This window comes from Ctenopharyngodon idella, chromosome 18, assembly GCF_019924925.1.
Source record: "Ctenopharyngodon idella isolate HZGC_01 chromosome 18, HZGC01, whole genome shotgun sequence".
Lineage (NCBI taxonomy): Eukaryota > Metazoa > Chordata > Actinopteri > Cypriniformes > Xenocyprididae > Ctenopharyngodon > Ctenopharyngodon idella.
In genome coordinates, this window is record NC_067237.1 from 29771003 (window position 1) to 30347718 (window position 576716).

The 576716-nt window shown below is 36.6% G+C and overlaps 36 protein-coding genes and 4 long non-coding RNA genes across 96 annotated transcripts; 20 read left to right on the top strand and 20 right to left on the bottom strand.

Moving 5' to 3' along the window:
• Positions 1-1826: 1826 nt before the first annotated feature.
• On the top strand, positions 1827-7113 carry trim35-30 (tripartite motif containing 35-30). The gene is made up of 6 exons (XM_051870267.1): positions 1827-2748; positions 3270-3365; positions 3453-3683; positions 4337-4359; positions 4433-4551; positions 4638-7113. The coding sequence occupies exons 1-6, from the start codon at positions 2344-2346 to the stop codon at positions 5177-5179; spliced, it is 1416 nt and encodes a 471-aa protein (XP_051726227.1). The 5' UTR covers positions 1827-2343; the 3' UTR covers positions 5180-7113.
• A 538-nt stretch (positions 7114-7651) lies between these two features.
• odf3b (outer dense fiber of sperm tails 3B) lies at positions 7652-10492 on the bottom strand. Its single transcript, XM_051870271.1, has 7 exons — positions 10186-10492; positions 9702-9818; positions 9087-9290; positions 8888-8989; positions 8679-8800; positions 8469-8609; positions 7652-7785 (listed from the first exon to the last, which is right to left on the bottom strand). Exons 2-7 carry the CDS (start codon positions 9811-9813, stop codon positions 7693-7695), a joined length of 774 nt encoding a protein of 257 aa, XP_051726231.1. The 5' UTR covers positions 9814-9818; positions 10186-10492; the 3' UTR covers positions 7652-7692.
• Positions 10493-10683: 191 nt separating this feature from the next.
• On the bottom strand, positions 10684-17871 carry zgc:77752 (uncharacterized protein LOC393862 homolog). The gene is made up of 11 exons (XM_051870266.1): positions 16900-17871; positions 16683-16763; positions 16430-16548; positions 15508-15645; positions 14860-15425; positions 12848-13114; positions 12631-12747; positions 12067-12168; positions 11831-11911; positions 11483-11593; positions 10684-11366 (listed from the first exon to the last, which is right to left on the bottom strand). Exons 1-11 carry the CDS (start codon positions 17076-17078, stop codon positions 11247-11249), a joined length of 1881 nt encoding a protein of 626 aa, XP_051726226.1. The 5' UTR covers positions 17079-17871; the 3' UTR covers positions 10684-11246.
• Positions 17872-19900: 2029 nt separating this feature from the next.
• On the bottom strand, positions 19901-23188 carry LOC127499746 (uncharacterized). Its single transcript, XR_007926188.1, has 2 exons — positions 22012-23188; positions 19901-20935 (listed from the first exon to the last, which is right to left on the bottom strand). It is a non-coding gene; the product is annotated as an uncharacterized LOC127499746 (long non-coding RNA).
• A 283-nt stretch (positions 23189-23471) lies between these two features.
• Positions 23472-44207, bottom strand: LOC127499742 (ADP-ribosylation factor 4). Of its 25 annotated transcripts, none has more exons than XM_051870286.1 (15): positions 43993-44207; positions 43088-43168; positions 42628-42737; positions 42448-42519; positions 42188-42313; positions 38995-41339; positions 38812-38908; positions 38571-38675; positions 37602-37663; positions 36900-37472; positions 35838-36794; positions 35600-35662; positions 24364-25944; positions 24128-24190; positions 23472-23930 (listed from the first exon to the last, which is right to left on the bottom strand). In XM_051870286.1, the coding sequence occupies exons 1-6, from the start codon at positions 44057-44059 to the stop codon at positions 41253-41255; spliced, it is 543 nt and encodes a 180-aa protein (XP_051726246.1). In that variant the 5' UTR covers positions 44060-44207; the 3' UTR covers positions 23472-23930; positions 24128-24190; positions 24364-25944; positions 35600-35662; positions 35838-36794; positions 36900-37472; positions 37602-37663; positions 38571-38675; positions 38812-38908; positions 38995-41252. The 25 variants fall into 25 exon arrangements, 22 of the variants coding, with proteins under 22 accessions (XP_051726246.1, XP_051726250.1, XP_051726251.1 ...); XM_051870290.1 differs by having other exon boundaries at positions 36900-36985; positions 37411-37472; positions 38571-38908; XM_051870291.1 differs by having other exon boundaries at positions 36900-36985; positions 37411-37472; positions 37602-37666; positions 38571-38908.
• A 3385-nt stretch (positions 44208-47592) lies between these two features.
• Positions 47593-53100, bottom strand: LOC127499739 (serine/threonine-protein kinase pim-1-like). The gene is made up of 9 exons (XM_051870270.1): positions 50502-53100; positions 50139-50233; positions 49919-49969; positions 49383-49761; positions 49095-49271; positions 48811-48899; positions 48432-48677; positions 48098-48186; positions 47593-47777 (listed from the first exon to the last, which is right to left on the bottom strand). The coding sequence occupies exons 1-7, from the start codon at positions 50647-50649 to the stop codon at positions 48666-48668; spliced, it is 951 nt and encodes a 316-aa protein (XP_051726230.1). The 5' UTR covers positions 50650-53100; the 3' UTR covers positions 47593-47777; positions 48098-48186; positions 48432-48665.
• A 162-nt stretch (positions 53101-53262) lies between these two features.
• Positions 53263-59109, bottom strand: LOC127499744 (ADP-ribosylation factor 4-like). Its single transcript, XM_051870295.1, has 6 exons — positions 58849-59109; positions 58479-58559; positions 57452-57561; positions 57120-57191; positions 54489-54614; positions 53263-54403 (listed from the first exon to the last, which is right to left on the bottom strand). The coding sequence occupies exons 1-6, from the start codon at positions 58913-58915 to the stop codon at positions 54317-54319; spliced, it is 543 nt and encodes a 180-aa protein (XP_051726255.1). The 5' UTR covers positions 58916-59109; the 3' UTR covers positions 53263-54316.
• Positions 59110-60060: 951 nt separating this feature from the next.
• On the top strand, positions 60061-68065 carry si:dkey-30c15.2 (uncharacterized protein LOC558938 homolog). 2 transcript variants are annotated; one of them, XM_051870268.1, is made up of 12 exons: positions 60072-60217; positions 60439-60482; positions 61239-61302; positions 61923-62060; positions 64060-64167; positions 65112-65158; positions 65444-65584; positions 65671-65716; positions 65794-65865; positions 67080-67218; positions 67352-67422; positions 67578-68065. In XM_051870268.1, the coding sequence occupies exons 1-12, from the start codon at positions 60179-60181 to the stop codon at positions 67728-67730; spliced, it is 1062 nt and encodes a 353-aa protein (XP_051726228.1). In that variant the 5' UTR covers positions 60072-60178; the 3' UTR covers positions 67731-68065. The 2 variants fall into 2 exon arrangements, with proteins under 2 accessions (XP_051726229.1, XP_051726228.1); XM_051870269.1 differs by lacking the exons at positions 67352-67422; positions 67578-68065 and having other exon boundaries at positions 60061-60217; positions 65794-65869; positions 67080-67212.
• Positions 68066-72772: 4707 nt separating this feature from the next.
• On the bottom strand, positions 72773-85804 carry neto2b (neuropilin (NRP) and tolloid (TLL)-like 2b). The gene is made up of 10 exons (XM_051869872.1): positions 85583-85804; positions 83744-83800; positions 83466-83609; positions 82613-82861; positions 82433-82480; positions 81062-81189; positions 79137-79365; positions 78596-78709; positions 78030-78160; positions 72773-76463 (listed from the first exon to the last, which is right to left on the bottom strand). The coding sequence occupies exons 1-10, from the start codon at positions 85590-85592 to the stop codon at positions 75945-75947; spliced, it is 1629 nt and encodes a 542-aa protein (XP_051725832.1). The 5' UTR covers positions 85593-85804; the 3' UTR covers positions 72773-75944.
• Positions 85805-96939: 11135 nt separating this feature from the next.
• Positions 96940-99201, top strand: si:dkey-238c7.16 (uncharacterized protein LOC559078 homolog). Its single transcript, XM_051869881.1, has 2 exons — positions 96940-97194; positions 98101-99201. Exon 2 carries the CDS (start codon positions 98108-98110, stop codon positions 98813-98815), a length of 708 nt encoding a protein of 235 aa, XP_051725841.1. The 5' UTR covers positions 96940-97194; positions 98101-98107; the 3' UTR covers positions 98816-99201.
• Positions 99202-99784: 583 nt separating this feature from the next.
• On the bottom strand, positions 99785-118104 carry terb1 (telomere repeat binding bouquet formation protein 1). 6 transcript variants are annotated; one of them, XR_007926140.1, is made up of 23 exons: positions 117879-118026; positions 116921-116972; positions 116745-116811; positions 116170-116280; positions 115920-116048; positions 115670-115798; positions 114538-114598; positions 113680-113777; positions 113430-113558; positions 113196-113348; positions 112983-113114; positions 111719-111844; positions 108809-108921; positions 108251-108466; positions 107841-108139; positions 107388-107452; positions 107141-107236; positions 106712-106981; positions 106415-106456; positions 104946-104987; positions 101595-101670; positions 101137-101304; positions 99785-100198 (listed from the first exon to the last, which is right to left on the bottom strand). XR_007926140.1 is itself a non-coding variant. In XM_051869876.1 (23 exons), exons 3-23 carry the CDS (start codon positions 116749-116751, stop codon positions 100151-100153), a joined length of 2505 nt encoding a protein of 834 aa, XP_051725836.1. In that variant the 5' UTR covers positions 116752-116811; positions 116921-116972; positions 117879-118071; the 3' UTR covers positions 99785-100150. The 6 variants fall into 6 exon arrangements, 4 of the variants coding, with proteins under 4 accessions (XP_051725836.1, XP_051725837.1, XP_051725838.1 ...); XR_007926141.1 differs by having other exon boundaries at positions 101120-101304; XM_051869876.1 differs by having other exon boundaries at positions 101600-101670; positions 117879-118071.
• Positions 117938-120661, top strand: pdp2 (putative pyruvate dehydrogenase phosphatase isoenzyme 2). The gene has a single exon (XM_051869880.1). It carries the CDS (start codon positions 117938-117940, stop codon positions 119519-119521), a length of 1584 nt encoding a protein of 527 aa, XP_051725840.1. The 3' UTR covers positions 119522-120661.
• Positions 120662-121146: 485 nt separating this feature from the next.
• On the top strand, positions 121147-133589 carry si:dkey-30c15.10 (uncharacterized protein LOC559353 homolog). Of its 3 annotated transcripts, XM_051869873.1 has the most exons (24): positions 121147-121311; positions 121780-121845; positions 122090-122266; positions 123229-123315; positions 123438-123610; positions 123712-123804; positions 123903-123983; positions 124935-125064; positions 125146-125597; positions 125936-126030; positions 126452-126581; positions 126707-126842; positions 126940-127104; positions 127204-127330; positions 127472-127520; positions 127673-127738; positions 127826-127858; positions 128135-128156; positions 128236-128345; positions 128654-128707; positions 129294-129380; positions 131082-131189; positions 131269-131405; positions 132220-133589. In XM_051869873.1, the coding sequence occupies exons 2-24, from the start codon at positions 121788-121790 to the stop codon at positions 132380-132382; spliced, it is 2733 nt and encodes a 910-aa protein (XP_051725833.1). In that variant the 5' UTR covers positions 121147-121311; positions 121780-121787; the 3' UTR covers positions 132383-133589. The 3 variants fall into 3 exon arrangements, with proteins under 3 accessions (XP_051725833.1, XP_051725834.1, XP_051725835.1); XM_051869874.1 differs by lacking the exon at positions 128654-128707; XM_051869875.1 differs by lacking the exon at positions 123903-123983.
• A 1167-nt stretch (positions 133590-134756) lies between these two features.
• Positions 134757-148945, top strand: LOC127500188 (B-cadherin-like). Its single transcript, XM_051871145.1, has 15 exons — positions 134757-134890; positions 135279-135380; positions 135859-136008; positions 136148-136303; positions 136591-136735; positions 136839-137005; positions 141752-141880; positions 141976-142161; positions 142406-142650; positions 143331-143473; positions 144716-144937; positions 145026-145244; positions 145731-145861; positions 145973-146104; positions 146314-148945. The coding sequence occupies exons 1-15, from the start codon at positions 134861-134863 to the stop codon at positions 146521-146523; spliced, it is 2367 nt and encodes a 788-aa protein (XP_051727105.1). The 5' UTR covers positions 134757-134860; the 3' UTR covers positions 146524-148945.
• Positions 148946-149160: 215 nt separating this feature from the next.
• On the top strand, positions 149161-153621 carry si:dkey-30c15.13 (uncharacterized protein LOC558731 homolog). The gene is made up of 7 exons (XM_051871143.1): positions 149161-149376; positions 149615-149779; positions 150587-150697; positions 150831-150887; positions 152731-152838; positions 152933-153079; positions 153180-153621. The coding sequence occupies exons 1-7, from the start codon at positions 149359-149361 to the stop codon at positions 153231-153233; spliced, it is 660 nt and encodes a 219-aa protein (XP_051727103.1). The 5' UTR covers positions 149161-149358; the 3' UTR covers positions 153234-153621.
• A 997-nt stretch (positions 153622-154618) lies between these two features.
• Positions 154619-159836, bottom strand: syt1b (synaptotagmin Ib). The gene is made up of 9 exons (XM_051870428.1): positions 159672-159836; positions 158907-159088; positions 158635-158810; positions 157146-157259; positions 156801-156968; positions 156548-156715; positions 155828-155945; positions 155585-155718; positions 154619-155488 (listed from the first exon to the last, which is right to left on the bottom strand). Exons 2-9 carry the CDS (start codon positions 159085-159087, stop codon positions 155285-155287), a joined length of 1263 nt encoding a protein of 420 aa, XP_051726388.1. The 5' UTR covers position 159088; positions 159672-159836; the 3' UTR covers positions 154619-155284.
• Positions 159837-163739: 3903 nt separating this feature from the next.
• bbs10 (Bardet-Biedl syndrome 10) lies at positions 163740-167487 on the top strand. The gene is made up of 3 exons (XM_051871086.1): positions 163740-163850; positions 164262-164449; positions 165465-167487. The coding sequence occupies exons 2-3, from the start codon at positions 164262-164264 to the stop codon at positions 167080-167082; spliced, it is 1806 nt and encodes a 601-aa protein (XP_051727046.1). The 5' UTR covers positions 163740-163850; the 3' UTR covers positions 167083-167487.
• Positions 167488-169284: 1797 nt separating this feature from the next.
• si:dkey-30c15.17 (crystal protein) lies at positions 169285-177604 on the bottom strand. The gene is made up of 8 exons (XM_051871085.1): positions 176647-177604; positions 174664-174865; positions 174441-174574; positions 174227-174354; positions 173327-173445; positions 171431-171571; positions 171054-171226; positions 169285-170936 (listed from the first exon to the last, which is right to left on the bottom strand). The coding sequence occupies exons 1-8, from the start codon at positions 177343-177345 to the stop codon at positions 170484-170486; spliced, it is 2049 nt and encodes a 682-aa protein (XP_051727045.1). The 5' UTR covers positions 177346-177604; the 3' UTR covers positions 169285-170483.
• Positions 177605-185420: 7816 nt separating this feature from the next.
• On the bottom strand, positions 185421-189059 carry glipr1b (GLI pathogenesis-related 1b). 2 transcript variants are annotated; one of them, XM_051871124.1, is made up of 5 exons: positions 188662-189059; positions 187649-187888; positions 187430-187545; positions 187137-187222; positions 185421-185772 (listed from the first exon to the last, which is right to left on the bottom strand). In XM_051871124.1, exons 1-5 carry the CDS (start codon positions 188833-188835, stop codon positions 185648-185650), a joined length of 741 nt encoding a protein of 246 aa, XP_051727084.1. In that variant the 5' UTR covers positions 188836-189059; the 3' UTR covers positions 185421-185647. The 2 variants fall into 2 exon arrangements, with proteins under 2 accessions (XP_051727084.1, XP_051727083.1); XM_051871123.1 differs by having other exon boundaries at positions 188638-189059.
• A 217-nt stretch (positions 189060-189276) lies between these two features.
• On the top strand, positions 189277-199997 carry caps2 (calcyphosine 2). Its single transcript, XM_051871121.1, has 16 exons — positions 189277-189995; positions 190094-190134; positions 190246-190291; positions 190392-190490; positions 190698-190916; positions 194674-194741; positions 194835-194924; positions 197087-197161; positions 197240-197335; positions 197441-197519; positions 197593-197708; positions 197778-197854; positions 198707-198858; positions 199059-199178; positions 199274-199370; positions 199666-199997. Exons 1-16 carry the CDS (start codon positions 189948-189950, stop codon positions 199827-199829), a joined length of 1587 nt encoding a protein of 528 aa, XP_051727081.1. The 5' UTR covers positions 189277-189947; the 3' UTR covers positions 199830-199997.
• A 596-nt stretch (positions 199998-200593) lies between these two features.
• On the bottom strand, positions 200594-207991 carry cers3b (ceramide synthase 3b). The gene is made up of 11 exons (XM_051871122.1): positions 207776-207991; positions 206692-206859; positions 206245-206362; positions 204012-204130; positions 203834-203891; positions 202569-202619; positions 202288-202380; positions 201802-201930; positions 201360-201466; positions 201126-201279; positions 200594-200885 (listed from the first exon to the last, which is right to left on the bottom strand). The coding sequence occupies exons 2-11, from the start codon at positions 206853-206855 to the stop codon at positions 200769-200771; spliced, it is 1110 nt and encodes a 369-aa protein (XP_051727082.1). The 5' UTR covers positions 206856-206859; positions 207776-207991; the 3' UTR covers positions 200594-200768.
• A 3641-nt stretch (positions 207992-211632) lies between these two features.
• LOC127500175 (anoctamin-1) lies at positions 211633-246866 on the bottom strand. 3 transcript variants are annotated; one of them, XM_051871128.1, is made up of 28 exons: positions 246646-246866; positions 246255-246494; positions 245011-245177; positions 242800-243105; positions 240718-240810; positions 237109-237260; positions 236955-237009; positions 235050-235101; positions 234848-234903; positions 234684-234731; positions 234404-234468; positions 232165-232299; positions 231579-231739; positions 231350-231432; positions 229981-229992; positions 229142-229219; positions 227908-227973; positions 222986-223060; positions 222707-222908; positions 222462-222573; positions 221625-221682; positions 221441-221541; positions 221060-221211; positions 216623-216775; positions 216463-216515; positions 216142-216323; positions 215937-216042; positions 211633-213150 (listed from the first exon to the last, which is right to left on the bottom strand). In XM_051871128.1, exons 2-28 carry the CDS (start codon positions 246289-246291, stop codon positions 211972-211974), a joined length of 3939 nt encoding a protein of 1312 aa, XP_051727088.1. In that variant the 5' UTR covers positions 246292-246494; positions 246646-246866; the 3' UTR covers positions 211633-211971. The 3 variants fall into 3 exon arrangements, with proteins under 3 accessions (XP_051727088.1, XP_051727089.1, XP_051727090.1); XM_051871129.1 differs by lacking the exon at positions 229981-229992; XM_051871130.1 differs by lacking the exons at positions 246255-246494; positions 246646-246866 and adding an exon at positions 245418-245528.
• A 1855-nt stretch (positions 246867-248721) lies between these two features.
• Positions 248722-296623, bottom strand: vwf (von Willebrand factor). Of its 3 annotated transcripts, none has more exons than XM_051869480.1 (52): positions 296480-296623; positions 295914-295977; positions 295236-295382; positions 295007-295109; positions 293287-293495; positions 291621-291742; positions 291288-291504; positions 291074-291196; positions 287834-287945; positions 287672-287718; positions 287292-287428; positions 287072-287210; positions 286771-286871; positions 285327-285522; positions 284760-284975; positions 284088-284328; positions 282791-282885; positions 282510-282664; positions 281811-281914; positions 281554-281692; positions 281341-281475; positions 280939-281085; positions 279929-280069; positions 279735-279833; positions 279464-279620; positions 278077-278232; positions 277840-277975; positions 274908-276349; positions 272033-272143; positions 271807-271950; positions 271563-271706; positions 268582-268746; positions 268452-268498; positions 266948-267125; positions 265993-266207; positions 264923-265112; positions 262988-263317; positions 261350-261597; positions 261109-261211; positions 260923-260994; positions 258735-258836; positions 258436-258641; positions 258172-258321; positions 254204-254287; positions 253938-254121; positions 252079-252119; positions 251867-251974; positions 251317-251415; positions 250293-250421; positions 249531-249570; positions 249343-249440; positions 248722-249247 (listed from the first exon to the last, which is right to left on the bottom strand). In XM_051869480.1, exons 2-52 carry the CDS (start codon positions 295975-295977, stop codon positions 249056-249058), a joined length of 8460 nt encoding a protein of 2819 aa, XP_051725440.1. In that variant the 5' UTR covers positions 296480-296623; the 3' UTR covers positions 248722-249055. The 3 variants fall into 3 exon arrangements, with proteins under 3 accessions (XP_051725440.1, XP_051725442.1, XP_051725441.1); XM_051869482.1 differs by having other exon boundaries at positions 296473-296492; XM_051869481.1 differs by lacking the exon at positions 296480-296623 and adding an exon at positions 296368-296464.
• On the top strand, positions 295000-296036 carry LOC127499322 (uncharacterized). Its single transcript, XR_007926098.1, has 3 exons — positions 295000-295137; positions 295228-295398; positions 295893-296036. It is a non-coding gene; the product is annotated as an uncharacterized LOC127499322 (long non-coding RNA).
• A 3119-nt stretch (positions 296624-299742) lies between the features above and the next one.
• cd9a (CD9 molecule a) lies at positions 299743-314486 on the top strand. 2 transcript variants are annotated; one of them, XM_051869495.1, is made up of 8 exons: positions 299743-300207; positions 309809-309911; positions 309998-310095; positions 310191-310265; positions 310350-310451; positions 310742-310831; positions 312151-312234; positions 313968-314486. In XM_051869495.1, exons 1-8 carry the CDS (start codon positions 300139-300141, stop codon positions 314031-314033), a joined length of 687 nt encoding a protein of 228 aa, XP_051725455.1. In that variant the 5' UTR covers positions 299743-300138; the 3' UTR covers positions 314034-314486. The 2 variants fall into 2 exon arrangements, with proteins under 2 accessions (XP_051725455.1, XP_051725456.1); XM_051869496.1 differs by lacking the exon at positions 299743-300207 and adding an exon at positions 305452-305714.
• Positions 314487-317949: 3463 nt separating this feature from the next.
• Positions 317950-324052, top strand: si:dkey-88e18.8 (major intrinsically disordered Notch2-binding receptor 1). The gene is made up of 3 exons (XM_051869485.1): positions 317950-320558; positions 321823-322011; positions 322433-324052. The coding sequence occupies exons 1-3, from the start codon at positions 318585-318587 to the stop codon at positions 322613-322615; spliced, it is 2346 nt and encodes a 781-aa protein (XP_051725445.1). The 5' UTR covers positions 317950-318584; the 3' UTR covers positions 322616-324052.
• Positions 324053-325579: 1527 nt separating this feature from the next.
• Positions 325580-329003, top strand: cfap161 (cilia and flagella associated protein 161). Its single transcript, XM_051869493.1, has 7 exons — positions 325580-325791; positions 325885-325974; positions 327527-327759; positions 327843-327924; positions 328016-328174; positions 328271-328344; positions 328732-329003. The coding sequence occupies exons 1-7, from the start codon at positions 325720-325722 to the stop codon at positions 328934-328936; spliced, it is 915 nt and encodes a 304-aa protein (XP_051725453.1). The 5' UTR covers positions 325580-325719; the 3' UTR covers positions 328937-329003.
• On the bottom strand, positions 328985-336933 carry si:dkey-88e18.2 (interleukin-12 subunit beta). 2 transcript variants are annotated; one of them, XM_051869490.1, is made up of 8 exons: positions 336685-336933; positions 335807-335888; positions 335101-335349; positions 333549-333651; positions 333277-333440; positions 332333-332496; positions 331704-331829; positions 328985-329375 (listed from the first exon to the last, which is right to left on the bottom strand). In XM_051869490.1, the coding sequence occupies exons 1-8, from the start codon at positions 336802-336804 to the stop codon at positions 329241-329243; spliced, it is 1143 nt and encodes a 380-aa protein (XP_051725450.1). In that variant the 5' UTR covers positions 336805-336933; the 3' UTR covers positions 328985-329240. The 2 variants fall into 2 exon arrangements, with proteins under 2 accessions (XP_051725450.1, XP_051725451.1); XM_051869491.1 differs by lacking the exon at positions 328985-329375 and having other exon boundaries at positions 331510-331829.
• Positions 336934-346003: 9070 nt separating this feature from the next.
• utp15 (UTP15 small subunit processome component) lies at positions 346004-353501 on the top strand. Its single transcript, XM_051869488.1, has 13 exons — positions 346004-346143; positions 346698-346839; positions 346982-347074; positions 347216-347400; positions 347548-347726; positions 348183-348308; positions 348510-348645; positions 348730-348811; positions 348919-349074; positions 351474-351575; positions 351669-351802; positions 352871-352929; positions 353047-353501. Exons 2-13 carry the CDS (start codon positions 346750-346752, stop codon positions 353259-353261), a joined length of 1557 nt encoding a protein of 518 aa, XP_051725448.1. The 5' UTR covers positions 346004-346143; positions 346698-346749; the 3' UTR covers positions 353262-353501.
• A 1578-nt stretch (positions 353502-355079) lies between these two features.
• calub (calumenin b) lies at positions 355080-360633 on the top strand. The gene is made up of 7 exons (XM_051869492.1): positions 355080-355234; positions 355778-356009; positions 356094-356287; positions 356564-356730; positions 358959-359019; positions 359169-359368; positions 360114-360633. Exons 2-7 carry the CDS (start codon positions 355789-355791, stop codon positions 360216-360218), a joined length of 948 nt encoding a protein of 315 aa, XP_051725452.1. The 5' UTR covers positions 355080-355234; positions 355778-355788; the 3' UTR covers positions 360219-360633.
• Positions 360634-363198: 2565 nt separating this feature from the next.
• Positions 363199-373647, bottom strand: LOC127499558 (cadherin-related family member 5). The gene is made up of 14 exons (XM_051869951.1): positions 373417-373647; positions 373268-373324; positions 373074-373166; positions 372122-372208; positions 371857-371967; positions 371586-371756; positions 370676-370766; positions 370482-370588; positions 368502-368702; positions 368175-368306; positions 368004-368082; positions 366787-366980; positions 365422-365442; positions 363199-364407 (listed from the first exon to the last, which is right to left on the bottom strand). Exons 1-14 carry the CDS (start codon positions 373645-373647, stop codon positions 363826-363828), a joined length of 2157 nt encoding a protein of 718 aa, XP_051725911.1. The 3' UTR covers positions 363199-363825.
• Positions 373648-379776: 6129 nt separating this feature from the next.
• On the top strand, positions 379777-427750 carry kcp (kielin cysteine rich BMP regulator). Of its 2 annotated transcripts, XM_051869484.1 has the most exons (49): positions 379777-380045; positions 380120-380293; positions 383747-384300; positions 386150-386222; positions 387568-387767; positions 390593-390758; positions 394001-394077; positions 394214-394310; positions 394418-394500; positions 396185-396278; positions 396400-396473; positions 396577-396756; positions 397817-397910; positions 398016-398098; positions 398203-398296; positions 398525-398607; positions 398948-399033; positions 399130-399220; positions 399309-399408; positions 399545-399630; positions 401282-401378; positions 401636-401782; positions 402455-402564; positions 402804-402897; positions 402989-403162; positions 404379-404461; positions 406390-406483; positions 406720-406902; positions 407193-407351; positions 407509-407685; positions 407970-408052; positions 411556-411729; positions 411858-412037; positions 412522-412786; positions 413384-413466; positions 413582-413675; positions 415287-415460; positions 415551-415633; positions 415701-415821; positions 417399-417481; positions 417556-417655; positions 417736-417824; positions 418896-419168; positions 422446-422618; positions 423403-423514; positions 424213-424314; positions 424657-424821; positions 425090-425387; positions 426480-427750. In XM_051869484.1, exons 2-49 carry the CDS (start codon positions 380179-380181, stop codon positions 426695-426697), a joined length of 6618 nt encoding a protein of 2205 aa, XP_051725444.1. In that variant the 5' UTR covers positions 379777-380045; positions 380120-380178; the 3' UTR covers positions 426698-427750. The 2 variants fall into 2 exon arrangements, with proteins under 2 accessions (XP_051725444.1, XP_051725443.1); XM_051869483.1 differs by having other exon boundaries at positions 379777-380293.
• A 346-nt stretch (positions 427751-428096) lies between these two features.
• Positions 428097-442461, top strand: LOC127499314 (uncharacterized). 2 transcript variants are annotated; one of them, XM_051869487.1, is made up of 18 exons: positions 428097-428663; positions 428778-428870; positions 432762-432860; positions 433160-433224; positions 433305-433698; positions 434178-434345; positions 434791-434910; positions 435021-435135; positions 436471-436588; positions 436800-437020; positions 437218-437358; positions 437948-438014; positions 438768-438991; positions 439098-439304; positions 439532-439885; positions 440924-441028; positions 441104-441195; positions 442337-442461. In XM_051869487.1, the coding sequence occupies exons 5-18, from the start codon at positions 433580-433582 to the stop codon at positions 442407-442409; spliced, it is 2124 nt and encodes a 707-aa protein (XP_051725447.1). In that variant the 5' UTR covers positions 428097-428663; positions 428778-428870; positions 432762-432860; positions 433160-433224; positions 433305-433579; the 3' UTR covers positions 442410-442461. The 2 variants fall into 2 exon arrangements, with proteins under 2 accessions (XP_051725447.1, XP_051725446.1); XM_051869486.1 differs by having other exon boundaries at positions 428100-428663; positions 439077-439304.
• On the bottom strand, positions 442455-450621 carry dnaja2b (DnaJ heat shock protein family (Hsp40) member A2b). Its single transcript, XM_051869489.1, has 9 exons — positions 450433-450621; positions 448889-448948; positions 448565-448794; positions 447980-448060; positions 447239-447372; positions 446946-447142; positions 444762-444906; positions 444552-444679; positions 442455-443447 (listed from the first exon to the last, which is right to left on the bottom strand). Exons 1-9 carry the CDS (start codon positions 450508-450510, stop codon positions 443259-443261), a joined length of 1242 nt encoding a protein of 413 aa, XP_051725449.1. The 5' UTR covers positions 450511-450621; the 3' UTR covers positions 442455-443258.
• A 742-nt stretch (positions 450622-451363) lies between these two features.
• On the top strand, positions 451364-479714 carry ppp6r2b (protein phosphatase 6, regulatory subunit 2b). Of its 2 annotated transcripts, XM_051869614.1 has the most exons (25): positions 451364-451628; positions 453031-453165; positions 455346-455601; positions 455830-456016; positions 456124-456261; positions 456847-456912; positions 458988-459100; positions 459272-459385; positions 459460-459586; positions 459694-459846; positions 460384-460581; positions 460940-461004; positions 461090-461199; positions 461837-461922; positions 462017-462114; positions 462633-462684; positions 462913-463040; positions 463132-463286; positions 464666-464828; positions 464910-464983; positions 466744-466948; positions 475439-475590; positions 476337-476433; positions 478568-478692; positions 478775-479714. In XM_051869614.1, exons 3-25 carry the CDS (start codon positions 455375-455377, stop codon positions 479005-479007), a joined length of 3066 nt encoding a protein of 1021 aa, XP_051725574.1. In that variant the 5' UTR covers positions 451364-451628; positions 453031-453165; positions 455346-455374; the 3' UTR covers positions 479008-479714. The 2 variants fall into 2 exon arrangements, with proteins under 2 accessions (XP_051725574.1, XP_051725573.1); XM_051869613.1 differs by lacking the exons at positions 475439-475590; positions 476337-476433; positions 478568-478692; positions 478775-479714 and adding exons at positions 467116-467193; positions 467278-470881 and having other exon boundaries at positions 451365-451628.
• Positions 475416-501125, bottom strand: LOC127499383 (uncharacterized). Of its 2 annotated transcripts, XR_007926105.1 has the most exons (5): positions 500978-501125; positions 499934-500002; positions 478849-479003; positions 476325-476460; positions 475416-475559 (listed from the first exon to the last, which is right to left on the bottom strand). It is a non-coding gene; the product is annotated as an uncharacterized LOC127499383 (long non-coding RNA). The 2 variants fall into 2 exon arrangements; XR_007926104.1 differs by lacking the exons at positions 475416-475559; positions 476325-476460; positions 478849-479003 and adding an exon at positions 499403-499668.
• Positions 494153-496670, top strand: LOC127499384 (uncharacterized). Its single transcript, XR_007926106.1, has 2 exons — positions 494153-495072; positions 495712-496670. It is a non-coding gene; the product is annotated as an uncharacterized LOC127499384 (long non-coding RNA).
• An 81-nt stretch (positions 501126-501206) lies between the features above and the next one.
• miox (myo-inositol oxygenase) lies at positions 501207-505375 on the top strand. The gene is made up of 10 exons (XM_051869616.1): positions 501207-501301; positions 501505-501576; positions 501666-501746; positions 502042-502204; positions 502465-502532; positions 502624-502733; positions 503075-503142; positions 504456-504505; positions 504620-504732; positions 504876-505375. Exons 1-10 carry the CDS (start codon positions 501284-501286, stop codon positions 504982-504984), a joined length of 852 nt encoding a protein of 283 aa, XP_051725576.1. The 5' UTR covers positions 501207-501283; the 3' UTR covers positions 504985-505375.
• On the bottom strand, positions 505336-519497 carry lmf2a (lipase maturation factor 2a). The gene is made up of 14 exons (XM_051869615.1): positions 519242-519497; positions 518369-518622; positions 516289-516317; positions 515808-515998; positions 512965-513143; positions 512740-512878; positions 510419-510553; positions 510234-510339; positions 510032-510128; positions 509201-509383; positions 508215-508383; positions 507997-508108; positions 507706-507814; positions 505336-506700 (listed from the first exon to the last, which is right to left on the bottom strand). The coding sequence occupies exons 1-14, from the start codon at positions 519333-519335 to the stop codon at positions 506278-506280; spliced, it is 2220 nt and encodes a 739-aa protein (XP_051725575.1). The 5' UTR covers positions 519336-519497; the 3' UTR covers positions 505336-506277.
• Positions 519498-521995: 2498 nt separating this feature from the next.
• c2cd5 (C2 calcium dependent domain containing 5) lies at positions 521996-573107 on the bottom strand. 14 transcript variants are annotated; one of them, XM_051870098.1, is made up of 29 exons: positions 572828-573107; positions 572101-572202; positions 571870-571956; positions 571616-571787; positions 569931-570026; positions 569614-569769; positions 568315-568519; positions 561530-561703; positions 560713-560867; positions 556040-556240; positions 554276-554364; positions 553181-553289; positions 538647-538761; positions 537662-537751; positions 532737-532928; positions 531203-531389; positions 530950-531114; positions 530665-530805; positions 530487-530550; positions 530333-530394; positions 529484-529582; positions 529260-529349; positions 528978-529065; positions 528804-528890; positions 528261-528296; positions 527803-527904; positions 524209-524402; positions 523063-523209; positions 521996-522972 (listed from the first exon to the last, which is right to left on the bottom strand). In XM_051870098.1, the coding sequence occupies exons 2-29, from the start codon at positions 572188-572190 to the stop codon at positions 522847-522849; spliced, it is 3519 nt and encodes a 1172-aa protein (XP_051726058.1). In that variant the 5' UTR covers positions 572191-572202; positions 572828-573107; the 3' UTR covers positions 521996-522846. The 14 variants fall into 14 exon arrangements, with proteins under 14 accessions (XP_051726058.1, XP_051726057.1, XP_051726055.1 ...); XM_051870097.1 differs by having other exon boundaries at positions 527803-527874; positions 537584-537751; XM_051870095.1 differs by having other exon boundaries at positions 537584-537751.
• Positions 573108-576716: the final 3609 nt, after the last annotated feature.

A 576716-nucleotide genomic window follows, 5' to 3' on the forward strand; every position in this document is an offset into this window, starting at 1 on the left:
CAAAAAATGACATCCAATCAAATTACCTCATCTTTTGCAGTCAAAACTGACCCACATAAGCAGTGTGCATAAGATACGTTGCGTGCAGAGTACACCACACCTGTCCTCGACAATGTACCTTTGTTAGCACTTACTATGAAGAACAAATAGACACAGACTGCATAGATATCGATTTAAGACTCAAACTTGCTTCGATACAAGTTTACAAAAACATAACTTTTGTGAGTTCTTCTTGTTTTTAATGTTGACAATATAATATACGAGCAAGAACACATTTTTCTCGAATATCCACACGATTTTAAATGTGACATTGATATTATATACCAGAGTTCAACAAACAAAAAGGTAATATTAAGTGATGTAGTACATTTGTGTACATTACAACGGAACTGTTGTGCGTTTAACTAAACACAGCAGTGTTTAGTTAAAGCCGTTGAACGAATCAGGAGAGTCAATGATTCAATGACCCATTCAAATACACTTGTTACTGAATGAATAAATGACTCAATGACTCACTCATTAAGAGGGACTTGTCGCCACCTACTGGCATTTTTTATTTAATATTTAAAAGTATCACTTCGTTTTTAGGCTACCATCATTTCATATTTCTCTGTTGAACATTTTTATTTGAAACATTATCTCATAACGTTATTTGTGCCATTGTAATTGCATCCATGCCACCTTTGAGCAGCATTACAACAGTGCGTAAATACATCTAGATGCAGCTTGTGCCACTCCAGTGCAAAGATGGCTTTTGTGGATACTGATTTCATTTGATTAAATATACCTATATTTTTTTATGTATTGCTTTATTCATTAAATTAATAATTTAATGGAATTTTAAGAATTTGCAAAACATGATACGTACATTTAATAGGTATAAAAAAAAATGTCTTTAAAAAGGTAAACAAAAAATGCACCTGAAAATAAGTGGGCAAATATTGTCCCTTAATGGAAAAGGTGTGACTGCAGTCTAATGGAAGAGAGGAACACAGAAGAATGTTAAATGCCTCAGGGCGTACGCCCCTCTAAAAAGTTTGGGAACCACTGCAATAGATGAAGCAATATCATCTTCATCTAATGTTATTATTTAGATGTGATGATAATTTTAAACAATTTTTTAATTATAAAAAATTATATATTTTTAATTAATTTCTGAAGGTGTAAACTATGACCTATATTTACAGTTTCCAGGAAACAAAACCAATAAACAATACCTGGAACATCATCTTTGTCTTTGACAAATTACCTGTCAGTAATATCAAACATAATCATCTTACGTTTTTGAGTTTGAGTAAGCAGCACGTTACAGAATGTTGTCTTGGTCACATTCTTGACATGGGAATACGCTGAACAGAAAAAAAATGTTATATATAGATCTGCTTGATGAACAGTCTGATAGAAAAGTCTTTTCTACTTTCCCACAGAGGTCAGTGAGTGTACTAGATTAAAATGAAAAGGCTAAATAACAGAATTGATCCAGATCTCAGTGTAAGAATGAAGGATGGTTCCCAAAAGTCTATAAACACGCATCATTGCTAAAAACCAACTTTAACCGCAATTAGCATTTATCAATTAGTTAAAAAGACTAGAATTTGTCATATATATAATATATAAGCAAGTAAGCATGTAACAACAGTCTTTATATATATATAAATATAAAATATAAATATTAGATGAAAAGTAAAGCTGAAAAATTAAAACTGAAAATATAATAAAATCTAACTCAAAATATTAATAAATATTTATTTAGTATGTATGTAATAGTATATACATTATATAAAATAAAGATATGTAGCAAAGACAGGAACTGACCTTCAAATATACACATTGTTTTTGATAGTTTTGTATCCAACTTACCATTGTACTGATTTACTAACTTGCAGAAATTCACATTTGCTGTACTAATTATGTAACTACATATATAAATATAAATATGTATAAATAAAATATAATTTTTTTTTTATTATTATTTTGTATGTCACTTTAATATATATTTTTATTATGTTGACACCAGCACTTATTGAAATTGTAATTTTTTACTTGGTGAATAAAGTTTCTAAAGTCTAAGTAATTATTGAAATGAATTATTAGGGTGTTGCTGTAGAAAATGTACTGTAAAAAAAAAAAAAAAAAAAAAAGAACACTATAAAGTTCTGTTGAAACGCTGTCTTAGCTCTTATAAGCTCCACCCTAATTTGCATGTGTCTGGGATGTAAAGAGACTGGGAGACACTGTAAAGAGCTGAGAGACACTCTTGTGCTTCTTGGCAGCTGGACCAGACGCTCAAAGAGAGTGAGGGAAAGACAACTAGGAAACATTTAATATATTGTAGGTGGCAAAATGGCCTGTAGACTGTCCATTACAGAGGAGGATTTCTACTGCCCTATCTGCTGTGACATCTTCAGGGATCCAGTTCTCTTAGCCTGCTCTCACAGCATCTGTAATAACTGTGTGAAAACCTTCTGGAATCGGCGAGGAATTCAAGAGTGTCCCATCTGCAGAACTGTGTCCTCCAACCCTGATCCACCCATAAACATCGTGCTGAGAAACATGTGTGTTCTGATGAGAGAAGAAACAACTCAGGACCTTCCCGTAGAGACGGTGGGGTTCTGTAGTCTTCATGGAGAACCTCTAACTTTCTTCTGCACTGAAGATCAAGAACTAGTTTGTGGACAATGCAGAAACGCTAAATCACATAAGAACCACCGCATCCATTCAACAACAGAGGCATCACAGGACCTCAGGGTAAGAGCTCAGTGATAGATTGTATGGAAAAACAGTTTCTAGAACAATAGTCAAATGCTTGGTCAAAATGTCCATCTTATGGTCAGATTTCACTGATTGTTGGTGTCAGATTTAATGGACTGGAAAGAGGTGAAATATGAAAGCTGTCTTGTCAAACAGGTCTTAGCACACTAATGGCCCTTATATGACACACATTCTCAAACTACAAAAACAAAGTTTCGTGGGAACTTTGCTGATAATGTCAAATTATAAGCTAGATAGGCGTGATCCATATGCAGGTTTTTAACAAACAACCAGTTTACATTTGTAAATAATACTGGGAAAATCATGTATCAGATAACAAAGAATGACACTTAAACATCTGAGGCATCATAGGCTGAAATGAGTACAACAATGAAACTATATATATATATATATATATGTGTGTGTGTGTGTGTGTGATGTGATATTCTGAGATTTTTCACTGAAAAACAAAAGTGACAACTTGTCCCAGTCTCACTTCTCTTTCTAACATTTACTAGCAAGAGCTCCGGCTGAAACTAAAGGCCTTTCTGGAGAAACTTAGAGTCTATGAACGATTTAAACAGTCCTGGGATGAAACAGCGGAGTACATTAAGGTGAGTATCGGGAGGAAATTCCAACATTATATAGTTCAACTACTGTATGGATGTTTCAGCCTGATTTTGCTGATATTTTCTGCTTAGAGCCAGAGTCAGCACACCGAGACCCAAATTAAGGAGGCGTTTGAAAAGCTTCACCAGTTTCTACAAAATGAAGAGGCAGCCAGCATGAAGGCACTGAAGAGGGAAGAAGAGCAGAAGAGTGAGATCATTAAAAAGAAGATTGAGGAGATTAGATCAGGGATGCTATCTCTCTCACATATTATTGAGTCCACTGAGGAACAACTAAGAAGGAATGACTTCACGTTTCTTGTGGTAAGGAGGAGCACTTGGTTTGATTTGTTCCGTGATGCTTTTATATCAAAAGATTTTTTTTTCATGATATTAAAGGGTTAGTTATTAAGTACTCACCCTCATGTCATTCTACACCCGTAAGACCTTCGTTCATCTTCAGAACACAAATTAAGATATTTTTGATGAAATCCGTGAGCTTTCTGGCCTCCGACAGACTGCAAAGTTATTACCACTTTCAAGGCCCAGAAAGGTAGTAAAGACATCATTAAAATAGTCCATGTGACTATTGTCGAATAAAGTCGTTATTTTTGTTTTTCTTGTCACTTCATAACATTAAGGTTGAACCACTGTAGTCACATGGACTATTTTAATAATGTTGTAGTCTATCAGAGGCCAGAAAGCTCACGGATTAATGAAAGACTGGAGTAATGATGCTGAAAATTCAGCTTTGACATCACTGGAATAAATTACATTTTAAATTATATTAAAATAGAAAACAGATTTTAAATGTAATAATATTTCACAGTATTACTGTTTTTACTGTATTTTTGATCAAATAAGTGCAGCCTTCCTTCAAAGACATAAAAAAAATCTGACCGCTCCCAAACTTTTGAATGGTAGTGTACATTTTCTGATCACATAATAAAGATTAATCTACATTTCTTTATTTCTAGAACTACAAGGCTACAATTGAAAGGTAAGAAGATGTCTTTTCTTAACTTTTATGATTCTCAGCCCACATCAGTACTGACTCCTAAATGTTGTTTCAGAACAGAGTGTACACTGCGGGATCAGACCAGCCCTTCAGGAATGCTCATCGATGTTGCAAAACATGTGGGTAACATAATCTTTGAAGTGTCAAAAAAACTACAAGCCAACGTTCGATACAGTGAGTACTGAGCTGTAAAAATCTTCTCATCTGTTCTATTATTGTGTCTTAAAATTTGGTAAACATCTTTATCTCTATCCCTCCAGCCCCAGTAACCCTTGACCCCAACACCGCCCATCCTTATCTGGTCGTGTCGGATGATCTGACCAGTATAACTTACACTGATGAGCAATTCCACCAGCTTCCAGCAAACCCAGAGAGATTTGACGGCTACACAAGCATTCTTGGTTCGGAGGGCTTTGAGTCAGGGTCTCACTGCTGGGACATCGAGGTAGGCACCAGCACAGCCTGGGCCGTGGGAGTGATCACAGAGTCGGCATACAAATGCAGACAGACCCCCTCCAAGACGGGCTTGTGGTATGTGGGCTTCTGCAATGGTAAATACGGGAAGGGCTATTCTCCAGAGATTCGGTCCCTTCTACGGGTGAGCCAGAGAATCCAGAGGATCAGGGTGCAGCTGGACTGGGACAAGGGCAAAGTCATTTTCACAGACTCGGGCCGTAATATTGGTCTGCATGTGTTTAAACACACGTTCACTGAGAGAGTATTCCCTTACTTTTATAATCACTGTATGCAACATCCGCTGAGGATCATACCAGTAAAAACAACTGTGGAAGCACACATTTAAAACCAATACAACTTTTAATCTGGTGAAGTTGATAGGTTAGCAGTGATATCAGTTATGAATTAATCCTAAGGAGAGAGTAGTATATGAATTAAGCCCTGGCTATACTTCGGGGGTTTTTACGCGTACGCTAGTGTAAGCGCACAGTTGAACACACAGCCTTGGAAAGTGTACTTCATTTGACTCGTACACATACACAGGCATTCGATGCATGTGCAGTTTTAAGCAATCTCTTGCCACAAGTTACACCCCATGTAAACATCTTTGTATTTTTTCATGCTAGAGTTGTACAAATGAGGGTACTTTCTAACCTCTTCGCACAATCTCTCGTCTATGTAAGCCTCCATTGTCACGGTAGTTTGCGTGTGTTCCTGTCTGTTCTGTTTATGCAGTTTTTCTTTGACTTCCTTGTGAATCAACGCCCCCAGGGCACGGTTGCCACCTTGTGGATAAACTATTTACTGCAAAAAAATTAATTGCGCATGTGCGACCTGGGCGTACAAGTACGTGCGGTTGAAAAAAATCCGGCGGTGCGCGCACTGTATGCTGAACCTCGCGTACACGTAAAAAGTGAACTATACTTTTGGCTTTACAGTACTGCAATAAAACATTTCTGACATGACTGCAATATTCAATCCACCTACAAAGACTATTTTAACCAGAATCATTGTTGTTTTTTGGAGTAAAGCATGCTTACAAGTGGATATACTATTTTGTTTTTTGTTTTTTACACATTTTGTTTTTGGGGTCTACTAGAATAGGTTTTCATGTTTGAATGTTCAAAATATACATTACTTTTCACATATTTTACAGCACCTCTCTTCCCAGTCTGTCAGTAATGCTCTGTTTAGTTCCTGTCTCTATGAAGACCCTCCTTCCGAAAAGCGCAATGTGTTCTGATTGGTCAGCTGGACCAGTGTGTTTTGATTGGTCAACCGCTTCAAGCGTGTTTCGGAAATGTTACACCCCTTACCATAACTGCATCATAGCATAATATGCTTGTATGCGGTTCCGTAGTATGCTAGTACTCAGAACTACATGCTGGCTAATACTCTTATTATTTCTGCCAAATAAAGGTATGGTAAAAGTAGTACGAATGGTATACTAGTATGTGGTTCTAAATGCAGCAAGCATCTCTTGGACATGGCAACAACACACTGCTAAAACAACTGAACCCAGCCTCGCCCCTTTTTCTTTTTCTTTTTTGCATATGCCTTGGATGGGAATTGTACATGAGGAATATTATGACATGTATATGTTACCAGAAGAAAACTCAAGGCGTTTGATTGTGTACATTGTATACAGTTCAGAAACAGGGTTTCTGATATAGAGAATAACTCCTTTTGCACTGACTTTGTGCTTTGTAACCTTACTGATCTTTTTCATGATCAAACGGCAACATTACACGCTAAAGAACGTTGAAAATGTAAAAAAAAAAAGAAAGAAAAAAAAGCATAACTTACGTATGCCACACACACACAGTATAACTTACACAATATTACACACTAAAGAACGCTGAAAATGTAAAAAAAAAGAAAGAAAAAAAAGCATAACTTACGTATGCCACACACACACACACACACACACACACAAAAAAACTAAAAAAATAAAAAACGTATGCCACTCCCACATGCGTCAAAGTAGCCGGAGCAACTTTTCTCTATTTACAGATATGATGAGACACGCATGGACAAGTGACGCAAGTATATGCAATTTTGCGTGAAAGGCATCCCACTCAGCCTAAAATATAAACACTTATAACGGGCTCACCATAGTGAATAAGGGTAAGAAAAATCTCGTTTTGGAAGAAGGATTGGTGGTGTATTGACTCTTAATTTTGTTAATTTTGAACAAAAAAAAGTTACATAGTGCACCTTTAAGATTGCTTAAGATTTTCAGAGAATTTTATTTTGTAAATAAAGCTCACTAAATGAAATTTTGTCATGAAGCAGAAAAAAATGTTTTATGAAAAGATTAAAAAAAGGAAGTGTAACAATGAACTACTGCACTATTAATGTAAATATAGTACCTGTGCCAAGTGACAAAATAAAAGTGACAACAACAATTAAGTATCTTGATTCAAAGATTTACTTTCTTTCTTGATTTACACAGTAATCATCAGTGCCATTTTAGCTCTGTTCCAAAACCTAGTGAGCTGCATTGCTGTCTGCTACCAAATTCAGCCTTGGTGAGCATAAGAAACCTTAAAAAATGTCACCGACCCAAACTTTTGAATGGTAGTGTCTATATATATATATATATATATATATATATATATATATATATATATATATATATATATATACCTGACGTGTGATGTGTTAAAATGCTAGTCTGGGTAGACTTGGTTCACTTGGTTCTGGAACGGAGCAGCACAATTATTGCATCTTGGAGCCTTTTTTTTTTTTTTTTTTACTGAAACACCATTATTTCAAGTTATATATTAGCGATATTAAGACCTGCTATGACAGACTATAGCTTGTTGGACAGAATTTATTAGAACAGAAAGGACCTGTTTAATCACCACCATCCACAATAATGGGAGCAATGTACTCAGAATGACGAATTCCAAAGGAGAAGCTGGGAGCTTTGATTCCTGTGAAAGTAACCTGTTGAGAGAGGAAACAGTTTTAGTACACTAATTCTTGTTATTTTAACAGTAGTTTTAGTAGAGAGCAATTCTAGAAAGTGAATATACATACACTACATTACCATTCAAAAGTTTGGGGTCTGTGACATTTTTTAGGTTTCTTATGATCACCAAGGCTGAATTTGTTTGATCAAAAATACAGTTACAAACAGTAATATTGTGATATACAGTATAATATATATTGTGATATATTATAAACAGTAATATCTGAATATATTTTATATATTAAGTTTTATATATTAATATATTAAAATGTAAGTTATTCCTGTGATGCATAGCTGAATTTTCAGCATCATTACTCCAGTCTTTAGTGTCACATGATCCTTCAGAAATCATTCTAATATGCTGATTTGCTGCTCAAGAAACATTTATGACTATTTTCAATGTTGAAAGCAGTTGTGCTGCTTAATATTTTTGTACAAAACCATGATACAAGATTCTTTGATGAATAGAAGGTTCATTAGAATAGCACTTATTGGAAATAGAAATCATTTGTAACATCATAAATGTCTTTACTTTCACTTCTTTGATCAATTTAATGCATCCTTGCTGAATAAAAGCCTTAATTTAATTTTTATTAATAAAAAAAAAATTGTACTGACCCCAAACTTTGAAACAGTAGTATATAAGTAGGCTACAGACCCTTTCTGGATGGTGGGCTCCAGGTCCTGGTTTCTTGGTAGTGTCCCCAGGCATCATGTTGCGACCAGTTATGCTGTACTGAGGGGCCTTGTGTTTGTACACACATGAATCCACCACTTGGTAGGTCCCTGGGCCTGGAGTCTGAGAAAAGGATTGTTATCATCTTTGCAAAGTACATATTAAGAGGTAAATACTGTACTGTGTCCACACCTTCCGTAAATCTTCATGAAAGCTGCCAATAGGACTACGACCGCTGAAGGAGACATTTGGAGCGGCTGTTTTATTCACGACTCTTGGCCCTAATACTGGGGGAAGCATGTACGCAGCTGGACCTGGAGACAAGATAATGCACGAACGTCTGCTAACGTATGGACATACCTATGCTAGTAGCATTGCTGTGTAGATCTGTGGGAATCTACCTGGTGTTTGGTCATTGCGGAACAATTTAGTTCTCGCAGAGAGGGAGAACGCAGGGGGCGAGTAATAGGTGGTCTTTGTTGCATTTTCAGGGGAGTAACTGCCTGTAAAAGTAATCAAAAGCCAGCTTAACTTCATTGTGTATGTTCTACCTTGTTCCACACAGCTGCAAAGCCTGTGTGTTTATGTTGTGTAAAATACCTGGGCCAGGGGTCTGGAAGGGCTGAATATCCTTCCGTCGGCCGTAGACAGAATACGCAGGGGTTCCATCCCGACCCACCCTGGTGATGTTGGAGGGAACGAGGTATCCGGGCCCTGGGGAAAAGTTGGCCTGCAAGTCACGATGGCGTGTGCCGAAGCTAAACGCTGGGCCTTTCTGCATCCGCGGGTCATGGTTGTTCATTCCTATAAAGGGCACGGAAACCCCCCCAAAATCATTGGGATTTACTGCAGGGCAATAGCTATATAGGCATTCTGGACCCCTTATCCTTTTTTTAAAATAACATTTAGAAATTGTTGTGGGTTCATAAAATCTTTCCAACCTTTCACCCCTATTAGCTCCTGATTTATTGTAAATTGTGTGTGTGGCTTAATATCACGTAAAATGCCCTCACTAGTTATCAACCTAATCATCTTTATATTTAAATCTAAGTTTATATGATGGTTCATTTTAAGAAGTAGAGTTTGTGTTAGGCGATAGAAAATATCATTAACCTGATATAAAAACAATGAAGTCTATGAGATGTCCTCAGTAATAGTGAAACGCGCGCGCGTGTGTGTGTGTGTGTGTGTGTGTGTGTGTGTGTGTGTGTATACCGGTTGCCCCTGGGAGAGCATATGTTGGCCCTGGACTGTTATACATCGCAGCGATGGGGCCCCTTGGTCTGTGGGGCCTCCAAGACCCCACCCATATATCCACAGGTGACATGACCTCTGTTAAAAAATGTTTTTTTAATGAATTACAAAAATTACTTACAAAAAAAAAACTTTACAAGTGTTAAATGAAACAATAACACATGAATATTTGCATTTTATGATGCAAAGACAAAGAAGCCTTTAACTTCACTAAGTTACCCATGCAAAAAAAGCGCTGTGGTAGATTTGATAAAAGATATTAACACAGTACCATGACACTTTTTTGGTGTAGGCAGCTGCAAGCACTTAATTTGCATTTTTAATTTAATTTGATTATAGCCAAAACATATCATCATAGAGTTCTGTAACAGGTAACCATAGCGTGATGAGTCTACAACAAAACTGGTCGCATAAAAATATACAGCAAGTAAACACAATAACTTACCTTAAGTGAAGAATATTAAAAAGTACGTGAGTTTAATGGACTTTCGATCTCCAGGTGATTTAATATTCGTTTAAAACCACGTTCCTGTAATATTATCGCTAGATTGTGTTTGATGGTGACATTTAGATGTCAAACGATAAAAAGTTACACTTAGATAACTTAGAACGATCAAATTGCGACGCTGACTTACAATATCTGCTCAAAAAAAAAAAAAAACTAAGTTATAATATTGACATCTAAAGTTAAAATAAAGCCACCGAAGAGCTCCGATCAAATTCGCAACAGCTGCGACTGTTTTTGATGCTTTATAATTGTTTTCTTTTGCATCTCTATGACGCCGTCGCCTTGGTGATTCTTTGATGTCCGTTTGAGTGACATTCCAATGGTGAGAAGTTCACGAGTAGCTGCTCTGCATGCCAATCCACTGTAACCTGTGCAGTATTATTAATTATTAAACAAATTAAGCTATAACCAAATTCAACAAGTGCTCTCCTTAGAGATATTTCAAAGTTTAATACACACACTGTCTTTAGACCAGATTACACTAGACTATACAACACTTACAAAACACAATCATCAGCTTCAAAGTTACAACCAGCCTATACATTAATAAAAAGTTTGCCTGCAGTGACCATACAATTATTTGGACACTTAAAAATGTGTGCGAATACCATTACATTAGATAGCTAACAAAATATCAAACCAACTGAGGTGCAAGCTTACAAATAAAGAAATGAATGAATGAATAAAGAAAACATGGGCACACTTTAAGGCTAAACAGTTCACAAAAATACGTTTTAAATTATATTACAATATATATACACTCTTTAAAAAGTTTTTTTTTTTCTTTAATGGCTAGAAAAGTTAATTCTGCAGATGCAACTTGGCTTGATATTTTGCTACCTATTGCAAAAAAAAAAAACAGTAAGTTTTATATGTGAAATAAGTGTTTTGGGGGCGACTGTACACATTGAAATACATATCAAATAACTTGATCAGTCATACAGTTAATGAAACAATGTTTCTCTATATGTATATCTTTATTAGTTTAACCACTGTTCCTAGCACTCTGATGGTGTTGCAGTATTTGGATGGTGGTTGTTGTGTAGGTACAGCTCTCTCATTGTAGATCTGAGGACGCGCAACAAGATGCTGTTTCTCTCTATTTCCTCTGGAGGGCGCTGTTATAATACAAAAGCATGCAAAAGTTTGTATGATCTGTCTCCAATTACATCTGTTATTTGTTTAGCCTACTATCTGTATTTGTAAAAATTAGCACATGTACACACAAACTTACTCTTGTTAAAGCTCGAATGAGTCTCTGTAGTATAGCGTGTTCAAACTGAGGACATCGAACCACCACATGACCCACACAGTCCAGCAAGCAGCAGATGGTGTGCCGCTGAGACTAAAACAGCACGGAATTATAACCACATAAAGCTGTATAAGATGAGATATATGTCTTATATGTATGACGCAGACACAGAAAAGTGGAACGGAACTACTCAACTGGTTAATTTCTATGTTTTTTATGCTCTATGTTTACTACATGTATTAACAAATCACACATTATACAATTCAACATCAAACTTTGTGTAGTGTGATCTGTCAGAAGAGGGAGGCCAGGCTCAGTTCAGACTTTCACCTTGTGAAGTGTGATAAGGGGGTTTTGTGCAGGCCAGGTTGAGGTTAGCCTCTCTATGTCATCTTTATTGAGAACAGGGTCCTATTATAATAAAGCACAACAACAAAACTATTGCATTTGAAACTATGAGAGAAACCTTTCTAAAAATATACAGTTTTTCACAGACATGAACATGTTATTTGTCATTTTACATATTACTGAAATTATGCCAGAACTACCATACTGTGACCTCTGACCTTTAGTTTGTCCAGCCAGGTCCATAACAGTGTGCTCAGAACGTCTGGATCTGTTTCCATGACTAATGTAACCCAGCCATATTCACTCAAGTTGAGCTTATCCTGCAGAGAATTAAAACAGGTTAAAATCTCTTACATTAACACAATAGTACTGTAGTCGCTGTTTGAAAATAGCTCTGTTACTTGGCTAAACCTGGGGGGATTATGTAGAAATTATGAATACATTTTGGTTACTTTCAAAGTAAGAAATTTGCTTTATTATTTACAACTGCAGCCAATATATGAATATTAAAACCCTTTGTTATACAGTCACCCAGACAGATAAATATATATATATATATATATATATATATATATATATATGAAAATCATTATGGTTGTCTGAGTGATTTTAAAGCAAGAAAGTTTAAAGATTAAATACCATGATTTTGAAGAAGAAAAAAAATATATAAAAATCATATGACCAATAAAGTGAATCAAAATGTTTTGTCAGTCCTGTAACTAACAAGGGTATGGATTCAGGAATGTATTTTACTTGTCGAAATCAAGCCATACATGCTATACCTGCAAAACCGCTGCTCTTTTCAATACAGTGTCCACTGGTGGGCGCTGTTGTGCCATTGCCTTAGCGACGGCTCTTGGTAATGACGACTGATCTGATGTATGATCCTCTCGTCGTAACTTTAAAAAAACATCCACAACATTTGCACAAATTGAAGGTAATACAAAATAAAAGTTCTCAAAACCATTCAGGCAGTGATCTAATTAGTTTCACACTGACCTCAATGTTTGAGCTGTACTTTAGGTAAGCTTGAGGTTTCTTGGTTGTACATTTGGTCTTCTTGTTCGCAGTCTCATATGAGTGAGGAGCCGATGGCGGAATGGGGCCGTGTTTCGCTGTTGTTCCATTGCACTGGTCTGTCATCAAGGTATGAGGAATCTTTTGGGATTCTGTTAGATTTCTCTCATCTTTTGATGGACTGATTTCGTCATTGTTAATTTTATGGTATCCACCAGATTGAGGAGAGTAGTATGAGAACATGAAATCCTTGCAGAGACAACAAAATTTCAAATGTCATGTCATTTTCATAAATTATGTATTGTATCTGAATAGTATACCTTTTAAAATGTAATTTATTCATGTGATGGCAAAGCTAAATTTTCAGCATCACTACTCCAGTCTTCAGTGTCACATGATCCCTCAGAAATCATTCTAATAGGCTGATTTGCTTCTCAGGAAACATTTATTATTATCATCATGTTGAAAACAGTTGTGCTGCTTAATATTTTTCTGAAACTTATACACTTTTAAATAAATGCTGTTCTTTTGAACTTTTTATTCATCAAAGAATCCTGAAACAATGTATCACCGTTTCCACAAAAACACTTTTTCAACTTTGATAAGAACTATTATTAGTAAGTGACAAACAATAGTAATTGATAATTCAGCATCAAATCAGCATATTAGAATGATTTAACAATGATCATGTGACACTGAAGACTGGAGTAATCACAGGAATAAATGACATTTTAAATATAATAAAACTGTTATTTTAAATAGCAAAAAGTAAAATAAATATAGCTGCAAGCAGCGATGACGGGCCCAAGCCCCGGCGCCACTGCCACCTTGGTAGCTTCAGGTCAAATGTGCATGACTGGCAATATGCATTTAAAGCGGGTAAATGTAAAGAGACTATGTCAAAATCATTTTAATACTGAAATTCTAAACCAGCAAGAGTGTAAAATAGACTCTCTCTCTCTCTCTCTCTCTCTCTCTCTCTCTCTCTCACACACACACACACAGGCAAAACTACACGGCAATAACTACACAGCAATAAAAGGGTTAAACTATAAACCATCAAGAATGTAAAATAGACTCACACAAATACACAGAGGCAGAGTAAGATCTAAGGATCAGCTGTAAACTGTTAACCTGTCAGTTAAGCCAAAAAAAATCTGCCTATTTTAACTTACACGTAATGCTTTAATTGAAAAAAAAAAAAAAAGTTTATTTCTAATATTTGTATTATTTTATATAGAAATAAATGGTGTATAATGTATTGTATAGAAGATATGAGACTCTTCCTGTTTCCCTTTTTGTCCTTACTTTAATCCCTCATTACTGTCATTACTTATCCCTTTAATCCCCACTGTAGTTAAAACTAAGCCCCAACTTTAGTCAAAAGGTGGTGCTATAGAGCCCCTTCTCCACGCCCATTTCTAAGGCTTTGCCTATATCTTCTGGCTGACAACTATAATGTGTATGTTGAGTTTCATGTAATTTGAAGCATGCTAAGAGTCTAAAAAACACCCCAAAAGAATATCAAAGATTGATGCATTTGCCATGACAACAGTATTTAAGATATCAAGAATCCTTTAACAGGTGTACATCTGCAGTGTCTTGACATTATTTTTATGAAGATTGAAGCAAATCAGGTAAAAATAAGAGGGTGATTTTAAAGCATTTTCAAAGTGACACTTTCTTCTGCCAGTTGGTGGCGCTATGACTTTGACTCACAATAGTCACATCAGTGTGATCGGCCTCCTAAAGTGTTCGGCCTCCATGTGATCGTCCTCCACAATAGTCACATCCATTTGATCGGACTCCTCCTCCTATTTTTTGTTTTATTTTTTATTTTTAGGGTGTAATATGAACCAGCCATGTTCTTGACGCATGTTCTGAATTGATGCATCTAAATAATTCCACTTTATTTATGGTTCAATATATGTATATTTTTATTTTCTGAAATTCCAAAATATAACAAATCTTGCTAAAAACGAATTGGCTCTCACCTCAATGATGGTAATCTTGCTGAGATCTGATTCGCTGTAGCTTCGCTTGTTTAGTAGGACATCTCTTTTCCTCTCCAAGAATCCAAATGGCTCATCCCACGACTCGCAGGAGAACGTTCTGCTCGAGCCTCGCCTTTCCTTCAAAGCAGGAAGGTTCCTCTTCAAAAGTGTCTCCTTCACTGCCTTCTTTAGAGCCAAAATGTTCCCCCTCTTCTCCAGTTCTCTCTGGACCTCTAGAGGACTAGCAGCTCCCTGGGTTATAGTGATAAGCATGCTGCAGAGTACATGCAGGATCTTGGGTGTGTGTTTAAGTGTTCGGGCCTCTTCCCCGTGCAGCAGAAGGGCCTGACGCAGGAGGTACTGCCGAAGACTGAAGGTGGAACCGTGGCGCATGTTCAGACATGGGAATTGGGCCAGCTGAGAGCCCACCAGCCGGGCGAAATCAAACACCAGATTGATCTGTGAGCGAGTCTGGATTGAACGAGGCCTTTTGATCCGAACGTAGTGAACAGCTTCACTAGCGCTGATCCGACAGGTGTAGACTAGATAGCATGCGATAAGAACACCTGTAAAGCAGGATGGATATTAAAGAGAACAGATTGTCACTAAATTTGCATTGAAAGTAATGATATAGAAGTTGCAACTTGCCTGTCCTGCCTAATCCAGCATGGCAGTGAACAGCCACTTTCCCTTCCTGCACAGAGAAGGCCAAAACCTTCACAGCATCCACCATCCCCTCCAGAGATGACACTCCAAAATCAGACATCCCAAAATTATAGAAGAAGACTGTCAGACAAAAAAGGAATATAATTCCGTAATTCATCAGATAATTCATTGGATGAATCTCACAAGGATTATTCAGGTCATATTTCACTCCAGTATTAAAAGAAAAAAATGGCATGAACCATTCATATATTTTATAGAAATAAATAGAAATATACCAATACATACTGGATATGTTTGCATTGTGACATTATTTTCATGATAATATATTCTATATTATAATATATGCAGTACCATTCAAAAGTTTGGAGTCAGTAAGATTTTTTTTAAAAGAAGTTAATACTTCTATTCAGTAAGAATGCATTAAATCAATTGAAAGTGACAGTAAAGACAATTATAATGTTACAAAAAAAATCTATTTAAAATAAATCCTGTTCTTTTAAACTCTATTAATCAAAGAATCCTGAAAAAATTATCACGGTTTCCACAAAAACATTCATCAGCACAACTGCTTTCAACATTGTTAATAAGAAATGTTTCTTGAGCACAGCAAAAATGATTTTTTTTTTAAAATATAATTTTATAATTTATATATATTTTTTATTATAGACTATGATTGATCATTATAATTTTATGTTTTTTTTATAATTTAAATTATAGATATTTTTAATATATTATGGTAATAAGAATTAGACGTGGCACAATGCAAAACATATTCATTTTATATCATCATTTTAAAATATTTCTTTCTTTCTTTTTTATTATTATTTTTATTTTATTTTTTATTTTTGGGGTGTAATATGAACTAATCATGTTCTTGACAGGTTTTTGCATGTCTTTGGCTCACTTTGGCTGTCCATAAAGATCTGAGGTGAATATGTGAACCCGCTGTCAGGCTCCAGAGGAGGGCCGCAGTGAGCATGTTCCCCTGGGAGCTGCATATTAATGATGGATTTAATGTTCAACCTGTAAGCATGTACACAAGCACACAAACAAACACACACACACACACACAGCCACTTATTAACCAGAAACACCCCCCTGCGGGGTGTAAGTAAATATTAAACATCTTAATTAGGACTGTATTAAATAACACTCACTGTTTGAACTGCTCTATGATGCTGTATCTCTTGATGAGATTTGTAGAAGGTCGTGCCATTGCAATAATGTCATCGGTCACCCTAAATACAAAATGATAAATAATGCAATGAATATGTGCATGGCTATGTAAGGATATTCTATAAAGCAAAGAAAGCAGTACATTTTAGATTAGGATGCGGTGTGACCATATATATATATATACGCTGTTGGCCTCACCAGCTGCTAAAGACTCCTTTAATGGCCTGCTGGCTCTTGCTCCAGCATGCTGGACCCTCATAGCGGCAGTCTCTCCCCCCACAGGCCAGAAGACAGATGATTTTAGGAGGAACAGCCTTCACCAGGCTCTCCCTGGCCTGAGAATATGATGGTCTGGGCACTGGAACTTGCGGAGTCATGGAGGACAGGAGAGGAAAAGAGAGAGACTAACAGCAAATGACTGCCTCTATATGCACTAATGGCTTAAAATGTAGCAGGCCATTATGTGGATGTGCTGTGCTTTGGGAAATCAGCTGAGGAATACTATAGACGGGAATACAGACAAAAAACATGCACACTTGCAGTCAATGACAGAACTGTTAAATTCTTCCTACTACATACTAACAAGACAAGAAATTAATTAAATTAACACAAGAGCAGTCAAGCTAATACACAATAATCACTGTGCCGCAGCCATGTTAGCTGACCTACATTTTAAGTCCGATGACTTATCTCCAGCTCTGAGCTTTTCTTTATTGATAATTTTGACAGTAAAAAAATCAAAAATGACTTACCCATGTGGCTCCATTCAAAGAAAGTGTTAAATGTGAAAGGTTTACATGTATATAGCATGACAAACATGTAGAGAGAATGTAACAAGGCTATACTGCATACAGGTACATGTTCATGCCTCAAAGCTGAGCCAGCGATTGGCTTCTAATCCTTATTAAGTGTCATAAACACATTAGTGGATAGACATTCACGATTCATATTAAGTCTAATTATATAGCTAATGTGTTCTGGGTCCAGCAGTCTGTACATACAATACCAAACAATTAGAAATAATTTTAAAATATAATTTTTTCTCATGTGCATTTTACTTAAGGAAATTATGAAAACAAAGTTTTCTTTTGTCTAAATTAAGTTAGTCAAGGTTGTGGGCCTGCTGGGCCATTAAGAATTTAATTGGGAAAGACAGAATGCTCTAATTCTCAAAATCTTCCAAATGCAGCCAAACACATGATGACACGTATCTTTCTTCCGAAATATAAACTTAGAGCAGCAAGACACACCTGGCTCCCCAGGTCTCTCTCCCTTTACCAGCAGTCAAATGATCGATGAAACAAATTAGACACATCACTGGAGATCAGCTTTCAGCTTTCTGCAGAAAAAGCAACTTTGTTGTGGCCTACAGCCTACCGAAGCTGATGAAAAGTTTAGAATAATAAATATATTTAAAGTTGTGCGTGTTTAGTGTTGTTCTTGAGTGTTACGAAAGCAATCAACTTAGAGCTCGGATTCAAGCTTGTTTAAGGTAATGGCGAAAAGAAAGATTTTTAGAACAGCGGGAAATTTAAAAGTATGCCTTTATAAAAAGTGACCTGAACATACCCTTACGAAAAAGAAGTTAATTCAAGTGTGCTATTAGTATACTTATTTTAAACTAAAAAATAAGAAAGTATACTTTCAGTCTACTTTTTATATACTTCTCAGAAATATACTTTATGTACTTCTGAGAAATATACTTAAAATTGCACTTAAGTATACTTGACTTAAAAGTATACTGACAGAAAAGTTTAAGTATATTTGGCCTAAACTTGGACTTTTGATCGAGATATACTTAAAAGTATATATATAAAAGTATATATATAAAAGTACATCGCTTGAAAATATTGATTTATAAATAAAACAGATATATTCCTAATTCTGAGTATCTGAATTTTTGTGTAGACTAATCCACTGGTAGTGTACATAGGAATTTAATTCAAATTTACTTTACTCTTTCCTCGCCATTGACTGAATTTTCAGGCTATACAGTAGGGGGCGCTGTTATGCATCTTCTGAAAGAGTACAGAATCTCCGGATCAAAATGCAGGAGAAGAAGCTGAAACAAGCGATAGAAGATTACTAACGCAAATGTAAAATAAAGCGATCATCAAACATTAAACAGCATATAAAACGATACTGAGTGAGGACTATGAAGCTTTGGGGGTGTTGATGGACTTGATCTACTCCACCTGTGTTTGGTCATCCTTTTGAATCCCATCCGGACATAGTCTTTGAGAAAAATGCAATTTTCTCTGCTTTTTGTTTAAAATGTTTTTTTAATGAAACTTAACCACATTTAAGTGTTGATAAAAAAAATAATTCATGAAGCTAGAATAAAATGTTTTTAAAATGGAAAGAGTTAAAGTACAGTTAAAGGTATATTTCAAGTATAGAAAAAAAAAAAAACCTATATAGGAACATAGTATACTTAAAGTGCAAAAATAATATATAAAAAGTAAACTATAAGTGTGATGTTATGTTCACTTAAAGAAAACTTACAAGTATACTTGCACTAAACTAGTTTACTGAGTATATTTCAAAGTGTACTTTCAATGTACTACTGGTATTAAAATAGTAAAGTACTAGTATACTTATAGGTTCACTTGTAGTACAGATGCAGTACAAATGAGAAACATAGCTGTGAACTAGTTGTGTACTTAAAGTTTACTACTGTTACACTTATAGTACACTTAAACGTATACTTCAGTTGGGCCAATTTAGTCCCAAGCGGTATTAAAATTCCGATTCGGAACACCGGCAAGTAGCCTCTACTGGTTGTGACGTAAGCACACACACACAAACACAAAATAGACCTATATTTTTTTCACAACATTCTTTATTTAGGGGAAGTTAGACGTGTAGCTCATTAGAAAGTGATGCATTCAGGCAGACATATGCACAGAAATCCATCTGCAATCATGACATTCTAAAAAACATCATTGTAAAAACTAAATATATCACCTGCTAATGATCCCTTTGCCACATAACCAAGAATTTATGAGTGCTCAATAGGATATGAGTGCCTCTGATGTTGTATGACATCTATTGGGCTTCATTTCTGGCTAGACCAGGTCCTTTTATTCGGACCATGTTCTGTATGAGATCATTTCTCATTACAGGTACGTTACATTTGTTGTGTAACTTTTGTTCAACAGCACTGCAATAAAACCTGTGCGTGAGATTTAGCAGTGTGTCATTTTGTGTAGTGTTAGTAAGGTATCTGAACCAGCGGATTCAACTAAGTCAGCTCGACGTGCAGAACCGTTGTGCCTGTGAACCCTATCCTGGTGAACATGTCATCTCGCTCTGAGCATGCTCTCTATAGCCGAGTGGCGTTGACGTGGCATCAAGTGAGATAAAAGAATTCAAAAGAAAAAAAAAAAAAAAACATAAAACAGTGGGCTTTTACCTCTGACCCTGATCCGCTGCTCCAGAAACCTTCTGCTATAGTTATACTGGAGAGCTTTGGACCAAGCAGCCATAGTCTGAATATATCCTTACAACAAATACACCTGGGCTTCAAAGGGGCATTGACCTCCCAATAAATAAATGTGAGCAACATGCATCCATTAGTACATTTTCAAAATGCCCATCCAGCCCATCTCTGTTTGTATTTTAATGGATGGTTGACTACTGTAGACCTGTTGCAAAAAACAGTCAGTCCTGCTGAAATAACTTGGAGTCATGTGCATTGCTCGATGGCACAATGGTGATTGAGGACGATTGTGATGACAGAAATAACTGGCTCACATCTTCCAACCTCTGGAACAGCAGCTCTTTACTCATGAGGTCATCACCTCTCCATGTATATTTCATTCTTCTCTCCATGGTTTCTTCAGGGTTGCACAAACAGACACAAAAACAGAGCCGTTCTGAAGAAAACCGATGGTGCTGCCACTGAACAGCGGGAAAGTTGCGAGGTCCATCGTTCCCATGGAGGAATCATGGTCTACGTGTCAGGTTTGCCATGGACACACATGGCGCGGGAGGTGCTTGGGTTGTGACATTTATCACAAAAGAAGCTGTGTGTTTCTTTGGCTGCTGCTTGCTTGTGTCAGCAAATACACACAGTTCATGGATCCAGCGTACTATTGGGTCTTTCTCGACACGCTGCATCAAGGTCTGGAGCAGTTGTCTACCCTTGGCAGCAGACACTTACTCCAGCACCTCCATCATCTTCTTCATCATCATCATCATCATCCTCTTCATCACTCCCCTCGGAAAAGATCTGTTTACAAAGGACAAACATTGATGCTTAGATAAAACACTGTAAAAATGTTTAGTTGGCATCCCACCCGGTCTAAAATAGTCTGAATATAAACAGCGTACCGTAGTGATTCATGATAAGACAAAAACATGGTTTGGAAGATGGATTCATGATGTGCTCGCTCATTAAATACATTTTGAACAAAAGTTAGTGTACCTTTAACTTATAGTTATCTTTTTGCTTTGCCTTAGTTAAGTTGTATGTACTCAGAATATTAAGTATTTTCAACTTGATAAGTTTTGTTGACGCAAATAAATTTTGTTGCCAAATTTTACAGCCTCCACTGTACATACAATACTTGATATATATAGAGAGAGCAAATACAGTCAGTTTAATACAGCATATGACAGATATAGATACAAAGAAATATGAGCAATTAAGGAAGATTCTAGAGTCACCCCACCTAAAACCTGAAAACTCCTGGCACACCCTCTTAGATAAATACATTTTCTACAGAGGTGGGGAGAACACAGAGTTTAAGATGCCACACACAAACAAAGGATTAATATTTTATATATTTAAAATGTATATGTATCTGTATCATTACAGCAGAAGCTATAGTGTCAATTATTCCAACAAGACAGCTTAATGCATATGTCTTTAAAAGTATTTTATCTGCAGTGACACTTGCAACACAATATCTATCTATTCTACTTCAGTTGCTGACAAAAACTGAGTTCATACATGAATGATTCAGATTTAGTGATTTTTGTAAATACAATAACCAATGTGTAAAAGACAACCTAATGTCAACCCTAAAATCACACTTGTGTGATTCAAAATGGTTGCTTAAGTGGAAAAGTTACTTTTAAGTTGATAGCCTAATATAGTTTAGGAAAATGCAAATTTCTATATACCTCTAACAATGTTAAACAGCATTGCACATCACTTCAAAAATCATATAAATTGTTTGTTTTCACATAAATATGGACCCACATATCATTGAAAATTTGCATCCTTTACAATGTGAATTTACAGGTTTGCAAATATATTAATATTTTACCATATGGTTTATATATATATATATATAAGCTTACCATTCTGATTGATTTGTTTAAGCTTCAGAGCAGCGTAGAGCAGTTAATGCGGAAATGGTTCTTCATCCGTTATTTATACTCTTCCTGCAGAAACTGTTCACGCCTCATCAAAGAACAAACAAATCAGCAGCCAATCCGGTCCAGACACATTACAGTCGACGTTTTCACAGAAACGAAACTTTGCTTGTGAGGGATTTCAGAGTTTCTGAATCATGTGATTTATCACATAGGCCTAATTCATATGCAAACGCATAAGCTGTAAGATAAGCAAAGTGAAAGCATAGGGGAAGATATTATTTATTTATTATTTATTCATTCATTCAGCAGGGCGCTGTTAAGTGCTGACGAAGGAGATGAGTTATGCCGTTTCTTGAATTGTCAGGGAACTGCAATTGCGTTTTACATATGTGGACGCATAAATTGTGACATAATCCAAACGAAGTTGAAAATCTTGCATTTCCTTTTGCGTTTTCGCTGTCACGAACGCTGCCAAATTTCAAATGAATTGTCAGGGAACTGCTACCTGCAGAGGGGTAACCTGAAGCCAATGCCAGCCTCAAGATTTCATCCACCGTGCCGTTCTAAAAATAAGCTAACATCAGCTACAATTTACCACTGACAATACAGCCAACATCATGCAACATATACAAGGCTATATATATATATATATATATATATATATATATATATATATATATATATACAGTACTGTGCAAAAGTCTTAGGTCACCATTAGACGTTTTAGCAATAATATAAAGATATATAATTATTTCTCAGTCTCTTTATTAGAATATAACCAGAAAATACAGTAAATTTGTATGCAGTATTAAAAAAGAAATAAAAAAAAATGCTTTTATAGGCTAAAGTGGCAAGTACATAGTGACCTCTCCTTACACTTGCGCAATAGCAGGAACCTGGCTCTCTTAAATCTAAATGTTATGGAAAAGGACTGGAAGGCCAAGAAAACTTTCAAAATCTGATGAGAAGTTTCTCAGAGTTTCAGGAGGTCACACTAAATACTGTTTTTTGGTTGAAACAAATTTTTTCAGAATTTTTTTTTTACATTTTGTGTAGCCCTACATATTTCCTGTATTTTCTGTTTGTATTGTAATAAAGAGACTGAAAAATAAATATGGATGGTCATTAAACCAATATATATATATACACTTTGTCTGTGTATATATATATATATATATATATATATATTGTATATATATTATTGTATATATTGTATATATATGTATTGTATATATACTATATATATATATATATATATATATACACAGACAAAGTAATATATATATGTATATATATATATATATATATACACAGACAAAGTAATATATATATGTATATATTACTTTGTCTAAAAATAATCCCATATTGGCCTATACTGTAAGATGTGCTATTAGTAAATTAATCATCAAATGAACAAAAAATAAACACAGCACAATTATGGATTTCTGTTGCGGATTTTGCTATTTTTATTTTGTTTTTTTGTTTTTACATTTTGTTCCGGGGCTATTTGTTTTATCAGCTGGGCCCCGGACCAACCGAACCAAGCAATGCAGAAACCAAAGGTTTCACCAAAAAAAATACTTCTTCACTTCACTTTACATTTGTAGCATTTTTCTTGAGTCAGTTACGTGTTAAAGAGGTTTCTTGGTTCACTTTTAGCTTTACATGCATTGGTACGTTTTTTTTCTGGTTGGTTCTTCACTTTGTAGACTTTGTAGACTTGAGGCTTTACGCAAGATGTCAGGCATCGCAGCTTTTAGGCATACGGTACTGGCTTCTGCGCATCTGGACACCAACGCAAAACAGAGGTGGAGACTGAGGTTCCCCTCTGAATAGTGCTGGGCCAGATGATCCCGCCCCTGGCAGCAAGGATTTACATGAACTCCGCCTCCTTCATGATGCTAGAACAAACAATAAAACCATTCAGCTACAGGAACTGCAGATGGTGTCAAATACCAATTATATGACAATTATATAACAATATTGCATTTGAAAGAAGTCATTAGATGTAACATTGCAAGATTTGCTTATGTTTAGTTCACTAATGTCTTTTACAGTAGCTCAAAAAAAAAGAGTTTGAAATATACAGTATACTCACACATTAGTGCTACGAGATCGCTCAGGGTTCCATGGCGTCTCCCACAGAGGGCCCACCATAGACCTGTTAAAATGATTTAGTTTCCAGGTTACACGGTGACAAACCACAAAAATAAAATTTGCATTACAAAATCATTCAATTATGATGATAGAAAACACTTACAACACAATTTTCTAAATAATAATCATAATAAGTAATAATAATAACACTTGTGAGTAATAATGATTATCTCTTACCCTGTTGATCTGTAAGCAGGAGGCTCTGATGGTACACAGCAAAACATCCAGTGTTAAATTAACACTTCCAGTGTCACCCGGTGTTTATATAATCCGGTGTGGATTATATAAACACTGGCAATGTTAATTTAACACTAACAGTGTTCATTTAACACTGGAGGTTTTACTGTGTAGAAAGGACAGATCATTGTGTCTCTCTGTTATTTATACTGGTACACTGTTCCCGCCCTCAGCTGATCTGTGAACAGCTGTTGCCCTAGTTTTCATAAGTTTTGCTTTCTCTGTAAGTTTCTGATCTGCTGCCTGCCCGTCCCTCTACAGGAAGTGTTTGTTATAGATTCCTGGTGAATGACGCAGCATTTTAATACTCCATTAGCTTATAGCATCCATTAAAATGAACTCTTTTTTGCTGAGATAACACATGTGTTTCTGACTAATTGCTTTGCATCCCTTTCTAATAATGATATATAATTATTTCTCAGTCTCTTTATTAGAATATAACCAGAAAATACAGTAAATTTGCAAGTATTAAAAAAAAAAGAAAAAAAAAATGCTTTTATAGGCTAAAGTGGCAAGTACATAGTGACCTCTCCTTACACTTGCGCAATAGCAGGAACCTGGCTTTCTTAAACCTAAATGTTATGGAAAAGGACTGGAAGGCCAAGAAAACTTTCAAAATCTGATGAGAAGTTTCTCAGAGTTTCATTTTAGAGAAAATGGAAGAGGTTCAGGAGGTCACACTAAATACTGGTTTTTGGTTGAAACAAATTTTTTCAGAATTTTTTTTTTACATTTTGTGTAGCCCTACATATTTCCTGTATTTTCTGTTTGTATTGTAATAAAGAGACTGAAAAATAAATATGGATGGTCATTAAACCAATATATATATACACTTTGTCTGTGTATATGTATATATATATATATATATATATATATATATTATTGTATATATATACTATATATATATATATATATGTATACACAGACAAAGTAATATATATATGTATATATATATATTACTTTGTCTAAAAATAATCCCATATTGGCCTATACTGTAAGAAGTGCTATTGTTAGTAAATTAATCATCAAATGAACAAAAAATAAACACAGCACAATTATGGATTTTTGTTGCGGATTTTGCTATTTTTATTTTGTTTTTTTGTTTTTACATTTTGTTCCGGGGCTATTTGTTTTATCAGCTGGGCCCCGGACCAACCGAACCAAGCAATGCAGAAACCAAAGGTTTCACCAAAAAAAATACTTCTTCACTTCACTTTACATTTGTAGCATTTTTCTTGAGTCGGTTACGTGTTAAAGAGGTTTCTTGGTTCACTTTTAGCTTTACATGCATTGGTACGATTTTTTTCTGGTTGGTTCTTCACTTTGTAGACTTTGTAGACTTGAGGCTTTACGCAAGATGTCAGTCATCGCAGCTTTTAGGCATACGGTACTGGCTTCTGCGCATCTGGACACCAACGCAAAACAGAGGTGGAGACTGAGGTTCCCCTCTGAATAGTGCTGGGCCAGATGATCCCGCCCCTGGCAGCAAGGATTTACATGAACTCCGCCTCCTTCATGATGCTAGAACAAACAATAAAACCATTCAGCTACAGGAACTGCAGATGGTGTCAAATACCAATTATATGACAATTATATAACAATATTGCATTTGAAAGAAGTCATTAGATGTAACATTGCAAGATTTGCTTATGTTTAGTTCACTAATGTCTTTTACAGTAGCTCAAAAAAAAGAGTTTGAAATATCCAGTATACTCACACATTAGTGCTACGAGATCGCTCAGGGTTCCATGGCGTCTCCCACAGAGGGCCCACCATAGACCTGTTAAAATGATTTAGTTTCCAGATTACATGGTGACAAACCACAAAAATAAAATTTGCATTACAAAATCATTCAATTGTGATGATAGAAAACACTTACAACACAATTTTCTAAATAATAATCATAATAAGTAATAATAATAATAATTGTGAGTAATAATAATTATCTCTTACCCTGTTGATCCGTAAGCAGGAGGCTCTGATGGTACACAGCAAAACATCCAGTGTTAAATTAACACTTCCAGTGTCACCCGGTGTTTATATAATCCGGTGTGGATTATATAAACACTGGCAATGTTAATTTAACACTAACAGTGTTCATTTAACACTGGAGGTTTTACTGTGTAGAAAGGACAGATCATTGTGTCTCTCTGTTATTTATACTGGTACACTGTTCCCGCCCTCAGCTGATCTGTGAACAGCTGTTGCCCTAGTTTTCATAAGTTTCGCTTTCTCTGTAAGTTTCTGATCTGCTGCCTGCCCGTCCCTCTACAGGAAGTGTTTGTTATAGATTCCTGGTGAATGACGCAGCATTTTAATACTCCATTAGCTTATAACATCCACTAAAATGAACTCTTTTTTGCTGAGATAACACATGTGTTTCTGACTAATTGCTTTGCATCCCTTTCTAGGTTCAGAACACTTTTATTATAAATATTGTTTGAGAACATTAAAAAATGGGGCTGTTAGATATCTTGTTTAGGAAATTATTTTAACAGCTTTTCTTAACACCATTTCTTAAAAATCAAAACCGTACTTACCAGTAATTTCAGTAATAAGGTTCCATTTGTTAACATCGCTAAGCATTATAACTAATAAAGAAAGAAGAATACTTTAATACCAGTTATTAATCTTAGTTGGTAGTCATTTCAACATTTACTAATACATTTTTTTTCTGAAACGTATCTGTTAATGCACTGAATTTTTATTTGAATTAAGATTACTAAATGCTGTAAAAATATATTAGCCTCTCATTGTTAGTCCATGTTAGGTAATGCATTTACTAATGTTAACAAAAGGGACTTTATTTTAAAGTGTTACTGTAATCGCTTTTTACTATTTTAGGATTCCTTTCTCTGTTTGAGATCATCAGGGTTTCTGTTGTGTCAGGTTTTGTTTACAACTTTGGCCACAGAATTAGCAGGTTACTTTCGAATCTGCTCTGAATTATGAGCAGAAGGGGTTATAAAGATAAAGTTCATAATTGTGGACGATAAAATGTCATTGAAATCTGCATATTTAAACTCAGATTAGATTAAGCATTATTTTAAAGTTCATCCAAAAATGAAAATCACCTTTATGTGGTTCTAAACCTTTATTATTATTTTTTTTTTCTTAGTCTGTGGAACATAAAAGATATTTTGGAAAATGTCCATTTTTGTTTCATACAATGGAAGTTAACAGGGCCCAAATGTTGCATGGATTCCACTGAAATATATTCTTTTATGTTTCAAAGAAGAAAATCAGTCAATGACATGAGGGTGTGAGATTTATATTCTCTCTTCATTACTCTAATAAAAAAAAAACACACAGACATTAATTTTAGTTCAGCAGGGTTTTTCCATTTTTATTTTATTTTATTTTTTTTCAGGAAGAAGTTGCAGTCAGCCTTTATTCAAAAAAAGGTTGGTTTTACAGCAGGCCATCCCCATAACCTACTAACCAAGCAACAGACAACCAGAAGCCGACCAAAGGGAAAAAGGTTAGGGGAAGTTTGTCGGCTTTGTTGATTGTGTTCGGTTGCTTCTAGTTTTCTGGTGCTTCGTCAGCGGGTCATAGACCTGGTGCTGTCCACTTCAGGTCCACTGGACCCCAGCCAGACATCCAGTGTTGCCAGAGAATGCACTAGAACAGGGCAGTGGACCCGAGTGCCGAATCCCTTGGCAGATTGGTTCTCCTCCTCTCCTCCTCAAAATCTAAACATGAAATGACAACATTGTTATATCATTAACAATATTAAAACTTCTGACTTATCTCAGTAAACAAAAATGAATTTAGAGTGAAATCTACTTACGAAAAATAAACGCAAGCATTGGCAAATGCCAAAGAGATCCTTAGGCAGCGTGACATCTCAACTTGTTTGTAGTCATCTGGTGGCAGCTATAATTGAAAGGAGATGGAGAAATAACATTAATACCATTGATTATTAAATAAATCAAAACCCAGTTCTGCATTCAAACAACAACAAATCAATATAATCTGCTAGAAAAGTCTTAATCACAAATGATCAAGAATTTGTCTATCAACCAGGAAGTGTTTTTCATTTTTATCTGTTAATCAGATGAGTTTCGGTTTTTTCCAGACTACAATAAAAAAGTAAGTCTCTAGATCTCTTTTGTCAGAAGACAGAACTTTTTCAATGGATTGTGATTTTATTTGACAAACAGATCAAGATTTTATTCATTACATTACACAAGGACACTCCCTTATTTTGTAGTCAGTAAAGAGACCACAGAAAAAAAGATAAATGATTAAAACATTATGTAATTATTACTGCTGTAAGTTTTAGAAAGCAAAAAATAGATATGATCACTTACCAAACTGCACACTAGATCACAGCATACAAGCAGACTATCTCCGCTCCATCTCAGACAAGAGAGTCTGCAGGATAAGAAAGGACGGATCTCTGCTTCCTCTTGCTTAAATACTCTACAGCATTTCCTTACTAAACTCCTCCTTCTCCTTACCAGTCTCAATTTCTCAGGAAAGAGAAAGCAACAGTAGTAACTTAAAAATGTCTTAAGATGTTTTTATTGTAATATTTCATTTGACATTTGTGTTTACATTTATACATTTAGAAGACTCACTCAGTAAAAAGTTAAGTTACAGAAATTGTTTTTTTTTTTTATGATTTGTCTTTAAAAAAAAAAAAAAGAAAAGAAAAAAGGTTACACTTTATTTTAAGGTGTCTGTGTTACAGTGTAATTATACATTTAAGTACTGAGTAATGATTATTAACTACTTCAAGGTTCCTCAAATCTTGCCCTGGAGGGCCAATGCCCTGCAGAGTTTAGCTCCAACCCTGATTAAACACACCTGAGCAAGCTAATCAAGGTCTTGAGGATCACTAGAAAATTACAGGTAGGTGAGTTTGGTCCTCCAAGACCGGATTTGAGGAAACTGAACTACATTCTACTTGCTAAAGCAGTGGTCTCAAACATCAATTCCTGGAGGGCCACTGCCCTGCAGAGTTTACCAGCTCCAACTCACCTGCTTGGAAGGATGCATCCAAAAACTTAGGCAGCTGACTTGTTGCCTCACTGCCCTATCAGGCAACGACTTTGCAGGGTTTGCGCACAAAGGCACCTCACGAAATTGATTTCGGCGCAGACTTCTGAGCAAGCGTAACGGTTTAATGATCTACAGCAAAATAGTGCGAGCTTTGGTGATAACTAAGCAAATATTTAATTACAATAGTAATTTCTCGCTTGAAATTACATCAAAAATTGAAACAATGGTCAAAAATGTACATGCACACAAACTGACCGGCACACCACCTCGTATTTACCAGAATCTTGAGATGACAACACGTGATGTTGTATTCGAAGCTGTTCACGTCCTCGGACTGGGAATTATGCGTTTCTATGGCACCACTATCAACACCTAAATGAATCTACAGAGGCCACACGGTACACGTGGGAGCCTTTAGAAAACTCCCAGCTTACAAACTGTAATTATGAGCTCTATAAGGATGTGAATGCTTTTTACAAGCCAGAATCTCGTAGTTACAGTATAATGTGAACGCACAATTTCAGATGCCATCTTTTTTTAGCTCAATTGTCACAGAATGAGAGCACTTTGGATTGAGACTTGCCTTGATGCCTTCCTATCTTGAAATGTGTCCTCCGAAGACAGCATTTATCAGTTTTTGGATGCAGCTGAAATCTCTAGTGATCCTTAAGATTAGCTGGATGAGGTGTGTTTAATTAGGGTTAGAGCCAAACTCTGTAGGGCTGTGGCCCTCCAGGAGTAATTACCGTAATCTTGGCATGACAACACATGACGTTATATTCTGAGCTGTTCATGTCCTCGGTCTGGGAATTATGCATTTCTATGGCACCACGATCAACACCTAAATGTATCTACAGTGGTTCAACCTTAATATTATGAAATGACGAGAATACTTTTGTGCGCAAAAACAAAACAAAAATAATGACTTTATTCAACAAATTTATGTGTCCCCTGTCATACTGCTATGCTATTTTCGTTGCAGATCTTCCATGTTTATGTCCGAACGTGGGCTCAGCATTGGCTGGCTCCTGCATTAGCCAATACTAAGCCCATGTTTGGACATAAACATGGAAGCTCTGCAACAAAAATAGTGTAGCAGTATGATAGAGGTCATACGCTTCATAACATTGAGGTTGAACCACTGTAGTCATGTTGACTATTTTAGCGATGTCTTTACTACCTTTCTGGACCTCAAAAGGTGCAATGATGTTGCTTCCTATGTGTGGATCAGATACCCTCAGATTTCATCAAAAATATCTTAATTTGTGTTCCGAATCAATATTAATTAAATTGTAAAAATGTTATTGATTTAGGCCTATATTGTCAACCAGCCCCTAACCTTAAACATACCCATTGGTAACCCTCTTGAAATATTTAATCTAATTTTTTGTTTAAGAATCTTTAAAACTTTACAGACATTTACATTCACAATCAGCTATATTACAACCTACATCAAAGGTAATATTTGAAAGATCATAATAGGGGCACTTAAAACTGGAGATTGGCTACATCAGGGGAAAAACACACACAAATAATTTACACTTTATTAAGGAGGAATTACCTGTAACACATTAGACAATAAAACTGTAATTGAACAAATAAATTGCTAATGTCCCCATTGCTACTAACCAAGTTGGCTACACTCAATAGTATAATGTGGACCTCTGCTGTCAAAGCAGCATTTCAAGAGTCCTGATATTTAAAATAGCTTTAAAAATATACTAAACAGTGTTTTATTAAAAATGTAAAAAATGCATAATGTTTTCTGTGATGGGTAGGTTTAGGAGTAGGGGTAGTGTAGGGGGATAGAATGTACAGTTTGTACAGTATAAAAACCATTACGTCTATGGAATGTCCTCACTAAGATAGCAAAACAAACCTGTGTGTGTGGGGGGGGGGGGGGGGGGGGGGGGGACAAATCCTTGTCCTTGTGGGGTTATTTTTTGTTCCCCATGAAGAAAACAGCTTATAAATCATACTGATGTTTTTTTTGTTTTTGTTTTTGTTTTGTTTTTTGAAAATGTAAAAATTCAGAAAGTTTTCTGTGATGTTTAGTGTAAGGGAAAAGAAAATACAGTTTGTACATTATAAAAATCATTGTCTATGGAAAGACCCCATAAAACATGAAAACACAACAGGAGACTGAAAACATGACTGGAGCAAGTGAGACTTAAAGGGTTAGTTCACCCAAAAATCAAAAATGAAAATTCTGTCATTAATTACTCACCCTCATGTCGTTCCACACCTGTAAGACCTTCGTTCATCTTCGGAACACAAATTAATATATTTTTGATGAAATCCGAGAGGTGTATTTTCGTCCATAGACAGCAATTTAATCGACACTTTCAAGGTCCAGAAAGGTACTAAAGACGTTGTTAAAACAGTCTACACAGTGGTTCAACCTTCATTTTATTAAGCGGCAAGAATACTTTTTGTGCACAAAAACAAAACAAAAATAACGATTTTATTCAACAATATCTTCTCTTCTGTGTCATTCTCATACGTTGTTTACGTCCAGCACTTCCAGGTTCTACGTCAGAGCGGGCGACACATTATTAGCTGGCTCCTGCGTCAGCATCACATGCATGTGTCGTGCTGCTCACGTGTGCAGCTTTAGCCAATATGATCCGGTATTCGGACGTAAACACGGAAGCCTTCACTGTGCTTACTGCGGCAACCATGTAAGGATAATGACAGGGAAGAGAAGAGACTGTTGAATAAAGTTGTTATTTTTGTTTTGTTTTTGCCCACAAAAAGTGTTCTCGTTGCTTCATAAAATTAAGGTTGAACCACTGCAGTCACGTCAACTGTTTTAACGATGTCTTTAGTACCTTTCTGGACCTTGAAAGTGGTGGTTAAATTGCTGTCTATGTGTAACCCCCCCCCCCGTTCGAACCGCCCGCTCTAAGTGGGACTTGATCCTGGGTCCACTGGCATGGGAGTCGGGCGCTCTAACAAGGAGGCTAAAGACCGCAGTCTCTAGCGTCAGTTGCTAGAGTTCCTCTTGAGATCAGAGGAGTGAGATTTACATGCACAGCTCTTACTGGCCTACGTCCGTTACATATGGATGAGAATATACCTCTCGGATTTTATCAAAAATATCTTAATTTCTGTTCTGAAGACGAACTAAGGTCTTACAGGTGTGGAACGACATGAGGGTGAGTAATTAATTACAGAAATTTCATTTTTGGGTGAACTAACCCTTTAACAGTATTGCTGTGTGCCATGCCCACATTGCATGTACAGAGTAAAAATATCTGTTAAACTGAATCCTTGTTATTATAAGTTACCTGTAACATTACAGAATTAATTAATTAACATATTTTTAAGGTCAATATAGAATAAAAACCTTATTATACATTATCCTATTAATTTCCTGAATCCTCAGCTCCCAGGGATGTCCCACCAATTTCAAAATCAAACCTATGCCCTTGAAATAACACTGTTTATATTAATATGTACTTTGTTTCACCATTGATTTCATTTTCAAATATTTTCTATTTGCAATATCTAAAAATAAAAATGCTATGGTTTGTTACAACAAATTTATCATCAAAAGTTGGTAAAAATAAATAAATAAATAAATAAATAAATAAATAAAACCAGTACAATATGAAGTTGTTGCTAATTTTCTATTTTTATTTAGTTTGTTGTTGTTGTTTTTTTTTTTTTTTTTTTTACATTTTGTTCCGGGACTATTTGTTTTATCAGCTGGTGTACCATCCCCGGACCAACCGAACCAAGCAATGCAGAGTGTTTTAGCTTTTAACACAATACAATTTTGTTCTGGTACAATACACTTTTTTTTCTGGTTGCTTTTTCGCTTTGTAGACTATACTTCATAGTAAACTTGAGACTTCAAGACGCTAGACGTTCAGCATCTGCGCATCTATACACCAACGCAAAACAGAGGTGGAGTTTCCCCTCTGAATTGTTCTGGGCCAGATGTCCTTGCCCGTGGCAGCAAGGAATTACATGAGCTCCGCCTCCATCATGATGCTAGAACAAACAATAAAACTATTCAGCTACAGGAACTGCAGATGGTGTCAAATACCAATTATGACAATTATATAACAATAATTGCATTTGAAAGAAGTCATTAGATGTAACGTTGCAAGGTGGCCTTGTTTACACCTGGTATTAAGATGCGTTTTGGTCGATCGGATCAGAAGTGGACAAGGGAGACATCCATTTCCACCTGGGGCCCGTTTCAGAAAGGAGGTTAAGTGAAAACTCTGAGTATGTTAACCCTGAAATGAGGGAAACTCTGGGTTTTCTGTTTCAGAAAGGGAGGTATGTCAAACCCAAGAAAGCAGGGAAAGTCAAGCCCGTTTCTAAAAGGGAGGTAACTCTTACTCAGAGTCAGTTACCATGGTAACTTACTCTGTGAACCTAACCTGGTCGAGAGCAGGTTTTCTTCGGTAAACCCTGAGTTTCTTTCAGTCTCCTCCCCCTTTTTGAAGTGCAAGTGATGTTTAAATAGTTCATTCATTCATTCATGCCGCAAAAATGCTTTGAGTATTTTTTGTCCTGTTTCAAGTACAAATATCTAAAAATTCTTAAATCAAGATGGATTTTCTATATAAGAAAATGATATAAGATATTTAGTCTTGTTTTCTGGGGGGATCTAAATTAAGTGCATTTTACTTAAAATTATCAATATCTGCCAGTGTGGTAATAAAAATAATCTTAATGCAAACGGAAAACAAGATTATTCGGAGTGTCTATTACTAAGTGCAAATTTACAGTAGCCCCGCCCATCAAAGTCATACAAGGTTAAAATCAATGCATGTGATTAATGGCTTCAGGGGTGTAGGTAGTAGCACGTTGGATGCTGAGAACTAAATTGCGACGTGATTGACTGTGTTCGAATCCGCCTTCTGCCAAGATCTCTATTCTCCCTTTTCCCATCACATCAGAAAGGCATTTATTTTCAATAAAAATGAAGAAAATGTTCTGAAAGTGGAAGTAAATTGCCTAACGAGTGTTTAATAATGATAAAATAATTTACACTGTGTTATTATTGCATCCTGTTAATTTACAACAATACTGAGGTGCAAATAGTATGTATCTGCCAGTATAAAAAATAAATAGCGTCTAATTACTATTTACACTTATTGCAAATAACTGCACAAAAAAAAAAAAAAAAAAAGCACTTAAATTATTATTTTATTTCTTCCCTTTTTGCATGTGGGATACCATGAAAATGAATATTAGTTCAGTAACTTATTGTTCTGCCAGTTTTCACCTTTGATATTATAACAGTGATAAGAATTAAACTTGCATTGACTCATTTGCGGACGTCATTTTGTCACGTGGTGAATCGTAATATCGGAGCTCCATTGATGATGGCTTTTCATAGTCGTGGTGTACACGCTTAACTCAAAGTCAACCTACTCAGAGTCAATTGAACTAACTCAGTTCAGCTGTTCTGAAACAGAAAACTCAGAGTTTCCCATTTCAGAGTAAGTCAACTCAGAGTTCAAGTTTTAACTCAGAGTTGGTTGAACCTCCTTATTGAAACGGGCCCCAGGTGTTTTAATCCATCTCTTTTGTCTACTTTTAACCACTGCTGTCCTGATTTCTTTGAGGGGAGGGTCTATGGGTGGGTAAATGTATGTTGTTGTTGTTGTTTTTTTCAGATCTAATGGACAATGAACGCTAATGGAGATGATGGAAAAACAAACGGAAATCATCAGCTTTCTCAGCTGCAAGACCGGCCGAACGTGGTGAGTGTTAGAAATCATGAATGGTGAGAAAACACTGTGCTTGGTACGTTTTTCATCTTCAAAACAAACTTGGGTCTTCAGCTGACAAAGTTTAAATCCCATCTGGCTAGCGCACTTCCCATAACGTTTACACGTTAAGTCAGTAGGCTGAGAGTAGGAAGTCCTAAGTGGCTGTTCGAAAGCATTCGACCACATGAACGTTTCCACTATGAAATCCGGTCTAATGCGTTTACGACTACCTCTGAAGGTCATCGAAAGTGGATAAGCTCAAAACATTTTACACCTCTTTTACACCTGTATTTAGCGTCATCCACTTGTGATCCGATTGACCAAAATACATCTTAATACCAGTTGGAAACAGGGCCTGTGTTTTTGTTTAGTTCACTAATGTCTTTTACAGTAGCTCAAAAAAAGTCTGAAATATCCAATATACTCACACATTAGTGCTACGAAATCACTCAGGGTTCCATGGCGTCTCCCACAGAGGAACAACCATAGACCTGTTAAGATGATGCAGTTTCCAGGTTACACAGTGACAAACCACAAAAATAAAATTTGCATTACAAAATCATTTAATTGTGATGACAGAAACCACTTTAGGAAAACTTTTAGAGAATAAATTCTTCTAAATAATTATCATAAGTAATAATAATAATATTTTTGATTATCTCTTACCCTGCTGATCCGTCAGCATGAGGCTCTCATGGTAGAAAGGACAGATCATTGTGTCTCTCTGTAATTTATACTGGTACACTGTTCCCGCCCTTAGCTGATCTGTGAACAGCTTTTGACCTAGTTTTCATAAGTTTCGCTTTCTCAGTAAGTTTCTCATCTTTTGACCTGCCCATCCCTCTCCAAGGGTTTGTTATTAATTCTGGTGAATGACGCAGCATTTTAATACTCCATAATGTAACATCCACTAAAATGAACTCTTTTTTGCTGAAATAACACATTTGTTTCTGACCAATTGCTTGCTTGCATCCCTATAGGTTTAGAACACTTTTATTTTATTACGAATATTGTTTGAGAATATAAAATTTGGGGCTGGTAGATATCTGAAATATCTGAAATTATTTCAACAGCTTTCCTTAACAACATTTCTCAAAAATTAGTCCCAGTATTATTCATTTCACTAATACTTTACAATAAGGTTCCATTTGTTAACATTAATAAGCAGCATAAACTAACCCCGGATTTTGTGATTCAGGTAGTCAGGCATAATTTCTTATGCATATGTTGTGATTATTTTATAATTATTTTAATTCCTTTTCTATGTATTTTAGTTCAGCAGGTTTTTTTTTTTTTTTTTTTTTTCACTTTTATTGATTTTTTTTTTTTTTCAGGAAGAAGGTGCAGTCAGCCTTTATACAATAAAAGGTTTGTTTTACAGCAGGCCATCCCCATAACCTACTAACCAAGCAACAGACAACCAGAAGCTTTTTTTGTACAGTTGCGTTTGGTTGCTTCTAGTTTCTGGTGCTTCGTTAGCGGATCATGGACCTGGTGCTGTCCACTTCAGGTCCACTGGACCCCAGCCAGACATCCAGTGTTGCCAGAGAATGCACTAGAACAGGGTAGTGGACCCGAGTGCCGAATCCCTTGGCAGATTGGTTCTCCTCCTCTCCTCAAAATCTAAACATGAAATGACAACTTTATTATATCTAAAACTTTGGACTGATCTCAGTAAAAAAAAAGAAAAAAAAGAAAAGAAAAGAATTTAGAGTGAAATCTACTTACAAAAAATAAATGCAAGCGTTAGCTTAAGCCAAAGAGATCCTTAGGCAGCGTAACATCTCAACTCGTGTGCAGTCATCTGGTGGCAGCTAAAAGTGAAAGGAGATGGAGAAATAATATTAATACCATCCATTATTAACTAAATCAAAACCCAGTTCTGCATACAATATACAGTATCTCACAGAAGTGAGTACACCCCTCACATTTTTGTAAATATTTTATTGTATCTTTTCATGTGACAACACTGAAGAAATGACACTTTGCTACAATGTAAAGCAGTGAGTGTACAGCTTGTATAACAGTGTAAATTTGCTGTCCCCTCAAAATATCTCAACACACAGCCATTAATGTCTAAACTGCTGGCCACAAAAGTGAGTACACCCCTAAGTGAAAATGTCCAAATTGGGCCCAATTAGCCATTTTCTCTCCCCGGTGTCATGTGACGCATTAATGTTACAAAGTCTCAGGTGTAAATGGGGAGCAAGTATGTTAAATTTGGTGTTATCGCTCTCACTCTCTCATACTGGTCACTGGAAGTTCAACATGGCACCTCATGGCAAAAAACTCTCTGATGATCTGAAAAAAAGAATTGTTGCTCTACATAAAGTTGGCGTAGGCTATTATTAACTACATCAGTGTTCCTTAAATCTTGCCCTGGAGGGCCAATGCCCTGCAGAGTTTAGCTCCAACCCTGATCAAACATACCTGAGCAAGCTAATCAAGGTCTTGAGGATCACTAAAACATCACAGGTTTTGCGCGTGATCTACTGCTGACGTGCAAATTAAAGAACACAGATGCAGTCAAATCATTTACATGATTTTAAATATTAAACATGCATTTTAGTAATATATAAAAACATCATAATAAAGACAATATTGTTCTCTACACTGAACAAAGAGCCATTTCAACATATTCACGAGTTCACATATCTATATAATTAAATAGAGTAAAGTTATGCGTATTTGGCATGCTGTCCGGGGAGAGGGCTCCAAGCTCAGAATTTTGGCCCGAACCCAGAGTACTCCCCCCGGTGTGGTAAAAGTAGATGAGTAGTGAGGAGATGGGGTGGAGGAGGGATGCTGATAAACTCTCAGATGAACAGAGGTAAGTCTGCTGAATTTATACCTCTTGACATTGGTTGAGATGATTAACTGAATGCTCTCCACCTGTGCTAATTAGGTTAATTATCTGAACTTGCTCCTCCCGAATTTTGTTAATAAAACATCATTAAAAAAATTGTTAAAGCATTTTTTAATTTTCATGTTTTAAATTTTTAAAACCAAGTTTTCGTGAGAATCACCCACATAATGACCCATGCAATTTACTAAGAGCAGTGCAAATTAGTGTTGAGTCGCAACAGAGCTGATGTTCTCATCAGGTGGGGTCGACACAGGCGCCACTTGTTACATGTAATCTGACAAACACATACACAAATATAATATCAATTGCCAAGTCATGTTGGCCTATATATATATATATAATTTATTATATATTAAATAATGGAGCAAATACCAAAATTGGCGAGCGTAGTAGTTTTTTAACACCAAAAGAGGGTTTGCACTGATGCAAACTGTTAGTAAATCTGGCCCTAAGACTTCACTTCATAAGCGCATCAGTGGCCTCCATACATCTGCCCATCAGCACAAAACAAAGATGATGAATTTGAGTTGCACCATTGTAATGTGCGTGATGCCAAGATGGCATTTACGTCTAGCTGGTGCAACTGGCCCCAGATGTTCTGCCCTTGGGAGCAGGATCATATCAACTCCAGCCTTTCACTATGAAACAAAACAATCAGACAACAAAACAAGATCAGCAAAATGGAATTGCAGATGGTGTTATCAATTATACTGCAATGTATAAATTATGTAATCGACAGTGTAACTTAAGTTTTTATTCCATTTATTTTTGTACAGTTGACTGATGTATCTTAAGGTCTTCTCGCCCATTAGTGCTATAGCAGCAGGTTCCACGACGTCCTCCACAGAGGAATCACCACAGACCTGTAAAACTGATACACGGATGTCTTTGTTACATAGTCACAAACCAAACTAAATTGGCCAAGCGCAAAAAATAAACAATTCAATACCCCCTCACCTGTGATGTGAGCAGATGTTGCCCTGGAAAGTCCTGAAATCATCTCCACACCCAAATCTAATCATGACTGATAAGAGACAAACACACGCAACAGGGCAGTTCCTGTGGATGTGGTATCAGTGATGTTTACAACAGTGGAAAGCAACTTTCTATTCTGCTCTAAGTTTTGGTTTCTAAGCATGTTTCTTATTGCATGCACTAAAGATACTCGACTTGTTTTTATGACTTTTATGGATAGAGATAGGCAGAGTACATTATATTTAAGCTCTTTACCAAATTCACTGAGATTAAACGTAATACATAATTTAATATGCATTGCACAGCACATGTATTCAATGCTTGAACGAGAACATGAAAATACTTTAAAAATAGTTCCAGTACATATAGGCTATATAAATGCATATACAAATGCAATATACAGTGAATAAACCAAAACATCACATATTGTAAATGCCCATAAAGTGCTATTTATAGTAATACTTTGTATCTTTTATCAATATCAGTTTCGATTATTTTAGTTTCAGTTTAGTTTAAGTGAGTTGACTGAAGTTGTTAATTCCAGGTGCCATCTGCTGGATTGATGCATTAATGCAACTTAGATTAAATACAAATGCAGGGATGCAAACACATCAGGCGTGAAAAAGGTGAGAAAGATGCGAGACATCCCATACAAAATGATAATGTTAGTAGCATTATACAAGTTGTATTTGGAATAATAAAATGTTCGATTCAGTGGAAATAACGCTAACAACGTTAAAATCAAAACAAGTCAGCCATGTCAGGCTTATTAACAGTCCCAAGCTTTACATATCGATACTTATGCCAATTAAATGAAGGTTATCATAACGCTACTTAATGATATTCTTACGTTAAGGCATGCGGGCAGACTTTCACAAGCACTTTCTCATCGGATCTACACGAATCTCGTAGGTGACCTATTTTGGTCTCAAAAAGGTGAATTCTCACCTAAAGGTGAGGAGTTTGCATCTACGCAAATGAGAAATGTACAGATTTGTGTTGAGAAAATGAGTATAAACATTAAAAAAGAAATTGTAGGATGTTTATATATAAATGATTTCTACTCCCTAAAAGTGGGACACCTGAATTTAAAGAGCAAAATATATTAATCACATTCAACACAATAAGTTCACGATTATGTTTTATTCTAAAACAATATCATACATATAATACACAAACAAATTTGTCATGATAATAGGGTAAAATAGATTGTATCTGTTACACCTCAGTTTAGGAAAGCAAACCCTTTCAACCAGACATGGAATTCATCAATACATTAAATTTGCATTCAGGAGTCAGATTCAGTCACAAATAATGATAAGCTCAAGAAGCACGCCCGAGCGAAACATTTCACATGGTATGACAAACATAAAACACAATCAATTTCAACTTTAAATTATAATGGAAAGAACTTCAGAGATGTTATCATTGTGGCTAAAGAACATAATGTTCCCTTTGACTCTGACCTAGACTAAAACCAGTGTTCGGGGTCACTCAAACATTTGCCACAAACAACAACGGATTGTGGGGCGTAAACTAACCTAATAAAAGAAAGTTAACCTTTTCATGCCATTCATGCCATGTGCTACTGATGTGAGGAATTTCAACAAAGATCCAGAATGAAGTAAACTCATGCAGACAAGGATAATGTTCAGAAGGACCACAGGACTCCACGCCACTACAGCAGACAATGTGATGTAACAAACTATACAACATTGCATATCTATAAGGATTAATGGAACAGGCATGGCTTTGATTCGCCCAACGACTCCACATGTCCAGTTCTGAAATATTACTGACCCCAGAGATTCTCCAGTGAGCTCCTTAACAGAAATTCTCAGCTAGATGCTAAAACATGATGGTCAGATGTTAAGGACACTAAAGCAAAACCAATAACCCTGCTCACTGATCAGGGACTCCAGTGTTTTTGGTTTTGCATGAGGCCTTTCTGGAAAAACTGAAAAGTCGGAGTGAAGGAAGGTCCTTCAAAACATTTTTCCTCTCACAAAATAAACAAAAAGTTGTTTTTTTTTGTTGGAATTAAAACAAAAAAAAGTAGAAGAAAAGAAATAGATAAACTTGTGCAACAAAATATTGTAAAAAAGGAAAGCTAAAGACAGGCGCAGAGTGTTTGATGGTTTCTCCCCAGCTTCCAGTTCTGTGACACACTTAAAAATTCTAAGAGGAGTCTCTAGCCTTTCCATTGGTTCATACACACCATCTCGCTTCTAACAGACCCACTAGCGTTTGGAGAGCTCATTGGATAACCAGTCCAGTCCTTCATAGAGTCCAGTGCCCTGTGTAGCACAGGTTGCTTGAACGTACCACTGCAAGAAGCCCAGACAGAGAAAATCAGCCAAATGTTAAAAATAAATGCCTGCAAGTAGGTTGATGCAGCCCACTCTACTTTTTAAATGTCATGTAAACTCTTTAGTCCGTGCCAGTCAAGTCAGACTAATAGACCTACATAATGCGATAGCAGCAGCAAGTTATGGGTCATTAAGTTTTATTTTGGAAGAAATTACTACATTTATTCAGCAAGGATGAATTAAATTGATCAAGCGTGATGGTAAAGATATTTATAATGTTACAAAAGATTACTATATCAAATATATTTGGTTCTCTTGAACTTTATATTTATCATAGAATCCTGAAAAAAATGCATTATGGCTTGCACAAAAATATTAAGCAGCACAACTGTTTTTAACATTGATAATAATATGAAATGTTTCTTGAGCACCAAATCAGCATATTAGAATGATTTCTGGAGGATCATGTGACACTTAAGACTGGAGTAATAATACAGAAAATTTGCCATCACAGGAAAAAATTATATTTAAACAAATAAATAAAATTATTTTATTTTATTTTTATAATATATTTTTTTTCCCTGTGATGGTAAATTTTGGCATCATAAACAGTTATTTTAAATTGTAATAATATTTTACAATATTACTATTTTACTGTATTTTCAAAATAAACACAGCCTTGGTGAGCGTAAGAGACTTCTTTCAAAAAACAATTACAAAATTTTACTGACCCCAAACTTTTGAACGTTAGTGTATACACATCAATTGAACGTTACTCAGATTTTGTGCTGTTTAATCAAAAGGTATGACTGTCGAAACTAGAGAGTAGAGGTGCCCGTTGGCCTCATTAGTGTGCATGTGCATACCGTTCTGCTGCGTAGACTCTGCAACCCAAGTTTGTCTGTGAGTTCACTGACAGCCATGGCGTTTGGCAGATCCTGTTTGTTTGCGAAAACCAGCAGCACAGCGTCCCTCAGTTCATCTTCCTGCAACTGCACATATGCACAGGAAAAGACACTGATGAAGCAACTTAACCACATTAAGCAAACAAAACACTTCCACAAATGTCCTGATTCGTTGTACAAGGTTGCTGCCATTAGAGATGATCACAATGATGTATGCTTACCATTTTAGAAAGCTCCTCTGCAGATTCTGCCACTCTCTCTCTGTCATTGCTGTCCACCACAAAGATCAGACCCTGAGGAAAAAAGAACGAACGGAAAAAGAGAAATGAGCCTCAGTAGAAACTATAAGTGTGCAGTTAAGTAATATTATTTCATACGAATGCACATCAAGAAGATCATACCTGTGTGTTCTGAAAATAGTGTCTCCAGAGAGGACGAATCTTGTCCTGACCGCCGACATCCCACACGGTGAAGCAAATGTTCTTGTATTCTACAGTTTCTACATTAAAACCTGTCCAATGGAAACACAGTGCTCAGAAATACAATTATACATCATACAATAAGAGAACAGTTCTGCTTTTTTATGAAACACTAGCTGAACACTTCAGTGGTGCAAGACAGGACAATCGGGCAATCACAGAAACCACATTTATGATGACAGCCAGTAGATGTTGACATATCATAAAGGGAGACAAAAGTAACAAATTCATAAAACATCCACAGTGGATGATGGGATACTCATATGACTGTTGCTCAGAAGACAACAAGACAATGACCTCAATCTACCCATGAGAACTGCTTTAAGACCATAAAAGAAGTGCTATGGTGTCTGTCACATGTTTAACAGTCCTGTCCTCTTACCTATGGTTGGAATGGTGGTCACTATTTCTCCGAGCTTCAGTTTGTACAATATTGTGGTTTTGCCGGCAGCATCCAGCCCCACTGTATAACACAAAGAGTGCATGATGGGAATAGGTTTCCAAATATATAAGACACAAACAACAGTCACATGTCTTTAATGAAAATCTAAGAAGAGCTCATGTCCTTAAATGGGCAAGGATATAAACTACATTGTACTATTCTATTAAACATACTATTAAAACCATACTACTCTATAGCAAAACAAATTTTACACTAGAGCATAATAGTAACTACTATACTAGTATGGAAACCTATACTAAAATGGTGTACAAATAGTGTTAAAAAAAATGTGCCAAGGGTGGTAATAATAATAATAATAATAATAATTTTATATATATATTAAAAAAGTAAATTTTCCCAAAAAGAAAAAGTGAGAGAGGTCTTTCTCTTGAACACTGAATATTTTCATTGACAAATTTCTGAATCGCACAACACAACATAACTGTGTAAGTATAATGCCATAACAAACGTGAGGTGGTTTCATGATAGTTATTAGACAAAGTAGTACACTATTTAACAAATTCACAGTATAGGGCACGAAAAACAAGACACACTACACTACACTACATTATACACTAAAATAATTTACACTTTACTAGAAGATAAATTATACTAAACGGGCAGTGGCGAAATTAAAGCTTTTAAATGTAAAGCTTGTGAGATCATATCGCAGAATATTTAGCCTATAAATAAATGCGCACTTGACTTAGCTCGGTGTCTACATTGTAAGGAAAATCAGGAGTCAGTTTTAGTTTTCTATGTCATCTGTTATTTTCTGGGGAATGACAGAATTGCGAAAGTTGGCTAACGCCGCTAGCTTAGCTAGCCTGAGATTCAATACTCACCCATGAGAATTCTCATCTGTTTCTTTCCAAACAGCCTGCTAAAGAGCGACGACATAGTCAGACCCATGATGAAGGACACAAATCACCTAAATCTACGGGATTAGTCCTAATGTCTAGAGTTTTCGTTGTGATGCTCGTCTGGTGTCAAGAAACCGTGTCGACTTTGCGCTTGCGTAATGCCACGTCACAGCCGCCGTGGAAGACATGACGCCAGTCCACTTCCGATGAGGAGTTTTTCATAATGACAGCTTTTAGAACAAAAAACAGATTATAATAATACAAAGAGACAAACATACTGTTAAAAAACTAATAATAATAATAATAATTAGTAGTACAATAATCAATTAAATATACAAGTATGTCATACGTTTTGATTATATTTATTAGATACCATAAGGTTTGTTTGTTTTGTTCTAAATTTGAAAGTAAATTAGGCCTACATATTTACATTTCATAATCTGCGCAACCCCTTCGTTGCCTTGACGGTGTAGGGAGTTACAAATGACCGATTATTAGTCTCGTTTGAGGTGAGCAAATTCTGCGCAGAACCGATCACCGCGAGATGCATGCCGGTTAGAAATGTGTCCGAGGGTGCTTATTGGTTTAAACAACCGTGATGTATTGATCTCTATTTAAAATGTTTGATTTTAAAACTCTCATATCATGATTTTATGTGTATAAATTATATGTGAATATTCCTAAACTCTCTCACAGTGCGATCTTTCTGTGGGTTATATGATTGTTATCATATTTATAAAAATATATAAAAAGTGTTAGTGTTATGTCTGTAATTAAAATAAGAATGATTGATACACACATCCTTCGAATGGAAATAAATAACAAGTACTTTGGGTGTATTGTTCATTATATTTATTTTCATATAAAAGCAACAGAACTTAAATTACATCCAGTTTGTCAGCAAAAAAGCGCGAGTGTGAATCCCGCGATATCCGCCTTTGATCTCGTAGGTGTCTGATCCACTACGAGAACGGAGAACTGTCCGTCTTGCCTGCACTTTTTTCACTCCTCCCCTCACTGCAGCTGCCTACTCTCGCCTACATTTCAGGCGAGGCTAGGCGCATCTCAAAAAAGCCTATTGTCAGCGAAGTCCACTTCAACAGATATCCCATGCTCAGTGAGTAGGAAGCAGTGAACGCTGCAGTACGGAAGCTCTAAAAGGCCATTATTATTATTATTTCTATCTTGTTTTCTCTGATCACGACTTAATTTTCTCGTGATCTCAACATAACGAAAGTTGTTTTCTCATGATCTCGACATAAAAGTTGTTTTCTCGAGATCACGACTTAATTTTCTTGTCATCTCAACAAAATCGTGGATCCATATTGGCGGAAGTGAGAGACTATAAGTTTTGAATGCTTATATCTTCTAAATACGAATTTAGTCATTGTTTTGGAGCACACTAGCTTATAGATAACCTTACAGTCGCCATGAAATCAAAATTGACCCTATTTATTTTGTTAGCACACATTACTAGTCTTGTGGTGAACAATTAATCCGTGCAAGTTAATACACAGAGAAAAAAAAATGTCTTTAATCAAAATCTGAAAATTTGCTTCCGCCCTGGAATGGCGTTCCTTCTCTGATGATGTCAGTTTGACTGTTTGGTTTGAATATCCTTAACCACTCCCCTCCAACCTTTAGTCCGCCCTCTATTCAATATTCCGTTTCACTTGGAAATACGTCACAACACTGAAGTAAGGTTGCAACTTCCAGTTCACGGAGACTTTAGGGCTAACATATTCATACTAAAAGCCAAAAAAACCTTACATTTTGATTTCATGGGGACTTTAAAGTGCAGTGTGTAAAATTTAGCGGCATCTAGCGGTGAGGTTATGAATTGCTCAGTCCACTGCTCACCCCTTCCTTTCGAAGCACATAGAGAAGCTACGGTGGCCGCCTGGCTGACACAGGACAAAGATGTCATTGTTTGAGACAGAAGAGAGTAGCCAGTCAAGCAATGAGGTTTCTTCTTACTAATACTTAAACTACTACTAATACTTCTTCTTTGTGCGTATTCAACAGTGACGATGCAAGCTGCCTCTAAAAACACCAACGAAGAAGAAGAACAACATAGTGACGAAACGCGCTCTGTAGAGCAGTTTGTCCATTTAGGGCTACTGTAGAAAAATGGCGGCTTAGTATGTAAGGGGACCCGCGGTGTATGTAGATAGAAATGGCTCATTCTAAGGCAGGGGTGGGGAACGTTGATCCAGGAGGGCCATTATCCTGCAGAGTTTAGGTCCAACCCTGAAAAAAAACACTTATCTGCCTGTAACTTTAGTACTCCTGAAGACCTTGATTAGCTTCAGGTGTGTTTAATTAGGGTTGGAGCTAAACTCTGCAGGACAATGGCCCTCCAGGATCAATGTTCCCCACCCCTGTTCTAAGGTAATAAAAACATAATGGTTCATTATGTAAGGTCTTTATACACCGTTACACATTGTTATATTATAGTATATTAGTAATTAAATTGCATTTCTGTCAATAGATCCTCCTAATATTTACACACTGCACCTTTAAGATACATTCTAAGAAGTTCGTAAGAATGTTCCCAAGTGCAATTCTTGAAGGATTCTTAAGAAGTTCTTAATAATTTCTTAAGAATATCTTGTTTTGGTTTTTTTTTCTTAAAAAGTAAATGAAAGGCTTTGGTGTTATTTGAAAGGTGGTTATAGACCTGATTCACAACAGCACCATCTTTGATTTTTAACAGGAATGAAAGCGAGGCAGTGAGGGATAGACTCTTCAGTGGGTTGTACTATTATTTAATGTGTTTTTGGATTGTTCTGCAGACAAAATATTGCAAAAATATCTTTCCAAGAAATTTCAGTAGACAAAAAACTCCAAACATGAGCTGTGGAAAATTGTAAGTGATCTAGGATGTTTACACAGCTTTTTATGTTGGATGCCTTTGAAAACACGGCATGGCGCTGCTCTGAATAAGGTCTATAGCTGAAGATTCGCTGAATGAAAAACACCTCAAAGCCCGTCTTTTTGCAATGCCTGCAGATTACCGAAGTTAAGCGCACAGACTGTTTTCATACGACTTGCTTGACGGGAGTTAATCACTCAGCGTCATGTTTTTATTGCACTGTGTCAAGTTAAAATAGTTATTTTAAAAGAGCCTGTCTCAAGATGCAGTGGTCTTTCCCATTCATTTGCTCTTCATCTTTCTTGGGCTCTCTCTCTCTAGAGTGAATGCATCCTGTATCTGTGTGCGCTGGCTAGATACAGCTTGAGTGAGCATATACCTGCAAATGATCAATCGGTCACTTCAGAGAATTCGTCCACATATACTACTAGTATATGTATTACGTATGTACTAGTAATATGTATTATATTTAGCTAGCTAGTGTTATGTTGTAATACATAATATTTGAAACAACCCAAGAAATTCATTAAATATCTTACATTTGGATATTTAAGACAGATTGGAGGTTATCCTAACTTTAAAAAGCTATTTACAATCATTTTTAAGAACATTCTTTTTCGTGAATATGAATAGCTACATTCTTAAGAAAAGTTTTTGGGAATGCAAATATTGCTATCTTTTTTCTTAAGTTAGAAAATAAGAAGAAATTGGAAATTAAGAAGAATTTTATTCTTAAGAATGTTTTGTGAATCCGGTCCCAGAGGCCCATCACGTCCATCGTTGCTGTCTTGGAGGGTCTCTGCACAGCAATTCAAACCAGCGACCATACTTGCAGGTTTCCTACGGTACTTGCTACTTGTTTCAACATCAGGAGGGCAGTACAGTTCTGTGCCTGAAGAAAAGAGATTTTTGATTGATTACAAGAAGAATATAGAAAAATGCTGTTAGGATATGGTGTAACTGGTCACTAGAATTTAAATCCCAACCACAGGTTTGAAGCATAATACATACCCCAGAATGTCTTATAAGCAGAAGATTTTAGGAGATCACCCGAAGTCAGGATCAGGTTTGTATACATACATTACACTTAGATATGATTTTACTTCTAAATTTCTAACCATGTCACATTAAACATCACTTGTATATTGTATTGTATCTGTATTGTATCTATTGTATAAAAAAAATTCACAAAATTTTTTAGAAACGTAGTACCTCAAAGCAGTCATGGAGAATGATTTTCCCCAAACCAAGCCGCTACTTTGGCTTCTGCTGCAGGCAAGATTGAATCAAATGGCAGCATTCTGTGCAGAAAGATAAGAAAGTCTGATTATTACCTTAAACTTTATACCTGTTGTCTCTGATGATCCTAATTGAAACTGTAAGATTTGACCATCCTAATCTGTAAGGTCAGAAACTCCTGCTCCCCACCATCTTTTGTAAGATCACTTGACTTGTGTATTGCATTTCCCACCTTTTTTCTTTTGTTCGTCTTTGTATGATTTAGAATAACAATTGTCTTTCTTTGCTGTGGTGAATGCATACTCACCTTTTAACAAGCCATGTTTAGACCAGAGGCCCACGTCAGCCACAAGTCAGAGACATAAACCTCTGGTTGACCGTGGCAGGAACCTTGCCAGCCTCGCAAAACACTAAGGCGAGAAGGGATGGAGAGTTCACTCATGTCAGCCCGCCAGACACTAAGCTGACTGAGAAGCTCTTGAACTGATGTGGTAAATAGTGCAAATGAAATTTAGAATTCATTTCCCCTCTCCGTAGTGTCTTATTTGGTGGCCTAAAACACAAAAAAAAAAACACAAATCAGGTTTATTATCTACATGCATTACACTTAGATGAGATTTGACTTCAGATTTATTCCCATGTCACAATAAAAAAAACAACATGCTCAATAAAAAGCATTTTAGTACCTCAAACCAGTTATGAAGAATGATTTTCCCCAAACCAAGCCGCTTCTTTGGCTTCTGCTGCAGGCAAGAATGAATCAAACGGCAGCATTCTGTGCAGAAAGATGGGAGAGAGGAGGAGATGGGAGACTCTGATTATTACTCTAAAATTTACACCTGCTGTCTTTGATCAACGTAATCTTAACTGTCCTAAGCTGTAATGTCAGAAACTCAGTAATATTACTTTAACCGCCTTGTTTCTTTACAATAACAATTGGCCTTCTTTGCTGTGGTGAATGGCAGCTAACCTTTTGACAATCCAGGTTTAGACCAGATGCCCGCGTCAATCATGTCCAGGTCGTTTCTGTCTGGAGGGTCTCCGCACAACAACTCGAACATGAGCACTCCCAACGACCATACAGTTGCGGGTTTCCCATGGTACTTGCCACTCTTGTCAAACTCAGGAGGGCAGTACATTTGTGTGCCTAAGAGAAGACATTTTTTGATTGGTTAGAAGAAGAATGCATATTACAATATGGTGTAAGTGGTCACTAGAATTTAAGTCCCAAACTACAGGTTTGAAGCATAATACATACCCCAGAATGTCTTATAGGCAGAAGTTTTTAGGAGGTCCCCGCACCCGAAGTCAGTAAGTTTGACTTCAAGCGTGTCCTTGTTGACCAGCAGGTTCTCTAGTTTGATATCCCGGTGGAGCACTCCGCGGCGACAGCACATGTGAGCGGCCTGCACTACCTGCCACATGATAAGTCGTGCTAAGTTCTCACTGAGGATGCCTCCGTGGTGCTGCAGGAAATCAAACAGATCCTCGCAGGGTGAGGGGCGTTCCAAGACCATGATGTAGAAGCCGAGCTGGTCCTGCCACTCCAGCAGCTGAACTATCTGTGGAACGCTAGGGCCCTTGTTAGCAAGCATTGTTAGGGCAACCTCTAAGGGAAGGGGCGTAGGATGACCAGGCTAGAAGAAAGATAATTTTTATGATTGTTAGATGGAGCTTTCCCAAAAGAAGCATGAACAATTTGTTGTTAATGGCAGTTTGAAAAATCATTTGTAGTCTATGATTATTATTAAAATAAGATGTTTTCAATTGCGAAAAATCATGGAGACTACTTACAATGCTGATATATTCCGTGGTATCTGTCTTCAAGGCAAATTTCAGTGCCACCTGATTAACAAAACAAAAAAAAATTGTAACAGTTGACATGTGCAGAGGTCATATCATTACAGTCATTCAACACATCAAGTGCCCTAAATAGTAGACATAATATACATTAAAAATGGACTGGAATAGATACAATGAGACAAAACAAGATATTACGAGTAAAAAATGAAACCTTAAGGCCATCCTTCAAGCGAATCCCTTCGAAGACGGCCCCATATCCTCCCTCACCAAGCTTATTGCCGATTTCATAGCGGCTCAAAATGTCACCTGTAAAATGATAAATAATTGGAGTTGACGATATAAACAACACTTTTCCTAATTATTAAACTTGCAGTTTTCATTTATGAATGGTAATTTGCTAGAGTATCTATTAATTGGATTTTTTTTTTAAAAGAGCTAAAATGTAAATTATGAAAAACCTGAAAGAAATGTTACAGCAGTTAGAGTTTCTAAAACTTTAATTTTAATATAAAATCTTTATGTTGACAAATAACATGAATATTTTGTCATAAAGTACATATAGAGGTCAATTTACTGTTGGGGACTTGAGCTGGAGGAGGCTGAACCTGCTGATCCTCAGCTGGGAGGACATCAGGGCCACTGCTGCGAGGTTCCTGAACACCATGTTTCTTTACAGAACAGCTCGTGTGCTGTAGAGAATCCTGATCTAAAGAGGGCCACATTTAACAAAATCTGGTTTCAGTCAAATAATAATTGTTGTTGTTTATGGCATACTCATAGTGATTCTTCAGTGCTTCTGTGTTTGGAAAATGTTAGATGTTAACGATAAAATCATCCTAAGGAACAATTAATTAATTAATTCAGGATATTTAGCTGAATATGAAGACGAGACTTTTTGATGTACAGAGCTCCAGTAAACAAAAACCACATCACACGAGATTCACCTTCAGTACTTCTCTGCCATGCCGGCGCAGTACCCTGGTCCTCCACTTTTACTTTCTGACCTGAGGAGTCAGAAAATTGACGAGAGGGCGACTCCATTCTCCTCCTTCCCTCACCAGCACCAACGGGCTGGAGATGGTTCACCGCCACATTAGTGCTGGATGTTGGAAGTGTATTTTGATCTAAGTTGTACATCAGATCGTAATCATTCTCTGCGCTGCGAGAACAACTTCTTTTTCTCTTCTGTCCCATAATCACGATGTGCGCTTGCATTACACTATCGGAATTCATGAGCTGCAGAATGAGCAATGAGAGAGTAGATTCACGCATCTGTCTCGCGCGCAACGTTCTAAAGGTGCACACACGTCTATGATGTAATAAAGCTTACTCAAGACATGCTTGTTCTGATATTGGCTAATAATGCATTGATAATGCAATAAACTACTGTTTTATTATTGTTTTATTGCAATAGGCTATATATTTCATACAATATTTATATAATTTGATTTTAAAATATACAAATTTTTCAAAGCATGTATGTGGAAAAATAAATAAAAATATGTTCAAATAACGTTTTTGCTGATTTTTTTTTTTTTTATTAAAATCAGAGGTCTGTCACGATTCCACCTGATTATTTATTTTCTAAATGTTTCAAAACGAAAATTTTGATAAATATACTTAAAATAAAAGATTAGAAAGGCCTATGCTTTGCCCATTTTGCTTAGTGCGGTTTTTTATATATATTTATTATATAAAATATGCTTTGGCTTCAAATTTTAAGGTATATCACTGTTCCCCATTTAAAAAAAATGCTAAATATATCAAATTCTAAATACATTCATTTAAATACATAAGATGCTTTTTTTGTGATTCAGCCTTACATGTTTAAATGTTCGGGGTTTTTTTTTTAAATGAAAACAGGATTTTCTAGTGCTATGGTCAATATATCATTGAAATGTCCACCGTTCTTATATGATTTAATACCAATTTTGTGTATTTTTTGTTGAATATCTTTTGGGGGGGAAAGCGGTAAGATTACCTCAGTGTTTCACCATGAAAGCTACGTTCATGTTCATCAAAGCTAGAGACCACAGGATGAGCACCCCCTGCTGGCCTCACTAACACCTCTTCCAGCAGCCTCCCATCCAGGTACTCGACCAGGCTCAACCATGCTTAGCTTCAGTGGGTTGTAATTTGTCATATTGTGAAGGTACGTGGTCTATACAAATAAATGATTAAAGTTATGGATAAGTACTTTTGGTTCTTACATATGCTTGTCAGTGTTATAAATATTTGAAAAGTTGGCATCTCGACAGCCTTCTTTATTTCATTGCTATGATTTCATTATGTATATAACCTAGTGGTGCCAGAATAATTATTCAGTTTACAAAATGTCTTTGGTTCATATCCAGAAGAGTCTAAATATAAAGCGTACCATAAACCTCTTTCAAAAGAAGTGCAACATCAGCATTTTGTGAAATGGACCGGTCTTTCACTGGATAAATATGATCAGCAATTTGTATGATTGTTTCTAGTGAATATGGGAACAATGCAGTGTGTGAATCAACAATAAAATCCAGAAGGCACTATAACTTGTTGGTACATGAGGATATGTTTTTTCCATGTCTTTCTCATACATTCAGTACACTAAGCAGGCTTTTTATTTTACAAAATGCCAGGCAACAGCAGCTAACTTCTCATTTCAAAATTGTATATGTAACTGTACACCATTCTGCCATAGTGAGGTAATCACTACAGGCAGTCACTGTAACTACAAAATTACTAAACCAACCTTTTTGCCCCCTTCTATTTGGTCTCAGCCACGCCCTGCTTCACACCACATGTTAAAAAACATGCATTCACTCATCCATAAACATTATTAGATCAATCAGCATGACGACATGATTCCACACTCATTCAATGCGTCATCAATCTACGCCTTTGTTATTGTTTTGAAGAGTTTAGCGACCCCTAGCGGTGACAAAAATACACATTGTGCCTTTAAACAACTTTTTTAGGTTTAATAAATGTATCTCAGTTTCAACTCCCATAACTTAATCTTTGACACCATTTAATTTCAATCCTGTGGATGAATTTGAAGAAAGTCATGTAAGAAAACTATCTTCATATTACCAGATTTTTTACAGTGATTAAAAATTAGGTTAAACAAACCAGAGTGCTCAACTGGTAATCTTGAAAATAAGAAATTATCAGTTTAATGCATCTCAATTTAGATAACCCAGCATAATTCTAAGCAATAATGCAGCGTATTGCAATGGTTTTTAAGAATAGAAAATCCTTTTGAAAGGATGAAAGATCTGTAATCAGAGTATATCAATGGGGAAAAAAAAGAAAGTCAAAAAAAAAAAAAAAAACAGCATACATTGTTTCCATTCAGTTTTTATCAGATCTTTATTTTCTCACAGGGTGGACCTTGTGGCACAGTTCGAGCAAGAATAGGGCATTTGCCGCAGTAAGGAAGTGTACAAGATCAGAAAATCCTGCTCCGGAAATGGGGACCTTATTGGTTTACTGGAGTGTCCCATACAAAATTCTCACCAAATGCACCTTGATCATTGATATTAAAAGGTGCCAGCATACATACATACATACATCTGTTTGACACGAAAAGAAAAGAAACATGGAGCAGATGGAAGAAACAGTTCATCCCTGTCCAATCCACCATGTCCATCCCACCTCAGAAAAATCAAGCAAGGTACTATGATCTGTTCAAATGCTTTCAACTAAAACATTTACCTACATATTGTTCAATGGAGGTATTTTACATCAAAGGCGGTTAGAGATCATTGGGCTAATCAATCATGGATGACTCCATATTGCTGTCAATACTTCATGTACCATTTTGTTCCAAACATCTCAAAGAATCTGTTGGTGGCGAAGTCCCTGAAACAAGACTTAGGAGGCTTTTGCAACAAAAGTTAATGTGTAGCTTTACAAAACAACCCCCGGAATAAAATTAACTGCCATGAAATGGAATGTTCATGGAGCGGCGAGTCCTGCGACTCGCAAGTCAGGTTAGGCAGCACTGCAACAGGGATCTTGGAGTGAGCGTCAATGCACAAAGACTTCCTGACATTTGCTTGCTCTTAAGCTACAACTACTCCAAACTTGTGTGTGAGAGAGATGCCTCAACATGGAATTCCTCCTAAACTTCCTCTCAGTTGTGCCATAATGCTCTCACAGTTATCAAGTAAACGTGCAATTTAAGCATTATTTTACAGTCATGAAAAACAATCAGATTTGTAAGGAAAAAAAATTAAAAGAACATTAGTAGGAATACAGCATAGAAAAAGACAGATAAGATAGATTAGACATGATGCTGAACACTTGATAGCTCCTCCACACACTCGTACGCGCACACACTCACACAAGTTCTTCAGGACAGAGTCTATCAACTGACACCCTCCGTCTTTCTAAAGTTCACTATCAGCGTTTGGAGAGCTCATTTGATAACCAGTCCAGTCCTTCATAGAGTCCAGTGCCTTGTGTAGCGCAGGTCGCTTGAACGTACCACTGTGGAAACCAGACAACGGACAATAAAAATGCAGTCACAGCTTAAACAAGTGTATGTTGGAGTCGATCAAGTAAGTGTGCGTACCGTTCTGCTGCGTAGACTCTGCAACCCAAGTTTGTCTGTGAGTTCACTGACAGCCATGGCGTTGGGCAGATCCTGTTTGTTTGCGAAAACCAGCAGCACAGCGTCCCTCAGTTCATCTTCCTGCAACTGTATAAATGGAAAAAGAGTGTGATTAGGCTGATCTAACAGTCAATAAGTCAAGACACATTCATACATTACAGAACTCAACAATAAGAATGGAGTCACGAGCCACCTGCCAAATTAGCGAATACCGCAAATGAAAAACCTAGTATTTTTGTAATTAAAAACAAGAAAACTTAGGTAAAAATTAAATACTTTTCCTGATATATAAAATAAAATATTAAAGTCACTATGAAATGGAATACTGCATTATTTATTATAACTGAGCACACTTTTTTTTAAATTCATGTGCCCTCTTAAACTTTAGTCAAAATATCTTTCCCTCCCTCTTGCAGAATCAAGTCCCACCCTTTCTTGTTCGAGAAGTCGTTTCACTCGGATACATGTCACAACAGGGAAGAAAAGAATATTGCAACTTCTTCATGTCAACTTTAATAATAAAATTGATGCAGTATTATTCCCAGAAATTAAATGGCATTCTGTATGAACTTAAATTAAAAATACATTTAAAATGTTCCTAACAAACATAACACATTCACTTAGTCAAGACACTTTAGGGGCTTTCGCACCGGAGGAACCATTTCTTAAAGGGTTAGTTCACCCAAAAATGAAAATTCTGTCATTTATTACTCACGCTCATGCCGTTCCAGACCCGTAAGACCTTCGTTAATCTTCTGAACACAAATTAAGATATTTTTGTTTAAATCCGATGGCTCCGTGAGGCCTACATAGGGAGCAATGACATTTCCTCTCTCAAGATCCATAAAGGTACTAAAAACATAAATCAGTTCATGTGAGTACAGTGGTTCAATATTAATATTATAAAGCGACGAGAATATTTTTGGTGCGCCAAAAAAAACAAAATAGTGAATTATTTAGTGATGGCTGATTTCAAAACACTGCTTCAGGAAGCTTCGGAGCATAATGAATCAGCGTGTAGAGCACCAAAAATATTCTCGTCGCTTTATAATATTAATATTGAACCACTGTACTCACATGAACTGATTTAAATATGTTTTTAGTGCCTTTATGGATCTTGAGAGAGGAAATGTCATTGCTCCCTATGTAGGCCTCACAGAGCCATTGGATTTAAACAAAAATATCTCAATTTGTGTTCCGAAGATCAACGAATTTTCATTTTTGGGTGAACCAACCCTTTAAAGTTCCCCTGAGGTGAAAATTAAGTTTTTAATGTTGTTTATATGTCTATGTAGTGTTTTTAATATGCTTTAAGACAAACCATGTGCAAATTCATATGTCAACACCATTGCTGAGTATTTTCTCCTTAAAACTGAAGTGAAAAAGTCTCAAACCCACAGTTTGAAATCGCTGGTGTCTGTGATGTCACAAACTACCATGTAACCAATCACATCAATGTGCCTGCGGGCTTTAGCATATCATTAACAGCGAACTAGCAGGGCAGTCTTGAGAGGAGCCAGGTTATCCCGGTATATTTTTCTGTTGATATGAAAAATCGTGTAGATTTAGCAATATGGCAGGTGTATGATGTATATTACGATGTTATGATTAACTATATGCCTTTCTCCATTGGCGTTCTGAGTTGTTCAAAGTGTTTGTAAGGATACTGGTTGTTAGAAGGCAGCAGTCTGACTCTGACATGGCAAACGGGAACATGGTTTGTGTAACATTAGCAACACATTATTAGCTGTTTGATAACAATCAATCGAAAGGCTAATATTAATTACCGTTACGTGTCCGATGTTGTAAAGAGCGATACCATTGTGCTGCGATTACCTCAGTAAGTTGAGCGAGTTCATCTCAGAGCTGCGCAAGCGAGTGGAGGCGGGGCTAATTTGCATATTCATTGATCCACGTATAACTAGGAACGCAGGAACTAGGAACAATTTTAGTTCTAGGAACTGCTTTTGGGAGAACTAAATTAGCTCCTACTTCAGAGTAGGGTCTAACCCAGCACACTAGGAACTACCAGTGACGTAAGTGTACGTCGACTGGCCAAACGCACATGAAACAAGCATCTGGCATTTTTAAAAAGCCGTGTAAACATATACTTACTCCCGAACATGGAAAACAGAGATAACAGCATTTACCTGTTGTCAGCAGCATTGTGTTCTGTTCTACATTATCTAGGTTATCACAAAGCCCACAACACATACACAAAAAAAAAAAAAAAATCTCCAATCACAGTGTGCTCTATCCTCCAGCTGTTGATGTTTGTAAATGCCGCTCTTAAACGGTGTCACTGTCGGACGGCTTGCATCACTTCAGAGCTCCTGCTGCCGGTGTGAATGCAACAAGGTAAATGGCCCTGGGGGGAATTAGTTCTCTGGGAACCACACTGGTGGCTAGTTCCTATGACTGAGTTCCTAGAACTATGCGGTTCAAAAACCCCTATGCTTTGGTAAGAAAGTTCTGCCAAGAACATAAATGCAAATGTATATGTAAATACACTGCATAACGTGATCTCAGTTCAGGTCACTGAAAGTGACTGGTTCTTGAGCATAATATCTGAAGATTAAATGGAACCCTTACCATTTTAGAAAGCTCCTCTGCAGATTCTGCAACTCTTTCTCTGTCATTGCTGTCCACCACAAAGATCAGACCCTGAGGAAAAAAGAATTAATAGTTTGGGCTCAGCAGCTAAAAATATCCTGAAAATGCTTCAAATGAACAACATTCACAAAAGCATCCGAGTTACAAAGATCACAGTACATCTCAACCAATATTTTGCACTTAAAGAGATCAGGATGTTGCTGAAGGGGCACAGTGCCTGTAACTGATTATTATAAGTTGCTCTGGATAAACATTCCGAAACAGCTAAGTGGCACCTTTGCCAACAAAATGACCCTATATAAAAATCATACCTGTGTGTTCTGAAAATAGTGTCTCCAGAGAGGACGAATCTTGTCCTGACCGCCGACATCCCACACGGTGAAGCAGATGTTCTTGTATTCAACAGTTTCTACATTAAAACCTGTCCAAAAACAAAAACAGTTCAACACCACCTTACTCAAGGTGAATCAATTATATTTGATTGGCTAAACGAGATTAGTGATAGACAAATATATCAGCTATTAAGAGATTATTGCCATCAGCCAATGACGGTGCCTAAATTGACCATTCGTTCCTTGATTACTGTAGCTCGCTCAGAAACACTGAGAGAGACTCTACAACAATGTTATACCATATTTTTTGGATAATTCCTGTAAAACCTTGCGATAATGTGGCAGACAGCAAGAGTTGCTAAGGTAGGATTGGTCAGTAATGTTTTTAAGGCGGGGCTTAGTGACAAGTAAATTTACAGCAGTAGCAATCCCACCTTCTGGCAGCTCCAAGACTGACTGAAAGCATTGTCAATGGATAAAATATTTAATAATTTTTACTTTATTACTTTCAAATATTTTAATGAATTTTGAATAAAAATTAATTTAATTTCAGTCATTTATATTCATTGTATATGCTGTCACATATTATATATATATATATATATATATATATATATATATATATAATATATGTGTATGTATATATATATATATATATATATATATATATATATATATATATATATATATATATATACATACACATATATACACACACAAAAAAGCTTTTTTGAATAATAATGTCAATGTCAAACAAAACATTACTTTAAGTGCAATGTCTCCCTGAAAACAGTTGGTTAAAACCCACACTGAAGTTGTAAATGCAATGGCAGTGACATTACAAATATTGATCAAAATGAACAGAATCTTGAAAACTGATTCACATATATCACATATAAGATTTAATAATGAGCTCCTTCTGTTTTAAATGAAACAAACAAAAAAAGTAATATTGTAAAAGAGTGATTAGAAAACGGAGAACAAAGTCATGTTAGCGTAATCTCACCTATAGTAGGGATGGTGGTGACAATTTCTCCCAGCTTTAGCTTGTAAAGTATTGTGGTTTTACCTGCAGCGTCCAAACCCACTGAAAAGAGGGGGGGGAAAAACACATTTAGCTGTCAAATTCATTACAATGGTGTGATTTTTATCCTTCATTTTATCGATTCATACAAGCTCTGTCTGAAGCTAGCAAGCTAACATTAGCCACTGCCCAAGAAATATGACATTGATTGTTGAATTTAAATGCAGAAATGATTAAAATTCATGTTTTATTTAAACTTACACTCAAATATTATCCATATTGTCTTGGAAGTGAATATTTATCATACAAATACATCAGAAACACAGGAGTGTAATGTGCTTGAAACACTCACCCATCAGTATCCTCATCTGTTTCTTGCCGAAAAGTCTCCCGAAAAGGGATGAGATGGTCAGACCCATGATGATTTAAAAGAAGAACTTAAACCCTATCAACAGGCGAAACAATAAAGAAAATGTAATAATGTATTTTAATTAATATTCTGTCTCTTTGTGCTCAGTGTCTCGCGGTCGCTTGACGCGTTGCCACGTAAGAAGAGGAGCCACCGTGGAAGTCTTGGCGTCACTTCCTGCTGCAATCGCATTCTGGGCCGTGATGTCATAATTATTCATAACTTCCGATGTTTTCTGAAACGCCCACGTGCTTTTTATTCTGTCTGATGGTAGCATACAAACTAGATTGACATTATTTTCAGTTTTTTTATAATAAAATCCCGATATTTAGACACGGCGAATTTGAAGGCACTGGACAATCTTTTTTTTTTTTTTTTGGTTCGTTTGTTATTTGTTAATTAAACCAAAAACCAAGACTAAATTAAGAACAACAGTCCCTGAAACGTTTATATATAGGCCTAACCATTTATTATTACCTATTATTATTATTATTATTATTACAAATGAAAAATATACATATTTTGCATTTATGTTATTTTTATGCTTTATTTTAGTTAAGTTTATTAAGTTTTTTGCATTGATTAATTAAATATTAGGCCTAGCCTATATTATCTCACCATCACCCAGTATTTTTATATTATTTCGAAATTAAGTGATCTTTATAGCCAACAATGCCATAAGCATAACCAAAACACTTCTAATTTTTATTTTTCTCACTGGACAACTATGATTTTGTCAAACTGTTGCACGTGACATTTTGACCAGTAGAGGTCACTGCATGCTAAGTTTAGTGTCCGTGGTGAGGGTCCGAGTACTTGAAAGAAACAGAACAGAGCACAAACACAACAGAAAAACTGTTTACAGGTTAGTAGTTAATGTTAATGTTAATGTTTAGCCCTATATAGGCTATATTAGCCATTTGAAAGTGTTCCCAAAGATATTTACACAAGAATATGTAGTAACGTTGATATATCATCTGATCATTTAAGGAGCTTGACTTTTATGTGTTATCTCCACGATGACACAGACCACACAACACCTACCTGTGGCACAAGCTCTGTAATGTAAAACACATGGGGTTTTACCCGCAAAAATATGTTTATGAAAGCAGGAGCGCAACTGCGCCAGTACAGGTGAGGCTGTATAGACGTCACATGATCAGAGGTTCAACGTCCAGGTGAGACTGCGGGAGTCAGTCAGACTCACAGCGCCTGTACATGACACAGAACAACAACGAGCTGGCATGTAGTTCACGGAATTAATCTCTTCATCATGAATTCAAGTGATAGATTATCAGATGATGAAGAAAAGGTAATTGATCACCTTTACTATTAATCACACACCTGAAGTCTACGAGAATACAACAGTATTTGACACGCTACAAATTGCTTTAAAATATTTAAACTAATGTAGGTAGTGATACATTGATCTACTTTGGTGACTGTATACTTTCGATTTTATGACGTCATTTAGGCTATTATTACAAATAGGCCTAATATATTGTTTATTTTTCATCTTAATTGCACTCACAGATTACTGCTTTGTCTTGGATCTACGTCTCGACTTTGAGTTTAAGGTGAGAAATAAAAAGTTGATTCGACTGACGTGATTCCAAGGAAATGAGAAATGTTATATAAGCGCTTGCGATCTGTTGCTTTAATTGAATACATCTATAATGTATTAAAAAGAAGTATAGTGTTTCATTTTCAAACTCAAAGAGAAACCAATAATTGCATCTGAAGTTATGCGTTTTATTTGAGAGGCAGTGACGTTAAATATAGGCCAACACATAAACATGTATTTTAGAAGTAAAAAAAAAAAAAAAAAAAACGTATGAATTGCGTTTATAATTTACTGAGACAATTAGGCAACGTACGCAATATGCGTATGTATTACAGTAAAACACTGTTAAATTAGGTTAAAGTATAAATCACTTTAGACTTTATGAAGAGTACATTCTCTGCACAAAGCATCACATTTGTTTAGATTTTACTTAAAACGTTTTGCCTTATTTTTTGTTATTAATTATGCAAATTGTAGTGTTTTATACTGAATTTTATGTTGTTTATGGCAATATGTCATGTGTGTTTACAGTACCACAGCTACCATGTTTTTTTTAATAAATTAACAAATGGTTAATGTGGTTAATGTGGTAACAATTCATTTTATTTAACATCACTGAGTTTATACATTAGTTTATGGAGTAACTCATTTTGAGGGTTAGATCAGGTAGAAAAAGATTATTAAGATTGCATTTGCAGGAGCGGCAGGGACTGAATTTGCTTTTAAAATCACAAGAATTCTTAATGAATTACTTTTTTTTCTGTTGAAGTCTCATAGGTAGTTGTTCTGTGGTTGTGGTGTCCATTATAAAGAGAAGGCATCTCAATGAACAGGTCAGTCAATATGCAAATTAAATTTCATTACATTTTGGGGAACAGATCTGATTAAGCCGCCAGCTTCTAAATGGGCACATAAAATGCCTAGAATTCCAGCAGATAATCTGAATTTTTGAATGGACAAATGATGGATTTGATGGATCTGCATTCCCCAGCTGAATCACAAAAGTCTTGCTGCAAAAGTCTACAGTGAGGGTCAATATTGGCTAACAGTGTGCACAATCAAAACTAAGCCCTCTGATTACATAACTGCATACATCTCTCTCCATCAGCAGAACATGCTTTAGATAACTCTTTTGCAAAGATCACCAAGACATTAGTAAAAATATTTCTTCAGCAGTCTCCTTGAATCGGGCCTCACTGTTTGCCAATTATGTTCTGTTTAATGTTTCTTCACATACACTCTTATATATACAGTAAAGGTTCTAAAAGTTGGTTCCTTTAAGAACCTTTCAGTGAACTTTTCTTAAAAGAACAATTTTTTCTTAATGTGAAGAACATTTTAAAAATCTAAAGAACCTTTTGTGGAATGGAAATGTTCCGTTGTTGTTAAAGGTTCATCCATCAATGCCAATAAAGAACCATTATTTTTCTTTATCATTGTTGTTGTATTGCAGGCAAAGCCTCTTCTTCAGCTGGCCCTGGCAGATTTTCTGGCGTCACTTGTTTTGATGTGCACCGCCATAATTAATTTGCCTTATAAAATTTTGCCACTCAGTGAAAAGTTCTGTAACAACGGATTGCCTTTGTCTTTGGTGAGTAACTGCTGATACAGTAATATGTCATGAGCTGTTAAAATAATGTTTAAGTCTAATAAAAGTCTGAAAGTGTTTGTTTACATCTCCAACCGGGATACTAATACTACAAGTGTACATTCAATGCAGAAAAATAAATACTTGTTTTGTGTGTGTGTGTGTGTGTGTGTATTTACTGAATAATGTCCTTGTTACATAACAACTTCCTTGAACAGCTGAGAAATGATCTTGGTAACAGTGAGATCTTGGTGTAGAGTTACACAGCAGATGTTTATTCAGTGCTTTGTAGATTTCCTGCATTATTGTGTTGCCATAAGACAATTGAAGAGCCTCATATTTGCACATATAGAACCCCTGAGTCATGCACTGCCCTGTAAAACCCTCATTTGACACCGAGTTGACATAGTGGTTCAGTAAAAACTTGAGTTTATTATTTACATGAGGATATTTATGAGGTCACCACAGTAAAGGAAATATTTATGAATATTGCTTAAAATACACTACAAGTTAGAGTTGTCAAAAGTACTGACTTCGGTGACGCTTTGAGAGCTGTTGAGCGGATTCGTAAACACCTCTGAATGGCCATTGTGTTGACGCGCTCATTGGATATGTCTCTGATTGGCTACAATGACCAACGCATGGGAGCGTTTAAATATGAATGCGTTTTGAAAGCGGGAGCGTTTGAAAGCAGGCGTCTATCAGCGGACTGGTCCGCAATAGAGGCCTGCTTTCAAACGCTCCTGTGTGTATCCGTGTAAGTGCTCGGTGAAGAGCATCATTGATGACTATTTATAACATGTTTTTGAAGCGTTGATCATTGAAGCCAATCACAGACATATCTGTTGAGTGTGTGAACTCAATGGCCAATCAGAGGTGTTTACGAATCCGCTCAAAGCGTCACATTTTTAAAATTTTAGTACCGACTTGGTACCGAAGTCGGTACTTTTGACAACTCTACTACAAGTCAAAGGTTTGGATGCTAATTATAAATATATTTTTTATATATAATTTTATTGTTGCAGAATCTGTGAAAATGTGCAAAATTTTTACAAAATAAGAGAGATTATACAAAATGCATGTTATTTTTTATTTATTGTATTTATTAAAATAACCCCATTCATAAGTATGTGAACCATTGATTCTTAATACTGTGTGTGGTTACCTGGATGATCTACGACTGTTTTTTTGTTGTGTGATGGTTGTTCATGAGTCCCTTGTTTGTTCTGAGCAGTTAAACTGAGCTCTGTTCTTCAGAAAAAATCTCCAGGTCCCAAAAATTCTTCAGTTTTCCACCACCTTTTGCATATTTGAACCCTTTACAACAGTGACTGAATGATTTTGAGATCCATCTTTTCACATGGAGGACAACTGAGGGACTCAAACATTCACTGATGCTTCAGAAGGAAACACGATGCATTAAGAGTCTGGAAAACTGAAGAATCTGCAGGACCTGGAGATTTTTTCTGAAGAACAGAGCTCAGTTTAACTGCTCAGAACAAACAAGGGACTCATGAAGAACCATCACAAAACAAAAAAACAGTCGTAGATCATCCAGGTAACCACACACAGTATTAAGAATCAGTGGTTCACATACTATGAATGGGGTTATTTTATTAAATTCAGCTATTTTTTTTTTTTGTCTTGTGGATTATATGTAAACATCTTTTATGTAAAATATCTTACTCAGGACAGTACTAAATAAAAAATAACACACATTTTGTATTATCTCCCTTATTTTGTTAAACTTATTAACATTTTCACAGATTCTGCAAGTGGTTCACATACTTTTTCTTGCAACTGTAATTTTTCATACACATTTTATTTTTGTCAAAAGTAATTAGAAGCTTTGCAGCATACGCCTTTAAATTAAAACGTCAAACATGTTTAAATCAAACATAAATTCAATCATTGATGTGTGTCCAAAGCTTTCACTGTGAATCTGTGCAGCAGCTGTGATGAACTTAAGTTATTTAAGCATTAACTCTCTGTCTCTTCCCAGGCCTTCTACTGCGTCTCGTTTCTGCTTGTAATCATTTATGCCTGTGAGTCGGCACATGCGTTTCAAGGATGGAGGGAAAAAGCAGAGCAGGAAGCATTTGAAACCCAGGTCAGCAGGGCTCACATACTGCTCTCACACACACACACACACACACACACACACACACACACACACACACACTGTTTTATAAATCAAATCAATGTCGCTGGTATTATATAACATGACAGCAGCTATGAATGTTTGCTGACGCGGTATTTTGGTAGAGTCTGAGACCGTTCAGGCTGTGCCACATTCCTCTCGTATTTTCTTCATGTAGTCACAGCACAAACATTACGTCTGTACTTTTCTTAGAAGTACCCTTGGAGTTTCTACCTTATCTAATCTCTAAGAATGATTTTTGTTGTTGTAACCTAATGTAGTTCAGTCATAATAATTTGTAACTCAAATCCTGTTCATTTATATCAGTGTTATTTTCGTTAACTAAAACTAAAACCATAATAATTTTTTTTTGTTACTTGAAATAAAATAAACGTTAACTGAAATAAAATTATTTCAGCTAGTTGCCAAGGCACCAGTTCTCAGTTTCGCTTAGTTTAACTTGAAGTATTATATAACCAAAACTAAATAAACTAAAAATAATAGATAAAAAATGATAAAAACTATATAGACATATTTAAATAAACGTCAAAAAAACTCAACAAAATTACTAAAAAAATATTTTAGTATCACTGAGATACTATTATAGTTTTTATTAATTTTTTTTTATTAATATTTTCAGTTAAACTTTATTTTAATTTCAAGTGATGAAAATGTCTTTTTATGGTTTTTGTTTCAATTTTAGTTGTGTTTAACTATAACATTGACTAAAATTAAAGTGAAAACAGAAACTGAAAACAGATTTAGATATTTTTAAGTTACCTAACAAATCATTTTTACAGTAAATGCTTGATTTATGTAGGCATTTTTATTGGCTATTCATCAAAATTGCAGTTATATATATATATATATATTTAATTCTATTGTGCTAATTTTTTATGTATCCATTGTCACAGTTATCACGCAGAAGGAGGAGGTATTGTCTTATCTATGTAATCGCATGGTGAGTAGTTCCATTTAGTCTTCTTAAATGCATTTAAATATGATAAAGTAATATGATAAAAAAAAAAAAAAATCCTTGCTACAAGCACTTTGCTGGAATAACTGGGACTTGACACTGGCACTTGCATACTGTTGCACTCATGTTGATTGCTTCTGTTGTTCTCATTTGTAAGTTGCTTTGGAGAAAAGCGTCTGCTAAATGATTAAATGTTAAATGATAAATATGATTGCAATGTGTATGTAATGATCTATATGTAATGATCTATATGCTATGTCATTTCTATAGGCTTGTACCAATAATTGGATACCTCGTCTATATTAATACCGTCAGAGTTATGGAAGCTACTCTCACGCCAGCAAATAAACCAGAACACATGCCTGGCGTTACACATGTCAGCAGAGGACCCTCCGTCAGGTTCTGTAGCAGGTGAGAATGAGTTTCTGTATGAGAGCCTGTGTAAGGTACGCATGTGTGTGTCATTTAACTAAATTCATGTCTGTTTCATCTTGCAGCTGCATTTTCTTCCTGCATCTCACAAATGACTCCTGCACAACAGTGGTAAGACATTTATCGACAACAAGTTTTGCTAAATCACCTCTGGAGCTGTTCCCATCATCCTGTCTTTTGTCCAACAGGATCCGGTTCATGCCGAGTTCATTCGTATTTTCACTCTCAGCAGTGTGTTGATCGTCATCTTCAGCTGCACAGTGGGTACACACACGTTTATGAATAATACTGATCACAAATCACATCATTTGACATTTTTCATAAATTTCGTCACTTACCATGAAAATCCATCAATATGTCATGTTTTGCTTGAAAAGTGTCTTTAAAGGGATAGTTCACCCAAAAATGAAAATTATCCCATGGTTTACTCACCCTCAAGTCATGTATATGACTATCTTCTTTCAGATGAACATGATTTGAGATATATTTAAAAATATCCTATATATTTATATATAATATATTTAAAATATCCTGACTTGACTCTACCAAGCTTTATAATAGTAGTGAACAGGGGCGCCTGTTTTGAAGCCCAAAATAAATGCATCCATCCATCATAAATATAATCCATACGGCTCCAGGGGGTTAATAAAGGCCTTGAAGCGAAGCGATGGGTTTTTATAAGAAAAATATCCATATTTAAAACTTTATAAAGTAAAATAACTAGCTTCCACCAGACGACCATACGAATGTCGACTTGTGCCAAAAGAGTAACCCGTGACGCGATGTATAACGCAGGATGTATGAATAGCGTAAGCTTAGATGCCTCTCGCAGCGGACTCAAGCTCCTCTTCTCTTATATTGAAATCCTCTGACATTTCTATTTAAAAATTTCTTGCTTTAGACTTCCAATTCATGACCAGTTTTGTTTTGCTCTATCCTCTGCGCTTCCACATTCGTCATTACGTCATGCATAAAGAGGTCAGGGGTTACTCTTTCACAGCAAATCAATGCGTACGGCCGTCTGCCGGAAGCAAATTATTTTACTTTATAAAGTTTTAAATATGGATATTTTTCTTAAAAAAAACCCATCGCCTTGCTTCAGAAGGCCTTTATTAACCCCCTGGAGCCGTATGGATTATATTTATGATGGATGGATGCATTTTTGGAGCTTCAAAACACGCCCCCCGTTCACTACCATTATAAAGCTTGGTAGAGTCAAGTCAGGATATTTTAAATATATCTCCAGTTGTTTTCGTCTGAAAGAAGACAGTCATACACACCTAGGATGGTTTGAGGGCGAGTAAATCATGGGATAATTTTCATTTTTTGGTGAACTCTCCCTTTAAAATCTTTAAAACTTAGCCACTTAGTTTGATATTTTATTATCTAATGCAATGACATTCAGACATTTTGGGGTCACTGTAGTGTGTTTTACATAAATAATCTCCTGTAATACATGTCTGTCATCCTGTAGGTGGTGTACTGTAGGTTACATAGCTGTTATAGGCATTATGAGAACACAAGCATGTTCACAATGTCACAGATACATCCAGGTGGGATTTGGTCCTCGGCTCGATACATGATCCTTGTTATCATTTTCTGCTGGACACCAGGTCAGTACAATAAAACACAATTAAAACGTCTCAAACGCTATACATATGCAATATGTGTCTATGTATTTCCCTGAATATGAATGGTTGTATTTGTCATTTTAAACAAAATTATATTTTGATTCATTTTTTTCAGCTCTGGTTCTCATCTGTCTGTCCTTCTCACAATCTAAGATAAACCATCTCTTCCCTCTCTATGTCATACAGGTAAAACACGTTTTCTAAACTAGAATGTGTTCTGTTAAAAACTGACAGCCCTGGTTAAAAGCATATGCTTTCTGGGTTTTGTTGTTTGAGAGTTCTAAAAAATTGAATGTTATTCACAGACCTTTTAATCTTTTCTCCCATGTATTATTGTACAGGCGCTGTCAGTGTCACTCCAGGGTTTTCTGAACAGTATTGTGTATGCATGGAGACGACGCAATTTCAGAGATGCCGTGCTGGGGGAGCGTCTGCCTCTCATGGCCAATTCTCACAGAGCCTTCTTTGACCAATCATTAAATGAGCCATCATGAAATCACAGAATGAAAATCATGTAAATGTTAGTTTGTATCCACATACGAGTTCAGATATATTTGTTTAAATGTTTTCTATTTATTTATATACATATATTTGTGATAACTGTTGATAGGCAATTGTACTGCTGTCTGCATACCATACTTGAAATGTATAAAACAATAGCTGAGCTTGAAAAAGACAAATTATTAGTTGATTATTTTTAAACCATACTTTCACTTTATTTACAAAAGTGGTATTATATGGAAACTGTATTTTTGATGTATCGGATGTTAAACTGTGGTTTTGTTCAATAAATGTCTGCATAGCCACGTGCCAGTAATTCTAGTTCTTGACTGAAAGATTTTGCTTACCTAAGAATGACAAAGCATTGTATACCACAGGGCCAGTTGTAAAATTGTTCCTGTCTCATAAAGCGTGATCCCATAAAGTTTTTCAGTACAGAACAGTCAAATGTAGTGAACAGAACAGAATGGTCATGATTATGTCACATGTCACAAAACATGTCAAATATGTTCACAGCACGCACTTTTCTTTGTGTGCAACCTGAAACCACCGGCTATCCAAAACTAAAAGAATAATTAATGAAATAATCAAGATTTCAGTTAGCCTTTGTGTTTATTGCAGTTTCACAAGGGCCATAAAAATGTGATGTCTGAGCTCTTGTTCTATCCAGACTGAACTATTGTAATGCTCTCTTGGCAGGCCTTCCAGCATGCACTGTCAAGCCAGCAAGACTAGTCTTTAACGAACCGAAGAGAGCGCATGTCACACCTCTCTTCATCAGTTTGCATTGGCTGCCAGTAGCTGCTTGCATCCAATTCAAGGCTCTAATGTTTGCCTACAGAACATCCATGGCTCTGCACCTCTATACCTAAACTCACTACTTCAGACTTACGCGGCCTCCAGAAGCTTGCGTTCTGCAAGTGAACGGCGTCTTGTGGTGCCATCCCAAAGGGGCACAAAATCACTCTCACGGACCTTCTCCTGGTCTGTTCCTGGTTGGTGGAATGACCTACCACGCTCTATCCGAGCAGCTGAGTCTCTAGCCATTTTCAAAAAACTGCTAAAGACATATCTTTTTCGTCAACACTTGACCCAGCAATATTAGCACTTTTTATTTTACTTTTCTTTTTTCGATTTTCTATCTATTTGCGTATATTAAAAAAAAAAAAAAAAAAAAAAAAAAAAACCTTGCTACGAGCACTTTACTGATGAAACTGTGACTTGACACGGCACTTACATACTGTTGCACTCATGTTGATTTGATTGCTTCTACTATTCTCATTTGTAAGTCGCTTTGGAGAAAAGCGTCTGCTAAATGACTAAATGTAAATGTAAATGAAAAAGAAACAAGATCATGTGGTATATTACATAATTAGGGCTGAATTTATAAGAATGCCCTCTTACAATCTAGGTGACTAGAAAACATGTATGGTTGGCTGTAGACTGAACTATCATAAAAAACTGCAGCATTAAGCATAGAAGTTGAGTTCTACTTTTTTTTTTTTTTTTTTTTTTGTTATTTTTGCCATGTGGAAATTATTTTCATTAGATTATGTATTTCACAATTCTTTATGGAATAATTAATTTATTCCACAATATAAATGAATTTAATCACAGTCTTGCACCATTGTCTTTTTTTCTGGTTTTCATAGGCTATATATGTTGGATTTTTTTTTTTTTTTTTTTTTGATGAATAATAATAATAATAATAATAATAATAATAATAATGAATCGAAAGATACTTTGAGAACCAAAGCCTATATGTATGTATATATCAATCTAGCCCATCTGGATCATATTTGCGAAATAAATTAATAATATTTAAAGAATCTATAGATTTAGATCTATAGAATTTAAACATAAAACACTCCATGCCTTTTGAGCGAGGCATTTAGCATTGATTAAAGTGTTAGTTCACCCAAAAATTAAAATAATATAATTAAGTACTCACCCTCATGTTGTTCTACACCTGTAAGACCTTCGTTCATCTTCGGAACACAAATAAAGATATTTTTGATAAAATCTGATGACTCAGTGTGGCCCCCATTGAGAGCAAAGCCACCGAACCTCTCAAGATCCATAAAGGTACTAAAAACATATTTAAAATAGTTCATGTGAGTTCAGTGGTTCTATCTTAATATTATAAAGCGACGAGAATACTTTTTGTGTGCCAAAAAAACACAAAATAACGACTTTTCAACAATATCTTGTGATGGCCGATTTCAAAACACTGCTTCATGAAGCTTCTGAGCTTTACGAATCTTTTGTTTCGAATCAGTGATTCGGATCTCCTATCAAATGGCTAAACTGCTGAAATCATGTGACTTTGGCACTCCGAACCAGTCATTCGATTCGTAAAGCTCCGAATTGCTGACAATAGAGGCCTCACTGAGCCATCGGATTTTATCAAAAATATCTTAATTTGTGTTCTGAAGATGAACGAAGGTCTTACGGGTGTGGAATGACATGAGGGTGAGTAATTAATGACAGAATTTTCATTTTTGACCCTTTAACAAAAAACTAGTATGTATATAAAGTATATTATATCAGCCCATGTATGGGATTTTTCAGCAGCAAAATAAATATTGAAATTGACCTAATTTCACAGCTTTTGCCTGTGTTATCAATAGGCCTGATTTATAGTTGTGATTAAAGAAATTGCAGTACTGGCAACTTCTACGGTCTACAGCGCAGTCAGCATGTGTACACAGTATTGCAGTATGCTAAAGTGAGGAAAGCATAGCATTTTCACTGTAGCATCTTTACAATTTATTAATTCACAGCAGCTCATCTAATCTATAAACATGAACTATTGCCGTTGTGCCTTTTGAACCTGGCGATGTCCTAAAGCACTTAACCACAGAGTACTGCAGGTGACAGTCCCTATAATAAATGTACTGGATATAAGCAGCTGTTAATGATCTTCTTATCAGAAACACTGCAGTTTATAGACACTTTAAAGGCAATAAATCCATGCATTAAGAGTCTCATATATGTTTATTTATGTTTTCCTTTCTGTTCTGTCACCGTAAGAAAAACATCACAGCCACACCTGGCTGACATGGGACTAATGGTGGAGCAGTACTGACTTGCGGTTGTGCAACTTATGAGAGAGACATGGCAAAAATGTGGCTTGTCTAAGAAAACTGAACTGTAAATTGTGCATGTCTAACACAGGGCTCAGTGAGGCATGAAGAAAAAAAATGTAGATTTGCTGTATTTAAAACAACAAAACTCCACATGACAATCTAGAAATTGTAACATGACTAGATATTGACAAACCATGAAGACTTACCAAAATGGTCAAGATATGCATATGTGACCCTGGACCACAAAACCAGTCATAAGGGTCCATTTGAAATTTGAATTTGAGTGTATACATTATCTGAAATCTGAGTAAATAAGCTTTCCATTGATGTATGGTTTGTTAGGATAGAACAATATTTGGCCGAGACACAGCTATTTAAATCTGAGGGTGCAAAAAAATAAAAATATTGAGAAAATCGCCTTTAAAGTTGTCCAAATTAAGTCCTTTAAACTTGTACTGTTGGCTATTACTACAAATATACCTGTGCGACTTATGACTGGTTTTGTGGTCCAGGGTCAAATATATGAGGGCTTCCCTCAGAGAGGGAACAATAAACAAGGACAAGAACATGGATCAGAATAAAAGTACATGTTTAAAATCAAAGAACACAAAGAAAAATTAAAACCAAACATCTGAAATATGTTACAGTATGAGAAAGAGAAACAGAAGAGGGGAAAAGAGCATGGAATTTGTGTATAGTTTGGTTTGTTTGATATACAGGGCAGGTTATTATGGTTATTATGTCTACAGTCATAATATGGCCATAAAAAGCCCTTCGGCTGTACAGTGATGTCAGACAAAGCCTTATATGTGGGTGTCTCCACATTCATTTGGGAAAAAGAAAGAAAAAGTCAAAGAAAATTAAATTGAGGAAATTTGCAACATAACTATTATCTATTAACTTAGTCATCTGATTACATATTTACTATCTGTGACCCTGGACCACAAAACCAGTCATAAGTCGCACGGGTGTATTTGTAGCAATAGCCAACAATACATTGTAAGGGTCAAAATTATCGATTTTTCTTTTATGCCAAAAATCATCAGGGTATTAAGTAAAGATCATGTTCCATTAAGATATTTTGTAAATTTCCTACCGTAAACATATCAAAAATGTATTTTTGTGAGTGGATATGCATTGCTAAGAACTTCATTTGGACAACTTTAAAGGAGATTTTCTCAATATTTTGATTTTCTTGCACCCTCAGATTCCAGCTTTTCAAATAGTTGTATCTCGGCCAAATATTGTTCTATCCATACAAAATCTCAATTTCAAAAAATTGACCCTTATGACTGGTTTTGTGGTCCAGGGTCACATATGTTCCTTTTATTATTAAAAAGGGGGATTTTACATTATATATAACAATAACTAAAAATACATGTATAAAAATGTATGCATTTATGAATGTCTGTCTAAGGGACAGAAACAGTGAAGTAACGTTGAAATAAAAAATACATAAAATTAAGCATTAAGCAACCAAAGCATGTTCTGTTTGCAACACAAGCTTGTAAATATAGATCACAATACATCTCAAGTACCTTACTGCTATAATAAGATTAAAAAAATATATTTTTTATTAAAAATGTTAATGACATTATTATTTTAATTTTTGTGTAAACCTCAAAATCTATGAACATCCATAAGGAAATTTTATTTTAGTATCACTGAGATACTAGTATAGTTTTTTTTTTTTTAAATATATATTTTAAATTAGTTTTTATTTTTGTATGTTCCATTTTCACTTTCATTTTAGTTATTATTTTAGTACAAATATGAAAATGAGAAATGTTTCTAGCTAAAATAAAATAAGTTTAAGATTTTATTTTATTTCAGTTAACATTTATTTTATTGCAGATAACGAAAATGTTTTTTATGGTTTTAGTTTTGGTTAACTATAATATCCCTGATTCAAGGGGTAGCCAATAAAAGAAAAACAACGAAAATAATTTTCTATGTTGACACATGATGTTTATTTCCACAGAATGGCTCAATTTCATATGACAATCCTCTTGGTAATCCCCATGTAGGCTACACCATAAACATCAAATTAGAAATGATTGACTCTTTCTCAATAAATCCCAGTGAGCATCACTGCTTCCTCTAAAAACACAATCACAATATCAAATACAGTACACTCCGACCTGGCTGAGATTAATTTGGTTGAAAGAAAAGGGGAAAAGTAAACAAAATGAAATACAGACACCGTCCTTCTTCCCACCTCTCCATACTCTTTGCATTTTCACATTAATGTCTATATATATATATCTTTATTCCAGAGGGAGATTTAGGTTTAAATGAGTATAAGCCAAGGCATGTTTTACATGAAGGACTGTTGTTTCTGACAGTATGAAAATTTTGCCCATAAAACTATAGTACCTTCACCACAACAGAGTCACTCATTAAGTGACATTAACTGTTAATTATCAAATCAGCATATTAGAATGATTTCTGATGGATCATGTGACACTGAAGACTGGAGTAATGATGCTGAAAATTCAGCTTTCTAATGCAAATGGGAATTTACTGCTAATTAACCTGCCATTGTCAGGTGTGGTAGAAACACGCCCTTCCTACAATCTAGCATTGAGGAATGAGAATAACACCAATAAAAAATACTGGACTTGGCTTAAAATCAATTATAGGAACGGCAAAAGAGGGTCACACATAATACTGAGAACGACAAAAAAAAAGTTGAAATAAAATAGTAAAATAATAAAAGAAGGTGTGGGCAAATGTGAACATTTACAGCTATGTACCCATTGGCGGAGCCAGGATATTTTCATTGGCGTGGCCAGGCAGGGGCCAGCAACCAGTCTGGGGTGGCACAGAAATGCTCATCATTCAAAAAAAAAAAAAGAAAAGAAAAAGAGTTTGACTATAACGTACTGGACTGTTTCAGTGCCTACAACACAACTCACAATTCACGAGTTCACACTTACAAATAATCAGATAGAGTAAGAGAGTATGTGTATTTTGCATGCTGTCCGATAGGAGGGCTCCAAGCTCGGAATTTGGCCCAAACCAAGAGTACTCCCCCCATATCCCGGTGTGAGATAGGAAGCTGAGAATGAGGAGTCAGAGTGGCGGAGGGATGCAGAAAACTGTCGAGAAACATAGGTGTGTCGGCTATGTATATATAGGCCTCCTCTCATGCTGATTGGATAGATAATTTGAACGTATTCCTCCCGAACTTTGTTAATAAACATCATTTAATTATACTTAATTGTAACTGTAGTGTAGTGGTGTATGTAATAGATCAAGTAATACTCACTGAATTTGGCCTTTTTTTCCCTTAATCCTAGACTGTGAGATCTGTTTCAAAAACTTGCAACTGAAAAATTAAAAATTAAATACTAAGGGCCCTATCATACACCCGGCACAATGCGACGGCAGGCGCGACAAGTGTTTTTTGCTAGTTTCAGCCCGATGCAGTTATCATTTTTACGTCCAGTGCCCAAGTTATAAAGCAAATGCACTCGTGCCCATCTGTTCACCCATGGACATGCTGATCTGAAAACGAGGTGTGTTCAGGCACATTGTTGGCGTGTTGCTATTTTGAGGCGACTTAAAAACGACTGTGCCATTGACTAACAAAAACCTGGTCTAAAGTCAATGGCGTAGGAATTTTTTTGTTATTTAAAGGATTTCAATGTAAAAGATTATTATTGTGTACATAAAGATAAAAATTCCTACATGTCATAATGGATAGTCATTCCATGTATCAGAATTACCTATTTGCAGTAATGACGAATGAAACTGGCTAATTATTTGACCAATCGTGGCAGTACACACATGTATTTAAACTGACTCGTCAGGTTGAGGGTGTCTATATTCCGCCATGTAAATAGCAATCCGCCATGGTGCAAGCACACCTGGCTTTTAAAGGGAATGGGAGATGACAGTCTGATTGGTTTATTGCACATTACACCCAAAACACACCAACGACTCATTAGGTACAACCATTTTGGTTGCGCCGACCATTTTTTCCATCATTAAATTAACATAAGTGGATTTGGACATGCCCTAAATGGACCTGCGCCATGCACTTCAGACCATGCGCTTAGATCATTAAAATAGGGCCCTAAATGTTTGACATCCAATTAGTTACCAAAATAAATAAATTGCAAAAATTCTATCATACTTAACCTCATTACAAAGGACAAAAATATGTTCTCTTTTGAATCCCCATATGGCAGCAGCACATAAAACAAATGCCAGAATGTAATATCTGTAATTTAATAAACAATTAAATGCAATCCATTTATTTCCATTTGTACTCTGCCAACTATGGCATAATGGTGCCTGTTTGAGTACAAATAAGGGACTCGCATTTATTTGTGCATTAAATTACAGATAAAAATTACATTATGATGATACTTATATTATGAGCTCACGTAGCAGTATATACATTTTAAGGCGATGTTCATAAATGTGATGCATATATAACGGTTTTGATGCTGCTTTAATCATCTCCACATTTAATCATGTTGTTTCGTATTAGTATTCAATTTCGTATATCTACTGTTTGTTGGGGGACGCTCGCCGAGTCTCCCTCAGCACCTGTGCGTTTTTAAATACTGGTCAAGATAAAAATAAAAAAAAAAGACAGAAATGGTATGAAATGGTATGTTATTTCCATCAAGAGGTGCATCAATTTTTGGTCAAGATCTTGTATTGACAATGTAAGAGGTGAGCACTCTGTAAAGTCTACTCCAGCACATCCCAAAGACTTTCAATGAATTTAAGGTCTGGACTCAGAGGTGCCAGTTCATGTGTGAAAATTATTCTTTATGCTCCCTCCCAACCATTCTTTCACACTTTGAGCCTGATGAACCTTGAAACTGTCATCCCGGAATATGGCCATTATCTTCCTACATGGTTGTTTAAGGAATGAAAAGCTACACACTCCATCAATTAGGGTTAGAAGAACTGTTGCCAAACATATAACATGCTAGAAACATAATAATAACATCGATAATGATCCATTCATAGACTCTTAAGTATTTGCCTATTTAAATCCAAACAGCGACTTTTTTTTTTTGGCCGGGCAGTGTATTATATTATTGTATTTTTAAAGAGGACAAAATAAGAAGTGTCAGCTGACTTCTAACCTTCCACTCAGAAGTCCATAGAGAGGGAACGCTGCTGAACAGGGTTGGCATGGTTACGTACCATCACGACATTGCGTCCACGGGCGAAAACATCATTGTAGCCGATTTCTTCCATTACACGTCCCTCCAGCCCCAGATCTTCATCTTCAAATGCCTCGTGCAGACTCTGTGCGCTGTAAGCGTGTGAACGGGGATCGTGTGTAAAAGGGCGCGAGCTGCTCCTGCGTCCATGGAAACTGCCCCAGCCTCTGGCCCCAATGACCGTACTCAGCTCATCAGAGGCCTGCGAGAGATGATGCGCTCTGTTTGCCATAACAATGGAGGCAGCGCTGCTCGGAGCACCACAGTGATGCTCGTGGACGCAGCGGGACACGCTGGAGGACCGGCGGAGTTTCTGCAGACTCTCCAGCTCGTCCGACAGCTCGTCCGGTAGATCAGCTTCCCGCATGGAGAACAGCTCATACTGAGGCGGCTCCAGCACCTCCTGCATCTCTGCAGCACTGAATAAACCTTTACGACTCAAAACCTGCAGGAGATAAATACACATTAGCAATGTCACATGTTGTTGCATGTTAAATGTTAAAATTGTGTTTTTGATGCTTAAAATCAGTGTAAAATAGCATTCACAAACCATTCTACTTCAGTAATGTTATTTATTTCTGTGTGTAAAGGATATTTAATGAGAAAAAAAAAATGTAGTGAGGGATATGATTTTAAGAGGGATATGACCATCTAAAAAGGAAAGTTGTTTCAGGGGTAGAGAATTACATTTTGATAAAAGTTTGCAAAGAACATTTTTGTAAAAATTTGAAATGAACTGCTCAATGAACATTAAATATGACTGTGTTTGTGCATTCAATATATCAGTTGAGTAAATTTTTTTATTAAAGTTTTATTGTTCTTTAATGTAATCATTCATTTTAATAATAATTAATTTTAATTAATCGCTTTTTTCCTGGTATTATCCATGCTGTCAGATAGAGCTGCTTAGTTCTGACAAGAATTATAATCATGATTATTTTGGTCAATATTAAGATCACGATTATCAACTACATCAACTTCATCATGCATTTATTAATTTAAAGTAAATTTATATATAATATATAAATTTATATAATATATATAATAATTATATAAATTTATAATTCTAATATATAATTTAAAAATATAAAATATATAATTATAAAAATATATAATATAAATATATATAATATAAAATATAATATATAATATAATATAAAATAATTATAAAAATATATAATATATAATTATATAAATTTATATATAATATAAATTTATATAAATTTATATTATAGTTTATATATATATATATATATATATATATATATATATATATATATATATATATTTTGTTTATACACATACGTATACTTAAATATTTAAAAAAAATAGTAAATTATATCAAAATAAGATGCACAGACGCATACAAGGAAAGGCGTGCACAGGATTCACAACACAAGACAAAATTAGAACATCATTGCAAAATGGACTTTGGCACAATAATCGATTTCCCTCCATTATCTTGTATTTTTTATAATCATTGGAAGCCGAAATCGTAATTGCCCAGCGCTTCTGTCAGGATGATGTTCTTTTGATTGAAAATAACCTTTTTTTTTCCTTTGGAATAATATTCACGGCTGAATCATTTACAATTAAACCAAGAACATGTATTAAAAACATAAACAGTCAGTTTAATTACTTATATTATTATGTTGACTTCATTTGCCAAACTAGTGAATTGACCATAAACCTGCCCTTGCCATTGGTCAAACAAACAGAGCTAAAGTCACACTACTGGCTGAGTCAATACTGCAGTGTCGGAAGGCTGAAATAAACAAAAGCACTAGTAATGTTTTGATAGCGCCACAGTGTTTACTTTTTTCAGGGAAATCAACCTACAAACGGCTTATGTATATATGAAGCTGATGAATAAAACATTTTTGAAGAATATTTTTAATGTTGAAAAAGTATATAACCTTACAGTGCATTTCTGACACCTGTAGTGTAGGAGGATGTTTCTTACTCATGAATTTCTCATTCTAAATGTTGATTTCTCAACATAAATAGTCACCTTCTTTCTCGGCTGCTTCATCTGTATAAATACAGATATGATGAGAAGAAGAAAGACCACACCAGTGGCCACTCCAATCACAATGCAATGAGTTTTACTCATTTGCTGGAAAAAACTTTTAGACTTCTTTTCTGAGAGAGACGGGACAACAAAGACAAAAGAAAGCAGAAGAGGACAGGGTCATGAGTGAGGAAAAATGAATATTTTCCATCTAAATGAGAACAATGACAATAAAACTGAATTCAAGAATCCTTATTACTGCTTTACATTTCCAGGGCACATGGCATTTTCTGTACTCCACAAAAACACTTTAACCCATGACGTCTAATCCTTCATTGACTAATAATTCAGTATGCATAAATATTATGTGCTTTATATACAACATTCATTTAGTGAACATCAGTTCATTGAGGTCAAACCCCTGAAGGAGGGAATCTAGTTCTATGAAAGATGTGGACAAAAACATGGATTTGCTTGCAAAACTATTTATTAAAATTCTTGAGAAAGCTTTTACATCTCATTAGCGACACTAGTTGGAAAACGGTCACATGAAAGCACACTTTTACCTTTGCAATTGTTCTCATCCCAGGGAAACACACAGTTCTGAACACCATTACAGACCAGAGTATTGTTGATGCACATGTTGCTGTGACAGAAAAATGTGTTGGCCAAACACGGAGCTGCAAAACAGAGTTTTTAATGAGATGAAAGCCAGACAGACATGTAATGCCCATTATGTCCACATGATGGACCTCTTAAACCACACATTTGAAATCTAGTACCATTGGTCAGTTTTCTAGTATCATTGATCAGGTTATTGTGTGTGTCTCAAAACTACCGAAGCACAATATTCTGAAACATTTTGTTTAGTTAAAGATGGTTTTTATGTGTTATAGATCTTTTTTTATAGTTATAATGTATTCCTAGACAAAGGATTGAAGCTACAGGAAAATTTCATGCAAAAGTTGGAAAACAAGAGATTTTTTTGCATTCAATGGAAAAAGTAACAGCATATGGGTATGGAACGACATGAGGATAAGTAACATTTTTGGGTGAACTATTACTTTAATAAAATTGCAGAAAGTAAAAAGGTATGTGAATGCTTACGTTCAGCAAAGACTGTAAAGAGCATACGGAACCGGCTCAGTTTGCTGGTCTCGTCGGCCCACATTCGAACAACACCCACGGCATTGTCAAGTGTGATGTCATTGGCAACAGTGCTGCAGAACTTGGCCTTTAAATCTTCAATGGCATTACTGCCTTCATAGATCGCAACAAAGTTTTTCTTACACTCATTCGAGTTCTCCAGCTGATAGTCCAGAAAGCGGAGATAGATCTGTGTGAAAAGAGACACAGACAAAGTTAATGCTACTGTAATTATGTAAAATGTTACACGCAGGGGTCTACAGTGTGAACATTTCAGTCGTATTTCTGTGCATCTCTGAGAAAACACACAGCTGTGTTTTGTTGATGAATAAATCTGCGCTTTTAAGCAAATCGGGCGAGTCAATGATTCAGTGACCCATTCACAAAGACAGCTGTGTCCGAAATCGCCCCCTATACCCTTAAATAGGGCATTATTTGAGGGGACAATAATGAGTGTACAATCAACGTATGCTCAACAGCTAGAGAATACCCATAATGCACTGTGAAAAATCGCACGGCAAATGAATTCCTGTGCCTGACCAGAAGATGGCGCCCGCAGCTGAATCATCCATCCATCCATTTTTCCAGTCCAATGTGGGTGCAGCGTAATATCATACTGGTATGAATTCCTTATTATTTGATTATTAAATTGTTTAATTAAAGGGATAGTTCACCCAAAAATGAAAATTATGTCATCATTCACTCGCCCTTGTTCCAAACCTGTATACATTTCTTTGTTCTGCTGAACACAAAGGAAGATATTTTGAAGGAAGTTTGTAACCAGGCCACTTTGGGGCACCATTGACTTCCATACTATGGCAGTCAATGGTGCCCAGGAATTGTTCAGTTTCCCACATTCTTCAAAATATATTCCTTTGTGTTCAACAGAACAAAGAAATTTATACAGGTTTGGAACAAACTAAAGGGTTAGTAAATGATGACAGAATTTTAATTTTTGGGTGAACTATCCCTTTAGGGTTTATACATAGTTTTCATGACAGAGTTAAGATAAATCTTGAACTGGAGCTGCCAGTTGTTTCAAATAATTATTAAACAGCAAGCACAAACTGTGAGCCCTTCCGGCACACCCAGTGTCCAAATTCACTTACTCATTTTCATTCACTCCCTCAAGTGAATTATATTAGTGGACTAATGTAGGGAATAGTGAATGAATTAGCAGTTTTGAAGGAATCGATTGAATGATTGATTCAGTGACAAAGACAGTGACCTGTCGCCACCTACTGGTGGTTTTGGTTTCATTTTAGAGTATCATTTAATTATTTTAATCATTTAATATTTCTATATTCACAATTTAAATACAATTTATTTATTTAAATAAATATAAATGTAAGAATTTGACATAAAGATTTTATTATAAATAATTTTAAATATTGCCCTGCAATGGGAAAGTTGATTAGAAGGTGCTCCTAAATCTTTAACTGTGCTCCTAAATTTAAAAAAAAAAAATTAGGCTTAGAAATGTAATGCAATGTAAGCGTAGAGCGCTAACATATAAAAGTTTTACTATAAGGCTTTCTGAAAAATTGGGTTCTAATTGGTCATTCACAGCATTCTGTGGAAAATATTTTATATAAAGATGTAGAACTGCATAATTGCTCATTCTCCCAGGCAACCCATTTCCTTCAAAGCTGTGCTAGTTTCATGGCCACTTTCCTCTCATATCATAAAATAATTTCAGTATTTAATTGTCCATTTATTTATTTATTTGGTAGGAAGTTGTGTAAGAAGCAGGATAACATGCATTATCATAAAATTAACCCTTCCACGGTGATACAAAAACATCTACTTGATCTCAGTGACTGTACATGATCCCTTACAAATCTATGTGAGAGGAACAGATGTTTACCCAGGGCTGCATTACTAACCTTAGACATCGGTGGAGCTCGTATGGTCCAAATACAATCCAATGCTTCCCCTGATTTTACCTTGTTTTCCTCCTCAACTTGACTAGATCTGATTATACCATCTGATCCAGACATTTCAAACTGACAGTCTGAGGGGAAGAGACAACAGTAAAGATAAAGACAATTAAATTAACATTATAACATTAAAATATTTTAACATTATAGCTTTAAAGTACTTGAGAAGGAGACCTGAGAGTTTGCAGGCTGCATCTGGGAAAAGTAATACTAATAAATTCTGGGGCACTGAAATATTCAGGAGTTTACATAACTGATGCACTAAAGATGGAATTTACATTTATATTTGTTGGGCTTGGTAACCATAGCAACTGAAAAAGAGAATATATAAAGTGTTATTCTGATAGGTAGCAAAACCTTCAAAAAGTCTGTTTCTGCAGGACATGCCAGAATTAGTTAGTAGGCAAGTAGAATTCTAAAACCAATTTGATCAGTAATATATTATATATATATATATATATATTAGTCAAACCAAAAATTATTCAGACGTTTTTTATATTTTTGGTATATTTTTACTAGTGGGAGCAGGACACTAAAGTTCATTTATGTAAGTGAGGATAGCAAAATAAAGCAAACTGTGACATATTATACCCAAAAATTCTTCATACAGTGGACTACCAGTAAAATTGATAAAAATTTGGAACCAAAAATTCTTCAGACACTTTGACCTGACCATGTTTTGCTTAAGTGTTATCTGACATAATTAAAATAATTTTTTTCTGATACAGTTTAACTTGTCATATTTTATTAGTATTTTTTTTAAACTATAGTGAATAAACTGTATTAATGAATGAAATGTTCAAGGTGTCTGAATAAATTTGGTTTGACTGATATATATATATATATATATATACACACACATATACACACACTTATTTATAGCGCGCCTGTCTCAAACTCAAAGCTAAATCATACAAAGCAAAAATACATAATATCAAAAAATACACATTAATAAATTATAAATTAAAAGCTTGACTAAAATGATATGTCTTGCAAAGATCCAAAGATGTAGCATTCCTAATTGATGCAGGTAATAAGTTCCATAACTTTGGGGCATTATATATATATATAGAAAATCTGAAGTGAAAATCGCCTACTAACATTTTAAATTCTTTGTGCACTAAAAAAAAAAAAACAACATAACTGCACAATTTCCAACCATAAATGTTGATGACAAATGTAATAATTCTTAAATAAACTTTACACAAGCAGTCGGTTTATCCAAAGCAATATATAGACATATTACTGGGACAAACCCCCTGGAATAACCACTTCCCAACCCATGCTCCATACATACAGTAAGTTTTATCTATTTACCTGGAATGGGATTCAAGAGTCCTCCAACATGGAGATGAAAATCAGGATCTGGATGCAAGTGAGGTTTTTGGATAAGAAAAATCAAGTGCAATAAATGAATACAAAAGGAACAGAGCTAAAAGTCATCAGAGTAAATGATTCTAAGATCGTATTGCATGAAGAACTGCAAAAAGCATTTACCTGCAGTATATGAATACTCCACCCTGAAACCCATGCCTTCCAGCTCCTCGTCACTGGTAAATCTGATCCACATGAAGCGTCCAGAGGAGGTGACAATCCCTGGACTCTCTGCCCCACAGAACCGATTAATCAACGGAGAGAAAACAAATGGCCCATCACGGATTTCAATGTTATCAAAGCGGCACTCGAAGGACGGCTCGATGTAGTAGATGTCATTGAAGGTGAGCTGGATTCTCTTCCGTGGATGGGCTGATGTAGACGAGAAAGAGGTTATGACTGACATGACTAACTGTTGTGACTGAGAAACATAGACTACCGTTCAGAAGTTTGGGGCTGGTAAGATTTCTTAATGTTTTTGAAAGAAGTCTTATGCTCACCAGTACTGCATTTATTTGATCAAAAATACAGTAAAAACAGTAATATTGTGAAATATTATTACATTAAAAAAAACAAAACAAAAAAAAAACTGTTTTCTGTTTATATATATTTCAAAATGTGATGGAATTTTCAGCATCATTACTCCAGTCTTCAGAGTCACATGATCCTTCAGAAATCATTCTAATATGCTGATTTTCTGCTCAAGAAGCATTTATTATTATCAATGTTGTAAGAAGCAATGCAATTCCTTTTTTTTAGGATTCTTTGATGGTTATATTTATAATTTATTTTTATTTATTTGAAATAGAAATCTTTTGAAACATTATAAATGTCTTTACTGCCACTTTTGATCAATTTAATGCGTCTTTGCTGGAAATTCTGTCAAATTAAAGAATTTATGTATGCAGTGCATGCTTTACCAAAACATTAAATAGGAAAGAATAAGTATCTTTGCATGTGGAAGTGAGACTCATACCCTCCAGTATGTACACACACTCCTTGTTTGGCGGGTAGGTGTTGGGGTAGTTTGGGGAACTGAATGATCCTCCATTTGCTGTCTGGATCAAAGTTCCACAGTGAGCAGGCTTCTTATCCATAACAGCCACATTCTGAGGCAAAGCTAACAGCACACACACATACACATATACATATACACATATACATATACATAAGATGGTTATTAAAGCAAAACAGATGGGAAAGCCTTGAAATACAACATGTGGCTTTGCAGGCAAGTTCGTAATTCAAACCTACCTTGAGTTTTCTGTGCCAATGCGAAACCCTCCTCTATCAGGATAAGCAGAACCAAGGCTGCAAAAAACATTTTTTATTACAATTTAAAATAGCTGTTTTTTATTATTATTATTATTTGAATACATTTTAAAATATAATTTATTCCTGTGATGGGAAGCTGAATTTTCAGCATCATTACTCCAGTCTTCAGTGTCACATGATCCTTCAGAAATCATTCTAATAAGCTGATTTGCTGCTCAAGAAACATTTCTTATTATAATCAATGTTGAAAACAGTTGTGCTGCTTAATATTTTGTGATACATTTTTCCAGTATTCTTTGATGAATAGAAATTTAAAAAAAAAAAACAGCATTTATTTTAAATTTAAAAAGCCTTTTATCTTTTGTAACATTATAAATAGCTCTTTACTGAGCTATACTGGGTAAAAGGTGGTTGTTATATTGCACAGGTCACGTTAATCAATTCTAAAATAAAATTCAGTAAGCTCCCTAACTCCTGATATACATCCACACGTTCAGAGTTTCCAATTTACATGGTTTATTAAAATGAAAATAACGCCTAGGATTTGACCCCAGAATGTTTTGCAGTCATAGCTTCATCTCAACTTTGACTTGATGTCATTGATGATGCTTAACAACACAGGTTTTTAAATTATACTGTAGTACATGTTGGGCAGGGTTGTGTTTAGGGTCATTGCACATGATTTTCATGACGTGAGGGATTGAGAGTTAGATATCAAATTCTAATATTATCAAACTGATTTCTGCAATTTCATAAAACATGATGGGAAGTTTTACAGTAAGATAAACCAATTACTAATATTTGCTCATGTTTCTCACCAAAATAATGGAGTAATAATATGTAGATTTCTAAACTATAATTTGTAGCAGACAACTGCAATTTACGGTAAAATGGGAACCTAAAGTGTACAGAATAATAGGAATAACCCAACTACCACACCTGTCTTTTTTACAGACAACTACCTTGAGAGACTAATGACTAATTATGTCATACTGTAAATGCATTTGTAAGAAGTGTGGTTTCACTGAGGGTTTGTAGAGAAGCTGTCTGTTCAGCACCACCCATGAAATCTGCTGTACTAACACTGATGCTGCTACCTACATACAGACTGTGGGGTCAAAGCAGACGTTCAGCCTATATAACTTTAAACAGGTAACATTCTGGGCTTCTGGGCCGGGTGACCAAAAAACATAGAGTGAAAAGCCAAAGTCAACTAATGTTTTAACAAATAAACTGTAAAAGATGTTATGACCTGGATGAATGAAAAGCATCTCAGACAAAAAATTCCATTAACAAAAAATACTATGGTATTACCATGGTTCCACTGCAATGCTATGGTATCCTTTTAAGTATTTTGGAGTACCATGCATTGTAAAAAAAAAAAAAAAAAAAAAAAAGGGGTCAACCCATAACAACCGAAAATGTAAGTTTAAATGCTTAAATGATTTTTTAAATGGCACAACCTGCAGTTAATTTCAACACATTTGAATGAAAACGTATAAAACTGAGTATAATTGACGATTGTGGCAAGTTAGATGAAGGGAGACAAAGATGTTATTATGACAATTATGAAAACATTTTACAGTGAGGCAAATTAATATGGTGAATATCATTCAGCAGCACGGTATTACCGTCTGATATAATCACTGTACTATGGTAAAACCACAGTAGCCTACTTTATTGTAAATGTAGCCTACATGACATTTAGCATACAATTCGCAAAACGTGTTTGACACAAATACGTTAACAGGTTTAGACAGACAAAAGTAGCATTCATCAGCAACAAAGCAACATTATCAGTAAATAAAACAAACTCACCCTCATGCATTTCCACTTTCACTGAACACTTTTGCTCTCGTGAGATTGTTTTTTGTCTACATTTTCAACGACATGAAGTTAGACTGTCGCAATACGGTTCTGCAACAGATTTAATGAATATAGAAGCATCTCGTTCCTGGAATAAATTTGAAAAAATCCATTTGAAAGCACTTAGATTAACTATATACGCCGAGGCGTTTGCAGAAACTCCTGAGCGCTGTGCTTCTGAACAGCGTATTTTCATTGTGACACTGATGAGAGAGAGAGAGAGAGAGAGAGAGAGAGAGAGAGAGAGAGAGAGGGGGCTTGGCTCATGAATATTAATTAATTCCATGACCTAGGCACAGTTTTATGTTGTATATGTATATAATACGACATTAATATAATATTGTTATTATATTTATATTGTAGATATTTAAAAATGTTTTAAATATTATAAATATAAATAAACGTGAAATAATGAATAAAATATGAAATTATTCATAAGAATATGAAACTATAAATTATAAAAAATTAACTCTGTCATGACAGTTACAGCAGCATCCAAATTGTTTTAGGCACTCAGAGCTTCCATATTTTAGTGCTAATATTTTCCACAGCATTGCGTCTGCACAAAATTTAGAGGCGTCACAGAACCTGTACTGAGCAGTCTTAAAGGGTTAGTTCACCTAAAAATGAAAATTATGTAATTAATTACTCACCCTCATGTCGTTCCACACCAGTAAGACCTTCGTTCATCTTCGGAACACAAATTAAGATATTTTTGATAAAATCCAAGAGCGATGAGAAAACAAAAATAACGACTTTATTCAACAATTTCTTCTCTACCCTGTCAATCTCCTACACAGTTGACGCAGCGAATGCAGTGCAGACCTTCCATGCTTATGTCCAAATGCCGGCTCAGTATTGGCCGACGCATGCATGTGATGCCGACGCAGGAGCCGACCAATACAGAGTCGACGTTCTCTGATGTAAACATGGAAGCTCTGCACTGTGTCTTCAACATAAAATGCGTAGTAGAATGACAGGATAGACAGGAAATTGTTGAATAAAGTCGTTATTTTTGTTTTGTTTTTGCACACAAAAAGTATTCTTGTCGCTTCATAACATTAAGATTAAACCACTGTAGTCACGTTGACTATTTTAACGATGTCTTTACTACTTTTCTGGACCTTGAATGTGGTCATTTCGTTGCTTTCTATGGGAGATAAAAATAAAAAATAAAAAAAAACTCTCGGATTTCATCAAAAATATCTTAATTTGTGTTCTGAAGATGAACGAACGTCTTACGGGTGTGGAATGACATGAGGGTGAGTAATTAATGACAGAAATTTCATTTTTGGGTGAACTAACCCTTTAAGAAAGTATTTCTCAAATGGTCCAGGGGGCCTAACAACAGTGCACATTTTGGGGGTCTCCCATACTGGACACACATTTTAGGTCTTGAATCCTCTATTAATGAGCCGGTTAGTTGTCAATCAGTTATGTTAGATTAGAAGGCATCTAAAAATGTATAGTATTCCAGATTGAGAACCACAGCTCTAGGAAGATTACAAAGAAGCATCCACATGACCTAAGTAATATTCACAAGCTAAGTCTTGATAGTAGGATTCGTAATATTGCAGATGGGGTCCACACAGCTGTTGAAGACAAGGGATTTGAGACTTAACACTGGTCTCTCGGAGGGGTCTGTCCCACCCTTGCATGCCTGATAAGCAGTATGGGGACTGAACTGATAATGCGTGTTGCAGAAGCTGATTACATGATCGCTGTAAGGAAGGATATTCTATATCAGACATTCTACATCTGATCACGTAATGCATTGACTGTCAAGGCTTGTCGCACACTATAGCTTTAATCAACTTTAAACTTGGCAAGCATCACTGTTATTATTGTTCATAAACCCCTGACCCTCAGTATTAAACTTTGTAAGTTGCCCCACACTGTTTGTGGTACAAATACGATTTATGATTTTTGCCCAGAATATTATAGATGCTTGGAGGTGGAGATAATCTTGCAGCCATATAACCTGGCAAATGTTTGCAATTCTTTCCCATAATTGTATATTAAAATATGCATTATCATTTTCATCCTGGGCATGTTAAATCCATATTCAGTTAACAGCCCAGATTTTTAATGTCTAGACTACAAGTTTCAAAAGTAAACACTGGCACTGCAAAAAATTTTGGGGGAAAAAGTTTATCAAAGCCTCTTGAATTAAGCTCCAGAACGGTTAAAATTATGCACTACTTAAATGATCACAGAACAGTTATTTTCCACTCATGGCCCAACAAGACCATGCCTGCTGACAACTAACATAAAAAGGGCTTTCATAAATAACTTAAGCTGCCAGTGAAGTATGATGGCACTCATTTGCAATTCAAATGAAGTTCAAACTCTCTTTCATCTCTGACAGAGGAGATGAGATTCTCACCTGAGAATAGAGATTCTGCCACATTCATTTACAATGGCCTAGATAAGGCAATGAAGCCACTCTTACTATGGTGAAGTCAACATGTAACCATTGAGGTATGGGATTATATGGGTATCCACATTCATTTGAAGCACAACTGTGATGCCTAACTGATGCTCTTTTTGAACCTTTTGAGTGTTATTTAATATAAATGTGATTTCATATGAATGTTTTATTGCATCCTATATTAAATGTAAGGTTTTTTTGTACAGCATCAAATGAATAATTATTAACTACAGCATTAATTGCACACTATTAAAGATTGAATTACTTTTTGTTACGTTTTGCGCAAACAGCAACTAGAAAAAAATTGTTAAATGTAACTGTTTTGGTTCTTTTGAAAAAGCGAAATATTCAAGATATGTTAATCAATGTGATGTTCACAACCCATTTGTCAATGATAGTGTTGGGTTTTGTTTCACATCTTATTTTTGTAGTTTAGTCATATCTCATTGTTATGTTCCTGGTTTGCCATGTGCTTAAATACCAATGTAGTGGTGTCTACGTTTTTTATCAGTTTTATTTTGATAAACATGACACAATATAACATCATGACTACATGACAAGAGCTTTAACTGTTATAACAATACAGATTTGTGAGCATTAGTGGAACTGAAGTTTTCAGAATAAACACGAAACACACATGATCGTTGTCATGCAGTGAATCTGGCCAATCGTGGAACAGCTGTGTCGTCATCAGAGCCCGTGCAACCGCTCTTGAGAAACTGCGCTGGCTGACTCACCTGGCTGCTCTCGAATCGCTCTCGCGGTACTTTGAAGCCATACGTCACAGTCACATGGTGTCGTTGCTGTCTCAAGTCAGACAAAAATGTTTTACCAGCATATCACTGCTTCAAGTCAGCCGCCGATCGGTCTGTGCAGTGCTGTATGAAGTCGAACAAGCCTATTGGTTCATTGGTTTGTGTACAGGTGTCCCTTGTTTTGTCTTTAGTCTCTGTGCATTTAAGCCCTCATGTTTGCCATGCGTCTTTGTCAAGTATTGTCCGTGTCCATTGGTAAGGTAATGTTCATGTTCTGCCAAGCCAAAGCCCTTGTAACCCCTCCTGTTTGAACCACCCGCTCTAAGCGGGACTCGAACCCGGGTCCGCTGGCATGGGAGTCGGGCACTCTAACAAGGAGGCTAAAGACCACAGGCTGTAGCGTCATTCGCTAGTGCACCTTTTGAGATCAGGGGAGTGAGGTTTACACGCATAGCTCATAGCGGTCTACGTCCGTTACACTCACCCTCCTAAACTTCACTCCCATCTGGGTCACTTCACCTATGTAACCCCTCCTGTTCGAACCACCCGCTCTAAGCAGGACTCGAACCTGGGTCCGCCGGCATGGAAGTTGGACACTCTAACAAAGAGGCTAAAGACACAGTCTGTAGCATCAGTCGCTAGAGCGCCTTTTGAGATCAGAGTGAGGTTTACAAGCATAGCTCTTACCGGCCTATGTGTCTGTTACACCCTTATGTTTTATCTTGTAACGGAAATAAACTGCACTTGGGTTCATCAAGACTTGCCTCCAGTGGATGCTTACACCATTTTACAATGTGCAATAAGATAATTCCTGTGATGCTGTACAAAAAAACACCACCCTTATAATCTGAGGATGCAATCAAACATTAATATAAAATCACATATATACTGGATAACACTCAAAAGGTTCAAAAAGAGCATCAGTTAGGCATGGCATTTTTTGCAACATCTAAGTTCATGACTTACGTGTATTTGTCTGCACGCGACTGCAGATCTAAGTCAATCTTTGATGTTGCGTCTGGTTGAGCGTTGAAGGATTAAGAAAAGAGTAAAATCTTTTTGTTAATCTGGTGCTTTGTGGAGAGAGAGGGGGAGACATTACTAGTGGGTTTCCTGTCAGCAAACCTAATTTTAAGGAAGAAAAAAAAGGAATGTACTATTATCTATGCAAAAACATTTGTGAACTACTAGTGAATCCAGACATGTAAAGCATTTTATTTTTATTTGCATAATATTAATATTATAATATTTAAATATAATTAAAAATATTACATATAATATTGCATAATATTTAAATATAATTAAAATGTCATTTTTATTTAAAAATAATTGTATATATTAAATTAAATAAACACTTATATAAATATGTGTTTAAATAGGTACTGCAAAGCTAACTGAATTTTGAGAGTGGAAGAAAGACAAGTAAACGTAATAAAAACACTTATGACAGCCATATATGGCCATGCACTTTTTTTGTTTTATGGGGATTTCCATATATGGAATATTCATTTCCATATATATATATATATATATATATATATATATATATATATGACAACTGCGATTTACTGACATGTAACACAACCAATCACAGTTCGTTTTGTTCCGCGTCAGCTTTAGGGGCGTGGAAATGTTAAGTCGATGTCCCTACAACAGACTGGCATGCATCTAATAAATTATTCATGTAAGAACGTTGTGCAAGTTTACTGCAACAGTGGAGCCGCGAACATCGCATATCCTTTTGAAAATCCAGCGTTTAATTGATCCTGGTAAGCGCTCATTGTCACAGTTGTAAACACGACTGCGTTCTTCTAAAATAATGAACAAATTACAAGCATAGATAAATATAATAGAACAAACATACAAATTAAATAAATATACTAGTGCTTTATATTATCAAGGTAAGTCTAAAGCCCAGGATACACCGCACGATTTTTGGCTGTCCCAGACGAAAGATTGCCATCGTGAAACAATCGTGGCGATTTCTGTGATTGTGGCTCTTTATTGGTGGTCCTATGTCGTACAGTGAGAGAGGTTCAAAGACGGCCGTTTTCCCGGTCTTGCGACCAAAGATAGTCTACGATAATTTTCTGACAGTGTCAGAAATTCAGCATGATCATCGCACAGTGTGTCTGCTGCTACGACTTACGTCTACTGACCAGCCATTGCAGCCAATAAAAATGCGACATGAAATCAACGCGACATGGCGCTAAAACTTAAAATTGCTTACCTCAAGCTCTTTTCCCTTCTTCTTTCGCTAATTCCTTTTTTTTTCAGCACACGACATTGTCTTTTTGTTTACCACTAGCGCATGCTGATGACATTTTATTCTTCTATAGAAACTTGCATCGTAGCCTATGAGTCAACAGGTGTCATCATCGTACAGTCTACATGCATGTCGTACCCAAGTCTAATAGATCTACAGGTGCTGGTCATATAATTAGAATATCATCAAAAAGTTCATTTTTTTTATTATAAATTATTTTTAAAAATGAAACTTTCATATATTCTAGATTCCCTACATGTAAAGTAAAACATTTCAAAAGTTTTTTTTTTTAATTTTGATGATTAGAGCGTACAGCTCATGAAAGTCCAAAATCCAGTATTTCAAAATATTAGAATATTTCCTAAGATCAATCAAAAAATGGATTTGCAAAACAGAAAAGTTCAAGTTCTTTAAAGTATGTTCTTTTGTGCACTCAATACTTGATCGGCAGGACATATTACAGCAAATGACTTGCTCCTAGCACAAATTACTGCATCAGTGAAGTGTGGCATGGAAGTGATCAGCCTGTGGCACTGCTGAGGCACTATTGAGCCTTCAGATCATCTGTATATTGTTGGATCGACTGTTTCTCATCTTTCTCTTGAAAATATCCCATAGATTCAGGTCAGGCATATTGGCTGGCCAATAAAGCACAGTAATATCATGATCAGCAAACCACTTGGAAGTGGTTTTTGCACTGTGGGCAGGTGCTAAAGTCCTGCTGGAAAAGGAAATCAGCATCTCCATAAAGCTTGTCAGCAGATGGAAGCATAAAGTGCTCCAAAATCTCCTGGAAGATGGCTGCATTGACTTTGCACTTGATAAAACACAATGGACCAACACCAGCAGACGTCATGGCCCCCCCAAATCATTATTGACTTCAGAAACTTCACACTAGACTTCAAGCAGCTTGGATTCTGTGCCTCTCCAGTCTTCCTTCAGACTCTGGGACCATGATTTCAACATGAAATGCAAAATTTTCTTTTATCTGAAAAGAGGACTTTCGACCACTGTTCACTGTCCAGTTCTTTTTCTCCTTAGCTCAGGTAAGATGCTTCTGACGTTGTCTCTGGTTCAGAAGTGGCTTGGTAGTCCTTTTCCTGAAGATGTCTGAGTGTGGTGACTCTTGATGCGCTGACTCCGGCTTCATTCTACTCATTGTGAAGCTCTCCCAAGTGTTTGAATCGGCTTTACTTGACAGTATTCTCAAGCTTGCGGTCATCCCTGTTGCTTGTGCACCTTTGCCTACCCAATTTCTTCCTTCCAGTCAACTTTGCATTTAATATGCTTTGATACATCACTCTGTAAACAGCCACCCCATTCAGTAATGACCTTCTGTGACTTACTCTCTTTGTGGAGGGTGTCAATGATTGTCTCCTGGACCATTGCCAAGTCAGCAGTCTTCCCCATTAGTGTGGTTTCAAAGAACAAAAGATACCCGGAATTTATACTGTAGGGATGGTCATTTAATGAAACTCAAATGTAAATATTCTAATATTTTGAGATACTGGATTTTGGACTTTCATTAGCTGTACGCTCTAATCAACAAATTAAAAAAAAAAACCTTTTGAAATGTTTTACTTTACATGTAGGGAATCTAGAATATATGAAAGTTTCATTTTTTAAAATAATTTACAATAAAAAAATGAACTTTTTTACGATATTCTAATTATATGACCAGCACCTGTATGTCGCACAGTGCCGTACGGATTAACGATCCCTAGACATCGAACATCCTGTGATGTGACTATCGCGGATGCGCAAATCGCAATTTCGATGCTAAAACGATATATCGTACAGCCCTAACACACACACAAACATATTTGTTTTGCTATCTTAGTGAGGACATTGCATAGACTTCCATTGATTTTATATCAGGTCAGTTATATTTTCTATCACCTAACCCAACCCCTACTCCTAAATCACATGCTGAACCATGATATCACCTCTTATCAGAATCAGTTACATTATATGCTTAAATTCACCAGATATTTTCAATTGATATATTCTTTCAAACCTACAGCATAGAACACATGGTATACAGATAAACCCAGTATAGCCATATGTGGATTTGAGGGGTTAAGTCCAGGAAACACTCTGGATTAGAATATACCATGTGACAGGGCACACAATCAGACTGATTCTAAGATGACATCAAAGATATAAGTGATTTTCTTCAGATATTTCAAAGGATGTGTGGCGTTAACTGTGGCTTTGGTCATTTTCTCAGAAAGAGTGGTTCTTCTGTCTGGCATTCTTTTTTTATAAATTCTTATTGTCACAATATATTATCTAATGAATTAAATTTGTTAGATGCCAAAATTCCTTTTAAATAAACTGTCAGCAAAGCAGCTTTAAGACTTTGCAAATCAGCCAAAGAGCAAATAGTCTAAATTGGAAAAGAAGAACAATTTATCTATCTGTCATCTATATATCCGTTAACAAAGCTTTATTGGCATGATTGTTGGCATTTACAATATTGCTAAAGTGTGCCTAGTTTAACCTATAGCTAACATAATTTGAATCAAATTACATAAAAAAATTAAATAAATATATTATATTATTATATTTTTAAGTCATTTACAAAATCTGTAATTTAAACTATATGTTTAGCTTATTGTAAATGGCAGTATAATACAGATGATCTGTGTATCCAGAGAACTGAGATTTCACAGAAAGAAAGAAATGAAGGCAGCTGGCCTCTCTCTGTGAGAACATGGGGAGGGAAATGGAGAGAGTCTTTCTGACTGAAGTCCTGATGTCAAGCAATCTGAGACTTCAGCAAATCTCTCAACATCCCTCAGACTAAAAATAACCGCAAAATACATTAAAGCCACCAGCAACCCACTCACACCAAAGAGGTCAGATACGCATACTGATCTTCACTGGCTGACAATTCCATAAACTTTTAAGTCATATTCTTATTTACAGCAGACAAAATCTGTTATATGTTTAAGCTTATAATCTTTGTTGCAGAGATGTCTGAAATGTGACCTTGGCGAAACAATGATTTCTGTAGAAATCTCAATGTCAAATCTGAGTCTGTTGTCATGGAAATTCTCAACACGAATACAACCTACTAATCTGACTTCACCACGGACAATTTAAACAACTCCTATTGTTAATATAATAAAATAATATACTACAGTATCTTGAGGTAATTCCCTGAATACTTACAATACAATACAATACTTCCCTGAAGTATGGTGACTGTATCCCATCAAGAAGCTACAATCACTACCTCAATCACACTTGAGCTGTTACTTTTGTTGTCTTTTGAGCGTAGGATCTTTAGTACTTCTATTCCTTAGGAGCGCAACATATAACTTACACAACTTCCAAGTTGCTCTTTGCAGAAATGAAGTTTTATTTATGGCCGGGAGATCACTGGTCACAACAACTGAGTGAGTCTCAATGAATAGAAAGATGTACATTTAAATCTTACAGTTGAGTAAAAATCAATGTCACTCAAGTCTTCTTTACTGTGATTTGTTTTGGTGATTGGTTTGTAATGATCTAAGCTAATCATAATGACTGTTAGTTCTACACTGTAAACTCGATAAGTTGACAAAACTCAAAACAAATTGAGGTAATCAGTTACATTTTTAGGTAATCAGTTACATTTTTTTCAAATCAAGTTAAGAAATTCAAAGTTTAAGTAAGCAGAACTGTCAGATTTCAATTTTGTACCCATACATTTTAATTGCTCTTAACTTGAAATTTTTGAGTAAGTTAATTTATACATTAAACTTAAAATGATCATATAATCTTAACTGCCCACGAGGCTATCAGCACCAATATCTTAAATTTTTGAGTAGTTGAAATTTTGCTAGCTATAACTAGCTAATTCAGCAAATGCTAACTGGTAACACAATGCCTTGATAACTTTAGCATAGCATAGCAATTGAAACAAACAAACAAACAACAACAACAACAAAAAACATTATATAACACTAATGGCAAAGCATGCTGGGAAATAGAAAACCCAGCCCAGTTTCAGGTAAATTTAAGTTTGTCTAAATTAAAAGAAACAAGTTCATAAAACTCAAAACAATTAAACAGTTCAGTTTATGTAAAATGTGTCAGTTTTGTGAACTCAAAAGAAAAAGAAAGTTCTAAATACTCAAAAACGTTAATTTGATTTAACTAATTTGTTTAATTTGAGTTTGTCCTACTCAAACCAATTAATTATTTTGAGTGTTAGGGTTCACAGTGTACTGTGTTAAGCACGTTTTGGGTAAGTCTATATGGTCTTTGATCTGAGCATCCTGAGTCTGCATTTTCTGTACATATCTTGTTGAAAATACCCTTTTGACCACTTCTGAGGCCATTACATAAAATATTTCTATCACAGTATATAAAATCCCATGAGTTACATCATCAGACACATCAACATACATGCGATTAAAGACACAATGGAGAAAACCCAACCCATTATTATTACACATGCTCTGAATGACTATAAAACTCTTACATCTCTGGCTGGTCTAGTATATTTGATTGTAGGCAGATTCTGCTGCATTTTAAGGTTTGAATTTTGAGATTTTTTTTGGCTTTACTATAATGTGCAACAGAAATGGACATTGTTTGTGTGTTTGTCTGGTTTTTGAGAAGAAAATCTGTGTCATTTCCTTCTCAACAGAGGGAAATGTATAATCTAAGTGGTGAGAGGACAATTTCAGAACAGCAAAACAAGAATCCAAATTACAGATCTGGAAAACATAAACACACTACTGCAACTTTGCTACTGGTTTTTCTTCTGAAACACATGTTTCTAATCATCCCTTACTTTCTGCGCCACAAGCTCCTTCCAAAAAGAAAAAGCACTAAAGAGCATGGAAATGTCGTGACAGAGAGATAGAGGAATCAAAATGAAGGGATTGAGAGTCTTAAGAGTGATAAAAGCTTCATCTCTCTGTCTCTCACACTTATTACACAAGCAGAGTTCTCACAGCTCTGCAATTACGACTTCAGCTGTACAATTACTGCTAAAAACAACAGCTGCCATCATCTACAGCAAAACAACAACAACAAACAAACAGATGACTGCAGACAAAAACAAGAGAGAGATAACGAGATAGAGATGACATGATATGTGGTACCCAGACTATTAAAAAGGAAGATATAAACCTTTTTTTTTTTTTTTAATCTCAGGATCATGGGGTAAATTTTATGTAAAAATTAAAAATGAAGCACTGGTTCAAAACAATGAAACGAAGGCTAAATTCTTCATTTTCAGGATTACATCAGATATTATCCTAAACTCTGTGTCTCCATCTTGTGGACAATTTTATATGCAGTGGCCAAAAAATGATGTCAGAAGGGTATATTTGATCAATTACAAGTACAGGTTTTGTTCCACTATACAAAATAAAATAAAATAAAAACTAATAATAATAATAACATTAAATTTAACAAAGCTTACAGGAAAGCTCATAGCAAACACTGACTACAACAATAAGTAATTAATATGTCATATAAAATTATGTCCGCACGACCAATTGTATTTGTTGTGTGTGTAACCGTGTAAGTGAAAATGAACGGCTCTAAATGCCTGGGAATTATTGAACCGTTTGTGAAGTCAAAGAGGCATAAAATGACTGACTTTAATCAATAGTTCCACATTTTAAAACGAATTCGGTGACGTTCTGAAAGAGGGCGGGGCAGGGAGTGTCTGTATGGGACTCGCAAATTTTCGACAGCCCTGTTGAGAATGACGGAGTCATTCAGGGGTAGCATATCTGGTTCATTATAACGATTCGGTTCTTTTCACTGAACTGGTTCATAACGGTTCTTTTGAGTCATCGTAAGTGAGATATTTAGTTGTTTTCTTTTATGTATAAAAATATATTGGTTGTTAAATACAGTGTGCGAATTATTCTTTGACTTTCATAAGCCACCGGCTTTTTAAACGACTTTCTGTCAGGTAATCTTAACACGCTTTGAGAATCGGTTCAATCGAATCACTAAAAAGAATCGGCTCAACAGAGCGATTCATTTGGAAACTGTACATCACTCTCTTCGAGTTTTCCTCCCTTTGCACAGTCAGTCTCACCATCCTTGATCCTGCATCTGCTCGCGGCTCCACTCATTCACCGTTCAAAAAAAAAAGGTGGGTTTATACTTGACTGACAATTCGCCACGCATGTATACTTTGCAATGTTTGCAACGTTTTCGGCTTAGTATATTAAAGATAAAAGAAGTATCATGTTTATCGGTACTCTAAGTAGACTCTGCTTTGTCCTTCTGTCCCAGCTCTGATGCCACGTCAGTGGTGAAAATTATAACGGGTTTGAATTCCACCGTGATATTTCAGGGTTTATTACTTTTATACCTTCATTTAACAGTATAATTTGTGCTTTAAACCTCTTTTCAAGAGTGTGGTCCCCAGATGAGACCCATGTTCAAAGCACTTCAGCAGATGGAAGAAGGTGTGGCTGAGTTAGAATAATGAAGTATCACTCTTAAATTTACTCTTACTTATTCTAAAATACGTTAATTCCCCAGTTTTAGCATTATAGTTTAAGACTTCTATCCTATATACTTTGTTTTTTAATTGTTGTTGTATGCTATAAAAGTAACAAAAGTGTGCATACTGTATGTAATGTGTAGCAGTACAAAGTTTTCATCAAATCATGTGTCATATTCATCATACGTGTTAATGTAAGTAATTCTGTTGATTTTTTTTATGTGCTTTAAATAATGATTCCACTGTTTGCTGCTTAGCATAAAGATATGCAAAACACCCTGACCCCATAATACCTACATTTTAATAAGTTTGTGACCAATCATTTTTGATTGGACATATGAAAATGACATATAATCAATTTTATCATGCTATTCCAGCTTCCTGTGGCCGATTTGTTCAAGCTCTTTTCAAAAGATTGATTAATACTAATCGCTTCCAAAAGTGGTGTTGAAATCTCTCCAGCCTGTTTTATGGTCTGAGACCATCATCAAAAATAATTGTTTCTGTGAGCTTGCTTTAATTACTGTGATATATCCCTCTATTGCAAAGGGTCAGAATGGGAGCGAAGCTCAGTCGGAAGAAGAGTGAAGTAGGGATAGGAGCAGAGACAACAGGTCCAGCTGTAGAGGAGACACCAGAGGACTCACCTGTGACTGAGAATGCAGAGCAGAAATGTCCTGAAGGCGAGGTTCAGGAGGAGAGCAAGTCTGCAGAAGAGGCACCAGCAGCTGAAAAGCCTGCCTCTTCAAGCAGTGTTCTGCAGACCATTACACAAGCTGCAGGAGAAACGGTCAATGCAGTCACTGAACAGATCGCTGCACCGGTGGAAGACGTCGTAAACAAAGGTATCGAAGCAGTGGAGTCCGCATTAGCCTCCGTCAGCCTGACTGGGAAGGAACCTGCCGCTCCAGAGCAAGAACCTGAGCAGAAGTCTGAACCTGTAGCTGATCTCAATGCTTCTAATGTTCTTCAAGAACCCAGCCTCTTGGATGACCTGCTGAAATCTCCAATCTCCGAAGCCCTCATTACTGGAGTCACAGTGGCAAGTGAAGCCATAACCAGTGAGAAGGTGGAAGACAAAATTAGTAATCCTGCACCAGCTGAGAACAAGGATTTGTTGGAATGTCTGGATAAGGTGGAGACGCCCTCATTGGACCTCCTGGATTGTAAACTGACCCATGAATCCACAATCCCTAATTCGGATCCTTCATTCACTTTGGAAGATATGGGACAGAACGCAGTTGACAGTGTCAACCTTATATAAATCACTACACTCACCTCTAGAAAGCAGCAGCAGCTGGATGGTCATTAGGTGCAAGTATGTCAGAATATTCTTTTTTTTTTTTTTTCCTGAAGATGTAGTCATAAAACAGGGTTGTCATTCAGAATTAAACTGGGGTAGCAAGCTGGTTGCAGAAGTTTACTAGAACGTAATAACATACGTACTTAAAACATTACTAATGTTATGCCTACCGATTCGTTGACAAGCAGTCATCTGATATTTTTTCTTCTTTATTCTTCTATATTCTTCCAAGCTCTTGGTGATTGTGTATGAAAAGTTCAGCCAGTCTCCCATAGAAGAGGAAAAGAATGTACATTAAAACAATGATTGTAGTAAAGGAAAATAAAGACTGTAACACATCACAATAACGTTCTTCCTTTATCTGTATTTTATACTCGAAATGCATTTAATCAAATTTGTGGTATGCAATAATATCTTCAAACATCTGAACAAAACATCAAGATGAGTGCAGTCTGTGAAAATAAACTGACATTACTGCAATTGTGTAATGTGTTAGAAATAATTTGGAGTACAGACAAAACTCAACACAGAAGTGTGTGAACTATCCCACAACACAGGAGTTTCCCCGGGAAGTTTCTGGGAAGATAACATGAACTCTCTCTCTCTTACACACATCTCAGTTTTCTCAGAGAAGCTTCTGGGGAGAGGGGCAACATTCTTTCCAGAGAAAAGGGGTCTCATGGGACAGTTTTTTTTTTCTTTCTTTTTTTTGAGGTTAACTTTCTGGCTCTTATCCTAAGAAACTTTGATTCATATAAATAAACATCTTTCCACTGGGTTTCTGTACTGAGCATGCAACAAAGTTTTTGATGAAATATTAAGCTGCTTCCGTTTGCTGGAATTTCAAGGAAATGCCATGCCTCATTATCCTTGTATAACAGAGCTTTGTTTATCAGCCATAAGAGGAATGAATATAGATGACATGAACACTACAGTTGGACAATGTAAACTTTATACAAATATATGACTCACATGCAAATCAAATGGATTTGAACGAAAACAAATAAACAGGTAACTGTTACCCATATCAATTATTTCTCAAATAAACTGAAGGGAAAATATAACTTTATAAGAAATAAAATAATCTCTTCTTTTTCCATTTCTCTTTAGTGCAAACAATGTTGTTTTCTAACACATCACCTTGTTATATAGCAAAATAAGGGAAAATCTATACAATCCAAAAACAAAAACATCCAATACATTACTCTATTCAAATGAGACATAACATAAATGGTGAAAAATCCTTATAGATTTGATGGCAAAAAATGTCCATTTTGAGATTATCTGGTGATGTTTTTATACATCTCCTGCACGAGACAGATCCACACCCTGTGCTTCAGATTTCTGTCAGTAAAAGAAAGAGAGAGGAAAAAAAAATCAGAATTCTAAAAGAGCAGTACTGGGGAAATGAAACAGGAAGCAAGCATACGATATGTGCACTTCATTTCACAATATACAGGCTAGATACCATAGCCCTGAAGGTACTGGCACTGCAATATAACTAACATCTGATGGCCTCTAGATCTCATTGAGCCATATCATGTTTGTCATTTAGTCATTTTAGAATTGAGAAAGACATTCAGAAGAACACATTGTGTTATGTAACAATGTGACCGCCACATACCAAAGAGGCCACTGTTTCTTTAGCATTTCCTTTTAGTGAGCTCATTCTTTTACTGGGAGTCTTAAATCATTTTATTCAATAATCATTTACTATATATGAATATACAACTGAAATGTTTTTGAAAGAAGTCTCTGCTGCTCACCAAGGCAGCATTTATTTGATCAGAAATATAGTAAAAACAGAAATATTGTGAAATATTATTACAACTGTTTTCTATTTAAATATATTTTAAAATGTAATTTATTTCTTTGATGGCAAAGCTGAATTTTCAGCATCATTACTCCAGTCTATAGTGTCACATGATCCTTCAAAAATCATTCTAATATGCTGATTTGCTGCTCAAAATTAAGCACCCCACCCATTTCTCATTATTGTAATTTGAATCATCCTGTTGAAGCAGTTTTTTGATTAAAGTCATGCTAAACTAAATACAGTACAACAATACAATGATGTTTTCTGTACATTACAGTAATAAGAATGAGGATTTTTCTTTTGCATTGCACTAAAGACAATTAGGAATGTCAAGGCTTCTTTATGCACAATATACCATTTTTTTTATTTTGGAGTAAAATATTAATTGAACATTCTTGCCAGGCTTTGTTAAATTAATATGTTACAGTATTCAGAAAACTGATCTTTACTATTGGTCATGTCATGCCTGCATGTGTCGGTACTTCTTGGCCAGATCTACATTGGTGCGTCCAGGCTGGAAGGGATACGTCCAGAGGATGGAGTTCCAGGCCCGACCAAACCTTTTCATACCCATTTTGAGGTAGCACAACTCATCAGCAGACCAGTTCCGCCTATCTCTGTGTCTGCCTGAAGACTAAATGAGAAAATGATTACAAATTATGGAATAAATGTGGACTAAAGATGATTGGCATTATGCATATGAGTGCACAAATATGTACTTTGCCTGTTCATACTGTAACTGCTTAGTAAATTAATCTTTAAACTGTTTGAGAGGAAAAGCAAGTTATTGAATTATACATTTGCATTTTCTTTGACTCTGCTCAGAATATTATGACAATAATAAACCTGTACAATGTATGACTGCCTGAACATCTAAATCGCCAGGTTCAGTGCAGGTTAAATTAGTGTGAAATCATGGCATACCATACATTTTTTGGGTGCCAGTATTCTGAGGTTCTCTTCAGATGTCTGTGATCCATGTTCTCTTCCATGTCAGGGCCTGAGAGAAATTAAAAAGAGAACAAGCAAGGCAGGAAATTAAATTAAAGAACCAAAGCATTCAAAATGTGTCCATGCTGCATGCGAATGGTAAGACTTGCACAGGGCAGCAGGGAGGTATATTGATCTTTAGAATGATTTAGTGGGCAGACTGTGAAACTGCACACACAGTACTGAACCCTGTACTAGTAACATAAAAAACAAATAAACACTGTTCTTTAGCAGGACTATAGCAGGACTTTCCTCTCAGCATGAATGACATTCTTATTGTAAAATACAGTCATACTGTCCCACCAACTCTTGAGAAGAACAAAACACGTATAGATGGGCACTGGCAGACTGGAACACACTGATCTTGTTAAAGAGAAACAATGTGTGAACCGCAAAGTTGTGATCCTGTAAGTGCAATAGAGTGTGTGCTTGTGTCTGGTCATATCCTCAGTCTTTAATGACTTTGTTCTGGGGTACATAACAGACTAGTCGCCATAGTAACAGCTCAATAACTAGAGATCAGAACCCCCAGGGACCCATAATCTAGTTACCCATCTAACATACACATATGCACATATGCTCCAACTATCTGTCTTCCTCTCTCACACACACACACACACACACACACACACACACACACACACACACATACTCCTTTGTCTAAATCTTAGTCCAAATCTTTATCATTTACTTGTTCCATTCAGGTATCAAGTAGACTATAAATTAACAAAATACAAATTTAAAATAATAATCCAATATAATTATATTTTACAATTAAAATCTACATGTAAGTATTTTCATGTATTAATCACTTTATTACCAATGTGTAAGCAGTTTGTAATGAAACCTAAAAAACAAAACTTTCCCCGACTTCGCAGGTTAACTATGAAAGCCTGTAGACTGATTTTTATGTGAAGGAGGTTTTTGCCGGGAAAAAGGATGTGACATTTACACGTGCTCCTGAGAGTCTCTCTTTTGTTCTACGGCACATGAAACTAATGCTTATACAATGTTCAGGATAATGCCGAAACAGCTATTCTGTACTGTAATGTCAATGTGCAGTCCAAAGAAAACGTATTAATTCAAACTATAGTCTCATATAGCCAGATTTATATAGTCTATAGCAGGGCTCGTCAACTGGCGGCCCGCGGGCCAAATCCGGCCCGTCAATCATCTTCATCCAGCCCGAGGGAACCCCAACCTCCCTCCTCCTCTTTTCCTGGCGGTGCGGCTAAATTTGGTTAGATACGTGGCCACAGTGGTGCCTGCAGCTGGACGGTTACATACGCACTGTTTGTACCATGCATGCTCCTCCGACTCACCTGAGAAACGTTTTTCTGTGCAAATATTTCAGCAGTCTTTATGTGTGTCCCGTATTTCTGTCGACTGACCTATCATTCATGAATTAATCATTCTTTTGTCTCGATTCTCTCTTTTCCGTGAATTGGCCAAACGCGCTTGCATAATGATCTGAAACGATTTGGATTTGTTCGGACCACTCTGTCACTGAATCATCTGTAGTTGTTTCTCGGTCAGTAACAACAAATACAGAACAAATAGCGCTATTTTCAGGTGTTTAACTAGTTTACTTTGAACTACGCAGCACGGCCCAGTGGATAACGGAATGAAAGCTTAAAGGAGCTGCGTTTATTCCCGGTCCCCGGACACAATTATTAAACAGCATTGCGACATCAAGTGAGAAGCGTTTCAATTCGACACACACCTCTCAGTTACAAACTACAAATCACTCGATGATTAAACTAGTTTTAAATCGGATGAAACAGCCTCAACATTCCCAACAAGACTGATGAGGAAAACAGGAGAAACATTGTGCCATGAATGAAGACAGAATACTTTTAAATCCCCAAATCACCACCCTTACAAACATTAACCACGAATGAACTGTAGTAAATTACCATGGTTTGTGGAAATGTGGAATATTTATATTGAAAACTATGTTATAGCTGTTTATATTGCAATATATTTATTAGTTGGGTAGGAGAATATATAATTAATTTCTTTGTAAAGGTGTGTGTAGTTTTACCTGTTTAGGTGTTTTTTTTTTTTTATAGGCCTATATAACATTTCATAATGTCATTTGACAGTGGTAGTGAGTAGCCATGTATGGTTTTACCTGTGGTTACCAAGTCTCACTGTGTGAATATATTTTTATTTAAGCCTAATAATTAATAAAATAATTCTTAATTATTGAGTCACATGTCGCACATGCTCCCAGAATGCAATGAATTCCTGGGGTGTGACCTGTTTTCTAGAGATAAAACCTGCCAGTTTCCATAAATTGGAAACCGGCAGGTTTTTGCTCCAAACACACGATCGGCAATCTGTTTTTAGTTTTACTTTGGCTGATCTCTGTTCTAGACTTTCAGTCAAACTGCATCACAATCATTTCCCTAAATGTCATTTGCGTAAAAATATTATTTTAAGTCTGTAAACAGGACGATTACACAGGCCAGAGACGGGACATGCTGAAGACTGACGCAAAGAGGAGAACACAGACACGCCAGCAGAGAAAATACTGTACCAGGAACAACAAGCTCACTGTTCATGATGCATGAAATATAAGAAGAAAAATTTAAATATTGAATTGGGGGTGGGGGTTTATATGAATGTATCTCTGAAAGGAACAGATTTGTCTTTCGATGGCATTTTCTTTTCCTCTTATCTCTATCTTATCTATAAAATAGTGTTTAGAAGCACAGAGCTGATTTGTGTTCAGTGGTACCCAAAGAAACGCTATATCGCTGCTGTTCCATAAGCCACTTACTGTCAGAGAGTGAATTTGCATTTTCATTCTGTCCATCTGCTGTTTTTGTTTTGTGCAGGTGACTTATGTATCATAATTTCAAAAATCTAAAGTCAGACTGTTTTTACTTCAAATCCTATAATTAAATCTAATTTAAATAAAAAACAACTACTCATGCCACATCTTTGTTTGGATCATAATTAAAAGGCAGTGGCGCCTCTAAATGGCTACAGATATGTTTAAGACCAGTTTTGTATTGCAACAGCATAGACAAAAGTGGAGAGCAAAGGAAAGTTTTGTGTTACAGAACAGCACCTTATTCAAAATTATAACCCAGTTCTTTGCATGCGCGCACAACGTTTATCAAACTTTAGAGCAGTTTGCAGATGTTTATAGTGGCACAGATATTATGCACCCCCACCTCTAAATTCCACTGCCCAAACTCAAAGCAACTGAAATACATCTATAGTAAGAGCTACAGTTCACTTTTGTCCTCATAGGAAAAAGAACGCTTCTCTTACTGTATGTTTCACACGGCCTTCTCAGAGGTGTGAGGCTAAAACCTGAAGAAAGAAACACTGAGAATTACAGAGCAGAAAGGAAACACAAAATGCACACAAAAAAGCCAATATAGCATGTGTGTATAAAATATGAACAGATCATCAGAATATGCATATAATTATAAATTTCCAACATTTTGTCTGAACATACATTATTGTTTTGGATGAATGCATCTGCTAAATGAATAAATGAAATGAATAAATGTAACTCAATGGAGCGTTTTTGCTAGGGAAAAGGATGTGATGTTTATGCGCACTCCTGAGAGCCTCTCTTTCGTTCTACGACACATGAAACGAATGCTCAGGATAATGCCGAAAGAGCTATCCTGTACTGTAATGTCAATGTGTAATGCAAAGAAAAGGGATTAATTCAAACAATAGTCTCACATAGCCATGCTGTCTATAGTCTCAAAATATACCTGTTATAGAGCAAATAATCAACAAATCAATTTACTTAAAAAAAAGGCAACCAGTATCAGAATCGTCCCATTTGCTTTTAAAAAAAGAAAGAAAGAAAAGAAAAATCATGATTGGTGAAGCACTACTGTTTTCATTTCTATATATATACACAAATTGTGGTTGTGGTGCATGCTCCTTAATTTTCAGTGGGTGCTCCTAAATTTTTGAAGTTGGCAGCACCAGTGCTATCAAGTAAAAAAAGTTAATTTCAAGCCTTGCAGCATTTAAAGAAACAGAAACACATCCAGCTGAAATAGTCGTGGCTCTTTAGAATACTCTGATTGGTCAATTGATTGAGCATTGATTGGTAAAATTATTTTGCACAATGGCCGCTAAACTGTACATTTCTACTTTTACACCAACGCAAGTCCATTAGTGCCATCTTATGACTTTAGTAAAAATGTAAAGTAAAAATCTTTTTTTACTGGGGTCCTGATCACGCTTTCCGTACTTGCAATAATGACTGGAGGTAAATGGTAATGTACCATACATTACCATTTACTTGACAATTATAGTGAGAACATCTCTAGAGAGTTCAGTGAGTAAGTTTTGAGGTTATGGGCAAGAAGCCACATAGGAACAACTGAACAGCACTCAGAGACCACAGCTAGGCAATGGAGGGAATGGAATGAGTGAGACTGAGGGGAAAAAGGAGGACACAAAGGAAAAAAACTGAGAGTAAAGATGGAAAGACATTTCAACAGCATAGACAAAAGTGGAAAGCACAGGAGAGTCTTGTGTTAAAGAACATCACCTTATTTAATATTTTAACCCAGTTCTTTGCATGTACACACAACGTTTATCAAACTTTAGGGCAGTTTGCAGATGCTTATAGTGGGACAGATATTATGAATATCTGTACACCTCTAAATTCCACTGTCTAATGCCCAAACTCAAAATGACTGAGATACATCTACAGTAAGACCTAAAGTCCACTTTTGTCCTCATAGGAAAAAGAACGCTTCTCTTACTGTATGTTTCACAAGGCCTTCTCAGAGGTGTGAGCCTAAAACCTGAAGAAAGAAACAGAGAATTACAGAGCAGAAAGGAAACAGTATATGTATAATTAAAAATTCACAAAATTTTGTCTGAAAATACATTATCATTTTGGATGAATGCATCTGCTAAATGAATAAATGTAACTCATAAGTGTGTGTTTTGTTCTCCCAGCCTTGTTCTAAAGCTACTTTCTAAACATTTGAGGTAGGTGCACATTCCTCCACAATCCCAAAGACATTGTGGAAGACTGTGTGGACGCCGGCTCTCACATCCGTCTGATGGTTGATGACTCAGTCTGTGTTTTTCCCTCTTGCTCCTCTTATTATCCTCATTAGTGCGTGTGCTGTGCTCTCTGATTTTGCTGTGTGTGTTGATGGGAGCACGTGTTAAAGTGTGACTAGTCTTCTCTAACTGCTGGCTTCTTTTGAATCGATCCTCAGCCTCTTGTAGCACCAGGTGAAAGTCACACTGAAACCTGCAGTTACGCAACACGACGCCAAATGAACGACTGTCCATCTCATTCATATGTTTCACACAACCTGGGAGATGGAAAAGGTGCATGTGTGTGCATGTGACAGCATGGATAAAAAGAATATGTGAGACAAAAAGAACAACAGTATTAAAGAACCAGAAAGTGGCAGAATGTATTGCTTTTATCATCTAATGTGTTGTTTGTATGCATTTATACAGACACAAACCTGCACAGCGTAGATTGCTGGGTTTATTGGGAGAGGGCGGCTTCAGAAACCTGTTAATTTCTCTGTCTAACAGCTCAGAGCACAGAGACATCTCATCTGAAAAAGAATGCAGCACAAATTCATTATTTAAAACATCAAATGTACGGAAAATAACTTGATTGCTAAAATAAATCTGTAGGTGAAGAGGAATCGAAGATTTTTCTGTGATTTAGCACAAAGAGAGCGTGATGTTTTAAGAAAGATTTACCATCTGAGAGAGTGCGTGCGCACTGGTTTCTCTTCATGGGATCAGGATGTCTGAAAATATCTGGGCTGAAACCCAAGAAAAATAAAACGGAGAGAGAAATGTCACTCCCTTGAGGAGGAAAAATTTACTGACTGTGTCTTGAAAAGTCATTGACATGAAATGCTTTATGTGAATCTGGATTAAATGTGAACATTCTAATCATGAATAAAACAACTGAGGAAAACAAGAATAACTCATACTGTACTATCCATACCACATTTTCTTCCAACAAAAGATTTGTTTATATTTTCTGGCCACAAGTGTACAATGTATTTTTAAAAGACATTGATATGAGCTCTTTATTTTTTAAGTTTCATGTAATGAAACAGTGTATGTCTCAAGCAAAACCGTAATAGCATAACTCATTAATTTAATTTAAATTAAATGAAACTCATTTAATTTAATTTTGTTTACCACTGTGTATCTCTGCTGCCTCTTGTTGGCATGCTGCAGTGCTGGAGACATTTGTTGCCATTAATGTCTGAGTCTAGATTCATCGTCTTTAATCTCTTCACCACTCTTTCAGATTTCACCTCCATGTCTCTCTTTTTAATATCTCTCTCTCTCCTTCTCTCTTGGTTGTCACTCCTCTCAATATTCCTCTCATTCTCTCTCATTTGTTCATGCTCTCTTTCTTTGCCCTTTTCCCAGCTAGAGCGTTCGAAGTGAGTGACTTGGGCAGGACTCAAACACTCTTCAGAGCTGACACACTGCTGCTCACATACACAAACACACAATTTTATGTTGTTGAAACTGCTGATGCAGAATGCTCAATAATATTAACACATTACTATTAGTTGTATGCGTTTACATGTGATTTTTACCAAGCTCTCTTGGTCGTACGGTATTTCATTTGTGATTGGATGTTCTAGAGTTCCTGCAGGAGTTGTGTGTAACTCCTCACATACTCGATGATGACCTTTGACCTTTCGCATCACAGAACATTCCCACATTGCCTCATTACATTCCACAGATGAGGCCGACCTCTGCATGCTGCGCTGCTGGCTTTTAATATCTCTTTCCCAAAGTTTCACACCCATCTGAGAATCAAAATACAAAATTAGGCTGATAAAGTTAAGAGTAAGAATGTATTCATAGCGCACTCTTCCTTTACCATGATGTATGCATGCTTGAGCTAAAGATTAAAAAACTAAAGACTCTGAAATGCTCTTAAGTCACATTTTGTCTTTGTTGTCACAGCATGTTATCAAATCTGGTTAAAGCAATTTGGACAAAAAGAATGCTCTTGGAGGTGTTAAAGCTTCAGCATCTCAAAAAACTCAAAAAACAAAATCTCTGTCTCATCCATGTTATAATATGACTTTTACAGGGACGCATAATAGCCGTGCAAACTTGGTGAGCTAATATACATTCACAAATACCTTTTTCTCTAGATGCTGTATTCTCTGGAGGATTTCTCCAGCTGACTGCCGGTGTCTCTCTAAGTCACAATCCTGCAGATCCATACTAGACATGCCTGCACCTAATGATTCAGCTGGGTGGGAAAGGAAAATAATTGTCAAATCCTCATGAGCCAAAGTTTATTAGAAATTAGAAGCAGGATATTAAAGACCCTCTGTGGTAAAAAAAAAAAAGTTTTAATGTTGTTTATATGTCTGTGTGGCATTAGAAGGCAGCTGTCTTACTCTGAGATGGCGAATGGGAACATGGTTTGTGTAACATTAGCAACACATTATTAGTTGTTTGATAACATAGTCAAGCCAATCATCATATCAATAACCGTTATGTGTTGACTTCTGAATGGATTATATATAGGTTAAAGTGTGCAAAGACAGCTTCCTCTATAATAACTCATCTCAGTTTGCGATCTCACAAAGTTTTGTTATATTCAATTAAGTTTTCTATACTGCACAATGAATCTCTTATTCACTTTGGATAAAAACTCTGGTGTTCTGACTAAATTAAACACCCCTGATTGGTCACTGAGTTCAAGAGATCAACAAACATGTCTGTGATTGGCTACATTGCAAAAACACGTAGTAAATAAAAACATTTGACGTTCTACGGAGCGCAAACACAAATACGCACTGTAGCGTTCACCAAATCTGTTTTGTTTCATTAGTATGATGTTATTACAATATCAGTTAAGGGTGCTCTTGCTTTCATTTGAAAGTGCTTAGTTCCCTCAAGCACCCCCACAGAACCAGCACTGCCTGTATAATTCGCTCTTCCTTTTCTTTTTCTGAATCAGCCTCTGGTTCAAACCAGAATAGCTGAATTAAACCAATATTTACACTTTTACTACAGTTGACCAAGTGGATCAGGAAGTCTTAGCTGATGTGATTGGGTGGAGGCGGGGACTAATTTGCATATTCATGGCCCAACATATACTAAATGAAGCAAAAGTATAGAGTTACATTCAAGCTATTTTAAAGCATGAAGAAATTATTTTCAAAAGAAAAAACATTTAAATATGTCATTTTGAATATCAAAGATGAGTTTTAAGAGATAAAATTATTGACTGCAGGGGGACTTTTACTATAATTCTCACTATAATTGCAGGGGTATGATTACTAAGTGGTGCTGTGTGTGATATGGTGCACCTGAGGTTAGCAGCATATCATCACCACTGCAATTAAGGCAGCAGTGTGCGTCTATTGTATTTGTATTGTCCTGAATAAGGCTTTCTCAAAGTCTTTTATTTTCAGGCGTGTCCATGAAGACATTTATTTGCATTTTTATTGTTTTTTATTTTTGTCACTACATTTTTCTTTGTTCCCTGCCAAAGACTCTTTTGCAAATACTTCTGCATGCTACTACTAGTGATGGGTCGTTCATGAACGATTCATTTATTTTGAACAAGTCTTTTATATGACTCGGGAATAACAAGTCATCTCAGAGAGTGATTCGTTCATTTTGTGATGACTGTGCATGCGCAACATCCTATTGTTCCTGCATAGGCTCTGTACAGGAAACAGAAATGATTAGTTCACCTCCCGAGTCATAAATTCTTTTGTCACGTGATATGATAGCCGCATTTATTCTGTATTGCACTAATGAATTAGTTATTATTTTTTTCCAACCTTCCTTACAAACAAGCAGGTAGTTTTATTTTACTCTTATAATTACACGATGCAATTCTGGTCACAAATTGTAGGTTTTTTATTTCTTACAATTTATAAATTTGTGAATTTCTGTCAAGATGGATTATTTACATAACATTGAGAGCAGAAATAAAGAGTTGGTTAATGCTTTAAACTTTATAGGTATGATGGGGAAAATCACATTGATAAAGCAAGATACTTGTTTACAGTGGATTTACTTTTCTCTTCTCTTCAGAAATCATATAATACAAAAGGTATGGGAAAATCCCATATTATTGACTTGACAATTGAACTCATTTTGTATCAGCTGTTTTTTTTTTTTCTCTAATGATACATCCCCTTGTTGTATGTTTTATTTCCTTTGTAATGTGTTATTACTGAATAAAAAAATTGTTAAATATAGAAATTAGAAATGTTACAATAATCATGCTTAATTATGAATCACTCACTTTTTTTTACTAAAAAGTCACATATTAGTTAGCAAAGTATATCACAGTCTTAATATACCTTCCATATGCAGTTATTTTTTAATAGATATTGTCTGTGTAGCCGACAAATTTTCAACATAGCAATGATGCACTAGACATTATGAACACAGTACACACTCTTTTGTTCAAATTGTGCACAGTTTCTCTGGCAATTTCCCATTCATCTGGTGACAAGGCTGGCAGAGATACATTAGTGAGTGCCAGGGTGGAGATGACTGGATCCTTGATTTTAGTCTTTTCTTTTTACATCTTTTCAACATGTAGAATGTTGAATTCCACCATCCTGTTTTAAAAGCAACTGCTCTTTTCTCACCTGTTTTTGTTTTGCCTTGAGCTTACAACAATACATTAGTATGACTGACTGTAATACTGAGCCGTGAAGCAGTCATGTGACAAAAGAACAAACAACTTGGACCAGAATACTCTGGAGGTAAACTAATCATTTCTGTTTCTTGTACAGATTGCAGTGTCACAAAATAATGAATTAATTTCTTTATCCCATAATTTGGCTAGAGATGCTTTGGGGAAATTTTGCTATTAACATGTAACATTTCAATTAAATTCTGCTGAAATAAATAAAATGACTTAAAAAAAAAAAAAAAAAATGTTCATTTTGCTGAACAAGATATAAAGATCAGAGTCAGTAAAATGATCCGAACTTCCCATCACTAGCTATTCTAGCCATAGTGTGAACGTGTAAAAAAAAAAAAAAAAAAAAAAAAAAAAAAACAAGACTCACTGATTCTTTTGCAGGTGTGCAGTACAAACACAGCTGCCTTTCTGATCTCTTCATCACTGGCCTCAGTGAGCAGCGAAATCATAACTGGCAAACCTCCAGCTGACAACAACTGAGATTGATGCTCTACTGCATAGACAGAGAACAGACTAATTACAACAATATACAAGATTTGTATACTGCATGAAAGGAGGCAAAACAGAACTGCTATAATTTTATATAAACAAATACTGTTAGTGTTAGTTTAATTATTTGCAGTGTTAAGGCTTGTTTACACTAAGAACGATAACTATAAATATAACTATAACAATAACTACATTAGCATCAACACCAATACTCAACATTTTTCTGTTTATTCTAAGCACTTGCTGCAGTTTTGTCGTCTGTCACTTTAACCCCCAGTTTCACAGACAAGGCTTAAGTTAGTCCCAGACTAAAATGCATGTTTGAGCATTTTAACTGAAAGTAACTTGTACTTACATACTATCTTAAAATATGTCAGTGCCATTGTTTTGTCTCAAGATGCACACCAGTAATGTTTTTTTCTAGGGTACGTTTATAAAAGCTACTTGAACTAAAAGCTACTTGTCCTAATTGAACTAAGGCCTAATCCTGGCTTAATCTAAGCCCTGTCTGTGAAACCAGGCCTAAATGCTCAAGCTCTTTAAAGCAGGATGGATTCTGTTTGGCTGTCAATGTTTTTATCGTTCATCAGCTGGAACAAAATCATTCTGAATGTGATTCCAAAGATATTATTTCTCTGTGCCATTTTCGTTATAGTCGTGGTGTGGATTCTGCTATTCTTTTATATTTTAGATCTATATCTTTATTGTTATAGTTATCACTCTTGGTGTGAATGCACCCATAGGTGGTTAAACAGATGCAGGAAAAGATATTGATACAACAATGAAGACAAATTGTAATTCATATGCAAATATAAAAATACTCATTTAATATTATCTTAAATGTCTTTTAAGCTTGGCTATGCAGTAGAAATGCGAAAATTGTTTTGAAATCAGTGCTGCTACAGTACATGACTAGACAAAACAGAGAAAAGGGCTGTGGCGGCTGTGCGCCAACTGTCTGTGGACAAAAATACAAAAATGATAAACACCGATCTGTAGTTTTAACAAAAGCCCTGGAGCTACATGTTGGAGCTCTTACTTCATACTTAAAAATACTTCATTTATTTGTAGTGCAGCATCTAATTTCTGTACTTGGTAGAAGAATGCAAGACATTTTACCAGTCTGTTACCCATACACTCACCACAGGCATCCGTGAGGTGTCCAATAGTCAATACCACTGCGAGCTTGTCGTGTTGGTCGAGGTTTGGGTTTGACAACAGACACAACAGCCCTGGAATAACCCTCAACTCTGATAAAGAAGATACCAACTGCTCTGAGACAGAAAGAGAAAGAAAATGGAGAATTCAAAACAACCCAATATGGTTCTCCTGGGGTGTGCATGCATTCCTCTTACCGTTGCTGGAGATGCAGGCAGACAGTGTTTTAGTGATTACCGTAGCCATCTTACAAGCAGCAGCACTGTGTGCCGACTGAGACAAAACTCTGGTAAGAGTGTCTGAGAGTGAATTAAGGCCTCCCACTGACACAAAATACTCCTGAGCACAAGCTGAAAAACACATATTCACATAAGATGGGAAAATGAGCACATAAGGTGCCATTATATGTTATTTTGTGCTTATGTGCTTACGGTTATTTGCCACAGTCATGCCAATAAATGAGCATATTGGCTGTGCCAGCTCTGCCCTGGGCAATGCCACTTCCTGCAGCCAGGTCTTCACCAGGGGAAACACACGCATACATACATTCTGATTCTCCTCTGTCATAAACAAATACATTGGAAGATTGTAAAAGTGTTCATTTGCGTTCTCAATCTACATAACCGTTTGGGGCTTAATGATGGTAAATAGATAGAGAAGGGATAGAGAACATAACCATACCATTCTGAGGATTGTTGACAGAGCCACAGAGAGCACTAGACACAGTGGCCCACAACTGCAGCTGCTCATAAGAGTCATTAGAATCCGGAAAACTTTGCCTGAAAAGTGGCATAAGAAAGAAAATAAAATGAAATCTAGTCCTGTCAAGCAGCAAAGGAGTTTTTAAGTGAATTTCCAGATGTTTATCTGGATTTTTGTGAATCACTTTAACAAACACCAGACAGTGTTTGAAATGTTCCTCTTCCACACCAAGTAGGGGAGCATATTACATTTTGCTTGGGAATGTTTTCATTTATCCAGGACATTGTCTTGAAGACTTAAAAGGATAGTTCATCAAAAATATGAAAATACCCTCATGTTGTTCCAAACCTGTATTACTTTCTATCTTATGTGGAACACAAAATGAATTATTTTGAAAAATCACATTTTTTTTCTCCATTCAAATGTTCATTTTATGGATGGACAAAAAACATTCTTAGGAAATATCACACAGAAGAAAAAAGTCATACAGGTTTGGAACTACTGTACATGATGGTGAATAAATGATGACGTTTATTGAAGATGCTTTGCCGTTCATCAGAATGGCTTCATTCTTGACATTTATTATTATCAACACATAAATTGTATTCTCCACATGATTTTCCTCCCTATAGTATGTCTTAATTGGGATAAAACTGTGTTTTAACATTATGCAGATGGCCTCCTACACTTCACTTATTACTTTTTCACAGTTTCGCCCCAATTAACGCCCTACAGGGGGTCATGTGACATGACAAATTTAAATGTCAAGGTATTAAAGATATTAAATAATGGCAGATAACGATGCATACCTGAACCAACTGAACTTAATGTGTGTACCTGAACAAACTAAGCAAGGTTTCAATACACCTGGAGGTCTTAGCAAGAGTCTGTCCACATCCTGGAACACAAAACAGATTCACAAACCATTTGTGAATTGACAACCTGTTCTCTCCCAACTCTATTGACCTTTTTTTTCTACGCCCCATGACGCTTTGCACGAATTATGGGCGTAACTTCCGTTAAACTGTAAACAATCGGTGAAATCTTCGCTCTATGAATGCAAAAATACACTTTTTTAAAAAACTGGGCACAATGAGATGACATTATTCTACTCACCATTCACCCATCAAACATTAAAAGGAAATTTAAAAGTGTAAAAGCATCAACAAAGACCATGAATAACCCTAAAAGCACAATTCTTTCCGCAGCAATATTACGGATGGGTTAAATATCACTGTGGTAATATATATCTGTATTATATAACATACATTGCCTTAATCAAAAATGTTCATTAACTTTAGCATTGTGTGATAATATTTCAAGGTGCTTTCCGTCATTCTGACAGATAATAAATTGTATTTAGCTGTTTTATAAACATTCCAGTAAATGCTGTTAATTGGGATTAGAAGTAAAAAGAGGAGACAATTACATTTAAAAGCATCCGTGTCAAAACAAATCTGGAAAGACGTGGGGATTTGGGGAGGAAAAACGAGATTCTTAGGGCATTCCAGTGAATTATGCATGGGATATATCGCATTTAAATTGGAAGAACAGACCACAAATGCAGAGTATATTTAGTCTTTTTTCATACTTTTACAGCGGAATACACAGGGGGGGAAAAAATAATCAGGAGGAAAAGAAAGCAGTGACTGAAAAGAGCTCTTGCCACAGATATCCTTGTGATACCATGTCACATTAAAATACCAAGTGTCATGTTACTCTCCCAATGTCTGAAAATAAAACAAAGAAATATTCACAGCTCATTCAGTCAAACTGACAGATAATGATTATTTGTAGTGCAAGCTGAAATTATTCATTTCAGTCTTTTTGAATGGAAGTTCCCCAAACCGTAAGTGTCACCCATAATTCAAAGCACAGCAGGCTAGGCTCGCCTAGAAAAAGGTGGATAAAACCACATTATCAGCACCGGAATGGTCTCATTGGATGTAAGTTTTATAGTGAATCTTACTGTTGTTGGCAACCAATACAGACAGCATGTACACTGCTACTCTTTTCTCCGTAAGTGGCATTTTCTGTTCCAGATGCTGCGCTAAGTCACGAAACGTCTCCTCTTTGCACAGTGTCTGTTTACAGCTCTCTGCAAAGAGAAAATATCTTTATAGTTAAATATTATCTCTTTAACGATACAATTATAAAACCATATATATATATATATATATATATATATATATATATATATATATAAAATGCATACATACCATGCAATTCAGCTAAGGATGCAAGTGTAAATAGAGCAGTCTCTTTAACCTGAGAGAAAGTGCTGGACTTTGACAGGTTGTAGATGAAGGAAATTCCTCCAATCTCTCTGAAGAACTCCACATACTGACCTGATACAAAGAAATCATTAAAGATGATTAAAAGTGTCATTAAAGTCAAATATTTTCAATTTTTTTTGAGGCAGGTAATATTTTTGTGTCATATGAGTATGTTCTGAGCTGTAAATCAGACCACTTTGTTTGCAGATTGAGATGATAGTGAGAAGAGCTTGTTTCTGTGAGCCAGGCCATTTCATCTGGTATTTCAGACATTCCAGTAACAGACGCAAATCTGTCTTGGTAGCTGAAAATGTGAACACTGTTAAATCATTTATAGCTGGTAAAGCAAAATACTTACTTGGATCTGTACAATAGATGGGTACTGTGCAATAAAACACAATATAATATAAAAAAATGTATATGTTGCCACTTCAGGTACATTTCAACAGACCAAACAAACCAGACAAACCAGAGAGATTAAAGCATTTTACTAGAAACTGAAATAATAACTTTCATTAGTCATTAAAACATTACATAATTGTTTACAGATCAATAGTGCCCATAAGTATATGAATAAATGATATTTACAGTTATGCATGTCAGTTGCATAGAAACTTACAGTCTAAGATATATACTCATATGGTAAAGATTGTCAAAATCTATCTATCTATATTATGTTACGTAATTGTGTTTGCTAATGTTGTTAATGGAAGTTATTATATTGTTATATAAAATTAAACTTATATTCTGTTATGATATGATGTTGACCTTCCATTTTTCATTTCATTGGACTCATTAAACCATCCTTTCCACCAACGTGCAGTGTCACTATTTCCTGCACACACAAAAATTTTTTGTTAAAATATGCTATATAAACTGTAAATAAATAGCAAAAACTATAAGTAAATATTTCTTTCAACTTCACTAGACACCACCATATTTACCTTCACGATTGAAGGGTTTGGTTAGCTTACATCATATCCACGGACCACGATCCTAAAGTATTTACAAAAGAAATGTTTTAATAATGTTGATGAGTCGTCAAAATCATTCAGTTCTTGTGTTAATTTTACTGATTGATTAACAACATTTCAACGGAAGAACTTCATATTCCCGCTCCATAACGTGCCGCTCTTTTGAATCACGTGATTTGAGCCGCTCATGAAAATCGCAATTAATTAATATAATTTACTTTGGATTTATTATTATTTTTTTTATTATTATTTGCTTTGGATGCACATGTATCTATATATATATATATATATTTAGTTATGAAACATACAGTGTATATAAACTAAAAAATAGGTCATCCGTTGAATACACACAGGACTATAGGGGGCGCTGGAAGCAGCACGTTTGCAACCTACTGCGACGATGTAACTGAAGAGCAGAAGAAGATCATCATTCAGCGAACAGTGCCAGGTATGTATCTGTTTGACTCAGCATTTCACTCATATTAAAGCTGCTCTTTGAGGGAATTTCCAGCATATGTGTTCAATTACACAAATCTGCAGACAAATATAATTAAAACGAACCATTAAATGTGCCAGTTATCACGAAAGCCGGTATGTTAGCGTGAAAAGCTAGCAGGTTTCACTTTAAAATCACGGTTTAAAAGTAAACTGTTCATACGTAAGGCTATATAGATTTTATTTTGACCCTAACAGATATGAGAAATCGATAATGTTACATTGCAAACACATCTATAGTTTAAAGGTTTTGAGTTGGAATAGTTCATAACTATGTATTATTACCGTTTTCTTAATCTTTGTTGGTTATATCACTAACGTGAGCCTCTAAAAACAACTATTTCTGCAACTTTCAATCTGCACATTGTTGTCTATTTAATGTGATTTCAGGTTTCAATTTAAGTCGGTCTGTTACTAAATATTGAGATCTCACTTTGTGTGTTCCCAGATGCTGGAGTTGTAGACTGCTTCGGTCACTGCATCCAGGCAGTTATGTCTGGCTATTTGTGTTCAAGACTCCTCTTTTACACTGGCGGAAGACATCTGTCCAGTTTCTTTGCAGCCAGCCAGCATGTTTTACCTGATAAACAGTCTAGAACCTGCCTGCTCTCTTCTCAAGCCCGGAGCTTCTCCTCCCGTAGTGGTCGATCAGATGGAAGCTCAGGACAGGAAGGAGAGAACACACTGTGTGCTCCAAGACATGAAATGGATTTCCAGTTGAGCCGGCTGCAGATCAATGCTGTTCTGCGTGCTAACGAGCAGTCTGTTCGTATTCCAGAATTTGATAGCCGTGGTGGTCCCAGTCCGGTGCTGAGGTTTGAGAGTAACCAGCTTTCAGCCAACACTCCGCTAGAGGACCGACGCAGCAGTGCCAACTGCCTTCAGACCCGTGGCATGCTTTTCGGCGTGTTTGATGGACACGGCGGACATGCGTGCGCTCAAGCGGTCAGCGAGCGCCTGCCTTATTACATTGCTGTGTCGATGATGGCAGAGTCTGTCCTGGAGGATCTAGAGGCTGCCATGGAGACCTTACGACCCGTGCCGCCCATTCTGCAGTGGTTTAAGCACCATAATGACTACAACTACAGGGAGTCAGCAGCCCTCTACGTCGATCATTTGCGTGTTTACTGGCAGGAGCTTCTGGCGAGTGAAGAACATGGCGACGGCATGCGCCCTACTGATGCTCTCAGCTACGCATTCCAGCGACTCGACACAGATCTTTCCCTTGAGGCACAGGTGCCGCTCGCAAATGACCTGATGCGGAACACAGCCATCCAGGCCGCCTTCGCTGGCTGCACAGCTTGTGTGGCTCACATTGGACCAGAGGGTGTGCATGTTGCAAATGCAGGAGACTGTCGGGCAGTGTTGGGTGTCCAGGAGGATGATGGGAGCTGGAGTGCTCTTCCACTCACACAAGACCACAACGCTACTAATGTAACCGAGCTGGAGCGGATATGGCGGCAGCACCCGGCCAGTGAACGGCAAACCATAATCGTAGATGACAGGCTGCTCGGCGTCCTGATGCCATTGCGTGCGTTTGGGGACGTGCGCTTTAAGTGGAGTCGTGAGCTACAGCAGAGTGTTCTAGAGAATGGAGACTCAGATTTAGAAGCGCTGAATCTTTATCAGTATGCTCCACCTAATTATCTCACCCCACCTTACTTGGAGGCCACACCAGAAGTCACTTACCATCGGTTGCGGCCACAGGACCGATTTTTGATTTTGGCCTCTGATGGTCTCTGGGACGAGATGAACAATGATGAGGCAGTCAGGCTTGTGGCGGAACATCTGACAGGTATTCATCTGCAGGCTCCGGTTTCAGCCAGCCAGCTTAACTTGGGACAAATGCAGCAGCTACTGCTGCGGCGACGGGCCAGGGCAACGCCCGCTTTGGATTTGAATGGAGCCACACACTTGATTCGCCATGCCCTGGGCACAAATGAGTATGGAGAGATGGACCAGGAGAGATTGGCAACCATGCTGGCTCTGCCTAGTGATTTAGCACGCATGTACCGTGATGACATCACTGTCACCGTGATTTACTTTAACCCAAACTTCAATAAAACTAATAACTAATAAAGAAGAACATTTTAAAGTTTCATATATATAAAATTATATTTGAAGAATTGTTTTTAGCTGTGATTTTTTTTTTTTTTTTTTAATGCATTTGAGGCAATGTTTTTTTGTCTTTTATATAGTTGCATACACCTCAAAATGCCTACAGGTGACTTTATTTTGAGTTCGCAACAGATTCTTGCATTTTGTTTTGGAAAATGTGAATACAAACAATGAGGGTAGAATTCAGTGAATCACTTTAAATGGAACAAGGTTACAAATGTGAAGGTAAAGTCTTAATCTGTCTATGTAGTTCAGGCACTAATAAAAAGCATCTCTGAAACTGCTTTTTTTTATACCTCATCTTTTTATGACGAGTGTAGTTGTCTAGAATTTTCGCATTAGGCTGTTTGTTTTTGTTTTTTTTTGTCTACAGATTGTTCATTATAGTTATATTGGGTATATCTGTTCAAAGAAGTGGTCATTTAAGTGTATTTTTCACAACAGGAGAATTAGAATAATGACAAATATTCTTCTTTACTCTGTAGCTGTTCCATAAGATATTAATATCACTTGCATTAAGTATAAGATGCTGTACAGCCTGAAGATTACAAGAATTTAGCACACTTGGCTCCTGCTATTTTTTTCTGGGCTGTCTTGGCTTGTGCTATGAAGACATTTTCACTTTGCACTTTGAAGTGACTGTAGCTTGTGTCAATGTACCACAACAAAATTCTTGTCAATGGTTAAACTGATAATATTTGTAGTGCAAAGTATGAAGGTCATAGGAGCCAGTTTTATGGAAGGTTTTATTATACGTTACATTTTATGTCAGCATTACATCAACTTGCAAGTATATTTCAAAATCACTTTGCTTGAGAAAAATGATCTTTTACACTGCTTATGTAGATTCATGAAGTAAAACAGGTGCACCATATTTTCTGGTAGTAAACAATGTTTTGCTTTTTTATATTTTTGTTATTTGTGTCTATAATGTTACTATTTGTTCTGTTCTAATTTGAGTGACAGACTTCAGAGACTCTCCTCTTTTAGATATTTTTAAATGGGATAATATATTTTCACTGCAGAATTTTGTCTTTGTATTTTTATGATGTCTGTTATATTCACCCTATCTGGTTATTAAAAGATGTTTAATCCAAATTATCGCTTTGATCTGTTGATATTTCAGAATGGCACAAAGAAAGAAGCAACCACAGGGCCTCTTTAAGTCACGCTGTAGTCTCTAAACGTGTTATGCCTTAAAAGATAACGGTTATTGAATAAAATCATGCAAAAACACCTCACTTCAAGGTGGCCACAGTCAGTGAGGAGGAACAGGCACATGCTGGACATGATAAAGGTGTCAGTATGAAGAAAGAGAAAGCAAAAAGATTCATATAAAGTAAAATATACGTTTTACTGCCTGGTCTAAATTCTGTAGTTAGTATCTTCTAATGGCATTTGTAGTCAGATGTGTAGATTTTTTTTTTAATGAGAATGAAGATTTCTCTTAATCTGATTGCTTAAACCAATTTATCTGTTACACAACATCTAATGTTAGGCATACATAACAGGTACAAGGGAACTGAACATTTATATAAATATTATTGTTTAAATTTGTGCAAATATTATGTAAATCCCTGCATTTCATAACGCCATCATCAGGCCACCGGAGGGCTCTACGAATTGACGTGAGCCGATGCTCTGCACATGCGCGGAGCGCCCGCGGAAATTCAAACGCTCGAGCTCAGCTGACAGACAAGTCAGACGTTTGAAAACTCTACCAACTCTGACGCGGTTCTTTTACTGAGGTAAGATAAATATATTTTAACAATAAACCTGACAAAAATGATATAGTATATTTAAACGCAAACCATAGCTTTTCATTCTTTACGTCTCCGTCCATTTTGGATTTCGTATTTTCAACAATGTTCAACAATGGTTGCTTGCTAGCAGCGCATTGGCCTCGTAAACTGTCGATATATGAAAAACACATAATTAGATCGTTTAGATTAATCCGTAATCTCACATCAACGACAACGTTCGTAGTTTATTGATGTTGATACGAAGATTTGAAATAAAACTATATCCATTTTTATACAGTACTATGTAAAAAAGTTAGTAACACTTCTGAATATGTCGAATTTTATATAAAGTAAATACCAAATATCTCAGATACACCTGATTTATGACTGTGGCCAGTTTTTCTTCTTCTTTTGACTATGTTGTAAATTCTAAAGTTAATTTCGCTGAACTTGAAGCTGTTTTTCAACTGTCAGGTGAAAAGATGGAAAATCAGAAGAGACCGAGAGATCCACTGGAGGAAAACACTTCAGCCTGTAGTGGTAAGAATGTGTTTTTTTTTTTTTTTTTTCACCTTTCACTTCTTCACGCTTTATACACACAAGTGTATATTAGTATATTAATATGTTAATAGTATATTATTAGTATATTTGTTAATTGTTGAGAAGTCTAAGATATGTCAGCTTGAGCTTATTCATTTGCAGCTGAGCTTTACTGTTTATATACACTTTTAAGATTATATGTGACATTTTCATTTTAACCATTAGGACACATAATGTTTTCCAGAACTTGAAAATGTGTTGAAGAAAAGGCGGTTGGCAGCAGGGGGAGAGGAGAACCTGGACCCCACAAAATCCCCTGCCAGGACACGCTTGAGGGTGGCAGAGCTAGAGGTGAAACCAGACACTCCAGCCATATCCTCTATCCGCTCCAGGGTCCAGCAACTCAGCCAGAGACGAGATGGTAAGAATTCAGATTTATCCTTTTGTAAAATCACTCTGCCAACTTTTACAATTCTATTTTTTTTTTTTAAGCAGTTCTCGATGTCCAACCCCGTGTCTTTTAACTTGCATGTTGATTTTCCAGTACATTTCAAAATCATTTTGCTTGAATAATTGATTTTTTATACAGCTTATGTAGATTTATGAAGTAAAACTGGTGCACCATGTTTCCTGAGAGTAAACTAAGTTTTGCTTTTTACATTTCTGTTATTTGTGCCTATATTGTTACTATTTGTTCTGTTCAGACACTCTCCTCTTTTTGAAATTTGGGAATGGGATACTATATTTTCACTGCAGAATTTTGTGTTTGTATAATGATGCTCATTATAATCAGCCTCTCTGGTTATTAAAAGATGTTCAACAAGTTCTTTCTTGTTCATCTTTTGATATTTCAGAATGGCACATAAAAAGAAACAAACACAGTCATTTTTGTTTTCATTGAACATGTAAATATGTTAGTTATTCCTTTCTATAACAGCAAGCCTATTAAATAAAATCTAACACTTTAGAACTGTATGGCCCTAACTTTTTTTGTATATGCTGATCTTGTATAATTATTATGCTTTTTGTATTATGACTGCATGGAGGCTACATAGAATATCTGTACTTTTAAAATGCCACACTACAAAACTGTTTAAAGGAACTGCAAAAAAGACTAAAAGTTGTTGAGGGGAAAATGTTGATCCGTTAAATCTACAAAATGCACTTTCCTTTAAATCTGAATTTGAATGTAAAATCTTGATGTAGAAAAAAAGTTCAAAATGGCCATGTTATTTATTAACTACCCTTCATTATCTTTTATAATGCAAGCTCATTTTATTGCCTCAATGTGTTTAGAATTGTGCCGTTGATATGCTTTTAAGAATGTTTTGTAATTATATTTCCAGAGTTTAGTAAAGAATTGTCCTATTTCTGTTTGGTCAGGTGGGACTGGGTTAGTCCAGCGCTGCTTGTCTGACCCCGGGTCTGAGGGTTGCGCCAGCAGCATGACCTCGGCGATCTGTCACATTGGTGAGTATTTTCATACGCACCGGCTTCACTTCACAACTGCTTCTTTCTTTACTGCATTCTGTATTATTTCAAAGATGCTGTTTAATTGTGGCCAGCTTTCTGAATGAGTATTTTTATGAAAGGTGAGGGAGAGTTTAGCTCTCGCCTGCAGCGCTTCAAAGCTCCAACGCCTCTGAACAGCCCTGGTCCCTCCACCCCCTGCGCACGCAATCTCTCCAGCTTTGTGCATGGCATCCAACAGCAGCTGAACGCTGCAGTGACACCCAGCAGTAAAGAGGCCTCCCGTATACGCCAGGTAGATCCCTCTCACCCACCTGACCTTTTTTCTGTCTATTCAACCCTTCAAAAACCAATCAGGATTTGTATTGTTACTAAGATAAACTGTCTTTTCTGCAGGCACGTGAGGATGAGTTGCGTTTATTGAAGGTTCAGCCAGTGGCAGACAACATGTGGTTGAAGAGGAGTCTGTCTGACTCTTCCCTCACTGAGGTGAGCCAATCAGGATATGATGTTTTTGTGTGGAATCTTGTCTGGTTTTAGGGCATTTAGAAGTTTAGATCAAAAGTAAATAATCTCCATTTTCCCAGAGGGCATCTCCATCCACATCCTCTCCCTGGGTTTACAGGAAAACTCGAAAACTTCAGTGGCCTCCATTACAGCCCGGGAGTGTGAGCATGTATTTGAGACAATTCGTTGAAGTGTATTTCATTTTTCGGCTTCTATTTTGGTTGTTTTATTATTTTTTTGTTTTCTTTTTTTGTGGTTTTCTTCACCCTTGGTTTTGTTCATCCTCCTGTATGTGTTTACGGTGTATTCACACGGGGCGTCGGCATTAAAGCTTTTCATTTACTTTAAATGGGTGAAGTCATATGTTGCCAGACTGAATTGTGGGTTCCGTTGCGTCACTTCACTCGAGTTGTTCACGGCAGAAGTTGAAAATTTCTCAACTTTTCAAGCAGCAACGCAAGCGCCAGCCAATCAGATCGCCTTATGCAAATACCCTAGTGCGGACGCTAGCCAATTGCGTTCATGCAACACTGGAAAGTAATGTTATTGGCTGTTGTCACTATGACGGTCGCATCAGCACAAAGCTTCAGACATGTCCTCCATCAAGGGTTGATGCCGAAGCCCCGTGTGAATGCAGCATTGTGGTCACTGAGGCAACGTGATTTGTTTGCACAAACTCACTTGGAGAGAACAGTGTTTTGCACTGTTTTGCACTTTCAGGGGCAGTTGTGGCCTAATGGTTATAGAGTCAGACTTGTAACCTGAAGGTTGTGGGTTTGAGTTTCAGTACTGGCAGGAAATGTAGGTGGGGGGAGTGAATGAACAGCGCTCTCTTCCACTCTCATTACCCACAACTGAGGTGCCCTTGAGCAAGGCACCTAACCCCCAATCGCTCACTGGGCGCCACAGCAAAAATGGCTGCCCACTGCTCCGGGTGTGTGCGTGTTCCGTACTCACTGCTGTGTGTGAGCACTTGGATGGGTGAAATGCAGATCATAAATTCCAAGTATGGGACACCATACTTGGCTACATGTCACGTCACTTTCACTTTTGCACTGTTTTAATTGTAAATGTAGGGCAAAACTTAGTTTCAGCTTTTATTTGTTCTGCAGGAGGAGCTAAAGGGAACTGAGTTCAGCTCCTGTGAAGGTGACAGTAAGGTATTTGATAGAAGTCTGAACACCACACCTCCATGTACTGTGGACATCCGTTTCCCCAATGAAGAACTTTATAGCTCAACAGGTAAATGTGCTTCCTGAAATCTGTTGGATCTTATGTAAGCTACCATATTTGCCATAATTACCACATATACTTCTTTAACAGAACCTGAGGCTTTGAGCACCTCCACATTAATTGACAAGATGTTTGAGGACGTTCTACAGCACGCAGAAATGGAAGATAAAGGTGAAGATGGAAATAAGGAAGAGCAGGTGGAGTTGGAGAAAGATGAGAGCAATTCATCACAGACTGAAAAGAAAGACAAAACGGAACTGGACACAGTTGAAATGGAAGACAAACCAGAACCGGTCATAGTTACATTAAATGAGGAGCCTCTTGACCACAGCGAGATGTGTGAAGAGAGTATAGAAACTCCTGATGCCAGTTCTGCAATGGATGAAGAGAAGGAGCTCCAGTCTGTTGACCATGGTGAAGGAGAAATAGAGGGGAAACAGGAGATCACCCCCATGGGTGCTGAAGATGACTTTCTAACCCTGCCGCCCAGCTGTATCCTCTCTCCTCTCAGCAAATCTGTGGAGGCTGTTGTCACACCACTGGTATACTGGCCTGGTTTCAGATATTTTAATTGTTCTTGTAGTGGCAGCCAGTGAATAGAAGAAATTGCATTAGTATTGTGTGTTCAATCTATTAATACGTATATATTTTGTAGCCTATGAAACCAAGAGATTGTTGATGTTTTCATCAATATGCCTTTTAGCATAATTATGGAATGAAATCCCAGTCAATGATTTGCATCTTTTTTCCTTTGTGTAGATGAGAAATTCAAATATACAGATACATGCAACTTTCAGTGACAGTGTAAGAATGTAATCAATTATATAGATATAAATTTATTAGGTGGTTAACAAGGCCATTTTTTTTAATGTTCCTACAGAAGATTGAAATCACTGTGTCTGAGCCATCAGTCCAACCACCCTCACCTGAAGAAATGACAGCTAGTCCTGCTGAAAATGTTCCACCTTTATACAGGTACGCCTCACTTGAGGAAGAAAAAAAAAAAAAAAAAACTTTTTGTCATTCCCTATCACTGTGTTTATCCATCTTGATAATTTGAATTGGTAATGCATGATGCATACTACTGGTAGACTGATAAATCAGCAGGTCTTCTTACATAATAATATACACTACCATTCAGAAGTTTGGGTCTGTAAAAATGTTTTTGAAAGAAAGTCTCTTATGCTCACCAAGACTGCATTTATTTGATTAAAAATGCAGTGAAAATGTATTACTGACCCCAAACATTTGAACTGTAGTACATAAGAGTATTATATCGGTCATGAGCCACTCGGCTCTCTAGATTACGGTCAGCCACTGGTATTTACCCTTCCATTATTTTTAAATCACATACACAGGTCATTATGATTCACATTTGTTATACTATGATTGACAGCATTGACGCCTACCGCTCACAGAGGAAGATCCACCCTCCCTCTACTCAGAGCTTGACCCCTGGAGTTCAGAGGCAGGTTCAAGAGAAGACCTGCTCAAAAAAGCCTATCAACATCAAGGAGAGAATTAAGGTTTGAAAAGGGGTTTATAGATAATTAATTAATTTGTCTACCTGTAGAAAGACTTATTCTGGGGTATTTAAGAGACTTCATGCATACAGGATTTGATGCAGGTAATTGTATTTGGTCCATTTAAGGCTTTAAACGAGGAGGCAGCCAAGTTGCAGACAATCATCACACAGACTCTACAGGCTCTGAGCTGCTGCAGTGACGAGGAACATGGGAAGGGTTCCCAGCAGGAGGCTGAGGCTGAGAAACTTTTGCTTGTCTCCAGTAAGTACAGTAGGACTCTAGTGAAAAAGCTTAAACCTTCTGCAAATCACTGAGGCTGCATGCTCTGATTTGGCTCTAATCCGTCCCCGAAATACAGGTGAGAAGCGAGCAGCTTTACTGGCAGAGGTCAGCAGGCTGAGAGAGGGTGAGTCTGGACAACTAGAGTCCCAGAATGCATCTCTCCAGCCCTGTAGGGGCACTGTCAGCATCAGCAGCATCCAGCTGCCCCTCAAGGTGGAGTTTGTGTGCTCTGCTCGCACAGGTGAGCGTTAATGCATATTTATTAGTGGAAGCAGTTAAATCTTGATTGCGCAAGGTCAGTGTTTACATAAAATTTGTTATGGCTGCTGTCTCTATAAAGGCCGTCCAACGCACTACTTCTTCGTTTTGGTCCGTTATGGCCCATGTAACATTGTCGCGACACCGCTGGCTACAGCTGCTGATGCCCAAAATGGAGACACTATCTCCTTCCCAACTTCCATCACACTGTGAGTCCATACACTACATAAAATGCTCTGCTGCTTCTTTAAACTGATGTCAGAGTTTAAAATGGCACAATGTTTTTGGCAGAAGGCTTTTAAATATATAACAGTAGTGATTTACCCTGGTTTTAATGTTTACTTCCACAGACAAGACATTCGCTCCAGTTTTGAGATTGATGTTGAGGTCTACAGTTTGGTAGGTACATCTCATATACGACCAAAAACATTAGTTTTCATTAATTTGAAAGGAAATATCCCCTCTCACAAACTGTTTTTGTTTATATTTTTCCTTTTTAAACTAGTTCATAATAACGTGGTGTAATGTATGTGTATTTCTCTGTTTTATAGTCCAGTACTCAGAGTAATACCTGCAGTGTGAATGCTCAGCAGTTCCGCAGCTCAACAAAGTCAAGGGTATGTACACTTTCACACATATTGAGAGAGCAGAATGTTTTATTACTTTTATCATTGCACAGCTGCAACAGAAATGTTTGTTTCTAGGTGACTCCCAAGAAGATTCTCCACAGCATCACGGTATGCATCTTCTCTCTCTGTTTCATGAGCTAAACAAATTTCTGTATTTTCTGTAATTGTTATAATGTTCATAAAATTCTTTTTGAATTCATGTAATTCAATTCAAAGTTACAACTTACATAAGAATACATATACACACAATTCAGAAAATAATTCTGCTTATGTTTCATGAATGAGGTGCAATGTGTCTTTAAATTGGCAGAAAATTAGTCAATGAAAAATTGTTGAATGATAAACAACCTCACCTCATCCAAATGTCTATTTTTGTTTTCCTAGAAATCTAATCAGAGTGTGACATGTAAGTATTTAAGTTCCTCATTTAATCATTGGTTGATTGGTGGTATCAGATATTGCTATTTCTCTTCTGTCCATTATAGCCGCTACTCTGCCTGGCCTGAGTGCTCAGCGCTCTAGTAACTTTACATTAGTGGGCTCTCACAAGATCACCCTGAATTCATTGGGACGGAGCAAGTTTCTTCTGGACAAGGTATTAATCCAGCTAAACTGGGATCACATTAGAGAGAAAAAGGAGATGAAGTGTTTGTGTTGTCCTCACCTTTTTTAAGCATGTTGTATCACTCACATTTTTTTCTTTAAGTCAATATATATTGTATACACTTTTACCTGTTAATTGTTGATCTTCACTTTGGGCATTAACTAGGACATCAATAGTTGAACAGTGTACTGAGGTTTTGTCTTGTTGAGACAAAACCTCAGTGGGAGTTTTGCACTGTGGTGGGAGTTGTGGTGATGTAACTGGGTCTCTGTCCATCTCTCCTGTTTCTTTCCACTCAGATGAAATTTGAAGGCAAAATCAGGCGACTCCTCGGAGATGAGTTTCAGGAAAAGGTGTCACTCTTTCCACCTTAGTGCTTATGGTTTAGTGGACACATTGCACATTTTTTGCTCATTTCCTGTGTTTGTATGTAACAGTAAAATGCTGGGCATTTTTTTAATCTGTTTGCTATTAGTAAATGTACTACCTGTGCAATGGTCAATAAAATTATTTTGGATTGCTTTGGGACAAATTAAACCAATATCGCACAATATATCCCCTCTTTGAATCTCCTAATGTTATATCGGAATTTTATTTTCCAGTCCTGGAAAATTTAATACACATTTTTCTAGTTATAAAATATGGCCCTGTTATAAAATATTTCACTGGCCAAATGGGTTCAGCAAAACTTCTTCATAAGCCAAAGTGATATCCCGGTTGTGAGCGAACTGTGATTTGTTAGTATTAGTATAATTAATTGTATTCAAAGATTTAGTTCGAATTAATGTTCATTGAATGTTAAAGTTAAGACTGAAAAATAGACTAAAAATGGTCTCCGCTGAACTGTTATATGGTTGTATTAGCCATGCATTTTTTACATGCACATCTGTTGTTTTCTTTTTCCTATGTCGTGACTAACCCATTTGTTATTTTGTGTAGGTTCCCTTTCTTTCTCCTCTAGAGGGCCACATCTATCTGCAGCTGCACAGTGAGGGCCACTCCAACGTCCAGCATCAGGGCTTTTTGGTGGGTTGGTGTATATGTGTCCCAGAACCTGACTGATATCTCTGTTGGCAGGTTTTATTACATGAAAAGGGGAATTTTTTATATTAGCACTCAGTTCATTTGTATATAAGCAAAAATTTGATAATACAGTTGGCAATACATATTTACTAAAGCAGATATGTGAAATAAGTGAGCAGTTTATCTCCACAGTCTGATCCATTTGAATGCAAGTTTTTAAATGAAAGACCCATTTAAAAACGGCTTTAGATACAAGAATATTCCATTTTGTTGCATAGTATAGTGGCAGCTGGTCTCAGAAAGCAGTAGTCTTGCATAGCCAGACCCCTGCCTGATGACATACTGTAAGTTCAGTGAACAGAGTGGAGGCTTTGTATCTGAGGAAGACACTAAGGCCCCGTTTACACTAGTGCGTTTTCGTTTTAAAACGCATAAGTTTTGCTACGGTTACGCCTCAAAAACGGAGACATTCTGAAATGCTACAGACCCCACTTTAGTTTGAAAACGCTGGGGTTGCGTTTCAGTATAAACGGACCAAAACTGAGACTTTTGAAAACGATGGCATGTCTGCCCACTTTCGCTCTGTGTATCTTGATGACTGTTTAAACAATAACATGGAGACTGAACTGCAATCATTGCTGGCTTTGTTGTAATTTTTAGCAGCCATTGTGTGGTTAAACTCAGCATTTTTTTTTTTAAACTACAGCTGCCTACATGCGCAAGAAGGCAACTGTTTACACTTGTACGCGCATGCCCAGTGTGCATGAAAAGTCATGTGACATGCGTTTTTGGCCGTGTAGTGTAGACGGAGATCGTTTCTGAAACGCCAGTGTAGACAAGGATCGTTTTCATTTTAAAATGCCGTTTTAAAACAAAAACGCACTAGTGTAAATGGGGCCTAAAGGCCGGGACACACCAATCCGACTAGCAGAAATGAAAGCCGATGGTGTTGTCACCTCACGTCGGCTGCGTCAGGGAAAAAATATGTGCTTGAACACACCGAAAGAACTTCAGCCGACTATCAACTAGCATGCATGTTCTATTTTAGCAGATATATTTGTCTATATTCGTCATTCAAAAAGGGAAAGCGAAACGAAGACTGCATGTATACAAACCATAAACAAAGCAGCCCTTGCTTACCGTTTTGAATATCAGTCATGCTGATCACGTTCTTTATTCCACTCCACTCATGTTATTATGAAAATATTCATGTATTCAAGTGCTCAGGTAAGATGACATAAAATTAGAACAACCTTCTGTCTGTGCCGTCATGACTTATTTGCTTGCTTTCATAACTTTTACTTATATTCTCGTGAACTGACTCGTTTGCTGTACTGAACAGCCAATCAGAGTTCTCTCTCTCTCCGATGGCCCGACGCCAATTCAATATGTCGAATCGGCCGGAAAAAAGCAGACGAGGACCAACTTCAGCCAACGGTGCGGAACACACTGAGGAAACTTAGTCGGCCGACGAACAAAAACTGCCCGACGGCCGACCGTTGGATTGGTGTGTTCCGGGCTTAAGAAAGAAGTGTTTTTCCCCGATTACATCAGTACTTCATTTTGTGATTTGAATTATTAATTTTCATCTGGTCTGGACAAAAAATGTTTTGTAATGCAGCTTTTCATGTTGTTTATGATCTGTGTGTGTAGGAAATGTGCTGTGAAATTTATGCCATTATTATTTTATTTTTCCTCTTGTAGACCATGTTTGAGGATGTGAGTGGCTTTGGAGCCTGGCAGAGGTTCTACTTCCTTCTGGAAGGAGGACACCTGCTTTACTGGAACTACCCTAATGAGATGGGCAACAAGGTGGGTTTGTGCCGTTATGTTTGTATGTAATGCGCATCCTTTTTACTCATTAATGTCTTTTTATTATCTCTTCTTCCAGCCAGCAGATGGCAGTCTCTCTCTCTTTGGCTTCTGCAGTGTCAGACCTGTGGAGCGCGAGTGCTGCGCACGACCACACACCTTTGAGTTAGTAGAGACCAACACCCTTCAGCAAGAAGACAACCAGACCTTGAAGAAGTAATGCATCCATGTATTTACTTGAAGTGTAACTTAACCAATTTTCAACCCTCTTTGTATTGTTATAAATACAATGTCGGTAGTATAAATAAATTAACAATGTTTACTTGTTCTCTATGTTACCTGGGCCAAGAAATTTACATTTATTTGTCAGCATAAGTCTTTTGACAGCTCCAGGGTTTTCGTGAAAATTACAGATTATACTTCTGCGTTTTTGTATCCCTGCCCACGGACAATCAGATCGACTGAGGTCATGGTGTTCTCTCCATATTTACGATTCTTTTAGCCACTGCCTACAACACTCTGGATCCTTCACTTAGAAACTGAAAGTCAGACACTCCCGCTAAATGTTTACTCTTTGAATTTTTGCACTTAGGAACAATACAAATCAACACCATTATGGCTAAATGTTTGCTAAGAAGTATTTCCTACTAAAGCAAGGCGGTATTTGACTCTGGTCAAGTGTATCCATTGCAGTCTGGTTGTAGTGGTCTTGGTACCACTTTAAAGCAGTAGTTCAGCCAGAAATTATACTATTTTCATCGCCCTCATGTTCCACACCTGTATCCTGTATCTTTTTCCATGGATCACAAAGGAGAAATTTCCTGCTCCTCTTTTCCATATAACAACAGTGACTAGTGATCATGTTTGTAGAGCTCCAAAAAAGATAATCGGCCAAACCAGAAGTTGCTCCATCTAGAAAAAGGGGTTGTTCAAATGAGCTTCACATTTCTGCATTCAGTCCTGAAATATTATATCGGTTTACACTAGAGTTTTGAATTTAAGTGAATTTAAATGATCTTTTGTTGTGCAGGTGCTGGTTTTCAGCAGACACACGAGAGGAGAGGGCTGACTGGATGGAGAAACTGAATCAAACCTTACTGGACTCTCTTACCTGGAACAGGAAGCCTGTTTCCAACGAGAACCGGGCCAGCACATCATCTAACACCGGGACCTCTCGTGAGAGCATTCTGTAACAACACAAATGTGAAACCTTACCATGTAACACTAAGAAAGGAGATCTCTGAGAAGATCATATGTGGCACTAAAGAAATACATGAAGAGCTTCTGAGAATAAACTCTGGGGCAGCCAAACAGGACTGTTCTATGTAATAGTGTGTCATAATCTACTGTGCATATGCGTGTTTTTCTGCTTTATTAGATGCATACAGAATAGCGGCATATTTGTTAAGATTTCTGATCTATCATTACTTCTTAGAGATTCTGTAAGGATAGATTTTCCAGTACCATAAATTTTCAGGTAAGCCATGTAGTAAGAGCAGTCCAGTTTATTTGTATGAGGTAAGTCTCTTAAGTGCCCATTTGAATGTTTATTTATCTCCTGCCTTATTCAGACAATTGCTCATTATTGAATGAAAGTTTTACATTTTAATACTACAATCTATTTCAGGTTATGCTCATGTATGAGGGTGTCCTTAATTACACTAAATGATATGGTTATGTTTACAGCATTAGTTGGGAAGCGCTGCTTGTCTGCCTTCGACTAAAGCTTTTTATATTTTTGCTTTTTCATTTACTCTGGGAACAATTTATATGATTGTTATACTGCAGTCTTCATCTAGAAGGGAGAATAGATTTTATTTGAATGTACAATATATGAAGTACATCATGAATGGTATAGCTTATGATTTTTCTGGGAGGGCAATTTCATAGTATACCTCCATGTGACTTGATTTTGAAAAACATTGACAGTTGTATACTTTTGGGAGTATCTGGCCAATGCATTATATCTACTGAGGTGTACATTATATATTTAGGAGACAGTCTGCCCAGCATAAACTAAACAATTGAGTTTATACTCTAATCTGATGGTCGTATGGGGTTCTTGGGTTCAAATCTGGAATGTGCAAATGTAAAAATAACACTACAGAGCTATCTGTCTGAAAATACTGTATAATAATTGGCCATGCTTGCAGGGGGAGAGAGCAAGGTATGGGGGGGGGGACCTTTTGGGGGTTTATTTGAAGTTTCTGGTTTTCTTGAGGATGAAGAGTTATCACTCTAGGGACTGTGAGACTGTTGGAAATGTTTCTGTGCCATGTATGTCCCATATATGTGTTTTTGCCAAGGGTCTCATATGCTATTGCTGTGTTAAACTATATAAAACTATATGAAATATCCTGGTAAAGGTACTATAAAATAAATATGGCTGTTAAAGCCTGATGTGTTTGTTTTCTTTTAAACTTAAACTTGGCAGCTGATCTTATTTTTTGTTTTAATATATTATTTGCAGGACTTCATTTTACAGATCTCTACATTGCCTGACAACATCATTACAAGCCATTTTACTTAAAGGGATAGTTCACCCAAAAATGAGAATTCTGTCATTTACTCACCTTCAAGTGGTCTCCAAACCTGTATGAATTTCTTTCTTCTGTTAAACAAAAGAAGATATTTTGAAGAATGTTGGTAACCAAGCAGTTGATGGACCCCAGTGACTTCCATAGGTCCATCAACTGTTTGGTTACCCATATTCTTCAAAATATCTTCTTTTGTGTTCAGCAGAAGAAAGGTTTGGAGCAACTTGAGGATGAGTAAATGATGACAAAACTGTATGATAATTTTTAAAGAAAACAATTTCCTGGTGAGGGCATGGTGAACAGTGGCATGGTAGCGTTTATTGCTATTGAATGACTGCAAAGGCTAGTTATCAACATTACATTTACTTTTGTGTTAAGTAGATAATTAGTAATTATTTTCAACAGTCAGTCAGTTCTACAGTATGTATATACAATTCAGTAATTGATTAGCTAAAAGTCAATAACCCAAATCATCTGTTTGCTACTTTTCTACAGTAGTTCTTGGTAGTGACTGCAGAATTAATGTAGTGCTGCTCCTGCATTGTTAAATATTATTTATGGAACAGTTTTATAATGTTTTACCAGCAAATTCACCAGATGCACTGCTGTCAGTGCAACGGATTTACAGTATATGGAGCATGTCCATTTAAAAAAACAAAAACAATTCTCATGAACTAATTTTTCCATGATGACATAGCAACACTTTTGTCTATTTGTTTGCCTCAAGGGCTTAAGCATCAATACACTGCAAACAGACTGCATTTTATTATAACATAACATTTTTATTTTGTAAAAAAAAAAAAAAGTCAGACAGAAAATTTGTCACTTCTATAACAACCATGTTTGTTTGTTGTAGTTTGTTGAAGCCGGCACTGAATTGTTCAATGCAATGCCTGCATATGACTCCTACACTTGTTAGACCTACTTCATGTTTTTAAACATGGCATCACCTGTCGTGAAGCTCATTGTCCTCTGACGTTTTGCCTATAGCACCTTCTCATAAACATGCAAATGCACACACACACACACACCGAGATCAGACTGTACAGCACAGCTACCACTGGGAACTAGAAAGAGATACACAGCTAAAGTGTGTATTTCACGTGTATTTTATTACTCCATTACATTGTGAGCATGAAAGGATACACCTGTGTTTTGTCTCTGGTGAGTGTTGTTTCTTTTCTTTTTTCTTATATTTTTGTTTTATGCATGTGATGAAGACACCATCTGTGTGTATTTCTGTCTGTAAAAGTGTAGACGATGGATCTTGCAAAATTGCATATAGTTTAAAATGAAATATTTTATGTATATATGGAATTTTTTTTCAGTATTCAGCCATGTCATTTTTTTTTATTAATAGCTGTATGTGTAATTCCTTAAAATGAGTCATGTCTGCTGATTTTATCACAGAATGGAGAAAGAAAATGAATGCATCAGAATTGATAGTTTTCTGTGTTCCAGCTTTACCTATAGGAATTTTATGCAACCTGATTCATGTGAAAAGTCATGGATTTTTTCTTTAATTATTATTATTTGAAATCACCTTTAACAGGTGATATTCACAATCAAAGGAGAGATCATACCAGAGTATTTAGAAGCCATTCAACAGGGACAGTTCATGCTTGACAAGAGAAACAGCAGCCCGCTTTGGCAGGTATATATTTACCGACTTTTTTCTGATTTCCCTTATTATTTCTAAAAGTATTTAGTAGTTCCAAAAAGTTTTTGGATGTTTGCTTGATATTTAAAAAGTAATTCATTGCAAAAACAAGTGGCATCTGCAAACAAATGATCCTAAACTTTTTTTTTAGTGGATTCAAGTCAGTTTGAACACAAGTGTAGTTCATAATCACATTAAATATGAAAATGTTTTGCCAAAGTCTGACAACCACAAACTGTCCAAATACATTTTAATCATAATTTTGAAAAGTGTATCTATTGTCATATCATTTAAAACCTAACAAACATTTTGAAAAGTGTGTATGTGCTATCTTGCTTTGAAATGAAGGCAACTTGGTGTATTTTGGATTTTAAAATGTGACTGAAGAGTCCAAATACTTTTTGTACTGTAACTCAAAATCTTTTAAAACACTTACATATTTGGTTATTCTATTTAAATTTATGTCATTCAGAATAGTACAACCCCAGAGACCCATAATGTCTTGATGAGGGTCTTTCCCAAGCCATATAATGGCATGATCAGAAGAAAGAGGGATTGGTTGATTCCCCCTGTCAGCATTCCAGAAAATGACAAAGGCCCATTCCCAAAGGAAGTGGTGAAGGTGTATCTCTCTTCTTTGTGTCCTTTTTGCTTTGTACCTTATTTTTAATTTGCATATCATTGTCCTCTTTGCTCTGTCTTTATTTGAACATTTCACATAAGAAAAGTTATTTTCTTTGCCTCTATGTTTTGCTCCATAGATGAAGTCCACCGCTGCTGATTCCATGAAAATGATTTATAAAATCACAGGTGCTGGAGCTGACCAGCCTCCCGAGGGCCTTTTCAAAGTGCACAAATATTCAGGCATGTTGTGGGTCACCAAATCTCTGGACAGAGAGGAAACTGAAGAATATGTTGTAAGTGACCTGCATTGATCAAAGAACCTGGATCTCAAACATAACATGTTAAGACAGTTAGAGTTAGTGTGTAACTTTATAGAAGTAGTTTGTATTGATAAATGTCAAGTCAAGTAACCTTTATTTATATAGTGCTTTATACAATACAGATTGTTTCAAAGCAGGTTTACAGTGATGACAGGAAAATGATGCATTTCGGCTGTTCAGTTCCGTTGTAAAGATAATCAGTTATTAATTTAGTTTATTGCTGTATGTTGTATGTAATGTGTGTCTGTGCACTCGAGCAGCTCACAACTCATGCATCAGCAGAGGATCAAGACTTCATTGAAACCCCTGTCGAACTCACCATAGAAGTTATTGACCAAAATGACAACAAACCCTTCTGTACCCAAAATCCTTTTATGGGAGAGGTCCTAGAAAGGGCAAAACAAAGTAGGATGTGGAGATTCTTCTATCCGTCTCAGAAATATCTTTCAATAACTAAACATTTGTTTCTTAGAAGACAAAATAACATAAAATACTATGTTTTATACAGATGTGTCTATCGTACAAGTGACGGCAGAGGACCTGGATGACCCCAAAACCTTTAACGCCATGGTGCGTTACAAACTGGTGAGACAGGAACCCTACGGTGGGGTGTTCCACATTGACCCAACCAATGGAGTCATCAGTCTGGCCTCTATGGGCATTTTGGACAGAGAGGTACTAAAACTTAAGAGAGTTTGCACATGCAGAGACCAGTTGTTATGAAAACTAAAGCTATTATAAATATTTTTTTGTTGTCGAAGCTTGTGAGCAGCACTCTGACATAGCGCCGTTGTGCTTCGTCTGACCCGAGTTCGAATCCCAGCTCATGGTCCTCTCCTGGGCTCTCTCCCACTTTGCTTCCTGTCAGTTCCCTATACTATTCTGTCTCAAAGTCAAAATGGCAAAAATAAATTTTTAAAGTAATAATAATAATTTTTATCCATTGAAATTAAGCTGAAATAATATATAATGTTAGATGAACGTACAATGCTTAAACTCATTCTATTTCAGTTAGTTGCCCAATTTCATTCAAGTTTAAGTTTAAGGACAAAAAATACTAAAACTGAAATAAAAATAAATTTAAGCTAAATAGAAAAAAACAAAAACTAATTAAAAAGAGATGTCTTGAATGAGGGTCTTTCCCAAAATACATAAATAATACTAAAATGACACTGGACCAAAAGGATCTTTTTGTGTGCCCTATGATTCATGGGTGGGCCTGTAGTTTCTGCAGATTACCATACTCTGGCTACACTGACATCACAGTCAATGTTAGCATTTGTATCCAGGTAGCAAACAGTATGCAGAATTGCAATTTAATAGAATTGAAATTATCTGAAATTACAAGAAATTCAATGTGTAATTTTTTAACTTGAAAAGGAAAGTTCATCAAGACAAACTTTAAATGATTGCTTGACAAAGACTTGTTTGAAAGTTTAAACAAGTTTAAAAAATCTCATAGTTCAATCCAATTCAAATTCCAATTCACATTCCAACTCATGAAATGAAAAGGAGCCAAATCTTACATTCTGAATTTTTCCCAGGTTCGTGTCAGATGCTTCTAGCAATGCAAATGACTCTGATTTTAAAAAATAAAATGAAATGATTCTTTTCTTTTTTCTTTTTTTTAAATATCTTACTGACCCCAAACTTTTGAACAATGGTGTATATTAAATCAGTGTTCCCTGTTCCTATAGGCACACCACCACTACACATTTTCAAACTCTTCCTAATCAAACACACCTGATTCAACTGATCAGCTCGTTAGTAGAGACTTCAAGGCTGCGTTCCAGTTAGGCCCTGCCCCAAATGGCACACATCATGTGCACTTTCGGTCTTGTGGACTTACAATGGCCGCTGCGTGCACGTGTCATTTAAGTCCACAAGACCGTAGGGTGTCCCATTCGTCATTTAAGCTTAAAGAAGCCTTTGCGGCTGCTATGCGCCCTCGATGCGCACTTCTGCTGAGCCCGCAAGACTGTGAGCTACACAGAGGACTTTACCCGGCAGTCAAAGCGTCATTACGTCGTGAAAGTGCGGACTCAGAGGAAGACCGTGAGGGTTTAGGGTGCCATTTGGGACAGGGCCATTTTTTTTTAATGCCCTTCACTTGCTAACTTCACTCAATCTCGTTAACTCGGATGTACGTCATTGCTTACGCTGCATGAGTGCCCACTACTGGCAGAACCCTTGCAATGGTCTGAACTGGAACGTCCTAAGCTCTTGATCACTTGGAGTTTATTTATTTATTTATGTATTTATTTTCCCTTACGAAATTGTTCAATGTAGCATTCTATATATCAATATATATATATATATATATATATATATATATATATATATATATGTGTGTGTGTGTGTTTTAAATCAGTCCCTCCAGGATTTCGCGATTCTGCGATCGCTGAATTTGTCACAAAATCAAGTAAACTCCGCAGATTTTGGGCTTAGACACGTCCCGTGACGTCATCGCAACATGCATTTAGTCAAGTCGATTGAGCTGCACAGCTCGGACCAATAATAGACAATGTGTCGCAACTGGAGTTCACCGCAGAATTAATTTCATCGCTGTGAAATCTTGTGAGAAGCGTTCACATTCGGCGCAGAATTCTCTGTTAAACCACAGATATAAGATCAAATGGTGCCGCTGTGGACACTGTTTGATCTGATATGATATCTGATATTTGATCTGAAATCTGTGGTTTAACAAAGAAATTCTGCGACGAAATTAACCTAAATGCTTCTCACAAGATTTCACAGCGATGTTATTAATTCTGTGGTGAATTCAAGCAGTTTCTTCCCAGCGCACATGTAATCTGGAAACCATGAGAAACATTGTGACACTAACAGAAATAACTTGTGGCAGATATGGTCTAATGTTTTCGAGGTTTTTTTAAGTGCTTCACACAACTTTTCCCAGCACTTTAAATATTGCCCAGTTTGAATGTTATTTTTTAATGTGATGTCCAAAACATTATTTGTTCATACTTCATAGTTTGTCCCCATTTGTAAAACTAAAGGTTTCACGATATAGGAAAGCAAACACTTATTTAGAAATAAAAAAGAATAAATTACCACTGTAGTAGATGCTGCAGAGGAGCACTTATTGGCTTATTAGCCATTTCCACACCCTAGTATATATTTTTAATATTTATTAAAAATAATAAAAAAGTTAATATTATCTGCATCTCAACTCAAGCTCAGTGCTTTTCCGTCAGTCCTCACAGCACTGCCAAATCAGGGGCTGGTGCCACCTTAGAACTTAAAGGGTTAGTTCACCCAAAAATGAAAATTCTGTCATTAATTACTCACCCTCATGTCGTTCCACACCCGTAAGACCTTCTTTCATCTTCTAAACACAAATTAAGATATTTTTGATAAAATCCGATGGCTCAGTGAGGCCTCCATTGACAGCAAGTTAATTAACACTTTCAGATGCCCAGTGTAGGAAACGTTTTCCTCGTCGAAGCAGAGACCAGGAGACGTTGGGATATCTTTCAAGCAGAAGTTACTTTTTATTGAGAAACGCGCTTGTGCGTCGCTGTAGTCATCCAAGTCCAACTAAGGCAGTGTACTTGGTAGTTCATATACATTCAAGGGGGAGGGATACATAGAGTAGAGGTGGAGACAATCTAAACAAAGCATGCAAATGCAGTGCAGGAATCAGCTTTGATCTCCTTAAATTGTCATCATCTTTACCTCAAAATGTTAAATACAATATACTTCACCTTAGTATTTTTATGTGAGGTTATGTCAGGATTAGGGCTGGGTGATAAAACGATAACGATATGTATCGCGATAGACACGTGAGCGATATCTATAAAAAATGTGTTCAATAAAACGTTCGATATTTTTTATTCTTCGTCGGAAGAAAACAGAGGTTGCGAAGCAAGTTTGGTTGCATTAACAAAGGCACTCGCTCTCTGGTAACCTAGCAACGTAGGAAGTGACACGCTAACAGCCAATCATGTAACAGTATCAAGTTTGGTTGCGCCATATCGTTGTCTCGTGCTGGTCTGCTGGTCCAGCAGAACAGCAGTGCTGGATTCCTCTTTAGTAACCGGCGACTGATAAGCAGAAAATGAGTGCCGCAGTGAGCGAGGAAATTGTAAATAAAAGAGGAAAAGTCAGCTCGCCAGTATGGCAGTTTTTTGGATATTATAAGTCTGACCGTAGTCAGACCAATGTCGTCTGCAAATTATGCAAGACCGTCGTCCCGGCCAAGACTGGTAATACCACTAAATTCTCAGGTTTCTCTATGTTTATATTTAACACTTTGCACTATTTTATTACACTTTATTAAGCATTTCTTACATTTTCTTTCATTTTGCACCTTAAATGTTAAGAGATAATTGTTAAGTGTTCGTTGTGACTTTTAGACTTGTTTACATTTTAATTATTTGAGTTTTCCATGGTTGTTGACATTTCTGTCTTAATAACTGAGAGGATTATGATCAGAGGAAGGTTAAGTTTAAAATAAAAATGTTTAAATGTAATATATTTTTCTCCTGGTCCTTATTTTAAATGGTTCATAAAAAATATCAATAATTATCGATATCGACCGATATGAAACACTGATATCGTGATACAGTTTTCAGCCATATTGCCCAGCCCTAGTCAGGATGTAGGATCAGCAGATCTTAAACTGATTCTTAAATTTGTAATCCTACACCAGAAAGCTACTAAAGACATATTTAAAACAGTTCATGTGAGTACAGTGGTTCAACCTTAATGTTATGAAGCGACGAGAATACTTTTTGTGCGCCAAAAAAACAAAATAACGACTTTATTCAACAATATCTAGTGATGGACGATTTCAAAACACTTCTTTATGAAGCTCTGAAGGTTTCTGAATCTTTTGTTTCGAATCAGTGGTTCGGAGCATGTATCAAACTGCCAAAGTCACGTGATTTCAGTAAACGAGGCTTCGTTACGTCATAATTTCATAATTTCGAAATTTCAATGTTTCACTACTGGGGGCGATGATCTCTGTGAAACCATGAAAACAAGCTGTAAATATTGCCGCAAATTTTGAGAAAAGCCGCCGCAAATCCAGTCATTTTAAGTCGCAAAAATCAGAAAAAAATTCCCGCGAAATCCTGGAAGGACTGTTAAATATAAAAAAAAAAAAATTGTATATCATAGAGTTGTTTGTGGTGGGGTAAATAAAACGCGATATGCGGTGACGTCACAATCGTGTTGCATTGTGGGATATGGAGCTGCCTGAAGTGTACATATGAAGTAGACTCGCTTCCTCTTAGGGAAGTTTGTGAGTGCTTGTCTAAAACTCAGATAAGGGAGACATCCAAAATGTGTGATGTTGGTGTGCCTCCAGGAATAGGGTTGGGAAATACTATTTCAAAGGGTCGTTTCATAACCGTCTATTGAACATGGCTGTCTCTGTCGCCATCTCTTTGGTAACAGACTCATACAATGTATACGCTGGCTGTAGAGGCAGCTGATATGGATGGTCATGGTCATTCTTCGACCTGTATGGTCAACATCAAAGTCACTGATAGCAATGATCATGCACCTAAGTTCAGCAAAAGAACGGTGAGTTCATTGTTGGTTTGGCTTCAAGCTTAATTTTCCAAACACATCTGGCATTGAGTACTTATAAAACAGCCTGTTTGTGTGTGTTTTGGCAGTATGCAAGCACAGTACAAGAAAATAAGGCTGAGGAAATTGTTGCAAGGTTAGACGTTACAGATAGAGATGAGCCTTTAACTGCAAACTCAGTGGCGAAGTTCACCATCATCCAGGGCAACGAGGAAGGGTTCTTCAACATCAGCACCGGCCCCAGCAGAATGGAGGGAATCATCACAACATCAAAAGTGAATAAATACTCAGATACAAATATACACTCAGATACAAAAATATAAAAACTTAAAATATTACTGACCCCAAACTTTTTGGCTAGTAGTGTAGATTTTATTTTCCTCACAATAGCACTGTGACTATTTCGTGCCATCAGCATGTGTTACAAGCTTTTTTTCCCTTTTTTTTATTTGACAACCACCCAGTGATAGTGAATTTTTTCCTCAGAAAATAAAAATCAAGTTGTCCTTATATTTTCAGGGTCTGGACTTTGAGCAGGCCAACAATTTCTCTCTGCTGGTAGTGGTAGAGAACGAGGTTCCTTTTGCTGTTCCTTTGTCCACCTCCACTGCTACTGTCACCATCACGGTGCAGGATGTAAATGAGCCACCTATCTTGGAGCCTGCAGAGAAACAGATCATAGTTCATGAGGACGTTGATGTGGGCAGCACCATCCAAAAGTACACAGCCAAAGACCCAGACACTGCTAGAGAGCAGAAAATAAGGTTTTACATTCATTCATACACAAAACAGCACAATTATACGGGTTTGTCATATCATGAAACCCCTTTTTTGTGTATTTATCCAGCTGGCATGTGACAAACCTTCAAAGTTGTAATAATGTCAGTTGTTTCAAAGTTGAAATAATGTTTAAAGCTAAATGATTGTAAAATGTTTAACAAAAATATTTATAAACCAACTTTGAACAATTTTGATATCAACGTTAATTCGATTTGCAAAATTGAAACAGATTTCAACAGCGATTAGCTTTGCGTGATGTTGATTCAATAAACACTGAAATGCTGGCTGGGTATATAGTATGTTGATGTTCTTTTATTTTAATCTGTGAATTATTTCTTAGTACTGTAAAAACCAACTAAACCTGTTTTTTTTTATCACAAAATGCCTGTACAATGAAGTACTGTGGTGGTACCATTTAACAGTGATCAGATGGTACTGTAACACTATGATACTTTGATGTATATGGTATTGAATTAACACATTCATGTATTTAAATTATTTATTAATTATAATTGTTCATTATTATCTTTTCTACTATTTAAATTGTACTCCAAGGTACCTCAAAGATTCTATGGTACTACTATGGTACACAAGCAAACAATACCATTTTATATGCACCACTGTTTCTATCATGTTCATTGTTTTGTTTTTGTTTTGATGTCAGATATAAGTTGCTGCACGATTTTGCAAACTGGCTGGAGATCACCGAAGACACTGGACTCATCAGTGTCAGGAGCTCACTAGACAGAGAGGCCTTGTTCATAAGAGATGAACAGTACACAGTCTTAGTAGTTGCATATGACAATGGTAATTTAATTAAATATTCAGATGCTTAAAGGGTTAGTTCACCCAAAACTGAAAATTCTGTCATTAATTACTCACCCTCATGTCGTTCCACACCCTTAAGACCTTCAGTCATCTTCAGAACACAAATAAAGATATTTTTGTTAAAATCCGATGGCTCAGCAAGGTCTGCATTGCCAGCAAGATAATTAATTTGTGTTCCGAAGATGAACGAAGGTCTTACTGGTTTGGAACGACATGAGGGTGAGTAATGAATGACAGAATTTTCATTTTTGTTTGAACTAACCCTTTAAAGACTGTTGCTCGAAACACATCTGATGCTGGCTTTAGAAGAATTGCATAATATAATATATTGTGTTGACTACTTAATTAAGCATTTTTGTCCTTTTTGGAGCTTCACAGCTATAGTCATTAGCCCCTTTCACACAGTAATCCCTGTAAATTACTGTAAAATTACCAGAACAACTTTTCTGGTAAATACACAAATGTGCTCTTCACACAAGCAACAGAGTTCTGTCTTTTTAACGGTAAGATACCTTTCACACATCCAAAACACTAGTGAACTCTATGATGTAAAGCATCAAAAATGACCTTTAAACACTGAGCTGTTTTCTTAATCCACCTGGATGAGGAGAAGCGCTTTAGTTTCACTGTGTCCAATTTGATTACTTTTTTTTTTTTTTTTTTTTTCTGAGTGGCAAGCATAAGAGGATGATCAAACAGAATGCTGTTTTGCTCTTAAAAACATGAGATGCATAATATAGAAGCCTTTAGCATATACAATAATACACAATAACTGCAGCGGAACTTACTGAAAACAGCTTGGACAGAGCTTTATGATTGGCCCAAAGCAGACTTCTTACATCTGCGCATTCTGACCTCGTATGTGATCATACTGATAAACCATTTCTTTGTTCACACACAGCATCATACCTGTAATTCACTGGTATTGTTACAACTTATACCGGGAAATCGCCAGAACCGATTTACCAGTATTTTTGAAAATGTCCTGTTCAGTGTTCACACATGATCTCTTAATGATAATTTACCAGTAAAGACTGGAAAAGAGCAGAGTAGACGTTCTGCTAAACATCTCCTTCTGTGTCCTACAGAAAAAAAAATGCATAACAGGTTACAGAATTTTACTCTTCAGAATTTTACTCTTCTACTTTAATGCCACTTCTTTTTAAACTGCACACTCAAGCCTTCAAATTTGTTGCATTGTTGTTGTTTTTATTTCTGTAGACACTGAGCCTGCCACAGGAACAAGCACATTAGTGATTAAGCTGTTGGATGTTAATGACAACGCTCCAGTGCTGGAGCAGAGCAGAGTCCAGATATGTTCTACAGAACCAAAGCCCATTTGTTTGACCATCACAGATCCAGATGGGCCAGAAAACGGCCCACCATTCATCACAGAGCTACATAAAGAATATCAAAGCAACTGGACCATCATCAGCAACTCCAGTAAGACTGGTTCAGCTAACATTAAGTTTTGATAATCTATTATAAATAAACTGGATACCTCACAATCTTTTCTCTTCTCGATTCTCAGGCTGTGCGGTGTGGTTGAAACCACTCAGACGTTTGGCTCTTGGTGAATACAGCCTGCTGTTGCGTGTGTATGACTCTAAGATGTTGTTTCAGGACAGTTCTATCATAGTGGAGGTGTGTGACTGTAAAGGTGATGACAATACCTGCTCCAGCGGTGTATATGCTCCTAACATCTCCACCCTGCCCATCTATGTTTCAGCAGCTATCTTATGCTTTCTTGGTAAGCAAACAACCTATAAATATGGGCTTACAAACAAGAAAAAATGTGTATATTTAACAGATGTGTATAAAATGTGTATATTGTATATTATTATGTAAATCTATTTATACACTACTGTTTAAGTTTGGGGTCAGTAATAGTTTTTTTTAATATTGTTTTGCAATATTGTTCTTGCAATTGCAAGAATCAAAACATACAGTAAAAACATTATTGTGAAATATAATTACAATTTAAAGAACTATTTTGTATTTGAGAATGTATTAAAATTTATTCCTGTGATGGAAAAGCTGAATTTTCAGCATCATTACTCCAGTCTTCAGTGTCACATGATCCTTCTGAAATCATTCTAATATGCTGATTTGATGCTCAAGAAACATTTATTGTTATCATTGATAATAATAATTATTATAATGATGCTGGCCTTTGAAATCTTTACAAATAACAGTGCTGATAATACGTAAAAAATATATTTCTTCTTTTCTTTAGCGCTGCTGCTGCTGCTGTTTCTTCACCTGAAGAGAAAGTGTGAGAGAAAATGGGAACAGTTCAGCCAGAAAGAAGAAGACAGGGACAATATTTTTTGTTACAATGAGGAGGGATGCGGCGAACAGGACCAGGTGCACATGGTCTTCCTCAAATCATGTTCATTGAATCCACTGAAGTGGTTTACTACTGTTAAGTCTTACTGTACTCAGTGTTTATGTTGTGTATGTATGTGTGTGTTACAGGTCTATGATATGATGCTGTTGTGCAGGGGACCAGAGATTTCCTCTACAGATATTGCCCCGACAGCCTTACGTACGGTCTTCTATTGGCAACATCAAGAAGAGAAAGAAGATATTGGAAACTTCATTCATGAAGTATGTATAGTAAGAGTGTTTGCGTGTATATGTTCATGAGAGTCGCCATCATTTCTGCAAGTTCAACATACTTGTTGGCCATGAAACAACAAAAAAAAGTATAAGGGTTGGACCAACAAAAGATCCAGGAACACGTCCACAACAGAATTACCATCATCATGAGTTACAGTACATGCATGTGTAATATATTGGACTCTGTGTTTCTGTAGAATCTGTGCACAGCAGATGATGACCACTGTGTGGTGCCGTATGACTCCATGTTGGTGTTTGCTCATGAGGGTGAGGGGTCTGAAGCTGGATCTCTCAGCTCTCTGCAGTCGTCTATCAGCGATGGAGATCTGGACTTCCAGGATTTGCAGAATTGGGGGCCTAAGTTCAGGAGACTGGCTGACATGTATGCTGTAGGAGAAGATGAATGATATGTCCTCATATAGGAGAGTGTGATGTGAAATCTGTTACCAAATATGCTGTAATGCGTTAATACATTCTGTCAGAAAAATGTGCAAAAATGATAGCTATAGCTTGTCACTGGGGCAAGAGGTACACCTTTGTACCTGTGACGAGTATCCCGAGGGCACTTCTGCGTCACCCTGTATTTAGGCTGCATCCGAAAACCTAAGCAGCTGACTTATGGCCTCACTGTTCTATCAAGCAATGACTTTCCAGGCAGCGTTTGCACACGAAGGCACCTCACGAAACTGATTTCGGACTGACTTCTGAGCAAGCGTAATGGTTTAATGATCTACAGCAAAATAGTAATTTCTCGCTAGAAATGACATCAGAAGTGGAAAGCAATGGTAAAAAATGTACATGCACACACAAACTGACCACCAAATGCAACTTTCAGATGCTATCTTTTAGCTCAAATGTCACAGAATGGAAAGCACAGGATTGTGGGATATCAGGCAGCAAAGGATGCATTTATGCTGCCTTCAAAAATCAATTAGATGAAATTAGAATTAGATGAAAATCAATTAAATCACATGAGACAGGAAGTGAAGCTAACTTTGGATTCAGACGTGCCTTGATGCCTTCCTTGGAATGTGTCCTTCGGATGCAGCATTTTTAAGTTTTCGGATGCAGCCTACTTCTCATCATTCAATCAGCAGCTGGGAGCATGTGCTGATCGGCCACACCTGAGCCTCATTAGGGTGACTGCATTTAAGTAGAGCAGCCCTGTGTCAGAAATCGCCCTCAATATCCTTAAATAGGGCACTATTTGAGGGAACAGCCATTTTTAGGGGTGTCTGAATCCTTAGAGGACATTATAGATTGCACTCATTCAATCCCACAATGCACCGCAATAAAGAGTGTACAACTGATGTACGCTCAATGGCTAGGAAATACCCATAATGCACTGTGAGAGATGCGCCGAATGAATTTCCCACGTCTTGCCAGAAGATGGTGTTCTCTTTATCTCTGCTTCCCCCAGATTTGAGCGAGGACTGACCGATTTGCGCTGCCCTCCTAACACTGAAAAGCCACAGACTCTCACTTCACCTTCATCACTTCGTCAACCCTATTTAGAGTATCTTTCTGTTCAATAAACTGCCCTCCAGAGATTTCTGCACTATGAATCAGTTTTGTCTCTGTTCTTATTCAACCCGCAACATACCTTATCTACCCTAAAAGTACTCTTAAGGTACCCTTAAAGCTGCAGTCCGTAAGTTTTGCCTCTTTGTCGCCATCTCTGTTTGAAACCTGCAATTGCTGTTATTTGCGGAATTATCATCTTTACGTGGGTTGTGCTTCAGCACGGCTCCTTAGCACTTATGAATCCAATGATTTGAGGTGTATGTGTGGATACTGTTCTTCAGAATCACATATTCTACAACTTGGAAGTATGACCAAAATAATAATTTTCACTGGAAAATGTAGTCTGAACAAGTAAGTAACATGTCTGCCACTTTTGTTCTGACCAACAGAAAAAAAAAGCATTACAATAAATCACACTACCAATAGTGATTAAATCTAGCGATCGCTTAGCGCATATCACATCAAACCATGCAAATTATTATTATTATTATACTTTGTTCTAAAATTTTTAATGCTAACAACATCAGCATTATGTGACTGTGTATCAGCGTTACCTGTAGATTTCAATTTCTGTAGCCACTCCGCAGTCCGAAGTCTTTTGCTTTTTGACTATGGGTTAATCTCCAGTTGACACTGATGATTGGCATTTGAACATTTATGGATTACAATACGCCATCAAAATGATAAATTTAATTATTCCAGCTACTGTGAGATAAGGCTATAAATGATCTGCCACCTGCAGCATCCTCACATATAGCCTACTAGCTGTGATTCCTTTATATAAACAGACGTGACATAATGACACAAACACGAACGGCGACAAGCTCGTATTTCCTGCAGAAACCCACCAGTACCGCGCTTATTAGAAAACATTACTACAAACTTACCATTGTGAATCAGGCTAAGGTAAATAGATAGTTTTGAACACTGGCTGGTTATTTACTTATTTACTTTACTTTAAATTCAAAAATGTAAAATTGATTTTGGATCATTTTTAACCAAAAAAAAGTTACAGACTGCAGCTTTGCCACAGTGATGAGCTGTTGTACCCCTAAAGAGACTATTTTTGTGCAGTGTTTCTGACAATATAGATTTCAGAAAGAATAATCTAAAACCTGGGGGTGGTGATGCAAGTATCTTGTTTTCTGTTTGTTTTCCATTCCTTACTGTAGTTTAGGATGTAGTTTTATCAGAAAAATGTTTGCAGACATTTTAAATGTATGTTATGCAAATGAAGTTGTGACTAAATGTACATAAGACAAGCACCTGCATTTGTTGTTCAATGAAGATTTTACTTTTGTTTAATACAGTAGTTTATCTCATTACTTTTTTGTTGTATTTGCCAGTGCTTTTTTCTTATTATATACATTACAGAATGTTTGTTTAACTATCAGTAAACACTGCTTTAGCAATATATAGAACTATTTTAACATGTATAAGTGTTTTTTATTTAAATTCTAAAAATGTAGCCTGTATAAAGCTTACTTTAAACAAGAGTCATAATAACCAATATGAAACTATGACACTAAACAACCTTTGACCATATTCTGGCTAATCACAAATCAGGACTCTCCCTATTGGGCGGGCTTTAAGAATGAGACCCTGAGAAAGAACTTTGACCCTGTATTTCACGAAGACGGATCTTCTTGAAGTGATTCTGTGTACTTCATTGTTTGTTGACTTGTTTTGGACTGATTTATAAGCGTGTTTCATATTTAATGTCTGTGATTCCAGAGGTAAGTTATGCATTATTTCATTTGGGAGGACTTGTGTCAATAGCAGTCACTATAGAATTGTATTATATTTTCAGTTGTCGAGCATGACTGTAAATGCTATGTTGTAATGCTCTAGATGTATGTGTTGACCAATCAACTAAATACACAACAAAAATTCAAAATCAGTTTTGGAATTTCACCATATATAGCCAATCCATTTATTTCATGGTTACTCATGATGTCACTTGTTTTGTCCCAGATGACTCAGAACATGTTCCAGGAGGGACTGCATCAGGTGTTTTTTAAGGAACGGCCTTTGCCCCGCCTACTTCCAGCTGCCGACTCCACAACTGGAGAGCCAATGGAAGATAGACTAGTCCGTTGGTTTGGGACAGTGGTCAATACCCGCATCCTTCTGTCTGGGGTAACAAAAATCTAGTTTAACTGTCATAGACACCCAACAAACCTGATAAAATTGATTACATGAAGCATGTATGCTCATCTTTGAATGTTAAGATAGTATTAGACTATCCAGAAAAGCATACTACCATGCCACTTTTCTGCAATATATAGTATGTGTACACTGTACAGTGAATAATATGCAAATTTTTTTGTATTACATAAAATCTATGGATGACTTACTACATTTACCAAAACAGTGATATACAACCAAAGTACACACATGTCCAAGTCTTGAAGGTCAACTTCACCTTTAGTTTTCAGTTTCACTAGGATTAAGAACTAAAACCATAAAAACTTTAAATAAAATAAACAGTAAATGAAATAAAATCTAAAAAAATTCATATAAAAACTCATATAGACTCGTATTTCAAACTTTATAGACATTTAAAAAAGAAAAGGCTAACAAAAAGAAAAAACTTAAAAAGTTAAAGTAAAGGAAGAAAATATACAAAATATTAACAAAAGCTATAGTATATCAGTGCTACTAAAATTTGACAAAGTTTGACAAATGATAGCCGAATCAATGGTGATGTTTATCATCTTTTGCTTGACTCATTATTTGATTGGACTGCCAAAAAGATAAAGAATAACCATTTTATTTTTTAGATGAACACCACTCACTTAATTAAACATGCAAAATGATGACAATGTGGCATACTATTATTTGAAATATTTATTATTGCATATTGTTACTGCTTCACATGCTATTTTTGACCAACATTAGGCAATGTATACTGTAATTCTTGCTTTTTCTGTCTATTTCTCTCAGGTTGTTCAGATTTTCAGTGCTGTCTCCTGTATTCTCTGCACCTTCTCTTATACTTGTTTGACTTTCAACTGTTCTGCATCTTTGACAGCACCAGTATGGTTTGGCCTGTTTGTAAGTGCTCAAATTACCATTTCTGGTAACCAAATTTGACAATCAGAAAATCAGAACAAAGCAATTATCAGTATGACACGCTAGAGTAGAGTTACTAATGATTTCTGTCTGTATTATATTGTTTATGTCTCAGTATGTGGTCACCGGGTCACTTGCAATTGAGCTCCAGAGGAAACCCCAAAAAATCAAAGTAAGTTTGTTTTATGTCTTTTTTTAATGGCCTTGATGAGTTCCTAATCTAGCTTAACCAGCTACAGTGACCCAAAAAGTATAAGCATACTTTTACATTAGTCAAGACACAATACTATTTGCCTTCTTTTTGAACGATATCTGTATTGCTTTATCATTTTTAACTCCACAAATGTCTTTCTATGAAATGTTTTGCTTAAAGTGTGCTTTTTTTTTTTTTTTAAATATCAGTTTGATGTTTTGTTGTCTGATGACATTCAGATATTCATGTCCAAATTAAATGTTGTTATACAGTTTGGGACAACTGTATGTGTATGTTCTTACATTTACATTTAATCATTTAACAGATGCTTTTGTCCAACACAACTTAGCAGTTAAACCAACTAAAGAGCAACAATATTTAAGTGCTGTAACTAGTCCAAGTTAGTCTAGCACAGTATACATAGCAAGGTTTTTGTTTTGTTTTTTGTTTAGAAAAAAATAGAATAGAAATAGAATAGAATAGAAAGTGTTAGTATTAATGGGTCAAGTGTTAATGAAAAAGATGCCTTTGCTTGAAAATGGCTAAAGACTCAGCTACTCGGGTTGAGTTATAGGCAGGTCATTCCACCAGCATGAAAAGGTCAAGTTAAAGGTACGTGAAAGTGATTTTGTGCCTCTTTTTGGATGACAGCATAAGGCGCCGTCAAAGTCCCTTTCAAGGAAAGTCTGTTCACTCGGCGACCATATTTACAACGCCTCCAGGCAGCTATTTTGAGCATCCAAGACCAAGTCCTATCTTTTTGAATGGGGGAGTCCTGAAATCTCAAAAACTGCTTAGCGAACTTACAATTAAAAAACATATTTCAAATCAGTAACAAAATCTGACAAGAACTTTCCCATAAATGTTGTTTCTTATGTTCAAATAGTGTTAAAAAAAAGCTTATTTTCCAGGCTAGACGAGTCAATGTGCAGTCCTAAGCGCGAGTCTCAAGTTTCTATGGGAACCAGAGCGTCTAATGCAAAGACAAGTCATTTCACTTGCCACCCATCTTTGAAACGCCTCTTGGGCATGCAAGTGCAGCTCCTATCTCTTTGAATGGGGAAACATCAAATTCTCCAAAGCTGTTTGCCAAGCTTTCAATTAAATTTCAGATTTGAAATCACCAATGAAATCTGACAACAACTGTCTCATAAATTTTGTTTCTAAATGCTCGATTCATGACAAAAAAAAAACTATATTTTTCAGGCTGGATCAGGCTAATGCGCATGCGCAGTCCTAAGTGCACATCTCTATAGGAAGCACGCATCTGACTGTTTCTATAGCAACCGGAGCTTTTAACGGCTGCTGCAGCGACGTGATTGGCTCTTATTTAGAAGGAGGGACTTATTCTGCCATATTGCGAGTTGCACTTTCTCCCGTTCAAAATGCAATGACTTAACCAATCAGCATTGGCTCTTTTACTTAGAAGGTGGGACATATTCCACCATATTGCTTGTTGCAGTTTCCCATTCATAACTAATAGAAGTGAACAATCTCTCTATAGTCTTTGGTGCCGTTCACTTGCAGAACGCAAGCTTCTGGAGGGCTGAAGTAGTGACTTTACACACAAGTAGTGACTTTATCACAACTCCAAGGTTCCTGGCTGTCCTGGAAGGAGTTATGGTTGATGAGCCTAGCTGAATGGAGAAGTTGTGATCAAGTGTTGGGTTGGCCGAAACCACAAGCAGTTCTGTCTTGGCAATATGACATATCATAACATATGATTATATGTTGTTAACATTCTTAACATGACATACAGTATCATGACGTAACATTTATAGGCTGCTTGTTTGCGTAATATGAGATCTGTGCTGTGTTGTAGGTCATGACTCTGATGGGCTTGAACATCTTCGGCTTGCTGTTTGCAGTTTGTTCTTTTCCCACCTTCTTTATGAAATCCTCACAACTTGACCATGCCACCACTCAGCAGGTGTGAATACAGAGACACTGACACTTAATAATAAGCCATTGGCAAACCACTAGAAATTAGTTCATGTCTCTCCATCTCTGTCTCTCTCTGTCAGCGCATTGGTGTGCATGTGCTGAAGGGTAGTGCGGTAGTGTCCATCCTCCAGTGTATGTTTGCAGCCATGTACACGATTTTTCTTATTTGGAGAGGTATGAAGTCCTACAGCAACTCCTACAGAAAGGACTACATCAGCGTAATGCAGGTACAGCATTCACACCTTCAAACAGCAGAATATGCTGTTATAAATGCAATATTAATGGTTATTTTATGATTAATGCAATATCTGAACCTGTTTGTCTTAGAACTCAGAAGAACATACAGATCCACTGCTGGAAAACGAACATTTCAGCATTTGAACTGTCAGTGTGTGACATCAGGAAACTTATGCAAGCAAATTTAAGGCTTATTATATTTTGTCAAGAGAATAAATACATTTTTTTAGCATTTGCAGCCCAGTTTACTATGCCAAATAACAGTGATACTGCAGAAACCTGAATATATATATATACTGCATACTTCCATTTATTATACAATATATAAATTATGATATATCTAATGTATAATTTATATACATTCATTACATATGCATGTAATTTGTGAGCATCACATAGACCTCATCAGTGATTTTGTATAATAATATATTTATGTGCAATTAAATGTGGATATTAAATTGTGTCTTTAGATGTCTTTGTTGTGCCATTGCTGAAAGTCAAATTATTGCAAAATAAAAATGTAATATCTTTATCCACTTCTGAAATGACCTTTTTGCACATGTGGGGAAAAAATATATCAACAAATACTGTAATAACACTTTCCACCAAGTCCTGATCTGCATTATTTGCTGCTGAGTATTTTGTTTCATACAGAAAAAAAAATGTTATTGTCTTTAATACAGTTTTTACATATTTAAAGCTGCAGTCTGTAACTTTTTTTAGTTAAAAATTATCCAAAAAATCTATTTTTGAACAAGTACATAACCAGCCAGTGTTCAAAACTATCTCCTTAGCTTAGCCCGATTCACAACAATAAGCTTGTAATAATGTTTTCTAATTCGAGGGGTACTGGTGGGTTTCTGCTGGAAATTTGAGTATGCCGCCGTTCCTCTTTGCGTCATTACGTCACGTCTGTTTACATAAAGAAGGATTCCCAGCTAGTAGGCTATATCATGTGAGGATGCTGCAGGTGGCGGATTATTTATAGCCTTTTCTCACAGCAGCTGCAATAATTAAACTTATTTTGATGGCGGATTGTAAAGTATGACAAAGTAACATTAGAGATTAGACTGTACAGAAATTGAAATCTACAGGTAACGCTAATACACACTAAATACACGTAGTGACGCAATGCTGATGTTAACATTAAGAATTTGAGAACAAAGTATAACAATAATAATAATTTTCAAGGTTTGATGTGAAATGAGCGTTGATGAAGTGATCGTTATTTAATCACCATTGGCACCATTTTTCTCAGTTGGTCTGAACAAAAGTGGCAAATTTGTTACTTTGTTACATTTTCCGGTGAAAATTCTTATTTTGGTCATACTTCCAAGACTACAATCTGTGATTCTGAAGTACAGCATCCACACTGATGTTGTAATGATGGGACGGCAGAGCGGGGATCCATTTGCAGCTTTATTGAGAATAGTCACCAAGGCAGACAGGGGCAAAGGCAAAGACATAAACGTGACAGGCAATGGTCGAGGCAGGCAGCAGACAAACTGTATCGGGTCACAGGCGGAGATCAGGGCAGGCAGCAAACAAACACAGTCCAGTACACAGGCAAGGTTCAGGGCAGGCAGCAGAGAATCACAAAGAATAAACAATCCAACGGTAACAGGGTAAACAGTCCACAAGAAAACACTCAGAGTTGATCACCAGGGCAAATCAAGACTTCGCAAAGGGTGTGTGTGTGTGTGTGTCTTAAATAGTCCAGGTAATGATCTGCAGGTGTGTGTGGCAATTGGTGATTGGTGCATGTGATTGGAAGGGAGGATTATGGGAAGTGGAGTCCAGGAACTGACAGGAACAGACAGTGATCGTGACAGATGTGGTGACTGACAGCAAACATTAGATTAATCAGTGCTGAGGAGCTGTGCTGATGCACAACCCACGTAAAGATAGTTCTGCAAATAACTGCAATTGCAGGTTTCAAACAGAGATGGCGACAAAGAGGCAAAACTTAGACTGCAGCTTTAATATATCATTTAATTTATCTTTGCACAATCTGCACACAATATACAGAAAAAGAAGTGATTCTGATTATTAATGTGGCTGAGAGAGATGAGATTTAACTGGATCTACCTCAACCTCTGCCCACATACATGCACACATATACACACAAACTTCACAAATTAAAGCAAACTGCTGAATATTTAAGTATACAAATGCTCAGACACGCACAGACAGCTTCACTTCTTTGTCAGTTCAGCATCCACATCCTCTTCAGGTTTAAGTGCGTGCCATTGGGCGATGGGTCTTCTTGGATTGGCTAACATATCTAACCAATGGCGCTGCTCCGTTCCTGAGCTGTTCTGTCCGAGGAAAACCTTTCCAATGGCATCATTCTTCCCAATTTTGTCATAGTCCAACACCGTCACCACAACCTGTACTTTCTATAAGGAGACAGAAGATTAGTCAAGAACCATCAATGTGTTCCGTTTCAGAAAAATCGGACATTTAAAATAATTTTAAGATCAACAGATCTCTACCTGAATCTGCTCAGATGGAACTTCAAAACTAAACGATTCATTGTAATATGGGTTCAGTGTGTTTTTCTTAATTGTGGTTTTCTTTTTCTTTAGTCTTTTGCCATTCTGCATCAGGTGGATTTTTACATATGGGTCTGTAGAAATATAGAAATATAATGTCAGAATTGGTGAACTAGGTGGAAAGATATTTCAGACCTGTGATCTGAAATGTGTCAGTATATAACTGGGCACTTTTTCACCCACCTGAGAGACCACCCACATCCATTTTTTTGAGGTTTTTGGCCTCCAGAACTACAACCGTCAGCTTTCCAGCAGTGGGTACATAGCGCAGAGACAAGCAAATATCACCTAACCGCTCATGCTGTTGAGTCAACAACAAAAAGTCAGTTATTATTTCACTCATCCTGAAATCAACACATTTCTGCACAATTCAACAACCAAAGAATCAAAATATCTGACTATAAGCAACTTTAGTAACCTTACCAAAGTCATTACATTGACTACAACTGTCATGTTTGATCTGTTTTGGAATATAAATAAAGGGAATTATAAAGGGAATATTTTCCTAGGCAGGACATCACTTTTTGCCACTAAATATATAGAATATTTAAATATTAAGTTTCCATACAATACTTAATTCCATATAATACTTTCCATTCATTTTTTTCTATGAATAAATATTAATATAATGCAAAATACGAATATATATTAAAATTCTATTCGCATATGTTATAATAAATTATTTTGTGAATATATTCTAATCAAAATTAATGATTTTGTAATGTATTTATGTTTTATTGCAAAGCTTGCTTGTGTTGGACTAATTGTTTTGTGTCATTCCACTTAAACATGCTGTGGGTTGTGGCCTATTCAATTTAAATTCCAACTCAAACTCTGGGGTTGGGCAAAAAAAAAAAATCATTCTTATGTAATCAAGATTCCCTTCATCACTCGGAGTCGTACCTCCTCTTTCTCGGCTTTCTGCAGATCTCTCCACTCTTCTGTAAGATGACTGAAGTCCACCTTATTCATTTGCACCCTCACATCCCCAATAGCATCATGTTTGGAGAAACGGTCAAAGTCATACACTGTCATGACCAGCGTCTTTCCACCAAGCTCTGCATATGGAACCTGCAGACAGAATATCAGAAAGCATAGTCTAATAAGTATCTGCTACTATTTTAATGCAATTAAATGCATCATTGTCCCCAGGTACCTTAAAGGTGAAGTGCTCATTAAAAGTCGGATCTAGAGTTTTGCGGTGAACTTTTGTCTCAAACTTTTTCTTCTTGTCAGGGAGGAGGTAAACTTTCACATATGGATCAGAAGTGCCACTCATATCCATAGCAGCAAGACCTTCTGCCTGAATCACACCTACAATTAACTGAACAAGAAAGAAAGTCATTTTTATTTTATTTTTTTACAAATTATTCATAATTTTAATTAAAAAATAAAGTTCTCCACTCCAACATTATAATAAGTTCAATGCCTAAGCAAGTTTCTTTCATTAATATGGATATTGATGACTGAATTAATGCTGGTCACTGATTTGTATTCATACCGCACTGTCAGTGAAGTTGTAGTCAAGGGTATAGAGAAGTTTTCCTAATTTTGCAGCCTCTTTAGACTCTGGATCCTCTTCTTTGGGGTCAGAATCAATTCCGTGATGGACAACCTGTGAATATAGCCATCCAAGTGCCATCATTAACACACACAAATATATATATATATATACACACACACTACCTTTCAAAGGTTTGGGGTTTGTAAGATTGTAAGATTCTCTTATGCTCACTAAGGCTACATTTATTTGATCAAAAATACTGTAAAAACATTAAATATATTACAATTTAAAATACCTATTTTCTATTTGAATATATTTTATGTAAATTATTTCTGTGATGGCAGAGCTGAATTTTCAGCATCATAACTCCAGTCTTCAGTGTCACATGATCCTTCAGAAATCATTCTAATATTTTGATTTGGTGCTCAAGAAACATTTCTTCTTATTATTGTTGAAAACAGTTTTTGCTGCTTAAAGGGTTAGTTCACCCAAAAATAAAATTTCTATTACTCACCCTCATGTCATTCCACACCTATAAGACCTTCGTTCATCTTCTGAACACAACTTAAGATATTTTGATGAAATCTGAGAGGTTTTTTTATCCTCCATTGAAAGCAACATAATTACCACATACAAGGTCCAGAAAAGTAGTAAAAACATTGTTACAATAGTCAACATGACTACAGTGGTTCAACCTTAATGTTATGAAGCGACGAGAATACTTTTTGTGCGCAAAAACAAAAAAATAACGACTATTCAACAAATTCGTCTTTTCCTAGTCATTCTGCTATGCTATTTACATTGCAGAGCTTCTATGTTTACGTCCAAATGCCGGCTCAGTATTGGCTGACGCTGGTCACATGAGCAGCAAGATGTATGTGTGTGATGCTGACGCAGGAGCCAGCCAATAATGAGCTGCCGTTCTGACATGTTTTTGCACACAAAAAGTATTCTCGTCGCTTCATAACATTAAGGTTGAACCACTGTAGTCACGTTGACTATTTATCAATGTTTTTACTACTTTTCTGGGCCTTGAATGTGGTCATTTCATTGCTTTCTATGGAGGATAAAAAAACGGATTTCGTAAAAATATCTTAATTTGTGTTCAGAAGATGAATAAAGGTCTTACGGGTGTGGAACGACATGAGGGTGAGTAATTAATGACAGAATTTTCATTTTTCATTTTCATTTCATTTTTTAATATTTTTTGTGATCCTTTTATTTTTATTCTTTGATGTATAGAAATTTCAAAAGATAGCATTTACTTGAAATATAAATATTTTGTAGCAGTGTTTTCCCTCTGATTTTTGATCAATTTAATGGGACCTTGCTGAAAAAAAGTATTTCTTCAAAAAAAAAAAAAAAAAAAAAATATATATATATATATATATATTTTTTTTTTTTTTTTTTTTTTGTATATATGTAACAGATGCAATATACTGTATTTGAATTCGAATTAATTATTAATTTGTTTAATAATTTGTACCTGTTTTGTTCCCTCTTCTCTTACGCTTGACATATTGATGGTGTTCTTTTCATTTTTTTCTTTCCCACCCTTCTCTTTTTTCTTCTTAAATATCATCTTTCTGCAGAAACACAGGCAGCAACTAAAAATGATGAGGACTACGAGGAAGCCGAAGGCCACCAAAGCCCAGGATGGTACTGAAACAACACACACAGAGAAATTACAACAAATACATCCGCTGAGTGAGTGTTTCTGTGTGTGTGAGAGAGAGAGACTGTGTAGTGTGTACTCACATGGGACTTTATGAAGCTCATTCATAAACTTGCTTCTGATGCTATGAGCCAAACTCTCTGCGGTTGTAGTCTGAACAGCAGTGGGAGGAGAACTCGTAGGTCCAGGTACCTTCGATCCATTTTGTGCTGGAGATGCTGGAGATAAGGAAGGACCAGCCAGTAGAGCATCGCCCTCATGCATTCTGAAGCCAAGCAGCAGAGAATTGCATTACCTGAAGAGTTGCATGCGACTTTATAAAGTTTTTAACTCCCTTATGACCTTTAGCATTTGCATAGTGAGTGAATGCTAATGAATAGGAAGCTCATTATAAGGTGTAAAGGCAAAGACAGGTTCACATTCAGCGCACACAGCAGGTGACATGAAGCTCCTTAACCTTGGATTATTTTAAGAAATGCTGAGTAGGAATTTATTGATTTTCTCTCTATTTACAGTGAAATGAGACACAGAAAGCCAGTGACACTGATACCCCTGAGATGCATTGCTGACTCTAACTTATACCTAAATATGCAGGACAAATAATTATTAACATGCATATACACAAATAAATACACCATCAAACAAATCCCTCTAATATTTGAAAACCTCAGCTCAGATGATTTCATATAGAAGAATTTATTCAAAGCATCATATAGTCTATGTAAAAAATAATACATGCAGAACCTGGGACACAACATGTTCTTGTACACACATAAAAGTTCATTATTAAATGTAATCTAAGGATCGTAAAGAATCACACACTAAATTTGAGGAGGAAGAACACTTACCTGCTGCTCTGATTTGAGAAGTGCACTCGGACTGGCAGTTTATCTGAATTATTTTGGAGCAAGAACAGAAAATTAAAGACGGAAAACAAGGATAATGAGAGAGAAAAATGTCTTGTGTGTCTTATTGAGACTCTTTCAAAAGAAAGAACATATCAGGATGATTGACTAAGTGTACCACTGCTAGAGAGAGAGAGAGACTGACTGTAACAAGCATCCAATTGGCAAGCTGTGCAGCAGTGGGTGGAACCATACGGACATTATGACAAAGGTTTTAACCAGGGATGTAGAAACGATTTGAATCACATTAAGCATTATTTCTCAAAATCTTTGTAGGACATACATAAATGTTTGAATGTCATTGCTACCCTAGATTCTAATCATTTCCAACACAGTCTGTCAGTCAAACAAACAAACAGTCAAAATATAGAACTATGTAGATATTTTAATTGCAGTATATTGTGTATACTTATTTTATTTATTATTATATCTTTATTTATATCTTATTACATTTATACATATTTTGAGTGAGCATTGTGGATGCTTGTTTCCGCCATAGATTTTTTTTTTTAGGTAGGCATAATTGACTTTTTATCTCACAATTCTTACATTTACTTCAATTCTTATATCTCACAGTTCTGAGCAGTGTTGGGGTAACGCATTACAACAAGTAACTTGAGTTGTGTAATCAGATTACTTTTTTAATTAACTAGTAAAGTAACACATTACTTTTTCAATTTACAACAAAATATCTAAGTTACTTTTTCAAATAAGTAACGCAAGTTACTTTTTCACATTTATTGACTGATAGCTCTCCTGTCCCCATGTTGAGAGAAATAAAGTGCAGAGGTGTTGTGTGCGCTGTGTGAACATGATGGTTATTGTAGTTCTTGTGAAGATGCATTTACTCATCTCACTTGCACAAAAACATTCAGTATTCCTCAAAATGAAAATAAACTGAAATGCAATCTCAGAATTTTATGCAAACCTGTAATAATTAACTATATTAAATTACACAAATATACTTTATGTATTTAATCTCACTTTATTAACCAGTGTATTTGTTGCTGACCTTCAATGATCTATATGGAAGTAAATTAATGCCATATGTTTTTGAAATAAAAAGCTTGTTGAATTGCACTACTTGAAAAAAAATATGCATTGCATTAAACGTGCTTGTATTTTAATGCATTGTATTTTTAGGGCTTGCATTTTTATGGGCTGAAATTCAACATGGTTGTATATTTAAGCTGTGAATATTTCAATTCAAAACATTTCACACACATTTTCATTGTTAAAAATGCAATAATCCATATTCACCTTTCAGATTTCACTTCCAAAATATTCATTCTGTTTAAAAATATAGCCTATAATATTCAGCAGGCAATTTTCGGTCCATTTTATTTCGCGTCCACAAATTCTGTGGTTCAAATTTCAACATTTCACAACCGGGAACTGCAGGAAAAGCAGTAGAGTACCGAGCATAATCTCCATCTGTTGTTAGTCGACCTCACCAGCAGGTGGTGCAAGCGCGTGTTGATGAAGAGCAGAGCAACAGTTAGAGTAAGTCATTCATTGCATTCATTACAACGGATTTACAGTAACGGAGCAAGTGTATGTGCGATGATTATCAGGGACAGTATATGCAGAAAAGCTGATAAAGACACAAAAGTTGTGTTTACATTTAATTCAGTGTCTTCACTGTTACTTTCCCTGTGTAGCCTACATGTAAGCAGCTTTCTCTATACAGTGAATGAGATTATAACGTTATCCCCGATGCTGATGTACAATTCAAACGTTAAATCTGAGGTAGACATAGCCTATAACTTTCATTATATCGCGGCACTGTGCTGCAGTACTGGCGTTTCCCTCAATACATCATACAGGATTCCCCTGCCGTCGGGACATATAGAACGCTTAGCTTATCTTTATAGACTAAATACAGTGATATAAAAGACCACCAAACGCGCACATTATTGAGAATGTAGGTTATAGGCTACAGGCAAGCAGGTTGACTCAGAATATGGACGTAACGTGCAAACTTTGACGCTATGCGTTTCCCAGCGAAATACTGGCATTAAGTTGGCTTGATGCTCGGTACTCTACTGCTTTTCCTGCAGTTCCCGGATGTGAAATGTTGAAAATTGAACCACTGAATTTGTGGACACGAAATAAAATGGACCGAAAATTGCCTGCTAAATAGGCTGTATTTTTAAACAGAATGAATATTTTGGAAGTGAAATCTGAATATGGATTATTGCATTTTTAACAATGAAAATGTGTGTGAACTGTTTTGAATTAAAAAATATTCACAGCTTAAATATACAGCCGTGTTGAATTTCAGCCCATAAAAATGCAAGCCCTAACAATACAATGCATTATATTATAAGCACGGTTAATGCAATGCATATTTTTTTCAAGTAGTGCAATTCAACAAGCTTTTTGTTTCAAAAACACATTATTTTACTTCCATAGATCTAATTCAACCATACTAATAATCAAAAATTACTTTATATTAGAAATAAGAGTTGAACTTCCATCTTCTTTAATCCAGAATGGCAGCACAGCTGAAAGGTTTGTTTGAGCTGCGCCCTCTACTGTACAGGGGTAAATATGCATTTCCTTCAGCCTGCATGTGATGCTCAGGCATTTCACTTTCGGTGTGAAAAGACCCTAACATTTGCCAAAAATAGAACTTTTTGTTGTTATTAAAAAACAAACAAGCAAGCCAAGCCCAGGTGAGAAAAAGTAATATAACGCATTACTTTTAATAAAAAGTAAGTAACGCAATTATTTACTTTTTAGAGAGTAACGCAGTATTGTAATGCATTACTTTAAAAAGTAACTCTCCCCAACACTGGTTCTGAAGGAGAAAAGTCAAAAAAATTTTAAGATACAAACTTCTAAAGAATTCTAACTTTTTTTCTCGCAGTTCCGAGTTTGTGACTCGCAATTCTGACATTTCTATCAGAATCCACCGAATTGTGAGATATAAACAGTGAGGGAAAAAATATCGTGAGATAAAAAGTTGCAGTTACCATTTTTATTTTTAGCCTTTGGCGGAAACAAGCTTTCTAAAGATAGAATATTTGCCGTTTGCATAAAAAATGGTTTGATATAGTGCATTTCAATTAAATGCAAAGCATTTACTCATTAAACTTTAATTTTTTAGTGTTTAAAAATTATAAACCCTAAAAAATTTGAGTTTAATGGTAGTACAATGCACTGATTATTATTATTTAATTATAAATAAACATTGCAGTTGTTACAGGCTTTTTTTTTTTTTTTTTTTTTTTTTTTGTTAAACAGGTTTTATTGACACTGGCATGATGAAATGTACCATGTTTGTATGGAACATATCAAATCATTTCTATGCAAGAGGAAACATGCAATATATTTAAAATGTTTTTTTTTTTTTTTTATTAAACATTACTTTCATATATCATTAATATTAATATCATTAATGCAGGTTTCTCAGAGTGCAAAATAAACCAGCTCAGCGAAGCATAACAGAACTGCTTCTAAGAAGAGAAATATGTTGTTCCGTCTCTCTCCAAATAACTATATCATAACATAATTTGAGTGACAGGTTGAGATGAAAATGATTCATGAATTTCAGAATTTCAGTTATTATAGGTATTATTATTTAAAAAAAAAAAAAAAAAATTCAAATTCATTAAACTTTTCACTTATTCAGATTTAAATTAGATTTTGAATACCAGATTTTCCAATGTTGGTTTCATACTTGGACCCCACTAAAATAAAGTAATAAAGGTAAAGTAATTTATATTAAAATATTAAAAACATCTATATATAGTTATAATATTTTGTAATAATATATAGTGCTATTGATTTTATACATTATCCACCTTATTTTTCAACGTGGAAGTAATGTGTTTTCTGTGAATGTGCGATTTATTAGCCGCTATAGGAAAATAACGAGAAGAATATCAAAGTGCAGTAAACTGTAAAACTATTTGCGCTACAAACAAACCAGGGAGTTTATAATTAAGACAATACATTTAAATAATACGCTAAGAAATAACAGTTTGCAATGTGCACCGTATGTCCGGTAGGCGTCAGTATATTCCGCTATGCTGGCAGGAAAAAAGCAGAAGATGTTAGAAGAAGAGCGTCGCCTGGATACTGCATGAAGCTTGAGGATGCTCAACAGATTAGAAGGTTATTATCATTTCAAGATCTTTTTATACAGTTTAAATTATCGTTTTTATATGTTGTATCATGACTCTTAAATTAATATTAATCTTGTTTAATTTCTTGTTCAGCTTGTTTTAAGTTTTATTTTTCGAGCACGACATGTAGGCTAGTTTTGGGTTTGTTTTGGTTCAGTTCATTGGCTTCTTGTTCTATTTCTTCTGTATATCCGGTTGTGTTATTATAGTTATATGACGGATATCACTGAACTTGTTGGTGTCTTGTGCATCTGTCTGCATCACAAATGTGCTACTGTTTAGATAAACACTCACAAGTTTGCTTGTTGATTGAAAATATGATTTATCATTTGTGTCTTTCCGAATATATTGTTTCATGTTGATGTGATGTGCTTGATGGTTTTTGTTGTGTCATGTGTAGATGCCCGAGGAGTGTGTGTCTCTGCAGGCGTCTGTCAGTGTGCTTGGCGCGCTGGAGTGTGTCGTCCGCCGCTGTCTTGGTCCGGACGGTGGAAGTGTTCTGTTCACTCGAGACACAGGAGAAACACTCATCACCAGACATGGACAACGCATTCTCTGCACACTACACCTGGAGCACCCGATAGCCAGGTACACATACTCACTTTAAAAATAAATAAATAAAATAAAAATAAAAAACTATTGCTCACAGTATGATTTTGTTTGCCGAAACATTTTCCAATCTAGCAGTTATGAGCAATACAATTTTTTTTGTAGCTTTTTTATTTTCTATTTTAATATATTTTAAAATTTCATTTATTCCTGGGATGCAAAGCAGAATTTTCAGCATCATTACTCCAGTCTTCAGTGTCACATGATCCTTCAGAAATCATTTTAATATGCTGATTTGCTGCTCAAGAAGCATTTCTTATTATCAATATTGAAAAGAGTTGTGCTGCTTAATATTTTTGTGAAAACCATGATACATTTTTTTCAGGATTATTTGATGAATATTTGATGAAGAACAGCATTAGATAGATTAACATTAATAGATTTTTTTTTGTAAGAATGTAAAAGTATTGTCGGTTTTGATCAATTTAATGAATCCCTGCTGATTAAAAGTATTTAAAAAAGCCTTTGAACAGTAGATAACGTTTATAGATAGATGACATACCGTATAGATATATTTTATATCTATCTATCTATCTGTCTATTTGTCTGTCTGTCTGTCTATCTATCTATCTATTTGTCTGTCTATCTGTCTGTCTGTCTGTCCGTCTATCTATCTGTCTATTTGTCTGTCTATCCATCCATCATCTATCTATCTATCTATCTATCTATGTCTGTTTGTCTGTCTGTCTATCTATATCTGTCTGTCTATAGAGAGAGAGAGAGATAGCGAGATAGATAGATACTGTAGATAGAATTAGATATAAAATATTGTTAAATGTAGGGTTCTAGGGCTAAGTCTAGACTTTTTAAGAAAGCTTGAGAAAGCTAAATGAAAATAAATATCTGTGGAATATATGTATTGATATTTAAAAGCCTAAAACAAGAGAGAAACTAAAAATTCTGACATTTTTTCAGGGTTTAATAATTTATGAATTATATTATTATAAGACGATGTGAATTTATTTAGCACGTTTTTGTTGTCTTTGTTCTTTAGGATGGTGTTGGACTGCATGTGTGCACATGCTAAAGCTACTGGAGACGGCACAAAGTCATTCATTCTCCTGCTGGCCGCACTTTTACGAGGAATTCAGAACTCAGCTTACATGAACCGCAAAGGATCTTGGACCGGCTCTCGCCTGCAAAATCTTGCTAATCGCCTTCTCGCTGCCAGCCGGAAGGAGTTGGATGATGCCATAATACACAAAATTACCCCATATGCCTCATTGTACTGTAGTCGCCATAGTTACAAACTGGAGGGCGGCATCCTTGATTTGTTGATCGGCGGGTATATTTCTGGAAGAGTGGCGATTGGCCAGGCTGATATACTGAAACGAGTCCTGTGTGAGTTCTACCACAAAGTCAGTCAAGATCAAGACACAGTAGAAACAATCTCATTCATACATTCGCACTTCTCTTTACTGCATACGCCAGTGACAGGACTTCCTATTGGCTCCTCAGAGGTGGTTGAAGGCCTGGTTGTGACTCGTGATTGGTCGGTGTGGACTGAACTGCAAGGTCCAGTAAAAGCACTCATTTTATATGAGAGTTTTGGGCCTTCTTTTGTTGCCGCAGGTGACAACATATCCATATGCGTTCAACAAGACTGGCTGCACCGTAAAGAGAGCATCATGCAGCAAAAGTTAGAGAGTTTATTGGACTTACAGGTGCATGTGATGCTGTCATCCGTGAAGCAGCCGGAAAGTGTGGTGCAATGGGCTCGACTGAACCACATCGCTCTACTTGAGTTTGTCGACTCGGCCCAGCTGGACTTCCTTTTTAACATCAGTGCTGCAGAAACACTTTCTCATCCACCTCTTCAACACCTCGTGATGCTAAAGAACTGTATACGTGTGCAACTTGGTGGGCATCGCTATGCCTGTCTGGGAACATTTTCGCGCACACACACGCTCGTTCTTTGTGCGCCCGCACCAGGACTGCTTGACCAGATTGTGTGTGTGAGCCAAGGTGTGTTTGCAATGCTGCAGCATCTGTCTCAGACACATGAAAGCTTTAGTAAACTGTTTCAAAGCTCCATTCTGGCTGCCGACCAATCACACAGTCCTTCATTGGACCAATCACAAAGCATGCTTTCAACTCAAGACCTGTGGGGTGGAATTATGCGCGCAGGTGGAGTGCTTCCCGTTGGTGGCATGTTTGAGTTCTTACTACACCATTTCCTGCTGAACGAACGTAACTGTGGTGACGCAGAGTGCTGCAGGCTGCTGGCAGAGGCTTTGTTGTGTGTGCCCAGAACTTTATACTCTCACAATCAGAGATGCTTCTTGAATATCCAGACATGTTTCTTGAGTCATCTTAAGCAATTGGACAGGGCCAAATTGCAAAGGTCAGAACTGCCTGAACTAAAGTTTGGGCTCGGGTTTAGTGAGAGTTCTGAATTGGCACCGTGTCTAGAGTCGGTCAGTGGTAAACATCAGCTGGTTGTTTCTGTGCTGCAGTGTTTGCACAGACTCTTATGTGTAGGGGCTATTTTACACACCCGCTCTCCATTACACACCGGCGCACAAACACACTCTGAGGAGGATGAGGAAGAGGAGGAAGGAATGCAAGAGAACCCAGAGCATTCAAACTCCACTCCAAGAACAAATGCATAAGCCGTACTGAATATCCTATAATGTTGTGTGTAAATTCTATACACTGTAACTTCTGAATGTAGTGGCCCCAAACAGTATTGGACGCTTAAGTCGTGATTAAAAAGGTGTGAATGTTCTTGCATTACATACATAAATAAAACCAAGTGACATCTACAAACAAATGCTGCTGAACCTTCTCTCAAAATTGTTGGGCCATTTTTGCAATGACTTTAAACCACCTGATCATTTTTATTAGATTATGATGTCCTTGTAGAACAAAAACAGCTGTAGTTCATCACATTAACTACAGTTAAAGCCTTTTAAATAAATGTCACTTGCTTTGATATTTTGTTATATAATGCAAAAACATTCAGACATTTTTATGTTTCTTAAAATATTTATTTGTATAAAATTTTATTGAACATACTTTTTGTTTAAATAGAATATTTATAGAAATGTGTTTTTTGCAAGTAGTAAGAATTTTTATAAAACGGTTCTATAAGCAGTTAACATTGAAATACAAAATTGTTTTAATTAGTTTAAAAAAAAGTTTGAAATCATTGTTGGTTGATGCTATGGAAGCCCGTTTCCGCCACTAAATAAAAAAGTAAAAAGAGTTATTGCGACTTTTTATCTCGCAATTGCGACTTATAAAGTCACAATTCTGAGATATAAACTCGCAATTGCGTGATATAAAGTCAGAATTCTGACTTTTTTTTCTCACAATTGTATGAAACTTTATTTCTCACAGTTCTTACTTTGCTTGAGTTTCCTTTCATTGCGACTGACCATCAGGATTGCTGCTTCGTTATTATTCTACATAAAATGGAAGACATCATAAAGGATTATTTTTAGCGCGGATTTACCAATAAAGAAATTTTGATTTCACTGGAGGAGACACATAAAGATTAGTCTCCGGACATATGCATTATTAAGGAATATGCATATAGCATGTTTCCACGGTAACCTTGTACATGAGTACAGCGTTTCAAGGAGAAAAAACAGCTTTTACTGCCATCTAGTGGGCTTAATACTAAAACACCAATATCTATCATGTTTCATCAACTTTGTAACTTTGCAACTTAAGTCTGGTGGCTCTATAAAAGGGGGCATTCAAGGGTAGAATCATGCAATTCTGCAAATTACAGTGGAAGTATTTGGTGAATAAAAGTTGTTTTTAACAGAATGGATACACTAATGAATTTGACACAATAATAACAATATAATAGTAATAATAATAAGAATCAGCTGTGGCGGAGGCGCAATAAAACAGACGAAGCTTAAGTGGCACATTTTATACATCAACAGCTTCAGACATCAGAACGGCAGCACGGCTATCGTTGGATGCACCAGAAATGTTGGATGTCCGTAATTGTTACAGACAGAGACACTGTCCATCAGTTAATTGCGAGAAAATTCTGCAATTCGCAACTCGCAATTCTGACTTTATATCACGCAATTGCGAGTTTATATCTCAGAATTGTGACTTTATAAGTCGCAATTGTGAGAAATAAACTCGCAATTGCGAGATAAAAAGTCAGAATTCTGAGATGAAAAGTCGCAATTACTCTTTTTATTTTTTTATTTAGTGGCGGAAACGGGCTTCCATAGATGCTGTAGAAACAATAGTTTTTTTATTTAAGTCAATAAAAGTAGCACAATTTACTGTACCATTCAAAACTTTGTGGTCAGTAAGATTATTTTGGAAAGAAATTAATACTTTTATTCAGCAAGGACGCATTAAATTGATCAAAAGTGACAGTAAAGATATTATGTTACAAAATATTCTTATTTCTAATAAAAAGGCTTTTTTTATTCATCAAAGAATCCAGAAAAATGTATCACGGTTTCTACAAAAATATTAAGCAGCACAACTGTTTTCAACATTGATGATAAGAAATGTTGATCACCAAATCAGCATTTTAGAATGATTTCTGAAGGATCATGTAAAGACTGGAGTAATGATACTGAAAATTCAGCTTTGTCATCCAGAGGTATAAAGAGTACCTGAAAACCATACTTGGGTAAAAGTACAGATATCTTGCAGTGAAAATTACTCCATTACAAGTTACAAGTCACCAATTCCAATACGACTTGCGTAAAAGTCTTAGAGTATCTGATTTTAACAGTACTTAAGTATTTTACTCATACTGAATGTAGGCTCAAAGATGCACTAGATCTCAACACCTGCGAGACATGCCAGTGAAAATAAGAAACAGTTGGTTTGTGAGGAGAGCAATCACATGTTTATTTTCTAAAATCAAAATAAAACTGAACACCTTGATATTGTAATAAAACTTAAAATGCACAAGATATGGTACCTTCAAAGCCCTTAGATGGCGATATCGCTTCTTTATAGCAGAAACAAACTGCTGCAGAAAAAGTTAGGTGCCATGCAAAATGCAATATGTAAGTGCATTACTCATCACAAATGTATTGGACTAAAAAGTAATTTACCTATTCAAAAATGTAATCAAGCAGAGTGTAAAGCAGAGTGTAAAAGTTGCTAATATCTCTGATACTCAGTAAAACTACAAAGTAGCTGAAAAGATCCTGTCTGAAAAAGTTTGGTTCGTGTTGTTGACATGCACTTCAAAAGGATGAGGACTTGTGCTCGAATTGATACGGAAAAACCAACACCATTATTACTGTTCGTATCACAGTATATCAAGCACTGAGGAAGCCTCCGGAGCTAAAATTCAGATTTGGTAACAGCCGTTTATTTACGGACATGCGCTGTAAGCGGCTGACCAGTCATAACAGACTGGGCCTACTGACAAATCAGAGCAGAGTAGACTAGTGGTTAGGAGGGGTATTATACAAAAACTGAGGTGTTTTTTGACCTTGGATGCATGTTAACCTAGGAACCTTTAAAGGGATGAAAATTATCCCATAATTTACTCACTCTCAAGCTATTCTAGATGTATATGACTTTCTTCTTTCAGCCAAACACAATCGGAGTTATATTAAAAAATATCCTGGCTGTTCCAAGCTTTATAATGGGAGTGAATAGTAACTTGGATTTTGAAGCCCAAAAAAGTGCATCCATCCATCATAAAAGTAATCCATACGGCTACAGAGGGTTAATAAAGGCCTTCTGATGCGAAGCGATGCATTTTTGTAAGAAAAATATCCATATTTATAACTTCATAAGCTATAATCACTAGCTTCCAGTAAGTCAGTCGCAAGACACAAGTCGAGTTCCGACCAAAAAGCGAACTCTGACCCTGACGCATGACGTATTGACGAACGCGGAAAGGCAGAGTAAAGAGCAAAACAAAACACCGTTTAAAACATATAACATTTTTGAGTCTGTCACTGATTATATATGTATGAATAGATTTGTCAAAGTTATTAGATATAGATATATGTGGTCAGAACCATGATCTTGTGTGTCTTTCACCCAGCTCGATCTCCTCTCCTTAATAGATGTCCAGCCGGTCCCAGAAGTCACAGAAATGGTCCCTGTCCCCGTGTTGTGGGTGTGACTGTAGAGTCAGGTTCAGGATGGGCCAGCCCTCTATAGCCGTGTACTGTGGCCAAACAGCAAGCCTCTGCTTTCTGCAGAAGTGCGTCTGTTCACTTTGAGAATTTGGGTCCCCCGTGTGGGCAAACGCTCCCCAGTAGCATGCCATTCGATTGGCCAATAGGCTCTCTTGAGGTGTAAGTGTGAAGTTTGTGCTGGGGGCGGAGTCAAACAGAAAGGGAAGCTCTGCCCCATGGCAGGTGTGATTGTAGCAGAAAGGAAGCCCCGCCCATATGTTGGGATCAGATGGAGCGTGGTCGAATACATACAACCAAACAGATCCGCCAGCTCTTACTCCAGAACGAGCAGACAATCGAGCCGGACACAAAAACACATAATCTGTCACAATCTGCAAAAAAAGGCCCATTCCTTCATCAATAAAATTATAAGAGCGCATAATGCCTAACCTCTATCTTGTGCTGTTTGTCTTGCAGTTGTTTATGTCTGTAGGATGCTGAAGTCTTACCTGTGAAAGCATTACTCTTCTGTCCTGGTTTCGGTAGAAAGGAATGTATTTGTGCAGAATTCTGAGCGCATGTTGCTTAAAAATGGCAACAGTGTAGAGCACACATTCCAGCATTGACACAGACTGGTTGAAAACGCCGTACACAAAGATCACGCCTTCCTCAGAGGTTGTACCTACAGTGCAGAGCAGATGAAAACTCACAAAGGTAAACAATGCAAATCTTACAAAATATTTCAGGTAAAATACAAGGTAAGCATTAAATTTGTCCCACAGCAGTTATTTCCTATAGTAATAAGATACGTGTCACAGCTTATCTTGTATTTAACCTAGAATATGCGGATGTTGTTGTTGGAGTATATGTAGAAAGTATCAGAAACCTAGTATAACAGGCTTGTAACTCTGCCAGCGGCCTGTTTGGAAGGCTGTGATTGGCTGTTCCTGGATCAGTTCTCCATCAATGAATGGCCCCCATGTCTCAAAAACCTCCAGGAAATGGAAGGGGTTGATGATCTTAGAACCTTCAAAAGGCAGAATTAGATTTTAATTGAATTATTTCAGTGTTTGTGCATGATAAATATCTGATATTTTTGTCTGATATATGCATTTATCACATGGCTCCCTGGAATCCTTGATTCTAATTGGCCAATCGGAACATTACGCATTATATTTTTATATAATTTTTACTAAGTTGTATATTTGAATGTCATCCCAGATAACCATATATAACTCAGCTTTTGATCACATAATAAAATAAGTTCAGGATAAATTAATATTTAATATTCATTTATTTATTTATTTGGCAAACAGCTGTGTATTAAGAGGGATAAAAGAAAAATAAACCCAATCAGGATTATACAAACCCCTCAATTTTGTGTCTGTATGTAACATGTACAGTATTAGTCAGTGTTCAGTATTATTTATGTAAGCAAAAAGGTACTCGAGGCTGTGCTGTATCATGAATAAGTCACGGCTGAAGGGCGTTGTTAGGCACGACGCGAAGCGGAAGGCCTGCAACCCCTTCAGCCGTGACTTATTCACGATACAGCACTAGCCTCGAGTACCTTATTGCTTTTATAAAACGGTTACCACACAATACAAATATTAAAGCCAGAATTATGTATCAATGCAACTTTCATGAAGTAAACTTTCACCAAAAGCCTTCCTTCTGCCGGAAAAAAATAGTCCCTGACTGTGAACAGCAACAGAAGTTACATTATTACGCCATTAGATGGCGGCAAAGACTGTCTTTATGAGTGTGTCAGTCAGTAGCGAAGACTTTTACATTGAAAAGACTGAACTGTTGTGAACACGGAACAAGACACAACTGACAAATGCTTTGACTAGCGCTGTCAGTCACGGGAAAACCCCTTAACTGTTAAAAAGACAAGATAATACATCGGACATTTAAACAGATTTTTTATTATGAACATAGGACTGACCTGAAGGAAAATGCTAAATCTGAATGCAGGTAATAAACTCGCTCACTCGATCTCTTTCTCACAATACTCTTCTATATAATACAGTAAGCTTCAATGAACAATATCAATTGAGAACATACAGTTTACGTTGCTAAGAGTGGTTGCTAAGGGTGTTGTGTAGTGATGCACAGAACCGTTGGGTAAAGCGACCATAGCCGTGTATTGTGAATAAAACACAGCTATTGACCAATCAGAATCAAGGACAGCAACTAACCGTTTTATAAATACTATTATAGTATTTATTAATATTTTAAATTAGCTTTTATTTTTATATTTTCAGTATTTCATTTTAGTTAAAGTTTTAGTAATTTTGTTATGTGCTTTTGTCATTTTTATTTGTTTTTTTTAATATTTCTATTTAGCTTGAATTTATTTTTATTCCAATTCATTTTATTTTTGAATTACTTATTTTGAAGTAATTTTAGTACTTTTGAATTAGTTTTTTTAAAATAAGTTCTTTTTTAATGGGTTTAATTTTAGTTTAGTTAATTTTATTATTAAATATGTAGTTTTTATTACGTTTTATTTCAGTTTTAGTCATTTTAGTACTAAATGAAAATGGGAAATATTTCTTTGGCGACTATAAGCGAAAATAAAATAAGTTTACATTTTATTTATTTATTTATTTATTTATTTTGTATTTCGGTTAAAGTTTATTTTATTTCAAGTTTTTTTAAATGGTTTTATTTTAGTTAACTATAACCCTATAACCCTTAACTATAACCCTGCTTCAACAAGTTCTTCATCTAATATTTCAATATTTTGTTTTAGTTAACAATAACACTGTATGTGTACCTGATTTAGCCTGTGCGTTGAGTACAGCATGTGAACTGAGAGAGCGCAGACAGGGCAGATCAAATGCTGAGCAATTAGTTAGTTTAGCAAAATCCCAGCCCAATTTCACAGCATCCCATCTAAAACATAATGCACAACATTATTATCAGCTTCATCGTAATTTCTGTATTGTCTCAGGAGGCTAAGGCTCTGTTCCAAATCGGTCACCGTGATTTTGCCAAGTAAGACATATTCCTGGGTCAGTATATTTTTTTTATCCTGGAACAACATCCCTGTCTGATAATTTAGCCCAAACCCTATCCCTTCTCCTAAACCTAACCCTACCCATAACTTATGCCTAAAATCAGAGGGAAATGGTAGGTGAATAACACTGATGTGGAAGCGCCTAACCCTGGTTCTGAGCCTTAACTTGACATAAACTGTTAACCTCAAATCTGATTGGTTGATCTGAATGTTGCTCCAGGATCAACAAAGATGTTGTACTTGGTGAAATTACGTTCACCATTCCAAAACCTAGTAAGCTGCCTATGGAGGAGGAGTTCATGACATAGACATGCAAACGATGCAAAAGGTAAGTAGAATTGCGCTAAGATACCTTGATTTGCCTATATTCTCAAAGGCCGCACTGTATTTATTCTTCACAGAGAAGGCAATCCCAGAATGCATTGCACCAAGCAATAAATCCAAGATGGTGGAAGAGGTGAGAAACATGTTGATTAAAAATTGTATGAAAATAGTCCAGATTAATCTAAATGAATTTACACTATATTTGTGTGTGCTCTATGTTTTCTGTGTTTTCTATGTTAGCAATATGTTAAGGTCGAATTTATTGGCTCCAGGCCACAAGGCAGCTGACAGGGTTTTGGGAAAGAGGTTAAGAGTGTTTTATGTGTGCTTTACCTGGTTTTTAGTGGCAAAGAGAATGGTAAACTCTGTATGGCTGCATGTCTAAACAAAGACTCACTGCTCTCCATCATCAGATGAAGACACACTGATTGGGCTCCAGCGCTCTCGCCAAACAGTGTGACCTACACACACGCAAATATATATACAGTAATTAGATGTCCACACTGTCGTCATTCATCCACCCACCCACCCCCATGCGCTCTGATACCTTATTTGGGTCTCCTCCAAAAGCAGCAATGTTTTCTTGGACCCAGCGCAATGCTGCCTGCTGGTCTAGAATCCCATAATTCCCCACTGCAGAGCTCTCAGGATCTTTGCCTGTGACTAAGAAGCCAAATGCACCTAAAAATTGACCACAACATCTTACAAATTTGCTCATTCAGATGTCAGCACACACTTCAATATGGAAAATGTAATGCTTTTTCACTAACCAAGACGATATTCCATGTTTACAACCACTGTGTTGCTATAGTTACTGATGAAGCGGCCATCGTACAGAGGTTTAGAGGCCGAGCCAGCGATGAAGTCACCACCATGAATCCACACCATCACTGGAAGTGCTGTTACTATCGGTGACGACAGGTTGACGCTCACAGGTACAAACACATTTAGATATAGACAGTCCTCACTAACCTGTGTACAGTAAATGCAGATTCACATTCACACTGGCAGTAAGAAACCTTTCTTAGATTAATACACAAACCCATAAAGATATGTGCTGCTGTGATATGTGGTTGTTAAAGTATGTTGAGTCTTTCTTAGCATGTTGGAATGTGGTTGCCAAGGCATTGCTAGCTTGTTGTTAGGATGTTGCTATGTGGTTGCTTAAGTGTTCTGAGTATTTTATGGTATGTTGCAGTGTGGTTTCTAGGCAGTTGGCAGGGCACTGCTATGTGGTTGCTAAAGTGTTCTGACTCTTTTAGCATGTTAGAATGTGGTTGCTAAGGCATTGCTAGATTGTTGTCACAGTGTTGCTTTGTGGTTGCTTAAGTGTTCTGAGTGTTTTTATTATGTTGCAGTGTGGCTTCTAGGCAGTTGCCAGGGCGCTGCTATGTGGTTGCTAAAGTGTTCTGAGTCTTTTTTTAGCATGTTGGAATGTGGTTGCCAAGGCATTGCTAGCTTGTTGTTAGGGTGTTGCTATGTGGTTGCTTAAGTGTTTTGAGTGTTTTTTTAGCATGTTGCAGTGTGGTTTCTAGGTAGTTGCCAGGGTGTTGCCATGTGGTTGCTAAAGTGTTCTGAGTCTTTCTTAGCATGTTGGAATGTGGTTGCTAGGGCATTGCTAGATTATTGTCAGGGTGTTGCTATGTGGTTGCAACATGTTTTTAGTATGTTGCAGTGTGGTTTCTAGGTAGTTGCCAGGGCGGTACTATGTGGTTGCTAAAGTGTTCTGACTCTTTTTTAGCATGTTGGAATGTGGTTGCTAGGGCATTGCTAGATTGTTGTCACAGTGTTGCCATGTGGTTGCATTAGTGTTCTGGGTGTCTTTAAGCATGTTGCAGTGTGGCTTCTACTTAGTTGCCAGGGTGTTGCTATGTGGTTGCTTAAGTGTTCTGAGTGTTTTTTTTAGCATGTTGCAGTGTGGCTTCTAGGTAGTTGCTATATGGTTGCTAAAGTCATCTAAGTCTTTCTTATCATATTGATATGTGATTGCTAGGGCATTGCTAGGTGGTTGCCAGGACGTTGCGATGTGGTTGCCAAGGCATTGCTATGTGGTTTAAGCATGGTTCCTGTGGTGTTGCTATGCAGTTACTGATGTGTTCTGAGTGTTTCTACACATGTTGCAAATGGTTTTTAGAGTGTTGCTAGGTGGTTGGCAGGGTTTATGTGGTTGCTAAAGTGTTCTGAGTGTTTCTTAGCATTTTGCAATATGGTTGGCAGGGCATTGCTAGGTGATTGCTTACAGGCCCAAGTCAAAAGAGCTTATTTTCGGGTCCCTATATACATTTCACGAGTTTACACATACATGAAATCAAATATAATAATTTATATAGTAATATATGCGTATTTGGTGTGCTGTCTGGGGGAGGGCTCCAAGCTCGGAATTTGGCCCTAACCCAGAGTACTCCCCCTCCTTAACTGGAATAGAAACCAGCTAAGAGTGAGGTGATGGGGTGGTGGAGGGATGTTGTGAAACTTATCACGGGACAGAGGTATGAGACGGCTTTATATACCGGCTTCCTCTTGCGCTGATTGGTTGATTACCTGAATGTGCTCCTCCCGAATTGTGTTAAATAAAACTTCATATTGCACAAACAGTGCAGGATGAATTGGATATTTTATGGGTGCACCATGAAGCCATCCTTCATGACATTAAAAATATGCATGTGATGTGATGCATACTATAATGTCTAAATGTACTGTTTTTTTAATAGGTGGATGGTTTTAAAATGTGTCATGATTAAAATGTTACATACCTTAGGAGGACACAGCCGAGAGAATTCTCCAGCACACACCTGCATGCACGCAGGACGAGGAAATGTGGCATTATACGTGTACGACCAAGGTGACACGGGTGAAGGTGGAGTCCAGCGTTTTTCTCCCACAGGAGGGTCAGCATACGGAATCCCATAAAACACGTGAGCTTTGTCCAAAGTACGGCCTTGAACTCGCCCGAGATGTGTGATGACCACTGGATCTTCACTAGCCGTATCATCCAGGCCATCAGAGGTGTTATACAATGAATTAATTATGCATTCACCATCACATCCCACCTTATTCAAGTCCTCATGCCCAGTAATATCCATCTCAGGCTCCTTTTGTACAATTTTATCATCTTTGCAATTCATTTCATTACATGCAGATCTAGTTGTTGTGGAATCAGCTGCTGAATGCATATCACTTGATTCAGCCACAGTCTTTCTTGAAAAATCATCAGAACTAGCAAAAAATTCTAGACTCTTGAGCGAGTTTAAAGACTCATCTAGAGAAACATCATCCAAGCTCTCATGTATTTCATTTCGTTTGGTGTTTGGGATGTTAAACATCATGGTCCGAGTCCCAGTTGTGTGTACAGAGAAACCTTTTTGTAGAGTTTCACTTTCTTGTCTTCCTTTCACAATTGGCATCATTGAAAGTAGCGTAACCACAATCAGTGTAGTACCAGACGACACCATGATGGCCTTTTAAATCCAGATGTAGAGAAAATCAAGATAGAGTTAGTTTAGTCAAGATAGTTAGTTTAGTTCCACTCACATCAGCAGAAGAATCTCATCTGCCTAGATCCACAAACAGATGCTTGCAGAAAGTTTTATGTTGTTGATTCCCAGTTATCGTTGTCCGTAACTATCATTTTAAATCTGCGAGCAGTGAGTGCAAGAGTTGCATCTAGAGGAATCGGACTTTGCCTTGTGCCTCTGTTGAATTTTTCACGTGACATCAGTGAGTTAGATTGGCCCACATTCACAAACGTTTCTTTCAGTCTGTCTCACGCACTTGCTTACAAGAGTGCTGTTGTGAAACAAATCAGATTACAGGCAGTGAGAGGTCAGGATACCGCAAATGCACAGGTCATGCTGTAAACTAATGTTTTGTCTATTTATATACAACAGAATCACATAGACTTAATTATGAAAGTATAAAAAAATTACAAAATGTAAAAAAAAAAATGGTGTTTTTATCATGTATTTGCATTTGTTTTGTCTGTTACCTGTTTGTGTGTAACCATCAGTTCAGACTGCAGGTAAATGTGGCTCACATGTGACTCATATCTGTTTTCCCCATGACAGTGTGAACAGTACAAACCACATGGAATCTGATCTTTTCAATTCCGATTTGTGCCACTTCAGCCTCGTTCAGACTGTCAGTCCAAATCCGATTTTTGTGCATATCCGATTGAAATCTGATCAGATTTAGCAAGTCTGAACGGCCAAAAACCACATGAAATGCAATCTTAACAAATCCGTTTCGAGCTACATTCATATGTACATTCAAATCGCATTTCAGGAAATCCGTTTCAGTCTGACCGCTCTGATCGGATTCCACGTGGTTTATGTTACTTTTTTCACGCAACGTAAAACGTAAACGTCAGACGTTGTTATAGGAAACATGCTGAAAGTCCCTGCAGAAACAAGGCTGTGTTGTTGCAAAGTGCCGGACGAGCAGAAATTAGCAATAGGCTATAACTGAGACATGTTTTGAGACCGAGAAAGACAACAGCACGGAATAAAGCCGCTCATACCTGCCTCCTATGTTTCTGCCGTCGCCTCATCATAACGCAGTAGTCCAGCGCCGGCGGCTACACATTGTCATGATGTTACTAAGACAGCATCTGTATTGCAAACCCCTCCATGTTGCGGTTGTTGTTGTTGTTGTTGTTGTTTTTGGCGTATACCTACGAACGCAACGTCATTGCAATAGAAACCAATGCAGATATTCCGGAAAACGAAAAAGCGCCATGGACTCACAAATCGGATCTGAACACTTGCGATACACAGTGTGGACATTAAAATTTTTAGATTAGATTCCAATCGGATACACAAATAATCGGATTTGGACTGACAGTCTGAACGAGGCTTTCCATGTGGTACTAAATCCGATACAGGTCAGATGTTTTGTAATGTGACCGCAGTGTGAACAGTCATATCGGAATTCACGCGATTTTACTTCACTTGAGATCAGAATCAGAAAGAGCTTTATTGCCAGGTATGTTCACACATACTAGGAATTTGTTTTAGTGACAGAAGCTCCACAGTGCTACAGAGTGACAGCGACAAGACAAGACACAGATAATAAAAAGAATAAAAGAATAATATACAAATATACAAGATAGACGAAGTGCAAAAAAAGCAAAAAACAATATATAATATAGACAATTTGTATGTACAGTTATGATGTGTACAAATTTGAAATATAAGTACGTGTTTTAAGTAAATAATGTTTAATAGTGTTGTGCGTTCCGTGTCAAGTGTTCATGAGACGGATTGCCTGAGAGAAGAAACTTCCTGTGTCTGGTCGTTCTGGTGCTGAGAGCTCTGTAGCGTCGACCAGATGGCAACAGTTCAAAGAGGGAGTGTGCTGGATGTGAGGGGTCCAGAGTGATTTTCTTTGCCCTTTTTCTCACTCTAGATAAGTACAGTCAACATTCGTCACGATTCTGCGCTCATGGGAGTCTATTCAAAGATTTTACATACCAGATGTTATCAAGACAGTTGCGAAAGGTAGTCAGTAAGAAGGGCAGTGATGTGTCAGAACTAAGTTAGTAAGTTTTACAGAGATAGCTATATAATACAAGCAAAACATGAGGGGCTCGTATCATAACTTTTAAAACTCTGCTCTCTTTTGTCACATCATTGACTTATTTTTCATATTGCCTGCGCATAATTTCGCTGGCTTCCGCGGCAGATCACACTATAAATAAACGCATAATCGTTTACTTTAATGCCCTCCGTGTTTACGTCCCTATGGCAGCACGCGGTGGGTTGCCAAGTCCGTGATTTTACCGCAGAATTGGGTTACTTTTTGACTGTTGCCGAGGGTTGTTTTGCAACTCCGTGGGCTGAAGCGACCGTACTAACGCGATATTTAACACCCGGAACGCGATTGGGCTAGTTTGGACTAGTATTGAGAAGCAATTGAGTGGATTTTGTTGTAAAAACCTGGCAACCACATTTGTATCGTTTTTTTTGCGCACGCTGGTCAGTTCAGATGCTCTGTTCACACTGGAAATATGATATTAGTCACATTTAAAACAACAATGTGAACAGCTATAATAAAAAAAAAAAAAAAAAAATCAGATCTGAGCAAAAATCTGAATTGAGCATTAAGGCTCGCAGTGTGAACCTTAGTCTTGTGCTACAGTTTTTCTCAATCGCTTTGGCTCAATTCTCGAATGAGACTTTTTTCTCAAAACAATAAGTTCAGATCCGAGGTGATTACGACAATGAGTGGGTCCTGACACATGTTGTCTAACACCAATAGAGTTTAGAATATCTGCAATTGCCAATCCTAATGCATCTTTTTTATTATCTACATGAATATTAAAATCACCAACAACAAGGACTTTATCTGCAGCTAGTACTAACTCTGATAGAAAGTCAGCAAATTCTTTGATAAAGTCTGTATTGTGTCCTGGTGGCCTGTATACAGTAGCCAGCACAAATGTCAACTTACATAATGTTACGTAAAGTACCATAGTTTCGAAGGAATTATATTTGAAAGACTTCTGACTAATACTGTAAATATTACTATAGATTACAGCAACACCTCCCCCTTTGCCTTTCTGACGGGCATTGTGTCGATAATCATAACCTTGAGGACTAGACTCATTTAAAGTAATGTAATCGTCCGGTTTTAGCCAAGTTTCTGTCAAACACAGCACATCTAGATTATTATCTTTGATAATATCATTAACAATAAGTGATTTTGAAGAAAGGGATCTAATATTTAACAACCCGAGTTTTATCATTTGTTTAGCATTATTATCTCTATTTTTTATTTGTTGAACATCAATTAAATTTTTACCATTAAATGGGTTTGGAAGTTTTTTGTTTTTACTAATTCGGGGTACAGACACAGTCTCTATTTGAAAATATCTAGGTGTAAGAGTTTCTATGTGTTGGGAGTTATCTGAATTTTCTGACTTCTGTAACGTGAGGCAGCTAGCAGACTGTCGGTTTAGCCAGTCTGTCTGCTTTCTGACCTGGGCCCCAGTTTGTCATGTTTCAGTTCTGAGACTATGTGCCATATTACTAGAGAGAAGAGCAGCACCATCCCGGGAGGGGTGAATACCATCTCTTTTTAACAGGTCAGGTCTGCCCCAAAAACTTTTCCAATTGTCTATGAAACCTATATTATTTTGCGGACACCACTTAGACAGCCAGCCATTGAGTGATGATAATCTGCTAACTATCTCATCACTCCGACGAACAGGAAGGGGGCCAGAGCAAATTACTTCTCCTGACATTGTACTTGCGAGTTCACACACCTCTTTAATGTTAATTTTAGTGATCTCCGACTGGCGAAGTCGAACATCATTAGTGCCGACGTGAATAATAATCTTAGAGTATTTACGATTAGCATTAGCCAGCACTTTTAAATTTGCTTTGATGTCAGGTGCTCTGGCTCCCGGCAAACATGTGACTATGGTGGCTGGTGTCTCTATTTTCACGTTCCGTGTAATAGAATCGCCAATAACTAGGGCACTTTCAGCAGGATTCTCAGTGGGTGTATCACTGAGTGGGGAGAACCTGTTAGATGTTCTTATTGGAACGGAAGAGTGGTGTTTTCCGCGGCTAGGCCGCCTCACCGTTACCCAAGTGCCCTGCTGCGTGGGCTCTACAGCCGGAACCGAACAATGTACAGAGTTCACTAAGCTAGTCGCATCCAAAACAGTATCTGAAGCCCTTGCATTCTTACTATCCTCGATTAAAGTTTGGATGCGTGTCTCTAATTCTGAGATTCTCTCTGTCAGCCTGACTATTTCCCTACATTTATGACATGTAAATCCCTCGTCGCTGACAGAGAGAGCTATGGTAAACATGTGGCAAATGGAACAGGTAGCAATGCTGGGAGAGGATGACATGACTCACCGTGTTTGTAGACTGATCCGACTTACCACAGCTGTTTGAAGAACGCGTTGAAAAAGGAGCGCGCGAGAGACTGTTAACAAGTTAACAAGCTAGCGCTGCAAATGCGTTGTAACAGCAATTTAGATTTAAAGATTACAAGCTAGCGACGTCAGATTAGTGTGGTAAGCAATATTACATATAAGGTAATAAAAAAATAAGCAACAATGAATAAAAGTAAGAGATTCAAAACAAAGCTATACGGAGTTACAGACGCAAACCAATCATGCGGAGTGCGTATAACCTCATTCTGTATACGCCGGGGGGATGAGTGGAAAACAGCCTTCATTACACCATCTGGGCACTACGAATACAGGGTTATGCCATATGGCCTGTCCAACTCTCCCTCCGTCTTCCAGAACTACATGAACGAGGTGTTCCGGGAGTACCTCCACCGGTTTGTTGTAGTCTACATAGACGACATCCTCATTTACTCCCGGAACCTGGCCAAACATCGCCAACACGTCTCCCAGGTCCTCAAGAAGCTCCGCGAACACCATCTCTACCTCAAGCTGGAGAAGTGCGAGTTCCACACCACCTCCGTGCATTTCCTGGGCTATGTCATTGACCAACACGGCATCCAGATGGACCAGAGGAAGGTGGATACCATCCGCAACTGGCCATTACCCACAACCGTGAAGGAGCTACAACATTTCCTGGGGTTTGCCAATTTCTATCCTAACCCTGACCTCCCGTTCATCGTCGAAGTCGACGCCTCAGCCACCGGGGTCGGAGCGGTGTTGTCACAGCGGCAGTGTTATCCACCACGACTCCATCCATGTGCCTTCTCCAAAAAGCTATCCCCGGCAGAGCAAAACTATGACATCGGGAACAGAGAGCTTCTTGCCATCAAGTTGGCATTGGAAGAATGGAGACACTGGCTGGAGGGAGTGAATCATCGGTTCGAGGCAATTACAGATCACCGGAACCTCGAGTATCTCAGAGAAGCTAAGAGACTCAACCCTCGCCAAACCCGTTTGGGCCCTCTTCACAAGATTCAACTTCACTGTCTCCTACCGTCCTGGAACCAAGAACTGCAAGGCTGATGCCTTATCCTGTCTGTACCAGCCTGATCCTGAGAATCCAGATCCCGAACCTGTCTTTCCTCCAGCCTTGATCGTAAGTCGCATCCAGTGGTCCATCAACCAACGTATTTCCCAAGCTAACCGCTCCGAACCAGCTCCGCCGGGAGGTCCTGAGGGCCTTCTTTATGTTCCACCGGCCCACTGTCAGCCCCTCATGGACTTAGCTCACACCCCCCCAGGCTCTGGACACCCAGGCAGTTCAAGTACCCTCTTGCTCCTGCGGCAACATTACTGGTGGCCCTCCATGACTCAGGATATCTCCCGTTACATCAGAGGATGCTCAGTCTGTGCCGTTGCCAACACTCCTAGGAAGCTCCCTGAAGGAAAACTGGTTCCCTTACCCATACCACGTAGACCATGGTCACACCTTGGAATTGACCATCTAATGACTTCACCTGCATGCTGGTAATCGTGGACCGTTTCTCCAAGGCCTGTAAACCTATACCCCTCAAGGGCCTTCCCACTGCATTTGAAGCCACCGAAGCCCTGTTCCACAATGTATTCAGACATTTTGGCCTTCCTGAGGACATCGTCTCCGACCGTGGAGCTAAGTTCATGTCCCGTGTGTGGCAAGCCTTCTTCAAGCTCCTAGGAGTGTCTGTCAGCCTGTCGTCTGGATACCACCTACAGACCAACGGCCAGACTGAGCGCAAGATCCAGGAGATCGGGAGATTCCTGAGGTTGTACTGCCACCGGAACCAGGACAGCTGGAGCCAGTTTCTACCCTGGGCGGAGTACGCCCAGAATTCCCTCCGGCAGACCACTTCTGGGCTCAACCCGTTTCCTTGGCTACCAACCACCTCTCTTCCCTTGGTCGAGTGAGCCCTCGGAGGTTCCAGCTGTCAACCACTGGTTCCAGCAGAGCGAGAAAGTGTGGGACTCAGCTCATGTCCATCTCCAGCAGGCAGTTCGGAGACACAAGAGGCATGCCGACGCCAGAAGGGGCCCCACTTCTCGTTACCAACCTGGAAGGTGTGGCTCTCGACTTGGGACATCTGTTGCATCCACGCATCGTCACCGGATCTCCACGCTCCACCCACTCATTCACAGTCTCCGGAATACTAATCACCTGCACCTGCACCTCATCACCCATGGACTATATAAAGACATTCACTTCCCTCACTCCTTTGTCTGGTCTCGTCTACGTACCTGGACTCCTTACCTTTTACTCACCTGAGATTCCCGTGTTCCCATCCTGTCGTCTTCTGTCTCCAGTTCTCCGTTCTCCGTGTTCACCAGCATTTGCAAAAGACATTACCCTGCTATTCAGCCAGTTAAGTTACCACTTCTAAGTGCCTGTTCCATTTACTCACCTGCATCCACCATCTGCCTGTGTTCGTGCCTCTGTTTAATAAACTTGTGTGTTTCACTCACCTCTCTGCCTCTGTCTGTGTCCTGACAGTTTTGGGTGAGTAACTACATTTTGCAGACATGCAATAGAGTTCTGATGTTCCAGCAAACAGTTGTGACAATTGTGCTTACAGTTTAGAGAATGTTAAGACTGTTTCGAAAAATGTGCCAAAGCGATTGAGAAAAACTGTAATAGCCTGGACTAAAATTTTCTTTACAATCTCTTGTCTGTTTTATCATTTTCTGTGAAGTTCTTAATGTTGTTTTGACGAAAATATATTAAAAATGCAATTTCTACAGATAACGATTTCAATACAACTCTTCTATGATCAACATGTTTTTGAGGTCTGTATTAAAATTCATTTTGACGTTTTTTTTTTGTTTGTTGTTTTTTGTGTGGCTTAAAGCAAAAAAAAATTTTTTTTATTTTTTTTAAATACAAGTATTTTGGCAGTTCAGTTAAACAGTTCAGGTTTATACAATTCAAATGGAATAACACCATGAACCCATCAAGATATTTATGACTCAAATTCATATATTTTTAAATATTTGTTTCCTTTATTTAATTTTGTAAAAATAATGTGTACGCTCATATGTATTCAGTATGTAAAGAAAAACAGATTTTTGCTTGATGAGTACACCAACTTGACCATCTTGATCATCATTAAATGACTTGATGTTTTTAAACTGAAAATTGTTTAAACGTGTAAGAAACAAATATGAATGCAAAGATGACTTTTCAAAGAATTTACTTATACATTTTAAACTAGATTCTTAAAAAGATTTCTCATGTTCTTCATCTCTGACATCCTTATGTGTCATTAATCTAGGTGTATGGACATCCTAAAAAAATGGATGACACATTACTCATGTACTAATAGAGCGCTGCTGATTGATTACTCAGAAAAATAAACTACTTCAAAACATAATTCGTAACTTATGATTCATAGCTGTTCTCACTCACGGCCTACAGTGTGCTATACGTACACCCGTTTCCATGGTGACTGTAAAATCATCAAGAATGTGTCGTGACTACGTTGGTAATATGTGTGTGAAACACACAACAACTGAATTCTCAGCCACCGTACTGATGTGTATCTTTACAACACTGTTACACACAGTCATGTTCACGCTTCATAATCCTGAGAGGTTGTAACACACTTTAGAAATGAGATCACAGAAGACAAACAGTAAGAGTATAAAATAACCCAAGTTTATTTCACTAGCACTTTTATGATTGCCAAATGCATTTACAGACTTACTGTGTATATGGCACTAAAATAAATAATTTACACACAGCAGAAAGGGAACTATATGTATATGTCATCATATTTCAATGATTGCTAATTTAATATATAACTGTATATAAATGATGGGGAGATTCAAATTTTAAGGATATTAGATAACACTGGATGACATTAATGTGTTGCATAAAAGTGCCAGCAAACTCCTAGTAGACACAGTCCAAGATTAGTCAGCCAATAGGAAATACTGGGGGCTGAAGAGGGCGGGCCATAGTCCCACCCAGGGAACCAATCATATCCTGTAAAGAGATTAAGATGTTGGTTTGAAAGATGTCATATTAGGAAATGTATACAGAGTTTATATAAATATGGAAATAATAAATATTAAAAAAATACATCTTTAAATAAAAAGATGTAGCTGACATTAAAATATTAATGTATTTTAAACATCAACATCATGATTTTTTGTAAAGCTGCTTTGAAACAATCTGTATTGTGAAAAATACTATACAAATGAAACTGACTGTCAAATAGTCTAAAAACCTACTAAATATAGTGTAAATATGGTTACATCTAAATGAACCAGTATTATTCAAGCCAAATATATTATTTCATCAAACTAACCGCATAAAATTACACAAATGTGTCAAGCAGACATACAGTAGCTCCTTTGTACTGTAAATAAGGGCAGTTTTTATTATATACATATATATATATATATATATATTATATGTATTATATATACAGTATATATATATATTAATACACACACACACACACACACAGATAGATAGACAGATAGATAGATAGATAGATAGATAGACAAACACCATTTCAGATGGGCTCTCTAAAAAATAACTAAAACGAAACAAATTTACACAGTAAAATACAGTTTTTCATTGAAACAGTAATATACCATAAAACAATGCATTCTGGGCAATATTATTTTCATTTTTGAGAAAGTAACCTATAGGATACTTTCTCGAAAATGACAAATATTACCCAGAATGCATTGTTTTACAGCATATTATGTCTGTATATTGCAATGCATTCTGGGTAATATTATAGTTTCAATGGAAAACTGAGTTTTACTGTGTAAATTTGTTCCGTTTTTTTTACAGTTATTTTTTAGAGGTTAGATGGGCACTCTAGAAAACAACTGTAAAAAATGAAACAAATTTACACAGTAAAATATAGTTTTCTATTGAAACAGTAATGTACCATAAAAACAATGCATTCTGGGTAATATTATTTGTCATTTTCGAGAAATTGACCTATAGGATACTTTCCCGAAAATGACAAATATTACCCAGAATGCATTGTTTTTACAGTATGTTACTTCTGTATATTGCAATGCTTTCTGGGTAATGTTATTTGTTGTTTTCGAGAAAGCAGCCTATAGGCCTCATTTCTTAAAATGACAAATATTACCCAGAATGCATTGTTTTTTTGGAATATTATAGTATCAAGGGAAAATTGTGTTTTACTGTGTAAATTTGTTTTGTTTTTTTTACATTTATTTTTTAGAGGTTGTAATAAAACTGTAAACTGTGTTTGCACTGTAAGAGGCCTATTACTGTAAAAACAACAACAACAAAAAAACATTTAATTGTAGCAAATTGTTTGCTGTGTGATAGTTATTGTGATGTGTCACTGCTCTTACTACAGATGTTGTCTCGGCAGATCTCTGATCCACAACCGCTGCAGGCCACACCTGCTATATATGGAGTAATACCATGAACTTGTCCTCTGCAATGAAGCATGTTAGAATAACATTACTAAACATCACCACAAGAGGCAGACATAGTAATATTTTGACCTGTGCTGTACTTTATTATATCAATAAATCAAGAATAAATCAAGCAAAACTTTTACATTTGGTTCCCCTCCCCTCTCTCCCAGTCTTGAACATTTTGCTGCATTCTTGCAAATGATAAATTATTAAGTCTAACTTACGTATCCCCATAGTTGCACACAAAAATAGTGGATTCTGGGTGAGTGGAGAAGTTTTCGATTCCTTTAGAGCACACATTTACAGCACAGCCCAGCTTGAAGCTTGTAGACCACATTAACTGAAACATACAAATAACACAAGGTTGACAAAGATAGTGGAAACAAATTTTCAGTGCTGAAAAAAATTCACATACAAAGCTGTAATAATGTTAACGAACATACCTGTGCGTAGTGGCCGCACATCCGTGAGCAGTTGTTATTTTTGAGTGAGTAAACTCCTTCTTTGTTCCATCTGTGTATGGCGTTCTCCACCGAGAAGGCTGAAAACGGAGCCCCCAGCCAGATGTTCTCGCCCATCCATCCGAATGGAGGGTGCCCGAAATATGCTAGCCCAGGATGATGAGAGGCCTTGCAGTGTCTCGCCCGGTCTCTGGCACCTTTGGCCAATTCATTGTCCCAGGACTGTAGACAAACACACAAACACAACAATAATCAAAATCAATAAAATTACAAAATATGATATGATTTAAGATATATCTGACAAGATTAGATGAACAAGCACCAAGATTTGTCCCAGAACATTTGATCCTGGAACATTTTACTTGTGAAGCTATAAGTTTGGTTGTTCTGTTCTGAAATATTTAACTTAGACATCAACTGAACACTGCTTATATTTCAAATAATTAAAAATAGAACAAATTAATAACACATTTAAAATGATTATTGGTGGAGAGATATCTGAGAATATGCCTGTGAAACCCTTTCAGAACCCTCTTCAAGTATCACAAACCCTTGGTTTTCTCTTCATTCTTTTACTACTAACAAAAATGCAATCCAGATCAATACACACACAATAGGGAGCCTTTTATTTTCCACTCATACAAAAACATCTCTCCATTGCCATGACAACCAGAATGATGGTTGTACATATTTGTTATATTCTTAAACCAAACACTCTGAGACAAAAACAAAAGAACATGCTGTTAGAGCAGCATGCTGAATCTGTGTAATTTACATATATTACCATGAACATTTAAAATGTGGAACACTGGGACATTGGATTTCACACACGAACACGTAAATACTGACAAATGATGAGTAAACAAGATTGAGTAAACAACATACTTCAAAAGCTGGTCAAATAATTACAAACACATAAATGTTTTGAGGAATGATTAATATAAACGAAACATAACCAATGCATCAAATACCTGCGTCCCGATCACCTGTCTTACCATGGAGCGCGCACTGACCGCAGGTGGAGTGACGCGCGAGCGGTGCGTGTTATGCGCCTGCACACACCTGCGGATGAACTCCGGTTCTGTGATTCCCGGCAAGAGCGCCAGAACGCCGAATGAGCCGTACAGAAGAACCGATATCCGTAAGAGAAGACCGCCGAGAGAGTCCATGGCAGGAGACTTGTCCTGAGCCGCGCTGCTTCGCTCTGGATAAATGAGTCAATGGAGCATCACTGCAGGAGACGCGCTGACCTGTGCGTCATGGTGCCGTGGATTTGCCCACTCTCTCTCCCTCTCTGTCTGTCGATCTCTCTCTCTGTCTATCTGTCTGTCTGTCTTCGTACAGGGGCTTTTTAAAGGACTGAAACAGAACCACCCACCATGTCACGAAAAAATTTGATGCGCGGGGCTCTTTGTCTTCATCTCTCACGCACAAGTTCACGCGCACGCCCGCGCGCGCGCGCGCACACACACACACACACACACACTCCAAAAGTAAAACAAGCCGTGCTACAAAAATGGCCATTCTGCCATATTTAGCTAGTACATATTTAGAAGGCTTATTTTAAAAATGCATTTAGAGTTAGTTAATTTATTTTAGATGTCAGCTGAGCTAAATATTAGTTAGATTTAGCCGGACATTTAAGAGTATTTACAATAAGATCTTAATGATAATTATTATTTTGAATTCAAAGCTAGTAAATGTTTAACACAATAACGATTGGAATGGATATTACCTTTAATCATAGATTTATTTAATAATAAATTGATGTAATTATTGAGTATGCTGTCCTTCAAGTAGCTAATTTTGTATTTTATATGATTTTTTGATAATATTTAGATTTTAAAAATATATGTATAAAAATGAGACACGAAATCTGTGTAATACACTTTTTTTACAGTCTGTGGTAGCCTAATACATTTAAAAAAATTGGCACATTTTATTTTTATATTTATTAACTGTTATTATCCTCATACTAGCCTAATTATTTTTATACAGGCGTTTTTTAAGTCTCATTCGTGATCATAGTCTTAATAAATGCATTAACAGGGTATTTGTTGGCTATTTATTTTTTCATTTATTTCAGTGTTAGGCATTTCAGACTTCATTACCCACAATCCTTTAATGATGACAGTCACGCTACTGTAGTGTGTGTTCTGTGTTGGGTTTGAAATCACCACAGCAACGTGGGCTCGGGAGTGAAAACCGTATTAAAACTTGTTAATTTTGAACAACTATAATATTTACATATACATAAATATAGTGTACAGTAACACTAATAATGAAAGCAAACGTGAAATCTTCACCATTAAATAAAAGCGTGCAACAGGTAAGTGCGCAATGCCTTTAATGGATGGCTTTTAATTCGAAAAGGTGTTAAGCGTTGTTTAATTATTCTTTCTGTTTGCATGTATATTTATATTGAAGCCCAAGGTAACTGGAGCAGACCGCGGGCCGAGGCCAGCAGAGTAAGTTAAGAGAACTAAGATAAGCTTGTAAACACATACAGTATATTGTTTGTAGAGAGTTGTTAATTAATAATTTATTAAAGTTATTTATTAAATAAATATCGCTCACAGAGTTCCAGTGCTAAAGTTAGAGACCCTGCAAGACGCGGAGGAGGAGGTGGGATAACAAAACATTATGCTGTGTAGTTTATTAACTTGATTATGCAAGTAGAGTCGAAGCATGTTTAATACTATTGTACATGTAATTTTTTTTACAGCATCTTGCCATAATTCCAAAGAATGCTGCTATCAAGATTGTCACAGGAGATCTGTCAGCCATGAGTTGGGGCTCTCCAGCCTCCACACAGTCAAAGCAGGTGTTCATTCAAAATTAACTGAAAAAATTAACTGGAAAAGGAACAGTTCACCCAAAATTAAAAATTCTGTCATTATATGCTTATACTGGTACTTTTAGTTTTTCCGCCCAATGCAATTACAATGAATGAGGCTTTTGAGGTTCCTTGCATAAAGCCAACATGTACAGGCAGTGTTTGGATTAAGCATCTTGTGTTTTTCCCTCCCAGTGTTTTACGACCAAGATGAAAGACTCAATTAAAAATCATGTGCCTGCTGTGGATCATGGAGAATCGCTACAGCTGAGCCACAGAGACCTGGCACAGAGAAGTCCACTGTACAGTCACAAACCAAACCTGGATTCATCCACTTTCACCTCTAAAAACACACCACAACCCAACTACAACCAGTCCAACACTGTACGGGCCAACAGCATGATGATGGATGCGGTGAGTTCATTACATGGACCCTATCCTATCAAGTGCCTCCTTATTCTTTGCCAGAATTTTTCTTATAATGGGAGATTGCAAACTCAGGTTCTTTAGCATTGAAATAAGCACAATAGACAGTTTGGATTATCTATCCATCAATGCATTCTTCAAAACGCTTTATCCTCTGCAGGGTCGTGGGAAGTTGGGTCATGTGCACTTTATAAGCAAAGAATATACAGCACCCTGACATCATTGAAAGGCTTTCTGAAATTTATAGTCAGTTAATGTTGACAAAGACCATTGAAACAAATCACCACTTTGGAATTATAAGGTTCTATCTGCATTCTGAGCAGTTTTGAGATATTGAGCTTTAAAGTTTTTGCATTCCACATAGCAAAAATTATATGGGGAACAAGTCTGTTTCATACATGAAAATGACAGAGACCCTAAATGTATTCTAAATGTACAATATCAAAATCCTCTCAAATTTGTAAATGGAGATTTTCGGAATGGGTCAAATGCAGATAGAACCTTCTAATTCTAAAAAATAAGTTTCCAATTGGAATTATGAGGTTCTATCTTGCAAAACATTAATTAAATCAGTATTTTTCAAGAAACACAAACAGTTTACTTATAATTTGTTTTAAAACATAAAATTAGTGTTGTAACAATGTGTTGACATGTATGAGAAAGTTACATTTACTGCAATGGACTTCTTACTGGCCTTCCCAAAATGACTGCTTTCTATGACATTTCATATTTTAGGAGGAATCAGTGGCGCCTGCAGCCGTACGGCTGTACGCACTGTGCGTACCATGAGAGGGCGCTAATTAATGCCGTTTTTATTTTTTACATAATTTTTAAACTGATTATTAAAATCTTACTGTGTACACTCATGACATATTAAGAAAGCAAGAGAGAATGAGAATAATAAAGGTGTGCGTTTGTGTGTTGTAAAGTCAAATGTGTTTATGTGCGTGCATGGGTGGGCGTGGGGGATATGGGTGAAAAGAAATCTGATTGGATAGTTTCGTCACTTTTTCCACATATAAAAAATATTACTACAGATTTAACAAAACAAGCTCAACATGTTTAAACGCTCTCTAAAACAGCTAAACTTGATTGAAACATTTGCAAAAGGCCTTAAACTATTGAGTAGGGATGGAGAAATTAAACCTCTTACATTTTTGAAGCTTTTCTCTGAATGTTTCGGGAAAAGTTTCAGAGCATTAAGAGTGTCGAAAACAGTGCCATCTTGTGACGGGTAAAATGTACAGCAGCCATAAACCCGAGCGCGCAGCTCCGTTGTTTTATCCATTAAGCACAAATAAAAGCCTGACGACGCTAAATGATTTCAGTTTTCTGATAATATAATTCACATATTCAAGTGTGGCAATAAATTAAATGTAACAACAAAAAACAATAATTATAATTATATTATTATATTATTATAATACTAATATTACCTTCTGAGTTGTTTAAGGCAACTCCTTCTGAGTTGTTTCTGTGCGTATCTACTAGTTCTGTGCGTATCTTGAGATAAAATCCAGAAAGCAGCTACTGTAATACCGGGACTTTATTCCACAGACAGGTAAAATGGCTTTCTCTTTAGAGATCAGTATGGATAGAAAAGTTAGCCAGAAAGTTAAAAGGCCTTAAGTTTGAAATAGTTTTAAGTTTTAGTTTAGTAGTTTTAAAAGCTATAATTTTAAATAGATAGATATATAGCTTAGAAATATTACAAACCCGATTCCAAAACAGTTGGGACACTGTACAAATTGTGAATAAAAAAGGAATGCAATAATTTACAAATCTCATAAACTTATATTTTATTCATAATAGAATATAGATAACATATCAAATGCTGAAAGTGAGACATTTTGAAATGTCATGCCAAATATTGGCTCATTTTGGATTTCATGAGAGCTACACATTCCAAAAAAGTTTGGACAGGTAGCAATAAGAGGCCGGAAAAGTTAAATGTACATATAAGGAACAGCTGGAGGACCAATTTGCAACTTATTAGGTCAACTGGCAACATGATTGGTATAAAAAGAGCCTCTCAGAGTGGCAGTGTCTCTCAGAAGTCAAGATGGGCAGAGGATCACCAATTCCCCCAATGCTGCGGCAAAAAATAGTGGAGCAATATCAGAAAGGAGTTTCTCAGAGAAAAATTGCAAAGAGTTTGAAGTTATCATCATCCACAGTGCATAATATCATCCAAAGATTCAGAGAATCTGGAACAATCTCTGTGCGTAAGGGTCAAGGCCGGAAAACCATACTGGATGCCCGTGATCTTCAGGCCCTTAGACGGCACTGCATCACATACAGGAATGCTACTGTAATGGAAATCACAACATGGGCCCAGGAATACTTCCTTGTCGGTGAACACAATCCACCGTGCCATTCACCATTGCCGGCTAAAACTCTATAGGTCAAAAAAGAAGCCATATCTAAACATGATCCAGAAGCGCAGGCGTTTTCTCTGGGCCAAGGCTCATTTAAAATGGACTGTGGCAAAGTGGAAAACTGTTCTGTGGTCAGATGAATCAAAATTTTAAGTTCTTTTTGAAAAACTGGGACGCCATGTCATCCGGACTAAAGAGGACAAGGACAACCCAAGTTGTTATCAGCGTTTAGTTCAGAAGCCTGCATCTCTGATGGTATGGGGTTGCATGAGTGCGTGTGGCATGGGCTTTACACATCTGGAAAGGCACCATCAATGCTGAAAGGTATATCCAAGTTCTAGAACAACATATGCTCCCATCCAGACGTCGTCTCTTTCAGGGAAGACCTTGCATTTTCCAACATGACAATGCCAGACCACATACTGCATCAATTACAACATCATGGCTGCGTAGAAGAAGGATCCGGGTACTGAAATGGCCAGCCTGCAGTCCAGATCTTTCACCCATAGAAAACATTTGGCGCATCATAAAGAGGAAGATGCGACAAAGAAGACCTAAGACAGTTGAGCAACTAGAAGCCTGTATTAAACAAGAATGGGACAACATTCCTATTCCTAAACTTGAGCAACTTGTTTCCTCAGTCCCCAGACGTTAGCAGACTTTTATAAAAAGAAGAGGGGATGCCACACAGTGGTAAACATGGCCTTGTCCCAACTTTTTTGAGATGTGCTGATGCCATGAAATTTAAAATCAACTTATTTTTCCCTTAAAATGATACATTTTCTCAGTTTAAACATTTGATATGTCATCTATGTTGTATTCTGAATAAAATATTGAAATTTGAAACTTCCACATCATTGCATTCCTTTTTTATTCACAATTTGTACAGTGTCCCAACTTTTTTGGAATCGGGTTTGTAGATTGAATGGAAGCATAAATTAGTCTATATAGCTTAGAAATTTTAGATAGATAGATAGATAGATAGATAGATAAAAAGTCCAAATATGTACACGACTTAAAAAAAAAAAAACCATCACAGTGTAAATAAGTTGTAACAGAATAAGAATGTGAATAGCTCAATTTTGACAAAAATGTCAGATAGAACCTTATAATTCCAAGGTGACGAAATCTAAATGTGCTATAAATTAATCCTACCTGTCACTCCAAAATTATATATATATATATTTAAATAAAATTTCCACACAAAAGCAGTTTACTCTGGCAATTATAGCATTGACTTTTATTCAGGTCAGACATTTTCTGGCACATGTTTTTGACCAGAGTTTGTTGTCTCCCCCTGGAGGAGGGTGTTTGTTAAGCTCCAGAAGTGATGTGATTGGATGATGTATTTGTGTGTTTGTGAGTAGGAGGGGCTTACTGAGGAGAGGAAACTGCAAGCAGTAATTGAGCAGGTTATGGTGGACCAGCTGTCGAGGTCAGTATCTCTCTTGCTCTCCTTCTCTCTGTTCCATTTTTGTCAGTCTGTGGTTAGTAATAACATCGTGAGAGTTCTCTGATGCTCACGCAGGGCTGTCATTAGCGATCCGGAACAGAATGCTGTGTCTGTCAGTCCCACGAGTGTCCCACCACGCTACAGGAGAACTCTTCACCACACTAAGTAAAACCCACACACATACATGACTCAGATACAAAACGCTCTTTCTCCCCTTCTGTCTCATACTCATGGGTTTGGAGGAGGTCATAGTGGTTATTTCCCCTACTTATATTTTTATATTTATTTTTGTATTTTTATACATAAATAGAAGTTTTTGCTAAGGAAATCACCACTATTATTTATTGTTGCTCATACCTGGGGTTATTGATTTGAACAAATCATTAACCAGCCGCATGTCAGCGTGCAAAAAAAAAAAAAAAAAAACACTCAGAACACCCTCATAACCACATAGCAACGCCTTTGCAACAACCCACAAGCACACAGTAATCGTGATGGTAAGTTTTGCAAGAACTGGCAAGAACCACTCACATTATTTTCAGAAAATATAAAAATCTATTTTCAGTGTACATACATAAAATAAAGATTTTAACTAGGAATATTGTTGACTCTTATGACAAATTGCTTGGGATGTTCCTCATTTGTAAGTCACTTTAGATAAGTGGTTCTCAACCTTTTTGTCTAAAAGGCACCCTGTTGTCCAACACAATATTTGAAGAAAAAAAAAAAATATGATTGATTTTAATACTGTAGATAAAAGCATCTGCTAAATCAGGGTGAAGTTTGTGAACCCCTGGAGGTTTGCGAGGGAACTGCAGGGGGTTCAAGAGTTGATGAAAAGCTAATAATTAAAATGTTATTCATATTACATTAAAGTTTCTAGTAGCATTTTAGATAATTTTGCTTTAAAATACAAACAAAACAGCTGTCGCAAAATTATAGATCATGGTTCAAGGCAGGATCAGTGAAAAGGATGTTGAATGAGTCTGTGATTTTTTTTTTTTTTTTATATTGTGAAGAGGTTCACCACCTGAAACTGTTTAAGAACCACTGCTTTCAATATTTACATTTATTCATTTAGCACAGGGATTCACAAACTTTTTTGTCAATCCAACCCCATTTGACAAAATCTCAGGGGTACTTCCAAGTAAATATTTTAAGTTAATATTTCAATAAATTAACAACACATTTGCATGTTCACAGTTTTCTGATTTTGGTTAATAGTCACCTGACATGCAGGTAAACAATTAAAAGGTAACACTTTACAATAAGGTTTCATTAGTTAAAGGGTTAGTTCACCCAAAAATGAAAATTCTGTCATTAATTACTCGCCCTCATGTTGTTTCACACCCGGAAGACCTTCATTCATCTTCGGAACACAAATTAAGATATTTTTGATGAAATCCGAGAGGTATATGACTCGTCCATAAACAGCAATATAGTCAACACTTTCAAGGTCCAGAAAGGTACTAAAGACATCGTTAAAACAGTTGATGTGACTGCAGTGGTTCAACCTTAATTTTATGAAGCGATGAGAATACTTTTTGTGCACAAAAACAAAACAAAAACAACGACTTTATTCAACAATATCTTCTCTTCTGTGTCAGTTAACATGAACTAACAATGAACAATACTACTACAGCATTTATTCATCTTAGTTAATGTTAATTTCAGCATTTACCAATACATTATTAAAATCAAATGTTGTATTTGTAACATTAGTTAATGCACTGTGAACTAACATGAACAATCAACGAACAGCTGGATTTTTATTAACATTAACAAAGATTAGTAAACACTGTAACAAATGTATTGCTCATTGTTAGTTCATGTTAGTTAAAGGGATAGTTCACCCAAAAATGAACATTTTGTCATCATTTACTCACCCTCAAGTTGTTACAAACCTGTATGAGTTTCTTTATTTTGAAGAGTGTCGGTAACCAGACAGCTGACGGTAGCCATTGACTTCCATAGCATCACTTTCTATCCCTTTAATGCATTAACTAATGTTAACAAATGAGACCTTATTGTAAAGTGTTAGCAATTAAATTATTTAATCTTTTTTAATAAGTGTTTTATTTTGATTGGTTTTCATTTAATATTATTGTTTCATTTTAAACATTTTTTTTTAAATGTATTTAATATCCAACTAACCATGTAGCAAGCATTTACAGAAAGTGAAAATAGGAGGGTTTTTATTGAACCTATCTAGTTAAATTAAGTTCAAATTTGTCATCACTGTATAAAAAATACTCATGTGCCTGCTGACAGTTTGCTCTCTTTGATAAAACTGATTTGTGATAATTAGGTTTTTGTTTTATCTACAGGGTAAAAACTCGGATGTCTTTAACAGAGAACACCTTATCCAACAAGCTCTGTTTTCAAGCCAGGATTTTATCAAGGTAGTTTAAGTATTGTGATGGAGATCCAGAATTTTTTTTGTGTTTTATTTTGTAATGCATGTGTGTTTGATTATATAGGTGTGGACGTGAGGCTTGCCGAAAACTGATTGGCTTCTTTTTCACATATGACCAAACACTGACCGTGTACGAGTACCGAAATTTTGGGAAAAACAGGTCAGGCTACGATGCTTTGCATTTGTACGAATACAACACATCACACTTTGCTCATACACATATAGGTGTTTTTGTAAAGATAAATGTTAATCAAAACTCTTTCAGATGGAACGCGTTGCCCTTTATCGCTCGTGGTGTGTATTTGAACAGAGGGAGGCCGTACAGCCTGCAGGACATCTCACAGGTTCGACACTCATCATCTTTCACACACTCACCGAATAATATTAATTCATTAACACTCTGCCTGCATCCCTCAGGGTGCCGAGCTTCATTTCTGTACAGACGGCCCACACCTCCCCCAGAGTCTGAGACAGCAGCCGTGCCTGACCCTCAGAGTTACTGATGTGGATGACACAGCCAAGGGAGCCCTGCTGTACGTACCACTCATACACATACGTACACGAGTGCGCAAGTTAGAGTACTGAGTGTTTCTTCTACACAGAACTCAGCCTGGGGAAGGTCTACATTGTCTCTCTGACGAGGAAGTCAATGATCAAAACACTCTAAAGGCAATTCAAGGTTAATACTTAATACTTTTTTTTCCCCAAATGCATAAGCAGTCATCCAAAATGTCCACCACCCACACATGATGTATGTCATTTTTGATGTTAAAATTAGGCTCATTTTAATCAAATTATTTACATTTGCCAATTAGTTGTATTCACTACCGTCAGTTGGTAAGATTTTTTAATGTTTTTGAAAGAAGTCTCTTATGCTCGCCAGTGCTGCATTAATTAGATTAAAAAAAAAATACAGTAACAGTAATATTGTGGAATATTATTACAATTGAAAATACAGATTTTCTATTTTGGTAACACTTTACAATAAGGTTCATTAGTTAACAGTTAACTACATTAGTTACCATTAACTAATAATGAACTGCACTTATATAGCATTTATTAATCTTTGTTAATGTTAATTTTTAACGAATACATTAGTAATACATCACGAGTTGTATTTGTTAACATTAGTTAATGCACTGTGAACTGTGAACATGAACAAACAATGAACTGCTGGATTTTTATTAACTAATGTTAACAAAGATTAACAAATACAATAATAAATGTATTGCTCATGGTTAGTTCATGTTAGTTAATACATTACCTAATGTAAAAAATATCTATTTTTGTGCATATCATTGAAACTACAGCCTACAGTCCATTTTGAAATCGCATTTATCAATTTTGCACCATAAGCATCACATTTTTAAAATTCCCTGTCAAGTTAAAAACCTTTAAAAAGCTGTATTGAGTCACCTGAAATCACTTCACCTTAAAGTGACCTTGTACTTTTAATGGCACATTAAAAATTAACCAGTCACAGTAAGCTTGACATGTAATCCAGCGCTCTGATTGGTGGATGTTTTTGCAGGTGCAGTGCGTGAACGGCTGAGGGGACGTGCGATCCGAACCCTAATCAATCTAGGAAGAGACCTGCAGAACTTAGATATAAAGATTGATAGTGTTCAGCAAAAAGTGCTCCTCAGACAATCTCTGATAGAGCAACTGTGCCTTACTGAGCAGGTAAAGAAAAATAAATATAAATAAACATGTTTTAAAAAAGAAAAAAGCTACATTTGAAGTAAGTTGATATTTACATTTTCTGAAGGATATCTCTCTATCTATCTGAAATGATCAGACAGTAGGAAAGCGTCATGCATGTTGATGTAGAACATAACGTGAGAGTGCTGAGCCGTTACATTAGCGTGTGCCGTGTGTGACAGGACTTCGAGGCGGTGTGGAGGATTGTGAGTCGGCGTGCAGAGAGGCGGGTGCACCCCGCTGATTTGATGCGTGCCGTTACCGGGGAGATGAGTGAGAACAGAAAAGCCATTTTCCTGAAGGTGACAGACCAGCCAGACTGCTTTTGTCCTCCAGAGGACGCTGTTGAGCTCCATTTTGGCTATTTGCTAATGTTTCCATCTCTTCTCTTTTTTAGGTTTATGTAAAGCTTGACCCAAATAAAACCGGCTCCATCTTCCTGAGCGATATTGAAAAATTCTATAGGGGCAAACAAGAGTCTGACGCAGCACACGGTGAGCCACTGAGCATTTAGTCTCTTGCTCACAGGCAGCAGCTATTGTAGTCGTGTTTATTCAGTGTCGGTCAATATTTCATGACAAACAGTGAATGTTGGTAGCGTGGAATGTGTGGTACTTCAGTATTCATTTCCGGAAAGGCTATATAGTTCACTTTACAGATACACTTGATGAGGAAATGAGTAAAACAAACTCACAAGAGTAATATTGCTCCATGGACAGCATGGACAACATGGATGACTGATGTTTATGAAGATATTACTGTATCATTTTCATTTCGGACTGTTGACAGAAGCTGATCCGAACCCTGACATTCTGGCCTTGGTACAGGAAGCAGGAAAGGTCACCAAGACTGTCTCCTATGCTGAGTTTGAGGACTATTATGAGGGTCTAAGTATTGAAATCCCTGATGACGAAGAATACATCAACAATCTGAGAGCTACCTGGAGTATCTGACACTATCTGCCTAGTTTATAGAATGACACTTTCTGAATATAAGTAAAATATTGAGCTTCTATGTACTGTACACAGTAATATGTTTGTTTATAGTTTTTGCTTTGTTGCATCTTATTGTAAAGTCACTTTATATAGCTCGTCATATTAATAACCATTCATATTCCAAAATTTGACTTCTGAATTGACTAAATGCTTTAGCTTTGACAAGGTGTGTTGTATGATGTACAGTGACACAGTGTACACTACTGCTTAAAATTATGGGGTCAGTACTTTATTTTTTTTTATTATTATTATTTAAAGAAATTAATACTTTTATTCAGCTAGGATGCATTAAATTGGTCAAAAGTGACAGTAAAGACATTTATTTCAGATAAATGCTGTTCTTTTGAACCTCTCTATTCCTGAACAAAAAATGTTTCACAGTTTACAAAAATATTAAGCATGACTGTTTTAATAATAAGAATTTGTTTTTGTGCATAAAATCAGCATATTAGAATGATTTCTCAAGGATCATGTGACACTGAAGGCTGGAGTAAGGATTCTGAAAATTCAGCTTTGCATCACAGGAATAAATTACATTTGAAAATATATTAAAACAGAAAACAGTCATTTTAAATTGCAGTAATATTTCACAATATTACTGTTTCTATTGTATTTTTTAAGGCAGCCTTGGTGATTATTAGAGACTTCATGTGGAAAGTTTTAACTACTGCTTGGATTGGCACATGCTAACAAGTTTTAATTTAAAAATTAATGTTTGAAAATACTTTGTATTGATTTTATTGATCTACCATAATATCTGTACATATACAAACCTTAATATAAAAGGCTATGCAAAAATGAAAATTCACAGATGAATCATGTGTCCAATGTGGACATATATGCATGCATGGCATCAAAAGGTTATTTGTGTCTATATGTGGCAGCTCTCCCTCTGTGTCAATGGCCATTAGACAGTCCATTCCCAGATCCATTAGCGTATCCATTTGTGTGAGTGTATTCTTCCTCAGAGCCCTCCTCATCCTCTTCTTCATCACTGCGCTCATCACCCTTTAGCTAAAGAGAATTAATCTTGTGCATTAAGTGTGAATGTAACACACAAACATCAAAACAAACAGTACTACTTGTAAACTGAATAAAATTGGTGTGTTTTATCATTTTGCTATTGGTGCTGTTAAATAAAAAAAGAAAAGTCCTAACAACACACCTTCACCATAATAAAATCATTGAAATGTACAACCTCCTTTGGCATACTGCTTTAACATCTATCTTATTTGGAGAACAATGAATACTCACATTGCCGAAGAGAAACTTTTTGACCATGCGGAGGATCAGGGAGGCCCAGAACACGTGTAATAACAGCAACACCACAAGCATGACGTTAAAGAAATAATAGCCGAAAAAGGGTTCAAACTGGTCCAGAGGATACACCCATGTACAGTGGATCAGCCTGCACACACGACACAGACACACAGTTTAACAAATGGAACCCTAATATTTCCCACACATTTACCTCTGTCACGCACTTACCAGAAAGGGAAGATGATGAGTCTGGTTACCATGAAGACCAGAGTGAACACCACAAATATGCTGTTGCAGGTCGTCTCCCATCCAGCATAGTTAAACATCTTAGCAGACTTAGAGAAACAGATAAAAGAAAAAACTTTAACACAAAACACCCTATACTGTACATACTACCGTGCAAAAGTTTGGGGTGGGCAAGATTTTTTTAATCTTTTTGAAGTCTTATGCTCACCAAGACTACCAATATACAGTAAAAACTGTAATATTGTGAAATATCGCAATGTAAAATAACTTTTATATTTGAATATATTTTAAAATGCAATTTCTTCCTGGTATGGCAAAGCTGATTTTTTTTAGCTGCCGTTACTCCAGTCTTGTTCCTTGATCCATTCTAATATGTTGATTTGGTGTAAGTTGTGCTGCTTAATTTTTTTTTTCTCTCTCTCACCTCGAGAAGGACATCAGATGTGTCGTGCACCAGCATGACCAGTGTGCCAATGCGAATGTAGTTTGCACACCAGGAGAAGGACAGCAGAGTTAAAGTAGCCCAATGATGGACCAACTGCTCTTTAAAGTCCTACAAATCGATACGGAGAGAAAAAGAGCTCCATAACCTTGACAGACATATCTCTTAAGATTCATATCAGTTATTTACAAATTCCATAAAATGTCTCCAAAAGCATATTTTAATAAATGCAAAACATTGCATTCCATTTAAGTAATTGAACTGCATGAATTACTGCATTATAATGACTTGTGTAAAGTAACTTGCTGACTGTGTTATGACACAGCAGTGCTACCTGCAGGCTAGTGTTCATGACCCTGATGTGACCTTACGATTACATCTGATACTCGTACATAATCTTTTAAGTGATATAGGAATACTCATAACTGATAAGATGAAATGGAAATACTGATATTGGTGCATAATCACCTTCCGTTTTACGTCTGCAGCCACACTGAACAGTAAAGAACCATAAAAACTCATCTCGATGATGTAATACCAGTACTGAGAGTCCAGCAGTGTCTGCACACACACATATAGAATCACACAAAACAAACATATTTAAAAACCAACCGCCATTCAAACATGCTTGCACAAACACAACCCTCCTGGAACAACATGCAAATATTCAGAATGGTTTTCACTGTGCTACGAACACTGTGCTCGTCTTTGCTTTTATAACACTTAGTTTTTCCATAAGTTGCACTTACTTGTTTGGGAAATCCTGCCCACACTTCCCGAAGATCATAAAACCATGGTTTCTGTTGCACAAAACAATATAATTCACAGTTTATTTGTTTTTATAACCAATTAATATCATTAAATAAAATACAGGTGCTGGTCATATAATTAGAATATCATCAAAAAGTTGATTTATTTCACTAATTCCATTCAAAAAGTGAAACTTGTATATTATATTCATTCATTACACACAGACTGATATATTTCAAATGTTTATTTCTTTTAATTTTGATGATTATAACTGACAACTAAGGAAAATCCCAAATTCAGTATCTCAGAAAATTAGAATATTACTTAAGACCAATACAAAGAAAGGATTTTTAGACATTTTTAGAATTCTAATTATATGACCAGCACCTGTACACACGAAAATATTTGATACTGATCTTTCTCCAAGTTACATCGTTACGCCATTAGGTGGCGACAATTGAGTGAATCATTCGAATCAACATTCGTTCAAAGCACATTATTGATTCATTCGGCAACGAAACAAGCGGTGAATCACTGATTCATTCACTCACTCGATTTGTTCAAAACACTTGATTCATTTACTGTTTTGCTCAAGATAAGATGGTCGTGTTGATTTGCTTTGACTCCGTCTGAAAAAAAATCCATTGGTGGAGCAAAAATACTCAAAGTAGCTGGCAATATTGTGTCTAAAATGTAAGTTTCTCAATATTAACATCTTGCTTATCGAACTGTTGACATCAAAATAAAAAACTCACACTCATGCTGATTCTTCAGAACATCAAATTGATTTCTCTGTTCTTAAACGCGTAAAAAAATTGTGTTCTTAAACGCGTTCTTAAATTGTGTTCTTAAACACAATTCTCAATAATAATATAAGCTCTCTAGATATGGCTATATGGAATTTCATCTCCAAGTTGAATACATAAAAATACATAATGGTGAAAAATACGTAATGCTTGTCTTAACAACAAGTAAATGTTAATGTGTGTGTTTGGGTGTGTGCAGGGCCTGTCCATGCCTGTTATTGTGCCCATTTCTGGATCTTTCTATCAGGCTGGAGCTGTTCACAGGTGGGAAAATGTTACTAATTACCCCTCAGGCATTTCTCACAAACACACATGGTGATTCAAGGTCTCTCCTGAGAATCTCTGCATGTGCTGTAACACACACACACTCTTACACACAACTGTTTGGAGGTCGTTCAGATGTTCATATACAGTCTGAAGTCTGTATACAGCAAAAAAAACCCCAAAAAAACACTTACATCATATAGAGCCAACACGCCTCCGAAAGATGAACACAGATAAAAGGCAAACCGCCAACTACAAAAAAGAAAATACTCTTGTTAATAACAAACACACAAATTTGAAGAGGAAAAGGTCAAATATGGCCAAACACGAATGAGTCAATCATGAAAGTTTGTTTAGTGTGTGTAAATATACCTTGCTTCCTTGAATTTCTTGAGTACTCCGGGTCTGTCTTGGTTCCTCCGTATGCGGAACCAGCGCTCCACCTGCCTTTCCGACCAGCCCAACTTTTTACACACACCTTTTATATCTGCCTAAGTACATGACATACACAAACATTCCTAGACACACAAACTTCACATGTCAGTAATTGCTGGCCTTACATGTACTGTACCAGTGAGTAGGACATAATGTTTCTATTAATGACGCTTAAACATTTTTGTTGAAGCCTGTTTATATATAACACATTACAAAAGGAAATGTTAATCTAAAGGTAATTGTAATGCCTTATAAAATACATATTGCAATACATTATATATTTATAAATAACTCAACTACAGTTATAATACATTATAGTATGTATGTCACACCTTTAAAGACTCTAATGCATCTTAAAACATACAATTTTGTTTTAATCGTGTTTTAAAACATACTGTTTATGTTCAAGGCTTTATTATAATGTATTGCCAACACTGCTACAATAATTAATGAGAACATTCAACTTATTTTAAGGTATATTATTATATTGTACTTAATATAAGGTGAATCTAAGGTAAATCTTATTTTGATTGAAGATTACGAAGGCACATGAATTTAAAAAAATTAAATAATTTCTAATAAATACTGCAGTATTCTGTAAAAAATAACAATGGTCAGTTTTGATTTCATGGTGACTTTAATTGTGATTGCCATAAGACAATAATTTATTCGGAAACAGTGTTTTATTATTATTATTATTATTATTATTATCATTTGAAGAGATGGAAGTCTAAAAAATTGATTTTTTCACATTACAGTAACAACATTTTGGGGGGAAATTTGCGTAATTGTCTGAGCGAATATGGGTAGAACTTTTTACCGCCCTTTTACATCAGTAATCCCTTTAAAGGTAGACGTGAATAAAACGTGGGACAATGGCCTTCATCGTCACAGTATGCTAAGGCCAATCTGGCTCAAGGGTGCTGATTGAGGGCAGTTGAGACAATCTAGTCACAGGATGGTTTTGACTGGGGAGGGATAGTCACATGAACCTCTAATATACATCTGTACTATTTGCTTCACAGGACACCTATGCTTTTCTCAACGCACTATTTATCTGCTTGTGTGTTCTAACATGTAACTGTCATGTGTGGTCTCATCTGACAGTTTATAAACTTAATACTATTGTGGTGAGCTAAATAAAGACATTTAAGTATCCTAATGTACAATTTAGGAACTATTGCTTAAACATACATTGAGGAGAATATGGCATGTGCTTCTCCCCTATTGATCGCCACCCATTTGCCTTAGTGGTGTAGTACTCAAGACTAATTTTTTTTGGTCTTGGTCTTGGACTTGTCTTGGTCTCAGACTAAGAGGACTCAGGATTTTATACAAGTCAAGACCACAACTACAGGGATATCACTAAATTGCATGTGCATTGTATGATTTATTTGTTTACTGTGATGGGAAACTTTGAATTCTTTTGTTACTGCTGTCCTGGTATAGAAATCAAAGAGGGATTGAGTCAAAAATGTCACCAAAATTAATACAAATGCCCACAAAATTCAAGATATGATTGCAAAAAACAGTCTACTTGTATGAGATCTTGATTTTTTTTTTTTATTAACATATAATAAAGCAATATCACAAGAACAAGAGAGCTGTTTTCATTGCGAATTTTATATTGATTGTTTATTTGTGCCAACTCAGATCTGTGCCACCTCTACGGTTAGTGATTTTATTTGATTAGTAACAGCTCTATAAAGTGTCTTATTGTTCTAATTGAATTTCTTGATTAAATATAAGGCATTTCTCAGGCAGTAGTTGCGGATCCTTTAGAAGAATTTGAGTAGTGTTCCATTCTACTGTTTTTATATTTAAACATGTAACATCATAAGTAACTTTTTCTGCTTTAAAGGCTTTGAGAATCTTTCCTTTTACTACTGATAATGTTGACGGCAAAAGTAACTGTAACTTTTGTTATCTAAACACATAGGTTAAATCCTTTGTTTTCTTATCTATTCTAAGAAAGACTTTTACCCTTAAAGAATAGGAGGTTAAAGAATAACAACAACGATTGTGTAATTGAAAACTTTTTTTTTTTCCTTCTGATTTTGAAGTGAAATGTGATCTGGACATCTTTCAGATTAAATGCATTTAAAAAGCATTATATACACAGGCTTCAAGTAATCAGATCACTGTTTAAGTCTTATGTTTGGGATGTTACCTGTGTTGGATGTTTAGAGTGTGTTTTGTAGTATTTTTCCAGCACTGGGTTGTGTGACGCTCTCTTGCGACTTTTGTCTCTAACTCCAAGAGCCTCAGCGAGTGGCACCGCAACCAGCCTATTGAATGAGGGAAAGGCGGTGAGACAAAGAGTCATGCCTTCTCCTGCTGTTAACCAGAAACCATTCACTGCACTTTATCAAATATAAGAACATATAATGCATATGTTGTGTTTTGGATGCTGGTGTTCCCACCAGGCTTCTTAATTAGCTTAAGCAGTAAAGCTTCCTTGACCAACTGGCTTTACCAGCTCAGTTTTGCTGATGAACAGCATGGATATACAAGTCTACCAGTGCCAAATCAGCAAAAACCAGCATGTATATTAATGCTGATGTAAGCTGATCTTTTCAATAACATTTAGATTGTGTGTGTGTGTGTGTGTGTGTACCTTTCATATATTGCCCTTAAACCTAGCAGCAGTACTGCTACAGGTAGAGTGATGTACAAGTGGGACACACGGGCATAGACACACCCCTCTCCGTCCTGTAGGTCCGCCCACGTCACCGGCCTCGGCAACCACAGCCGATCCCACCAAAACCACTCACTGAGCATCGCTCTGTGAAAAACAATAACATCATTTAAATTTATTAATTTAGCAGAAAGAATGAAAGAAACCTGGAGGTAGTAAAGCAATAGTCATTGTACATATTCATTCAGTTGCTTTGGAATGATTTGCGTTGAGAAAAGAGACATTTAAAATGAACTGAATAGAATATTTGGGTCCATTTTTCCATGCTATTGTACTACTATGCAGTAGCTCCTGTAATAGGATACCTCCCTCCCAGAGCACAATAGACATAAATGAACACAGACACCTGCAAAATTTCCTGGAACATTCTGAGCATTTAAACATGTCTTCTAGTTTCTAGTTATTTTCAGCTAAGAAAATGTGTCAGTGTCAGAAATATTAGCGTGAAACTATATTAATGAAAGATAATTGACATGCAAATACTCAAATCTACAATAACATGCAAAAGAGCATTTGGTTGTGTGAAAAAGAGTTTAAAACATTTGAACAGCTCTGAGAACAGACTGTTAGGAGTCTATTAAGTCTCGCTGGGAGTATCCAACTGCAGTACGAATCTGGACTTACATAAAGTAATTCAGACTCACTTTTAAGTCCAACTTACCCAGTCTTGAAAGCTGACAGCTCAACAGAACAATAGTATCTAGTATTAGTAATAGTATACATACAGTAACTTGAGCTACACTGCTTTCGCTCCAACAAAATGCTGCTTGAATCAGAGTCTTGTGCTCTTGTCTTCTGTTATACAAGATATATTATCTTGTTGTATCACGCAGAAGACAAAAGCACAAGATTCTGATTCAAGCAGCATTTTATTGAAGTGAAAGCTCAAGTTACTGTATGTATTCTTATAGTAAGTACTGACTGTTTATGGTTACCATGACAAACAGACGCACATAACATGCCAAAACTGAGAAACACATGCCAAACAGAAACACATCCATACCTTCTTTCCCCTCAGATTTGTCCTTTTCTTGATTTTACACACACTTTTCTTTCCTCCTCTTCTGTTGTAATTCTCTTCACACACACACCTTTAAGCTGATCCTCCAGAGTTGTGCCCAGTCTAGATGAGGTACTAACAGAACAAGCCAACTGTCTCTCACACTCACACACACACTTTCACTGCATACCTCAACCCCCCACAAAGAGCTCATTGAACCGCCTGAGAGTGTGTGTCTTGAAAGAGGGCCAGAGAACTAGATATTGTGGGAGGGGCCAGCCTCAGGTACAGTCAAAGAAAGGCTGTTAGAGAGAGAGGACATGAACCTTGAAATATTGCATGCCCTAAACAGGTTAATAACTCACTGGGTGAATAAGAGAAATGTTCTGTTTGCTGTAACATTCTTACTTTCAGTTAGTATTTTAGCTCTTATTTACATTTATGCACCTGTCAGATATGTTTTTATTCAAAGCGACTTACAGTGCGTTCAAGCTGGTTTGTTTTTGCTTTTTAATCAGTGTGTGCATTCCCTGAGAATCGAACCTGTGACCTTGGTGTTGCTAGGGTCATGCTATGCCAGCTGAATTACAGGAAAACTTCGCTATCGGTTCTCGGTAACTTGTGAGTGATTTGGTAAGAAAGCATCTACAATACTTACACTGGTCAAAATCCTACAGGAATGTGTACAGGATTCCTGTTAGATCATAATTTTGAAACAATTGAAAATGATACTAATGGAATCTACAGGATTCCGAAACAAAACAAAATATAGATATTTTAGAACACTGTAGTTTGGGCTTTTATGATTAGCAATGGGATGAAATGCCCATGTAGGACATTAAAAGGAATTTGAAGAAAATTGTTTAGGATTTTTAAACTCCTATAGCGCCCTCTGTAGGATTTCTTTTAACTTTACACACTAATAGCAACAATGCTGTTATAATGCAATACTAATCAAAGTATGCTAATCAAAAAATCTTAAAGAATTTCTTTGCAAATTCTATCATAATTTGAAACCTATCTAAATGGATTCCAATGGAAATAAATGGAATCAAACTAAAATGAAAATTCTGTCATTAATTACTCACCCTCATGTCGTTCCACACCCGTAAGACTTTCGTTCATCTTCGGAACACAAATTAAGATATTTTTGTTGAAATCCGAGAGCTCTCTGAATAATTACCACTGTCAAGGCCCAGAAAGGTACTAAAGACATTGTAAAAAAAAGTCCACATGACTACAGTAATTCAACCTTAATTTTATGAAGCGACGAGAATACTTTTTGTGCGCAAAAAACATAACCACAGAAGCGCTGCACTGTGCTTACTATGTCAACTGCGTGGGAGACTGACAGGGAAGAGAAGAGATTGTTGAATAAAGTCGATATTTTTGTTTTGTTTTCACGCACAAAAAGTATCATAAAAGTTTCATAAAATTAAGGTTGAATCACTGTAGTCACGTGGACTATTTTAACAATGTCTTTAGTATCTTTTTGGGCCTTGACAGTCGAAATTAGTCAGAGAGCTCTCGGATTTCATCAAAAATATCTTAATTTGTGTTTCAAAGATGAATGAAGGTCTTACGGGTTTGAAACGACACGAGGGTGAGTAATTAATGACAGAATTTTAATTTTTGGGTGAACTAACCCTTTAAGTCCTACTGGATATAGTGCAATCTTTATCAGAACATGTCTTACTACTGCAGAGATAAAAGAAATCCAACTTTTCTTTAAATTCCTTTTAGTATCCTTCAAAACGCATATTATTCTATTGATAATCGTAACGGTGCTATTAGTAACTAGATCTAGTTTTTGTTTTGTGTTATATGCATTAGAGTTGGTTCCAAATATTATGGTCCAATAGGAATCCTGTACACATTCCTATAGAACTTTGACTATGGTTATTAATGCTTCTTAATATGTATCATAAGAATAAAACTGAACTTTTGAAACATTTCAGTTTATGTCATTTGACTCTTAGGAACTTTTCTGTTGGATCCTTTAGGATTGGTTCCTTTAGACATTTCCTTAAGATGTTTACTAGGGGAAAAGTCCTGTATGTGGTAATAAAGTACAGAAGAAATCTTTTCTCTCTGTAATATTGAAAGGTGTATGAATCACTGGCTCCACCTGTGCTTACTAGTCTGTACATGACAGTATCCTGATTCTAGTCCTTTGTCTCACTGGTGTCCCTGCCCTCACTGTCTCTTGGTGTAGGTTTGCTGTCTCCATCTAGTGGTGGTCAACAATACAGCATATAGAGGGTCAGTATGCAACACAGGGTCAAGGTTTTGTTGGTAAGCATGATCAAGTTAGCCTCTGCTGGTAGATGCCATAACTGCAGCATTATATGGGCTATATAGCAACATAAATAGGATATTTCTTAATTTTCTTTCTTCTTTTTTTTTTTTTTTTACCAGTGCCAGTAACTATGCAATCTCTAGCTTCGTGATGGTAAACAAAAAACAGAAACTTTTTCCTTTCCAGTTTTTATTATGAACAGTCAGTATTTTTTTTTTATTTTTTTATTATAATATCAAAATATTTCAAAGTTTCTCAAGATTTCTAGAAATACTGTAACATGGACATGAATGTTCTATGTTAATGCTGGTTTGTAACTGTTCTTAGCTAATGGATTCCTGGTAGCACAATGCATAACATACACACCTGCCACAGAGTTTAATACACAGTGGCCATGCCCACACTGCAGCCAAATACAGTTGTCACTCCAGTTGTTTTAATAGTTCACCCCAAAATGTTTGTTTGTCACACAAGCTGTTGAATGACTTCAGAATACAGCATACTGTGCAACCATATAGTCGTATGGACTACTTTTATGGTGCTTTTGGTACTTTTTAGATTGTATAAAGTATGAATAGGCTAACCATTCACTTTCATTATATCACATCAACAGAATTTCTTATTTTGTGTTCCAGGGATGAAAGAAAATATTGGTTGGAACGACATCAGGGTGAGTAAATAATGACATAATTTTCATTTTGAGTGAACTAATCTTTTAATCCTATTCTGTACACACAGAGTTTGGTTTTTAGTGACAACTAATGACGTATTAAAAATGACCAGATGCTAATGCATCTCAGGACACTAATATTAGTTTACGGAAAATAGAAAACACCAAACAGGCTAAACTAGTTCTTGTTTACAGCTGTGAGACATCAACTATTGCTTGTTTTGGGTAGTAGGATTGACATCTACATTCTGTACACAAATGGAATGATAACTAAATAAATGCGGGTGACACTTCAAAAACTTGGCAGTGTGCACATGGCCTGTGTGCATTCATGCTTTTTTCCTGGTGGGGAACGATTTAAAATTGATGACTGGGTCTAAATCCCTGAAAAACTCTTCACAGTGAATATAGCATGCTTTACATTAGCTTTAGCTGTGCTAGCATAGTGCTAAATGGGATTTTTGTAAATCACTACAGTGTATTTGCAATGTACAGTGTAATTGGCTTTGCAAGTCTTATGAATCCATTTCAACATTACATTTCTTTATCATGTTATGAGCATGCTAACCACCAAGCTACGTGCTAACTTGTCATGTGGATGAGACACTACAGATGTTGCCACCAATGACAAAAAGACAATTCCACAAACAAGTTGGCTTATTTTGAAGCTGAAGTATTATGTTAAGAAGTTCACATTTAGTTATTATTCTGGTTAAGTACATGTTAACAACACCATGAAATGAAAGTTCCACTTGCTGAGTAGCATCAGTATGGACTGCAAAGCCCTTTGGCCCATATTCCTAATCCTCTCTCTCTTCTCACCAGTTCTGGTTCAAGATTTGGATGAGATTTCTTGTGTGTGTCTGTACAAGTGTTTATATGTGAAAGAGAGAATGGCAAGTCACAGTATAAGACAGTTTAAGAGTCATCAAGCCATGTTAAATGGCTCTAAAAGAATAGCAGAATATCCAGAATGCACAAGCATAATGAGTTGATGATTCTGTGCAAAAGAAGTCCCCCTTGTCAATCAACCGGATCTCGTTAGCAACCAAGTGAACCTCCACCAAGCCATCAACAATTGATCTACATCCAGAGTCACCAAAGATGCTTGTTCAGTCATTAATGAGAGTCAAAGATGAGTTGTTGATGGCATGGGTTGCCTGGCACTGAAAGTGATTGGATGCAAGGTGCTGAAGAGGCGGAGTGTTTCTCCACTTCGCCTTGTCACACTCATACGGGAGTGTTACGTTTGAGATCACTGGGTGAAGGTGGAATCTGTTGACTGAGGTGTGTGAAAGTGGTGGAATGGCTAGGTTTGGTTGACGTCTCCCCTGGAGTCTCTGAGCCTCTATACTTCGAAGGAAGAGTCTGGCATCGGGCCTTAACTTTTAAGCCTGGATCACGAGGGGGAAGCCCTTTCATTGAGCTTCCCATCAGCTCAGGTTTGGAGGGAGGTCGTGGTAGTCCTGTTGGCTGGCTGCCCACGAGCTCCGGTTTCGAAGGAGGACGTGGCAAGACTGTCAAAAGGCCGCTGGCAAGCTCTGGTCTAGACGGTGGGCGCGGAAGTGCTATTGAAGGGCTGTCCACGAGGTCTGAATCCACTGAATCCGAGACAGACGTTTGGCTTCCAGAGGGCTTGGTTGTAGACAGTGCTCTAGGGATGTTCCCAGTGAGTTCGCTAGGAGATGGAGGAACTTTCTGGTCAAGGTGTGTGAATGTGGTGGAGTGGCTGGGTCTGGTTGCATGCTCTTCAGCTTCAGGACCTCCAGGCCTTGGTGGAAGTGTTCGGCAACGGCTCTTAGCCTTGCAACTTGGGTCTCGAGGTGGCGGTCCATTCGAGTCAAACTCCCAGTGCCGTGATAGTGAGCTGGATTTGATTGATTGAACGGACTGCTTTGAACAAGCTGATGGTGTGGTAGGTAATTCATCATGACAGACTATCTTAGACAGGGACTCTGAAGTTGTATTAAGACTTTCACAGATCGAAGGTTGAGGTTTATCATCAGGCAGATCACTGGTGGATGCAATGGGTTCCTCTGCTGATTTTTCCTCAAGCCCTTCCTCCTCTTCATTGGTCACCCGAAGTTCTTTTAGTTCTTTTAGCTCTTCATCTGACTGGCTTAGCATTACCCTACTGCAGACAGGCAGCTCCTCTTTTAGCTCTTCATCTGACTGGCTTAGCATTACCCCACTGCAGACAGGCAGCTCCTCCTCTTCCTCTAAACCCTTGATGACTACATCAATGTGGCTTGTTGTCAGTGGGTGTGACTGGGTGCATTGCTTGTCTGTCTCCTCAGAGAGCAGAAGATCCATCAGGAGTGTTTTCTCTCTCTTCAGCTGCTCCTTCAGAGAACGAGGCACGTCTGGGATCAACCATGCCACCAACATACTGAGGAACATGGCCAAGTTCTACAATACAACAACATACAGACATGCATTAAAGGTAGAGTAGGCAATACAAAAAAAACCTTTTTGTTATACTGGTTGAAACTCATCCTGATAGCACTCAATAATAGAAGTGGTCTAAATATTAAAACATGTACATATATTCTAGGGGTGTGACGGTACAAGTATTCGTACCGAACCGTTTCGGTACAGGGCTTTCAGTATGGTACACGTGTGTATTACATTACATTGCAACATTAAAGCTGCAAGCAGCGATGAAAAGGTCCTCGCACCCGGGCTCACTGCCACCCGTTGGCCTTAGGAAAACAGTGAACAGTGGGCGACATGCATGTAAGCGAGTAAATACAGGAGATTTACAACAAAGTCTTTTCAAAGTGCCACACTTCCTGCTGCCAACAGGTGGTGCTTTGAGTGTAACTGAATATTGCCATGTAGATGTCTTCAGGCCAGGACTATTATCAAACATGTGAAGTTTGGAGCAGATCGGACATTGTATGCCTGAGTTACAACAACTTCCTATTTCGTGGCGTTAATCGCATACATTAGCACTTAGCCAAGTGTTTCATGATTTAATGTATTTCTAGTATGTTTGGTACTTTGTGGCATATTGAAATGTGTTTCTGGGAGTGAATAACAGTGTAAAGCATGCTATTTCCTGTTGCCAGCAGGTGGCGCAATGTCTAACTGAATGTTGGGATATAGATGTCTTTAGACCTGGACTCTTATCACACATTTGAAGTTTGGGGCAGACTGGACATTGTATGCCTGAGTTACAACAGCTTCCTCTTTCATGGTGAAACATCAGACTTTGTCACTTCGCTTTCCCGGTGAATTACGACAACGGACAAAGACAGGTGGATAAGACGAAAGCAGTACACAATGAATACAGCGTTGTAGCCTAACCACCATTAACCACCAATAATCATAATAAGCACTGTGTTTTGTTACTTTCGATAAGAATCAAAGTGTCATACTTCAAATTCTGTCCACAAAATCATGAAATTCAAACAGAAAATGCCGCTTTGGCACTCTTTAATGCGTGACAGATCTCTGTACAGGCACCTCAGTTCAACCGGCAGAGCGGAGTGCGAGTGAAGGCGATCATCTCTTCCTCTTTAATACTAGTTACAGAATAAACATGATACATGAATGAACATCTGAAGGTATGTTGAAAGATACAGTAAAACTTACTGAAATGGTCATATCTTGTGTAATCGCTCAATTAGTGTTTCAACGGAAGAAATAAAACAGCTTGTAAACAATAGCACGTAGCATTTACCTCAGGAAAGCCATTCAGTGTCCACAGCTTGTTAGTTCGCCAGAGGAATGAACTCTTTCGCTTAATATATGCACTATATTAGCCTATATATTCATTATATTTTACTTAACCTGTTAGTGATGTCTTGATTATTTAATGTATGTTCAAATAAATCTGTCTTGAAAATGTCAAGCCACTTTGTAGAAATGATTATATTTCAACAACGAATTGGAGTAAAACATAATTTTATTATTAGATTTAGAAGTTAATGCAAAAACTGCCTTATGTGCAGCTTACATGTTTGCATACAATTTGTTATTTGAGTGTTGATTATTATAGCAAACTAAAAATAAATAGCGATTGAATTTAGGCTACTAGTTCGGGCTCTGTTTTGAACCTTTAATAATATAGTAGCATAATGTTCAAGTAAGGGCTCCCTACATAGTTTATAGCATCAGCAAAGATAATTTTTTTATCCTTTTAGTTACAATTTTATTTAATATATTTAAAGACAGAGACACAATTTGTTCAGTAAACCACTGTTTAATAATAAAAAAAAACAAAACAATTTTATGTTTAGTTTTCTTCCCCCTGCTGTACCGAACCCGTACCGAACTGTGACTTCAAAACCGAGGAACGTACTCAACCGTGAGTTTTGTGTACCATATCTTCTGTTGAAGTCTCAGGACCAAAAACTGTTAATTAATAAATGTTTATACATTTTGCAAAATTTTGGAACTTTTGGTCAAGGTTTGGTTTGTTATAGTTAGACACATTATCATCAGAAAATTTTATTCATTAACAAAAATCATTTTAGTCAAGTAAAAATTAACAGATAGACTAATATTAATGTATATGACATGAAATATGGTTTTAATTTAATGGACACTTTATCATAAGACAATAATAATGACTGAAAGAAAAACTGTAAAAGTTAACACTGCCTATGGGGTATGTTGGGTTTTAAAAATAAGTGTGCAGAGTTCTGCTTTAAGCATTATTTTTATAAATACTATTCGCTGGAATTTGCTCAATGTGCGTATGGAGTTCTAAAATGATCATGTCCATCTGTCAATCAGGGGCAAAAAGGCCACTCCTGCTTTTGTTACTTGGGTCACAATTCTTTCGGCATCCCCCATCCCACCTTTGTTTCTAATATTTCAGCTCTATTTTAATCTCCTACCAGTAGTTCAAAAGGGGGGAAATTAGACAGCTTTAGCTTCCTCATAGCGAACAGAAAGCTAAATATGTTTACCATTATCATGCAAAGATTATATGGACATATGAACACATGAAAATGCTTTAGAGATACTTAAATCACGACTATTCTTGGTATTATTGCATGGATATCATGTGAAAGGTACCGGGATGACATGGCCATGACATTTGTTGAAAAATGTTGCACAGACTAGACTAATATTTTTTTTTTTTTTTTTTTTATTAATGGTAGAGAGAGCTTAATCTAAGCTTATTTAACCCACAATATTCCTTGAACAACAAGAAAAGCAGACAAGCAGTGACGAAAACTGACCTGGAAAAAAATAACAAAAGCCAGGCGTGCAGCGAGCACAGACCAGTACTGCTTAGAAAGCTGGTAAGACTCAGGAGACCAGGGTGGATCTCGATAGTCTTTGTACCTATGAAGATGAGAAATTGTTGAGGAGAGAGAACGATATCAGGTTATGTAGGCGAGTGGAGTTCACATGAGTATGTGTATGCATGTGTGTTGTGTGCACCTGCAAATACGGAGTTGTCTGTCAAAATCAGTGTCATGCGGCGCAGTACCAGGCTTAAAGTTGCTTGTGTTGAAATAAGCCAGTGTGTGGTTGGTAAAACCATGCATAGTGCCTGTCTCACTGTACAAATACTGATACACCATTCGAGGAATGAACTCCGATGTAAAGGAAATCACAAATGCCTTGAGGGAAAGAGAGAAAGAAAGAGGAAAAAACCTTAAAATATCTGCATGCAATGAGATTAATCATACTAAACACCACCAGCAACTAAATATAATTTTTTTTTTCACCATAAGTCACAATCTCTGTCTTAACACTCACATTTGTAATGACAGCAAACTTGCTGATTCCACTCAAGATGTTGTACCATATGCCTGTGAAAAGAAAGATACATATGCAACAGTGTGAACTAGAATGAATAACAGTTATGTTAAGTGTAATCATGAGTAAGTCTGTACATATTTGCTGCTAAATTTCATACCAATTTCTTTAGCACTGACTGCATCAGGTCGGCGTATTTCAGTGACGAATTTTGCCGCATCTAGTCGGATTTCAATGACGTTATTGAGCAGAGCGAAGACTGGTGCCAGCGGGAAGGAGGCCACAAAGAGTGTGACAAATCCATACTGAATAACTGCAGACAAACACACACATACATCAATGATCCATGTCCTTAATCAAACCAGATTGCTCAAAGTCATCACAGGCATCTTTAAACACCATCGCTAAATCTCTTCTAATAAACTAATAATAGTTAGTGTAGAGCAGGTGTTGGCATACATTTTGACATTTTTTATATTTTTTGCTAATTACTGTGCCACTCTGGCTTCCCATACAGCTGTGTGACTACAGTGAAGAATTACTACAAGTACTACTAACTTATTTTGCCTTGCAGATGTGGGGATTTCAAAATAAAATAAATGGAATAAATAAAATAATACATGTAATTTTCCTCTCACTCTGTTACAAAAGTTTACTGACCACTTGGTCCATTGTCCATTGGTCACGCCTTAGTTTTGCAATTTCTAGTATTGCTTTAGTATTGCATCCTTCATTGGCATTTATAATTTTTGACTTTTCAGTGCGAGTTAAATCTCTTTTTTGGCCCATTTTACCTGTAAAAGTAAACCTGCTTAATAATTATGCACTCTTGAATATAAGGAGTTTTTCACTTCCAGCCTTCGTTAACAATTATATATCACTTATAAAGGATTTAATACAAAATTAATAATAGTTATTAAGATTGATGTGGTTTGGAATTGGTAAAATGTGCTTGGAAAAAAATATGATCAAAATATCGACTTGCATATTAATTATGCACGCACTGTATATATATATTCTTGCAGCACAGGACTGCTTAAAGTTATTTGCACGTTACAGCGATAAAGAAACAGGCGTGATTGAGAAAAAGCCAGGGACGGGCTTGATCTTAAAAAAGAGTTAAGTGCAATAAGCCTCAAAAAGAACTCAATGCAGTGCTCACACGCTATCACACACCCGAAGCATGAAATCATCATTTTGGTATCGTGACTAATCAAGTCTTCACTGCGTACAATGCTTTCAGTAGTCATTGACACACAGAATCAGCTTAGTGCTACTGTACTACAGGGTTAATCTGATTTACATTTATTTATATCTGTCATGGACCTTATCAACTTGATACTGTTTTATTGTTTCCCTCAATCAAGATGAGTCTATGGTCTCCCATCCACCATGGTCATTCCTTGACTATCACAAAGCTTAAGGCCTGTTCACACCAACACAAATGGGTCTGGTTTTTGTATGCAAATTGTCTGTTCAGACCAATGCATTAAAAAAACAGACTGACTGAATGAAAATGTGCAGATTCATCTCTATACAGGACAGAAGCAACAAAATTTAAGCCACTTCAACATCTCTCACCATAAAGGTGGGAGAACGGATTTTGACAGCTGGATTGCTCGCCATTGGATTCCGTTCCCCCCATGTTTCTTATACAGCGAGGTTCTAATATTTACCAAACTGATACTGGTTAAGATCCATCCACATACGGGATAGAATCAACAACTTCTAAGCCACTTCAGCAACATCTCTCACCATGGACGAACAATATTGGTAACTGCGGAAACACCAGTGCAATGAGCGGTTTGTGTGGCGGCATTACTAGGAACACTATCCTAAGGGGAAACAGGGTGAACAGACTTTGACAGAACACCTGTTCTGTATTCTTCCTCCGCTATTCATTGTCGCTTATGCCGGGTACACACTGCATGATTTTAGCCCTGACTTCCACTCACCGACAGGAAATCGCAGACAAATGCCTGAAATCGGAGGCAAATTGGTGCTCATTCACATGAGTGATCGCGTATTGCGTATGATCAAAGACACAACCTGAGAGAAGCGATGATGCCTGTGAAATATTTAGCATGCTAAATATCTGGACCTTTCTGGACCCAGTCTGAAATGAGTTTTGCCTGAAATTACATCAGTGATGACCTATAGCTAATGAGAGAGCAAGATACAGGGCAAGGGAAAGTTCAGGGGGAGGAGTCATAGATCTGCAACATAACATCAGCAAGCATGGCTTCTTCAAGCAACCATTTTCTCCTTCATATGCTTCTTTTTACATTTTTGATGCAAATCGGTGCACAGACAGCTTGGATCGCAAGCTTCTTGCGGACTATCATTTTAACAGAAGGAAATCCAGTCTAGCACGATAACTGACTTGTGCGTGATCTTACATTATTCCTGTATCACTTCTCATGTGTGTTTGGTTGTGAAATGTATTTTGACAATTTTTTAATATATTTTTGAGTTGTTGATGATTCTTCCTATTGAAATGTTGTGTAATGTACGACGCCCCCTGTCACCGATTGATTGTGTAATGTGCACGCAACTAAATGGTACCCCAGACAGTCATGTGGTTTGAGAAGAACAGTGATCTGACGACTTTGAAAATCATGTGTACCTGGCTGGCATTAGAATAAAACTCATACTGTTTGTGAGTGCCACCGAGTCATCTTTTTGTAATAGCAGCAGCTCTGGGCATGTGACCGAAAGTGCAAAACTTATTGGTCAGGCAGTGTTTTCACAGTGTGATAGGAAAGAGATTTGAAGCCCCTCCATTAAAAAAAAATCTGTTACATTGACAGCATGCAAATGTTTGTGGCAATATGAATAGATAAATTAACAGACATTTATTGTCAATAAAATGTTTATCAGACCAAATTTTCGCAACGAACAAGTCTGAACAAGTCTTTAATTTAAATAGTGGTTCGGAGCGCATATCAAACTGCCAAAGTCACGTGATTTCAGCAAACAAGCCTTTGTTACCTCATAAGTGTTTCGAAATTTCTATGGGTCACCGCTGGGGGGCATGACTTTGGCAGTTTAATACGCGCTCCGAACCACTGATTCGAAACAAAAGATTTGTAAAGCTTTGAAGCTTCATGAAGCAGTGTTTTGAAATCGCCCATCACTAGATATTGTTGAATAAAGTCGTTATTTTATTTTTTGGTGCACAAAAAGTATTCTCGTTGCTTCATAACATTAAGGTTGAACCACTGTAGTCACATGAACTGTTTTAAATACGTCTTTAGTAGCTTTCTGGGCATTGAAAGTGTTAATTGTCTTGCTGGCAATGCAGGCCTCACTGAGCCATTGGATTTCATCAAAAATATCTCAATTTGTGTTCCGAAGATGAATGAAGGTCTTACAGGTGTGGAACGACATGAGGGTGAGTAATAAATGACAGAATTTTCATTTTTGGGTGAACTAACCCTTTAAAGTTATTATACATCAAAACAAAAACTGACAAAGCCAACTAAACTAAAGCCACATTTTACTTTCATAATGATGGAGTGTATCATTACATTTTGAAGAGCTATTAAAGTACACTGATGACTCATTCACATTAAAGGGTTAGTTCACCGAAAAATTAAAATTCTGTCATTTATTACTCACGCTCATGGCGTTCCAGACCCGTAAGACCTTCGTTAATCTTCAGAACGCAAATTGAGATATTTTTGTTTAAATCTGATGGCTCCGTGAGGCCTACATAGGGAGCAATGACATTTCCTCTCTCAAGATCCATAAAGGTACTAAAAACATATTTAAATCAGTTCATGTGAGTACAGTGGTTCAATATTAATATTACAAAGCGACGAGAACATTTTTGGTGTGCCAAAAAAAACAAAATAACGAATTATTTAGTGATGGCCGATTTCAAAACACTGCTTCAGGAAGCTTCGGAGCATAATGAATCAGCGTGTCGAATCCGCAGTTCGGAGCGCCAAAGTCACGTGATTTCAGCTGTTTGGCGGTTTGACACGCGATCCGAATCATGATTCGACACGCTGATTCATTACGCTCCGAATCTTCCTGAAGCAGTGTTTTGAAATCGTCCATCACTAAATAAGTCGTTATTTTGTTTTTTTTGGCGCACCAAAAATATTCTCGTCGCTTTATAATATTAATATTGAACCACTGTACTCACATGAACTGATTTAAATATGTTTTTAGTACATTAATGGATCTTGAGAGAGGAAATGTCATGGCTCCCTATGTAGGCCTCACGGAGCCATCGGATTTAAACAAAAATATCTTAATTTGTGTTCCGAAAATCAACGAAGGTGTAAAACGGCACGAGGGTGAGTAATTAATGACAGAATTTTCATTTTTGGGTGAACTAACCCTTTAAGACCATGAATGTGTATTAAAAAAAGTATGTTTGGTTGACTTTAAAAAAAACTTTGAGCCACAACACTGTCATTAAACAGCTAAATAAGGCTTTCAAGTTATGTACCAAGCATATAGATATGACATGCTGCTAAACATTTTTATGATGCACAGCATTTACAACAAGTAGAATAATGAAAGCGATGCACCAAAAGTTGCTGACATTTGAGCATATCGTTCAGTTTGAGCATGTGGTACTCACCCATCTCCATGTACTCTGGGCTTAAACCCTCATATGGCTCCAGATCATAGTCCAGATCCCAGCGCTGCGGTTCTCGTTTGGAGTCTTTGTCCTCCTCATCTGCCGATCCATCTTTCTCCTCCTTATACGTGCGATACATCTTCTTCAGCTTTCTGTAATGTCAAGCAGAATGTCAGCTCAGCTGTGCCATTTTAAACCAACACTTCCTTCATTACTCACTGTGCACTGCTTTGGTGAAGTTAAACAGTGTTGATAATTAAAATTTAATTTAACAAGAGAGTTAGAGGCTTTCTTTAATAGACAGTGGGGGTGCATTGCGGAATCAAAGAAAATTAGCAAAGGGACCACAAGGAAGACTTTGCATGTGTGTAAAACACTTACGGAATGGCAATTTCAAACACATTATTCTGAATAAGCTGCTTCCCCAGCATAATGATTCCCAGCTGAATACACACTTCAATAAGACAGCCACCTGGAGAACACTAGACCAAAAACACATGTACATGCAAATAGTTATGTTATGTTAAAACACTGAAGACAAATATATTGTTGTTTTAATAATTACCTCTTCCATGCGGAAATCCTTAAAGACATAAACATAGTCACCAGGACGACCGGCAAACCTAAATTAGCACACCAGAGTTATCAGGGATAATTTAAAATATTCTCTGGATTAAACAACGCTAACCCAGAAATTCAGCATTTTGGTGTTAGACACTGACGCCACACATACTACACAGTGACAAACTACATTGTAAGCTACAGCTCAAACACTATAAAGACATACAACACTACATGTAACACACAGACACCACAAAAGAAGTTGTTATAGAATCGTAATTCGCAGCTGGAAATTTATTAATAAAATATGTTATCATTTCATTTTAGTAAAAAAAAAGGAGGTACAAAAGTAATTTAGAGAAAAAAGCTTTCATTTAAGTGCACAACATGGAACTCGTGTACATTAATTATATTAAAAAGCAGAAGAAATATACTGTCAAAAATCTAAATAGAAAATAGAAAAAATAGAGTATCAGTTTTTTGTTTGTTGCGTTATTTTAGGTTAAAACTTTTTCTCTCTATATAAAAATGTTCTTATGAAACAAATGCTCACTGCAAAGTGATATATACAATATAAACAACAAATAACATTCTCAACAATGTAGTACACAGGACAGACACACAACACTACAGTATACAGTAAACACATAACACTACAGTAAGACAAACACTACAATATACAATAAACACAATACTACAGTAAGCACACAACTACACTGCAACACACTGGACATGACAAACAGCAACAAAGTACATTATAATAATCCAGTTATCTTAGCTCGCAACAGAGACGGAACGCCACATTAGTTTGGGTGGGTATGCTAATGGGATGCCATTTTACCTGCCCTTAAAGAAGGCCACATAGAAGACAGGTGCAAATGAATTCATGCTCTTCAGCAAAAAAGCTTTCAAGATCACATGCTCCTCAAATGTCGATTCAGTCTTTGGAATCTCTGTAAGTGCAACATTAACATCATATTCATAATAATCATCATCGTTAATGCATAATCCTATCTTATTAGAGTCAGTAGAACATTTTTTTCAAATGCAACACGTTTCATCTTTTTGTCATGTAAACACACACACCAAGCTCTGTAATCCAGGCCGCTATAGCACCGTAGATCTCATCCAGCACCAGAACCACCAGCAAGTTGATGATGACAGCAGTAGTTGTCACTGTAACACGCACATTAGCCTTGGCCTCGTGATCAGGGTTCATCGACATAACAGCAAACACAATGATGCGGTAGAGAATCACTCCAGACACGGCAGAGAACGTGACCCCAACCTGAGAAAACATATAAATAACAATCTTGACAATATAAAAACACTAATGTACATGCTCTTATTAGGAAAGGTACCCACCATAAGGAGGATAGAGGATATGTTGATGCAGTATCCTGGCAGCCGGTCTGTCCATGACAAAGACTCTGAGGCAAGCTACAAGAACAACAGCATGTTACTCCATATGCTCACCATATTAGACACTGAATACACTAGCTACTGGGCGAAAACAATACATAACTGAAATTTTTGCCTAATACTGATAAGCAATAATTATTTTTATGTTATGTTAATAACCAATATGATGGCCCATACTATAAATATATACTATTTTGCCCTTTTTTAAACAGAACATCAACAATGTTTTTAAATGTTTCTAGACAAATCTTGCATCAAGACATTTATAGTGTATTGTCGAAATATGTTAAAGGATTAGTTCACTTCAGAATTAAAATTTCCTGATAATTTACTCACCCCCATGTCATCCAATATGTGTGTCTTTCTTTTTTCAGTTGAAAAGAAATTAAGGTTTTTGAGGAAAACATTCCAGGATTTTTCTCCATATAGTGGACTTCAACATGGTTCAGCAGGTTGAAGGTCCAAACTGCAGTTTCACTGCAGCTTCAAAGGGCTCTACACGATCCCAGCCAAGGAGTAAGGGACTTATTTATTGAAATGATTGGTCATTTTCTAAAAAAAAAAAAAAAAAAAAAAAAGATATACTTTTTAACCACAAATGCTCGTCTTGCACTGCTATGTGATGCGCCACGCATTACGTAATCACATTGGAAAGGTCACGCGTGACGTTGGCGGAAGTACCGCAGTAGTGTGAAAAACTCCATCTCATTTTCTCCTCCAACTTCCTCTGTTGGGATCATGTAGAGCCCTTTGAAGCTGCACTGAAACTGCAATTTGGACCTTCAAACCGTTGAATCATGTTGAAGTCCACTATATGGAGAAAAATCCTGAAATGTTTTCCATAAAAACCTTAATTTCTTTTCGACTGAACAAAGAAGGGCATAAACATCTTGGATGACATGGGGGTGAGTAAATTATCAGGAAATTTTAATTCTGAAGTGAACTAATCCTTTAACTGTTTTTGTAAAATAATTAATATAAAAATGAATAAATAAAATAGTATATATAGGAAAAAGAAAAAAAAAAAACTAAAAAGAATAAAAGCCTGTTCACACCAAGAATGATAGCAAAAACGATAAATACACTATATTGCCAAAAGTATTGGGATACCCCTCCAAATCATTGAATTCAGGTGTTTCAATCACTTCCATGGCCACAGGTATATAAAATCAAGCACCTAGGCATGCAGACTGCTTCTACAAACATTCACTCAGCTCTCAGGAGCTCAGTGAATTCAAGCGTGGTACTGAGATAAGTCCATTCATGAAATTTCCTCACTACTAAATATTCCACAGTCAATTGTTAGTGGTATTATAACAGTGGAAGCAATTGGGAACAACAGCAACTCAGCCACGTAAAATCACAGAGCGGGGTCGGCGCATGCTGAGGCGCACAGTGCGCAGTCGCCAACTCTCTGCAAGTCAATAGCTACAGACCTCCAAACTTTATGTGGCCTTCAGACTAGCTCAAGAACAGTGTGTAGAGAGCTTCATGGAATGGGTTTCCATGGCCGAGCAGCTGCATCCAATCCTTACAACAACAAATGCAATGCAAAGCGTCCGATGCAGTGGTGTAAAGCACGCCGCCACTGAACTCTCTGTCTGGCAATTCCGATGGACAAGTCTGGGTTTGGCGGTTGCCAGGAGAACGGTTCTTGCCTGGCTGCATTGTGCCAAGTGTAAAGTTTGGTGGAGGGGGGATTATGGTGTGGAGTTGTTTTTCAGGGGTTGGACTTGGCCCCTTAATGCCATTGAAAGGAACTCTTAATGGTTCAACATACCAAGACATTTTGGACAATTTCATGCTCCCAAATTTGTGGGAACAATCTGGGGATGGCCCTTCCTATTCCAACATGACTGCACACCAGTGCACAAAGCAAGGTCCATAAAGACATGTATGAGCGAGTTTGGTGTGGAGGAACTTGACTGGCCTGCACAGAGTCCTGACCTCAACCTGATAGAACACCTTTGGGATGAATTAGAGCGGAGAATGTGAGCCAGGCCTTCTCGCCAACATCAGTGCCTGACCTCACAAATGCGCTTCTAGAAGAATGGTCAAAAATTCCCATAAACACACTCCTAAACCTTTTGGAAAGCCTTCCCAGAAGAGTTGAAGCTGTTATAGCTTAATTAAGAATGGGATGTCATTAAAATTCATGTGCATGTAAAGGCAGACGTCCCAAAACTTTTGGCAATATTCGGTTGTTAAGTCTGACGTCACGCTGCAGCGCTTCCGGGTCCAAACGCTCTTTCTCATACCACAAGAAAACAACAAATGGTGCTAATATACACACACGATGTGGTGTAATACTTCCAAAAAATTAGAATCATAAACTTTATCTCCATACCAAAATCCCAGATGGCCAGACAGTGATTCATCTTTTATAAATCATTAAAATATTAATGTCTGTGATGCTGTGAGCATGGAGACTGTTGTGTAGACTGTAAGTATTTTAAATGTTTAACTTTAAAATGTTAAATGTTTAATATGAATAAATAGCGTTCATAAACGGCCGTGGAGATGCCATTCTCAAGTGAAACGAGTCGAGGCTTGGACCCAGAAACGGCATTCCTTACGTCACGACTTAACAAGCAGATAGTGTATATTAGCATCTATACCAACGGTCTGAGCTTTAAATGCTTGAGCTCTTTAAAGCAGAATGGATTCAGATTGGCTGTCAATGTTTTTTATTGTTCATCAACTGGAAAAAAATAGTTCTGAAAGTGATTCTAATGGTATCGCTCCTCTGTGCCGTTACTGTTATAGTTGTAAATTGGACTTCCCTATTCTCATAGAATTAGAATGATTATTAAAACTGTATAGTTATCGTTATCATTTTAGTAATCATCCTTGGTGTGAAAGGGCCTTAAGACTGGTTATTATATTCTTCTAATTAGTGGATTTTGCACTTTTGAACACTTGCTATATTTACTTAAATTTAATTAAATTTTTTACAAAACAAACAAAAAAAACAACAGCACTGTTTACACCTTTTGGTAAAGTCATCCTATGATTTGCTTGCATATAGCTAAAAAAAGTTGGTACGTTTTTTGAATAAAATGAAAACTAAAATCACATTAGCCAATATTTTGTTCACAATAGAACATAGATAACATAATAAATGTTTAAACTGAGAAATTTTACACTTTTATGCACAAAATGAGCTCATTTCAAATTTGATGCCTGCTACAGGTGTCAAAAAAGTTGGCACGGGGGCAACAAATGGCTGAAAAAGCAAGACATTTTGAAAAGTTTTAGCTGGGAGAACATCTAGCAACTAATTAAGTTAATTGATATCAGATCTGTAACATGATTAGCTATAAAAGGGATGTCTTAGAGAGGCAGAGTAAATGGGCCCAGGAATACTTCCAGAAACCACTGTCGGTAAACACAATCTGCCGCGCCATCTGCAGATGCCAACTAAAGCTCTATCATGCAAAAAGGAAGCCATATGTGAACATGGTCCAGAAGCGCCATCGTGTCCTGTGGGCCAAGGCTCATTTAAAATGGGACTGTTTCAAAGTGGAAAAGTGTTCTATGGTCAGACGAGTCCAAATTTGACATTCTTGTCAAATCACGGACGCCGTGTCCTCCGGGCTAAAGAGGAGGGAGACCTTCCAGCGTGTTATCAGCGCTCAGTCAGCATCTCTGATGGTATGGGGGTGCATAAGTGCATACGGTATGGACAGCTTGCATGTTTTGGAAGGCACTATGAATGCTGAAAGGTATATAAAGGTTTTAGAGCAACATTAAATGAAAAATACGTCAAAGACAACCATGAACTCTTCAGCAGCTGGAAACCTGTATCAGGGAAGAATGGGATCAAATTCCAACACCAAAACTCCAGAAACTCATAACCTCGATGGCCAGACATCTTCAAACTGTTTTGAAAAGATGAGGAGATGCAACACCATGGTAAACATGCCCCCGTCTTAAGTATTTTGAGACCTGTAGCAGGCATCAAATTTGAAATGAGCTCATTTTGTGCATAAAATTCTCAGTTTAAACATTTGTTATGTTATCTATGTTCTATTGTGAATAAAATATTGGCTCAAATGATTTGAAAGTCTTTTAGTTTTCATTTTATTCAAATTTAAAAAACGTCCCAACATTTCCGGAATTCGGGTTGTATGTAACAGAACAGGAAATAGTTTGGACTTAGAACAATGTCATCATTTAATGCAAGTAAGGGTGATTTAATTAAACCCACCAGACGTAAACACATGAAATCTGAATTAAAACACTACACTCTCTCAGGTACACGCACATAAACAGTGAACATGTGTCTTTGATTAGAGGAAGGACACCACTCTAACTTGCGTGTTTTAATCCAGCTCTGACTCTAATCCTGTATAATCTAGTGTGGAATACCCAGAGAGGTAATCTGCTTTGAGTGCCGTGTGTAGTAAGCGTGTACGCCAGATATAGTGTTTGAGCGCATACGTGTGTTGTGTGTATGCGGCGCAGGCCTGACACTACGTACAAGGGCACAATGACAGTAACAAAAATCCGCAAAATCACATCAAATGAAATTGCGACCAAACTGCTCATTTCAGACAGGAAAAACATGGTGCCAGTGGTCTCTCTGTTGGTCTGTGTAATTCATTATCTTATTAATTAAACTGTCCGAATGAGGAAGAAAAAGATAAGAGAGTGCTAATGTGGGACGAGATAAGGAGAAAGACGGATATGAGTTGGGTGGGCAGGTGGGGTCCGACAGAGGTCAGTGCAGTGACCACTCGGTGACTGACAGCTGAGAACTAACTGCATTATCCCTGAAGCCCCGCCTTTTCTGGTTAAGTTGATTAGCTTGCTCTCTCCTAGACAAACACAGTAAACTCTCAAATTATCTCCCCCCTCCTCACCGGTGACTGCCCTCCTTTAGCAGACAGTAGCTTCTCTCTTCCTTTGTCATCTGTTCCTGCGTCCGGCTAGAACACAGAGCAGAGATTAAAAGCACTGCACACACACACACACTCATTCTCTCATATCTACTTGGAAATATTTGCGTGATATTCCAGGTATTTCAGCTCAGTGCATTTTTATGCAATAATTAATTTAAAACAAAAATTAAAGACTTCGCCTTGAGATCCTGACTAGTGATTAAAAAGAACTTGACACTAAAAATGCACTTATATTAAATGAAATAAATGTGTAGGAATGTGTAGAGTATTAGTAAATCCTAATGGAAATTTAAAGGGAATCAAATAAGGTGATTAATTTAAATTACTATACTTATTGGTAAACACGATTTCACAAAGTACATCATGTTCCTGGATCAACATCTTGTTGATCCTGGAACAACATTTCAATCAACAAATCAGATTGGAGGGACATATTTACAGTCTGTGTCAAGTTTAGGTGCTTCTACATCAGTGTTATTCACCTATCATTTCCTTCTGATTTTAGGGATAAGTTATGGTTATGTTTAGTATTAGTATTTAGTATTAGTAAATCCTAATGGGAATTTGAAGGGAATCAAAAAGGTGATTAATTTAAATTACTATACTTATTGGTAAACACGATTTCACAAAGTACAACATGTTCCTGGATCAACATCTTTGTTGATCCTGGAACAACATTTCAGTCAACAAAGCCACTTGTTTACAGTCTATGTCAAGTTTAGGCACTTCTACATCAGTGTTATTCACCTATCATTTCCTTCTGATTTTAGGGATAAGTTATGGTTAGGTTTAGTAGTAGGGCTAGGGCTAGAGCAAAGGTTTTGGACAGGAATGCAGTTCCAGGATTAACAACATATGTTAAATTTTCTTGCTTGGCAAAATTATGGCAACCTATAATTATTATATTTTATTTAAAAAATATCAAAATTATTATAAATATTCCAATAGGAATCCTGTACAAATCCCTTCAGAATTTGGGCAAGGGTTCAATTATTTGTAATTATTTGTTCAGTAGTTTTTCCATACACTAAAATCAGAAATGTATTTATTTATTTATTTTATAAAAACAAATTATTCCCATGATATCGGGAATTGTGATTTCCAAGTCCGAAATTATTAAAATCTTAAAGACATGGAGAAATCATGGAATTTGTTTATCATCAACATAAATTTTTGTACGTAATAGCGCAGTTACCTCTTCCTTCTTCTTATTCTTTGCCGCCTTCTCTTGTTTCTTAAGAAGAAAGTCCTCATATGCTGGTCGTAGCTCATTCTGAGATTTAAACACACAAACATACATGTCAAGCTCTGTGATAAAGGACTCCAATGTCAAATCCAACATCACTTCCTCAGAAATGCATAAGCAAAACAGTCTCCATAGAAACAGGATTCACAAACACATGCACAAATAGAAATAATTATCTTGGTTCCACATTAAATAATTTCTTGTCTTGAGGCAAAGACACTGATATGATACAAAATTGCAAGTTCATTAAAAAGCACATAACCCACGGGGCTTTTCTGGGTAATATGCTATATATAACACAGTGCTGTAGACTCAATCTGTTAGACTACCATCCTGTACAAGAGTGGTATATAGTTGTATGTTCAAAACACAATGCTTAAGCTGATATTTTTATAATATAAAATGTGTTTCAGGTGACAGGTAGCATTTTCAGTGTCACAAATAAGGTCGTGATTATCTGGCAAGTACATTGTGGTCAGGATTATGGCATTGAGGTTAATGGTATAAAATCACGGTAAAGGATTCGTTGGCACACAGGTTACTACAAAGTTAATCCACTGTAAATCTCTCCTCCTATGAATTCAGGGTTGATTCATCAAACAGCATCATCACAGACTCGGATGCAAAATTGATCCTCCCGCTGCGCAGAAAATCGCAAACGGGAGATGGAGCGATGATGAGGGTGGGGGGAAGTGTGAGGGACGTGGTGAAATATGGTGTGCATTTGAGCGTGACGGAAACAATATAGAAACAGAGACAGAAAGAAAGAGAGCAAGAGATAGGTTTACCTCAGCCCTTTCCTATTGGTGAGCATCAAAGCAAAGAAAACATGGAGTTAGACACACATATTTACAGTGCTTAATATGCGGTGTAATTGAACTTCATTATCGTTCACATGAGCATGATGCTCATGATCTCCATTGCGTCCTGTTGAGAGTGCAGTCCTTCATCCACTCAGCTCAATGCTTTAAGCAGAACACAATCTCATTACTCACACATGTCCTGTCACACACACATACATGCCACCCTCTCCTACCACCTTACACAGTAAACACACACTTCAAACTGAATCAGCTCCCAGTTGAACAATTCAGACCCTCAAGAACAATGAAAGCTTGAATTTTAATAAACCTAAATGAAGACCAGGGCATTAGAAGTCAGTGTGAGGGTCTGTTGGAGAGAATTGGCTATTATCTAGCATTATGTTTAACGATGCTTTATAAACCGTGTTGCTTCCGGTGATGTTCATGGGTGAGACTCCAGAGTAGTTTTTAAGAGGGCAGTTATATTGTAGGCTGTGCGTAAAAAGGATAAGAGGTGATGATAGACGTGACATGAACAATGTTGCCTCAAGTGGCTAATTGGTTTTATAAAACTGCACCAAAAGCCATAAGATATGAAAAGAAGTCACTAATTTTCAATAAATATTTTATCCATATGAAAGTTTTATCGCTTTTAGCGCATGTGTATTATCGTATCTATATGCTTATGATGCTCATCTCTGCTGATAAATGGTGACAAAATTCACTTTTAGCAAATAAAGTACCATTCAAAAGTTTGGGGTCAGTAAGATTAAAAAAAAAACTTTTATTTATTAAGGACGCATTACATTGATAAAAATGACAGCAAAGACTTTTTATCAAAGAATCCCCCAAAAATGCAGCAAATCAGCATATTAGAATAATTTCTGAAGGATCATATGACATTGAAGACTACAGGAATGATGCTGAAAATTCAGCTTTGCCATCACAGGAATAAATTTTAAAATTTATTCAAAACAGTCATAAATTGAAAGATTATTTGCACAATATCACTGTTTTACTGTATTTTTGATCAAATAAATGCAGCCTTGGTGAGCATAAGAGACTTCTTTCAAAAAATCTGGCCCCAAACTTTTGAATGTTAGTGTATGCATTTAAAATGTACAGTCTTTCTCTTCTAGGGAAACCAAGTAAAAATATACATTGTGCACAAAAGATTTCTGTCCAGAAAAATAATCTCTAAAATGAGAATTCCCCTACTACCAACTGTATCCAACTAGTAGCAAGTAGCACATCTTTGCTCATGGCTGTGACTTAACTATAAGCCTATTGGCATAGACATTCTGTGGCTTTGATCATGTTTCTAGAATTCTCAAATGCTTTGGATTTTACTCACCTCATCATCTTCCATGCCGGTAAGATCCCAGCTGTGCTGTAGACATCTCTGCCTCCTCTTCCAGTGTTCTAGAAACACTGCCGCTAAACACACACATACACACACACACACACACACACACAATTATCTATTACTCTTTAAACCACCATTTTTTTACTTCTCAATATATTATAAATGTACAGTAAACACATAGTTTATCATCAAATGTACATATTCATGCAGCTCATACCCCAGAGGGACATAAAGATGGCGAAACCCACGGTGGCGTGGTTATCAAATAGATAGCTGGCACGTGCAGTACTGCAGATACTGCTCAGCTGCCAGTAATCACACACACGATCACATAGAGGACACATGGTGAAATTAAGACGCTCATCACACATCTCTTGACTGAAAGAGAGAGAAATTAGTTATTGATTAGATAAGAAAAAAATCACTGCAATACATGAACATCTATTTTCTTAGAAAATGGTTTTCTTTTAAAAAAGTTACAGTTGTGCTTTACAAATTTCAGAAAACTGCAAAACCTGATAAAACATCCCCACAAGTAAAAAGGGTTCATAAAGCAAATAAATCATTCTAATTCAAATGTAAATATTTCAAAATACATATTTTAAGTTAGGTTAACTTATTAAGAAAAACTAATTTCAATAGTAAGTCTCCACAAAGAAAATGGCTTAATGAACACTCTAAATAAAGTCTCACTGAAAATCTGTGAGGGTTAGATTTAGGGCTAGGGGATAGAAAAAAAATTGTTCATTAAACATGACAGAAGTCAATAAAAAGACTCCGCCATGATGTAAGAATGTGTTTACCTGGCCACATTGGTGTCTACGGTGAAGCAGCCATACAGGAATACTGCGACTCCTAAAGCTGAGGCAGGAATCAGCAGCTGTGTGTACACTCCCAACCAGGCAAAATACAGGCCAATCTTCTCTCCAAAGTACTTCCTGTTGAATACAGGTAAACGGGTTACAAAACTGTCACAAATTTGACAAGGTAAACAACCACTGAACACCAACACATACATACTGTTTTCAAAAAACGACTGCATGGAATGTGAACCTGCAGAAATCGAATGCCATTCACAAAGTTTTACACATCACACATTAAAATATTTGGGCTTTTTTGATTATGCTTTCAGCAACCAATAAAAGCGTCAGCTTCATTTTGCCATATTCAGGTACATTTCGGAGTTTCTCCCCCATATTCAGCTCAGACAATGTCAAACAATATGCAGACTCCATGTGAGCCAACTAATAAGTAATACATTTACTAAGTAATCTTCCTATTGTACTGTCAAAGACATGCTATCTGCAGTTCACAGCATACATACTGTACTATACAGTGGGCACGTATTTAATATATGCGATAGCCAGATGGCATATTAAATGCACCAAATGCAATTCGTATTCCATTTCAGCTTCCATTTCCATTTGTAGGTCATTTAATAATGTTTTATTATGCTGAAAATGTAATCTATACTTGTTTGATGAGCATCTCACTTTGAATGTGATATAGTTTTTTGCAGCACTAGTGGCACGTAGCATATTTTGCAAATGCCCCTTTCGCGCATATGTCTCAAGTACAATTAGGCTACTTTTAATAAAAGGTCCAACTGTGTTGCTACGTGTCATGAGTAAGCAATTGAGTAGGGAAACACTCTGTCTAGAGCGAACGTAAGTGTCTCTCTTATAATAAACCCATCCAACATATGTGCACCAGATGTTTTTTTAGACACGCCATAACTATTTATCAACACTGGACACATCAAAGTAAACTTCATAAACTGGTACATTTATCTTTTTGAACGGGTGCATGATGATGCTGTATGGTATTAAAGCGTCCATTGTAGCGCGTTGCATCGCAATGTCCTGTTCGCTTTGATGTGTTCATGACCTGTTTAATCTTTGAAGGTCTAAATGCAGCGAAATTTGGCTTGCTCTTCTGTACCCTAAGCTGAATGTCTTTTCCCATGTAACACATCAGTCATGGTCCCACAGTGGCTAAACACCCTCTGGCTCCGCCTGCTGCAGTAGCCACGCCCCAAACTCTTGCTATAGGTTGAACTGGAAAAATAGCTCTCAATAGCGTTGTTTCCATCCACCTATTTTTATGTGCATTTTAGGATATAATAAAAGCTGAATGGAAACAACAAGAAGCGCATAAATTTAAAAAAAACGTATGCTAATTTTTTATCCGAAAAGAAAACATGGACATAAACTACGATGGAATCATTTACCTGAATAAATTCCTTGATGCGCATCAAAAAAGTCATGTGACTTTGCATTATAGGATGGAATAACTGGACTAATCAGCACACAGCATTGTATAGCATCTGAAATGTTGTTTTGGAAATGCCTTAGCCAAAGTCCGTCGTCAAAGTGGTTCGGTATAAATGCCTTTCAGAACTGTCTTAAACGTCAGCATTCCCAAACAGCAGGCATCCGGCTCTGAACACAAGATAACATCACCATGCTTATTGCGTTTCGCCTGCGCGCTCTGAGGAGCAATTAATTTATGATGTATACCAAAAAAGACCCACAGTGGCTTCCCCTATTGCAACTACTTATATTTTTCTTAGTGATAATTGGCACCAGTTTATCAGGAAGTGACAGTTTTGTTCTCTTTGTCTCGCTGGATATTTTATACAATATTTCAATTTTGTGCATAAGTTAAATTTGCAACTTTGGATGGAAAAAGCTAATATCTCAATGTTTAATGTCTCCATTGGAAACTGGGTTAAGATAAAGTATTTTAACATAAAAAGAAAATCTTACATACTTTACTTTTAAGTAGCCATTTTGGGATAGGCAGTGGGTTTTTTTTTCAGGTGTTTTATCACCTGCCAGGTGAAAATCTTAAAAGATACTGAGAAGTGACACATCTCTCCTTAACAAGCCATATGCTTTGAAGTAGAACTATTTATGGCAGTCCGTGAAAGTACACACACATATGACAGTTCTCATAAAGGAAAACCAGTCAATAACCATCTGTGTACTGAATAATATCTTTCATAGAACCAGATGTAGTAAAGTATATCATTTCTGATACCTGATAAGGTCCATTGGCTGATATTTGTAGAAAGCGCCATAATTGGCCCATTCCTCATGCAACATCTGTAATACACACAAATATCACTCTGTTATATTAACTGTTCAGCTTTTCTATTACAAAACCCATATTCTTTGCATCTTGTTAGACAAAGACCCACACACACACACACAATCTTACTGGAATAAGCAGCTTATTGCCGTTTTATCAGTCAAAACAAAGGTTATGCTAAATGTCACCGTGTGACACACTGCCATCCAATCAAAGCTGCAGGACTCACCTGTCTGTCGTTGCGATGCTCTCTATCTTCTGAGCTGTCAAAGTCTCCCTGCAGCAATGACAACACACACAGAGCTCTACCCAAACCTCATCACACATTTACACTAAACTAACAGACAAATTACGTATCAGCTTCACCTAAACTAGGTAAAATGCAGCACTTACATCATGTAGAGGGAAGGCGGAATCATAAACCCCTTTGGCTAGCAGTGATGAAATGCCTGAAACAGAAATGAGAGAGAATTTCAATGTCTGTAGTAAAAATAATAAATGACTAAACTAACTAAATCAGTTAGTTAAACAATCCAATTTAAAAGAGTATAGTTCAATTGTTTAAATTGTTGCAATTGCATCTCCAGGAACATACCCATAGTTTGACAGGTCTGTGTGCAGGCTGTGCGCCTCAGAATTTCATAAACCTGCGAAAGAGCGTGGACACAACACAAAAATACACTATCGTTCAAAATTCAGGTCAGTAAGGATTTTAAATTTTTTTGAAAAGATCTCTTCTGCTCACCAAGGCTGCATTTATTTGATCAAAATAATATTGTGAAATATTATTATAATTTAAAATTACTGTTTTGTATTTGAATATATTTCAAAATGTAATTTATTCCTCTGATGGCATGATCCTTGATATCATTGACCCTTGATCATGATCAGATATTATTATAATATTCTTCTCAAGAAACATTTATATTTAAAACAGTTGTGGTGCTTAATATATTTGTCAAAACTTTGACAAATTTTTTTTTTTTTCAGGATTCTTTGATGAATAGAAAGTTATAGAAAGAATAGCATTTATTTGAAATGGAAATCTTTTGTAATATAAATGTCTTTACTGTCACTTTTGAGAAATTTCATGCGTCCTTAAAAGTGTTCATTTAAAAAAAAAAAAAAATTAAAGATAAATTAAAATTCAATTAAATTCAATTAAAGTCCAATTTGGCTACTCATTCAATATAATTAAGGTGAATGAGGATTGGACCAAATGACCAAAAAGGACTATAAAATGGCTTATATAACTCATGCACTTAAAGGGATAGTTCACCCAAAAATGAAATTATCCCATGATTAACTCAACCTCAAACCATCCTAGGTGTATATGACTATCTTCTTTCAGACAAACACAATCAGAGATATTTTAAAAATATTCTGGCTCTTCCAAGCTTTACAATGGCAGTGAATGGGGGGCCCAATTTTGAAGCAAAAAAAGTGCATCCATCCATCGTAATAGTACTCCACATGGCTCCGGGGATTTCATGAAGGCCTTCTGAAGCGAAGCGATGGGACTAACACCTAGAGTAACCCCTGACCCGACGCATGACGTAATGACGAAAGCAGAAGCGCAGAGGATAGAGCAAAACAAAACACCGGTCAAAAATTAGAAGTCTAAAACAATCAATTTTTAAGAGAAATGTCGGAGAATTTCGATATAGGAAAAGAGGAGCTTGAGGTTGTTGCACAGCCCCATTTGTTTAAATCGCGAGAGGCGTCTAAGCTTAAGCTACTCCACCATCCTACATCATACATAGCGCCACGAGTTACTCTTTAGGCGTTACTCAGTATGCGTACGGTCAGCTGCTGGAAGCTAGTTATTTTAGATTATAAATTTTTAAATATGGATATTTTTCTTACAAAAACCCATCGCTTTGCTTCAGAAGGCCTTTATTAACCGCCTAGAGCCGCGCGAAGTACTTTTGCGATGAGTCGATGCACTTTTTTTGGCTTCAGAATTGTGCCCCACATTCACTGCCATTATAAAGCTTGGAAGAGCCAGGATATTTTTAAATATATCTCCGATTGTATTCGTCTGAAAGAAGAAAGTCATATACACCTTGGATGGCTTGAGGGTGAGTAAATAATGGGATAATTTTCATTTTTGGGTGAACTATCCCTATAACCAGTTAAGTTATTAAATGAATATTCAGCTTAGTTCTCCTAGGCATGTTCATGTGAGTCCATTAGCAAATGTCTAATTCATGAACAATTTGTTCCTTTCAGTAAAGCAGCCCACAAAACTGGTCTGAATAAATAATTCTTGAGTTCACTCATATACATTTTTGTCTGCTATTGTATGGCACAATTGGTATAGTTTTATGATACTTTTATGGTGCTTTTCTGTCATTTTTGAAGCTTGAAAGCTCCAGTCCCCAATCCTTGTAACTGTACAGGGAGAAAAATTGACCATTCAAAATGTCTCCTTTGTGTGTTTGGAATGACACAATGGTGAGTAAATGCCGTAATTTTCATTTCTGGGTTCGATACTCACAATTCGACCTCGTATTGCATTGCTGAACAAGCTGTTTTTTGACTTTATATCAAATCTGCAAAATAAAAGAAAAACAATAAGGCCAATGTGTGGGTTTACCATTTGTAAATGCGCTTTTATGATAGTCTGGCTGTCTGCAAGCGCTGGCACTCACAGGTGTAGCTTGTCTCTGCTGAACGGTTGGGATAGGACACGTGTGCGTGGGTCCTGGGGCTCTGGTACGCCCGGCTGGAACGGCTGATTGATCTTCGTCCAAAATGAGCTTATTACGCCCATGAGCCCCGTCTTCTCTTTCAGCCGATACGTCTGGAAAAACAAGCATAAGGGAACTGAAATTAAAGATAGATTAATCCATTTATATCCAGAGCTAAAGACAGACGAGACATACTTGAGACCAGGGTCAGATGATGTGACACCACAAGTGTAGAGTGGGAATATCTTGATTTGAACGCAAACAGAAGCATATGTAGGATGTGGGTCCATATGTTTCAATAGCTAATCCATTATTATCAGATTATATCATTCAATACAACTCACAACCTCAAAGGACAAATCATTCTTTCAGGATGAAAGCCAAATCTAAATGTATAGGGAAACACAACGCTAACAATCATCTTAGTATGCGGCCTATATGACAAATGTCCCTTGCAGGAATTTGAAAACATTTTACAAGTAATCGGCTTGTTGACCGTATAATCAGATCACATTTTTTTTCTCTGCAGTGTTCAGACTTTGAGAATTGACTTTTGGCATTACAACTGCTCTTAGACCGCGCCAACCCGGAGCACTTACAAAGATGATCATGGAGCCAAAGCTCTTAACACGAAAAACATGACACTCACGGGCTGTGCCAGTGTCCATAGTTAGGCTGACTATGGAGTCTGTACAGCTCGGACAGACACACCAGTGAAGGAATTGTTTCTTATCATTGACATTAGCTTATTGGTCAATGCAATATGCAGTAAAATGTCAAGTCATACCTATATAAAATTATACATGCATATATACATATGTACATGTAACATATATAATAGGGGTTAAACGGATCGTAGTTGATCCGTGATCCATACGGACCAGGCCCCATGGTTCGGCACGCAAGTAATTCGTGGATTAACTGCAAGTTTAACCACCATAGAGTGAAAGTTTATCATTTAAATGTGTTTTGTCTTGCCAGTTTGCACATTTAATAAATTTAAACCATTCCAGCACTTGAAGAGGCAAAAGAGAATTTAATTTGGTACTCGCATGCTGTTATCTGTCCTCATAGCCACACACACCTGAAGTGCGCACACACAGAGAGAGGCGCATTTCAGATAGCGCACAAACTCCGAATTGATTCCTCTTTCATGTCTCTTTGCACTTGGATGGACACATACACAAACAAATATGTCAAAATACCTGTCTCTGCAAGTTTTCTCGTAAACACAGTCGGTTATGTCTTAAACAGTTGAGAAAGAAATCGGATGTGTATCATTCTATTGGATCCGTGCATTAGGTCTTAAGGTAACAGCAGTCTATAAATACCTGCTGTTGTCTGTATGTAATTAATGTTAACCAAACAACAATACACAGCTTTAACAAAGATTAATCTATATTAAATTTATACAGTGAACACTATAGTGTTATCTTATATTTAAGTATTACATTTCTTTACCTGAAATGAATACTACAGTTAGACCTTACTTTATTTGTAACTTTGTTATATTGTATTTAACTATGCTTGTGATTAGTGTATTTGTTCTTATTTTTTACTGACTGTTCACTTGCCTTTAATAATGTTTGAACTTTATAAGTTAGGCAAGTGGTCTTTGCTGTGGTATCAGAGTACTTAAAGTGTGCTTTAAGTAATAAATGGAAAGCAAAGTTACACACAACCCCACAACCCCAAAATATTTTTTTTTCTTGCTGATCTTGCTGATCCGAAAAAAGATCCAATCCGTGACACATAAACCATAATATGATGCGAACTGTGATCCGTTGAACCACATATGTAAGGTTTTTGTTTTGCATATTTGCTCTGATGGTTATTGTTTGGTGTTCAACACCTTTACATTCACCAATGCAATGTGAAATATCCTGACATTGTGCCTAGTCTGGAAGTGACCAAGCGTTGCAGCATGACAGCTTGTATCTGTGTCAGAACAACAGGCCAATCAGCAGTTAGTTAGAAATGAGATTTCAGCAACAGTATAATGGGTCAAACTTCATATTCTACTTTATTTTCAATATATTGGTTTAAAAATTAACACTGCACATATTAGAATAGCTAAAATAGTAAAATAATTTTACATTCATAATTAGAAACAAAAGATGATTTAAATAAGTCAGTAGAGCCATTATGAACTGGCTTTGACAAAATGTCAGAAGTCAGAAGAAGTAATTAAATATATAAATACCTTTGTAATCATCAATTCATGATATTTGTGAATAAATACACTTTTTTTAAAAGTTTTTGAAAGTTCTCATAAGCTCACCGAGACTGCCTTTATTTGTTAACAAAATACAATAAATCAGTAACATTGTGAAATATTACAGTTTTAAATAATGGTTTTCTGATTTAATGTATTTTATGATATATAAAATATATTTTATAATTTCTTAATTTTATTAATTCCTTTGATGGCAAAGTTGAATTTTCAGCATCATTACTCCAGTCTTTAGTGTCACATGATCCTTCAGAAATCATTCTAATATGCTGATTTGCTGCTCAAGAAACATTTCTTATTATCAATTTTTAAACGGTTGTGCTGAACGGCTCCAGGGGGTTAATAAAGGCCTTCTGAAGCGATGCGTTTTGTAAGAAAAATATCCATATTTATAGACTATAACTTAGCTTAGACTATAGCTTTTGGTAACATCTGTTTGCGCGTTCACGAGAGTCGAGTTTTGGCGTATGACGTAGGATGTAGGAGTAGCATAATCTTAGGCGAGAGTAGGTTCAAACAAATAGGACTGAGCAACGAACTCAAGCTCCTCTGACATTTCTCTTTAAAAATTCTCGTTTTAGACTTCTAATGATCAGCGTTTTGTTTTTCTCTATCCTCTGCGTTTCCCCGTTCATCAATACGTCATGCGTCTGGTCAAAGTCCACTCTTCCGTCGGAATCGACTCTCATATGGAAGCCAGTGATTATAGTTTAGAACGTTATAAATATGGATATTTCCTTACAAAAACGCATTGCTTCACTTCAGAAGACATTTATTAACCCCCTGGAGCTGTATGGATTACTGATTATGATTGACTGATGTGCTTTTTTGATCTTCAAAATATCAGTTACTATTCACTCCCATTATAAAGCTCGGAAGAGCCAGAATATTTTTTAATGTAACTCCGATTGTGTTTGACTGAAAGAAGAAAGTCATATACACCTAGGATGGCTTGAGGGTGAGTAAATTATGGGATAATTTAGATTTTTGGGTAAACTAATTCTTTAAGTAATCTTAGGAAATCTTTCCTGTGAATTCATAAACAAAAGTTCAATATAAAGATCAGTACAGTAGCAAAGCAAGGTTGTGGGTTTGATTGCCAGAGAACACATAAGTTGCATCGGATAAAAGGTTCTGTCAAATGCATACATGTTTTCTGTGTGCCTGTTTGAGACAGACCAGACTCAAACTTAGGTCCCTGAGAGCTTTATAAGTGTCACAAATTATACATTACACACTGCATCACAGCTTTATATTTTATTCTCAAATGCAGCCTTTTTATGTAATTGTTCCCCCTTTAGAATGATTTTCTTTTAGAAAGATTTATAGTGACTCACCTTTTTAGTGGGCACTCTGATCTTAAGAAGTTCTGCCTCACGACTGAGAACAGACCAGGGAACATGAAGACGAGTAAACCGGACTGTCCTCATCTTGAAAGAAAACGAAAGAAAGAAACGGCATATGTTTAAAGAGTAAAGCACAATTGAATAACGCAGTTCATGTCATTTTGGTTTGCAGGATGCAAATGAAAATTTAGTTCAAGATAAGGTGATTTGCAGTCTTGATTAACACATGCAGAGATGCAAACACACACACACAGTCTATAAGAAGCAGCTGTTACTAAAATGGTCTTATTCAGCGTGGATGAGTGACACACACACACAAACACATCAAACACAAACACCTCTGGCAATGAGGATCAACCATAATCTGCCTTTGGGATGGAGACAGCAGCACTCAAATTTAATCCACACCAACATAACACAACTGATCTACCACCATCACACCACCAACAATCAGACACACCCACGTCACAGCTTTCACTCAGGATTTTGCTCTCATCAGTCAATCTTTATGCTAAATTAAATGAACCCTGGGGCCAATATTAGGTCTATACAGACATAAAACACAGGAACATGCCTTTGCAGCTTAGAATTGATTATATGTAGTGTAATTTAAGGTTTACTCAAACCTGCATAATAATGAGAACTATATTTGGATTCATGAGGGTATTTCCTGAGTATAAGCTATTTTTGTGGGAAAAAGCTGCATGAGTCAACCAATCTACTCCTATTCAGAAATACTAAGCTCTCCCTGTTTCAACTTGGGAAAATCCATGATGCAGGGGGAAGCGATCATCAGTTTTGACAACCACAGTTGTGTCTTTCTCAAATATCTTGCCTGGGGGCTACTACTGCAGCACTGCAGGAAAGCAAAAAAATGCTTTTTGGCAGCTGTTAACTAGTATTAGAATATGCCGCATTGCTTGAAAATGAAAACTAGCTCCCCCTTAAAACAAGATAGACTTTTCTTAGTGTGGGAGGGTTTGGGGTTTTCTAAACTGGGTCTCCAATTCTTAAGTTCCAAGGTCACCTTGGGAATATTTTGATTGTGCTCATTCTGTTAGTATTGCACTCAAAACTGAACTCATCCCTGATTATTCATGGCTCAACACATGAGATGATGATACATTGATGTGTTTGCCAGGAAACTGATATAGATACATGCATGGCCAGATAAGAACATACACAGGCTATGTTCGGAATAGCATACTATTATGTTTACTGGCCTATTATGTTTGTAAAAACATACCGAATGCCACAATACACTTCAACTTCCATAACCAAATGATAAAAAAACTGGAAGTAACAGTATGGATATATCTTTTTCTTGACTTGTTATTTGATCAAACTAATTGAATTTTAAGACATTTTACACAAGATGGATATTAAAAAAAAGCAACCCCTTTTATTTCCAAAATGATAACTGGACACCACTTGTGAAATTACATACACTACTGTTCAAAAGTTTAGGGTCAGCAATTAAAAAAAAAAAAAATTAACATATTTATTCAATAAGGATGGGTTAATTTGATCAAAAGTGACAGTAATGATATTTAAAATGTAAGGAAATGTCTTGACTTTGGTACCAATCGGTACTGAAATTTTAAAAATGTGACACTTTGAGAGCTGTTGAGCGGATTCGTAAACACCTCTGATTGGCCATTGTGTTCACATGCTCATCAGATATGTCTGTGATTGGCTTCAGTGATCAACGCACGGGAGTGTTTGAAAGCACACTGAAGTGTTTGAATTTGAAAGTGTTTTGAAAGAGGGAGCGTTTGAAACCAGGCATTTTGCGGGCTGGTCCACGATAGACACCTGCTTTCAAATGCTCCCGTGTGTATCTGTGTAAGCGCTTGGTGAAGAGCTTCATTGATAACTATTTTCAACATGTTTTTGAAGCGTTGATCATTGTAGCCAATCACAGACATATCTGTTGAGCGCGTGAACTCAATGGCCAATCAGAGGTGTTTAGGAATCTGCTCAACAGCGCTCAAAGTGTCACATTTTTTAAAAATTCACTAGCGACTAGGTACCGAAGTCGGTACTTTTGACAACTCTAACATACACACAAACCTCTTTGTCATGTTCAATCTCCAAGCCTTCCTCCTGAAGTCTTCTTTCAAATTCCTCCCTGATTTTATCTTTTAGTCCATTGGCGGGTTCCATCTCAAGCCCCGCCTCCAGCACCGCCTCCGAAATATCGCCCTTCGTACTCCTGCGTGAAGGGGTGGGGCTTTGAGACGGCACGTTACCATTAGAGACAACAGAGAGGCGGTGTTGGAACTGACGTCTCTTGCAGTGATAAACAAGAACGTAGTCCACTCTTCTGCGGCCGTCTGCAAAACACAGCCCTCCTCCTGGACCAGGGCCTGGCTCCACCTGAAAACATACACAAGCAGTAACAGCCAGACACATCTGCATTGCTTCACAGAGAAAGGCAGTGCATTACAGATTCCTGGAGCTCCCTCAAAGCTGCATAGCCTTTAGTTGGCAGTTTCAGCAAAAAACTGAGGATCTGGGTCATCCACTGATCACTGGCTGGTGGTTCAAAGCAGTTGGATTTCCTGGTTTCCTGTCATACTCATGTTTGATTAGAATTCTGCTTTTGAGCAAGGTGCATAACTAGGACGGTCCCTGTGGTTGGCAAATTAATAGATAAGTGCGTCAGCTGAAATTGCCAAATGTGGTTTTCATAATGCTCTCTCGACACTACAGGAACATCCCCAAAATTTTATGTTTGAAATATATAAGATAATATATTTTTCTGCAAGATGAAAAAGACAAAAAGGAACTTATAAAACATATATATTTTTTTACATTGTGATTTTTTTTTACATTGTGTGTGTGTGTGTGTATACATATATATATATATATAAAATTTATGCAGATCAAATTTTTTAATGTTAATGATAAAAACATAAAATACGTAATTAAGAAGTCTTAATGCATATTTTAATTTATCAATTTTAAGGTTGTAATATTACCAGTGTCTGTGGGAGCAATTTCTTACTGTATGCTAAAGAACTTTATAATAATCATAATTCATTGGAATAGGAACACAAATAGGCTAACAACTGGGCAAATCTGCTGTGAATATTAAACTGATCTCAGTTAGCAGATGTTTTGTATTCAATATGATACAATAAAAATGAAGGATGCTGGGATCTTGGGAAGTGCTTTCCTTTAATGGATTCTGGAATCTAACAGTAACTGTCCAGTAGTGATATGGGTTTTTCAATAGTTTATGCTGATATCTAGAGATAATTACTTGTGGGTCCATCCCACAATCTTTCTGTGACCAACATCTGAAAATGTTCTGACGCCTTAAAGTCCCCCTGTAGTCAATAAATGTATCCCTTAAAACTCATCTTTGATCACCAAAACGACATATTTAAACGTTTTGTTTTTTTTCCTGTGAAAAAAATTCTTCATGTCTTAAAATAGCTTGAATGTAACTCTACACCCTTGCCTCATTTAATATACGTGGGTCAATGAATATGCAAATTAGCCCGCCTCCACTCACTCACACCAGCTCAGAGATCCACTCGGGCAACTTACTGAGGTAGACGCTGCACAATGGTATCGCTCTTTACAACATCGGACACATAACGGTCATTAATACGATTAGCCTTTTGCTTGACTATGTTGTCAAACAGCTAATAATGTGTTGCTAATGTTACACAAACCACCTTGTCAGAGTCAGACAGCTGCCTTCTAACAATCAGTATCCTTACAAATGCTTTGAATTGCTAAATCTACACGATTTTTTATATCAACAGAAAGTTGTTCGCTGTTAATGATATGCTAAAGCCCGCCGGCACATTGACGTGATTGGTTACAAGGTAGTTTGTGACGTCAGAAACACCAGCGATTTCAAACCGCGGGTTTGAGACTATATTTTTTCACTGCAGTTTTAAGGAGGAAATACTCAGCAATGGTGTTGACATGAATTTCCACATGGTTTGTCTTAAAGCATATTAAAAACATCACATAGACATAAACAACATTAAAAACTTGACTTGTCTTTAAGTCAGTTGACCCCTGGGGGTCTGTGAAGGTACTGCAGGGGGTCCACGGAGAAGATGTATATAACATATGCAATGTGACTATTTTAATAAGCATCAACTAATGATTTAACCAAAACCATTATTTAATGTAATAATGTTAGCTACTAATTTAATAAAAGAGAGCATAAAGTGTTTTAAAATGCCTGTCTTGGGCCTGTCTTTGATAATAAACAACATTTCATGATAATTCCTGTATTAGACAAGAGAATCCACCCACCGTGTCCTCGGCAATGTCGTTGGCATCATGCCCGCTGCTGGCCATGCCCTGCTGGCCCAGTTCAGAGATATCTCGGGCAAGACAGCGGAGTTTCTCACTCTGCATTGAAGAGGACTCACTCCTCATGGTAGAAACACGCATGCGCTCGGGAGCCCCGTTCCAATTTTCTGTTAGAGAAATGAATATTCACAAGTTAAGTTTTAATTTCTATTAATACCTTTCTGAAATTATTGTACATTGCTATTTTAAATCTTTTCTTTTATGTCACAATTTCATTCACTTTCACTGCATGCAAAACAATAATGCAAATAAATTGCTTGAAACTGAAATGGAATTGAGAGAGAGAGAGAGAGAGAGAGAGAGAGAGAACGCGTCTATTCAAAAGTAGATGAAAACCCTTTCAGCACCAAGGACAGCAACATAATTGAAGGCTGTGCGTCAATGCTCAAAACCTGTAAACCTGACTCTGACTACAGAAAGAGCGCCACGTACACCTCGACTAGTCTTTTAAATTATGCTCACACCTGACTAAAGCGTCACTTAAATATGCCTCGTGCCCTCAGGTAAACAAACACAGGGATTCATGACTCTTAAGAGAAAGCTAAGCGCATTTACACCACCTGACCAAACCATGCATCACATCACAGTATATGTGTGTGCCTTTACTTCACAGTGCTTTCATATCAAATCACAATTTACATTCTGTCGTCAATGTAAAAAAAAAAAAGAAGAAGAAAAGAAATCTAAGATTTCTAAAACACATGGCGTCAGTTGACGCTTGAAATAGCTCCAGCTTATTGCCCCAGCTAATTATACAAACCCCCTCAGACACACTGAGCCCTCTCTTTGTTTTCTAAAGCAAAAGGATGAATTCTAACACAATTAGTGACGTTAATGAGTGGTAAATTGTGACAGCCCGTCTGAAGGGTCAAATAATGGCGCGCGCCTTAGTGATTTCATTGCAGTTAACATGAATGACCAGTTTGGTGCCCCTCAAAATGTTCAGTTTTCTTCAGATCAGACAAACTGACTATTAATGCATGATTAAATGAAATAACACGCATGCATCTGCAACAGTTGAATATTAAGCGATAATGAAACTAGCCAATTTGTTGAAGTGACAATTTCACAGATATGCAGCAAATATATTTTCGCTTTGGCTCAGAGAAACCAATGCGCGCGCGCGCGCGCGCACAAACAACATCATCAACAACATCAAGCGGAGTGCCAGGGCTAGTACTCACCCGTGGCAGAGGGCGACCTGTTCAGTGCCATGTTCATGTTCCCGGTGAGATGGTGGACAATCCGCTCGCGGCCCCGCGCAGCTTAACGCGCTCGTGCTGCTGCCGTTAATTCCGTGGAGCGCTCGAGACGCTCAAACTTCCAGCGAGAGTCGGACACAGCGCGCGTGCACCGAGAGAACGGTGACAGCCGACACTCCCCCCTCCCCCTCACACACACTCGGTGTCTCTCTCACACAAACGCTAAATGCAAGAATGCAAATGCAAAATACAATTCAACATCCAAAACCCGTCATGCCTCATACAAATAAGTTGTAATGTATTTTATGATCAACCATTAAATAATAAAGCAATAGTTCACCCAAGAATGATAGTTCTGACATCATTTACTTACCTCATGTTGTTCCAAACCTCATTTCTGAAGTTAAACACAAAAGGAGATGTTATGCAGCTTCAAACACTTTCAAAAGAATCGTTTAGATCCGTTAACTGATTCATTCAGTGACTCTTTCTGCAAGTTAACAGTAGGAGGCGACAAGTGTGAGGGATGAATCATTCACATAACCGATTCATTAAAAATACAGAGTTGACCAAGTTTTGTGTTCTTTATTAAATGTACGAATCTAGAAATATATAATATAGCCTAATCCAGAATCTCCAATTAGATAAGAGACTCCAGCGTTTAACTCCTCACAGTCGGTCAGCAGATGAATCGTTCATTCGTTTCTTTCACGAACAAGATAACTTGTTCATTCAGTTTTGTTTACAAACGAAGTCGCGCTCATTATTCCCCTCCACACAAAACTTGCTGCGACCAAATTTCTGTACATACAACTTCTGAATAATTTACTTTTCGACCAATGGCGGATGCAGAAAGTGGATGATGGGTGGGCCTCTAAAAGTGTGGACGGACTGGAATAATTTCAATTTTATTTAGTTATTGCTGTTTCAAATTGTACTTGCAAAATGTGAAAACTGTGAAATCAGTAGATACGCAGATACATTCCTAGGAATATCCGCCATCTTGATATGTCCTTTGACTTGTGCGTTCTTTGACCTCATGTACTAAAAAACCAACTGTGACAATAATTTTTTCATGTACAGTTTAACCACAATGATATTTTTATTGCCATTTACACCACTTGCACTTTCAAAAACAAACAAACAACTTTTTAAACCAGAAAGCTCCTCAGCTCGTATAGCATTATGGTATATGGATGCATACTTCAGAATCATCAGATACTATTTAAATACTGCATATTCGGACATACTTATTTACTGCTTTTGCATACTATATACTAGCGAACACGTGACAACTGACGCGTGACAGTCGTCTTCATGCACCATATTTTAATAGGCTATGCAAATAAGATTTGAGCGGGAAGACATGGAATATAGCGCATGAGTTGTATGGACTACACGTAATATGGTGCATTATTATCCCTTTTAGAGCTTGGCAGGCCTGGTAATCTTTTACTGTCATTGTATGGGAAAGAGAACCTCAAGATTCAGCTAAATTTCCCCTTTTGTGTTTTATGGAAGAAAGCTGGAACAACATGAGTATGAGTAAATAATGACATAGGTTTAGTCTTGGTGAACAATTACTATACGCATTATATAATGAAATCACACTTGTTAATGATATTCATTGTGAACTTAAGTATAAAAATAAAGAGTTTTGATATTCTTGAGAATAAATTAATATCTAAAGGTTGTTGACATTTAAACTGCGTCAGTAATAGTCTCTATGCGTTTTATGTCCAAACCGATTTGTAGCATTTTGTCTGCTTGGATAAACCTGGGGTTATACGCTTTGTTTAAGAACACAGTGGCATTTTCTTGGGTCACTTCTCAAAAGAACTGAACCTCAGAGACTTCAGCGTTAAACAACCACTACCTTACCTGCCTTGGCACACTTTACATCATTTATTCAGTCAGTTTATTTACGAGAGAACATTAAATGGCCTTAAATGAGAGAACAAAAGCAAACTGATCACTAGTATTGTAGTAAATATCTGATGCTGTTGTACACGTTGAGTGCTAAGTAATTCCCATCAGAGAATGCATGGATCAGTCATGCACTTATATAATTACCTTCAAAACACATCATAATAATGCAGTGACTCACTGGGTTTAATAAACACACTTACTGACATGATTTCCAGATGATTTTATAGTTATTGTGAAGGTCATGGCAGCTCGAATTGAGATGAATCCTTTTCTGCACATAAATTATTCATGTTTTCATTTGGTTACTAACCTACTTTTACCTTGTTATACTCTATTTCATGAGGCCGAGAGGTGAATAACAAGTCTTTAATGTGTGACTCGTGGCCTCCAGATGTGTGAATTGTACCCTTCAACACCCTTTACAACTAATTGACCGATCAGTATTCTCCATGCACACGAACGCTCTCACACAAATGAGTTCAAGTGTCCTGAGCACCACCGAGTGGTCCAAGCCAAGTACTTCTTTAGCCTTGTTCTTTATTGTAGTTTAGTTTAATAAACAGCCATAAGCTACAACCACACATAATTGTTGTTTATAAACAAGAATATATTTGTATGGACAGATTGTTTAGTGGCAGCAAAATGGCAATGCAGCAATCTGAGATTATTGTTCATTGATTAATGAGGTGTCCTTTATACACTGAAATAAAAAGATATGATGAAGTGCTCGATTATCAGTAAATCAGTTGTTACAAACTCCACTGAGCAACATACCTGTTGTAGATGCATATATGAAAGTGTATTGTAGCAGTTTTTCACTTTTATGTTATTTTATCATGTTTGTGTGCATGTTCTCAGTCGGTCGGACAGGCGTGTGACATGCAGTCACAGCCAGTGACAGCGAGGACTTGCTGGTGTGTTCGCGTGCCGTTAGCGCAGCGCAGGGAAACATTAATCGGCACGGTGCCTGTAGCGGAGCAACACACACACTCGCTCTCAACCTTGTGCTTTTCCAGAGAATAACGGGACTTGCTGCTACACTTTCCCTGTGGGTGAGAGAGAAAGACAGATGGGATAAATTATATGTATATAGCTTCATGAAATTGTTGCGACCTTCATATATAAAAGTGCATCGACTCGCCTCGCAGTAAGTGAGTTCAATCTGCTCTTCTGATTGGCAGTCGTCCACCCTGATGTAATTCAGAAGACCCACAGTTCTTCTGCACTCTGGCTCAGTACCTAAACAGACATATAACATGCACACGTCATGTTCAGATCAGATGGATGGAGATTATAAACTGAGCAGGTTGTTCTGGTGTTTATACTTACACATCTCACAGCAGGTGTCTCCAATCTGGCTTATTTTTCCCTGTGGACAAAGGATGCATAGTATCACTTTTATCATTGTGCAACACAATAACTGTGATTTATTCAAGTAGAACACATTCCTGGATTGGTGTTTAGGGTTTGGGAGATGACTAAAGGAATAGGGTTTGTCATGTGATCTTTTGATACTATTAGATAACTCATTTCAATTCAGGAAATGTATTGCCTCTATCCATTTAAGCTTAGAAACCAATAGTCATGAATACTGTGAACTTATTTCATTTGAGTTCACTATAAAAAGGATATTTCCTAATATACAGTTAAACTATACTCTCCATTTAAATACTTCGTGTAGTTGAAAATTCACTGTATAGATTAAAACCCATTCAATTTAGAAACATTAACTTAACACTCTTGCAGTTGATTGCTTACTACAGCACAACATAACAGAATATTAAACACAGATCTCAATCTATATTAATCTTGCGCAAAAACACAAAATAACATTTAATTTCAACATTTACTTTCCTTACAGAGTCTGAAGCAAAGCATGCTGGGAACTAGGAGTCTGCTGCAACTCATTCAGTTTGAGATCTGCTTAATATAATCAGTTATTGAGTTCACATATCTTTTTCTATTAAGTGCAAAGAACTTTCAGTAATATTTGAGTGAAAAGAACTTTTCCATTTAATAAATTTGACTGTTAGATTATAAAGTGTGTGTGTGTGTGTGTGTGTGTGTGTGTGTGTGTGTGTGTGTGTGTACCCCATGCTCCAGACAGCGTTTGCGGTCAAATGGAGGGCATGTTGTCACTAGAGTCTCCAGCACCAGTTCTTCATCCTTATTCACACTGCATGTGTGTTTAGTGCAGCCATCTGTACGCGTTGTATTTGCCTGAACACACACATATGTACACATTTATGACACTATCTGATTCTGAAAATCAACAGAACATCTGGATCATTTACAGCATGATCCTCAAGCATTAATATTTGATTTTTTGTTTTTTGAAATAGCCTGCAGATCACTTCATTTTCTGGTTTGGTTATCCTGTAGTTTTCTTCAAGGATTCATAAACAATGACCTTATATACACTACCTTTCAAAAGTTTGGGGTCGGTAAGATTTTTTAATGACTTGAAAGAAGTCTCTTATGCTCACCAAGGCTGCAGTTATTTATTAAAAAATACAATAAAACTGAAATATTCTGAAATATAATTATATATTTTTTCTTATTCCTGTGATGGCAAAGCTGAATTTTCATCAAGTTTTCCAGTCTTCAGTGTCACATGATCTTTCAGAAGTCATTCTAATATGCTGATTTGATGCTCAAGAAACATTTCTTATTATTTTCAATGTTGAAAACAGTTGTGCTGCTTAATATTTTTGTGGAAATGATGATTCTTTTTTTTTTTTTTTTTTTTTCAGGATTCTTTGATGAATAGCAAGTTCATAAGAACAGCACATATTTGTAATAGATATCTTTTGTAACATTATAAATGCCTTTACTGTCACTTTTGATCAATTTAATGGGTCTTTGCTCAAAAATGTTTAAACGGTAGTGCATATAGTTCATGGATGCCTTTTAAATGGTTAAAACAATTCTTCTGAGCAAAGCAGATCTTAAGATGGCTAAACATGACTGTTTTCTTGTTTTGGCCATTTTAACCATTTTCATTGACACACTGGGGTACTTATTGACCAGAGAGGGGAGATTCAAACCTGTCTTCCACACTGACTATACTGGCTACAGTTTGTGACATTGACTCATGTCTGCACATATTTATTACTTTCAGAGTGACCAGCTGTCCATCAGGTCGTCGGATGCTACAAGAAGTTGCTACACAACGGCCACAGCAAGCATTAGGTATTGGCTCCAGTGTATATCCCTACAAAACAAAACACACATGACATGTGACTGTACTCATATATTTAGGGCTTACGGTCATTTTAAGGCTCAATTTACTTAGAAATATTTAGATTCTGCCATCATTTTCCCATTCTTATATATCTTTAAAAGCTTTAAAATTTAATAACTGTCTTTCTCATCTTATTTCAATATTCAAATGTGACAGATCATGACACACTAGAACAATGGCATGTGGTTTTACTGACATTAAGAGCTGTTTTAAATGATGCTGCCTTTTTATTGTATTTTCATTGCACACAAAAGCAGCTTGGATGTCTCCAAGCATGTGCAAAACACCTGCTTTTTTGCGCTCCATGGAAGAAAGAAAGTCATACAGGTTTTGAACGACATGAGGGTGAGTAAATGATGACAGAATTGTCATTTTTCTGGGTGAGCTATCCCTTTAATAATCTTCAGAGTGAGAGTTTTACCTCTGAGCAGGGGGAGCAGCTCATCTTCCTGCAAGAGAGCCGATAACTCCTCTTATCTCCCACACACTCGCAGTGTGTGCAGACATCCACCATTACTCGCTCTCCAGCCTACTCACACACACAAAGCAAGACACCCCAAAGTCAATCTGTTATGCACCAAGACATCTGCACACGGCACATTAGTATTCTGTATGTTAACTCAACGTCTTTACCGCAATAACAGTTTGATTCAGCACGCAGGCATTCATTGGAACTGCAGAGAGAAAAAAAAGCATTAACGTCTAAGGAAAAAAAAAAAATCACAGAGAGCAGCAGTGAATGAGCAGTATGTGTGTGAAGGGTCCAAAATTAACACTTCAAGTGAGAGTAAAATTGGTTTGGGCAAGCAAATAAAACCACTTAATAGTTTTACTACTATTAAGAACTGTTTTATTCAGAAATTTCATTAATGGACATTTTAAATGAGACTTCTCTTAGGAAATGTTAGGATTTTTATTAAATATCAGAACTGAATGAGCTCTATAATAGCTATATTTTTATATTATTGCAAGAAAAATATTGTGAAATTATTGTATGTAATGTTCTTTATTTACTGAAGTTTTATTGTTATTATTATTATTTTAATTTCTACTATAAATTTGCCTTTGCCGTTTATATGGTGATAAATAATAAATAAACCATTAAGAATCTTACAATTCAATTTGAATTTGATATATCCATTATTTATCTATATAAACCAGTTGTGGATATTTAATTGTTGCCACCTATATAAAGATTTAAATCGTCACGTGGCACAGGAATAGTGATAGATTAATATGGCAAAAATGTAATCCTTCTTTCCCTTCAAAAGGTGCGGACACATTAGCGAAATTTCGGTGAAATTTCACAGGCAAAAAAGATCAATTGTCTATTGTCAATAGTGAATCGATGTATGAAGTTTCATTGCAGGTCATAAATATTTTATCAGTTCATCTACCATTGGCAGGTGTGGCATTAATTTAAAGGGTTAGTTCACCCAAAAATTAAATTTATGTCATTAATTACTCACCCTCATGTCGTTTCAAACCCGTACGACCCATCTTCGGAACACAAATTAAGATATTTTTGATGAAATCAGAGAGGTGTATGACTCGCAATATATAAGACAGCAATTTAACCACCACTTTCAAGGCCCAGAAAGGTACTAAAGTCATCGTTAAAACAGTTGACATGACTGCAGTGGTTCAACCTTAATGTTACTAAACGACGGGAATACTTTTTGTGCGCAAAAACAAAACAAAAATAACAACTTTTTTCAACAATATCTTCTCTTCTGTCATTCTCATATGATGTTTACGTCCAGCGCTTCCAGGTTCTACGTCAGAACACCGACTCATTATCGTCCGGCTCCTGCGTCAGCATCTGCCAATACTGAGCCCACATTCTGGAAGAGCTGAATGTAAACATCGTATGAGAATTACACAGAAGAGAATATATTGTTGAATAAAATCGTTATTTTTGTTTTGTTTTTGCGCACAAAAAGTATTCTCATCGCTTCATAACATTAAAGGTAAAAAATGATATAAATACTGTTCGGTTTCTCGCACAAACCGATCGTTTCATGTCTTAGGACATCAATGTGTCGTCACGAGCCGCAGGGTTTAATTTGGATTTGTCTGTGCATGTTTTTTTGACTCTTATAGATGGAGTTACCATTGACAAGCATTATACGACTGACAGACCGCAACGGTTGGAGTTAAAAATCATCATTTGTGTTCTACTGAAGAAACATAGTCACCTACATCTTGGATGCCCTGGGGGTAAGCAGATAAACATCAAATTTTCATTTTTGGGTGAACTATCCCTTTAAGGTTGAACCACTGCAGTCATGTCGACTGTTTTAACAATGTCTTTAGTACCTTTCTGGACCTTGAAAGTGGTGGTTAAATTGCTGAAGATGAATGAAGGTCTTACGGGTTTAGAACGACATGAGGGTGAGTAATTAATGACAGAATTTTCATTTTTGGGTGAACTAACCCTTTAAGTTAATTTTGGACTGTGTTAGTTTGTGTGGAAGAGAGTCTGTTTGTACCACAGTGGCAGGTTGGGCAGCAGTCATCTACGGTATTGCACTGGAGCTCTGTGCCCAGTGGACAGCTTGGCGTGTCCATGAGGTGGCAGGACACGTTTGTATGCTGGATGAACACTTCTTCATTGACCTGTACACATTCGCTCCACACACATCTGTCGTGTGGAGACACCCACTGCTCTCCGACCTGCACGCATGTGAAGTCAAAGAGAATTGATTTCAGATCATAGCGCATTCATAGTAGAAAGAAAAATACACTAAATACTCGCCTGTCTCAAATGGCTTCCTTCAACACAGCTGGATTTACGGCAGTGACCGCAGCACTCGCCTTCTGAATGAGAGTATGTGGTTCCCTACATATACAAAAATCAATGTGAAATCATAATCATTTGTACTTTGCTATAAATGTCTCTAGACTTACTGTGCATGATTCATCACTGCATGTTATTGTAAGGGAAAACACATTTGTTTTAATAATCTTTCATCAGAATGTAATCATTTTTTATACTTTTAAATTGTTTCCTTTTTGTTAACATGACCAAGACTGCAGGGGTGAAGGAAATTATATTAAGTAGATTTATACTTCTTTTTTTTTTTTTTTTTTTTTTATAAATAAATTGCTTAATAGTAATTGTCAGGGATTTTCTATTTGGTTGCTACAGTGCCAGAGGTTTTTGGTGTGGTTGCTAAGGTGTTCTTGGTGGTTGCCAAGTGTTTGATTTCTGACCCAAATCAAAAGAGCCACTATCATATTCTGGTCACTAGATATAAGGGTCTATGGAGTTATTTTGCCAACATTATCCAACAGTAAACAGTAAATCTGAGAATAGTAATAACACACCTCCTCAACATTTTGCATATTTGAGGTATTATTAGAGACATTATAAGGGGAAATGGTCCACTTGTACAGAAATGAATGGGAGAAATTATAACACTCAATATGGTGGCTGTAGTCCTGCCTTGCGAATTAAAAAAGCCAACTGCCTTTCTCATAGATCGACTGTTTGTTTACTCTTGAATGTGGATATGCTTTAGCTGGAACAGCCCGAGAATATATATAGTATTTTTGTGTGATTTAAAAGAAGCACAATACTATTGTTGCCAGATTTTATTCCTGATTTGAAATATGTTATTTAAGCATAACATTTTGTGTCTTTTCCATTCAAATTCATGACTGGAAATCGCTGCCTAGGTTGTTACCAAGATATTCACTAAGTTGACTGGCTTGCATTAAAGTTGTATTCTCTAAATGCACATTTTTTGATCTTATTGTGAATGATTCTTAAATGAATATGTTTTTTTTTTTTTTGTCTGTCACGTTCTTTGTCGACTGAAAGCTCTCATTCAGATCTGCCTTTACTTTTGAGTGCAAGCCCAGATCTCAAAATCCAATCAAAAACTGATAGATAGAACCTGCCCTAATTTTCTTCTTATTTTTCTTCTTTCTTCTATTCCAATAACTCATTTCATTTGGTTTTCTGTCAAATTGCCGAAGAAAAGACCTGTCTCTACTTTCATTTCATCAAAACTTTAAAGGGATATTAGTTTCATTCAATGCAGCATGAGTGCAGAAAAATGCAATACTTGAGGTTAGGAGTTACTTCAATTCACTTCTGAAAGTATACAATACAGAAGTTAAATGCACTGTAAATGCTGCCACATTTTGTCTTTTAAAGAGGAACTATTATGCTTTTTTACAACTTTCTTTAGTGTGTAATGTTGCTGTTTGAGCATGACAATATCTTTAAAGTTACAAAGCACAAAGTCACTCCAAAGGGAGTAATTCTCTATATCAGTAAGCACTGTTTCTGAACTCCCTGAAATGCCTTGATTCCGGGAATGAACACATAACAATATACTTCATTTAAAGTCTCCCTGCAGTCAATAATTTTATTCCTTAAAACTCATCTTTGATAATTACAATGATATATTTAAATGTGTTTTCCTGTGAAAATAATTTCTTCATGTCTTAAAATAGCTTGAAAGTAACTCTACACCCTTGCTTAATTTAGTATACATGGGGCTATGAATATGCAAAGTAGTTCCCGCCTCCTGACTACCTGATCCACATGGCCAACTGTAAACGCTACACAATGACAAGTGGAAATATTGGTTTAATTCTGCCATATATGTTTGAACCTAAAAACTGATTCAGAAAAAGAAAAGGAAGAACGAATTATATAGCCAGGCCCGGTTCTGTAGGGGTGCTTGAGGGAGCTAAGCACCCTCAAATGAAAGCAAGAGCACCTCAGTTGATACTGTAATAATATATTGACGAAACAGATTTGGTGAACGCTATAGTGTGTATTTGTGTTTGCGTTCTGGAGAATGTCAAAAGTTTTTATTTACTACGTGTTTTTTGCAGCGGTGAGCAATGTAGCATCTCCTGAACACAGTGACCAATCATGGGTGTTTAATTTAGTCAAAACACCAGAGTTTTTGTTCAGTGCTAAGTTCTGCACACTCGCGAATCCTCTCATTAGAGGTGGAGTAAGTAGAATTTCAAAAACACTGTTTGGAAGTTTGTCGGGCTGACATCAACAACAAACGTGTAACTAATCAGCATTAGGGGGGGGATGATGGTCGAGGAGAAAAAAAGAGCAAGAGGGAGATTTGAAAAAAGAAAAAAAAAACTGCAGAACGAAAGATGGGACACAATACAAAAGAGCTCAAAAGAATATCACTGGAATGAAGGCTTATGACTGGGCAAGCGCTTTAGGACCCGCGTTTATATTAGAAAAGCTTTCCAGCGCTGGAGAGAGCTAAGTGGGAGGGCCTGAAAACAGACGCGAAGGCTGCTTTGATTCCGCTTCACGTGAGAGTAACACTGGGTTTTGATTGTCTGGAGCTGCTGTGCTGTTGGAGACTAACAACGAACACTTTGTATTTACTCCTGTGTACTGTACGTTCATTTTTTTGTGCTTACTTGTCATTCGTTCATCAACTGCGCTTTATTTTTCATGAAGCATTTTGTGGCACGTCAGCTATGATAAACAGACATCCACTTTCGCATTGCGTGTGTAACAGTGGCCAGAGAGTGAGAGTTTTGCAGTTAAACTACTGCACACTGACGACTGCTAGCGAATGCGGTGTTTAGCGTCATTGTCAGTCCACTCGTCTCACCTGCCAGCAGCGAACAGGCCGGGGTTCGAGACCGACTCGGAGCAGGGTGGTTAGGATTGGAGTTTGAGTTTTGGAGGCGGAGCAATGAAGAGAGGGGTGGATTTGTTTGGGTTGATTTCAAATATCAACAATGTCCAACAGCGTTTTTCAAAATCTACTTATCCCACCTTTAACAAAGTGTAGACAGAATGTAAATTTAAGCTGCAAGCAGCGATGAAAGGGCCCTCGCACCTGTGCCACCGCCACCTGGTGGGTTTAGGAAACAGAGCACGGTGAGCAATATGCAAGTTTGTGACGGTAGGAGACGGCAGGATGAATTTGCACATGGTTTGTCTTAAAGTATATTAAAACACCACATAGACATATAAACAACATTAAAACTTGATTTATATGAAAAATAAAATACGAAAAAAGGTGCGAGGCCTGGTTGAGTTGTGTTAGTGGTTTGTTGAAACTTGCAGTTATTGTAAGGGCGTGACATTTTTCTCAAACCAGCTGACCAGTCACAACACACTGGTCCAGCTGACCAATCAGAGCACATTGCTCTTTTTGGAAGGAGGTGTTTCATAGAGACAGGAACTAAACAAAGTGTTACTGACAGTTACAGGAAGAGAGCTGCTGCAACAATGTAAAATATGTAAAAAAAAAAATAAAAAAAAAATGTTTTTTGAACTTCCAAGCATGAAAACCTATTCTAGTAGACCCCAAAAACAAAATCAAGACTTAGTAAAAGGACATGTACCCCCGGTTTCACAGACAAGGCTTAAGCTAGTTCTAGACTAAAATGCATGTTTGAGCTGTTTTAACTGAAAGCAACTTGCACTGACATATCTTAAAATATGTCAGTGCCATTGTTTTGTCTCAAGATGCACAGCAGGAATGTTTTTTTCTATGGTATGTTTATAAAAGCGACTTAAATACCCTAATTGAAATAAGGCTTAATCCTGGCTTAGCCTAAGAGATGTCTGTGAAACCGGCCTAATATGGCTTTTTTAAAATAACATACGATCATTATAATACATTCAATGTTCATAAAATTGAATAGAATTCATAAAAATTCACTAATAAATATTATTCAAACTCAAAGATTGAAACTAAGTTGTGTAGGACGCACCAGAGGACAGATCTGGTTGCAGACGGGGTCCACACACTGAGCGATGTGCAGGCCAGTCTGTCTGTCTGCTTGCTCCGTGCAGGTACAGGTTTTACACTTCTCATCCCACCTGCTGCCCACCTGGTACACCACAGCGTCCACCACACACACCTGCACATATAAATAGTCAATCACATGCTGATTGCAGAGTACACTCATCAGGACATGGAGCTGCAAGGGCAAGTGAATAACACATGCGCAGCGAGAGAGCAAAAGCGTGCCAACCTTATCAGGCGTGCAGGTGACCTCTATGCAGTCACAATCGTTGGTGTTAGTATTCGTGATGTAACCTGGAGGGCACGTGCGGGTGATGTTCTGACACTCGCACACACATCCGTACGAATCACAGCACTCTGACGGTTTGACCGTCAGCTTCTTGTATGCAGGGCAGGATGGTTTTGTTGTCACAGGACACTGATCCTTTTTACAAACTGAAAGAAGGCGGTGAAAGAGACAATGTGTACGTGATTGAAAACCATCTATGTGAAACGATCTAGAGTATGTGTGTGTATATGTGCTCTCACCACACTGATAAACTGGCAGACAATCTCCAGGGTTTGTGAGTACGACACTGAGCCCATGATCACAGAGCGGGGGATCTGGCCGCTTACAGTTTGCATCACACACTACAAACACACACAGTACATCACAACATTATATCATAGTATTGCCATCATGTGTCATCACACCTGTCTGAGTATACGGGTAGTAAAAGTGTAATATATCCATGAGTCTTTTTTATCAGCAAGAAGATTTTAGGTTAAGATTTAAATGACTGTAGGGGTTTGGCGATCTTTCCAAAATGTTATATCACAATCTTATAACAAACAATCACGATCCACGATCTGAAATGCAATTCTTCCCAATTTTGACTCGAGAATATCCAGACTGGAACATGGATAGACTTATCTATTTGCACAATTTTAAACACAGTATTGCATTAAACAATCAGTTGTCAAAATATTCATTAAACCCTGAGTTAAACTTTAAAGGGGTGGTTGATTATGATTTCACTTTTTTAACTTTAGTTAGTGTGTAATGTTGCTGTTAGAGCATAAACAACATCTGCAAAGTTACGACGCTCAAAGTTTAATGCAAAGTGAGATATTTTATTTTAAAGAATTTGAATATAAAGAAAACTGTTTAAGGACTACAACAAACGGCTGGTAGGGACTACAACAAGCTTCTTCCCAGGTTGGTGACATCACAAAATTACCAAAATTTACATAAACCCTGCCTCCGAGAACACACAACAAAGGGGGGGGGAGGCCATGTTGGGCTGCTTTAAAGAAGTTGTAGTACAGTGTTGTTGCCATGCCATCATTTTACACCAGACTGCTTCAAAAACGAGGGTGAATTCAATGCTGGATTTGCACTAAATATTAACATGGCGGCACATGCTAGTCGATGAGCTGAATCAACTCCACAGCAACTACATACATTTATCCACTAAACATTCAGAAATGTCCAGTTGCATTCTAAAAGTTGTAACTTCCATCAGTGTCCGACTCCGGTTTGAACAATGTAAGGCTGAACACCGTTACTGACAATTGTCATTTTGGCTGTGTAAGATTCTCCAGCTTTGTTGTTGTTGAGCAACCGAAGCACGAGATGCTAAAGCTCCGCCCTCTTCTGGAAAGTAGGCAGGGATCAGCAGCTCATTTGCATTTAAAGGGACACACACAAAAACGGCGTGTTTTTGCTCACACCCAAATGGGGCGAATTTGACAAGCTATAATAAATTACCTGTGGGGTATTTTGAGCTGAAACTTCACAGACACATTCTGGGGACGCCAGAGAAAAGGGGCATTATAGGTCCCCTTTAAAACGCTGCATAGTCTTCAGATCACTGTATGAATTACATATACATTGATTCTTTTTAAAACTACTAAAGTTATTCAGTCAAGAGCAGTGAGTGATTTTGTCTTTGTCTTTTGTTTAACATTAATGACACAGACAGCAGCAGGTATTTTCATTCATCATTTAAGACTAAATGCATGGATCTAATATAATGACACATTTATTGTTTATTCACTGAAGACATAACTGACTTGTCTTTATGTAAATACTCACCAAGACGGACATTTTGACATATTTTTGTGTATATTTGACCGTTTATTCCGTGTTCCGCTCCGTCTCGCAGCACGCACACAGAAAGCGCACGGGAATCAGTCCCTTTTGCAGTTTAATGCACTTTTAATAACTCTTTTTAAAATAAAGCGGGTCCCGCAGTTGACTGCATTTTACAACAGTCACGTTACACGATCGGTCATGATATAAAATCTTCAGATCGCCCACAACTATATGACTGTATAAGGGAAATTATATAACTATAATAATTTAACAATATGTAACTGGTCATCGTCTTTAGGTTTTTCACCAACAATCTTTTTACATTTACTTTCATAGACCTGTGTGTGATAAAAGAATTTTTAAAAGTGCGAATGCTCCAATCTCTAAATTAATATGAGCACTTACAGATTGTATGAATAATAAATATGAAAGAATTTGAAAAATGCTGTTTAAAATAGCTGTAGATGGAGTTGTCCAGAGATACACAATATATCGGGGCCATATCAGCTATTGATATTAGTATTTTTTTATTTATCTGTATTCATTGATATTGGAATGTTAGTGACGATAATAAATTGTTGATGTATTGATTACTACAATGTACATTATTTCTGGATTCTGTGTGTATTCTCAGCTCACCACACTCATATTCAGGGCAGCACTTGGATCCCATCTTCTCCTGGAGAATCTCACATTGTCCACACTCTGGGGCTGTAGCACAGCAACAGTTACCATGACAACACACACTGAGAAACCACTTCAAGAAATGGGGCTGTTAATCATGTAGTGGACGAGAGAGGGAATATATACACATTGTGTCTTTACCTTTAGCATTGCTACAGGGTAAAGTTGTGCAGTTAATGCGCTGCTGATCCAGACACACACACAGAAGACAGGGGTTTTCTTCAGGATTCCAGCTTTCCATAAACTGAAATACACACACCAAGGTCACAAGACTGTTGTATGCAATATCACAGATCTGACAAAAGCTTATTGGTTTTATAAAGGGGGCAATAGCAATATCATAAAAGGCACTGCTGTTCAATAAATGGCAAAATTAATATACCTGATGGGTTTTCCCATGGTGGTCCACACACTGACTGCAGGCCTCTTTGCCTACACACTTATCTCCCATTAACACAGACCCTTCAGGGCAGAAACAGCCCTCTGTGGGAGTGTTCAAGCACAGTGATCCATTGCCCTTCATTAAACCATCACCCATCATGTCACCAGGACTGAACTGGCTTTGGCCACACTGCTCCAAACATCCCGTTCGACAGGCAGCGTATTCCATAGAGTCTGAGCAAGACATGGCTACACACACAGAGATTGAGATGTAAAATTCAAGTATATGACACTTCAATCGCAATTAAGATAGCAAATACATAATTATTAACAATATGAAATGCAGTTCACAACATATTTAATTCTGCAATACAACATTTCAGAGTGAAAAAGGGAACAGCAGCACACAGTAGGAAATAATGTGGGGTGGGATTTGATTTTGTCCATCTGGAGATTATTTTTTATGTCATTGTTTAATATCTTTATTTTCCCCACATGTGTGAATTGTTTCATCTGCAGTAATGAAATTGGAGGAGAGGAGGTGGAGGAAGTTATTAAATTTTTATGAAAACCTTTTTTTAGAATAATGTACACTGATGAATTGTGCAACATAAAACCAGGGATTTTGGATACATTTTGATAATCTCATATTATGATCATTATTTACTCATCTCCATGTTGTTCTAAACGTTTATGCTGTTTTTTATTTTTTATTTGAACACAAAATCATCACATGTGGGAAAAATGTCAATTCATAGACAAAAAGGACAAAAACTACAGAAAAGTTGTCCATAGGAGTTGTGCAAGTCTTCTGATTAATTATATGATGTGAAACAGACAAAAATCATTAAAGGATTTTTTAAATTAGTATTTATTTAATAAATATTTTTTTCTATTTCTATTTTTCCCTTTTTTTTCTTTTTTAATTTTCTAAATAGCAGCATTGTTATTGTTAACTAACTAAAACCTTTAAAAATTGTTTTCGTTAAATTGAAGTACTAAAATTACTAAAACTGAAATAAAAAATAAATATAAATATTAAAAAACTAATAATATGACTAAAGAACATAACAAAACTTTAACTAAAATTAAAATTCAAACTGAAAATTCAAAAATAAAAGCTAATTCATAATATTAAAAATATAATTTATTAGTATATAAACTGTACTAAATAGTGCTAGAGTGAAGATTATCAGTGATTAATGACCTAATTTATTTATTTTTTTATTTTTTTATCATCAAATGACTTCAGAAGACTATATTTTACAAGATAGTATTTTTATGGTGTTTTATTATCCTTTTTGGAGTTTGGTTAAGAGGTGTGTAAATATGTCTCCTTCTGTGGTCATAACAGAATGCTAGTTTGGAACGGCATGAGGGTGATTAATTAATGCCATAATTTTTCATTTTTGGAGGGATCTATTTCTTTAATACCAGCCACTAGATGTATAGCTCCCACATTATCTTTCTTTCAAGCTTAAGACTTTCATTACTGCGCACAGACCTGTTGTAATTCCTGTTTGTTCTCTTTTTCAGGCACATTGATCAAAGAACCACCATCTCACAGGCCTAGAGCCACTGATCTGAGAGGGTCCTCACACGCTTCACTTTCATGACTCATTAATCACAGAAGACTCACGGCAGAGGGTGGGCGTCCTCCAGTCCACACAAACTCCCTGTTGACGGCACACTGTGCTGTATGCGGTAACAAGGTCGCACACTGCGTTAGGCTGGCAGGCCACGCTCTGACAGATCTTCATATATTCCTGCGGAGGAACCAGCGCGTGACAGCGGCTGAACACCTCAGAACTTAACACATCGCAGCCCTTCGCCGCACCTGCAGCACACGACTCAACCTCCCGATGCTGGACACACTCGCCCAGAGACCATCCCTTCAGGTACACGTCAGGGTCTGTGGTCACACTGCCGTCAGATAACACCAGACCTGTCTGATCATCAGAGCAGGAACCTGAAAGAGAGATTGATAAGTTACTTTATGTACTTAACACACCCCACAGCATGTTGAACTGGACTTTGAATTAGATTGACAGGAAGAAGAACTGCAATTGAAAGAAATTTGATATTGTCACATTTTGCAACAAAACGTTAATTTGAACTAATTCTGAATAACCATTTATTTGCTGCTATATATTTCCTCAGCTGATTACATTTAACTTTATTTAACTTAGTTAAGAGAAAAACAAACATCTCTATAGGCGGCATTAGATTGATTATTAATACGGGGTTTATACAGATACTATCAAATGAAATTCCAGGACTTTCAAGGACTTTTCAAGCTCTACTTTTTTGGTTTTCAAGGACTACAATCAGAGATCTCACTTATCAAACAATATCTTTATTTTCTTTCAAAATTTAAAAAAGGTAAATAGATAAATAAAAATGAACTAATAAAACAAAATGGTACAAATAAAGTGCAGCACATGCAATGACTGTAATAATGTTAACCATTGAAAGGATACTATGACAAAGATATCGCTTTCCTTATTCAAACTGATTTTTCTCCAATGAATATATGATTGATTTGAAGAATGAAAGCTGTATCATATACTTGGATATTTATATGAGCAATATCACACTCATAGCCATGCAAAATGGCTCTATATCTATATCAGATGAGCTGCAGCATTGATTTTGTGTGAAAAGATTACACAAAAACTCTAATTTCACATAAATTGTCTTTCAACAATTCAAGCACTTTTTAAGTATATTTTCATAAATATTGCTGTTTTCAAGGGTTTTCCAGGACTTAAATTTCAAAAAGTCAAATTCAAGTACTTCAAGCTCTTTAAGCAACTTGTACGAACCCTGTTAATATCATATATATAGTCAAACCAATTTTTATTTTTATTTTTTATTTTTTACTAGTGGGTGCAGGACACTATAGTTCATTTATGTAAGTGAGGATAGCAAAATAACGTAAACTGTGGCATATTATACCCAAAAATTCTTCATACAGTGGACTACCAGTAAAACTGATGAAAATTTGAAACCAAAAATTATTCACACTTGACCATGTTTTGCTTAAGTGTTATCTGACATAATTAAGATAATTTTTTCTGACACAGTTTAACTCTCGAGATCTTATCATATTTTATTACCATTTTTTTAAACTATAGTGAATAAACTGAATTAATGAATGAAATGTTCAAGGTGTCTGAATAAATTTTGGTTTGACTGTACATATATATCATTAATATCATTAATAATCATCTAATCTAATGAGAATACTCCATATGTTTATCAATTATGAATAAATGATAAAATTATTAACAAATGTTAAAACCTACAGAGCAGTTATATAAACTTCTCTGAATTTAATTTCATAATCATTTCATAATTCTCCTTCTTTAAATTTGAATTTGACAATTGTGCATCTTGATTGCTACCTTAAATCACTTTTAGGAACTGAATTGGAATGTAAAAATTAATTATTCAAAAAATTAATTTTGAATACCACAAAACATTGATACAGGCAAACTCAATTATATTAATACTCTTATCAGCAATCAAGCTCAAAAAATTACATTCGTAAGCTTAAAGGAACTGTATTTACCACATAAGCCAGTGGTGTTGGGTTTCATGGCGATGTCCACGTTGATCATGAACTCATTGCTGTGGGGAGTGAAGGTGAGTGTGAAACCATGCTGCTCTGATCTCAGCTGGTGAAGTATTGCACCAATTTGTGTCACAGTCACTCCCTCAGTTCTGAATGGGACTGCGGTAAACACACCGCCCACAGTCACCTGAAATGTACAGAACATGCTGAATTTCTCTGCTTGGTAAGCTGTTTCCAGTGCTAGGGAGAGTTACTTTTAAAACTAATGCATTACAATATTGCGTTACTCTCTAAAAAAGTAACTAATTGCATTAGTTACTTTTTATGAAAAAAGTAATGCGTTACATTACTTTTGCACTACTTTTTCTCACCTGGGCTGGGCTTGCTTGTTTGTTTTTTAATTACAACAAAAAAAGTTCTATTTTTGGCAAATGTTAAGGCCCTTTCACACCAAAAGTAAGCCTCAGGCTGAAGGAAATGCATATGTACACCTTTACAGTAGAGGGCGCAGCTCAAACAAACCTTTCAGCTGTGCTGCCATTCTGGATTAAAGAAGAATAGGATAAAGGAGAAGGAAGTTCAACACTCTTATTTCTAAATCAAATTTAAAGTAATTTTTGCTTATTGGTATGGTTGAATTAGATCATTGAAGGTCAGCAGCAAAGACACTGGTTAATAAAGTGAGATTTGTGTAAATTAATATAGTTAATTATCACGTTTGCGTAAAATTCCGAGATTGCGTTTCACTGTTTTTATTCATTTTGAGGAATACTGAATGTTTTCGTGCAAGTGAGATGAGTAAATGCATCTTCACATTTAGTCTAGAACTACAATAACCATCATGTTCACACAGCGCACACAACACCTCTGCACTTTATTTCTCTCAACATGGGGACAGGAGAGCTGTCAGTCAATAAATGTGAAAAAGTAACTTGTAAATTGAAAAAAGTAATGCGTTACTTTACTAGTTACTTGATGAAGTAATCTGATTACGTAACTCAAGTTAATTGTAATGCGTTACCCCAACACTGGCTGTTTCACTTTGCATGCTTTTTCAGTGCATCTACCTTCATGTCATCCTGTAGCACCACACTTGTCTCTCCCTCCCTCAGTTCCAGGCTCTTCATGCAGATCTGATTGGGCGAGCTTTTACAGACAGCTGCATGCAACACTAGCTCAGCCCCTCCTGAGCGAAGCAGCAAATAAGAGCAAGCAGCTCTTAGCTTTAGAGCCGCCCCCGAAAATGACACAACATGGCTAGTGGAGCTGCCCATGCAGCTACCTGAGGAAAGAAAGTAAGCATGTTCAAGTTAGAAGTTTAGAGTTCATGCTTTTTCATTAAATTTTTTAAATGGTATTTGAAACAATGCATTATGCAACTTTTTAAACATGAATTATGTTTAATTCAGTATTATCTCAGAAATAAATTGCTATTTTGCAATTTTAATCCAAGTTTGAGTAAAAATAACCTAAAATGAGGACCTATTATGCTTTCTTTCTTTTTCATTTTTAACTTTCTTTGAGTGTGTAATGTTGCTGTTTGAACATGAAAAAGATCTGTGAAGTTACAAAGCACAAAGTCACTCCAAAGGGAGTTATTCTCTATATCAGTAAGCAGTTTCTCTCTGAAACACCTTGATTGTAGTCTTGAGTTTTCTTCTGGGAACAAACACATCACAATATTCCTCATTTAAATAATTCAAGCCCAAGGCATATGCAAAATAAAGGGGGCGAGGCCTGGTTGAGTTGCGTTAATAGTGTGTTTAAACTTGCATTATGGTAAGGGGCTTGACATTTCCAAAACAATCAATCACAACACACTGGTCCAGCCGACCAATCAGAGCACACTGCTTTTTGAAAGGAGAGTGAAAACTATTGTTTTTGAAAATTTAAGTATGAAAACCTATTCTAGTAGACCCCAAAAACAAAATCAAGACTTTGAAAAAGGGCATAATAGGTCCCCTTTAATGTGTGATTCATCACAGGATTGGTTGTTGCATAATTATTGATGCGTGTTCATACAGGGGCAGGTCCAGGTACAGCCGCAGGTGTGATTGTAGCGGAGGGCCGGGAGGCTGTTTGTGCAGACGGGAGGCTCCATCTTCTCACAGTTGATGCGGTGGCTCTGCACTGTTACTGTGCCTGATGGGTTGCACAGCACTGAGTGACAGCCGTCCGACAACAACCATGTTTCACCAGGCTGATGGACAGAAACAGTCAGAATAGTTATTTGACGCACAAACCAGAACATTAGGAGCCTTTGTTAGTCTGCATTAGGTGCTGCATGATTGAAATAAAACCGAAATCAGTATATGGCTTAGTGGCTGCGTGTTTCAGAGTGAAGTGTGGAACTGTGTTTTTTACACATAAATTAATGATCCAGTTTTTTCAATTTATTAGAGCGGCTATAATTATAGCTTTTTCAGTGTCTTACAGCGACTCGGTTAGCAGTAAATGCTGCTCCACATGAACTCATCTCTGTATCTGCTCTGAGTTTGAGTCATTTGGAAACGCAACATGCCATCTTCCAAAACATAATGAGAAACATTTATAAATCAACTGTGTCACCAAAATAAAAGCTTGATGATTTAATGTTTGAAAATGAAAAATGAAATCATCCATAAATATTAATATTGTACTTTTATAGTAAAATAAAATGATTAAAAAATATATAATTTTTCTTAAATATTTGTATTTTACAGTTTTGATATTATAATTTAGTGATAATAATCATAATTATAAGACGATCATAAAAATATAAAAATAAGAAGAATAATTTGATTTTACGGTATTATTATTATTATAGTCATATTGATATATAATCATAGCATTTTTGGCCAAATTGTGCAGCCCTACAAACAAGCACATCAATCCTGGAGTTCTTTTTATAGCATTTTAAATTGTGATTGCAATTTCCAAAAAAACACAATTACATTTTCCCCCCCAAATCGTGCAGACCTAGGTAGACGAAACACACTATGCAAGTAATAAACGCAAACACTTCTATCTATGGAAGCTATGCATTTGTTGCATTGCGAAATGTGTTTTCTATGGTCATTTTTCTCATTGGTCACTTTGATACTTTGATAAGCAAGTCAGTTCAAATGATGACATTTATAGCTAATTGTCTAAAAAAGTTAAATTTCAATGTAACTCTATCGCCCCCTTGAGTTCAGTGATTAGCTACTGCCATTGTCACCCAAAAGTGCATTGGCCTAGCATTCATGTTTGCTTACATGCATAAAATATGTTTCTGGCCTTAGATTAAATGATATGTTAATGAGCAGCTCAACCTCAAAAAGGTTTTTGAGGGGTGAAGTTATTGGCCCAGAATGCCTGATCCAGTGATAGAGATCTTGAGATCCAATGAAATGGATTGGATTCGAGTTCTCTGAAAGCCTGCATTCGATCAAGAGGTTGTATGGAAGAAAATTAGAAGCTGATGTTCCTAAAGTTGAGGTCTTTAATGGAAGTTTGATGGCATGAAGTGAATTTAGCATCCTACATCCTACTAGCATCATCTCACCTTCCGTTCATTCCCTTCATCATCCACACACGCTCCAGGAGGACCCGCTGAGGGACATCGTCATCATCATTATAATCAAAATTAGTCCGTTTTATTGTGTTATGTGTGTGTGTGAACACGTGAGTCTCACCCCTGCAGATTTTGTCGGTGAACGACTGGTCGAGTAGAGCCATGGCGAGCAGGTACTCTGTGCTACTCAGACGAATTATGTTGTCCTGAGCGTGTGGCCCTGCAAGCGTGCTTAGTTCAGTTTGGTCATATTGGTTACCCAGTCCAATGGGAAACACTGACACACCTGTATGCAACAAACACATGTGGCTTGTAAGTGATAATGTTATAAAAATAAAAGAATAAAATTTAAGAGTATAAATGAAATAGTAATATTTTGAGAAAGCATTCACAGCATTATGAAGAAAAGGCTGCAATAGGAATAGGGTGCAGACAGATGCTGCAGCTTCATTAATGCAAAAAATAAATCGTACTGTAGGATTTACCAGCTCAGAAATCCTTGGTCTTTTGCTGCATCAGCACCAAGTTATCATTAGTATGAGGACACTGCAGCAGTTATGTAGGAAATCGAATTTATTCAGAAGAAAGAACCAGACAGACATTCAGGAAATTGCCTCTTTTGTGCAGTCTGAAATAACAACCGGTGGTCGACTCCACTTCACTTTGATGTTTCTTTATGACTTTATTCTCATAATATTATGACTATAATCCAATAATGCACTGACTTAAATCTCATAATGTTACGACTTTATTCTTGAAAGTTTGACGTTTTATTCTAATAAATACCTGTTATGTTTTCAAAACATCATGACTTTATTCTTGAAAAAGTTTTTATTTGATTTTTTTATACATTAACATGACACTAAAGAACTTTTGTAGTGGTATGCTGTTGATTAGGAAAAAATTTAAACTCATCCCTCTGTTTTCGACAACTTTACGGCTCAAAATAAAACAAATTTATGTACATACAGTACTGTATATTTGCTTAAACAAAAAATTAACAAGCTGCACATTTCTGCTTTTAAATTTTAAATGTCTCAGCCCATTGATTTCCATTGCATTACTGTAAATCTACACTTTTTTTGTTTGTTTTTACACACTTTTCACTTAGTGTGGTTGCTAGAGTGTTCTAGGTTGTGTAACGTTAGTCATGGTGGCACGCTGTTGATTACCACAGAATAATTTCAACATCCTCATCCCTAACTTTACAGCTTAAAGGGTTAGTTCACCCAAAAATGAAAATTCTGTCATTAATTACTCACCTTCATATCGTTCTACACCCGTAAGACCTTCGTTCATCTTCAGAACACAAATTAAGATATTTTTGATAAAATCCGATGGTTCAGTGAGGCCTGCATTGCCAGCAAGATAATTAACACATTCAGATGCCCATAAAGGTACTAAAGACATATTTAAAACAGTTCATGTGACTACAGTGGTTCAACCTTAATGTTATGAAGCGACGAGAATTTTTTTTTGTGCGCCAAAAAAACAAAATAACAACTTTATTCAACAATATCTAGTGATGGGCGATTTCAAAACACAGCTTCATGAAGCTACGAAACTTTACGAATCTTTGTTTTCGAATTCAGAGCGTGTCTCAAACTGTCAAAGTCACATGATTTCAGTAAACAAGGCTTCCTTATGTCATAAGTGTTTCAAAATTTCAATGGTTCCCCACTGAGGGGCATGACTTTGGCAGTTTGATACACGCTCCGAACCACTGATTCAAAACAAAAGATTCGTAACGCTTCGAAGCTTCATGAAGCAGTGTTTTGAAATCGGCCATCGCTAGATATTGTTGAATAAAGTCGTTATTTTGTTTTCTGGTGCACAAAAAGTATTCTTGCCACTTCACAACATTAAGGTTGAACCACTGTAGTCACATGAACTGTTGTAAATATGTCTTTAGTACCTTTCTGGGCATTTGAAAGTGTTAATTATTTGCTGTCAATGGAGGCCTCACTGAGCCATTGGATTTTATCAAAAATATCTTAATTTGTGTTCCGAAGATGAACGAAGGTCTTAACGGGTGTGGAATGACATGAGGATGAGTAATAAATGACAGAATTTTCATTTTTGGGTGAACTAACCCTTTAAAGGTACACTATGTAACTTTTTTACATAAAAGCCTGCTGACAAAAAGAGAACAGACAGAGCTCGTAATAAAACCAGAATCAACACTGGCTTGGCTTTTTGGAGATGGCAAGAACAGAGGGATTTGAAATGTTGTAAAGTCGACGTGGAGATGGCTTTTTTATTACTCAACAGGTGAGTAAGGTATTTTATTGAACAGATAAACTGCCATATGTAGATCTCTAACAGAGTTCATTGTAAAAAGTTATATATCATTACCTATTTATCTACTGGGTTATTTCATTATGGGTTGTTGTAGCACTGTACTGGAATTTATTTTCAATATTAATAGGTATAGCTACAGTAAAGTGTTCAGCTAGTCAGCATGAGATCCTTTTTATCTAATCTGGTTATATCTCTTAAGCCTAGTAGTGAATGTTTTATGAGCAGTAGGATAATCTCTTTCTCTTTTTTTAGTTATGAGAAAGAACAATTTGCTTCCACTCCAAGCAAAACACATGTGCCTCATTTACCACACCATTATCTTCAATTGGTGCTGACTGAAATCTGTAAACTATTACATTTGTTTCCTCTTGGTGCAGTTGAAGTACTATGTAAATCACACAATTTATTTGATTGTTTTTCGGTTAAGTTACATTCACAAAGTATTCATCCGCACAGTGCATGCAGTTTTGTTTTTTTAAACACTAGAGGGCAAAAAGTTACATAGTGTACCTTTAAAAATAAAACGAATTTCATGCAATTAATGTGCTTAAACAAAAATACAAGTTGCACATTATTGCTTTTACAGTAAATTCTGGAATATATTGCACCATACACTCAAGTCCAATACTGTTAATTTTTTTTTTTGGTTGTTGTTTTTTGCTTGATTTGAGTTGAAATTATTTTCTGTGGAAATTAACAATATACCACAGATACTGTTGATAGAGTTTAACTTCTATTGAACCTTGAACACTACAATAGGGACCACTCAAAAGAGTGAATCAATAAAGCTAGAAAACTAACCAGCGGTCAAAGCCTCGTTTGCTGCCTCTTGCACTGAGTCTATTGACCTGTCAGTCACCACCATAACCACAGCTTTAGGGATGCCCATCCGTCCCCCACTGGTGGAGGAAATGGCTGTCTGCACAGCCAATCGCAGAGCAGCTCCTGCAGAGAAAGAGGAAAGAACGCCCACATGTATGTAGTGTGGCATATGTTTTAACTGTCAGGCTGTATTGTAGCTGCTGTGTCTTCACAGCATGTTTACCCAGTCTTGGTTTATTGTCTGTCTTGCTGTGTAGGGTTTCTAGAAGCTTGAGAAGATTGTCTTCTGTCTGTTTATCTCTCCATGTGACTGCCACTGCTGGTTTTCCCCCATACACTATCACTGCCACTTGTGTGTGATTGCGACCTGCAACACAGATAAGTAGAAGTCTAGAAGTAACTATTATAACACACACACAATGAAAAAAATCAATCTCATGGAGACTTACCAATATTTGTGCTCTTTATAATAGTTCTCACAAATGTTTTCAAGTCTTCAAACTGGTTATCAGAAGAGGCTCTCAACAGGAACAGCAAGTCCATGGGCTTTGAACACGGCACTGAGCAAACACACACACATACATAAAATTACAAAGAAAGCATTTATGTATTCACTTCGTAAGCATCTGTGTCTATCTATACTTGTAGTTAACAACAAGAAAAAACAACATTTCAATATTTGCTTGACAATGTCTTAATTTTTAAAAAAGTTTTACCTTTTAGATTATCTAGGCCTTAAGTAGTTTGCCTAGTCAGGCTGTTTTAAAAGAGATAAATGTTAATATACTTTGTGCTAGAGAGTTTTGTTACTAGGAAGTTGGTAGATGGTTGCTTAGGTGTTCATGGTTGTTTAGTCAAACCAACATAATTTGTCATACACTACTGTCTAAAAAGAATTCCTGTAGCATGATATAGTTCCAAAAATGTATAAGATAATTTGATATGTCATCTGAAATAAGCCATCTGACATTTAGCACTGCCAAATCCATTCATTTTTGATCATTTTGTGTACAACACCATGTTTCTGCATCATTTGCCAGCCAATTTCCACAGTAATTAAGGGAACTACATCATTTCATTGTTGCACACGAGTCACTCTCTCTGCTGCCTCACTTTTCCTTTTATCTTTCATTTTTTGAAATTACAGCAATCACACTCATTGTCAATGAAAAATCTGAGAACTGAGATGAAAAAGACCTTGTGCAGTGGAATAGGCAGTGATGACAATAGAAAAGAAAGAATGTAGCAGGGCTGCACGATTTAAGGGATAGTTCAGAAAAATCATTTACTCATTCTCAAGTTGTTCCAAACCAAAAGAAGATATTTTGAAGAATGTTGGTAACCAAACAGTTGATGGGCCCCATTATCTTCCATAGTATGGGGGAAAAAAAATACTAAGTCAACAGGGCCTATCAACTGTTTGGTTACCAACATTCTTCAAAATATCTTCTTTTGTGTTCAGCAAAAGTAAGAAATTCATACAGGTTTGGAACAACTTGAGGGTGAGTAAATGATGACAGAATTTTCATTTTTCATTTCATTTTTCCAAAATCACAATATGGTTCAGTGTGATTATCAAATCGCAAAGATTCACAGATTCACGGCGTGGTTCACAGTAAAAGCTGCTCCACATGAGTTTGAGTCATTCATAACATGCATTTAGAAATGCAACATGCGCCAACCATCTTCACAGATTTGTAATGGGAAGCGCTTATAAACTGGCTGTTGACAAAAAAAAAAAAAAAAAAAAAAGGCTTTAAGGCGTCCCTGCAGGTTTCCACCAAAAAGTTAAATGGTTTTGTGTTTAAACATGCAGAAATGAAGACAAACATAAATTGTAGTATCATAGTTTTACAGATGTACTATAAAATAAACATTATTAGTAGTAGTAGTAGTTTATTTTTTCTTGAATACTCAATTTATTTTATTTTACAATATTAGAATAGTAATATTTCTTATTTTGTGTAATATTTTCATTTAGTAATGATTAGGGGTTCAAGTGCATAGCACTCGCCCTGATTGGCCTGACTGGGGCACCACAGCGGTGAAAAGTACGTAATCGCTTATAACTCCTAAAACGTAGGCGTAGGTTCAAGTGTCTTATATCATTGGAATCCTTGGCTCAAGACTTGCCTCGAATTCGCTCGTCATTTTGGCAATATTTATGGGTATTTTGGATTTTTTGAAAAACTTACTTTTGCGATCTAGTCCTAGGTTTTTGGCCCAATCGGAACTAAACCAGTGCAACAAGATTCTCTGGAGTCTGATTGACAATAATGATCAAAAAAAGTTAAAATATTTCGATTCACGGTCCCTAAGAACCGCCAAAACGTTCAAACTTTTAATAAAATGGCTATAACTCATGAATGGAATGAGATATTTTCACCAAACTCAGCACACCTATGTAAGTACTCATTCTGTGGTTGCGTAAAGAAGGTCACATCGACTGGCCACTTGATGGCGCTATAACAGGAAAAAAAAAACATGAAAATGGCTATAACTACTTGACTGTCAGTCCAATCGACTTGAAAATTGGCACGCAGTGTCTTTGTCCAAGGTGCCATGACAGTCTATGAGGACATTGAGGCATCTCAAAAAACATGTCCGCCATCTGCCAATGAACTTTGAGCAGCTATCAGAAAAGGTTAATGGAGGCCGACTGGAATGAAACTCGCTAGGCCTGTTTGACTATTGGCCTTAGAGGCCTGTGAGAAATTCAAAAGAAATCGGCCACCGGGGGGCGCCTTCGCATTTTTCACGTGCGTAAAGGATTGTGTATCGCACAATTTTTCGCACACGCCCACGACATTCATACCACATGGTAGACCTCCTCATTCTGAGCAACTTTGCCTCTAGGACCGCCACTGTCCATTGAATAGTTCGTTAAATATTGGGGATTATTTCAAAAAACAACTTTTGCGAACTATCCTAGGTTTTTGGCTCAACCTTGATAACTGTTTATAACTATTTATAAACCATACATTTCCTATGGTAAATTACCTGTATTGGCTATAATTTGTCTTCCATCTATGATCGAGATGGTTACAGGCTTGTTAATTAAAACATTATACATTTTTACGCATGTGCTTAAAGGCCTTAAAGTGCTTAAACCCAATAATTGCTGCTCGCAGCTATATTTATTTTTATTATTTTCTAGTCATTGATTACACAATCACACAGCCCTACAAACAAGCACAGCAACCTTTTTAATTGCATTTTAAATTGCAGTCACAATTTTTATCAATTTTTATTTTTATTCCCCTAAATTGTGCAGCCCTAGAATATAGCAAGATGTGAAGAGAGTGTAGCATTGTTGTATCTGACCTGAAGGGGGCAGTGTGGCTCTTGGTGGAAGCGTAGGCAGCAGAGGCCTCCTGGTTGTTTTACTGATATTGATCAGCATGGGCCGCAGCATCCTAAGGTCCGAGGGATTATCCAGCATGATCGGTTCGTCCGGGAAGCTCAACTGTGCAAGATCCTCGTATCGAATCTGTTGGCCGATCCCAATTGGATACACTTTTTTATGAGTGGAGCTTGGAGGCCGCTGAATGACGTCCGTCGGAGGGCTCTGTGTTATAAGAAAGACCATCTGGTCTGGTGTATTACTTGGTGTGTCTGTAGTGACAGTCTCATATACAGAACGAATGGCATGACCTGTGTTGACCTCCGCACCTTTGGTCCAACGTAACTGTCGCATTCTCTGCAGCACCTGCTCCCTGTGCTGCAATTCCATGCGGCTGATTACCACAGTAACCGTGAGTGAGTACTGCATCACCGTGATCCGTAGATTCTCCACCTCTTTCTCATCGAGTGAAGCAATTACATCGACCAAAGCATCACGTGTCTGATTGAAGCCCTCCTCACCCACTGCATTTGAGCTTTCCAACAGGAAGACAACCTCATATGTTGTTACTGTGGGTGGAGGAAATGATGTTCCAGGACTGGGGATGCTGGGAAATGAGGTTACAATGGCAGCGGTTGGTGGGACTGTGGCGACGGTGAGTTTAGAAGCTGTGGTAGTTGTTGGGGTGACTGAAGTGGTGCTGGGCTTTCTGGTAGGGGGTTTTTTTGGGGGTTCAGGATCCAGTCCCAAAGTGCAGAGGTAGTCTGTGATGGCCAGAGCCTCATCGTCAAGCTCTGTTACGCTGCTCACTACATATGAGCGACTGCTGGGCGTGGCCTTCGTGATCTCATTAACCTGTGCCATGTTGACGTCAGGCCCCAGAGCCACAGTGAGGATGGTGATGTCTTTTTTACGCAGCAGACGCTGAGTACTACGCATGGGCCTAGGATTTGCGCTCGCCGTCAGCAATATAGCGACTCGGCCTGCGTGCTCGCGCTTGTTTTTATCGTAAATGTAGACTGCTAGATATTTTATTGCCTCGTCCATGAATGCTACATCACCACCGCTGTAACGCAGCTCACGCACCATCTTCTTAAAGATCCATTTTTGCACCTGCATGTCATAACTTTTCACGCCAGAGTGGAAGAGCAGAACCGTGGCACGAGTGTGGGCGGAACCCATTCGGAACCGATCTACTACCCGGAGGATAAAGAGCTTGATTAAACTGAAGTCTTCTTCACTCAAAGCAGAGGAGCCATCCACTAAGAAGGCCAGGTCCATCGCCCTATCACAGGCATCGGCTGGCACTGGGGTGGAAAACGGGAGTGGCGTAGGAGTGTTGCTGATGGTGGTTGGTGCTAGCGTAGAGGCCAAACCAGTTAGAGGACATGGGCCGCACGTCAGTGTGTTGCTTTCACAGTGACTGAAAACATAACAAACATCAATTTTATACACCTAAATCTACGTATCTCACAAAGCCTGTCTAGAACCTGTCAGAATTTCTTTTTTTTTAAGTATAAAAATGATTTTTTTTACAGTTCATATATATATATACAGTCAAACCAAAATTTATTCAGACACCTTGAACATTTCATTCATTATTACAGTTTATTCACTATAGTTTTAAAAAAATGGTAATAAAATGTGACAAGATCTCAGAGTTAAACTGTGTCAGAAAAAAATAATCTTAATTATGTCAGATAACACTTAAGCAAAACATGGTCAGGTCAAAATGTCTGAAGAATTTTTGGTCCCAAAAACTGAAAAAATCAGTTTTACTGGTAAGAATTTTTGGGTATAAAAAAATTTGCTGTATTTTCTATCCTCACTTACATAAATGAACTATAGTGTTCTGCACCCACTAGAAAAAAATAAAAAAATTATATCTAGTGTCTGAATACTTTTTGGTTTGACTGTATGTGTGTGTGTGTGTGTGTGTGTGTGTGTGTATATATATATATATATATATATATATATATATATATATATATATATATGGTACATTTAAGTTATCTTAAAAATATATATAAAAAAATGTATATAAATAATTTTATGTAAAAAAAAATACAATACAATACAATACAAATATAAAATTATATAAAAAATATACAGACCTTAGGATACTTTTATATAATTATAAAATTATATCAAAATTAATATGTTAATATGTTAATATGTGTTTCTGTGTGTGTGTGTGTGTGTGTGTGTGTGTGTACACTGCCTGGCCAAAAAAAAGTCGCTGTTTGGATTTAAATAGGCAAATACTTAAGAGTCTATCACTGGATCATTATTGTTGTGATTATTATGTTTATATCATGTTATATGTTTGGGAACAGTTCTTTTAAGATCTTGACCAAAAATTGATGCACATCTTGATGAAAATAACATCACAATATTTATTTCCATCATAAGGTGCATCAATATTTGGTCTAGTTTTTGTATTGACAATGTAAGAGGTGAGCACTCTATAAAGTCTCCTCCAGAACATCCCAAAGACTTTCAATGAATTTAACGTCTAGATTCAGAGGTGCCAATTCATGTGCGAAAATGATTCATCATGCTCCTTCCCAACCATTCTTTCACAATTTGAGCCTGGTGAATCTTAACACTGTCATCCTGGAATATGGCCATGATGTGTCTTCCTACACGGTTGTTTAAGGAATGAAAAGCTACACACTCCATCAATTAGGGTTAGAAGAACTGTTCCCAAACATATAACATGCTAGAAACATAATAATCACTGTAATAATGATCCATTCATAGACTCTTAAGTACTTGTCTATTCTCTTCATTTTTTCCTATTTTTTAAATTTTGAGATTAAATATGACCCAAACTTTTCTTTATGAGATTCTCCTACACACTGCATTGAGTAATGAGTGATGGAGATCAAAAAAGAATGTTGCATAGCATACCATATCTGGCAAAGATGAGGATCTTCATGGTTAAGGATGAACTGTTTTCCATGGGAGATTCTCTCCCCGTCATGCACACACACCTGACACTGTGACGGTTCCACACACTTCCTCAGCACCTCATCTAAAACTTGCCCTGAGGGATTGAAGCAGACAGAATGTGTGAATGTGAGAAAAAAAGTGAGATTGAAGTCTATGAAGTCAATTTACTTGTCGGTATGTGTGAATTGGCCCTACCTGGTGGACAGACAGCATGGCATCCCTCCACACATGTGATGGGACAGTTCAGAGGTTCAGGATGCTGGCAGGTGGTAGGGCAAGCGCTACCACAGGCGTTATATTTCCACTCACACTCCACCCCTGCATCCTTATTCAGCTCCTCACAACTCAGTGCTGTAAGTAAACAGTCATTTAGCACACACTGTTGTATAATTTGACTTTCTGTACTTATTTCAGGGAATAATCTGTCTTGGGGTTAAAGGGTTAGTTTTCCCAACAATACAAATAGGTGCTCAACAGTCTCATAAATTAACATTTGATACAGGCTATTTCATTATATTGCATCTAAGGCCTATGCAGTTATAGGTTAAGTGCAGTTTTATGTATTTATTAGCGCTGTCAAAATTAGCACGTTAACGCACGCAATAAATTTTTTTCAGTTAAAAATATTTAACGCAATTAAACCAGCATACATTTTTTCCATCATAATGTGGCTAGCGTTGCATTATATGATCACGCTCTTCTTCAGGTAAATACTTTTAAACCATTCAAGCGCCACAAGACAAACGATAACACGCTGTCTGTGAATGTCGTGTCTGTGTGACACAAAATGCCCATTTTTGTCGAGTATCCTCATAAGAGCAGTCTTAAATTAGCTAAATAACGTCTTAAATGAACTTAAAGCGTTGTGAAAAAATGAGATGCGCGTCCGATCCACGTCATGTTTGGCAGCGGCAGGTCTTAAAGTCACAGTAGCTTAATAAATCAGTTGCTTTGATGTCTGTCAGGAACAAAGGTAAAAGAGAAAATTGTAGCTTTTTTTATGAAATATAATCCTTCTTAAAATTTTATGCAGTGAAGACTGTAAAGTATTTAATAACTTTATTCAATTTCTGTATACGGCTGAATCATAGCTGTGATATTATGATATAGAGCGATATCGCACGGCTACTTGTGTGATATTGCTTATATGTGTGTGTTATATTTGCAAGCATTTGACAGAAATTAATGTTTTGGTTTTTTTTGTGGTTAATTAGAAAATACCCTGTTAAAAGTAAAACGTGATTGAAAATCTATTCCAGGCAGTAAATATTGCCCTTTAATATGATAATAATAATAAAAAATTTCAGAACACATTACTATTTGTACAGTTTCAGAAGACTTGGAATACTGTGGACAATTCATTTGAACTACTTTTGTTACTTTCTTTATGTTTTTTGTCGTTTTTGGAGATCAAGAGCTTCTATACCCATTCACTTTCATTGTGTAAAAGAGTGTGAACATTCTACTTAATGTCTTCATTTGTATTCTGCAGAAGAAAGAAAGTCTGTTGGGTTTGTAATAACTTGTTGGTGAGTAAATGACCTTTAAGTGCCTTGCTAAGGGGTACAGTGGTAAAACTTACGGCACAAATCGTTGGACCTCCAGTTCACCAGCAGCCCCTTCTGAGCACATTCGTGAGCGTATGCTGCAATGGTGTTACAGAAACATGCACAGTCACCAACCGATGGACACGAGCATGTGTCATGAGTACAAATGTCCCAGTACGGCTCAGGGTCCACCTGATACAGTCAGAGTAAAAAGTAAAAAAGAAGTTGTAAGAAAGTGGAGTAATGACCACATGTCAGTGTGTTGTCATCATTTAATTGTGACTATTGAGTATAAATGTTACCAACCACAATATTGCACTCCCTGAAGATGGCGCTGTTGAGCACACGGCAGGACTGTTCCACCGTCACCAGCTTCACCATGTCTGTGCTGCATTGAGACAGCACCTGCATGCAGATCAAAATATGTAATCTGAGATCATTTTATGTCTCTATGCTCTGACTCGCTCTAGGAAAACAGGCCGTGATGCGCATTAACTCACCGGAACTGCGTCAGCACAGCTGGGTTGAACTTTCCACGAGTTTCCAAAGTCTGCAGCGTCCACCTCCATCTGGTTACTGCTGCTCAACAGATCGTTATTCTGACTGCCATCAAAATTTCCACAAAGGCCACATACTTTCCCCTTGAACACACACAAATAAACTTATAAGCTTATTCTTAATTTCTCAATTGTGCTCCAAGTAGTTGTAACCCATATAACCTATATTGCGGACATGCTCAAAGGTAAAAATAATTTCTAAATCATATTTTATACATCCACTTTTATTCATAAATAATTTTTAACTCTAAAAATGTTTTTATTAGCGTTAACTCTTGCTAAATATGAAAAAAAAAAAAACTAATTTTGGGGACATGTTAAAATATAAAAATGATTAAAAAAAAATATTCATCAGGTTTTATTTATAAATATATCTATTTTTTTAATAAATCAGATAAAAACCCATATTATGGACATGCTCAAAAGTAAAAATAAATCATACTTTATACATACATTTGGATTCATAAATCATTTTAACTCTAAAAATTATTTTTTGTTTTTTGTTTACTTGATAAATCTGACAAAAACTGACTTTCCAGGACATGCTGAAAACTATGTTTGTCAATGATGGAAAATTAAAATATTTTTATTTATAAAATTTGATTCATTATCTTAACTATAAAAATATTTATGATATTTAAATATGAAATATTTATTTTATGTATTATTAAAACATATTTTAAATATTTTTATTAAAAATGTGTCTTTGGGGACATGCTTAAAGATAAAAATGATTCATAAATATACATAATACTGTATTTGATTCATAAATCATTTTTTACTCTAAAAATGCTTTTTTTTTTTGGTTAACTTGCTAAATCTTACCACTTGGGTAACATACTCAAAGATAAACATTCACAAATATTTTTCACAACAAAAAAGAAGTTGTCTATGGTATGTGCTCACTCAGATAGCTAGGTAGATGTGTGTGTTTTTCTTTTAATGTGTGTTACCATGTACTGTCCGTTGATCTGCAGTGAGATTCGGGTCCCTGTGTCCCAGATGATGGAGATGTGTTTACCCAGAAGGACGATGTAATACTGTCCAGAGCGCACAATCTCAACCGCTGTCTCTTTCAACACAGGCCTCTTCATCCTCACCTAGAGAAGACAACAGTGAAAGAAAGAAAAAAGTCTGTATGCTTTTACTTCACACATGATGCTTGTCATAACGTCTATCTAAATTTTTTTAGTTTAATTTCAGACACAATATGACCAACTATTTGGTTTAGTTTGCTCCACCAACAAAATATCTGTTGCAATATTGTGTGTTTAGTAACATTTTATTGGCAACAACATCCAAGACTCTAGCTTTATAATGTCAAATATAACTCTATAAATGAGTTTTAGTGTTACCTCGCCATTTTCCATTGCAATCAGCCCTCCCATGTACAACACTATGATGCTTTTACTGCAGCGGTAACCTGCGATCCCACAAGCGGAGTTCTCCACCAGAACCCTAAACGTTCCTTCCAATCCATTACAGTAATCCTACACAGACAGACAAAGAAAATGAGCAAAAACATGGATGAATATGAAGGAAAGAGAGATTGAGAATATTGAGTTTACCTGAGCCAGTACGTATTGGCAACGTCCAGGAAATGAGAACTTAAGTCCATCAAAGCTGATGTAGTGTGTCTCTCCTATCACACGACACACACCGTCACACACACGCTGTGTACACTTCCACTGACGCTTCTCACAAACACTGGGAAAGAAAGGGAAATGTAATTGTAACACAATAATCTGAATGCTTATACTTGTCATCTGATGTACGCAACAAAATTACATTACACCAATAGAGGAGCCATGATTGGATCATTTACCAGGTGTTGCAGTCCACATTAATGCTCTGTCCTGAGGCATAGGCACGGTTGTTATGGTAACAAGGGCACTGGTCTTGTAGAATGCATTCTCTTCTGTGTCGGACCTGCAAACACCCATAACATTAAAAAAAAAAAAATTATATAGCCTAAAAAGTTTTATACATTAAAAAGCTGCATACGTAAAATGCTCACTTTTACAAAAAAAAAAAAAAAAAAATCACAGTTTTATAAAAAAAAATTATCACAGTTTCCAAAACTTAAGCAGCACAACTGTTTTCAACATTGATAATAATAATAAATGTTTCTTAAGCAGCAAATCGGCATATAAGAATGATTTCTGAAAAATTATGTGACATTGAAGACGGGAGTAATGATGCTGAAAATTCAAATTTGCCATTACAAGATTAAATTACATTTTAAAACATATTACAATAGGAAACAGTTCTTTTAAATTTTAATAATATTTCACAATATTACTATTTCATTTTTTTTTTATCAAATAAAGTATACTTTCAGAATAGAAGTATTTTTTCAGAAAAAATTATGAAAACATAAAAAAGTTGTGTAAATATAGTTAAGGAAACATAAAGCTGATCTGAATTTACCAGTCCTACTTGGTTCATGAATATTAATACGTTTCTTTAATATAAACATATATTATATTAAACAGCATTTCCTAGTGTTCGCTTTCACACTTACCGTTCCAGGTGGACACATACAGCCAGACACACATCCCTGACTGGCACACTCCAGGTCTAGATTCTGGCAGGTCTTAGCACACTCTATCCCAGCATCCCTTGTACTGCCACACTCAAACCGCTGCAGTGGAGGTGGACAAGAGATAGAGCGCCGCCCTACAGGTGAAACACACACAAAGAATTAATTTTATGTACTTGTCAAAGCAAAAATATTCTATCCAATTGTGTGTTTCTGTTGTATCAAGTGCAGTTGTGCTCCATTGTGAAAGCGAGGAGAAATACCTCTTGAAGAAGAATGTTCGTTAAAGAAGAGGTCTGTCAGAGTAGATCCAGTGGCTTCATTAGAAGTGCATTGCATTGATCCGCTCTCACATACACTACATACAGAAAAAAACAATAAAATTAAAAAAACATATAAATATATATACACTTATGTTTGGAGTTGGAAAGATTTTTTAATGTTTTTGACAGAAGTCTCTCATGCTCAGCAAGGCTGCATTTATTTGATCAAAAATACAGTAAAAATAGTAATATTGTGAAAAATTATTACAATTTAAAGTAACTGTTTTCAATTTGAATATATTATAAAATGTAATTTATTCATGTGATGTCAAAGCTGAATTTTCAGCACTATTACTCCAGTCTTCAGTGTCACGTGATCCTTTTTTGATGATGATTATAAAGTTCAGAAGAACAGCATTTATGTGAAATAGAAATCATTTTTTAATAATGTAAGTCTTTACTGTCCATGTAGATCAATTTAATGCATCCTTGCTGTATATTAAATTGATTTTTTTTTTAAATGTACTGACCCCAAACTTTTGAATAATGTATATAATTAAGTATATTTTATATAATATATGTAGATGTAATAATGCATTTTATTATTCATAATGCATTTTATATATTTATCTCTATGTGTGTGTATATATATATATATATATATATATACAGTCAAACCAAAATTTATTCAGACACCTTGAACATTTCATTCATTAATTTAGTTTATTCACTATAGTTTAAAAAAAATGGTAATAAAATATGATCTCAGAGTTAAACTGTGTCAGAAAAAATGAATCTTAATTATGTCAGATAACACTTATGAAAAACATGGTCAGGTCAAATTGTCTTAATTTTTGGTCTTAAATTTTTATCAATTTTACTGGTAGTCCACTGTATGAACAATTTTTGGGTATAATATGTCATAGTTTACTTTATTTTGCTATCCTCGCTTACATAAATTAACTATAGTTTCCTGCACCCACTAGTAAAAAAATTATATCTAGTGTCTGAATAATTTTTGGTTTGACTGTATAAACATATACATATATATATATATATATATATATATATATGTATAGGTTTTCTGACAGATGATATTACATTAAAGCCAATATTCTGGTTACTGGTAATATTAATAACACAGTTGGAATATGACTATAATCTGTGTCACATAAACACTTTATGTTTAATATCATATGAGTCCGGTGAGACATTAGCAGTTGACCAAATACCAAGCTATCAAAGAAACCTGATGTGTAACTATATAGTAAAATACTGTGTTTTTTTCCCTGCTAACCAGATGGCGTGATGGTCACCAATGATGTCGTTGGGCTCAAAGATCTCTCCGTTATGGTGGCACGAGCAGTGTTCGGGTGGCACACACTCCCCCGCGTCACTGAGGAAGAGTCCTCTGGGGCAGAAACAGCCTTCTTCACAGAACCCACCACAATCACTGTCAGGCAGCGATAGAGACCGGCACGTCTGATTACACATGTTCCCACAAACCTCGTACGACTGGTTGTCCGGACAGGTCAGTTCTGCTCGAACACACACACACAAACAGGTTTCCATGTTTCCTTGGGACTTTCAATAGACATAATGATTTTTATACTGTACATACTGTATATTTTATCCCCCAACACTAACCCTACCCATAAACCTACCCATCACAAAAAACTGTCTGCATTTTTAGATTTTCAAAACACTTCATTTAGTATGATTTATAAGCTGTTTTCCTCATGGAGACCAAAAAAATGTCCCCATAAGGACACAATTTACTGGTATTACTATCCTTGTGGGGACATTTGGTTTGGTTGGCCATTAATTTTATACAGATCTAGAGATATTTTCTATCCCCTAACCCTCAGATAAACCTTTCAGCATTTAGTGTTTATTCAGCCATTTTGGAACTGTTTTGCTGTCTTAACTCTTATATGGAGTTTAAAACTACAGAAAGAATGAGATATACCACAGTATCCATGACCCCTCCAGTTGATTAGCACTCCCTTGTCTGCGCAGGTGGCTGCATAGCTGCGGACTGAATCACACAGGCACTCTTGGCCGTCTGCGCAGGAGCAGACATCATAGCGGCAGTTTTTCACATACGGCTCAGGGCTGACCGCATAATGACAGGGTTCAAACTTCACAGAGAGCAGCACAGCACAGGCTTCTTCTGCAAAACGCACTGTAGACATACAAAACATGCAAATACACTTATTGTTACCTGCTGGTCTTTGTTGCCCTCTAGTGTTCAGTGCATTTATAAATCATGACATCATGCATTGGTGACATCAGTTCATTCCATCTTAACTTAAGATATTGCAAAGTGAACATTATCAAACATGACATTTATATTGAGATAAAATTGCATCTATTGTGCATTTATAAATATGCATCTGTACGGGGCTGTAACCACAATATCAATATTCAGATTAGTGGTCAATATGTTCTTTTACTGGCAGATTCTTGAAATTTGACACCTGTCCCACTAATATTGAATATTTTTGGTCACATCCTTGTGTGTGTTTGTGTATACCTCTCTTAGGATTTAAGATACAGGGATCTGAGTGTTGCAATTGAACATCATCACAGTCTGCGTTCATCTTCCATGCGTTGCCGAATCCTTCGACGCGTGTCTCCACCAGCCCGCCCACTGTTAAGAAGTCGTCTCCTTGGTTACCATTATAATTACCGCACAGACCGCACGTTTTCCCAGCATAGGCAGGGTTTAGCTGCAAACACACACACACATATGCTCACATATCAGGTTTGCAGCACAGGAATATTTGACACGTCCCAGATTCTGCATTTCACAGACAGACTCTATTGTATGTATATGGAAATTATTTATGCATTATGTTGAGTGTCTAAAGCGCCCAGCATTCTCAAACACACGAGATGTGATCCATGCTGCTGGAAATTCCAGCTAAAATCAGTTTAAGGTGGTAGAATGTTTTAAAAGGTTTCTGGATGGTCGAAGCTGGTTGTTTGCTAATTCAAACTGGTTTAAGTGATTGATTGAGGCTACCAAACTTTAAAAAATGACAAAAACACCATAAAACTATTATTATAAAAATGGTCCATACAACTATATTCCAATGCATTTCGGGGTGAAATATCTGAATGCATTCCAATGTAAATATATAACTAACATTTTTTGGTCTGTTCCTCACACAAAGCAATCGTATGGCTTCAGAAGATTTGAAATACGCCTCAGTTAATATTCATTTTCCTTTCCATTTTCGGAATACAATAAGGTTTGGAACAAAAATATGATGTAAATAAACAATGATCAGTGTTATTTTAGTATTATTTACTGTATATACTATTATAGTATAGTATATAGTATAGTATTTATTAATATTTTAAATTAGCTTTTTGTATCAGTTTTCTTAATTTTAGTTAAGGTTTTAGTGCTTTTGTTATGTTTATTAGGTTTTTTAATATTTCAATTTATTTTTCACTTATTTTTATTTCAGTTTTAGTTTTCATCATTTTTGTACTTCAACTTCAACTTATTTATTTCAGTTATTTGCCAAGGAAACATTTCTAAACTTTTAAGTTTAATTTGTTCATCTAATATATTTTATTTTATTTCAGCTTCATTTTACTTGCCAAAAACGATTTTGAACAGTCTAAGTTTTTAGCTTTAGATAACAATAACAACATTGATGATGACACAATTTTCATTTATTGGGCTGGGCAAACATTTTCTTTTCACCAGGTTAGAGCTGGTAGAACTTGACCATGTTAAGTTGGTACACTGCAAAAAATACTGTTGTCCAACAGATTGTAGGAGTATGTTTTTAAACAATTTATTTCAGTCTCTCTACTTTAAAATTTCACCTTTAATTCAATGTGTTATGTACTGTTTTTCTGTAATTATTTGTGAAATATACTAGCAATTTCTGACTGAAAATTGTTTCAAAAACAATCTTTTTTCAGTGTATAGCCTGTTTTTCCCAGCAGGGCACACTCACCCTGAGCAAAACACGTCCTCTGCCATCCCAATCCAGATGTAGATCATCACCGTAACGCAATCTTACAGATGACAACACCGTATTCTGGACTCTTAGGGGACCTACACACAAACACATTACTGTTATGCTGCACAATGATTTGTATAGCAGTATACTACACACGCACACACAAACACATTACTGTTATGGTGCATTATGATTTGTAGAGCAGTATTACATTGCAGCTGTCCTTTATTTAAAAAAAGCCATTGCATCTATATGTTCTGTGTATGCATTGTGGATATTTTGCTACTTGACAGACCATTAATTAAGGGTGTTTTCACATCCATTCCATCCACAGAGACCACGCCCCCATGCTTGAGGTGAACCGTCTGATTGGCCAGATCTCTGAATCTCAGTGTAATTGACCGTGTGCAGATGGCATCTTGATCATCTGCACACTTAAACAGAAAAAATACAACCATAAGCACACAGCCAAACAAATAAGCACAAGTTTATATACTACACAGAAGATTTCAGACCTGTGCAGTCTCAATGATGGCAGAAAAAGAGTTGCTCTGGCAGTCTTTAGCGAGCAGATACTGACAAATCCCACTGAAGGTGAAGAACTTATTGTCAAAGGTCTTATAATGGGACTGTCCTGTCACCAGACACTCCCCTAAGAAGAGACAGAGGAAGGAATCGATTAGAAAGCAATGTTTGTCCATCAGGGCATTCAGAAATATTAATGTCAACATTAAAACTGCATTTGCAAAACATTTTAGTGTTGTAATGGGTCGTATTTCCTGGTGAAAAAGAATATTTTATGTTGCTTACTAGAAATTAAGCTAGATTGACATTAAAATACTGTTAATTATAGGAAGGTTAATTAAATTAAAATAAGCAACAAATTCACATTTACCAGGACATCCTTCGTTGGTACATTCCCATGATCCATGGCGACAGATGCTAGAAGTTAAGGTGAGTTTAAGTGAATGTGTCCAGATATAGTAGCCACACATATTTGAATGCATTGTTTTGTAATGTGTGTGTATATATGTGTGGGAGGGTGCGTGTGTCCTACCATGTGTTGCAGTCCTGCGATATGGAGGAACCAGGAGGGTAGCTACGTCCAGCATGCGTGCAGGAACACTGAGAGACGTCAACACAACGATCTCCGTCCAACACCTTACCCGCTGACACACACATTTCACACATTCAACATTAGGCAGGAAAAGGCACACTAAAATTAATCATTGGTGGTCAGTTTCTTTGTCTTGTTTTTCCAGTAACAATATCTAAAGATAAATTTACCTAAAAAGCCCTCCCCCCCACATTTATCAATATAAACTTCACTAAATGTTTTTTTTAAACTACACTACCATTCCAAAGTTTAGGATTGGTAAGATTTTTTTAATGTTTTTCAATAAGTCTCTTATTAGGCCACGTTCACACTGTCAGTTTTTGGGATTGACAGCCACATTTACTCTCGAACATTGTCTGTATTATGAATGTGCAATGGGAGTCAACCCTGTATTCTCTTACTAGTAACCAGGCCCGCTAAGCACCCTCAAATGCAAGCAAGAGCACCCTCAGTTGATACTGTAATAATATCATATTGGCGAAAGAGATTTTGCAAACGCTCCAGTGCATATTTGTGTTTGCGCTCTGGAGAACGTCAAATGTTTCTATTTACAACATGATTTTGCAGCGGTGAGCAATGTAGCCAATTACAGGCGTGTTAGCTTATCTCTTAAACGCAATGGCCAATCAGGGGTGTTTAAGTCAGTTAGAATCCGCTCACTGGAAAAAACACCGGGGTTTTTCTTGAACGCTGAGTTTGCGCTTCCGAAGCCTCTGATTAACAAAGTGTAAGAGACTCATTGTGCAGTGTAAACAACTATAACTGAGATAAGTTACAGCTTTTTAGTGATTATAAAGGAAGCACTCTTTGCATGCTTTATATAATTGCCTAAATTCAGAATTTGAACAAGTTTTGTTTTTCATGCTATAAGAGGACCGACGGCCAATGCAAAGTTTCAGAAGTAACATCTACATATAAATGCAGGATTTACGCTCAAAATTGCTACCATAACACGGGACAAAAATATGTAAAATTTATATATATATATATATATATATATATAATAAAAATAAAATTAAGCAATGTAAATGCAGACTAGAAAAATATTTTTAAAATTCTATTCCAATTATTTGTAAAAGTAATGACTTATAAAAATGTCTCACTGTACATTGCTATTCTTGTTATGGTGGAGCCGTCACTTACACATTACATCTGCACTTTACCCTCACTAATTTCAAAAGCACCCTCAAAATGTGTCAAATGTGATTTGATTTTGGAACCGGGCCTCCAAGTAACCATAACGACAGTGACCAAAGTAATATTAAAGATGGCGACGTCCATAAAACTGAAAAGTCTTATCACTTTTGACATGACAAGAGACGAATTGCACCGCGAGTTCACCCATCAAAACTTCATTAACCGACAGCAGAATCAATGTAAACACGCGCTAGCCGGAGTCTTTAACCGCTGCGCCTGCACTAGCGTCTCACGTCTTTTGCGACGTCTCGCGCATGACACGGCACTTGAATTTCGCAAAGAAACACAAAACTGACGGGAGCCGCTCCGGTGGATAACAGTGACTGGATCGAACACCTTAAGATGACGCACTCAATACGTCCGTCGCTGTAAGTTACCGAAAGCGAAACCACACACGAAACCCCTTAGAAGAGCGGCTCTCTCGTACTGTATAGGTCCAATCCGGTTCTGTTCATACAGCATGGATTTTCTAAGAAATCAGTTGTGAGTCCTGAAGATTTACAGATGTGAGTTCTGTTACAGAATGCGGTTGTCACTTCCGTAAACAACCGTACTGCTTGTAAACGTAACCGTATTAAAGTCCCCCTGAAATCAAAATGTAAGTTTTTTAGCTTTTATTATGAATATGTTAGCCTTCAGGTTATGAATAAGCTGGTGTGTTCCAAAAACAATGTCAAAATTCGCATTTAGGAGATATAAGCATTCAAAACTTAGTCTCTCACTTCCACTAAAATGGATCACGGATTTTAATGACATCACAATGCACTTCAGTTTCTCGTCAAATCTTCGGTCCAATCAAATGCTCTCTAGAATATTTAGTCCCGCCTCCTCCTACACTCTTACAGACGCTGGAGCTGAGGCTGAAATCGGTCATTTGCTCACACATTTACTAGTTTCTACATGGTGAATGGTACATAGTGCACTAGAGAATAGGGAACAATTCAGACAGTGTAAATATGCTTTCCTTTGACGAGAATGATGTCTGTTTTCGCGTTGTGTCAGTGTCACATGAACCACCGCAACGCGAGCACAGTCTGCTCTGGTCCAGAGATACGAGAGCACAGAGCGGATCATATGCGCGAGTCGCACAGACCACAAAAGGTATTGGACCCATTTGAATTCTGCACAGAATGCTGTATATTAAAGTGATATAAAGGACATTATGAGGAGAAACGGTTAGAGATTAGAAGGAAACTGAGGTTTTACTGAGTCTAACGGCTATGGCCTGAGCTGTAACATAAACAAATCGCTATTGGCTATTTTAAAAAAGGGGCGGGGCTGTTCGATATCACCCTGTCTTCCTGTTTCATTTGAAATTACGTCAACACATTGAATAATGCTGCGCGTTCCAACACTCTTCAGTGGGCCTTTAAGGACTCAAAAAATAACACATTCTGCTGTTGTGTGAACATGGCCTAGTCTCACCAAGGCTGCATTTATTTGATAAAAAATACAGTAAAAACAGTAAAATTGTGAAATATTATTACAATTTAAAAGAACTGTTTTATATTTTAATCTATTTTGAAATGTAATTTATTCCTAAGATGCAAAGCTGAATTTTCAGCATCATTACTCCAGTCTTCAGTGTCACATGATCCTTCAGAAATCATTCTAATATGCTGATTTTTCTGCTTAAGAAACATTTCTTAATATTATTAATGATGAAAACTGCTTAATATTTTTTGTTTAAACTTTTTTTCAGGATTCTTTGATGACCAGAAATGTTATATCTTTACTGTTTTGATCAATTTAACGCATCCTTGCTTAAAATATGAATATTAAAAGTATCAATTTCTTTAAAAGAAAACATAGCCCAAACTTTTAAATGGTAGTGTATAATTTTTTAGTCATTATTTAATATTAAAGCATCAACTTAGTTGACATAAAATACACACGAGAGAGGTCATAAACAGTACAATGAAGCAAAAATGAAATTGAGGTAAATTAAATTTTTCTACATTGGTTGACCGCTATCACTCTTACCTGGGCAGTTGCAGCCATCAACACACTCCTCCTTGCAGACTTCCTGGATGTTTACATTCTGACAGGAAGTGGAACAGGTCGGGGTGCAGTCGCTGTACTCCATGCCAATAGGACACTTAGGGGCTGATCAAATGGAAACATACATGTGTGAATATGCACAGTTAATATCAGATATGAATTGTATTTATATAAGTGTGAAAGTGAGATTACTCACAGCACTGGCTTTGTACATGCCAGTTGGACAGTGTTACGCCGTGATTGGCACAGGTGCGGGCGTACTCCAGCATGGCCTGACACACACATCCATCTCCCGTACTGCAGTGACAGGCATCAGACTCGCACACGGACACAAACGCAGCCGCATCCACGAGGTGAGCACAACGCAGGAAGAGTGCTGAGTTGCTCATGGCCTCACATCGTGACATCTGATCCTGAAACACACACATACACACTCTGAAAAATCTCAAAAAGTGCAATCTATATGATAAGGCTGACAGAATGGATTGTAACAAGGTTGTTGTGTTTGTTGTGCAGGCAAGCGTCTGACTTTCGCTGATTCTCCGGTGCTGTTGCAGCTCTGCGATGGGGGCAAGACGCGTTTACAGGGTTCATCTGCTCCTTTCATGGCCCAGGAATTTGCAAAGTCATATGGGTCATCTGTCAGAAAACCTAAACACACACATTTATAAATCTATGAATTTCATGAAGCCGGTCAAGTATATGTTCTGGTCATATTTTATTTCAAAATGTACATTAAACAATTATAAAAAAGTAAGTTTAAAAAAAAATAAAAAAAATAACACTTTTTAGTCAGCAAGTATTAATTCAAGCAATGTTGAAAGTATTGATTCAAGCAAAACTGACAGAAAACAAATTTATAATGTTACAAAATATTTCTGTTTTGAATCTTTTGAACTTACTATTCATCAAAGAATTCTGATAAATTTTTTTTAAAAAAAATCACGCTTTCCTTAAAAATATTAAGCAGCTTAACTGTTTTCAACCTTGATAATAATAATAAAGGTTTCTTGAGCAGCAAATAAGCATATTTGAATAATTTCTATTATTATCTATTTTTATATTTATTTTAAGTGAAATATTAAAATATTTTTACAAATTTTCATTTTTAATTAATTTAATTACAGAGTATTTATTTATTTATTTTAATTAATTTATGCTGATTTAAATAATAATAAAAAAGTGTCCTGACAGGAAACTCAAGTAGGCTATAAATCTTCTGGACACATTAAAGTAATGGGCATTTTTTATTTATTTATTTAATCTTTACATTATAGTCTTGAGAAATGGTTGAAGAATGTGCTTAATTATCATGAGCAGTGTTCAAAGTGGGTCGGTATGCAACAGTACACAGGTGCTTCTATATTTTAATCTTTAGTAAACCTTTTTCTTAAGTGCCATTGTAGTGGTGAATTTCGACCCCCTGCCAGATTATTACCCCCCTAGTATTGGTAGGTTTAGGAGTAGGTGTGGGGGAGGGGTTAGGATTAGGGGTGGGGTTAAGATTAGGCAATCAGGTAGCGACTTCACCTCCAGGTATAGGTAGGTTTAGTAGCTATTAGGTGTGGAGGTAGAATTAGGCAATCAGGTACTAACTTCAATGAGGAGGTAATAATTTGGCAGGGAGTCAAAATTCGGCACAACACTTTGCCACTGTCAGTGTGAGTGCAAGCGAGCAGGGCCATCAGTAGCGGGCCGAATGGTGGTGTGAGGTGACCTTTCTTTTTTTTCCACTTCCAGCACTGATCATGTGCATAATGTCAAAATGCCAACTAATCTTCTATCAAAATATATTTTTTATTTGAGACCAGAACATGTTGCTTCACCTGTAAAAACATGTTATCTCTCAGTGGACTCGAACAAAGTTTCCCAGGCTCTCTGTATCATGTGGTGAACTCTTGTGAAAGATGTTCTAATTTTAAACAGCTGATAAGTGCACCATCAACTACAAACACTGTGATTTGGAACGATGACAGGACACTAACATGCCCTCTAAAGGCCCAAACACACACACGCAAGGCTCTGAAACAAAGAGTTTTTTAACTTTCTAATGTTTTGTCTTCTGGATGAACACTGACGCCACCTATTTCCCCAGCTCATATTAATCAGCATCCTGTCCAATGCATTTAAAACATGTTTTACCGACAGAGAGTTTGAGGTATGTTGTTGTGTTTGTGCCTGCGTTTGTGTCGCACCTTCTTGTGCGGTGAATTCATCCTCCACCAAATAATTGTAGTTTCCACACAGGCCGCATGTTTGGTTGCTGTGATTCTTGCTGAGCGTTAGTTGAATGTTATGCGAGGGGTCTATACGGATGGAGAACCCGAACTCTTCGCTCCATAGTCGAATGTACCCCAGCTCAAACCCTGCGAACACCGAGCTCGATGCATATGGCATTGGGAGCCTGGAGGAAAAAAAACAACAACTTTTTTACACTCTAAAAAAAAAGTTTTATACACTCTAAAAAATAGCTGTAAATAAACAAAACCAACCATTTTCAATTGAAAGAGTAATATACAATAAAAACAATGTGAAAACAATGCATTCTGGGTAATATTATTTGTCATTTTCAAGAAAGTATAGGCAACTTTCTCGAAAACGACAAATAATATTACCTATATTTACCCATATACCCATACCGGTATATTACTGTTTCAATGGAAAACGGTATTTTACTGTGTAAAGTTTTTCATTTTTTTACAGCTATTTTTTTGAGTGTATGCTCTACCCTACTAGTAGTGTAGCTGGTCATTAGTTGTGTTTCTGGTGAGCTGGTGCCCCAACCAGGCTGCTTAACTACTTTAACCAGCAACACCAACTCTAATTCAGCCTGGAAATTCATGATAGTCTAAGACTGTCATTTCAACAGGGTATAGTGATATGGTGAACGTGATTTCACCAAGTACGTCATGTTCCTGGATCAACATCTTTGTTGATCTTGGAACAACATCTTTGTTGATCCTGGAACAACATTCCAATCAACCTTTCAGATTTGAGGGACAAGTTTACCATTTATGTCAAGTTTAGGCTTGCAACCAGGGTTAGGTGCTTCTACATCAGTGTTATTCACATATGTTTCCCCTCTGATTTTAGGGAAGTTATAGGTAGGATTAGGTTTAGGGGTGGGAATAGGGTTAAGACTAAATTTTCGGACAGGAATGTTGTTCCAGGATCAACAAAATATGTTGATCCAGGAACATGTCTTACTTGGCAAAATCACGGTGACCATAGTGATATATAATGCATATAAAAATCCCAAAAGAATGCTAATGGAATATTCTACATAATTTCGAATTCCTCAAAAATAAGGATAATACACTTTAAAAAAATTCAAAGTTGTAAATAAAACAAAGATTATTGTATATGTGTTATAAGAAAATACTATTTGAGTCTTTTTTACTACAAACATTCATGTTTAATTACTGCCATTGCCATATCTTTGTAATTTGTGAAATTTCAAGTCAAAATTGTAAGCAAATCATTTTTTTCAGTGTAGAATATTCCATATTCCAATTTTCAAAAAATGTGAAACTCAGTTAATCCATTGGAATCTGATGGGATTCTTATGGGATTCTTTTTTTATCCTTTTAGGATTTGTTCCATTGAAATTACATGAGCAAGCCATAAGCATTTCCTTTATATTTTGACCACAAAAAAATTAAAAGGTTCTAAAAGGGGGGTTTCGCTTACCATAGAAGAACCATTTTTGGTTCCCCAATGAACCTCTCAATGAACAGTTCTTAAAATAAACATTTTGTTAGTGTGAAGAACATTTTAATAATCTAAAGAACCTTTTTCCACTATAAAGAACCTTTTGTGAATGGAAAGTTTCCATGGATGTTGAAGGTGCTTCATGGAACAACAGATGCCAAAGAACCTTTATGTTTAAGAGTGGACGAAATTTACAGTTTGTACCTCTCTGCTCCTTGTGACAACATTCCATCAACAGAGAGGTGAAGCTCAAAGAATTCTCCCAGAAAGAAAGTCACTCCTTTCCTCTTTCCATGAGAGAAATCGGCTAGATGTAAACACACAGACACAAGAAGGTATTTTATCATCTTGACATTGTACAAACTTCGCAATAGCTTGTTTAATTCATGAAAAACTGTTTGTGTGTGTTTGTGTGTGTGTGACAGGCTTTTACCCAGTATGGAGAAGCTTCTGTGTTGGCAGTCTCCCGCCAGCATGTAGCTGCAGTCTCCAGGGAACTCATAAATCACACCGTCAAATGTGTGTATATGCTGCCGGCTAAACAGACTACAGCGACCGGATCCCTCGACAGTCACAAAACCTACAGAACAAAGAGGGTAGGAGAGTTAAGCTCTTGCACGCTAGCTTTAAATCAAAGTGGCATAACTACCATTCAAAAGTTTGGAGTCAGTAAGATTTTTGCAACCAAGGCTGCATTTATTTGATTAAACATACAGTAAAAACAGTAATATTGTGGCATATTATTACAATTTAAAAGTTTTTTAAAATGCAATTTATTCCTCTAATGCATAGCTGAATTTTCAGCATCATTACTCCAGTCTTCAGTGTCACATGATCCTTCAGAAATCATTCTAATATGCTGATTTGCTGCTCAAGAAACATTTCTTATTATTATTCATGTTAACAACAGTTGTGCTGCTTATTTTTTTTGGGTGGAAACCATGATATATTTATTAGATTTATTGATGAATAGAACATTTAAAAAAACAACATTTATTTGAAATATCTTTACTGTCACTTTTGATCTATTTAATGTGTCCTTGTTAAATAAAAGTATTAATTTCTTTTTAAAAAAAATTCAAACCAACAGACAAACATGCTCAACTCTCACCTGAAAAATTCAAGACGAAAACCCATAGGATTCTGCTCCATCCTTTCCATCTACACGACTCCATCTGATTAAAGAAAAAGAAGAAATCCTGAGAGATTTAGCCCAGTAATCACCTGAAACACCCTAGAAAGCACACAGTAGGTAATGCATTGCAATGTCACTTTACCCTTTTTTTAAACTGGCCATCAACAATAGTGAGTATGTGAGGGTTAAATTTAGTTTAAAAAAATGGCATGAGTCAAAGCAAAGGTTGAGCTGGAAGTGAGAAACAAAGAAATCTCTGAGCCCCTACAAATCTGTCACAGAGTTTTACACAAGTCACGTATTTCCACATAGATGGCAAAGAAAGAATGCTGTTATTCTTGAGCATGAACTTAGGATGGGAAAAATTGAGCAATATATTCACAAACATGCATGGTATATTTTCATGCATGGTTAAATAGCAAAACATTACCTTTAAACACAGTGTACAGCTTCAGACTCGCTTATTCAAAGATTTGAAAAAAATCATAGACACCAGCGATGAAAACAAATATTCAGGACAAATATTCAGTGGCACCTGTTACCTTTGACCTCTGCCCAGCGGTAGGCTCCCAGCAACAGGTTCTTTGAAGCGCTTTGCTGTGCAAGGTCTAACCTATCCAGTGTCTCACAATTCTGAAGACATGACTGGGACCCAGTCTAGATGGAAACAACCACTTTATAAGAACGAAAAAGGGAGGGATGGTGTGATTTCCGTTTTCAAACTCATTAAGTGTGGACAATAGGAGGAAGTCTGGGCATTAGAGGAACTGAAGGATTAGTCTGGCAGTGAAGACAGATAAGACAAACCAACAGCGGACATTAGTGCCAAGCCAAACAGCACACACACGCATACAAGCTGCAGCATATTCACAGCCTCTGCGATGTAACTTGTCTTTGACACTGACAAATAAATTGTTGGGAAAACCTCACGACCAATTGCATGTTCACATGAACTCCACGCATTCATCATTAATATACTCTGCGTTCTTTTTCCGCTACCTTTCTTTATTGCCCCTGACTCACTGCCAAAAACATGGAGAAAACAACATATCCTTGCTTCAAGACCCACACTGGACACATTTGACATTAAGTGGCAGCCCAACACAATGCTGTAAAAGTCATTTGAACAAAGATAAACAAACATCATAAGCCCAACAAGATGTTAATATATCCAAATAAAAGAGACTGAATAGGAAAATGGAAACCTTATAAATGCATTAACAAAACAACAACAGAAGATTGATTTACTTATGAACCTAGTCCAAGTTGTATGTTCTTTTACCATTGTTTTTATTTTGTTGGTTTTCAAAGATGAAAACCATGTTATGCAATTTGCCCTTTTTTGCCTAATTTTGAGAGCAAAATATATATCTGTCCCAAGTGACAGATATATATATATATTTAACAGCCCTGATGCGTCGAGGCATGGACTCCACTAGACCCCCGAAGGTGTGCTGTGGTATCTGGCACCAACATGTTAGCAGCAGATCCTGTAAATTGTCCTGTAGGTCCTGTAAGTCCTGTAAGTTGTGAGGTGGGGCCTCCATGGATCGGACTTGTTTGTTCAGCACATCCCACAGATGCTCTATTGGATTGAGATCTGGGGAATTTGGAGGCCAAGTCAACACCTCAAACTTGTTGTTGTGCTCCTCAAACCATTCCTGAACCATTTTTGCTTTGTGGCAGGGTGCATTATCCTGCTAAAAGAGGCCACAGCCACCAGGGAATACCGTTTCCATGAAAGGGTGTACATGGTCTGCAACAATGCTTAGGTAGGTGGTACGTGTCAAAGTAACATCCACATGGATGGCAGGACCCAATGTTTCCCAGCAGAACATTGCCCAAAGCATCACACTGCCTCTGCTGGTTTGCCTTCTTTTCATAGTGCATCCTGGTGCCATGTGTTCCCCAGGTAAGCGACGCACACGCACCCGGCCATCCACGTGATGTAAAAGAAAACGTGATTCATCAGACCAGGCCACCTTCTTCTGTTGCTCCGTGGTCCAGTTTTGATGCTCACGTGCCCACTGTTGCTGCTTTCAGCGGTGGACAGGGTCAGCATGGACACCCTGACTAGTCTGCGGCTATGCAGCCCCATACGCAACAAACTGTGATGCACTGTGTGTTCTGACACCTTTCTATTAGAAACAGCATTAACTTCTTGAGCAATTTGAGCTGCAGTAGCTCGTCTGTTGGATCGGACCACACGGTTCAGCCTTCGCTCTTCATGTGCATCAATGAGCCTTGGCCACCCATGACCCTGTCGCCGGTTCACCACTGTTCCTTCCTTGGACCACTTTTGATAGATACTGACCACTGCAGACCGGGAACCCCCCACAAGAGCTGCAGTTTTGGAGCTGCTCTGACTCAGTCATCTAGCCATCACAATTTGGCCCTTGTCAAACTTGCTCAAATCCTTACACTCGCCCATTTTTCCTGCTTCTAACACATCAACTTTGAGGACAAATATATATATATATATATATATACATAATATAACATATAGTATATAAAAGATAATATTATATATATATATATATATATATATATATATATATATGGTGCTCCACATATTAGAATTGTATCCTTAAGCTAGTATATTAAAGTCAGACTTTATGTTCAATGGTTCAAGTTTATTTAGCCATTTCAACAATACAGTTGATAGGAATTTGTCTTGGTATGCTCACATAATTCACAGCAATGCACTGACACAGCACACACATATACACAGACATGAACAACACATATTGCGCATTAGGTGTGTCAACTGGTTATAAACCAGACCATAAAGTGCTTAGTGCAAGCAACGCAGTCAGAAGTCAGTCCACAAGTTTATAACCTAATCAAACATTCAAGCATCAAACCATGTTTAAATATCGTATAGCTTGGAGGTAAGTGCTATCTCTAAAGCGTGATGTTCTGCTGGTGATGCTTCTATACCTCTTCCCTGATGGCAGAAGAGCGAACAGGTGATGTGCTGGGTGGTAGGGGTCGTTGGTGATGTTTCTCGCCTTCCTAATAATTCTGGTGATGTAATGTGAGGCTATGGTAGGCAGACTGCAGCCAATGATCTTGGAGGCTCTGCGCACTACTTTGTCTAGCTGGTGCTTATCCTGACTGGTCGCGTTCCCGTACCAGGACAGGATAGAGAAGGTCAGCACGCTTTCTATGACGGCTCGATAGAAATGAGTCATGCCTTCCTGGCTAACCCCAAATTTCCTCAACTGACGGAGGAAAAAGAGTCTCTGATGAGCTTTGCCTACAATGAAACTAATGTTCAGGTCCCATGAAAGGGACTGGTGTATGGTAGTGCCCAAGAAGCAGAAGGAGGAGACCCTCTCAACAACCTTAGATGTATTGAGGATTAGGTTATTGTCCTCGCACCACCTGACCAGCTGTGCATAAAGAAATATATAGCTCAGGAATATTTATGCACCTAAACTCTTAATAATATGGTGAAATATTAATCAAATTTAAAATATATAACTTGTCACTTTTCTTATTTCTACTATGTGAAATGAGTCGGTTTAAATTAAAACATGGAGAAGAGTAGGCCAGGAATTTTTTATTTAAAAAATGTATGGAAAAAAAAAAAGACAAAATATCCCATAATGATCTATCTGAAATGTTGCTGTAATACTAAAAAAAAAAAAAAAAAAAAAAAAAAAAGATTTTTTAAGATCAAGATTCTTATGCAATACTCTAAAATGCCTGAGAAGAAACCACTGATCAGTGGAAGAAACCTTTGGGCTCTGCTCTGACTGGGTGACGTCATTCCATCATGACGTAATTCGCAACGAATAGAGACCGCGGGGGTGCTAAGATAAAATAAATTAATAAAAAAGAGATTTCTCGGCTCGGACAAAAACCCCATCGAGCATAACAAAATAAAGCGTATGGACGACCTTCAAAAACCCTCCAAAAATAGCAACTGGATCGATGCAAAAAGTGTTTGACCCTTGGCACGTTCGATTTTGCCACACAGAAAACGATTGCAAAGTTGATCTTTGGCAGGAGGAATGAGGCAGTGAGTTTGTGTCTGTCCTGACTTTTTCGTGCGCGCGCTCCACTCACTCAGTCCCTACACGCACTAAAGTCACAGCCGCACGCGCGAGCCGCCTGTGAGACACTGGGACACGGACGCTGCTCGCGTGATCTTTACTCTTTCATTCAGTATTGTGTGTGTGGACAGACTTCTGTGATGGCGGCGTTGACCGGGGGAGAGATGTGCGTCAAGTATCTGATGTTCGTCTTCAATTTCATATTCTGGGTGAGTGAGCGAGCGTGTGTTTAATGATTGATGTGTGCAGAGGTTGGCTTGCGCTCGGGACGTTGTTTAATGACAACTCGCTGTTTTCCCCATAAATGCATTTGTACAGCGTCCCTTTTGGATGCTTAGTTAGTTTAGACTGTAATTAATGACGTAGAAACGTCTGTGTGAAGCCATGCAACGAAATTGCATCCATTTGGCTGACCTAATTTTAAGATTTTCAGGATTTCGGATTTCAGGACCCTGGTCGTGCAGTTAAAATACTGCGTGTGTGTGCGTTTGTGAGTCACTGTGTGTGTGGCGGGACAAGCACTGAATTTTGAGTGTTTCCTTTGACTCCTCTCTGTTCGTGGATATGTGTATGTGTCAGCTGTTCTCTCTCACGGCTGTACAGGCGCATTCTTGCTGGAGATGTCCGATTCGTGAACATCGTCCATTTGAACCGATTCTTTTTAATGGATCATTCGAACCGATTCGCCAAGGGGTTCTGTTCGAACTGTTCGAATTTGCATCGAACTCGATTCTAAATATTGTGTGGCGTTACCTGGATGATCAGTGACTGTTTTGTGATGGTTGTTAATGAGTCCCTTGCTTGTCCTGAGCAGTTAAACTGCCCAACGTTCTTCAGAAAAATGCAAATTCTTTGCTTTTCCAGCATCTTTTGCATATTTGAACACTTTACAGCAGTAACTGTATGATTTTGAGAACTTTTCACACTGAGGTCAACTGAGGGACTCATACGCAAGTATTACAGAAGGTCTAAACATTCTTTGATGCTCCAGAAGGAAACACAATGCTTTAAGAACCAGGGGGTGTAAACCTTTGAACAGGATGAAGATAAATATCTGGGGCCATAATATTCACAAAACATCTTAAGGCTAAAAATAGCTCCTAACTTGCCGATTTAGGAAAAACTCTTAAAAATAATGGCCGTGTTAGTCCTAATTTTAAGACTTCTACATTTTTTGCTCTAAGAGTATTTCACAGAGCATTTTAGCGCTAAAACTAGCTTCTAAATCTGTGAAACGTTAGGAGTAGTCAAGAGTCACTAAGACCAAATCACAAACAATCCTAATGGCCGTTGCTGCCCATCCACCTCAGCTATTCACCCAAAGACACTGTACACCATTGAGGCAATAGTGATAGAGCTTTGGGTGCTGAACCTTTTCTTCATAATGCAATACATATTTTGATTTATAGACTGGAATCTACGATAAAACGGCAAGTATATACAGTATGTATATATACCTCCTCTCGAGCTGATTAGACCGTTTGAACGTGCTCCTCCCAAACTTTGTTAATAAAACATCATTTGTCGCTTGAATTCTGCATTTTCTCAAGATGCAGACTTGTAAGAGGCTGACAGTTAGCTGAACATATACTAGTTTCATTAGTGACACTTAAACATTTTAAAATCTTTATTTGAATATGGCAGCATTTGTATTTTAAAACCTTTATTTATATATGGCAACATGATACCTCATTCTACAATATTTCTGATTAAATCGCTGACAGAAACTCCTCCCCCATCAGCCAATCACTGTGTGCATGGTTAGTAAGCGTGTTGACATCATCCATAGCAACGAGGTCAACCCCGCCCTTACTCTTAGCTTAAGACTTCTCTTTACTCCTTAGTAAAAGTTGGTCTCAGCAGCTTTGTGAATAGGTTTTAAGAAAAAATGTTTAGCTAAGAATTTTTATTGCCATTTAGGAGAACTCTTAGTGGTAAGATAAAATGTTTTGTGAATACGGACCCATATCTTTTTATTTAGTACTGCCTTTCGGAAGCTACAGAAGATTTTTAGCCTACATGTCTCTCAGAAGACAAATTAAGTACAATTTACCTTGATCTTCAAATTCATTCATATATATAAAACGGCACAAAATTGAGCTTGCATTGCTACGTACTCTCAAGTAGTATGTATTGGGCCTAAATCCAGTGTTTTGTTTTTGTTTTTTGGCAATACAGTTTGCACCATACTGCAATAGTCAATCGGATGATGTGCTGTTTCATACCAGGTTTGTTTTTCTTCAGAAAACTACATAATCAAAAAGAATGGAGCATTTTTGTAGTCTCATCTCAAATAAAATTTAATTTCACCAGTATGAAAATGGATGCAAAGTGAAGCTATTTACTCACTCTGGAGTCATGCAAACAGATCAATATTTTGATCTTTCCATAGTGTTTACATATTATGGGGGAGGCGACCTACGAATAGCTTATTTTTGTTGCCTATTCACATTAAGCTGGGGGAAAAAAAAATCACCTTAATGTAGTGAAACAAGTAGACAAGACTAGTTGATTTTTTTTTTTTTTTTTTTTAATCAGTTCACTGAAGTGAACCGATTCACTAAATGAGTCCCTAATTCTTAAGCGCAGTGAACCCAGAGCCGTATGGTGTGTGTGTGTGTCTAGCCCTGAGGGTTTATGTGAGCACGCGCCCTAGATTGTCTTTAATCTGCGGGTCTATTTATAGAGTATGATAATCTCATGGATAAACTCACTGTAAACTACATTTGTTGTGGGTTTTGATGGAATAATGTGCATGTTATTATGACATTTTTATGTGTGTGTTTTTTTTTATGTGTGTGTGTTGGATTTGGTCTCATTAATTTGCTCTCTCTAAATATTACTTAATATCTGCATTACTTAACACCTCTGAGCACACACACACATAGCCTGCAGGTAGGGCTGGGCGATACAGCTAAAAAAATTATCACAATATAATGTTTCATATTGCTCGGTATCGATAATTATTGAAAAAACTTTAGTAGAAAAAAATGTTTGAATTTAACCAATGCATTTTTAATTAAGGCAAACAACAAATAATTTTTAAAACAAAGCAAAGTAAAATGTAAATAAATCTTTTTTATATGAAGATTAAATAAATAAGTGTTAAAGAAACTTAGAGCTGCACAATTCTGGATAAATTGAGAAACTTTTTTGTTTGTTTCAAACCGAGATCACAATTCTGAATGACAAGTAAATGAAATAATGTAATTTACTAGAGGTTCTGACAAAATATTAATTGCTGCAGTCTATTTTAAAATTTTAAATATATTTGAATTAATTATTTAAAAAAAAAAATCTGTTTGGATGTATGATTCAATGAAACACCCATAAATACTCTTGTTTCCTTACTGGATGAATCAGTGTATTTGAAAGAATCTGTTGAATGAAGATTCAACGTCAAACACATTTTTTAACAGTCACTTGTCGCCACCTGGTGGTGAAACAATGTAATCGATAAATGCGTCATTTTCAGCACGTTCAAGTTTCTTTCAAAAGCTGATTGGCTCTATTTTGATCGTTAACAGAGTAATTATCAGTACTTCTGTGATAATTTGAATATTTGTATCACAGAAATAATGATACTGTGTGATTGAAAACACTGTTTGTGCAGCTGTTAATACCAACATGACAACTGCTCTCTCAAGACGAACTTTGAAGTAGATCAACTGTAAGACGTAAGGAAACCATGAAACTGCCACACTGACGAGCTGATATGTCCTTTTTTTTATTCACAATCTCCTCGTCACCGGCAGGTACAGCACTCATTTTCATCTGTTTGTGTGTTCTGATTTCATTTGTCATTTAAGTGAAACTATATCGACAGTTATATCGAACATTTTTTCTATCGTTATCGATTAAGACGTACCGTCGATAAATATCGATACCGTTTTATCGCTCAAGGCCTACCTGAGGGTCTTTTGAGCTGTTCACTGTATAAATTAAATATAGATGAATCCTTATTAAAGTTAAACGAAAGGTTATTCAGTCACAGCAGTGAGTGGTTTTTCTTTGTCTTTTGTTATTTGATTAAAATTAAAAACACAGGCAGCATCAGGAATATTAGCACGGATCCATTATACTGATACTGTGTGCATTAGTTGTCTTTCTTGACTGTTTACATTCACTTACGACATAACCGACTATGTTTACTAGGATACTCGCCAAGTCGGGCATTTTGACATAATTTTGTGTGGAATTGTCCGTTCAAGCGAAAGAAAACTCAGTATTTGCATGCTGTCAGATGCGGCTTTCTGGGTGCACACGGCGTGCGAGTACCGAATTGAGTTCTCTTTCACGTCTTCTGCCGCTTGAATGTTTAAATTGGCAAGGCTTAAAACGTGCAAATGATAAACATTCATGACGATGCAGCACTGGCCCGATCGGGACAGTGACAGTTCTGTCAACTCTTGGCCATCAGACAGTCCTGTCGAGCCTGTGCATTTAGATCTAGCACGTCAGTTCTCTTTACATGGCATGTGTAAGCTTCTCTCTTTCTCTCACGTTGAGTGTGCGTGTGTCAGAGAAAGAAACAGAAGGCGCTCTCAGCTAAACGATGGTGCGTAAAGCTCAGCAGGCAATGAAATTAATATGTGCGCTAAACTTATTTTTTTGCCTCTACCTCAATCACAGTCGAGTGAAATTGTACAATTTACTAGCCATTGGCTAATTAAAGACATTTTTAGTCACCTAGCGCCTAGGTTTACAGTTTGCATAAAGAGAATTAAGCCTATTTTTAAACCAATAAGATTATTTTACATTTACATTTGCATTTAATCATTTAGCAGATGCTTTTATCCAAAGTGACTTACAAATGAGATTATATTAAACACCCACCTTCTAATTCTCATTACTATAAAAGTTCTCATTCTCATTACTGTAAATGAGAAAAAAAGTGTATTATGTAATATTTATATTATCATATATATAAATTATATAATAATTATGTAATGTGTGTGTTAAATAGTATTATATTATTTTACATGATGTTAATGAGATTATTTCATCCCAAAATCTATTAAAAAGTTTGAAAAAAGAAAATTAAGCCTATTTTAAGACCATTTAGGACGTTTTTTTTAAATTAATTAATTTATTTATTTTTTGCATTGTGACATTATTTTCAGGAAAATTAAGTACATTTACCCTGAAATTCTCATTATAATAATGTGAAAAAATAATATATTTTTAAACTGTAATGTATTTATACACCATGGTAGTATCTGTTGTACTGAATTTAATTTATGGTCATTTCAATAATAAAAATATTAATGGCAATTTAGAGGTAAATAATTATCATTAAAATTTCACAGTTAGGCTTCCTTTTTTATTGCAAAATATGCATTTCTTATTCAAATATGGCCCAACTAAACCATTAAAACTGAATGCAGTGGTAAGTCACCTGTAAGTACTGAGAGCACAACAACTCTCACATACTAATCACTACCTGTGTAAGTTCCTCCCACTGATGCACGGAATATTACGCAACACACAGACATTTTTCAGTTTCAGTTTGTCAAACAAAGGGAGGACGTGTGTAACAGACAAACAACACATCTGTGTGCAAAGTTTGTAGAAGCTTGTGCAGGTTAACGCGCAGACACTGCTAACAGTTTGTTGCCCTGTACCCGAACGTGACTTGGAAAGCAGCAAAATGGGGGTTGACGGATGTCCAAAATGTATAAAATACGCCATGTTTATCTTAAACTCGGTGTTCTGGGTAGGTGCACTTTCATATTTGTATGTGATTGTGTAAAAGTAGCATGTCAGCATTTATTTTTGAAAGTTAGTGTTGTGTTTTTATGTACAATTTGTGTGTGGAATGGGGAAAGAGGGTGAAGTGGTGTTGTTTTGATGGTGTTTGTTTAGCTAAGCATTGGCCTGGAGATTTGGAACAGATCTGTGGACCTTTTAGTTTTTCAAACAAAAGATCTGGGTCAGAGAGAATAAATCAAAGAGTAGGACGTGAACTCTCTTAAACATGAAACCATTACATTGAGCTTAGTGAGCAGGACATGACTAGAAAGAAAAATAAGTCATGTGATATAATGAGGATCATGGCATTAGTATGTGTGAACATTCACAACAGTCAGAAGATTTTTAAATGAAAGATTCTTGGTCAATGTATTGCATCTGTTTGTTTGTGTTTTTGTACATAACTTTGAAGCAAAATCTTGTGGTGCCCTTGAACGCACTAAGCTGGCTTTACATTTTTAAGCTGCAGTCATTTTGGGTCAAACCAACAGATGTTGAATCTGATCAAAGAGTTAAACATGCTGCATTATTTTTAGTGTTAAAAAAGGAAGCAAGCAGGTTTTTTTCATGTGACAGAGGTTAATTTATCCCTGGATGGAGGAAGTAAAATTAGGAAAGCAGTTTTGCCAAAGCCACCGAAAAACATGCATACATACTGTATATGAGTCAAAATCTGCTAATTAAGAGGTAATTAAATGTAACAAATCAAAACTGTGACACTTCCTTTAATCTTTTGCACAACTGAGAAGATAGTGATCAACTACATTTTATAAAAATCACCTGTCAAATTTATAATATATATAATAAAATTGTACGACTACAGATCACTCATTTAATAGTTCTGTTGCCAAAATTATGAAAGAAAAATCAGTCAAGAATAGAAAATATATAAATTTTCAAATCAGGGATGTTAGAATCAGAATGCGTAGTTCGTGCATAAAAAAAATGTCTGTCAAAACCAACACGTTGAATGATGTTCACTAACCCGGCAAAGTTTTTAATTTGGATTGGCGTTTATTCTCTTTAGCATGCAGTGTGAAGTATTTCACTCAATTCCCTGATAATTCTGATTGAATTTCAGTGAGTGAAGAACAAATTTATACTGTTGTGTGTTATGTATTACGTACGTTATCATCTCTGACAGACAACGTGTTAAAGCCGCCATTTTATCCCTCTTCTCGGAAAGCGATGAAGTAGTCAAAACATCCGGTAGTGTGGGCTTTCCGGGAAATGCGTGTACCCGCTGGATCTCTGCTTCTTGTAAATACTACCATGTATTGTGCACGTTATTTTTTGACATACATCAATGTTTTGATATTCAGATGATGTGGATTTGAAAACAGATGGATTGTAAGTAATTATTTATTTCCTAGCCAGATATTAGTAAGAGAAGTGATTGATGCCCAGAAGCAGGGCCCTGTGATTTCCGCCATGCAGAAATCGCGGAATCCAGTCATAAAAACGGAATTTACTGTATAAAGCGGAATGTCATGGAATTTGTCAAATTTTCGATGAATGAATAAAAAGCAGGTCAGTACACTTAAATCAAATTGCGATATAGACTAGTGTCCGTGAATATTAAACCGCAAATAGACTATTTTAATATGATTCCTGCATGTCTGTGTGCCTCTGAAATGAATGGCACGGAAGCGCGGTTTCATTTACCACACACACACACACACACACACACACAGACAGAAGCACGTGCGATGCTCGCGGTTTTCATCCTCTGTCGCCTCACTTTATGAGGAAATGAACGCACGAAATTAATCTCCAGAGCTGCTCTGAAAGTCACTTCATCAGCATTTAACCGCTTCGTTTGAGAAAACTATCGTCATAAACACAGAGAAACTCAAAGCTCTCGGCAACTCGTCAAAATAAAAGTTCGATTTAACTTGACAGAAACATATTACTGTTTTACAGTAGAATTTAGATAAATTAATTTTAATAATAAATTATTAAAACTATATTTTTAAACAATAATCTCAGTTTTTCTTCAATTTTTAATTTTAACAGTAAAGCTCTGTTGTGCAGCACATTGTTTGACAAAAAAAGTTTAATTTCATGATTAAAAGATAAATGAAATGGTATGCGTTCATTTGATTGCAGGAAAAATTAAAATACGGAACAGAATTTCTGAAAAAGCAAAACATTTCATAAAAATACTTTTTTTAATTAATACATTTTGTTGTTTTTAAGAATTCAATTAATTAGACATGCTTTTTTGATTATTAAAATATAATTAAACCATTAAAATGGAATCCAGAAGAGTTAAAACAGAAAACAGAATTTGGTAAAAAATAAAACAGAATTTGAGGGGAAAGAATAAAACATAGATCATAGGGCCCTAAAAAAAATTTGTTAAACTTTTAATAAATTGTTGGTTTCATTATTTCAATTAATTAGACATTTTAATTTGACTATTAAAATGGAGTCCAAAAAAAAAAAAAAAAAGAAGGGGAAAAAAAGAAAGAAAACGGAATCCAGAAAAATTAAAACGGAAAAAAAGGAATTTGGGAAAAAATTAAATGGATTTCATAGGGCCCTACATAAGTGTGTTAGTTCTAATATTCCAACCGAGCCTAAGTTTTTGACGGACGTAATAATGTGCATAAAGAGTAAACTATATTTGATTTTGGGGTAATTATAAAACATGCTGGAGAAGTTCGAAATGCTTTTTGCATAGTTCGTTATACTTATTTCACAAAATAAAGTTTACTTCGTGTCTTAAATATATTGTTTCTCAGAGACTGACATGTTTGGCTTGTCAAAAATTGCAGAAAATCACCATAGCAGAAATCATACAATCAGAAATCATACATCAGAAATCAAAAAATCATCATAGCAAAAAAAAAATAGAATCTGCTGTCGCAAATTTGTTGACTTTTGAAAATCAAGTTCATTTTTTTTTTTTTTTTTTTTACCAGGAAAGTAGTTTTTTTTTAACAAAATCTTTTATTTAAACCCATGAAAATGCAGATCCTGTATAATACTGAAGAATCACTTTTTAAAACTCTTGTTCCACTAGCAAATTTTGACTCCTACAGCATCGCATGTATAACAGATTGGAAGAACTTCTGCCAGTTTTATTTGGATTCTGCCATGTAATTTTGTTTGCTGGTGTGATCTGTACACTCTCAGATCAGATAAAAAGATGGATAGTCTGTGCTGTTGCGTTTTAATAAGCTTGCACACATTATTACATAATTCATGCACCTCCAGTTTCCTGCTGGTTTGTTTTGTCCTCTATGAAGAATCAAACTCGATCAAGTGGGCAAGGTTTGGCTGGTTAATACAGACAGTTCACGCCTGCTGGTATAAAAATGTTATATTTTTGCAAGCTACCTATAAATTCTAAATATTTAATTTGTCATAATACATTTTATTTTTAGTTTATTTTATAATTATTTATATATTACTATTTTTATTTTTTATATTCAATAATTTATTCTAATTTTATTTATTTTGATTTATTTATTATTTATTTTCATTTTTTGCAAGTCACCTCTAAATCCATAATAATTCATTTTACTGTAATACATGTTTTAATAAAATTAATCTAGTTACATTTCTATTCATTTTTAAATAATTTATCTAATTTATTTTTTATTTTATGTATTTTTTATTTCTTCTAATTTCATTTTACTTAAATGTTTGCATCTCTAATACACTTATATATTGGACAGTTACTAGTGAAAGGGACTACGTAATCAGGCATTCTCAGGATGTAATTTTACCTTGGCACTAATTATCTTCATGGCTTTTAAAAAAAACTGGGCCAAAACTAAGCGGCGTCACGTTTTACCAGGGGTGTCCTGTGCCAGCCGAGCGACTGCCCTTCAGATGAATGGGAATGTTATCGGATGGCTTTTAGATCTCCTTGAATCAAGCCAACAACCTTTCTGAGATCATTTAGCACCATACCTGCTGTTTTCTTTCTAATGTTAAAGAAATAATTCTGATTGAGCTGTTTGTGTGTATTTTAGTCCCTTTGTAGGCATTCCAGGGCGAATTATTTACAAACCTTTGACCTGCATGTCATTTGTTGTTTTATTGCAGATTGCAGGTACAGGCGTCTTGGCTATTGGACTTTGGCTGAGGTATGATCCCAAGACTAAAAGCTTGTTTGAAGGAGAGAACTCGCCTTATGTCTTCTACACAGGTCAGTAGTTATAGAAGTCTTTTTAACAGATATGTTGTGTTGCCACATCTGAAGATCAACTGGTAAAAATAAAGTGTGTGTTGTAGGTGTGTACATCCTCATTGCGGCCGGTGCGCTGATGATGGTTGTAGGATTTTTTGGATGTTGTGGTGCCATCCAGGAATCCCCTTGCATGCTGGGATTGGTAATTCCCACATTGTGCACCTTTTCTTTCTCAAATATCACTTAGTAATATTATAAGGTGATGAACTTTGGTGTTTGAATGTGTTTTTCCCATAGTTCTTCTTCTTTCTTTTGATCATATTCGCGGTCGAGGTGGCTGCTGGAATTTGGGGCTTTTCCAACCAGACCAAGGTGGGTGTCTCAAATGCTCAGTGCACACACACCCAAACACACAGACGGTGCTCCCGATTTATGTTAATATCTTTGTGTCCATAGGTTACTGAAGATATAACGAATTTCTACAGGGAAACATACAAAAATTATCAAGACACCAAACAGGACGCTCTGAAAAAAACACTCCATCTCATCCAGCATGGAGTAAGATCTCGTCCCTTTCTCCTTATTTCTTAGATATTTTGTGTAATTGCAACTGTGTGTCTGAAACTCTTAAATATCTTTCTATACCATGAGCCTTGCAAACACCAACTGCTAGTTCTTCCTCCGTAGTGCTCATCGTAACAGCCTGGGAGATTGTAAACCTCCTCAGAAAGCGCTTGCTGTTTTTATGTGCTATATGCATCAGATGGTCCCTCAAACACTAATTATTCTTAGCTCGTTGATTTCGAAGCCTTGCTAATTTGCAATGACATCTGTTTCTCATCTCTCAGCTGAACTGCTGTGGACCGTCAGGAATTACCCAGGATGTTCCTGAAGAGACCTGCCCCAAAAAGGAGGGGCTTGATAGTCTCATTACAAAGGTAATGGTGTTTACAGATTAAAATGTTGCTCAGATTCAGAAGCTACTGATTACTTAGTACAAAACTAAGTAATCAGATTCCACTGATTGCTTTGTTTTGTACTGATTAATTGGACAAAATCCATGCAGCCTATCAGTCAAAAGAATAAAATTAAATAAAAAAATAAATATAAGCATAAAATACAGAACTAAAAAAAAAAAAATGAGAATGTGAGAAATAAATACAGAAATAAAGGAATAAACAAATGCCAATCTGAAAAAAATGTATATAGAAACAAAAAATGTATAAATTATGACATTTTAGTATTTATGCAGTTTTTCATATAAGAAAGTACTGCAATACAGTCAAAATTAAAAAAAATTCTCAAGTGTCTGAAAATTTGTCAGTGTTATTTTAGTGTTAATATTTTGAATTGGCTTTTGTTTCATATTTTCCATTTTAATTTAAGTTTTAGTCATTTATATGTGCTTTTGTCAATTGTATACATTTTTGGTTTTGTTTAAATATATTTTTTTAGGTTTAATTTATTTTTATTTTATTTTTAGTAATTTTATTACTTCAGCTTATTTTTTTAGTTAATGTAAGACAATATTTCAAATTTTCATTTACGTTTTGATATTTATATTTATTTTCAACTTTATTTCAATTAATAAAAATAGTTTTATCTAACAATAACAACATTGATATTTGGCAAGGCGAATCATAACTCCTTAAAATTGGGATTCAATTTACAGTTGATTCAGTTTCATGTCTTTGTGTTTGGTAGGCACATCTATAGTTACAGTATAATAATTTGCTAGTAAGCAGAAATACTTCTATGAACTATCAGTCAATGATTTATCAGCAGGGATTTACAATTGACAGTACTGGACTAGATTCTTCTAGGCAGCAGGTATGATTGTGGAGTGCATTACACCAGCTTAGCTCAGATTTAATGCACTGGAAATGTTTCTAACCCAAGGCACCCTGTGGCGGCTCAGCTTGAATGAGTCAGTGAAACACTGTTTACTCTGCCAGTAGAAGGTCAAGTAAGAGGTCATCACAGCGTAGTAACCGTTCAGAAAATTGAGAAGGGTTTAAGAGGTTTAAGTAAACTAATGAACAAAGTGTATTAGACATAAGAATATGTTTCCCACCAAATAAAGACACTGATTCCTGAGCTTTTCTGTATCTCAGCTCAGTTTAACTATCAACTATGAATACAGTAGATGGATAAATAGATGAAAGATCTTTGAATAACATAACAACATTGATAAACCATAAATGATAAATCCATTCTGCCTTTTGTACCTATTACAAATCTTATTTTATATGTTCAGAGCTGCCCTGATGCCATTGATGAAGTTTTCAACTCCAAACTTCATATTATTGGAGGAGTTGGAATCGGCATTGGAGTGATCATGGTACGTTTTTAATTTTACTGTGTGTGTGTGTGTGTGTGTGTGTGGTTGTTGTTTAATTTTTTAAGGCTTGTTCAGCATTTTTCCCTTTAGAAGATCTACAATTTATAACTGTGGTCCATATCTTTACCAGCTTAAAGGGTTAGTTTACCCAAAAATAAAAATTCAGTCATTAAGTACTCACCCTCATGTCGTTCTACACTCGTAAGACCTTTGTTCATCTTCAGAACACAAATTAAGATATTTTTGATAAAATCCGATGGCTTAGTGAGGCCTGCATTGAAAGCAAGTTAATTTATACTTTCAATGCCCAGAAAGCTACTAAAGTTATATTTAAAACGGTTCATGTGAGTACAGTGGTTCAACCTGAATCTTTTATATACCTATATCTTTTTATACTTTTTCTGCACAAAAAAACAAAACAAAATAAAGACTTTATTTAACAATATCTAGTGATGGCTGATTTCAAAACACTGCTTCATGAAGCTTTACAAATCTTTTGTTTCGAATCAGTGGTTCGGAGCGTGTATTAAACTGCCAAAGTCACATGAACCATTGAAATTTCGAAACACTTATGACGTAACAAAGCCTTGTTTACTGAAATCATGTGACTTTGGCAGTTTGATACACGCTCCGAACCACTGATTCGAAACAAAAGATTCGTCAAGCTTCAAAGCTTCATGAAGCAGTGTTTTGAAATGGCCCATCACTAGATATTGTTAAAAGAAGTCGGTTTTTTTTTTTTTTTTTTTTTTTTGGTGCACAAAAAGTATAAAAAGATGTAGGTATATAAAAGATTAAGTTTGAACCACTTTATAGTCACATTTTAAATATAACTTTAGTAACTTTGTGGGCGTTTGAAAGTGTAAATTAACTTGCTGTCAATGCAGGCCTCACTGAGCCATTGGATTTTATCGAAAAAATCTTAATTTGTGTTCCAAAGATGAACGAAGGTCTTACAGGTGTGGAACGACATGAGGGTGAGTGATTAATGACAGAATTTTTGGGTGAACTAACCCTTTAATGTAATATCATATCAAATTAAAAGTGCATTATTTTGTTTATACATACAGACTCTTGTTCAAAAGTTTAGGGTCAGTACGATTTTGTTTTAAAGAAGTTAATACTTTTATTCAGCGAGGATACATTAAATGGTTCAAAAGAGACCGTAAAGCCATTTATAATGTTACAGAAGATTTATATTTTTAAAAATGCGCTTCTTTTGAACTTAATATTAATAAAAAAAAATTGTTTAAAAAAGTATCATGGTTTCCAAAAAAAAAAAATGAACTGTTTTCAGTATTAATTAATAAGAAATGTTTCTTGAGCAGCATATCAGAATGATTTCTGAAGGATCATGTGACTGAAGACTGGAGTAATGATGCTGAAAATTCAGCTTTGCATCACAGGACTAAATTACATTTTAAAACATATTTAAGTAGAAAACAGATATTTTAAATTGTAATAATATTTCACAATTATAGTTTTTACTGTATTTTTGATCAAATACATGCATCCTTGGTGAGCATAAGAGACTTCTTTCAAAAACATTTTAAAAATCGTACTTACCCCAAACTTCTGAATGGCAGTGTATGTTTTTGCGTTTCCTTTTTTTCCATTTTCATTTCTTAGTACCATGATTGTAATTTGATCATAATGCTTTTTGAAAACACTGTTACGTACACAGTGTGTGTGATTGATATCTCATTGAAGAAATGTTTTCTTTATGTGCACAGATCTTCGGCATGATCTTTAGCATGATGTTGTGCTGTGCCATCCGGAAAACCCGGGAGATTGTGTGAGGGTCCCGTTGCCTGGGAAACTGCCAGTATATTTGTGTTGCATGATGTCTGTCACAAAGCACTGTCTTGAACATGACCTCATCAGCTAAGAGCCAGTTAGATCACAGCGTCAGGCACACAATCTGTACACATCTCTGATTGACTGGAATTCACTCTTTTTCTTAGTGCAGCTGTATCACTGGTTCAGTCACGAGTAATGAGAAGAAAGGGTTGGTTTAGCATTCCAAGCCCATTTGAAAAGGCCTTTATTAAGTCTGACTTTTTATATTTTTTTATTATCGTTCATAATAGATTTTAAAGATTAACCATTGTTTGCTTTATTGTACTTGCAGTAATGCTTGATATGAATTGTTCTGAACTTTTCTAATGTTTTGTTTTTGGTTTGTGAATACGGTTGATTGATTTACCCACGTCGGTGCATATGGCTCAAATAAAAGCCAAATAATTCATGAATTTTGTATTGGGAGGTTTTTTTTTGTATCCAGGATGAAGTTTGTTTGTATGGATCTGTTTTACAGGGCTCAATGTTTCACTCAACAGGCTGATAAGAGTCCCTGTGAAAGGGGGGATGGCCAAAACTTGATCCAGTTTCCCATAATCGCAGTGTTGACTCATGGTCACTCCGTTATGTGACCGTTCTACAACCTCATAGTTTCCTTAATCTTGTTTGTATCATTTTCTCTTTCCACTCCCCCCCTTCTTCCTGTGTACCTTACTTAGTCTCAATTAGGCCGAAATTTGGCAAAACCACCCTAGAGCCAAATTTGTACAGTGGAAAAGTGGTTGTATAATTATAAACTAGTACCTCTATCTCTTGCCGTTGATTGCATGTGATCTGTGTTTCACAAACAGAGCACTGACACACTGTGAAAAAATGTTTATCTGCATCATAAGTGACACTATGACTCACCAACAAACCCAAACAGATCAAGCAAACAAAGAGATCAGAGAGTTTGAAATCATATTAATGCACGCAGAGGCACACCCACAAAAACATTTATTTTATCAAAACCTCTCATGAAAATCTAAGCAAATCAGCAGCAGCATTGATAGGAGATCAACAATATGGTCTTCAAATTCCGGACCAAAGCTCTGTCTTCACAGCCGAGGCTCCAGCATTTCTCCTGGATCTGGAAAATATTGAGAAGGGTCAAGAACTGAACATTTTAATCGCCTCTGACTCAAGGTTTTGTCTTCAAGCACTTGAATCTGTAAAGACTAACCACCCCATAATTGTTGAAAGTTTAACTAAAGAAGAAAAAAATTTGTATTATCTTTTGCTGGGTTCCAAGTCACGTTGACCTGAATGGTAATGAGAGAGCGGACACGGCTGCCAGGGATGCGCTTGACCTGGAAATATCTGATTGTCAAATACCACATTCTGACTTCAGACCATTAATTAGCTTATAGATCACTAACAAGTTGCAGAAGGAATGGGATGAATATAAAAATAATAAACTGTATGAAATAAAACCCCAGCATAAAACGAAGTGTCTTCTATAACTTCAAATCAAGACATGACCAAATTGTCTTAACTAGTTCGACTGGGTCACTCAAGACTTGCACACGGGTTTCTATTGATTGGCGATGTTCCTCGTTTATGTACCTCGTGTCAAGTTCCTTCGAATGTTGAACATATTCTGTTGGACTGTAATTGTTTAATGGTACTGCGAGAAAATGCTTTTATTCAGAAACATGTTTACATGGAATATTTCACAATGTATCACCCGAATGTACTTATGTCAAGTTGAAATGTTTTATATAATAATTTAAATTTTATGGATTGTAATATTGACCTTGTGTTTTCTATGTAAATAGCTAACACATGCAGTTAAAAACTTAATAAACAAATAAACAAACTCCTTTCCATTTCCTTTTTCAATGCCCAGAGAGGTACTAAAAACATATTTATAACAGTTCATGTGACTACAGTGGTTCAACCTTAAAATTATAAAGCGACGAGAATACTTTTTGTGCGGCAAAAAAAAAAAAAAAAAAAGCGACTTTATTCAACAATATCTAGTGATGGGCGATTTCAAAACACTGCTTCATGAAGCTTCGAAGCTTTACAAATCTTTTGTTTCGAATCAGTGGTTCGGAGGGTGTATCAAACTGCCAAAGTCACATGAACTATTGAAATTTCGAAACACTTATGACGTAATGAAGCCTCGTTTACTGAAATCACGTGATTTTGGCACTCTGAACCACTGATTCTAAACAAAAGATTCGTAAAGCTTCGAAGCTTCATGAAGCAGTGTTTTGAAATTGCTCATCACTAGACATTGTTGAATAAAGTCGCTATTTTGTTTTTGTTTTTTTGGCGCACAAAAAGTATTCTTGTTGCTTTATAATATTAAGGTTGAACCACTGTAGTCACATGAACTGTTTTAAATATGTTTTTAGTAACTTTCTGGGTATTGAAAAAGGAATGATATTGCTGGCAATGCAGCCATGATCGGATTTTATCAAAAATATCTTAATTTGTGTTCAGAAGATGAACGAAGGTCTTACAGGTGTGGAACAACATGAGTGCGAGTAATAAATTACATAATTTTCATTTTCTGGGTGAACTAACCCTTTAAGACTGAACCTCCTTCCTCAGAGAAACAGCATATATATATATATATATATATATATATATATATACTGTATATGTATGTATATGTATATATGCCCTCACACCCAAGGTCATAACTAAATATTTGTTGCATAATGACCCCCACAAAAAAAAAAAAAAAAAAATGTTTTTCATGTTTACATACAATTTGATATAACATGAACTTTGTTGCCCCCCGGTGGTCTTTATGATGAATGACTTTGAACCAGAGACAAGTAAACAAACAATCTATAACTCAACAACAAACTTTGCAATACACTTGTATTGTGTGCTAAAGACATCTTCAATCTAATGTAATTCAGATGCTCATCAATTAAAGATAGAACTTTGAGTTCCTCAGTTCCGACTCTCTGACGTCTAAAGGGAATGAGCTCCATTACACTTTTAAAAGGTTTGATAACTTTAATGAAGCTGTAGGCAATACTTGAACAGAGAAAGGAAGTGTGTTACAGTCTGTATCACTTCAGTACAATACAGAGCAGATGCTGGGTCTGTTTGACTTCACTGCTGTTTGCATGTGATTTGGGACAGTCTATGTGCATCAGGACAAATCCTCAGATGGCACAGGTGGGCTTCCATTTTCATTCTATTTCTTAGAAAATAAAGAAGAATTAAGAAAATTCATGTGCTCAAAAACTTGTAAATCTATACCTTATCTCAATGATTTTTAAATGGATTTTTTTGTTATTATTTAGGCTCTTCAGTACATAAAAAAAAGATTTGTTAAATATATTTGGAAATCAAATGTACTACATTTTATTTAATAATTTAATATGTAAATCATTGATTTATTTTTATCATTATTTAATAAAAAATATTTTTATACAGATAAAGACATAGAGCAAAGTGCAAAGGAGAACTCCAAAGGTAAATGCAACTCCAATACATTTCTATTAAATCTACTTATATTCAGTGACTTTTATTTAGCTTTTATAATAATTAATAAATTAGTAAAAATAAAGTATAGAGAAATGTATAAATTAATATGTGTATAGATACATTTCATAGTAATCTTAATAGGTTGATATTTCAGATTTTATTTGTTTGTTTGTTAATTTCTTTATATTTATTGACTAATTGTTATTTTCTTTCATTAATCAATATATTTGATATATATTTTTAAATCGATTTTTATCAGTTTTTAATGATTTTTTTTAAATAATTGTATGTAAATAACAAAAAGGAAATCATTTATAATAAATTTATAAGCGGGTTACAATTTTTGTACTTTATAAAGCACTTCTCCTTTAGTGTGTTTATTGTTGTGCGGTAGAATAGCCACTAACGTCATGCATGACTTTGACCACAGAAGCTCCGTGTGCAAACACACCAACTGGAGGATGCAACGCTCCTGTCACACATGAAGCAGATACTATCTATGCTGTTTCTCATGTACAGGATGTTCTGATCAACTCATTAAGGGATGAGACCCGGGATTCATGGCGTCTCTGGAGACCCCAGGCGACCTGCTTTTCTGCACTGATCGTGGGACTGACCGCTGCCTGGCCACTGACTGCTGCTTTACCAACAAGAGTCTCTCAGGTGGGACCCTGATCAGTGGAGATGGACGATTTCACGATGTCACTAATGGTTTCTGCGCTTTTCAAATGCTCCGATCAGTTGCTATATTAAGGCTTTGAATAAGGTCAGCAATAAATAGCTTTATTCTCAGCATCATATCCCAGTGACAAAAGGTAACCGCTTGTTTTCATTGCACATTTCTTTTTTTGGACTGTTTTAACTTGGATAGGATTTATATGAAATCAATGCAAAAGTCATTTTTGTGGAAATCCTCCTCTAGCTGACCTGATTTCACTGCTGTGCTCCCTTTTGCAGAGCTGCATGTGCCTTTGATGAAGGGGGAAAGCAGAGGACAGTGGGCTTAAATTTCTACACTTAGTGTGCACGGCTAAAAGTTCAAATCTGGTGCAAATATGGCTGAAAACCCTGAAGACCCCCTGGTATTGTTGGAGATCCTTGAGGTGTTAGGTGCATGCCATGGGAGCGTGTCGTATCCTGACATTTGCGTCTATCTGAGTGGACGCTTCAGCCTGCAGCCGCTTCTAGAATTACGGAGTCTCTTATACTCCACCGCCTGTAGAGACCCCTGCTTTCCCGCCACCCTCTTCCGAGAGCGCCTTCACCCACCCTGCAGCAACCGGCTCTCAGCGGCCGCCGATGTCGTGTCGCTGTTTAACCTCCTCATGCACACCCGCATGGCTCCTACATACACTCAGAACCTTCGGTCGCTGACGCCCTGTCAGGTCTGTGGGAAGGGATTTGTGCGTTACGACTGGCCGGCCGCCTTACCCGTCACAGTAGGAGGGACCACCTCTGAGGACTGTAAATATGAGAACCTCCCTTGTGAAGCATTCAGTCATAACACGGAGGCTTCACACGCTTGGACCACCTCCGCATTGATTGCTCAGTCTCACTCACACATGCATAACCAAGACAGCATGCAGAACGCGCATTCTGGGGACGTTTCCAGTGATACGGTCAATCAGGAGGCAGGCAAGACACCAGCAACCAATCAGGGAGCCCACGTCGCTCGTTCTTGCTCTCAGAAGAGGAATGCCTTTAAAGAAGGGTTCCACAGCATACCACTTATGTCTACGGAAGGCGACGGCCAATTAGATCAAAGCCCAGACGGACCAAGATCGGATGGTGAGGACCTGCTTTACATTACTCAAAAGAACCCCTATCCAGACCCCACAACATATGCAAACGACCACCGCATGTGCAACCCGGCATCACATGTGCAACGTCTGCAAGACCATTCGTACGCTCATTCAAATGCACCTGAACCAGATGCACATACTGCCAACGTGCAATCGTATGCTGACGGCAGAGACCCGTATGACCCTCAGACTCAGTGGCGTCAGGCGAAGCATGAGAGTTTGGATGAGCTCCAGACATCCACATACTTCGGCCCTACAGTCTCCGACCAAAAGCACCAAACTCCGGTCCTTCAAGTCAAGAGCCACAGCTTGGACATCGACAGCAGGACGGCGGATGAAAGACCTGAGCCTGAAACGACTGGGCTGCAGAAACCCAGATCAGAGCGGTCTGTTTTAGAGAAGTCTGGTTTACGAAAACCAGGAGCTGTTAAACTTAGCATTGACGGGTCAAGCTTTGACATTCCTGGCTTCGATCCTCACATCGTCAACTCGGTTCGGGATACCTTCAAGCGGCTGAGCGGCATGAGTTTGGATGCATGGTACGATTGGTCACCGAGTTTTGAGGGCGTGGTTAGTGTTGGCACCCAGACGGAACCTGCAGATCGGCGTGCTTTACGAAGCCTCATGCTTGCCGATAAACTCTCCATTGACAACCCTGACATCGGCGAGGATGACATTAGTGCAATCTTCCGTTTTCTAGACGACATTAGCATGTGTGGCTCCATGGCAGTGTTGCCAGGAGAAGGAGGTGGGGCCCAGGAAGGAGGCGGGGGCGGGCTGCCGGAGAGGCGTGAACGTTTGGGAAAGTTACGGAGGTTGTTTCACTCCTTGGAGGCACCTGAGGAGGGTGTGAGATGGGGTGTAGGACGCCTGCTCCAAAGGGTCACGGAGCTGGAGCAACAGCTAGAGCCGATCGCAGAACTACGTGAGAAACTGGCCCTTGTGCTCTCCACGCTGAACAGACTGGAACAGCGGGAGCAGGTCGCATGCCCTCACACGCATCAAATGAATATACAACCACAGCTTGTAGCACGGCCTAACATACAGCAACAGCAGGGGTCCCCGAGGACCAATCCAGGAATGGAGGCTGTCAACGAGGCAGCGGCAAAACGTAGACGTCTGTTTGTACGAAGGGCCTCCAGGAGCCACACGGAGAGCAGCGGGTCTGAAGCTCAGAGAGAATATAGCATCAGCTTCAGCAAGGAGCCACACATACAGCCTGCTAAGGTAACAGGACAAGAAAAATTTGCTGAGACAACAAATATAAAGTGGGGTCCAAATGTTGAGTGAAAACATTTTAAATGGTTTGTAAGTGATATTTCTTCCACATAAAATCTCCTTAAATCACTGAAATATGTGTGAGAAATCACTTGTCTTTGTGACAGAACTAGACTCTGACTGAATAGCATGTTAGCATACTACCTTATTAATTTTGCCATATAAAGATATGTAAAATATAAGAAAAATATGAAGAGTAGTATTCTGATTTAGGCCTCTGTAAACAACAAAATAAGAGTTAGTTGCCAATCAAAAAGTTTTCTATCCAATTGGAATACTAGCCAATCAGAAATGCTCTCTGCTTGTCATTCATTTTGTGCATATGTGAAGGGTTTTGGCTAATTATGCTAAGCAAATGGCTGAAATCACTTTTTCTAGGTCACAAAAAAACAAAACAAAACAAAAAAACTATAACGAATTTGTGATACTGACAATGTGTATAGAAAAAAGGTCCGATTTTTGTGTGTATGCTGCAGGAATGAGTCCTAAAACCCAGAAAGAAGTTAGAATTTTTGCATTTCCGGTTCCCACGCTCTGAAGTCTGAAGTTGGTATTTTAAATGGGGTTTTGGTTAACTGCCTGAAATAATATATGTGGTTAACACAAGCTCAATATATTTTCATGTTTAATTCTACAATATAAAATACATAAGTAATACCCCACTCTTGATTATTTGAAGTTGTCAGTACATTAACCATCATCACACCAGAAAGGACAAGTCATCTGCTCACTAATACGTATTTACAGCCTTGTTGTCTTTATATTCGCACTTATTCTAACTAAAACTTCCCAACTTCAAGACGTTGGATCGAAGTTGAAGTCATGTGTAAGAATAATATACGTTTGCTGGTCACAGAGCTTAATTTCTGCAATAATCCAAAAGTCAATGAAAAAAAAGTCTTATGGGTATTTGTGGAGGAAACCAGGGTAATGCTAACTTCTGGGTTGGCCTAAAAAATTACGTCATCCCTGAAGCACATTAAAGCATAAGATCCACATTCTCAAATCAAGCTTGAGAACATGATCAACAGGTTTTGCACAAACTTGTGGAGTTCATGGAGCTGGAGCCAATTTTGAAATCAATGTATGTTAAGCTTTGCACTCAATTGAGGAAAATAATACAATTGTATTAATTTAGAGATGAATGCACCATATACAGTATGCATTTTCACTAGTGGTCTGTTTTGGACCCTTGTCTTGTTTGGCTCCTCAGTCAGATCATTTAGGTGGAGTGTATAAAAGAGAGGTCCCCGTAGTGCAGGAAGTGATGGGTTTTCACCTCATGCCACCTGAGACCCAGAATGCACCACGCCGCACATCAGTCCAGAGCACTGCCCAGCATCTGTCTGACCGCCCCAGAGTAACCTGGAGCCAATCAGACTTAACACCTCTGGACCTTCAGGTAACATCTCCAAATGTAATGTGTTTTGAGTGAAAACTGTTATCTCATAAATCTATATTTTGCATGTATTTTTGCTGGAGTCAAATTGACCCAAAGTAGAATAAAATGACTATATTGGATCGTAATCCATTTTTCCAAAGAATTTGAGATACAAGAGAGGTTCGCAGCTTGGGTAAGTAGGTAATATCATTCTAGGTTTTGAAGAGGTTTGTGGAGAACATGTTTAAAGAATTTGGGATAATCTGGGTTTAATAATGGGTTATTTTCAAAATGACTTTTATTGTTTTTATATATCCATCATTGGGCTCTTTGGGACCCTAAACATAAAATAAATCTTAACAGAACATGAAAGAAAACAGATTCTGAAACAGCACTTGTGCAGATAAACCTTCGCTTGACATTTTCGGATTATATTTTGCAGGCCCCGGAGTCTTTGGAGTTCTGGACGGATGAGATTTACACTCCAGCCTCCGACACGCTCCTGCGACGTTCGCATTCGTACACCCGTTGCAACAGGAACCAGGCGTATCGCATCGCTGCCCTCAGCATCACTGCCACCATCATCCTCATCCTCATCATCGTCATTCCAATCAGCACCGTGTAAAGTACATGCAGTCACATGACACGCCTAAGCTACTTTGAATGGTACAATACGTGTTAGATAATATTATAAAGGTTTGAATGAAAGCATGATTTCTTCGTGAAGCCAATTCAACAAGCATGGCAGACTGTAAAACCTATGCAAAATAGACTTCATTTTAAAAACATTTCCTGAAACTTTCCATGGGCCATTTTGGAGTATCCCTACCTTAAGTTTTGTTTTTGAATTTTAGCACATTCTCAGTTAAATGCTTATTCAGCAGTTTATGGATTCAGGACGTTCCGGTATACCCTCTTTGTTGATGGATATTGGGGAGTTCCCATTAGTCTAATGTAATTCTGCTGAAACTCGAAACGGACATCCACTCGCTCACACAGCGGCACATGTTTCTCTCGACCCACGCCTCTGCTTTCTCCATTTAAATGCTAGGAAAATCCATTCACGTCGGCATATTTACATGCAACTGCTATTTATATATGTCCCCATATATGGAGGAAATGCTGAGGTATGAGTGATATGAGTCTTATCTTTGTTTTTGTTTGATGCATATTCTTCATTAATGAGTTTGTGGTGAACTCGATCACAACCGAAAAAGTTCAACAAAACGTAACATCCTCCCTCACAAAAGCTTAAAAGAAAAGGAAAATGAGCCTCCAGAGATCCAGAATGGATGCATGATGGTGGATCAATACCAGCACACATTTTCAATTTGCTGAACAACAGCACTAAACTTTTAATGGTCTGTGATGGGACTGAGTGAGTGAGTGCGTGCGGAAGGGGAGAGACAAGAGGAGTGTTTGTCCTCTTTTATTTGAGCCTGAAGGTTTCTGAGTCCTGCTTCTGTCTACTGCGGCTGATTAATGAGCAAAGCCTCTGATTTGCTCAGGTAAAAGAGTTTCCAATAGGAATTAATCAGACTTTAACTTGAGCCAACTTGCAGTTTGATCTAAGATACAGTAATTCATCTTGCTACGGACTATGATGATACCTCAAAACCTGCTATTACTTCTCTAAATGATTGGTTTACGATGAAGCATTAATCCGTGCCATATAGGGACGAGTATATCACAGGCCAGGAGACAACCACCTAGCAACCACCCAGAACATCTTAGCAACGCTTTGGCGACCATGCACAACACCAAGCACATAGCAAGTCTTAGCAATGCTTTCTACAGCACAGAATTATCTGAATACTGCAATGTGAAGACAATTGAATGAGATGTCCTATTTTAAGGAGGCAATGTTGGAAAAGTTTTAACCTCATGATTTTGGCTGACATTTTTCGTCTTCCTCTTGTTCTTTAGAAATAGCCTATTGATTTCTCATCAGAATCATTTTTGTTATAATTTATAGAAATTGTTTTTCATTCTATGATTGTATGAACATCTGTATATTTCTTGATAGGGATTCCTTATTTCTCAGAGCACCTTTGACTGTGAATATATACACCCTTGTCTCTTATTTTGTCTTCATAAAGCTAGTTTTGGTTATTCAATGGGTCTTGTGTGTTGTTTCTTCCAACAGTTGAACAAGCTGACAGGTGCATAGGAAGCAAATGAGTCTTTCTGTAATAGTATCAGCAATACTTTTGCACACCGCTACACTGCTGCTTGCTGTTTTTCCCATTGGAGTTTTAATATTTCAGAGCACAGCTCTCATAAACATGTATTATCTATTTATGATCTGTCAGTTCCGTTATTGACGTGAAAGCACTTAACCGCACTTACACACATCTCTCAAGCTCAAATGAGCCTTCCTTCTAATGTAGTTTATCTAAAATCTCCACTGCCTTTTTCTCTCTGCATACAGTACACATTGTGAAAGTGATTTGGTTTCATATCTGATAATGCTGCAAGATTCATTATAGATATACTAGTACACATATTGATGCCATTGAAACTTTGATAAGTGGCCTAATTTAATTAGAAAATCCAATAAAATGCAATTTCATATAAAATTTATTAATATATGAAGATATAATATTAAAGAGTTTTATTGAATCATGATTGTAAGATCATTTTTAATAATTGCATTTCTGCTTATTTGTGTATGTTTGAGTTTGTTTAGTTGATGTGTTCATTTAATCTGTGGATTTCTATAATTCAGTATAATTCAATATCCAATAATTTAATATAAAAGAATTAAGAATATGTTTTTTTTTTTTTTTTTTTGGTTCTTATTGCAGACATGTACAAGCGTGTCATGTACCTTGGGAACAAATGTGATCATATCTTTTAAACCAGTCAGTGATTGAATTATTGCATTGAATTATTATTATTATTGAATTATTGTCTGTGTTTACCTTTTAATTATACTGTTTTCAATCAATTAAAGTAAAAAACAATTAGAAGGCTTAATAAATTATAATTGGTGAATTAGGCAAATTAGTTGATGTATTACTGCAGTGTATACTGCATCTTGAAAAAATGGTGATGTAAAATTACCTAAAAATAGGTAATGATGATTTGTAAACATAAACAATTTGGCATCTCTCTCTCTCTCTCTCTCTCTCTCTCTCTCTCTCGTCATCCGCCATTTTGGAACGGTCAAACATGAACACTGAACACTCGAGAGCGAATTGACTATGCGTCTGCAACCGTAGTTAGACGCATGTATGAATATTTTGTTAAACTAACACAGTACAACAAGACGAAGGCGTTAGCTAACACGACATTAAAAAGTTACCACAGTTTAAAAACCTATAATATTGAGTAAATACATCTCAAAAAACACAAACCAACACATTCTCACCTGTGAAAGGTTATCCCATTTCGTTGGGAATTTAAATCTAGGCGGTTTCACAACTTGAAGCTACGCAATGTTGTGGCACCATTGCTTCTTATTGTGAGCAAAGAGTATATAAGTTTTTTGCTGTGAGTGACCACAAGTTGACCGTTCCAAGATGGCGGGAGCGCCGAACTTTGGCGAAAGGACGAAAGTGTTACCATGGAAACGTAACAGGCGCAGGCGCATTAGCGCACGTCTGTTGTTACGCATCCATGGAAACAGTTTTTACCTGTAGTAGGGGCATTTACTGTAGTTTACCTTTGCATTAAACAGTATAGTTGCACACTTATCAGTCTGTCTGACTTTACAACGACTGTGAAATGGCTCATGTCCGGACCTATAATCCGCGCGTTCGTGTGGGAAACTGGAAAGAAGACGTGACTTTAGAAGAGGTTTGTTGTTTTGACGCATTTCAAAAGGGTTATTGGCTGCGTGTAAAATCTCAATAGTGAACACACATGAGTAAATGATCAGTGTCTCTCCAGGAAACCCTAAAGAACTTTATTCTTCAAAAAGACAGAGGCGAACTCACAGTCCAGAAAGAAGGAGCTTTGAGACAAAACATCCTGAAAACAGTAAGACGTTTTTTTCTTAAATGACAGAAGAGTTTTTCAACAATGTTGCAAGATGATCAGGTTTATCAAATAAAATATTAATAGAACAATATTTAAAAGCATAATTTGTTGTCTAATTTAGCCTATTTAAAAACTTTTTTTGTAAATGTTTTGCTTGAATTGTGTGCTTTATTTGATATTTTTATGTAATTAATGCAATGAGGCTTAGACATTTTTAAAGTCACCATGAAACCAAAATTGACAACTTTTTTTTTTTTTTTTTTTTGGAATATGGCAGTATTTATTATAAATGATTTATCCATGCACATCATTCTTTTTTTAAAAATTCATGTACCAACAACTTCCCCTTCCTCTTTCAACAACATTTCATCTCTTCTACTGGCGCAAGGATGGGACAATCCGTCATTCACGTGAGATCACAGCAATAGCAAACTACAACCATCCAATCAATTCCCGATGGACAATATCAAGTCCCGCCCTACATTTTTTCTTGTTAGAGAAGCCGTTTCTCTTGGATGTTATGGCAAGCCGTTTTGACTTTTTTTTCATTATCAGGATATGAATTCTTGATATCAACAATTCAGTTCTTGATATCAGGAATTACATTTCCACTAGTAACAATGTTAATTCTTGATATCAACAATTCAATTCTTGATATCTGTAATTGTATTTTCACTAGTGAAATGTCACCATAGGCTGCCATTCAAATTCAATTGTTGATATCAAGAATTGATTTCTTACTAGTTGAAATTCCAATTTCACATATCAGAAATACAATTCTTACTAGTAAAAATCATAATTTTTGATATCAATAATTACGTTGTTACTAGTAAAAATGTGAATTTTTGATATCAAGAATTAATTTGGCACTATAGTTGAAACGGCAGTTCTTGATATCAATAATTGAATTGCTACTAGAATGTTTTTGATATCTGAAAATGTTTTTGATAACTGAAAATGTATTTCTGATATCAAAATAATTTCAGATATCTAAAATGGATTTCTTACTAGTAACAATTACATTCATGATATCAGAAACTAACATTGTCACTAGTGACAATCAAATTATTGATATCAAAAATTAACATTGTTACTAGTAGCAATTCAATTGTTGATATCAAGAATAAATATTTGCACTTAAAAAGTAATTAATGATATTTAAAGTAATTAATGATATCAAAAATTATCATTTTTACTGGTAAGAATTGTATTTCTGATTTGTGAAATTGGAATTTCAACTAGTAAGAAATCAATTCTTGATATCAAAAGTTGAATTTGAATGGCAGCCTATGGTGACATTTCACTAGTGAAAAAACAATTACAGATATCAAGAATTGAATTGTTGATGTCAAGAATTAACATTGTTACTAGTGGAAATGTAATTCCTGATATCAAGAATTGAACTGTTGATATCAATAATTCATATCCTGAGAATGAATAAAAGTAAAAACAGCTTGCCATAGGATGTGTCACAATAGAGAAGAAAATGTTGACTTTAAGTGTGACAGTTTGTGTCTGCTAAATGTGAGACTGATTATATTTTTTTGTTTAGGTGAGTTTATCAGTGTCGCAGGATGGCTTTCTGCACTTTGGAGACACAATCATGCTGGTGAACTCTGGAGGTGGAGAACATGACCAGCGTGGCTCTTGTGTTCTTAGCATCATTGCCGACAGCAGTAATATTGCATCACAGACAAATTCAGTCCCCCACCTTCTCGGGCCCCTCCAAGTGGGGGGATCTCACAGCATGACCCCTTGTGTTAGAAACGCCTTTATTATTACAAGGTATTGCACATGCACATTCAAATGTACTCAATCGCACACACATAGTTGCTGATCTGTTATGTCATATGTGGTCTGTGATTCAGTGTTGATGGGACCTCAGATGGAGAGGTGCTCAGGTACGATCAAAGCTTTGCCCTGAGAACTACTGCAGGCTTCGCCGGAGAGGTAAACAAGCGAATGAAATGTATGCACATTTTTTTTGTAATTGCTGATTGTGGATCCCAAGTCTTAACATTTTATGTTCAACTCCACATAGCTGTTCCTTGCCAGTGATCACAGAACATTTCTGAAGTGTGCTAAGAAGTCTCGACTACAGGAGTTGAGCTTAGTAGAGGAGTTTGATTTCCTGTGCTGGTGGAAGGTCATTTACTTTGACCCCCAAGAAAGGCTTGAAAATGAGGGATACCCTGTTCAGGTGCACACACTTTCAAACTAAATCTTTTTCAAATGTACTTGTTGCGATTGCAGACTGGCAACTTAATAACGTGGCGTGAATGCTTTGTTTTGACAGGTGAACAGCAAGGTTTTGATTTCCCACTGTAAGACCAATCAATGTCTGGCTGCATTGGGCAATCATATCCTATGGTAATGTTAAATTTCATACTGTAAAAATGTACTGTATTCAAGTTATCAGGGAATAGCTAAATATTACAGGTGCTCCAAAATTAAATTCCTAATGAATAAAACTCACTTTACATTCTACATTTTCTTGTTGAAAATCTTGCTTCACTCAGAAATATGTAGTTGCATTTAGTGTAATTATTTAAGAAATAAACTCAATGTTTATCCATATATTAGGTAAGTTTTAGCCATATTTAATATTTAGAAATATATTTAACATTTTTATTTAGAATTATATGTATGTACTTGAGGTTTAGAACAGGTCGGTCTAATTTAATGTTTATTTTGTGTGGAATATTTACTTGTGTTTATGTATTTATTTATTTATTTATTTTTGGTTTGTGTGTTTAGGACTCCATTTGGTAAAGAGTATGAACTCACTGCTCACACCTTCTTGGACTCCCATAAAGCTGAGCGGGACAATAACCATTGGCTGTTTTTTACGGCTCATCCTGCCAATCAAAATCAAAGCCTGATGCAACTGCAACAAGATACAGTCATAACGGATGAGCACAGAGAAAACCAAGAGGATACACAAGTTCAGGAGTGCAGTTAAAAAGAACAGAGACTTGAAAGGAAATAACAGAATAATTATATCAATAAATATTTTTGGAAATACAGTATTTTATTTCTTTATATATTTACTGATTTTTACAAAGTAGAGAATTCCATAAAGCCCCTGAAAGGAGCCAGCATCCCCTCCTAACTCACTGCTGCCCCCTGCTGTTGAATACTCAGCTCAGCATTGCAATGTTTATTCAGCATTTATTCAAGCCATCCTATACACAAATTCAGTCTATATTTACAATGTTTGAATTGGCATAAAAATATACTTTTAGAAATTCAAAAGCATGCCCAGTTCAGAAGTTTATTCTTTTTCCCCAATGCCGATTTACTCTTGATTTTTCTTCTTTTTTCTTGGTCTTGTTTTTTTTCCCACTTTTTTTCTTTGCCACCTTGTTTTTGGTACGGTTTCTTTTTCCCTTATTGGGCACCTATACAGAAAACAAGAAATAATGTGCATTCTGTCATAAACACACACAGATATATGGACTCAAATCTTCTCTCTCATGTATACATACAGTTCAAATGTTTGGGGTCAGTAAGGCAATAAATTGATCAGTGAAAAGTAAAGACATTTTTCCAGGAATAAATTTGGTAACACTTTATTTTAAGGCGTAGTTACACGTTACTACATGTACTTGCTATAGTAATTTATTTACTATAGTAAATTATGTATATTTACAAGTAACTAGCCCTAAACTAAACCCTAACCGTAACTCAACAGTAAGTACATGAAGTTAATTAATATTACTCAGTACTTATTTGTGCAAGTACAGTGTAACTATGTCAATCCAAGAGTTTTATCTCCCATAGAAAACAACGAAATTACTACATTCAAGGTCCAGAAAAGTAGTAAAGACATCATTAAGATAGTCAACCTACAGTGATTCAACCTTAATGTTATGAAGTGACGAGAATACTTTTTTGCTCAAAAACAAAACAAAAATAACGACTTTATTCAAAATTTTTCCTCTTCCCTGTCAGTCTCTTACGCAGTTGCCACAGTGAACGCAGTGCAGAGCTTCTGTGTTTACATCCAAACGCCGGCTTAGTATTGGTTGATGCTGTTCACGTGAGCACCACGACATATGCGTGTGATGCTGGCGCAAGAGCAGGCCAATACTGAGTCAGTATTCAGACAAAATTGAAAATTACCCCATGATTTACTCACCCTCAAGCCATCCTAGGTGTATATGACTTTCTTCTTTCAGATGAATACGTTCGGAGTTATATTAAATAATGTCCTGACTCCTGGCTCTCCCAATCTTTATAATGGCAGTGAATAGAGATTTTCAAGCCCAAAAAAGTGCATCCTTCCATCATAAAAGTAAACCATACGGCTCCGGGGGGTTAATAAAGGCCTTCTGAAGTGAAAACTTTAAAATCTTAAATAAATGGCTTCTGGCAGACAATCATACGCACATCGACTTACACCAAAAGAGTAACCCCTTATGAGATGTAGGAGTAGTGTAAGCTTTGACGCCTCTTGCTGTTCAAACAAAAAGGGCCGTGCAACAAACTCAAGCTCCTCTTATGTCGAAATCCTCCAACATTTCTCTTTAAAAATTCTCGTTTTAGACTTCTAATCCGTGACCGGTGTTTTGTTTTGCTCTATCCTCTGCGCTTCCGTGTTCGTCTTTGCGTCATGCGTCAAGTCAGAGTTCACTCTTTCGCCATAAATCAATGGAAGCTAATTATTTTAGTTTTTAAAGTTTTAAATGTGGATATTTTTCTTACACAAAAGCATCACTTCGCTTCAGAAGGCCTTTATTAACCCCCTGGAGCCGTGTGGTTATCTTTTATGATGGATGGTTGCACTTTTTTGGGCTTCAAAATCTCATCCTCTATTTACTGCCATTATAAAGCTTGGACATTATTTAATATAACTCCAATTGTATTCATCTGAAAGAAGAAAGTCATATGCATCTAGGATGGCTTGAGGGTGAGTAAATCATCGGGTAATTTTCATTTTTGGGTGAACTATCCCTTTAAGGTTGAACCACTGTCGTCACATGGACTATTTTAATGATGTCTTTACTACCTTTCTGGGCCTCAAGATGTGCAATGACGTTGCTGCCTATGTGTGCTTCAGAAACCTCTTGGATTTCATCAAAAGTATCTTAATTTGTGTTCCCAAGATGAACGAAGGTCTTAACGGGTTTGGAATGACATAAGGGTGAGTAATTAATGACAGAAATTTCATTTTTGGGTGAACTAACCCTTTTAGCCTTGTCTGTGAAACCAGGGGTAAAAAACCTTACCAACCCCAAATTTATAAACATGTATTATACACCTTTATACTTGTACATCTGCAATACACACAATCATGTTTATTGTAAATCAACGGAAAATGCTCCTATCAAACCCTACACCACTTTTGTCTGGAGAAAGCAAGCTGCCAACATTTAGAGATTGTTTTAGGGTTTAGTGAAAGATGGAAAGCTATAGCTGTATAAGATGTTGAAATGTATTAAACAAACAAACAAACAACATTTCACAATAATTCCTGTCAATGAAGGCCAGTGAACTGCAACTGTGATACTTCAGGAATAAAGAGACAGAATAGAAGAGCAAAGGATTTTAATAGGACAAAGACATGGTGCATACATTCGTACAGTGTGTAACAGTCATATGTAACCAATGCCGTGATCATTCATACATAAACACATAAATAAAAAAATAAATAAGGAACTGGAAAATGGGAAAGGAGATATAAATAAAGGGATCAGGAGGAAGGGAGGTTTAAATCACTAGTTTACGTTTTTCCATGTGGTCCACTCGCTCCACTGAGAGAGGAGCAGCATGTCTCTGCAGCGCACCCTTAGTTTACTGATTTGCCCTTCAACTGCAATCTTTGACCCCTCCTCCCATTCTTTAGTCTTCAGCTGTGAATATAAAGGAACAGAAAACAAGAAGATTAATTAAAATTCTTAAAGGGATAGTTAACCCTAAAATGAAAATTGAGATTTTCAGTAAGTAATGATTTAAATGGTTCCTAACACCACATCTAGACAGTTGTCGCGTTAGTGTGAGGCTGTCTACGCTGAATGCGACAAAGCAACTGTTGCAATTGCAAATCCATTTGTTCTTTGTGTCAGAAGCAGTATGTCAGAAATAAAACGGGGCATTAGTTTACTGTTGGGATTGTGTTGCGTCGCATCTAGTGTAGACAGCATCACTGATTATAATGGGCTGCTTTTGTCGCTTCGCTTCTGGTTTAGACACGGTGTAACACAAAGCCATCAATACTTCTGTTAAACTTTCTCATGAAAGAAAGTCATATAGGTTTGGGATGACATAAAAGTAAATGATGACTGAATATTTATTTCATTTTTGGTGAACTAATCTTTAAAGATGTGCACTAGTGTGTGCAGGAGAGCATTCTTACCTCCCCATTGTGTCGAATCTGGTACTGAATCTGATGCTTCAGAGGAAAGAAACTGTAGGGCTGCGGCCAGGAAGAAGGAGGCATCACCTCCACTTCTATGATTTGCTTATCACTCCCCTTATTTTTTACTGTGCAGATTGAAATGTTTGGATCGTCTGGCTTAACTAGGAAAAAAGAGAAATTACATTCAGTCAATGATGATGCTTTAGACCAGTGGTTTTCAACCAGGGCCCACTAGGGGGCCTCAGCACACTTCTAAGAGGGCTGCCAGATGACTTGAAACATTTTTAAAAGAATATATAATTATTAAAATTATTATTGTTAATATGTTAAATACAATTCAATGTAATAAAAAAGCTATAAAAATACACACAATCAAGATGTAAACTGATTTTTTTCTTCTTTTTTTCCCCCTTTTTTTATTTTATTTTTTTCCTTTTTTACTTTTACCTTTTTTTTTTTTTTGGAGACATTTTTTGGTCCCCATGAGGAAAACAGCTTATAAATCATACTAAGTGATGTTTTTTGAAAATGTAAATATGCAGAAAGTTTTCTATGATAGGTAGGTTTAGGGTTAGGGGATAGAGTATACAGTTTGTACAGTATAAAAATCATTATGTCTATGGAAAGTCCCCATAAAACGTGGAAACCCAACATGATGACTTAAAATTATTTGAAATAAGACCAAAAATGTACACAACTAAAGCCCGAAACACACCAAGCCGAAGGTCGGCCGTCGGGCAGTTTTTGTTCGTCTGCCGACTAAGTTTCTCAGGCTGTGTCCGAAATCGCCCCCTATACCCTTTAGGAAGGAGTCAAGTGTAGGTTTGAACTCTGATTTGGACTAAGCAATTGAGCTAAGTGTTAAAAAAAGCCTGATTCTTTAAATACTATAAAATAAGTTAATCAGAGCATAAACTGACAGTCTTAACCCACACACTCACCGATGTCTCGGAGGTAGAAGCTGTAGTCAGTTTTCATATAACAGCAAGTGGAAACCGCCTCTCCAGTTATCAGCAGTCGCTCAGATTCTTCAGAATAGGAATTCGTTGAATGTGGGAGAAAAAATACCCCATCCACAGACTGTGACACCCAGTCACCATCATCCCTAAATAAATATAAAACGCATATACAGTTGAGCTCATTGTATCCGTGATGAGCTCACTGAATCAAAATAAGCTTACTGTACCCGTGGGTGTGTTTGCATGTCTGATACCTTGTATTGCGAAGTCTGAAAGCAGTAAATTCATCTGAGGTCCAGGTACATTTGATGCGTTCAGAGCAAGAAAAAGTTTCTGCTGTGCAATTGATGTTAAAACCTGAAAAGGAAGAAAGAAATATGCTAAAAAAGCTAAACCTGATTGAACAGACAAAGCTTGAATACTCTCACTGTGTCCGAAACCAAACATAGCTGCCTTCCTGCTTTGCAGCCCAGACAGTCAATGACTCAACAGGCAGCTATTTTTAGAGGCACTTTAAAGAAACTAGTTTTAAACTGCCTTCCAAAGCACTATAACAGCACATATAATGATCTAGATAAGCAGTTTCCATCTAGTTTTACTTCAAATACCAGAAAAAAACAGTACCAACATGTCCTTAAAATCTGTCAGCTTGATTCTACCCACTGACAGCAGTATTTACACAAAATAGTACTGTAGAATTTGTTTGTACACACAGCCTTTGACGTCAGCAACAAAACATATGGAAAGTGTTTTCTCATTGTTTGATAAGCTATGCATGATTTTATGGTTGTTTGTATTAATATTTGCATTTAGCATTGTTATTTTTTGCTATTTTGTGACTGTGAGCATAAGGATATCATTAGAGAGAGTCACTGACTTAGAATGTAGAATGATCAAGTGAGTTTACTAATAACAAGTGACTATTTCATCACTAGAATGCTTAGTTCTCATTAAAAATATGATCAAATGTTAAAAAAGTATATTCATGAATTGACTTTTTATTTGGCTGTGTCTTCCTAACTCCGTATACACGGCCTCTCATAGAGCTGTTGGCAAAATACTGTGGTTTTACCATTGTGGACAGTGTTTTAATGTGTAATGTATTAACGTAATATTGGATAATGACATGGTTAATGAATATCAGAATGCAGGGTCAGCATCCTTTTTGGTCTTAGGATGACAATCCTATCAAACAATCATATGCCAAACCATTCCTAACCATAACCTAACCTTAAAATCTGCTTCACTCAAAAAAAAAAAAAAAAAATGATGGGTTGAAAATGGACAAACTCAGTGATTGGGTTGATTAACCCAGCGATTGGGTTAAATGTTTGCCCATCGTGCTCAGCAGTTTTATTTAACTCAACTATTGTTCAAAAATTACTGTATGGCTGGCTTAAAATGAACCCAAAATAGGTTGGAAATTAAAAATCAAACACATAATTACTAGAGGCAACAATAATAATCAAAAGGTGAACAAATTAATAAACAGTTATTAATAATAAATGCTTATTGTTTAATTATTATTCATTAAACTTATTAATAAATGTTAATTTATTAAACATATTAATAAATGTTAATTTCCAACATACTTTGGGTTCATTTTAAGCAAGCAATACAGTAATTTTTAAACAATAGTTGAGTTAAATAAAACTACCCAGCAAGTTGGGCAAACATTTAACCCAACCACTGGGTTAAAACAACCCAATTGCTGGGTTTGTCCATTTTCAACCCAACTTGGGTTGTTACTAACCCAGCATTTTTTAGAGTGTTGATAGGAATGTTAGGAATAGATGACGTTCCCACCTGTAGCTTCTTTAGACTTGTCAAGCAAGAGATAGGTGTAGTCTTCAAGACCCGTATCACTCCAGCAGGTGTAATTCCCGATTTGGTCTTTCTGCAGGTCAATCACAGTCAGATGCCGACCACTGAGTTTTTCATAATCTGATTCCACTATATCCACTATGCCAAGTGCGTCCTCACGTTTCCATGTGACACTGTCTTTATTTGTTTTACAGGTCAGGGTAACGGATGTGCCTTTCTCACCAATTTCAACTACATAAAGAGAAACAATTCAGAGAACAGAATAGATGCCAGAACTGTGAATGTGTGTGTAGTCATTGTGTACATTGTGGGCACTTTCATGTTAATATACATTGGATAGATAGATAGATAGATAGACAGACAGACAGACAGACAGATAGATAGATAGATAGATAGATAGATAGATAGATAGATAGATAGATAGATAAAACGACAGACAGACAGACAGACAGACAGATAGACAGATAGATAGATAGATAGATAGATAGATAGATAGATAAAACGACAGACAGATAGATAGATAGATAGATAGATAGATAGTCACTTTTTACACCACTGAATATTTTTCTGGTTAGAAAAACAAGTAGGAAAGTCCCCACTATGATATAAAACCATGTGTGTGTGCGTGCATGTATGTGTGTGTGCGCGCGCGTGCGTGCGTGCGTAATGATGTGGTTAGTGCTCTCACATTTCTCAGGGAAAAATTTAAGAGCAGACATCCTCGTTATGGACAAACAGACGAGAACGATGAACCTCATCAACAAACCCATCTGGAGAAATAATCCACAAATTGAAATGTTAAATATTTATAATGTATTTAATATTCAATGATCAAAAGAAAATACAAAAGAAAAAATTATGTAAGCAGCACAATACCTTCATCAAGCATTAGTGTAGCAATACACTCTAAAAAAATGTTGGGTTAAAAACAACCCAAGTTGGGCTAAATACGGTAATGTTTAAACAATAGTTGAGTTAAATAAAACTACCCAGCAGGTTGGGCGAACATTTAACCCAGCCACTGGGTTTGTCCATATTTAACCCAACTTGGGTTATTTTTAACCCAGCATTTTTTTTAGAGTGTATTTACTGAACATTAACCCATATTGGTAAATGGCAATTATTATAATAACTGCCATCATAAAAATATATAGAATAATTATTAATTACCACTATTGACAGGAGGAATTTTGCGATTGTAAGCCATGGACCAAAAAGGATGAAACATTAGATAGTTGAGACTTTTCTCTTGTTAATATTCATATTTACATGTATCAGTTTAAATTAGAAAAGTAGGGTAATATGAGCTCATGAAACTGACTGTAAAGAATTTATATATAAGATTCAGCGAAATGTCTAAAATATGGAGCATGTCGCACTGCAAGACATCAGCTTTCCAAGTTTCATGTTAAAAACTATATTTCTTGTTTAAACTTCTTTTCTCTTATTTTAACCTTGTATATTGTTATATAAACTTTTAAATACATCTGTACAGCTTTAATGTAAATGAATATGATTTAAGTGAATTAAGTTTGCAATCGCTCCGAGCGTAAATCATGGTCTTACCTTTGTGCTGTTGTTCTGACGCACGTCAAATTCAGCGCAGAAAAAAAAAATCAAGTGCGACTGTCTGCGGTGCGTCCTATGTTCTCTAGTGGGGTCTGTGCGTGCTTTTATTCCACACATTTCGACACCCACGCAACACTTTGGCAAAATTGCGGATTCTTAGAAAGTGTTCATCATGAACAAGTGTTAAAATTACCACTAAAGACGCGCGCGGTCATTCTCTGAGAGAAGGGTTCTCTTCCCCTCTCTGTCATCACTCCCATTATAGACCAGTTTCACAAGTGTGATCGTTTATCCAGATTGTATAGTACCATACTAGGGTTAATTCAGGGTGATTGGGACACTTTTTGCTATTGAGATGAATTGGAAAAAAATGTCCCAATCAACCTTAATTCACCTTATATAGCTGGGTAAATTTGGGCACATATATATTCCCTGGTACTTATCTAATGATTGCTATATGTGCCTTTAGTAGCATTCTATAAACTGCTAAAATAGATATTATACTATACTATATAGGGTAACATTACAAAGTGGGTGAACAGAAACTTTTTAAAAACTTTTTATTCATTTATTTTTTTTTATATTAAAGGGCAATATTTGCCCTCTTTTTAACTTATTTTTACATAATAAAGAGGCACACTAGAATCCATTTGAATTAACTGTCTAATCCTTATGTTGAAAACATTTATATCTTCAAAATATATCTTCAAAACAACCGTTTTTATCAGCTACTTACTCAACAGCATTTGCCCTTGAGATATTTTGTACATTTGTTAGAGAAATTGTTTTTAATAAATGACATACTTTAAGAAGGACAACACACACTGTATGAAAGAACATCTATATAAATATTAGATTAGATGATTAGACTATAATCTTCATTAGATTATAAAAATTATGTGAGGGGAAAGGGCACAGATTTTGGCTGCTCCTTTTTACTTGATGGGCTATCTTTTTCCATGCTTTTCCTAATCAATAACTAAAATAATTTTGTATGCATATATATATTAATAATTTGTGGTGATGCTTTTTTAGAGCTCAGACTCTTTCAATTATTTCTGCTTTAGCTAAATTCAAGAACAACAGAGAACATAAGAGTGGGTTAGAAGGAACTGAGAAAAGAAAAATTCTTGCATTTTGTTCTTGCCAGATTTCTGTTCTTGTCTTCAATATAATCAGCCAGCCAGGAGGTCAAACCTTTAACCACAAGTGCAAATAAACACACTATAAGTGAGAGAAATAAGGAAGTGAGAGAATTACATACATGAAGGAAAGACTGATATGGCTACAAAAGAGACATTGAATTCAGTGAGTTTAAACTCTCATTGAAACATCGACTTTGAATTCAAAGTGCTTACAGGTTTATCTTCTAAATATAGATTAAATAGTTTGCACATTGCCTGCAACTGGTCATAACTCAATAGTCTCTTTCCTGCTCAGCCTTTCTGAATTCTAGAAAAAAATATGGGGTCTGAATTTCCCCTTTCTTCTCACGTCCACTTTAAATAAATGTGTGACAGAAACCAAACATGTTGTTGGTGAAGAAGATAAGAGGACTTGATAAAGATCTGTGGTTGAAGCCTGTAAATGTGTAGTACAGTAGTTCCTCTGTTTAGCCTTTGCTTTGCAAATGATCTAAACACTGAACTTCTGTATGCCACGCAGGGGGAAACCATGTCTGGTGAGTGGTTGGCAATTTTGGGTATTTCAGGAGATGAAACATGCATTTTATTGCATTGTGTGTGTTTGCGACTATTTGGTTAGCCTGTGAATACAGTGAAAAGCTGATTCCTTATAGGCGTACATGTGTAAGAGTTTTTCTAAAAAGGCAATGGACTGACATCATTCTGGCAGGTCCCCTTGATGTCAGAAACGTAACACTTTCCTCAAAAGTGCGTAAGTCATTAGGTATTATTAAAATTCACTCGCCAGGCCATGAAATTTCCTCAAGCGCATGCATTATGATGAAAATGACACATTTCTTTGCCTTGACACACGTGTCACTAATTGCTAATATTAGGAAGGCACATGGAAACTCAATTTTGTCCTTTGAGTTTACAGTCCAACAGTGCAAAGCTTCTTTGTACACTCTTAAAATTAAAGGTTAAAGTATTAGTTCACTTTCAAATGAAAATTACCCCAAGCTTTACTTACCCTCAAGCCATCCTAGGTGTATATGACTTTCTTCTTTCTTCCGAGCTTTATAATGGCAGTGAGCGGGATCAACGAGTATGAGCTGAAGAAAGTGTCTCCATCCACATCCATCCATCATAAACATACTCCACACGACTCTGGGGGGTTAATAAAGGCCTTCTGAAGCGAAGTGATGCATTTGTGTAAAAAAAATATCCATATTTAACAAGTTATGAAGTAAAATATCTAGCTTCCGTCAGACCGCCTTCCATATTTAAGTTACAAAGAAAGTGTAAACTGGCGTCGCGTCAGTTAAGCTTTTTCCGTAAGTTGAATAGGGAAGGCGTAGGACGTAGCGTAAGCTTTTTGAACTGCGAGAGTTTTACACTTTCTTCGGAAATTGAATACGGAAGGCGGTCTGGTGGAAGCAAGATATTTGACTTCATAACTTGTTAAATATGGATTTTTTTTTACACAAACGCATTGCTTCGCTTCAGAAGGCCTTTATTAACCCCTTGGAGCCATGTGGAGTATGTTTATGATGGATGTAGATGGAATCCCTTTCTTCAACTCAAACTCGTTGTCCTGCTCACTTCCATTATAAAGCTCGGACATGTCAGGATATTTATTAATATATCTCCGACTGTGTTCATCAGAAAGAAGAAAGTCATATACACCTAGGATGGCTTGAGGGTGAGTAAAGCTTGGGGTAATTTTCATTAGAAAGTGAACTAATACTTTAAAGGGGGATTTCTTTTCACAGCAATGCTACAGATAAACCATTTTGGTTTCCTAAAAAAACTTTTTCTTAGTGTGAAGAACATTTTAATAATTTAAAGAACCTTTAAAGAACCTATAAACCTATAAAGAAGCTTTTGTGCTATGGAAAGGTTCCATGGATGTTAAAGGTTCTTTATTGAACCATCAATGCCAATAAAGAACCTTTATTTTTAAGAGTGTGGCAAAATTTAAATAACTTTGCTGCCTCAAGAGGAACTCAGACTGTGACTGTCCCCTGTGATAGCACATGTGCCCACATCCTGAAAGCACCAAAGGACACGTAGGTACTTCTGCTATGAAAAATGCTATTTGACTAATTTTGTGAACATAAAGCTTAACCTGATGTTTCCCTTTCACTTAGACATATGCTGAGGAAGACATATTCTGAAAAGTCATGCCATTTTGTTAATTTCTAGAAAGCCAGAATTGGCCTGTCCCCTTATCTAAATATCATGAGCATGAAAGTACCGAATAAGGCCAGTCACTTCTCACTTTACTCTTTCATCTGGGTCACACATGAAGATGCTGTACATTCCGGTTCTATTCATACATCTCTCTTGTCTATCTATCTATCTATCTATCTATCTATCTATCTATCTATCTATCTATCTATCTATCAGGACATAATAAAAAATTATCTAAATTAGGTAAATACAACTTCAGATGAACATCAACACATGACATATTACTGTCACGTGTGTTCTGTTGTCTGTCATGTTCTCATTAGTTGCCATGGTGTCTGATTATATTAATCCTTGCCCAGCTGTTCCCGTTTGATTCCCTCATTTACTCTGTGTATATATTCTCCCTGTTCAGTTCAGTCCCTGGTCGGTTATTGTTTGTGTATGCTTACGTTTTTGTGTGTTACATGCTGTTACGCTTCCACCTGATTATTATATTAAACTCTGTTTATTGTGAATCAGCCTTTGTCTGCCTTCGTTACGTGACAATTACATTGTGTCATTATTTATTTAACACATAGGCCGAATTGGAGAAGCCATGTGTGACATACTAAGTACATCCTTTCTGCTTCCATAGAAATTAAGAGGGTAAGAAGCAGTCAGGCACTGCTACTCAAATGCCTTTGATTAACTGATCATCAGCAAGTGTGACCACCTCTATAAAAGCAGAATTTTTGGCAGTTGGCTGGAGCATTCAGGTGTTAATACAATGCCATGGAGGAAAGACATCATCAATGATCTTAGAGAAGCAATTGTTGCTACCTTCAATCTGAGAAAGGTCCAAACAATTTGAAGTCCATCAGTTCAACAGTGAGAACGATTATTCACAAGTGGGAAAACATTCAAGACAGTTTCCAATCTTCCCAGGAGTGGATGTCCCATTAAATTAAATTCAGACTGTGCAATGATCAGAGAAATTGCAAAAAAAACAAAAAAAAAAAAACAAGAGCTACTTCTCAGACTCTACAGGCCTCAGTAAAGTTCATGACAGTACAATTAGAAAAAGACTGGCCAAGTATGGTATGTTTGGAAGGGTTGCCAGGAGAAAGCTTCTTCTCTCTAAAAAGAACATGGCAGCATGGCATAGGTTTGCAAAGCTGCATCTGAACAAACCACAAGACTTCTGGAACATGGTCCTTTGGACAGAGTGGAGATGTCTGGCCATAATGCACAGTGCCATGTTTGGCAAAAACCAAACATAGCATATCATCATAAACACCTCCTACCTGCTGTCAAGCATGGTGGTGGAGGGGTGATGATTTGGGCTTGTTTTGCTGCCAAACACAGCATATCAGCAATGTAAGCATATAAGCAATATAAGGTGTTTACCTTATACCTGCTGCTGTCAAGCACGGTGGTGGAGGGGTGATGATTTGGGCTTGTTTTGTTTTAAGAGAGATGTGCATAAACAGATGCCAAAAAATCTCAAAGAAATGAAGCAGAATGTGAGAGGCTGATAAAGTCATACAGAAAATGAGTACTTTAAAGGTGCGTTAAGTAGATTTTGAACAACGCTGTTGGATATTGTTGATATTTGAAATCAACCCAAACAAACCCACCCCTCTTTTCGTTGCTCCACCTCCAAAACTCACACTCCAATCCTAACCACCCTGCTCCAAGTCAGTCTCGAACCCTGGCCCGATCATTGCTGACATGCGAGGCGAATGCACTACCAATGACTCTAAACACCACATTCTCTAGTAGTTGTCAGTGCGCAGTGGTTTACCTGCACAACTCTCACTATCTGGCCACTGTTACACACGCAGTACGAGAGTGGGTGTCTGTTTATCACAACTGATGCGCAACAAAATGCTTCACGAAAAATAAAGCGCAGTTGATGAACGAATGACAAGGAAGCACAAAAAATGAATGTCCAGTACACAAGAGTAAATACAAGTGTTCGTTGTTAGTCGCCAACAGCACAACAGCTCCAGACAATCAAAACCCAGTGTTACTTACATGAGAAAGAATTAAAGCAGCCTCCGCGTCTGTTTTCAGGCCTTCCGACTTAGCTCTCTCCAGCGCTGGAAAGCTTTTCTAATATAAATGCGGTCCTAAAGCGCTTGCCCAGTCATAAACCTTCATTCCAGTGATATTCTTTTGAGCTCTTTTGTATTGTGTCCCATCTCTCGTTCTGCAGTTTTTTATTTATTTTTTTTATTTTCAAATCTCCCTCTTGCTCGTTCTCTCTCCTCGACCGTCATACGCCCCCTAATGCTGATTGGTTAGACGATTAGAGTCTACTTTTAAATTATTGCTGCTAAAAGTGGATCTACAACCAACTGAATCATAGGGTGTAGATAGTTTGTCACCTATCCAATTTGGCTTTATTTTTGTTAAAAACAAAAATGAAACAGTAAAATATGTCATGTGCTGTTGTTCATCTGAGGTTGTATTTACCTAATTTTGAGACCTGCTTTTTTTATTATGTCCTGATTCTTAAAACCAAAGAATTTAAAAGGATGCCCTACTTGGTACTACTTGGAATATTAAGTTTCACTTACGAATGGAAATACTCACAGAGTCTGAACAAGACGCTATGGGTAACTACTCCAGCGTTACCGGTGTCTGAAGCATGTGTAATAACACGACAATAACATTGGTCGGTGACAGCCTATGACACCACTACTGATGCAACGTGAGTATAAAAGGGCTCCTGTAGTACATGTCATCCTCTTCTTTGTCTTCAGAGATCTTTTGTTTGTGACGTGTTGAAGGAGATTATGGATAGCGCTAGTGCAATGCATTTCAGGAAGTGTGTGCAGCCGTGTCAGCGTTGATGACTCGCACGACCTGTGTGTTATTTGCATGGGTGAGGAGCATGCACGCTCAGTCCTCAATGGGGCTAAATTTGAGCATTGCAAGGATTTCTCTATAAAGAAACACCACTCTCGTTTGTTCCTTTTCTCAAGGGAATTGGGACAAGCTGGGATAATTAATGACACACACCTGAACTGAATGATAAATCAAATTAACAACCATGACAACAAACTCAACAGGGGAAAAGTGCAAACTGAAGGTATCCTCACGGTATCCACACGGAGATCTAATCTCACCATCATCGAGGATTACATGGAGAAACAGAAAAAACTGAGACAGACTAAGGGGCTGTTGAAAACTTTTTATGCATTTTGTCCATTCATTTACACGACAACGCCATTTTGGTGGCCTGAAAACGCAAACTTTTGAAAACTGGTTTCAAAGTGGAAGTTTTTGTAAACGATACCGTTATCATCTCCGTGTAAACCGCAAAAATGCAAATCTATGAAAACGGTGACGTCTTGCACATACGTATTACGTCTTTAGTCTATCCATCTTATTTGTCAATGCAGAAATAAGGTGTTTTTTGGGAATGTGCGAGACTTCTATAGGGAAATAACAGGACAAATATCAAAGAGCAACTGTAAAAATAAGGTGGATAGGTGTGCGCGAGGTGAGTGCTCTGTGAAAGAATGTGTATATGCGCAAGCGCGTAGTCTTTCTTTATAAAGTGACATCGCCAACTACTTGTCTGGCATGTGTAGTACAGCGTTTTTAGTCGTTTTCGCAGATCCATGTGAACAGGGATAGTTTTGATAACGTTGTCATCTGTACAAAGAAAAAACATTTCCGTTTTTAGTGCATTGTTGCCATGCAGACATACCCTACTTTCAGAAGAACTATGTTGCAACATGGCTTATTCTTCCAATCAGGAATAAGCTACAGTGATGATACTTATAGTGCACATGCTCCTCCTAAGAAAGCAGGCACATGTGATTGTGTCCATTCCTACTTCATAAACTGCTTTAAGCTAAAAAGTATTTTTTTTTTTTTTTTTTTGTCATACTGAATAAACTGTTTGCGTAAAGTATTGTAAAATCATATAATTTTAATCAGTGTTTTCTTAGCTTCTAACAAGCATAGCTAGCATGTGTCAAAGCTATTATGTCAAGCAAGCAAGTTTTATTATGGCTGTCATTTATCACAATATTAATGAATTTTATTGATTAATAAAAAAGTGTAATTGTAATTTTATGGATTAATACAGAACCCCTTTCAATAGTATGGTCTTGATTAGCTGGTTCAGATGTGTTTAATTGGGGTTAACGCTGAAATCTGCAGGACAGTGGGCCTACAGGAGCAGGATTGGACACCCCTTCACTAAACATTTTGCTAAATGTTTAAAAACATGTTTTGGCGATTTATGAACCTTTTTACTAGTGAGGACCAGTAAAATGCCCTTACTAGTTGGTTGTCATAATATTTCACTAAGTAAGTGAGGACATTTTGCCTTCACAACAAGTATAACCAAACCTGTGTTCAAGTTCACAGAGTTATTATTCAATTTCAGTGTATTGATTTTGATTTAAAAAAAAATATTTTGTAGTTCAAATGTACTTACTTTTGATGCCTCAACCCCTACTGATTTAAAATCCAACAATCCAATAATTCCTAGATTTATTTTCATAATTTTCACGACTCGTACAGGCACATGAAGTCACTAGTGCAGCAGGCAAGCTTGAAATATGGAAAAGCTTACATTCAGCGGATGGAAATATTGCCATTACATTGATTTTGTCGGGAGGAAAGATGATCTGAACGCTGTTGTGTAAGTTATGGCATTACATTACTCTGGCATTACATGGCTTGCCCACCCACATCGCTCTGATCCCGATATAAATTATATTACTATAATTAAAAATCTTTTTGAAAAATTAAACATTTTCTTATGAACGCAATGTGAGTTCTTTTGATAAAATACATCATTAAAAAATAATCGTAACTGGGTAACAGAGAAATTATAGCTACAATTAGCTTCAAGATACACATGACAATTAGTGAGATTAAAAGTCACTATCAATCACCATTGAGAGTGTTTAAAATAAAGTCTGACTGCGATGCAATGTGGATTTTGGTCAAATGATGAGGCAGAAATATGTTGCTAGTAACTTTTTAGAAAAATTTTATGGGAAAGATACACAATTACAACTTCTGTGGGGCGTGAAGGAAAAGTAATATAACTAGTAGTGTAACTAATTACTATTGCCAGAAATTAATAAGCAAAGTAATAATATTACTTTTGAAAGGAGTAACAAGTAATAAATTACATTTTTTGAGTAATGAGCCCAACACTAGTTGCAACCGTCCCCACTCTCCCCTATATATAGTTTACATATGGTGGTTTATTGTCACGTATGAAGTTAGTCTTCAGGATGACCAGATTCCTCCTGACTTTTCCTGCAACTTGTGGAGATAATGTAGGCTAAGTAACTCAAAGAAATAGGTTGATCTATCCCTGCGTCTCAATCAGCTCCCTAGCTCCCTAGGTCGTGAATCAGTATATAACACTTTACGTTCCCTTCATTAGTGAAATTCAATAGGCTACTCACCTGTTCAATTCATCAATTAATTTACAAAAAAAAAAAAAAAAAAAAAATTCTAAAAGAAATGTAGGCTATAGAAAATATTCTTGACAGATTCTCAACCATTCTGCATTTAATGACATGCAATTATCAGGGTGAGACTATTCAACAGAGAACTACTATAATATAGGCTATTTTGATAAGCATGACAAAAAGCAATTGATAAACAGCAGACATTTGTACAAAATCAATTGCATGAACGTACCAAAGCAATATGTTCAAAATAATGAGAAATTGATTTTATGATGTTCACAAGTGACTGGATGATGTGGAGGTTCATTGTGTAGGCCTATACAATAAAATGTTTGGGCTGACATTGGAAAATTATTAATTCATAGGCTATTCATATTCCAAGCTCCAGATACTTCCTCCAGGAAATCATGTTGTGTTTGTACAATGTCTTCAATAAGAAGCGAAGAAAACTTATTTGATCAATGGTGTTTTGCACAGTCTGGCTGTTGTGTGTACATTTACGTGTATTATATTCACAAACAAGACCGTAAAATCGCTAAGAAACATATCATTCAATAAAGTTTGTTCAACACCGGAAGTGTGACGTCACACGATGGCGACCTCCATGTGGCTGTAGAATCAACGTGATTGTGCTCATGTTTTGTAGTCTGTAACGTACAGAGAAGCTATCAAATATCTGTTTAAATATTTTTGGAGGCCACAAAAAGGTAAGAAAACATTATAATACTTAGATTAAACGATGCTGTTTATTGAAAAAAACCATACAAGTGTTAATCTCCTCTTATTATAAGACTGTAAGTGTATGGCTGATAGAACTAGTTATTATTTGTAGAAAAAGTTGTATACAGGGATTCCTTATTTTAAGCGAGACCGTGAGCATATTTTATGTTTCCTCTTACATACTTTAAACAAGCTGCATGTTCCGAATAAAAATAAACACAACTTGTGTTCCTGTACTTTTATGAAAATAATAAAAAAAATATTGCTAATACAGATGCATTATTCAATATTTGCATTTGTATATTTGTAAATTATATTCTTCGGAATTGTATTTGTTGTTTTTTTTATTATTTTATGTTGATTGCCAAATGTCATATGTAAGGTTTTGAAAACGAAATCAAGCTGCAGTCATAGCTTGCGATACAATGCTAATTTATGTAAATTATAAAGCTGCCAAGTCTGTGAGCCTGTCCTTTTTATTTATTTTGTGTAAAGTTGTGATATTCGTTGTGATATCCGTATGAATGTTTTGATATTGCAGGTCCTCAGAGTGAACCTGTTGTCAACGGAGAATCAGAGTGTTCATATCTGAGATGGCTTCGTTTAAACCCACCAAAATTCAGATCTATCCAAAACTAGGAGAGAAAGTAACAGAGGATACGCTCTACTGGAAAAATTACAAGGTCTGAAAAAGCTCTTTTAGGAAGAGTTTTGCTCAATGTTTGAAGGTGTATCTTAGCAGCTTTAATTGGTCAACATTTCTTAGAAGTCATTCACAATTTATACACATTCGTTTTGATGACATTCTGTTTTTTTTTCTTTCAGCCTGCTGTGCAGATTAAAGAGTTTGGTGCTGTAACAAAGATCGACTTCTCTCCTCTCCCACCTCACAATTATGCTGTCACAGCCTCCACCAGAGTGAGTTCATTTTCTCTCACTACGTATTAATATTACATATTCACATATTCATGTACATTACAGAGTAATGCCATAAAATAATAATTGCCATAAAAATAATGTCACAATAAAAAAAACTGATGTTATAATGGTCTGCATCAGATCCACGTATATGGACCTCACTCTCAAGAGCCCATACGGAGCTTCACACGTTTTCGGGACACAGCATATGGAGGGAGCTTTAGAGGTGATGGGAAGCTGTTAGTGGCAGGAAGTGAAGAGGGACTCATCCGACTGTTCGACATCAGTGGCCGAGTGGCTCTCAGACAGTTCACAGGACACTCCAAGTATGACCTGGAATGAAATAATGACTATTGAATAATATATTTAATAACCTAAATCTCTCAAATCATTTCTTTAACCCCAGTAAAGCAGCTTTGTCACCAATTCTCTTGTCTTAAGTCTGTCTTTCCTATTCTCTCTCTCATGTGCAGGGCGGTACACACAACCGCTTTCCTGTCTGATGGGTTTCGTGTGGTGTCGGGGTCTGATGACCTGTCGTGTCGTGTGTGGGACGTTGCCAGTGCTGTTGAGCTCAGCTCATTCACTGAACACAAAGACTATATCAGAGCTGCCGCCCCCAGCAAACTCAACCCAGATCTGTTTTTCACAGGTTACTATTTTTTTTTTCTCTCCTCACTTTATTTAAATTTTCCATTTTAACAAAATATAACATACAATTACAAAATATATACTTATATAGCCTTCATATATGCCTTTTGTTAATAAAAGGATCCACACAACAAATAACATAAGAATAAAATGAATACTAAAAAAGAGAGTTTCACATGACATAAGAATAAAAGGGAGGGGAAAAATACACCAAAGCAACAATCACACATGCAAAAAAAAACAACAACAACATAACAATAATAATAATATAATAATACAGGTTACTATTTTTAATTCAAATCGCAGGCATTATCATCACACCCCCTTCCATCTAAATCTGGCTTAGCCAGATCCATACGTTTTAATATTGACAGAAATAAAATGAATAAGCCTCATAAAGGTTATAGTTTGTACAGTAGTTAATGTTTGCCCTGAATAATGGTTATCTCTTTTGCAGGTTCGTATGACCACACAGTAAAAGTGTTTGATGTGCGGTCAGGGAGAAGCGTGATGACCATGCAACACGGCCACCCTGTGGAGTGTGTGCTGTTGTACCCATCAGAAGCCCTGCTGGTGTCCACAGGTAGACAACACTCATCAGTCCCTTGAAACCATTTATTCTCATAGGTCATAATGCAGATATATAGACTTGGTGCATTAATGTAGTATTTAACTGCTGTGCTATTTTATTTGTGGCTCTTCCAGTTAAGATTTCAACATTGTCTGTTTGTTTTACAATAAAAGTTCTGAGTTGTGTTGAAATAAGTTTATGTATGCATTACAGGAGGGCGCTATGTGAAAATTTGGGACCTGTTGAAAGGCGGAGAGCAGCTTGTTTCTCTTAAGAATCATCACAAAACAGTTACGTGTGCATGTCTGAGTTCTACAGGCAACAAACTGCTCACAGGATCATTGGACAGGTATGTTTGCATGTGTGAGCCATAGTAAAGAAATGCTGTGGTGAAAAAGTTGGATTGATTTCTTCTGTTTTCTTTCCATGTTAGGCATGTCAAAGTGTATAACTCCTCCTATAAGGTTGTGCATAATTTCGACTGTACAGCATCCATCCTTAGTCTGGCTGTTGCGGTATGTTCGGTTCACTACACAGGAAGAAACTTATAAATATGAGTTTTTAAAAGTGATTTTTCACTTGCACTTGATTTAAGGTGTTGTTCATTGTGGTTATCCTCTAGCCTGATGATGAAGTAGTTGCCGTGGGGATGACCAATGGCGTGTTGAGCGTCAGGCACAGGAAACACAAAGAAGAAAAAGAGACGTTAACTGGTCGAAGGCGACGGGGCCCAGCGTACCGGGTCTTTGTCAAGGGGAAGAACTTTGTGCCCAAACAGGTGATATTTTATTTTATTTTATTATTTCAATAAATAATTAAATTAATTTTAAATTAAAATTTAATTAAAATTAAATTAATAACCAGCTAAAATTGCTCTGTAATATTGCTATGCCACAGCAGAAATATTAATATCATAATATAATTCATAAAATAAGACTTCTTTTTTTAAGCGCTGTTTACTAAGGCATGTATAAAATGAACTTTTTTTAGGGGCCAAGCACCGAAGGTGCTTAGGCACCTATTGTATCTGTTGCCGTTCTTTTTTTTTTTTCATTTTTATTCTTCTTCTTCTTCTTCCGCTCTGGAAGTCTATGGCAGCCCATAGAACCGCTTGCGGGAAAGTTATGAAATTTGGCACACAGTTAGAGGACAGTCTGACCTTTGGCCATAGCAAATTTGGAGTCTCTAACTCAATCCCTCTAGCGCCACCAGCTGTCCAAATTTGCACTCATGTTTATGTTAATAACTTTTGAACCGTAAGGGTTAGAAACAAAATTCGTCATGAAAATTTTTCCGCCATTTTGAATTTTCTGAAAAACCTACTTTTTCGAACTCCTCCTAGGCCATTACTCCGATTTTCACGAAAATTGAACCAGATCATCTTCAGACCATGCCGACAAAAAGTTATGGAATTCAAGTTGATTTCTCAAACCGTTTTCGAAAAACATGTGAACGAATTTTATGTAGCGCTTTCGAAAATAGACGTAAGGCTGTATCTCTGCAATGCTTTATCGTATTCAGACCAATCTTGGTACATGTTATGACAAGCATGTCCTGAGGCAACATGCAGCATTTCGGCGCAGCGCCACCTACTGGTCCGGAGATACGAAAAATGGGTATTTTTGCTTATAACTTCTGATGGGTTTGTCCAAAAATCATAACTTTGGTCTCGTTGGATTCGGGGCATCATGCCGAGTCGAATGATATCCAATTTTCCCATATCGGCTATTTTGGCCGTCGACCATTTTAAATTTTGTGCTAAAATGCTGTATTTTACGAACGCATTAGCGTATTGTTACGAAACTCGGTATGGGTCATCAGGACAATGCCCTGAAGGAGCCTGAGAAGTTTCGGACCAGCGCCACCTAGTGGAGAATTTTTTTTATTCATATGCTTATAACTTTTGATCTGGTTGGCTTATTTTCATGGGAGTCACATCCTTAGACTCCTGAATCCTTGCCGAGTCCAACGATACCAAACATGTTAGGTTTCAACTTACGGTTTGTGCGGTGTGGTGATTTAGCGCTTAAAAAAACGATTGCGAATATCTTTGGAACTGTTAGTCCGATCGAGACGAAACCAGCGTAGGAAACACGGAACCTAAGCTTGTTAACTATATGTTTTAGCCCAAATGTCAAAATTTTGATAGGAAGTGGCAAAAAAATCAAAACAAAGTCGTCCATGGGTCATTTTTTATGATCTCTTACATGTAAATGTCTATAACTCCAAAACGAAATGAGATATTTGCACCAAATTTGATACACACATGTATGGGGTCACCATGAGGACACATAAAAAATTGGTGAGATTGTGCCTCTTGGTAGCACTATAATTGAACAAAACATGAAATTTATAATAACTACAATACAGTATTATGATATAAAATGTTCTATTATATGAATGCATTGGTGTACCATTACGAAACTCAGTATGTGTAATTGGCACCATGCTTTGAAGGTTCTCAAATGGTTTTGATAATAACATTCGTTAAAAATGCTAATAGCTTTATGTAAATGTGGCCTATTGTAATGCGACTTGTCTTATTAGATTCTGTGGGTCATGCTGAGAACATTGATGCCAATTTTACAATAGTCAGCCAAACTTCCTGTCCGCCATTATGATTTTCTTTAATACCTACTTTTTCAAACTGATCTTAGACCATTCATCCAATTTTCACCAAAATCGAATCATATCATCTTCAGACCATGTCGAATAAAAGTTATGGATTTCGTGTTGATAGACTAAACCGTATTCATATACCACAGCGAAGAATTAGAGGCTTGATGCCAAAATGACTCGAGGCTGTATCTCTGCAATGCTTTGACATATTGACACCAAACTTCGCGATTGTCATTGTCACCTCACTCTGACCATACCGCAGGAATTTGGTCACAGCGCCACCTATTGGTGGAAAGTGATAAACCAGTAAATCTTTATTATTGATTGTATTGTTGATTTTTCAGCTCTTTTGCCTAAAATGATCTTAATAGGTTTTTAATTACTCACTGTTGCAGTTGGTCTGATGCTCACAGCCATGTTGGCTGGATTATTGTGCTGTTTTTGTGCTTGGCCCCGTAATTGCTGCTTGCAGCTATATTTAATTTAATTTTTATTTTATTTTATTTATTTATTTTTGCTTCATTTGTGTCTTACTGTCTTCATGTCTGTCTCCTTTAGGATGATTTTCTGGTCAGTAAACCAGTGAAGCTGCATCTACAGAAATATGACAAACAGCTAAAAAGCTTTGAGGTGTCCAAAGCGCTGGACACAGCTCTGCAGGTAAACACACACCTGTGTGGATATTAGACATTTAATGTTTGATATGACTGTTCAGATGAAGACATCAGTATATGTTTGTGCATGTTTACACAGACATGGTCACGCACCCATAAACCAGAGGTGACCGTTGCAGTTATCATGGAGCTTAACCGCAGAGGAACTCTGAAAAATGCTCTCGCAGGACGAGGTGAAGAGAGCTTAACCAAGATACTCAGCTTCCTTCTCAAGTCAGTAACAGTATTATGACTTAAGACTCTCATACAAAACATTTTACATTTATGAACACTTCAAAATGTAAAAAAAAAAACAAAAAAAAACATTAATACAGTAGTCAACGTTTGAAGTGGATCAAAAAAGTTAATCAAAGTTGTCCTAAGAAGAATGTTTTAGGACAACTTTAATAAAAGGTTTTGATCCACTTAAAATGTTGACTACTGTATATAGATGTAGTACAGCCTCATCAGGGGACTTGTTGAAATTCATAAATGTATGAAAGGTTACAGCTGTTCATGGGTGAATGGGTTATATTTCACTTTAAAATGTAAATATTAAAAACAGTATAGTTAGCATGAAGACAAAAAGTGGTTTTTGCATTGTGATAGTTTCATGATAGTTAAGCTCATGTTTTGAGTTTTGTTCTCATTGTTCTCACTGATTATAATTACTGTTATACTATTTGTGGCATATTATTTGGGTATAATATGCCACAGTTTACTTTATTTTGCTATCCTCACTTAAATCAATTAACTATAGTGTCCTGCTCCCACTAGTAAAAATATATCAAAAATATCAAAAATGACTATATATATATATATATATATATATATATATATATATATATATATATATATATATTATATACATTAATAATTTTAATTTAATTAAAAGAAAAATATATTGTGTGTATATGCATGTTATTGAAAGACTGAGTCAGATTCACCTTTAGACAGTTTACACTTAAAAGAGTCAGCACTTTTAATATTCTGTGAAATGCATGCCATTCAATTCTTGTGACGAAAGCTGGACTTCTTAGAATGGTTAAAACACTGGGAAATTCTTAGGCAGGTTCTCAGTGTGTGGTGAGTATGAGAATTTGGGTCACAGGACACAAAAGTGACCCAGAACAGGAGGTCAAAATCTTAAACATGAACAAGCCAAATGAGTCCAGATCACATTTTCTTGATTCAAAGCATTTAATGCCACTATACATTTATTAAGTGATAGTGACTTCGCTTGATATGAAAGGAATGGTTCAGAAATTAGGTTAAAGTATGATTTTGGGTATTGTTTTTCAGGCACATCACTGACCCACGCTTCTCTCGCCCTCTGCTCACGGTCGGGGATATTGTTCTTGGTGAGTTTCACATCAAATCACGTGCACGTGAGCAAATGAGAATGAAGAAGTGAACTGCTGGTTATGAAACGGAACTGTTTTTCAAAGGTTTTCTTCATGTGAAATATGTGTGTTTAGATCTGTATCAGCAGGTTATTCCCCAGTCACCTGTAGTCGAGCGGTTGATGCAGCGTCTTTTAGACCTGTTGGGTCGGGAGGCAGAACTTCAGCAGGAGCTTTTACAAGTCTTGGGAATCCTGGACACACTTTTCGCATCCTTGACCCTCAGAAAAGAGGTCACCACCCTTGCCGCCCCACCAGTAGCGCAGGGGTCACAGCTACAAGCCGCCTGACACCCATTACAAAACTCTGTGTAATCTTGTGACGCAACCGAAACATGCTGGACTTTGACAGAGGCGTGGTGGAAACGAAAGGGAAATTGGAAGGAAGCAAACATGAGAGGCGGCTGTGGGAAAGATGTTGCCCAATGTCAATGAATACTCACTGTGTCTGTGTGTCATCCATTTTCTGCTGATGTTTGCAGAATTTGAAACTGTATTTTGTATATTCCTATCATAAAATCTCTAAATCTTTGTGTTTTGGTTAGTTCTTTTTCGTTAATAATCAAAAAACATCCTGCTATTATGAAATGGGCCAATACATTTACGGGTGCTATTTTCTGTCTTTCTTGACCAATATCACTTCATAAAATCAAGCATGTTAGTCAATAATTTTGTGCATGGATGGGATGTTGTGTGGTCTGCCAGAAGTTAGAGTAATTTATTTAATATAATTTATTACAGCATGTAACCAATAATGTTCAGAATTAGGGGGATTAAAGAATCCATCATAGGGAAATCTTTCAATCACTAATCTGGATATTGTTGACCTTGAATGTAACCACAGATTTCTGGCAATATGTTAGTAGCCTAATATACTATACTATAATTTACTGACAATTCAGAATTTCTCTAACAAAAAAAAAAAAAAAAATTAATACCGTACGCAAAGAAGAAACCCATCTTCAAAATACATTGTATTATATGTATTTTTATTATATGTAATATGTAAACGGTACTCAACTCTATAGAAGCTTGTTTCTTGTTTAGAACTTTTAAAACAAGATTATTGCGACTTTTTATCCAAATTTTGACTTTTTTAGAATTGCGAGATATAAACTACATTTTTTAGGTTTTTATTTTTTTAAAAATATACAAATAGTAAACACGCGACAGACAACATGTAACGTCTTATAACATGTAATATAGTGCTTAATAAAAGTTCAAATCTAACATGCATAACTGGATGTAATTTGATTGAAAAAATGACATGTCAAATGGCTGAATGGCTGTTTGAAACATCTAAATACTGTTCAGAAACAGTCTAAAGCGCAGCCTGCTTTGTTTACAGAGGTTACCGGGGTAACGGCTGCATTTCTGATGTTCCATAAGCGCCATCTGTCTGAGTAAATGTGCATTTTCTTTCATATTTAAAAGGTTATTGAAACTACAAATATTCCAATAATTTCTGAGAGATGCTCTGGCTTGTGATGTGATGCAGGAGGGCAATATAAGTTTCGAACTTTATTATTTTTATATTTAATGCTGTACCATAATGCATTTTTAAGTGTGGGTTAGGTTTTTAATATACTTTTAGGACCATTTATTATTTTCACAATATTGTCAAGACTAAAACATAATATTATGTGAAATTTATAAGACTTGCGATGTGCGGGCTGAACAAAAACTTTTTTTGTAAAATGTCTATTTAGATATAAGGTGTTTTTTAACCTTTATTAAACCTCTTCAAACAACAAATAAACACTATCTTTGTTAAACACAACTACAATAATTCCAAGAAGCTACATGAAAAAAACGAGACACCAAAACTTACAAATAATAAATACCGAAATATATAATATAAAATATATAATATAATAAATATTTAAAAAAAACAATTAATAAAACAATTGAGTATACCATGTTTCAGCAGACATACAAGAAAATATGACTTCAAAAGGAGAAACATTGACATACAAGACAACATTCTGAATAAAAAATAATGCCTTGAGGACGTGGCAGTTCTAAACCAATGACATAATCACGTTTGGACTGAAGTGGACCAATCTTGAAGCGGCTCAGACGACTTTGCTCGGGCGGGCCTGAGTGCAATCTACAATCTGATTGGTGCGTTGAGCGAATTCTGAGCGTTATGTTCAATCTGATTGGTCGGTTGAGCGGGACATCCAGGGGAGGTTTCTCAAACTAGTTTTTGACATCCGGAGTTACTGAGATCAGCCGGGCGGCGTGAAACGATACGATATTTGGTAGGTAAAGTTGCATTAAACCATAAAACAGTTTATCGAATATACTCCGATATGCAGTGGTATGCTTCCCTGTTTCATTTATCTCGTTTGAGAGTTACGTGTATTTGCATGAAGCTTAACGTGGGGAGTTTAAAAGATGTTTGCATGTTTAAATATCGGTGATATTAATTAAATGTTACAATGAAATATTAAGAAAAAATGAGGTAGTATAATCTATTTGGTAACACTAGCAAAAAAGTATCAGGGTATTACCCTGTTTTTTTATTTATTTATTTATTATTATTTTTTTAGATATGTATTATGGGAGTGCCATGTAAAAAAAAAAAAAATCAGTACCAGGGTGTGTGTGTTTTTATATATATATATATATATATACACTGAAAAAAAAAAATATAGAGAACTTACTCTATGCATCTAGGAGCTTCCTGTCACATAAAATAAATACTATCAATGTATATAGAGTTATATAGGAATTAATATTTGTAACAATATTGCATATGTTTGCATTTATATACACTTGCTCTTCACTTCGCTTTTAAAAAGTGTACGAGAAGATGGACCTGTTGCCCCTCTTGTTGTTCGTCGCCCTCTGCGTTCTTCAGTCCTCCAGCAAACCCATGGAGAAGAAGGACCGCGTCCATCACGACTCCCAACTCAGCAACAAGGAGCACGATGATGAGGAGAACTTCGACTACGACCACGAGGCTTTTCTCGGACAAGAGGAGGCAAAGACTTTTGACCAGCTCACGCCAGAGGAGAGCAAAGACAGACTGGGGTAAAAACAGATGCACCACATATTTATGAGCTCTTCTGAGAAAGTTCTCCGGATCATTCGCTCTCTCTTTCTTTCTGTCTACAGTAAGATAGTAGAAAAGATTGATGAGGATCACGACGGCTTTGTGACTGTTGATGAGATGAAACGGTGGATTAAACACGCTCAGAAGCGATGGATCTACGACGATGTGGACCGGCAGTGGCATGCTCATGATCTCAACTCAGATGCTTATGTCTCCTGGGAGGAATACAAGAACGCTACCTATGGTTACATCCTTGGTGTGTTCATTGATGAGTCATATTTTAATCACGCTGCACATAGATCTGATTTGGTTTTCCAATCTGATCTTTTGGACTGATCGGCTACACCCTCATTTTCCAAGTGATGTAATCAAATCTATCTGACTATAATCTCAGCTCGAAACAAATAAACAGATTTGAGTCAGGTCAAAAAATAAAATGTTTACCAAGCAGTAAATTTACTATTTTTTTTTTTTTTTTTTTACCATGAATAGCTTAAAAATCGTGACTAATATGATGTCTGTGTGTGTTTAGACGAAGCAGATCCCGAGGATGGTTTTAACTACAGACAAATGATGACCAGAGATGAGCGCCGTTTCAAGATGGCTGACCATGATGGTGACATGAGGGCAAATAAAGAAGAGTTTACAGCGTTTCTTCACCCAGAGGAGTTTGACTACATGAAGGATATTGTAGTGCTGGTACGTATGGACAATCACACGTTGCATCTTCCATACTATTGCTGTTATCTTCTTTCTAGGGCTGTTGTGTTAAAATTATTAACCTATTTAACACTGCCCTGCCCCGCCCCACTCCAGACCTACATAGGTCATCTTACATTTCATACAGTTGATTGTTGACGAACATGATGCAGGGCAACAAAAATTCTGTGAAGCCTATAGAATGCAGTTAGAATGCCCCTAAAATTGAAGATATTGGGGCATAAATGCCCCTGTATGAGTTTGTCTCATATTTATATCATATATGATATAGTTAAATAATATCACTTGAGTGCAAATGTGCCTATTGATTTTATACAGCAGCTCAATAAATAAGAAGTTAATATTGTGTTATATTTATATAGACACAATATTGTCTGCTTTTTGCTCAATTGAATTTTGCCAATAAAAATATTACCTATAAAACACAGCAGAACTAATCCTGAATAAAACAGCTGTTTGAATGAATCAAATGAATGAGGCTGCTTTTACACTGGCACAAAAAAAAAGATTTTTAGTCACATCTGACACACGTGTAAACACAAAGATTTTTTTGCATCCGTTCTAAGCAACTTACAAATTTGTTTATAAATCAGATCCATATCCGATGTCTGGACGTCTAAACATGTATATCTGATTCCCCTTGGAATTCCAAGCCACTACAAGGCAAGGGCGACACGTTTGCCCACAAAGATAGCTGAAGCAGACATGTCTGTATGTGCTTGCCCTAAAACTCACTGCTTTTTTACTGAAGTGTAAACTTTATATATACAGTAGGTAAGAAATTGCGCACACATAGAAACATTGCCACTGTTGCCTCTGGCTTGCTTAGTTGGGAACACTTAATATTCAACAATATTATTGACTTGATTGCACTGACACTATTGGATGAGAACTGAACTGAGATGGATGATGACATCAATGTTTTCTGCAGAACTGCCTTATAGACGAATTGAACTAATTTAAAAATTGATGATCTTTACAACGGAACTGAATAGACAGTGAACTGACTTCAGCTGAACAATGACACTATTTTCTTTTAGAGCTGCTGTACAGCTGAAATGAACTCTGTTTGCATCATTGAATTATTTTCCTGTTATCGCTGTAAAGCTGCTGTAAAACAATCTGTATTAAATAAAGGTGACTTGACTTGACATTCAGGAGCATAGAACTAGTTTTCAACCTCTGCGCCATGAATTTTATAAATAAAACAGCTTCGCTACTGAACACTACATTACATTTCTCAGCAACGAAGGGATAGCTTTGCTGTTTCTGTAATTAAACTCACAGGTTCACTATTACATAGACACTGCACAGACTCGGGTAATTCGCGCTCACAAATCTCTCTCTCTTTTGTTAATTTGATCAAATTCATTCGAATAATTGTAATACTTGTCATGTCTAAAATGAGTGTGAACAGGCGGGACAAAAAAAAAAAAAAAAAAATTAGATTTGGAAAAAAGATCAGATCTGTGCATTACTTGAAGTGTAAATGCAGCCTGAATGGCAGCACCTACTTGCAGTTTATGTTTCCTATTTAGAGTATAATTTCATTAAAAAAAAAAAATAATTCCATATTGATAAAAACCCATTAAAGGGACAGTTCACCCAAATATGAAATATATATATTGTCATTTACTCACCCTCATGTCGTTTAATGTCGTGTGACTTTCTTTTGCTGAACATAATAGAAGATATTTTGAAGAATGTTGGTAACCAAACTGTTTAGGTTATCAGTGACTTTCATTGTATGAGAAACAAATATTAAATTATCTTCTTTTTATTTACCAAAGAAGAAAGAAAGTCATACATATTTGAAATGACATGAGAGAGAGTAAATAATGACAGAATTTTCATTTTTGGTGAACTATCCATTTAATACCCATTTAAAACCCATTAATCTCATGGCATTATTTATGCAATTGTAAATGCAATGTAAATGCATTCATGAGCTGCAATAAATGATATGTAAATATCTAAATACCAATTCAGATGCAGCTTTTGGGGGAAAAAAATCATGGCCATTGTAGCCTAGAAGTTTGTGTAAAAAGTTCTTTGTTGACTCAAATAAAATATTTCTTTCTCAAGCTACTTTTTGTAATGTCTTTTTGAAGCTTTTCTCATTTAACACATTAATGAATTTTAAATTATCTTTTGGGGGTAATTTGAATTTTTTTTTTTTTTTTTTTTTTGTCTGTTTTGATCTACAGGAGACCATGGAGGACATTGATAAAAATGGAGATGGTTTCATCGACTTAGATGAATATATTGGTAAGTTGTGTGTTTTGTTGTTGTTGTTGTTGTTGTTTTCTTTTAAAGTGTATGTCTGTATTTAAGAAAAACTGGAATGGGCAGAATTCAGTTGTATTGATTTGTCTCACATTTGCCCTTGTGTGTGTGTGTGTGTGTGTGTATTTCAGGCGATATGTACAGTCAGAATGGAGACTCAAATGAACCAGAATGGGTGAAAACGGAAAGAGAACAATTTACAGAGTTCAGGGATAAAAACAAAGACGGTCGTATGGATAAAGATGAGACCCGTGACTGGATCTTACCCTCCGATTATGACCATGCAGAGGCTGAGGCTAAACACCTTCTGTACGAGTCTGATGCAGATAAGGTAAAAATATGGTAATTCTCTATAATCTTGCATTTAAAGGGATCCTTTGCAAAAAAGTCAAATCCATTACATATTCAGCAATCTTATGTAAAAGCTGTAGTTTTCTCTATGTCATAAATCATTAAAATCATTGTAAAGTGAATTTCTCTCAGAAAAAAACATGTAAGATCTTTGCATGAAATTTAAATAGCTTTTAAATAAATAGTTAAGTGAATAAATAGATAAATAGTTTAGCCAAAATTGAAAATTTTAGCATCATTTAATCACCCTCATGTCATTGGAAACCCATTTAATGAAAAGTTTAGCACAACTTCCAAGCCGTTCTTTTCAAATAGATGGAAAAAAGTTTCAGGGTAAACCTGCTAAACCTCTCCTTTTGTGATCCATGGAAAATATTTGACATATGCTTTTGTTTGAAGTGACTTACATTATGTTTAAGGTATACATTTTATCAGTTCATGCATTCCCTGGGAATCGAACCCACGACGGTGCCATTGCCACCACCATCCTCTACTGTTTGAGCTAAAAAAAAATGATGAATTTTTGGATGAATTAATTTGATTTCATAAATGAGCCATAATTCTATTGTTTATATTTAAAAAAAAAAAATAATAATTGTATGATGTGCTAACTGCTGAAAATCATATATGATGATATGATTGTCTAGCCTGTTTTTGTTTTGTTTTTTTGTTTTTTTCCACATCTTGAAAGCTGCTTCAATAACAGCTTTTTTTTTCCATGATAGGATGGACGCCTCACAAAGCAGGAAGTTGTGGATAAGTATGACCTATTTGTCGGGAGCCAAGTAACAGATTTTGGAGAAGCTCTGGTCCGACACGATGAATTTTAATTTTGGGAACATTACACTTGAGAAATGCAAAAAGAACAATAATTTATTTTATGATTTAATTCATACAACATTATGAATCATTACTGTGTTTACAAAACATTTCTGTTTTTCTACGCCAACTTGATCAAATCCATTTTTTTTTGTTGCCTTTTTTATGTGAACATGTCTTTCGTAGCTTAATTCATCGCCGTTGGATTCTGATGAGATTTCAAATGTGCTGATGAAGTAATATTCAGGTCAGCTTGTGAAGCTTGTCAGTGATGTGTAGAGGTTTGCCTAATGGTTTATAATGCATTAAAAGCTCCCATATAATGGCATTTGTGTAACCCAACACAACATAGAGCACTAATTTCAAATGGAGATATTGCACATAATATGATTTGTTTTTTTATTAAAAAAAAAAAAAAAAAAAAAACCATACCATAATGTAAACTACTTCTCTAAATAATATCAAATGTCTTACAACCACTACATGTACATGTTATCTTCATTTAGCCAGAGGATGTATGATATTGAAAATAACGCATAGTAATAGATCATAGTTGATACGTTGCTTAATTTCATGGTCTTTGGATCAAAATAGACCTAAACCAGAGTTCTGGATTGGTTTGTTTCTTGAGCCTGGAGGAGAACGGGATGTCGTGGCTCAATGTGCTGATCTATGATCAATTTTATTGTTCTTTCATACTCAAAGTAAGTGACAGTAAGTGCAAGGACAGAAACTAATTAGGGACTTTTTATGAAAACCCCTGCTTAAAGGACCAATGAACACCATTCCACCTGCTGTGACCTGTCAGTGAGATCTTTTTGAAGTGTTAGTACTGTCATTAATGGACTGAACCTACAAACTAAAGCTGTTCTTTCCTCAAGTGCCTTTTTCCATCTCCCTTAACCTTCAAACTGCTTCAAAGTTATTATGCGAGGCTTTTTTTCTTACCCTTTTGTCCCCCTGTGCAATTCATACATGACTGAAAATGACTTCCTTACTTAAAGTTAGTATATAATTTGTGTATATATGTGTCTATAATTGAATGTGAACAATATGCTGTGGTCAGGTATTGTAAATACTGTCTTATAGCTGAGAGTGTTTTCTCAATAAAATTGATTAAAACAAATGTTTTTAATTGGATTTCCGTTTGTGGGGTTTCCAGGTGAATTGCTAGTTTACAGAGATACTTATCCATCCTGGTCATTTGTACTTAAATTTAAAATCGACTTTTTTGTGCCCATAATGCACAAAAATAATTTTAGGCCTATTTTTCAATTATTTTGACATTATGCAATATTATTATATTGAATGAGTTCCACGTAAGTTTGATTTTAGCTGATCAGGGTTGTCAAGGTTGCTCTCACTCTGCCTATGTAAATTGGCAACCCTGCTTTTGATATGAAAATCTCAGCTTTCAAATTTTGTAACTTTTATTACTTTCATCTCGCGGCGGCGCGGTCACGTGGTTCATCGAGCTCTCAGGCCCCATTTACACTAACTTAGTGCGTTTTCGTTTTAAAACGCATAACTTTTGCTGCGGTTATGCATGTCGTTTACACTACGCCGGCATTTTCGAACCTCGAAAACGCTACAGACCCCGTTTTAGTTTGAAAACGCCGGGGTTGCGTTTCAGTATAAACGGACCAAAACGGAGACTTGAAAACAATGGCGTGGCTGCCCAAGTTCGCTCTGCGTATCCTTGACGACCGTGTAAACAATAAGATGGAGACTGGACTGCAATCTTTGCTGGCTTTGTTGTAATTTTAGCAGCCATTGTGCAGTATTTTTGGCCAAAAGTAATACTGGCTACCGAATGAAGAAGGGTTGGCTCTCCACAGAGCATAAAATAATAATTTTATTTCATTTTTTATTTCAGTTTAAAGCAGTCTTGAGTAAAAATGATCAAATTTTATTTCAAGTCAAAATTACTGCAATCTTATTATTTTTATTTTGTCAGCTTGATCGCGGGATTATGATCAATAGGCTAAACAGGTAAAAACGCGACATCCCGAGGTAAGTGTCCTGTGAGACACAATGCTCTTCTGTAAGTTGTACTGTATCATATAGGCCTACCTTCTGGTGTTCATATTTCGTTCTGTAACTGGAAAAGAGGAAGAGAAGATCGGTTCATGTGCTCTTGATCCGCTTGATCTGCCGCTTACAGGCATATGCATGAAATATGGTTGGTTGAAAATTTAATTTAAGCATTGTTGCTTACCTCATATGTGGTGGATAAACAAGGCAATTTTCTTAAAATTTCTGTTAGAACACATTAATACTGTATATTACAGACCTAAATGAACAACTTAGAAACGGTTTTGTTCTTTTGGTAAAAACCTTTTTTTTTTTTTTTCATGGTAAAGATGACCTTTGCATGAAAATTGCCCAGGGTCATTTTGTGACCGGAAAAATAATAATTTTCATTTGTAATGCCATCTAGGTGCCTGTATGGCTCTTTAATAAATATACATGCATCTACTAGTCTAATGTTTTTTTAAATGATTCTAATGTTTTTAAGCACACGCAAGTGAATATTAGCTAGTGAATGCAAGAAAATAATGAATTTAACCCAAGAAGAGTAGAAAAGTAAAGAATATTACTTAAAAAACAAGGCAAACTGCATTCAAATGAATTGATATTGAAAAGTTTAAAAGTTGGCAACCCTGAGCTGATGAACTATCTACATCACAGATAATCTTATTGTTTGTCACCATTAGATTTTATTTGAATTGGTACATTGCAGTGTAAAGTGCAATTTCAATACAAAGGAAGCATGTCTATATGCAATGTTGTACATATTGTAGGAAGGGCACAGGATGTCTGAGAACCACCGGTGCAGGACAATTTACATGCAAATCTTAATTTAATACATGAGGTTAGAGGTTAGTTTGAAACCCCGAACTCTAAGCATACTTGTATTATTGAACCATCTGTTCATTGCCCTGCAGATGCTTCTTTTCCCATTTTACGAAGGCTCATTTGGTGCTCAAGCTCAATATTGTAATTTCAAACAAGAGTTGCAGAGCATTTTATCTTTCATCAATCTTCATCTCCCATCATTACTTTCATCATTGTCGAGTTGTTCATTGAAACATTCTATCTGCATGTCATGAGGATCATGAACATAGTTCAGATGTTGACCACTTGTGTCTAGATTAGATACAGACTCCTCTTCTAGGCTACTGTCATCTAAATTTGTTGCAATGTCCTCGTTGACATAATACATATTTAAGCTTGCAATGCTGTTTGTCTCTGCTGCCAGACATTGTTCTGATCCATTGTATTGACTTGAATCAAGCGGTAATGTGCTTAGAGTGTTTAAGATTTTTGGTGTAGCAGTGTCCTGGTTACTTGCATCCTGAAACTTTTGTACAGAACTTTCAACTGCTGAAGCCTGAGGATCCAAACCAAGATCACCAGATTTTCTGATTCCATCTGATTTAAAGTTTTCTGAATATTTGATGGGTTTGTTGGCCTCTGAAACCAAGACTTTAGGATTAATGATATATGGCTCTTCTTTAAAAATGGAGAATTCTGCTTGTGTAGGATCTCTTTCTTGACTTTCAGTTAAGTCTGTTTGTATTCTGTCCAGGTCAGACTTGAATCTGTGCTTCCCAGCTATTTTTTGTGCCTTAATTCCAATGGATTTGCATGAATTATATCTTCTAAGTCAGTTTTTACCTCTGTATGGTCAGTATTAGGTATTTCGTAGTCTCGGTTGATTCTTTTTAGGTGTGTATTGAGCATTTCTGACTCATTTATGTCTTCACAATATGAAATGGTTCTTGTAAATTCTTCTGTGATATAGTTGTTGTCTACTGATTCACAATCCATGTTCATTTCATCTAAGTCAGTACATACTTCCGCCTCTGTTGTGAACGTAGTCTCCATATATCCTTCACCCTCTTCATCACATTCCCGAACCACAACGTAGTCACGAAAGGTCACCGTTTTATTAAACCTATTCACGGGCCTCCCGTTGGGCCGCAGTGCCAGATAATTGCGTCTTGGTTCCCTTAAGGATTTGTTAAAGGTAACTGATGGTAAGTTCTCAGATGATGATGGTGGTGATTCCTCTTTTTTGGTGTAGACGCCCTGTTTGCCGTAGAAAGGTGAGGTTGAGTAGTCGTACTCGCTGAACGCCTCGTTGTGATATGAGAACGTTTCCTCCACTAGGGGCATCGGTCGGCTGTGGTTCACCTGATGCAGAAAAACTCTGTCAGCTGTATTTAAATGGCTTCTCTGAAAACACATTTCTATTGTTTATAAGCACAAATGCACAAGAGTTACTATGGGAAATTTGAAGGTGCAATGAGTAATATTGTCCTTATTTCAATTAAAAATGTTTAAAATCTATGCTAGAAATTAATACTTTTATTCCACTCATACAGAATTAAGGGAAAAAATACTTATACAATATACTTAGTGCACTTTCAAAGTGAAAAGGTCTGGGAAGTGGGAAACTGCATCTGCTGACTATAACTCTGTGACTTATAGAACTGCTTTGATAGATCACCCCAGTTTAGTAACAAAACGCCATGTCTGAGATGACTTGTCAATCTACCCTTTAAAGGTGCAGTGTGTAAATTTTAGCGGCATCTAGCGGTGAGGTTGCGAACTGCAACCAACGGCGCTCACCCCTCCCTTTCGAAGCACGTAGAGAAGCTACGGTGGCCGTCTGGCTGATACAAGACAGATGTCGTCGTCTGAGACAGCAGAGAGTAGCCAGTCAAGCAATGAGGTTTCTTCTTACTTCTAACAAAGAACGGTCTCTGCTGCTAATAAACCAGATGACTACTACTACTACTACTTCTTCTTCTTGCATATTTAACATAGTGACAATGCAGTCTGCCTCTAAAAACACGAACGATTTAGAAGAAGAACAACATAGTGACGAAATGCATTTAGGGCTACTGTAGAAACATGCCAGCGCAAAATGGCGGCTTAACATGTAAGGGGACCCGCGGTGTATGTACATAGAAATGGCTCATTCTAAGATAATAAAAACATAACAGTTCATTATGTAAGGTCTTTATACACCACTGAAAACATAGTTATGTATATTATATTGCATTTCTGTCAATAGATCCTCCCAAATTTTACACATTCCACCTTTAAGAAACCATTGTATTTCCAGTTTGTTCATCTCTTTATGAAATGAAAAATATTGTATAATGAGGTTCACTAAGGGGAAATAGAGTGACGTTAACTCACCATCTGGAACCATCTCAGACTCTAGACATGGAATATTAGGAAATGCAAAAAGATTAATTTTAAGACTTGTTTATAAATGTACGAAAATAATCTTTAAAAATTCAAGGTATGCCATTCAAAAGTGTGGGGTTATCAAGAGTGAAGACAATGTTACAGAATATTTCTTTTTCAAATAAATGCTGTTTTTTTTACACTTTATATTAAGAAATCCTGAGAAAAATCTATTGTGTTTATATGTATATATACATATGTGTATATGTGTGTATATTAAGCTGCCCTGTTTTTAACATTGATAATAATAAGAAATGTTTCTTGAGCATCAAATCAGCATATTAAAATGATTTCTGCAGGATCATGTCATGTGACACTGAAGACTGGAGTAATGATGCTGAAAATTCAGCTTTTCATCAAAGGAATAAATTACACATTGTGTTAAACTAGAAAGCAGTCCTTTAATATAGTAATAATATTTTGCAATATTTTCCTATAGTTTGTTTTTTCTTTCAAAAGCATTAAAAAATTGTACTGACCCCAGATTTTTGAATGGTAACGTAAGAAGTTGAAAGTTGATGTAGTGCACTGTTCTGTTTCTTATATATTGGGTATTGTGATGGAATTTTTGAACTAATTAATTATGAACTAACATTTATTTTCTCCTACAGGCCTAACAAGCTAACTTTGAAATAGAGAAATAGTCACTAGGACTGTGTGTTGTAACAAGTGGAAACATTTTGCTGTGCTAGCTAGACAGCATCCTTCTAGAGATAAAAAAAAGTCTATAAAAATGGTAAAAACTATTAACCCGATGATGATTCTGTGATTCAGTTGTTCTAATCTAAATTTACTCCGCCAGTAAGCATGCCAGAGGAACTATGTTGTTTTTCTTAAATCTGAACCAATCATATTAAGACTGATGATTATGAGTAATAGATCATGTTATACTGACTGTGAGATGTACCCGAAATCCTATATAACCTGCTGTATTCTTTTGAATAGGGAGAGATTGATCAGAACTCTCCCAGTCATGATTTGATTAAAAACAATTAAGGACAACAACTGGAGTCTCTGGTTATTGAGCAGCACTGCAGACTAGACACTAGAGAATCTTACTTCTATACTCAAGTGATAATGTTTAGTGGAGCACTAAAGATCTTATTACCAGGTGATAGTGCTCAAACAGGCCGAGACGTCGGTCGACTCGAACAGACATTGAAATGGGCTTAGTAGAGTATAAACTTATTCATAGGTGTCTGGGACGTTTGGAACAAATACGTTTGGAACAAATGGACATTTTCCACACATATGCAAAGTTTAACATGTCCTTTGTCCATGTTGTGCAAGTTGCACAAATAGATTTTTTCTTACCACATTAGGGTGTGTACTGTCAGCCACATTGTTCCGGATGGCATGATCCCGCTTCTCTCTGCTCATCCGTATACAGCGCATCAGTGTAAATAAGGCAATGGCCAGCAGGATCAGACACACCCCTGCCACGCCCTCTGCCCTGGCCACTGTCTCACTGCTATACAGATGCCCTGCCCCCAAAGGACCCTGTGGAACTTATATAATACATTTATTGTTTATTATTTATTATTTTACATTATTATAAGTTTTGCACAGACAAACATCACTCACTTCTAGTTTGCTTGCATTTTATGTACAGTATGGCAATATATTCCCATTAAAGGCACAATATATAAATTTTCACCACTAGAGGTCGCTCATTCAAAACATAGGCATAGCTTGATGACGCCTGGATTTCGCTGAATCATGGGAGGTGTTGTCTTTACGTCTACAGCCGGTGGAAAAGAATCGGGATGGGACTCTGGCAGAAATCATGTTCATGGATGAGATTATTAACGTTACTTTAGTATGAAGCTGAGCAGGGCCGAGTGCTTTTGGAGCATAAACATGGCCGCTGGAGAGATTGATAATGAGAGACGATCGCGACACATGGCTCGAGAGCAGCGGAACTTTTATTATGCCGCAGTCGCCGCTTCCGCTTCTTCCGGTCAAGTGTATGTGGGGTAAAGCAGCGCTGTTTTATCATATTAGATACATTTGTGTGCTGAAAGTTGTTATAGTGCTACTCTGCGTTCACTCAGCGGCTGCTATGAGACACTTAATGCACACTGCAGTAAACTAGATCGATATTAGGCATGGTAAAACATGGTATTCGCTGTAAATCAAGAAAACGAGATTTAAACAATAAGACTTACTGTGTTGAGCTGTATAACATGATTAGTTTTCTGTCGATGAATGTATGCAAACAGTTGCTCACCTGTCTAATAAAACACATAATATATTAAAGCGTCTTTGGTGTTTCCATGGTTTCTAAAAATAAAACCAGAAACCGAGGGTAACGCGGGTATGATGTCATTGATAGGCGACGCGCGGACACGGTCCGCGACCTGGTTAAGATTGCTTATTTCTCTGGATTTAAACATTCTTGGAAACATTTGGGATAATGTAAGTACACAAGTCAATAAAATATATAACATTGTTCTAGTGGTTTTTGGATATTTTAATCCAAAATCTTACATATTGTGCCTTTAGGATAATAATTCTTGAAGATTTTCTACCTGGCTGGCCTTTCTGAAGAACTTCCACATGCAATGCAGCTTTAACAATGTCTCCTGATTCAAGGTCAGTGGCTAAAACCTGCAACACAGTTGTCAATTGTCATTTTCTAGAATAAGTAGTAGTAGAATATTGTTCAGATTTTGCATATGAATATAGTCTATGTGCCATACCTCTAGGAAGTATTTTTGGCTGGGGTGTAGTTGGTTGGTTTTGGCAATGAGCAGTCCCTCTTGTGTAATGTAAAAGAGCCGAGAGCTGTTGTGTTGAGAGTTTAGAGAATACTGCAGTCTGGGATTGAAACCCTTTAACCCAAAAACATAAAACAAACTCAGTTTCTTAGTCTTAAACAGGAACATAAATCCATATTTCATGCAATGAATGTCAAACCAGGGCCTTTGTGATGTTGAAATTGAATGTTGACACTGGGATGTTACTGCTGTGTGGTTGTAAGAATTGTATGTGGTCTTGTAGTGTTGTGATCTTGTTGAGTCACGTACGTCGGTGAAGTCTTGATCAGTGGCCTCCAGGATAAGTAATTTGTTGCCATACGTCACAACAAGCGAGGCAGGACTTGTGCTATCACTAACAAAGCCACGGTACGCTGAACGGTTGAACTGGGGCGGAAACCTGTTTTCTGCAAGAACCCTCACCAGAACCGTGGCTACTGCATACTTCAGAGGGTCATCCGTCTGAGCTGCCTGAGCAGAAACATAACAATGCTTTCAAAATGTGATAAAGAAAACCATACTTCTTAAAAAAAAAAAAAAATATATATATATATATATATATATATTAAAAAAGAAATAATTATATATGCAAAGAATTGGTTCAAAGTCAGAGCTGGAAACATCTTTTTCCACAAATGCTGTATGTATGCAAATCGTAATAATATAACATTAATATTATATTATTAATAATACACATTTCTAGTAAGTGTATAGTTAATTCTCATATTGTGTTTTCAGAAAGTTTTGGAATATTTTTCCTCTCCCCAAATTTGTCACTACCGAAACTCAATGATAAATAATTTGATAAGCAAGGTTACATTGACCTATTAAGATTTTGTTTATAACAATTACAATTTTAACAATATTTCAAATGTTATTTATGAGATTTGTTGTATTTTGAATCCAATCTTTCTTTATAAAAGGAATAAATTTTATCATACTGATTTCAAAGTTAAGGATTCATTAGTTTGAATATGCATTGAACCAAACATTATAAGAAACATCTTAGTTGATAATTCCATATACTTTATTTCTGACAAAACATCCCATATTTCGGTCGTGACTGCACATGCTAGCTACCACATCACATTACAGAATTTTAACTCACATACTAAAACACTAATGATTTGCATAATAAAACATACTAAAATTCTATTGATTTGCATGTCTGTACTAAAAATTTTGTTTATTTCCCCAAATAAACGATTATGTGTTCCCTTTTGTCACTACCAAAACAATGATGTCACTACCGAAACAGTCACGACCGAAACATGTGGTGAAGTTTCGGTTGTGGCAATTTTAAATACTTTTGAGCCAAGCTCAAAGATGATAATCAGCATATGGTTAGCTTGCACAGTTCTGTACAGTTGTACAAACACAAAAACTAAATGTTATCGAATAACCCACAAAAAACAATGATGTCGTTTCAGTTGTGACTGTTTCGGTAGTGACAATTTTAGATACTTTTGAGCCTAGCTCAAAGATGATAATCAGCACATGGTTACATAGCACAGTTCTGAACAGTTGTACATATATAAAAACTAAATTTTATGGAATAACACCCAAAAAAGTTTGCTTAATTGCAGAAAAAAGGTGTTTGGTAGTGACGTTCCTTAAAGTTACACACATTTAACTAAAAATGATGGAACCTATCTACTATGAAAGAGAGGCTATAAGAGGGAGGGACAGAGAAATATTTCCTGATCAAAAATGTAGGGGTGTAGTTAAAATCAGTCTCAGCCAATGGACTAAAACATACACTGTTTCGGTAGTGACATGAAAATGCGGGACACGTTTTTTTTACATAAAGTTTCATGATTTAAAAATAAAATATAAAATAAATATTTTTTCACTTATTTAAAAAAAAAAGTGTATATAAATTTTTAAAAACAACAATAGAAAAAAATGCAAAAATTATTTCAATATCATTTTCACAAGTTGAAAATTAGGGGTTAGGGTTCAGGACATCCACCCACCTCCCATTTGAAAGTACCTAATAAATTATGATTTTATATATATTAAGCTTACTGATATTTTAGATAATGGGATTCAATAGATAATAGAAGGATCTTAGTAAACATCTAAAATTTGAATACTTAAATGCTTCTTAAATATGTTTTTTGGCTGTGAAACAGCAGTTTGCACCAACTTTGTAGAATGGCCCACATATATATATATATATATATATATATATAAAAAATAATAATAATTTTACTTTTTAAAATTTTTGTTCTTCACTCTCAAACGCACCATAACACGCAGTCTCAGTGTCGGGATCAGCAGTCTGTTCCCAACACGTCTGGTTAACCTCACTTCTCCAGAACTACTGTCAATGACAAATCTGCCATTATCTGCCCCTGTATTAAAGCACACACACATATATATATAATAATTAAAAAAAATCTCAGGAGTTTAGATTAGGTTCAATAGCAGAGGATAACAACCTGATAAGATGGAGTACTTTACTGGCGTTCTGAGACCCCCATCGCCATCCAAAGCTTGAATTGGACCGGGAAAGAAATCCAAGACAATGTCCTGAGTGACAATTAATCAGATGATAACAATGAATCATATACATGTACACTTTGGGGTCAGTATTCTTTTTTACATTTTTTTTTTTTTTTTTTAAAGAAATTAATGCTTTTATTCAGCAAGGAGGAATTAAACTGATCAAAAGTGAAAGTAAAGACTTTTACATAGTTGTTGTTCTTTTGAACTTTCTATTCATCAGAGAATCCTGAAAAAATGTATCAGGTTTTCCACAAAAAGATTTTGGTTTCAACATAATAAGAAATGTTGCTTGAGTACCAAATCAGCATATTAGAATGATTTCTGAAGGATCATGTGACACTGAAAACTGGAGTAATGATGCTGAAAATTCAGCTTTGCATCACAAGGAATACATAACATTTGAAAATATATTACAATACATTATTTTAAATTATAATATTCTACAATATTGCTTTTTTTAACTGTTTGTGATCCAATTAATGCATCCTTGGTGAGCATAAGAAACTTTAAAAAAAAAAAAAAAAAAAAAAAATTGTACCAACCTTAATCTTCTGAACTGTAGAGTAGGTTACAAGTTCAGACATTGAGATTTGTTGTATTATAGCTAAAAGGCGTCAAATTATTATGCCTCATGATTGTCAAAACATTTAATTTCTCATTTAATTTAATGTCTAGGACTAATTCAAGTGTGTAGCTGGCACCGATCCAAGTACATGGTGTGAGTGTAACCAAATAAATATTTAATATTCACATTTTCTTTCTTTTTTTTAATAATTATTTAATAATTTCATTGATTTCAATTAAGTAGTCATTTCGTTTATTTTATATATTCACAGGGATTACCTGCTCGTTCTCTGTGATGTTGGCGGTGTACAGTGGGTTGGCACATATGCGGTTGCTGTGATTGGCTGAGAGAAGAGTGCAAGGCTGGAATTGTGGGTATTGGTCGTCCCCATCTGTCACATTGATGATTACTGTTGCTGTTGTGTTGTAGTGCTCATTTGTGTTAGTTTCCTAAAGCCACATCAACATTTGAGTAAATAACAGTTCTGTTTGTTTGTTTTTTTGTTTTTTTTTATCATTACCAAACAAGTATTTTCTGTATGTGCTTTACCACTGCATAAATAGTCAGTCGGAGCTGAGTTTTGATCTCGTAGTCCAATGACTTGTTGAGAATCACTTTGCCACTGTTATGCAAGTCCACTCGAAAATACCTGGCATCAGGCTGGAAATATATAATCAAATGTCCACAGATGATTATCAAGTAGACAATTTTATTTATCACCAACAAAACTTTAAGTCAGATGAGAATAAAGTAGGACTAGCAGAAGGTTTCTACTGTGGGTTTGTAGATCTGAAGAGATGTTTGGTTCACCTACTGATTTTTCATCAATGATGTATGTGAGTGCGTCTCCATCAGCATCTGTGGCCTGGACTGTAAACGCTACAGAGTTCACCGCTGTCAACTGAACAAACACATCAAACAAGAAGATCCAGGAATGGAGTAAAATATATCCGCAAAATATATAGACAAAATTTTGGGGTCGATATAAAGAAAGAAGTCTCTTATGTTCACCAAGGCTGCATTTATTTGATCAAAAATACAGTAAAAACAGTAATAAACTGAAATATTATTGCAATTTAAAATAATTGTTTTCTATTTGAATATATTTTCAAATGTAATTTACTTATGTGATGTAAAGCTGAATTTTTCAACATCATTAAGCCCAAAGAAAACTGCATGAACGGAACAGACCGGAATGCATGCAAGGGACAGCGGCGATGGAGGCCTACATAGATGAGAAATTGTGCGAAGAGGTTAGAAAATACCCTCATTTGCACAACTCTAGCATGAAATAATATAAAGATGGGTTGTGACGCATAGTGAGACATTGCTCAAATCTGCGCATGCGTCGAACGCCTGTGTATGCGTACGAGTCAAACGAAGTATACTTCGCAAGGCTGTGCATTTGACTGTGCGCATACACAAAAAATGAATATAACTAGGGTCAAGTCTTCAGTGTCACATGATTCATCAGAAATCATTCTAATATGCTGTTTTGACATTATTATTATCAATGTTGAAAACAGTTGTACTGTGTAATAATATCGTAGAAACTGATACTTTTTTCCAGGATTCTTTGATGAATATAAAGTTCAAAAGAACTTTTGTGACATTATAAATTCTTTACTGTCACTTTTGATCAATTAAATGCATCCCTGCTGAATAATAATAATAAAAAAATCTTACCCCAAACTTTTGAGCGGTAGTTTACGTCAACACATGAAAGAAAACATTTGTTGTTTTGTTACTTTTTTGTGTTTTTTTACCTCACTGAGATGCAGTGGTTGTATGGAGCTTTGTAGGAACTCGGGTTTGTTGTCATTCTCGTTCAGAACCTCCACCATGATCCTGTGTTCAGCCTGACAACAACATTTGACTTTTATTTGACATGTATAAATTATATAGCTAAATCTAAATTTCTAAGAGCATACTGCTGTATGCCACAGATAATTAAACTTACTTGTAGGGTTTTATGTTTGTAACACCTTACAGTTGCTGTTAAAATGGAGCCGTGTATCTGTAATATCATCATAGTCAGATGATATTATTATTTAAACAAGACAAGATGATAGTGTAATTGCATGCATTTATATATCTTTTTATTGTTACCTCACGGTCAATAATCCTAGTTGACGTTGAGTTCACTCTAACGGTTCTTCCCTCCAGATAAAACCAACCAGCATCTTTTCCAGAAAGCTTCAAGTGCATGTGATTAGCTGATGGGTGTGTAGTGAAACTGAGGTTGGCAATAAATGTTCCCATCAGGCTGTTCTCTTTGACTGTGGCAAACACATCATGCCCACCATCACATTCACTGGCTGCCAGAAACACACATAACATTCATTTAAACAACATTTTCATTATATTTCTAATTGCAGTCTGATCTAATGTAAAATGTTGGTTGCTTTTCATATATGTTTGACAGTTAATTAATAGTAAATTAAAGGTGCAATATGTAACATTTTCTGTTCGCTAGAGGCCTATTCAAAACAAAGGCGTGGCTTGATGACGCCAGGTTTGAGCGTGAAATTTTGGGACATGTGGTCTTCACCTCACAGCCGGTGGAAAATAATCGGGATAGGGCTCGGGCAGAAATCATGTTCTGGATGCGATTATTAATGTTACTGTAGTATGAAGCAGAGCAGGACCGAGTGTTGTGGGAGCTGAACGAGGCCGCTGGAGCGATTGCGCAACACACGCCGCGAGCAGCAGAACTTTTATTATGCCACAGTTACCGGCACTGCTTCCACTTTTCCGGTCATGAGTATGAGGTAACGCAGCTCTATTTATTATATTAGATACATTTGAGTGTGTTGAAAATGATGTTATAATGTTACTCTGTGCGTTCGCTCGGTGGCTGCTGTGAGACACTTGTTGCACACTGCAGTAAGCTAGATCGATTTTAGAATATCATATTAAATGCTGGATGGCTTGTGTTAATAAATGGCATGGAATTAATTTTAAAACGTATTTTATGATGGAGAAAATGCTGTATTACTGTTACTAAAAATAAAGCTGCATCTGATTATGCTATGTTAGCTACTTCACAAATAGTGTTTTTCTCTCAGGCATGGTAAAGCATGGTACTCGCAAAAAAATCAAGAAAATTAGATTTTAACAATACTAAATGTGTTGAGCTATATAACAATAATTTTTAACAATTAGTTTTCTGTCTATAAATATATCAAAATAGTTGTTCCCTTGTCTATTAAAACTTAATATATTAAAGTTTTTGGTGTTTCCATGGTTATTACAAAATAAACTGAGGGTAACGCCGGTATAACGCAATTAACAGGCGACTCCTCACACGTCCCGGAGCTTTGGTTAAATTGCAATTTTCTCAAGATTTACAAATAGTTGGAAACATTTGGGATATTGTAAGTACTCAAGTGAACAAAATATATAACACTTGCCTAGTGGTTTTTGTTTTTGTACTACAAAATTCTTACATATTGCACCTTTAAGTTGTCAACTTCTAGTCAGGTCAAGTAGCTTTTATTTATAGCTCTTTCTACAATTGTTTCAAAGCAGCTTTACAGTGATAAACAGGAAAATAATGATCAGTGATGCAAACAGAATTCGATTCTGCTGTAAATTAGCCTAAAAAAGACAATAGAGTAATAATTCAGCTGAAGTCAGTTCAGTGTTGTTTCAGTTCAGATGAAACTGTAAAGTTGATCAATTATGAAATGAGTTCAGTTCAGCTATAAGCAGCTCTACAGAAGACAATAATTTTGTTAATCACTTTGAGTCAGTTCAGTGTTGATTTAATTCAGTTCAATAACAGTGTCAATGTTGCGAAATTCGTCAATTATAAAGCAGCTCTAGAGAAAACAGCAATGTTATCATCCAGCTCAATTCAGTTCACGTTTTGTTCTCATCCAATTGTGGATGAGATGCAGGTAAATCAATAATATTATTGAATATTAGTTAGAATATGCATTACATCAAGACTGTTGTTCAGCACAGTCCTGACAGATTAGTCTGACTGGATTGTTGCCAGTGAGTCTTAATTTTCCATGGCACACATTCAAATTCCATCGAATTTCCCTGCTCAAACACAAAACACAAAATTCCTTGTGTTCGCCTGCTGTAGTCAATATTTATCATATGTTGATGTTATCTATAGCCACTTTTCCACCGTCGAGCCGAACGGTTCTCATTGCGTAACCGTTCCATTCCGTGCAGATCCGGGGCAGATGGTACGGTTACGATTTAATTTTCCACTGTGGGACTGATAACGGTTAAAAGCGTCAGTCGTTGCCTTGGTAACGCAACGGCTTACTGACGATATGAGATGTAAATAACGACCGCGTTATGGAGGATGATCAGATATTTCTTTTAATTTTATTATTAATTTGTGTTTACGTCGCTCAAATAGAGCACTTTTAGCCAGCTACAGAAAAACTGGTAGCCAGGGAACAGACAAATTACCAATCCTGAGTGGCGACGTCACCCGTTTGAGGTTGTAAGGATGCATGTCAAGTGTGTGTGTGTGTGTGTGTGTGTGTGTGTGTGTTTTCCATGTGTTTTGTCTCTGTGTTTATACCAATTACAGAATGCCGGCTGACCACAGAGTAAAGGTAGCAGAATATTAGAATCTTCCACAGTGGCTGTTGACTGAAGATCAACCTCAAAAACATTTCTCACTGCATGGATAAAAAACAAAGCAAAACAAAAATTATGTTAAAAATTACATTTCGTTGTTATTTTTACTTTCTGTTAAAGTGTAGAACATTAGTGAAAGCTCAACAATTCATTCTCATGCCATTGTTTGTATAGTGCATTACTATTGAGTACCTCAGAGATGACGTGTTTTTGTAGGCAAAACCTGGAAGCGAGTTAGCATTTTAGGACTTCTGGTTCCATCGCCCTAAAGTCAATGGGTTTTTTGCTAAATCGCCTGAAATAAGGTCTGTGGTTAACAAAGCCTCTAAATATTTTCACGTTTTGATCTATGACATAAAACACACCAGTTATAACCTGTTTGTGATTTTTTTAAACCTTTATTGTGTCTTAAAAACGGCGGTTGCTAACAAGTTGCTAAAAGGGACTACTTCCTTTGGCGGGGACTTTAGACGTCATCATGACAAACAGGACATTTGGACAGCATTTCTCATAAAAAAGTGGATAAGTATTCATACACAGCGCAGATCATAATCAGCGAGCATGTTTTTAAATAAAGTTGTTTTCTAAATAAAGTTTGAGGAAGCTTGGTGGTGGTGACGTTGATCCACGACCATGGTGTGCTGTAGTCCGTTTATAGCCTACTGTTAGCTTTTTATATCTGACGACTTTATTTAGGCTTCAAAATGTATAAATCTTGTGTTAACTTGTAAAGATTATCTTGATAGACAAAACGTGTAAGCGTCATAACCCTTTGTTAAACACAGAGCTTATTTTTTGCGATTTTCCAAAAGTCTGTGGGAAGAATGCATAGGCTTTCGATCGAGGGAACCCGTGCGCCGCTAACTTCCGGGTTGGCCTACAAAAACACGTCATCCCTGAGGTACTTTATACCCCACTGTCATAATACAGCTTATTATGGATTGGCTAAATTAGCTCCAGAGAAACAGATGCTGAAACAAGGTTAAATGTAGCTAAACGGACTGTAAATCCAGCATGAATGGAGTAACATGACCTGTAAATGAATGACCCAAAAAAGACTTTCAGAAAACAACCCTGCTCTTGTTTAAGACTTATAAATCTCTTAAGGAGGTTCTCAGCAGACAGTTAAGCCTTCTTATGTGCAAACACCCAAACACATTCTTATTTACACACCAAGACGCACGTATCCAAGCTGTGTTAAACAATTTCCATTTATGCCATCAAGAATACATTTAATTTTGCAATACATCATTCCAAGCAAGTAAAGTTTAATGCTTAAATATTTATAATATGTAGTATAATATAATATAATTAAGCAATAAGGTATGAGAGGGTGTTGTTAGGCATTACGTGCAGGTATTTTTTTAATTTTTTTAACAAAACATTGTTTTATGTGATATCCTTTTGGTAGAAGATTTTATGTTTATGTTATTTGAAGTCTATTTGAAAATGTTAATTATATTTCTAAAACAAAACATTTGCTAATATTTAACAACTATATTAATTCTGTATTCATTTAGCTCAATTAAAATAAATATGAACAAATGTAATACATTAACTCTGCAAACTTATACAGTATTCCAGCATTTGACTTATTTTGTAGCTGGAGTAGAGCACTTGTGACTTTGTTTTAAGCAACAGAAGAGGAGTAAAAGTGACAATTCCATTGTATGTTCACTATACATCTTTATTATTAATATTTTGTAATTCTGTAATGTCCATTGTGGAATTTTGTATTTTGTTTTATGTGACAGTATAGTATTGTAGATTGTATTGTAGTGTGGATTGTTAGGGATTGAGGATTTATGGGTAATAATTGTGAATGAACTTCCGGTCAAGCAAGAAAAATTTCAGACTTTGTCTGACAATAAAGTTATATCATCATCATTAGAGTTTGACTATCTCGGCCATTGTGTTAATGTGAAGACAAACAATCATGCTAAGATGAACACGCACACAGAATGAGACAGAGAAACCCAAGATAGATCATCTAATGGTGACTTTGACTTGCCTATAGTTATATAAGACTATTACACAAGTTAGATGGAGCATCTCTCTCTTTTATTCAGAAGAAAAGACAAGCTAAAAATAGACTTCAGGACTGTTTGAGCTCACAAAACCTGGTCATCATGTTTTATTCAGTTGTTATTTTGATTGTATTGTATTGGAGAATAAGAAAAGATGTTAACCTACCTGTCCCATCTAACTGTTCTTCAGGTCCAGATGTCCAGATATTCTCTCCAACGTTACATTATTACCATCCTTTATTTGGATGTGAGTGTATAAAAGAGAGTTAGAGTAGAGTTTGTGTGTGACTTGCATATAAGAGTCCACCTCATGTCTGTTTGGAGCAGTTGGAGAAGAGTGGATAAGTCTGAGGTTTAGTGTTCAACTGACTGGATCAGAGCCAAGTTAAGAGGTCAAGTCAAATACTACAGCTAGGTTTAACCATCATCCTAGGTCTAACCAATAGCATCGCTTCACTCCTGGCCAATGAAAAAACAGTATTCTAAAATGGCCAGTAGCCTTTAAACAAAACCACAACATAACCAATATGGAGATAGTGTATATAATCAAAAAAATACAGAGGGCTACAAAAGTCTGAGACCACACTGAAAATCTGGAAATTAACAGAAACTAAGATAATCTAAAAAAAATGTTAAAAATATTTAATTCTGCACTATATTTAGATATAGCATGTGAACATATCACTCATTTTGAAATGCATCTTAGTTCTTCAGTTCAATTTTGTTATGCTTATAATTTGTAATGACAAAATGTGAATTGAATTTGGAAAACAAAACATTTCTGTAGTGGGCAGATTTTTAATTGTCTTTTAGGGTAGATAGGTATATAGGTGGATAGATAGATAGATAGATAGATAGATAGATAGATAGATTACCATGTGTATCTTGTTTTGAAAAAAAAATAATTAAAGGTTTTGTGTTTTACATGTACACACACATATGTAGAAATAAGTTTGGTTAATGTTTCTGTATGTCACATTCAAAACATGTTATGAGATGTTTTCAAGATCCTGATGGTAACAGCATGTGTCTTGTGTGGTAATCTGGGCTATTTCTGTCTTGTCCTAGTGTACTTTATATGCTTTAACAAACCCTGACAGAGGAGCGCACACACACATACACACTAATAGAGTTGACTTGGAAGCACACTGTAATTAAGACAGGATTAGGAGGCTGAAATAGTGTACTCTCTTTAACCAATAAGAAATCAGAAACAAAGGTCATCTGAGACTTTTACACATGAAGAAACTAATTCAGACTTTCAAACACATATATTATCTCACTAAAGTCTCCATGTTTTTTTTTCTTTTCTTTTTTGAAAATAGGCTTTATCTAGTGTAAGTAACAAACCAATCAACACACTCAAGATTTCACAAGAGAAAAAATTTTAGTTTATATAAATTCCTACTCTAACAATGTCATAATAGTACTTTGTTGTCTATTTGACTCATTCAGTGGCAGTACCATAGATTTTTGTACATACTATGGTACTATACCATGGTATACTGAAAGTGGCCATCACTGCCATGATACAGCCAGTGTAAGGGTATAGATTCTTATTAATTTATTAGTTCAAATTAATAAAACCACATATATATTTCTTTTTTATTGCCTAAATGATATCACATATTTTCATAATTCATATTTATTCATTTTTGAATGCACGTGATCCGTTGAGGATAATCTTTGCATGCATTATTAATGTGCATTATGTGTTAATGAAACTGCTTTGTTCTTGAGGACTTCGCTCGAGCAGTCCGGAAATCCGGAAATGTTCAACCGAAAGTCTGCAGTTTTTCTCCATTGGCTACAGAGGAGGAGGATCAGGGTTAGAGGTTCAGGGTTAGAGGAGCAGAGGAACTCCGATCATATCAGAGGAGAGAGCTGGAGTCTCCAGCGGCTGTCACATTTACAGCAATCGCGAAGGAGGGAAAAGAACGAAGCTTTGCCTTGCTTTGTTTGGAGGCGACAGGAAAGCAGTTAAACCCCCCTTTCCCAGCTAAACAGCCGAAAACAAGTCCAGATGTTTCAAGTCTGAGGGTCGCTGTCATACGAGACCATACCAGAGGACTCTTCATCCAAGATCTTGCCTCATATATATATGTATATAGGGTATATATTTTTTAAAAAAAAAGCTTTTAATGTACTTTGATATTTGTAATCACTTTTTCCTTCAGTTTTAAGGAAAACGGTATTTTTCCTCCTGAGGACTTTGTGACAACTCTGGCTGGTGAGAATGGGGTTGAAGTCTGTAGTTGGACATCTTGTCTGGAGTTTGTTTATCCTTTGGAATGTTTGTGACTGTGTTCAAACTCATCAGGACGCGAATCACCCGCGAGGCGCTGAGACCGGTGAGAGCAGCTGTCAATCAAACACGTGACACATTGTTTCATTGATCTGTGCTGCCGCTATATTGCATCACTGATGGATTAAAGGAGCCAGTGATGGATGAGTGAGTGTGTCTTTCTATTGACATGTCCACGCAGGACATGCCAATAGAAAGACACAATATACAGTCAAATCAAAAATTATTCAGACATTTTTTATATTTTTGATATATTTTTACTAGTGGGTGCAGGACACTACACTCTAAAAAAACGCTGGGTTAAAAACAACCCAATTTGGGTTAAATATAGACAAACTCAGCGACTGGGTTGTTTTGACCCAGTGATTGGGTTAAATGTTTGTCCAACCTGCTGGGTAGTTTTATTTAACTCAACTATTGTTTAAAAATGACTATATGGCTGGCTTAAAATGAACCCAAAATAGGTTGGGAAAAAAAAATCAGACACATAATCACTAGAGGCAACAGTAATAATCAAAAGGCGAACATAAGCAATGTAATAAATGTTTATTATTTAATTATTTATTAAACTTTAGTAATAAATGTTCATTTATTAAGCACATTAATAAATGTTAATTTACAACCTATTTTGGGTTCATTTTAAGCAAGAAATATAGTAATTTTTAAACAATAGTTAAATAAAACTACCCAGCAGGTTGGGTTAAAAATTTAACCCAGCTGCTGGGTTTGTCCATATTTAACCAAACTTGGACTATTTTTAACCCAGCATTTTTTAGAGTGTATAGTTCATTTATGTAAGTGAGGATAGCAAAAAAGTATATTTATACTCAAAAATTCTTCATACAGTGGACTAAAATTGATAAAAATTTGGAATCAAAAATGATTCAGACACTTTGACCTGACCATGTTTTGCTTAAGTGTTATCTGACATAATTAAGATTAATTTTTTTCTGACACAGTTTAACTCTGAGATCTTGTCATATTTTATTATACCGATTTTTTTAAACTATAGTGAATAAACTATATTAATGAATGAAATGTTCAAGGTGTCTGAATAAATTTTGGTTTGACTGTATATTATAATTATTATATTTGCAGTTTTATGACGTTTTAGAATAATCTAAACTACATGGAAATATGTATTATCTGTCATCACGTGACAGTTTAAGTGAACTGCACAAAAGTTTTATAAATACTATTTCAAAAAAAAAAAAAAAAAAAAATCTTAGTGAAAAAATGAAAGATGACTGTATTACATTGACAGGTGTTGCAGCACCTAATATAAACATTTATAAAAAATGACTCTTAAAGATAGCCTATGCATAAATTCATACCTAAAACATCTATGTTGAATAAGTAAATAAAGATTTAAAGATATCTTTTTGAAATTTTGTTCCCTTGTTTGGGAACATTTCCAAATTGACTGTTTTCCCCAGATGTACATTTTTCAACATTTTTTGCCTAATACTATCTATCTAAATGAGAACATATTATTGACTTCTTTTTTTTTTTTTAATTAAAGCTAGTAATGATTATTAAAATCTAACTCTACCTCTAAACGAAAATGTTTTTCATTAGAACAATAACTTAATTATTAACTCAAAATTATGATTATTACAGACTAACCCTAGACCTAAATGAAAACTTTTTGCAATAGAATAAAAATCTCTTGAAGATTTTGATTCTGATTTTAGATTTAGCTGTCTTCAGCAGACCATGTTGTTCTCAAACCATAGCTAAACAGAAACACATAAGCTCTTCTTTCTCTGTTGACTCTTATCGCTGTCTCTGTTAACCTCTATTTATCTGACGGTTTCTGATTTCTGCCCAGTTCAGGTATGTTTCTGCTTGCCTGCTGAGATTCTTTTTGTTTATTGTTGTGTTTTTTTTTTAATTTTCAAAAGACCATCATCACTTCACATGACATTTGTTTTCTTGCTCGTCTCTCTGTCTCTGTCTGCCCTTTTAAGTTCCTGTCTGCTATCTTTTCAGTCATACAGAAATACCTGAGATACGGATTGAGACAGTGTGTTTGTGTGTGCTGCTTTGTCCTGAGGGAAGTTTGGAACAGTAAAGATCTGACAAGGAAAAGGAAGTCATTAAGAGCATTTTCCTCATTTGACATCAGTTCTCCGCAGGGTTTTTTCCCCACATTTCACCATATACATACTCATAAATTGTCAAAAATCTTTAGCATACACTGTAAAAAAAATCCCCGTAAAATTTACGGTAAAAAAACGGCAGCTGTGGTTGCCAGAACTTTACCGTAAAAAATACGGTAGCAACATTTTAGGTTTTACGGGACAGCACTTAGTTTACTGTCTATTTTACAGTTCAAAACCGTATATGAAGGTTTATGTTGTAATAATTACGTTTCATAACTGTTTATTTTACATCACTGTAAAAAAATTTCCTTTAAATTTACAGTAAAAATAGTACGTTCTATATAGTACGATTGCGTGTAGTATGAATGAATTCGGACGTACTACGTCCGATATGTTGTTACTGTCACATGACCTACCAGCGTCAGTTACGTCCCTTCAACTCCATTCACAAATCCTCTCCCGTGGCCTCATGGGATAGTAAAGTGTCCATCGTATGCGCACTTCAGAATCTCACCGGAAGTAGTAAGTCATCTGGGTACTTTTCGCCTACTGTTTTTCGAATACTATGAATTCGGACATACTACTCTGTTCGCATACTGTTTTTTGCGTACTATATAGCAGAGAATTATTCGATTTCGGACGCAGCGAATGTTATTTCAACGAAAATTCATTGAATGTAAAGTGTCATGCAGGGAATTGTGGTAATGTCAATTTATGGTTTTTCACTGTAAATTATACAATGACTTGTTATATTTCAATTCCAAAAACTGTTAATTTAACGGTATTTTACTGTAAAATTATATTAAATGTACCATTATATCTATCACAGTTATTTACCGTATATAGTACGGAAACTTTCTTTAAACCAATTAACTGTTTTTCACCGTAGCATTTTTACAGTCTTTTACAGTTAAAATCCCGATCATTTTTTACAGTGTATTAGAATGATTTCTGAAGGATCATGTGACTGAACACTGCTGAAAATTCAGCTGTCTTCAATAAATTACATTTTAAAATATATTCAAATAGAAAACAGTTATTTTAATTTAAATAATATTTCACAATATCACAGTTTTTACTGTATTTTTAATCAAATAAATGCAGCCTTGGTGAGCATAAAAAACTTAAAATAAATAAATAAATCTTAATTATTCCAAATTTTTGACTGGTAGTGAATTTAACATATCAGATATTTTCATCTGTCAGGACTGTGAGAACAAGAACAAGTACTATGTAGGTACCATGGTACAGTTATGGTACTCTATCATATACTGTAGTATTACCAGAGTGTACGCTGATATATATCAAGGTTGCTAGGCATAAAGCATGTGGCTTTTTAATGTAAAAATGTCATTGCTAATGTCATTCTTCATGTCCTTAATTTCCTCTATTAGTAATCAACCTCTTGAAGGCTCTAAATGTCACTCACTCTCAACGGTTGGTATCTAAGGCCAAAGGTCGTGACCCAGAGATGCCGGCCTGGCGTTTCCGTTCCCGCACGCCTCAACTCACGCTACCCCAGGACTTATCCGACTACCTCTTTAGCACCTCACAGGGCGTCCTGGGTTTGCACCTAGTGGGACGGCAAACCAAAGGCTCGGAGGCCACTCTCATCTCCTTCGTCTACCCTTCCCACCTGCAGCATGATGGACGCCCCCTGCTGGAGCTTGTCTCCAACACCCAAGAAAACTGGCTGCAGTTGGAGTTCAGGTCAGTGAATGGCCAGCCGGAGGTGATTAAGCTGCCGGGTGGGAATCCGTTCATAGCCGGTGGTTGGGTGAGGATGGCTCTGAGTGTGGAGCCCAGACAGGTGGTGATGTTTTTGGAATGCGATGAGGCTGTGGTGCTCAAACTGAAAGAAGGTGGACGAATCCTGACTCTAGACTTCCCACATGATCTGCAGGTTACGTTCTCCAGCACTGCAGGAAATAAGGCTAGCAAGTTCAACGTAAGTTTATTGACACAAACACATGCATGTTAGCTACATGGTAGTGTCCCTAAAAAGTGTTTTGACTAGAGCTGTCAAATCGATTAATCGCATCTAACATAAAAGTTTGTGTATATATATTGGGGTTAATTCAGGTTGATTGGGACACTTTTTCCCAGTCATCTCAATGGCAAAACTGAACCTGAATTTACCCTATATATGGGTCATTGATGAATAAGGTTTTTAAAAGTGTAAAAAACATAATGAAGATATAATTAATTTTGAAGGTTTATTAAGTGTTAACAATGAGATTATGTGGTTTTTATAATCAATTAATACTGCTTTTGTCATTTTTTACAAGATGGACAAAATTTGTCACCAAAAAAGTCGGTTTAACCAAATTTCGGTTTTACAGAATGACACTTTTGGTTATACCGAATGACGATATTTTAAAAAAATGCTAACAGGCTGATATCTAGCAAGCTAGCAAAAGGACAATCAAACATTTTATATTTAGTACAAGTTTTTAAAATATTACAACATTTTCCATGTTTTATAGCGGTTGTACCAAATGACCTGATGTTTCGGGACATGCGTATGAGCAAGTGAAAACATGAATTTCTTAAATAGTTAAGAGAGAGTTACTTTGCTTCACGACCATGTGGTCCTTTACTGACCGCATGACTTGATCCAAAATGGTCCCTTTATATTGGTTACTCTGAATGGCATCAATGAAATTCATTTTTCCGGACATTGTTTCTCATAACAAAGCAACAACTTCTACACATAATTTTAATACCATTTTACACTATGTTGATATATGATGTTATAAAATCATGCCAGAATAAAAAATATATACATCTATTACATTTTAAGATATTTTAATCACATCAGTATATGTGTGTGTGTGTGTGTGTATGTACTATGTATGTATGTATGTCTAATATATACACACATATATTATATATTTACAGACATTTATGTTAGATGCGATTAATCATGATTAATCGATTTGACAGCACTTAGTTTGGACACTTATGTAAAGCTAAAGATATGCAAAAAATTTATATTTTTAAATTGCTAGACATCTAACTGGTCCCAAAGTGAATTTAAGTGAATGTAGTGAATTTTAGTGAATGTATGAAGTCAGCACCGCCAGGAAAAGAGGAGGACGTCGGAGACTGGGGGGCTGCGGGTCGGATGAAGATGATTGGCAGGCCTGATTTAGTGCAACAAATTTCAGGGAGGGGAACAAAATCAAAACCACCATGCAAATACCACATCAAACCCAAATCACGGTTGTCTGTGAGGGCTGTTTTTTTTCCACAGTAACAAATATTTCTGCAGTTTTTCCTCAATTTTCTGAATTTTTTACAGGCAACAAGTATCTATCGACTCCAAGGTGATCTATATGACCTGGAGAAAGCAATCCATTAGCACATGTGTGGTGCAGGACTGTTGACTTTAGGAGCCCTCAAACTGTTCACTGGCAGAACATCTGCTATAATATAATATTTATATTTATGTGTTGCTTGCAACAAATTTGATTCAATCAGAATATACGGCTACCTTTAAGTGACTGGAGTAAAATGCCAGCCAAACACTGACACAATAGAATACAATAGAATACTGGAATATTATAATCTGTTACATTTTGATTATGATTAATGCTACAGTAACTGTGCTGCCATGATGTTAATGTTAAATGATTTTTACAGTTAAAGCATTCTATAGTGGTGACTGTTTCAGTGTGTTGTCATTGCTCATCTGTTTTACAATGTTACTGTCATGTGACAATGTGACTTTGCAGTGGGTTGCTATTGTGTTTGTGGTTACAGAACTGACTGTATGTGTTTTCTTATTGTTTCAGGGTATTTGGCAGACTGCTGAACTCTCCACAAGGGCATATGAGAGGCGTCCATGGATCTGTGACAATTTAACAGGCATGAAAACAATAATAAAAACATTTCAACATCTGTGGCCTGTTGCATGAAGGTAGTTGAACAAACTCTGAGTTTCAGAGTAGGTTTGGAGTTGACAAATCCAGATAAATCCAACCTGGTTTAGCTCAGGATCAGCTGTTGCACAATGCTCGGTATAAACTTTCTCTGTCAACTCAGGTTTAATCCAGAGTTTGCAAAGCGCGTGCACCTGAAAGTGTGACACGTGTGACAAACAGCCAATCACACGGAACAAGGAGAACGTCAGTTTGATTCACTTCTCGCGAGAGAGACGCGCAATTCATGTCTCTTCCGAAGATTAAGAGATCGTTATAAAAAAAATATGAAATTAAACGCATTTACAAAGCAGGAATAAACCCTGATGCAGTGAAAGTTTGAGAAGGCAGCTGAAAGAAAATATCTGACTATATCAATGCATGTGAATCAAACATATAGACCAAATAATTAATATAGTTTCACAAAGAGCTCAAAAGAATACATGTAAGCTTAATCTGTTTAAAAGCTTTATATATTATGCATGTATTATATTTATTTTAATTTAAAAGCAAAGTTTAATATTGTCAATTAATATAATAGGCCTAATTATATGAATATGTCATGAATTATTCATAATTTTAATTTATTTAATATAAATATAATGAATAATTAACAGCAAATGTTGAGCAATTTTTGTCTCTAAAGTATTTTCACTATAAACTGATTTAATTTGGAGTGAGAGATACAGGGGGAGTGGCTTTATTGCATCAGATATATGTCACTTTACTCACAGCTGATTGGTCGAGTTTGGGTTTGTGATCTCTAACCCAGAATAAAACCTGCTCCGGAGCAGGTTAGCCGTGTAGTGTAAGTTACCATAGCAATGAACCCCGCTAAAAACCAATCCACCTTCATAAGCCAGAAAAAACAGAGTTTGCTCAAACTAATCTTGAACTTACCTGGGTAGAAACTGAAACCGGCTTTGTGCAACAGGCCACTGAACTACACATGCACATGCAAAAAACAAAAAACAAAAAAACACTCACAACAGGAAACTTTCAGAGCTGCAAATAAAGGTCATACAGCTCCATAAAGCTTAGGATTAGATTAAGGTTTGTTGGATTTTCAGCTTTTTGTTTTTCAGTTTTTTTTTGTTTGTTTTTTTCAGTTTGAATAAATTCATGCTTCTGCATTATAGAAAAATACTGATGCACAAATATTCAAATATGTCTAAACTATCCAGGTGAAAAAATTTGAGCTCTTTTTTTTATTTTTGATTAAAGCCCAGCACAATGTATTCTTTTTTTATAATGTGTGTTTGCATTTGTGGTTGTGTGTGTGATTATTACAGACTCCCTTCCTGACACAGTCCAAATGACCAGTTCCACCGTATCGACAGTCTCAGACCTGGATATGATGCAAGACCAGGGAGGCCGTGGAGATGAAGTAGCAATAACTCAAAGATACCCCAGTGATTCAGACTTGCGTTTTAATGTACTGGAGAGAAACCTGCATAGCATGATGACCATGCTGGACATGCTAAAGAAACAGGTACACTGAGAATGTATTGTGTGTCTGCACTTCCAAAAAAAAAAAAGAAAAAAAGAAAAGAAAAAAGGACTAAGTAGTACCATGGTACTGTCATTGTTATTTTGTGCTTGTACCATGACCATACCATGGTTTGTATAAGGGATAAGTAGCATGATAGTACCGTGGTATATTTTGAAATACTTTGGAGTACCATGCAAATGCCATGGTAAATGAATATGGTATTTATTTATTAAATTAATTAATTATTTCATAGTATATATATATATGTGTGTGTTAAAGCAGTGTTGTTATCATTAACTGACACTAAAACTATTTTACAAAAATAAGATTTTTGTTCATTTAAATAAATCTGAAATAAAATAATATAGAAAAATTAGATGAAATACTTAAAAAAAAAAAAAAAGAAAATGTTCAAATGTTGCCTTGCCTTGGCAACTAAGTTTAACTACTAAAATTACAAACTGAAATTAAACAAAAAACAAAAACTAAAACTGAAATAAAATAAATAAAAACTTTGTCAAGAAACCTAAATGACAAAAGCACATAACAAAATAAACTAAAATTATGAAAACCGAAAATATTAGTGCTGTCAAAATTAATGCGTTAATGCATTATCCTCGTAAGGTTCTAATTGAATTAAATAAAGTCTTTAATGAACACAAGGGGCCCTATCATACACCCGGTGCAATGCAGCGCCAGGCACGACGCAAGTGTTTTAGCAAATGCATTTGCGCCCATTTGTGGCACCCATGGGCGTGCTGGTCTGAAAACGAGGTGTGTGTTCAGGCGCATTGTTGGCGCATTACTATGCCAAATATTAAAAATAAAAGGATTAGTAAGTAAGTAAAGTTTATTTATATAGCACCTTTCACATACAAGGAGGGGTCACAAAGTGCTTTACAATAAAAATAACATCAAACAAATAAAATAAATATGCATTAATATACTCTACAAATACCATCAATACAAATTTAATAACAGGCAAACCATATTGTTAATTAAAAGCTTGTCCAAAAAGATGTGTCTTTAGATGTTTTTTAAAAGACTCCACAGAAGCCATAGTTCTCAACGTTAAAGGAAGAGAGTTCCAGAGCCTTGGAGCTACTACACAGAAGGCACAATCACCTCTTGTCTTAAGACGTGTTCTGGGAATAGCTAAAAGGTCTTGGCCTGAAGACCTCAGAGACCAACCAGGGGTGTGTGCATGCAATAGATCCTGTATATAAGAGGGTGCTTGACCATGCAAGGCCCTGTAAGTAATAACTAAAATTTTGAAATGCACATAATAGGAAGCCAATGAAGGGCCTTAAGCACAGGAGTAATGTGCGACCTCCTGCTGGACCTAATCAAAAGCCTAGCAGCTGCATTCTGTACAATTTGTAATCGATCCATAGGAGATTTGTTCAAACACGTGTACAAAGCATTACAATAGTCCGACCGTGAAGAAATAAATAAGCATCTCCATTTCTTTTTTCGAAACCATAGATCTAATCCTAGCAATGTTCCTGAGATGGAAAAAACAGGAACGAACTACAGACTTTGCATGACTGTTAAAACTCATTGATCTGTTGAAAATGACACCCAAATTTCTTATGTCACCGCAGTCAGAGGATGTTACCTCAGACCACCAATGACCTAATCTTAGGGGTAATGTTGTCTGGGGCAATAATCAACACCTCAGTTTAATCTTAAATCTGCCATCCATTTGTTAAGGGAGACTAAACATTCCTGCAAAAGAGGCAGTTTGTCTAGTCTATCAGAACTAAAAGACATATATAATTGAATTGCAGTTGATTACAATGTAAAAGATTATTATTGTGTGCATAAAGATAAAAATGCTTTGGTGGAATCTGGCTTTTCCCATAGATGGTCTGTTCAGCCTAATAAACCTGCTACAGTCTGCCATTAAAGGGTTAGTTCACCCAAAAATGAAAATAATGTCATTTATTACTCACCCTCATGCCGTACCACACCCGTAAGACCTTCGTTCATCTTTGGAACACAAATTAAGATATTTTTGTTGTAATCCAATGGCTCAGTGAGGCCTGCATAGCCAGCAATGATATTTCCTCTCTCAAGATCCATTAATGTACTAAAAACATATTTAAATCAGTTCATGTGAGTACAGTGGTTCAATATTAATATTATAAAGCAACGAGAATATTTTTGGTGCGCCAAAAAAACAAAATAACGACTCACATAGTGATGGCTGATTTCAAAACACTGCTTCATGAAGCTTCGGAGCGTTATGAATCTTTTGTGTCGAATCATGATTCGGATTGCGTGTCAAACCGCCAAACTGCTGAAATCACGTGACTTTGGCGCTCCGAACTGCTGATTCAACACAAAAGATTCATAATTTTAGGTTTAATAAAAATTAATCTGTATTTCAATCTAAATTATGCAGTGAAGACTGTTTTGATTCTGGATATTTCCTACCTGTTAGATCAAATAATTAAACAATACTGTCTTTATGTTGTTTCTACGCTAATTTGGAGATTAAAGGGTGAAATTATTACAATATAAAAATATATAAAAATGTAATGTTAGGTGCGATTAATCATGATTATTTACAGAAAAATGTGTGATTAATTAGTTAATTTTAATCGATTGACAGCACTAGGAAATATAAAAATAAAAGCTAATTAAAAATATTAATAAAAATCTATAATAATATATAAATAATACTAAAATTGCACTGTATCAAAGTGTGTCTGATACCATCATTTTACCATGGTACTTTTTGTAAGGGTGACAAGCAGGATAAGTATACAACCAAGTCATATTATACACACTTTTTTTTAATCAATTCTCTGTGTATGTAGAACACTGACCTGCAAGCGAGGATTGATCACTTGGAAACATGTGAGTGTTCGAAACGAAAATGTGTTTATGAAGAACGTCAGGTGGATGAGGGGTATCGCTGGTCTCCTGACAGCCGCACTACCTGTTCCTGCACCAATGGACAAATTCAGTGTGACCGCTTAAATGGTGAGTAGTCTAACATCTATTATATCATCATTACGAATCAAAACACAAGATAATTAATTACATCATACTCATGAACCATCTGATCTACTTTAATCAGCAAGCCAATCATCAAACCATAGTCAGAGAAATGTTCATGCATACCAAAAATTAACATAATTAACCACACACAATGACTTTCTTCTCAGTTTGTTTATTCTTCAAGGAGAGTGGTTTTAGCTAAAGTCCTGTAATTACTTGGAAAGTGGAGTGTGAGAGTTTTTTGTTTATTTGTGGGTATGTATGTTTGTAGCAAAAGCATCTGCAGATCTTTAAAACTGAAGTGTTGTGAAATACATGAAGACTGATTTTTTGAAGGCTTTATAGACAGATAGGTTGAGAGTGGCCAGCACCACATTTTCTTTTACCATTGTTTGAAGAATTTATCTTCCAGAGTCTGTCAGTACGTTTTGGGTGTTCATTTTAGGTCCATCTTCTACCCTGGTCTGTCTTGCTCATTGTTAGTAGCAGCTCACACCATGACTTCCTCGCCACAGCTGCTGTTGTCTTGAACTTGAACTGGTGATTTATCCACTCTGGGACCCGGTTTCAAAAAATAGCGGTTACACCTTCCGAAAACGCTGGATCCATGTAGACGAAACGCCTATCCGATACAACATTTGTGCGCATACACAGAAACGCGTCTCCGTGTGGACGGGGCCTTACTTTACTTTATACTTTATTTGTCCCTGTTAAGGGAAAATTGTCTTGGGCAATACAGGTGAAGCTGCACAACAAGACACCCACATCAATAACATAATCACACAGTCATGTCCTTTGAATTAGAGTTCAACAACCTTGTAGCCAAAGGAACAAAAGAATTCCAAAAGCGGTTGTATCTAAACCTTGCAGTACGGAACCGTCGACCAGATGGAAGTAGTTCAAATTCAGGATAAAGCACATGAGATGGGTCCAGAGTCATTTTCCTTGCCTGTTTAAAAGCAATTTTGTTGAATATAGACTGAAGATTAGGGTAAACCCCCAGACCAACCACTTTCATTGCCATATGCACCAGCCGATTCAACTGTGATCTAAGGGTAACTGTCAAATTACCAAACCAGGCGGCTATACCATACAATAAGATGGATTCAATACAGGCATGATAAAACAGCAACATGACACTCTGAGTGACACCAAAAAGTCTGAGCCTCCATAAATAGTACATTTTTTGTTGCACCTTTCTACACAGATTATCCACATGCACTTCCCATGAAAGTTTATTATCGATAAGCAAACCTAAGTATTTGTATGAAGCAACCTGTCTAATGGGCTCATTGTTATTCATGATCGGTGAGTGGTTGCCCACTGATCTGAAATCAAAAATCTTTTCCTCTGTTTTTCTAACATTGATTACAAGACTGTGTTCTTTACTCCATGTAACAAATTTAGCAATCTCTGTAGTATATTGTTGAATGTCCTCATCCTCATACAGAAGACCAAGAATGGCAGTATCATTTACAACAATATTCCCAGAATGGTGACTCCTATATTCACTGGTATACAGTGTAAATAAGAGTGGTGAGTAGGGTTGTGCCGATGGATGATATCATCGTCCATCGTGATGGCTGACCGACATCATGATGGAGAGATACCATCGTGATGCCACGCCCCCGCCCCCGCCCCCGCCCCGGCTCCGCTCCCGCCCCCGCCCCGGCTCCGCACCATAGACTGTAAAAAAATACACACACTAATCCTAGTCTCTTCTATAGACTATAGTTAACCTAAAATCTTTGCAGGAATTGCTCTGTAAATTAAATTGAGAATATAATTAATGCAAAAATTGCCATATAGGGGAAGTAGTACCCTTTTTAGCAACCAATACCAACGCCATTGTATCAACTCTTCTTAAGTGGAAGGAAGCTACTTTTCCCCCCCTCACGTGCAACCTATTGGAAAGCGCGGATGAGTCATTAGTTGGGAAATAAAATAAATAAAGTAATAAAGTAAAATAACGATTAGTAATTATATAATAAAAAAAATGTCTAAAAAATGAAAAATGTCTAACTTGTTTAACTGGAATCACAGAGTCTACACAGAATTTAACATATGCAGTCCTGATTTCATTATGCCTGTCAATATCTGGATCATACAGCACCTCCCAGTTAGTACATAAAAAAAAAGCCTTTCAATATCTCCACTTTTTTGAAAGACCAAAGTCTCACCACCTTGTTCCTAGGCTTATTTGATTTCAGCAAGGTACAGTAAACAGGAATAAGATGCACAGTATTATGGTCCGAGTTTGCTAATGGTGGATTAACTTTCACAGTATATGCATTTGATATGTTCCCATAGCACTTGTCCAAAATATTAATGCTCCTTTTATTAGAGTTAGGGGTTGAAAAGAGACCAAATCACCATTATTGTAGATATCTTACAACAACGCAAGCTTCCAAGGTGACGATATGTTCATGCTTAATATTTCCTGCATAATTACGTACATAAAGAAATCTATTTTGTGTTAGTTCAGTTACCTGTATCGGCAGTGTGCAGTAGACACACCCATCTTAACGATTTGTATATATCGCTTATCCTGCCCAAAAGACCATAAACATTACAGATAACATTCTAAATATCAGTTAATATAAATACATAGATCTTAAAAACTATTCATGTATGACTGACTTGCTTCAAATCGGGTGATTTTAGGTCAGTGTTTTGGCTGTAAGTCAATGAGGCCCTCTGTTGGTAGAGAATCTTAAGATGGCCGCTCGAACACTTCCGGTGGCTTCACAGCCTGCTGGCAGATAATCGTATATTAATGATTATATACAATCTTAATAGTAATTATTAAGATTGATGTTTTCAATTGGAAAAATGTGTTTGTAAAAAAATATATGATCACAACTTGCCTATGCATGCACTATATATGTATATATATTGATACATTCTGTTTATATACATCTTAAAATTAGATTTTGAATGAAGGAAATTTGAGTTTGGTCTCTTTTCAACCCCATTTTACTTGTAAACTCATTGAACTGCTGTTAAAACTAATTTTCAGACATCAGATGTCTGGAGCAGTCTGGAAAGTCTCTCATGAATACCTATAGACATCTTTTAGAGTTCATATTGTAGATAAGATTTGATCTGATGTGGGCAGGAAATATGCTTGCAGGCACACACTTTTACCTGGAGTGGTTCATCTCACATGATTATCTCAGGAGGTCTCATAGGGGTATCGTTTTTGTGTACTTCTCTGATTCCAGAATGCAGCTTTCATGGCAGTATCTACAATAATGGTGAAGTCTTCAGCCCAGACGACTGCAACCGGTGTACGTGTGAGGTATGAAATCTAAAAGATTTAGTCTTTGATCTTCACTAATGTGCTTCTCCCACACTGGCATCTCTTGTGTTATTTTGACATTGTTATTGGTGTGTGTGTGTGCGTGTGTGTGTGTGTGTGTGTGTTTCTTCTATAGCATGGAAGAGTAGAATGTAATGTGAATCCATGCCCATCACAGTCCTGTGAGGTACCGTCTGTTCCTAAAAGCCCATGCTGCCGTGACTGCCAAACAAGTACCCACAATGCATCTCCATACATACACATAACTTGTCTATTGTCTATTAACTTGCCTTTGCCTCATACATGGTGTATTTTGTTTTTTCTTCATGTTAATCTTTAGAATGTAAACATGAAGGTCAAATCCATGTGAACGGTGATGTGTTTGTGTCGAGATCAAACCCTTGCCTCAACTGCAAATGCTCTGTGAGTCTACTGTGTGTATGTGTGTGTGTGTTTGCCCTCCTTGTGGGAATGAAATATAGTTTGAAATTAAAAATGAAATTGAAATTGAATTAAAAAACAAACTGCTCCACAAAACCTGTAAAAACCATGCTCACAAAGAAAAGGTTCAAGTATAAACTAATGCATACAGACTTTTAAATACTTTGTATGTTAAATAGTTGAGTTAATGTTAAATAAGGCTCAGTGGTCAAACTGAAATAGCATTTCAATGATTAAGTTTTGCAGATAAGAATGGTCAATGTATGTTAAGTTTTTATGTGAAATATTTGAATGTAATAGTAAACTATGTATATGCGGACACAGTGTAAAATTTTTTACAGGGGTCAAACAAGAGACTTTAAAAGTTTCTGTTTATGAAAAGTTTCTATATTAAAAAGGTGACCAAATGCTATTTTATATTGCAAATCTTACATGAATTGTGTTTATGTTTCAGGGTTATTAAAAAAAAAAGAAACTAAAACAGAACACATACATGTTATACTATATAGGCATAATAAAAAAAAAATGATAGAAATGACAAAAAAAAAACTACTTAAAAAATAAAGTGAAAACATGGATACATAAATATAAAAATAAAATCTAATTCAATATATTAACAAAAATACAGTAAAATAGTATATCAATGATATACTTAAAGGGGTGGTTGATTATGATTTCACATTTTTAACTTTAGTTAGTGTGTAATGTTGCTGTTAGAGCATAAACAACATCTGCAAAGTTATGACGCTCAAAGATCAGTGCAAAGGGAGATATTATCTTTTAAAGAATTCTCTGTTTAAGAACTACAACAAATGGCTGGTAGGGACTACAACGAGCTTCTTCCCGGGTTAGTGACATCACTAGCCCTAAAATTTACATAAACCCTGCCACGGGAACACACAACAAAGGGGGTGAGGCCATGTTGGGCTGCTTTAGAGAGTGTAGAGTGTTGTTACCATGCCGTCATTTTACACTGGACTGCTTTACAAATGGGGGTCAATTCAACATTGGATTTGCACAAAAGATTTACATGATGGCACATGCTAGTCGATGAATTGAATCAACTCCATAAATTTATCCACTAACCGTTCAGAAACGACCAGTTGCATTCTAAAAGTTGTAACTTCTTTCTGAGTCTCTCCATCAGTGTTCAACTCCGGTTTGAACAATGAAAGGCTGAACACTGTTACTGACAATCATGATTTTGGCTGCGTGAGATTCTCCAGCTTTGTTGTTGTTGAGCAACCGAAGCGTGAGCTGTTAAAGCTCCGCCCTCTTCTGGAAAGCTGGCCGGAAGCAGCAGCTCATTTGCATTTAAAGGGACACACACAAAAACGGCGTGTTTTTGCTCACACCCAAATAGGAGCAAACTTGACAAGCTATAATAAATGTTCTGTGGGATATTTTGAGCTGAAACTTCACAGACACATTCTGGGGACACTAGAGACTTTTATGAAATCTTGTGAAAAGGGGCATTATGGGTCCCCTTTAACACTATTACATTTACATTCATGTACATAGCTTTGTGCTGTTTAGAATTACAGTACCAAATAAATTACTAAAGTACAAAAAAATGACTAAGAGCTGAATTTTAAACACGTCATGCAAATTGCCTAACTAAACAGCTTTTAACATGTTAAACTGGAATGCATGTGTTTATTTGCAGAACAGTCAGGTGTCGTGTAATCCCATTCAGTGTCCAACCACGCCGTGTCCCAACCCCTACAAGAGACCTGGGGAGTGCTGCCCTACCTGCTCTGGTACATGCTCACAAGCACATTTGAACTCTTTCATTTGAGCTCTATCATTCTATGTGACTCCAATGGTTCTGGAACTGCTTACTTTCACAGTAATTTGTGTGCCTTATTGCGTCCTTTGCAGCATGTGATGTGGACGGTCGACCATACAACGGCTCTTTCAGCACCGTTGATGGCTGCCAGACCTGTACATGTCAGGTGCTTCTCTCTCACTTACACTCATAATGTATTACATGTTAGTTGATGAAATGACCCAATAGTTTTCATAAAACTGTGCTGTGTTTTGTATTTTGCTCATCAGGGTGGGAATCAGGCATGTGTAGATGTGCAACAGTGTCCTCAGACGTGTCAAGATGGTGTGAAGCCACCGTTTGGCTCCTGCTGCAGAGATTGTTCCCGCTGTAACTTTGATGGGCAAGTTGTCCTAAATGGCATCTCTTTTCAACCCACACGTGACCCCTGCAAACGCTGTGTGTGCAATGTAAGGCTGTGAGATGACAATGTGCATTTTAGTTTTGTCCTTGTTTGGATTCATCAACCTCAAAGTTACAATTAGGCATTGTACATTAGAACATTGTAATTATTATTTAAAAGAAATCTCTCTCTCTCTCTCTTTATATATATATATATATATATAAAGTGCTTGTATTAGTGACTTTTGGACTGTCTGATACATTTTCCTGCTCTCTTTTACTCTTTTTTTCACCCTCACACACTACTTTAAATGTAATGTGCTTATTGTTTTACATTATATTATTACTTATTATGGAAAGTAATATAGTTTTATAGTTGCATACCACCACTTAATTAGTGTTACTTATAGTGTTGTCTGTAAAATGTAGGCCTGAATGTAGGTTTGAATGTAAAAAAAAAAAAAATTACAAATTGAAACAATTATTATGTTGCAAATCCAAAAAGTAACATTACTTCACTCATTACTTTCACAAATGTAATTTTATTACATAACAAGTGTTATTTTAGAATTATTTATATACTATTATAGCATTACATTTTCATTTTAATTAGTTTTAGTTATTTCATTATTCTTTTATATTTCTATTTGGCTTTACTTAATTTTTATTTCAGTTTTAGTTTTAATAATACTTCAACTTCAATTTATTTTATTTCAGGTAATTGCCAAGACAACGTTTCTAATTTTCAATTGTTTCTAATGTAATTTTATTTAGTTTTTTTTTACTTTAAAATTTTCATGTAATATTTATATTTTATTTCACTTTTGTTGGTTAATCATTTTTAATATATATTCTGTTTCAGTAAATAACAGCACTGTATATAACACACATTACTTGTAATGCATTATCCTTAACGTAGACCAAAAAAATGATGTAATTACTTCTAAACACATCTTGCATATATATTCTAAAATTCACTAAAAATGTCCTCTACAGTGGTGCTTTTTGTCATTTTCTGTTAAAGTTTAAAGCTAACTAGTTATTTAAAGTTGTATCTTTGAAATCAGCACTAATTAAGTGTGTGTGTGTGTGTGTGTGTGTGTGTGTGTGTGTGTGTTTTCCTTGTAGGCAGGGAATATAGTCTGTGCCACTCAGTCGTGTCCTACACCTCCTTGTCGTTTGGTGGAGACTGTAGGTGGGCAGTGCTGTCCCAGGTGTCGAAGTAAGTGTAATATGAGCTTTTTGTACATTTTTGTCAATTGTAACAACATGTAACTTGCTTAGACATGCTCATACTCATCAAAAGAGTCTTTTGTTTGATATGAAGGTTGTGTCCAGGACAATGTGTGGCACCTGCACGGCTCTCAGTGGACGCGTCCTGATGACCCCTGCACGACCTGTACATGCACGGTGGGTCGCCACCTGTTATTTAATACATAGCTTGTTTTCTTGCATGTCTTATGGACTATCAGTGTTTTAATCTTTAAATGTAATCTCTCTTTCTCTCTCTGTAGGAGGGTCAGGTTCAGTGTGCGAGTGCAAACTGTCATGTCCCCTGTACGAACCCAGCCTCTCCGCCCCCTGGATCCTGCTGTCCTGTCTGTGACGGTGTGTCCAACCTTTTAAATATGACTTGATACTTTTAAATCTGTCTAAAACAGAACATTTGAGAGCATGCAATCAAAATTCTGTCGATTTACTTTTTTGATACATATTGTTTGTCTTATTGTGAATGATTCATTTGTGGATATTTTTATATATATTAAAATATATATTAAATGGCTATTTATACTACATATGAGTTTGATATATTTACAAACATTAAATTTTTCACAGGTTGTAATGTGAATGGAAGGGACATCCTGAATGGGATGTGTTTGCCGCCAGGACCCCAGTGTGAGGGCAGATGTACATGTGAGGTAAGTTGCAAAAGAACCTGCAAATTTTATTTATAATTTCTACTTAAATGTTTATTTTATTTTTTATTTTATTTTATTTTATTTTATTTTGTTTTATTTTTGTATTTTATTTTATTTTAGCAGAAGAGCATGGCACTTGTAAGGTCATGGATTCAATTCCCAGTGAATGCATAAACTTCATATAAAAAATATAAAATATATACCTTGAATGCAGTGTAAATCACTTTGAATATAAGTGTCAAATGAATAAATGTTGTAAATTGGTTTAGATTAAATGGATTAAAAATAAAGAAAAAATAATTGCATTCTAGCAGAAGATTCTTAACTATTTTTCTTTCAGAATGGGAATATTAATTGCGTTCGGGACCCCTGCCCACCGACTCCCTGTCATAATCCCGTGAGGAGACAAGGAGAATGTTGTGAACGGTATTAATAACAGATTTTCATAACAATTTTAGCTAAAATAGTAAACGAGACGGGGGTCTTAAAGGAAACACTCTTTATTAATCAATTGGTGTTCAGATGTGAGGAGTGCAGATATGAGGATGATGTATACACAGACGGTCAAACCTTCGTATCCAGACAGGATCCGTGCTTGAAATGTCAGTGCTCGGTGAGTGTTTTCTTTGGATAAAAGTGTGTACTAAATGTATGAACATTTGAATGTATTTGTATGTGAATGTGTAAATCTTGTGATACAGGGTGGGCAAGTGTTGTGTGAAACTACAAGATCTTTATGTCCAACTACGAGTTGCACGCACCCAACAAAACCACCTGGCCAGTGCTGCACTACTTGTCACAGTAAAGAAGACAAATACACAAACATCTCTTTCTTTTAAGACAGATCTTTCTTTCTCTCCTTCTCTAACATGCAACATAATAACAAAGCGGTCCTGGATTCCAAACACACAAGTAAAAAATGTTTTTACTGTTTCAGTGTGTGAATATGAAGGAAGGTTTTACGAAAATGGAGCGGATTTCAGGCCTCCCGGAGCTGGTCCCTGTGTCCAGTGTATATGCAAGGTGAAACATACACTTGGCGTGAAAAAGAGCTATTGTTAATCCAGTTTACAGCAATGTTAATCTCTTCAATGAAATTATTGATGAAAATGTATGTTAACAAAGTGTTTTGATTCCGACAATACGATTTTGACAGTGTTTTTTCAATGTTAAGACGTACTGTTGATAAAATGTTGTTTTTGTTAAATGTTGATACATGCTAAAATTAATATATAAAATGTTTAAAGGGTTAATTCACCCAAAAATGAAAATTATCCCATGATTTACTCACCTTTAAGCCATCCTAGGTGTATATGACTATCTTCTTTCAGACAAACACAATCGGAGATATTTTTAAAAAATATCCTTAGTCCTCCAAGGTTTATAATGGTTGTGAATGGGGGCCTGTATTTTGAACAAAAAAAAAAATGCATCCATCAAAAATCAAAGTAATCCATACAGCTCCAGTGGGTTAATAAAGGCCTTTTGAAGCAAAGCGACAGGGTTTGTAAGAAAAATATCCATATTTAAAACTTTAAAATAATAAATAACTAGCTTCCGGCTGACGACCGTACGCATACTGCGCAAGTCGATTTGGGCGGAAGAGCAACCTTTGACCAGAGGAGAGAGCAAAACAAAACACCAGTCATGAATTAGAAGTCTAAAATTAGACATTTTAAAGAGAAATGTCGGAGGATTTTGATATAAGAGAAGAGGAGTTTGAGTTTGTTGCCCAGCCCTATTTGTTTGAACCCTGAAAGGCGTCTAAGCTTACAATACTCCAACATCCTGCGTCATGCATCACATCATTGGGTTGCTCATTTATTAAGTCGAGTTGCGCAGTATATGTGTACGGTCGTCCGCTGGAAGCTAGTTATTTGGATTTATAAAATTTTAAATATAGATATTTTTATTACAAATATAGATATTTTTATTACAAAAATGCATGAAGCAATGCGCAGCTTGTCAGAACTGTACTGCTCTGTGATCAGTAGTAAATGCTTCTTCATCTGAAAGCCAGAGGGCACTCTTGCGCAGAAACTCCAAATATGCCCTGCCGCAGAAGAAGATAACACGTCATATCGCTGTAGCTGAATAAACAGACGATTTAAACGCTTTGATTAATTAAACATGACTAATAAACACACGACTGCCTTATTCTGCGTAAGAAGCCACATCATCTCACAGAAGGACGCTCAACTGTCGTTATGAAGTGAGTTTGGAGTAAAAACATGTTATTAAATGTTGTCTTTTGTTGGACAAGATGTTAATTAATGCTTCTCATGTCTGGAAAGATGTTTAACGTGTGTTGCTTTTTTAAATGTACATTTTATGCGACGCAAACTCGCAGTGCTTTCAGATAGATTAGCATTAGAGCCATACTTCATTGACAAGCTGCGCAATAATCGCAGCCTTTGCGATTTCATAATTGCACTAAGAATCACGTTTAAGTTCAATGTTATTTTTTTGTATCATGTGATAAATCATGCAGCATGTAGCCCTGAAGCCATATGATAGTTTTATGTGAGGAACAGGGCAAAACTGAAGTTGTTATCTGTTTTGAATCTCATTTGCATATGTGCATATTCAAACAGAGCACATCAAAACACATCAGAAATCATGTTAGGTTTGACGGCATTGAATCCATTGTTTCTTGTGTGTGTGTTTGTTAAAGGAGGGTAACGTGAGATGCCACCAGGAAAGATGCCCATCTACAAATTGTGCAGTCCCCACTCCTGCCCCTCCTAACGTCTGCTGCCCAGTGTGCAGAGGTAATGTGACACTGAAGATGTAATGATGCTGAAAATTCAGCTTTGCCATCACAGGAATACATTGCATTATATATTTCGATAGAAAACAGTTATTTTAAATTGTAATAATATTTCTCAATATTATTACTATTTTTTTTCTGTATATTTGATCAAATAAATGCAGCCTTGATGAGCCTAAGAGAATTCTTTTTTTAAAAACACTAAAAAAATCTTACCAACCCTAAACTTTTACTTGTGTTCATTCTCTGTGTTTGTAGGATGTATATCAAATGGTGTTCAGTATGAGGAACGAGCCACGTGGACTGACGGAGACCAAAGTTGTTCTTGTGTGGAGGGGCAGGTGACATGTAAACCAAACTGTGCACCGACCCCCGTGCCCTGCCTAAAACCCACCACTCCAGCAGGTAAGAGAGAGAGTGAAGAAAAGACAAGACAAAGAAAGCAAGAAAAGTGAAAGATATTAAGGTCTACATAGTTGTCTACATAGGCCGCTATGTTTTAAGGCAGCATACAAAGTAAAAGATAGAAAGTAACTGATTTGAATACAATTTTGACCCCAAAAAAAGTTCAAAAATACAGTATGCTGAATATATTTTGTAAACAGGAGGCTTAAGGAAATACATTTTTCAAATTTAGCTTCAAATGTTAAAATATACCTGAATAAAATATATCTGAAAATATATTTGAAAACATCTGCATTTTAATTAGATTGAACTAATTTCTCTCAGGACAATTCTCAATACTGAATAAAACAGGTATATCTAAAGTAGCGTTTTACTTGAAAGTTTCCACTGCAATCAGCTCATTGCCATGCTTGCTTGGATTTCCTGATATATGTTTGTATAAAAGCCATGCTGCTTTAGATTTGCATAAGCTGTCTAATTTTCAAATTGTGAGTGTTCCTGTAGTGCCTACAAATGCTGCCTTGGTAGGCAGCTCACCAGGGTTTGGAACAGAGCCACAGAATATTCAGGCTAAGAGGGTGTAACGGTTGCTAACATCAGTAACAATCCATCCAGCAAGACCATTAACTATCAGGATAAGTTACTGAGAAGATATTGATCATTATATGACAGGTGGTGAATGCTGTGACCCCTGTGGGCAGTGCGAGTACAAGCAGCGTTTTTATGGAAACGGCCAAACTTTCCAGGACCCGGAGAATCCCTGTGTGACATGCACCTGTCAGGTACACACAATACTAGATTTGATATTTTATAAATGTTTAATACAAGGTTTTAATAGGCTTCAGGGTTTGTTCAGTCGCTAACCATAAGTACAATATGAGCAACTGGTTGTTAAACACTGTTTAAATGTTTCAGTGTTTATTAAATGTTTAACGTTTTGATAAAATATGTTGTTCTTTTCTGAAAGTGTATCTAGTAACTATTGGCTAGTTTCTATACATGAATGTGTGTGTGTGTGTAGGATGGTCGTGCTTTGTGTGGTATGGCAGGCTGTAGTGGAGTGACGTGTTCTAATCCATACACTCCCCCTGGAGAGTGCTGCCCCCGGTGTCCAGGTACACCTTCACTAACTAACCTCAGATAACTTGATCTTAGTGTGCACACTAACAGTTATTGTGTCCTCTTGCCATTTTCTTCCCTTTCAAGACTGTCAGTATGATAACCGCATCATTACTAATGGAGGTACATTTCCGAATCGTGAGAATCGATGTGAGGATTGTGTTTGCACTGATGGACGTGTGGAATGTGGGAATCACGAGTGTCCAAAGCCGAACTGCAACTATCCCCGGCCGGGGACGTGCTGCCAAAACAACTGCAATGGTGAGAGCCTTAAGCATCAAAATTGCTTTAGAACAAATTTGATTTCACAGATTCACTTATTTTTTAATTTATCTTCATGTTTTACTTTAATGAAGGCACATTTTCCCTGACCATTTACAGTTTGTCATCCTTTAAAGGGTTAGTTCACCCAAAAATGAAAATAATGTCATTTATTACTCACCCTCATGTCGTTCTACACCCGTAAGGCCTTTGTTCATTTTCTGAGCACAAATTAAGATATTTTTGATTAAATCCGATGGCTCAGTGAGGCCTGCATTCAAAGCAATGACATTTCCCCTCTCAAGATCCATAAAGGTACTAAAAACATATTTAAAACAGTTCAGGCGAGTTCAGTAGTTCTACCTTAATATTATAAAGTGACAAGAATACTTTTTGTGCACCAAAAAAACAAAATAACGATTTTCAAACAATATAGTAATGGGCCGATTTCAAAACACTGCTTCGGAGCTTTACGAATCGAATCAGTGACTTGGATCTCCTATCAAACGGCTAAACTGCTGAAATCACGTGACTTTGGCGCTACGAGTCACTGATTCGATTCGTGAAGCTCCGAAGCAGTGTTTTGAAATCGGCCTATCATTATATTGTTGAAAAGTCGTTATTTTGTTTTTTGGCGCACAAAAATATTTCGCTTTATAATATTAAGGTAAAACTACTGAACTCGCATGAACTGTTTTAAATATGTTTTTAGCACCTTTATGGATCTTGAGAGAGGAAATGTCATTGCTGTGAATGCAGGCCTCACTGAGCCATCAGATTTAATCAAAAATATCTTAATTTGTGTTCTGAAGCTGAATGAAGGTCTTACGGGTCTGGAACGACATGAGGGTGAGTAATTAATGATAGAATTTTCATTTTTGGGTGAACTAACCCTTTAATTGAACCAATTCATTTAGAAAAGTTTTTGACAATTTGATACTTTATTATGCTTACCAATAAAATGAAATCAACTAATATGTATGTTATAATATGTAATGAAGCCTAGAATAGAATATTAATTCATTAGTGACAAATTTGCCCACTATATTTAAATTTTTGAGGACATTTTTGTCATGTCAGGTGGCCTGAAACCCTCTTAGGAGAAATATTATATATATATATATACTGTATAATTTTTTTTTTTTTTTTTTTTGAAGACAATTTCCTGTAAGTATATGCAAACCAGTCACTTAAAGCTTCTCTCCCTTTCGTTCAGGATGTAGATATGCAGGTAATGAGTATCTAAATGGAATGGAATTTCCACATCCAGTAGACAAATGCAGGATGTGCCGTTGCACCGTAAGTGTCTCTTTCTCATACGCTACCGTTCAAATGTTTGAGGTTGGTGAGAAATCTCTTATGATCATCAAGGCTAGATTTATTTGATCAAATATTATTACATTATTAATTTATTTAAATATTATACATTTATTTTATGGAATATTACATTTTAAAACAACTGTTTTCTATGTTAATATATTTTCAAATGTAATTTGTTCAAAGCTGAATTTTCAGCATCATTACTCCAGTCTTCCGTGTGTTACGATCCCAGTTTCAAAGAAGAGCTTCTCATTCCCAGCCCCAGCACTAAAGAACACTGCCAACCACCAAAATCAACTGCAAATTTAATTTATTATGTAAAGGAATGGTAACAGGAACAAAAAGGCTTCGGGAGGGGGCATGGCCAAAATAACAAACTAAACAGAATCTACATTAGTTTTAAATCTAGCTTACCTGTCACAAAAGAAAAAAACAACAACTAAAAGACAATAGCACTTTCTTGACTCCCTAGCATACCTAAAACCAGGAGAAAAAGGATTAACAAAAGAAAATGATACCCTCCTCCCTACAAGTTACAAATAAAGCGTTCAGTTTAACAAAAGAATAAGAAAAACTATCAAGTAGCTCAGCAATATTGAGAGTTGGAATTAACAGTCTAGGCAGGAGCACAACAACAATACTGACTAGATTCTGGAACACTATCACAGTTTTCACCATTTAACACTGAGGGCCCTATTTTAACGATCTAACCGGTCTGAAGTGCGTGACGCAGGTGCACTTAGGGCATATCTGATTCCTCTTTTGCTAGTTTAACGACGGAAAAAATGGTCGCTGCGCCAGGCGCATGGTCCAAAAGGGTTGTATCTAGTCTCTTAATAAGTCATGGGTGTGTTTTGGGCGTAATGTGCAATAAACCAATCAGAGTGTCATCTCCCATTCCCTTTAAAAGCCAGATGTGCTTGCACCATGGCGGATTCGCTTATTACGTGGCGGAATATAGACCCTGACGAGTCAGTTTAAATACATGTGTGTACTGCCACGATTGGTCAAATAATTAGCCAATTTCATTCGTCATTACTGCAAATAGGGAATTCTGATACATGCAATGACTATCCATTATGACATGTAGGCATTTTTATCTTTATGTGCACAATAATAATCTTTTACATTGTAATTCTTTTATTTGTAATATTTGGCATGTTTGTGTGCTGCTGCGTGTCCCTGTGTGTGTAACAAGCAGGGTGTACGCACGCTGTGCTCCCGCCTATAGGTGCATATTACTAACACGCCCATTAAATAAAAAAATATATATATACTGTGTATACTGCAGTCGTATTTCAGTTGCCTCAAAATAGCAACACACCAACAATGTGCCTGAACACACCGTGTTTTCAGACCAGCACGCCCATGGGCGTGAGTGCATTTGCTATTTAAACAACATGGACATGAAAATGATAACTGCATCAGGCTGGAACTAGTAAAAAACACTTGCATCGTGCCTGCCGTTGCATTGCGCCGGGTGTATGATAGGGCCCTATGTTTCACTTAGTTAACACTAAAACTAGCAACAGTAGTCTGGGGCCGCAGAGAAGGTCCATGTGGAGAGAGAAATGTCTCTGTCTCTCTTCCCTCTGTGCCTTCTTGATGTCTTTTATAGCTTGTTTCCTCCCTGGAGGAGCCAGTAAGTGAAGTGCTAATTGGCTATCAGCAAACGGGTAGCAGTTGTCAGCAATCAACTCCTGTTAGAGCAGCAGCACAGAAAAGAAAAAAGGGAACAACAAACAGCATAGAGAAAAACAAATATTTAATCAATATAATACATCCTTACTGAATAAAAATATAAAGAAAAAATCATACTGACCCCAACTTTTGAACGGTAGTGTACATCCACACATATCAGAGTCATACTGTAGATCTGTGTTGTGCATCTGTGTGTTTGTCTGTAGAATGGTAACGTCCAGTGTCTGATGAAGCGATGTCCAGCGGTGCATTGTGCTGATTCATTCATTCAGTCAGGAGAGTGCTGCCGCCAGTGTCCAGGTCACAGTGCTGCTCTTATACCACAATTAAGTCATGTCTGAATCACCTTAATTACAAGATGACAATTTGAAGATTGTACTCTAAGCTGTTTACGTGCAATTTACTAGTCGGCAACTCAAAATTCTCATAATTCCAAAATGATGTGGCACACCATTACACCCCCTTGTATACTGTATGTCCATAAAAGTGTTTGTTTGAGTGTATGTAGACGTAAATGTATTTCTCATTCCTTACAGCACCCCCTGCTGAATGCTATGTTGAAGGACAGCTTTACAGACACATGCAGCAGTTCCACCATCCCATTGACAGCTGTCAATCATGCTCCTGCACCAATGGGACGATGAGATGCCGGCGCAGGCCCTGCCCCTCTGCCGCCTGCTCTCACCCCATAATTCAAGAGTGCTGTCGCACATGCGATGGTGAGACACTTCATAAAAACCCCATGAAAGAGCATGTGAGAGTTATAATGAGGTTTCATCAACAAATACTGATATGTAGAGAGCAGTATTCATCTTTATATATGTATATATGTGTATATGTACACTACCTTCAAAAACATTAAAAAACGTTCTGACCCTTTTGAACGGTACCATAAAATATATCACTTTTGAACGTTAGCACATATGCGCTACCATTCAAAAGTTTAGGGTTGGAAAGTTTATATATGCAAAGTATATATTTATGTCTCTGTCTGACTTCGGCCATGCAGGCTGTCTGTATAATGGGAAGGAACACGCTAATGGTGCTACATTTAAGGATGCATCAGACCCATGCAGGACTTGTGTTTGTCGTGACGGGACAGTCACATGTGACATTAATCACTGTCAGCGCAGCGCCTGTCCTTTCCCTGTACAGGGCAAGTGTGATGGTACGTGTTTGCATAATTTATACACATTTATGTAAAGATTTGATGTACAGGAAATTAAAATAACTGAGTATTATTAGTGGCTGTTTAAGCGTCTTATATATTATATAATTGAATTGATATTATTATTATTATGAGTTGTATTTTTTTTTTTCTTCAGCGTGCATGTATGCTGGCGTGGAGTACCAGAATGGTCAGGAGTTTGCAAACCCTGCTGATCACTGTGGTCGTTGCATGTGCATGAATGGTCATGTGACCTGCAATAGGAGGCCATGTCAGAACCCGGGATGTACTTACCCCACCACTCGGCCGGACCAGTGCTGTCCTGTGTGTGATGGTACTGTATTACACTCTCTACAGACAAAGTGCACTTTTAGCAGAAATTAAATTTTACAGTCAATTCTCTTCTGATAAAAATGAGAATTAAGTATTGATGACTCATCCTGCACTACAAGGATTTTTGTCCAATTAGATGTTCTTTAGAATGAGAATGCCCCTCCCCTTCATAACACCTGCAACTGACTTGCAAGTTGCAAATTAGGGTTAATGGCTGTGGCATAAACTAAAACATACGACCCTCACATTGATAAGTGTGTGCGCGTGTGTGTTTTTATTGCACAGGCTGTCAGTTTGAGGGAAGAGCTTATGCAGATGGTGAGTCGTTCCCATCACCCACAGGATCATGTGAGGAGTGCAGATGTTCTGTAAGTACGCACAAACAGGGTCATAAATATGTTTTGTTTTGTTACATTTTAAAGGGGACCTATTATGCAAAATTCACTTTTACATGGTGTTTAAACATAAATGTGTGTTGGCAGTGTGTGTACACAACCATTCTATAATAGTAAAAATCCGCCCACTCCTTTTTTTTAATCCCCATAAATCATAAGCAGTGTCTCAGAACAAGCCGTTTGCAGTTTCTATTCAATATGACATCACATTGCTTAGGCCTCGCCCACGACTGCTGACAGACTCTGCCCTATTAGCATAGACCCTGCCCTAAGTGAGCTGTACACAGTCCGCTATGTTTATCTCCTCGCCAGAGCATTTAACAGCAGCATTCAAGTAAGAAATGTGTTCTTATTAAAGCTAATAAAGTTATTCAGTCAAGAGCAGTGAGTGATTTTCTGTTTTTCTTTTGCTGTTTGATTCATATTAACAGCATATATAGCAGTAGTCACTGTATATTAGGGCTGGGCGATATGTAAAAAATATTTTATCGATAATCGCCTTAAAAAATATCACGATATTCGATAATATCGCTTACCCGAGCCCCGCCCCCATCGGAGACAACATAGCCGACAAGCACTGTAAACACACATCAGTTTGGTTGCACTTTATCTGACAATAATGGTTAAAGGTTTGTTTTTCTTTTCTTAGTTTGTGCTTTAATATAAAACATTAGCTTTGTTGTTATGTTAATCATTTCCACACTGATCAAGTGTTTGAAATGAATTTCGTTTCGTGAAGAGAACTGTTGAACTGATCAGAGTTTAACGGAGTTCATTGTGAAGGTGGACATTCTGGTGGTGATTGTAAGAATGATGCAAGTTGATGTTAAATGTGTCTTGCCTATTTTTTCTTAAGGTCCGATGTTTCTCTTTCATTTTTGGACACATATCATGATGATAGGCTACGTTTAATTTATTTAATTTTCAATGCGTCGCGCTGTATTTTAAACTTGTAGTTAAGCTATCATGTATTTGTTATTTGTCTAAAAGCGATTAAAAACAATTTGATTCGTTCTGCATGACCAAAAACGGAAAGGTTATTTTTTTTCCCTCATGTTTTAGAGCTCCGATGTGTCCTTACAGGCCTCTTATAACGAAATAATAGTAATAAAAAAATCATTATTTATTTGGAAAATAAGTAATTACAAATGTTGTTTGTGAATTTTATTTTTCATTTATTTTGATAATGAACAGGCTGCGATGTCAAGCAGTGCTATTGACGTGTGCGCGCGAGGCGCCGGCGTGATCACTTGAACTGCTTCCTTCCACCAGTGGAAACAACTTAAAATAGGCTACTCATTTTTGGTCATACATAAACTATAAAGAGTTTAATCATATCTGTGTACACTCACAACAAAAACAAAACATTTTGTTTTTGTAAAATAAAGAAAACAGGTAGCCTACCACTTTCTTCCGTCTTAGTTTCCTTTTGAACGTGTTTGTGTGGAGAGCGTCGCAAAAAAATAAATTAAAACAGCATATGGCTTCAGTTTTTTTTTCTTTCGTTTTGTTAATCTGTTAATTGTTTAAGTGAATATATTTTGTGTATTTATTCGTTTTATTTAGGCTGTATGAGTTTATTTTGCGTTGCAGAATCCTCCTTTTCTGTTGTTTGCGCATGTAAAACGAAACCACTGGACAACAAATGTGGTTATTTTTAACGAGTCATAGACACTTAGGCTATCCATTGTAATTTAATTTAGCCTTTTAATTCTAATTTAGCAATCTTGTCGGTTTAAACAGAAATGTACATTATTAGCGCCGCGGGTATAGGAGGTTGATGTCAATACACAAATCCAATATAGTCTGTTACACACACATGCGTGACAAAACTGTGTTTACGGGAATGCTTGAATGTTTTAAAAATAAAAATACATTGTTAATAAGCAAAATCAAAATGTTACTTTTATAAAGAGTAGCCTAGGCCTATTCGATTCCTGGCCTTAAGTAAATGTGATTCCAGAATAGATTTTTTTATTCCTAATTAATTAGCTAGCTACTATAGGCTACAAAATATTTCATTTATGCTATGTGAATAAATATGTGAGTGGTAACTACGGGACTATGTTAAATATTTTTTTTTCTCGATATTGGTGATTATCGTCTGTAACTGACTTTTAATATCGACATCGTGATACTTGCAAGACATCGTCGATATACGATAATATCGTCATATCGCCCAGCCCTACTGTATATTATGCTGTTTTCACTTTAATACACAAATCTAATTTACACATGTGATTTCTTTACTTGTTGTTTATGTTCACAGATATAACCGAATGTGTTTATGTAAACTTTGTGTTTTTGACATAACCTTGTGTGTATTTGACAGTTTAAGCGCAATAAGATATGAAAGAGAACTTAGTTTAATACTCACAGGACGCGTTGTCTGACATCCAGCTTTCAGATGTGTGTGCTCAGAAAATCATATATCAGAGGTTTAGACTGATATGGCTTTAAAACACATGCAGATGATAAACTTTCATGATGATGAAGAACTGCAATGTCACGTGAGCGTGACCGCGATTGCAACCCAATGACATGAGAATGCGTGTCAATAGTACGCGTTTGTAATCTCGTGGAATGTATACGCCAAAATGACAGACATATGATACGCAGGTTTCGCGTGCATATGATACGCACCTTATGATGTGTATATAATATGCATGGTACTCTTGGGCTCTTGGGTAGGATTAGTGGTGTGGGGTTCGTGCGTATTATACGCCATACAGTGCGTATCATATGCACGCGAAAAACTGCACATAATATGCACGCCAAAACTCATTTTGGCGTATACATTCCAGGAGATTACACACGCATACTATTGATATGCATTTTCATGTGAATAGGTTGGTGAAAGAGATGATAATCAAAACCAAACAGATGTTTTGGTTTTTGGCAGAGTATCCAAGGCACGAGCTGTAAAGGCTCCGCCCCCTTCTGTAAAGTGGGGTGGGGAGCAGCAGCTCATTTGCATTTAAAGATACATGCATGAAAACCTTTTTTTTTTTCCTTCCTCTCAAAAATGGACATTTACAACACGGTATAATAAATGATCAGTGGGGTAAAAAAATCTTGTAAAAAGGGGCATAATAGGTCCCTTTTAAAACTATTCATCCATCCATCCATCCATCTAAATTGCTCTTATTGGCATGCCTGTAAATTATTCAATATTTCCAAAGCTTGGAATAAATGTGCAAAAAATAAATAAATAAAATTATAGATCAAAATAATATAAGAACATATTATAACATAACTCAAACTTAAACAGTATAACAAATTATAACACATGTAAAAACATTTGATACCTCAGTGTTTATCTGTCATTCTCTCTATCGTTCTGTATATCATTCTGTCGTTACATCTGTCATTCTATCTATCGTTATATCTGTATATAATTGATCAAAGGTAATTACGTTTTATATATGAGTTTGTATGTGAATTAATGGTGTGGCTGGATGTTTTTTGTTGATCAGAGAGGTGAGGTTCAGTGTTCTCCTAAAAGCTGTCCCAGCGTCTCCTGCCCTAACCCTCAGCGGGACCCCTGCGCATGCCAAGTGTGTGAAGGCTGTCAATACCGTGGTCGGGATTGTGGAAATGGAGAACGCTTCCCTGATCCCAATGACCACTGCCAGGGCTGTATTTGCCTGGTACACAAATAAACACCACACTGTTACCATACCTGTAGTTTATCTTCATTTTGAACTGTATATCATTATACGAAATGTTACTAAGTTGTAGTTTTGCTTAACATATACTGTGTTGTGTATGTGTGTAGAATGGAAGTGTATCATGCACACCCGTGTCTTGTCCGGAAACGCCCTGCAAGCGGCCCGTGCGTTCTCCAGGTGAGTGCTGTCCTGTGTGCACAGGGACATGTGAACACCTGGGACAAGTGCATGAGAACGGTGACAAATTCATCCCACCCAACGACCGCTGCTCTACCTGCACATGCCTGGTGAGACCACAGATGTACTGTATATATGTACATTTACCATAGTATCACAAAAATACACTAGTTACTTCTCTGATTGTCACAATAATTATTTTTTTTTTCTTTTCTTTTTCTTTTCTTTTATGCTAGCAACAAGGGAATAACAAAAAAGTGCCCTTATATACCATGTTTTTTCAACAATAAAATAGAATATCAAATAAATGAATAAAATATCAAATAAAAATTATTATAAAATAAAACAAAAAAATAAAATGTAAAATAAAAAATAAAATAAAATTCCATTGTATTAATATGTTTTTTGGCCATGTACTATGTACTATCATGTGTTCTCTCTTGAGTACAATGCAAATACCATAGTACTGTACATGAATATGGTAATCAAACAGTTACATTGTATACTGTATATCAATATAGCATGGTATTACCATATGATACCATCACCGTACCATACTACCAACATTTAGCATAATGCATTTGTGTTTTCCAGAGCGGAGTCGTGTTGTGTGAGAAGAAGTTGTGTTCTCAGCAGTGCGCACATCCGGTGCGCAATAGGCACTGTTGTCCGGTATGTGACGGCTGTCTGTTTGAAGGGCAGAAGTACAGAAACACACAGACGTTCTATGCCCCCTCGGACCCCTGCAGGCGCTGCGTATGTCATAGAGGCTCTGTTAAATGCACCACGGTTAGCTGTCCTGTGGTTTCCTGCCAGAACCCCGTCACCACACCGAGACAGTGCTGCCCACTGTGCAGAGGTCAGTGTGTGTCCACAGACTCCACACATGTGAAGTCAGTAGCAAAAAAACACTAAATATGATTATTGTGCTGTCTTCTAAGATGCCACGTTTGGATAAAAAAGGTATGTAAAATTAAATAAAATAAAATAAAATACCCATTGTTTTGAAGGAGGATCTTAATGTATATTGATTTTACACTAGCAACAATACATTAACAAAAAGTGGCATTGTAATGCCATGTTTTTTTTTCACTGTCAACAATAAAATAAAAAATATAATATTTCAATATCACATATTATTAAACTACTACACTGATGATTTTATGCTAGCAACAATACGTTAACAAAAAAGTGCCATTGTAATGCCATGGTTTTTTGGACAGGTACCATGGTAGGATCATGTGTTCTCTCTCGAGTACCCTGCAAATATCTTAAATCATAAATATGGTATTTAAACAGCATACTGTTACGGTATACTGTATATAAAAAAACCTAATTTCAAGCTCTGTTGAGATCAATTCAGCTCGTTTGTCTGTTTAGTTGTGAGTTTGTGTTTTTGTGATAATTTTGTCTGTATCTGATCTGAGTTTGACCTGTGATCTCTTTGGCCTCATAGTATGTGTTCAACAAGGTCAGGAGTATAAAGAAGGACAGAGCTTGACCCTGCCCACTGACCCCTGCTTAAACTGCACCTGTGTGGTAAGAAACACAATACACAAATTCAGCCATTAGCATCTCATCCGCAACATCCTGCTAACTTAAGCATGATATTTGACCGATCGAAAGGTTCAGTGTTTACAAATGTGTGTTTCAGGATGGTGAGATGAGCTGTGTAGGTCCTCAGTGTGCTAAACTGACCTGCATGCATCAGGTCACTGATCCCGGCTCCTGCTGTCCCCGCTGCAGAGGTACAGACACATCCATTAGGGTTTATAGCATTTTATTTTTTTTCCTCTGACATTGATTCATAATGTTAGTCAAATTTCTTTAAATCAGTTTAGTTTTTAATGACTCCTAGACTTAAACAAGCTGCTTTTGCTGCTGTACCTTTAAAACATACAAATGACCTCTGTTATGATATATTATGATTAGGGCTGTCAATTTAACGCGTTAATTAGATTAATTACTGGAAAAAAATAACGTGTTAAAATTTTTAACTTATTTAACGCACTTGCCTCGCCCCCAGACCTACAGGTCATCTGACATTTCATACAGTTGATGATGAAGGTTGTTAAATAATTACCTAAAGTATTCAGTCTAGTGCTGCAAGCATATTGCACAGCACCAAGATAACCAACCTTCTCATCTGAGCTGTCAGCGGTCTGTCACTGGTTGTCAATGTTAAAATATTTGAGATGACCAGTCAAATCAAACCAGGTTATGTTCACGGAAGCTGCTGAGCATGAATTCCAGCGCGACGCTTCAGTTTACGATCATAAAGTCCGAGATAAGATGTAAGTAGCTAAACTACTCATTTCTTGATAACTGTTTTATGCTTGAAATTTTAAACGACCGACAAAAATAATCAGGGATGCAAACTTAATAAACTTCAGTCTGATTCCGCCATTTTGAATAGTAGTTATAGTTTACGTGATTCATGTAATAATTAGTAGTAGCTTAACTGTCAATGTGAGGGGTCAAGAAACAAAAACAAAGCCATTTTCATCATATATTAGGCATATGATTAATAATAAATACACATATTGTGAATTTAATAAACTTAGCTACCTAGTTTTCCTTGTAGCCTTCAATAAATTAACTTCTCTAAGAAAATAATTCATAAAACATATAAATATCAATTGACCCTATGTTTATTTTCTACATTGACACAGATGAAAATGAAAAGACTAATTATGCCCTAATTATGATATGCTAAACTCTTGGCGGACATACCTTGAAGATTAATGAATGACCCATTTTGTTTTGAATGAGTACTTTATTAAAAATAAATAATATTATTATGATTATTATCATTATTATTATCATTTGATATGATATGATATTAAATAAGACTTTAAGGGATAGTTCACCCAAAAAAATAAAAGTTCTGTCATCATTTACTCACCCTCGTGTCATTCCAAACCCATAAGACTTTCGTTCATCTTTGTAATTCAAATGAAGATATTTTTGATGAAATCTGAGAGATTCCTGTCCCTCCATTGAAAGTCTATTCACCCAAAACTCAAAATGTCAATGTTTATATGTGAATAAAAGCCTAAATTAAATCTGTTCATCATATAAAGCAGTCATGTCTCTTCAGAAGACTTGGATTAAAGCACTTGATTCATGGATTTATTTTACAATCTCTTTATGGACTTTTTGAAGAATCAGATAGACTTCCAATGGAAGGACAAATAATCTCTCAGATTTTGTTAAAAGTATCTTCATTTGTGTTCCTGAAGATGGATTTGGATTTTCTGTCAAGAATTTTCATTTTTGAGAGAACTATCCCTTTATTAAATAAGATCATACTTTGATAGACTTATAAGTGTTACTAAGCAGAGCTGTCTCTCTCTCAGGCTGTTTTTATGATGGCGTCGAGCACCATGAAGGCAGTACCTGGTTTCCATCCAGTGGTCCCTGCATGTCCTGTATGTGTGTGAATGGAGTGACCACCTGCTCGAAGGTCCACTGTCTCTCCACCTGTCTAAACCAGATCAGCGTCCCAGGAGAATGTTGCCCAGTGTGTGCAGGTACAACTACAATCCCTACAAACAGTTTTGTGCCTGGATAGTTTTTCTTTGGAAGTCTAAAGTTTGAAATTTGTGTTTTTCTTCTGTCAGACTGCGTGTTTGAAGGCCATGTGTATGGCCCTGGAGAGAGTTTCCACCCTTCTGGTGACCCCTGTCAGATCTGCACCTGTGAGGTATGGCTCATCACAACATTTTCTGCACATATTTTGCTTGCCTTACTTGTGTGTGTATGTGTTGTAGGTGATGCCAGACGGGCAACAGCACTTGCGCTGCTACAGGAAGCAGTGCCCGCGTCTGGTGGACTGTCCTAAACACAATATCCTATACAGCGGCTCTGACTCCTGCTGCCCTGTCTGTGCACGTTAGTATGAACACTGCTATGAAGAGATTTTCTACATTGCTGTGCAAGTTTCGTGTCTCTTGTATAACTCTATCGTCTCCTTCTTCTCACATATTAAAGGGTTAGTTCACCCAAAAATGAAAATTCTGTCATTAATTACTCACCCTCATGTCGTTCCACACCCATAAGACCTTCGTTCATCTTCGGAACACAAATTAAGATTTTTGATAAAATCCAATGGCTCAGTGAGGCCTCCATTGCCAGCAAGATAATTAACACTTTCAGATGCCCAGAAAGCTTCTAAAGACATATTTAAAACAGATCATGTGAGTACAGTGGTTCAACCTTAATGTTATGAAGCGACGAGAATACTTTTTGTGTGCCAAAAAAAACTAAATTACGACTTTATTCAACAATATCTAGTGATAGGCGATTTCAAAACGCTGCTTCATGAAGCTTCGAAGCTTTACAAATCTTTTGTTTCGAATCAGTGGTTTGGAGTGCGTATCAAACTGCCAAAGTCACGTGATTTCAGTAAACGAGGCTTTGTTACGTCATAAGTGTTTCTAAATTTCAATGGTTCACCACTGGGAAGCATGAGGCAGTTTGATACATGCTCCGAACCACTGATTCGAAACAAAAGATTTGAAAGAACAAAAGATTAATGACAGAATTTTCATTTTTGGGTGAACTAACTCTTTAAATTAATTGGTAACTCTTTACAAAAACAAGTAAAAAACAAAAAACAAGTAAAAAAAAAGAGCAAAAGTATATTTATAAATTATGTTTGTTCAAAATACATTAATGTTAATTTATATAATTTCATTGTTCATAATACAGTACCTAATGTTAACGAATTGAACCTTATTGTAAAGTTTTGCCCAAAATAATTTTGAGTCAAATCAGTATCAGTGTTGTTATTGTGTTTACTAAAACTATTAAAAATTGTTTTTGGTAATTGAAATAAAGCTGAAATTAACTGAAATAAGTGTAAGACAAGTACTAAAATATCTAAAACTAAAGCTGAAATAAAAAGCTAAATAGAAATATAAAAAAAACTAATGAAAATGACAAAAGCACATGACTAAATTAGTAAAACAAACTAAAGTGAAAGCTGAAAAAAAGCTAATTCAAAATATTAATAAATATTATAAAAGTATATAATAGTATGTATTTTATGCCTATTGGTCTATCTATATTTATTTATTTTATTTTATTTTTATTTTATTTATATATATTTGAATGAGTGGGATATTGTACATTCAGTCGGTCAATATCAGAATGAAGTATTCTTTAGAGCCGTGGGATAATAACCCTGTTTATTTTGCTATAATGAGTGGTGGGCTGTAGATTCTATTGAAAATAGACTGTATTATATGTCAAATTTGATTTGAGATGAGCAAAAATACATTTTAAAGGGTTCAAGTAATGTAAAATTTCTAATTGAATATTATTTTCAAAATGTTTTTACAAATGCAACAATTTAAACTAACTGTAACCATATGAGTCTCTTTGAAGAACTATTTTTTCATATAGTTGAATCATTTGATTCTAAGCTAGATGTTTTTGCAGGATTATTGTTGTGGTTTGTATTTCAGAGCCCCTCAGTAACTGCACAGCTACCCTGATCGGTAATGAAGTGTTGGCCACTGATGATCCATGTTTCACCTGTCAGTGCAAGGTATCTAAACGCACTACTGTTTTGTGAAGTTTTGTGCATTGATATGGAATGATGACATTTATGTGTGTGTTTAGGATTTGACGTGGACGTGTATTCATCGGGGCTGCCCTCCTCTCAGCTGCCCTCCAGATCATCAGCACACACCCCCTGATTCCTGCTGCCCCATCTGTGATGGTACAAAAACACTCCATCAGAAATAATACAATGTCGCTTCTTCCAGTGTATGTGTGCTCACTTATATCTGTTTGTCGCAGAGTGTGTATTAGAGGGCGACAAAACCCACGTGCCAAACGGTCAAAGATGGACAGACAAGGACAACGAGTGTATCACCTGCATCTGCAATGTGAGGAAACTAAAATGGAACTATCATGAAACCATTTCAGGAGAAACAAAACAACAACAACACAATTTTAACAAAAAACTTATTTAGATGGTTTTATGTTATTTTTGATCAAGCAAACTGTTCACGTTATGTCATTCTTATCAGGAAGTTGTTGTTATGATGCTTTTTTAAATGTGAAAATTCAATTCAAGTCTATTTGTTGAACCGACTAGAGTCACATTTATTGATTGTTTAAAGGGTTAGTTCACCCAAAAATGAAAATTCTGTCATTAATTACTCACCCTCGTGCCGTTTTACACCCGTAAGACCTTCGTTGATCTTCGGAACACAAATTAAGATATTTTTAAATCTGATGGCTCCGTGAGGCCTACATAGGGAGCAATGACATTTCCTCTCTCAAGATCCATTAATGTACTAAAAACATATTTAAATCAGTTCATATGAGTACAGTGGTTCAATATTAATATTATAAAGCGACGAGAATATTTTTGGTACGCCAAAAAAAACAAAATAACAACTTATTTAGTGATGGCCGATTTCAAAACACTGCTTCAGGAAGATTCGGAGCGTAATGAATCAGCGTGTCGAATCATGATTCGGATCGCGTGTCAAACCGCCAAACTGCTGAAATCACGTGACTTTGGCGCTCCGAACTGCGGATTCGACACGCTGATTCATTACGCTCCGAAGCTTCCTGAAGCAGTGTTTTGAAATCGGCCATCACTAAATAATTCGTTATTTTGTTTTTTTTTTGGCGCACCAAAGATATTCTCGTCGCTTTATAATATTAATATTGAACCACTGTACTCACATGAACTGATTTAAATATCTTTTTAGTACCTTTATGGATCTTGAGAGAGGAAATGTCATTGCTCCCTATGTAGGCCTCACGGAGCCATCGGATTTAAACAAACATATCTCAATTTGCGTTCCGAAGATTAACGAAGGTCTTTCGGGTCTGGAACGGCATGAGCGTGAGTAATAAATGACAGAATTTTCATTTTTGGGTGAACTAACCCTTTAATGCAGTATTAAGCACATTTTAAAGTAATTCATGTGTGTGTGTTTTAGCAAGGGCACATCGAGTGTGATCTGCAGGAGTGTCCTCCTCTTGATTGTCCGGATGGATCAGTCAAAGTGAAGAACCCTGGGAAGTGCTGTTTAGAGTGCAAAGGCATCAAAGCTGTAGTGCACTACATAGACACTGGTGCACACTGTGTGTACGAGGGACAGCTGTACAGCCACAATGACCACTGGGAGGTGGACGAGTGTACGTCCTGCATCTGTGTGTCCGGAGACGTGCACTGCCAAACCCAGAGATGCCCAGCGCTCACGTGTGCCTCGGTAAGATGACGATATGCACCTTTGAGGTTATATTAGTGAGGACTTCACATAGTTTGAAACCTGTTAAATGTAGGTCCCTGTGAGTCCTTAAAAAGTCTTAAACTTAGTTTTATCCAATTAAAGTCATGAATATCTTAAATACATTAAGTGGTATGAGAAAAGTCTTAATTATCATTTCAACAGGTCTTAAATTTGGGGAATATAAAACCTGGAATTGGGATGTGGCTTATTGTGAAAACTAAACAAAAAGCGAATGTGCGTTCAAAAATGTAGAATAATACGGTTCTAGAATATTACATATAATCATATTTTACTCATCCCTTTTCTTAACAAGATTTATAAAATTATTAACCTCACTTTTTAGACTTTAAACTATTTTTGTCAAAATGTGTATTATTTTAACTACAAAGTTGTTAAAATCATTGTTTTTACAGTCATTTTATGGTTTTTACAGTCATTTTAAGATGTTTAGCATAAACAATGACCTACAACCCCCCAATATGGTATTTATTTTATTTGTGCAGTACTTAAATTTTTTTTTTTTCTCCACAATATTTTTATTTTATTTTCACTTTTTAACACTTTGAAATATAGCCTTTTACATTTATATACATTCTTTTAAATTCCATACAACCATGAGATCGCTGCAAAAAAACAAAAAAAACAAAAAACCAAGAACACTCAGAACAAGAATGCTCCATCTGTTTTAGCCCATGGTAACCTATTCAAAATTGACTATTATAGTCATAATGAATGCAAAATAAAAAAATATATATGTTGAAGAATTTATCAATTATCAAATAACAAAGATTAGTCATTCACTTCTTCATCTGTTAAATTCAAATCCTTAATATAATTAATGAAAGGGCTCCATATGTTTTCAAATACATGCTCTTTAGCCTTTAATATGTAAGTTATTTTTTCACATTTTTTGGCATAAAGAAAGCTGAGGTCTATAAACGCTTGTTCACTTCTACTATAATTTTGTACTTTATTTACTAATAATTTTCTCTGGGTATAAACCGCAACAGGAAAAGCTTAGGGTCCAGTAAAATTTGTTTTGAAATGATCTTTTCAATTATGACTCTTACCTCTTCCCAGAAAAATTTAATCTTTCTGCATTGCCAAATACAGTGAAACCAAGTTCCTCTAGCTTCCATACATTTTGTACATATGTCTAGTATGTTTTTATTATATCTATTTAATTCCACTTGTGCTACATTTGTCCGCATTAACCATTTATACTGTATAAGTTTAAGGTGTGTATTTAATTTATAGACATAGTGTGAGCCTTAATACAAGCTGCTTTCCAATCCTCATCCGAAATTTCAAATCGCAAGTTTTCCTTCCATGCATTCAACTTATACTGTGAATTTTCGGATGAGTAAGATGTCAGCAACCCGTAAAATTCAGATATGATACCCTTTCTCAAATGATCCTTTATCATAATTTTTTTCCAAAAATGAATGTGGGGTTTAGTAAGGACATTGTCTTGATTTGCTTCTAATCTGGACATATTTGAAAAAATGCTTCCTATTGAGGCTGAACTTAAGCCTCAACTCCCCAAAAGACCTCATAATATCAGAATCTGTCAAATAAAGATATTGAATCATTTTAAGTCCCTTCGATTGCCACAATTTGAATGTAGCATCCGCTCTTCCTGGTACAAAGAACTGATTACCCCATATTGGACTAGATTGAAATAATGAATGGGAGTCTTATAAATATTTTTGTACATCATACCATATCTTTAACATATGTTTTGCAATTGGGTTTTTAGGTTGTTTCTGTAGTTTTTTTTCGCTGTGTCCATATATATGTATGAGGGAAGAGGTAGGGTTAGATTGTGAGATTCCATTTCAGTGTAAAGTGGAGACTCATTTGTTGAAAAGTAGAACATAACAGACCTCAGCTGTGCAGCACAGTAATACCACAATATGTTTAGACATTTTAAGCCCCCTCAAATGGTAAATACAACAAAGACAAACAAAGTCTTGCCCTCCTATTGTTCCATATGAATCTGACAAACATAGTTTTAATTTTTGAGAACAAATCTGAAGGTGGTGGAAGTGGAATATTTTGAAATAAATAAAGTAGTTTGAATTACCTCTGAAACTGGATACCCTCTTTCATTTGAATTGAGAGGTAATATAGAAGATTTTGTGTTATTTACCTTATATCCCGAGATATCACCAAATGTTTTAATTAGCTGTAACATAGCTGGAATTGATTTACTTAAATTTGACATGAATAAAATAACATCATCAGCATACAAGGATACTCTGTGTTCTGTCAGCCCTACTGTTGTTCCACAGAATTGCTGATGTGAACGTACTCCAATTGCAAGAGTTTCAATTGCTAGTGTGAACAACAAATGAGAGTGGGCACCCTTGTCTGCATCCTTTACTAATTTTTATTGGTTTTGAAATATTTCTATTTGTCAAGATTTCTGCAGTCAAATTTGTGTATATTACCTTAACCCATTTTATGAAATTATTTCCAATTCCAAATCTTTCTAAAACATTGAAAAGTTAGGCCCATTCGACCCTATCGAAGGCCTTTTTGGCATCTAATGATAGGAGTGCTGTATCTGACATTTCTTTGTTAGTATGAATAATGTTCAGTACCCTTCTTACATTATGGAAGCCCTGCCTTCCTATTATAAATCCATTTTGATCTTTATTAATAATATTTGGCAATAGTTTTTTCAACCGTTTTGCTAAAAGTTTACATATTATCTTAAGGTCAGAATTTAACAAACTTAAAACCATGTTTTCACATTTGTTAGGGATTTTACCTGGTTTTGGCAGTAAGCACTATTCATAGAGGGTGGAAAACTAACTTTCTGAAATACCTCCAGAAACAAGTGGAGTTAACAATTTATTTTTAAATTTTTTATACAGGTCTATTGGAAGACCATCTGGTCCTGCCCTTTTTCCTGACTTCATATTATCAATGCTGTTCCCTATTTCTTCCTTGTTAATTTCCATCTCCGGGTCTTCTTTATGTTCATTTGGGAAATGAGGTATAGGTAGTTCATCTAAAAACCTATTTAGGTTTTGCGAATTTTGTCTCATTTTTTGTATCATATAATTCTTTATAGTAGCCTCTAAAGGCAAATTTTATTTTAAAAACACTGCAGATACCCTGTAAATAGTGAGGTCCAACTTACAAGTCAGTGTACTATATTAGTGAGAATTTTTGACTGGCAAGGACATTTTGGGCCCCTCTCAGGTATAATCTATCTGGATATATAGTAGCATTTGTGTGTTTGTAGGATGAAACTCCGGCTCTGGTTCCTGGAATGTGTTGTCCTCACTGCATTCCCCGCCCCGCCACCTGCATTGTGTTTGGAGACCCTCACTATCGAACATTTGATGGAAAGATGGTGAACTTCCAGGGGACTTGCACATATGTTCTGGCTCAGGACTGTGAGGGCGGAGACTTCAGGTGCTCACAATTTTCTCTCACTCACTACACTACTGTTCAAAAGTTCAGAGTCAGTAAGATTTTTTGTTTTTTAAAAACTTGACTTTACACAACAGGGATGGACTAAATTGTTCAAAAGTGACTGTAAAGATATTTATAATGTTAAAAAAAAAATTTGTATCACAGTGTCCACAGAAATATTAAACAGCACAACTGTTTTCAACATTGTTTAAAAAAAAAAAAGGTGGGTTGCACCAATAGGAATTAAGCTTAAATCTAGATTAATTCAAGGTTTATCTAATAATTCTGTTGGACCAAACTTTAAACCTTGCTTAAAAATGAGCAGGTTTACATTTAAACCATAATTTTGATACTGGATTTAATTTATATTTAAGATAGATTAACTTTAATCCTGTTTCTCCATAACTTTAAACTCAGATTTAAATCTAAATTAGAATTAAATTAAGCAATCAAGGATTTGTTGATTTTATTTTAAATCGAGTTGTGTTGCAGTTGAGTTGTCTAATCTGTGATTAACCTCCATTTACGATAAATTTTCTCCACCATGATGGATTTGCCATTGTAATTAAACAGCAACAATGTTAATATTCCATTTCCTTCTTTATTGACCACCAGAAACTCTCTCTCTGACATAAGTAGGGGGTAGGTTTAGGGTTAGGGATAGAATGTCCCCGTAAAATGGAATGTCCCCGTAAAATATGGAAAGCCAACGTGTGTGTGTGTGTGTGTGTGTGTGTGTGTGTGTGTGTGTGTGTGTGTGTGTGTGTGTGTTCGTGTGTTCCAGTGTCCATGTATCTAATGAGGACCGGGGACGTAGGGGAGTGTCATGGACCAAAGAAGTGACCGTGCTTATTGGAAATGTTGTGGTGCAGCTGTTTCAAGACTGGATTGTCAAGGTTATATGCCTTTAGACCTGTTCACACAAAGAATGATAACTATAAATATAACTAAAACGATAAATATATTAGTGTCCACACCAATTCACTGTAATGTTCTGTTTACAGGTGTGAATGGGCCAGTGTTATTTACTTTTTTCACACTACTTATAATACACCAAATACATATGTATGTATATATATATATATAATATATATATATATATATATATATATATGATGTCGTTGTCACAGTTGCATAATAGTTTGTGATTGGTCTTATTTTTTACACATGTATGTTTGTATTTCTAATGTGATTTTAGCTGATATAATTAGCTAAATCAGGGATTCCCAAACTTTTATGTCAGCCAAACCCACTTTGACCTAAAATATTTACTCTAGAGATTTTAATTTAATATTTCAGTATTTAAAAAAAAAACTTTCACATTGTTTACAGTTCTCTAATTTAGGTTAATGATCACATGACATGCAGGTAAATCTTTTTTAGTAAGTGTTTTATTTTGATTCTTTTTATTTTTGAATTATTTATTTTAATTTTATATTTTTATGCAGTTTCTTTGTGAACCCCAGATTAGGGAAAACCGTCAGCTAAATTATCAATTTACCTTCAGCTTTTCTTTAGACACATTTATCAGTGTTGATTATTAACAACTTTGCTTGTTGCTTGTTTTCTTCCTCCTTTTTTTTCGATCCGTCAGGTTGATTATCAACACGTCTCCCTGCCGTTTCTTAAAGAGCCGTATGTTTACCTGGAACGCAAGACCAACACCATCCTCCTGAACACCAATGTTGGGCTGAAGGTACAGTCTCTGTATGAGTTCACTCTGGGTTCAATCTTCTATAGGAAAGAAGCATCATAAACAAGATCTCCTTAATATCAATTGTTTCTTTATTGTATAGCAGTGAGATTAAATATAGAGCAAATACTAATATAGAGAAAAAAAGGCCCTGGTAATCTCATATGTTTCCTCTAGAGCTCATTTTTGCTAAGATACTAAATATCTGAGATTTCAATATAAATTCAAACATTTCTCATGAAATTCTTTTTTATTTATTGCCCACATTTATTTTTATTAATTTGTATTATTTTATATTAATTTTACATCACTTTTTATTTGTTTATTTGGTAATTGTGTTTTAAGGTGTTATGGAATGGCCGATCTCATGTTGAAGTTAGTGTTCCTGGTACCTACAAGAAGAATATGTGCGGTTTATGTGGAAACTTCAATAACTATCCTCAGGACGACATGAAACTTCGCAACGGACAAATCGCCAAATCTGAAGCAGATTTCGGAAACAACTGGAAGGTTAAAACACTAAAACATCTTCATGCTGTGTGTTTTGATTAATATGTGGGTTTGTAGTTGACAGCAAAAGTAGAAATGTGACAGCTGAGAATGCGTGAATGGGAATTGGGATGTGTTCATTTTTTAATCTTTTTTCTGTTTGAACACCAAGACTCAACATGTCTGAAGAACCAATGCTAGCCAGTAGCCACACAATCTTGTATTGTAATTAGTTAATAATGTATTTTCAAATGTTAAATTATAATGTTAAATATTATTCTCCTTGCAGGTGGGCAGTGGAAGTTCAAGTGTTCATTGTTCTAATGTGAAAAACATTGATCCATGTAAGGAGGCCGGATACTCCGCCCGTAAGACCGCAAACGCTCGCTGCGCAGTGCTTAAGTCACCCGTGTTTAAGCGGTGTCATAAGGTGGTGCCACCCGAGATGTTCTTTGCTTCATGTGTGTATGATCTGTGCGCCTGCGGGTCCAATATGGACGAGTGTTTGTGTGACGTGTTGGAGGCTTACTCGTCCCAGTGCCGTGAAGCCGGGATTGTCCTGCAGTGGAGGTCGCCGACACTCTGCGGTGAGTGAGAGATACTCATGCAGTTAACTGTAACCCCCCCTTTTTGAGCATAGACTATCCAAACTTAAATGTTTGTAATTTATAAATGCTTGGGAATACAGACCTAAGGTCTCTTTTTAAAGAAGACACTCAGCAGATTATTGCTGAAGTGAAAGCACTTCAAAAAATGAAAGTGTAAAAAAGTTATGGTTTAAAGGGTTAGTTCACCCAAAAATGAAAATTCTGTCATTTATTACTCACACTCATGTCGTTAAGACCTTTGTTCATCTTCAGAACACAAATTAAAATATATTTGATGAAATCCGATGGCTCAGTGAGGCCTCTATTGCCAGCAATGTCACTGAACCTCTCAAGATCCAGAAAGGTACTAAAGACATATTTAAAACAGTTCATGTGAGTACAGTGGTTTAACCTTAATGTCATGAAGCGACGAGAATACTTTTTGTGCGGCAAAAAAACAAAATAACAACTTTTCAACAATATCTAGTGATGGCCGATTTCAAAACATTGCTTAATGAAGCTTCGAAGCTTTATGAATCTTTTGTTTCGAATCAGTGGTTCTGATCGCGTAAACGAAGCCTCGTTTACTGCAATCACGTGACTTTGGTGCTCCGAACCACTGATTTGAAACAAAAGATTTGTAAAGCTTCGAAGCAGAGTTTTGAAATCGCCCATCACTAGATATTGTTTGTATTCCGAAGATGAACGAAGGTCTTACGGGTGTAGAACGACATGAGGGTGAGTAATAAATGACAGAATTTTCATTTTTGAGTGAACTAACCCTTTAAGTTTACTGCAAAACAAATGTACTATACTAAACATTTTTTATTTTATACATTTTACTAAATTTTTACTTTTAAAATTGCTATAAAATCAAAGCCATATGTCTAACCAAGTTGTGTTCCAGATTCGAAGTTGATGTCACAAAAATTGAAGTTCCTATGAGATTTTGTTTAAAATGTTAACAGAAGTGAAGAGGTTTGCTTGCGTCATGTAAACAATCTGTGTTGTATAAAGCGATATATAAAGTAATGTGACTTGATTTGTTGTGCTTTAGTATAACGCCATCCTTTTTCTTTTCCATCCTTACAGCCGTGGGTTGCCCGTTGGACCGTGGTTATGTGTTTGATGAGTGTGGGCCTCCGTGTCCTAAGACATGTTTTAATAAAGACGTGCCACTCGGTGTGATCGATGCTCACTGCTTTAAACCCTGCGTACCAGGATGCCAGTGTCCCGCTGGACTGGTAGAACACAACTCCCACTGCATTGCCCCTGAGAAATGCCCTAAAATTATCCATGGCAATCTTTGAGAGCCTCAAACTGTGGAGTCGAATCAGTTTGTCTACAAGGTCTAAATTTGTTTTTAATTATCCCTGAGATCTGATGAACTAAAACAAGTAAATTGGCATTAAGATTCATTAGTACACATTATTTCGTATAAAAACATTTGTAATTTTTATCAAAATGTAAAAACATTTCAGCTGACATCATAAATCCCTCAAACTTATCAACCATTGTCCTTCCAACATCTGCCTCCACTTTTCACAATCCAATCATTTCCTGATGGATAAAAAGTCGTTCTCATTTTTTCTCATTGAATATCCTGTTGCATTCAGAAATACATCAGATTACAATGAGTTGCGAATGGAGTTTTGTATTGACTTTAAAATGCTTGAGCTTAACGCACATTTAATTTTTACTTTATAGCTCAAACCACTTAAACAATCCTCTACTGTATGCTGCATTTAGTTTTTTGTATGTTTGTTTGTTTGTTGATTGGTGCTACTGTCTGTAAGTGTTTCTGACACTATGTTAACCTGTGTTTAATGGAGCTAAATTACACATTATCAGTTAACATCCACTGATAGGAGGATATTTGAGCCAACTGGACAAATTTTTCCTCTTTCTTTCACCACAGATGCAAAGAGGAAAAAGCTTTTTTGAATTATCATGAGATTTCTTTTCTTTTCCTCTTCAATTTGATATTTTTAAACAAATTAATGAGTTAAACAAAATGACAAAGACAAATCTGCATAGTTTTTTGCACTGTTTTTGATGGGCCTTTTTTGCTGTTGCACTGGTGTTGTGATTAAAAAATGTTCACTCTCTTGAAATACAGAGTTTTGTAAGCAATGTTATTACACTTGATAATTTTATTTACAATACTGACAGTGAATCTATGTAAAAATAGAAACACAAAAAGAGCTAATCTGATATAGTGCCTTCAAAGAATTATATTGAGTTATGTATGTTTATATGTTATATTCATCAGGTGCATTGACATTTATCAGTATTTGTATGTCATATTTAATGTATTCTCATATTTACTGTATGTCCTGTTATTACACCAAATCCCATCTTCACACAGTCTGTTTGTTCTTATTGCTCATCTAAAATGGGTTACTCACATTACATTCAGTAAAAAACAGTATCTTTTTTTTTACACTATTTTGACTATGAACTTTTTGAGGATAAAATGGCACATAAATAGCTAGCCAATTTTGATTAGTAAGATTTCATTAAGATTTACTGTAGAAAACAAAAGATATCATTTTATTAAAATTAACAAATGGGATATTTGCTCAACCAATACCATAAATATATTGTGGTCTTACAATATTTGGTTGGTTGTCTTAATAATTTTCATCAAAGTTATATTTCTTCAACTTGGATATAAAACATAAATGTCATTTTAACTGAATGTAAATCTTAAATGTTTCAATTTAACCAAAAATGTAAAGTCTAACATGAGAGCTATCTAACATAAGGTTTAAACATCTAACATAGTATATATTGTAGCTGATTGAGTGTCATGGTTTGTCAAAAGAGAGTGCGGTCAGCGCTGAGCTGCCTCTGTAATCTGACTAATGGTTTCCTCAGCGACAGACGTGGCTTTGTTGTAATCGTGCATCATTCATGAAGATAAACTCATCGAACAAGTGAGACACTTTCTCTTTTCAAGTTGGAATTATATAAGGTAGAACTATGTTATGTTTGTATTTTTATTTGTATTATGATGTACAGCAAGAACACATTTCATTATGTTGATTGTGCTTGTAGTGTGTATATTTCTTTCAAAGACCTTTGTGGTGATGAAATTAAGCTTGTATGAAATGCTTTGTCTTTTTTAGGATGGAAGAGTGTTTGCATTTGGTTTGTGAGACCATCGGTGTACACGAGGATGATGAGGTTGGCATGGACGTCATCTGTTCCCTCTACAAGAGCGTCTTTCTCATCACCGCCAGCCTGGAGGAAACAAAGAGAGCCATTTCACAGGTGAACATTCATCACACCAACACTCATGAATGAGAAGAGTGAGACAGAAAATAGAAGTATAAAGAGAAATAAATAAAAAATGTTTGACGTAATATTAGAGTTTGATGTGTTCAGGTCAGAGGTCAGAGTGGAGGGTTGTCATGTTCAGCTAGAGGAGTTCTGCATGTTCTCCTAATGATGGAGAAGCAGCGGGAGAACAGAGAAGAGGTATTTATTTTTAATTTCAGTCCTTCTATATTTCTGTAAAATACTCTGCTTTATTTCTTATTCTAAGATTTTATATATATATATATATATATATCAATTGAAACACCCACGCAATCTTATTCCTAAATGATAATGATTTGCCTGTGTCTAATAATCCTTTGACAAAACCACACTGGAACATTCAGATCAGCATTGGCACTGACGCTGACCCATAAAAAGAAGTTCTCTTTTAATATCGATCTCTCAACATTGCGTCATTGATGACACTATGGGGAAACACCTTTGTCCTACAATTCTAAAGCCTGATTGGCATAACTACATCCAGTGGTGTTTAAGCATGTGAATCAGGGGTGGGAACGCCGCGTATATAATGCGCCGCTTGGGTTTAGTGGTGAGCTCATGCCAGCTCAGCGCCTGCATGCCTCCCACTTCTCGGACCCTTCCTCACCACCAGTGGTGTACGCTGAAGCAGGTGCTCACGCCCCTTTATGCACAGGGGACGTTGTTTCATTCAGAGCACCAGGTGAGGAACAGGACAAAGCCATGTCCAGGGTGGCGTCCAATTCGGTGGACTGGTCCGCCAGTCATGTCGATGGCTACCCACAGCAGCAACACTGAATTCACAGACAATGAGCTTCTGCGTGTGCTGTCGAAGGTGTTTGAGGAGCTAGATTGATGCCCCCCCCCCCCTTTTGGAACCCAAGTGCAGCAGGTTGGATGAGTGGTTCCTCCATCCTGGCCACCTTCAAAAAACTGCAGAGGCTGGCTCCGTTCTTCCCTGAGGTGCATGCTGAGGTGACGAAGATGTGGCATGCCCTGTACTCGGCTTGTGCCGATTCATTGTTGACATCCATCAACGGTGCCAATGCACAGAGATATTCAAAATACGGGAGGGGCCCCCCGCCCATCAGGAAAGTCAAGAGAGGACAAGGAGTTTGCAGATGGATGTCAGGGCAGACCGATACTTAAGCTTGCCTGTCTGTTGCCCGTCTGGACTGAGTGCTGCCCATTTTACATGCTCCAATTCGGCCGCGGGCTACCCCGCTTCAATGGTGTGGTGATGTCTGTGGTTCAGACTCAAAATGCCCCTGCTTTTGTGAGCACAGATTCAGTCTCCTCACGAAACGTGCTGTGGAAATGTGAAAGGTGCTCAAGGAATGCGTAAGTGGGTTTTACAGGCGCTATTTTCTGGTTCCCAAGAAAGATGGCGGGCTCCACCCTATTCTGAACCTGCACCGATTGAACCACACACTTATAAAGCGATCATTCTGAATGATTATGGTGAAGCAGATCCTCTCACTAGTATGGCCAGGGGATTGGTTTGTATCAGTAGATCTAAAAGATGCATATTTTCACATCCAGATAGCACCTTGTCACAGGCGTTTTCTGAGATTCACTTCCTTTCTGCCGGTCTTTGGGCCTGCGCACATTCACAAAGTGCAAGAATGCTGTTCTCTCCCCTCTGTGTCTGAGGGGAGTGCGCGTTCTAATGAACTATCATGAACTCACTTGTAATGCTCAAAGAAGAAAAAACCCTTCCTTTAAAAATTTTTCGCTTGGATTGATGGCAGCTGCCTCAGCGGTGTGTCGCCTGGGCCTGCTTCATATGCAGCCACTTCAGTGTTGGCTGAAAGCCTGCATTCCCTCTCATGCGTGGCACTTGGGCTCAACACGCATCTTAGTGCAGCTCTGAACGAACAGGCCGTGTCAATGGGGCAGGTTCACAGATGCAAAATTGTCAAATCAAGTACAGGCTGGGGAGCTCTTTGCAATGGCAGTCTGAGCTTCTGGTACCAAGAAAACATGGCATATAAACTGTCTGGAGCTGGGAGTAGTTCATTTAGCCCTCAAGCATTTTTACACTCAAGTTCACCACCAGCATGTTCTCATTCGATCAGACAACATGGCAGTGATAGCGTACATAAATCGCCGAGGTGGCATCAATTCTCGCCCCCTTTTAAGGCTTACGAGGACTCCGTTGTGGGCAGAGCAACATCTTTAATATTATCACTGAAGCACAAGCCTCTTTTACTAGACACCTCTATGCCCATAAGTAGAGTTTTTGAAAACTGGTGTAGGGCGAATAACGAGAACTCTGTAAATTGTTTGATTCCAGTCAGTCTTTCTTACAAAAGCGATTTGACTGTGGCAGCATGCCCTCTATGCTTGTAGTGTGCATTGCTACTGTATCAGCATTTCACAGCAAAGTCAATGGCCAGTTGGTTGGCAGAAATAACCTGGTGGTCAAGTTTCTACATGGCGCAAGACAGTTGAACCCCTCTCACCCTTCTACGATCCCCACTTGGGATTTGACCTTGGTGTTGATGGCACTGACGTGTTCACCATTTGAACCACTAGAGTCTGCTTTGCTGAAAGTACTCTCTTTTAAGACAGCGCTTTTATTGGCACTTATGTCAGTTAAATGAGTAGGCGACTGTGGCAAGCAGGACGAGGCAGAGGGCCGTGAGAACAAGGCGAGGCCAGTGGCACGAGTGTTAATGAGTGTCACCTGCACGCCGCACCGGACTTGAGTTTCCCATGGAGAAGCTTCGGAAGCATAAAAGGAGGAGCGACGACAGTATAGGACGAGAGAGGACCAGGGAGGGCAACACGGAGGAGCGGAGACCGCCAGTTGCTGCCCGAGACATTGGTGCTGGAGCGATGGATCGGGTGGGACGACGAGCTCGTTGCCATGCTCCTGGGCCAAGGAGAGGTTGCTGCTGTCTGAGAGGGAGCGGAGGAGTCTGCGCTTTTGCCAGGACGCTGGAGCCTGCTGCCGTCCGCTATGTTTGGGGAGGAGCAGGGAACGGGGGACTCACTGCCGGCTGCCCTCAACTGGAGGAGCCATTGCCGTCCGCCAGGAGGCGGAGGAGCGTCGAGCCGTCCACCAAAGGATGTCCAGTACCATCGCATGGACACTAGAGTGAGAGTGTCTCAGCTGGTTGAGGACCGAGCGGCAGTGTGTCCGGGAACTGGACCAATATTGTATTTTCTTTTCCTCTCTCCCCTCTGTCGTCTATGTCGCTCATCATGCTTCTGTCTCCTTTTCTCTTGCCTCATCTGTCCTTACCCCCAGGGGCTGCGGCTGCCGTGATGGGTCCCCCCGGAGGGGGGGAGTAGAGCGCAGTCTCGTGGGTACCCCTGACCTGCGAGGGGTGATGGGGGTATGTGGCAAGCAGGATGAGGCAGAGGGCCGTGAGAACGGGGTGAGGCCAGTGGCGCGAGTGTTAATGACCGTCACCTACACGCTGCACCAGTCTTGAATTTCTCACGGAGGAGCTTCAGTAGCATAAAAGGAGGAGCAACGACAGTGAAGGACGAGAGACGACCAGATCAGTTTTGTTTATTTGTGTGTGGCAGTCGTCCCTGAGGGGCTGCCACTTTTACTTTGGTTTTGCATAGCTGTTTTGGAGGCCATACTAAGGGTCTACCGGTCTCAAAACAAAGGCTATCCCATTGGATTATTTATGTGATAGCCCTGGCTTATAATTCACAGAATGTAACACGCCCTATAGTTGTTCGAGCCCACTCTACAAGAGGTATGGCTTTTTCATCATCATGGGCCTTTGGGATGTCCACTGAAGACATCTGCTCGGCAGCAGGATGGAGGCTGGAGGCACCGGTTGATCATTGTATTCCACTAAGGTTGTGTATATTAACTGAGTTAACACTACTTAACTCTTTGTGCTATATTAACTGAGTTAGCACCCTTCACAGTAACACGGCGTGATTGGACTACGTTCCCCATAGTGTCATCGATGACGCATCATTGAGAGATATGATATTGAAAGGGAATATTTGGGTGCCTGAATTTGAAAATCATGAAGGGTTAAATTGTGATGTTATATTTTTTAAGAATTAAAAGATGTGAACTGCTTATGATTTCTGTAGCTGTACTGGGAGCTCCAGATGTTGAAGGCTGGTAGAATCAATTGTACTCTCAAACAAAACACACAGTCCTCAACAATCAACTTTGTCTCTAAACAACAGGTAAAAAAGTAGTTCATACTAATTCATATATAAATTAATATATTATATATGGAATCATTTACATATATTATATTAGTATAAACAATATAATATAATATAATATAATATTTAATATAATATAAATTATTCCATATTTCATTTTAATTAATATTTATGTTTTAAAAGGTTTTTAGTTATTTTGCTTTGCACTCTATTTTAACTGGAATCATGATCATTCACTCATTTGTAAATCACTTTGGAGAAAGGTGTCTGCTAAATATATGCGTACATACTTTATGTTCTGTATTGTTTTCTTCTAGGAGCAGGATCCAGAGCAGTTTAGTATCTTGTGTCTTCAGAATGGGGCCAAGAGACTTTACACCAGGTCACTTTAAACACACACTCTTTCATTCATTTGCTTACACTCACAAATGTATCACATATTCCTTCTGCTTTCTGATCCAGACTTGTTCTTGATGGTGTTTGGAGTGTCCTACCATCTCTTTCTCAGAGGAATGCCGGCATCATGCGACCGGGCAGGATCTGTCCCAGCAGTACCGACATCCTCCAACTCCTGTACTACAAATATGACGTCATCAAAGAACGCCTGTACAGAGAGATGTTACAGGATGAATATGGTACAAGATATTCAGAGTACTCAAACACTTCCTTTCAAAGACTAGTTAAAGAGTTTTTTTTTTTTTTTGCACATCATTAAAGGTGTTGTTTGGTGGGACTCAATGTCAGAGAGGGATCAGACAGACTGTGTGTGTGAACTGGGAGCATTTGTAGAGCAAGCTTTCAGACACAGAGACCTTCTCCAGTTGAGTGGGCTGCCCGGGGCCCACCGGTGCTACAGGTACTACTAGCTATTTGTGCATCTGTAAGTTTATTTGTTGATTTTTGAATAGTCCATTATATATTTGCCATTTAAACCTAAATATAATTTTAAAATGACATTTTAACACTTTACTTGAAGCCTTAATGTATAATTCATTATAAATGTATTCATAATGTACGTTAAAATGCATTGTATCTTTTCATAAACAATTGTAACCAAAGTTAAAATGCATTATAATGTTTGCAGATTCCTTGTTACATATGAAACTGGTTGTTTGTCCTGTTTTTAATACATTATACTTTCTAAGGGTGTAACAATTAATAGATAAGAGTTTTAATGTATTATAACTGATTACAATTATTCATAATATCATGCAGTGCATAATGAGGTGCATTACAAGGCATAATTAATGCTTTTATAATGAATTATATATAATGGCTTTAAGTAAAGTGTTACCAAATACGTTACTACTTAATTATATTTGATGAATATGGTAGGAGCTGTGGTTCTGTGGTCTTGCGAGGCTGTCCTCAGAGCGTTAAACCTAGAGATCAGGCTTGGTCATCCAAACCGAGGGAACAGGCTTGGTCCGCTGTCATCTTCCTGTCGGAGCTGGAATCACATTATCAAGATGAGAAGGAAGCAATCAGCGCACTCATAAACAGGTCATTCATTTGTGTTCATTGGTTGATGAATTCTCATAAATGTAATGCTGAATTCAGAACCGCATACTACTTGTACTATTTTCCCCATGTCTTTCTATGGCCAAAATAGCAAGAATAGTATGTGGTTCCGAATTTAGCATATGTGATTGGCTAACAGCATCAGTCGGTCGAATACACCAGACAGTTGATGACCTGAAGAAGAAAACTAACCATAGAAGAAGACAGTTTAATGTTTTTGTCCGCTATAGTGCCCCTACTGGCAACCCTGAAAATGCAACACTAACAAAATGACAAGAAATTTGAGTATGCATAACTGGAAATGTTGATATTCATATACTGTCATAGTTAAGCACGACTTTTTAATGTCAATTTTAATCTATGATATTAATGGTAATATCAATGCTAATGGTTGCAGATGTTGTGATGTGATTTATTGCTCCTGCAGAGTGGGACAGGAAGCTCTGCGTGTAATATATCTCAGTATGTGTGTTGCTGTGCGGAGAGCCGAGAGAGAAAATCAGTCCTACACAGCGCTGCTAGTTGCCAGACAGCACTGGGACAGATGGTGAGTGTGTTAAATATGGGATTTAAAACACTGACTCTATGCTGACAAGTGCACCTTTTTTCACTTCAAAGTGTGCAAGCTTGAATAAAAACCATCTCTATGTGTTCTAGGCCTTATATGAGAGGTTTAGTCAGTCAGGACCTTGCTAGAATCTGGCTTCAGGAAAATATGGATCCCACTGCTAAAAAACAGCAGGGCTGGAAAAAAGGAAATTGCGCACAGCAGGTACTGTGTGCACATACACGTTATTTGCTGCCCTCAAGTCCTCCAAATTCCTATATATTAATTTGAAAGTTACATGTTCAAGTTACATGTTCAAGTTGGAATAAAATAAACTTGTTGGGCAATTTCTCTTGTTCACTTACCAACAAGACAGAAAGACTTTTTAGTGTTGATAAAATGAAGAGGATATGCATTAAATGTGCAGTTGGTACACCACCAAAATTTGGGGTCAGTTTTGGGGTACGATTTTTAATGTTTTTGGAAAACATCTCGTATGCCAACCAAGGCTGCATTTATTTGATCAAAAATACAGTAAAAACAGTAATATTTTGGAAATATTATTACAATTTAAAATGATATATAAAAAAATATTTTAAAATGTAATTTATTCCTGTGATGGAAAAGCTGAATTTTTAGCATCATTACTCCAGTTTGATTTGCTGACATTTTTGATCAATTTAATCCTTGTTGGATAAAAGCATTACCCTCTTTCAAAAAGAAAAAAAAAATACTGACCTAAACTTTTGAATGATATGTTGTCATTCTTGTGCTCCTACAGAGAATTATGGAAGCTTGTTTCCGCCATCTAATAAAAAATTGAGACTTTTTATGTCACAATTCTGACTTTTTTTCTCGCAATTGTGAGTTTATATCTCATAATTCTGACTTTTTTCTCAGAATTGCGAGATATAAACTCACAACTGTGAGTAATAAAGTCAGAATTGTGTGATAAAGTCAGAATTGTGTGTTATAAAGTCAGAATTGTGTGATATAAAGTCAGAATTGTGTGATATAAAGTCAGAATTGCGAGTTATAAAGTCAGAATTGTGTGTTATAAAGTCAGAATTGTGTGATGTAAAGTCAGAATTGCGAGTTCTAAAGTCAGAATTGTAAGATACAAACTCGCAATTGCGTGTTATAATGTGCAGTTTTGAGGGAAAAGCGTTTTTCAATTGCGAGAAAAAAAGGCAGAATTGCTACTTTATATCTTGCAATTCTGACTTTATAACTCGCAATTGTGAGAAAAAAGTCAGAATTGTGAGATAAAAAGTCGCAATTACTTTTTAAATTTTTTTTATTTAGTGGCGAAAATAAGCTTCCATAGAGAATGGTGGAGAAAACAAGAGAAAATCATTTGGTCTTCTCATAAATTATTTGGTCTCCTCATTTGGTCTCGGCTTTAATTAACAGTACTAAATATATTGCTAAATACATACATTCATGTGTGATTATCTCAAAAATATAGTCATTCCAACAAAACTTGAAGCCAGAAATATTTCTTATATGTTTGTGTTATGTGCCGTTTTATTATAAGCTGTTTATTTTCTTACCCACAAGGCTGTGCTGCAGTTTTTGGTTCTGTGTCAGGAGCAGGAAAGGAAACAGTTGGTGGAGATCTTGCACAGGGTTTCCCTGAGTGACCTCCAGGGGCTCCGAAACATTCAGGAAAACAACAGTTAATCAACTACACATAAAAACACAAATATCACAATTAAATGGATAGTTCCCCAAAGATGATTATTCTGTCATTGTTTACACACTCTCAGATTTTCATTTAATTTTTTGGTGAACTAGCCAAAATGTACTAGTAACTTAGCATTAAAATACAGCAGTAAAATATGCCTTCTCTGGTTTTCATTAAAAGTGTGTATATTTGTGTCTTTAAGATGTGGTCCATGGAAACGCAGTGGATCAGAGCTGTGTGTTGAGCCTGCAGCAGATTAAAGCTTCTCTACAGGAAGCACATGGTTCTTATACTGGACCCTTCGCCCCAGGGTGTTCTCAGATAGATGTCTCATGGGTAGAATGTGCCATTCATTTGCTGACCCAGCTGACACAAGCACATGAAGAAGAGGCCTGGACTGTTTTATACTCTCTGCCAGATTTGGTGAATCTCACACACACTCATAAACTTACCCACAGGCTATGATCTGAATAGCATACTACCGTACTACTATCATTATTTCTGCAGTATTATTTAGTATGTATGCTTAGCACAGTTTGTGTAAATGAGATTTAAACCACAATTTTTAACATCTGTACCTTTTTAATAACTTGTTTGATCCAGTCTCTTTCCCTTCTCAGCACCTTGAGGGTCTTTGGACTTTACTTCGCAAATATGAGAGTGAACTGCACAGACCCAGTTTCCGCAACCTGCGTGAAGTTTTGCAGTCACGTGTACCAGCACACGCCAGCAGAGGCACCAGCACAGTGAACGCTGACTCCGTAATGACAAATGAGCTCTACACTTAGACATCATTACAAATTACAAATCAAGCTTTCCTGATGCCAGAATCATCTATGGAATAGATCTTAAGCAAGGCCTCACTTTTGCTTTCAACAGATGACACCTAGAACCTATGCAATGATCTGAAGAACCGACAAACTTAAAATAAAGGTTCTTTATTGGCATCTGTGGTTCCATGAAGAACCTTTCAATGTCCATGTAACCTTTCCATTTTACAAATGGTTCTTTATAGTGAAAAAAAAGGATTTTTAGATTTTAAAATGTCCTTCACACTAAGAAGAAAAAATGGTTCAGTTAACAACTGTTGGCTGAAAGGTTCTTTGGGGCATTGCTGTGAAAATCCCCTTTTGAAACGTTTATTTTTAAGAACTTTTTTAATATCCAGAGAACCATATTACAAACCCAAGGAACGTTTACTTTGAGAAATGGTTTTTGATGCATAGAATATTCTTTGCTGAACCTAAAGTACTTCAAGAAACCATTGAAGAACCTTCACTTGAAGAGATTAACTAGATATTCAACTGAAGGGAATACAAGGTGAGTAACTGTTTCCTGTGTCTCTGTTAGGAGAGAGAGAGGACTGAACCGGAACATGAAGAGCCGTCAGATGGTGAAAAACAAGAACTCTGCACCGGTAAATGACAAACATTCATATGCTACATCCTTCATACATTGTCTTAAAGATGTATAGGGATACGAGAAAGTGTTTTAACATAAAAACTAGTAACATTAATCATATATGTATATATATATATATATATATATATATATGTGTGTTCACTATAGCGTTCAAAAGTTTGGTGTCAGTAAGATTTAAAAAAATTTTTTTTTTTTTTTTTTTTTTTGAAAGAAGTCTCTTATGCTTACCAAAACTACATTTGATTGATCAAAAATACATTAAAACAGGAAAATTATGAAATATTATTAAAATTTAAAGTAAGTGTTTTCTATTTGAATATATTTTAAAATGCAATGTATTTCTTTGATGGCAAAGTTGAATTTTCATCATTACTCCAGTCTTCAGTCACATGATCCTTCAGAAATCATTCTAATATGCTGATTTGCTGCTCATGAAAACATTTTCTTACTATCAATGTTGAAAACAGTTGTGCTGCTTAATATTTTTGTGGAAACTGTGTTTATGTTTTGTTTTTCCAGGATTTCTTGATGAATAGAAAGTTCAAAAGAGCAGCATTTATTTGAAATAGATGATATGAATGTTTTAATGTTACTTTTGTTCAATTTAATGCACCCTTTCTGAATAAAAGTATTATTTCCTTCAGAAAAAAATTACTGATCCTGTTTTGATGGGTTATAAATTTATACATTAAAATAGAACTTGTTGAGATATAAGCAAAGCATTTATTCTGTATTTTTGTGTTTGAAGGATGTGGCATGGTTTTAGATCCAGAAGATACTCCATATTTAGAGATCTTGTGTGTCAAAGACCCAAGAAATGAAGTGAACATGAAGTCGAGGGGTGGAGACAGAAAAAGTGAAGAGGGAGACATTAAGAGCAAAGGAGACTTTGAGGAGATTTCAGTGGAGAAACAAAACTCTTTGATCACACTGGCCTGGAGCAAGCCAGCCCATGGAGAGAATCACATTCAGGTACATATGCACAACACATGCACTCTTTCTGTCTTAAATCACCTCAAACTGTTCATTTATACATAGAAAGGTTTGATTTCTGCAGGAATTGACCTCTACTCAACAGAAAGAAGAAGCTGTCTCTATTGCAGTGCAGGAGGATAGAGCTAATAACACACACATCCTTGACACAAATCCACATGATATGAACATTTACACACACCAGGAGAACATAAGCACCGTCTCACCGCAGCCAAGTGAAGAAACGCATTCAGAGAGTGAGAAGAGAGAGACACAGACACAGATCCAACAAGACCATTCAGGCTTCATCACAGTAAGTTACTTTTGACCCATTATGTGTTCCTCTGTGTCAATAGCTGTATTATTAAAATCTATCTATCTATCTAAACTCATATAGTGCCTTTCACAAACCCAAGAATTAAAGCTTTAACTGAAACAAAGTAGATAGATAGATAGATTGATTGATTGATTTTTGAATCTGGAATATCTAGGAATCTTTCTTTCACATTAATTATACAACGAATATCATTGTTTTTCCAGGCTAGGCAGCAACAGGAGGATATAAGAGATGGAGAGCTCACACGCCAACCTCTCGAGGACACCCATCAGCCCGACTCAACACCACCCACTACTTTACAGCTGCTACAAAACACTGACACAACAGACACTAGCACAGGACCAGCAAGTGTCCATTTCCTAGACAGTAAACCCACGCAAACATTCGAGACCCATGAGATGGAGGTATCACTTCAGGAGCAGAGGAACGAGGAGATCTGTGAGAGAGTGGGTGAGGAGCAGCAGCTACAGCGGGAGGCCACGATGCGCTGCCTAGTGGACATCCAGAGGAAAGCAGAGCGACGCTGGCAACGAGACAGAGACAGACAACTACTCAGAGTGAGCAAACTCATCTGTGCCATCTTCACAAGAACTTTGGAATGCTTCACAATATTTATGGAAGCCCATTTCTGCCACACAAGGAAAAACAATAATGCTTCGGTAAATTGTAATTGACATAAGTTTACCCTAAAAAGTCAAAATTATGAGATAGTTATAGTTGACATGACATAAAAAGGTGAATTTTTGACAAAACAAGAATGAGATAAAAAGAATTATGAGATACTAAGTTATAATTATGAGATAAGGTCAAAATTATGACATACTAAGTCATAATGAGATAAAAAAAAATTAATTGACAAAAAGTTGAAATGATGACAAAAAGTCTTGTCATAATTTGAGTTTTTATGCCACAGTTACGACTTTTTATTAGAATTTTGAATTGTCATAATTACTTTATCTTATATTTTTGACTGGTCATAATGTAGATGTCATAATTTTAACTTTCTTATCTCATAATTAGTATCTCACAGACAAGGTTTAAACCTAGTCCCAGGCTAAAATGCATGTTTGAGCTGTTTTAACTGAAAGCAAATTGTACTGACATATCTTAAAATATGTCAGTGCCATTGTTTTGTCTCAAGATGCACACCAGTAATGTTTTTTCTAAGACACATTTATAAAAGGTACTTGAATGTCCTAATTGAACTAAGGCTTAATCCTTGCTTAATCTAAGCCCTGTCTGTGAAACCAGGCCTTTATGTCATAATTAGGATTTACCAAAGAATGATTTTTTATTATGTGGTGGAAATGGGCTTCAGTAAGTTTTACTTGTGGAATATTTAGTTAAAAAGGCCATATCCTAGGCTTTTGGACTTTTTTTCGAGTTCATAAACCATTTTATTTTCATAATATGATGGTTTTAGATGAAACAGGATATTCACTGACAAATGCACACAGTAAGACCAGGAATGTGAATTAAATATGTAAACAGGGTCACTTTTGATTCCAAGTTAACAATAAAGGCAGGAAAAATAAAAAAATAAAAAGTTTATAGTTGACTATTGAATTGCGAGTAAATTGTTTTCATCTCTTAAGGTTCAAGAGCGACTGGCTATCGTCCAGACTCGGAAGGCAGATGAAGATCTGTTGGGCCTGACACAAGAAGACACACTCAGGCATCTGACTGACACACTACGACAGGTACACACAAAGTCATGTGCATTCTTTCACATACCACTGTGTGGACATGATGTAAATGTTGACTGAATGTTCTAGGAGGATGAGCAACAACAGAAAACTTTAGTAAGAGAGAAGCTCCAGCAGATGAGGAGAGAACGCTCATGCATTCTCCAGACCAGACGGGAGAGGTAACACATGCGCACATATGCTAGGCTAGGCTAGCTCATTCTGATAGTGATCACCAGGTATTTCATGTCATTTAAAGGACTAATTCAAATCTAAAATTAAAATTCTTTTATTATTCACTCATCATGTTCCTGATGTCCTAAGTCTTATGGAAGCCCATTTCCAACACATAAAAAAAAAAAAAAAAAAAAAAAAAAATCAAAATTATAATATAAAAAGTCAAAATTATGACAATATTATGATGAGTTGAAACTGAAATGTTGAAATTATGAAATACTAAGTCATATTTATAAGATAAAATGTCAAAATTATGACATAAGTCCAACATTATGATATATTAATTAAAATTAACTTTTGAAATGAGATAAAAAGCCATAATTATATGGAAGCTTGTTTCAGCCACGGAATAAAAAAATTAAAAGGTAACTGTGACTTTTTATCTTGCAATTCTGACTTTTTCCCCCCCTCAGAATTGTGAGATATGAACTCGCAGTCAGAATTGCTATATATATAAACTCACACTTTAAAAAATGGGGGGTTAAAAACAGCCTAAGTTGGGTTGAAAATGGACAAACCCAGCTGTTGGGTTAAATGTTTGCCCAACCTGCTGGGTAATTTTATTTAACTCCACTATTGACTACTGTTAAAAAAATTGCTGTATTGCTTGCTTAAAATAACCCCAAAATATGTTGGGAATAAACATTTACTAATATGTTTAATGAATAATAATTAAACATTTATTAAATTGCTTATTAATGAATGTTCCCCTTTTGATTATTATTGTTGCCTCTAGTAATTATGTGTATGATTTTTAATTTTCAGCCTATTTTTTTGGTTCATTTTAAGCCAGCCATATAGAATTTTTTAAACAATAGTTGGGTTAAATAAAACTGCCCAGCATGTTGGGCAAACATTTAACCCAACCACTGGGTTTGTCCATTTTCAACCCATCATTTTTTAGAGTACACAATTGTGAGAGAGAAAAAAAATCTTTACCTTTGGTATTCCGTGGCAGAATATGGGCTTCCATACAAAACAGCCTGTGGTGATTCAAAAAGAGCAGCATCAACAATCTGCTAGTTTTTTCCATTTGTGGGGATAGAAAATGAAAGTTGTGCTAATGTATTTGTTTTGGTTTTATAGAAATACTGCTGGGTTTAAAGAGCTTCTTGCGCCCACAGCTCAACGTATGACAGAAACTGAAGAGGGACACTAGTGTGTACTCAAACCCACTTCTACAAACATACAGAACACACAGTAAAACATTCATCAACTTTATTGATGTATGAGCACAAAATAACCGTGTTTGAACGACAGCAACTTGTGTTCACGGTTCAAACACTTTCCTAGTTGCCAATGATAAATGCCGCCCCCTATAAGTTTATATTAGTGCTTACAATGCATGCACACATTGGCTGTTGATCTTTTAAGAAGACTGTGGTGTTTCTTTGGCAAATAATAAATTGCATGACTTGTATACCTTTATCATAGACAGTGAGCACATTAAAACACTTTTGGGTTTGGTTTGCTTTGTGTCGCCCACATGCATATTATCCTGTCCTGCCATTAAATACAAACCAGCACTTCCTCTGAATTATTAGTACATGATGACTGACAATGCCTGAATAACTGGCAAGTATATAATGAAACACGATTGAACATTTTATTAAACTCCAGGAAACTGCACAATGCTTCAGTCTTTTTTTTAACAAATTTGTGCGTGCGTGTGTTAATTATAACTTAAATAACACAGTCTGCCTTCCCACAGACATTGTGTTTTATATATTCAGAGAGCATATATACTGTGAAAGTCTACAATGGAAATGAAATTAGTGAATAAATTATTTTGCTTTGCCTCTAGTTATGCTTGTCTATTCTTTTAAAACGATGCATGTATGAGTTTACTTGTAGGTTCGCATGTGAGATTGCAGTACATAATGCAAGTGTAAGTGTATGTCTATACATACTGCAAGTGTGTGTGTTTGGTTCACTATATAATGAACATGGAGGGTGGGGATTGTATCTGTCCGACAAAAGGGAATCTAAACACTTCCCCAAACTGGGACTACTGGTGGGCGCACTGCACCCCCGGACCATGCGGACCCCCTTCCTCGTCGGAGCTGTCGTTGTAAGCTTCACGGCGGTGACCACCAGATGATCCCTGACTAAGGTCAAAATCCTGCAGATCAACTTCTTCCGCATCCGCTGAGATGACAGGAACCTCTGTACGTGATGGCAACAGATCTTCCAACTCCTGTATGAACAGACACAGATGTGAAATAGGGTACATTAGTGAGTGGGCCTGACAAGATGGATTTGTCTTCAGACAAAGTCTGCTGAAAAGACCTAGTAAGCTACTTTAGAACGCATTTTAAGGCATCCTTCAGATTCAAAGACTGTTCTAAAAGGACTTTTAAGATAAAAACTAACAATTTTCCCAATATTTGTGTACTTTTATTTTAGTATTATCTATATACTATTATAGTATTTAAATCATATTTTGATTTAGCTTTTATTTTTATATTTTCTGTTTAATTTTAGTTTTAATAATTTTATTTCATTTTTAAATTTTTAAAATTATTTCATTTATTTAATATTTGTATTTTATTTTATTTCAACTTTATTTCAATAAATGAAAACAATTTTTAATATTTTTAGTTAAAGGCACAATATGTAAGAGTTTTGGATTAAAATATCCAAAAACCACTAGAACAATGTTATATATTTTATTGACTTGTGTACGTACATTATCCCAAATGTTTCCAAGAATGTTTAAATCCAGAGAAATAAGCTATTTTAACCAGGACACGGATCATGTCCGTGCCTATCAATGACATCATACCCGCGTTACCCTCGGTTTCCGTTTTATTTTGTAGAAACCATGGAAACACCAAAGACAGTGTCTCATAGTAGCCGTCAAGCGAACGCAGAGTAGCACTATAACAACTTTCATCACGCAAATGTATCTAATATGATAAACAGCGCTGCGTTACACATACGCTTGACCGGAAGAAGCAGAAGCGCTGACTGTAGCATAATAAAGCTCCAATGCTCTTGAGCCATGTGTCGCGCTCGTCTCTCATTATCAATCGTTCCAGCGGCCTCATTTCAGCTCTCACAGCACTCGGCCCTGCTCGGCTTCATACTAAAGTAACGTTAATAATCTCATCCATGAACATGATTTCTGCCTGAGTCCCGTCCAGATTCTTTTCCACCGGCTGTAGATGAGAAGACAACACCTCCCATGATTGCGCGAAATCAAGGCGTCATCAAGCTATGCCTATGTTTTGAATAAGCGACCTCTAGCGGCGAAAATTTACATAGTGTGCCTTTAACATCAACACTGTTGGAAACTCACCGTTAGTTTCTCTGTGCTGATCCAGCCGTTCTCAGGAAATTGCACGTCAAACTTGATGAACAGATCTCCTTTCTCAAATGGGTTTCTGTACTGAGGCATTCCTTCCCCCCGGACGACCCTTATAGAACCTGACAAAGGACATGACAATAATTCCTAGAAAATATTCTATAAAAACATGAACAAAACACTGACCAAAATAATTGTGCTCACCTGGCTCTATGACTTTGCCAGGGGGATATTTGATGACGAGATGTCGTCCATCGAGGTGCGTAAGCATGAACTGAAATCCGCAGAGCGCCTCCACCAAGCCAATCTTGTGGCACATGTGCAGATCGTTTCCATCACGACGAAACTCCTGTAAACAAATACATGATGCTGAAGGTTTTGTTCTTTAAAAGTAGTGGAAAATGCATTCTTACATTTTAATGTTATATTTCTATAATGCAAATATTCTCATTCTGCAAAACAACACATCCTTATAGCCAGAAAGTGATTAAATGCTGCTTGCTGCATTTCTTCAATATACTTAAGAGAGCATGCATATGTAAATGAAACAAAGTGCACAATCATTTATATTTATCATTAATATTTGTGCTTCAACATCATATAATGTCCCCCTGTGGTCAATGATTTTATTCCTTAAAACTCATCTTTGATCACCAAAATGACATATTTAAATGTTTTTTCCTGTGAAATGTTTTTCTTGCCTTAAAATAGCTTGAATGTAACACTACACCCTTGCTTTATTTATTTTACGTGGATCCATGAATATGCAAATTAGCCTCGCCTCGACTCGATGACACGAGTCAACTTTGTAGTAAACTGTAGTAATCGCTGCACAATGGTAAGTGGAAATACTATTCAGCCATATATGTTTTAACTAGAAACTGATTCAGAAGAAGTGGAAGAGTGAATTATACAGGCTTGTCTACAAGTCGATGTATCAGAATGGTAAGGCGTTTTATGTATTGCTCTCTACAATGTCGGACACATAACGGTAATTAATATGATTAGCCTTTTGCTTGACTTTTGATTTTCAAACAGCTAATAATGTGTTGCTAATGTTACACAAACCATAGAGACAGAGCGACACGCATCATAATCTGAAAACCACGCCCACTGGAGGGGAAAACAATCCAACCCTCTCCATTGACTTTGTATTGTGTGAAGCTGCCTCTTGTCATTTCTGACTTATAACAAAAAAACAGAACAATGTCTAAAAGCTGCTGTGTGACAGGGTGTACAGCAAACAATTTAAAAAACCCAGAACTAAAGTTTTTATAAGCTGTCGACCCCCAAAAAACAAGTGGATACAGGCAATTGAGACAGTCCATTGTGTCATATTACTCTGAGAGCGCCCACTGGAGGGGAACGTAATCGGTGACAGGATAAGCTAAAAAAAATTCATCATGTTAAAGAATTATTTCACCACCCTATGTGAACCTGCACACGTAGGCATACGGAGTGTCAGGAACCCACAATTTACCCATTCTTCCTGCTGATGCTTCACATCTTATTGCCTGTATCCACTTTTGTCTCCTTAAAGGCTGGCTTTTATGCTTCGGTAGCTTTTAAAAACTTAGTTCTGTGTTTTTTTTTAGCTTGTTTGCTGTGCACCCTGTCACACAGCAGCTTTTAGGCATTGTTCTGTCTTTTGTTAGAAGCAAGAAATGACAAGGAGGCAGCTTCACGCAATACAAAGTCAATGGAGAGGGTTGAACTGTCCCCCCCACCCATTGTGGGCGTGGCCTAAATGTGCTCTGTCTCTATGTTCCTGTTCGCTATCTCAGTCTGCCTTCTAAAAATCAGTATCCTAAGAAACGCTTAGAAAAACTTTGAATGTCAGTGGAGGCATATAGTTCATCGTCAACAGAATATCAACAGAAAAATATACCTTGATAACCTGGCTTCTCGAGACCCCCCTGCTTCGCATCAGTTAATGATATGCTACAGCCCGCCCGCATGTTGACGGGATTGGTTAGAACATATTTGTAACCTAGAGAACGGGTGATTTCAAACCGCATTTTTGAGACTGTCTTTGGTTTACTGCAGTTAAGGAGAAAATGCTCAACAATGGTGTTGACTTATGAATTTGCACATGGTTTGTCTTAAAGCACATTAAAAACACCACATAGACATATAAACAACATTAAAACTTGATTTTCACCACAGGGGGTCTAAGTTAAATGAATCCTAACCGAAATTTGAAATCCTGTATACAGCACAAGTAATGTTGTTTTTTATGAGCAGTCACATACATTTATAGACTTTATACACATTATCTAAGAAAGAGCATTGAAAAAGTTGTGTAATTACTGTAACTAAATACATTAACCTATAATCACAATAGTTGTCCAACTATTAACTCTTTTCTGCTCTTTGTGTGTGTTTTACCTCATGATCTTTCTCCTGCAGCACCAGTATAATGTCTCCAGGCTCTGTGTTGGGCGACTGGTCCGCCTCTCCACTGAATGTGATCTTCTGTCCATGTTTCATTCCTTTATCTACGTGCACCTCCAAGACCTTCACCTCTTTACACACCTTACGACCGTCACACTCTTTACAGCGGTCTTTCTCATGGATCACCTCCCCTACAAACACATCCAAGCACAAATAATGTTCAATTTAGACCATCACAAATCATGTTCACTGCATAAAAACAATAAAAAGTAGTAGTGAATTCTCACCCTCTCCATTGCAGTCGGTGCACACAGACTGCATCTGCTGTACCATGCCAGGAGCCAACTGTCTGATCATGATCCGCATGCCGCGGCCCCTACACGTGGCGCACTTCTGCACGGCCCCCGTTTTACCCCCTTGACTGAGGAAGAGTTATGGGGAGGAAAAAGGGGTATTTTGGTTAAAGTCTTTAAAAACTGTACTTTTAAGCTTTTTTACATTTTCAGCTTTCAGTGTAATGTTGCTGATTAAGCACTCAAAAAAAGAGTAATTCTCTATATCAGTAAGAACTGTTTCTGAAGTACCTGAAACGCCTCAATTGTAGTTTTGAGTTTTCTTCAGGGAACAAATTTCTCATTTAAATAATTCCCACCCAAGGCATAAGCAAAATAAAGTGGCGAGGCCTGGTTGAGTTGTGTTCGTAGTGTATTAAAACACAGTATGATAAGGGGCGTGACATTTCCGAAACACGCTTAAAGCTGTTTAAAAATCACAACACACCGATCCAGCCAACCAATCAGAGCACACTGCGCTTTTTGAAAGGAGGGGCTTCATGGAGACAGGAACTAAACAGAGCATTACTGACAGACTGGGATGGGAGGTGCTGCGATAATGTAAAATATGTTTTTTTTGAACATTTAAGCATGAAAGCCCATTCTAGTAGACCCCAAAAACAAATATATATATAGGTCCTCTTTGGTTTTATAATCCTTAAAGATGTTGCATAAAATCCTGCTCAAAACACTCACCCATTGCAGGCACTGCAGAGTACGTTCTTGCTTAGTTGTAGTTTGGTTGTTTTTCCATTGTACAGATCTTCCAAAGACACTCTATTAGGTATTTAAAAAAAAGAAAAAGAGAGAGATTCAAAATCCTGTTTAAAGAACTTCTTTCATGCATTTTAAATTATAACTCACCACTTAACAACTTTTCTTTGGAATAATGTGCACAGATAAATCATGCCCAATAAGAACATGTATTAGGTAAATAAAATCGATGGTAACACTTTACAATAAGATCTCATTTGTTAACTTTAGTTAATGTATTAACTAACAACGAGCAATACATTTGTTAATAATGTATTAGTAAATGTTGAAATTAACATTAAGCTTGATAAATGCTGAAGAAGTATTGTTTGATCGTTCATGTTAACTAAAGTAGTTAACTAATGAAACCTTATTGTAAAGTGTTACCAAATCAATTTTGATTTCATGCGGACTTAAAAATAGGTTATGCATAGAATAATTTGTCATCTTTAACTACTTCACTTCATTTTTTGACTTCTCAGGTTCTCCAGGAAAAAAAGCATAAGTTTTGTTTTCATATTCACTCACTTCAGTGGATGTATCATGTCCTCTCCTCTCCGTCGGCCACCGTTCCGGCTTCTGCTGCTCTGGCCGCCCATGAAGCCGAAAAGACCTCCGCCAAAGATGTGAGAGAAGATGTCCTCCATTCCGGCTCCGCCACCGCCACCCTCACGCAATCCCTGTTCCCCATACCGGTCATACAAGTCCTTCTTCTCCGGGTTAGTCAGTACCTCATATGCAAAACTGATCTCCTTAAACTAACACAAAAACATTGAATTAGCAAAAAGGTAAATTTATTAATATTTTGTTAATGGCTTTTAGAACTTACATTTCCATTAAACGAGAACTCACCTTGTCACCTGCATTGGGGTTTTTATCAGGGTGGTACTCTTTTGCTAATTTCCGGTATGCCTGAAAATAGAAATCACAAAACATCAGTAATTAGTGATGATGTACTAATTAGTACTATTACTAATTCCCATAATCAGAGTTAAGTCTGAAGCTTTAAATGTTCAGTCTGATAAACATTCATTTATCATAGATTTACACTGAAAGAGAGACCAGTGCCATAGAAACCAGAATATCACAGAAATTTAAAGTTAACTTAAATCAAGAGTTCATCAAGTAACCACTTAGCAACCACCGAGTTAACCTAAGCAACAACATAATGCAATGGCAAACACCCTAGCACACTGGAACAAATGTTTTAATTTATTATTTTCTTCTTAAATAAGTAATTAAATGAAAATAAGTAAATAAAAATAAAATAATTAAAAAATGAAAATAAATAAAATACAAATGAATGTAATTTACTTAATTTAATTTAATTAGATGATGATAATAATAATAATAATAATCTGGGTAGTTGGCAAATATTATGGACATGTTTTTTAGTACTGTGCAATTTAATGTACTATATGAAAGTGTATTTGTAATTGTGGTTACTATTTAGATTTTTCATCTTTCTGTACACATTAAGCAGTATTTAAATAGTCCTGCAGTTTCACAAGTGAATTTTTAAAAATTCAAAAATATTACAAAAATATTCCATGTAGTCTCTCAATTAATCTAAGGCCATTAAACTACATGTAAATAGTTAAAAATAATTGTAAACAATTTTCTAAACAGTGTTACTATGTACTATATAATGTCACTGCTTAATATTTTGTCAAAATCCTTTACCATTTTAACAACTACAGTAACGTTACATAATCTGTGAATATTAAACTAAAGCCATGTCATTGAAAACCCCAATAGTGAGTATGGAGGGGAAGACCCCAATTTCCTCAACATTTGACATATCAAAAGAAGCTGATTTCTCATTTCTCGCCTTATTTTTGGTCTTGCTGTGCTTTCTGAAATCCTTTGTGTGGACACAATCAAACAACAACAACAAAAAGCCAACATAACACTCAGGCAACTTGGGCATCAAGGCCAGAGCCCGTTCACCTTCTAACAAAGGACTGAACACAAACATGATGATTCATACCTAAAACAAGACATTTACGTTGCATTAACCATCTCTAACTCATTTCATATCAGATAGCAGCTCAGGTTCAGCACAGCAGCTGGTTAGCTAAGCATCTCCTTCCACTGTAAAGCTCTTGAACTGCAAGAAGCACCTTCAGCTGTCTGCAGCACCTGGCTGATGCTCACAGCCTAAGAACACTTACAGCAATACACATAGTAAACAAACTACATATTTGACCGTGTATCTTTCGAATCCTTCCCCAAATTATTTCCAGATCCAAAAAAAGGCCACACTGGAGGATAGCAGCAGCATGCAACCTACAAAACACACCAGTGGCTGCTCCACCAACATGCAGCATCCCGCGTCACGCGCATCTTTGGTTTTGTTATGATACGATGCGCGGGGCGGAAAGGACTGTCTCTACCTTTTTAAGCTCGTTTTCGGTGGCTGACGGAGATACTCCGAGGATGTCGTAGAGTTTAGTGTCTGCGACGTTCGCCATGTCTGCAGACCGGTGCAGCAGCTGCGCGAGGAGGAGCGGAGAGAGAGAAAAGCCGGCTGCGTGACGTCACGTGCGCGCCACCGCGTCATTGACTCCAGCGCGTTCTTGAGCACAGTGCGCGCGCTCGCTTGCTCTCCTGCGCCACAGTGTAATTGATAAACAGTCGTCTTTTTGGACATGATTTCTTTCTATATTTCATTTATTTGTGTTATTTGCATTTATAGTGTCATATTGTGCCTCACCCTAAAACCTCAAATAAAGTTTTGATCTGTACTGCATGCTCTAGTCTTTCATTTAATTTCTAATGACTGCTTTTGTTTAAATGTCTATTTTGTCTTTAGAAAATCATAAATTCAATCATTAATTATTAATAATAAAATTCCAATTTTGTGCCTTTATTTAATATATTTGGAAATGTACAAAGTATTCAGGTAAAACCCCACTTTTTTACCAAAAACATTTATGTGGTTTAAACTAAAAAAAAAATAATAATAATAACAAACGTATTATAATATATTATACTAATATAATATATCATAATAGTAATATATTAATATTGTGAGTATTTCCTTATAAAACCTATTGGGGAAAAAAAACATAATTTTATATTAGATTTTTTTACGTGTATTTTTGTCTAATTTTTCTTAAATCATATAAATAAACGATACATTTATTTTTGGCCCATATATATATATATATATATATATATATATATATTATATGTTATGTTTATATGTATATTTCTATGATATACAACTTTATATATTGTTATATAAAGTTGATTAAGAGTAATGTTTCACTCTTCCTATAAAACTAAACAAACACATGATAAATCGAACAGAACGCCCAAGCGCGTTCACACACAGCGTGCGCGTCCGTGTCTCCTAGTCGGCCATTTTGACTTAAGAAATAATGTCAAAATCTTTTTCTGCTAACAGTTTAAAGCTCTGAATGGGCCAGTGCTGAAGCAGGGCTGCTGAAGGAGGGAGGACGTTGGGGATCTATGGATGTAGAACGATGCATCGTAAACAAAATATCACATCTGCCCTCTGACACCTTACAGAACAGGTCTGATCACAGATTGCTGTTTGTTTGTCTGACATCTCAAAGTGTTTCTGGTAAGTTCACAGCAGTTTATTTGTTCACAGTAATGTTGTTTTTTTTACTATTTCTGTGCGTTTATATGCTAGTCGATCGTCTCTGATGAACAGTACAGATGCGTTTATGACCTGCATGTGGACTCACGTGACATATGAGCAATTATTAAATATTCCATGACTCTTAAACAGAAATGCCTTTCACCTTGAAATGTATGCTCATATTACTTACAGCCATCATATATTCTGAGATCAAATAAGATAGCTGTAACGTTAACGTGGTAACATTTCCTCGACACACTTCTTGGGCTTCTGAGTATGTTTACCTTTGTTTATGGAAATTAGTTTAATACGATTTAAAGGCTTTTGGCAGTGGAGGCATTTATAATGCTTTGTAACATCCAATAAATAGGCATGCAAATTCTTAGCGTTCTGATTGGTATTTCGAGTCTCGCTTCTGCGCTCTGATTGGTGGATCACGGGCAGTGACATTGAGCGAGGCCGCCGTGTGTCTGACATTGATCTTGAACGAGGTGGGTGTGATTTCGCCTCGTTAAGATAAAGACGTATTTTAGTGAAAAATAACATGGTCGTCGTACAGTCGTCAGATTGTCATTAAATGCCCGTAGCCCTGTCTCACACGTACGCGTGGGCGTGAAGTGTGTGTGTGTGTGTGTGTGTGTGTGTGTGTGTGTGTGTGTGTGTGTGTGTGTTGCGCCGTGGACTGTATGATTTGATCACACACATGTTGATCTCTGTATCATTCTTGCTTTCACCAAACACACATGATTTCAATTAGTATTTGTTAACTGATGTTACTAATGTTAAAACCTCACTTTACACAATAACGACAATTTTACACATTAGATATATTTATACATTCGGACATAAACATTTATATTTTATTTTACAATACATTACATTTTCTGTCTGTCTGTCTGTCTATCTATAGTCTGTCTGTCCATCTTTCTATCTATTGATAGTTATATCTTTGTCTTTCTGACTATCTATCTATCTGGAAATTTTTTATTTATCTAGTGTTGAAAAGTCATAAAAATGAATAATGGCTGTTGTAGTATTTCTCTCTGTGAGTGTGCTCTATATAGATGTGTGTGTTGTAATAGATGCAGTCCAGTAATGGTCTGTAAAACTGTATGATGTGGTTTAGGCTAGCGTCTGACCTCATATCCGCTGCATATGCTGATTAATCCCATTAAAAGACTAAAATGGAACATGCTGTTATCTGTAGGTGTGTGACCACCTTCATGTGTGTTTAAACAAGAGCTTATTCAGCCCGAGTCCTAGTCGTATTACAGAACCGTGATGTGGCTTAATTCAAACGTGCATCATGGCATTCTATCCTCACCACTGTTTTCCTCACTGGTCTTAGTCATTTCTTGCTGACTTGTCTTTGTCCCTATAGGTGCCTGTGTTGAAATGTAAGGCAGCCCTTGTGGATGGATGGGTTATCTGACCACTGACCACTCAATCTAAGAAAATTAATGTGTGTAAACTGGTCTCCGCATCCCAACCAAGGAAATACACCATCTCCCTGAAGGTAATTTACTGCTTAAAGTGTAACTTCACCGATTTTCAAAACGCTTTGAATTGTTACAATGCCAGTAGTATATGTAAATGAACATCGTTTACTCATTCTCTATGTTACCTGGGCTGAGAAACGCATGTTTATTTGTCAGCAAAAGTCCGCCAGATGACGAGACTTTTGACAGCTCCAGGGCTTTCGTGAAAACTACAGATTATACTTTTGCATTTTTGTATCCCCGCCCACAGACTGTCGGATCAACAGAGGGTTATTAAAGCTGCTATCCGTAACCTTTTTTGGGTTAAAAATGATCCAAAATCAATTTTTGAGCAAGTACATAACCAGTCAATGTTCAAAACTATCTCCTTGCCTTAGCCCGATTCACAACGGTAAGCTTGTAATATTGTTTTCTAATAAGAGTGGTACTCTTATTAGAGGCTATATGTAGGCTATATGGCATGTGAGGATGCTGCAGGTGACTGATCATTTATAGCCTTTTCTCACAGCAGCTGCAATAATTAAACTTATCATTTTGATGGTGGATTTTAATCCAGAAAGGATTTATTGTAATGCTTTTTTTTTCAGTTGGTCAGAACAAAAGTGGCAGACATGTTTGTTACTCAGATGACATTTTGTGGTGAAAATTCTTATACTGGTCATACATCCAAGACGTCGAATCTGTGATTCCGAAGTACAGTATCCACACCAATGTGGTGACTGACAGCAAACATTAGATTCATCCGCGCTAGGAGCCATGCCGATGCACAACCCACGTAAAGATGATAATTCCACAAAAAACTGCAATTGCAGGTTTCAAACAGAGATGGCGACAAAGTGGCAAAACTTACGGACTGCAGCTTTAACAGAACAGTTATTGTAAGGGTAGGTTTATTGTTGAAAATTGTATCGTACTATGTCTATTCTTTAAATAGCATTATGGTTAAAATGGAACACTATAGCAACAGCTTTCTTACCTGTATGCTACGGCATTTTGCTTCAGGGAGTTGGCCAGAATGGACAGCATGGCGTTTTTTTTAGTTTTTCCCTTCCGTTTGTGTTTTTGGTCATACAAACACTGAGGTTTTTCAGATTTTCTGTCACAGCGTTCTCTACATATTTATGATTCTTTGCAGCTTTTAGCCACTGCCTACAGCATGTTTGGAAATGTTACTAAGTCTGTAAACAGGACTTTACACAGGCCAAAGACAGGACACGCTGAAGACGGATGCAAAGAGGAGAACACACCAGCAGATAAAATACTGTACCAGGCACAACAAGCTCACTGTTTGCGATGCACAAGGAAGAAAAATATAAATATTGAACTGGTGTTGGGGTTTATACGAATGTTTCTCTGACTGTCTTCAGAAAAGTTTTGATGGCATTTTCCTCCGTATAAATTAGTTTTTATAAGTGCAGTGCTGCTTTGTGTGCAGCGTTAACCAAGCAAACGAAATCGCTGCTGTTCCACAAGCGCCACCTACTGTCAGAAAGTGAATTTGCATTTCCATTCGGTCCATCTGCTGTTATTGTTTTGTGCAGGTGTGTCTTATGTTGCATAATTTGTCAAAGCTAAAGTCAGACCATTCTGTTTTTGCTTTAAATCTTGAAATGATACAATCTAATTTAAATCAAAAACATCTGCTCGTGCTACATGTGTGTAGCATCTTTGTTTGGATTGTGATTAATATGCAGTGGTTGCCTCTAATTTCAAATGGCTACAGATATATTTGTTGTTGTTGTTAAAGGCCAGTTTGGCCTGTAACAAGAAATAAGCAACAAATAAATTTACTTTAAAAATTTGGCAATCGGAATCAGCCAATTTTCTTGTAAAAAAACGGAATCGGCCATGAAAAAATATGATCGGTGCATCTCTATATAATTTTAAGCAATGTAAGATTCATTGTGGTACACTGTGGTACAGGGACAGTCCAACCCTGAAGTCAAATGAAATTAGATCAGCTAATAGTCTTTAATTGATTCTTTAGCTGCTTATCAAGAGTGTAATTACAGCTGACTCACTAATGTTTAATAGTTGCTGTATGTACAGCACCTGCTCTGGATTTTACTATGCATTATTTATACAGTGATCTGGTCTTATGCATTATGCATTTTCTACTTTTTGGCTATAAAACAGCAGCTTACTTTCTTATTCTGCTATGCTTGAGTAACTAACAGCCTCTCTCTGTCTGTCTCAGGCACTCTCTTTCTTCTGCAGGCTGCAGTCATGTTCTGGAAGTTTGACCTGCACAACTCATCTCAGGTTGAGAAGCTCTTGGAGAAGGAGGACGTGACCCTACAGGAGCTGCTGGATGAAGAAGATGTGCTGCAGGAGTGCAAGGCCCAGAATCAGCGCCTCCTCCTCTTCCTCACCCGGGACAGCAGCATGCTGGAGCTTCTCAACCTCATCACGCACGAGCCCCCTACTGACCGGGAGGAGAAACTGCGCTATAAGTGAGTGGAAAGATGGTCTGGATTATCAACACTTTCTGAGCACCTCTTAAATAAATTAGAGATTATGTAGCAGGCTGATATACAGATGTACAAATGTTTTACAAATGACAAATTATCAGATAGTTGAAATAATCAACTTATTTTTTTAAAATTAGTCCAAATATTTTCAATTCAAAATATTTTAGTGAAGTTAGTCGTATATTGTTTTTCTCTCTGTCTCTTATGCAGGTATGCTAATGTAGCATGCGAGCTGTTGACGTGCGACGTGTCCCTCATCAACGATAAAGTTGGTGGAGACGAGTCTCTGCTGAACACACTCTATAACTTCCTAGAACAGACGCCACCGGTGAACCCTCTACTGGCCTCGTTCGTCAGTAAGACTTTTGGCAACCTCATCACCCGCAAGACAGAGCAGGTGCGCAAACAGGCATCTATTTGTTCGTTTAAAAAAAAAAAAAAACTTTGATTTGTATCTACATGAATTTTTTATTCTGCTCTTTGTTGATTGAAATTTTTCATCAGGTGATCGGTTTCCTAAAGAAGAAAGAGGATTTTATAGGGCAGGTGTTTAAACACTTGGACACATCGGCCATGATGGATCTGGTGCTGCGTCTCATTAGCATCGTGGAGCCCGCTTGTCTCAGACAGGAAGTGCTTAGTGTGAGTGCACTCAACCAGCTGATTCATTTATATTTCTATAATGGACACTTTGGCTCTGTACAAAATAAACTCAATAAATAGTTCTAATTAGTTGATTTGCTGCTCAAGAAACATTTCTTATTATTATCAATGTTGAAAACAGTTTGAAAACTATTTTGGTGGAAACTGTGATGCTTTTTATTTTTCAAGATTTTTTTTTTTATCAATTTAATGTGTCCTTAATGAGTAAAACTAAAAAATCTTACTGACCCCAAACTTTGAATGCTAGTGTTTATAATATTGAAAGCCTTTTTGATGATTTTAGTTCTTGTATGTCTTATCTTATATTTGGAATAATTTATATTTTATAATGGTTTTGTATTGATTTTATATTTAAAATGTGGGAAAATTAATAAAATCTGTACATAGAAGTTATTAGAAATAATAGAAATGATAAAGACATGGTAAATATTTTCTAAGACAAAACAATAAGTAAAAACTGTAATCTTTAGTTTTAATAAAAATCAACCCTTGTGACATAAAAGTGCTCAAAACGAAATAAACACCTGTATCTGTATTTTTTATTTATATGTCCTTTGTTTTCAGTGGCTGAATGAAGAGAGGCTGATCCAGAGACTCATTGAGCTGATACACCCTCACATTGACAATGAGGTCAGTCACTAGAGTTGTACAAGAGAATGAATTACACAACAAAGTTTAATACTTACAGTTAAAGGTACAATATGTAATTTGTGCCACTAGAGGTCGCTTTTTAAAACAAAGTTGTAGCTTGATGACGCTTTGATTTTGGGGAATCATGGGAGGTGTTGTCTTTACGTCTACAGCTGGTGGAAAAGAATCCGACGGGGCACAGGCAGAAATCATATTCATGGATGAGCTAATGTATTAAAGATTTATTAAAATTACTGTAGTATGAAGCAGGGTGTGGCTGAAAGCCGTTGGAGCGGAACGAGGCCGCTGGATCCTTTGCTAATGAGAGACAATTGTGACACGACTCGAAAGCAGTGGTGCTTTTATTATGCCGAAGACGACCGCTTCCGCTTCTTCCGGTCAAGCGTATGTGGGGTAAAGCAGCACTGCATTAGACACATTTGTGTGTTGAAAGTTGTTATAGTGCTACTCTGCGTTCGCTCGGCGGCTACTAGGAGACACTTGTTGCACACTGAAGTAAGCTAAACCGATATTAGGCATGGTAAAACATGGTATTCATGGTAAATCAAGAAAACGAGATTTAAACAATAAGACTTACTGTGTTGAGCTATATAACATGATTAGTTTTCTGTCGATTAATGTATCCAAACAGTTGTTCACATGTCTAATAAAACACATAATATATTAAAGCGTCTTTGGTGTTTCCATGGTTTTTACAAAATAAAACCGGAAACCGAGGGTAACGCGGGTATGATGTCATTAATAGGAGATGCACGGACACGGTCCGTGTCCTGGTTAAAATTGCTTATTTCTCTGGATTTAAACATTCTTTGAAACATTTGGGATAATGTAAGTACACAAGTCAACAAAATATATAACATTGTTCTAGTGGGTTTTGGATATTTTAATCCAAAAATCTTACACGTGATCCATACGACTCCAGTGGGTTAATAATTGCCCTCTGAAGCGAAGCAATTGGTTTTGTAAGAAAAATATCCATATTTAAAACTTTATAAATTGTAATCGGTGGCTTCCGGCAACAGCCATATGTGAGTCTAGTTCCGGTGGAAGAGTGACCAAACTCTGACCAAACTTGCACATTTTGACAAATAAGTATGTGTATTTAAAGGGTTAGTTCTCCCAAAAATGAAATTTCTGTCATTAATTACTCACCCTCATGTCGTTCCAAACCCGAAAGACCTTCGTTCATCTTCAGAGCACAAATTAAGATATTTTTTATGAAATCCGAGAGGTTTTTTATCCCCCATAGAAAGCAACATAATTACCACATTCAAGGTCCAGAAAAGTAGTAAATACATAGTTAAAATAGACTACAGTGGTTCAACCTTAATGTTATGAAGCGACGAGTACTTTTGCGCGCAAAAACAAAACAAAAATAACAATATTTTTCAACAATTTCATATCTCCCCTGTCATTCTCCTATGATGTGGATGTTGTACGTCCGAACGCCGACTCGGTATTGGCCAGAGCTGTACACGTGAGCAGCACGACGCATGCGTGTTATGCTGACGCAGGAGCCGGCCAATAATGAGAAGGTGTTATGACGTAGAACACGGAAGCTCTGCACTGTCTGTAGAGCGTAAACAACTTTTTGCACACAAAAAGTATTCTCATCACTTCATTACATTAGGGTTGAGGTCTTATGTGGAATGACATGAGGGTGAGTAATTAATGACAGAAATTTAATTTTTGGGTGAACTAACCCTTTAACTGTTCAAGCACAATTATAACTCCGTTCAGTACTCACGCTCTATGAACAGCGGCTTCAGAAACAGTCTATGAGCATGCATATACCGAAATGAGTTCTTTCGCTGCTTATTGCGCTTCATTGGTTAAAAATCACTTGTTTTTAAACAGCAATAATTAATTGTGCATGAATATTATGAGCTTCGTGACCACACAGCACAGCAACGTCACGTAACAGCGATAGTGACGATAGTCCAAAATCTCTACCAGTTGACAAATTTCTACCAGTTAATCGTGTCTACTGTTATATCACCCACCCCTAATAAATAGACATGAAAGATGACACATATACATGAATGTGTTTACAGAGGCAGTCGAACGCATCTCAGACCCTGTGTGACATCATCCGTCTGAGCAGAGATCAGGCCAGCCTGCTGCAGGAATCTTCAGAGACCGACCCTCTGCTCACAACACTAGAGCTGTGAGTGTGTGTGATCACTACCACGGTGCTCAGTCACTTTTCATGTCAACTAGATGGTTTCTTACTGTCTAAGTGGGCAGTTGTTGGATGTCGGACAGAATATACAGAATGTGGAACAGACTTCATGCTTGAACAGTATAACTAAACTGAAATCTCTGGCTACTGTTTCAGACAGCAGAATGTTGAGACCCTATTGAAGAACATGTTTGAAGGAGAAAGGAGTGAAATGTGCATCGTCTATGGAACGCTAGTGTTACTTACATTGTTGGAAACTCGGAGACCTAGGTGAGTAACACACAAACACATTTCATCACACACTCACACAATCACTGTTACTAAAGTATGTGTGTGTGTAACAGTGTTGAGCAGGTGATTGACCCGTGCTCTCAGGGATTGGAAAAGTCTTACACTGTAAACAACAGCATTTTAATGGGCATCCAACCACATCTAAAGCACTTCCACCACCTTCTGTTAAACCCACCCAAGGTTGGTCTGCTCCTCCGGTTTTATCATAAGTCTTTAAAACTAAGTGTTATCATGGAAAGATGTCACATAGAGGAAGTTAATGTTTTTTGGACTCTCTCCACGCTCAGAAATGTGTGATGTTGACCACGATGGGTGTTCTGGAGGAGCCGTTTGGCAACGCACGGCTGCATGCGTCCAGATTGATGGCTGCTCTCCTGTATACCAGAGCTCCCAGAATCCACCACGAGCTCTGCCAACTGAACATGATCAACCTGCTGCTGGTATGAGTCATCCTTAGTCTACTTAAACTCGACAAATAAATAAGATGTTTCCTTTCCTTTCTTTTTTTAAAGAAATGAGTGTTTATTCAGCAAGGATGCATTAAATTGATCAAAAGTTACAGTAAAGACACTTATAATGTTACCAAAGATTTCTATCTCAAATAAATGCTGTACTCTTGAACTTTCTATTCATCAAAGAATCCTAAAAAATAAACCTATATTATGTTTTCCACAAGAGTATTAAGCAGCACAACTGTTTTCAACATTGATAATAATGAGAAATGTTTCTTGAGCAGCAAATCAGCATATTAGAATGATTTCTGAAGGATCATGTGAGTAATGATGCTGAAGATTCAGCTTTGCATCACAGGAATAGTTTAATTATTTTAAAATATAGTACAATTGAATTATTTTAAATTGTTGTATTTCTCAATAATACTGTTTTACTGTATTTTTGATTAAAAAAACATGCAACCTTGGTGAGCAGAAAAGACTACATTTTTTACATTTTCTTTCTTAATCTCTTTCTCTCTGTAGGACTTGTTTTTTAAATTCTCCTGGAATAACTTCTTACACATCCAAGTGGAGCATTGTGTCTCTGCCATCCTTAACCAGACAACACCGAATGGAAAATCACATGACAGTCCAGATCAGATTCAGCTGGAAACACAAAACTCAGACACACAAAACTCAGACAGATCTGACATGTCCACAAGTTGTGACTTGATAAAGCATGTAAGCATGACCCTCACTTATTGATGCTAATGTATTATCTAATATTAGTGTAGTCATATATAGTAATAAGTAATAAAATAATATCAAAATAAATGAGTAATAAAGTTTGAGTCACTTGAATCACTTGCTAGATCTGACTCACTTGGTAAATGAGGTGTAGTTATATGTTTGTATATATGTATGCATGTAAATGTACAAATGATTGGTTGTGTATGTGTGTGTATACACAGACACAACATATATAATTAATTTACAGCACTTTTTATGGCATCAATTGTCAAAAATTGAAAATGTTTCCTCTTGTTAAATACAGTATGCAGTATGTATACGTCATTGAAATATAACTGTTTGTGTGCAGCTACTGAAGGACTGCAGGCTGGTTCAGAGGATTTTGGATGCTTGGGAAGAAAATGACAAAACACAGTAAGGACAAATTTAAATATCTGTTAGCTGAAGAGCCAATACGCTTTTGCTGGTTGAGTATCTTATCTCTGTGTTTATGTTATAGGGAAGCTGGAGGCATGAGAAAAGGGTATATGGGTCATCTGACCAGGATTGCCAACACAGTTGTGCAGAATGCAGAGAGAGAACAAGAACAGATCACACAACTAATAAAAGGTAGCTGACACACTGGGAGTGTTTTTGTTACATATGTATATACAGTATCTCACAGAAGTGAGTACACCCCTCACATTTTTGTAAATATTTTATTATATCTTTTCATATGACAACACTGAAGAAATGACTCTTTGCTACAATGTAAAGTAGTGAGTGTACAGCTTGTATAACAGTGTAAATTTGCTGTCCCCTCAAAATAACTCAACACATAGCCATTAATGTCTAAACCGCTGGCTACAAAAGTGAGTACACCCCTAAGTGAAAATGTCCAAATTGGGCCCAATTAGCCATTTTCTCTCCCCGGTGTCATGTGACTCGTTAGTGTTACAAGGTCATAGGTGTGAATGGGGAGCAGGTGTGTTAAATTTGGTGTTATCGCTCTCACTCTCTCATACTGGTCACTGGAAGTTCAACATGGCACTTCATGGCAAAGAACTCTCTGATTTTTATGTGGCCTACGACTTCGTGGCCGAGTTGCTGTTGTTCCCAATTGCTTCCACTTTATGATACCACTAACAGCTGACCGTGGAATATTTAGTAGTGAGGAAATTTCACGAATGGACTTACCTAGGGCAACCTATCACGGTACCACGCACATTCTTTGTTTTCAAATATTTGGTATGCCTTTGTATGACAGAGCTACCAGAGGACTACAAAGCACGCTGGGAACAGTTTGTGAATGAAACGCTAACAGAAACTAACAAGAAGAACACTGCAGACCTGGTGAGATTTCGCACAAACATATGCTGTGAAATCATAGGAAGTCTTTTAACAACAAACATCAAATCACCTTTAATGAGCATCTTTCTCTTAACAGGTGTTCTCAGATTATCAGATCCAGCAGATGACGGCAAACTTTGTAGATCAGTTTGGATTGAATGGCGATGAATTCGGAGAGCATGACGGCAACATCAGGTGATTCCTGCGATTTAGAGTTAAGGTTTAAAAAAATGCAATGGAAAATCAATTTTAAGGGGACAAATATTGTCCCTTAATGGAAAAGGTGTAACTGCAGTCGAAGTGGAAGAAAGGGGGTATGCAGAAGGATGTTAAATGCCTCAGGGGGTATGCCATTTTAAGAATTTTGGGAACCACTGGAATAAACTATTAATAAATATATAAATACTAATCTGAATGTTAAATAAAATGTATTAAATTCTTTAAAACAAACTACATGTTCTTAAATCCTTAATGTAAATCTACCACAGGAAAAAAAAAAAAAAGTTTTACATTTGGTGCCTCATACACGCGTGCAGTCACATGATATCCAGCAGTATAGTTAAATTTAATTTCATTTAAAAATAATAGAATTTTATTGAAATATTTAATATTAATTTCAAATAAATTTGATAATTAATTGTTTATTGCTTCATGTTTAAACTCTGACATTGGTAATTTATTGAGTCAAGTTTCTGTGTCTGTTTTTCCTGCAGCGCCACGTTTGATCGAATCACAGAGATCAACTTTAACCTGGTGGATGAGGGGGTGAGTCCTAATTATTTTTCTATATTCTTTTTATTCTTTCTATATTCTGTTTTCTTTTTATTAATAATAATAATAATAATATTAATTCTATATTCTTATTACGTTTTGGGTTTTTCCTGTTTTGGGTTATAATATCACCAAGTTTTTGTGTTTGTTTTCTCCTCGTTGACGCTCTTTTGGCTTTTCCTCACTGTTATTATAACCCTTCCCATTTCTTCCCTCTCTCAGACGAGCTCTGCAGTTTTTGAGACTCGCACAAAGGAGCGAATCCGGCCGTTTGAAGATCCTGAGGAGGAGGAAGATATTTGGGAGGATAAAGAAATCAACTATGCAACACAAGTGAAAGCCAGAAGCAGGTTCATAACACACACACACACACACACACACACACACACACTCTAAACATTCACTGCTCTGACTGTTGTGTGCGGTTTATTTTTTTAATAGGTTTGGACTGGTGACAAATGCTCAGAAGAGTGAGGTGGACATTGGCTCTCGCAGGCGTCTGGGGTCACCTGACATGGAGTGGTTTCCAGAGACCAAACAAAATCTAGACAAGACCAAGATCCAGGACATGGACAAGCAGTCCAGCGATCCGCAGAGTACGTTTACAGCTCACATGGTCTAGACCAGGGGTCGGCAAACTTTTTGTCACGAAGTTTCCAACTGTGTCACACCCCCGTATGAATAAATACACATAAACATATTTTAAATATTCAGAATGACTAACATAGAAATAGTACAGAATCTCTAAATTTATCAAAATCCTTTAGTTTTTGTTTTCAGGTTTAAATTAGACTTTGAAGAACTTATTTCCAATAGGCTTATTTACACCTGGTCATTGATGTGTTTTTACCAGTGTTGGGGAAAGTTACTTTAAAAGTAATGCATTACAATATTGCGTTACTCCCCAAAAAAGTAACTTTAGTTACTTTTTATTAAAAGTAATGCGTTACATTACTTTTGCTGTACTTTTTCTAACCTGGGCTGGGCTTGCTTGTTTGTTTTTTAATAACAACAAAAAAAGTTCTATTTTTGGCAAATGTTAAGGCCCTTTCATACCAAAGGTGAAATGAATAAGCCTCAGGCTGAAGGAAATGCATATTTACACCTGTACAGTAGAGGGCGCAGCTGAAAGAAACCTTTCAGCTGTGCTGCCATTCTGGATTAAAGAAGAATAGGATACAGGAGAGGGAAGTTCAACACTCTTATTGCATTACCCCCAACACTGGTTTTTACTGATCGGATAGCTATCCGTTTTATTACAAAACCGTTCCATTTACACTTGGCAACATAACTGTGTCTCCACAAAACAAATTGAAAACTGAGCTTCATTTCATTTATCATCAGCTAATTTCAAGATTGGAGACAGAGCAGCATCAGCACTGGTAAGATAATTTAGTGTCACTACTATTAATGAAGATGACTGTGTTCAGCTTAAGGATGTGACGCTGAACTTTCAGTTTCATTTGCTGCAGTTTGCACGTCGGCTTGCTGAAGAGATGCTCAACTACTCCTCTGTGGTGGGCCAGATCTGTGTCGATGCATGTTTCAGTAGCGCTGTCATATGTGGCTACCAGGAGCCGTTATAACTCGCATTTTGGGAGCAGTAAAATTTACATATGTGACTTCAACAACCAGATGCATTTTGTCCAGTTGCATCTAGAATGTGAAAAAAAAAAAATGCCCTCTTTCAGAGTCTTTTTACAATTGGATAGCTATCCGTTCGGAGAAAACACATGACGTGACCAGAAACAGATGAATGGAGTTTCCACATGCATCACAGTCATTTTGATGAGTGTGTAATATTAAATAAGGATTCTATATACTTGGTTGAAATTTATAGCATTAACTATTTACAGCGGAACAAGCATGCCAGTGTTGGCACGCATGCCATAGGTTGCCGACCCTTGATCTAGACCTAGACATCTCACCTGATCTCGTATAATAACTGAATGGAATATCGATTATCACCTATCAGGTCCTGGATGGACAGCGAGTTTTGAAGATGACTTCAGCTGTCGGGATTTTGCAAGTATCGCCATGGATACAGGCTCCAACGTGTGGGGAAGCTCTACCGCCCAGCTCAGCGAGACAGAGGAGAAGGGATGGGCGACTTTCACTGACTTCCAGCCTTTCTGCTGGTGAGGGAGAGACTGTGTTTTAGTTGATATTGTGTATTTCGGTCATGTAGACACTGTGCTAAACGTTCTTGTGTTCTGCAGTTCAGATGCAGGACCCAGATGCAGTTCACCTGTGGACTCGGAAAATCCAAACAAACAGAGCCAAAATGAAGAAAGTAAGTGTGTTCATGTAATTTTTGCTTCATTCCTCCTTATACTAATGAACACAAATACTTTCTGTAATGTTTTATGTAAACAAACACTAAAATGTTACCAACTTTTATAAGCATTGTGCAGTTTTGCATAAAAATTATTATTCTTTATTATTTTATTATTTCTAAGCATTTAGAGGAGAAAATACATTTATTGAATCAAAACATTACATATTTTTATTAGTAGTAGCAGTAATAATAATGATAATATTTTTACTATGTGTATTTAATTTATGAGACGAGTGATGTATTTACACAATTTCCCGTGAAAACCATCCCGACAGGTCTAAAATATAAACAGGCTTACCATAGTGAATCATGAATCATAGCGAATCATAGTGAATCAATCATTTTGTTCTGTACAAAAAACGTTATATAGTGTACCTTTTACTTAAAGGGGTCATGAATTGAGAAATCAACTTTTCCTTGAGCTTTTGATATATAAGAGGTCATTGTACTATAAGAATATCCTGTAAGTTTCAGAACCGAAAACTTCCTTGTTAGTCCAATAAAAGCTTTTATTGACACCAGGCCCAGCGAACAACTGATCCTGGAATGTGCATAGATAGGTGAAACCCCGCCTCCGCAGAAGAAACCAACGCCAACTCATTGTAACGTTAGCCCCGCCCACTGTTGTGTTAGTGAGATGATGAGGAGAGAATAGTGATACAGGACAAAAATAACATTACCTTTCAAAGGATCCTAATGCTAGGAATATGGTTATTTATTTTCAACAATGTGAATGTCTCAGTTGAGCATTATTTATTTGTATTCGGTACATTTCACTGTGGATTCTTTGGTAAATCAATCGCATTTCGGCGCAGGCTTTGCAAACAGACTTTTACGATATGGACTCGACAGTAATGCAACAACATGTAATTAACTGTGTTCATTCTAATGCCTGATCTGATATGTAATGATTCGTAGTCAGATGTTCTTTGTCTGTGTGTCAGTAAATCAAACCAGTGACTAAACGGTCAATTTCACGTTGTTTCTCTTAGTAGGATGAAATAATCTGTTATTTAAACGATGAACGCTCCCTTTACAATCGCTGGAGCTGTCAATCAAACAGCGCAAGTTTATCAGTGACTGAATTCTGGATATCACATTTGCACTGTTAGTTACGATGAAAGCATTTGTTAGTGTGCAGAAATTGAGTTGCAATGACAACATCACAGCTTTCATGCGCTCAACATGTCTGTGATCGGCTACAATCTTCATCAGTGCAACCTTTCATGCCACTCTCTAAATATAATGGCATAGATCTAAATGTAATGCAGCACTTTTCACTATTAGTTTACCTTGAGAGCTGTAATAGTGAAAATGTGCTAAAAGAGAGAGTAATACTTGGCTATTTCAAATGGAAAGATGTTAGCCAATCACAGCAGTGGACGTTTACACTGAAATCTCACAGCAGACACGCCCCTTAAAACAGAGCGTTCAAATCAGAGAGCTAAAATCCGGGTAGAAAAATGCCTTTTATTTCTAAATTATGACTATTTTTGATGTAAAAAGCATACTAACGTTAAAAGTGCACCCCAGGAAACATTGTAAAACATTAAAACAATGCAGTTCATGACCTCTTTAAACATTTACATATATTAATAATAATAATAATAATAATAATCTTTATTTTTTTGCATATTTATGATACTTTTGATTGTTGTTTGTTCTTTCTTGAAATGGTCCATTAACATGAGTTAATCAGTATATGTGTGTTGCAGTTAAAGGCTCGTCAGCGTGTGTGTGGAGTGTGTGTGGGGCGAGGAAGGCTCCGCTGGTGGCGTCTGACAGCAGCTCCAGTGGGTCAGACAGTGAGGAAGAAGAAGACAGAACCAACATCATCACAGAGAGCGTCGCCACGGGCAATGCCAAGGAGAGCATTACACTCAGTGTAGATGCAAAACAAGAGAAGGCAGTCTTCAACAGGTAAAATCCAATACACATTCATGCATTCCATCTAAGCATAAATTGTTTGCAGACAGTTGTTAAAAAATGAGCAGCTGCTTTGTCATCAACTCAAGACATGACAGAAAACTTGATATAACAAAATGTGCTCAGTGATGTCCTTATTGGTTGCTTCCACTGTCTTTCAGTGACACTAATGCCAAAGCAACAGATGGCATGGCAACAGGAACCATGGCAAAACCCATCACTGGTACTCAGTCGCCGAAGTAAATATAGATACATCTGAGTGTTCTTCCCTAGGAAATTACTGGACATGTATTTAAAGTCTATAAATATGTCTCGTTCTGCAGGGGCGACTCCAGTAGTAACGGCCCAATGTAACAGCGTTTGACTCGCCTCCATGCCCATGACAACCGTTGCTCCACTCATGAAATGTTAAAAGCTGTGGTTTCCCTGTTTTGGCATTTGCTGTTCCCATCGATCTGCCGTGTAGTTACGTGGGTCTTTTTAGTTTGAGCATGAGCGGTACTCTAGATGATCTCTGTCTTCCCTATGAAGACATCTTCACTGTTGGAGCGCTGACCTTTGAACCCTGTGAGAGCGGCCTCACTACAGTCTGTGTGTGTGTTGTTGAGCGTTGTGGACCTAGAGTAAGATGCACATGATGCACAATCCACAGATGGATTCTCACGTATGCATAAAAATGCTTGGTACGTTGACAGGCGTGTATTTTTTTTTTTTTTTTTTTTTTTTAGGTTTCTGAACCAGTATTTTCTATTTAGAACAAGGCATGATATTAAGTGTGTGTGTGTACTTGTACAACTATCTGTGTGAGGACAAACTGAGTAAGGTGAGAACCTTTCTGAGAACCCTTTAAAGGCCTGTTTAGGTCTTTTCACACTGCGCTTAACCCTGGGTTATCGTCTTTCTAAACCCCGCTTTTAACCCCGGGTAAAAGAACTTTTCACGCTTGTAGGGGTTAGCACCGCTTTTTACCCGGGGTTATGAAACCCTGCTCCGGAGAGGTTAGTAAAGGGTGAGTAAATGATGACAATTTCATTTTTGAGTGAGTTAACAGGGTTAACTCACTCAAAGAGCAGGGTTTCATAACCCCGGGTAAAAAGCGGTGCTAACCCTGCTTCTGCTGTGTTAACCCCGTATTGGCATGCCATACTTAAGTGTGAACCGATGCAGTGTTAGAATGTTACCGCTAAACGCTTAGCAACAGACAACGAATCGCGTACTCATATTTGCTTGCTTTGGACAGTCACAGAAACACTGTGCATTGTATGTAAACAGTAAATTCAGCATTTGAGAGGAAAAATGTCAAATGCTGACAGAAAGCACGACAATTTGAGTGAAAATAAGACCGTTTCATTCTTACCTTTTTATAGTCTGAAATGTCCATTCAGTATAAACTCGATAGTACAGTCAGCAATACGAGTATACGTCATGTAAATGGGTCGCATGCTGATTTTATCCAATCAATGACACTGACACCGCAAATATGCAAATAAATGTTAACCCAGGGTTTAGGAATGTACAATGTGAAACCTCAGTTTATGAATACCCAGGATTAATTGTTAAACCCAGGTAAATTATGAGCAGTGTGAAACGTGAAGCAAGATAACCCAGGATTCCGTTTAGCCGGGGTTTAGAATGACCCAGGGTTAACCATTTCAAGTGTGAAAAGCCCTTTTGAGGGTCAAGACTTGGTTTTAGGGATAAGGTTATAATTAGGTTATGGGTAGGTTTAGGTTTAGGCTCGGGTTAGGCTCTTAGTTGTGGTGGGTATGGAGCTAGAGACTGCATTGTGTCAGTGAATGCCCTCACAAAGATAGATGTACAAGTGTGTGTGTGTGTGTGTGTGTGTGTGTGTGTGTTCTGTCTTGATCAGAGTCTCCGTTTGCTGTAGCCCTTGGGCCCGGTACTGATTTTATTTCAGTACTGATTTGTTTGCACTTATGTTCCCACAGCATTTATGTTTCCATTTCTGCCCACCATCCACACAAACACATATATATATATATGAGCAAAAATAATTGGGAGCAGGTCTCAATAGTTCTGTTTTGTTGTGGGCTGTTTTTATCTTAAAGGAATAGTTCACCTACAAGTAAAAATCCTGTTATTTACACATCATCATGTTTCAAACATAGACTTTCATCTGGAGAACACAAAAGAAGATATTTTAAAGAATGTTCACGCTGATCTTTTTTTATAGAACGATAGCGCAGAAGTCTTATGAACCATGTCATAAGGGTTTGGAACAGCATTATGAAGGTGAGTAAATGATGACAGAATTATATTTTTGAGTGAACTATTCCTTTAAGCGTGTTTATGTAAGACTGTTTTGACTCTGATTGTGTTTGTGGTTGGTATTTGAACGAACTCTCAGGTGAACGTCGTGTGTCTGAGCGAGTCTGTGTGCAAAAGAAGATCCGAGGGCGCGTGTGCCTTGAAATATCAGAGAATGACACATCAGTATGTTTAACGTGTGCGCACTTATCCTTAATCAATCTTCCTATATCACTGTCAGGTCTTAGTAATAACTGTCGATGTGTATTCTTTACGCTATGTACACTTAATATTATATTTTTTATGACTAATTACTAGCCAACACTAGAACGCTGCAGTGTCCATTTCAATCTAGAGAGATAGCAATAATAGTATGGATAATTTCTTCAAATTATTTTCTTTTTTAGTAATGTAGCTTTGACGAAATGTGCACACAGGCACACAAACTGTTTGTGAGAGTGAGTGAGTGTGTGTGAATGTTAAAGAGGCTCGGTGTGTTTTCAGTTTGATTTTGCACTTTTAAACTTGATTTTGATACCAAATGCATTGGGATATTAGTGGCGGTACGATGACGATAATGAGAGCCCTCGGTCATTGTTTGGTCTATGTGCAATTTTGAATTTATAAGCCGTTGTGTAATTAATGTAGATGTTTGCCGATGCGAGTGTTTGTTGTGTTTAGGAGACTTTGAGCGAGACGCGAGAGAAATGGCGACCGTACAGTACCAGGCTCTGTGCTTGAATGTAATTCATATTTTTATGTTTATTTTATTTCAATGTTATTTTATTATTTTTTTATTTTTTTGGCCAAAATATCTCTTAAATATTCAGTTTTTCTCCCATTCTGGATGACAGGGTTCCATTCTCTCCCTCCGGAGACTGATTTTCTCATTTCGATTGTTCCTTCATTCGTTTTTGTTTCATCACTTAAATACTGCCACTTTTAGCTGTGGAATATCAGTAAAGTCTTTACTAGAAATAAAGTCAAGACATTAATCCCCTTTTATCGTCTTCCACGCACATATTAACCACTTTTTCTGAGTGTACTCTAGTCCAAGCATTTTTAGTTGACCTGTTAGATACCGTTACACGGGTATAGCAAGTTCTGCTGCTGTTAGTAATAGTTTGTCAATGCATTAGCAGGGCATGAGAATGAGAAAGAAATTATGGGGTTTTTAATCAAAACTGTGATGTAAGAATTATGCCAATGTAATGCCACTCAATTTGTGATTCTAATTTACAACTTTTTTTTTTTTTTTTTTTTTTTCAATCATTGTTTCATATCCCCTTCTTCCTTCACACCACTATGAAGATTTTATAGCTGAGAAATAGATGCATCAGAACCTGCAATGTGAAATTTACGTTTATGTTGTTGGGTTCTTTTCTCTTCAGCTCTTGTATGTATTCATGTACCCAAAAACACAAACTCATTGTATGTTATGAACTGGTACAATATTTTGTGGTATGTTCTGCCTTGAGCGTCTCTCCATGGTATGAAACTGGAACACTGTTGTCATTTAGTCAAATGCCTTTTTAATGTAAACTGATGCTGGTGGTTTTTTTTTTTTTTTTTTTGGTATAATGCAATACTGTACCTGTTATCTGTTGTCAGAGTTAGGCTTTAAAATCAGATATCAAACAAATAAATATTTCAAATGGGTTTGTGTGTCAAATGTGTGTTGTTTTGGCCAAAACGCTTAAACATTGTATTACTGTAGTATAAATTTTTTTAATAATTTTGAAAGTTAGTATTATTACATTGTAAATTAACAGACCCTCAGTTAATGGATGTATTTCATCTAGCTAGCAAGCACTTTGCACAAACATGGATTGTAGATGGTGCTATGAATCTGTAGTTTTTAGCTAGTTTGTTACTGAAACATTTTCCATAAATAAAATGGTACAGTAACTGGTTGAATCATGTAATAGCAGGGTTGAGTTTGATGAATGCAGTCTACATTAAAATTTTTGTGGAAGCAATGAAAATTAAACTTTTTTTTTTTTCAAAAGTATGATGCTAGTAATTGTGTAAACAAAGGTACATACACCCTGTGGGAAACAATGAATAAAGCCATGCCAAAAATAAAACGATGAACAATACTTCTACAGCATTTATTATTCTTAGTTAATATCAACATTTACAGCTTTTGATCTTAAAAACATTAGTAAATGTTAACATTAGTTATACTCCGTGAACTAACATGAATATGAACATTTTTATTAACTAGCATTAACAAAGGATAAATTGTTAATGTTAATACATTAAGCAATGTTAATAAATGAGACCTTATTGTAAAGTGTTATCAAAACTTGTTCACATCATTTCATATACTTTGGCAAGTCAAGGCAATTTTATTCATTAAGCACATTTCATCCTGTTTTTAGCATGTGAAACACTGAATAATCACTAAGAAAAATAAAAGAAAATGTTTTACAATAATTTAAGAATAGGGAATAATATAAGGGAAAATATCCAGTATAATGTTTGTGATCACATGCATATAACAAAGTTTCATTAAAGTGTTAAATAATGTGGGTCCATTTTTTCACAGAAATTAGTGCAAAACAATAACATCTGGATTTTATCCTGTGAATGTGTGCATTTCTTTTTTCCCCTCTTTATTTTTATTCCAAATAATGCTAATGTTTTTAGAGATTTTTTACATTTCCAATCCCTCCCCAACCACCTCCAAACAATTAAAATAATTAAACAGTAATAGTACAAACAATAATGAAAATAAATAATAATTCAAATTAAATCATAAAAAATGCAGTCGTTAAGTGAGGAATGAGAAAAAAAAGTTCAATCAAAGGTGTAACAATGATACAACAATAAGCAACATAAACCCTACATATTTACATATGTAAAGGTACCAAGCATCAAACACCATGAGACCACTACATAGAGAGGAGTGTGAAAAAGGAAAAAGTTACAATATCAATGTAAATCCCATTACACCCCAGGAAGTACATTTATGGCTGAGAAATATGATAGTAAGGGTTGCCAGACAAGAGAATTTATGAGAACCGCTGATTGAATATTTAATCTTTTCCAAGTCAAATCCTGAAACCAATGCAGTCGTTTAGGTGGGTTTGTAGATTTCCAATGTAATAAAACCCGTCTGCGAGCCAATAAGGATGCAAAGGCAATGTTTAGTTGTCTTTGAGTCAGACTCGATTCATCATCTGGAGCACCAAAAATAGCAAATTCAGCACATTCAGTTGTACTTCACATACTTTAGAAAGTGTATCAAATATGGTTGACCAGTAAATAGTAAGTGTGGGGGTGTGCCTAACCTTGTTTAGCCATTCTGTGCCTGATTAATGTAGTTTTTTTTTTTTTTTTTTTTGCAAATGCCATTTGGTTTTACATTGGTAACACTGTACATCTCATTTGTTAACATAGCTACTATAAACTAACAATGAGCAAATGCGAAGTTAGTGTTACCTAGTGATATCTAATGCTCTGACATTCATACATTTTTAAATGTAACTAAAAAAAAACATTTCGGATGAACCATACCTGTTGTTGTTTTGTCATCATGAACCCTAGTGAACCAAAAAAAAAAAAATGAAACCAAACAATCCAAAATTCCATGAATTGTCTCGGAATGACACCAATCCTGTGTGAAGTGCACAGAAAGTGAAAGTTCCCCCTGGAGGCACAAGAGGGCGGGGCCTCAGGTGAGGGGAGGTGGGGAAGCCTAGAGATGGGGGCGTGGCTTTGAGTGTGTCTGTGTGTAAGAGAGTAAATATTTTTCAGTACTGGTGGAACCTGTCCGTCTGCTTCACCAGAGACACAGGGAGACTCAGCCTGAAGTGTAGGACACACAAAGAACAGCAGAGAGAACACAAACACACGTTTACCAGCAAGAGAAACCATACAGAATGCTGGACGGAGCGACAGTCTGGACGTAGACCACAGGCTTGGACAGACAACATGCGCATAGGGACCCGCTGTGCTTGTGTTTGTTTATGTGTCAGGTGCTTCGGTGTGTTTGAATGAGGTGTGTGTGTGTTTCTGGGAACATTTAATGGGTAGAAGCATCCTGGATATGGGGGGATGTCAGAGTTACAGTAGCTCTGATGAAGAGGATGTCAGCGCTCTGAAGGCAAACTACACCAACATCAGCCTGTTCAAAGTGTGAGTATATACTTTATCTAAACACACACACGCACTACACCGGGAGTAAAGTAAGGAATGCACACATCAGATGAATGCCTGCTGAAGAGATAAGCAACAGCATACCTTCAGAAAGATAATGCGTGTGAGCATATAAGCGTGTTTGTTCAGTAGTTTCAGTTGTGCAGCGTGTTGGAGAGGATCTCAAAGTCAAAGGAAACTTCCACAAGTCCATGTGTATTTATGTGTGAAAACATGGAACCCCTGCACAAGGGTTTATGGGTAAACACACCTGCCGCGGCCCATGTATTTACATATTGCATAGCTGCGCATAAGTGCAACTGGGCATTTTGAAGAACACGCATTGCTTGCATAGAAATATATAATATAAATCAACGCTGCCTAAAATCAACACTTTATCCTTCATATAAGCATTAAATACATCAAATAGTCATGTAGTACAGTAGGGTAATACTGTGGTACTTTCATATAGGCATATGCTATACTATAGTACAGTTACATGTTACTCCAAGGTAAGGACATTACCACAGTAAATGCCCAAAACCATGGTAGATACATTACCAATACCACTGTACTTGTTGGTACTTTTTATTAGTACCAGTAACTTCAAAATTAGAAATACATGGCTCTTGTTAATATTTTATATACGTGGGACAAGGAAATGCTAAAAATAACTTTTTTAACTATTCAAATGTATTTGTTGAGCTTACACTAATGCACAACTTTCACCTAAAATAAAAAAAAAAAATACAGAAAACTTCTATAATATTTATGACTACAGAAATAAAATGTGCATTAAAAAAGGAAAACAAAATACTTTAACTGATAAAATATAAAAAGCCAATATTAAGGAAATTTTGGTATTTGAGTCATTTTACTTTACCGTACAAGAGGTTATAGACCTGTATTCTATATCTGTGCAGGTTTTTTTCTTTTTAGTAAACAAACAAACAAAAAAACTTTGTAAACAAAATAACATGATAAACAGATGATGAGATGTCATGGAGGTGATGCCTGAGGGATCTTGCTGAGGTTTGCAAAAAAAAAAAACCAAGTGGTTGACATATGAAATCAGGTGATAACTAAACAGGGTGTGATGAGAATCTCATCAGCTTTAATACCTTGATGTTTACCCTAGTAAGTAATGAGCAAAAAGCTGAGCCTTTCTCTCTCTCTCTCTCTCTCTCTCTCTATATATATATATATATATATTTATTACAAAACATTTTAAACCTACTAAACTTTTGCTTGAAACTTTGTCCTACTAAAACTTTTTCTTGCTTATTAAGAACTGCATGTTCTGTTTCTTTAAAATAAATGCCACTTAGTTTGATATTCTGTATCTAATGCAATGACAGTCATACATTAAGTGTGGTATATACTTTTTGGGGCCACAATATGGAAGATATTCCACCCCACAGCCTGTTTTAATCAGTTAAGGACAAGGCCACCGTCTCAAACCTCCCACCACCACACACACTATCGGTTATTTCAAGGCTAAACTGGGAGCTCTGTTTTTTCTCTGTGTACACACACTCTAGGTCAGCTCGCTCTCGCAGTCCAACGTGTGTGTGGTTTATCTCATTTGCATGAAGGAAAATTAGGGCTGTCTAGAGGAAGAGGCACTCTTTCAAATAATATGCTGACTGCTCAATAACGTTGTAGGAAAACAAGAACAAGCGAACACAAACCCCTTTAGTACATATAATCGACTAGCCCCAAGTGCACACACGGCAAACTAAACTACATCCCTGTGTGTCCTTGTGTAACGTCACACTGTGTTTTCACAAACTGTTTGCTGTTTGCTCAGCAGCATAACTATTTAAACACAAATTAACTAGCAGACACTGTAAAAGAATTTCACATTGCAGTCAGCCAGGCTCATAGCCATTAATAAATCAGCACATTTCAAGTGAGAAAAAAAAACGTGAACATGCAAATTTAACATGAAATGAAAAAGTGACCCTATTTGACCCTCTATTCCAAGTCATACTGTGCACAATTTATTAGTGAACTTTATAAAAATGTAATAAATTCTCATTGAATATTCTGGTGATGTGTGTGTGTTGACAGAAAGAATAACAGTGTGCATATACTCCCGTCTGCTGAGGTCAAACCTTACCTGAAAGATCACTTCCTGTCCAGACGCATCACTGACATCGACCTTCTGACTCTCTCTGCCCTCCCGCACGGCCTAGACCAACAGGAGTGGATAGCAACAAACAGTGAGTAATTAAAAAAAAAAAAAAGAAGATATATATATATATATATATATATATATATATATATATATATACATATATATATATAAAATAAATTATATATTTTTTATTTTTATAAATTATAAATACTACTGACTAACCCCCAACCCAATCCCTACCATTACATTTATTATTGTTGCTATATATATATATATATATATATATATATATATATATATATATATATATATATATATATATATATATGTCCTCTCTGAGTCTGTATTATGAATATCATATATGTATATATATATATGATATTCATAATACAGACTCAGAGAGGACACAAGTGACTGTCATTTAGAGTTAAACAGTGATCACAAACATCTAAAAAATGACACTTAAAAGTGTCGTCTGAGTGAGCAAATCAGGGCTAAAACAATATAGTAGAGAGGAAAACATTTCAAATATTTCTTAACATATGTATAATGTTCAGTAATGCATGAGGAATGCTGGGAATGTGTTGGGCTAGGCTCACATAACTATAATGGCTGGTCTATAGTTTAACTTATTCTGACCAGGAACTACCCACTTAAAAAGGAAGAGACTATCTGATCAACATGTAAAATGACAAACACAGTTTGCTTCTGTATGTGACCAAACAACATAGTCCAGCATGATAATTCAGCAGTGGCTGTGGGTTTGTCAACTTATTTTTTGCTCTTTAAATGTGTAGATGTGAGTTAACTCAATCTTACCATCTTTTTCAGCGGTGTCATTTTTCCATCATACTACCCTGTTCTTCAGCGCTCTGTCTGATTACTGCACAACAACAAAGTGTCCAGCAGCCAAAAGCCCAGGAAACATGTGAGCAGAACACACACTTCCTTTCAGCTAGTTAAAAAAGAAAAATGTAAAGGGTTAGTTCACCCAAAAATGAAAGTTATCCCATGATTTACTCACCCTCAATCCATCCTAGGTGTATCTTCTTTCAGCCAAACACAATCGGAGATATATTTAAAAATATCCTTGCTCCTCCAAGGTTTATAATGGTTGTGAATAGGGGGACAACAGATTTTGAAGCAAAAAAAAAAAAAAAATGCATCCATCCATAATAAAAGTAATTAATACATCTCCAGGAAGTTAATAAAGGCCTTTTGAAGCAAAGTGATGGGTTTTTGAAAATTCAAATAACTAGCTTCCGGCGGACGACCATACGTATACTGCGCAAGTCAGCTTGCGCCAAATGAGTAATCCTCTGACGCTATGTATGACACAGGATGTTGGAGTAGACGCCTCTCATGGTTCAAACAAATAGGCATGTGCAACAAACTCAAGCTCCTCTTCAGTGGAAATCCTCTTCAGAAGGCTTTTATTAACCCCCTGTAGCCAAAATTTAGCCCCCCATTCACAACCATTATAAAGCTTGGAGCAGCAAGGATATTTTTTAAATATATCTTTTGTATTCGTCTGAAAGAATACACCTAAGATGGCTTAAGGGTGAGTAAATCATGGGATAATTTTCTAACTAACCCTTTAAGTCACATCTTGAATAAAGGCATAAAGTGAGACATACCAAAGACTATAGAATAACACAAGACAGGTCACTCGTATTGTTTTGAATGGGAGAAAGTGTAACGCGCAATATGGCGGAATAAGTCCCGCCTTCAAAATAAGAGCCAATCGCCGACCTGTAAAGTCATCGCGTCACTGCAGCGGCCGTTAGAAGCACCGGTTTCTATAGAAACAGTCAGACGCGCGCCTCAGAAATGAGGCACAAGAGACGCGCATTTAGGTCTGCGCATTAGCTTGATCCAGCCTAAATACTGTTTTTTTTTGTCATGATTTGAGCGTTTGGAAAAAAAATTTATGAGACAGTTGTTGTCAGATTTCAGTGGTGATTTCAAATATGAAATTTAATCGAAAGCTTGGCAAACAGCTTTGGAGAATTTGATGTTTCCCCATTCAAAGAGATAGGAGCTGCATGATGCCCAGGATGCCCGAGAGGCGTTTCAAAGATGGCCGCCGAGTGAAATGACTTGTCTTAAAGGGACTTTGGACATACATACCTTACAAAATGTTACCATGGTAACCATAGTTTAATAATGGTTAACGATACAAAATTACAACAGATTTACAGTTGTAGCTCTGTAGTCACTGTGGTATTTTGGTGGAATATGTACTGTCAAACAAAGGCAGGTGTTTTAATAGATTTCACAGTAAAATCAGTATTTTATAAAATATGTAATGCATTTTGGTAAATACAAAAATTTATAAAATACTGAAGGTTTTACTGTGAAATCAAAACAGGCAAAAATGACAGCTATATATATATATATATATATATATATATATACACACACACACACACACACACTCTCACACACACACTATAATAGTGTAAATAGTGTAAATAGTTTTGTTTTCTTCTACTTTTGTGCCTTATTTACTTTATAATTTACTTCTTAATACATTTTTCTATTCTAATTATATAATATTATATGATTATTGTTTATTTTTCTAAACAAATAATGTGGAGGAAATGTGCAACACTGTTGTGCTTATTATCGCTGATGAACTTTAATACGATTCGTCAAGCATGCATGCAGTTATCAACAGCCAATGATGACTATCAACAAACATGAATTCAGATAAAATAACAAGTAGCTTTGTTATCACAAAACAAACAATGACAGCAAAACACTATCAAGAATAGCACAAATATACAACTATATTCATGCTGTATTCAGATGTATTCATGCCGCAGTGCATGCTGCGAACCGAAATGCCAGCATGAATCTGTTGACATCACACTATTACAGTTAATATTTAAATATTCAAGAGATTATTGTGATAATAACAGATAATTATAGTGATTATATATGCTTACTGTGAATCACAGTAAATAGTAATTATCATAAACTATTTTATAGCATGGTTACCATTGCAATTTTAGTAAGGGATACTTCAAAATGAGTTGTTTATGTTTGTGTGTTTTCAGCTTGTATGAATGGACGGATGAACAGGGGAAGAAACTGAAGTGTTCGGCTCCAATCTACATCGACTACGCCACGTCCTACATCCAGGAGATTCTCGCAGATGAGCGTGTGTTTCCCACCAAGGCTGGTATGAAGAAGTTTAAAAAGTTTTACAGAGATCCTTAGCACCATGATCTGAAATGAGTGTGACTGTAAATGTGTGTGTTTAGGTTCATCATTCCCTCCTGGATTCATGTTCCTAATTCAAAAGGTCTTTGTGATGCTCTTCCGTACGCTGGCTCACCTGTTCAGCACTCATTACCAGGACGCAATCGCCGTGGAGTTACACCCGCACCTCAACACGCTCTTCACGCACTTCATCACCTTCAGCCACACGTTCAGACTGCTGGAACCCTCAGAGACGGCTCCAATCGATGAGCTTATCGCCTTGCTCGCACACTGAAACACATGGAGAGTAAACATGAGGTGCTCACCAAAGGGCACGTCATTAAGACCTTGAATCAAAATTCACAAATGTGATACTCTGTTGCTTCGTGGACCTAACTAACATGTGCACAAGACTGAAAGTACATAACAAATGCACTAGTTTGGATAGTAGAGTTTTTTTTTTAATGTTACATGAAGAATCCCTTCGATGTTTTGACCCAGTAGACCTAGAATGTGTCAATCAACTTCAGTTCAGACTGAGCTCTTACTGAACAGTGCAGCTGATCCCACACTGTGAGATTACAGTTGTGTTTTGGAAATTATGCCCACATTTCCTCTTGATGTGTTTGTCTGCCACATCAATTGAAGAAGAAAAAAATAGCTTTTCTAAAAGATACACTACCATTCAAAAGTTTATGGTCAGTATTTTTTTTAAAGAAAGAAATTATTATTTTTGTTCATTAAGGATGCATTAAAGTGACAGTCACTTCTATTAAAAAATTGCAAAATAATGTTCTTTTGAACTTTATATTAATCAAAGAATCCAGAAAATATTAAGCAGCACAACTGTTTTCAACATTGATAATAACTGATAATTATATGTTTCTTGAGCATAGTAGAATGATTTCTGAAGGATCATGTGACACTGAAGACTGGAGAATTGATGCTAAAAATTTTGCTTTGCCATCACAGGAATAAATTGCTTTTTTAAATATATTAAAACAGATTTTTAAAATGGTAATAACCTTTCACAATATTACTGTTTTAATGTATTTTTGAGACTTATTTAAAAAAAAATCTTACTGACCCAAAACTTTTAAACGGTTTTGAATGAAACACTTTGGCCCAGTTTCACAGACAGGGCTTAGACTAAGCCAGGATTAGGCCTTAGTTCAATTAGGACATATAAGTAGCTTTTATAAACGTGCCTTAGTTAAAAAAAAAAAACATTACTACTGTGTATCTTGAGACAAAACAATGGCACTGACATATTTTAAAATATGTCAGTGCAAGTTGCTTTCAGTTAAAACAGCTCAAGCATGACTTTTAGTCTGGAACTAGACTTAAGCCTTGTCTGTGAAACCATTTTGTCCATAATGCTTTTGGGACGGCCATGGACAGTCAAATGCTTCATTGTATTAGGTCCTAAGCAGATGCAATGTAATAATGCTACGAAAATACTTGTTTCCACGTAACCCTAACGTTAAAGGATTAGTCCACTTTCAAATAAAAATTTCCTGATAATTTACTCACCCCCATGTCATCCAAGATGTCCATGTCCTTCTTTCTTCAGTCGAAAAGAAATGAAGGTTTTTGATGAAAACATTCCAGGATTATTCTCTTTATAGTGGACTTCAATAGACTTCACTGTTGAAGGTCAAAATTACAGTTTCAGTGCAGCTTCAAAGGGCTTTAAACGATACTAGACGAGGAATAAGGGTCTTATCTATCGAAACGATCTGTCATTTTCTAAAAAAAAAATACAACTGTATATGCTTTATAAACACAAATGATCGCCTTGCAAGTGGTTCCGCCATTCCGCCTTCCGTATTCTTCAAAAAGCTTACGCTGAATGTCCTACACCTTCCCTATTCAACTTACGAACGAACGCGGCGCCAGTTCCGATTTTTCCGTAAGTAGAATAGGGAAAGTGTAGGACATACAGCGTAAGCGTTTTGAAGAATACGTAAGGTGGAATGGCGGAACCACTTGCAAGGCGATCATTTGTGTTTATAAAGCATATACAGTTGTATTTTTTTTAGAAAATGACCAATCGCTAGATAAGACCATTATTCCTCATCTGGTATCGTTTAAAGCCCTTTGAAGCTGCACTGAAACTGTAATTTTGACCTTCAACCGTTTGGAGACCATTGAAGTCCACTATAAGGAGAATAATCCTGGAATGTTTTCATCAAAAACCTTAATTTCTTTTTGACTGAAGAAAGAAGGACATGGTAATCTTGGATGACATGGGGGTGAGTAAATTATCAGGAAAATTTTATTTGAAAGTGGACTAATCCTTTAATAAGGCTATCATCTCCACCCTTACTTCCGGTCTGAGACATTTGGCCTTGGCGCGCCTGTCCTAAAACTGCCATGACGTTGTATAGCGCTGCAGCTGAAACAAGTGAAAGGACATTTTTTTTCGGTCGCATGGCAACTATTTCTTTCGCTCCGCCCACTCTTAAATCTCATTGGTCTGAAAACCCGCTACACGTACCTGAATATTAATCAAATATATCCGATTGGCTGCGCAGAATTTTCACTTCCGTTGTGGACCGACAGATTGACGTTTAAGTCGCTATATCCCATCTTGTCAGGACATGGTGTGAGACAGCAGAATTAAAACGTCATGTGCTGCAGTTGACCGCGTATTTATCATGACAAATGGTTCTGAATAATTCACAAACCTCATTTCACACATATCTCCTCTATTGACTCATTAATTGAGGTCATTATTTTGACTTGAATAATTACAATAATTGATTCACTTAAGACTCTTCTAAAATGATAATGTGAAGAGTATAACATGCAGCCATTATATGTTGATTGTCTTGTACAGTGCTGGTTTCTGCTGAATTATGTTGAAAAAGAGGAACAAGGAGGGAGAACAATTGTTTCTCCTCAATCCTGAGCATTCATAAATGAACAGCCCTGAGGATATCAGAAATATACACATGAATACCCACACAGCAGAGAGCTGGTCTGACTGGTTCCCAAAAGGAATTAGATCCACTTACACAAATATCACATTCAGCCATTGTCATGCATCAGTGTATTTATTACTGTCATTTTTAGCCTGTGAAAAGAATTTTAGTATAAAGGAACTGAATTTTGGGATAACAGACTGTTACATATTTCTCAAACACAAAATAGTATACTATTATATACTGTAAGTAAACATAGTATAGCCTACTGTACACTGCCCTGTTATTCAGTATGCAAAATGTTTTAAACAGCAGCATGCTAGACTGTTGTCACATGATCTAACCCTGTTACATGTTTGTAATTCCAGTGAGTGAATTAATATCAGCTATTTTGTATTTTCATTCCATGTGTGTAAAAATGTGTTCACGTTCAATCAAATAATGTGTAAAGAAAAAGACAAAGGCACGTTGCATTGTGGGATACTGCCCACATTTATGTTGTTCCATAAATGTTTGAAATAGCAAGAAATATAGTGTTACACACTACAGAGAAAATTCACATATTATACAAAGTATACACACAGTATACTACATTTCTTGCTATTTCAAATATTTATTTATAAATATTTTATACACGTTCACTCTGTACTGTACTTTTCACAGGTTTGATTTGAAATACCACACTACTCTTACTAAATAGTAGTAATATGATAGTATGCTATTCCAAATTCAAATATATGTGTCAAAGCATTGAGTAAACATAAATGTGTTTCTCCAGCAGGGGACAGCAAAGGGAAACTGTCATAGAAAAAGACTGTTTGCACCTGCTGAGTTATAGAGATTTAAAACACACTCACACACCTATTTAATCAAAAGACTCCACTCCAAAGGGCTGTTACGTTGTGAAACCTTGAGAAGCAGTGTTTGGATAAGAATTTGAAATAAAGCCCTTTGACCAATAAAACATCTCATAAATGCACAGATGTGATTGGTTGATTCTTCTTTCACTGGGCACCTGCTGATGAGCTGAGATTGGAGGAGTGAACAGGGTGAGAGGGTGTGCAAGTACAGTAAAGTACAGTAGCTGTGATCACTAGACTGCGGTGTCTCAGTCCAGTAAAGCACTTAGCCCTTGGTTTTTTCGAGTACGCAAGCGCATACGCACAGTCAAAGGTACAGCCTTGCAAAGTATACTTCACTTGACTCGTACGGGTACACAGGCGAGGGTACAAATGAGGGTATTCTAACCTCTTCGAACAATCTGTCATCTATATAGGCCTCCATTGTTGCTGTAGTTTGCATGTGTTCTGGTCTGCAGGGTTGCCAGGTTTTCACACCAAAACCTCAATTGCTCCTCAAAACTAGCCCAATCGCATTTCAAGCGGGGTCCCACGGTAAAAATCACGTTCCGGGGGTAAAATCTGCGTTTTTGGCGGGGATCTCCTGGTGACATTTGCATTCCAGGGGCTAAATATCACGTTATTTGGGGTCTATTCAACCCACGGACATGAAAAACAACCCGCAGCAACAGTGGAAAAGTAGCCCAATTCCGCGGGAAAACCGTGGACTTGGCAACACTGCTGGTCTGTTCTGTTTATGCAGATTTTCTTCAACTACCTTGTGCGGTTGCCACCTTGTGGTTAAACTAATTACTGCAAAAAAAATTTAAATGCGCATGTGCGACCAGTTACAAAAATTTGCGTCACACGCACTGTACGCTGACCCTCGCGTACGCATAAAAAGTACAGTATACTTTGGGTTTTACGGTCATTCCATATTGGCCAAAAGTGATGTCCAGAGGGGATATTTGGCCCTACAAGTTCAACTACATCAAAATATGAGTAAAATAATACTTTATTTCAAATATTTAAAATATAGGGGAAGAACAAAACACTAAACTTGGTTGGTATTTATCTGACAAAATTATTTGGCAAAAAAGGCAAACTACAGCTACAGGTTTTATTTTACTATGCAAAAAAAAAACGCATAGAAAAACAAAAAGCTTACAGGAAAAAAGCATATATTGACTACAAAAAAAATTAAAACAAAAAACAAAAACAAAAAACAAGAAACTGAACAAAACTGAAATTGAACAATCATTTTTGAGTGCTATTCACTTGTCTTTACTCAGTGCTGTAGAAAGGGGTCAAAACTGATGTTGCTCCTTGGTTGCCACAATTTTATAATAGATAAAGTTAATCTAACATGTCTAATGTTTCAAAAACGAAAAAAAAAAAAAAAAAAAAAAAACTCATCTGGGGTGAAAATGGAAAAACTATCACTAAGACAAGATGAATCGAGCTCTCAACTGCATTTAATTTGGCACAATATACCACTTGAATTCTACAATATGTTTTTAATAAGATTATAGTAATACTGTGGTGAGTTTCTTATTATAGTGGATGATACTTTAATGAATAATGAAGAGAAGAGAGACACTTGGACACACACAAATATACACTTACACACACACGCAGGCTGCTCTGTCTGAGTGAACTGAGGCATGAATGCAAACGTATCCTGTTGCTGTCTGACGCAGAACAACACTCACACACACGCACACGCACACACACACACTTGTTTTGCTATCTTAGTGAGGACATTCCATAGGCGTAATGGTTTTTATACTGTACAAACTGTACATTCTTTCCCCCTACACTACCCCTACCTCTAAACCTACCCATCACAGAAAACATTATGCATTTTTACATTTTTAATAAAACATTGTTTAATATGTTTTTAAAGCTATTTTAAATATGAGGACTCATGAAATGTCCTCATATTTCATGTTTACGTCATAATACCAGTGTAATACCCATGTCATTATACAAATTTGTGTCCTCATAAATCATGAAAAGAAGCACACATGCACACACACGCACGCACACGCACACACACGCACACACACACACACACACACACACACACACACACACACACACACACACACACACACACGGCATCTGTAGAAATAGAACCAGACCAAGGGCTAATGCTAAAAGAGAGTTTGTTTGTTTGTACTGAAAATAAAAGCTACAAAAGTAACAAATAATGCAAAAAAAAAAAAAAATTCAATACACTATAAAGACAATTTTCCTTTTCCAAATAATGAGACACCCACAGTTTATGACATCATTTATGAGACTGAGATGTAATAAACATCCTAAGCTGTTAAACACAGATGTGTGCCTCTGAACACACTGACACAAAACCTGACCTTTATAACACTGCGTTATAAAAACACACTCCTGCAAAAAACAAAACAAAACAAAAAAACACACCCGTTTAGTGCTGTTATTCAATTTATACAGTTGCTTCAATAATCACACTAAGGTCAAAGTATAAAAATGACAACAGATCTATAGTATTGATCAACAGCAAAGACCCTAAAACACATAGCATTAGTAATCACACACACATACACACACACACACACACACACACACAGAGGTTTCCATGTTTTGTGGTGACTTTCCATAGACATAATAATTTTTATCCTGTACAAACTGTATATTCTATCCCCTAACCCTACCCCTATCCCTAAATCTACCCATCACAGAAAACTTTCTGCATTTTTACATTTTCAAAAAACTTCATTTTGTATAATTTATAAGCTCTATTCCTCATAGGAACCAAAAATGAACTACCAAAAAGTTTATTACTATCCTTGTGGTGACATTTGGTCCCCATAATAGGGAATACCATGTAGAGGTACACACACACAGAGAGAGAGAGAGAGAGAGAGAGAGAGAGAGAGAGAGAGAGTCTGTTCTGTGACTGACTCTCATTAACATTAACCGAACTGTTGTTAATGCTCTCTAAAATCCTCTTTAAAAGGGCACAGGACACAGCGAGCTCGATTAAACTAAACACACTTCTTATATTGTCTCTGACCTTTAAAATAAGCCACTATGTCACACCTGACAGCACAATAATATTTTTATATCATGACACAGTATAAAGGCTTGAAGCTAAACACTTAAAGACCCCCTGTGGAGTTTTTAATGTTGTTTATGTGTCTATGTGGTGTTTTAACATGCTTTAAGACAAACCATGTGCAAAGCCAACACCATTGCTGAATATTTTCTGTTTAAAACTGCAGTGATCTAAAGACAATTTCAAAAACAGTTTCAAATCGCTGGTGTTTGTGACGTCACAAACTACCTCGTAACCAATCACTTCTACATGCCGGCGGGCTTTAGCATATCATTAACCATGACTGCTGACGAAGGGGAATCTCAAGAAAATATATATCCCAGTACATTTTCTATTGATATGCCAAAATCGGGTAGATTTAGCAATGTAGCGGGTGTATGATGTATATTACGATGTTATGGTGAACTATATGTCTTTCTTCACTGACATTCTGAGTTGTTCAAAGCGTTTCTAAGGATACTGACATTTAGAAGGCAGCTGTCTGACTCAGATGGCGAATGGGAACATGGTTTGTAGCATTAGCTACATATTCATAGATCCGCATATATTAAATTAAGCAAGGGTGTAGAGCTACATTCAGGCTATTTTAAGACATGAAGAATTTTTTTTGTCACAGGAAAAAATGTTTAAATATGTCATTTTGGTGATCAAAGGTGAGTTTTAAGAGATAAAATTATTGATTACAGGGGGACTTTAAAATTTAGAAACAATATTTCTAGCGTTCCTATAAATGAGCCTTATGTTCCTATACTATACTTGCAAAAAAAAAAAAAAAAAAAAAAAAAAAAAATATATATATATATATATATATAATTAAAAAAGTGCAGAGGAGAATTTAAAACATATTTTAAAAGTCAAATCCTTCCATAAATAAATAAATAAATAAAAAGGCAATTTATATTAAATATATCCTCCCAAAATTATACAGTATATTTAATACATATTTATTTTAGTAATATATTTCATGTAGTATTTATTAAATATTACTTCAGTATATTGTGCATAATAGGCCTACATATGGCAAATTATAAAAAATACACATTTTATTCAAATGTTACCACAACATTATATCCTATATAAAACGATAAAATATTATACTTATTATATCATTCAACCTTAAGTCATATATTTATAAACTATTTAGACAAATTTTATTCAGCATTTTATTCATCAAGCTCACCATAGTTTTAAGATTTAAATAGGCCTAAATAATATCAAGTGTTAAAAGAACTAGTAGCCTAATATAAATATAAAGCTTTATCAAATTATGATAGTATAGACTTATCTGTGCATGTTTGTTAATGAGATAAAAATAGCCTACAATACACTGTACCAATACCGTTATACATATTAAATTAATATTAGCATATTGGCCACACCCCCAGTTATTTTGGTATGACAGAAAACACTAAAGAACGTGCTCTTTAAAACAAGAAATACTGTATTAATAAAAAACACGGTCCATATTGTGATGGGAAATGAATTGGTGGCTCTAAAAGGGGGATATTTATTCATAAAAATGATAACCAAGTCTGAACTGCAGCATGTAGAGTGTCCGTTATCCCGTGTCTCCTCCCTCTCAGTATTTAAGAATCTGCTCCATCCATGAGAGACTGACGTTTTCTGAGTCGTGAGGGTTTCTCCAGCCACATAAATCAAAGTCCTTCACTCACAGGACGCGATCTCAACAGTCTTATACACACTCCGTGATAATGGGAACTGAAGGGGATACATCGGTATCCTCTTCATACTAGAGTGTATTTTAAAGTATGAAGTTAAGCTTCTTCTCTCTTTAAACCTAACTTATCATTAAATAGCCTATAACTTTACTTATCTGACGAACTTTGTAAGTAGCCTAAATGACTGTCTCTTCTGTTCTCCTCCACAGCTGCGCGTCTCTATCAGAGCTGAGGAACATCTTTTCAACATCATTCAGTCGGACTGTTGAGGACAACACGCTCCTATCATGAAATCACTGCTGCTCGTGTGTGTGTTTCTGCTGCCTCTGCAAACACTCGCGCTGCCGCTGCGCAACAGGTGAGAGACGCGCGGGACACCGGCGCCGCCCGGTCACTTGTGACGCTATCATCATCATGATCAATCGTCCATGCTATTAATATTATAGTCGATGTCCTGCGTGTTTAATATCATGATCACTATCCTGAGGTTTGAAAAGGTTCGTTTAGAGCTCGTGCGCGTTAGTTGTATGCAAATGTATTTGTATTAACGCTGTTAACATTAGTAAATAAATTAACTTATGTGAGCAATATATTTACATCATTTAATGTTTTATTAAACAATTGTTCATGTAAGTTCAGAGTGCATAACTAATGTTAACAGAAACATCTTGTGATTTTTAAAATGTATTAGTAAATGTTGAAATTAATTTTAATTAGATTAATAAATGCTGTAGGTGTATTGTTCATTAGTTCACATTAACTAATGTTAACAAATGAAACTTCACTGTTACCAGTAATCTTATAGCCTATAAACAGACAATGAAAACATTATATAGATTACTAAAGTTAAAGTTTAAGTGTGTAGACTATATTCATGACAAGCCATTTTAACATCCATAACTTAAAGGAAACTAGTATCTGTATCTTTTTAGATAGTCCGAAAGCTAAATAAATAAGCTTTCCATTGATGTATGGTTTGTTAGGATAGGACAATATTTGGCTGAGATACAACTATTTGGAATCTGAAGGGTGCAAAAAAAAATTCTAAATATTGAGAAAATCGCCTTTAAAGATGTCCAAATTAAGACCTTAGCAATGCATATCCACTCACAAAACTAATTTTTTGATATATTTACGGTAGGAAATTTACAAAATATCTTCAAGGAACATGATCTTTACTTAATATCCTAATGATTTTTAGCATAAAAGAAAAATCGATCATTTTGACCCATACAATGTATTGTTGGCTCTTGCTACAAATACACCCGTACGACTTATGACTGGTTTTGTGGTCCAGGGTCACATTTATTAGTAATACTTATTTTTAATTGCTTGCTTTTTTCTTCAATTTCACTATACTATTCAAAAAAATATAGGAAGCAACTTGTAACAAGTAGGCCCATTACAAAATGTTATGTACAATTGTCATAGATACTATAGTGTCTCATAAGTAAAAAGCTGAATAGATAGTTTTATACATAGTTACATACTATACATAATTGCTGTGACGTGACTATATACTATTACCTACCTAATGTACTAATGAATAAGAACAAGTGAATAATTGAATAGTCACATTTAGTATCTAAAGAATTGGTATTAGAGAAATTGTTAGTTTGACGTTAGTTAGATGTTAAAATGGCTTGCCACGTGTCAGAGAGAGAGAGAGAGAGAGAGAGAGAGAGAGAGAGAGAGAGAGAGAGAGAGAGAGAGAGAGAGAGAGAGTGTGAGTGTAGGTGTGACCTGTAGTTCTCCATGAGATAGTATGTGTCACTTGACTGTCTGTATTTGGCACAGAGTGCGCAAGAGAGACGTGCCACCTGTAACGTAGTTTCTCAGATTTCCCCATCGTGACTGCTTAGTCATGACATGGATCGGGTTATTTCTAACTCTGACTTGCAACATGCAACATGAAAGATCCTTCAACACAATCCACATACCTCCTAAAGTTTTGCATTAAATTGCATTACTTTTGGTACTTAATACATCCACAAAAAAGCACAACACAGTCACTTAAAAGTAGTTGCTAAAATGTCTAGATTTCAAAAAAGCTCTACCATATTTGTTAACAGGTGTTACTTGGTTTTATTTACTTGTATCACTTCACAGGCTGGTTTGGGTTTTGTAATGATGCCAATTTGTGATCTCAGAGCCTGACTGAACACAATCTCAGCGGCTCCTCCTCCTGGTGGGTTGAGGCACAAGTCTGTGGCCTTCAAAAGTGAAACAAGGTTACAGAATAAATGTGAACGCGCAGTGTGTGCCTAATGTGAGAAAAGGTCAACAGACCGTGTGAGGTCACAAACAATCAGTGATTTAGGACTTTAATGTTCAACTGGAAATTAAATCCTCTTTTGGTCACACACTCACACAAGGGCATAATGAATTTATGTAAGGTGGATTTAAGCAGTTTCCCCCCAAATTAGCCCCTCTAGCTCTGTTTTTAAAAATGTGCTTCTCAGTGAGTGGATTCCAACATCATTCTTAACAGTTTGTTAGATTAAGATGGATATTTGTGCATGATAACATCACTCTTTCAGACCCCATGCGGGGCACTAATGTGGGAACACTTCTCAACAATCTTTCTCTCTCTCAACCTAAAACTTTCAGACTTCCTCCTCCTAGTCTTCCACAAAGCAGAATAAAACATCACAATACGTCTCCTCTTCTTCCTCTGTCTCTCCTCTATAATCCAAGAGACACTTCACCTAGTTGTCTTCCATAGTCACAGACCTGTGTCTGTGTGTGTGTGTGTGTGTGTGTGTGTGTGTGTGTGTGATCTAACACCTGAGACTGAAATGTATGAATGGAGCAGTGAAACAGTAGGACTTTAGCTTTGGGCAGAGGCTTAGAAGGGCTTATGCTGGGACAGGGTGATTGAGTAACCGTGCTGGGCTGCTGCTCTCCCGACCGATTTCAATTCAGAAGATCTTTATGATGCAGCAGAGGATTTTCTTATCTAATCATGCAACTGCAACAAAGGATGTTTAACAAATTAAGATAAGAAGCCGGATTTCATCACGCTAATACAAACAAAACTAATTACAAAGTGCATGGAAAAGAAAGTGTGAAAGAAAATTTTAAACGTGAATAATGCTTACCTGTGCAAAAGTTGCCACCACCAGGGTTGTGAGCCATTCAGTATTTAACTGAGAATGCCTTTGAATTCCTGAATTTTAATTAAATTTGAATTTTGCCATCAAACAGGAATGCAGATTTTAATTTTCAAAGTAGATTTGAAAAGAAATTAAATTTAAAAAAATCAGATAGACTGATAGACAGATAGAACGACAGACTGATAGAACGTCAGACATACGAACGATAGATAGCTAGACAGACAGAACAACAGACAGAGACAGAACGACAAATAGAACGACAGACAGACATATAGAAAGACAGACAGAGACAGAACGACAGAGACAGAATGACATACAGAGACAGAACGACAAATAGAACGAGACAGACAGACAGAACGACAGACAGAGACAGAATGACAAATAGGACAAGACAGACAGACAGAACGACAGACAGAGACAGAACGACAAATAGAATGACAGACAGACAGAACGACAGAGAGACAGAACGACAAATAGAATGACAGACAGACAGAAAGAACGACAGACAGAGACAGAACGACAAATAGAACGACAGACAGACAGAACGACAGACAGAGACATATAGAACGACAGACAGAGACAGAACGACAAATAGAACGAGACAGACAGAACGACAGAGACAGAACGACAGAGACAGAACGACAAATAGAACGACAGACAGACAGAACGACAGACAGACAGACATATAGAACGACAGACATATAGAACGACAGACAGAACGAACGAACGACAGACAGACAGACAGAACGACAGACAGACAGACAGAACGACAGACAGAACGACAGCTAGAACGACAGCTAGAACGACAGACAGCTAGAACGACAGACAGCTAGAACGACAGACAGACAGAACAACAGACAGAACGAGACAGAATGACAGACAGAACGACAGACAGAACGACAGACAGATAGACAGTAAGAACAACAGACAGAACTACAGACAGACAGCTAGAACGACAGACAGAACGACAGACAGACAGACAGACAGACAGACACAGACCAACAGACAGACAGCTAGAACGACAGACAGACAGACCAACAGACAGACAGCTAGAACGAAGACAGACAGAACGACAGACAGAACGAGACAGAACGACAGACAGACAGCTAGAAAGACAGACAGACAGATAGAACGACAGACAGACCAACAGACAGACAGCTAGAACGACAAACAGCTAGAACGACAGACAGACAGAATGACAGACAGAACGACAGACAGCTAGAACGACAGACAGCTAGATAGACAGAACGACAAAGAACGACAGACAGATAGATAGATTTAGACTGATGGTGACCTTTCACAAGAGGAAGAAAGTAGTTGTGTGTTGCACTGAAAGCAGTGTGTGCAGTGCATGCTAAATGAGGAGTTTGTTTTGGAAACTCCAATGACTCCAGGCCTGTTCAGTCTTTCCTACATTGGCCTACGTTTAATTATACGTGGGAGCAAGTGGGAGTCCAACAAACACACACAGACCTGTACTGAACCTGAGCCCCGGCAGTCCCACATCTCCGGTTCTGCTAACAGACCCACTATACTGCTCCAACACTCCAGCTATTCAGGCACTGCCCTCAGTGGTGCTCATGCAGTAGAAGCGAGTTTCATTTGATCAAAATTACAGTAAAAAGGTAATATTATTAAATGTTAGTACAAATTAAAAGAACTTTTTTTTCTATTTTAATACATTTTAAAATGTAATTCCTGTGATGCAAAGCTGAATTTTCAGCATCATTACTAGAAATCTAGCAATCATAACAGCAACATTATTTAGAAATCATTCTAATATTGCTGCCCAATTTCTTATTATTAACCATGTTAAAAACAGTTGTACAGCTTAATATTTTTGTGAAACCTTGATATTCAACCTTGTTGTTGAAAACTATAAAAGTAATTTCTTAAAAAAAATATATATATAGTGTACAGAAATCTAACGGGTAATGTATTATTGACCTCAAACCAAGAGCTAAACAAAGGTTTACACTGGACTTATGTTATAACCATTTAAATGCTCCTTACGACCGGAAACTGCTGAAAGACACAGTGATCGAAACAAGTGATTTTGTACATGTGTGTGTTATATTACCGCAAGTCCAGACTAATCCTGTTCAGAAACATTCTGGTTAGGATTAGAATAAGGCTAAAGTGTTGCCCTATATCCCCCACTAATGCACAACATAAACAGCCTATAGACTCACAGCCTATAACACCAGTGAGAATTGCACATACATAGAGATACTCAGGTTCCATGCTTACTAAAGTTTGTTAAACAACGTTAAATATAAAAAATAAACTAAATATCAGAAACTTTACCATATTAAAAAAGCCATACAAAAGAATACAAATAAATACACATACATACATACAGATTTCTGTACACTGAAGACTGGAGTAATGATGCTAAAAATTTAACTTTGCATCACAGGAATAAATTACATTTTAAAATGTATTAAAATAGTAAAAAAGTTATTTTAATTTGTAATATAAATAAAATAGAAATACTGGAAAACTGCATCAAACATTTTCTAAAAAAAAAAAATCTCAAATAATCTCCTTCATCTGCAAGTTTGGCAGGCATGTAAAACGCTACCAGGAGCATGATGGGTATTGGTGCCAGTTTATTTATGAGCAAGAAAACACAAAGCACAAGTCAAAGGTGACTTTGTTTGCACCTTTCAGAGAACTGGTACATCTAAATGAAATGCTTTCTCAAAGACCTGACTTTCCAAACAATGGAAAACATTGTGACTCTGTGACGCTTTTAAAACATTGATTCGTTTGAGCGATCCAACATGTGAGCGTCTGGTTCAACCAATACCAAAGGGATTACCTGTCTGGCTGAACAATGGCAGATGTTTGGAAAATTCATTTGGGGAAAAAAAAAAAAAAAAAAAAAAAAAGACAGAAATGATAAACCTCACCTTGAAGAACTAAAACTCTCTTACGAATAAAATAAGTAAATTAATAGCAAATATAGTACCCAAAACTGCCACGGAATTCCATCATGACAGTGAAACAATCCTCAGTCTATTTATTTTTAACCCCTCTTTCTCTTTTCTCCGATTTTACTGATATTCTAACAAAAAACTAGTTCTCTGAATGTCTGCTGAGAGCCAGACAGAAGACAGGGAAGAGTAGCAAGTGAAGGAGTGTGTGTCCTAGAGTGAGGGAATATTAGTGCATGCCACAGATAACTCGGACTACAGCCAGAGAAACACTTGATTAATAACAGGCTTCAAATACTGGTCTTAATGCTGCCAAGCCTCTAATTTAACACTAAAGGGACAGTCAAACTACGCCAACTTCTATGTGAAAGTCTGAATGATGTATTTAAATAGATTTGGTTAGGGCATGCATGTGCTCCACTGGTGGTCAACCAAATTATTTCTCTTTCTCTCACCAGATTGAGTTTTCCAAGTAAGCCTGGGAAGCTTCCAGAAACAGGAGGTGGTATTGCCAAGGAAACCATCACCATTCCTTCAATAGCTTCGAGTGCCGGGGCAAGAGAGCGCCGTGCGGTCTGGAGGGCCCTTCTGCATAAAGGACCCTTGTCGAGACAGATCTACACACCAGCCAATCAAAACAGTAGCGCTCAGGGACATTTCCGGGAGCGTCGGCATGTTCACAGAGGGTCACGTGGTCGCCCGCAGGGTCAGCTGATGCGTGTGGGATGCGTTCTCGGTACTTGCCAGGTACAGAACCTCAGCCATCGTCTCTACCAGCTGAACAGCCAAAGCGGACGCCAAGAGTCACCAATCAATCCCAGAAGTCCACACAGTTATGGATAAGAATATGATTGACACTTAAAACCTTTCCAAAAATGTGACAGAAGACCACAGATATCAACAGGCAACAAACTCAACAACTGGAGTGATCAATTTACGGGCTCCTTTCATGAGAATTCAAATTCTCTTGAGCTTTTAAAATAAAAAATGTACCATGTAAACACACTGTAAGTTTAAGAACTGAGAACTGAGCCACAAAAATTACTCGTTGTGAACTGCTGAAACTCACGCCATCTAGATGAAAACATTAACATACGGTATGATCACCAACATTTACATGCAAACGTCTATTTATATGTTCAGAATCTTGGCCTGGCCATTCATAAGGAGTAATAAAAGAAGAAGATGTAAGAAACTATATCACTACTACTCCTAAACACTAGACTAACGATAAGTGTAAAATGAGGGAAAGTTTGACAAAGCTTGAGCTGTTCCTGACTGGATATAACTCCTAATGCTCTGTAAATAGGTCTGAAGGATCTCAAGAAATGAGTGGAGATTTTTTGAACATCTGAACAATTTGAGTGCCATATTTCAGCACAGATTGTTTAGTGAATCTTACTAATGTCTTAAAGTAGTGCAACTTTGCAAAGAGGCTGATTCTGAAGGATGGAGCAGCGTAAACAATATTGAAGCCAACAGAAAACACTACAAAAAAACCCTTGGTGGAACTCAGGGAAGAGAGAGAAAAAAAAAAAAAAGAAAAAAAAAGGTATCTAGAAAGAATCTTTGCCGCTATGTTTGTCGCCGAGTTGTTTCCCACTTTTATACTTCATGCCCTCCTGTAATGAAGCGATTTGCACTTTCATTATCTTTACAGTAATCCCGCACTGTTTGAGAAGATTGTCGTCACTTTCTCGGTCCTTCTGACCTGAGACAAATCGCCCTTGACTGAGCCAACTAAAGCCGAACAGAGCTTCAACGTGAGCATCTTAAGAGAAAACATCCTGCATTTGAACACTTAATCTATGCTTAAATATCTATGAATTTCTCTGCATTAGATAAAATATCAAACCAAGTGGTGTTTATTTAAAAGAAAGATAGCATAAGCACAAAAAGATAGTTTTAAATGACAGAAATAACTGTTTAAATTGAAGACAAAATGTTTTGTATGCTATCTAGTTGCCAAACAATAGTGGAACATGTTTATAGTTTAAGGAACAATTCAAAAGGAAGTATGTAATTATTTAGTCACCCTCATGGCCCAAACCCGATCACCTATGTGACATGTAATGGTCGATGATTATTGGTCATGTCACAGTGACATTAATCTTGAAGTGTTGCATCTAAAGGCCACATATTTTAAAAGACATGGACAGTAAAGGGCTATTTTCTCAGTGAGTAACAATTCAAGTTGTTTAAATGCAATTAAAATTAAATTAAAAGAACCACACAAGTTGGTTAAAATTGTAAAAATGCTTCAGAAAGTTCAGTTAGTTATGAGAAAAGCTCAGTATTTGCTTGCAGATACCATTCGGTTTGATATTTTGTCATCTTATTCTATGAAATTTTGAAATTTATTGCCACTAGCGTCACCAAAAGTAATAACTGTTTTTAAACAGGTTTCTGGAACACTCCTCCCATCAGCCATGAACTGGACAATCGGATAGTCCCGCCCCAAACTTACACCATTGGTTGAGATGCTACAAGCGTCACAGACTCACACTGTTTACACTCTTCGGGGAAATAAAACTCTTACTTATAGCCGTCTCTGCGCTAGGACTTGAGAAAGTATTTTCACTTCGAAAAATTACACATAGCTGCTTTAAGTGTCTACATACCTTTTGGGACCACTGTATATTCCCATTTAAACTTTTAAAATGTCAAATCTTCATCCATAAAGCTCTCAAACTTTCAACACTGTCTGATCGTGTACGTTGCACATGCCAGTCTCACAACATAAAATCACAGATGACATCTTTAAACACCACTCTCTGGCCAAACAAGGAAGCGCACACACACACACACACACACACACACACACACACACACACACACACACACGCACGTTTGTTTTTGTGAATTGCGGGGACATTCCATAGGAGTAATGGTTTTTATGCTGTACAAACCGTATTTTCTATTGCCCTACACTACCCCTACCCCTAAACCTACCCATCACAGAAAACTGTGCACATTTTTACTTTCTCAAAAAAAACAAAAAACAAAAAACTCATTCTGTATGATTTATAAGTCTCTTGAAAAATGTGGACATGGGGTAATGTCCTCATAAGTCACCCTCTCCTTGTAATACCCATGTCATACCCATGTCATTATGTCTGCTATCCTCATGTTCACATTTAGGTCAAATGCTACTATTAAACATAAAGCACTTTAAAAGCGACATGATTGATCACCTTTAATGTCATTGACTTGAATGGAAGAGATGCTATTTAATTCTAAGTTAACAAATGCTTTTGAGGTGTAAATGTTTTACAAGAGTATAATGGTTGAATGTTTGTAGTTATGAGTTACTGCTGTATTTTAATGTAATTTATCTGTGTCAATAAACAAATGAAAATGCTTATTGTTTCCTTTGTTAGTATCATGTGGGCAGCTGTAATAGAATGCAAACACAGAGAAGCACAGATCATTCATTACCACTGTGACCTTCTGTGTCAGAGTAACATAAGTGAGATACATTTGGAGTCAGATTTTATTTTATTTTTTTTAATTTTTTAATATCTTCTGCTTACCAAGGCTGCATTTATTTGATAAAAAAAATACAGTAAAACAGCAATATTTTACATTTTAAAATAACTTTTCTATTTGAATATATTTTAAAATGTAATTTATTCCTGTGATGCAAAGCTGAATTTTCAGTATCATTTCTCCAGTCTTCAGTGTCACATGATCCTTCAGAAATCATTCTAATATGCTGATTTGCTGCTCAAGAAACAATTATCATCAATGTTAAAAACAGTTTTTTTGTGTAAACTGTGATACTATTTTCAGGAATCTATTACTAATTAATACTTTTATTCTGCCAGGATACATTCTTTTGTAACATTATAAATGTCTTTACTGTCACTTTTGATCAAATTAATGCATCCTGGCTGAATAAAAGTATTAATTATTAAGTCATCTGGGTATTGTCTGCCTGCTGTTACTAATACTGAGTTTTCAGACATACTATTTATTTGACATATACTGCTTTTTACTTAATGGACTTAAGGCTTATAATACTGTATATATCTCTTACTTAAATGGAGACCCCTTCTTTACAACATTCTCCTTACGTTAACCCAGAACACACACAGAATTTTTATATGTAGCTAGTTAAAAATTACTCTAGCCTATCCCTAAACCACACCCTAACCCTGACAGAAAACTTTCTGTATTTTTACAATAATAATAATAAAAAATATATTATTAAAAATGAGAGGTGGTATTAACGTTAAGTGGCTTGGCATCTTGCGCACAAAAGCCATTGGCACATTGGTTGTCACTGGCATGTGCCACGCTGATGGATTGCGTCATTTGCCACTGACATTGTTGGGGAGCATGCCGCCACAGGTTGTGGCACCTCCAAAAAACATAGTGACACATGCCACTGTCTGCCAGAGCATTATGTAAATGGTGTAACAGATGCAATTAAAGGCAGAACGACATTTAATTAATAAGTTGCTTTCAAACATAGGGTTTATTAGATCCCAGAGTTAATTTTTACAACAACCAGTAGGCTTCTCCCTGTGTTTAATATCTGCCTCGTTGCCCGTTCTATGTATTTACATTTATTATTATAAGTATTTTTGGTAACACTTTACATTAAGGTTCCCTTTGTAAAGGGTTTATAAAGGTGTTTGTTAATGAGTAATAAGTCATTTACAAATGCATTATAAATCATTAATAATGCAGTTATAACTGCATAAATAAAAAGGGCGACTTTAATGCAATACCTGCCAAATAGTGAGCCAAATAGTATTTATGCTTAATAAATGTATTTATTAACACTTATTTAACTCAAAACCAGATTTCTGGTTTATTTCATGATGCAGCAAAAATTGACTATCATAATTAGACTGAAGGGTATTGTATTTGTGCTTTTCTTATTAATATCTCATGACTGCCACTTGTCTTATTATGTTGCTTACCAGAAGTTTCTGTCTTACCCACTATTTGGCAGGTATTGCATTAAAGTTGCCCTTTTTATTCATGCAGTTATAACTGCATTATTAATGATTTATAATGCATTTGTAAATGGCTTATTACTCATTAACAAACACCTTTATAAACCCTTTACAAAGGGAACCTTAATGTAAAGTGTTACCGTATTTTTTTTTTTAGAATTTGTAGAATATATTTAAATACATATTGTAAACAGCCAGTTGTTTTTGATAACTCAACACATTTTTCTATTTGTGTAGGATTGACAGTTTTGCTGTGTCATTTGTAATTATAAAAGATATTCATATTGGTGGCCACAACTAAAAAAGTGAAACGTTCTAATTAAAGTGGTACCAACTAGCAGGGGTATGTGCCATCACAAACTGACACTTGTCAAGCAGGTACTTCATATAATTTAAACTAGCATTAGTGTAAATGCCACAAAACATTATAAAGTGACACCTACCATTCTGAAATGCATTATGAAAACTGGCACCAACCATTCAGAAGTGTGCTGGACCTTGACACCGACTCTTCAGAGTAATGTCAGTCTGTAGAAACTGGATGTCTATTATAATGTGGCTACAGCAAGTCAAATATTTCAACAAAACTTTCAGGCATCTCCAGAAGAAATGCATGTTCACACTGAAAAAAATTATTACGTAATTCCATAAAATTAATTGTGAAATATTAAAGTCATAGATGAGAACCACTAACCACATATTAAATTATAGGCCTATCTATATTAATTTAGATTAATATCAGACTCTGATTATTTGCTTTTGTTTTTGCTACTGTCTAAATCACAAACAAATAACAAATACACCACCCGTGGATCTTCCTCAAGTTTTGGTTTATCTTGCGCTGTCCAATATTAAACTTACTTATACTGTCCTCTACCAGCGTGCATGCAGCAATAATGGTTTACAGTAACGTATTCGACTGTTAATGTGGTATATATAGATTTATTCTGTGTGTTTCCTAGAATGGGCAGTTTGCTGTTCAACAAATAGTAGCACTGGTATTACACAACACTCAGTGGCACATGCCACTCAAATACAGATGTGCCACAAACTGACTACATGTTTGAAAAATATTACCAATTTGTAAATATGTTGAATTTATTTATTTAAAAAAAAAAAAAAAACACTAAATTAAGGAATTTATTTAGGATTCTGTGTCACAATTACATCAGTATAACTGCTCAACTCATCTGTCAGTCACTACTGGAGGTGCCACAAAATACTGCGACATGTCAGTAGCACATGATGCAATCCATCAGCACGTCACAAGTTTTAGTGGCAGATGCCAATGAAAACTGGACGTGCCACCAGATGTGCCACTAAGCGCAGCAGCATGTGCCAATGGCTTCTGTGCGTAAGATGCCATGCCACTTACCGCAACTGGAGAAAACACTGAAATGCAAACACAGAATATTACGCAAATCTGCAATAATTAAATGTTAAATTACACAAACATACTTTATGTATTTAATCTCAATTAACCAGTGTCTTTGTTGCTGACATTCGATAACCCAATTCAACCACACAAAAGAAACAACACATTAATTTCCATACGACTAACTAAGCAATGCAATTAGTACTTTTATAGGGTCTAATGCAATATTATTATGTATTACTTTTAAAAAGTAACTTTCCCCAACACTGCTTAAAGAGGTACCTTTATTCTGATGGCAAGACATCCATTCAGGAGAGTTTTAAGTTAGACTGCCATCTGCTGGCTTCAGACCTGAAACGTTACACAAAGTTAGAGCAAACTTGCACAGAAACTGTGAAAAATACAAAAAGAAATACATTAAAAATCCAACAAATTGGATTGGTTTTAAATTTTAAATGTTCTGAAAGCGATTTCAACAGTTTTTGCTACTAAATTAGACTAAATTTTTTAGAGCTAGATAGTATAGTTATAATGTCTACCAACTAGGCCATTTAATAATAACATTTAATTAAGAGCCCTATTTAATCCACCTCTATAACAGCATGACCAAATGTGTCAAAAATGTCAAAACATCAAATATTTCAGCCAAAAATGAAGAAGAGAATGAAATGTGTCAGAATGAGTGTATGTGTTTAGATGTCAGAATGAGTGTATGTGTCAGTATTGCAGTTTATCTGCTTCTTTTTAACTTTAGACTGTGTACTCGTTACATGTGGCCTAGTACCAGACACATCACAGACTCATCCACAAACTATCAGCCAATAAAAAACAGGGGTGTAACCTACTGTAAACAAAACACTCACACACACACACACACACACACACACACACACACACACACATGTTGGGTTTCCATTTTGTATAGGGACTTTCCAAAAACATTATGATTTTTATACTGAACAAACTGTATATTCTATTTTCTAACCCTAACCTACCTATTACAGAAAACTTTCTGCCTTTACATTTTCAAAAAACATTCTCTATGACTTATAAGCTGTTTTCATGTGGACCAAAAAACGTACGCACAAGATCAAATATTCCTGGTATTACTGTCATTGTGGGGACATTTTGTTCTCAGATTTATTGTGTTGATTGATGTCAAAAATACAATTACAATCACTAAAATAAACTAAAACTTACTGTAAAAATAAATGTTAAACAAAGCCATATTGTGTAATGTAGCAAAACGACACTAAAACAAAATTCAATAAAACACTAAAAAATGTATTGTATAATATAATGTAAAATATAAATTATTTAAATTACCATTGAATCAAATGCCCCTGGTCACTGTAATGGTACAAAATATCCCAGTACTGAGTACTGTCACTCAAACATGTACATGTACACACACATGCACATGTACATGTACACACATTCACACACGTATGCACACTGATGAACCACTGGAAACTTCAGAGAGAAAGTGAACTGGAGAAAGTTAAAGTTTTACTAGTTATTCCCACTACAGTTCAGAGACCCCATATGTGCACCATTTATAAATGGAGCAATCAGAGACGCCAAACACAAAACATCCTCCTTCATCCTGAACGACACAATCTCAACTGAACCATGAGGGTGGTGAACCTGGTATGTACCTGACATTCAGACAGTTACTTACATAATTTCCTCACTGAGTTGAAAGCATTTATATTATATATATATATATATATATATATATATATGAATGACTTTTGCAATGCTGAAAATGGTCAATCAAACTGTTGCTTTGGTTTGGTAGACTGTGTATCTGTCTTTTAAGTCTTATTTCTGACACAAACTTTTACTCATAGGGTCCGGATCCTTCTCTGGCATATCGTCCCGAATGTCATGAGAAAGACCAAGCAGAATTCAGGAACTTTGAGGCAAATTTTGCATATTTTTAACTTGTGTATAATTCCTCTTAATATGACACACTTGTTTGCATTTTAATGTATGTACATGTCTAACACAGAGTGGAGAGCTCTTTGACCGTGTGTTTAATACATACAAGCTGATGCACACGTACCAAACACTGGACTTTGTCAAACAAAAGGTTGGTCTTTGAATGGCAAACTATATACAGTATTTATGTATGTATGTATGTATGTATATGTAGAGTTTTTGTTCTGATGTACCATGCATTTTTATGTTCTGTTCTTATTTAAGTTATATTTTATATTAAAACCAGACAATACAACAAGCTTTACTTGCATAATAAAGTTAATTCTAGTTCAACCGGATGTGTTTCTCTGTTGGAGTTAAACTAGAATAAACTTAAGATGCTCTGTGATGACTCAGATAAATTACATCCTTCACAACAAACACTGAACATGACTTCTCACCTTTAGCACCTGGAATGGGCGAACTGCAATCACTTCAGCATGACCATGATGGAAAATATCAATTCCCTGGACGAGCTTGTTGATGAATCCGACCCTGATGTTGACTTCCCGAACTCTTTCCATGCTTTCCAGACCGCCGAAGGAATCCGCAAAGAGCATCCTGATAAAGGTGAGGAGTCAACAGGGACAAAGATCACAGATCAACTACACCGTACTTAGATAAGATGGTCTTTTACAAAAACACATAGTTTCTTGTTTTTTTGTTCAGTTTCTGATTAATATGTCCAGACATGCGGGGCTTCTTTCAGAACTAAAATCCATATCTAAATGTGAAAGTTCTTACTGGATATTTTTTTATTTGCCCGAATGTTAAAATACAACATTCCAACTGAATTTAAAAGCACTTCTCTCATTTTTACCTGTATCCAGATTGGTTCCAGCTAGTTGGCCTGATCCATGACATTGGAAAAATCATGGCCCTGTATGGGGAGCAACAGGTGAGAGACAAGTGCATCCAAACACAGTCTAAAAATCTACGACGATCATATGGGCTAAATAATAATCAGAATGCTGTTTCGTGGGTTTCAGTGGGCTGTAGTTGGAGACACATTCCCAGTGGGATGCAAGTTCCAGAATTCAATAGTGTTCAGAAACTCCACATTTGAAGGCAATCCGGATGTGAAGAACCCTACACTCAAGTACATCACACCTTTTTCCAAAACACAAATACACTGATACCTTCTAAATATCAAAACGTGTTTCCTGATCAGTATTATTTATATAATATTATAGTGTTTAATAATAATTTGATCGTTTAATTTTAATTAAACTTTTAAACTTTATTTTCTTATTCACTTGTCATTTTTATTTTAGTTTTATAAGTATTTTTTTAAAATATATTTTTTATTATATATATTATTTTATTATTTGCATAATTATATTTTATATTTAGTTCTAAATATTTCCATTTAGTTTCTATATAGAAATAAAATGTTCAATGGATTCTGATGATGTAGTTTACATATTTCCCTCAATGCAGCACAGAATTTGGGATCTATAAACCACAATGTGGGCTTGATAATGTCCTGATGTCTTGGGGACATGATGGTGAGTGATTTGGAGGATCTTTACACACATGACCATAATGATATTGCATCTAAATTCTCATTGCGAAACACACACTATTCCATTGAGGGGTTTTTTTGTTTTTAAGTTTTATTCACAAAATACACATTAAATTGATCAAAAGTGACAGGGAAGACCAGGGGCGCAGGAAGATGTCAATACCTGCTTGTAAAGCCAATGAAAATATTCTGTATCTGAGGGTAAATCACTAAATATTGAGAATGCAACAGCCCGCATTATATTTTACTAACTCCGAACGATCAGACACTGATTGGAACCGGCTGACAATCACTTCCTTTGATTCGATACATCTCAACTTGACGCTCATAAACTGATCACATTTTAATGATACAAAAGACGTGGGCATGTCAGTTTTCATTGGGCTTGTGTAAAATAATATCATGGTTACGAGGTGTGTATAAAAAATTACTTTTTAAAATAACTCCTGATCAATCAGCAGTAGTTCTCCTTTCTAAACTCATTTCTAAACTCTTCCCTCTCTTCATTAAAACTCAAGGTGAAGGGTTGCCAGGTATCAAAAAAAAAAAAAAAAAAAAAAAAAAAAAAGGCAAAACAAGCCCCTTAAGAACACAAAATAATAAGACATGGCAAAACTGTACCAGAGAAACAAATATAAACGATATACCTAGTATTACCTATATCCTAAAAAATTAAAAGGCAGGAAATATGAATAAAATAGTTCGATATAAAATATTTAGGTATTATAAATTGATTGATGAAGTAATGCAAGGGGTATAAGATATATAAGGGGGTGATCTAAAATTTATTTTCAGTTTCATTTTGATTTTAGTTAAAATAAATGAAAATGTAAAGTTTAGAATCAAATCTAATATCAAATCTATGCATATATTGAATTGAAATTCGATTCAAAATTGAGAACAGATTTTTAAACCAATCATGACCCCAAGAATTGATTTGAATCAAATCGTGAGATTCCAAAAGATTTAATATACAAAAGATTTCTATTTCAAATAAATTCTTTTGAACTTTATATTCATCAAAAAAAGAACCCAGAAAAAAAAAAAAAAAGAGAAAAAAGACCAGTTTCCACAAAATAAGCAGCACAACTGTTTTAAACATTTAAGAAATGTTTCTTGGGCACCAAATCAGCAAAATAGATTTCTGAAGGACCATGTGACACTGAAGACCATCAGTAATCATGCTGAAAATTTTAAAATGAATTCAAATAGATATTTTTACAATTGTACTGTATTTTTGATCAAATAAATGTCAGCTTTGTGAGCATAAGAGACTTTCTTCTTGCACTATTCTAGAGTATCTGTACCAGGTAATGAAGTTCAACAAATGCACCATCCCTGAGGAGGTAACGTCACAGTGCTCACCTGAAAGCAAACAAATCTAACACACACAAACAATATGATGTCATGTATGATTTTATAAGACACTTTGTACATTTAACACTCCCAAATTCCTTCAGGGTCTTTACATGATCCGCTTCCACTCCTTCTACCCCTGGCACTCAAACGGAGACTACATGCACTTATGCAACGATAAAGACCTACAGATGCTTCCCTGGGTCAAAGAGTTTAAGTATGTCATCAGTTTCTCAATAAGAGTTCATCTGCGTTTCCATTTAATCAGTTGTGTGACCCACATATTGAAGTTCTGACCTTACTCTGCGAGTTTCTAGAGGTAGATCAATAACATGTGTCTGTTTGTCTTTCCTCTGACAGCAAGTTCGATTTGTACACCAAGAGCACTGAACTACCGGACGTGGAGAGTCTGAGGCCATATTATCAGACTCTCATTGATAAGTACTGCCCCGGGGTACTGCAGTGGTGAATGTTTACCAGAATTCTACATAATTCTAGACACTGAATATCATGCTGACTCTTTTGACTTTCGCCAATTAGCAAACACCCATGACACCTTATCACTTTGGAAGTTTCTTCAGAAAATGTCAAATAAAATATAAAAATCCAGATTTAATTCCATGATATAAAATAAATCAATTCATATACCTATATTTACCAACAACATGAAATAGAGAAATATTAATTATTAATATCCAAGACTTTATCTTATGTATTCATTGTTATTACTATATTAGACTTATATTCATATAGATTGAAGGTAAAAATTTAAACTGTGAGGCTGTATTTCTTTGAAAATAATGGCACTTGTGCCAGTGTATATTTTTCTAAGTTTATTAAAAATATTACAAAACATTAAAGCTGAGTTTTTTTTGTGCATCTTCACTCATATTAACAATAAACATGCAATATTTTAATGACATCACAGTGGTCAAAAAGCAATGTCACGAACATTATTACAATACACATATCACAGACCATAACCAGTTACAGTCTGATAAACAATTTCAGGTCATACAACACCACATATACAAGATGACAGTCTAAGTGAAAAACTATTAAACATCTCTATTTTACTCATAAAAATAAAACAAGATTGAAATATTTTCTGATACTTTTGGTATACCATAAGGCACAGCACATACTGGGCACATACGTGTTCATTCATAAAACACGAGCAGAACAAAGGAATGTGTGTGTAAATTGTTCATAAAACCATAAGTGCTGGTTGGTATTTCGACGCATTCAATTCAATGTCTAATTTATGCAAGAAAGATTTTACAAACACAAATTTCACTCTTCCATTTAATGAGGCCCAGTATGTGCATTGGAATATACAGTTTGTTTGTTGTTTTTTACAGTTATTTTTAGGTCTCATGGTGGAAGACATCCTGGGTTTTACTTAACATGATATCATGTAGGGTGCAAGCAGTAAGTGCACAGTGGGGGAAACGATAACCTACCTTGTCTTGCATTTACCTGTCAGACCAATCAGAGGGCATACAACAAAAATCCCTTGTTTTGCAGTGTGGCCTTCCTATCAGGATTAGTTTAACTAAACGTGCAGTTAAATCCAGGACACTACTGGGATGCATGAAAGTTTCACTACTCTGCCTACATCTCTCAAAAATGCCTGTGAAAACAGAGAAATATCAATGTTTTGACAATGAAGGTATAAGTGCTGATGTTTTGGGGTAGATGTCATTACCCTGAGTTGGTATTAAAAAGAGTTTCATTTAAAGCCACAGATCATTTGAAAACTTCACTTCCTTTTCCTGAGGCTGTCCTCTTCTGTTTCCTCTGCACTCACTTCCTCTTCAATTTCGCCTTCCTGTTCCTCTTCACTTGTTGCATCTTCTTCCTGTTGCTTTCCATCTTCCTCTGCATCATCTTTTGTAACCTCCTTTTTCTCCTCCTCCTCCTCCTCCTGTTTCTTCTCGTTCTCTTCCGCCGCATTGGACAGTGTCCGTCCAACGGCCTGTTTGTCTGTGTGTTGGTTCTGGAACGATTCGTGTTGGCGATGATGTGCACAGGATCGCAGAGAGTTGAGGAGACACACGGTCGCTGCAGAGCTGAAGAGAGTCCACAGCAGCAGATGAGCTGGAATCTCACGGGCATGTTCGCCAACATGTCGCAATAACCGCGGCAGCCAAGCTTTCGAGCTGCGCCTCGGAGGAGCCTTATCCTGATGGGCAAAAAGGGAAGAGGGTCTCAAATGACCAGATCATGGAAATGGCATTTAAAATAGTTAAACCTTCATTAACGAGATTTTCCATTATTTATAACACAACTTACTTTTGATATCTTCTATGTTCAGTAGAGTTGTCAAAAGTACCTACTTCGGTACCAAGTCCATACTTAAATTTTAAAAATGTGATGCTTTGAGCACTGTTGAGTGGATTCGTAAACACCTCTGATTGGCCATTGTGCTGACGCGCTCATCGGATATGTCTGTGATTGGTTACAATGATCAATGCTTTAAAAACGTTGTAAATAGTCATCAATGACGCTCTTCACCAAGCACTTACACAGATACACACAGGAGCGTTTGAAAGCAGACGTCTATCGTGGACCAGTCCGCTGAGAGACGCCTGCTTTCAAACGCTCCCGCTTTCAAATTCAAACACTTAAACACTCCCATAAGTTGATCATTGTAGCCAATCACAGACATATCCGATGAGCGCGTCAACACAATGGCCAATCAGAGGTGTTTACGAATCCGCTCAACGGTGCTCAAAGCTTCACATTTTTACAATTTCAGTACTGATTGGTACCGAAGTCAGTACTTTTGACAACTCTAATGTTCAGATATTCATTCAACAAAATATCTTTTCAAAATTAACACAAATCTTAAACCCTCAAGCTTTTATTTTGGTGAAAAAACACCAGAAGCTTCTTTTTTGTTCGTTCATGCGTGTAAACGAACATAGTGCTGCGCTTCACTCTGAAACACACATGGCATATATTCATTTACGATTGATAAATCGCACAAAGCCAGAGTTTTCAGTTACAATTAATTGTGCAGCCCTAAAAAAACATTGTTTTCCTAAATCAAACTACTCTACAGATAACAGACAGCGAACTTTAGGTCTGTTTGATCTCCTCCCTTGAGGTTATAGTTGAAATCAATGTTCAAAATGTGACCCAATTCAGTTACACTTTCACTTTTGAAGGCAGACTTGTTTCTTACCTTCAAACCATGTTGAACCAACATCTGTTCAAGGTAAGAGTCACCAAGGCGCACTATAGGATAGAACTCTTCCACATACACCCGTCTCCACCATCGCTGGGGATATGAACTAAACACACACAAACACATCCAATATACAAAATCATAAAAGAAACACATCCAATAAGGCTAACATTAAACATCAACGTTAACAATAATGCATTGTGTTACGCAAGATAATTAAAATGTAATTTTTAACATGCATTTGACAATTTATAGCAAGAGGCATTGTGGGATTTTGCGTGCGCTCACCCGTCCTCTTTTGGCTCGCTGAACCAGTATTTGTAGCGGTGAGCTCTTAGGTACGTAGGAGGCTGTTTGCTGAACGGATACTGAGACTCATCTGTCTGAATGAGTCTGACCACTGCACAACACACACATAGTACAAAACACTGCATTCAGCACTGCATCTTGTGATGATGCACTGGATGCCTTTAAATCTCACACACGCACAAACGACACATCCTTACCATCGCGTTTGCCCTGCAGGAGTCTGTGTAGGAGGCTGCTGAACCAGGGGCTCTGTGTGTGCGGCCCCAGAGCAGCAAACCACATCTGCCAATCCAGCCTGGGCTGGTGCGGAGCCACCACAGGGGGCGCTGCGCTCATGTTCCCTGGCTTATACATGAACTCTATCTCCTGCAAAAATGTGTTAATAAGAGAGGGGGGGGGGGATATTGTAGATCAAGAATCATTTTGGAATCAGATCAGATTGTGAGGTACCTAAAAATTCCCACCCCTAGTTTCAAAGTATTTTTGCAAGTCAGAGAATCTACAAACTTCACCTTTAAGATCCGGGTTAGACTTTTCAATTACAAGCCCATATTTCAGATCTTTTAGACAGTTTTTAGCCTCGTTTTCACCGAAATTACCCAGTACAATTTGTCCCAGGAACTTTTTTCCCCCCATACCTTTTGCGGTCTGCATTTCCATCGTGGTCTAAAGTACCGTGAAGATTAAGTATGGTGATGTAGGACTGCACATGACTTTCCAGTTCCCGCTGGATTTCGTCCTCCGCGTATAAGCTTAATAAAGCCTGAACCTCGTCGTTGGTCCATCCGTCATATTTTTTAAACTCCATTGTTGATTCAAATAGCAAACAACTCTTACTGCAGGCACCGAAACAGACTTTTAAAAATGGTGGTTGAAATAAAATGCTGCGTGAACCAATCAGCATATTCAGCGCCCAAGTACCACCCCCAAAATTTCCTGAACTTTGAAAAAGTACTACCTCGTGAGCAGGGACTTTTTGAGGGGGAAATTTTTACCCGGAACTTCATTTAGACCCTGGTCCCTGCAGTTGAAACACATCGAGTACCACCCCAAAGTCCCTAGATCCTGGGGTAAGTTCCAGCTTTTGATATGATTAAATTTTTTGTGAAGTCCATCTCCTTCACATACAAATTAATGCTGTAATTCAGACACAATGCACTTCCTGAAATACTCGTAAACTGACCGTCCATGTGTTGCGATCCATGCTGCCCTCAATGACCACCTCTGGACGACCTCCGACCCCGGTCATTCTCCGGAACAATCCATATGAGTTGACCAGCTGGTAACGGTCGGTCACTTCAAACGCTGTCTGGATCCCAGGCCAGAGATTACTGTTGGCATCATACTCAAAGTAGGTGTAGGGAACCTGCACACGTACAGTACTTCATTATTAGCCTCATTATTTTTACATAGCTTAAGAAGACAGTGCACCCAAAAAGATGAGAATTCTGTGCACTACACTTAAAGTACACCATGAAGTTCTAATGTGTATTGTGAATGTTCGAGGTTTGAACATGTGAAAGCGTGAATGAGATTTTGATAGAGAAGTGCAGAAGGCAAGATTTTGGTAATAAATTACTATATTCAGTTCCTCACAAAAGCTATCATAATGTTTGATAAGACTTATATTCCATTTTTGTCATTAAATTTTTGACAGCAGTGATCACCATCCACTATTCAGGAAAACCTGGCAATTCTGCTAATTAATTCAACAAAATGACGACAATTTTAATTTAAGGGTGCACTATCCCTTTAAGGATATACAAACAGGAAATGGTGTCAACTAAAATTAAAATAAACATTAATAAAATATTTTTAAAAAATAAGCTTATTTTATTTGAGTTAGTTACCAAGGCAAATTTCAACTTTTCATTTAGTTTAAGCTGAAATACTGAAATACTAAAACTTAAACTAAAATAGAAAACATAAAATTGAAAACTAATTCAAAATATTAATAAATACTATCATACTATATTAATGATACTAAAATAACACTGACAGGAAGTTTACTGACCAGACTGATGGCAAACATTGAGACTGTAGCCGCAGCCATCACTGCCCACTGGATTGTGCTCCAGAGACGCCGCAACACGCCCCTCACACAAGCACATCTGAAGCATATGCACAAGCAATCAAAAACATTAGTTCTACCAGAACGCCATCTAATGGACATACTGAGCCAACAAATCATAGGTAAACTATCCTGTAACACTCACTTAAACATGGCAGTGATGATCTCCCATGTGAGAGACAGCACACCAATCCAGATACTGGGCACTGTAACAGTCTTCAGAAAGCCATTGAACTCAAAATAAGTAAAGGCTGAGGAACAGGAACACAAAGAGAGATAAATCACACTCAACGATAACCGACCTCAATAAGATATCGTTGAGAGCTTCACCTGTTTTGGAGGACACACTTCTCTTTTCCCAGTCCACCTGCAGGTCAAAGTATTGGACGGTCCAGTAGCCAAGCACAGCATATACACTGACCTCTAACATTACAGCCAGTCCAGAGAAGAGAGTCTGTAAAGATGCTGGAAAAGACCAGACCTGGTTTTAACATCTTGTCCTAACAAGGTACAACATACATTACCATCTTCATGTAATATTTTCATCCTCACTGAAAACATAAAATCAAAAATTTTTGCTGTTTGATGAAGAAAGTCTTCTGTTCAAAAGTTTGGTGTCAGACATATTGAACAAAGTGACAGTAAAGACATTTATAATGTTAAATACATGTTACTTTTTTTAACTTTATTACATATATATATATATATATATATATATATATATATATATATATATATATATATATATATATACACACATATATATACACATATATATATACACATATATACATATACATATATATATATATATATGGTTCGTACAGACACTGTAAAATGAAATTCAAGGACTTTAAGCACTACTTTTTAGGTTTTCAAGGTTTTCTGCATTATCATATTCCCCACTAATATCCCCGTTTTTAAAAAGGAGGATTAATAATCAAGTTATAAATAGGATATTTTTTATTACGTTACATACAAATTTATTTTTATTATTCAGGTTAACAAGTAATTTTTCAGACGTCCACATGAGAAAAAAAATTATCGTCCAAATAAAGCTTATGGCAAGGTTTAAAATGAGGCAGAGGTAGTAAAATCCTTGATCCCTCTAGGGGGTAAGAAAATTTTGTACATTTTAAAAGATAAATTCATTAATCTGGTGCACCAACCCATGTTCAGTGTCCAAATTGAACAAAGAAAAATACTGCATTGACTTGTATCTGAATCCACCGTTTAAAATAAATCATCCACCTGCCAACCGCCCAATGATATCCTGTAATTTAGATATCCGCACCTGATCAAGCATGAGGATATGGTTACATATCACACTGAAGAAGGCTGCTAATAAATTAATATTTAATTAAAATAAAAAGTTCTTCTTAGGCTAAATAAATTACATTTCCTTAATAGCGTAAACACAGGCTTTACTCCCATCAAACTTAAATGGTCACGGTTTCATTACATCATTGTGGGAAAACACTCTTATCAGAATAATGTCTGTTAGTTAAGCTTGTGTATATTTTTAGTTAAAGCTATTGAGTTGTAAAGCAATATCTCATGTAGGGTTTTTCCTTTGTGTTTTATATAATGACCACTAGGAGGTGCACTAGTCACATGTTTTCCTTAATTGGTATTCCCTGAAGAGAACTACGTTCAGTTGAAAACGAAAAGTAAAAGAGTGACGCGCTTTCGTTGCGTCTTACCGTAAAATGAGTTCCCCGTTTTTTATTAAAATCAACACATAATGATTTATCACTCATCCACCCGCAATTAACTGGAATGTTATTTTTTTATTACTTTACTTTAATTACCCGGGGATTATCCGCACCTCACTATCGAACAGTTCGAGAATGGACACAGGCCGGGAACCCGCAACAGAACCGTGTCGGTGGAAAAGGGTCATCTCTGAGCATGTGACTGCCTGTCTGAGTTCTGCACGAAATTTAATGGAGGCGGCCGCCTCGTAATTCTCTATCCAGGACAAAACATAAATGGCATCGTTGTCACAGAGTAAACTATTTGGTAAAGTGGACTTGCTTATTGCTGAGTTAACTAAAGTTATCATGAGCATTGTAATGTTTAAAACAGATATCTCAACAAATCTCAGTAGACCCGACAGGGAAGATTTTAAAACGAGCGGTCCATTCACAAATACTGCAAATACAAACCGGAAGACAGAAGACAACAACCGCAGCGCTGAGAAGAGGCGGGGCTACATAAGGTCTGTATCAGACGGGCTGCAGCGTTAATTTTGCGTTAAAAGATTTTATGTTTATTAAAACAAACACTTATTTCATATATACTTCGTCTTCCAATAATTCAAGCACTTTTCAAGTACCTTTTCAGGAATATCACTATTTTCAAGATTTTCAAGGTTTTCCAGGCCTTAAATTTCAAAAAGTCAAATTCAAGTACTTCAAGCACTTTAAGCACCTTGTGCGAACCCTGATATATATATATCTTGAGCACCAAATCAGCATATTATAATGATTTCTGAAGGATCATGTGACACTGACTGGAGTAATGATGCTGAAACAGAATAAACTTAAAATATATTCAAATAGCAGTTATTTAAAATTGTAATAATAATTAACAAATGCAGTTGTGGTGAGCATAAGAGACTTGTTAGTCTAATGTAAGTTTGTCCATACTGCTTTCTGTCTTTTGCGTGGGTCTGCGGAGCCAGAAGTTTACATGTTGGTCATCCAGCAGCGACAAGCACAGGGTGATAGTGAGAATATTAAAGAAGTTATAATTTCCAGACAGGATGATTAACACCTGTAGCAGGACCTGTAACACACAAAGACACAATAATGCACAAACTCAAAGAAGCTTCTCCATTTCTGATCAAACACACCACACACATACACACTCACCTGCATGTAGAAGGCGGCAAGCCTGTGTCTTCGTATGGGGCTGAAGAACAGGAAAGGAACTGCGATCTCGATAACAAACGTTCCCACCACACTGAGTTTCTGGAACCACACCGGCAGCTGATGAGCAAACCAGGCCAGCGGGGTCGGTATACACTGGGTCTCATAGTGATAGGTCAAAGCTGATAAGAGAACAAGAGATCACAGTATGTGTCAGTCATTTTAGTACCATTAAGATATTATAGTTTTTATGAATATTTTGAATCGTTTTTATTTTTATATTGTCCATTTTAATTTTTGTTAAACCTTTAGTAATTCTGCTGTAGGGCTGTGCGATATGACGATATATATCGTTACCACGAAATAAAATGTCTATCGTTAGAGATTTTGCTATATCGTAGTATGTAAATATATTGCACTATTGACACTTCAGAGTGATGAAATGCATGAATGAGAATATAAAGAGCGGGACGTGCTTGATGTTAAAAGAGTTATAAGCGCAATATATCCTGAAAAGGAACTCGGTGCAGCGCTCGTGCACACTTCCAAAGTGCGCGCAAGAAACCTGCCTCTCTCAGAAGGTGATCGCGAATTAGAGACGTGCTCGATGTTAAAGTGTATTAAGCACAATAAGTGCGATAGTGATATACTGGTAGACACGATTAGCCGGTTGAAATTTGTCAACTGATAGAGATTTTGGACTATCGTCTTTGTCAATGTTACGCTCACGTGAGGTTGCTATGCTGCGCGGTCACGAAAGATTATAATTTGCATGAGTTTTTAAGCATTGCGGTTTAAAAACAAGTGGTTTTAAACCGTTTAAGTGCAATTAGCAGTGAAAGACAACTCATTGCAGCATATGCACGCGCTCTCTGAAGTTTCTCAGCGCCGTCCGAGAGAAGCGCGCGACATGAAGCCGCTGCTCATAGAGCGCGTGAGGACTGAACTGAGTGCTTTTTGACGCCTAACTGGGCTTGAACAGTTAAATACACATACCTATGGGCCAAAGTGACCACGTATTTGCAAGTAAACAGAGCCATTTATATCTTAAGTGAAGGTACAGTTGAGAAAGATAAGGCTCGAGTTAATGGATCGGTGCAGTCAGCATCCAAATTTACCTGCTGTCATTATTAATGCTAATCAAACAACAAAAAAGAGAAAATCTCTCACTGCTTGCTTTTGTAACTTTAATAAGAATAAATGTATATTTAATTTACACAGTAAAGTCTATGCATTGTTTTTTATATCTTTAATTACTTTATACATTTTCTAGTGCTTGAAGTTTTTTCATATAGGTCTATTTCGTCTGTCTTTGTTCTATTGTAGTTTGTCTTCTTTGCTCTTTCTTTATCACAGTTTATTTGTCTTCAGTAAGCTTGAGAGTTTTTTAGGCTAGTATAAATTTTTTAATTATATTGAAATTAATGACCATTATGAAATTTCAATGGTATGGAAAATGTTAATATCATAAAAATCTTATTTAAAGCAAAAATAACTATATCGTGATATATATCGTTATCGTGATATAAAATTACTCATATCGTGATATAAGATTTTGGTCATATCACCCAGCCCTATTCTGCTAGTTTTTTTTTTACAATGTCTATATAGTTTTAACTAATTTTTATTTTAGTTATTTTAGTACATCAAGTTAAACTAAATTAAAAACCAGAAATTTTGCCTTGGCAACTAGCTGAAACAAAATAAGTTTATGTAACATCTCTTCTGTGTCATTCTCCTACGGTGTTTACGTTAAGCACTTATTAAATATCTTAATTTGTGTTTCGAAGATGAATGAAGTTCTTACGGGTGTGAAAAGACATAAGAGTGCATAATTAATGACAGAATTTTCATTTTTGGGTGAACTAAACCTTTAAGTACTTGGAGTTACCACAGTTATAATTGACAAATGATAACTATTCAGTTTGACTGCAGCGCTACAGTATAAATACGCAGTCAGTACATATCAAACGATCTTTATCAGACAAAGCTATAGTGACACATGGTAAAAACACTGTTACTCACACTTGTGTGTTGCCCCATTGGTTGCGACATTAATGTTGGATCCAATGTAGTCCTCACTGCATCATCGTTTATTTGCAGTCTCTCTGAAAAGCCTGCGTCAAACTATGTCTTGTTTAAAAATGAATGCGAACAGTGACGCAATCTGACTGGAACTTCGTTAAAAAAGGTCCATCCAAACTTTCTTAATGTTAGGATCCTAAGGAAGGCACTGCAAAGACTGTTTTTTCACAAATTGGCAATTCAAAACGTCTTGTAATCCTCATAAGCATCTCTATTGTTTTGTTGCTGGAGTAATCCTGTGTTTGAGTCGGACTTGTATTTACTACTACATGATATGCGCTAATCGGTGGGTGGGGCTAAAGAGGCAATGATGTAGAAGTAGGTGTTGATCTTCTGCAGAGATGGTCTTTTGTCACACTATGACATCATAATGTGACAAAATCCAAAACGAGTCGTTTGGGCAGCTTGGTTTCAATAAAAGTTGTTTATGGACTAACAACTGAAACTAATAACTGAAACTTACATGATATTTTTATAGTACAAACTACAAACAATAGCCTCTTATATGTCAAAAGATCAAGGAAAATTTGATTTCTCAATTCATGAGCCCTTTAATTCTTAACAGTTCAATAAGTCAAAACAAACCATAGATTTGGCTTCCAATTCATTAGTCACACAAGAAATGGAAGTTCAACTTGAGAGCACTGCATTGTGGGACACTGTATCTCATGTAGTACACCATTCTGAGTATATTCTGAACCTTCCAGTAGAAACTCAAGAACATTTGGTCACAAACACAAATATATTCCACAATTCCTCACCTGTTAGGCCCCACCAGGTGGGGCAGCGGCTGGTCAGTTTGACGACACCCGACGCAAACATCAGCCGAAACAACAGCCAGCGCACCAGCCAGAAAGTCACATTATCATGGAGACACACCTTTGAAGACCAGGGCATTTTCATGGGAGCAACGAGAATGGCCAAGAAGCCTGTCTCCAACAAGAGGTTATCCCTGAAAACAAGATGAGAAAGGAGAGAGATATGTTTGACACATATCCAAATTCTGAGGTGCTGCTGAGGGTTCACATGTGTTATGAAAGCAGATCAACACAGACATGCGACTACAGTAAATAACACTCAAGTGTCTCACAAGGTCAAGATTATTTTGTTGCTACGGTTGTACAGAGTTAAACAAAGCCTGTTGCATAACGGATGCATTTAAGGGAACAAGAACATTTGGCAATCAATATAACATCAAGCGGTGTACAAACAGCACACAGTGACAGGAAGCCTTATACTCACCACTGAAAGTATAAGAATACCTGGCCCACCTAGAAACAACAAACACATTTCACTACTTTATACATTACCTTCTAAAATCAATTATTTTTACCCTTAATAAGTAGTATTCGTGATAAGTAGTGGTCAACCGATATGGGTTTTTAGGATAATGGCCGACAGCAGGTTGGATATTTTGCAAATATAGTATGACACAATACAGTTTAAAGATAGCAAATGAGATACTTAAAGGGTTAGTTCACCCAAAAATGAAAATTATTTCATTAATTACTCACCTTCATGTCGTTCAACACCCGTAAGACCTTCGTTCATCTTCAGAACACAAATTAAAATATTTGTGATGAAATCCAATGGCTCAGTGAGGCCTCCATTGCCAGCAAGATAATTAACACTTTCAGATGCCCAGAAAACTACTAAAGACATATTTAAAACAGTTCATGTGACTACAGTGGCTCTACCTTAATATTATAAAGCGACGAGAATACTTTTTGTGCGCTAAAAAAAAAAAAACAAAAAAAAAAAAAACAACTTTTCAACAATATCTAGTGATGGCCGATTTCAAAACACTGCTTCATGAAGCTTTACGAATCTTTTGTTTCAAATCAGTGGTTTGGAGCGCCAAAGTCACATGATTTCAGCAGTTTGACACGAGATCCGAACCACTGATTCGAAACAAAAGATTCATAAAGCTTCGAAGCAGTGTTTTGAAATCGGCTATCACTAGATATTGTTGAAGTGTCATTATTTTGTTTTTTTGGCACACAAAAAAAAAAATATTCTCGTCGCTTTGTAATATTAAGGTAGAACCACTGTACTCACATGAACTGTTTTAAATATGTTTTTAGTACCTTTCTGGGCATCTGAAAGTGTAAATAGAGGCCTCAAGCCCCGGGTATACTTCGGTCGGCTGCGTTCGTGCACCGTCCGCATGACGTAATTCTTGTCACGCGGAGGGCTTGCGGCCGGCCGCACACCCCGTCCGCGTGCAGCCCAAATTTCGAGACCGCGCGGACAGTGTGCGTGCAACAGCGCATGCGCAAGCAGGACAGAAGAGTCCACTAGGTGGCAATACGCACAGTACTGAGCACAATGTGCAGTCGTCGAAGAAGAGTGTGTAAAGAGCGATTCAAAAACAAGACGAGTAAACTCAGAAGCATGCCTTCTCCATCGCTTTTTGATTCCTGTTCTCTTGGTGTATCTTCTGAACTATGTTGCATGGTGGATGCACTATTTTTCTTCTCCAATCCTGCCCAGCGAATGTCCCGTTGATGACACAATGTCTGTTTAAAGTATAGAAAAAATTATACCGCGCATGTGTCGAACTCGATCATCCGTGCGCATCCGTGGTTTAGCATACTTTGAAAGATGTGCGGACGTGGAAAGTGAAGTATACCTGGGACTTCACTGAGCCATCAGATTTCATCAAAAATATCTTAATTTGTGTTCCGAAGATGAACGAAGGTCTTACGGGTGTGGAACGACATGAGGGTGAGTAATTAATGACATTATTTTCATTTTTGGGTGAACTAACTCTTTAAAATAAATGTATCTAAAACCAATTTAAAGAATATTTTTAGTAATATAGAATTAAAACAAAAACTACACTAATTACATTTTTATATTTCTATATATTTTAATATCTATATAAGAACATTCTGAATTTTCCATATCTGTTAATTGGCTATCACTATATCAAGGCAACAACAAATAAGTAGGATATCAATAAGGTCCAATTAATTGGTCAAAATTTGGCCATTATTGAGATTATCAGCATCACCCGATAACAGCGTATGATTGCACGATTAAAGGAAGCGTCTGTTGCGCCTTTTATCATATCCAAGTTAATCTCTTTATACCGAAGAGCTTTTTTAGTAGATACCAATTTCTGTGTAAAATATTGTAAAAAAAATATTTAATCGTTTTTATTTACATCAAATTATTTGCTGTTATTAAATTGTATTATATTTATAGATCAGCATTATATCACCCAGAGGTCACCCTGTTCTCTATACATCGCATCAGCCATTGAAAAACCCATATTGGTCAATCACTAGTAGCATCCACATGTAAAATAAGTTTGTACCTGGTACAGAGACAGATAAAGTACCCAGAGCACCAGAAAGACTCTGCAGTCTCTGAGCGGCGGTAAAGCCAGAGTCATTAAACTGAGCAGAGCTCCGGCCAGACTGAGCAGCTCCATGCACTGCTGTGTGTCCAAACCCAGACGAGGACCAAACCACAGCAGGGTGGGAGAATCCTTCAGCTGCTCCACAACACTCTTACCAGACACTCGCAGCTGCCACCGTGCTGGCAGCAAACCCTCGTTTCCATACAGACCTAAAGAAAGAGCGTTCACATGGTCAATGCAACAAAATTGCTGCAGAATCTGAAATGTGTATGTCATTAAGTTACTTTTAGTTGTTCTTCAGAATCCTAATTTCCAGGTTTAAATTACAGTAGATTTTGAATCTCAGATTTTCAATGTGGTCTCAAATTTTTGGACCCCAATGATCACCATATTCAAATACCATGGTATTATCATGTACGTCCAAAATCATGATAATATACTATGACTTTTTGTTAAATAGACAAAAAAAAATAATAATTGTGCAATGTTTTTCGTCTTGAGTGAAAGTTTGGCTAATATTCAGACTTTTCTTACAGTCTGGATGTCTCAAAACAGGCATCAACATGCTAATCTGAGATGTTTTGCACAGTTAGACCAGACCCATGTAATATGGGCCCTTTAAAATATTTTCATCTCTAGTACTATATCCCTACACTGCAAAAATCACTGGACAGCCTGAAGATTTATACAAACTATTACGTAATGTTTTAATAGACGTGTACGTTCATTAAAAATGTATGCTTAAAAGACTTTTGTTGCATGCGTCACAGATAAACTCTTAGTTAGTTCAATGCATGCAAGTTAAACTAAAAATCTTCACAAACTCACCTGGAATCTGCACGTAAAGAGACGCAAAGGCGAACATGTAAATAGCAGAAAGGCACCACAGAAACATGTGCCTCGGCAATCTTATATCTCCCATTTTTTGGATAATAAACTCCTAAAGGAAACAGATGGGGTAGGAATCTCCCCAAGATGGAGATCAGGGAGGTTTGAATCCAGAAAACTAACTGAGCGACACGTCTGACGTGCAGGAACAGAGACGCGCGCACGCTTGCTGTTTTGCCAACGAATTCTACTATGGCGAAGATTTGGCTTATGAATATTAACTACGCCATGCTCGGGGAAGTCAAATTGATTGGCTGACTGGTGTACGTTAGTAAGTTGACGTGCTCTGCCTGGGTGAACGTTTGACCGTTTGACCTCAATGAATATGAATTACGCTCGACTAGACGCTCGTCCAGTAAAATTAGCCGATTGGCTGAAAGGCAGACGTTTTCATTCTTAGTTTTATATATATATATATATATATATATATATATATATATATATATATATATATATATAACATTTAATTATTTAAAAAAAAACGCCATCTTCACTATGTTACGACTCGGCTAATGAATATTAAGTAGGTTACCTGCCTACCTGGACTTACCTTTTTTTTTTTTTTTTTTTTAAACAGTCTATGACCTGGCTCTGAACTGGGCGATACCGGAGAGTAAAAATCAACATGTCCTAATTACTATTCACGAGCTAAGCCTTCGTCATAGTAGGATTCGGGAATTTCATTCATGGTCTTATTTATTTTTTGATTGTTTTATTTTTAGAAGTTTGGAGACTATATCTGAATACTGATTTATTGATTTGCAAACGCCTAGGGCGCAGTCATCCAACTCAGATATTTAGGACATGCATTTTTTTAATGCCTGGCGACAACTAGCGATTCAGATTAGAGTAACTATTTAGTGTCTTTTTGGTTTTGCTTGCATTATGGTTTTTTTTTTACAGACATTTAGTATTATTAGCGGATAAAGATTAAAAAAAAAAAAAAAAGGATTTAGATGGACAGCTAATGAATCATTCAGGCTGATTTTTGAACCGGTTCGACTGATGCACTTAAAAGACCTGAATCAAAAAATACTTGCTCACAAATCAGGCATCACTATGACTTTTGGGCAAATTATTCTGTACTCAATCTACAATATCTTAGATCAGAAAATAAAAATTATATTCACAAATTTTCATGACCCCATATATTTCCAGATTTTACTTAATCATAAAAATTGTTTCCAAATTCATCATCTGGAACAACCTGGGGCCGGTTGCATAAGCCACTAAGACTAGTCTTACAAGTTAGTCATCAAATTTTTTTCTTTAAGCCTTCATAACTAAGATTTTTTTTTTTACTTTTTTACATAAAAAACTTAGATTGGCCTTTTGATACCAAAAAATGAGATTGACTGTCCTTTGACTAACTGCTAGTGGGTCATACTAGGGGTAATGACCCACTAGCACTAGGGCATACTTGAGATCCAACGCAACTACCACTCCAAGGTCCAGAAAGGTAGGAACAACATCATTAAAGTACTCCATGTGACTCCAGTGGCTTAAAGGGTTAGTTCACCCAAAAATGAAAATAATGTCATTTATTACTCACCCTCATTATGTTCCACACCTGTAAGACCTTCGTTAATCTTCGGAACGCAAATTAAGATATTTTTGTTGAAATGCAATGGCTCAGTGAGGCCTCCATAGCCAGCAATGACATTTCCTCTCTCAAGATCCATTAATGTACTAAAAACATATTTAAATCAGTTCATGTGAGTACAGTGGTTCAATATTAATATTATAAAGTGACGAGAATATTTTTGGTGCGCCAAAAAACAAAATAACGACTTATATAGTGATGGCCGATTTCAAAACACTGCTTCAAGGAGCTTCGGAGAGTTATGAATCAGCGTGTCGAATCAGCGGTTCGGAGCGCCAGAGTCATGTGATTTCAGCAATTTGGCGGTTTGACATGCAATCCGAATCATGATTCGACACGCCTGTTCATAACGCTCCGAAGCTTCATGAAGCAGTGTTTTGAAATTTGAAATTACGGGTGTGGAACGGCATGAGGGTGAGTAATAAATGACATTATTTTCATTTTTGGGTGAACCCTTTAAACTCAATTTTATGAAGCGACGTGAGTGCTTTGTTTGCGCAAAAAAACATAATTTACCATTTTACTTACAAAAATATTGATCTGCAACGCGCGTTCACGACACATGCATTTTGTGTTCACATGAGAGCAGGCATTGTTGCGTGAACACGCTTTAGATAATATTATTTAGTACATAAAGTGGTAAGTTATGTTTTTTTGCACAAACAAAGCACTCACATCGCTTCATAAAACTGAGTTTAAGCCACTGGAGTCACATACTTTAATGATGTAATTTTCCTACCTTTCTGGACCTTGGAGTGGTAGTTGCACTGGATCTCTATGGAGAGACAGAAACCTCTCAGACTTCATCAAAAAGATCTTAATTTGTGTTCCAAAGATGAACGAAGGTCTTACAGGTGTGGAACGACATGAGGGTGAGTAATTAATGACAGAATTTTCATTTTTGGGTGAACTAACCCTTTAAGACACTGTCTTAACCTATGTTTATGCAACTGGCCCCAGATCTCACAGCACAACATCCCATGATTTTCCTCTACAGTATATGTTGGAGGCAACAAGTCATCTTCAAAAGAACAGTCTGACATTTCTGACTCATTAAACAACAAGGAAGAAATTAACAAGGGCAGAACACACCAGAGCCATAAGTTTTATTCAATTATATCTTATTAATGTACAATTTTGATTTGTCCTCAGGCAAACACATATACAAAATAATAGCAATAAAAGTCAGTCAACACAGGAGCAGAGCATCCCACCTCATATCCAGACCAGTCATCTGTACATTCAAGTGTCAGTCTACGGTGAGCACACTTCTGCCCTGAAATATCTCTTTCTCTTAATGATTAACTTGCATTGCACATGCAAGAGAACTGGACCGGCCTCAAAGAAGTCAGATCCAAATGTTTTGATTTAAAAAAGCATACATTGTGGCACATGAAAGCAAACAACGTTTCCAGCATTTGACATGATTTTAAAGAGATCAGTAGGACATGACAGGAAGTGCCTAATTTGAAACCAGTTTTTAAAATCCTGAACTGCATGTCGGTGTGAGTGCATCAGTAGTTTATTCCTTTATTTAAATATAAAACATGGCCATTTGGAGTCGTTGACACGTTTACACACTCTTTGAGAACACAAACGCATTTTACAGATCTTTTGGATTTTGTAGCTGCCTTCGCCACATATGGACAAAATGGAATGTGAACAACAACGGACAACACATAGAAACATGGCAGACGACCTTTCTGAAAGGCTTCCGATGGAGGGATTTTAAAACATTATTCCGAAATAAAAAAATATTGGCCATTTACAGGGGCTAAAATATAACACATGGGAGAACTAACCAATCAGGTCATGTTATGTGTGTCTAGATTTTAACTTCTTGTTGGAGATTTGGTTGGTAGTTGTATCGTGACATCTCTTCAAATGGCAAGGTTCATGTTGAGACTCATTTACTTGAGTTTGTCGGTGTGTGTGTGTGGGTTCACGTTCCTTCCCCACCGTTGGAGGTCTGTGTGGTGGTTGACTGTGGCTGTACCGAAGCCGCCTCGAGTTCAGATTCTCGAACAAAGATAACGGCATCCCCACTGACGTTGATTAGGCACTGCGCCTGTAAAGTACGTGCAACACCAGCATAAATTTACAAACGTGATTGGTTGTGTGTGTACGAATCTCTGTGTGTGACTGTGTATGTATTAACCTGGTTCTTGTTAGGGTTCTCCATAAACACACACTCCTTCATGCTGTAGGAGACAACAGCATTCCCTCCAAGAGCAGCGACGTGGGCGCGAACCATCGCAAATACTTCAGCTATGAACGTATGCAGAAAGCCGCTCACACCTCCCTCCTAAACACAATAATAATAATGATGATAACCATAATAATAATAATAATGCAATATATACAGCAATAATAAATTATATATTTATTTATTTATAAAAATATAAATTAATTACTATTAATGTTAATATTTTAACATTTAATAACATTTAATTTAATGTTAATATTACACAAAATATTTAATATTATTACATGTATTATGTATTTTATAATTATCATTTAATAACACTACATATTATATTAATACTATTAAAATGTATTTATAATGCTAATAATAAAACAATATAGAACAATAAATAATATTAATATCAATTATATTTTCATGACTATTAATGTTAATAATTGTAATTTAATTATATTAATATTATCAAACATATTTAATATTTTTTTATTTTTAATAATTATTTTTTTCAATAATATTAATTGTGTAATATTATATTTACTATAATTATTATAATTTTACTTAATATATAAAATAATATTAATATGAAATTATTAACATGACTATTAATGTTAATAATTGTAATTTAATTATATTAATATAATCAAAAATATTTATTAATACTTATTATTTTTAATATTATTTATTTTTTAAATTAATAATATTAATTGTGTAATATAATAATTACTATAATTATTATAATATTAATAATTAATATATAAAATAATATGAAATTAACAATAACAATAATTGTAACAATAATTACTATTAATGTTAATCATTGTAATTCATTTTAAAAGACATTAATATAAAATATTTAATATTAATCATGATTATTATTGTAATTATTAATTTAAATTTTACATTAAATTAATTAAATGTAAATATATATTAAAATATTAAAATGCATTAATTCATTTTAATAGCATTAATATTATGCAAAATATTTAATATTATTTTTTAATTAACAATAACAATAATACTAGTAATAGTAATAATAATAATCATCATAGGCAAATTTCTTAGTACATGTGAAGTGGGTAGTAAAAAGAGTGAGACTGCTACCTCTTTCAGTGAGGTGGTCTCTCTAATGAAGAACATGTTGATGATGCCGAGGTATTTTATGATCTTTGCACCAGGAATGAACGAGAGCGGGGTCATTTTGACCACTGCGACAGAACTGCCCGAGTAGGAGCGATTCGACCGAAGAGAACGAGAGCGACCTTCGGGCAACGGGCTGGCCTTCTCCATAGATGATGCTGTTAAGAGTAAAAGAGCGAGAGAGAAAGAGGGGTAGAGAGAAAGAGAAGAGAGAAAAGAAAGAGGGGGGTGGGAAGATACCAGACATGGCCTTCAGAGGACGCTCTACAAGACCAACGGATGTGACGAGACAAACATAGTGTGACCGAGGAAAAAAGACATATGTGTATTTGTGTGTTGCAGTCAGATCAGCGGCGTGTGAGCAAAGCAAAGCAAAGCACCATGCAAAGAAACACCATGCAAATACAGAGAGACAGAGAAGGAGAGAAAGAATGAATGCACGCATGTTGAATCTGCCTTGATAAATCAGAGGATGATAAGCTTTGAGAAGGGAGGACACTTTTTCCCATCAAGAGTGTGAAAGAGCTTAAAATCTCAAAGCTGTAAAACATCATACATGACGCTGCATCACAACTGTTACACAGAGCGCTAATGTGCATGCAGCTCCAAAACATCGCTCAAACTATCGGTCAGTGGACACAATTAGGGCTGGGCGATATATTGAATATTCATGCGATCATTTTGACAGAATTGTTTCAATAGCGTCTCTGATTTGAACATTAGAGTCAATTTTGTTCCATTCATTTATGTGAATCAGTTCAAACTGCCCTTTACTAAGAACTTTAAAATTTAAAATTCTAACTCAGTGATTTGATTTAAAAAAAAATCTCCATTTGTCATTTGTTCATGACTTCTCCAGTTGTTTGGATCATTTCAAGTGGACAAGGTTTTTCAAAAGTATTTTATAAAAATCACACTCACAGAGAGTAACTTTTCTACCCATGTATATATTTTAGAAATTTAGGACTACGGAAATTTCCATGACTATTTTTTTTTCATTAAAGTCCGTGTAAAGTCAATTCTGAGAATTGTTTCTAAACACATTATAAATGTTACAAATGTATTGCTGAAACACATTACAAAGAGTGTGAACTATGTAGTACTGAATTGTGGAGTTAGAACACGCGCGTTCAGACCTCACACACCGGATGCTCAAGGCAGTTGGACATAGTGGTGTATTAGAGGTAAAAAATGATACAAATACTGTACGGTTTCTCGCACAAACCGATCATTTTGTGTCTTAGGACATCAATGTGTCGTCACGAGCCGCAGGGTTTAATTTGGATTTGTCTGTGCATGTTTTTTTTTACTCTTATAGGCGAAGTTCCCATTGCCATGCATTATACGACTGACAGACCACAACGTTGGAGGTAAAAATCATCATTTGTGTTCTACTGAAGAAACAAAGTCACCTACATCTTGGATGCCCTGGGGGTAAGCAGATAAACATCAAATTTTCATTTTTGGGTGAACTATCCCTTTAAGTGTTTTCCTCCCATAGGAACGGTTATAAAGAAAATGCTTAACATCGCTTAATGTAGCCTATAAGTGATATTAAAAGATCAAATTCTGCACAAACCAATTTTTCTGTATAGTATGCTTTATTAGTATGGTGTTTACTAAGTTTGGTTTGTTAATAACACTGTCTTAGTACATTAATCCACGTTAAGCTTTTTCACATTAAGCTTTTTCACGTTTTAGAGTGTCCCGTCGCCAGGGAATTTTAAATAATGCTCTAAAATAGCGGTTGCCTTTAAAGAAAACTCACGCTGTGGGCTCATCTATAATATAGAGATATAGCCCCCCGCTGGCCCCCTCCAGAATTATGAATGCCCCCCCAGTTCGTGTGCCCTGGCGCCAGCTCTGCTTCATCGTCCTGTCCTGGCGCCAACAACCGATGATATGGGGCCGGACTGACTATCTCCTGTCCCGGCCTTCATCCTCCCGTCGCCGACATCTGGTGCTACAGTCGGCAGTACGTGCCCACCAATGAGAGTAAGTTGCCCTGTGTGCTTATGTTATAATTAGTAGGTAGTCCACAGTAACTCTACTAAATTTTGCAACCCTCTAATGTGACTCTTTTGTTTATATGCATCAGTATGTTTGACTCATTAGACAAGTAAGTTGAGAGAGACGGCATCTTTCTCGCGAGTAGGCGTGGTTTCAGTGCCAACAGCGGACACGCCCCCAGCGTTTGAAAACAGAGAATAAAGCAAGATTTTGATAACCTATTTCATTTACTTGCAGTTTTTTTTAATCATTCAAATTTGGCTGTGTGGTTAATAATACATTTTATCTGTGGTGTGACAAACTCAGAACACATTTTAATATTGCTTTACACGGACTTTAAGACTTTAATAACGTCTTTGACTTTTTTTTCAGGCCAGGAAATCACGCTTCTGAATTTGCTTATATTTCCAGGATTACCAGGGCTGTGAGATTCCTGTGTTATAACAGTCTATAAAATTAAACATGATTCTTCATCATATTTGTGCTCATTTAGTGAAAAACAGTGTGGAAAACATACCTTGATTATTTTACACTAAATGTGTTTTTACATTAACCATTTTGAATCTTCAGTAGCTATTGAGTTGCCATTTCAGAGCATCTACATAAATATCAAGATATATATTATATATCATCTGAAAAACAGATTTTTTTTTAGTTATAACACCCAACCCTAAACTGTACAACCTTTAAAGCCAAACTTATAATGCATTTATGCATCATATGCGACAGAGGCAGTCTGTGATGTGCCTTTATTCATACTCATCTCATCAGCCAGCTGAAATATGAAATCACTAAGGCACAACTGAAAGAATGATGGTTTTCATCACAGGTTTCTCACGAGGACTCAACCTCAACTTTCACACTCTGTCAGTCAAGTTTGGATAAGATCGGATCGGCATATGGCAGCAAGACTTGTTTGTCCTCTTTTGGATGCAGGACATGGGAGTATATGGTGTAAGGATGCGTGTATAGACTGTAGTCAGAGTAGATGCCATTTTAAATTAGAAAAAATATAAATTTGATTTTTAAAATCAATATATCATCGGTGTAGGGCGGTGTACCTTGGTCTTATATATCTTAATTTGTGTTCTGAAGATGAACGAAGGTCTTACGGATGTGGAACTACATGAGGGTGAGTAATTAATGACAGAAGTTTCATTTTTTGGGTGGACTAACCCTTTAATGCATGCATTTTGCTAACTTAAAACATGATCAAAACACTAATCTATTTTAATGACAAAAGTTCAAATAAGACCAAGTGACAAATATCGGTATCAGAATCGGCAAATGGTTGTTTGTTAAAATTGGTATCGGCCAAAAATAATCATATCAGCGCATCCCTAATATATACATTTCTTGCACAATAAGACCACAAGTAAATGTTTATGCAAATTGTATTAACATAGTATATAAAGTAAACTGGGCCCATTTTGATTTCATCTTGAAGTTGATGATCCCTTTAAATATGCAGTCTACTCTGACTAGGGTCTGTGTGAGTTTGTGTATGTGTGTGTCTGTATGTAAGCGAGTTTGCGTGAGTACTCCTACTTGTTTTAACTGATCCGCGTCTTATGGTGTGAGCTTTCAGTCTAAGCTGCTCTATCCAGGAGCTGCATCTGTCTGCAAAGGAACTGTAATCAACTGAGGGGGCTGGACACACACACACACACACACACATATATATATATATATATATAGACAAATATAGACAAACATTCAGACACATAAACACAGAAAGACACATAAACACACACACACACAAATATGTGCACATGCGGGCACAAATCCCGCAGACACATACATACAATGACACAACAGAGGGACAAAGAGAAGAGGAAACAAGACACAGAAAGAAAGAAAGAAAAAAAAGAAAAAAGGGGTAAAATGGATGATGCTGGGGTGTGTGCTGCAGCACTTCAAACTGTCACACACAAAAGGAGCAGAAATGAAAAGAAAAAAACCACCCTGCTGCCTCCAGAACTCCCAGCAACGAATCAGGTACTGACCTTTGGCCGATGGATGGCTGCCAATCTCTGATAGACCTGTGACAGAGGAAACCAATGCAATCTTGAAAGGATTGAAAACAGGATTTTTCTTATTTTTTTTAAATAAAATTTCAATGTAGTATGTCAACACCAGGGCCTAAACAATATTAATAATAATAATTTTTACAATAATTAATCAAACTTATCAAATCAGAAATCATTCTAAGCCTTGGTGAGCATTAGAGGCTCCTTTCAAAAAGTAAAAAAAAAAAAAAACCTTAATTATTCCAAACTTTTGACCATAGTGTATATATATTTTATTGTTTAATATGATTACTTTATTGTATCTGTATGTGTCAGACAAAAAAAGAATATACTTTTTCAATGTCACAATAAAAATATTGAACACTTTATAATAAATAAACAAGCAAACAGTGTGTCTCCAGCATCCCTGTGACCATACAGAGGACAAATGGTTTGGATGGATGGATTATGGCAAACATTTAAAGAGCTATGAAGAACTGAATGGGTCATCGGGTGAAGTTTGGATTCACCAGGGTTTACCTTTGGGGGAGCTAAGAGGGTTGGAAGAAGATGTTTCAGCATTGAGCTCCAGGTTGAACTGAAGCTGCTCGTCATTTTCTGTTATTGCTGCAAATGACATTCAACAGGAGACCGTGAAGATCAGCTTTCCAGAGAGGTGCTTCCTACATGAAGGTACATAGAGCACATGCTCACCCTTTATTAGTGTCTTGTCCCCACTTTGTTTGCCATTCTCCAGAGTCTGCTCTTTGTCAAAGCTCATTGCCACAGCTGTCACTGCCACCTGTCAATTAAACAACACTGACAGATCACGCGGGACAGAGGTAAAACGATAAGAATGAAACCCAAGAGGATAAACAAATCTTGAGGGTTCCATTATTACTTTCTTTTTTTGTTTCACAACAGTAACAAGACTGCAAATTGGAAGTTTAATGTTTATATTTAACAAAAAAGTAATAAGGTCAGGTGTATTCTCACCTGGATGAGCTCATCTTCAGGTATGGCCACGGTGAAGTTCAGGTGACAAAGACAGCAGGGGACCATTGACCGCAGTTTGAAGTACAAACTCTACAGAGCACACATATATTCCAGTTAGAGCAGTGATATCCAAGCATGCTTAAATCATTTAACTTGGTTTAGCTGGTCTACTATGACAGAACTGATCTCTTGAGATAAATAAGATAAGGAAAAAATGTATTCACCTTAAGCAGGTTCTCACAGAGGTCACTGAAAATCTTATTCAGTCCCTGATTGGTCAAGTTGACGTTGTTAAGGCGAAAGACCCTCACAGAGGTAAACATCTGAAAGCACACAAAAATATATGTTTGATTCTACACCAAACACTGAAAACCTCCTCATATCAACTCACTCTGAAGCAACAACCTCAGATGTACATTACATAAAAATATAATATGCAAACATTACATATAGACAATATATCTGTTTTTCTGGAGTAAACATAACTCAAACTAGCTTCATTTATTAATTGTCTGCAAATTTTAGGACAACAGTAATGGTCTTCATGGACCCTTTTCACATTTCCAGGGTTCTCAGAAGCGGAAGTCGCCTTAGCTAAGTAAACTTCTATAGCGGTGAATGGAAACTACAACAAATATAATTTTTGCTTTCCCATTTGCGTCAATAGCAAAATAAAATAAAATCCATGATAGCATTTCTAAGAATTTTCAAGAGAAAAAAGTTTTGAAAGATTGCCTGTGTTGGATGGAGGTGAGAAAGATGTCAATTTTGTCATCACTCCCTCAGTCGTTGTATTAGAAACACAAACTATAGTGTTATAAATGTACATTACTTTTAAAAAAAATTAAAATTTCAAAAAGCTAAATTTATTTGCAAGATTTATGATATTAATAACTGGAAATGCATCATCACAGTCTGTGAAAAGGGAAATTAAATATTACTCAAAAAAAATATTGTTGGCTTCTGTTGAGTCAGTAAGTTGCACATCAACAAATCATGTTTGTGTTGTAAACACACCAACATTCTATCTGCAATATTCAGGAAATGGACAGGTTCACTATGGTGAATGATACCTGTATAGCTGAAGTCCAGTTCTGAATCCCAGGCATGATTTCAGTGTTGCAGCTGTAGAATCCTAAACAGAAGACAATGTATAAACACACATCTGAATATATAGTCCAGTAAACACGTAATAGAGTCCAACAATGGTCTAGTAGAGGTTTGTACCTGCTGGGGTGGGAGAATCAATCAGAAGTGCATGAATATCTTCCACAGCGTCCGTGTCATCAATCTAGAAGAGTATTAAAACATATGATCTTTCATTCCTCAAAAAAGTCCAGTATCTCCAAGTTTATCCTTCCTTCTATCCATCAAACTATCAACCTCTAGTACAAAGCCAGTTTACCTCCAACACAAAGGCATCCTTCTTCCCATGGGAGAGGTCTAGTTCTGACACCTCATCTGAGCTCTCTGAGTGAGAACGAAAGAGACGGGACCTCTGACGGGGCTCAGGAATCGGCGAACCAATGATCTCTTCAACAACCTCCTACGATGGAAAAAAAAAATGAAAATGTTTAGCTGTGGTTTAAAAAGAAGAACAGGTGGGTACAAAGAAAACAATATATTAAAATAAATAATATAAGAATTAAAATGTACCTCACAAAGTGCCTTGACATGTATGTGTACTTACAGGTGGGTTGATTTCATACAGTTCTTTATTTTTAGCGATGGTGTCATTGATTTTCTTCTGCATATTAGAGATGTGCTGTTCGTATGTGATGTCACTGGGAGTTTTTCCCAATATCTGGATTCCTCCTGGACTGGGTAACGCTGTCAGATAGACTCCTGTTGCAGACTGAAACCAAATAACAGCTATTAGCAAGTCAAACAGTCATATTTATTGAAGGTAACGTACGGAGCATTATAGGTAATAGCACACTGACCGCCATTCCTAGCAGCATGGTCTCTCCTACGCTGATTTGGATACGCAGACCGAACAAAGCATTCATGCCCCGTAGCTTCAATTTGTTCATCAGCTGGGTGTGGAGCTCGTACTCTAGGAACGGCAGAAGATTGCTAATGGATGTGGCATTCCCCTCTCCCTGGGCCTTCTTTTTAGTCCGACACAGCCTACAGTGGGGGGGAGATGCAAAGAATACCCAGATGACCAATTATATTTGCCAAAATGCATAGTTTACAACCAGAACACTGTATCCCACAATGCAATACATTTGATCTGAGCTTCACCCGAAGTCTGAACTAATTTTTCACTTGGGACACTTAAAAAAACCCACTAGGGTTTTGTATAAATTGTTCACAGGTATACGCACTTTTACTTTAACCCTTTATAGGAGAGGCAGTATTAACATTAAGTGACATGGAATCTGATGCACAGAAGCCAGTGGCACATGTCGCTATGCTTAGTGGCACATCCGGTCTTCATTGGCATGTGCTGCGAAACACTGACACTGAGTCACGGTGACCTTCAGCAGTGACTGACAGATGAGTTGAGCAGCCATACTGACGTAATTGTGACACAAAATCTTAAATAAATATATTAATGATATTTTAAAATTAAATGTTAATTAAACGCATTAAAATCTGTAATATTTATTTTCAAACATGTTGTCAGTTTGAGGCACATCTGTATATGAGTGATATGTGCCACTGAATGTTTTGTAATACCTGGGCTATTGTATGTTGTTTATCACGCAAAGTCGCAAACTGCCCACGAAATAATGTATAATGGGTTGCTATGAATAATAAACCTTTATTTTTGCATGATGATGCACGCACACATGCCTGTAGGTGTGTAACATTGGCCAGCTCAAGAAAAAAAGCTGGTCCCTTTAGGTGAGTGACAGGATCAGGGCGCGCGTGTGCGAGCACTGTGTGTGATCGATGTATCTCTCACTCGTATTTTAATGCCTGTGACAGCAGTGACGTAATTTTGACAGTAGATTGTCGCTTCTTGATTCGTACTCGTAAAAAAAGACTCAGTACTCGTAACCCAGCAATCGTAAAACTATGTTTCGTGTGTGTAAACTACACCTGTCGTAAATTTTGGAGTCGTACTCAAACAAACGTGGCAAATGTCATATTTGTATCCGTTTTGATCATAGATTCTGGAATCGTACCATCATAAAGTCACGATTAAGCTCAGATTTTTTCTTTTTTTTTCTTTTACAGTTTTTAGAATTACGCACGTACGGGTTTGATTTATGCACGTGTTATTACTGACAGTCTTTTTATTCCATAAACAACAACAATAATCATTTAAAATTTTAAACAAAACAAGAAATATTCAAATTGTATTATTTCTCTGTAAAATGAACTCTGTACTGTAAATCAACTATTTAAGAAAATAATAATAATAATGACTTAAGAGCCTTTATAGCTTTTTTTTGTTGCACTATACTGTGCAGTATGCAGTACAAAAATATTCCATTTGGACAGGATGTTATGTGCAGTTTCTACCTGGCCTGAATCAGGCAGCCCTTCCCCGTGACGTTGGCTTCAGTAGGCAGGTCGATCGTGGTGAAGAGGACATCGGGCACTTTGTAGCGGCGACAGCAGCAGCAATAGGTGAGCTGAGCAGGAAATGGTATATTCAACTCATCGTACGGTATGTGACAGAACCCACAGCCAGGGGGAGCCACCTCCTCAAATCTTACAGAAATAAATATTGTAATTAGTACATAAACAATAACACAAGGGCACACACAGACCCAGACAGCCATAAACAGAAGAAATCTTTACATACTGTAAGTGTACAAATTTGTAAAGATTATTTTTGAACATAAAACACATACATATTCAGAGACAGCCAAATGTTTTAGCCCCTTTGTTATGAAGTCTTTAGGACTTAATTGGTTAGTAGCTATAAAAACCGTCCTCAGCAAACATATACACAGACACACACACACACACACCGATTTAATTAGTATTGTTTAGTATTGAGATTAAAGGAAAAGTTCACCCAAAATGAAATTTAAGTCATGATTTACTTACAATCATGTTGTTACAAATCTGTTTGACTTTTAAACTCACCATGAAATCAAAACTGACAATGGACAAAATCAAGTTGCACCCTATATTTTTCTCATTTGGAAAGCGTCACAATTTCCGTTTCATGCACACTTTAAGAGCTACTGCACCAAGGAGAAATTTCAGTAAATAATGACTTTTTTGTTAAAGTCATGATGAAACGGAAGTAGTGACAGATCTTTTCTTATGTATTGTGATATTGTGTATTCGAGTGTAACTATCGAAAAAGAAAAAAAATAGAGGCTGTGACTTGGTTCTACGAATTGATTGTTTATCCACCTGTCTGTCATTTTGACAGATAATAAATTGTATTTATCTGTAAAAAACAAAACAAACCTCAAATGTGCTATATATGTTGTCCTTTTTCATTTCACATTCAGACAAACTAACGGATAAGCTTTATTTGTAATGAAATGATTAATTTCAGTCTTTTTAAATGGAAGTTCCCCAAACCAGAAGTGCCACCCATAATTCAAAACGCAGTAGGCTCACATGGAATAAGGTGGATTGGATGTTGAGATGCGGCCGTTGCACTCAAAAGTGGAGGCAGATGAACGCAAGCATGCAGGAGCAGGTTTAAACTGACTAAATTATTGGAGAAGTCCTACATATGTCACCAGAGAGATTTCCATTTTGATTAAACAATACGAGGTCAAAACATTTTTTTAAAAATGAAACATGAATAAAATGATGCACTGATGAATTGTTCACAATAAGATTTATAACATGTATTTAGAAAAAAGATTAACATTTTAAAAATGTAAAAATTTCATTTTATTTGAAAGATTTATTATGTTAACCCTCTGGGGTCTGAGGGTGTTTTTCGGCCCTGGAGAATTTTTGACATGCCCTGACATTTGTGCTTTTTTCAGTTTCTTATAAACATATTAATGGCTAAAGTCTGATTACATTGTATTCAGCACAAACAGGCCTACAATAGTATGTGAGCAACATGTATGTGCAGGTTTGTATTTTTGAGAAAATAATGTTTATGCGTGGTTATTGAAAAAACAAAAAAATTAAGTCACTGAAATATGGCTATATAACACATAGTAAACATTTGTTCACAAGACATTGAGTTCTCAAGTTCTCAAGTTTGAGAACTCAATCTTGTAGCCTAGAGTTTTTTTCCAAAGCAATGTGAAAATCATCATGCCCACTCATCCACATAAAACAATATATTGATTTAAATATTGAAAGAGACTTTTTGTTTAGCAAGGCCATATGCATGGAGGCATGGAGGCGTGTATCATCATGAATAATGATGTGATTCACACCTGGGAAGACAATGACCCCTCCCCTAATGAGTCTATCAGTGAGGAACGTGACAGAGGGAACTACAAAAAAGAATGTGAGGACAAAATAAATATATATATTGTTTGTAGTTTATTTAGAACATAGGTAACAATATAATCCAAATATAAATAAGGGTCAAAAGCACATTCTGAGTACACAGTCATACCTGGAAACAAATCCTGTTTAAATACATAATTGAACATAACATACCTATTTCCAAGGTGTTAGATGTTTCTGTGCACTGGAGAAAAAAAACTTCCCTGCTTCAAGTCAGTGAGCTTACTTTCACCATATTCATACAGAATATCAGTCCAGTACAGCTCACTGATGCTCACATTTGTCCATTTGACTCTGTGACCTTTTGCATTTGCCCTGGCAGCCTGAGCATTTGTGTGCGCAGAACTGAGACAACACTCTCAGAAAAAAACAGAGCCGGGGAGAGTTTGTGGTCCAGGTTCACATGAAGGCCGGTATCTGGTCACTGTCATTCGCACATCTGAATAAATAAATAAATAAATAAATAAAACATTTGTGAGCATGCTGATAACAAAATATCAAATATAGTATTAACATTAATACAATGTACACTCATAGAAAACATGATTTTTGCAGTGTCATACAAGCATGCATGTATTATTACACAGTACATGAACAAAATTTGTATATTATATTTTATATTATATATTTAACACATTCAAAACTTACATCTCAGCAGAAATCTGCGAACAAAAGCTTCTTTGATGAGGCAGTATTTTACAGTGAACACTTCATAAACTATCCAAAACAGGCCAATGAAATCCTGTCTAAACATTCATATTACTTTTATAAATAATATATATAATTTATGTTATATTATGGAGCATATAAATGTTCATCCTACAATTTAATATGTTGCTTATAACAAAGACATTTTATATTTCAACATTGAACATTGATTTCACTCCTCACCAAGTATAGAAATATAGTTTGGGAAAAGCCAAACTAGTCAATATGTATGTTTATGTAAAAAAAAAAAAAAAAAAAAAAAAAAAATAGCACTTACCCGTTAAATATTATATCCTCGGCTGGATAAAGTTGCTCCTCAAAATGAAACTGAAAACCACAATCGTTCTCTCCTTCTGAGCTAAAATCTTCCAGGGTTATTTCTCACTGCGTCCCAAAACAATGTAAAGTAAATGAATCTGATGAAACTTGATGTGTTTTATTGTTTGATGTGAGCGTTGACTGTTTGCATGGGTCGATTCAGATCATTACTGTATGAATAGAGCGTTCTGGCTGTAGGCGTGTTCACATTAACGATAATGAGGTCACACGCAAACAACTGCACATCTCTCTCCTTTCATACAGATTACATAAAGAGAGAATATTCGTTTAATTTTGAATTAGATAATTTAAAAGCAGACACTTAAATTTTTCTATAGATATATTGTTCATGTCTCTGTGACAAGTATTCGCTGAGTTTTGTTTCATTTTTGTGACGCCAAGACAGCAGAAAGCACACCCTGTTTGTTTTCTTTATTTTACAAAAGCACAATGTTTTCTTTTGATTGTAAGTGGACACATATAAAATTAGACCCTTTATAGTTTCGAATGATGTATTGCTTTTTATCTGTATGACCATAAACGACAGAGTATTTTAAGTCGATTTTGCTGCTAGATGAAAAAAAATCCACCAAAACTCGCCGGCGCGTTCGTCGACCCAAAGGGTTAATAACTGTGGGAATGCATCATTACAGTCTGTGAAAAGGGTCCATTGTTAATAAATATAAATATTACTCAAAAAATCCTTTGATAGCTGTGCTGCGGTTTGAAATGGCTTTTGCACTCAACCTGTCTTTATTAAAAGACATTTTCATTTCATGCCCTTTTTGCAGTTTGATACAACATGAGGGAGATAGTTAATGATCAATTTTTTTTATTTTTGGGTGAACTATTCCTTTAAAAGCCCCTTGTATGGTGTTAAATGATGGACAAAACAGCACAAGCACAAACAGAGCACGCAAGTGAATTACAGCACTGTGAGCACAGCGACAAAGCTCGCACATAAAATGAAAACCTGCAGAAATCGCAAATCCCAAATTTGAGCATAAAAATATCACCACATTGCGAGGAGAAATAACAAAACCGCGAGTCCTGACAGGTCACACGTGCGCAGAACTGTCCACAGTTCTGTTCTGCATGCATGCACAGATCTGAACATGCGCAAGCTGAAATCTTCACGCACACAAATCTGTTTTGACAGGGGGCAGGGTCCAAACCTGCGTTAACAAATGCTATTGTTTGCTGGCCTTCTCTGGAACTCTAATTTTGATTGGCTGCTTATATTACATTAAAGGGATATATTTTCTTTCTGAGTTCATACATATGTTTTAGTATCTGTCCATTAAGGCAAATATGATTAGTTTCATAAATGTATGATGCTCGGGAGGCTAACAGCAAATTATAAATGGTTAGCTATTTCAAATAAAAGATGAAGGTTGTAATATAAATGTTGTTCACTAGAGGGAGCCACAGGATAAGGAATCTTTTAAGCCTAATGCCTTTCTATCAGTTTCCATTTGAATGGAAATGCATAGATTCTAGTTCATTTGTGTAACTATGGTTTGTGTAACCTGCCCCGTCAAAACTGACTTGTGTGCGTGAAGATTTCAGCTTGTGTGCGTGCAGAACAGAACTCATGCTTGTGGTCAGTTCTGCACGTGTGAAACCTGTCAGGACTCGCAGTTTTGTTATTTCTCATCACAACGTGTTGATTTGTGTGCACAATCATATATTTTTTTGTGCTTGAGTTTGGGATTGGCGATTTCTTTAGGTTTACATTTTCTGTGCAAGCCTTGTCACTGCGCTCACACTGCTGTAATTTACTTGCACGCTGCGTTCATGCGCTTGTGCTGTTTTGTCCATCATTTGACACCATACCCTTAGCAGGGGGCCAAAGGTGTGTGTGTGTGTATATGTTCATGTGTGTGTCATTAACCTACCCTAACGAGGCTGTACTACCCATATCCCCCTCGACCCTTTCTGACCCTGCAGAAAAGACAAGCGGTTGCCGTGACAACCTGTGATCGGTGTCCAACGGGCCGTCCTGCATGAAACGGGAGCTGAGGATCGCAGCAGTGCCTGATGCTGACAGAATACACACCTCCTCACTGCAAAAACACATAAAAAGCACATAATCAGAGCGTTTCATCACAGAACGGGATGAGGAAGCTGTATTTGAGGGTGTTTTCTCATACTTTTTGTAAAGACTCAAGTCAGTTTTATGTGAGTTTAGCTCTTCTGGTTAGTAAATAAGCCAAGCATATCATACATACACTCTTAAAAATGAAGGGCAAAAAAGGTTGTTGTTTTTTGCAGCTTTGCCATATAAGAAACATTTTGGGTTCCCCAAAGAACCTTTCAGGGAGCAGTCCTTAAAATAAACATTTTTTTCTTAGTGTGAAGAATGTTTTATTAATCTAAAGAAATTTTTCCACTTTAACTCTTTCTCTGCCACTAGCAGGGTTTCCAAAACTGGGATTTATCAGGGAGTTACATGGGGTTTGTGAGTTGACAAAAAGTGAATAATTATATCTTAAAAATTAAAACAACAGGTATTAAAACAATGGCTCAACCAAGTGGTACTTTCAAAATTCCAAATGGTACTCAAGATGACTTAAAATTATTTCACATAAGACAATTAACAAGCATTAAAACAGGCCAAACAACTGTCAACAACTGTCTGGAAAAGTCTGGATATATGAGGAAGTTTACAAATTTTAAAATTGTTATTTCTAGACCTGGAAGAGGTAATATCAAGTTAATATAGAGTTAAATATCTCTGGGCATTTTTATTATAAATATACATTTTCCTAAATATTACAATATTTTATATTACAAGTTCTAAAAGTCAATCCTTTTAAAGTAAATCACAAACATCTGAAAATAATGAGATGCCTTCAAATATTGTTGTGGACAATGGGAGGCCTTGGAGTCAAATAAGTTGAAAACACTGTTTGAAAACATCCTCAGAGTTCTATCTGTGTGTGTGTGTTTGTTAAGTACCAGATGCTGGTGGACTCGCTGTACCCCACCACAGCGTGGCAGCCGAGAGCTTTGGCATGAGACTTTATTTCCTGACGGATCTCCTCCCACCACGCATCCCGTGTCTCCGGCTCGTCTGAAACAAACATATTTACAACATCACGCACACTGTTGGCACATAAACACCCCTCTTGCATTAACAGCATACTAGCCCTGTTAGCTGGTTTCTCGATGCTCCCAAATCTGGCACAACTCACAATTATGTCGTTCCAAACCTGTAAGACTTTCGTTTATCTTCAGAGCACAAACACAGATCTTTTTGATGAAATCTGAGAGCTTTCTGTCCCTCCATAGACTGCTACACAACTGACACTTTGACGCTTCAAAAAGTTTTTAAAGAGATCATAAAACTAATCAATTTCTGAAGAGATCCAATCGCTTTATATGATGAACAGATTTAATTTAGGCTTTTATTCACATATAAACATTTATCAAGTCACACATCAGATATACGGAAAACGCATCTGAAGCATATTTGCTTGACGTGCGAGAACCAATGAGGTTCATTCTCATTTGTTACGCAGCACGTTTCAGCTTCTGGAAGAGGTTTGTTCTCGCAAATCAAGCAGGTTCAGTTGAGCTTATGTTTTTTTTCCACTGTGAATAAAAGCATAAAGCCTAGCTATCTATGAAGGGAAAGAAAGCGCTCAGATTTCATCAAAAAGATCTTTATTTGTGTTCCGAAGATGAACGAAAGTCATTTTTGGGTGAACTATCCCTTTAAATTAATATTTCAATAATTTAACAAAACATTTGCATGTTCAAGGTTCTCTGATGTTGGTTATTGGTCATATGACGTGCAGGTAAAAAAATATTTATTAAGTGTTTTGTTTTTACTTTCAAAATGATTTATTGTAATTTTTAATTTTTAAGATCTAATTATTCACTTTTTGTCAACTCACAAACCCCATGTAACTCCCTGATAAATCCCAGTTTTGGAAACCCTGCTCTATATCAATAATATGTCAAATTTAATGCTCGAGTCCCATAATAATACGATGTGTATCCAAGAAAAAAAATTCTGATTGTCAGAAGCATTAAGGCCCTTTCACACCAATGATGATCGATAACTATAAAGTTTAAATAAAAATCATTCAAATTCTATGAGAATAGAAGTCCACACCACAACTAAAAATAACAACAACAATTTTTCCAGCTGAGAAATGTAAAATTTATTGACAGCCAATCAAAAAAGGCCCGACTTTATAGAGCTTGAGCATTTAAAGCAGCAGACAACAAAACTGCAGTATGCGCGAATAAACAGAACGTTATTGTTGGTGTGGATGCTAATATAGTAGGGCTCGACAATAAGGACTGCCCGATGGCCCTGGGCCAGTGTGAACGACGCTCAGGACAGTACACGGAACTGTCACTTGCCCGATTGGGCCAGTGCTGTAGGGTGTGCGATATATATCATCTATGATATCGTAATTGTTGATTTAACGATCTGAAATGATCTGAAGTATGTCCCTCACTTTACAAAAAAACAAACAAAATCACACCCATTGAGTGCACGCATACACTACGTGACAGAGTCTAGGTTAGTGCGCATGCATATTTAGAGTGTACTCTTTCACTGCGTGATTTAATCTATTAAAATGCCTTTAGAATGCCCCCAGAAATTAAGATAAGGGGCAAAAATGCCCCTGTATCTTTTATATTTATATAATTTAATATAGTTAACCAATATTACACAGAGCGCAATTTTTCTCCAAATATCAGCATGATTACAAATGTGATATTGATTTTATACAGCGTACAGTTTAATGAACAAGAACTTAATATCAAGTGACTTACATTTAAGACACCAAATCGCCTGTTTTTCTCTATTTCGCCAACAAAAATAGCTCCAAACAAAGTCCACAGCATTGTTTTGTGTCTTTTGATCAACACTTCCCGAATGAATTCGTTTGAATGAATCGGTTTAATCTCAATGACTCGCTCAATAACAGGGACTTGCTGCCACCTACTGGCGGGTTTAATTTCACATTTAAAGTGTCTTCATTTTTTAAATAATTTCAAATAACAGTATTTAACGTTTTATATTTTCAACATTTCAAAACATAATTTATCCATCTGTAACTGCTCTTGACTGATTAACTTTAATAAAGTTTAATTTATAGTTATACATTAGATTACAATTTCTGTACCTGAAAATCTCCTGTTTAAACCTACATGAAAAACTTGAAAAGCACCGTTTATTTCATTTATATGTTTGTTCTGTTGTATTTATTTGTGCCATTACTTGGAATTTGATTATTTGTTACTATTTTATTACTTACTGTTTATTTGTATAACAATATTTAAAATTTAAGTCAGTTAATCTAGTAGCTTTTGGTGCCATAACCCTATTTATTAAGGTTAAATGTAACAAAGACAACGAAAACAATAACTAGGCTTATTTTAGAGGCCCACTTTCTTTTCTTTTACTTTATTAATTTTTTGTTGTGGGGCCAGTGAAAATTTTGGCAAGGCAAGTAAAAATTTGAACCACTGGCCTGACTAGAAAATCACTTTATTTTCTGTATAGAGTTTGATTATGCATCACAAAAAAGTCAGTGTGAAAACACTAAGCAATTAAGCAGCTGCTTGAGCATGTGGTGTGAAACAGGCCTTAAAACAGCATCAGAAAAGTGTTTTATTAATTTAGTTGTGCAAAACATATATATTTTTAAAGTGACAAATATCAAAATTGTCTCAGAGCAAACCATGTGCTAAAGCAAACAAGGCTAGTACCTGACCTTTTCTCTCTCTCTCTCTCTCTCTCTCTCTCTCTCTCTCTCTCTCTCTCTCTCACACACACACACGCACGCACGCAAAGGTGCTCACACTCTCTGAGAGCAAGGGGTTTTCACAAGAGCAAACTCCCCTGCCTGTTTACCACATACAAGGAGAGGGCCGAGGGAATGAGGAAGACGATAGTGATGGTGAAGACGAAGAGGACAGTGGTGTGATTTGCCATTCTCCTGACTGACAGCTTTTATGAACTAATCTACAACAGTAGGCAGAGCATTCCCCTGCTAGTGCAGTCATGCTTCCCAAAGGAGGACAAACTCCATCCTATCCTGGATAAACAGCCCACAGCAGGAGGGAGTTTGAACAGTAAAGGTAAAAAGAAAAGTGCACAGCATATAAGAGATCAGAAGCAGAAGAAAGTGCAAAAAATAAATAATGGTCTGATGCTCACCTTACCACTGCTATTTAATTCAAATCACTTGTGAACTGACTAGCAACTGAGCATTAAAAATACACATTACAACAAAAGTCCAAAATGAACTTTCGTCTAAACTAACCGAGCATCCAATTGCTTTTGTAACTATATATATAAATACTATCAAGTCAGTGAAAAAGTGCACAGGTGCTCAAAACCTCTGGCAGATAAAATATACTGGACAATAAATATGCCTTTAGGCCAAGAATTAAATTATAGTATTAAATTATATTATTATATAATATAATTATACATTATAAATTTATTTAAATTATTTTTATACCTATGACAATGGCATTGTTTAGCAGTTTTTGTTTTCATTATCATCATTGACCTTGACCAAAACCAATTTTTATTAAAATTTGTAATTATAGATTATTCATTTTGGACTCTGCTGCCAGCTGTTTACAGTTCCTAAGTAATGTTAAACTTTTTGCAATTTCCATAGTCACAAAACACACCAAAAGTTGCATTAATGAAAAATAGGAGCAAAAATATTCAGTCAAGAAACCAAACGTCTTTAAATAAGTAAAAATCCCCAACAGACAAGCAAGAACCCAGAGAATAACTACAAATTAGTATCATCAGAACACGTGATATCAGCTGACACAATCATAATCCATAATGTATGAATTCTTTTTTACTTTAGTACAGGGAAGCAACAATGACCACAGAGGAACCAGCACTGCCAAGCGCACAGAGGTCATGAGACAATTCATGACTGAATGTAGAACATTGCCTAAGTCCACTTCTCTGGATTGGTAATCAAGTGGTCATGTGATCAGGGAGCAGGGGAAGCTGGGTAAGGGGTCAGGTGAAGCGCAGTCAGAGCAGATCAAGGAATGATCGGCCAGAGCAGAGAACAGCCACGCATCCAGCTAAAGCATGCAATGCAACAGCTGCCCGACACACGTTCATTCAGAAGCACAGCGCATGGCAGCTCATGCAACACTCACTACTGAGAAAAAGCATTAGTTTATATGTGCGAGTCTGTGTATATTTAAGATTTTCTGTGTAAAGACTAGAATATGAGCATAAATGATTCCTTTTACACACTTTATTCATTTTTAAATGTATTTGTAATCACTCTTGACAAAAATCAATGAGCTAAGATCTTCTTTATTGTGAATATGCTTGGAATAAAAATTTTCAACACATATTAAAAGGAAAAGTTCACCTAATTTTAAAATGTTGTCATTTATTTACCCTCATGTTGTTCGAAACCGGTATGCCTTTCCTAAAATCTTCTTTTGCATTCCATGAAATAAATTATAGTCGTTATTCGATAAAAATCTACTGTCTTGGCAGAAGTACCCGCTTTTTGGCGTGTTTGAACCACAGGTACTGGGAATGTTTTTATTTATAGGAATGCCTTTTGGGGGGACTAAATTAGCTTCTACTTCAGAGGGGTCTAACCCAGCAATAGAAATACCAACAGGAATGGCAATAGGAACGACCAGTGACTTAAATGTACATTAGGAGCTTTCCCGAGAACTAAATGTTCCCCTAGGGCCATTTTCCTGGTTGCATTCGCACCGTCAGTAGGAACTCTGAAGTGACATAAGCCACGTTTGTTGTTGTGACTTTTATTTTGACGGCGCGGCAGACATTTAATGGGAGCCCACAGCGCTCCCATTCTCCGTCTTCATTAGTTTACAATCTGTTTAACAGTCCTGTCTAATACGTTATTTAGATAAAACTGTTATACAAAAAAAGTAAACAGTATATGAAGAAGTACAACCCGAATTCCGGAAATGTTGGGACGTTTTTTAAATTTGAATAAAATGAAAACTAAAAGACTTTCAAAATCACATGAGCCAATATTTTATTCATAATAGAAAACAGATAACATAACAAATGTTTAAACAGAGAAATTTTACAATTTTATGCACAAAATGAGCTCATTTCAAATTTGATGCCTACTACAAGTCTCAAAATAGTTGGGACGGGGGCATGTTTACCATGGTGTAGCATCTCCTCTTCTTTTCAAAACAGTTCGAAGATGTCTGAGCATCAAGGTTATGAGTTTCTAGAGTTTTGGTGTTGGAATTTGGTCCCATTCTTTCCTGATATAGGTTTCCTGCTGCTGAAGACTTTGTGGTTGTCTTAGACGTATTTTTCGTTTAATGATGTGTCAAATGTTCTCTATAGGTGAAAGATCTGGACTGCAAGCAGGCCAATTAAGCACCCAGACTTTTCCACGACTAAGCCATGCTGTTGTAATAGCTGCAGTATGTGGTTTGTATTGTCCTGCTGAAATACACAAGGCCTTCCCTGAAATAGACGTCATCTGGAGGGGAGCATATGTTGCTCTAATACCTTTATATACCTTTCAGCATTTATAGTGCCTTCCAAAACATGCAAGCTTCCCATACCGTATGCACTTATGCACCCCCATACCATCAGAGATGCTGGCTTTTGAACTGAACACTGATAACACACTGGAAGGTTTCCCTCCTCTTTAGCCCGGAGGACACAGCATCCGTGATTTCCAACAAGAATGTCAAATTTGGACTCATCTGACCATAGAACACTTTTCCAACACTTTGAAACAGTCCATTTTAAATAAGCCTTGGCCCACAGGACACGACAGCGCTTCTGGACCATGTTCACATATGGCTTCCTTTTTGCATGATAGAGCTTTAGTTGGCATCTGCAGATGGCACGGCGGATTGTGTTTACCGACAGTGGTTTCTGGAAGTATTCTTGGGCCCATTTAGTAATGTCACTGACACAACCATGCAGATGAGTGATGCAGTGTTGTCTAAGGGCCCAAAGACCACGGGCATCTAATAAAGGTCTTCAGCCTTGGCCCTTTACGCACAGAGATTTCTCCAGTTTAACTCTAAATCTTCTGTTATGCACTGTAGATGATGAGATTTGCAAAGCCTTTGCAATTTGACGTTGAGAAACATTGTTTTTAAAGTATTCCACAATCTTTTTACGCACTCTTTCACAGATTGGAGAGCCTCTGCCCATCTTTACTTCTAAGAGACTCTGCCTCTCTAAGACATCCCTTTTATAGCTAATCATGTTACAGACCTGATATCAATTAACTTAATTAGTTGCTAGATGTTCTCCCAGCTGAATCTTTTCAAAATGTATTGCTTTTTCAGCCATTTGTTGCCCCCGTGCCAACTTTTTTGAGACCTGTAGCAGGCATCAAATTTGAAATGAACTCATTTAGTGGATAAAAGTGTACAATTTCTCCCTTTAAACATTTGTTATGTTATCTATGTTCAATTGTGAATAAAATATTGGCTCATGTGATTTGAAAGTCTTTTAGTTTTCATTTTATTCAAATTTAAAAAACATCCCAACATTTCCCGAATTTGGGTTGTATTAGCATTTACCGTGTGGTTGATGCCCAATGTCGCTAGCTGAGCAGAAATACATAATCATGTTTTGCTTGGTCCCTTCAAAGTCGCATTGGTTTTTTTCCTTAGCGTAAAGGTTGAGAGGTCCATCTATTGCTGTTTTCCATGTTCTTAGAGTTAGTTTGCAGAGTATATATATAGGCTATAACTTATGTGTGTGCACGGCTTTTTTAAAAATGGCGAGTGCTGGTGTTTCACGTGCGTTCGGCCAATCAGCATACACGCGTCACTGGTAGTTCCTATTGTGCTGCATTAGACCCAACTCAAAAGTAGAAGCTAATTTAGTGCCAAGTCTGAAGGATTTTCAGTGAATCCTGTTCACTATTTCCTTTTAAGGAAAGCATGGACATTCGGATAAATTCTTTTGGTGTTCCTCAGAAGAAAGAAAATCATATGGTTTTGGAAAACATAAGGGTGAGGAAATAATGACAGCAATTTTCATTATTGGGTAAACCATCACTTTAAGCAATATCACTGTATTATTTACTAATGAAAAATGTTCAAAACGCAATACTACATGATAATACCTGAACCTTATCATATGTATTCAATCATTAGATAAGTGCGTAACAGCTGAGCTGCCAGGGGCTGTGTGTAAGTGTGTGTTTGTGTGTGTGTGTAAAGCAGGACTGAGGGTAGGGTAGTACCTGCAGTGAAACTATTCCAGTCTAGCAGTTTGTATGATCTGGTGTTACCCAAGGCTGAGCCAAATCGCCACATTAGTAGATCGGTTAAAGGAGTGGAGAGAAAAAGAGAGAAAGAGAGAGAGAAAGAGAGTAGAAAAGAAAAAAGAAAACCAAACACTAACTACAAACAAGAACACAACACTGGACAACACCACTCCACAGGAACTGCAAAGTCAGACAAGAGTTATCTGAGAGGGTGACCACGAGAACGAGAGCAAGAGAGAAGAGATGGACAGAGAGGAAGAATATAGAGGTCTAGGAGAGAAAATGAAGGGAAAAAGAGGTGAAGGAAGAAGAGAGAGAGAGAGAGAGAGAGAGAGAGAGAGAGAGAGAGAAGCATGCAGCAGCACTACGTCAGAGGCTCTAAACCAGCACATCTACAATAAAAACTACATGAGCAGCTCCTTCAACAAAACCATGCTTTAATTAATGCACACACACTCACACACACTGTTATATCTTCCATACACAGATGTAGTTGTAGATGCATTTCATTTGGATATTGTTAAATGAAAATTGTGGGTGTTTGTGTGTGTTTGCAGTCATCTATATGTTACATTAAGAAATTAAAACAACAGATACCCTCTGCACTCTACATCTTAAAGTTTTCTGCCTTTAATTACACTCCACTAAGAAAATAACAGCTTCTCTATGCGGTACCTAATTTGGAAACACGTCTGCATTTAAAATGTAAATTAGTAGGTAACGGCTCAGATTGGTTAGCTTAAAGCTTAAATGCATGCAAGTTTTAAACAAATGCAATCAAAGATCACTGCAATGTGCAGCTTCACAAAAGGTGACAAGAGTTATGGGTCATACTGAGGATAGAGTGTTAGGATGGGCAGGGAATAAGAATTACAAATGTTACGCAATTACAAAAAAAGATTAAAAAAAAAAAGAGAGAGACATAATAAGAATCATGCAACAGGGATGTAAAAATTAGCCCTGACAAGAAGTTCTTTTATGCAATGCAGCATGAATTAAATATTATTATTTTGGTCTGATTCATAATTATTTAAAAAAATATGTAGATTGAGGATCTGAATCTGGTATGTATATATATATATATATATATATATATATATATATACACACACACACACACAAACCCAATTCCAAAAAAGTTGAGACACTACAAATTGTGAATAAAAAAGGAATGCAATAATTTACAAATCTCATAAACTTATATTTTATTCACAATAGAATATAGATAACATATCAAATGTTGAAAGTGAGACATTTTGAAATGTCATGCCAAATATTGGCTCATTTTGGATTTCATGAGAGCTACACATTCCAAAAAAGTTGGGACAGGTAGCAATAAGAGGACTGAAAAGTTAAATGTACATATAAGGAACAGCTGGAGGACCAATTTGCAACTTATTAGGTCAATTGGCAACATGATTGGGTATAAAAAGAGCCTCTCAGAGTGGCAGTGTCTCTCAGAAGTCAAGATGGGCAGAGGATCACCAATTCCCCCAATGCTGCGGCGAAAAATAGTGGAGCAATATCAGAAAGGAGTTTCTCAGAGAAAAATTGCAAAGAGTTTGAAGTTATCATCATCTACAGTGCATAATATCATCCAAAGATTCAGAGAATCTGGATCTCTGAGCGTAAGGGTCAAGGCCGGAAATCCATACTGGATGCCCGTGATCTTTGGGCCCTTAGACGGCACTGCATCACTAAAACTCTATAGGTCAAAAAAGAAGCCATATCTAAACATGATCCAGAAGCGCAGGTGTTTTCTCTGGGCCAAGGCTCATTTAAAATGGACTGTGGCAAAGTGGAAAACTGTTCTGTGGTCAGACGAATCAAAATTTGAAGTTCTTTTTGGAAAACTGGGACGCCATGTCATCCGGACTAAAGAGGACAAAGACAACCCAAGTTGTTATCAGCGCTCAGTTCAGAAACCTGCATCTCTGATGGTATGGGGTTGCATGAGTGCGTATGGCATGGGCAGCTTACACATCTGGAAAGGCACCATCAATGCTGAAAGGTATATCCGAGTTCTAGAACATCCCATCCAGACGTCGTCTCTTTCAGGGAAGACCTTGCATTTTCCAACATGACAATGCCAGACCACATACTGCATCAATTACAACATCATGGCTGCGTAGAAGAAGGATCCGGGTACTGAAATGGCCAGCCTGCAGTCCAGATCTTTCACCCATAGAAAACATTTGGCGCATCATAAAGAGGAAGATGCGACGAAGAAGACCTAAGACAGTTGAGCAACTAGAAGCCTGTATTAGACAAGAATGGGACAACATTCCTATTCCTAAACTTGAGCAACTTGTCTCCTCAGTCCCCAGACGTTTGCAGACTGTTATAAAAAGAAGAGGGGATGCCACACAGTGGTAAACATGGCCTTGTCCCAACTTTTTTGAGATGTGCTGATGCCATGAAATTTAAAATCAACTCATTTTTCCCTTAAAATGATAAATTTTCTCAGTTTAAACATTTGATATGTCATCTATGTTGTATTCTGAATAAAATATTGAAATTTGAAACTTCCACATCATTGCATTCCTTTTTTATTCACAATTTGTACAGTGTCCCAACTTTTTTGGAATCGGGTTTGTATATATATTTTGTATATATATTTTATATATATGTGTGTGTGTGTGTGTGTGTGTATAATTACTATTGAATATTTACATTTAATAATATGCATTTTTAGCTTGATGCATTTTCACAAAGGATGCACTGGAGAAATCGAGTGAGCAAAACTGCACTACAAACTCTCTGTAGTCTATGGAAAGACATGGTGGTACAAATTAAAACAATTGTAAATTCACATAGCATTTGCGCTTTCTACAGCTGTGATTAAAGTCTCCATGAGAATGCAAAGAAGATTGCCTGAACCTTCCATCAGAGATCTAAATTAAAATCCTATACAAAACAATATTTGAAATTTTAAATTGCATCAATGCCAATATTTACATCCCCTATAATGCAATGTTAATACAGATTAGAAAGGGTATATATGCAGGTTTACAAAAAAGTACTTTTTTTTGTGCATGTGCTAATAGTGGAAAAAATGCAGTAGGCAAAAATAATGTTCAGGGGAGATGGATGTCTCAAAATCTTCTATAAGCAAAGAAGATTAATAGAGCATCATATGCTGGCCAGGGCCTGAATTTCAGCGGGGAATCGCGGGTATTGCGCATAGTTTTACTCAGGTTTCACTCTTATAATGCAGCAAATTTCAGCAAACATTTATTCACTATAGCATGTAGGTTAGATGAGTAAATTAATCCACACTGAATATCAGACCAAATCATTAATTTATAAACAGTGTGAGTGATTGAGCAGTTCCGCATCTTCTCTCTCTCCATGTATCTTATTATGATGCGCAAGTGGCTTCCCATCAGCACATCGTGTCTGCACTACAAGTAAGCTGCACGATGCGATACAAGACTTTTGCTAGCGTGACAATTGACGGAATTGTTACTTGCCCACATCATATCTTGCCAATTTTAACATTAAAGGGATTTTAAACTTTTCAGTACTTGCGCGCTCTCTGAGAGAGTCACATCCAAAGTGCGCCCACATAAAATCACCTCGCAAACAGCTTGCGAGTACGGGGTAGAGGTCTTCACGGGTCCACTTGGATCCGAAAACCTGAGGTCTGACCAGAGACCCGAGCAGGTTCGAGTCCAAAACTTCGACAAGTGCCTCGGACACGGGTCGGGTTCAGTGGTCTTGGGTAATTTAAAATAATTTTTTTCCGAATGGACTCGAGAAGACCCGAATTCTTTTAAACTATGTCGCCATTTAATAAAATGTTATTATTTAAAACAATTCTATGACAAAGTTATCACACTTTTTAAGTTCTCTCTGAATCCACGATTGTACATGCATTGGATTATACGCACGGTTGCTTCCGCATTTACACTCAGTTGCTCCACATTTTTGCCTACCGTTTCAACGAACACCATCAGCATGGATTAAAATAAACTTTAATCATCTTATGGTCAGGTAAATAACATTATGAGATTATTCCTGACTAACTGCAGGGCTGCAGGCTGTGCACACGTCAAAGCCGTTTACGTTCGGGTCCAGTCGAGTTCGAAAATAGGCTACATGCTGCATAATTATTTATGCATGTTGGGTTCGGTAAGAAGTGATTCGGGTCGATCAGGTTGGGTACAGATTTGGGTACAGACCCGAGAAGACCTCTAGTACAGGGTTCTTTTTCACGGCTTATTGCACTCACGGTCAGAAAATAAAGGTACGCCGCTGTCACTGGGGCAGTACCCGAAGGTACAAAAGTGAAAAGGTACATCTTTGTACCTTACTTACCCCTAAATTGTACATATTAGTACCTTAAAGGTACATATTAGTACTTTAAAAATACATATTAGTACCTTTCTGCTTAAACGGCTAAATACACACAAAAATTATATTAAAATGCCTGTCTTGGCAAGTATCCCGGTAAACAAAGTCGGTAAATTACAGTGGTGGTCAGAATTATTGGCACCCTTGGTAAATATGATCAAAGATGACTGTAAAAATAAATCTGATGTTTGTTTTGGATCATTGTCCTGATGGAAGATCCAACCACGGCCCATTATTGGATTTCCAGCAGAAGCAGTCAGGTTTTGATTTTTTTTATCGGTTGGTATTTGATAGAATCCATGATACCATGTATCTGAACAAGATGTCCAGGACCTCCAGCAGAAAAATAGGCCCACAACATTAAAGATCCAGCAGTATATTTAACCGTGGGCATGGGGTATTTTTTATCCATGTGTGCACCAAACCCATCTGGTGGGTTTGCTGCCAAAAAGCTCTTTTTTTTTTTGTTTCATCTGACCATAGAAGCCGGTCCCGTTTGAAGTTCCAGTCTTGTCTGACAACTGAATATGCTGGAGATTGTTTCTGGATGAGAGCAGAGAATTTTTCTTGAAACCCTCCCGAACAACTTGTGGGGATGTAGGTGCTGTTTGATAATTTTTTTTTTGACTTTCTGAGACTCAAGACTCAACTAATCTCTGCAGTTCTCCAGCTGTGATCCTTGGAGAGTCTTTGGCCACTCAAACTTTCCTCCTCACTGCGCATTAGGATGATTTAGACACACGTCCTCTTCCAGGTAGATTTGTAACATCTTTAGTTGATTGGAACTTCTTAATTATTGCCCTGATAGTGGAAATTGGGATTTGCAATGCTTTAGCTATTTTCTTACAGCCACTTTCTATTGTGTGAAGCTCAACAATCTTTTGCTGCACATCAGAACTATATTCTTTGGTTTTACTCATTGTGATGAATGATTAAGGGAATTTGGTTTTTGTGTTTCCTCATGTTTATACTCCTGTGGAACAGGAAGTCATGGCTGGACAATTTCATGTTCATGATCACCCCGGTGTGCTAAAAAAAAAATGTAATTATGAATGGGAATATACTTCAGAGATATTTTACTCATAAAAAATTCTAGGGGTGCCAATTATTGTGGCCAACGTGTTTTGGAGAAAAACATTTATATCATAATGTGATTTTCCCACCCACTTTCAATTCTTTTCCTTCAATGAAAGGTTAGATTTTTGCTAATTTTATGAATTAAAGATCAAAAGGATAAACAATGAAGATTTATTTTACAGTCATCTTTAATCATATTTATCAAGGGTGCCAATAATTCTGACCACAACTGTATGTCTTAAGTGAACGTAAAAAGTTGAGAAAGAAAACGTGCAACAGTGCCTTGGATAATAAGGCACTTTAAGTTAATAAACCTGCTGCTGTATGTGTCATTAATGTTAATCAAACAACAAAAGACAAAGAGAAAAATCACTCACTGCTCTTGAATGAATAATGTTTGTAACTTTTATTTTAAGGATTAATCTGTATTTAATTTTTACAGTGAAGACTATCCAGTGTTATTTTACATTTGACTACTTTATTCAATTTCTGTAGTATTTCTGTACCTGAATACTACTGTTAAAAAGCTAAAAAACTTTGATTTTTATCTTTATTCTATTGTATTTATTTGTGCTACTGCTTGTAATTTATTTGATCTTATATTACTGACTGTTTGTAAAAATTAATTTTGAAATTAAGCTTACTTGTGCTGTGTGTAAGCTACTGCGTGAAAAAATTACCCTACTGTAAAAACACAAATGCATAGAGTGAGCATTTAGAACATTTAGAATTTAGGTGAAATAACTGTAATAAAAAAAAAAACATTTTCTAAAAAACACCCCCGCCCCCAACCCCATAAGAGTCACCTAAGGAGGGAATTACCCACACTTTCCAAAACGAAATTCAGGCCCTGCTGGAGAGGACAAACGTTAATGCCAAGGAATGGGGCATATGCATGGGGAGATGCAGAACATATACTGTACAAGGAACTGAAATTGTAAATACAACGAAATCTCGCACACAACATGCACAGTTCCAAACTGCCGCACGAACACACCTGCTGATTGGTCTGAGTTCTTACTAGGGCTGGGTACTGACATAAATTTCACAATTCAATTTCGATTCACAAGCTTGTGATTCAATTCTGATCTCAATTCGATTTAATTTTATATCAATTCATTTTATATCAATTCAACTGTGTATATATATCAGGTACAGTATATGTACATTTTTCTCAAGGAAAAATCTCTCTCAACTAATGCTGTAAACTATACAGGGAACCCTGTCAGTTGGCACAATAATATTAAAGGTTAAAATTAATAACTGGGTTCCATACAAACATTTAACTTGCACTTTTTATAATAATAACTTTTTAATTAAATAACTGTTTCTACTTCAAGTCGTTTTTTGAAAAATAAACATTTAAATGATGGCTGTTGTAACTTCGCTTGAACTGAGGTGGCTATGGCAATCTGTCACGCTACATTAAAGACCACCAAAGCGGTTTTTATTGTTTGAATTTCATAATTAAATTGACAGAAATTGAAAGCTGTGACTTTTTTTTAATATCAAAAGTAACAAAACAAAGCGATTTATTTGATGGAAGGTGCGCTACAAATAATGTTCAGTAAAGATTTGTTCACGCATCAACTGAAAACAGCATAGACTAAAAAGATTGATTCTTGGGGATTGAAGCATCAATATTAGTCAACCGATTAAAATCGAGAAATCAATATTCTCAACCCAGCCCTAGTCCTTACTACAGCAAAGTTTTGTTGTTTGAAATTATGTTAATATATCATATATGTAGTGTGTTGCAGGTATTTGTTTATATTTGTGCTTGTGTAATACAAGCCATCTTACCTGGGTTGTGGATTCGATCCAGAAGCTTTACTGAGCGTGCACTGACCACACCCCCCAAGTGAAGGAGAAATCCAGGAGGGAAGGAGGTCAACGTGAAGAAAGGGTATTCCTGAAACACACAGAATGGTGATGGAGGGGTCATACAGAACAGACAAAGGTGACCCACTGGCATTCTAGTAAATGTCATGAAGACAGGTGAACTTCTATACTGAAATCTTAACACATAACTGAAGATTTTATGGCGCAGAAATGGAAACCTGTTGGGTCGTGCGATTACATTGTCAATATTTAGCAATTGCAACAAGATTCATGCAGAGATTCAGACACTTTAGGCTCTTTTACTGGGTAACAACTCTGCATAATGCAATACATCAGGACTTTCAGTAGATGTAAGTGGTTTAAAAAGTGGTCCTCGGTTTAGATGCTCATAAATGCATATGGAGGCCCTTATATTTACTTAACATACCACTCAAATATATAATGAATATTAAAGAAGTCCTGATTAAAAGCCTGAACAAAATTGTTACCAGCACCTGATTTTCTTCTCATCCATGAGTGTGAAGACACAGGCTATAAGAACTCTGGCTATTCACTTACATGAATCATAATTTCATTATTTCACAAGACATTTCACGCCTGGACAAAATCAGACAAAGATCACAGCAAAACTGTGACATACAGGTAAACATGAGAGCTTCCTAGCACCTGTCAAAGGTTCTAGAACATTCTCCATGTAAATGAGTGCATAACCACATGACGCCCAAACCAATAGTCACAGTACTGATGTGTCATTGGTTTGATAATGAAGTCAATAAGACAGTAGAAGAGATGCAGGTCTTCCAGTTCAAAGTTCTCAAACAGGGAGGAGTTTGGGAAACAAGATAAATGAAAGATTCTACAACCAGAAAACATTCGGCATGCCCTTTCCAGACATACCCCTGTCCTAACAAATGCTTCAGAGGATGATGAAACCCCCTGAAGTCCAGTGAGAGAGCGATAGAGTGGGGAAACATAATTCTCATAATCACCAGTCTTTTGTGCATAAACTTGATAGTGAATATATAAACACATGTGAATATACTGTCTTTGTCTTACTCTCTGCTCCAGTGCTGATTGGGTCTGTTGCCTCAGAAGAGCTTTAAGAGGCCCCGCCTCCTTCCCTGCACTGCCGCCACTTCCCATTCCTGTTGGTGGTGAAGAGAGAGAAATTCAGGGGAAATGAAAGATGACAAACGATATTTCGCTTCTAAATAACCAAATAAACAATGTTACAATAACTCGTGCACTCACATACATTCACCTCTTCTGTGTGCCTATGCCTGTGTTTACATGCAGAGGAATAATCTTATATTAATTAAAATTGCATGGTTTTATATATATTTTGGTTTCTAGTAATATTATTCTGAATATATCTGCATATTTTTAAACTAAAGTACTTCCGGCCGCTATATGATACAGATCATTGTAAAGATCTGTAAACATAAGATCCGTAAAGATATTTTAAGCGAAAAGGAAACTGATATAGAGAAGAGCCTCATGGTCTACATTTAGTTATTTTTTGCTTTTGTGGGCTGTTGTCAAAGTAAGTAAAGAACATACATAGAGGAATATCAGAATACCTAAATAAATAATGCAAAAACGATTAATATACACTACAATTCAAAAGTTTGGGGTCTATAAGCTTTTTGCAAGAAATCTTTTATGCTCACAAAGGCTGCATTAATTGGATCAAAAATACAGTAAAACAGTAATATGATGAAAAGTACTGTTTTCTATTGTAATATATTTTAAAATGTAATTTATTCCTGTGATGTAAAGCTGAATTTTCAGCATCATTACTCCAGTCTTCAGTGTCACATGATCCTTCAGAAATCATTTGGTGCTCAAGAAACATTTCTTATAATTATCAAAGTTGGAAACAGTTGGCTGCTTAATATTTTTGTGGAAAATTATAAAAATTTTTGCCAGGATTCTTTGATGAATAGAAAGTTCAAAAGAACAACATTTATTTGAAATAGAAATTTTTTGTGACATTGTAAATGTCTTTACTGTCACTTTAGATAAATGTAATGCATCCTTGCTCCATAAAAGTATTAATTTCCTTCAAAAAAACAAAAAAACAAATCTTGCCCTAAACTTTTGAACGTCATTTGGTGCACATAGCCTTCATAGCCAGTAAGTGACTTTCTACACTCTATTAGGTAGAGAAGTGGTCTAATATAAAGACAGTGTAACTTCATCTTAAATTTGATAGATTTACTTCTATTTTGAAAACACAAGGCAAACTTTATATTCTAAAAATGTAATAATTACATTAGTTGGATAAACACTTAAAGTAATACAAATATGAACCCATAAAAAACATCCAGAGACTCATTTAGGAACATTTAAGAAATAACATTCATCACAATAACATTCAACTTCATCTGGTCAACATATCTGGACAGATTAAAACAATTAACAGACACATAAGCTCAGAGCCCAGGCACTAGAAAATGAGATTTTATGGAATCAGCAAATAAGAGATGACTGAGGGAAGCTGGTTTGCTTTTCTTGTTTGCTCTTCCATTGGTGGAGAAATCGAACTTGCAGTAAGGCTGAAAAAACATGCAAGTGGGGTTTTGTTAAATCAGAGTGCTCAAAAGACATTAAACCACACTGCTCTATTGTAAGCACAGTGCATTTGCCGAAATACGTATGTGGGCAAATGAGGAAAAATCCATTTGTTAGTACAATTTATGCAGAGACGGGCGTGATATTCTGCCAGAGGGCAGCACAGGGGTTGGGGTGTGGTCACACTGGATGCAATCACTGCACCAAGGGTCAAAGGTCATTGGGACAGCAGTGGGTGTGTCCTACCAGAGGCCGCCAGCAGCAGTTCCTCACTGAAAGACACGCTCTTTCGAAGCATGGCTGTGTCTGATTGGCTGACATGGAGAGGGGGAGGAGTTGTACTCCTGGAGGCCATCCCTGGCCGAAAGTGACGGGGCAGATGGGCAGAGGGGAGGGGAGATGATTCAGATTCAAGGGCGGGAGAACTGGGACACAGAAATATCCTCGCTGACAGAGAAAGAATGAGAAAGAAGGAGAGTTTGGGGAGGAAAGGTATGAAGACATTCACATAAGAAAAAAAGAAAGAGGGGTGGGTGACTAAAATGTAAACAGAAAGAGGAACCCAGAAAGACAGGGATGCAAACTGATGAGAGGTAATAAAAAGTTCAGACAGTCACAAGTTTCCAAGGGCTTTATTTCCAGCAGGTTATTTTTTAAGGTATGCACTGTATACAGTTCATCCAAAAACTTGAAACTTCTGTCAGAATGACTTTTATAGTCCATTTCAGAACTTTGACTTGACTTCGACTTTAACTAATTATCATAATTTGGTTTGCTCCTCATACAAAGCTCTCTTATCACTTGAAAAGACTCTGATTAGTCATATGGACTACAAAAATTATGCTTTTATGTTTTTTTAACACTGATTTTTTTTTTTAGCTTGACAGACCTGGTCACTATAAACTAATGTTGTATGGAAACAGAACGACAATAGGGTGAAAAAATAACATTTTCATATTTGGGTGAATAATACCTCTAAAGTGGGATTATCAAACCTTTTCAAACCATTTTATTTAAAAATGTAGAAAACATAATTGTACAGTTTAGGTAAATATTTGGGGGCGTGTTTCGAGGCTTGTCGCAAACAATTTTCTTTCTCCATTGTGTGGTGTCATTATGATTATTTAACTGATCCTGATTGAGACAGAGCATCCCCAATCTCAAATCGTAAATGACTCTCGATCGGGCTGCCTCTGACGTAATACCCACGATTGCCAATAAGAGTGAACAAGCGTCACCTACCGGATGTTGCATGCTTCTTTAGCTGAAACTTGCAGCCACAAACATACCACGAAAGAGGAGTATTGAGAAAGAAGATCACCCATGCTCTTTTTTTTTCGACTTTGTTTTTCCACTGGAAAGCAGAAAGCGTGGCAGGACAGCCTGCTGACAATGTCAACTGTCCTCCATTTGTTTTTCTTCTCAAGTCACATTTGATCTCGCGAGTCTCTGTGAGATCTCGTCTCACTGTGAAATCGTTTCTGCAATCAACAGGTGTGTGGTCTTGCAGTCCAGTCGAATTATCTAGAGTGTGCATTCAGAGCATTATAATGTTAAAAATTGTCTGAAACTGTCATTATGTTTTTGGTCTCCCACAGTTTTAAAATCAGTTAAGATTTGAAAATTGTCTAGTGTGTCCAAGGCTTTACTCTGTCACAGGATGATTAAAGTGATTTAAGAGGAAAGGAGAAAAGTTTGGAAAACTTTATAGTCATTATCACAATAAAAAAAATTAAAAAATAGTGCTAAAAGAATTTAAATCATCATGTTTTGTAATTTAGGGTGTCTACAAGGAAAAGCTGCACCTTATCTTTTGCTTTTCAAAGAGTGTCTTAAGTTGTGAAACATTTGGAAAAACACTCAGCACATTTACGCAGACTATCTGTGCTAGCAATGCTGTAGTCAAGCACATGATCACCCAATCAAAAGCAAAAACTAGCACTTTTATACAAGTCCAGTTAAATATCAAACTTATATCTAACTTTACAAAATACCTCTTCAGAGGCTTCATGTTAAAGGGATAATCCATCCAAAAGTTAACACTCTGGAGTCGGGAAACGCATGGTGCGTTTTGCTGGATTTTTTTCCACATAGCAGCAAAATCAACTTAAAATATTTTTGTCATAGAAACAGAAGTAATATATCAACTGAAACTACAGAATTTCTTCTTTTATTTGTGTACACTCAAGAGTTAAAACAAAATGTTGTGCTTTTTGCAAAATAAAGAAAACTAACATGATGCGTGATCTGTCGTCTCCCTCTGATAGTCCTCAGAAAATGAGCTGTAACTTAGTGAATACTAATCACAAAAAAATGAGACATATGTCTAAAGAAATGTTGAAATGTCAGGTTTTAAATCATGTAAGTCAAATTGAAAACAAATATTCTCTGTTTATGTAATCTGTACGAAAAGAGAAGGTTGTCAGACGTTTGCGAGTCAGCTCATTATCCGCTAATGCGGCGACGCCCACGGAGCGCGGGCGCTATACAGACGCAAATTCTGAGGTGATTCATTCAACAGAGTGAACGCCCGCATCAGCTCAGAAAAACGCATCAAGCTTGGTCAGTTTCATGTAGGCTACTTTTCATCATTTTGAGATGAAAAGAGATGCGGTGAAGAATAATTCTAAAAGGATTTACCTCAGAGGAAGAGCTGGTTTCACTTTCATTTCGAGGATCAACTATCGAGCCGATGATTGTGAAAGGTAAGTTTTTATTATTCTTTAGTTCTTTATTCTAATTGCGATATAGTGTCTATGAATATTAAACCACAAAAAAAACTGTTTAAATATGAATCCTGCAAGTTTTGTGTGTCTCAGTGCGAATTAATGGGGCAGATCGACTTACATTAGTAAATTGCCATGGTTATTCCCAAACTATATTGCTATACTGAGATGAGTGAAATCGACAGAAATACGTAATAAACACTGAAATAAAATGTGTTAGCAATTTATTAAACTGCACATTAACATTTAGGCTCTATAACAAATATAATATATAAAATGCCATAGAGGTAATATGAATGTTTAGACGCTTTGCATCACAGAAATAGATTTTTTTTTTTAAGTATATTAAAATAGAAAACCATTATTTTAAATTGTAGTAATATTTCACAGTATTGCTGTTTTTTTTCTGTATTTTTGATCAAATAAGCATGCTTGATGAGCATGAGACTTCTTTCAAAAATATTATAAATAGTAATGCGTCCAATCTTTTGACTGGTACTGTAATTTAAAATATAATAGGCCTATACAAAATTTTCTTCACATGATGTGCAATAATACGTGCATGCATAAGATCACAAAAATCATGTTTTGTGTTAAGAGTGGACATAATACAATAGCTGATAAGATCCTGTTATCAGCATGCTCACAGAGGTTTTTTTTTTTCCTTTTATCTCACAGATTTGAGCATCATAGTGACCAGATATTGGCCCACATTGGACTGCATGCATATGATACTGAGATCACTGACTGGAAGCAGGAAAGACTTTTTTTCCCCTCCATTGCAGAAACACCAAATGCCAGGTATGTGATGTTCACATGTATCTTTGAACAGGATTTATTTCCAGGTATAACTGTGTACTCAAAATGTGTCTTTGACTCTCATTTATATAGTTAACTATATTCTAAATAAACTTTTAAAAAATGATATATGTCTTTTGTCACTGCAATCTTAGTTGACTCAGTCACATTCCTGACCTAATGGCTCATTATGCGGCTCATTGGGGCAGGGTCTTAATCTCCTCAGGTGTGAATCACAGCATTATTCATGAAGATTCACACCTCTTCGCATACGGGCTTCCTAAACAAAATGTGTCTTAGAAATTTAAAATCAATGTTTTTTGTGTCCGAGTAGGCAGAATGATTTTAACATCACTTTGAAGCAAAAACTGTAGACTAAAATATACAGTTCCCAAAAGTCTTATGAAAAAACATTTAGTATGCATTTTGAGGCCTTATTTTAGTGACTTATTTTTTTTTACTTATTGTTTTTTCAAAAACCACGCATATAGGTAATACTCTCAAAAATACAAACATGTACATACTTGTTGCTCACATATTATTGTAGCCCAGTTTGTGCTGAATACAGTGTAATGAGACTTTTGTCATTAATATCTTTATAAACAACTGAAAAAAGCACAAATGTCAGGGCATGTTAAAACTACTCCAGGCCCCCAAATCAGCCTCAGACTCCAGAGGGTTAAAATTCTCTTAAAAGTCTTCATTTACTCACCTTCATGTCATTGTCAACTGACTTACTTTCTTCTGCGGAACACAAAAGAAGATATTATGGAGAATGTTGGGAACCAAACAACATTGGACCCCAATGACTTCCATAGTATGGACAAAAAATGTTCTCAAAATATATTTTTTGTGTTATACAGAGGAATGAAAGTCATACAGGTTTGGAACGACATGAGGGTGAGTAAATAATGACAGAATGTTCATTTTTGGGTGACCTATCTCTTTAAAAATGTAACCTTACTGTAAAAATATAAGCTCCATGGTTCAGCATGAAACAAATAATAAGTGACCTATTTTGTATAACAAACCGAGGATTTAGCATAAAGGTGAGTAGTTTGCATCCCTGGAAAGATAATAAAAGAATAAAGTAGACCAAATTATAATTTCTTAAAATTCCAAATGCACAAAATCCGAGATCACAGCCTTGAATCAAATAAAAATAAACATATCACACATGCAGATAAAAAAAATAATGGAGGGACAAGACAAAAAACATTGAATAAACACAAAACTAGACCAAAATAAACAAAGACACTGTGCCCTACACCCTCTGCCTTGAAGCCTTGATACTGGGGTCAGCGCACTGATATTGATTAAAATCAAGACCCCGTGGAAAGAGAGAGAGAGTGTCTGGCAGAGTGCCTGAGGTCAGGTGGGGGACGGGTATCTTACCGGTTTTGGGGGTTAGGCTGAGCTCGGTGTCAGAGGAGGAGGACTGGCGACTGTAGGACTTGGAGGGGGAGAAGGAGGAGAAGGTTTGTGCTCTCAGAGGGGTGGGGGGTCCCGAGGACAACGGGACGCCTGGGGCCTCCTCCCCAAAACCTGGCCTGTCAGAGCAAGGAGTAACACACACCATCAACACACACGGACTCACAGGGTCATACATGAGGACTGTGCCCATGTGCGTGTGCTTGAGCATGTGCATGTGTGTGTGTTTGTGTGAAGAAGGATTAGAGGTAGAGAAATAAAGGAGGAAAAGTGTTGACTGCTTGCTGCTGAAAGGGTAGAGTGCGTGAGGATGTCAAGAAGAGACAGGAAAGCACGTGATGTTGTGGGCATGGATAGCAAAAATAAATGGAGAAAAATCCAACACTGTGAAAACTGAAACAGAGGCAGAACGCAAATGAGATGAACAAGAAGCGTGTTTCAGCCAACCAAAGCACAACGCTTTGATAACAAGGGTCGACTACTGCCTTTACAAGGCCAAAATGTAAAATTCAACAACCCTGCCTGAGAATAAAGGTACACACGCACAACTTAAAAACACAGAAGCTAAACCCACACCTCTGATTGGATATACTCCATAAGTGACAGCTGAATGCAGCTCACTGATTAGTCAGAGGCGTTTTAAATCTGTAAACGAGGTTGCTTTGGCAGCTGAAGGGAGGGGGTCTGGTGATGTCGTAGCTGTCTGCCAATGAAGAACAAGGGGTGGTGAGAGGTCCGTGGCGGGGTCGTGACAGGGTCATGGGGGTCGTGGGGTACCTGCCTACACTGCCTGGCTCTGGGGGCTTCTGAGCTCCTGTGTCTGGGTTTCATACCGGCGAACAGCAGTGTTGGCACAGAAACGGAGAAGCCCTGAGAAAGACGACTGCTCGCACTGTGAACTGGACTGCTGTGTGTGGAACGACATCCGAGAGTGGAAGGAGCAGCCTGCGGAGAGCTACACACACATTCACGCATATTTCATACATTAAACACACACGCACCACTGTGTACTGTACAATCACAGAGAACGGGGACGCACACATGTAACATTGACAACACAAACATGCACGCGCACACATAGGGGTGGGAGAAAAAAAAATCTGTTCTCTGGATATTTCAGTGTTTTCCCATAAAAATGCTCTACGAAGGCATCATTTATGCCATTTGGAATGCAGTATAAATTAGATAAACAAAACTCAACTACTGACAGACGTTTGCTTTCAAATGCTCACATGCACTTTCTTTGTGTTCATTCTAAAGGGGGCAAAATTAAAGGATTAGTTCACTTCAGAATTAAAATTTCCTGATAATTTACTCACCCTTATGTCATCCAAGATGTTTATGTCTTTCTTTCTTCAGTTGAAAAGAAATTACGTTTTTTAAGGAAAACACTGCAGGATTTTTCTCCATATAGTGGATTTCACCAGAGTACAACCGGTTGAAGGTCCAAATTGCGGTTTCAGTGCAGCTTCAAAGCACTCTACACGATCCCAGATGAGGAATAAGAGTCTTGTCTAGCAAAACGATCAGTCATTTTCTAAAAAAAATTAAAATTTATGTACTTTTTAACCCCAAATGCTCGTCTTGCACTAGTGGTGCGTCACGCATTACGTAATCACGTTGGAAAGGTCACGCGTGACATAGGCAGAAGTACCGCAGTAAGGCGAAAAACTCCATCTCATTTTCTCCTCCAACTTCAAAATCGTCTGACATCCTTGTTTTACCTTTTTTTTAAAAAGCTGTTTGACTTAGTCTTTGCACGTTAGCTTTGTAAACACTGGATCGATACTTCCACCTACATCACGTGTAGGGATGGGTACCGAAACCCAGTATTAAATTGGCCCCGGGGCTAAATTATGAAAGACCGGTGTATCGATAAGCTCTGACTTTAACGGTTCTGCTATCAGTATTGGAGAAATTATGAAGAAATACATGTGCATTTATTATTGCTATGTAGACATTATCTTGCAAATTCTATCTCGCCAGAGTAGCCAGCTGTTTCTGTATCTGCATCTATGATGCATTTTTGCTTATCGCAATCCAGAAGAGAGATCGCGCTCACGCAGAGGAGCTACAGCGCGCGCACAACATTTAAACCCTGTTTAATTGTGACGATGGAGGAGAGAACTAAACAACTAAACGTCTGCTTACAGTTTAGGCCTGTGATATTAAGCTAATGTTATTTTTGATTTTGATTTTGGCTTCCAAGGATCATCAGAAAGAAGATATTTGAGGTAAAACTATTAAAAACTATCTTCGTTTCGTCTAGCATACCTTCATTCTCTTCACAGCTGTGCACGTTCGTTCCTCCCTAAACCCAAACTTAACGTCAGAATCAGCACAATCAGTGATTGTTGTAAAATGCAGTCTTTACTGTTGCTAAATTGCGGTAAATGTTTGATAATTATTATCAACGTTTTAAAACGCTGAAAGGACAATAATCCGCGCAAGAGACGCTGTTCCCCGGGCTGAATTGTGTGACCACACTCCAAAACGGATCGCAAATAGGCAAACAAATTACACTTCAGGCTTTGGGTGCACGTCCAAACGATCAAATACACACAAAAATATGTTAGAATGACCGGCTTGGAGAGTGTTTAGCTACTTAAACGCAGTTTATATCGTAAGTATACATGAACAGCTGGGAAAAAATCCGATGTGTGTTAATATCTATTGTTTTAAAGTGACAGCAGTCACCTTCTGACGATTGTGCCATCAATGTTAATCAAACAACAAGATGCAAAGAGAAAATCACTCGCTGCTCTTCACCGGAATATAGTTAGCTTTAATAAGCATTAATCTATAAATTTATACTGTGAAAACCATGCAGTTTTATTTTACATTTGGTTACTTAGATTTCTTTTATAGGCTAGGCCTATATTAGGCCTACCTGAACACATGAAAAAATTAAAGCACTTTATTTCATTTGTATCTTTGTTTTATTGTATTTGTCAGTTTGTTTTACTTTGTTTCTTTGTTCATGTTCTTACTGTATCTTATATAAAACACCAAAAATGCCTGCACACTATAATATAAAGCAATGTTAATTCAGCTCTTAATTTGTTATATATATATATATATATATATATATACACACACAAAAAGTACCGATAAGAATACCGTTAAAGTACCGGATTGATAAGCAGTATCGGTAAGAGTAGTAATACCGTTAAAACCTTAACGATACCCATCCCTAGTCACGTGTGACCTTTCCAACATGATTACATAATGCGTGGCGCATCGCAGAGCTAGTGCAAGACGAGCATTTGTTAAAAAGTATATAATTTTTATTTTTTTATCGTTTTGCTAGACAAGACCCTTATTCTTTGGCTGGGATCGTGTAGAGCCATTTGAAGCTGCGTTGAAACTGCAATTTGGACCTTCAATCCGCTGTACTCTGGTGAAGTCCACTATATGGAGAAAAATCCTGGGATGTTTTTCTCAAAAACCATAATTTATTTTCAACTGAAGAAAGAAAGACATAAACATCTTGGATGAAATGGGGGTGAGTAAATTATCAGGAAATTTTAATTCTGAAGTGAACTAATCCTTTAATGTAAACAATAATAAAATAGGGTAAAATGGATCTGTGCATTAGTGTGGATGCAGCCTATTAGACCTGCCAATGTCTAGGATTTAAAATACTAATCAAAAGAAAAGGAAAAAACAATTCCTCAGTGCCCTTGTCTGAAAAACTTTTAGATACTTAAAACATTCTCAGATACTGAAAGCACTTTTTGCTTATTGCTTGTATTGTGTTTCTTCGTTGCCTTTTAATATTTTATATTGCTTTTGATACTATATTTAGAATAGATATATACATTTGAAGCTATTTAGATAATTTAATAGATATTTAATAATTATTAACAATTATTTTGATTTATTAATAATTTCTAATTATTTTAAGTAGTACTTATAATTACCTAAGTAATTTAACGAAAATATACAAATTAATTTGATATTTGATATTCAAAGTTGGTAAACTCTAATAATAATAATAATAATAACAAAAAACAATCAATAATCATTTTAGAATTGGATCATGATTACCCAAAATTGGAATTGGATCGGATTGTGATATGCTTAAAAGATTCCCACCCCTACGCACACACCCAAGGCAGACCGCTTCAAAAAACGAAATGGTAGAAAAGACCATATTGGCTGTTTCTTAAAAACCTAGTGAGTTGACTACCTAGACAGCACAAAAAATGCTGTCTAGTTAGGCAGGTCACTGCCGTTCAAACATTCTTAGCTCCTTAGAGAGCAAGGGAAAAGACAACACAAACACAAAACACAACAGACTCAAGGCAGCACTCCGGATGCAAACCACGGCTAGTTCTGAAACGCACAACTGTAGAGCATTTAACCTTTAAGCCGTCTGACACAAACACATGCTAGTGCAGGAGAGATGCAGCATGCAGGAGAACATCAGAAGAAAAAGACAGCGAGAGCAAGAGGGAGATAGAGGACATGCAGGGAGAACAAGATTGTGGTGTGTTTGTGTGTTGAGAATGCACTTTTTGTCGAAATTATAAAACAGCAACTCATAAAACAAACACACACACACCCTCATACTCATTTATAAATATATAAACAGAAAACAGTGTGCAATTGTAAAGCATTTTCTTTTTCATGTTGCATTAATACCTGTTTAATAAAACCAAAGGAACATTAGAACATCTGATTAAATTATTTTAATAATAATAAATTGCTGTGGATAAAAAATGTCTGCTAAATAGATGTAAATTACAATACACTAACGTTCAAAGGTTTGGGGTCAGTTTTTTTTAAGAAATTAAAGGCACAATATGTAGTTTTTCACCACTAGAGGTCGCTTATTCAAAACAAAGGCGTAGCTTGATGATGCCTTGATTTTGCGGAATCATGGGAAGTGTTGTCTTCACGTCTACAGCCGGTGGAAATGAATCCAACAGGGCTCGGGCAGAAATCATTTTAATGGATGAGTTAATGTATTAAAGATTTATTAACATTACTGTAGTATGAAGCAGGGTGTGGCTGAAAGGCCGCTGGAGCGATTGCTAATGAGAGATGAGCGTGACATGTCTCAAGAGCAGTGGAACTTTTATTATGCCGCAGACGACCGCTTCCGCTTCTTCCAAGCGTATGTGGGGTAAACGCAACACAGTTTTATCATATTAGATACATTTGTGTGTTGAAAGTTGTTATAATGCTATTCTGTGTGTTTGCTCTGTGTCTACTATGAGACACTTGTTGCACACTGCAGTAAGCTAGATCGATATTAGGCATGGTAAAGCATGGTATTCGTGGTAAATCAAGAAACGAGATTTAAACAGTAATAGGGCCCTATGAAATCCGTTTTATTTTTTCCCAAATTCCGTTTTTCCGTTTAAATTTTTCTGGATTCCATTTTTTTCCGTTTTATTTTTTTTTTGGACTTCATTTTAATGGTTAAATTCAATTTTAGTAATCAAAAAGCATGTCTAATTAATTGAAATAATGAAACTTATCCAATTTACCAACAATTTATTAAAAGTTTAACAAAAAATACAAATTTTTTGGGCCCTATGATATACGATTTCTGTCAAATTCCCTCAAATTCTGTTTTATTTTTACCAAATTCTGTTTTCCGTTTTAACTTTTCTGGATTCCATTTTAATGGTTTTATTACATTTTAATAATCAAAAAGCATGTTTAATTAATTGAATTCTTAAAAACAACAAAATTTATTAATTAAAAAATGTATTTTTATGAAATGTTTAGTTTTTTCAGAAATTCTGCGGCGTATTTTAATTTTTCTAGCAATCAAATGAACGCGTACCATTTAATTTATCTTTTAATCATGAAATTAATCTTTTTTGTCAAACAATGTGCTGCACAACAGAGCTTTACTGTTAAATTAAAACATGGAAGAAATACTGAGATTATTGTTTAAAAATATAGTTTTAATAATTTATTATTAAATTAATTTATCTAAATTCTACTGTACAACACTTACATGTTTCTGTCAAGTTAAATCGAACTTTTTATTTTGACGGGTTGCCTAGAGCTTTGAGTTTCTCTGTGTTCATGACGATAGTTTTCTCAAACAAAGCGGTTAAATGCTGATGAAGTGACTTTCAGAGCAGCTCTGGAGATGAATTTCGTGCGTTCATTTCCTCATAAAGTGAGGCGACTGAGGATGAAAACACCGCGAGCGTCGCACGTGCTTCTGTGTGTGCGTGTGTACGTGCGCGTGTGTGTGAGGTAAATGAAACCGCGCTTCCGTGTCATTCATTTCAGAGGCACACAGGCATGCAGGATTCATATTTAAATAGTCTTTTTGCGGTTTAATATTTATGGACACTAGTCTATATTGCGATTTGATTTAAGTGTACTGACCTGCTTTTAATTCATTCATCAAAAATTTGACAAATTCCGTGACATTCCGTGTTATACGCTAAATTTAGTTTTTATGACTGGATTCCGTGATTCTGACCACGTTTTCTGCATCGCGGAAATCATAGGGCCCTACAATAAGACTTACTGTGTTGAGCTATATCACAATGATTCGTTTTCTGTCGATGAATGTATCCAAACAGTTGCTCACCTGTTTAATAAAACACATAATATATTAAAGCGTCTTTGGTGTTTCCATGGTTTCTTCAAAATAAAACCAGAAATCGAGGGTAACGCGGGCATGAAGTCATTGATAGGCGACGCACGGTCCGTGTCCTGGTTAAAATTGCTTATTTCACTGGATTTAAACATTCTTAGAAACATTTGGGATAATGTAAGCACACAAGTCAATAAAATATATAACACTGTTCTAGTGGTTTTTGGACATTTTAATCCAAAAATCTTACATATTGTGCTTTTAATAGTTTTATTCAGCAAGGATATATAATATTGATCAACAAAAATTCTATTTCAAATAAATGCTGTTCTTTTGAACCTTCTATTCATTAAAAAAATAAGCAGCACAACAGTTTTCTTGAGCAGAAAATCGGCATATTAGAATGATTTCTGAAGGATCATGTGACACTGAAGACTGGAGTCATGATGCTGAAAATTCAGCTTTGCATCACAGGAAAGTATTACATTTTAAAATATATTAAAATGGAAAACAGTCATTTTAAATTGTAATAATATTTTCACAATATTAATGTTTTTACTGTATTTATGTTTTATTTTTTGATCAAATAAATGCAGCTTTGGTGAGCATAACATACTTCTTTCAATAATCTTAAAGACCCCAAAGTTTTGAATGGTAGTGTACAGTGAGTAAAAATTCACTGAAAACAAACAGCCTCTATTTTTATTAAAGGGGTGTAAAATTGCATGGATGCACTTTGATTTCTAAAATAATAACTCATGTACAACACTTTCATTTCTAATCCAAAATTAAATTCTTGATCTATTTTTAGTTTAAAAGAAATCTAATCTAATGTACTGCAGATGAACTGAGATAGCTGTAAGAAAAGCAAAACAACAACAATTTCCAAATCTCTTTAAGAAAATAATGCAAGATTTAATGCTGACATGCACATACGCATAAACAGGGGCATTTTATCCTTGAGGTGGTTTGTGTTTGTATGTGACACTTACTCTTTCATGTCTTTTGAAGGAGAGGAGTTGCTGGGGAGTGTGGCTGTGGCAGGGAGTGTGCTGATTTTCTCAAGTGTGCAGGCTGTCCCGATGGCACGAACCACAAGGCCTGATTCCCCTTCCAGATCAAAACACTGCAGGTACCCAACCACTGCATTCCCTCCCATCTCCAGCACCTTCAGCCCAATCTTCCTCTGCAATTCACCTACAACAGAAACATATATGCATTTACACACTCACCACATGAGCCAATGAGTCGGCGTTTTGATGTAAAACCTGGAAGCGCTGAACGTAAACAGTGTATGAGAATGACAGGGAAGAGAAGATACTGTTGAATAAAGTCGTTATTTTTGTTTTGTTTTTGCGCATAAAAAGTATTCTCGTCGCTTCATAACATTAAGGTTGAACCACTGCAGTCACGTCGACTTTTTTAACTATGTCTTTAGTATCTTTCTGGAACTTGAAAGTGGTGGTTAAATTGCTGTCTATGGATGAGCCATATACCTCTAGGATTTCATCAAAAATATTTTAATTTGTGTTCCGAAGATGAACGAAGGTCGTACAGGTGTGGAACAACATGAGGGTGAATAATTAATGACAGAATTTTAACTTTTGGGTGAAATAACCATTTGAAAAGTGTTAAAATATTGTCTAATTCTCGTGAACCCAATATTGTGTATCCTCTCGTCTCGTGAGCTAAGTGTATCATCAACACATCCCTAGTCAGAATTATAAATAAGGATATAAATAATATAAATAAGGTTAGAATTATTGAACTCCATTTCTAATAAGCTCCATCTATTTGACCGGCACTTGTTCATCGAAGTCTGTGAAGTTAAACTTAGACTCGCTTGCTGTCAGGATAATCCTTTACATGAAATGGAAATATTTGCATGAATTTGTAACATTTACAACTGTAAGATGTAAGTTCTGCATCTCAAACGCATTAAACAACACAGACATGTAACAGAAGGACAAGCCACATTGGTTTATGATTTAGTTTGAAGCACTTAATATAAAGCAAGTCTCAAGTTTAAGATGACTTGGATTGTGCACTTATCTAGCAGCAGTGTCCTTCATTATTTTTCAGATGTGTTCGCAAAGGATACTTTCCCATCCTATGGGGGAAACTCATTGCATACACAGAGAAGCTCCACACATGCAGTGGTTAAAATAAGCACTGTATTCATTCAGTGCACATGAGTACCATATTTTAGTATGAATGCGTATACCGTTACACCCTTATCAGCAACCTAATGGAACAATGCATATCTCCTACATATGTATAAGTATAAGTACCTGACATGAGAAAGATGAGTCTCTGTCGGGCCTCGTTTGATGCACGAGGGGTTCTGATACGGTCGATCCACTGGTACTCTGGATCCTCATTCACCACAAGCTCTTCCACAAAGCCATGAATCATAACGGCCCGGTAACATCGGGGAATGGATGTTGCTGGAAAAAAAGAGAATGTGAGAGAAAATTCTCAGAGAAAGATAAAAAATAAAGAGAGAAAAGTGAGTGGAGCAGGGTAGATAGTGAAGGAAGAAGGTTGTCAAATGGAATAAAGTAAAGAAGTACAAGAGGCAATGGAAGCAGATGATCTAGATACTTACTACAGAAGAATTTAACCCCACATGAAGACTGTCTGAAGCGGTTCAGGTCATTGAAGAGATCCACCTTCACCAGCACATTAATTTCCCCTCTTATACCTGAACACAAGCATGTCATTACAACAAAACAATTCAGAACTCTTCAATATTACAGACTAAGGGTGTTTTCAGACCTGTAGATTGTTTGCTTTGTTCTGAAACAGGGATTAAAATTGGTACAATGTTTAAATTTTTTTTTTGGTTTGGCTTTCACAAGGAAACATTTCTAAACTGACCAAAATTTGTAAGCTAATACAAGTCACATGAGAGTAATCTGTCCTCTCATTGGTCAGCATGCAAATTTCAACCCACGATTCATTCTGAGAGGCATTAAAGGTGCAATATGTAAGATTTTCTGTCCGCTAGAGGTCGCTAGTGGCCTATTCAAAACAAAGGCGTAGCTTGATGACGGCAAGTTTGAGCGCGGAATCTTGGGAGATGTGGTCTTCACCTCACAGCCGGTGGAAAAGAATTGGGATAGGACTCGGGAAGAAATCATGTTCATGGGTGCGATTATTAACGTTACTGTAGTATGAAGCAGAGCAGGACCGAGTGTTGTGGGAGCTGAACGAGGCCGCTGGAGCGATTGCGCAACACGCTGCGAGCAGCGGAACTTTTATTATGCCAGTCGCCGGCGCCGCTTCCGCTTTTCCGGTCATGAGTATGAGGTAACACAGCTCTGTTTATCATATAAGATACATTTGAGTGTGTTGAAAATGTTATAACGTTACTCTGTGCGTTCACTCGGTGGATGCTATGTAAGCACACTGCAGTAAGCTAGATCGATTTTAGAATACCATATTAAATGCTGGGTGACTTGTGTTGATAAATGGCATTCAATTAATTTTAAAACGTATTGTATGATGGAGAAAATGCTGTATTACTGTTACTAAAAATAAAGCTGTAAATCTGATTATGCTATGTTAGCTACTTAACAAAATAGTGTTTTTCTCTGAGGCATGGTAAAGCATGGTACTCGCAAAAAAATCAAGAAAATTAGATTTAAACAGTAAGACTAAACGTGTTGAGCTATATAACAATAATTAGTTTTCTTTCTATAAATATATCAAAACAGTTGTTCCATTGTCTATTAAAACATGGAAATATTAAAGCGTCTTTGGTGTTTCCATGGTTTCTACAAAATAAAACTGAGGGTAACGCAGGTATGACGCAATTGATAGGCAACTCCTCACACGTCCCGGAGCCTTGGTTAAAATTGCAATTTTCTCACGATTTACAAATAGTTGCAAACATTTGGGATATTGTAAGTACTCAAGTGAACAAAATATATAACACTGGCCTTGTGGTTTTTGGATATTTTACTGCAAAATTCTTACATATTGCACCTTTAACTAAACGAACACTGCTGCTTTTTACTCAGCGTACATAATTACCCATCATATATTGTGATACAGACTGTTTCATTGTCCGTTGGGTTCGGATAGCCGTCTCACCAAAAGCAAATCACTCCACCTCGTTCAGGCAATCTCGGACAGATTTTTTTTTTTTTTTGGTGTTGATTCGAGTCTTGCAGTCTTCATTTATGCCTACATGAACTGAACTAAGGGAGAAAATGTACCACTTTCCAAAACAAACACTCCAAATGAGCCAGGTGTGAAAAACCCCTACATTTGCTTACGAATACACACCATGTATAGTGTCATAAATGGGGAGCCAGCCAGAGATGACAGTAGCAGCTTCACTGCAGAGTAATGGATCAATGTCAATGTAAACCTTTCCAATAGCATCATTAGCGCTGTATGTGTCATGGTCAAGAACAGTTATCTGCAATGGCTCATCCTGCAAATCCTCGTCATCCACCTGAAGGTAAAACAAAGATAAACATAGGGAATAAACTCCATAAAAATCCAAACTATAGCAGGACAAAGTAGAAAGACCTTACCTCGAATTTGAACCACTCAGAATTCCACTGAGGATTCAGGGACTTGGGGTATACATCCGTTTTAAATGTTGTGTTTCCAAACTTCACCTGTGGAACAAAACTTTATAAGTACTGATCTATGATATAAAGAGGGCTCTTCTTCAAAACTTGAGCTGGCTACTTAGACAGCATTTTTTTTTATCTAATTTGCAGAGCAGAGTGACTTCATTAACAGACTAGTGATCAACTGACCTCCACGAAGGCATCTGTGAGATCGCTGGCACGGTCCATGACAGGCAGGTGCCGCCCTGCAACTATCTTCGCCTTTAACTTCCCAGGCATTATTCTTCTAGTCTTGTTATTTGAACACACATACACACTGTTTATAAACTGGATCAAGGCTAAACAGTAAAAAAAACAGATCCTAAGCAACGTGACCCAGATACATCTCTACTTGAAACAGGTGACCAAAACAGGTGCTTTTGACAGATTAGAGGACAGACAGAAGAGACAGAGACTACTGATGCAGATATATTCTCAAATATATATATATGCACCTTGTTCATGTATATATTATTATATACATGTTTAATATTAAAATAATATTAGCCATGTAAACATGATCTTTTCCTAATTTTAAGAAAATAATTAAATTTTACAGCTAATAAATATACGTAGGTTATATTTCTGGGTTCACCTCACGGTGAGCAGATTAGTCTCATGAACCTTAAATCATTAGACGTAAAATAAGAGCACCAAAAACATTTTATGAAAGTCATATATCGATAATAATTCTTAAACAAAATATATATGCATAGCTCTGTATGGTTCAGGCAGTAAGCAAAGCGTAGCTGCATTCACATTGTCAATACAACACAGCAGTAATATATTAGACAAAAAAGCATGTTTATATAATGATCTGTAGACAAACTACTCAGATAAATGAGATTATTTTAGTGTTTTGATCCTGTCAGCTCACCAGAGTTTCACCTTAGCGGTTCAATCTGACATTAAAGTCTCTCCACCGATCCTCGCACCGATTGAAACGTTTCTTCTATCATGATTAGATCTCAGGAAGGTGCAGCGTCGATTCTGTGATGCATTTTGGTCGCTATCATATCAAAATGTTTATGTTTATACGGCTAATTTCAAAAATAAAATCGTCTGTCAGATGCAATGGCTTGCGCAGAATCAGGCGCATCGCTCACGCACACGCAGGTGGGAGGGGCGGGCAAGCTAGAGCACATCCGGGTCACGGACATTGACGACATTCGCATGTGGGTTTTTGGGTCAGGTGTGTGTTTTTACATCCAAAGTTTTTTTTTTTCCATCATACAACATCTATCTTAAATTTTCACACTATCAAATAACTGCACAAATAAGCATTGAACTTTTCCCATGTGTCGAGGATTAAAAGTCTTTAACGTCTTAAACTAATCCCATTGCATTCAGAGCCAAATCAGCCAGTGGATGGTGTAGCCAGGCCTGTTATTAGTCTACCATTATTAAACCTAGCTATCCCACTGAGATCCTCCTATGTAGCATGTGTAAACACATATTTAATGCCACATAAGCCTACTTGCACTTTATAATATGTTATTTAATATGTGTAGCTCATGTTCATATTGTAATTTATTGGATAGGGGGAGAGTGGGGTAAGATGAGCCAGTGGGTAAGTTGACCCACCCCCTGTATCTTGGCAACCATACCATTTTATTGTCATGTGACCATATATTTTAGAACCACCCATCATTTCTGCTAGACTGTGAAAAGGAGAAGCACATGGGAGGAGTGGAAGTCACTTATTTACAATAAAACTACCATGTCAAGAACCTTTTGACTAAAATGTTTATTAGTTTCAGTGACATTTATTCATTCTTATTTAGTTTTTATTTAATTTTACTCAACAAACTCTCTGTTTAGTCTGTTTATGGGAAGGTTACATCTTTGGTGTTCAACATAGTGTTTCAGAAATGCAAACAATTAAACATACTGAATTTTTCAACTTTATTTGGTTGGTTTTGTGTTGTTTAAGTTAGCTTTAATAAAATAAATATTTGTAAAATAATTTAACAAAGAATATTTGTAAAAGGAAGTGTGATTATTAAAATAGGTACATTATATTTAAAATTTCACATGGGTTTGATTCAGATTCAGTTAGATGGTCAGTTTACACCCACCTACTGACTCGGATCAACTTACCCCTTACCTGGGGTAAATTGAGCCAGAGGAACACTTTTTTAAAAGAAGCCATATTTTCAGAACCCTTTGTCATAGATGTATTCTGATCATTTAAAATGATAGGAAGCATCCTGAAATTACTTTAAATACTTTCATTGTACTTCTGCCTCATTTTCCCTTATCTTGAGGACCACATAAGTAAAAAAATGGCTCATCTTACCCCACTCTCCCCTAAAGTATGAAACTCTAAATTGTTAAAGATGGAAATCATACAATCAAACAACAAATAGTTATATATGTAACTTGTACAGTGGGTACGGAAAGTATTCAGACCCCCTTAAAATTTTCACTCTTTGTTATATTGCAGCCATTTGCTAAAATCATTTAAGTTCATTTTTTTTCCTCATTAATGTACACACAGCACCTCATATTGACAGAAAAACACAGAATTGTTGACATTTTTGCAGATTTATTAAAAAAGAAAAACTGAAATATCACATGGTCCTAAGTATTCAGACCCTTTGCTGTGGCACTCATATATTTAACTCAGGTGCTGTCCATTTCTTCTGATCATCCTTGAGATGGTTCTACACCTTCATTTGAGTCCAGCTGTGTTTGATTATACTGATTGGACTTGATTAGGAAAGCCACACATCTGTCTATATAAGACCTTACAGCTCACAGTGCATGTCAGAGCAAATGAGAATCATGAGGTCAAAGGATCTGCCTGAAGAGCTCAGAGACAGAATTGTGGCAAGGCACAGATCTGGCCAAGGTTACAAAAAAATTTCTGCTGCACTTAAGGTTCCTAAGAGCACAGTGGCCTCCATAATCCTTAAATGGAAGACATTTGGGACGACCAGAACCCTTCCTAGAGCTGGCCGTCCGGCCAAACTGAGCTATCGGGGGAGAAGAGCCTTGGTGAGAGAGATAAAGAAGAACCCAAAGATCACTGTGGCTGAGCTCCAGAGATGCAGTCGGGAGATGGGAGAAAGTTGTAGAAAGTCAGCCATCACTGCAGCCCTCCACCAGTCTGGGCTTTATGGCAGAGTGGCCCGACGGAAGCCTCTCCTCAGTGCAAGACACATGAAATCCTGCATGGAGTTTGCTAAAGATGGTGAGAAATAAGATTCTCTGGTCTGATGAGACCAGAGTGGCCCGACGGAAGCCTCTCCTCAGTGCAAGACACATGAAATCCCGCATGGAGTTTGCTAAAGATGGTGAGAAATAAGATTCTCTGGTCTGATGAGACCAAGATAGAACTTTTTGGCCTTAATTCTAAGCGGTATGTGTGGAGAAAACCAGGCACTGCTCATCACCTGTCCAATACAGTCCCAACAGTGAAGCATGGTGGTGGCAGCATCATGCTGTGGGGGTGTTTTTCAGCTGCAGGGACAGGACGACTGGTTGCAATCGAGGGAAAGATGAATGCGGCCAAGTACAGGGATATCCTGGACGAAAACCTTCTCCAGAGTGCTCAGGACCTCAGACTGGGCCGAAGGTTTACCTTCCAACAAGACAATGACCCTAAGCACACAGCTAAAATAACGAAGGAGTGGCTTCACAACAACTCCGTGACTGTTCTTGAATGGCCCAGTCAGAGCCCTGACTTAAACCTAATTGAGCATCTCTGGAGAGACCTAAAAACGGCTGTCCACCAACGTTTACCATCCAACCTGACAGAACTGGAGAGGATCTGCAAGGAGGAATGGCAGAGGATCCCCAAATCCAGGTGTGAAAAACTTGTTGCATCTTTCCCAAAAAGACTCATGGCTGTATTAGATCAAAAGGGTGCTTCTACTAAATACTGAGCAAAGGGTCTGAATACTTAGGACCATGTGATATTTCAGTTTTTCTTTTTTAATAAATCTGCAAAAATGTCAACAATTCTGTGTTTTTCTGTCAATATGGGGTGCTGTGTGTACATTAATGAGGGAAAAAAATGAACTTAAATGATTTTAGCAAATGGCTGCCATATAACAAAGAGTGAAATTTAAGGGGGTCTGAATACTTTCCGTACCCACTGTATATATTATTATAGTTGAATATATACATGTAAATATGTATGTAATATTAAAACATTACATCTGGGATGATAAATTACAAAAATTGGTATAATAATATAAATAAGTTATTATATATATTTAAAAAAAAAAAAAAAAAAGGCTATAATTTACTTTACTTGAACAGAGCCCATTTATTGTTGTATAAAAATACTTCCCAAAATTGCAACACAATATATTCATTTTTAAAAAAAAAAAATGGTACAGAGTTAGGCCTACTGCAGAAATGACCCGTGTCTAACAATAACCATTACATAAGCAAGCATTATGTTACATAAAATCCATACCTGACATTGTCATCAAAGACTATTTTTATATGCATATATGTGTGCATTTGTTGGCATCATTTGTGTCTATGTAGTTTGTATGTGTGTGTGTGTTAGAGGAACAAGTAGTGTGTTTATGTGCTTCTGTTGTAAGGATCAATTCAATATCTCGTAAATATCGGCTTAGTTTTAAATGAACCCTTGGATCAGAGGGGTTTTCACCTCATTGAACTGCCTTAGGTGGAAATGTGCTAATTTGAGCTCAAATATGCAAGATGATGCATGAGAGATATTCCTGACACCCCAAGCTGCCGAATCCGTTCGACTGTAGAGTCTGTTGGTCAGTGCCAGCCGTGCC

What these genes read in the sequence shown, in the direction of transcription:
- trim35-30 (XM_051870267.1), top strand. Translation starts at nt 2,344, where the DNA reads ATGGCCTGTAGACTGTCCATTACAGAGGAGGATTTCTACTGCCCTATC. An exon ending in TACAAGGCTACAATTGAAAG is followed by an intron (nt 4,360 to 4,432) that starts GTAAGAAGATGT and finishes ATGTTGTTTCAG; the next exon opens with AACAGAGTGTACACTGCGGG. An exon ending in ACAAGCCAACGTTCGATACA is followed by an intron (nt 4,552 to 4,637) that starts GTGAGTACTGAG and finishes CTATCCCTCCAG; the next exon opens with CCCCAGTAACCCTTGACCCC.
- odf3b (XM_051870271.1), bottom strand. Translation starts at nt 9,813, where the DNA reads ATGTCACCTGTGGATATATGGGTGGGGTCTTGGAGGCCCCACAGACCA. An exon ending in TGCTCTCCCAGGGGCAACCG is followed by an intron (nt 9,291 to 9,701) that starts GTATACACACAC and finishes TGCCCTTTATAG; the next exon opens with GAATGAACAACCATGACCCG. An exon ending in CCGCAATGACCAAACACCAG is followed by an intron (nt 8,801 to 8,887) that starts GTAGATTCCCAC and finishes TCTTGTCTCCAG; the next exon opens with GTCCAGCTGCGTACATGCTT.
- zgc:77752 (XM_051870266.1), bottom strand. Translation starts at nt 17,078, where the DNA reads ATGACTCCGCAAGTTCCAGTGCCCAGACCATCATATTCTCAGGCCAGG. An exon ending in GATCTTTATGGACAGCCAAA is followed by an intron (nt 15,646 to 16,429) that starts GTGAGCCAAAGA and finishes TTTGTCTGACAG; the next exon opens with TCTTCTTCTATAATTTTGGG. An exon ending in AGTACAGCTCAAACATTGAG is followed by an intron (nt 12,748 to 12,847) that starts GTCAGTGTGAAA and finishes GTTTTTTTAAAG; the next exon opens with TTACGACGAGAGGATCATAC.
- LOC127499742 (XM_051870282.1), bottom strand. Translation starts at nt 44,059, where the DNA reads ATGGGTCTGACTATGTCGTCGCTCTTTAGCAGGCTGTTTGGAAAGAAA. An exon ending in ACAGATGAGAATTCTCATGG is followed by an intron (nt 43,169 to 43,992) that starts GTGAGTATTGAA and finishes TGTGTTATACAG; the next exon opens with TGGGGCTGGATGCTGCCGGC. An exon ending in AGAGTCTACGCAGCAGAACG is followed by an intron (nt 41,340 to 42,187) that starts GTATGCACATGC and finishes GGCTTCTTGCAG; the next exon opens with TGGTACGTTCAAGCAACCTG.
- LOC127499739 (XM_051870270.1), bottom strand. Translation starts at nt 50,649, where the DNA reads ATGTGGCCCTCTTTAGATCAGGATTCTCTACAGCACACGAGCTGTTCT. An exon ending in TCCAGCTCAAGTCCCCAACA is followed by an intron (nt 50,234 to 50,501) that starts GTAAATTGACCT and finishes ATCATTTTACAG; the next exon opens with GTGACATTTTGAGCCGCTAT. An exon ending in CCACGGAATATATCAGCATT is followed by an intron (nt 49,762 to 49,918) that starts GTAAGTAGTCTC and finishes TCTTTCTTCTAG; the next exon opens with CCTGGTCATCCTACGCCCCT.
- LOC127499744 (XM_051870295.1), bottom strand. Translation starts at nt 58,915, where the DNA reads ATGGGTCTGACCATCTCATCCCTTTTCGGGAGACTTTTCGGCAAGAAA. An exon ending in ACAGATGAGGATACTGATGG is followed by an intron (nt 58,560 to 58,848) that starts GTGAGTGTTTCA and finishes CCCTCTTTTCAG; the next exon opens with TGGGTTTGGACGCTGCAGGT. An exon ending in ACTATTTTCAGAACACACAG is followed by an intron (nt 57,192 to 57,451) that starts GTATGATTTTTA and finishes TTTTTTCCTCAG; the next exon opens with GGTCTGATCTTTGTGGTGGA.
- si:dkey-30c15.2 (XM_051870268.1), top strand. Translation starts at nt 60,179, where the DNA reads ATGAATTCAAGTGATAGATTATCAGATGATGAAGAAAAG. An exon ending in TCGTCATCTTCAGCTGCACA is followed by an intron (nt 65,866 to 67,079) that starts GTGGGTACACAC and finishes GTCATCCTGTAG; the next exon opens with GTGGTGTACTGTAGGTTACA. An exon ending in CATTTTCTGCTGGACACCAG is followed by an intron (nt 67,219 to 67,351) that starts GTCAGTACAATA and finishes CATTTTTTTCAG; the next exon opens with CTCTGGTTCTCATCTGTCTG.
- neto2b (XM_051869872.1), bottom strand. An exon ending in ACTCTTGAATCCCATTCCAG is followed by an intron (nt 81,190 to 82,432) that starts GTAAATAGATAA and finishes TCTTCCCCTCAG; the next exon opens with ACTGTCAGTTTGAAATGTCT. An exon ending in GAGCTCCACCGATGTCTAAG is followed by an intron (nt 79,366 to 81,061) that starts GTTAGTAATGCA and finishes CTTTTCACACAG; the next exon opens with ATCTATCTCCGCTTTCTGGA.
- si:dkey-238c7.16 (XM_051869881.1), top strand. Translation starts at nt 98,108, where the DNA reads ATGGGAGCGAAGCTCAGTCGGAAGAAGAGTGAAGTAGGGATAGGAGCA.
- terb1 (XM_051869876.1), bottom strand. An exon ending in CATGACTGTGGCAAATAACC is followed by an intron (nt 113,349 to 113,429) that starts GTAAGCACATAA and finishes TGTGTTTTTCAG; the next exon opens with CTTGTGCTCAGGAGTATTTT. An exon ending in TGCCTGCATCTCCAGCAACG is followed by an intron (nt 113,115 to 113,195) that starts GTAAGAGGAATG and finishes TTTCTGTCTCAG; the next exon opens with AGCAGTTGGTATCTTCTTTA.
- pdp2 (XM_051869880.1), top strand. Translation starts at nt 117,938, where the DNA reads ATGTCTGGCTATTTGTGTTCAAGACTCCTCTTTTACACTGGCGGAAGA.
- si:dkey-30c15.10 (XM_051869873.1), top strand. Translation starts at nt 121,788, where the DNA reads ATGGAAAATCAGAAGAGACCGAGAGATCCACTGGAGGAAAACACTTCA. An exon ending in AGATTCTCCACAGCATCACG is followed by an intron (nt 127,859 to 128,134) that starts GTATGCATCTTC and finishes TTGTTTTCCTAG; the next exon opens with AAATCTAATCAGAGTGTGAC. An exon ending in GAGATGAGTTTCAGGAAAAG is followed by an intron (nt 128,708 to 129,293) that starts GTGTCACTCTTT and finishes TATTTTGTGTAG; the next exon opens with GTTCCCTTTCTTTCTCCTCT.
- LOC127500188 (XM_051871145.1), top strand. Translation starts at nt 134,861, where the DNA reads ATGAAAGGATACACCTGTGTTTTGTCTCTG. An exon ending in AGGAAACTGAAGAATATGTT is followed by an intron (nt 136,304 to 136,590) that starts GTAAGTGACCTG and finishes GCACTCGAGCAG; the next exon opens with CTCACAACTCATGCATCAGC. An exon ending in GATGCGGCGAACAGGACCAG is followed by an intron (nt 145,862 to 145,972) that starts GTGCACATGGTC and finishes TGTGTGTTACAG; the next exon opens with GTCTATGATATGATGCTGTT.
- si:dkey-30c15.13 (XM_051871143.1), top strand. An exon ending in ACCATGCCACCACTCAGCAG is followed by an intron (nt 152,839 to 152,932) that starts GTGTGAATACAG and finishes TCTCTCTGTCAG; the next exon opens with CGCATTGGTGTGCATGTGCT. An exon ending in ACTACATCAGCGTAATGCAG is followed by an intron (nt 153,080 to 153,179) that starts GTACAGCATTCA and finishes TGTTTGTCTTAG; the next exon opens with AACTCAGAAGAACATACAGA.
- syt1b (XM_051870428.1), bottom strand. Translation starts at nt 159,087, where the DNA reads ATGCATGAGGGCGATGCTCTACTGGCTGGTCCTTCCTTATCTCCAGCA. An exon ending in ATGAGCACTTCACCTTTAAG is followed by an intron (nt 156,716 to 156,800) that starts GTACCTGGGGAC and finishes TTCTGTCTGCAG; the next exon opens with GTTCCATATGCAGAGCTTGG. An exon ending in GGATGTGGGTGGTCTCTCAG is followed by an intron (nt 155,719 to 155,827) that starts GTGGGTGAAAAA and finishes ATATTTCTACAG; the next exon opens with ACCCATATGTAAAAATCCAC.
- bbs10 (XM_051871086.1), top strand. Translation starts at nt 164,262, where the DNA reads ATGCCCGAGGAGTGTGTGTCTCTGCAGGCGTCTGTCAGTGTGCTTGGC. An exon ending in CTGGAGCACCCGATAGCCAG is followed by an intron (nt 164,450 to 165,464) that starts GTACACATACTC and finishes TTTGTTCTTTAG; the next exon opens with GATGGTGTTGGACTGCATGT.
- si:dkey-30c15.17 (XM_051871085.1), bottom strand. Translation starts at nt 177,345, where the DNA reads ATGGTGTCGTCTGGTACTACACTGATTGTGGTTACGCTACTTTCAATG. An exon ending in CTCGGCTGTGTCCTCCTAAG is followed by an intron (nt 174,866 to 176,646) that starts GTATGTAACATT and finishes TACTGTACACAG; the next exon opens with GTTAGTGAGGACTGTCTATA. An exon ending in AAACATGGAATATCGTCTTG is followed by an intron (nt 174,575 to 174,663) that starts GTTAGTGAAAAA and finishes GTCAATTTTTAG; the next exon opens with GTGCATTTGGCTTCTTAGTC.
- glipr1b (XM_051871123.1), bottom strand. Translation starts at nt 188,835, where the DNA reads ATGGACTCTCTCGGCGGTCTTCTCTTACGGATATCGGTTCTTCTGTAC. An exon ending in GACAGGTGATCGGGACGCAG is followed by an intron (nt 187,889 to 188,637) that starts GTATTTGATGCA and finishes GTTTGTCTACAG; the next exon opens with TCCTGGGACAATGAATTGGC. An exon ending in GTGTGCAACTATGGGGATAC is followed by an intron (nt 187,223 to 187,429) that starts GTAAGTTAGACT and finishes GCTTCATTGCAG; the next exon opens with AGGACAAGTTCATGGTATTA.
- caps2 (XM_051871121.1), top strand. Translation starts at nt 189,948, where the DNA reads ATGAAAGCAAACGTGAAATCTTCACCATTAAATAAAAGCGTGCAACAG. An exon ending in CGCGGGCCGAGGCCAGCAGA is followed by an intron (nt 190,135 to 190,245) that starts GTAAGTTAAGAG and finishes TATCGCTCACAG; the next exon opens with AGTTCCAGTGCTAAAGTTAG. An exon ending in AGAGTCTGACGCAGCACACG is followed by an intron (nt 199,371 to 199,665) that starts GTGAGCCACTGA and finishes GACTGTTGACAG; the next exon opens with AAGCTGATCCGAACCCTGAC.
- cers3b (XM_051871122.1), bottom strand. Translation starts at nt 206,855, where the DNA reads ATGCTCAGTGAGTGGTTTTGGTGGGATCGGCTGTGGTTGCCGAGGCCG. An exon ending in AAGAAATTCAAGGAAGCAAG is followed by an intron (nt 203,892 to 204,011) that starts GTATATTTACAC and finishes TCTTTTTTGTAG; the next exon opens with TTGGCGGTTTGCCTTTTATC. An exon ending in AAAAGTTTCTCTTCGGCAAT is followed by an intron (nt 200,886 to 201,125) that starts GTGAGTATTCAT and finishes AATTCTCTTTAG; the next exon opens with CTAAAGGGTGATGAGCGCAG.
- LOC127500175 (XM_051871128.1), bottom strand. Translation starts at nt 246,291, where the DNA reads ATGAACATGGCACTGAACAGGTCGCCCTCTGCCACGG. An exon ending in ACGACATTGCCGAGGACACG is followed by an intron (nt 243,106 to 245,010) that starts GTGGGTGGATTC and finishes GTATGTTTTCAG; the next exon opens with GTGGAGCCAGGCCCTGGTCC. An exon ending in AGCATCGCAACGACAGACAG is followed by an intron (nt 234,469 to 234,683) that starts GTGAGTCCTGCA and finishes TGTGTATTACAG; the next exon opens with ATGTTGCATGAGGAATGGGC.
- vwf (XM_051869480.1), bottom strand. Translation starts at nt 295,977, where the DNA reads ATGGAGTCGTGTAGATGGAAAGGATGGAGCAGAATCCTATGGGTTTTC. An exon ending in TTTCGTCTTGAATTTTTCAG is followed by an intron (nt 295,383 to 295,913) that starts GTGAGAGTTGAG and finishes TTTGTTCTGTAG; the next exon opens with GTTTTGTGACTGTCGAGGGA. An exon ending in GCATGTACAAAGCCAGTGCT is followed by an intron (nt 291,197 to 291,287) that starts GTGAGTAATCTC and finishes CCATTTGATCAG; the next exon opens with CCCCTAAGTGTCCTATTGGC.
- cd9a (XM_051869495.1), top strand. Translation starts at nt 300,139, where the DNA reads ATGGCGGCGTTGACCGGGGGAGAGATGTGCGTCAAGTATCTGATGTTC. An exon ending in GCCTTATGTCTTCTACACAG is followed by an intron (nt 309,912 to 309,997) that starts GTCAGTAGTTAT and finishes TGTGTGTTGTAG; the next exon opens with GTGTGTACATCCTCATTGCG. An exon ending in TCGGCATTGGAGTGATCATG is followed by an intron (nt 312,235 to 313,967) that starts GTACGTTTTTAA and finishes TTATGTGCACAG; the next exon opens with ATCTTCGGCATGATCTTTAG.
- si:dkey-88e18.8 (XM_051869485.1), top strand. Translation starts at nt 318,585, where the DNA reads ATGGCTGAAAACCCTGAAGACCCCCTGGTATTGTTGGAGATCCTTGAG. An exon ending in CACACATACAGCCTGCTAAG is followed by an intron (nt 320,559 to 321,822) that starts GTAACAGGACAA and finishes TTGGCTCCTCAG; the next exon opens with TCAGATCATTTAGGTGGAGT. An exon ending in TAACACCTCTGGACCTTCAG is followed by an intron (nt 322,012 to 322,432) that starts GTAACATCTCCA and finishes TATATTTTGCAG; the next exon opens with GCCCCGGAGTCTTTGGAGTT.
- cfap161 (XM_051869493.1), top strand. Translation starts at nt 325,720, where the DNA reads ATGGCTCATGTCCGGACCTATAATCCGCGCGTTCGTGTGGGAAACTGG. An exon ending in AAGACGTGACTTTAGAAGAG is followed by an intron (nt 325,792 to 325,884) that starts GTTTGTTGTTTT and finishes GTGTCTCTCCAG; the next exon opens with GAAACCCTAAAGAACTTTAT. An exon ending in TTGGGCAATCATATCCTATG is followed by an intron (nt 328,345 to 328,731) that starts GTAATGTTAAAT and finishes TTGTGTGTTTAG; the next exon opens with GACTCCATTTGGTAAAGAGT.
- si:dkey-88e18.2 (XM_051869490.1), bottom strand. Translation starts at nt 336,804, where the DNA reads ATGTGTGGAATAAAAGCACGCACAGACCCCACTAGAGAACATAGGACG. An exon ending in CAAGTCTAAAGAAGCTACAG is followed by an intron (nt 333,652 to 335,100) that starts GTGGGAACGTCA and finishes CTTCCTTTTCAG; the next exon opens with GTTTTAACATCAATTGCACA. An exon ending in AGTGGACCACATGGAAAAAC is followed by an intron (nt 329,376 to 331,703) that starts GTAAACTAGTGA and finishes TTTTCTGTATAG; the next exon opens with GTGCCCAATAAGGGAAAAAG.
- utp15 (XM_051869488.1), top strand. Translation starts at nt 346,750, where the DNA reads ATGGCTTCGTTTAAACCCACCAAAATTCAGATCTATCCAAAACTAGGA. An exon ending in AGCCCTGCTGGTGTCCACAG is followed by an intron (nt 348,309 to 348,509) that starts GTAGACAACACT and finishes TATGCATTACAG; the next exon opens with GAGGGCGCTATGTGAAAATT. An exon ending in ATACTCAGCTTCCTTCTCAA is followed by an intron (nt 351,803 to 352,870) that starts GTCAGTAACAGT and finishes ATTGTTTTTCAG; the next exon opens with GCACATCACTGACCCACGCT.
- calub (XM_051869492.1), top strand. Translation starts at nt 355,789, where the DNA reads ATGGACCTGTTGCCCCTCTTGTTGTTCGTCGCCCTCTGCGTTCTTCAG. An exon ending in TGAAGGATATTGTAGTGCTG is followed by an intron (nt 356,731 to 358,958) that starts GTACGTATGGAC and finishes TTTGATCTACAG; the next exon opens with GAGACCATGGAGGACATTGA. An exon ending in ACGAGTCTGATGCAGATAAG is followed by an intron (nt 359,369 to 360,113) that starts GTAAAAATATGG and finishes TTTCCATGATAG; the next exon opens with GATGGACGCCTCACAAAGCA.
- LOC127499558 (XM_051869951.1), bottom strand. Translation starts at nt 373,647, where the DNA reads ATGTTATGTGTGTTTCTGGCAGCCAGTGAATGTGATGGTGGGCATGAT. An exon ending in ACAAACATAAAACCCTACAA is followed by an intron (nt 373,167 to 373,267) that starts GTAAGTTTAATT and finishes TGTTGTTGTCAG; the next exon opens with GCTGAACACAGGATCATGGT. An exon ending in GCCAAAAATACTTCCTAGAG is followed by an intron (nt 368,083 to 368,174) that starts GTATGGCACATA and finishes ACTGTGTTGCAG; the next exon opens with GTTTTAGCCACTGACCTTGA.
- kcp (XM_051869483.1), top strand. Translation starts at nt 380,179, where the DNA reads ATGGGGTTGAAGTCTGTAGTTGGACATCTTGTCTGGAGTTTGTTTATC. An exon ending in GTGCTGTCCTGTGTGTGATG is followed by an intron (nt 407,686 to 407,969) that starts GTACTGTATTAC and finishes TTTATTGCACAG; the next exon opens with GCTGTCAGTTTGAGGGAAGA. An exon ending in GCCAGGGCTGTATTTGCCTG is followed by an intron (nt 411,730 to 411,857) that starts GTACACAAATAA and finishes GTATGTGTGTAG; the next exon opens with AATGGAAGTGTATCATGCAC.
- LOC127499314 (XM_051869486.1), top strand. Translation starts at nt 433,580, where the DNA reads ATGTCAGAGAGGGATCAGACAGACTGTGTGTGTGAACTGGGAGCATTT. An exon ending in GCACAGTGAACGCTGACTCC is followed by an intron (nt 437,359 to 437,947) that starts GTAATGACAAAT and finishes TGTCTCTGTTAG; the next exon opens with GAGAGAGAGAGGACTGAACC. An exon ending in CTCCAGACCAGACGGGAGAG is followed by an intron (nt 441,196 to 442,336) that starts GTAACACATGCG and finishes TTGGTTTTATAG; the next exon opens with AAATACTGCTGGGTTTAAAG.
- dnaja2b (XM_051869489.1), bottom strand. Translation starts at nt 450,510, where the DNA reads ATGGCGAACGTCGCAGACACTAAACTCTACGACATCCTCGGAGTATCT. An exon ending in GACATGATACATCCACTGAA is followed by an intron (nt 448,061 to 448,564) that starts GTGAGTGAATAT and finishes AATACCTAATAG; the next exon opens with AGTGTCTTTGGAAGATCTGT. An exon ending in TCAGCACAGAGAAACTAACG is followed by an intron (nt 443,448 to 444,551) that starts GTGAGTTTCCAA and finishes CTGTTCATACAG; the next exon opens with GAGTTGGAAGATCTGTTGCC.
- ppp6r2b (XM_051869614.1), top strand. Translation starts at nt 455,375, where the DNA reads ATGTTCTGGAAGTTTGACCTGCACAACTCATCTCAGGTTGAGAAGCTC. An exon ending in GTTGTGACTTGATAAAGCAT is followed by an intron (nt 460,582 to 460,939) that starts GTAAGCATGACC and finishes GTTTGTGTGCAG; the next exon opens with CTACTGAAGGACTGCAGGCT. An exon ending in GACTTCCAGCCTTTCTGCTG is followed by an intron (nt 464,829 to 464,909) that starts GTGAGGGAGAGA and finishes TGTGTTCTGCAG; the next exon opens with TTCAGATGCAGGACCCAGAT.
- miox (XM_051869616.1), top strand. An exon ending in CAAAGAGCATCCTGATAAAG is followed by an intron (nt 502,205 to 502,464) that starts GTGAGGAGTCAA and finishes ACCTGTATCCAG; the next exon opens with ATTGGTTCCAGCTAGTTGGC. An exon ending in GTGAAGAACCCTACACTCAA is followed by an intron (nt 502,734 to 503,074) that starts GTACATCACACC and finishes CCCTCAATGCAG; the next exon opens with CACAGAATTTGGGATCTATA.
- lmf2a (XM_051869615.1), bottom strand. Translation starts at nt 519,335, where the DNA reads ATGGGAGATATAAGATTGCCGAGGCACATGTTTCTGTGGTGCCTTTCT. An exon ending in TCTTTACGTGCAGATTCCAG is followed by an intron (nt 518,623 to 519,241) that starts GTGAGTTTGTGA and finishes CTCTTTCTTTAG; the next exon opens with GTCTGTATGGAAACGAGGGT. An exon ending in GTATTCTTATACTTTCAGTG is followed by an intron (nt 515,999 to 516,288) that starts GTGAGTATAAGG and finishes TCTTGTTTTCAG; the next exon opens with GGATAACCTCTTGTTGGAGA.
- c2cd5 (XM_051870095.1), bottom strand. Translation starts at nt 572,190, where the DNA reads ATGCCTGGGAAGTTAAAGGCGAAGATAGTTGCAGGGCGGCACCTGCCT. An exon ending in CATTTATGACACTATACATG is followed by an intron (nt 570,027 to 571,615) that starts GTGTGTATTCGT and finishes GCTTGTGTTCAG; the next exon opens with GTATAAGAGGGGAAATTAAT. An exon ending in CCTTCAAAAGACATGAAAGA is followed by an intron (nt 561,704 to 568,314) that starts GTAAGTGTCACA and finishes ATGTGTGTGTAG; the next exon opens with CTCTCCGCAGGCTGCTCCTT.